General features: G+C 46.3%; 1 protein-coding gene and 1 non-coding gene across 2 annotated transcripts; one reads left to right on the forward strand and one right to left on the reverse strand.

Moving 5' to 3' along the window:
* Positions 1–32,371: 32,371 nt before the first annotated feature.
* Positions 32,372–334,987, reverse strand: C6QH4orf33 (chromosome 6q C4orf33 homolog). Its single transcript, XM_069631055.1, has 6 exons — positions 334,727–334,987; positions 260,094–260,274; positions 167,172–167,232; positions 99,075–99,126; positions 98,782–98,981; positions 32,372–33,319 (listed from the first exon to the last, which is right to left on the reverse strand). The coding sequence occupies exons 2-6, from the start codon at positions 260,272–260,274 to the stop codon at positions 33,214–33,216; spliced, it is 600 nt and encodes a 199-aa protein (XP_069487156.1). The 5' UTR covers positions 334,727–334,987; the 3' UTR covers positions 32,372–33,213.
* LOC138517226 (U1 spliceosomal RNA) lies at positions 101,615–101,778 on the forward strand. Its single transcript, XR_011282438.1, has one exon. It is a non-coding gene; the product is annotated as a U1 spliceosomal RNA (small nuclear RNA).
* Positions 334,988–450,736: the final 115,749 nt, after the last annotated feature.

The raw sequence follows: 450,736 nt of genomic DNA on the forward strand, positions 1-450,736 counted from the left end.
AAAAATAGAAAGCAGGTATTACCTGTACCCCTTGTTAAAGTCGGTAATCATGGTTTTCATAATGCACAAGGGTGGAACTGGTTACAAAGTATTATCCCTGGTATGTATTCTGATTAAATATTCTGTCATGGAATACGAGGGGGCAATCACATTTCACAGCAGCAGACAGGTCACTTTAATTTTTGATTAAATTTAACCTAATAATGCTGAAGGAAACCTGGATGTGGGAAGCTTTTTCAATGGATGTCTATGCAATTTATCAAGCAATGGCAACAAAGGGGCCTCTGGGTAGACCATCAGGGGGCCTATTGATTGGGGTTTCAACTGAGTTACCCTCTGCGATTATAACCCTGCTAGAGGAGGTCGTCGTGTTGTAGCAGTGGAGAGTAGTATGACCCATGAAGACAGGAGTATACGCTTGCTGTTGATATGCATACATGACCAGTCAGGAGCGAGAAAACCGAGATTATCTTTGAATATCTGGATAAGCTCCTGATAACCTGGGTGGTTGATCCTAATAATGACAAGCTATATTATTATATGTGGTGATATGAATGCTAAAAGCGAGGAATTTTCAACAAAAGTCTTGCGGGACAGGTTGCCAAAAGAAACAAGATGGTAGTGAAAACTAAAAATCCCAGAGGTGAGGAGTGGTCCAAATTCTGGATGGGTTGGGAAATGACCCCCTTGAACCGCCGCTTGTGAAATGATATCCCAGGGCAGCCTACCAGGAAGATGGGGAAAAAGGAAAGCTACATTGAATATGTGTGCGTTAACAGGCCCTTACATGAATACACAGATACTCTAGATATAAAACCCACTCCCTACAGTGACCATCATCGGCTGGAATTATGCATTCGGGATGTAAAAAGGGAGTACACGCAAGTAGGACCGCGGGGTCTGGAACTTGATCCAGGTGGAAACAGAATCTGTTGGTCAATAGGCAATGTAAAAAGGGCAGGAAAGCTATTGGCCACAGCCTTGGATGGAAAGAATGACACCTTCCATGATCTAAATGCAGAAGGGATTGAATCATGGATTACTGACTTAACCAAACAAGTAGGTGTAATCTGATGCAAATCTTTAGTACACCTGGGCGATAAAAATACCAAGCACTATGATAGGGAAATACAGCTAGCAAAACAGAAGCTTCGTAGAGAAGTTCGTTTCATACAATGACTGGCACTAGCTACCTCTGATAGCATGACAAGAATTCGGAAAATTAAAAACCTATACCGTAATTGGTTAAAGAGAAATAAAAACCATGGTTTAAATAAAAATAGCGTAGCACCCATTAAAGGTAATGACCACCCGTAATCCCAAAACCATTTGGCAGACTCTTTCCTTTGCTAGGGATCCCAAAGAGGTCAAATGCATGATTAACCCTGTACCTGGTACCATAAGGCAAATGTTCCTAGAAACGAAAATGCCGGTTAAGCAAAAAGGGCCAGACAAGGTGAAGGGTAGCGTGAAACCCTGGCCTTTGCATTTCAATCACGGTTGCATGGTGAGTATGATTGTAAAGGCTAAAAATTCAAGGGCACCCAGCCCAAATGGGCTGGCGTCAGTGGTTTTGAAAGCTGACCGTCCTAACTGGGCTACTCTGTTGTGTAATCTATTTGACAACGTATGTGCCCAGAGAATGATTCCTTGTTCTTGGACTCGTGCAATATTGATACGAGTGTATAAAGCAGGAGATAGGTTATGCCCAGGAAATTACCAGCTCCTATCACTCTTGGACACTACCGGGAAAGTGTTCGCAAGTTGTGTGTTGAAACACTCATTGGCATGGGTTAACGAAAATGATCTCTTACACCCCCTGCAAACTGGGTTCCGAGCGTGGGCAAGTACAAATTTAAATCTGAGGGTGATTGAACGATTAATCCAACATACAAAAGGAAAGGACGTCCCCCCTCTGTAGTTAGCGTTTGTGGATTTTAAGTCTGCGTTCGACTTGGTAAATCGCGATCGCCTGTGGGCAGAAATGCAGAGATGGGGATGCCCCGTTTGGCTGCTCGAAATTGTAAAAGCCTTCCACGATAATACCACGGCTAGGATTAGATTGGGTAATGGAAACCAACTATCTGACGAGATCGGCATTAACAGAGGGGTAAAGCAGGGGTGCATGTTAGCTCCCTTCCTGTTCAATCTATATCTTGCCGATCTCATCACACGTATGGAGGCTTTGGGCACTTGGCCCCCTAAGATAGCACCAGATAGCATTACAGCAATACTATACGCTGGTGATTTGGTACTCTTGAGCCACATGATATTGGGCATAAAGACATTGTTGGCAGACCTGGTGAACTATGCTAGTGAGAACGATCTGGATAAACCTTGACAAGACAAAAGTTATGTTTGCTATCCATAAAAAAATCATCAGGGTCCAAATTGATCTCAGCACTGGCCAGATAGATTAGGCCACCCATTATAAATATTTAGGCTTGAATTTGATGCATAATGCCAGTTGTGAGAACATAATAGGCACTAAGATCGCAAAAGCCAGGCAACTAACTTTCTTGATCAAGCGATTCTCTAAGGGAAATGGGGGCTATTCACTAAAGGGAACTTTACAGTTATATAAGCAATGGTTTTGCCCAATTATTCTATATGGGTTGGAGGGTTTAGATCTGTGTAATTTTGAATGGCTAAAACAGGTGGAAGGCAGATTCTGGTGCAGCATGCTAGGTGTACCTCAAAGTACCCCAATGGAGTGCCTTTGCTTAAAGCTTGGGATTTTATCCCTCAAAGCGATGCTGCTTAAACGGAAAGGTGAACTATTCATCCGTTCCCAATTGACAATTGGTACATCTTTAATGGCCCGGATGGCTAGCCACCAACAGGTGGGGCATAGACATAGGGATTACTATTTAAGAACGGTAAACAAGATTTGTGAAAACATCAATTGGAAAACAGACTTCACACGTGGAACACATAATACTAGACTAAAAAAAGTGTTCTAGCGGAAGTTAAATGAGTGGGACTGGTGGTGTGATTATGCTCATTTGGGAACATTACATGGTTATCAACAGGTTTGTCTAGTGTTGCATCACTTAATGCGCCCACAATTATATTTGGTTATCTGCCCCAATCCTAAAGTGAGAAGGCTGCATTTACTCATGAGGATCAATCAATTGTCGGTGCAGTCAGTCAAGGGGGGACGGTTGAAATTGTGCAAAGAGGACCACTTCTGTAGAGTTTACAAAAATCCATCATAGTTAGAAACGGCGAGGCACCTTCTTACCGAATGCTCGAAACTTGCCATCTTTACATACAATATGGGTCACAATAATGAAAGGATCTTGACTGAGGACTTCTGGGCCCAATGTTTAAACTCAAACTCAACTACAACACTTATTGCTTTATATAAAATTTGGGATGTTATTAGGATACAGTTTGAGTAACGAAGTATGGAATATATGGACTTGGTCTGCCCCAATAATGTAAGATAATGTTCTACTCATTCAGCTGATTCTGTGTGCAGAAATTTAGAACTTGGGCCATTGTCATATAGGTTAATGGAATGAGCCAAATTAGTAGAATGTGTGATGTGATGCTGTAGTGTGAGCAGAGTTGTAAACATACATTTCTTTTAGGGTATTGAATTTGTTTAGCTATTTTAGTTTTTTTTGTTATTTTGTCCAATGCATTGATTGTGATTGAGTATTGAGTATGCCGTAGCTGGCTACAGTATACACATACGTGGAATATGTTGTAATATGTCTTATAATGTTTATATGTTATGCATGTTTTAAAAGCTACAAAAGTTAGGAAAAGATCATGCAAGAAGTTCTGTGGTCGAAATGGAAGAACCTCACAGCCCAAGCTAAGGCTGTGGACAGGAAACACGGCAGATTCTCGATTATTCCATCTTTAAGATTCTTCAAGTCTAAGGTGGTCCCTGCCTTCATATACGGTATGGAAGCAATGCCACTGGCTCCAAATTCTATCTGGGCGAAATATGAAAGCTACTTCTGGCGTGGTGTTTTGGGCCTGGCAAATTCAACACCTTTAGCGCTGATAAGAAGAGAACTCTGCCTATCGTCCGTTTTAGCAACAAAAATTAGAGCAACCCTCAAGCTGTATCGCAAAGTCATCAATGCGCCTGAAGCCAAAGTCCTGGAGCTTATTCGTAAGGAAATCCAAGGTGGTGACAACTGGATGCTTTCTAGATGGGAAGAATTCAATATATCCATCTTGAAAGAACTAGATGTCTCTGTGGAAACACTGATCCAAAATTCAAACAAAGTGTCAAAGAAACTGTTCGAAGCAGATTGGATCCACACTCAAGAAGTTGCCAACAGCTACTCTCTGACGGCCAACCTGCCAAGCACCCCAATGAAGCTTGACGCGGTGCGTGGATATCTCCACAAATTTCCACATAAGGGGCTAAGCAGAACATTTCTAAGGTTTAGATTAAACTAACTGAAAATAAACGAAATACTGGCAATTCGTAACCAAGTCTAATCGAACAACTGTTGTTTTTGCAAACTCCTGGACAAAATCGAAACCACAAAGCACCTGGTGCTTGAATGCCCAGGCCTGGTGACGGAAAGACTTTGATTCTTCGCGGATCCATTGAAGAACTACTCTACCCTAGATTCTGAAAATCTATGGGCAATGTTGACCAGTGGTAACAACAAGCGATGCGTCACCGGAGTGACCTTGTTCTTGAAGGCGCTGAACCTGTAAAAGACGAAGGGAAGAAAAATGACTAAAGGCTTGCTAACTTTTCAATTTGCTGTAGCCCCTTTTTAGCCTAGACACAAGATAAGGAAATTGGAACTTAACTGGATATGTACTCAAGTTCACCTCGCCTTCTTTTTTGGAAAAATTGTTATACAATTAAACCAAAAATAAAAAAATGAAAAAAGCTACAAAAGTTCTATGAACTAAAAGTATATTAAATACATAAATAAAAACTGTTTTTGGACTCTCAGTCCCAGAATGCACTTGTGATCATTTTGCTCCCACTTCGCAGCTCCCCAAAACGGCATTCCATGTTTTGGGAGCTGTAGGAGCCACAAGGGGGATGTTTCAATGAGGTCAGGGTCTTTTATCCTGCCCCTCATGTACCTGGGTTTGCCTGTCTGGCCCCATGGGGAGGAGTACTGCTTTAGGTACTGCCAGGCAACCCCCAGCTGCCCCTGGTCTTGACTTCTGTAAGTACAGCTCCCTCCTCCACACTGCAGTCTCCTCTCAAAGGGCCAGTGTGTGTGCGGTTTGTGCAGTTTTCTCTTCTTCCAGGTCTGCCAGGGCTTTTGCAGCTCACTAGGGCTTTGTCCTTCTCTCCAGCACCTTCCAGCATCCCCAACTCTCTCAAAGTGTGCTTTCCTGCTCTGCCTTTTATGCTGCCTGGGAGAGACAAATGGAGTCAGGTGGGAGTAATTAAAAAGGGAGGCCTGACTTAGCCAGGCCTCATTAATGGGACAGTCTGCTGTAGAAAGGGGAGAGTCTGTTTACTGTGTCTGTGGTTCCCTGTTGGAAATCTTCATCCTCCCAATCTCTCTCTCCTCCTCGTCTCAGTGACTTTATAAAAAAACAGAGGGGAGGAATTATGAGGATTGTAGTTTTCACTAATAAGTTTAGGAAAATAGGGAAAAATACTGTAGAGAAAGGGGGGTAGTCCTGTTGTTGCTCATAGTGAGTTGTCCGTGAGAAAGTGTCTGTGTCGGGAAGCGGGGTGGGGGGAGGGTTCAGTTCCTAAATATCCTACCTGGTGGGATAGGGAAAAGGTGTTATAGGGACGGGGGTATCACGTCTCACCCTTCGGTGTCCCACTGCCACTCCAGAGGAATCCTCATCAAGGTGATCCTCCTGCACTGGTCCACCCCCTGGAACTGGATCCAATAGTGATGACCGTGTCCTGCTCACCTGGACAACAGATCCCCAGGACTAAACTTTCCCGGGTGAGACACCTTCAGGCCGGCAGGGGGCGGAAGAGGCCACGGTTTTGAAGGACTCAGACACTAATTGCCATGAGTGGCCATGCAGGGGAGTTGGAGGTGGGAGGGGAGATAGTGTGCTGGTGAGTTGGTGGGGGGGGGGAGGGAGGTTAGTTGGGGCACTTAATTACATAACAACCGTTGAACGTTATCAATGCGAGGACCTTCCTGATTGTGTCATTGTTGTGTTCATTGCTTGAGGGGGTGTCATACAGTTGTGCATGTCTTGTGCCATGTGAAAGTGTCAAAAGAAACTATCAGTCCCTGGCATGCCAATCTCCTATCCCTCACGTCATCTCAGGCAATGTGTGCATTTGCCACAGGCACTGCTTCCTCATCCTTTGGGGTGGCATGTCCACATCAGGGGGTAGTGGAACAATTCTCCTCATGCAGCTATTATGCAGCATGGCACACACAAGCACACTTTTACTGGCTTTCTCTGGAGAGTACATCAGGACTCCACCAGTACAGTCGAGGCCGCGGAAACGTGCCTTCAGGGTGCCAAAGGTACGCTCGATGCACACACAGTTCTTGCTGTGAACAAGTTAGAAGGCAATATCCTGCAGTGTTTTTGGATCACGCACAGGGGTCATTAGTCTGGGTAGCTGTGGGTATCTGGAGTCACTTGCATGGGGGAGGCACAGGCATTAGACACAGTGTAAGGTTTGGAGGTGGACTTACACAATACCAGGTCAATGGACTACTTGTGCATGCACATGGACCTTCATTTCACAGCATGTGACTATTCTATCTCTGTGCATGCAGTGTCACTCGTGTCATACATTGTTGGTGCATCACATGCACCCTGTTCCCTTGCAGCATGTGTTCTGTAAGGTGCCTGTCGGTGACATGTGCAGCGGACATGGTGGCTGTCATGTGGCAGTGAATTTCCATCATGCATGTGGCATGCTGGATTCCCCATGGGCACTTCCTGGTTATCTGGTGGCAACAGGTGGCCTTCGTAGGCTCACCGCACATGGGTGCATGGCTGTGGTACTGGCAGGGCTGTTGCGTGAGGCAATGTGGCCATTTGTCAGCATTGAATTGGTAAGTGCATGTTGCTGTGTGGTACCTGCAGTCCTGTTGGTGTAAATGGTTGCTACTGTATGTGTACTATTGCTTGTACTACTGCTTCTCCATTCAGGTAAGACTGACATGTGCATGCTTCCTGGCCTGTAATGTGCCGATGGTCCCTGACGAGGTGAAGTACAGATTTTGCACTCACTTGTCACGCCATCCTTTGTGTAGTCATTTGCACCTCCCCCCATTTGGACCCAGGCACCATGGTAGCGTTATAGCAGTGGGTGAAGAACAGGTTGCGGTCCCAGGTAGTGATAGTGGTTGTGGTTTTGGACACTACTATAGTGGTTGTGGTTTTGGACACTGCTTCATGGGCCTGTGGGGCCACCAGTGCAACATGGGTACAGTCCAGGGCAGCGAGAACTATGCCTTCACGGCACTGACCTGGGCTGGGGTGGTAGGCAGTGAGATGTGGCGTTGCACTTGCTGCAGGAGGGCTTCAAGCACCTGGGCCAACACTGCACATAATGTGGGCTGTGCCATGCCGTGCATCATGGCCACAGAGGGCTGGAAGGTGCCAGTTCTGAGAAATTGTAGGGCAGACACTAGCTTCAGCAGTAGGAACGCAGCTGTCTGGATGTTCATCCTGCTCCCTATGTCGTCCTGTATTGTGGTGAGCAGCTCCGTTATGGTCTTCCCTGTTGAGGCAGTACAGGGTGACAAACTGGCTGTTGGTGAGGGTCCAGGGAGAGGGCCTAACCCTGGGGATCGGTGCATGCCTTGCTCTCATCCTCCCCCTACCCCCCGCATCACCCTGTACCCTGGCCATCCTGACTCTATACTTCCAGGCGGAGCATGAGCAGCTGCCTGTTCCCAGCTCACAGTGGCTAGTGACAGCATGGTGTTGGAAACAGTGTTGGGGGTAGGGGTGTACCTTATGTGGCCCTCTGGGTGGATTGGGTTCACCTGTGACTTCATTTCAGGCACGTGTGTTCATTTACCTCCAGCTGGAACCCAAAGGCCCAGGCTAGTTGGCATGAAAGATATGTACAGTGGGCATGGCCAAAGGCCGTGCTCATTAGTGGGCCTGAAAGATATGTATAGTGGTCACGGCCAGAAGCCATGGCAACCTATTGGATTGGATCCAAAGGAAATATATTGGGGGAAGATGTATGGTGGACATATCCAAAGGTCATGGCTAGTGGCCTGTAAAATAACAATGGTATACAAAAACCTTGAAATTCACTGAAGAACGTTAGTTGCAGGGACATTAAGGTGAGCAATACAGTGATGTAATCAGTGATATCATGTATGATGTAATTAGTGATGTCATCAGTGGAGTAATCTCTGATGTCATCATTGTGGTCATACGCTGCGCAACAGAGTGTGTGAAGTTAAGGTGGCTTTGCCTAAATTCTGTCAAATTTCAGGGGTTTGTTGCATTACATTTCCACCTTGACGTCCCTGCAACTAAAGTATTTCCCCATAATATTTATTTGTATGTATGTGGGTACATGTGTGTATATGTATGCACATATATATGTGTGTATTGTGTATGGGGGTATGTGTATGGGTATATGTAAAAGCATAAAGAAAGCCATGTTACACTAAGAACAGACGCCCAGTCAGCAGCTTAGCAGCAACAGTTTAGCACCTCTAGCAAGAGAAAGAGAACTTGACATAGCAATTTTATCTCACAGCCCTGGTGAGAGACTCATTTACTCCTATCCCTACCTTTGGTTGTTAGTATTTTTTGTGAACAAGTCTTTAAACCCTAGACCCCAACAATGAAGCCTTTCACAATGACAAGGTGGAACATTGAGGGTATAGCTCATCTCTATTTGGGCAGAAACACAACAATGCTGACTTTCTGCAAATTGTGATGGGCCGTGATACAATTCTGCAGGATACCTGGATTGATAAAGAAACTTCCCATGACTGCCCACAGGGGTACAGCGAGTTAATTGTCCTAGCTATATAAAAATAAAAGACACTAGGGGATAGACATGCAGGGTTTGGTATGGCACAAGGAGGAAATAGCAGAAAATCTTGCCCCTCAAAAGAAGGGCTCATAAACATTTCAATGAAAATATCTGATATTTCCCTCAGTGCAATTTACATGCACCTGTGGACTCTTGTCTTCTTGTACTCAGACTATATCATTAGGAACCAATCTGAAAGTGTTATGTTTCAAAGAGAGGGGAAAATAATCTTGTATGGGGCATATGAATGCACGTACAAGTTCAGACCTGGGCTTGATCTCAAACCAAGGGGACAAAGTTCATTCTCGGGGTATACGTTCTACCAGAAATAGCTACACCAACACCTCAAACTCAAATAGCTAAACGTTATTAAACCTTTGCAAAAGCATAGCTCTGCAAATTGTGAATTTCAGGACAAAAGATGATTTACTTTCAATTCAACTGACGACAGCAGCGCAATTGATTATACTATCACTGATTTAGACCCCTCAAAAGTCAGTGGCTTCACTGTCAAAAAGCAATCACCACTCTCAGACCACTGGATTTCATACATTAAAACAGTCCTCAACAATTAAATGAGAGCAGTCCCTCCAAAGAAACTTTACAACCTCCCCCACCATATTTCACTGGAAAAAGAGTAAAAGACAAATACATCTCTTCACTCCATTCCATCAAATGAAGAAACATGACCAGCACCTTTTTCAATAAAACTACAACCATGCACCAGCCCACACAAACCATGTTGCCAGAGAAATAAATAAAATGCACATGAGGAGCGCAACATACTCACTGTACCTTCCCCAAAATAGCTGTCACTATCTCCTCCGAGGCATATGCCAAAGATGCGACCGTGTTGAGGTGAGCGCCCAGAAACAGAGCGTTATGCGATGGCTCCAGGCAGGACTTTGGATAGTTCATGGAGAATCCGAGCTCCGTCTGCAGGCGTATGGTCTCTTCGGTGTGTTGCACCACCACAGCCTGAGAGCGGGACCGGATGAGCCAGTCATCCAGGTACGGGTAGATGTGTATGCCCTTGAGGCATAGGTGCACTGCCACCGGGGCTAAGCATTTCATGAGCACCCTTAGCACCGATTTCAGGCTAAAGGGAAGAGCCTTGAACTGATAGTGATGACCCAGAACCACAAAGCGCAGGAACCTCTGATGTTTTATGTATATAGGGATGTGAAATTAGGCATCCTCTAGGTCCAATGTAGCCAGGAAATACCCTTCCTCCAGTTGGCCGAACATATGTGCTGCAACATGATCATCCTGAATTTCTGGGACCTCAAGTATTTGTTGAGCGTCGTAAGTCAAGGATTGGACACCATCCACCTGACTTCTTTCAGACCAGAAAGTATTCCCGTAGGCACAGTGGACGGGTTCTATCACCCCTTTTTCCAACACGGCCTGGACCTCCTGTAGCAGCTAAACCATGTCTAGTTCCTTCTTTGCCATGGGAGGAATGCAAGGGCTCCTGTGTTCGAATTCCAGGCTATGCCCTTGATGATGTATGTCCAGCACATACTTGTCGGTGGTGGTGTTTCCACTTGTCGACAAAGTGCGCCAATCGACCCCCCACTGAGGTGCGAAAGTGAGGACCTGGGTCCTGGGCCAGGTCAAGCCTGCTTGGGCATCTGCGTACTGGCCTGCGGGCGATGATGATGCTGTGCCCCTCTGCCGAAGGTCTGCGACCGGCCCCTGTAAGCCTCGAGTGGTGAAACGGGAGGGCTGGCAGTACAGCATGGATTTATAACTCAGGATCTGACGAACTTCCCTCTAGAGCATCGAAAGGACGAAGACCTCCACTGCTGTAAGGTCCCCAGCGATTGGGCTTCCTCTGTGTCTGTTTTAATGGCTTGTAGTGTTTCTTCTACAACTTTTCCAAACAGGTTATCCCCATGAAAGGGCATATCCACCACCTTGAATTGGACATCTGGTCTGAAATTCGTAGCCTTTTAACAAACTTGACGTCTGAGTGCCACATCATTTCCCATTTGGCGAAAGACGGAATCTGCCACATCCAATGCCACAGTGATGGCGTGGTCTGAGGCCACCTCACCCTCCTAAAACAAAGCTACGGCCTCGGCTTTCTTGTCCTCGGGCAAGAAGTCCAGTATTGGGCCCAGCTTAATCCATATTTCCATACCATAAAAGGCCAGGATAACCAAGGCATTAGTGGCATTCACCGTTGAAGAAACGGCAGAGATGATATTCTTGCCAATCGCATCTAGCTTCTTTCCCTACTGGTCCGGATTTACCATGGATGAGGAAGATGGGTTTGCTAACCACTTCCTGGCAGCGGCCGACATCACAGAGTCCAGGGACGGCTGTGATTCGAGGCATCTAGGAACCAAGTCAAGCACCCTATACTTTTTCTCAAGCCTGTCCCTTTTTGCTGGTGCAGTGCTTGGGGTCTTCATGAGAGCTAAGCCTTCTTCCCAAAAGTCGTCCAGCAAAGGTATGGAGGTCACAGTCTTCTTGGAAGACTCACGTCTTTGAAAAGGAACCACTCCTTTTCTCCGGGCACCAGGCTGAAGAAGGCTGACACCCTGGAGATCATGGAGTGGAAAGAACGCACCTCATCCAGTGGTGACGCCCTGGAGGGATCGTCGGCACGGTTCTCTATCCGGTGGCACAAAGTCATCAAATTCATCAGTCTGGGTAGTGGCCGTATTTGTGTCCATACCAGTATCAGTGTGAAGTGGGTCCACCACCGGTACAGCTGGGATCGACGCATTGGCCGTGTCGGTGTATAGAGACACTTTGGTCCCGTGGGGCTAGGCCTATGCTGCAGCTTCGGTGGGATGGGGCTGAGGTGGCAGCTGTTGCTGTATTTTTGACACCAACATGTGACGTGTCATCAGAATGTCCATTGACATGTCTCTAGGGCCCTACAGAGGAGCAACCATGGTTGGTAATGGTGGAGGACTAACAAGCCTTGGGGGAGCCGATGGCGAGTCCTGTTCCACAGGAGGAATCTCCCCACGCACCGGCCTGAAGCCCCCATGATCCAAGCAGCAGCCTTCTTGCAAAGGCTCCTTTTCGCACTTGTGTAGATTGCCATAGCAAGCTCCCTTGCAACCTCCCTCAGACCGGCCGTAGACCTGGGAGGCCTCGGTTTGTCAGAAGTTGCCAGTGTATTCGTAGACAAAGCATTGGATGCAGGCATCAATGAGGCCTTTGAAGCACCCTCTTTGTGCATGTCTTTCTTTGGCTTATCATTGGACGAAGAGCCATGTTTCGATGAAAGGGACGGCCTTGCCGATGTCGCACCAACAACCGGCAGGCTCACAACTGGGACACGCAGCAGCCTGACACTTAGCTTTTCTATGGACACCCTCTGAAGAGATGTCAGAATCTGCCTTCTACTTGCACACGTAGTGGAGCCGACAGATTATTTCCAACAATATAACCTACTGACTGATTACAAAACGAGACAGTGGGATTTATTCCTTGAAAGAATGGACCCAACACGATCACCAGGCTGCCTAGGATACAAGAGAAGAACCAGATTAGAGAGACCTATTTAAGATCAGGACCTTACCAAAACAAAGTCCAACACAAGACTAACCTTCTTATCAAGAGCAGTATGCTGCTGAGAGTGTCACCAGGCTGCCTGAAGATGCGGGCAGTATGATACTGCAGGTGTGGCCCTTCTTAATGGTAGAATCAGAATGCTGTGGGTATCTGTAATACATACACCCTGATATTACTATGATAAGAAGTGTTTGCACACAACAAGACTCGTATTGATATGTAACAATGTGGAGGCTGTGTTTTACCGAACATGTAACATGAAGTTCATAAAATGGGAAATCCTGAAGACGATGCAGAGTAGCTGAAGCACCAAGAAAGGAGGATGCAATTCCCAAGGTGTATCTATGCCTGACGGCACGAGGACACCTACATGCGGTAAGGAAGTCTCTAGTCCAAGACAACTAGCCCGACGAAATGCGGACGCCTGACAGTACCGCGCACAGGAAGTCTCTAGTAGGTTCAGAAGCACCGAAGCAATGGAGAGGAGGTGCTTAAGTGCTATGAGTCACGTGTCTGATGCGTGCAACGTGAAGCGGAAGCTGGTCGTGAATCAAGACAATGACACCATAATCTCCATGGCAACTTCCAGTTTCTACCGTAATGTGTGTTACTGCAGAAACAAACCGCTCTCCGGGATCTGGAGTGAGAGGTTTGTTGAGGAGCACAGAATCTGATGTTTTTATGAATGGACTGCAAACGTGGGAGGGAACGTGGTTTGAATGTGTGTGTGCTCACGTTATGCAAGGATCCTGTTCTACTAACATGAGAGAGGTGTGGCATCTGGAGTCCTGACAAGGGACATCCTCGGCAGAGCTCGACCTCTTCCCTGAGGGAGAACGCTCCAGAGGCCAGCAACCTGGAGGAGGCTTCGGTGCGCCTAGAGGATTCACCTGGCACCCTTTCTTCTTTCAGCCACGCCACCAACCTGCAATAACAGTTCTGCTTAGTTTTGTCTGGAAAACCGTGGCAAATATCACATCCATCCTCATCGTGGTCTAGATGCAGACAATATAGGCACCAATAGACAATTCAAAAAATGTGATGCTGACAAACAGCGCTATGACATTAGTCATTCATATCCTTGACTGTATTCTGAATAAAAGTATCTCCAAAATGCTGTTTATGTGCAACCAATTTTTAATTATGGTATCGATCACAGCCGAATACAGTCAAGGATATGAATGACTAATGTCATAGTGCTGTTCATCAGCATCACATTTCTTGAATTGTCTGTAATGATTAGGAAGGTTAGGGGTGCTTCCAGATGCTGATACTGCTGCAAATTACACACTTTGTATTGTATTGTACTTGCATGCTGCCTCCACCCTGTAGCATGGGGTAGGCACCATGTATTTCCCATTGCTGGACTTTCACATCTGTGTGCTGCTGCTGCCCTGCAACATATATGTGCCTACTGATTTGACGTTTGCATCTGTGTGCTGCTCTTGCACTGCAACATGGGGTAGGCACCTTGTATTTGCCTATTGCTGGACTTTCACATTTGTGTGCTGTTGCTGCCCTGTAACATGGGGTAGGCACCATGTCTTTGCCCATTGCTGGACTTTTAAATCTGTGTGCTGCTGCCGCCCTGCAACATGTATGTGCCTACTGATTTGACTTTCGCCTCTGTGTGCTGCTGCCGCCCTGCAACATGGGGAAGGCACCTTGTATTTGCCTATTGCTAGACTTTCACATCTGTGTGCTGCAGCCGCCCTGCAACATGGGGTAGGCACCATGTATTTGCCTTCTGATCTGACTTTACATGTGTGTCGCTGCTGCCCTGTAACATGGGGTCAGGCTCAATGGATGTGATTACTTTGTACTTCTCTTTTGCACTTTGCATATGATGTATTACCTTGCACGTTCCACGATGATGTAATTCACCTCCTACACTTTCTTTTCTGTAACCCGAAGCACTGAAACTAATCTCTCAAGTTTAAGCGCCTAGACACCTCAGGGTTTTGCGCGCTATATAAATAAACAAAACAAACAAACGTATAGATTAGGAGCACAGCACACTCTATTCAGGTTACACGCCAATCTCTGGCTCTATTGTAAATACGATCTTCAACGTAGATGTTCCTCAAACCACACTTGGCGCAGAGCTTTAACAGACTCCTCTTGCCTTCTTCGGACAGGGCGAGGTCCGAAGTAGGCCTCAACCAGGCCTTCCAAACTGGAAACGAAGATCTGATGATGTAGCAGCAGATCTTCACCAACAACGGGTCCCCGCTGCTGGCAACTGACCAAAGGTCAATGAAAGTGAGAAGTCTGGACAAACACAGAAAAAGTTATCAGTAAAAGCTCACAAAAAAATTAAACAGCTTGAAGAGCAACTCGAGAGGACTCCCAAAACTGAAGTGTGCAGTAAAAATCTGAAGACGCCCACCGGGGGTGTGTTTAGGGAGACAACTGTCATTGGATGGGTGCAGTATGACCCAGAAAAGAATGATTAGTTAATGGGAGAAAGGCAGTTTTTCACGCTTAAAGCGAGACTGCTTTCTTTTTACTGAGGATTCCAGCCTGACAAAGGGGAATATTCATGAGCATGTGAATCCATGCCAGACCCCATGCTGGAGAAGGGCAAAAACATGAACTTGTGACACACAATAAATGCTCAAAGTTTGAGAGCATCACTGAGACGAAAGAGAGCGAGCATGACTGGGGCATTTACTCAAATGTAGGGCATGAATGAACCCGCAAGTAGTGTAGTGCTAACACAGTTCTCGTTGTAAGAAAAGGGAGGAAGCCTCAATGCGTACAATGGCCACACATGGACAAGGATAACTTGAGATGTAAGTTACCATCGTTGACAGCAGGGGATGGAAAATGGATTTATGAGCCAGAAAGACTAACAGCGTGATGACGTTAGCAGTGGGTGACATAAAAAGCTTGACTGCTGTAATAATTGGGGAGAGAGCTGATAACATTTGGACACAGGTGGGTTACCCTGGGGTGACGGCACAGAGCACAGCTCATGACGGGGCACCATTTAGTCATTCAGGAGGGAACTTTGCAGGAAGCGGAGAGTACAATTACTGGCCCCGGGGAAGAGGAGTTGTGCCCAGAGGGAGAGGGTGTGGATTTCAGACCCCACAAGGAGGAGGATTTAATAGGGGACAGCCCAGATTTATGGGACCACTTCAGCAATGTTGGGCGTGTGGAAACATTGGCCACATAGCCCAGATGTGTAGAGGCGGGGGGAATGCAACAGAATTGGCAGCACCCAAGAGCGGGAGGACCTACCCCTAGCATATAGTGCAGAACAACCCAACTATTATGCCCAAGATCACACACAGTATCAGACATATGCACAGTTAATACTATCAGCACAGCAGGCACTGAAGCATGCACAACAGCCACTGATGAACCCAGAGCAGGCACCCACACAGACACAACAACCACAAGCACAACCACAAGTACAACAGAACACTGACCACGTGGAACACAAGTACCGAAGTGCTGACACCCACAACCAGGATAGAGGGTGTGACTGTGGTGGGAGGGAATCCTTTCACAGGGATGAACCTATACCCATAATAGGACAGCCCACAGACTGACTTGACATGTTCAATCCTATCCGTTACACCAGACCCGCAAGAGGAGCCACTAGTCAGCGTGACCATAGGTGACAAAATGTTCTCTTTTCTTGTAAATAAGGGAGCAACCAGATCCTGTGTTAGGGAGGGGAGATACCCAAAGTCAGGTGTTGCTATGAATGTACAAGGCTTTTATGGGGCCACGCATTTGGTTCCATTCACTGACGAATTGCCCATCACTATTAGGGAACACAACCTCGCCATGCCACTATTGTATTCCCACCAGTCAACATAATGGGAAGGGACATGCGTAAGCTCAACATGACCATCTCATTCACTGACAAGGGAATAGTGTGTTCCACCCCGGGGATTTATTACATGAATACGTGGGAATTCATACTAGCATTTTGTGGCCAGACAGCACAGAGGGGGGTGCCCCTGGATCCCAAGGTGTTCCAGTATGGGGTGAATCTCATGTTAGCATGGCTCACTGGAATATAGGGCAAAATACTGTGACTACCCGCAGAGATCCTGTTTAAACCAGAGATTCCCATGGACAAAGAGGAAGGACATATATTCCCACTAGAATTGGAAGCAGTCGTAGTAAGAGAGAAGATGGTGGTCCTCGATGAGACTGATGACAAGGGGAAAGCATGGCAGGCAGTGATTGCTTTAGATGAAGGAAACAGATTCACTTACTGACTTGACAGATGAAAAGCTATTTCGATACGATGTGGAATAAGTTCAAGTGGTGTTTGTGAAGAATTTGGTGGGCTTCTCCCCAGAACCCTAGTCTGGGACCCTCCTCATGTGGCCAGGGAAAGGCAGACGCTTTCTGATCCCGACCCAGGGGGTGGTGTACTGCAGGCGGATCAGAGGGAGGGGAAGGGAGGAATTAGACAATGAAGACTGCGAGGAACCTGTTTTTAACTTTCCCTGTAATCCCTCCCTTTTGATGGCTTTTTTTGAAAAGGAACCACTCCTTTTCTTCGGGCACCAGGCTGAAGAAGACTGACACCCTGGAGATCATGGAGTGGAAAGAACCCACCTCATCCAGTGGTGACGCCCTGGAGGGATCGTCGGCACGGTTTTCTATCCGGTGGCACAAAGTCATCAAATAGATCAGTCTGGGTAGTGGCCGTATTTGTGTCCATACCAGTACCAGTGTGAAGTGGGTCCACCACCGGTACAGCTGGGATCGACGTATTGGCCGCGTCGGTGTATAGAGACACTTTGGTCCCGTGGGGCTAGGCCTATGCTGCAGCTTCGGTGGGATGGGGCTGGGGTGGCAGCTGTTGCTGTATTTTTGACACCAACATGTGACGTGTCATCAGAATGTCCATTGACATGTCTCTAGGGCCCTACTGCTGCCACCCTGCAACATGTATGTGCCTACTGATTTGACTTTTGCATCTGTGTGCTGCTGCCGCCCTGCAACATGGGGAAGGCACCTTGTATTTGGCCACTGATTTGACTTTCGCCTCTGTGTGCTGCTGCTGCCCTGCAACATGGGGAAGGCACCTTCTATTTGCCTATTGCTAGACTTTCACATCTGTGTGCTGCAGCCGCCCTGCAACATGGGGTAGGCACCATGTATTTGCCTTCTGATCTGACTTTACATGTGTGTCGCTGCTGCCCTGTAACATGGGGTCAGGCTCAATGGATGTGATTACTTTGTACTTCTCTTTTGCACTTTGCATATGATGTATTACCTTGCACGTTCCACGATGATGTAATTCACCTCCTACACTTTCTTTTCTGTAACCTGAAGCACTGAAACTAATCTCTCAAGTTTAAGCGCCTAGACACCTCAGGGTTTTGCGCACTATATAAATAAACAAAACAAACAAACGTATAGATTAGGAGCACAGCACACTCTATTCAGGTTACACGCCAATCTCTGGCTCTATTGTAAATACGATCTTCAACGTAGATGTTCCTCAAACCACATTTGGCGCAGAGCTTTAACAGACTCCTCTTGCCTTCTTCGGACAGGGCGAGGTCCGAAGTAGGCCTCAACCAGGCCTTCCAAACTGGAAAGGAAGATCTGATGATGTAGCAGCAGATCTTCACCAACAACGGGTCCCCGCTGCTGGCAACTGACCAAAGGTCAATGAAAGAGAGAAGTCTGGACAAACACAGAAAAAGTTATCAGTAAAAGCTCACAAAAAAATTAAACAGCTTGAAGAGCAACTCGAGAGGACTCCCAAAACTGAAGTGTGCAGTAAAAATCTGAAGACGCCCACCGGGGGTGTGTTTAGGGAGACAACTGTCATTGGATGGGTGCAGTATGACCCAGAAAAGAATGATTAGTTAATGGGAGAAAGGCAGTTTTTCACGCTTAAAGCGAGACTGCTTTCTTTTTACCGAGGATTCCAGCCTGACAAAGGGGAATATTCATGAGCATGTGAATCCATGCCAGACCCCATGCTGGAGAAGGGCAAAAACATGAACTTGTGACACACAATAAATGCTCAAAAGGACGATTGCTCAGCTTAGAAGACATTACCCCATATGCTCAAAGTTTGAGAGCATCACTGAAACGAAAGAGAGCGAGCATGACTGGGGCATTTACTCAAATGAAGGGCATGAATGAACCCGCAAGTAGTGTAGTGCTAACACAGTTCTCCTTGTAAGAAAAGGGAGGAAGCCTCAATGCGTACAATGGCCACACATGGACAAGGATAACTTGAGATGTAAGTTACCATCGTTGACAGCAGGGGATGGAAAATGGATTTATGAGCCAGAAAGACTAACAGCGTGATGACGTTAGCAGTGGGTGACATAAAAAGCTTGAATGCTGCAATAATTGGGGAGAGAGCTGATAACATTTGGACACAGGTGGGCTACCCTAGGGTGACGGCACAGAGCACAGCTCATGACGGGGCACCATTTAGTCATTCAGGAGGGAACTTTGCAGGAAGCGGAGAGTACAATTACTGGCCCCGGGGAAGAGGAGTTGTGCCCAGAGGGAGAGGGGGTGGATTTCAGACCCCACAAGGATGAGGATTTAATGGGGGACAGCCCAGATTTATGGGACCCCTTCAGCAATGTTGGGCGTGTGGAAACATTGGCCACATAGCCCAGATGTGTAGAGGCGGGGGGAATGCAACAGAATTGGCAGCACCCAAGAGCGGGAGGACCTACCCCAAGCATATAGTGCAGAACAACCCAACTATTATGCCCAAGATCACAGAGAGTATTAGACCAGAGATTCCCATGGACTGAGAGGAAGGACGTGTATTCCCACTAGAATTGGAAGCAGTCGTAGTAAGAGAGAAGATGGTGGTCCTCGATGAGACTGATGACAAGGGGAAAGCATGGCAGGCAGTGATTGCTTTAGATGAGGGAAACAGACTGACTTACTGACTTGACAGATGAAGAGCTATTTCGATACGATGTGGAATAAGTTCAAGTGGTGTTTGTGAAGAATTTGGTGGGCTTCTCCCCAGAACCCTAGTCTGGGACCCTCCTCATGTGGCCAGGGAAAGGCAGACACTTTCTGATCCCGACCCAGGGGGTGGTGTACTGCAGGCGGATCAGAGGGAGGGGACGGGAGGAATTAGACAAGGAAGACTGCGAGGAACCTGTTTTTAATTTTCCCTGTAATCCCTCCCTTTTGATGGCTTTTTGCCAAATTAAAGAAGCAGAAAATCCTAACTTTAATAGAATGACCAACATGTCCCAGAATCCCATAGACACTGAGATGAATAAGAGCACTGAAGAGGCATTTAGAAGTGAAGGAGAGGCAATTAAGTCTAACAGCTCCTGCAAAGGTCACGCAATTAACAGTTATGGCTTGCGCCTGAAATCAATTCCCCCCCTAAGAGGCATAAAAGGCTGCAGCAGGAGGGTGAAGAAACAAGTAGCTGGGGAAGGAGCTGGAAGGCTGGCAGTAGTAGCAGAAGCAAAGATAACAAGGCTGGCAGTTAATGAAGAAGTGTGATCAGTTAAGGGAGACCGGGCCACGAGGAAAGCAGATTTCACCTGCAAGTTCTGAGAGGGTCCTGTGTTCACAAACTCTGCCTTGCCGTGGTTATGATTGCAGAGCCGTCATCGTGCTGCAACCTGAGGCCGGTGTAAAGAAGCAAGTCGAGGGACAGAGGAGTGAAGGAAACTCCCAATTGATAAGGCCGGATCGGAGACACCCATGCTGCAGAGGGGTATGGGTCCCAAGTGTGCCTAAAGTTGTAAAAGTAGAAGAAGTCAGGAAGTGGAAGCAGCCCGCAACCACAGTGTTCCTGGAGCCGGTGAGTGAGGCTTGGCATTCAGGTTCACTCAAAAACCCTTGCTGGTAACTGTTACCAGCTCTAAAGAGGCTAGTGTTGTAACAGAAGTGAGTATAAACTGTTTGTTGTTGTGAAAGGTTTACTTTTCAATAGAAATGTATCACACGCACTTCCAGTGAAAGGTATAGTGCTCGTGTATAAAGAAAAATATTTCATTTCCATTGTTGAAGTCCTAATGTTGCCGGAGTGGTCGTGTGTCTCTAATAAGAGAGAACGCTTTCAAAATTACACCAAAAACCCTAACGCAGACGTTCACAATTGTTACAAGATCTTAAAGCATCAAAGGAATTTGCGTGTGACCAATTGTGATTCCTGGTCGGAGTATGAAAGCATTTCAGTGTTAAGCTGTCGGAATACAAACCTTTACAAACATTTAAGTTTGAAGATCTACCTTAAGGAGTGGTGGTGTATGCCTAAGTCTGTTTCTCCTTTGAAGATAAAACATTAAGAACAAGTATTCTTTGAACTCAGAAGGTGTTGCATTAACAAGAAGAACACGCATTACCCAAGCCAAGAGGCAAACCCTTTCTACAGTGAAGGAAACCCTGTTTAAACCTATCCACTTAACTGATGAAGTTGTTAAAGGTCCAATGTCCTGTGATACAAGTGTGACATTGCTATATGAAGTTGGAAGTGTGGCAATACAGCTTCAGGGTAGCTACAGGAACCAAGAATCTGTGAACAGAGCCGGGGAAGGGAGCTGGGTGCTTGTAAAAAGATTGAACAAATAATCTGCAATGCTGAGACTGTTGAAGAGGAGAGAAAGGCAGTCTGGAAGCAGGTTATTCTTGTGGCAGCAAGGCAGCCCGAAGGGGCAAAGATGCTGCCCTTTTCTTGGAGCTTAGAAAAAGAAGAGTGCCTTTCCTACCTGTAGATGCGGAAGTGCCTTGTCTATTAAAATGCCTAACCATCCTGAAGTATGAAAGATGAAGCAGAAATACCAGAACTGTGGTTGTAAATAATACTGTCAGTGGATGTTACATTGAAGTTGGTTAAAGTAGAAACATACTGTAGTACCAAGGAGTCGGTTTCCACTGTAACAGTAGGTGAAGGGTGGTTGTCAAGAGGAAAGCAACAACCCAAGAAGAAGCATCCTGCCAATTATACCAAATGTACTGCAGAGGTTACAAACGCTTGTAGTGTTGTAGAAGGAGAAGTTGCTAATATATTCCTTTGAACTGTGGCAAAACAATCTTGGAAGGAAGACATTCAGGACTACCATTGGAGCTATTTTCTTGGCTGGAATTGGAAGTAGCTGAAAAACTGTTAATAGTAGATTTTTGTTTGGTGAACTTTTGTTTCATTTGGAACTTACAAGAACTGGTTCAAGACTTTACTTTTCTTTTTGAATATTTGTGAAAATTGTGAAAATTGACTTTAAACAATCCTGGGGAAGCGATTTAACCAGCAAATGTGAAGGTCAACCAAATTACCGGTTGTCTGGTATTTGCACATTTATGTTGCTAATGATGAATTGAGAAATGGGAAGTGCCACAGAGGAGGGCCCTGATAAAAAAAAGACACCATCTTTTCCTTAGAATGACTTGGCCCAGGTCCCAAGTGAACTGTGGACAAGCAGGCCATATGATGTGGGCCTCCTTAAGGGAGTAGGGGCAGTGAAGATAAAATTGAAACCAGGAGCAATCTTGCCATGAGTAAAACAATGGGCCTCATTATACGTTTACCGGTCCGGAAATCAAGGGTGCCGGTAAGCTCACTAGCACCCTTGTTACCGAACCGGCAAACTACAAGTCTGCTTGCCAGGGCCGCTGTGCCCGACAGGTCTGACCCTGCCAGGCGAGTGGTCACGGTAGGCAGACTTTTCACGGGAGTACTGGGAGCACTGGCACCGTTAGCAAAGGTGCCGTTGCGCCCGTGTCCCCACTCCCATAGGTCTCTACGGAAATGGAGATTAACAAATATACTGGTGTCTGACTTCCCGACCGCCAGACTCGGAATGAGCCAGTGGCACCGGGAGGTCAGGCGCCAGTAAGTTATACAGAGTACAGCGGCAACCCGTCGGTAGCACCGGCAGGGTTACCGCCGTTTTCGGAATGAGGCCCAATATCCCATATGCAAAGAAACAGATGAGGGTATTTTTGAGACAATTTCTGCGCTAGTGCAGCAGGTGATATTAATGCCATCAAAATCCCAATGTAACACGGCTATGTACCCAGTGAAAAAAGCCACGGCGGGGTCATGGATATCTATTCAGGATCTGTATTCCTTAAACAATATTGTTAAGGCAGAATTTCTGGTGGTCCCCAACCCAATGACGATATTATGTAACATCTTCAGTGATTGATCTGATGGAGCGTTCTTCTCGATCCCACTTCATGAGGAGTCACAAGATTGACTTTGTATTCATATGGAAATAAGAAGTGGAAACATACAACATTGCCCCAGGGGTACTGCGAGTGTTATGATCACTTCCAGGGTTTCTGGGTTAGGTTCTGGTGTCCGGGGCAGGAAGGAGTCTTGGTACAGATCTGTAGGGGCTAGATGGTTTTAGCATGGCAAACATGGCATTCTCACATTCCCCAGTACCAAGGTGAAAATGGGCTCCCATAGAGATCCAATGTGCTCCAATCCCCTTAAAATGGCCGCCCTGTGGGTCACTGTCTAAGAAGTCATTGAGAGCTAGACGTTGGGCATTGAGGACTATAAAAGCCCCACCTCCGCAGTAGCACACGCTTCGCGTTAGTTCCACTGACGCTACCGGCACTGAGCTCACAGACCTGCAGAATAATAGAGAAAAGTCATGTTATGAACTCGAATAGCTCACAGAAAATCCACAGACCTTAGTCTTCAACGTACCTGACCAAAGTTTTCCGCAGCAGCAGTCCTCCGACAGGTGACTTCATCCTCCGTAGCTCTGCAGTTCAGTCAGCAGTCTTCTTCCACGGCCGCAGCTTCATTCTGAGATCTTCCGACCTCCGAAAACAAACAAAGACAAAAGGTACCATGGTTAATGAAAGAACATTACAGTCTAGTGGTGAATGACAATTACCATAAGCGCATACGTACCTGAAGCTCCAACAAGCTTTTTCCAAGCATTCCAACACCTCGCCTCACAGAAAAAAGCCATAGCTTCATAACAAAGGCACGCCTTTACTGAACTACCACGCATACTTACCTCAAGACAAAACCCATAACTGTGTACCGAAGGCACGCCGTTTCACGCATCTTCACCAAAACTACAGGCGCATACTTAATTCAAAATAACACCCATAGTTTGATAACAAAAGCACGATGGGCAACACGCCTTTTTCGAACTACGCGCGCATCCTTACCTCAAGAGAAGACTTCATGTTTTTTCTTCGACGACGCCCAAGCTCCTCAATTGAAAATTCTTTCTTTAGAGAACCTGCAAAAGAAAGAGAGAGTAGTTAAAATCATCAAGAGAGATCTCCCAAACCTCAGAACATTTTTTCTCTCAGAGACTTCAGTGCTTTTCTGACTAAAGACAAAGACCTCTTCAAGAATTTAAACACTTACCTTCAGAGGCTCTTCCCGTTTAACAGCATGATTATCTTCTGAGTCTCAACACCAACGCACTCCTGCTTGAAAGCAGGACGGAGAGCTCCCTAACAACAAAACACAGGTGAGAGGAGAGTGTGGGCCTATAGAACTATAGGGGAGCCACTCAGGGTGGGATAACAGGGAGAGTCATAGTAGAATTACCACTTATATTGATCCCAGTTTCCCCCTCCTGTTTTCTCTCTCTCCTTTATGACAGGGGAAAATCCTAATTAACCAGTATTGCAGATCAATATTTCTGGACCATTTACACTCCTGTGGGGACAAGCTAAGCGTTACAGTGAGTCCCCTTCTATATTTAACAGGGTCTTCCAGATGGATTTAGGGAACGTACCCCTGGACAGCACAGTAATTCAGTATGTGGATGACATTTCGGTGTCCAGTGAGACAGAACAGTGTCGAAAACACTCAGTACAGTTGATGACAGTCTTGGCAGACAAGGGGTACAAGGTAGACAAGGATAAATTACAGTATTGTTAGAAGGAGGTTCTAAACGTCGGGCAGTTGATCTTACAAGAAGGCAGGAAAGTGACCCACGAGAGAGCAGAAGCAATAACGAAAACACCACAGCCAAAGACAGTGCGAGAGATGCATCCATTTTTGGGTCTTAGCAACTATTGCTGCGCATGGGTCTTTGAGCACATACGTAAGGCCCCTCCTAGTAGGACTTAAACAAGCATAGAGAGATGACAGCAAGATAGCCTGGACAAGTGAAATGACAGAAGCCTTTGACAAACTGAAAAGAGCAATATGCACAGCACCAGTTTTGGGTATCCCTTATTACAGTGCAGAATTCTACCTAGTTTCACACTCAAATGGGGTGGTGAGGACAGCAGTGCTCACACAGAAGACTACCCTAGGACACAAACCATTGGCATATTACAGAGGGCTTTTAGATTAAGTCACGAAGGGTCATTATCCATGCGACCAAGCATTGGCAGCAGATTTCACAATAGAGAAGTAACACTGCATGTGGAGTATGCCCAATTGGCAATTCATGAGAAACCCAAGTGCACACTGACAATGCAGAGAGCATCTAGGTACGAGGCGATCATTTCGAACCCAACAACGTTCATAGCAGAGCAAGTGAAGGGGGGAGATTACGTGCATGACTGCGCCAAATACACAGTATTATTACATTTCCCGTGCCAGAGAGAATGCCCTTGGAGGGGGAGGTGCTCTTTATTGATGGTTCCTCAACAATTGATCAGGGGAGAAACACACAGGGACGGCAGTGGTAAAAGTGAGACAGAATGGGATATTTGAGGTGGTGGTGAGCGCAAGGTTGACCTAACATTTTTCAGCGCGAGCAACAGGATTAATAATGCTTATTGTGGCACTTGAGGCGCACAAGGATGAGGAGATCACAGTGTACTCTGACTCCACCTACGTGGTGCCAACATTACATGCAGGGCTGTCACGTTGGAAAAGGCGGGCTAGTTAAGTGCTGATGGCACACCTGTGCCGCACATGCCCCTATTGGACTGGCTCATAGACACACTACAGTTCGTAGCGGCCATTGCTGTGATGATGTGCGTGGCCCACACGAGGGGGAAGGACATAATCTCCCTAGCTCTATTTGCATTACGTAACCTACCTAGCTCAGACCACCACTTAATACCTCATGAGCTGGTGACCTTGCTCCTCCCACTAGAGTGCTGATACCCAAAATGCCTCTGTTGTTTTGGGAGATAATAAGCATGATTACCCTACGGCGATGATGGCTAGTCTTTCTTTTATTTCCAAACAGCTTTGAGCACGGCAGACGCAAGGGTGGATCTTCGTTCAGCAAAGGAAAGCACTCTGAAGGTCAATCGATTTAAAAGAGCTTGGTGAAATGGTCGTTCCTTCCCTGGTCGGGTGGCACAGGCTTGGAATGAGCTTCCTGAATCACTTTGGAAGGAAGAAAATCACTCTATTTTTAGGATGCTGCTGAAGACTAGGCTGTTTGTTTGAAAGAACCCTTTGAAATTTCTCCTCTGTAGCTTTGTTTTCCTGTCTTAACGCCTGGATGCCTGAGGGCTTTGGCGCTTTATAAGCAAAATAGAAATAGAAGGAATTTTACCAGGTCGTGGCACAAGCCATGGTTTCAAGCACCATTTATAATAGAATATAACACCCCCATGTCTGTAAAGGAAGTAGGAATGAAAGCCTAGATACATATGGCCAACCTTAAACCCTATAAAGCTGAGACCCGCCACCGCCCTATATCCCAGAATGTACAGCCCAAGAAGAAGAGTCCAGACTTGAGCAATGACAAGGAGCAGACAAGCGTCAACAAAGAGCTAGCACAGGCACACTGTCTTTTCTTACACAGAGAACGAATCTGCTCGCATGAACTGTGTTCTTAAAGAGACTTTTACCTGCAATGTAAAAGAGGAGAAGCACTTTTGATAAGCAAGAAATAGTTACTAGATGTTGCCTTTCAGGCATTCCTTTATGCCATTCTCTCATTTGTAGTGAGCAGTTATAGTGAGCTCAAGAAAAGTAGAATATCAATCATTGCCTTACTAACGAACATCAAAACAGTTTATTTTTTAGCTAATATTTCTCACAGTTCGAGTTTTGGAAATCAACATGAAAGTATCATACAGTATATATAAGAGCATGAATTTAGTAGAGTTTGCTAAGCACAGGCTTTTCGCCCAAGGACAACGCAATGAACATGCATCGTTGCAACATATGGACACAACAGCGCAAACAATTGTTGCAATATTTTTTTGCATTCTGCTGTCTCTACCTCTTTACCCCCTAGCACTACAGAAAGCAGCTCTTTACCAAACACACTAATCAATTTATGCTAATGCTACCGCTGTTCCCCTAGTAACTGAAGTAGTGACCCAGCCCTTCACCAGTACCACTAAAGAAATAAAGCGGCTGAAAAGTAGCACCAGTAACAACTTTGAACACAATCTTATATGACTAATTCGCCCACATGACCAATAATATGTGGTACCAGCACATGATCCATGTCAGAAAAGAGGCATTGAGGGAGAGCTGCTAAGTGTGTTCTCTCATTCCCTATGCCATGGCAGCCTCCAGGACATTAATGTCCACTGAAATCCCAGCAACTAGAGCACAGCGGCTAATGCATTTGGCGCAGTGCACAACTATGGGCTACTTTGCGGTGGATGTCACAAAAAACTTTTCCTTTTGAGGATAGTTATATCAAAACAAAAGCAATGATAGAGGACTACTGGAGCAGGGATAAAATGATACAATGCATACTGGATGATCCAGAGGAGAATCTAGGATAGCGGCCCAAAGGGAGCTGCAATGTCCAAAAACAGGAAGAAAAGAGATAGGGGGAATGTCTGGCTGCTTGGAAAGGCCTCAACCACTGGTATACAGAAGGCTGTTTACAGGAGACTGATTGGCTGAAGGGCTGATGGGGTGCAATGCACAAGCACTCTTGATGGTGCCAGTAGAAGTAGGTCAGACGGAGAATGACAAGTGCCTTAATGAATGGGTGGAGTACTCCAAATTGCTGACTTAGGTAGAAAACGAAGCAGGACCTGTACCTATAATACCCCTCAAGAATGCATCACTATTTTTTGAAAATGATAGCCCATTAAAGGTTAGAGCAAATGAAGGATGCAAAGACATGTCGAAGATACCTGGTATGAAAGTAGTTACTGCATTGCTCTAGAACCACTATTGGGCCGGTGGTTCCAAGGCTTACATGCAGTTGTCTCTGAATTGGGGAGGAGTGTGTTCACTAGTACTACTGAACACACCAGCCCTGGTAGTACCTCAGAAGGACATATCATTTGATGGGTTTCCCAAAATGGATACACACCAGAGAAAGAAAACATCCCTGGAAATTAAATGGGTAAAAAGAGGAAATTATGTCTCTAGCAAAATGGAAACAGAACTCAATGAGATACCAGAGGAACACAGGCTGTTCAGTCGGACAGAAATGTTTTTCACTTCGATCGTTCCTAGGATACAAGCAAATGTGAACACCAAATGGTCACAGATTACCCGTTGGGAGCTCTTACAAACAATTAACTCAGCAGTGAAGTGAAAGAGTTTAATACAAAGGATGAGCTCAGAGCTGTGAGGCTCATGACATTTTGAAATGGGTATGACCTCAACCTTATCACAGCTACGGAGGGAGGCGTATGCACAAAGATCGGTTCATCCTGTTGTACCCACACACCTGCCCATGGTGAAGAAAATGGGACCCTCACAGAAGCCATAACCCTGCTATCAGACCTGCATACTAAAATGGAGGAGACAAATGTGATGGGGAAGGATGAAGATAGGCTCACGTATATCTTTTCCTGCATCCCCTCCTGGTGGGCCAGCGGCTTAAAAAGTACTCTTAGCCACGCTAGTATTAGTGTTATTTGGATTGTGTGTCATTCGGATAGACATAGCCCAATGCCAGAACACTGCCCAGAAGATGGTAGGAATGAAAATACTAGTAGACATGGACACTAAGAAGTATAAGCAAACACAAACTGTTGATGTGCTTCTATCACATTTAAAACAAAGTCCCATTGTTCACCCAGGATTAAGTGGGACGGTGGGTATGGTATAAGCCAGATTGGGCGTGCTGCTATATGACCTGGAGTGTAGATGAACATGTGAAGACATATAACGACCTGGGGGGTGGGGCGGTAGCTAGGATATGGATCCCTAAAACAACTTATAAGGGGGAGGGGCCTCTGAGGAATGTGGTCGAGGACTCAACCAGAGGGGGAAATGAAGGGACAAATGAATGTGTCATTCATTTCTTCTGCCCCTAACCCATCCAAATGCTACAGAAATGGCAGGTGTGCATCACTTGTGGTCTCTGACTCATTCCAACCACCGTACTACAGGTGGAAGAGGCATTACTCGCGGAGACAACCTAACTGACCCTACCCCACAGGGATTGAAGAATCAATGAACATGCAGGCTATCGAGGACATAAACGAGCTGTGATCAAATGTGATGAAAACAAATGACAGCACTGCTGAACACTGACACATGTAGGTGTATTAGATACATTGCACAGACGCATCCACTACAAAGATATACAACAATAGGTCAAAATGCATTTAGGCATGAAGAATATGCTTGCATCCATTAGGTTAGAAAACACACTATCTATGCTGAAACGCAAGATGTACAAGAATACTCATAATGCTGGCTTTATACAAAACGCAACTATAACGAGTGGTCATGCAAAACAAGATGGACGGCGCAATCAGACACAGTTCTTTTAGATTAGTAATGACATAAGTAATGCTGCAAGGTCAGATACCCACCAACTCAGACAATATTGAGAGGAAAGTAGCTTGAACAAGTCTCTAGAGTCCAAGGAAGGTAATGAAACCTGCAGGAAAAAGTGCTAAAATCCTCATAAATGCTGAGAAGAATATTGCAAAATGTGGTCCCCACACGTGACCTATAGTTGGAGGATAATGCCTATTCATTAGAGTCAGACACAGATAGACTGAGACCTTCGTTCCCATCCAGTTCTCAGGACAAAAGATACAAGGTAGTGCAACATTGAATGCTAAATGTCCTGGCCTGTGACCTAGAGAATCTGAAATGGTAACCTTTATTGGGACAAGTAGCACCTTGGTGCTGTTCTCACCACCTCCTTTTGTGCTCATGTGCTAGTTACCTTCCAAAGTGCCAAGGCTGAGAAAGCCACCACTGACCAATCCCTACCTCCCATCCGCCTTACTACACACATTGTTGCATCGGCCAATGGAATATTGTAGAGATGACATGTATTCACCTGTAGCAATTTAGAAGGTGGTACCAGGCGGAGTTAGTAAAGCCTGACCAATTAATGAACTAACCCCTATACAATGCATATCTAGTTAATTCCCCTAACCAAGCTCTTCCCACTTTAGGTATTCTGAAATTAAATGTCAATTGTGATGTCATAACCCTTTTAGGTACTGTCGAGCTTGAAGTTACTTGAGTCACTCAGATTTGCTTGATGTTCGTGCTGTCCCTGTTTTATTTGGGTTTTGTTAAATAAAACAGTTGTTTGTCACATTTCTGGTCTTTTCCATGTTTTGGGTGTGGGATTTGCACTGGCCTGTCCTCTTGCTTATCCACAGGAGTCTTCCTCCCCATTATTATACATGCATGTTCTGAGATGTGTGATGTTGCATTCTGTTACCTGTAGTGCAGTGTGTGTTTGGCTGGTCTTTGGGGAAGCATGCCTTGGCCATCTACTTTTGCATAGAGAGTCATGTCCTACTCCAGTGGGTTGCAGCCTGTCATGTGTGGGGTGTATGGGTGGGTCCTGGATGTACAGGGCCTTGTTGGGGCATGCAATCTCTACGTCTAGGGTCCCCCATTGCATGTCACTTGTACAACAAAGTCTGTGTGATGGAACATGTACTTACCCAAGATCCAGGTCTGTTGGCCTCTGTGCCCCTGCATGTATGCCAGTAGTGTACTGTTTCCGCAGGACCATGGCATCATTGGTTGATCCTGGAAAGCGCGGGCACAGCAGTGGGTGAGGTTGAGGTCTGCATCACAGGTGACCTGGACATTGAGCGAAGGGAACTGCTTCTGGTTCCAATAGACCTCCTCCGATGCCTGGGGTGCCACCAATTTTATAAGGGTAGAGTCCAGGGCCGCTACCACATTGGGCATGTGTGCCATAGTGTAAATTCTTGCCTTCATGGCATTCACTTGTGCTAGGGAGGTGGGAAGTGAAATGTGCCATCCCACATGGTGCAGGAGTGTATCCGTCACCTGACACAACACTTTAGTGAAAGCAGGCTGCGAGATGCCATGCAGTTGGCTCACCGTGTGCGGGAACGTGCCTGTGGCAGGGGAGTGCAGGACCAGCAGTGCGTATGACTCTCCTAATGCCGATCCTGCTTCCTAGGTCATCCTGGGTCTGGTTCAGCAGATCTGCAATAGTCTCCCTGTTGAGGCGGTATATGTTGAGTATCTGGCTGTCAGTGTGGGTCAATTATGAGGCCCTTTCGCGGGGTATAGGTGCCCGCCTTGCGTTGTGTCTCCTCCTCGCATTCCTCCTTCTCCCCTCTGCCTCATTTTCCCTGTGATGGTCCTCCAGCCCCTGCAGCTCTATGTTGGCCCGGGGCAGCTGCATGTCAATGCTGACAGAGACCAGTGGCAACATGGTGGTGTAGGGAAGCGTGTTTCGGGATGAGGTGGCACATTTGTTCTCTTCCTGGGTGCATTGGGTGCACCTGGATGCTTTGGGTGCACCTGTGGCCTCATTTCCATCACCTGTATGCATTTGCCGCCAACTCGTAATTTGCCGGAATGGTAAAAGGTGCTGTTAACCGGATTTACTGCCACTTTTACCATACACCGGCAAACTCATAATGAGCCCCAATGTAATTAAAGTTTCACACATGACGCATTATTTACTTCTTGAAGTGAGAGCCTGTATAGCAAAGGCCTGGAAGAGAGCTAAACCTCCTGGTAATAACTAATGTTCCGAAAGGCTAAAGAACTATATCAGATGGAAAATATAACAGAATGGTTGCAAGAATTGGATGATAATCTGGAAATAGAGTGGTCCCCTTTCGGATCGAAAATATGGGGAGCAGAATACTGGGAGGGGATACAATATGGATACATGTTGAGAAGAGATAATGTAATAGTCCCATATATGACTCAAAGGGAACAAAAAGAATTAAGACGACCTGCAAAAGACTATTGTGAGAAGTCTTTCTTAATAACCAACTTCAAAGGAGGAATCATATATTTGAAGGGTGAGGGTGGAGGAAGGGGGATAATGAGGAAGAAACACATGACTTGGAGATGATGGGACAACGATCCTGTTTACTTGTTGCTTAATTCTTTCCCTGTTATACGTATCAAGAAATAATAATACTCTACTGGAGAAAATAACAAATAAAAAAGCAATGCTTCACATGCTCTGGCCCATAGTGGAGCGGCCTGGATTTAGAATCAGTATGGTGGAAAGAGAAGGAATGTAGGAGTGTGTATTGGTAATTTACAAGGACCTTTATATTCACAAGCAATATTATGTCCAATGCCAGTGGATAGGCACAAATAAATACAGGGGTAATGTATGTTCACTTTTTACAAATTTAACGGACCCAATATGACCTGCAGAACCTTTGAAACCACAAACTTTGTTAAATCCATCAGCAATGTGGGTTTACATTGAAGTACATTGGTTATGTTTCTTACAAAAATATTAACTGAGATATGTTCTGGTTTTCAAGACTTCGATCCCAATTTAAATACTGTTATACAGATACCCTATCTTCATCGAACCAATGATGCGGGTCATTCTTTGTCTGGCAAGTATTTACTTATATTGAATAATTTAACGTACTACTTAAAATGTAATGTGGAAGCTGTATTCCAAATAAATGAAGGGCAGCATGATAACTGGAGGAATAAGATCATGCCTTACAGAAAGACACAGGGATTGGTTATCTTTCTCCCACTCAATAGGGAATACATCCTCAGCAGTACAATTTAAATTAAGCACAAAAAGTGCCAATTTTTATTTTACTGTACATTTGTCATCATGAAGACATACAAGCCTATGAGAATGAAAATGTGTATGTTTAATGCAGAAGTGGGTTGTACAAGAAGTGCAGGCATGATTAATGCAAAAATAACAATATCATCTTCACAATGTAAAACAAGAAAAGCAACAAATCATTAAAAAAAATGTACTTCCAAATGTAAAAACAATGTGGTAAATATACATGTAAGTAGAAATGACAACAAAAACGTCCCATCCGATTGCCAGTATTTCACTACCCACATTCATAGATTTCTCAAGGACAGATGCCACAGTATATTTGGTCCCTCTAAAAATGAGTGAGAAAATAAATGTATGTGTGGCACTTGGAGTTCTATCTAGTAGGTGAACTATCCGAGACTGACCATGTCCTAACACTTTGCCCACTGGTGAAGCTGCAGCAATTACCGTCAAAGCACTGGATTTACATGTTATTTGCCGTTTTCTGCAGACAGCAATAAATTGGCAAGCCACCATCTTTCAATTTGCCACATATTTGGAACCTTATGATGGTTCAACGTCTGTATTTCAGTTCAGTGAATAAAAGGACAGTGTGCAAGCATCATCCACCAGTGTTGTCTATCTAAGGCTGCGGCAGTTATTGCAGCTTATCTCATTATGAAGGCCAACCTTGGTGATGTCAGACAGACATTTTGATCAACATAAAACACCACTCCTAAATTGTGTTACACATCATATGTCATTTTTTTGGTTCTGAATTTCTTAACATTAGACCCAAAAGAAATAAAAGGCAGTTTTTACTATAAATTGAGCATTTAAACCAAGCAATTGTTAAGAAAGTATTAGCTGTGTGTTCTTATTTTGCCAATACATAATGGAAACACTAGGGAGGACGTATATCTATTTTCCAGGCATGGTTTTCATCCACAAATCCGATTCAGGTTGCATCCAATCTTCTCCCATTAAGCCTTCAAAGGAAAAAGGCTTGAAATATTCCAGACGGTGGCTAAAAAAAGATTGCCTAAATGTTAGATAGGGAACATTATCATCAACAATTAAGTGTCAGCAAATGAATACTAAGACGTTATTTTGCTTTAATAGTGTACAAACTTTTCACACCAAATCAATGCATTTTTGGTTTGAGCATCTGCTGCTAAACAAGTGCTTACAGACATTTCATGGACGGATATGCCAGGCTTCTGCTCTGGGCAGTCCCTTGTCAGCAATCTGTTGTTCTATTACCACCAGCTCTGCAGTAGCAATGGCAAGATGTTCTGTAACTCCTAATTAATGGCCCCCTAGGAATATCATAGCAGAAAGCTGTGCAATAAATACTCAAGCTTGTTAGTTAGATTTTAGTGGAAGGTGTGCCATGACAGAAACCAAAGAGGTAAACAGCTGAGCTTTGTGACCAACTCCTGACGTTTGCTAATCTTCCCTCTGCTTTGATTTATACAGTACATTAATTGCAAGATATCATCCGCACCTTGGTACACAGTGCAGGAAATATGTCGAATTGTGAAAATGTGCTTCTGCACGCAGACTCAAAAATATATTTGCTATGGAGATTTTTTCACAGCCCTCTGGGGACCATCTATCCTATGATTGAGCCATAGTTCAAACCAAAAGATAGACCTTACACTTTTTACGAATAGCAATGGCAGAGTAGTCAGGTTTCACTCAAGGGAGGGGAGAAGGCAAGTGGGCAGGTACATTGAGTCTCAATAGGCAACCCGAAAGAATATACTACATAGTTACACTGAAAATTATACACTTTATTACATAGTTACACAAACGGCACTAGAAGGTCAAATAACTACTATCGGTTCAGCACACAACACAGTAAAACACAGTTTATGTAAAAACAGTAAAATGGCCTGGTGTATATATTCCCACCTCTAAAGCTAAGCCTAAGGTCTACCCCTGGTACTAACTAGCACTATACAATATAATGCAATGCGATGGGGAGAAGAAGTGGTCCCTAGACAATAGTAACAGATCACCAGTCACGTTCAGGACTCACAATGCCAACACAAGAACAGTGACGTATTCCCCACAACTCCTAGTGTACTGTAATAGTGTACTGTAAATACTGGTTATACACAGGTAAACTGTATACTGAAGTATGGACTTAGAGGGGGGCTGCTAGAGGGCCCACCACAAGATTCCCTCATCTTCTTGACTGCAGCAGGCCATGTGCATCCTCCTGCCTACAGCGTCCAATTAAGGCAAGAGCTTGTCGCCTGGAGGCCTAGGTGATCCGGTCGGATGCAGGAGGGTCAGCCGGTGGAGTGCAGGGGACAGGCAGTCCTGCTGGGACTGCAATTTAGGGGGCGCCGGAGAGTGGCCGAAGACCGCCAGTGACTCTGGACAGTGGGGAGCTTGCTGCAAATCATTGAGTACACAGCAGTGGCTCCCAGTGCCCCCCTAGTGCAATTTGACCTAAGAGCACATGGAGTCACAGGGTGAAGAGATTACTTGGCCATTGAATGCAGCAGTAATGTACCAGCATTCTGGAAAGACCCTGCATGGTAGGGAGGGTTGAATGGCCCCGTATGAGAGGAGTGTTTGGGTGACCTGCGCCTCAGTGTGGCTAACACCCAAAGTACAAAACGACGTTTAGGGGCTCCACAATTCACAAAGTGCTGCACCAGAGGTGTGCTTTAACTACCCATCATTGACTGCTGGATCACACCTCTAATTCTTAAAGGATATTACGTTTTTCTAGCAGCATGGGGAAATCAGACTAAGTGCAGGCAAAACTGCCCTTTTCAGAGGCAGGCAAGAAGTTTGGGGAGTCAGGCGCCCAGATTCTGCACTGTGGGGACCAAATTCCGAAAGCGGATAATGCTCAATGCCAGACAGATGTGAAGTAAAGGCAGGGAATAAGGATGAAATAACTTAAATAACGGAATTAAATAATGCTAGAGAACATGAGTTACCGGTAAATCACTTAATCCTGCTCCAGTATTGGAGATTTCATAGAGTCACATGCATGCTATTGAATAGATTAATAAGTAGCAAACATACATATAGGAATATAGGGAGGAGGAACTGCAGCTCACCTTAGAAGGGCAGGCTTTGGAGGATTCCCAGTCCTATTCTGGGTTTCTCCTTTGAGTTATTGTCGCAATAATAGCATTTGGTGAAAATATATGGAGACTGCCATGTGGCCGCCTTGAAAATGTCCAACAGTGGCACTCTGGCCAAGATAGCTGTAGTAAAGGACATATGTCTTGTGGAATGTGATATTGGCTGACTAGGTAGCGGTCTCTTGGCTTGGTGATGTCAAAAAGCAATGCATGATGACTACCACCTGAAGATGGAGGCTTTAGAAATTCCATTTCCAGTACAAATGGGTCCAAAGGCTATGAACAGCTGTGAACATTTAAGAAAACACTTGGTGCGGCCCAAAATGTATTTATGTGCCCCATTATGTCCAAGGAATGGAGGGACCATTCAGCAGGTGTTGTAGGGACACTGAAGAAAACTGATGGCACCAATGGTTCTATCAAGTGAGGATGGGGCTTTAGGCATACATTTATGGTTGGTCTAGAGTAGGATTTTGGTATAGCAGGAGATGGTGGAGGGGACTCTCACCCTCAATAAAATGTTTTTGCAATCTTGAGGCATATTGATGTGACCAAGATCTAGGAATTTGGGAGAGAAATGTTGAGAGAAGCGGGACTGTGGTGAAGAACTTCTCCCCCTTCACAGGGCAGTAGGCTGTGGAGAGATTGAAGTGCAAATAGCTTGAGCCTTGTTGAGGGCCAGGAGATCAGAGAAAGTGTATCTCGGCTATGCTGGTACCACCAGGAACAATCTGCACAGCTGTTTGTCTTGTTGAAGGTCTGTCGGGATGAGAGGTATTGGTAGAAAGGCATATAGAAATTGTGCAGTTTCAGGGGAACATGAACATGAACGTCATTCCCTAAGCTGCTCGTGAACAATTTGCACTTGGAGTTGGTTTAGAGAGATGGAAACATTCCTTGGGCAGTATAGCAAGTCAGAAGAAGGACTCGAACCAGAGGACATGGTATCAAAGGATTTCATTTGACTTAAGAGGAAATGCCTTTCTTGCCCCATTGCTAAAAGGGAACCTCCCTTCCTAACAAACTATACTAAGGTGCTCGTAAATAGTAAAAATAACAAAAATGGTCCTCTATCCAAACCTATCTTCCAAAGTGGCCCTACCGCTTAGAAGAAATATGAAAGAAAACTAGGCAGAATTTCTTGCCTTCAGAGTTGTTCACCTCAGTCTCTCTCATGGCTTTCAGGAATCCCTCCAATGCTAATCTGTAGAAAATAAATCTTCCCGGTTTAGCAGTTCTTGTCCATCTTGTCAACATTCCAAAAGTTTCTCAAGTTTAAAAAGTAAAGTCTCAAGTTCCTGAAAAGATCAAATGTCCAAGTTGTGGTAGATGAAGTGATACTTCCTTAATCCCTTTGCACCACTTGGATGGGTTTCTCCCCACTAAGTTCACGTCTTGGTTGTCTCTGTGTTCCCCGTGAATTTGTTCTTCACTTGTCTTATTGGGCCCCTCTGGCTTCTTGGATTTCTCTGTCCCAATGTCTTAATTATCTTCCAGGGGTATTGGTAAACCCTCTTTACATATGCCTCTCTTGGTTCTCAGTAGTTTCTGTGAGCAGTTTGGCTGATTACAATATTCATGTTTCTTAGGCTCCTGTAACCCTGAATTGTTACTTGGTTATTTCTCTCTCTCTCTGGGCCTTTATGCCCCTGGTAGGGGGTTGGGGTAATCCTTCCTTCTTCCCCTTTCACTCTCTGGTCTCTCCGTCCACCTCCACTATGAGCAACCCGGGTACCTTCTATGTCACAGAATTTGCTCAAGTGAGATAGATAGCGTCTGCTCGGTAGTGGTGGTCTCCATGGCTTTCTGGCGTTCCCATCTGGACATGAGCAAGTTTTCTATTCTGCTCGTCTCCGTGTTTCTCTGCTCCTCAGCTCCTTAGTTGTGAGTGGAAGATTCGCTCCTCCCTAGCGTTCTTGGTTCTGCAGCGTTTCTTGGGCGCCAGGTCCACTAAATTCTCTGTGTGGTCACCCCGCTAAATAAGGCCGGTTCTGCTCAGCCTTGGCTTCGCTGACTCTGCACGGCTGTGTGACTGGTCAGCAGCATGTCTCACCTTCTCCTGCTTTTCTGTGCGCCACCCCACCCCCAATTGTAGGGCAGAGGTGACAGCCAGGCCTCTTCTTGAATGAGCTTTGAGACCCTTGGTCACCTTCTTCCCAGGCAGATCATAGCATTCAAAGAAGCAGAGGATGATCCACCGTGACAGGGTGTGTTCAGTCACTGCCCTCCCAGCATGGGCAAGAACATAACCCGCAAAGAACTGCCCATCTTTCTTCATATATCTCGCCTGTAGAGATGTAGTAGCTAAGGGGCTGCACCAGGTCAAGAAAAACGGAATCGCTCTTCCATCTTACAAGGGTGAGGCGAATAGAAAACCACAGCAAGATGACCTTTCGCAAAAGATGAAATTCAGACATGGCTTTGGGCAGGACAGACTGTCTCCCCATCAAAGTCACCTTCTCCATGGGAAAGAGTAAGTAGGGAATTTAACAGGCAATGCCTGGAGCTCATTCATCTGTCTCGCGGAAATGATTGCCACCAGGAAAATCACTGTAAGAATGAACAGTCTTAAAGAACAGGAATGGGGGGTGGGAGGAGCTCAAACAGAGCTCCAATAAGGAAAGTCAAAACTAAATTCAAATCCCATGCAGGGACAACCAAATGGCGTGGAGGAAACTTGCTGCACAGCCACTCTAAGATCTACACAACAGTGGGGATTGTGAAATAAGAAGCTTGCTCAGGGGTTCTTTTAAGGACTGAAATGATGGCCAGGTACTTGTTTACAGTGCAAAACTGTAGACCTGTTTGGGCCAAGGAAAGGAGGAAATCTGATAGAGAAAAAGTAGAGCAGGTAAGTGGGTCCAGACTTCTCTCCCAACACCAACCCGAGAATTGACGCCATCTACAGGCATAAATTAACTTGGCGGATGGTCTTCAAGCAGAGAGGAATATATCCAGGACATTGTCCGCCAAGTTCCACTCCTCCTACCTTAGCCTCTCAGTAGCCAATCAGGAAGATTCAGGCTACTCCGGCTCGGATGGAGAACCTGGTCCTTCAAGGTGAAGAGCAGATCCACCCATGACAGAAGGAACCAGACAGGGCAGATGTATATATCCAGAGGCTCCTGGTATCCCTCCTACAGGGCCAGTCCAGAACCCTTACAATCAACATGGACCCAAACATCCACAGTCTCCGGAGAACTAGCAAAGCGGGATGGGCGGGTACGCATAGAGGAGATTGATGTACCATTCAACAACCAATGTGTTCCTGGAGTTTCCCGCAGAGGAAATTTCCTGGAGCAGAGCTATTTGCACTGGAAGCGAAAAGGTCCATCTGAGAAGACCTCCACAGGGCAAAGATCTCTCCCAGAAACTCCTGGCAGAGCTCCCACTCATCAGAGGCCAAAGTTTGTCATCTCAGGGCATCCGCAATGCAGCTCTCCACCCCAGCAAGATGTGTCGTCGGCATAGACACTCCACTCTGGAGAGCCCAGAACCACAATCGCAGTAATTCCCGGCACAGAAGCAATTACTTGCACACCACCGAGTGTGTTGCGGTAGTGTAGGGCATGGTCACTGTGTGTTATGTCAGGACTAACACACACTTTCCCTGTATAGACGGAGGAAGTCAAACAGGGCTAGCCTGACTGACTGCAGCTCCAGCAAAATTATGTATTCCCAAGCTTCCATTGGGGACCAAACTTGCTCACCATCAGATCTAATAGGCAAGAGCCCCAACTGTTCAGCGAAGTCTCCATGACTACAGTCTGTTGGGGCCAAGGTTGCCAAAGCAATGCATCTCTTAACAGACTGCTTCATAGGGCCCACCACAATAAATTTCGAGAAAAGTTCTCCAAGACATGCAACAAGTCTGACATGTTACCCTGGAACTGAGACTACTGACACCCAAGTAGCCAATGGAGCGACCTCATGAGTAAGCAGGCTTACAGCACCATCAAGATAGAGGAGGCCATGATGCCTAGTAGATACAGAAAGACGGAGGCCAGAAAGAGCATCTGGGACTGAATGTCATGGGCCATTTAGTGGATGTTTGTCACTTGTTCCTCAAGAGAGAAGGCCCTTCGCAGACGAGTATCCAAGACCACCCCAATGGAACTGTGCGAATGAGACAGTGAAACATGTGACTTTTCTAATCTCAGGGAGAAGCCTAACCTGTGCAACAGGACTCACGTATAGTACAGCTGTACTGAAGGCTGGTCTGGAGAGCAGGCTCAGGCAAGCCAGACATCCAGGAAGGGGAAGATATGTATACACTCCCTCCTGAGGTGAGCTGCAACCAATGCCAGCAGCTTGTAAAGACCCTGAGAGGCGAAGAAAATCCGAAGATCAGGACTCTGAGCTGGTAGTATTCGGATCCCAGTACAAACCTCAAGTACTTCCTGTGTCTGCAATGCATCTGCCCGTGAAAGTAGGCATCTTGGAGATCCAGGGATACCAACCAGTCCTGTAGTTGATAGGTCTATAGGATCTGAGTTAAGGTCATGATCTTGAACCTGTATGTAAGCACCTACAGGTTTATGTAGTATGGCACCTGCGGGTTGTGCCACATCATCTGCCAGCCCGATCTTGAGGCCCGTGTGCTGGAGGTTCACAGAAGGAGCGAGGATGCAGACGGTTGGAGAAGAGGATGGAGCAAAGGGCGAAGGCTGGCGGGGCTCTTTGCATATATAGTTAATACTTAAATAAATCCCAAAGTTATTCCCCACATGATGCCTGCACGCTTTCTTGAAACCCCCAATACTACAATGGCAACAAGGATGGGATGTCCCTGAGCCCCGCAGCCGCCCCGTGAGTATGTTCACCTGATCACACTACAGCTGTGACAACGACACAACAACGGTAAGCTGGCATCCCCTGGGCAAACTTAAAGACAGAAATCACACCACATCCTATAACCTTCACCAAGGTGAATGATGCCATATCGGCTGTCAATGATAATATATATGTAAAAAGAAGAACAGTAGACAGGATGCAGAAACCCACACGGAGGGATGACAGGAGAGGCAGAATGTCCTTTCACACAAGGAAAAGAAGCAGCCCAAGGAGGTGCAGTCCGAGGAGATGCTTCAGATGCGAAAGCGCGAATCACTGAGCAGACAACCCAGAATGCCCAGCCTTGCAAATATTCTGCCGGATATGCAAATGCAAAGGTCATCTCTCAAGATGCTGCAGGATCAAGAAGCTGTCCACCAATTGGATCGGTAGTGACCACCGTGAGGAAGAGGGCGAAGAATGCATACCGAAGGTGGTGGAAGACAGCCCTAAAGCATCAGTGTCTGTTGATAACACAATAACATCCACAATGATTGATTTAGGTGCCAAGAATACGCTATTGACCCAAAGAAAATGGAAAAAACTGGGGCATGAATTTTTGAATGAGATTGATATTAATCCCAGTGCATATGAAGGGGTAAATATTGAGTTAATTGGGTGGTTTTGGGCCATGACAGGGAAGTCAAGGGAAACGTCTACGTGCCAAAGAATGGCAATACCCCCTTTTTGAACTGGGCACATCAAAGGAAGCTCAAGGTGAAATTAGATCCCAATGCTGAGGAAACAGTACTCACCATTGTAAAGGACAGCAGTGAAGAGAAAGTAGTGAATGAAGTATTTCGAGATGAAATAGGCAGTCTACGCGGATTTGTGCACGAAATAAAAAATGACTGCACACCGTTAACGCAGAAACTGCGCAGTATTCCTTTGTCGAAGAGGGAAGTGGACAAACTAGCATTGAAGAAACTAGAAAATCAAGGCATCACAGAGAGCATAAATGCGGCACACTGGGTTTCACCTCTAGTTGTTTTAAAGAAGAAGACTGGAAAGCTCAGAATGTGTGAAAACATGAGAGAACTCAATAAATGTGTAGTTGCAGAGAGACACCCACTGCCCAACATTCAAGAGATTATATCGACCATAGGTCCGGCAAAATATTTATAAACCCTGGACATTGCATCTGCATATCATCAGGTGAAGTTATATGATGAATCCAAGGGTCTGATACCGTTCATCATACCTGAGGGACTATTTCAATACAGACAGATGCCATTTGGCTTGGTGTCCGCTGCCTCATTATTCTAAAACGACATGCACAAATTATTCAATGGGGATGAAGGAATCCTATGCTTCCAAGATGACATCTTAGTCTATGCAGATAGTCTCAAACGTCACAACGAAAGATTGGATGGTTTCTTCAAGAAATTATATACTGCGGGCATGACTGAGTCGGGAGAAATGCAAAATGAATAGATGCTAAATTGAGTATCTGGGACACGTTATCTCAGCCGAGGGCATACGTCCCAAAAGACAACTTGCAGAAGCCATTGAAAATATGCCTAGACCAATATCCTGTGAAGAAGTTCGAACATTTCTAGGAATAGCGGAGTACTACTCCAAATGTATTCGTGATTTTACAAAACGCACTGCGTCCATGCATGAGCTGACCAAAGGGAAGACTATGTTCGCTTGGAGCAGAGCATGTGAAGAAGAATTAGAATTCATTAAAAAGAATCTGGTGAGAGCTCCTACACTACAGACAGTCAGAAATAACAGGAAGACAATTATAACAAGAGATGCCAGCACCGTTGGTCTAGGCGCTGTGGTAACACAGGAAGAGAATGGAAAGGAATTTCCCAAAGCCTTTGCCTCCAGACTACTGAAGGGGGCAGATAAATCATATGCTACCATTGAAAAAGAGAGCGATCAAGTTGGCTGTGGACAAATTTAGGAATTTCATCTGAGGCATGAATTTTGAGTTCCACACCGATCATAAACCCATGTTAGAAATAATTACCTCAAATGGCTTGGATAAAGTGTCAGCCCATATCAGGAGGTGGGTGTCTCAACTACAAGTATACAATTGTACAGTAAAGTATTTACCTGGAGTGCAGAATTTTGCAGCAGACTGTCAAGCTTGACAACCGTGGTGGAGTTAAGCAATGAGGTGAAAGATCAGGAAGTGGTTTTAGCAATAACCTCCGTGCCAGTGCAACGGGAAGAATGGGAAGATGCCATGAGACAGGATATTAGTTTAAGCAGACTCAAATAAGAATTGGAGGAGGACAATCCTCGCAGAAGAAAAGTTTCAAGAAATTAGGACTTTTGCATTTCTGGAATGTAATAGACGACCTGTGTGTCCATGGAGGAATGACAATGCGTGGTGACAAAATTATTACAACATATAAAGTTTGTGAACGACTCATAGGACTTGCTCATGAAGGTCACCAAAAGCTTTCTAAAACAAAGCAGAGGATTAGAAGTGACTACTTGTGGCCAGGCTGCCATCTTCAAATCGAAAGGACTGTCCGAGATTGTATCCTTTGCAATAAGAGCGACAAAGTGTGTGTGAGTTCTGGGTATCCCATGGTTATTACAGATATTCCAGAACACCCATGGGACAAATTGGGAATTGATGTTTTGGGCCCTGTGTGGAGTAATTGAGTACAATCTTTTGCCTGGTGGTGATTGACTTACTAAATAGGTGGGTTGAAGTTTTTATCAAACCTAACATAACGACAAAAACTGTTATAAAGTTTTTAGAAGAAATTTGTGAGCAGGAAAGATACACCAGAGTCATAGTGAGTGGCAATGGGTCACATTTTAGATCAAAGGAAATGGAGGAATACTGTCAGAGAAACTCCATTGAACATTGGAAAAGCGCCATATAACATCCTCAAACCAATGGGGGTAAGGGGTGGAACATTGTAATAAGGTGTTGAAAGAAGCCATCAGGGGGGCTTGGGATAATGGCAGAGACCGGGAGAAAGGGGTGAGAGAGGGGATTGTTGCTCACAGGTTTACCCCTTGTTGTACAACAGGAGTTTCTCCTTTTGAACTTAGTACAGGTAGGAAAGCAATACTAAACTTGTACCAGCCTGGATGGGCAAGGACACTGTTGAAGTGGGAGAATGGAAGACCAGGCTCCCGCCCTTCCCCCCTCGCGCTTGGCCTAGAGGATCACGGCCTAGACACCCGCCACGAGAGGAGTTTGCCTATCTACCAGACGACCAAATACCCTGGTACAGGAACATACGGATGTGCCCATCTACCTGCCCAGCAGCCCGCCCTGTCCATGCCGACACCTGCGGCACGGATCAACTCGACTAAACCTACACGTCGTTAGGGATGCCATGACGACCTAGCCAACGGTCAGCACACCTGTGCAAATATACACACTGGACACTCCCACACCAATCCACACGAAGAATATACTCAGTGCTATGACGTAGGCGACAGACATACTCACGGACGTGCATCTTTATTATTTTCCACATAGGCTCTCAAAATGCAGAAACACAAGACGCATCATGAACTTATCTAAAAAGGCTTGCTCACGCTTCTTCTAAGAGCCATGTACCATAATGAAGAATATAACGGGGACACGATACTGAGGATAAAGCAATATGATACCGTAACCTAAAGCGCTCTGCATCAAACGGTTCCACCTATGCACCAGGCCCAAGTAGGCCGCAAGCAAAAGCTTCCATGAACATTGAATGAGCAAGAACTGGGTTTCTGACCCTGCAAAATGAGCCCGGCGAAAGCACAACGCCAAGGGCACGATGTTGCAATCTCGCACGCTGCAAGCCAACGCCAAGGTCGCACCTGCAAGATAAACCAGGCACACAGTAGGAAAAACAATATTAATTATGTTGAATTTTGCCTCAAACACGGTCCCACCTCACGTGACAAAGCCAAACCTGACAAGATGCCAAGCCCAGGAGGAAGGAGACGCCTGAATCCCACGTTTCAAGACACAGGCAGATACAATTAAAAGACTCATTGGACATCTGCAGCAGTGGGAGTAGTCGACCTCCCAACATATGAATAAATCCTCACATTGTTTACACCTACCCATATTAAAACATTGTTGCAAATGACAGGTGCACCGCGAGCTGGGAACAGCGATAGTCCCAGACTGGGAGGCTCGCGAGCGGACCAATCAGAACATGGGGCTCTTATCACTGACGCCATTAACATTGACCAATCCTCAGAGGTCTTGTAACGCTCACCTGATTCTCGCAGAGGCGCCGGTCTTGACTGGGCGACTACCATATCTTCAAAGGTGATGTGTAGCACCCGGTTGGCTCTTTGGGCTGGACCTCTGTGCACTGTATGCCTGACGTGTAGAGTAAGATGTCTGCAGATAGAAAATATGGGGTTAATGAACTGGGGTTATTGGGGTGTCCCTATCTCTTTCCTCTTCTCCTCTCCTGTAGACCCCAAAGGTTAACGCTCTCACCTTAGGTAAGTGAATGCCGAGCTCTCTTTAAGTCTTTAGTAATGATGTCTCTTGTTTTGCAGGGTTCCGGCGATGGCGGATGACGGGCTGAAGTGAGTTGAAGATGGAGCCCGTGTGATGAATAGAAGCGCCTGGAAGCACGTGAGTAAGCGCTTGTTGCCTGCTTCACGATGCGCTCTAACTGTCTTTTTATTTTGCAGGTACGAGTTCGGAGCGGCTGCAGGGTGCTGGAATACCCACTGGATTAGATGTGGAAAGGAGTAATGGCACGTGAGTATTAAAGTTCCCCAATGTCTTTAAACGCACCTTGTTTTGTCTTTCAGATGCGGATGCAGCGCCGAAGGCCTCCGGAGCGTGCGAAGAGTTGGTAAGCTTTTGTCTTTCAGATGCCGGAATGCAGTATGAAGACCTCCGGAGCGCACGAAGAGTAGGTAAGCCTTTGCCTTTCCGATGCCGGAATGCTAACCTGTTCTTTCTTGTCTTTATAGGTGTTGCTGAAGACTGGATTCAGGATGGTAAGCCTTTGCCTTTCAGATGCCGGAATGCTAACCTGTTCTTTCTTGTCTTTATAGGTGTTGCTGAAGACTGGATTCAGGATGGTAAGCCTTTTTCCTTAGGCCCAGGACTGGATGCAGAAGACACGATGAGCGTCCTGCTGCAGAGGGTGCAGAATAACGCAAAGCAAGATTCATCCACCGGGTGTGGTTTAAATAGCCTCCTGTAGTGCTTAGGTGTCTCCTTCCACAGCCACGCCTAAGTAAGAAAAGAGTTCCTGGTAAGAAAAGAGTTCCTGCCTTCCAGAAGAGTTCCAGTGTTCTAAATCTAGGGAGTGGCTCCAGCCCCACCCAACAGGAAAAGTAGTTCCAAACAGAAGAGGATCAGAGGCTCAACTGGCAGGCAAGTAAGCAGCATGGTCTGCTGCAGGTAAGTCCATCCAAGCATTATGAGCCCGGCGCTTCCAGCGCTGGGACTGGGCATATTTATGAGCCTGGTGCCACTGGCGCCAGGACTGGGTCCAAAAGGTCCCAATTGGGACTGGTTGGCACTCGGAACCTGGGTTATGGATCTGCTTCCTAGGGAGTTGGGAAAACCCTGACCTTTTGCAAGCAGAGATCATGACAGTACCCCCCCTCAAGGCCCCTCCCAAACCGGGCTTCTCCGGGGGTTTTGGCTTGTCAGGAAATGTTCGGTGAAATCTTTTGATTAGGTGAGGAGCGTGGACATATTCAGCAGGTTCCCAGGATCTCTCTTGGGGGCCGTAGCCTTTCCAGTCAATTAGGTAGAATAGTTTAGATTTGGAGATCTTGGAGTCCAGAATGCTTTTGACTTCAAACTCGAGTTCTCCATCCACTAGGATAGGTTTTGGAGATTTGGTTAGTCGGGTTTGAGGTTGCACGGGTTTTAATAGAGAGACGTGGAAGACCGGATGTATCTTCATGTGCGGGGGCAAGTCCAACTTGACCGCTACTGGGTTTACTATGGTAGTGATGGAATAGGGACCAAGGTATCTTGGGTTGAATGTGCGTGGCCCTTTTAGAGATAGATATTTGGTGGATAACCAGACTTGATCCCCTACTTGATAGTGAGGGGCTTCCTTCCGATGTTGATCTGCTCCTTTCTTGTATTGTTCTTTAGCCCTTTGAAGGTGAGAAACAGCTTCCTTAAAGGCTTGGGTGATTGTAGAATGCAGGTAGTCTACTGCTGGTGTTTCAAGATCTTGGAGGGGATCCAACTCCGAGGTTCGAGGGTGACTGCCGTACAAAAGAAAAAACGGGGTTTTCCCAGTTCCCGAGTGGACAGAGTTATTGTAGGCATACTCGGCTATCCAAAGGATATCTTTGCAAGTTTTTTCAGTTTGTTGCAGCATGCAGCGTAAATACTGTTCCAGAGTTTGATTGGTCCTCTCGGTTTGTCCGTCGGTCTGAGGGTGGTGACTGGTCGATAGTCTCACATCAATTTGAGCCGACCGACAGCAACTTCGCCAAAAATGAGAAATAAATTGACTACCTCGATCCGAAATTAGAACCGAAGGAAAACCGTGCAGTCGGACGATGTTTTCGAGAAATTCTCGGGCCAGAGTTGCTGCTGTTGGCAAGCCTTTGAGCGGAATGAAATGCGCCATCTTGGAGAATAAGTCCACGATTACTAGAATCGTATTGTATCCGGAGCATGGAGGTAGATCGGTGATGAAGTCCATAGAAAGCGTATGCCAAGGGCGAGGTGGGATGTCAATAGGGCGTAAGAGGCCTGCTGGTCTTTCCTTTTGACTCTTGTTTTGGGCGCATACTCCACAGGACATTATAAAGTCTCTGATATCTTTTTTCCAAGACGGCCACCAGAAGTAGCGCTTGATCTTTTCAGAGGTCTTGGCTATACTGAGATGACCTTCCATTAAAGAGTCGTGATAACAAGAGATTACTTTTTTCTGTAAATCTGTGCTGGGTAGGTATAATCGTTCTTGGAAATACAATAAGTTGTCCTTTACTGCAAAGTCCTTTCCCTGCAGATGCCAATTCTGTATATCTGCTGGAGTTACAAGTTGCCTGGCTTTATCCTTAACTTCCTCTATGGATTCTGTGGCGATTACACCCAGAATTCTTTGTTCGGGAATGATTGGTACAGGTTTAGGGTTGATCAAGTGTTCTTCCACTCCCATCCGAGAAAGGGCATCGGCTTCACCGTTCTTTGTACCTGGTCGATAGGTAATTATGAAGTCAAACTCGGCAAAGAATAATGCCCAACGGAGTTGTCTAGAGGATTGGGCTTTTGCGGTTTTCAAATATTGCAGGTTTCGGTGATCCGTAATCACAGTAACGGTGTGTCGGGCCCCCAGCAGATAATGCCGCCAAGCCTTAAAGGCAGACTTGATAGCCAGAAGTTCCTTGTCAGTAATCGTGTAATTGACTTCAGGAGGCGAGAATTTGCGGGACCAAAATGCCACGGGATGCAACTGATTGGTTACCGGGTCCTTTTGTGATAGAACTGCCCCCATGGCAAGGCTTGAAGCATCAGTTTCCACGATGTAGGGGAGTTCGGGGCGAGGGTGTTTTAAGATTGGTGCAGAGATAAATTTAGTCTTCAAATCCTGGAAAGCTTGTTCCGCCTCGGTAGACCATTCAAAACGTTTGTTTTTCTTTAACAAGGCAGTGATGGGCTGGACTATTCGAGAGAACTCGGGGATAAACCTGCGGTAAAAGTTAGCGAAGCCTAACATGCTTTGCACACCTTTTACGGAGGATGGTGATGGCCATTTGAGAACTGCATCGACCTTCTTTGAATCCATACGCACCCCGCCAGGTGATAATATGAATCCCAAGAATTCAACTTCAGTCACGTTGAAAACACATTTTTCCAACTTAGCGAAAAGTTTGTGTTGACGCAATCTTTCGAGGACCATTTTCACGTGTTTCCGATGTTCAGATTCCGATGAAGAATAAACGAGGATGTCGTCAATGTAAACAACAACACATACATCTATGAGCTCTCTGAGGACATCGTTCATAAAATATTGAAAGGCGGCCGGGGCATTGCAAAGTCCGAAGGGCATGACCTGATATTCAAATAGCCCATACTTGGTGCGGAAGGCCGTCTTCCATTCATCGCCCTCTTTTACTCGTACCAAGTGGTAAGCTCCTCTAAGATCCAGCTTTGTATATATGCATGCTTTTCTGACTTGGTCCAGGAGTTCAGGGATCAAAGGTAACGGATATCTATTCTTAACGGTGATCTGGTTCAGGGAGCGATAATCGATACAAGTTCTAAGGTCTCCTTCCTTTTTTGGAACGAAGAACAAAGCTGAAGAAGCAGGGGACTTGGAAGGACGAATAAACCCATTTGCCAGGTATTGATCCAGGTATTGTCGAAGGTGAAGGTTCTCAGGCTCGGTGAGGGCATACATTCTACTACAAGGAGGAGTAGATCCAGGTATCAGGTCTATCTGGCAGTCATAAGACCTATGAGGAGGTAGAGAGTTAGCCTGATCCTTCCGGAAAACATCTTGGTATTCTAGGTATTCGGGAGGTAACTGGGGAGTCTCTGAAGAAATTGCGGCCAGTGCAACACCAGGTGGAGGGTGACAAGTAGAGACACATTCTGGAAACTGGACCGTTCTTGCTCACCAATCGATCAGAGGATTGTGTTTCTCTAACCAAGGTATTCTTAGAATAATCTGAAACTGAGGGGCCTTGATCACATCGAACACGATCTTCTCATGGTGTCCATCTTGACTTACTAGCGTCACTTCTTGAGTGGTATGCGTTACTGGCCCGGAGGCTATCTCCGTACCATCCACCGTAGTAATGACGTCCTTTACAGCCTTGGGGCAAAGAGTTAGATTCATCCTCAAAACCATTTCATGATCCACATAATTGCCGATGGCACCGCTGTCGACGTAAGCTTCAATTGCATGTAATCGATCCGGATTATCAGGGCTAATGAGGACCATAGGTATCACGAAATGCGAGGTCACGGAACTGGTTTTTACGCTCGGCAAGAGGACCTCTATTCTTGTCGGGCGAGGTCGTTTCCCTGCTCAGAGTTTGTAACTTTGGTAACTGCAGCTCCTACTGCCTTCTTGGCAGGTTTCACCGGACAGTCTCGAAGAAAGTGCCCTGAGTTTCCGCAATAGAGGCATAATTGCAACTGTTTCCTCCTTTCCCGCTCCCGTTGTGTTAGAGGACCTTTGAGACCCCCTATTTGCATGGATTCCCCGGAGTCTACTCCTTTGGAAGGAGTTGGCGGTTTGGAAAATACTCGAGCATCAAACTTGGAACGATCGGCCTTCCTGTTCTGCAGCCTGTGATCTATTTGAACGACCAAGTCTATGTAATCCGAACAGTCTTGTGGGGGATTCACTACTTGGGCTAAAACGTCTTTGAGCTCTCCACGTAGACCTCTATAAAACAGCGTAATCCTTTTGTCCTCAGGCCATTGAGTTTCCACTATTAGTCTATTGAAAGATGCAATATAAGCCAAAAGGTCTTGATTACCCTGTCGCAACGAAAGAAGCTCATTGTCCAAGGCCTGTCCCTGTGAATGTCTTGCGAACAGTTTTTCCATACTAAGCTGAAAGGCTTGAAAATCATGGAGAACCGGATCATCTTGATGAACTAGAGGGATCGACCAGTCTGCCGCATTGCCACTAAGGTACGAAAGTACAAAAGCTACTTTAGCTTGATCAGTTGGAAAGGCTGCTGGCCGGCATAAGAAGTGCAACCGGCACTGATTGATAAATACTGCAAACCTCTTTGGGTCACCAGAAAATCGCTCGGGCGGAGCCAGAGGTACATTCCCAGGTAGGTTGATCTGCACTGGATTCATAGAGGATGTTGAAGGAAGATTTGCCCCTGATGCGGGTAACGGGGTCTGTCCGGCTTGTGACTGTAGCACTTGTCTAGCAAGATTATCTGTTCTCTCCTTGGAAATAATTAGTTCCCTTCTTAGAGCATTCGTTTCCTGACGAGTTGCATGCACTTCTGCCCTTAGTTCCCCAAGTAACCGGGCTAGGGGGGCAGTATCCGAGGTTTCCATAGCGCCTGGGCGAGAGTTTTGCGGGAGGCTTTGCGTTCTGTAACGCTCACCTGATTCTCGCAGAGGCGCCGGTCTTGACTGGGCGACTACCGTATCTTCAAAGGTGATGTGTAGCACCCGGTTGGCTCTTTGGGCTGGACCTCTGTGCACTGTATGCCTGACGTGTAGAGTAAGATGTCTGCAGATAGAAAATATGGGGTTAATGAACTGCGGTTATTGGGGTGTCCCTATCTCTTTCCTCTTCTCCTCTCCTGTAGACCCCAAAGGTTAACGCTCTCACCTTAGGTAAGTGAATGCCGAGCTCTCCATCTGCCTCGGGGCAGGGTGCTGTAGCCAGTTTCTTCACTGGATAGGTAGCGCAGGCCTCTTGACTTCAGAGGACTGCTGTCCGTCGTTTACTGCACGAACGGTAAGTTTCGAGTCATTCAAATGTCTTTTTAAAGTCTTTAGTAATGATGTCTCTTGTTTTGCAGGGTTCCGGCGATGGCGGATGACGGGCTGAAGTGAGTTGAAGATGGAGCCCGTGTGATGAATAGAAGCGCCTGGAAGCACGTGAGTAAGCGCTTGTTGCCTGCTTCACGATGCGCTCTAACTGTCTTTTTATTTTGCAGGTACGAGTTCGGAGCGGCTGCAGGGTGCCGGAATACCCACTGGATTAGATGTGGAAAGGAGTAATGGCACGTGAGTATTAAAGTTCCCCAATGTCTTTAAACGCACCTTGTTTTGTCTTTCAGATGCGGATGCAGCGCCGAAGGCCTCCGGAGCGTGCGAAGAGTTGGTAAGCTTTTGTCTTTCAGATGCCGGAATGCAGTATGAAGACCTCCGGAGCGCACGAAGAGTAGGTAAGCCTTTGCCTTTCCGATGCCGGAATGCTAACCTGTTCTTTCTTGTCTTTATAGGTGTTGCTGAAGACTGGATTCAGGATGGTAAGCCTTTGCCTTTCAGATGCCGGAATGCTAACCTGTTCTTTCTTGTCTTTATAGGTGTTGCTGAAGACTGGATTCAGGATGGTAAGCCTTTTTCCTTAGGCCCAGGACTGGATGCAGAAGACACGATGAGCGTCCTGCTGCAGAGGGTGCAGAATAACGCAAAGCAAGATTCATCCACCGGGTGTGGTTTAAATAGCCTCCTGTAGTGCTTAGGTGTCTCCTTCCACAGCCACGCCTAAGTAAGAAAAGAGTTCCTGGTAAGAAAAGAGTTCCTGCCTTCCAGAAGAGTTCCAGTGTTCTAAATCTAGGGAGTGGCTCCAGCCCCACCCAACAGGAAAAGTAGTTCCAAACAGAAGAGGATCAGAGGCTCAACTGGCAGGCAAGTAAGCAGCATGGTCTGCTGCAGGTAAGTCCACCCAAGCATTATGAGCCCGGTGCTTCCAGCGCTGGGACTGGGCATATTTATGAGCCTGGTGCCACTGGCGCCAGGACTGGGTCCAAAAGGTCCCAATTGGGACTGGTTGGCACTCGGAACCTGGGTTATGGATCTGCTTCCTAGGGGGTTGGGAAAACCCTGACCTTTTGGAAGCAGAGATCATGACAGGTCTTCATGTAACAATTTTCATGTATCAAATTGAAGGGACAGCCCAGGTATACCACCTGACTAACCCTCAGCCACTGACACCGTTCTCTATATGTGCGCTATACTAACCCTACCACTCGAGTAACCAATCCAGAGTGGAAATAGGTTTTTTACTAAACGTTCTAAGATGATGCAAGTAGCGCGTCATACTAAGGTAAAAAGGGCCTGCGAGCCCCACGATTGTGTGTGTGTCAGGACGGACGCGTACGCTCCTTGACCCATCCCTGCCGTTTTGTCTAATAAACAGCAGAGTCACCTTGCTTCTTGCGTGTGTCTCATACTCTATCTCTTTTGGGATATACGGGAGGAGTTGGGGCCTCCCTGCCCGGAGGTCTGCGGACGGTCCGGCCGACCCCGGCAGAATTTCCCCCCGACAAGTTGGAGGCACTGCTGAGATCTGTTTAAGATCTGCTTTTATTTTTACTTTTTCCAGTTACTACTGTTGCGAGGAGGCCCGGCGGCGCGGCCCCCTCTGCCGTTGCCCCCTTCTGAGGACTACAGGACCATCGCGGAACTGCGAGAAGACCGGACAGCGCAATCCGGATATTGGCCTTTGGGAGCCGGTTGAGAAGTATCCCGCCCGCGGTTGGCGAGTGTCCAGACGTGGTCCAGACGAGGGGAGGTGGCGAGGCGCTTGGAGGGGTGCACGCAGTCGAGCGGCCCCGCATCAAGAGAACTTGGTGAGCATGCCACGCACAACAAGCAATGTGAAATTGTGAGGGAGGGGGGAGGAATTAAATACGGGAGGTGGGAGGTGTTGCATAGGTGCGCGGCGAAGGTTTTGACAATTTAGCGTTGGCAATGAAATGAATGGTAGCCGAACGAGTGCGAGAGCAGTCGGCTACGTTACGCGAGAGAGGGGGGCGGAGCACGAAAACATCACGTGCGGCCGCTCGTAGACACTGATTGGCCTAGGTCCCGACTACGTGTAAGGGTGTGTGTGTGTGTGGTTTCCTACGATTTGGCATTTATTGATCAATGAGTAGATGAGGATCCCTATTGTTCGAGCAAGAAACTCGATAGGTAGATGACGTTTCCCTGTAGGCGGTAGCTAGTCAGTTGCCCAATACGGAAGATAATTGGCTGGTTAAGCCCTCCTGTCGAGGGGCGTATCACACGCGAGGCGACGCAGCGTGCGCAGTCCGATTATATTATTGATTACCTTGTTCCAGGAGTGACAGGAAGACAGCTGTGAGGTTAACGGGGGTAGATTGCAAGTGTATTTTGAACTTAAAGAATATATGAAAAACTTACCAGTAGCTCGAAGAGATCGGTGACGTCACCAATAGGGCTTTCATAGGATATCCCGAGCACAAGGCATCTTTCCTTCTGAGAGTGGTGGGGAAGAGAACTGTGGTAAGGGAGTGGGAACGGAGATAAACGGTCATGAATTGATCAAGGAAAGGCGAAACGGGGGACGTGGCGGCGCACGGAGAACGCCGGCCACGGCAAGTGTAGAAGAAGGAGGAGGAGCAAGTGAAAATAGGGCGACTGTATAAGAACGTCACAAGGGGTGCGCAGCCGCAGGGGGCTACGTGCGCCTCGGCCGCAGGGGGCCGTAAGGGTGTTGTGTAAAGGAAGAAAGAAAGAAGAAAATATACAAATGTAAATACTATGTTTTAATAATTTTCCTTAAGCGGACTATCGCAAGTCCCCAAACTTACGGGGCCAGGTAACGATATAAGGCTGTATATTGTAAACTGCTAGTGAGATAACCGCTACCAAATAGGGGAAGGGTAACAAGTGGAGCGCTACTATGTCATACGGGACAGGATCGGGAGGGTGGGGGAACACCCTCACTACCTCACTACAACACATATGTACCACACTGTCACCCCATAGGGAGAAACTGATTAAGTATAGCATAGAATGGACCCAGGGGACGGACAACAAAATGATAACACCGTGGCCGCCTAATGGTAGCTTCGATCCATATGCCCAACATTCACTACTAAACCATCTGCATAATACATACAAAGGGAAGAAGTTGGCAAACCACGTGGAGGTGTTTAACTTATGGACGATGTTCCAAGGGTACCGACCAGGACCAAATGGAATGTTCACTGTGGGGGAAATACCGGAAGAAAAAGAGATTAAGGAGGAAGGAGAGGATGGGAAAAAGGGGAGTGAAGACCCAAAGAACACGGGGAACGGACAAGAGGGAGGAGAAAAGAATAATAAATCAAATGAAATAAAAAAGGAACCGAGCAACGATATACCCCTAGCAAAGGGAGTGAAAACAGAGGGAGGGGGGTTGTACCCTTTAAGAGAGTTAGGAGAAATAGAAAGAGGTCAGTTAAGGGCGGCTGAGGGGTACTCGAACCCGGCATACAGCCCTCCACCATATGTGGCTCATAGGAAGATGCCAGCAGGGGAGGGGAGGACTGGAGAAGAACAAACTGTGGAAATAGGAAATGATGAGTGGGTAGCTGCACAGATACTATTAAAATTACGAGGTTCATTAACAGGAGAAGAGAAGGAGGTAGTAAGGAAAACAGACGAGGATAATACCAGGGAGAGTGGAATGAGAGGGGAAGAGCTGTTACGACAAAAGGAAGAGATTTTGGAGGAACGACTAGCAGAGTTAAGGGATGAGCAGAACGAACTGATCAAACAGCTCGAGAGGGAGGAAAGAGAGAGAGCGAGGAAAAGGAAAGAAGGTAAGAACGAATTGGAAAAAATAAGGGAACGAACTGAGGAGCAAAGGAGAGAAGCTGAACAGGTAAAAGCAGCAGCAGAAAGGGTATCAAGAGCAGTGCTGCGAGAAAAGAAAAGGGAAGAAGAAGAGAAAGAAAAAGAAATGGCAATGTGGAAGAGGAGATTACTATCAGAAACGACTAAGAAATACGAAGAAGGGAGGGTGATAGAGAGCATATTAGAAAGGGAAAGGGTGAAATGGGAAAGGAAGAAAGAGGATGAAAGAATATTGGAACAGGTGAGTAGTGAAGTAATGGAGGAATTAAAAAGGAAAAGGGAGGAAAATGGTAGGGAGATGGAGGAGAGAAATGAAGGAGAAAGAGAAGATAGGAGAAGGGAGAGTGAAGTGTGGGGGGATGTATATAGGAACACAGAGGTAGCAACAATATCAGCGCAAAGGGGAGCAGTTGATAAAGGAGAAAAAGGAGGACTGGACCTAATAGACTTAAAAACAGTAACAATCAAGGGGAAAAAGACCGAGTGGGGGTTACCGTTTATGACTGACTTTTGTAGTGAAGAAGAGGAAGGAGTGGGGAAGGAAGGAAGAAACAGTGAAAGGGAAAGCCTAGATAAACTATACATCACCCGGACCAACACAGACTCACCATGGATCCGTAGGAGAAAGGATGAACTGGAGAGAAGTGAGGAGGAAGAGCAAGGAATAGTGGAAAGACAGACACATGAGGCCACACCGTCCCCATCATGTCCTCTCCCGTCCCACCCTACATGCTCAACCACCTCACGCTCGTTACGTACAATAAAACTTGCGCCCTTTACAGACGAACTGACACCCTATGCATGTCGGCTTAGAGACCTCCCTAGACGCAGGCAGGAAGGACGAATATACATGCCCATATTAAATACAGGAAGTGATGGAAGAAAGGGAAAAGATGGAGAAGAAAGAGTTACGAGCAGGGGAAATACAGACGAAATTGACGAAGTAGAAGAGAGGGAAAAAGAGGAAGGGTGTGAGGACTCGATTTTATGGAACACAAAGGGTAAAACGAGACATAACTTAATGCCACTTCTGGAGAGGGGAGGGGTTAGACCACAGTACGTCCCTTGGAAGCATACAGACAAAGAAAATATAAAGTGCAGGCTCCCATCATTAAGTGGAGGTGAGGGTAAATGGATATATGAATTGGAAAAACACACCGCAGGACAGAAACTGGTAGTGGGAGATGTAAAGGGCCTTCTAATATCGATATTAGGGGACGCAGCGGATGACATTTGGAAGCGAGCGGGATTTCCTGGGGTAACAATAACAAACACATCGCATGATGGGGCACCATTCGCAAACTGCAGACATGCACTATGGCAGGCACTGAGGGTACAGTACCCAGACACATCAGACATAGGAGCAATTACCTCACGCAAGATGCGTGAGAACGAAGATCCTGTTGATTATATCCAGGAAATCCAAGAGAAGTGGCGCATGGAAACTAGAGAACAATGGGATAAAACACCAGCAATATTTTATCATATACTAGTACAAGGGCTCCCGGAAGGAGTTCAGAAACAACTGAAGAAAGTAGTGGGAATGGAAGCAAAAGCATGGCCAGAAATACAACTGACTATAGTGCATCATTGCAGGACATGGCAAGGAAAAATGAAACAAAAGGAAGAGGACAGGAAAACGGAAGAGGCTAAACTAGTACAGAAAAAGCTTACTAAATACACAATGGAAGGGGCACTAATAACTACGCCTACAACAATGACCCAAAGCCCCACACAAGTAGTGGCTGCACAAGATCCCTCCCAAATACCACCTTCACAGACTATAACACAACAGGTGCCGCCACTCCAACCATACACGACCAACATGGGAGGAGGATACCCAATGCCAGGAGCTGGGTATTATAATTACAACAGGGGGAGAGGAGGAATTATGAGAGGGAGAGGATACGGATATAATACCCAACAGCAGGTGGGAGGACTTAGAAATTCCTACCCCACAGGGCAACCAGTATACCAGGACAACACAGGGAGCCTTCCATGGCAGAGTAGGGAACCACCGGTGTGTTGGAGTTGTGGATTATTAGGGCACATGTCACGCACGTGTAGAGTAAGACCAGGAACACCATCATGGAGTGAACAGGGACAACCAAGGCCCACACAGGAACAGCAGGGCATACAGCAACAGCAGACGTTGCAACAGGGAAATGAACAGCAACAACTAATAACACAACAACAGCCACAGACACATTCACTGCCACAACAACAGGTAGCGATAACACAACAACCCCAAGTACAACAAACACAACTGGGTAGGGTGACGGTCCTGGGACACAACCCTTACACAGGAAATGGTCAATCGTTGTACCCTCAATAGGACAGCCCACAGACAGCCTTGGTGTGTCCCATCCTGTCAGTAACACCTAATAGTGCGGAGGAACCACGCATAGAGGTAACGATAGGTGACAAAAAGTTATCATTCCTTGTTGACACCGGGGCGACCCGGTCTTGCATAAGGGAAGGTAAATTTAAGATGTCAGGCGAAGCCATGAACACCCAAGGATTCTCTGGGACTAAAGGGTTGGTTCTTTTTACTGATAACATTCCCTTATCTATAGGAGATTATGACCTGTCAGTCCCACTTCTATATTATAGTGCCTCACCAGTAAATATACTGGGGAGAGACATAATGAACAGGTTGAATATGACGATCTCATTTACTGAGGACGGCATAATTTGCTCCACTCCAGGGATTAACATGCTCACAGCACGACAGATTATGCAAGCATACTGCTAACAGACAGCGATTAGGGCGGAGCCAGTAGATGGCGAACTCTTCCAGTACGGGACAGACATGGCATTTGCATGGATGCCAGGGATAGAGGGAAAAATCTGGAGGAGGCCAGCAGCCTATCTGTTCAGAACAGAAACACCAGTCAATGAACCAGAAGGAAAGGTGGTTCCAGTGGACATTGAGAGAATTATAGCAACAGCTGATTACATTGCTGTACATGCCCAAGATAGAGAAGGAAGGGCATGGAGGGCAGTGATAGCACTAGCAGAAGGATGTAGACTCACCCAGGTGTCAGATGAGGCGCTGTTCTCAGAAGAAAAGGAGGAAGGTGAAATGGCGTTTATGATGAGTGTGGAAATATGGCTAAGAGTGGCGTACAAACAAGTAGCACAGAAAATTGCAATGGCACTTGAGGCACCCGCATGCACCCCAGTCCCCTTCTTTAAGGAGGATAAGACAAAGGTACCCACATCACTGTGGACTACTAGCCCCGATGACGTGGGGTGCATAAAAAGTATAGGGGGAGTAAGGATAAAATTGAAAAAAGGTGCAATACTCCCCAGAGTGAAACAGTACCCACTATCAAAAGAGGCAGATGAGGGCATATATGAAACCATAACGGCCCTTATAAATAATGGCATATTGGTCCCCTCAGAATCACCATGTAACACGGCTGTATACCCAGTGCGCAAGGCTAAAGGGGGTTCTTGGCGCTTCATACAGGATCTCAGGCCCTTGAACAACATAGTAGAAGCAGAACACCCCATAGCAGCAAACCCGGCCACAATATTGTGTGGCATTCCAGCAGAAGCATCACGATTTACAGTGATCGACCTTAAAAATGCATTCTTCTCAATACCATTGCACCCAGACTCACAAGATCTGCCAAGCTTCACTTACAGAAACACAAAGTGGAAACACACCAGATTGCCACAAGGGTATTGTGAATCACCCTCAATTTTCAACAGAGTAATACAGATGGATTTGGGTAACATTGAAGTGGAAAGCACAGTGTTGCAGTATGTCGATGACATAATAATTTGCAGAACAAACGAAAGAGCATGCAGAGAGGACTCATTAAAGATGTTGACAATATTGGCTGAGAAAGGTTACAAGGTAGACATGGAAAAGTTACAGTACTGTCAAGAACAGGTACTTTACATTGGTCAGCTCATATCCCAACATGGAAGAAAGATTGCACCACAAAGAGCACAGGCCATTTCAAACACACCAGTGCCACAAACAGTGAGGGAACTGCAGCAGTTCCTGGGTCTGTGCAACTACTGTAGAGCATGGGTATTTGATTACAGTTCATACATAGGGCCCCTGCTTGAGGCGTTAAAGGAAGCTAATAAAGGGGAGAAAAAGCTGGGGTGGACAATGGAAATGAAAGAGGCTTTTGATGAGTTGAAAGATGCGATATCAACTGCTCCGGTACTGGCATCCCCAGACTATGAGCGACAATTTTTTATATTTTCACATTGCGACTCAGCAGTAATGAAAGCAGTGTTGGCCCAAAAAACAAGCATGGGCTACAAACCAGCAGCATTTTACAGCGGCCACTTAGATCCTGTGATGCCAGGTCATTTCCCTTGCGAACAAGGTCTCGCCGCAGCTGCTTTTGCGGTAGAGAAAGCATCAGCAATCACCATGGGGTGCCCAACTACACTGTTTGTGGAACATGCACTATTTGCCATATTGAATAAACCTAAGTCCACCCTATCCACGCAAAGGGCATCAGGTTATGAGATCATCTTATCCAGAGCTGAACTATCAATTGTTAGATTTAGCACGGTCAACCCTGCAAGGTTCCTAGCAGAAGTAATTGAGGAGGGAGATTATGCCCACGACTGTACGCAAATAACTGAAATGTACTCATGTACTAGAAAGGTTGAAGAAAACGCACTAGAGGGAGGTGAGCTCTTGTTCATTGATGGGTCATCAACTATCGACCAAAGGGATGGTGTAAGGAGGACTGGGGCAGCAGTGGTAAAAATGATGGAGGTACCGGTGTGTGTGGCAATGAAATGTGTACAATTACCACAGCATTACTCCGCTCAAGCAGAGGAATTAGTTGCCTAATCTTGGCGTTGAAGGAAAGCTTTGACAAACGAGTGACCATATATTCCGACAGCGCATATGTTACATCCACTGTCCACTCAGGGCTGTCGAAATGGAGAAGAAGAGGGTTTAGGAGAGCTGATGGCACTCCAGTGCAACATGCCCTCCTATTGGCTGAACTAATTGAAGCAATAAATGACCCCCAAGAATTAGCTTTGGTCAAATGCACCGCACACACCAATGGTGAAGACCACATCTCAAAAGGGAATGCAGCAGCAGACGCACATGCGAAGTATGCTGCATACTTTGGTGAGATATGGAACCCCCCAGAGTCACAGAGAGGGAGAGGGAGGGGAATGGCTAAGGAGATGTTGATAAGAGAAGGGTACACCCATCTCCCAGCCATACAGATTATGGAGCTACAAGCGGCTGCACCAATGGCCGAAAAAGAAATATGGTTAAAAAGAGGATGCGCAATGTCACCAACCGACGCACTATGGCGCCAGGGTGACACTGGAAAGATTGTAATACCACTGGCACTATTGAACACCGCCCTGAGCCAACTACACTACCCAGCCCACACAGGCAAGGAAGTAATTGCAGCACGAATTAGGGAAGACTGGTTCTGCCCCGAGTTAAATTCTCATGTGTCAAATTTTATCAGCAATTGTCTCACATGTCAACAGTTTACGGCCGGTCATACTCTGAAGGTGATAAGAGGTACTATACCCCGGCCAGAGGGACCTTTCCGGCATCTCCATATTGACTATGTTGATATGATCAACGTATGTCAAGGAAATAGGTATATGATTGTAGTAGTATGCCCATTCTCGAGGTGGATTGAAGCAGGGCCCTGTTCACACCCAGATGCATTTAGAGCAGCTAAATTCCTAGTGAGGGAGGTCTTCCCCAGGTGGGGAGTGTGCGAGGTACTGAGGTCAGACAATGGCCCACATTTCGCAAACGAAATGTTCCAGCACATCACATCCTTGGTGAACATCAAGCATAAATTTGCATGTGCATACCACCCACAGGCCAACGGTATATGTGAACGCCTGAATGGCCTATTAAAGGAGGCAATTGCAAAGATACAGCAAACAACAAAGAAGAGTTGGTTATATTGCCTTCCATTAGCCCTATTTGAGCTAAGGAATAGACCAGGGTCCGACCACCACCTCACCCCTCACGAGGTGGTTACCGGACGTCAAATGCGCCTTCCCCTAACGCCAACATCAAGAGCATTTACTGACCACGAGAGTACTGCGAGTGTTCTTGGTGATGAAATGTACCAATATGTGTCTTCTTTGATTACTAGTGTAGTGTTTGTGTCTCAACAGCTCGAGCGCACGCAGGGCGGGTCCAACAGCGATCAGCAAGAAGACGTGGATAAAGAATTGGAAAAGGAAAGACTGTGCAAAGTTGCTAAAGGTGACCACGTACTACTTCGCAATTTCAACAGAAAGTGGAACAGTCCACGATTCACTGGCCCCCATCTGGTAGAGGAGGTATCAACGAGAGCAGTAAAGTTACAGGACAAACGTGCTTGGAACCACCTACACGACGTAAAGATCTACAAACTCCAGACCCGCCCCAGCGCCACCGACAGGGCCACTGGAAGAACAACAACAGCGTCACCAACGGAGGAAGAGACTTCTACCACAACTAACAGCCTAAGTGTCCCCATACCCTGCCACCCCCCAGATTCCCCAGAGACAACTATTAGAAAAGAAAGGGGTGATCCCCATACCGCCCACCCCATGGTTACACGATCAAAGGGTAAAGAGACTTCCGCCAGTTGAGCCCAAACCCTCTGCCCATTGACCCCCTGCCCACTGTAGTAACAATTGAACTGAAGGACATTGTTTTGCACATATACACATGTAAACACCTGAATGTTCTCTTTCTTTTCTCTCGCACATGCAGGTACAGCGTATTATTGTACTGTTAAGAAAGTAGATAACTAACCAATTCACTGCCCAGGAGTAGATGGTACCCTCAGACGATAATTACCTGGAAGAATTGTCACACCAATTTGTATATGAAGTAAAAAGGCCAACGTACCTGAAAAGAAGGAGGGTACGTGTCTACTACACAGCATTCCTCTTGGCCATAGAACATTCAATGCCCCACCTCCAACCATACTTGCCTGCCCTGAGAGATAGATCGCTTAGATTGGCGTGGGAACAGCTCTTCGCCTGGGCACTGAATGACTACTTGATAGGGAGAGCTTAATAACAATAACTAACCTTAATAACGAGCATATTAAGAATTTTCAGGCGGGCAACTGTAACGTCGCAAGAATAAGCTGCCGGACTGCAGCAAGATAAGAGCAAAATGCCGGTGAAATTAGCATTTGTAATAAAATTGATAGGGATTTTAATGATCACCGGGTTCTTGGCTGCCTCTGTATGGCAGTACAGCTATGCTATCAATATTATTGCTGTACCCAAACCTAATACACCCCCACCCCCAGCTGCAACAGGTGTTATGTCAGGTGGTACTAGTAAAATCCCACACAAGGAAAATAGAGTTAAACGCAGCACATACTCAGATAATAAAGGCATTGACAACTACGTACAAGATTCAGCGCACATCTCCAACAACATATGGTATCAACATATGACCCACATAGGTAAGCAGACAACAGAAGACAGCTGCTACGTTTGCTCATTGATCCCATACGCCATGATCGCTTCTCGGACATTTGTTGCCACGGAGATAGATGGAAAAATAGCACGATGTATAATATACCTGGCACTGTTCCAGACGAAAGGAAGATTTCAAGGGACAGTGGTGCATCTGGTGTGGAAAACACGAGATACATATCCATATGAAAAAAACTTCCTCAAGACTTATTTGAGTTACCACAAGAGCAGTTTACATGCTGAAGTATTCAAATACATAACAAGTGGTCCTGAAAAAGGAGAAACAAAGAAGGTAACACTGCAGTACCTACCATGTGATTGGTACGCCACTGAAGTCCCTGGTAAAAACGGATGTTGGGAAAGACCACTGATGATAATAACAGGGAAGGTGTACATGGACAACAAATGGGACATAGGAGTGGTTGGCAGTAACATGGTAACAAGAGAAAACATTTCAACTATTGATGGACATAACCATAGATGTTGGATGACTTGGATCAAGTACGTACCCATGCTCACATGGATGGAGAAGGATGAAGACCCAATAACAATATTGCCGCTAACTGCGCCTAAGGTATGCTACCAACATAAAGGAGAGGTGGATGTAGGATACAATACCAACTGTGAAAGCGTGATGGAGTTACCTGAGGGGGGAGCAGGAACAGCAGTAGTAATGGACCATTACTGGGCCTGTGGAGACAAGGCATATCACACACTGCCCCCTTTGTGGAATGGTGTATGCACTATAGTACACGTTAATGTACCATCACTGGTGGTACCCCAGAAGCATGTAAATATGGCGAATTTCCCCAAGATGGATGAAGGGAACAAAAGGAAGAAGAGATCTGCACAGCCTCAGAAAGGGCCAGAAAACAGACGCAACGGCAACAACACTGTCCTCAACAGAAGGAAAAGACAAGGAGAACCTCTGACAGGAAATTACCTGAGGGGAAGGTCGGAAACAGCACTGACCTCAATTCCGCCGGAACATAGACTATTCAGCAGAGCAGCTATGTTCTTCTCCTCAATAATACCACCTGGACTGCAGGCCTACGCAAACGCGAAATGGCTCCAGATAACTAGGTGGGAACTAATGATGACAATTAACTCTACAGTAAATGGATTCAACGCAATAAAAGAGGAATTGCGAGCAGTAAGAATGGTTGCACTACAGAACAGATATGTACTGGACCTCCTCACAGCAATGGAAGGAGGAGTTTGCCCAAAGATAGGACAATCATGCTGCACATTCATTCCTGCTAACGATGCTGACAATGGTACACTCACGGAAGCTGTATCACAATTGGCCCAGATGCACTCAAAAACGATGGATGAAAGTAAAGGTGTGAAAAAGGATGAGAGTTGGTTTTCAATATTATGGTCATGGATGCCATCTTGGCTGTCAGATGGACTGAAGATTATAGTTGGATGTACTATTTTGGCTGGAGCTACACTGGATCATAATAAGATTTTGAAAAGCCCGGAAGGCACGCACCACAGACGAGATGATCGAAATGGCTGGTATACACCTCTTGATGCCAACAGATGACGGCCAACACACAGGCACAATCATAAAAGAGAGAGAGAAGTTGCGCAACCAGATCATCACCAACCACCTGGACTCACCATCTGTCAAGCTCGAAAACCCAAGAAACCCAAGGAGCTCCATAGGGAAATGGGTATACTGCACTCCTGGAGGAACCTGTGAATATATGTATTGGTCATTTGAAGACCATGTTAACCACTATGGACATTTCGGAGGAATAACTAAAATATGGAGAGTAAGAGGAGATAAAGAAAAGGATATGTTTGTGGTCGACAAGTCGACCAGAGGGGGGACTGAAGTGGGAGAATGGAAGACCAGGCTCCCGCCCTTCCCCCCTCGCGCTTGGCCTAGAGGATCACGGCCTAGACACCTGCCACGAGAGGAGTTTTCCTATCTACCAGACGACCAAATACCCTGGTACAGGAACATACGGATGTGCCCATCTACCTGCCCAGCAGCCCGCCCTGTCCATGCCAACACCTGCGGCACGGATCAACTCGACTAAACCTACACGTCGTTAGAGATGCCATGACGACCTAGCCAACGGTCAGCACACCTGTGCAAATATACACACTGGACACTCCCACACCAATCCACACGAAGAATATACTCAGTGCTATGACGTAGGCGACAGACATACTCACGGACGTGCATCTTTATTATTTTCCACATAGGCTCTCAAAATGCAGAAACGCAAGACGCATCATGAACTTATCTAAAAAGGCTTGCTCACGCTTCTTCTAAGAGCCATGTACCATAATGAAGAATATAACGGGGACACGATACTGAGGATAAAGCAATATGATACCGTAACCTAAAGCGCTCTGCATCAAACGGTTCCACCTATGCACCAGGCCCAAGTAGGCCGCAAGCAAAAGCTTCCATGAACATTGAATGAGCAAGAACTGGGTTGCTGACCCTGCAAAATGAGCCCGGCGAAAGCACAACGCCAAGGGCACGATGTTGCAATCTCGCATGCTGCAAGCCAAGGTCGCACCTGCAAGATAAACCAGGCACACAGTAGGAAAAACAATATTAATTATGTTGAATTTTGCCTCAAACACGGTCCCACCTCACGTGACAAAGCCAAACCTGACAAGATGCCAAGCCCAGGAGGAAGGAGACGCCTGAATCCCACGTTTCAAGACACAGGCAGATACAATTAAAAGACTCATTGGACATCTGCAGCAGTGGGAGTAGTCGACCTCCCAACATATGAATAAATCCTCACATTGTTTACACCTACCCATATTAAAACATTGTTGCAAATGACAGGTGCACCGCGAGCTGGGAACAGCGATAGTCCCAGACTGGGAGGCTCGCGAGCGGACCAATCAGAACATGGGGCTCTTATCACTGACGCCATTAACATTGACCAATCCTCAGAGGTCTTCATGTAACAATTTTCATGTATCAAATTGAAGGGACAGCCCAGGTATACCACCTGACTAACCCTCAGCCACTGACACCGTTCTCTATATGTGCGCTATACTAACCCTACCACTCGAGTAACCAATCCAGAGTGGAAATAGGTTTTTTATTAAACTTTGTAAGATGACGCAAGTAGCGCGTCATACTAAGGTAAAAAGGGCCTGCGAGCCCCACGATTGTGTGTGTGTCAGGATGGACGCGTACCCTCCTTGACCCATCCCTGCCGTTTTGTCTAATAAACAGCAGAGTCACCTTGCTTCTTGCGTGTGTCTCATACTCTATCTCTTTTGGGATATACCGGAGGAGTTGGGGCCTCCCTGCCCGGAGGTCTGCGGACGGTCCGGCCGACCCCAGCAGAATTTCCCCCCAACACTGTGATGGGGAACAAGTTGGAGAGTGTTGTTAGTAACATTAGGTGCAGTCAGTTCAGAAACAAAGGAGCACATGATGGTGCTGGGATAAGGAGGGACAATGCTCTTCCTACTATAGGAGATAAGGTAAGAATCAAACTACCTCCTGCTCTCAGAGATGTGTGTTGTAAGTGGTCCAAGCCCAAAGTGGTGAAAGAAGTGTTTAAACATGCAGTCAGATTGGATGATGGGAGGGTATGGAACATGAAGAGAGTGTCTTTGGTGAGAGGAACAGAGAGAAGAGAGAGTGGTGATGAGGGAGAGAGTGTCGCTGGAAAGTTTCAGAGAGATAAGGAGTTTACTGGAAAAATGAAGGCGCGGAAGTCAGAATCCCGTGGAGGTGAATTTTCCTTGCCTGGCCATGCAGCTGGGAATTCTTGTCAGTCAAGGTCAGGGAGATCCTACCGGAGACCTAAACAACTGACCGAATATGTGTAGGAGATTAACTTAGTATGGTCTTTTGAAGAAACTTGTGAAGAGAAAGGGATGTGTAGTATGGCACCTGTGTGTTGTGCCACGTCATCTGCGAGCCCGATCTTGTGGCCCGCTTGCTAGAGGTTCCCGGAAGGAACGAGGACGCCAACAGTTGGAGAAGAGGACGGAGCGAAGGGCGAAGGCTGGCGGGGCTCTTTGCATATATAGTTAATACTTAAATAAGTCCCCAAGTTAAACCCCACACGGTGCTTCCACGCATTCTTTAAACCCCCAATACTACAGTTTACCAGCCTCAGATCCAGGATAGGGCATAAGTCTGCATCCGTCATTTGAAACAGAAAGTAAAGAGCACCAATCCCTGACTCGCTCCTAATGTGTATACCAGTTCTATGGCACCTTTCACTAGAAACTGACGGGCCTCCTCCAGTAGAAGATGGAATGAAGGAAAAGAGGGCCTGGAAGGCGGGTGATCGGGATGGCATTGAGCAAAAGGGAAGCAGTAACCCTGTACTACAACCTACAAGGCCCAACCGTTGAAAGTGAACCCCTCCTTGAACCTCTTCATAAAGGCGTTGCCCCGTGGGCCACTCTGGGGACTACAAAGGCGGCTACACCACCTCACTGTAATTCATTACCTCTGCCTTAGCAGAAGGAGCAGCTAAACTGATGGTTGCTAGAGGGTGCCTGACCACTGTAAGCATAGGAGGCGAGGGGTTGAAAACCTCAACCCCTCACAGCTGAGCTGGATGGCTGTTGAAACACTAGATCTATTCTGGGGATGCCGACACTGCCGGGACGAGGGGGGGGGGGAGGTGCCAAGGGCTTGATACCCAAAGGCGGAGCAGCACGTTACCCAGCCAGAGCTCAGGCTTCTGGAACAGAACTAAGCCCATAGGCATATGGTTGCAATCCAGAGAGTGATACCGGACAGCTCTTCCAAGCACAGTAGGCCCTGCGGATGCCACCAAAGCCACCAGTGCTGGAAATCTGGCAAAAATGTCAAGTATTTTCAGCCCAAACTCCTCCCATCACTCCAGAGTAGAGGACTGGGTGAGAAAAGGTACCTGTGCTGCAGGAGTTGAATCCTCCAGAGAGTACCTTTACCTGAATTGGGGATTCCTTTTCATTGACGAAGAAGAAGAATGGTACTTCAAAGAAACGCTAGTGGAGCGGGACCACTCCCGATGCTTCTCTTTCTTCTTGTCCTTGCAGTCAGCAGAGTATTCTTCCTCTTCCACCATTTTCCTCTGCTCTGAGCCTGTGGAAGGAGTCTTTTGCTGCTCTTGTAGCAAAAGGAGAACAATTTAGTGGTATGATTCTGAAAGGCCTTAGGGTGCATGGATTAGCATGAACCGCAATCAGCTGGATCGTTCTCCTCCCCCAAACAGCACAGGCATATCCTGTAGGGGTCAGAGATAGACATTTCTCTTATGCAATCCACATGGGTCTTACAGCCCGAGGCCTTCCCAACGTTGGGCTTCATGCAGTTGTGAAAAGATTTAGCTAAGCTAAGTGGTGTTCCCCGAAGCATAAAAAAATGCAGAGAAAAAAAAGAAACCGAGGTCATGGGGGCACAGCGGCTCCATATACACTGGCCTCAATGTTATATCCGGTGCGGAACCCCCTGGTGGTGAACATTTTTCTGGAGACATCTGGAGCTGGAATAACAAAGATGAGGAATCAGTGGGAGAAAAGAAGCCACTAGAAATATGATGTTTCAAAACAGGGAGGATGTGGGAAGAGGGAAAGAGGACCAAATTGTGAGTAGAACACTTTGGGTAGTGTTAGAAAAGTAGGAGAGGAGTACATGTAGAGTTGGAAGGGGTCAGGGGAAGAAAGTTTAATTGTATGGCTTTTTTTTCCTTAAAGCGGTAAATCCATAGACGGTGCATATCCATGGGAACCATTCTTGCAGGACCCGAAGTCCATGCAATGGTTTTCGCACTTATGTTCCAGTTGGAAATTCGGTGAAAATCCTGCAGGAATATTTGTATGTATTCAATTTTATATAGTGCTTCATGCCAAAGCGTAGAATAAAACGAGGGGGAATAAAAGTCCATGGTCAGAAGGAAATATACTTTTGAAAAGATTGGTGCAAAGTGGCCAACCTTAGGCCATGGCCAACCTGTCACATTCTTTCATGAATATTTACTACTATTTACTACTAAAGGGAATATGGCACATGGCCATTGCACACCAATTACAGTAAAAGCCTGTGGCCAAATGACTTTCGGATGTCCACATCACATGCCAGTTATTCCTCTCAAATGCCAGGTTCTGGGATCATATGGCAGGTATCAAAGGCTCCATATCAGACAATCTGGCAGGTATCTATCAAGCACAAGGTATTTACATCATGTGTTACATATTCCCACCAAATGCCCTGGTACTTGCACAATGCTGGATATTCCCCACAAATGACAGGTACTTGCCCTTAAATGCCTGTATGGGAAATGTCCATCTTACTAAAATCTAGGCTGACCCCTGAACCTTGTGTTCGGACCCTGCGTTCCAGTAATACTAACACCTCAACAACCTAGTAGAACGCAGCTATACCCCACAAAAAAAATCAGCCTAGCAGCACACATAGGGCCTCATCACGAGTTGGGCGGTATTCCCGCTGGGATACCGCCCGTGCTAATAGCGTTACCGCCAACCGGTCCGGCGCTATTAGTGCCGGATCAAGGGTTGGGCGGTAATTGTAATTCCCTATTCCCCATTGGGTCCATTGGACCCAATGGTGGATTTTCGGCGCAACTAGCGCACGCTAATAGCGCTGCGCTAATTGTGCCAGAAAATGGGAATTTTCCTGGCGTGTTTACCCCCAGCCCTGAGCTGGGGGTAAATGCTACCAGACTCGTGATTGGGCGGACCCTTAAATGCGGCGGTAATAGCGCTACTGCCGCATTTAAGGGTTACTGCCCAACTCGTGACGAGGCCGATAATCTCTTACACATGCCCAATGGCAGCCAGAATGCAGACTCAGAGACCACCTTCCTTGCTGAGCACATTACACTCATCTCTCTCATCCATTGCACCACACCTAGCATTAGAATGCAACCAACCTGCGCAAACCACTCTGGCTGCTCACATACCAAGTGCATGCAAACACTATATGGTACACTACTGTCTCAACTGATATGGACCACGGTTCCCGAGGGCGTTCCGCCCACAGCGCTTTGAAATCATAACAATGGTACTTAAGACGCTATACAAATGCACTATAACATAACATCCGAAAATTGATGGTAATATTGGTCACATGATGTAAGTTACAATAATTTGATGACAATACCAGATGCATGATGTGAATTTATGCCATTTGACCCAAATACATACGGTAATGTGAGGCAGCAGGCATGGGAGCGTACTGCAGCCCAGCACATGATGCGACTATCTGCCATCTGAAGAGAAAAACTAGCATATGAAGGAAATAACTGGCAACATAGAAACAACTCCATTATGAAAAGGCCAAAAGTGCTTGCCCATGACATTAAAAGACATACCTTTTCAGCACTAATAAAAACATTTAGCACATTTTCAATGTTTGTGGCAGGCGTGTTGCATTACAGAAAGACTGTGCTTGGTAATGTGGTCGAGTGGAGTTCAAACAACTGAAATAGAAATTAAGTAAATCTATATTTATTTTTTTAGCTTGATATTTCAGTTTGCATCAGTACTAGTATTCTTATAAAAGTTATAATTTCTATTTCTCAGGTTGCTGCCTTTATGAACCAGTTTTGGCTTGCTTGGATTTCCGTTCAATTGGCCTTTCAGTCCCAGAACTCCTCCACTCCTCTTGTGTTTGGGTTAACGGGGTCACTTTCCCCTCGGATATAATTTGACTTCGTTTCACCTTATCCCAAATAATCCAGCAAAGGGGCTGAATGTTTTCCTTATTCCTACTACTATCTTGAGTGAGCCTTGGAACTTCTTCCTCTGGTTGAGATTGTAGTCTGGATTGCTCAGATTTAGTGGCCCATCCCAGTCTTTCACACATTCATAGGATCCCACAACTATACATAAGCTCTGTTTTTCTGATCTTCCAAATAGCGCTTTAGCATTTTCTCTAGTTCGCAGAACGCAGTGTTAACTTATTGTGCTCAAGGTCTTCACAGAATGCTTTGGGTCCTTCAGTCTTACTCTCAGTATGTCTTGTTAGATGTTTATATTCAATGCCTTTCTCATTCACAGAATACTGTGGGACTCAAATCCTCAGATTGCAATGTTGATTTCTTGTATTTAATCTCCTCTTTATTCACAAAAGGCTCTGGGACTCCAGGTCACAAAATACAGCATTGACTTCTTCGGGATGTTGTCTTCCCACTACCAGATAGTGTCCGCCTATTGGTCAACCGGTTTTATATTTCTGGTGTTCCCAGTATTCTAGCGGTTTAACCTGTCCACAATTCCTGTCGTGGTTTGTGGTACCTGGTTTCCTGTTACATGTCTGACACGTTCTAAATCATGATGCCTTTTAGCTCATCAGTTGTGTGCTGGGCGTATGGGCCTCAAAGCAGCCCTCCCAGCTTTCCACTGGAACCTCAGACAGTTGTACCTCATAGCATCACCCTTTGCAGCACCCACACCTTGTCCGAGCCAAACCTTTGAGAGGCAAAGTCTTTCACTGCCTCTCAGAGAGGGGTCAGATACTTGTGCTGTGTAGCGTTGTATGTATAAATTCCTGTCACTTGCAGTGGGCAAAGTGGGCGGGGACGGCTCAGAGTGGTGCTCCTCTAATTTGTTTAATTAAGTTGTACAGTTCCTATACTTTTCTTTTAAAAAGAAATGTTCCAGAATAGTGTAGGAAGAAGTTGAAACTTGCACTTTAGTGCAATGCACTGAACCTTCCCTTAAACAGCAGGCACATTTCTTTAAGGGTTTGTATTGCATGTAGGAGGAGGTGTGGCAATGGGGTTTGTGGTGAGCAGGGACAGACCAGCAGGGAACAATGTCGGGTCGGCGATCCCTGCTTCAACCGGGGCCCTCTGTTATCAGGTCGCCTCAACGCGGACCGTGCAGGGAAATAATGAGGCCGAGACGGAGCTCCGCCATCAACATCTTTATTTAACTGTCCTCGTACATGCACTCGCCGCTTCCGGTATTCCACGTCACTTCCCTCCCCACCCCTTGTCCTGCCCTTCCGAACATGATTACAACTCCCGACAGTACAACCGTCCCCTCTTTTAACACGGACAACATAACTTCACCCCATTTCAATGAGTCTGCAGGGTCTGGTCTGGCCCTTTGTGGATGAGTGTCCCTGCGCTCTGGAATCTCGCGCTGACCACCCTGCTCCATTTCCTCCTGACCGGACGCTTCAGACTCTTCTCTGTCTCCATATGACTCATCCGACCAGTAGTCCCTTTCCTCTTCCTGTGCTCCTTGTCGCCCTTGATATATTCCTGATAGTCTTTTAAAGTGCGACAAGTTCCTAGTCACCTGACGCCGGTCTCCTTCTGCTGTGACAAGGGAACCTTTCTTCCTACCGATAATGAGGGGATCTTCATGAAAGAACGCATCATCCTTATTGGTTTCAGTTTGTTTCACAACCACCACATCCCCTAGTGTTAATGTGGATGGCCTTGCTTGCCTCCTGCGATCTGCATAGGCCTTCATCCTTTCCTTCGAGTCAGCATCCTTGATCCGCATGTCCTGGTCTCCGTCGGGGTGCTCAGGGGCCCCCTTATGGTGGGGCATTCGGGTGCGAACATTCTGGCCAAACATGGCTTCCTTTCCTCTCCTTCCCCCAGAAGCTCACTGTCTCTAGAGCCCTGGTTCTCTCTAAGCTGGACTACTGTAACAGCCTCTATCTAAATCTGCCTGCCTCTACTCTCCGCCCTTTGCAACTCATCCAGAACAGGACTGCAAGACTTGTCCTTGGCCTCAAGCCCAGGGACCGTATCTCTCTAGGACTGAAATCACTACACTGGCTCCCAGTGACTGCGAGGATCAAGTTCAAAACCCTCTGCATTGTCCACAAGGCCGTCTGGGGCCTTGGGCCAAAATACCTTCAACTCTCTCTTCCTAAATATCTTCCTTCTCGAGCTCTTCGCTCATCCGCCTCCAACTCCCTCAGGGTCAGCCGCTTCTCCAAACAACGAGTTGGGGGCAGATCTCTTTCCACTGCAGGGGCCTCCCTCTGGAACAGCCTTCCTGCCTCCCTGAAACTTGAGGAGAACCACCTCCGGTTCCGGAAGCACCTCAAAACCTTCCTCTTTGCCTCCACTTTCTCTCCCCCTCTCCCCTGCTAATACTACTGAAACTGCACTGAATCTGCAACTGGGCCATTCACTGTTCTCGGCCCAGCCACTCTCCCCTGCACTGCCTCCACGGCAACCCCTGCACTACGGGACTGTGTCTGTATCCATACAGCCCCCCTTCCCAGCACTTGTCTGCACTTACCTCGCACTTGCCACCAGCTGGCCCTTGTTATTTATCCTGTATGCTGTATGCTAATAACCCTGCACTGCACTTTCCCCTCTCCCTTTCCCCCATGCACTTTTCCCTTCCCCTCTACCCTTGCACTTGCGCGATCTGAATGACACCTGGCCTAGTAAGATCGTTGTCTGTCTCCCCTTGTTCCCCCCCCTGCCTCGTCGCACCTTGAAACACTTGTGTATAGGCGCGTTACAAATGCCTTATCATATCATATCATAGCTGGGAACTTCCATGTCGAGCTGTGAGGGGTGCTCCTGTAGTCCCTCAAGAGCTAATGTAGCACCTGTTTGTATGGTTGTCCTGATGGGAGATGTGCAATGTTTGCTTCAGGTTGGCCATGAAACGCTCAATAATGCCATTTGCCTGGGGCCACAATGGAGTCACCTTCCTATGTTTGAAGCCCATGTACTCTGCAAAAGCCCTGAAGTCTTGACTCGTGAAAGGTGGCCCATTGTCTGATTTCACCTGTTGAGGAATGCTATTGACAGTGAAGATTCTGTCTAACACGCAGATTGCATGGTGAGCCACTGTGGATGAGTCCACTTGTGCCTTGGGATATCTGGAGTATTCATCCATTACTGCCAATACGCATTTCCTCCCTTCCATCGGCCCAAAGAAATCTACGGCAACCTCCTCCCATACTCTTCCTGGTAGTGGCGACATGTTCAGTGGTTCAGGATGCCTGGTAGCAGTGATTAGGCAGCACTTAGGACTGTCTTGTAGTAAGCCTTCCACCATTCCATCCAATTTCGGAAACCATACCTTCTGGCGCAGAATTCTTTTAGACGAGACGATCCCTCGATGTCCCTCATGTGCTAGGTCTAGAACTTGTCCCCTGAGCTGACTTGGTATGATGATCTTGTTTCCTTTTAGGAGTAGATTATCCTCCAACATGGCTAGCTCTTCCTTGACCAGCAGTAGACTGTCCACGTCCATTCTTGTCGACTCCCTTAGCTGTTCGCCATTTGCCCATCTTCAGTCCATCCATGATTATCTGGAATGCAATGTCAGCCTCCGCCTCCTTTGCCAGCTCCAGAGGATCTATGCCTTGTGGGACGGTCTGCTGCATGAGGTATATAATGTACCGATCTGCCACCAATGGTTCTGGGGTGTGCTCCTGCCTGGGGTGACGTGATAAGTCAGCCGGGTTGGCTTCCTTCCCCGGTCTGTGAATGATATTGAATGTATAGTCTTGCAGCCGCAGATCCCACTGTGCAATGCGAGGTGGCATCATTGCTTGTGGGTTACCATACAGGAACAGTAACGCCTGGTGGTCTGTTATGATTGTGAAAGGCTTGCCATAGAGGAACAAGTGGAAATGTTTGCAGGCCCACACGACTGCCAGCTATTATTTTTTCCGCCTGGGAGTAGGCTTGTTCAGTCTTTGGCAAGCTTCTGCTTGCATATAAGACGATGTGTCTCTGTCCTGAGCCATCAGGGCTTTTCTGTGCAAGTATGGCTCCCAGGCATACCGGGCTAGCATCAACTGTCGACTCGGTCTCCCTGTCCGTGTCAAAATAGGCCATGTTCTCCGGCTTCGCTATTCTCTCGCAAATGGATATAAAGCTTAATTGACAGTCTGTCGACCAGTGAAAAGGCGTGTGCTGTTTGGTCAATGCCCTCAGGGGCTCACTTATCGCTGCAAAGTCCTTGATGTAACGGGCACAATAGCTCTCCAGACCCAGGAAAGAAAGAAGCTTCGAAACATTGGTCGGTGGTGATGCTTCATTCAATGCATGCACCTTCTCTGGGTCTGGTGTCATTCCGTTTGCCGAGAAAATGTGACCAAAAAACCAGAGGGTACCTTTCCTGAATTCACACTTGTCACGGTTCAACGTGTGGTTGGCTGCTTTCAGTGCCATGCACACTCGAGCTAGCGTGTTGTCATGTTTCACTGTTGTGCCCAAGACTAAAATGTCGTAGCTGCAATTAATGCAGTTCAGAATATGCTTAATGACATTGGGCCTCATTACGGATTTGGCAGTAGCCCTGCCGGTGCTACTGGCAGGTTGCCGCCGGACCTGTACTAATTTACCGGCACTTGACTTCCCGGTGCCTCCTGGCAACTACAAGTCCGGCGGCCAGAAAGTCAGGCACCAGTACATTTGTTAATCCCCATTCCCATAGAGTACTCTATGGGAGTGGGGACACAGGGGCACCGACACCGTTAGCAACAGTGCCGGTGCCCCCATGACAAGTCTGCCTATCGTGGCCGCTGTGCCCGGCTGGGTCAGACCTGTCGGGAACAGCGGCTCTGGCAGGCAGCCATGTAGTTTGCTGGTCCAGAAACAAGGGTGACAGTGAGTTTACCAGCACTCTTGTTTCTGGACCGGCAACATTGTAATGAGGCCCATTGTGTATTTCAGCTTGAAAGATTTCTGCTGCTGAAGAAAAATAGAAACTTTGTCTTTTGTACCAGTATAACCCTAGATGGGTGACAAATGTGGTAACGTAGCTGCTCTCAGGGTTTAGGACCAGCTGATGGTACCCTTTATTGAGGTGCAGCTTCGAAAATACTTTGCCTCCATTGAGAAGATGAATCATGTCTGTGATGCAAGGAAACAAGTGCCTCTCCCATTTGATGGCCTTGTTTGGCCTCATGTCCACGCATAGCCAGATGGCATCTGACCCTTTCTTTGGGACGGGCACGATGGGCGACACCCAGGGCGTGGGTCCCGATGCCGGTTCTATGATGTCCTGGCTAAACAGCTTATGCAATTGCTCCTCCACCTGACGTTGGATATTCACTGGGGTTCCCCTATAGTGGTTAGCCACTGCCCGTACTTCGGGGTCAATGTGAAGTGTGATTTGACGATTCCGAGCTTTCCAATTCCTTTGAACAAGGCTGGGTAGACCTGTTGTATTCTCTCCACGGTATCAATGTATTTGTGGACCATGAGTTTATAAAGGACATGAATGAGTTCCATTTCAATTCCTGTCTTCAAACTCATGATGCACCCAGATTCTGTGGGAGTGGAGATCACAGTTACTGGTATATTCGCTGTTTGCATTTTGTATCGACAGCGTGCCTCACATTGTCCCAAGCATTTCAGGGGAGTTTGAGCCATGCAGGTAGATATCCACTTCCGCTGGGCGTATGCGGGGTGCTTGAGGTAATGCCTGGTATATCTATTCACTAATGACATTGACGGTGGCGCCCGTGTCTATGAAAAATTCAGTTTGTGTTTAATTTAGTTGCATTAGGAGAGTGGGGCTGTGCTTGGTCGCATTTTGATTTCCTAGCGTATATACGTAGCCTTTCCTTCTTTGCTCCCCTTCTGAGGAACTCTGTTCTGTGTCTGTTGGGGATTGTTCAACTGGGTAACGGATGTGGCGCTGTGAACGGCATTCTGGTGGTGTCGTGGAAGTCCGGTAACGTCTGCTTTCTTTCCCTGACCTTTCTTACTTCCGTTCTATTCTTTGTCTCTCCTCTCCCGATCTGTGATCTCTCCTTTCTCTCCTTTCCCCACTGAAAGGATTGTGCAGCCATGTGAGAGGTTTCTGTTGCCGTGGTGGTGGGCATCCTGCACATCCTGCTGGTTGTGCCCCCATCGTTTTCCCATCCATGCCCTCTTGCTAGGCGGGCTACTGACTTAAAATGATTTTCTTCTCCACATTCTGAGCAACGTTGCCCAATTGCTGGGCATGTGCCCTCATGCGAGTACTCATATTCGCATCGATAGCACAAAGGTTCACCTGCCGCTCTGCAGGCTCCTGCTAGCTTTTGCACACTTTCAGGTTGTGACGCGTGTCCTTTTTGGCTTCCAAATGATTCCACTTGCAAGTCAATCACCATTTCCGCCCTTGCCAGCATGAGAATCTCCTCCAATAATCGTGCCTTTTGCAACAGTTTTCTCCTTAATGATTGGGACTCCCACCCGCAATGATCTGCGAGCGTAGTGCCTCAGTGTTGTAATAGTTTGCGAAGTCGCATTGTTTCATTTTACTGCATAGTCTCATTATGAAGACATCCATCGTCTCCCCTCTTGCCTGCTTCATGGTGTGGGATAGAAACCTCTCACAATCAGCGTTGGTGTGGGGTGTAAAATATGTTGCTCGAGCCGTCTTGAGGCCTTGGATCGTATCGATGGAGTCAGCAGGGAACTCATCAATTATGTTTCTTGTGGCTGGGTCCGTGGCCTGCTTCAACAAGCATTGTTGGCAAACATCTTCCACTGGGCTAATTGCCCCTACGTACAAATCAAAGTCCCGGACCCACCTCGCCCATCTGGGTCACATGTTGCTGGTATCTGTGGCTTCAAATAGGCCTGGCAACTGCACTGCCGAGAATTCTGACACCCTCTGATGGCCCTGTGGCTGTGGAGTCACTGGGACAGTATCTGGGATGTCCTGGTCTAACATGTTGTGGGATGTTCCTTGGGCTTCCACCCTTCTGTGCTGGATGGATGTCCCTTCCAGTGTGGAGTGACACAGGCAGGACGTGGTCACCTGGGATAGGCACGAGCACTGCTCCTGGATATGCCTAGGTTCTTCCCTGGGTCAATGCTGCACCCCCCATTCTGATGAGACCCATTGTGGACCCACTGTATGAGTGTTTTTTTTTTACACCCCCCTACGTGATGCACTAGCACCACTGCCACTGGGTCCCTCCCTTGGGCCCCGCCAAACTCTCAGCACTCACCGTCACAGCCCTGGGCTCTGAATCACTGCCCCCGGGCCTAGCGCCGGCCTCTGTGGCATTCCTCCAATGACTGAGAGCCACCCGCTCATTCTACCGTGTGTAGGCTGGCCGCCGCGGCCACACACAAAGGCTGTCCCTCGTCACCAGTGTCGGGTCGGCGATCCCTACTTCAACCAGGAACTCCGGTATCAGGTCGCCTCAAGGCGCGCCGGGCTGCATGATGTAATAACGAGGCTGAGACAGAGCTCCGCTCACAACATCTTTATTCAACTGCCCTCATACATGAACTCCCCGGTTCCCGCAACACTTCCCTCCCCACCCGTCCGGCGCTCTCGAACATGACTACAATTCCCGACAGTACACACAGTTCCACTACTTCTTTTCGTAAACTTTGACCACTGGTCTCTGGCATTTATAAAGTCCAACGCTGGTCAATGGGCTGGCTCTTGCCAGGTCCAAGATCTGGCATCAGATGCCTGGCCGGATCTCGGACCCAGCCTGCTTCAGCCCTGACAAGGCTTCACCGAGCCCCCAGTCCCAAGGGTGATCTAATCTGCTCTGTCCTCCTTTCACCAGCCGTCACTCATGTATTTGCCCAGACTGTTTTCTTTCTTCTGGCCTGAAAGGGACACCACAGGAATTAATGAGCCATGACTATCAATGGGGTGAGGGCCATCACTGTTAAAAGCAGGGTTTCAACATGCTGGGCACACCATTGTTTTCCAAATGTGCATATTACACTTTCATAGAAAAACAAAAGTCATTTCCAAACTCAAAAATCCTACTTAAACTGGCATTCACTAGGTTTCTCAGAAAGGTGTTTTTTGTTCTCTGACTACCACACAAATACCCTGCAATGTTTTTTACCCTTGCTTTATGTTTTATCAGAGATTAGATTTATAAAGATGTTATATGCTTATCAAACTGCTTAATCACAAATAAATGCTTCTGTTGTGCTGACACCAGTTATCAGAAAATTAAACTGTGGGTTCATGGGTGTCCATTTTTGATTTTCACAACAGGGTAGAAATCCCCCCACCTCTGCCCTGAATATAAGCAAGCGACCAGTGCAATCCCGGCTCTAGCCAAACACATTTTATAGCACTTGTTTTATTATAAGGAATTGCAAAAAGTCATATGATTAACAACCAGGTTTTAATATATAACATCTCAGCAACGGTCTCTCAACCTGCTGAGCAACCCTTGTAATCTTCTACTGTAGAGCGTGTCTATGGATCCCTTAATGTACAAAAAATAACTGCATTACCAACAGTATTTTGGGTGCACCACTGCCATGGAAGTGATTTCAACTGGAATTGATGTATAGTGTGGAGTTTGGAAAAAAGCAGCCTGAAAGAAATTTACCAATTTTTAAACTAATATTTTGAACATTTCCTTTGAGCAGAGCTCAAATGCCAACTCTGCCCCCTGTGAACTCCACCCTCTTCTCCAAATTCTGCCTCTACATTGGCCCTCGTGGGATCCCCCTTTAAAATTGGTCCATTTCCACCACTGCTAAAGTCTGAGCCTCGCTTATTTCCACTTTGCTAATCAGTGGGCAGTCTGAGGCTGATTTTCCACCGCGTTTCACTCTGCCTCTAATCGGTGTGTCTGGCTTTTTGGACCACGTGTTTTCCTCTGCCTCTCACTGGTGCATCAGAAGCAAAGATGTCGGACCTCTCTTTCCAATGGACTCCAGCGGCCGTTCTTGAAGCATGCCTCCTGGTCCTGTGCAAAGCCTGCTGACCTTCCACATCCTCAATGCTCTCCTTCCAACAGTCTTTCCAGCACGCACTACGCACCTTGTAGAGAAGTAAGTTCTTCCATTATCAGGTTTTGCTCGGCCACTGGCCAGATTTTTATAGACCAATACTGAGAAGTCAAATCTCAATGATTGTAGTCTTTTTTGTGACCAAGGGATTATAAATTATTAGTTTTTCAAGGCAGCCTTTTCACGGTAGAAGTAAATATGGAAGTACGGAAAGACTGAGGGCCTCATTACGAGGTTGCCAGTAAAACCCGTCGGTAGCCAGCGGGTTGCTGGCAACCTGTATCACTGTTACCACCGCCTGACATCCCGCTGCTCATCCTTGACTCTAGGGAGACCCCTACACCTGGGGCTGGGGGCCTCAATAAGCTTGCACATTAGGCCTCGGCAGTGGCAGGTGAGTAATGATACTACCAAGCTAAGCCACAGTGATTCCACTAGGAGGGTGACCATCTATACTACTTCCCTCCGGTCTGCGTCAGGTTTTGTACTCTTTCTCCCAGTCCAACGGTTCTGGCTCTAATTCAACACTCAGTTCTCATCTACCTCATTCATGAGTCTGTATGGTTTTGTACATAAGGGATTTTCGTCCTACTTCTCTTTTCTGCATTCCTTTTTCCACTTCTCTGGCACCTCATGCTCCCCATCTACACCAGCCTCTTCCTGGCTGTCCCTCCTTCTCCATCTATGCAACTCATCTGCACTATCCTTCTCCTCCAACCAATTGCTCCTTGTTCCTCAACTCCCAATCTCCTCCAAATAACTTGTCACCTCTCTTGCTATTCTCTCAAAGCTCTATCTCTTTTCTCCCTAGTCTCCCTGTCTCCAACCACCTTGCTCCTTCTGATGCTTGTCCTGAATTCCTTCTCAGTCCTGTCACGAGGTAGGCTGGGATCAATCAAACCAGACACAGATTAGTGAGTTGACAAAGGCAGTTATTTAGGACCACAAAAGAAAATAATTGGGGAACAGGTTCTTCGATGAAGATGTCTTTCTATATTTAGGATAGTACAAAAGTCAATTTGAGCCAAGTCACACATTCCACAACACCACATAGATATGGTAATTTCCCCACCCTGGCTTGATGTTCCTCCCCTTTCTTATCTTAACCAAATACGGGGGAAACAAACTGGAAACAAGATTAACGCAAAAGTCATAGGTTTTCAGGGTACAAGGGGAAGTCACGAACATAATGAAGATAAAAGTTCAGATGATAGTCTCTCAAGCCCACTAAAAAAAGAAAATCATTTTTCAAGAAAAGTCTCTTGCGGTTAATAAACCCAAACCTGACAGCTAACTTCCTACAGTGTCTTTTGTAGCTTGAGAACAATGTGGGGAAGGAGCATTGGGTTCAGAGACAGAAGAAGACACAAGTATTCTCGCCAACAGAGGAGCACCTCAATTAGCCTACGTAGCTCCTCCCAAGGCTCGTCAGCTCCCTGTCAAGCGGTCCTGGACCTGGATCCTTCTACTCCGCTCTCATGCTTTTGCTCAATGCTAAACCACATGCACTTTCCTAGGGGAGTCTCTCATAATCCCGATGTATCTCCCATTTCATACTGTGCCTACTCAACGTACTGTGTCAAGCTCCATCCTCCACCCCAACTGGGGTCACCCTCTAAAGATTTAGGGTTCTGCCTCTGCCTTCTCCTCCCCTGCTTCTTGAGGGCTAGACACACCCTGCTCTCCAGCACAGCTTCACCTTCCACTTTTCACTTGCATATGCTCCTTGCTCAGTCTCCTAAACTCCTCCAGCCTTCTCTAATCTTCTTCTTCTCCCCCTAGGACCTTCCTTCCAATGATTTATTCCTGTCCTCCAATGTTCCTTTTACCATCCTACTCATGCTTGCCCTTTCCTTTGAGTCAGATGTTCTTTTTACACTTCCTCAGGCTAATCACCAGCTCCTTTCTCCTCCGCTCCCCTTTATCTCTTTCCTCTTGCTAATTTCCTTTTCCACCTCTCTCCTCCAATTACTTGTCTCCAGCCTCCCTCTTATGTTCCCCTTTTTCTTGGCCCAATCTGAACTTCACCTCCAACCTCCCCTCGCCCCACTCCTCCATCTCTAGCCTCATGTCTCCTGTTCTAATTCCTTCCTCCAAACATGCAGGTCCATCTTCTAATGCCCACACCATCCAATGAAATCTTGGGACTTTAAAAGAAGCTTAGCCTCTCATCTTGGGCTGTCCATTGTGTTTGCGTAAACTGCAGTATTTGGTTATCGGCCCTTGGTTGGCAAATATGCGACTTGGTTTTTCTTGAATTGACTTCACAGTTCCATGGGGTAGCGAGCAGAGTCTATAATTGGCGTATCTGCTATTTTGGAAGGTGCAACTATGTGGCTGTGTGCACAGAGTAGATCGCTCACACGTAGGATTTCTCTTGTTCTCTGTATTGTTGCTGAAGTGGTGTCTCCAGCGTACCACGAGTGCTGGTCATATCGAACTATGTGTTAATGAGCATGAAATAAAGTGGTGCTCGGGGATCCCTTTAATAACTAGGTCAATCTTGACAGTATTGAAGGGAAACATTGTTGGCTTCACAATATCCTTAATTCTCTTGACCACGCACCAGGATTGATCCAGATTTCTTAAAGGGACCTCACTGCCTGTGCTGACATTATGTGGCAAGCCCTTGCCCATTTAATGTACAGCCCATGGACCCAGCATCTTGCGGTGGGTGGCTGTCCAACCCCCTATGGTTACTAAATCATCCACACTAAGAGTTAGACAGGGGACTTGTTCACGCTCCTCACTCTTCACCACATTCTCTGCCAACATCTCACCCCCATCTTCACTGCCTCTTTTAATCTCCTCGCCAGCCTTTCTCCATCCTCCTTCCTTCTACTCCAGCTACATGTCCTTCTCCAACACTCTCCAATGCCACCTCTTTTCTCCCTCCAAACCCCCACAGCCTCAGAAAAAATACTTGTGGTTCATATAATGTTACCAGCCCAGAAGCTTGGCCTGTTTTATCAGCACATCCCTCAGGGGTGGGGGTCTTTCCAAATCGGCCAGGGCCAATTTTCCAGTGAAATTTCACCACAAGAGTGCAGGTGTTTCAGGGGCTCAGTCCATACTGTGGGTTACCCTTAAAATGGAGAGTGGCATGATATTATTCCCTGTGACAAACCCCTGCCAAATGGCTGGTGCATGGTTGAGTAAGCCAGGGGATCCTTTCCTCAATGCCCCAGAGGCATCCATCACATTGCAGGAGATAGCCCCAGACCAAAGGATACTGCACCCTTTTTTATATATCCTCCCTCTTACCCCTGAGCTATCATCAGGGGAGAGGTTAAACGCTTCACTAGAGTTGTTAGTTTTAGTGGGGGTTAGATGTGGTGATGACAACCCCCAAAATCACGTGGCCACACCCAGGCCCTCATGGATTTGTCCTTCTAGCTGTCTACATTTCTCTTTAAGTTCCTTGTAAGTCTGTCTCTTCGTTTAGGCTCCTGCCAACGTCCTGTACTGTATGAACAATTCATCAAAATGGGGTCAGTCAGCATGTAAAATTACTTCTGGTAGCTCTGCCATGACAGCGACCTATACCTTGAACTGTCAAATGCTTATATGGAAGCAGAGCCAAGCTTTGGGATAGAACTGTTGATCCTGTGGACAGATGTCACTGGCACCAGCTTTTCGGCCAGTATCTGTTCCAAATAGACACAGCACTTCCGAGGAGGACACTCTGGTGCAGGATATGTTGGTTTCATGGATTTGGGTGGGGTAGGTAATTGGGCTAAGGTGCTCCAATTAAGGTTGAGCATGATGGTTCTGAGTAAATCTGGGAGGTAAGGTTGTCCTTAGAGGACAACGTCAGGAGGTGGTCTTCTGGCTACTGTCTCCGATCCTGGTGGCTCCCACTGTTGGGAATGTTGATGGAAGGTTGCATTTTTGATTGCTGTCTCCAGTGATGGCTGGATCGGAGGCTGCACTGGTCTATTGAATCTTCCTTTCTGCCTGGAGGCTGCGGTAATCAGAGTCAGCATTTTCTTTACATCCTCCACTCGCAAGAGTGCTGCGGGCATCACTCTTTGAACTGGTATTGCTGGATATTGAACTCCTTGACACTGAACATTAAATTACAGGTTACTGTTGAGAGTAAAGGAAGTAGGAATTTAAGTAAATATTTAATGAGGGTATATGGAATAGTGGAATTAAACCTTGCGGTTGCCAACGGGATGGCTGCCAAGCAGCAGTTATCAAGGACTGAGCCAAAGCCCTTGCGCCATTCATCTCCTCTCCCATATACGCCTTGTTCGCCACTGGTTCGGTGCCAATGAACTTAAAGGATGTGTGGATCCTCCCATTGCTAAAAAACCTAACCTTGCCCCGGCCATCCCAACAAACTACCGCCCTATAACTACAGTACCTTTGATCCTTAAAATCCTGGATCGGGCTGCATTCCTTCAGATCCAGGTCTTCCTTGAAACCAACAATCTCTTTGGTCTGTGCCAATCTGGCTTTCGTCCAGGCCATGGTACAGAATCTGCACCGTTGGGCCTAAAAAAACAATTGAATGACTTCAAAGATACAGGCAACGAAGCCCTACCCCTTCTGCTGGACTTATTGGTGTCCTTCGACCTCGTGGACGAACAAAATTCGGCAGCTCATTTCTCTACTGAAGTCACTGCATGGCTCACCTCCTTTCTGACCAACAGATCTATGAGAGTTTTCTCAGGCACTACCTCGGCCTATTTCTTGCGGTGTCCCTCAAGGCTCTTGTGTCTCCCCTGCCCTTTACAATATCATCACCAAACCCCATATTGTACTCCTTGATAACCTGTGCATATCCTACACAAACTATGCTGATGAGATGCAGATCATCCTGCCCCTCTCAGGAAACTATTGCACGGACACGACGATAAGTGGTCTGTAAATCCAATATGTGCTGGCAGCTACATATTATTATCCACTTTATAGGGTGCCGTAGTGAACACCCAACGCATTCAACCCTGGGTGCAGCCTGTTGCCCCACAACAGAAGTGGGAACCAGAACAAGAAACTTTATTGGCTACAATCAGACCAACAGAGAAGCAGTATACCAGCCACTTTTACTCCATAAAAACAGGCAAATACTCACAGAATTAAAGAATCGGCAGTGACATACACCCAACATGCTGCCCCGTGCTTCCACTGACATCTCTCCGGATATTTTCGGATCAGTGGTACCATCAGGGCGTTCTCGCAGGAAGGATATTCAATATTATTTATCACTGTCTCAGTGAAGAGGAACATTCCTTTTAAAAGGTATCTTTTAATTTGCATTTACTTCTAGGTGTAAAAAAGTATGGATTAAAAAAGCACATAATTTTTCTACATAAAATATATTTTTACTGTATTGTGGCCAACTGCCCCATATCTTGTGGAACTTTCCCAATTGAATGGGCTGGGTCCCACATTCTGCACACAGCCTTGTCCAGGACTGGGACAATTCCTGACTTAGCTTCTGTGCAGCAGGATCAGCTGTTCCAAGCCTTTCCAGCCACTGAGCTCATACTGTTTTATGTAATATGTCAAGTGCAGATAAGGCCCGCATCTCCAATAGAATAAATAAAATAAGAAAGGCCTTCATGGCAGAGCAAGAGTAGAGATTTGTACAGACTCTGTAAATTATTGGAGATTTCTGCCTCTTGATTGATGTCACGATTAAAAGGGATGCTTGTCAAACTGCAGAGTGCTCCCGAATGTTAGAAAATAGCTTTTGAACTGCCTTTATTTTCAAAGCCAGATTTTACAATACTTAACCAGTGTGAATGGTGGGTGTTAAGAAACACAAGGAGTGCATAATGCTGCATGCTCCATGAAAGAAGTACAAAAGATGACCATAAAATAAGTTGCATTTGCTTTCACTGTTTGTCTTTAAGGTTTGATAACACTGCTTTAAAATCTAAAGGACATTAGGCACACAATACTTTGCATGATGCTATTGTAATCTTCCTTTGAGGGTGAGAAAAATAAATATATTATTGTAGACATTTTGTTTGATGTGTTTCTTTGACAATTAATTTACTGTCATATTAGTTTATTATGTGATTTGTGTTTTAAAGACATTGGCCCTCATTACGATACTGGCGATAAACCATGGCGCTATTAGCACCATGGTTGGTGCCGGTATCATAACGAGTCCGCCAATGTTCAATGGGGAATTACCACCCCATTCCAAGGTTGGCGGGGCAGTAATTCCCCATTGAACATTGGCCCTTCCCCATTCCCATTTTTGCCCCATAGGGCTCAATGGGACTGGGGAAGGCACTAAGTACAGTACCGCAAATTGCGGTACTGTACTTAGCACCAAGGTCCCTTTGCGGTTCCCTACTTTAACGGCTGGTCTAGACCAGCCGTTCAGGTCGGGTCCCGCAAAGGGACCTCGTAGTAAGGCGCTAATGGGTTAACGGCGCCACAGCCTTTTACGGCGCCGTTAACACATTAGCGCCAGGGTCGTAATGAGGCCCATTGCTACAAAGTAGTTGTTACTTAAGGTATTGAAACCGAAACCATAAACATGTACATGAACTAAAGCTGAGACGATGTGCATCAATTGAAGACATGGCCTAAATCCTGGTTTCACCACCATTCAAAGTGTGTGATTCCGAGCAAATCATTTAAGCTCACAGTGTCTCATCTGACAAAATTAGGAATCCCTGCAAGTGATCTATTTAGCAGCTTTTGCGGTTAACAAAACTCACTCATGGTTTACTAGACTATAGAGTTGCTCTGTATATAACAATAGTGACCATTCAAATATTGCACAACACAAAGTTATTTGTCTCTTGGTTTACTCATGGCAACTTCTTTTAATGTTACTAGCCATTATGCCCTCAAGTATCAAACAGAGATGACACTCATTGTAATGTCATTTTCTGTGGTGTTGACTCTGGTCCTATCAATGCATAGTAGGGTATCTGCTTGTCTTTGCCAGCAGGGCATCAGAAATCTTGGAACCGGGGGGGACGCTGTTGCGCACGAGAGAAGATGGCTGCTCCCGTGTGAGCTCCGGCGAGAACCAGGGCCGCGATGCCAATATAAGCATTCATAGTGACCGGTTCAGCAAATACAGAACATGGAATGAGCTGCAACCCCTATAGATCAGGATTGCGAATTTTGGTGACCGCCGGTGGAAGATTCTACGAGAAGCGGAGCCTGAAACTAAGCCGGGACTTGGGGGGAGGAGCCTGGCGAAAGACAACGCGAGTGGCGGCAAGGGGACTGACGGCCCACTAGCACCGGGACTAACTGCAGGCGCTCCGCTCCACGTAGAGTGCCTGTGGACCCCCTCATCCGCCGTCCCCCCTCCTTCGGACACCTTGGAATTACAGAGTGCATCGCCGAAAAGAGACGCGCTGGGTGCATGTCCGCGACCCTGAGGAGGAGGTGAGGACCACGCGGCCTGCAGAGCCGCGGGCACAACATTGCCGGGCCCTTGGCGGGCACATAAAGCTAAGTGGGGCGATGCAGGTCTGGGGGGAGAACACTGCTGGACACGGACCCTGGGCCCCCATTAACAATCTGGGTCTCCTATCCCCATATTGGGTACAGGGAGGAGCCTCACCACACCCCCCCCCCGAGGGACATAATCCAGTGTGGGGCGCGGATGGGGCTCCCCGGGCCTTCATTCTTGTCCCGTGCATCTATAGTGAAGCCCCCCACACAGGTCTGCGGGGGCAGCGTCGGTGCGACATACGCCACACACCGGACAGTGGGGTGCCAGCAACAGGGCCCGCATCAATTCCCACCATATCAGAGATACAGCATACGGCCACACGAAGGGGACAACATAAGATAACTGAACCCCCACAGCGGATACAGCAGGGTATAAACTCTCCTAGTTGAATAACCGGTGAGCGAGGTCGTTCACGCGATGTTCATGGTGGTGGCCAAGCGGTAAGGGCGTTCCCCCCTGCATGTGCTGGAGATAACTAATAGAGAAAAGTGTATAGGGAACAGGCTGTAAGCTGGTACAACACTCCATCGGAACGTTGGGGGGGAACTGGTCAAAGGTAGAGACATTCGTGACATACCTCTAAAACACTCCCGTGATAAGCCCGGCTACGCTTAAGATCAAACTAGGCTCACACATTGACAACAGCGATACGGACTTGGAGCTGCAACAACAGCAACAGTATATAAGCGCAGACCGCCCCCCCCCAGAGGGGTCCGACAAGGACAGCTAGGAATAGAGCAGAGAAGTTGGACTCATTAACATCTGTAAGAGTGCGGACTTGAGCTGTCCGGCTGTAAGCCCTACGCAGGGTTAATCCTTAGCCATACCTCGCACCTACCTACCATAGGAAGAGCTAAAAGACACATAGCTAACCCAGCTAGTTGGATAATTGATCAGAACGAAACAATGCCCTAGGGCTTTGGCCCCAAGAAGGGTAAAGGATCCATTGATAAGTACAAAACACCAATCCAGAAAGAGAGGGAACTCGAGATGGAGGAAGGAACACTCCCACAGGATCAAAGGATCCCCAGGCGGTCTTCCTCACCATGCAGCAGGGCTTCTCGGCCCTCAACGACAAACTGGACGGGATAACTGCTAATGTAGCGTCCATCAAAACACAACTAGATAAAACAACATCGCGAATAACGGAAGCAGAAACGAGAATATCAGGCACTGAAGATGCCCTCGAAGCCTTGAAAAGCACGGTCTCCACGATGGCAATAGAATTAGGGACGGTGAAGTCCAAATGTGAAGACTTGGAAGTGAGGTCACGACGCAATAATATCCGAATAGTAGGAGTTCCGGAGGAAGCAATGAAAGGTTCCATGGAAAAAGCAGTAGAGGCTCTCCTGCGTACCCTCCTGGGGGACCCGGGATGGTCGCCGATGTTCATCATTGATCGTTGGCCCCAAAAACCAAAACCAGGAGCATACACTAGGCCAATTATAGCCCGTGTAATGAACTACAGAGACAGGGACTTAATTTTGAAAACAGCAAGGGAGAAGCAAGAGCTGAGATGGGAAGCCAATGTCATAAGGATCTTTCCAGACTTCACTTTGGCGGTGCAACAGGAAAGGAAACTCTTCACTGGGGTCAAAAAACTATTACGGGAACGTCAGATCCAGTATGCTATGCTTTATCCGGCGAGACTCAAAATCCAATATCAGAACAAAATCAATTTCTTTACTTTTCCTGAGGAAGCAGCAAACTTTGTTGAAACGCACATCCCTGCCCCCTCTGGTTAGCATGGTGCGGAAGGGACTGAGTAATCTTTACTGTCATGTCAAAACAAACATGTTCATGTTTCAAGATGTATTTTCAGTAGTGACGCCTCCCCCTCGGGGCGGCCCTCTGTGGGGGTAATATGTCTCATCCTGCGAGGTACGTTACAATGTGATGCCCCCCACAGGTGTCAATATGAGTGAGAGCAACAAATTGAACCGGCACACTCTACATAAGGTCCAAAAGGCATAGGCACTGGGAATCGCCGCAGGCCCCCCTGCAGCAGGTGCACATTCATTTGAAGGGTGGGAGGGTTGGGATCCTATGAGCACAGTTAAAGTTGGGGGAACTGTGAGGGATGGGGTGAGTTGGGACTGTTGGGGGGGAGTTACGAGATGGATGGCGTGAAAACAAAAAGCACACAGGTAATGAACACCAGAAACATCAAGGGTATATTAACTATATATTTGCATGCACATGTTTATAATCGCTTCATAGGTAATGGCTGAAACAAGCATAGATAATATTAAGATACTGAGTTGGAATGTCCGTGGCCTAGGTTCAAGAGTCAAGAAAAGGAAAATATTAGCATTTATCAATAGACAGACCCCCAGGATTATTTTCTTACAGGAAACTCATATAGGGCCTCAACAGGGAGGACAACTGGTGCCGAATTGGGGAGCACATCAATACTTCACAACGTATTCTAAGAGAGCAAGAGGAGCAGAAATGTTAATACATAAAACCTTGCAGTTCGTATGTAAAGCAGTGGAGTGTGACCCTGAAGGGAGGTATGTGTTACTATATGGCATCCTCTACGACATAGAGATAGTTCTCCGCAACATATACGGGCCGAACATAGATGACCTGGAATTCTACTCCACAATCTTTGGGAAATTGGCAAGATTTCCAAAAGCCAATTTGATAGGCGGTGGAGACTTTAATACTATTCTAGATGTACACATCGATCGCATGTCAACAGAAACCAGGGCACTAACCAAGGCAGCACAGACAATAATCACACATATGGCTGACATAAACCTGAAGGACGCTTGGAGAGCTTTAAATCCCTATAAGAGAGAATATGCGTACTACTCCACGGTGCATGACATGCATTCCAGAATATATTTATGGTTGGGTGGGTCATGAGCGCTCAGATCCACCCCAGAACATACTCAGACCACTCCCCCATACAGCTAACATTACGAATCCCTGGTTCCACTGTGAATAGACCACAATGGAGATTTAAACCTGCAGCACTGCGAGATCTGGTCTACAAAAACACAATGGACCAACAAATACAAGAATATTTTGATCATAATGAAAACTATGTTACTAGTCTGGCGATACTGTGGCAAGCGTTTGAGGTATATATAAAATGCAGCTCCATATCTACAGAATGTGGTATCCTTAAAGATATCAGGAATAGATTAAACCGCTTAGAGACACAAATAGCATCATTACAATGACAATATGCACTTTGTCCAACGCCACAGCTTAGCTCAGAAATAAAGAATAAATTGGACCAATTTACCGAGGCATGGGGAGAGCGAACGCCCAGGGAGGTTGCTGGCCAGAGCAGTAAGGGGACAAAGGGGACCAACAACCATTCCATGCATACAAACGCCGGATGGCTCGGTTACCACTGACCGGGCCAAGGTAGAAGAAACATTCCATGAATGCTACAAAGAACTCTACTCACCTCAATCCAATGCCACGGATGTGGAGATTGAACAATATCTCTCCCAAATACCAATGACACTCCTAGCTGGTGATACTAGGGAGTCACTCGAGATGCCGATAGCTGAAGCAGAAATAGAGGAGGCGATAAATGCACTACCCAACAGGAAAGCCCCCGGCACAGATGGTTTGGGTGCTGAATTTTATAAAGAGTTCAGACATTTATTGGCGCCCAGACTAATGGCGGTGTGGGCAGAGGCTCTAAATAAGGGAGGGCTCCCTGAGACCACTAGGGAGGCAGTAATTACGCTACTACTCAAACCAGGGAAGCCACCCCGAGGATTGCGGGTCGTATAGACCGCTATCATTAATTAACACCGACGCAAAAATCCTAGCTAAAATACTTGCGACTTGGCTAACACCATTGATGCCCTATATGGTCCATGAAGACCAGGCAGGGTTTGTCACGGGTAGGTCCACAGCAACTAATATTAGAAGGTGCCACAAAATCCTGACCTCAACACCCTCCTGAACTCCAGGCCATAGCCGTTTCGCTTGACATGCGTAAAGCATTCAACACTGTTTCCTGGCCCTTTCTCTTTGGGGTACTACGAAATTATGGGTTTGGCCCAAACTTCATGAAATGGATACAAATATTATACACATGTCCCCATGCCAAAATTAAAATCAATGGCGCCCTAACAGATAAACTTGAATTACGAGGGGGCACTCCACAGGGATGCCCACTGTCACCGCTACTGTTCGCCCTTGTAATAGAACCCTTGGCGGATATTCTGAGGTCACGGTACAGCGCATATGGACTGAAGCTGGAAGGCAAATTACATATTATAACTCTGTATGCAGATGACATCTTGCTATATCTAAAAAATCCAGATCAATCTTTGGGCAGGGTCCTGGCTGAGGTTGAACGATTCAGTGAATATTCAGGCCTACGCCTAAATCCCAACAAATCAGAGATATTCCCCATCACAGAGAATACAACAAAACCCCAAGATTTGCATGGCCTGGCCTGGAACCCGACTCACATTCTATATCTAGGGGCGCACATCGCTAGAACAGCCCAACTCTCCCGAGCTTTAAACTACAGTTTATTGGCCGACACGCTATGCATAAAAATGAAACGCTAGGGTGCCCTCCCCATTTCATTGGTGGGAAGGATAGCACTAATTAAAATGATAATTCTTCCAAAATCCTTTTATCTATTTAGCACTATACCGGTCTGGCCAGGTCGCGCTCGGTTCACCAAAATGTCCGGTGCATGCGCCTCGTTCGTATGGGGGGGACACCCAAGGGTGAGCTGGAAGATGCTAACCTATGCTTACCCAAGGGGCGGTCTGATGGCACCAGACCTAGAATTATACTACCTGGCCGTGCAAGCACATTATACAGCCCAGTGTGCCACACAATTTCTGAACCCAGAGAGCCCACTACCTAGCCAGAAAGAGCGAACGGCCATCTTGGCGCTCCATAAAATGACTAAACCAGCCCCCAAGCGCTACAACACCATAGATCCCACATAGGTAGTGAGAACGGCATGGGCTAAAATAACCAATTTTTTTGGCACTGACAGGTTATACCACCCGAGCATGCCACTCTGGGGTGACCCCCAAACACCCTTCAATTTAGATGGAGAGGTGGCGCAGCACTGGACTTCAAGGGGCATTACTCAGTGGGGCCAGCTATTCCCTGATAAAAGCTTCATTCAGTGGGAAGACATCAAGGATGTAGTGGGGAATAAAAGTGGACACAAGCAACAATATACCCGTGTAAAATCAGTAGTACAAACTACATACCCTACCTTCCCCAACGAGCCAGCGTTAAATATGGGACTAGGATACATGTTCACAGGGGGATCACAAAAGGTCTCGGCCTCAGCACTGTATAAGATCATACTCCAGACACGCCCGGCGGAGAACCGCACGGTCAAGGCTAAGTGGGAACAGGACTTGGGACAACAAATTGATGATGAGGAATGGTCCCGGATCTGTGCGCTTACCGAACAAATATAATGCAATTCCAGATACAGTCTGATCCATTACAAGATAGTGCAAAGGACACACTACACCCCGGTAAAGCTCAAACGTATATATCCAACCATGGCGGGGAACTGTCCGAGATGCAATACAGAAGATGCAAACATTTATCACATGTTATGGGCGTGTGCAAAGCGAAGAGGTTACTGGGCGGAGGTATGTGAGGCCCTAGATGGGATGGCTGATCAACCAGTGGAATGGTCCTCCCGGATATTCCTGTTGGGGGTGGTTGAGAAAATGAACCCGATATGGCGTAAACTTTTAAACTTGAGTCTGCTAATAGCCAAAAGGGTGATTCTGATGAAATGGAAAAGTGCAAACCCCCCTACTAAGGCTGATTGGGATAAAGACATGGTATGGACGAACGATATAGAAGAACTGTATATTGACTCGGTGTTTCCCTCAGATAGACCGAAGAATATATGGGAAAGGTACAAACTATACCTGATGGATAAGGCTGAACATGAACACTGAGACTCAGAAGGACATTGATTATGTACAATGTATGAAGTAATAAGTAATAACTGCATGTATTTGTATTACCTGTGTGCAAGATAAATAAGGTTAAAAAAAATGAAATCTTGGCACCGGCATGGAGAGAAATCTAACAGGTTAGTGCCCTGTACGCATAGAAATCTTCGAGTTACGCTATTTTTTATAGCTATGTATTTTTTAAATAGCAATTTTCCACTAACTTTTTCAAAAATACGTGGTTAACAGTAAAAAGAGGTGTTCAAATAATGTGCACAGAACAGCATGCACTGCAGATTATGTCCAATAGACTTCTGCGTCTAAAGTGTCCTGCAAAAACATTTTTTTTAAATTTGGTCACCCTGTGTTACTGGCCTGAAAAATACCCCAATGGAAATGTGAATTACTTTTTGACTGACTAAAATAACTTTAAAAAAAATGAGAAGTAAAATAATCCCTCCTTTTCCAGATGTAATTGGGAGCACTGGCTACAACCATAATAAGTCTACATTCACTCGCAAGACAATTCAGCAATAACATACGACAGCCAACCAAATCACGAAGGTTACTGTGCGATGAGTGCAGGTAGTGACAACTATACAATTGGAAGCAATGCTTCTAACTTGTGATAAGCAGCAGTAAGCTTGGAGGGTGCAGGACATTTTTTTAATTTTAATTTTGGCTCTTGGGTGGCTCTTTGGCACCACCTATAAGCATAAACTACTGGCAGAGGAGTACAGACAAAGGGACAGATAGCCTGTTACAGTTTGACTTGTTACCCACACATCAACATGAGGGATCCTATGGCCATTCCCAAAAACTACCCGCCCTCCTGCAATCTCCTGTCCTGTTTTGTTAAGGGGTGCTATTGCTATTTCTAAGCAGTCTTCTGAAAGGTAATGCCTTCATTGCAGCTGTACATCTGCAACTGGTGTAATAAAACATCTTAACCAAGAGGGTTTTCAGCTGATTGATTTATTTAAAAAAATGAGAATTGCCCATTGTGGGGATCTATCACGCGAGATTTTGACTTAGCGAGATCTCGCGAGAAACGTGCGCGAAGCGAGCCGGAAAGCAAGCAGACCCAGAGCGAGGCACCAGGAAGACAGCTGGGCCTCAGCGCTCCTCCTGAATGAGGGAATCAGACCTCCAAGTTGAAGTCTGCTCCTTCAGCAGATCCTTGCACTACAGAGCGTAATTCTATGGCTGAAGGCAAGCCATGTGGGAACTCTAGCAGGCAGGAATGTAAATACCCTCCAACGACTTGAGAGTGTGCATAGATCTATGCAGCCTTAACTTGGAGGTGGTCACAGACAGTTTTCTCTTGCCCAGCATCAACAAAATCATATTTATGATGAAAGAAGCAGAAATCTTCTCCAAACTCAATATGTGTGATGTCTACCATCAGATTGATCTATTCAAGGCTTACACGCCCCCTCAAAGCATTCATCACGCCATTCAGCACGTTTCAATACACACGAATGCCATTTGGGTTATCATCCGCCGTGTCGGCATTCCAAAGAGTGATGAACTCATTACTGCACGGCATCAACAACATGTCATACTTCCAAGACGACATCCTTATGTATGCCAAGGGCGTAGAAACCCATGACAGAGTGCTGAGAGAGGTCCCTGGCAAGCTTCAGAGCGCAGGAGTCCACCTTCACCACGAGAAATGCCTAATTGGAGCAAGTGAAGTAGAATACCTGGGTTACCACATTTCAAAAGAAGGAGTGAGCCCAAAGAAAAACCTGCTTCAAGCCATAGTTGACACCCCAGCCTGACCTCAAAAGATGAGCTCTGATCGTTTTTGGGTCTCGCAGAGTATTACGTGAAATTCAGTCCCAGATTTTCACTGCTCCCTTGAGAGAGCTCCTAAGGAAAGGAGCGTTGTACATATGGGAATCACAGCAAATTGAGGCCTTCACTGAAACCAAGAAGAGAATCCTACATGCTCTGTGTCTCAAACTGTTCAATCCCGAATGGGAAACGTACATTACAACAGACGTCAGTGTGTACGGCTTGGGCGCCACCCTCACCCAAAAAAGGGAGACACCAAAATAAATGGTTGCCTTTGCGTCAAAAGCACTGTCCAGTTCAGAGAAAAACTACTTCACGGTCGAGAAGGAGATGCTGCGCAGTAGAGTACTTCAAGTCGTACGTCTGGGGAACCAAGTTTCACCTGGTCACCGACCAAAAAACGCTGGTGAATATGTTGAGCCCCGGGGGCACCAAAACTGTGACGCCATACCTTGCAAGATTTGCTGCCAAACTTCAAGAGTACACATACGAGATTACCCACATTGCCGGCTGGAAGAACGCCCAAACGGACTGCATGTGCAGGTTGCTGGATCAAAGTAACTCAGGCACAACATTCCTGGAAGATGAATGTGTTGTGGCATCCATAGGAGACATAAGAAACAATTACTTTATGGAGATGAGCGAGTCTCATTGGCAGGAGGAAATGAGACATGATGATGCCCTGGGCCGAGTAGCAGAATGGGCCGGCAAAGGTTGGCCAAACGAGAGAGCAATCCCAGGAGGACTGCGACCGTTTTGGAAAGTCAATGACGAGATTGCAGAGATGGATGGCCTAGTAATGAGAGGGGACTAAATAATTCCCCCAAGATCATCCGCAAAGTGATACTATGCAGAGCACATGCAGATCATCTAGGAAGCAATATGACACGACGCAGAGTATGTGACGCATACTGGTGGCCCTGAATGGACCAAGAAGTGAGGGCAATGATTGAGAGATGCCATGAATGCTCAAACAGTGACAAACGGCTAAAAATGAGGCAAGCATCCATGATACCCACGGAAATCCCACTAGGTGTCTGGCACAAAATAGGGCTGGATTTTATTGGTCCGATGGACGGCATGTCAAGCGATAACAAATACGGGGTAGTCATGGTGGACTATCTCTCCAAGTGGGTCGAAGTTGAATTCATGCCAGACATCACGCACATTCATTGAAGTGCTCAGTGCCGTCTTCCAAAAGCGAAGGACTCCCCAAAGAGATTGTGGCGGACAATGGAGTTCAGTTTGTTTCCAGAGATATGGAAAGCTTTCTCAAAAAGCACAATATACGGCAATCGAGAGCAAGCCTGCATCACCCACAGGCCAATGGGCTGGTTGCAAGGGCGAACCAATTAATTAAGGGAGCCTTAAAAATGGCATGCGCATCATGAATGAATCCCTGCAAAATAGTCAAAGAGGCTGTGGCAGCGCATAGCTTGACGCCAAATCCCATTTCAGGAGTTTCTCTGTTTCAAATGTTAAGAGGGAGAAGGGCTGCATCCACACTAGTACCGCCATGGCTACACAGAGTCAGAGAGGACGACGACAACGACATGAGCGACATTGTGTTCAGATTACAGAAATCTCAGGGTGACAAGCGCAAAGCAACATATTGCACGGAAATCAGCGAAGGGGACTTGGTGAAGATAGGCTTGCCCCATAAAGACACTTTAACGGGTTCCAAATACAGCCAAGCTATAGAAGTTACACTGAAAGGCACCAACCATGTCTAAACCAGGGACTGGAGAAGGACGAACTTGGAAAGGGTGGCCGTGTACAAGAAAGTGACAGCACGCACCTCCATAGTAGGAGATGGCAACTACCCATGGGAGTTAGCCAGCAGCCCTCAACAACAAGAGATGGTATTGTGCGATTTCGAAACACGAACAATTTATACAACCTTACCGTGGGGGTCTGTCACATTTTATGAGTTTGGAGGGAGAGAGAAGTTTGAAATGGCTCATCCATGTAAAAAAATGCCTATTTGAATTGAACCTGAGTACACTATGGGAAATTCCAACGACCACCTACCAGGCAATAGGAAAAAAGGCTGTTATCTCTTCAGCGAACAGCCGCTTAAGGACTGATTTAATTCATGATGCTTTGAAATTGTCTGCTGGTTTGGATCATGGTAGTTGCAGATTGTCCAAAGGTGTTATAGCTTATGTCAATTTAATCAGTCCTGCGTATTGTATGAAAGATCTGTATACCTTCTTTTTTTTAATAATGTTTTATTGGTTAAAAAAGTCAAACATGTATAAAAACAATCATTAACTTGATAAAAAAAACCTTTAACATTCTTTGTTCCCCAGGGAAAAAAATAAGAGGATAGGCCATCCATAACTTACAACAACAACAGCCATTCCACTAGGAATAAAATCTTTTCCCTGATCAACTCAATTCTAAATACCAACGGTAAATATTACAACATCCCCTCCACCAACTCATAAGATGATACTATGTCAAATTGACATTGGGACAATAGGGATGTACATCAATCCCAAAACTCTCTTAATCCCCCTCTTCCGTCCCTATTTCCCCCTAGTTGGTTAGCACAACCTCCAACATTTTCATCACAGCTATAACAATCCGAGGCTTGTCACCAATTAGCATCCATTTCCACCATTCTCCTTTCGAAAGAGTTGTTTCCATCAATGATGACTCCTCTAAATATAGCATTCGAATCTTAGTCAGTGCTTCACATTTCATTATTAGATGTTCCGGGGTTTCCACCAAGCAAGAGCTCATACAATATCGACAGTTGGCAATTTCAATCCCCACCATTTTCCTCTTAAACAAAATCTCTCTTGAGTGCAAAATATTTAGGCGACATCTAAGCAGAAGATCACGACATTTGGGGTCGGGGAATTTAATCATAAATTTCGGAAGTTCGCTAGCTCTGCATCCCTCCACAGACATGGGATCTTTAGACCTTAAACCACTGCATTGATCCATGGTGGAAATCCAATCATAGAGCAGCAGTTTCTTTCTCACACTCATTGAGTTAGACAACAGCAGGTCAACGGACACATTTTTATCCCGCAAAAAAAGTCCACTTTATTTCTCCATTCTTCAAATGGTCCATTGACCAGTCTGTTCGCCAAGGCCAGGATCTTAAACTATTTCTCAACATTCTTTAGGGCACATTTCCTATATAGTGAGACTGCCTTCCAAGCTACTAGTGACTCCAAAGTCTGGAGCCTAAGTTCAAATCGAATTTTGCACAACGGGAGATCATTTGGCAGGCGCAAAATCTTGCGCCAAAACTGACCCTCCTATTTCTCCCAACACTCATTTGAGGGGCGGAGAGCAGTTTCGGCTCCATAGGTTATGGTCTGTGCCACCTTTTGCTTATAGAAGGAGATGATGGGAATTAGTGTGAATTTACCAAATTTCCGGTGTACCAGCCTACCCTGGTTCACCATAGGGATCATTTTCTGCCATAGGTAAGCGTAGTGGGCAGCCTCATCAGAGTTTCTATTAATCTTGACCCCCAAATACACTATTGAATCCACCGTCTCTAGAGGAGTTCCACCCACCTGCCAGGTAAAGGTCTCTTTTTTTGTCCTTCTAGCCTTCTTCATCGGGAGGGCCTTAGATTTACTTGCATTGATTTTCATACCCTTGCTCTTAAGGTATGATTCAAAAGCTTGGAGGCGGTGCTGGAGGCCTATAGGAGTACAGTCAAGGAAGACCAGTTCATCTGCAAAAAGAATCCACGGAACCTGGGCTCCGTTTATTGAGGGTGGAAAGGCACGCACATTCTCCTGGAATAGTCCTAAGTCGTAGATATATAGACAGAAAAGTAGAGGGGCCAGGGCACATCCCTGTTTCAGGCCACGGAAGGTAAAGATTTTACTCGATAGCGTTCCCCTTGTAGAGAGCCTAATTTGCACCGAAGTGCTAGTATAAAGTGCTTCAATTGTCTCTACAGATCGCCAGGGCAACCCCACAACCGCAGTTTCGCCCACAGATGACTCCTGAGGATCCTGTGGAACGCCTGTCCGAGGTCCACAAAGGCCAAGAACAGCGTTGATTACTTCTCAAAGCTCCTTCCCTTAAGTAAGTTTAATAAGAAGAGGTTTAAGGAGGTGCCCACACCCCTCACAAAGCCTGTCTGCCTCAGGTCCAAAATACCACTCTTATCCGCCCAGTCTTTCAGATCATGAAGCAGAAGGGTTGCAAAGATTTTCCCAGCACATCCAAAAGGGCGATAGGGCGATAGTTTTTAGGATCAGCCCTGTCTCCCTTTTTAAAAATTGCCACGATTAAAGCTTCCTTCCAAGATTCGGGAATTATTCTGTATACCTTCTATTAGATTAGGAACACTGATGGTTGCAAGCCCCCAAGAGTCTGCCCTGTGTCCGATGTGCAAGGCAACCACAGAAAATGTAACACACTTCATGTTGATTTGCCAGGACACCTCGAGGTTGAGGTACAGTTACCTGAAACCAATTCTAATTTCAGAAGGGATTTGTCACACGATAGTGGCGCTATCATACCTGAGCAATCCTCAAAGTGTCTGTGTCGTACTTGCCACATCTGGCTACAAAGAGTAGTTGGTTAATACATGCATAGGGAGATAACCTTGAGGCTGCGAGTTTTGCTCTCCTCATGGTATCCCCTAACCCATGTGAAACAGCAACAAGAGTACAATCATGGCATAATGTTATGATGGTTTTATTGCTTTTAGTACTGAATAATGAGTAATGCATAATGAATTATCATGTATTTTATGTATTATATGATGCTTTTATGGACTTGCGACCAAAATAAAGTTTTACTTGACTTGAAATGGCCGCCATGCCCTCCACCCCAGCCCCCTCCCAGTACGCCACTGACCGTCGAACTGGTAATAAAGCCCATTGTGCGATTTAGCAACGCGAACAATGTATACACCGGTCCCGATATGCGATAAATGAAGCGTCAGGCGTTCGTCATTGGCTGTGAATTGTTCATAATTTCGGGTTTCCATTGAAGTTTATGAATACACATCGTCCCACGCAACATTTCTACTTACAAATCTGGCTGCTGTCCGACGTGAATTTCACTTTGGGGTACAGGGTACAGGGCTTCATAGGCTCTCCTTTCCCCAGACCCGTGGATTGCATAGGCATTGAACCGATCAACGCCAGCTGGGAAATAGCTCCATGGAATGTGCGCTGTTCCCGCCCATCTGCTTTCTCCTCTAGTGACATCGAATACCAGATCAAGTTCTTGCTGCAAAAGGCACAAATAACGTAGGAATGAAAAACCCACACACAGTAGGACCGAGAATAGTTTAGTGCTTAACTAAATTAATTCTAAACTTACTTTCCATGCATTTCTTCTGCCTGAAAGAAGCAACAACAAATGCTGCCCGTGGCTGTAAAATACAAAAATGAACACTGAATTAAATGTAATGCTTTCACAACGCCGTTTTTGTACCAGGAATCGCCTGGAACAGATTTTGCCATCACAATACATTTTTACCTTTAAATCGCGCTGCACATTTTTTTAACTTAATCATGAGGCCATTTTTTAAAAGAACTAATCTCATTTTAAAGACATGCATCCATGCTGCCACATATCAGCTCATGCCACATTGTCTTTTTCCCGTACATAAGTGGCTTGCTCTTATCTGAGATTTGAAATATCCATCTTTTAAATGATAACTCATGTTAAACTCTCTGCATATTAAAATGTTTGTTTTTAATGACCTATACTTGTATGGCAAAAGACGTGATCCTTCATAATTCTTTGAAAACGCGTAGTGTGAAGAGAATCACACCTAGGGACTTCTAATTTTGAAAGATAAGGCACAGTGGGAGAACAGGATTTGCCCAGTATCAAACAATTTAGTTGAGTGATACATCTGGGGTTTGAAACCAGTCTACAACATGGGCACTTTACTACATAGCTTCCCAACTCTAGTTGTTCCAGTGTCTTTTGTGGCTTTCAAGTATGGTCGAATTAAAATAGAGATAGCTTGAAGAAGACTACACAAACCATAAAAGAACCTGAAAAATATATAAAACTTTATAGAAAAATGTTAAGCAAAATTAGCAGGGTGTTCATTTTAGTTTCTTCGCCTTGAATGGAAGAATACAACTACCAGAATGCAAAGAAATGCAACGCTAAAACAAGTCATCTGGGATTTTAAATGTGCTTTCAAGATTTGAAGACACATAAGAAAAGATAATATGTGATAATGTCACCTGTATGTAGCCAATGAAACACACCATCATGCCTCTTGTTATATATAATATATGATGTGAAGAAAATGTTAAATTCGACAAATGTAAAAACTTATTTTTTTTCTTTTTTCTCTTTTCTTTCTTTTTCCCTCTTTGTTTTATCAACAGCATGTAAAGCATAAAACGTTTAAATGTAAACTAAAATAATGCTTTAAAAGAAATGTGTGTGTGTCAAATATGCAAACAACAAGAAAATAAGTGAGTCAGCTTTAAAGGGTCTTTTGTGTGGACATGTGTAATTGGCCTTAAAGAAGACACATATTTGGCTGCTAAATGTAGCTTTGTGTCACTTTCATAAGGAAAATGTATCAATTACAGTTCTTTATCATCCAGCCATTTACACTCATTGCAACATTTATAGAAGGTTCTGTCCAGCCTGGCCAATCAGGTTGGAGGATTGCAAGCATATTCCGGGCACTATCCTCCAGTAGTCGCTCACAATCTACCATTGTTTTTTGTTGTGTAAATAAAATGTTCCTTCCAGGAGGAACAGCGAAAAATGAGGTACGCTCTGCTTCCCTCTCCTCAATTGTAGTCCTCTGGCTCCCCGTTCGCCTCTTCCGGATGTCCACTGGGGCACACTTCCTTCTTCCCCTTGTGTGCCAGTAGCGCACAGAGATGATGTTCGTGGTGCTGATGTGGTGTGCCTGTGGCTTCGGAGACAGGACGCAGCCTAACATTAATGTACCCACACAATGAGTAGGGACACAACATAGCACAAAGGAGCCTTCAGTGTGATCGGATGGCTGCATGGATGTCATTTAGGGGTAGCCAGGGGTACCAAGTGCTACCCCTGGCTATTGGCTTGCTACCCCTGACCAATCAGCTGCTACCCCATCCAATCCTCCAATCAGGAGCAAGGGGGCGTGGCCAAGTAAAACGCATGGCACGTTCGAGCCTTTGGGCTGGCTCTGGGCTCCCTCCATTTTGTTTGCAGGCAGGAGGAGCATGAGTTGTGTCTGCGAGCTGACTGAGTGCAGGCCTGCACCTGACCACGCCCGCGGCGCTGAGTGGAGAGAGGAGCTGCTCAGGTGAATGATCGATGATATTAGGGAATATTAGCTACTGCCCGCAACTAGTCAAAGAATTTGTGGGCAGGCGAGGCGCGTGGGCAGGCGAGGCGCGTGGGCCGGCGCCAGATGGAATTATAATATCCACCTGGCCCACTGCGGTGCCCGACCCGCCTGCAAATTGAATTTGAGACAGTGCTTGGTGTGCACTCTTCGTGGGTGCCTGTGGTAGGCTGGTGGACGCTCTTGTTAAGCGCGGCGACCTGTCCGCTGAGCATGGTCATGGGCCCATCTGGGGCCGACAGGCCAGTGGGCAGACTGCAACAGGCCTGCTCCAGCCCTCCTGCTATCCGACTGGGCCTGCTGGCAGCCAGGCCCGAATGCATGCAAATCTCGGGCCGAGCAGGGCCTAATGGGAGAAAGGAACTGTGCTACAATGTGCTTCCTCTAATCGGCTCGGTCTGCTGAAGCTTCCCCCTACACGGTGGACAGGCAGCTCTGCAGACGCTCAGGGCTTCCTGGAGGGTTGGGTCAGGGCCTGCCTTCTCACCCTATCTTAGCGGGGCTTCCAGAACTAGCCCAACCCCTGCCCTTCCGCTTCCAACTCATACTTACCTGGCAGGGGAGAATCTGTGATCAGAAAGGCAGATCGCCCAGGGTGAGGATCATCCATTGCACATCGGGTTTGCTGACCCCTGCAATGTCCCCAAATGTGAGATGCTCTACTGCATTATTTCTGGTAGTGGAGGACTGTGTTCGCACTTTCCCCTGATTTATTGGTGAAAAAAAGAAAAAGTAAAGTGTGCGGGTAGGTTGGTTGCACATAGAGCGTGGTCTTGTAGCAGAATTTCTTTTGCTGCAGTCAAGAGGGAGAGCGCTGAGCAGCTCAGGTCCACAGCCCTGATTTATTGGTGAAAGAAAGGAAAAGTAAAGTGCGCGAGTAGGTTGATTGCACACAGAGCCCCTGGTCTGGTAGCAGAATTTATTTTGCTGCAGTCAAGAGGGCAAGCGCTGAGCAGCTCGGGCCCACAGCCCTGATTTATTGGTAAAAGTAGAGTGTGCGAGTAGGTTGGTTGCACATAGAGCCCCTGGTCTTGTAGCAGAATTTATTTTGTGGCAGTCAAGAGGGCTAGCGCTGAGCAGCTCAGGTTCACAGCCCAGATTTATTGGTGAAAGAAAGCAAAAGTAAAGCGTGTGAGTAGGTTAGTTGCACACAGAGCCCCTGGTCTTGCAGCAGAATTTCTTTTGCTGCAGTCAAGAGAGTCAGCGCTCAGCAGCTCAGGTCCACAGCATTCACTGAAGCGGTGAAGTGCACAGACGCCTAACCCCAGACAGGTGGTGCTGTGTCTGTTCCCAATGGGACCCCAGGCTATTGTGGGGTAGTGGATCCATGCCATCAGCACAGGGAGGGGCAGGGGGTCCTCATACAGATGTGGGATACCTGTTGTTCAGACAGTAAAGTCGACAATAGCTGAACGTGTATGCTTTTAATTGGAAAACCGGAGCGGGCACGCTGCGTGGTCCTCTAATAGGTAGGTATGTATGCACTAATGTTGTGATTGGCTGGCCCTAACACCCAGTACAGTCAGTCAGCGACAGCCGCTCTGAGGTTTTGGAAAACCGGAGTGCAAGTACTCCCGTTTTCAGATTTTGGGTAAAGATGCACCGCTAGAATGGTAATACATAAGCCCCCCATAAGTGGGATAACAGGTGTTCAATGTTGGAAATCAGGTTTTGTAATACACAAAAATTATGCAGACCTTGTATGGTTGGATGTGAAAATGAAACAACAAAATTATACATGTTTGAAAGTGTGTGAAGGTGCTACAAGTAATGTATAAGAACTTGAAGTATTTTGTTCCTAAGCACTTTGAATAGATACAGGAGGATGATCAGGTAGCATTATTTGCCAATGTACTAATGAAACCATTTTAAACTTAGCTGTAGATTCTGAAGGAGATGGATATCAGAGATGTCTGTCTATTTTGTGCAGGAATAATGAGTCCATGAAACAACTGCAACACGTCTTGCTGAGAGGTAATCCTGAAGGTAAATTTTCGAATCAGAAGAAAATGGGGTTAATATGGTTAGAAACTACATTTTAAGTTTTATGATCAGAACAGTGAAGGAAGAGCAACTGTATAAGAACACGTGTTCTCTGGTGAAATATTCTCCCTCTCGCCCGTTATATCCTGGCTTTCCCTTATCCCTACAGCCACCTATCCGCCCCTGCCCACCCAGAATGTAATTTCGCTCTGTAGTCATATTGAAATAATAGGGCAGATCCACATTTCTTTTGGGACCCCCATCATGGGCCAGCAAGAATGTGTATTATACCACCCAGGTGATATCCGGAAAATAGGATACATCACCAGGGGAATGTCACACACCATCTGTAGGAGGAAAGGCCTCACAACCTGAGTAACCTCGAACCTCTCAAGTTTTTCTCTGGTGGGCCAGGTGGGCTTACTTTGCAGTAACCCATTTTCCTCGTGAATCCTTTGCTTCACTGGAGGCGTATCCTCCCTTTGGAAGCAAGCCTTTCTCCCTAGGCCTAAATATAATGGTTTCCTTTTCTGTTGGCCCATACTTCTTTCTCTCCTGGGACTCTCCTCTACCTGTATACTAGGCAGCTGAGGAGGCCCATATGATTCAAAGTTGTATGGGGGTCCTTCTTCCAAACTAGGAATAGGGGCTCTTCTAACTACCTCAACATAAGTTGTAGGTAAGGCAGAGGGAATATTTTCTGTTTCCAACTCCTCTGGCCATGGGTTTCCCCTTAGGCCCAGGCTTACTCTTAGGCTTGGCTAAGACAGCCTGATTCTGAGACCCGGTGCTTGAAGGGTCTGGTGAGGGCCTATCAGGACTGAAGTCCTGAAGACTCAACTCACCCAGCCCTCTTCTAGGAAACGCTCCCCTCATGTTAACAGATGCCCTGACCTTTCTCTATTCACAGCTTGAATGACAGATGCTACTGGAACATTAAGAGAGGGCCTACCAGCCAACTGAGTATCCCCCACAGGAACCATGGCAAGACCCTGTGGGGTTACCATGTGGGGTTACCATGAAGGAGGCTACATCAGTAGGACTGGGCCCAGTGTTCCTAACAGTAGAAGTATTTACACCTCCTACGTGAACACTATCCTCATAAGAATTATCACTATGCAACAGGACTGGGATGGGAGCCAATGCTGGGTCAGGGCCCAAGGAATCTAGACTAACTTCAGACTCTTCCTCTGATGGAATGCAGTCTAAAGGGAAGGACACCGCTTGTTAGGAAGAATTCTCAGAAATGTGCTAATTCCCTCCACCTTAGAGACTCCCAGCAACTTGGATTTTGAGGACTTGATTTTTTTTAACCTGGAGAGACCGAGACCCTTTTTCCCACTCTCTCATGTATTTTTATGTGATTTTGAACACTGTGTTTCTTTTGGTTGTGGAGTCTGATAAACTCCATAGGCATCATCTTTTACATTGTGTCACACAGCACGTTCAGTGCAGTGGCACAAGGAAGTCTTTCAGATTTCCCAAAGGTTTAAATACCTTCTCTAAGATAAACTACTGTTTCCAAGAGCAGTAAAGTGAAATTGACTTTACTTACATTTGTAACCGTCTAGACCCAGCACACACTGGGGGTCATTACAAGCTGTGTGGTAAGGGGTTAATGGTGCCGGTAGTGGTGCCGGCGCCGTTAACCCCTTACTGCCCTATTACGAGTCTGCTCACGGGACCCGCAAACGGCACCTGGTAAAACCAGGTGCCCATAGCGGGCCCCGCTAACAGACCAGGGAGCTAACAACGGGCTCGTTTTTAACAGGCCCGTTGTTAGCTCCCTCCCAATTCCCATTGAGCCCTATGGGGGCTCAATGGGAATGGGGATGGGTTCCCTGAATGGGGAAATACCGGGTCCTCCAAGGTTGGAATGGGCCGTTATTTCCCCATTCAGGGAACCCGGACCCGGTATGCGGTATGGGGGTAGCCATGGCGCTAATAGCGCCATGGCTACCTCCAACCTCGTAATGATCCCCACTATCTTACAAAAGGGTGCTGGAGGGGTTACCTAGTATCCCCTTTGTCTAGCTTCTCATGTAAAATGTTTATGTTACCCTTTTCTCACTGAATGGCTGGCGGCAGTGGTTTTGTTTTAACTACCGTGGGGTGCATTTACCGCAGGCTGCGTTCGCAGCTGCAGTAAAGTACCCAAGGGTGCAATTTTTGTCAAAATGGCCCTGGTCTTCTTTTTTCGCCATCTCTTTGTGGAAAGGTCCTTCTTGAGATTTACTCTGAGTGCCAAACCTGGTTTGGTCCCCCATTGTTCATTTTGCCTTTAGCGGGATTCACAAGTGAAGGCCACCTCTGGCTCCAGGGTGTCTGGGGTAGGCAGGAAGTGAGGGAGGTGCTCAAAACTCCCTTTACTTAGTCTCCTAGGAGACCCAAATGCACTCTGTGGTGATTGGCCGGCTGACTGTCCGGCAAAGACAGCCACCCTGCTGGGTGACTGACAGCATGGCTGGAATGAATGGGAGAATACTGAATAAAAGGCGAGGCTTTTGGCTTGGAAGGCAGAGTCGACCACTGGACGAAGGATTGTTCACTTTGCCTTTAACAGGATTCATGAGTGAAGGCCACCTCTGGCTCCAGGGTGTCTGGGGTAGGCAGGAAGTGAGGGAGGTGCCCGAAACTCCCTTTACTTAGTCTCCTAGGAGACCCACATGCACTCTGTGGTGATTGGCCGGCTGACTGTCCGGCAAAGACAGCCACCCTGCTGGGTGACTGACAGCATGGCTGGAATGAATGGGAGAATACTGAATAAAAGGCGAGGCTTTTGGCTTGGAAGGCAGCGTCGACCACTGGACGAAGGAACCGAAGAAGAACTTGAAGGGGACGCCTGCTGCAACTCCTAGACAGTTGGTTTACCCAGTGAAGCCCTGCTGCTGTGCTTAAACTCTAAATTTGTGTCGACAGAGAAGCCCCTGCCAGGACGACTTCTTCCCTTGAGTTGGTGGGACCAATCAACTCCAAAGTAAGCCACCTGGACATCCATCTTGTAGCTGGTTGAATTTCCACAGAGCTGCTGCTGGAAACCGTATAGACATGGAGAGGAACACCAGATTGTTTGCATTGCTTTTAAGCTGGCCTATAGCTCCAGGAAGCTCCTGCGGACTCCCAGGAAGCAGGATTGACCGAGCCTGAGCCCCCTCAACAGAGTGCGGGACCCCAGAAGCAAGGAAAGCCCATCTCGATAGCCAGGAACCGCAGTGTTGCTATTTGCAGTCGACGCGAGAAGCTGAAACACTGAACAGCCACTGATTTGAAGATTGACGGTTACAAGCGGTGACCATCCCATTGCAGTGCAGGAGTCTCCAGAAGTCCTCCCTCTTGTCCCCACGCCTGAGGCCCAGGAACAGTGAGATCTGTAGAACTGCTCAGGAACAGAAGGCATCTGCTGCACTTTTTCTTCAATACAAAGGTGCTGTAAAAAGTCTGAGAGAACTTACCTCTTACTGTAGAGTTGCTTGCACCTTCTACTACTCACAAGTCTAATCAGCTTGTGGCCCTACATTTGATTCTTCTTTTCTTCAAAGACTTCTAAAACGTTGTGCAAATACTTTTCTACATACTTACCAGAAAGGCTTCATCCTATATAAGGCTTTTGCCCATTGGCTTTGGCTTAGCCTGTTGTATTGAATTACTTTTCTTGGGGGATCCAAAAGTATTTGCCTGCTTAAGAATATTTGTAGTCTCTTGTGGTTCTAATAATCTTTTCCTTTTACCAACTTCTAAGAGTATTCTAAATGCAAATAGTAGGATATTAATGTCCCCAGGACCCTAGCTATTGAAGTCAGCTAAGGGTGTAGGTTGTGTCTGTGGGCCATCCCAAAAGGGTCTTTACTGATTTAGAAACTAAGAGTGTACAGTACTGAAGTGTATATGAGTGTTACCTTTTATATTGCTCCCTTCTGAAGAAGGCTTATTCTAACTGACTGATAAATAGATTAATAATTGTTTATTCAAGAAACCTTGTGTGTAAGAGTTTATTTGAATACGTGTCACTGTGAATCTCTGTGTAACTCCCCTACAGCTCACATTGACCCCTCTTGAGATAAGCCTGGCCGCTCAACACGCTACCAAAACTGTGTAGAACAAGCTTATACCAAATACTGAGAGGAGGCCAGACTTTGGAGTAGATCCCCAAGGTCTGACCCTTACATTTGAGGTCCCCCTTCCTGTGGTCACTTGCTCCACAAGTGTAACAAATCCCACTAGAACTTAACACACAGGGAGGCTTAGAGAAAACACTCACATGCTTGGGAGGGTTAGTCCCACTACCCTGACCTGATTCTCATACATTCCCCCTATTAAACACTTTGTGGGCCTTCTTGGACATAGTTTTATCAGTAACTCCAGCCTCTTTATCTTTCTGCTTCTTTCCCTCCTCCTGCTTCCCCGAAGCAGGCTTGTCCTTACGGGACACTCTATGTGATACCCATAGGTCAGCAGCAATGGCCAGCCTCTTTGGATTTAACTCCTTTGAGTCAGCCAAATGCTGCTTAAGCTCTGGGTAACACGATACTAAAATATATACAAGCATGGCCAAGCTGATCATACCCTTAAAGGTGGTTACTTGATAACCCTCTATCCAGCCACACACGTGTTTAAGGAATCTGCAACAAAAGTTACATAGGTCTTAATTTCTTTCCTTTTGTATTCTCTAAACCTCCTCAAGTATTGGGCAGGAGTCTTCCCAAACTTGAGGATAAGAGATTGCTTTCGTTTCACAAAGTCTAATCTATCAGCTTTTGACATTTGCATAATGGCACTTCAGTCAGAATGGGACAGTCTGCTGATCAGCCATGCAATCCTGTCAGCATCACTCACATGCACTCACATGCGTATGTACCTCACATGCATAGTCAAAAGTTACAAGCCAGGCAATTATATAATTCTTCTCCAATCAGGACCACTGGCAGGAACATTCATGCATACCACTCAGACACACGGAAACCAGTTTGTGGATTGGGACCAGACATTCCCAGCACACATCCTACCAGCAAACACACACAGCCCTCCAGTAGCCCGCCACAAGCTTCTACTTTCCCGGGCACTGAAAGTCCTCATAAGGATTTTCCTGGCCTCTCAGGCCAGGAAGAAGGCTAAACAACAAGATAGAAAAAGGACAATCGAAAGATCTTGTGGCAAGGCCATGTTTGTTTGTTTGTTTGTTTGTTTGTTTATTTATTTGTATGGCGCACCTTACCCAGGGGCAACAGGGCGCAGGCAAAAGATAATTCGAAGCTTACAATGTTGCAGAAATATACACCTTGAAGTAGTAATAAAAATAATCAGAATTACAGGAATAAAAAATATACAAATCTTCATACATACAAAGTCAATATCTATGCAGGGGTAAATATACAGATATGTACAGGGCTGTTAGAGGCGGGTAAACCTAAAAGAATATTCAGGATTACAGGAATAAGAGGTATACAAGTCTTCAAACATAAAAAGTCAATATCCATACAGGAGGTAAGTGTACAGAAGTGTGCAGGGCTGTTAGAGGCGAAGGCAGGAACACGAGCAAGAGTATCACTATCTATACATAGGTGTAGAAAGTGCAGCTAAATACAAGGGTTATTGGAGTTAAGGTGACTAATGAGGTGTCTTCTAAAGTGCAAGTATGGTCTATCAGCTCTTAGGTTGTGAGGCAGAGAGTTCCAGAGCGTGGCAGCTTTCACCGGGAAACTGTTCCCACCAATGGTGGAGAGTTTGAATCTGGGAATTATCAGACGGTTGGAATTGATAGTTCTTGTTTGTCGGATGGAGGACTTTCTCTTTACCTTGTCCATCAGATAACTGGGGGCGGCATTGTTGAGGGCTTTATGGGTTAGGGAGGCCAACTTTAGTTTGATTTTGTTGTCTGTAGAGAGCCATTTCTGTTGGCGTCTAGTGGTTGAGATATGGTCTCTCTAATTAATGCCGAGGGCAGCTCTCAAGGCATTATTTTGTAAGATTTGGAGCCTGTGGATAATGGCTTTGTTGGCACCGCTATAGAGGGCATTACAATAATCAAGCCTAGATAGTATGAGTGCTCTTGCCAGGATCAGCTCTTGCCATGTTTGACCAGTAGCCACAGTTAGTAGTCAAACACGGTAAATGCGGTAAGGCTAAAACTAAAAAGTCACTGCTACCACCAGCTTATCCTTTAAGCACACCTAGAGTAATCAAACATCCTCTGAGTGTTAGTCTAGGGCAAAACAAAAATGTATCCCATTGTACTGCAGTGTAAGCTGCATTGTACAATAATAAAAAGTTACCACAAGTGATACAAAAGTAACCAAAAGTAGTAATACAGTAACACGATTAAGGGAAACAATGTTTCCCAGTACCGACAGCCTGAAGGACATGTCCGTTTCCCCATGACATATGAGCAAAAGCCAGTGCAGTGAAGCGTAAGGCTTCACTGTACTGCAAAAAGTACAGGTCAGATTCAAAAATAAAAGCAAAACGTTTGGGGGTTCCATAAAGATGGAAGGAAAGGTGCAGTAAAGTGAAATCTTTCTTAACAATTAGTAAAACCGATTGAGCAGTATTGCTCGTAGGTCAATGGGGAGCTTTTCCCTAAACTGTTACTGTTGTTTTTGGTTTGTGTTTTTTGTTTCCTGTTCTGTTGAAATTGTTACAAAAATGCAGCCACAGCTAAAGGGTCTAACATCAGATATGAGCATAGATGAGAGACGAGATCCAACACGTCGGGAGGTGCCAAGGAGAACAGATCCAGAAGTTCCAAGTACCACGTCCAGTGGGCCCAGCCTTAGGGTAATCAAGATCATGGTGGACCTGAACGTCTGTAGACTTCTGATAACCAATGGAACAAAGAATAAGGGAATGCATAGAAGAGATGAAAACTCCACTTGACAATCAATGAATACCCCACGGCTCTTCATAGGGGAAATTCCCTGGAGCTGTACATCTTACTTCCTGTTGACACTGGAGGTGAAGATTTCCACTTTTACCCCGAGTGAAGACCACAGCCTGCTCGAATCATAGGATACCACAATTTCAGCTCCAGCTACATTTGCAACTGGCAGAGAGATGTTCTTCTCCAGAACCATAACTGCATCAATTACCTACAGAGAAGCATCAATCCCACACTGCCTTGCATTTGGTGGTAATACATGGCTTCAGTGGTGTTAATAAGAATCAGGACTCACCCGCCCCTCTCGGTAAGAACCAAGAACCAATGTGATCAGGGCCACTCTGATGACCATTAGCTCCAGTAAATAGATGTGCCCCCATGTAGGGGGGGCCACAGTTCAGTCGCTTTCAGTTCATTTAGGTGAATGCCCCAACTCTTCAGGGGACATCTGTGAAAACCGACAAGCGAGGCCAAGCACACTCAAAATGCTCTCCAACTAGCATATTGTCTAATTGGACCCACTAGAAGAATACTTGTGAAGCTTACTTCCAGAACTGCAACAGGCCTGTCATGTTGCCCTGAAACTGAGACCACTGGCAGCAAATACGCCACAGGAGTGAACTCATGCACAAATGGGCTTCAGGAACAAAGAAGAGGGGGGATGCCATGAGGCCCAGAAGACAGAAAGGCACAGGAGGAGGCTCAATTCTTAAATTGGAAGACTCTTACCAGCTGAAAGTTGTTCACAACATAATTCTTAGGAGGGATGGCACTGCCCAAGAGTGCATCCAGAACCACCTCTATGAACTAAAGTGGCTTGAATGACATGACACGGGACTTCTTTAAGTGCAGGGAGAACCTCAAGCTGTGCAAGAAGAGGCAGGTGTGGTGCAGATGGGCTGACAACAGGTCTAGGGTGTGAGCTTGAAAGATCCCGTTGTCCATGCAGAAATAATGACGTGAACCTTGTCCCCCTCCCGCCCCTACGAGATGTGCGGCCACCAAAGCCAATTGCTTGGTAAAGACCATTGGGTCAGTGGAAAGGCTTAAGGGCAGTATCATTAACTGGTAATGGGTGTTACCAAGACCTCAGGGATTACCTGTTTTTTGGATGGATTCAGCACATGGATGCAGGTATACAAAGGTCCAATGACACCAGCCACTCTTGTAATTCAGGTGTCTCAAAAATGTGGGCTAAGAAAACCATCTTGAATTTGTCCATGCACAAAAACAAATTCAGCACCCTCACATCCAGCCCTTTCCCATCTCTTTGGAAGGCAGAAGCTCTATGCTGCTCTTCGCAAGAAGCAGCCAAATCATCTCCAGTAGGGGGGATATAGGGAAGCGAGATGGTCAGTAGTGCGTTGCTTGAAAGGTATACAGTATCCCTGTGAGAAAATCCTTAAGGGCCAGACATCACAGGGTGCGTGCTGGCACTCCCTGGCATCCAGGCATAACCCTCCTGACACCGGTGTGGAGTGTGTAAAGGCCAATTCAGAGGGCTTTCTGTATTTGTATTTTATTTTTGCATATATAGCGCTGTTATATATTCCCCACGTATCTTATTTAGGCCAGCTGGTAGTAAGGTTATCATTATATTGAATGAAAGTTATTTTACTGTACAAGGTCATTAGCATCTGTTATTTCAGATGCATCTTATGATTTGAAACTGCATTCAACAAACTTGTTATGATTCCATTACCATGTATGAGCATAAACATTCTAGTAACTGTGACAAATAAACATATTGTGGTTCTTGTATACAATCATCAGGGGTTCTGGGAGTTTCTCTACTACCGGCTTATATCCCAGGTTAGAGTCTCAACCAGAGTCTTTAGCTCACCATCTTTTCACAGAAGAGAAATTACCATCTACATATCAGTCTTTGGCCCTCATTCCAACCCAGGTGGTAAATTCCCTACTTTACCACCATGGTGTAAACTCTGTTTACACCATGGTGGATGGCGGATTTACCGCCCCATTCCAAGGTGAGTGGGGCGGTAAATCCCCAATCCCCATTTACCCTTCCCCATTCCCATTTTTGCCCCATAGGGCATAATGGGAGTGGGGAAGGCGCTAATTACGGCACCGTAAATTACGGTGCCGTAATTAGCGCCAAGGACGCTTACCGCCTTGGTACTTAACGCCTGACGGCCGACGGCGCCGTTAAACCCTTAACGCCTGGGTTGGAATGAGGGCCTTTGTCTTGCCCAGGGGCAGTGCAACACCGAAATTCATGGCAATTCTCTTCTGAACAGAGTACCAACAGCAACCCCAGACACGTGTTTTGGCCTGGTTGGGCCTCGTCAGTGAGGTGGAGCTGTGCCTCTCTAAGAACAGTGAGCAAGGGTTCCACGCCTGGGTTACCCTTGTAACTTAGGATGAAAACCCAAAGCTACTTAATTATATGCAGTACCCTTTGGGAGCACCACACACGATTAAGACTACAAGTGACAGTACAAATTCACCTTTGGTACAAGCCTGTACTACACAGTAAAAGTGGTAGCAATGGCTGAGCAGCCAGACTTATCTCAAGAGCAAGTGAGCAGTATCAAATAGTTACACAAAGGTCAGCAATTACTGTGATTCAAACAAACACTGACTCAAGGTTTCTGAGTAAAAGAATATACATTTATTTACACATCAGTTGTATAACATCTCACTAAAGTAAAGCAGTTTAAAAATCACACTCTTAATACACCACACCACTCCCAATAAATTCCAGACACGTGGGAAAATGAAGTGAGCAAAATGGCACTCCAGAAATTTAAAAAGGGAGGGAAAGACAAAGTTAGGCAGAAATTGAACCACACCAACAGGTAAGTACTCAGGGCAATTGAGCAAGAAGAACTACAGTGATAGAATTAGGTAGAAAAGGCTTAGGGCCAAAGTCAATAGGTCAAAAGTCTTTTGCTGAAGATCACACAGTTCAGGGTAGTTCGCGGTAAAGTTTGTGCCACGACTCCCGGATGAAGTTGGTCGGCAGAAAAGTTAGTGTTAAGAAAAGGACAAGCCCTCAGATTGGAGATAGATTTCACACACTTTCACCGCAGCTGAACGAAACTAACAACCGGATTTGCACAGTACCTTAAAACGGAGAGGGAGCTGTAGCTGAGGCGGACGTTCCTGGTAGTTCCAGCAGGCTCACGGTTCCTGAAGCGACTGTCGGACTGACAAGAAGTAGGAAGACTGGAGGGTCCTGCACTACCCAGGGAAGAAACCAGCAGCAGAGCAGAGCAACAAATAAAAGGTGCGCTCCTTAAAACCCAAGCAGGGTCCGACCTTCCTGGCTATCCGGCCCACTGTAGCTCTATACAGCGAATTTGACCAGAGGAGGGGTCCTGGCTCGAAGTTTGGGCGAACTGGTTGGTCCCACCAGCTCAAGGTAATAAGATTCCTGGAGGATCCTCTCTGTTGTTGGAGTTTGAAGATTCGGACCTGCAGCAGGGCTTCACAGGGCGGTTCAGTCGTTGTAGAGGTCCTCTCCTGTCAGCTCCTCGTCGGTTCTTTCGTTCCAGTGGCGACTCTGCCTTTCCAGACCCAGAGACCTGCTTTTTATGCAGTTTTCCCCCATTCACACAGCCTGGCTGTCAATCATATAGCAGGATGGCTGTCCTGGCAAGGACAGTCACCCAGCCAATCAAATAGGAGAGCTACTTGGGTTACCAAGGGAACCCATGGCAGGGGTCCTAATACCCCTCCCTCACATCATGCCTACCCAGACTTTCAGGCGCCTTAAGGAGGGCTTCTGTGCAGAAGCCCGCAAAAAGACAGCGAACAAAGGAACCAAACCTGGTTTGGCGCGCAGAGTAAAACACGAGAAAGATTTTTACAAAAAGAAACGGCAAATAAACCCAGCCAGAGCCGAAATTAAATATATTTGGTCAAGCGGGTTTATGTTTGAGGCTAATAAAATAGCCTAAAACAATACCATGGTTATTTAAGATAACCGCGGTATGAAAAATAGGGTAGTTACCACTGCCACTAGCCAGGTCTTGATGAAAAGGGAGCGAAACAGTGCTCCAAGAGAAACAGACAAAAAGGGATAAGAATTAACCCTTTCCAATACTCCATGTAAGATGGGGTGTACTGGGTCTGTGGTTTAAAGAGACTACATAAAGTTAATGGCAACTTTACATGTTTCTGGGAGACAGTAGTCAGTCCCAGAAAAATTGAGTCAGTGGGAAGTCAGAAGGTGCTGTGTAACACACAAAAAGATGATGCCCATGGAGAAGGTGAGGCTCCAGAGCTCAAGGTCACACAATTGGTAAAAACAAACACAGTAAAATACATGTAGAGTGGGAAAAAAGGCTCACACTCTTACCAGGTGAAAAAAATAAACCCTAGAAATCCAGTAAAGCTGCTGAGGGACTCAGTACGTAAGGGAAATTAGCCATTTTGGAGAATTCTCCCTAACAACCATCCTTTCACAAAAGAGAAATTTCCATCTACATATCAGTCTTTGTCCTACCTAGGGGCAGTCCAGCACCGAAATGCATGGCAAGTCTCTTCTGAACAAGAGTACCAACAGCAACCCCAGACACATGTTTCAGCCTGTTTGGGCCTCCTCAGTGAGCTGTGCCTCTCTAAGAACAGTGAGCAAAGGTTCCACGTCTGGATTACCCTCGTAACTTAGGGTGAAAACCCAAAGCTACTTAATATGCACAAACAAGAGGGGTTCTGGGAGTTTCTCTACTACCGCCCTATATCCCAGGTTAGGGTCTCAACCAGAGTCTTTAGCTCACCATCCTTTCACAGAAGAGAAATTCCCATCTACATATCAGTCTTTGTCCTGCCTAGGGTCAGTGCAGCACCGAAATGCATGGCAATTCTTTTCTGAACAAGAGTACCAACAGCAACCCCGGACACGTGTTTCGGCCTGGTTGGGCCTCGTCAGTGAGGTGTAGCTGTGCCTCTCTAAGACTCTGGTTGAGACTCTAACTCGGGATATAGGCCGGTAGTAGAGAAACTCCCAGAACCGCCCTTGTTTTTCTGGTTCTTGTATAAACTGTATGAATAAACATGTTGTTGTCTCATGCCCTATTTGAAAGTGCATCTTGCTGTTGTTGCCAAACATGTTTTGTATATATATATATATATATATATATATATATATATATATATATATATATATACACAACCGTTCTGAATGTCAGATGATTCATCTGCAGCAGGAGGGCCTCTATCTTTTATGAAAATAAAAACTTTTTAAGGAATCTCACCTTGACTCCGGAAGTCCCTCACTTCAGAATGGCGAAGAGCTAAAACCTTTGGAGGCCCTCTTGTGCTTCACATTTTGCTGTGTGGCTCCCTCCTCACTCCTTCTCGACCTGACTGTTGTATCCATTGCTTCCCTTCATCTCCAAACCTCTTGCTCCTGTGAGTGAGTGTACGCCGCAGCGCTTCCCATAATGCCACCAGAGCGGTGCCTCACCCCTCTCCACTTGGAGCCTCGGCAACATCCACATTTGTGGCCCCTCCACCTCATGACTCGAGCATGGTCACACTTTGCATGCCACAACGGCTCCCCAGGCTCCCGCTTCTTTGAATATGTGGGCAAGTTCTTTGGTTACTCTAGCGGTTGCCTGTGCATGTGCATAAAAAGGAAGAGCATTGATTCCATTTCAGCGCAGCTACCGTTGTTCCAATTAGAGGAAAGAATCTGCTTTCCTTCCCAATCACGTGACCCACGGAACCTCAATGTGCGTCAGAGCTGCCGACCAACCTACGTTTCTCCACCAACCAAAGCCTCCACACTTTTGTCTGCTTTCCTTCAAATCTCCTGAACTCACTACGCTCTTCACGTGGACTACGGTGCAGGCTGCCTTCGACTCATCTGGCGTTTCCTTCTGCCTGCGCTACTCTTCACATCCACGGCAGCTACAAACCCCTGGCTCCTCCACTCTTGTACCACCATTCCCCGTAAGACTGTTCTGATTTAGGACGCTCTGCTGACAACCAAAGGACCACTGGAATTGTCCTGCTACACAGCCATTTCCCCCCACTTACCCTGGGTCTTTCCCCAGCAAATGTATGTTCCACATGAGCACCTGTGCAGTATTCTATTCTATAACCATTCCTCTTACCGTTCTTGTGATTTAACGAAATATCTCGAGTCTTTTGGTTTCACCTCCAACCTCATGATACTGTAAATATGCTTTCACTTGTGAATATCATTGCTTAGATTCTTCATAAGGTTTCAGCACTTACCTGCTCAACCTCAACATTGCTTGACTCTTCAGCAAAACTCCTGCTATTTGGTCATAGGTCTTCACTGCATACTGCTGCACACTACATCTACTGTGCATGCATCAACGTGTTATTGGTTCTGCCATACAAGTAAGTGTTCTTTCAACCACACACAATCAAATATCCTTTAGGTATTCTCCGTGCAGACTATTGGTACCCCAAATTCCACCTAGCAGCAACTACCACTACCAGTTACCTGTCACTTTTTGTGTCACTTTCACCATGATATATTTACCTCCTCATGTTCTCCAAAACACAGGTGAACCCACAATCCCTTGGGCGACATGGAGAAATGATTTCCTAGACTATATTACTGCCATCCATAGCCCACATTTCAACATGGAAAGACGCAAAGCTCTTCTCATGCATTGTTTGGGCTATGAAGGTAAAAGAATCTTCAAAAGTCTTCCTGGCTTACCTTGTTTCACACAAGCAGCTGCGGAAGGGTCAGATGTACCAACGCCATATGAGATTATTCTAATAAAAACTTAATAAACATTATGAAAAACGAATTAGCATAGTTTTGCAACGTTATCAATTCAGCACAAGAGAACATGCAAAAGATGAATCCATTGAGTGTTTTATTACAGCACTTAGAGAATTGGCCAACACCTGCAGCTTTGGTCCATCTCATGATGAGCACTTGCGTGATCAATTCATGGTTAAGGTCAAAGAATTAAAATAGGGGAAGCAATATGGCCAAAAGGTGATCCCTCTTCAGAAGAAGCTTTAGACATTGCCAAGAGAATTGACCATATAATGGCATGTGTGAAACAGCTAGAAACTAAAGAGATTAAAGATTCCATTTGTACCATCTCTCCTCCTGACCCAAAAAAGTGTGTCAAAAAGAAGAAAAACTCTAATAAAGGTGATGACAAAAAACAAACTAGCGCCAAACCTTCTTCCATCAAAAGATGTTTCAGGTGTGGCAGCCCCTCACATTTAGCCAATAATACAACTTGCCCAGCACTCAATGCTCTGTGCGGGAAATGTGGAAGGAAAGGCCATTTCACCAAATGTTGCCTCAGTCCGGGTAAGAAGGATGTCAAAGAAATTAATGCTAATACCGAAAATGAAGCTTCAGAAGAATAATCCTCTGAAGAGGAGTCTTCTGGGGTCACATGGTCAGTATATAATGTCGGGCGTAGTATAGAAGAAAAGGCACACTCAATAGTCATATTAAATGAAACAACCCTTCAAAATCGCTTATCGACAACGGCTCTGACTATACCATCATCAATATGGAGACTTGGCAATCTAAGTTTGTCAATGATATGATATAGCATTTATAACACACCTGTACACAAGAGTTTCTAGGCGTGACAAGACAAGGAGGGGGAGACAAAAAGAGGACAAAACAACGATCTTAGAAGGCCTTGTGTCATTCAGATTGCGCAAGAGCAGGGAAGGGGCGAGCGGAGAAGTGCTGAGGGTAGGGGGAGGATGGAGAAGTACAGGACAGAGGAGAAAAACAAGAGTGCAGCCAGCGGGTGGCAAATAAGTGCAGGGGATGGGACTGTAGGGTTACAGATACAGACCACAAAAAGGGGACTGGAAGCCTCAATTAAATTCTGAGACAAACTGCTGCTCTCTGTGATGGGCAGAATCTCCCTCATGAAAATGATAGCCCCCCCCCCCGTCTACTGTACCATTTTATAAATGTCCCATACCTCATACCAAGTGCCTTCTTTAAAGAGCTAAACTGGACACTGAGTAGTTTCATATGGGGAAGCGGGAAGAGGAGGGTTGCAATGGAGGTACTATGTAGAGACTACACGGAAGGAGGCGTACGCCTCCTGCATTTTTAACTCTACTACCTAGCTGGGCAGCCACAATATGTAGCTGGATGGCTAGCGGACAGAGAAACAATAGATCATGCCCTGATGAGTTCCATCATAGCCCCCTATCTCATAAAAGAAGTACTATGGCTTAGAAAAAGCAGAATTGCAGACCCACCACCACTCCTACAACTAGGTAGACAGGTATGGTCAAGGACTAAAAAGATACCGAAAGTGAAAGAGCCTTTCACCCCCCCTCCCCCATTCCTCCACCTCCTAGATTCCACTAGTGGTCCTACATAGAACCAGCACAGTAGGAAGTACTGGAAAGAAAAAGGGATAATCACAGTGGGCGATCTCTGTCCCACAGGAAAACCCCAGGAGTTTCTGGAATTAGTCACAACACATGAGGTTCACGAAGGCCAATTCATAACATATACTAGATTAATATGAAGTCTGAAAAACATATGGCCAACCCCCCTAGACCTGGAAACGGAAAATCCGACATAAGGACTGTTATACGACGTGACAGAGGGAGGACACACCGTCTCTAGAATATATCAGGCACTCTTGGAGGCGATACCCAAAGACTTAAACAGACGGAAACACTCATAGGAAGTAGAGATAGGAAGAGGAATTACAGAAGGGGATAGGTCCAAGGCAATGTTATACCCCAAGAGAGTCTCAAGGAACGCTAGGCTCAAACTGACACAATTCTTTTTTTTTTTTTAAACAAATGTTATTATTTTCAATAATAACAACAACAATAACATACTGACTTTGTACATAGTTGTCCACAATGTCACGTGTTTTGGCTAGTTGCATGTCTGTGCAACCTCCCCCCTACCACCCACCTCCCTCCCCTCCCCCCAGCCTATTCCACTAACTATAACTGTTACAGTGTGTGGGACCGCTAGAACTGTTAAAACCTACTATTCTACCAATTGTGCTGACACCTCTGTCTGCATCAGGGTCTCTTCTTTCGCAGGGGATATTCATTCGTGTAGTATGACCGTTAGGTCTATGTTTTGTTCCTCTTGGCCTTGGCGTGACACTTCTTGCCACAAGGTCTCCCAACCATGCTTCCACTACTGGACCTTTCCGTGCTTTCCATCCCATTGCAATCCTACCTTCTCTAAAATATATGCTAGGTCTTCCAATTTGCTTACGTGTCTCGCATGCTTTAGTCTCGGGAAAATCTCCAGCAAGCACGCTTTGGGGGTGATCATCACTCCTCAAACTCCCACCTTGGCTAGGGCCTGAGCCACTCCGTCCAGTGGCGTAGCAGGGGCCCCCACAGCCCCCGCAGTGCGGGGAGGCCCCACGCCGTCGTCACATTACTGTGTTCTCAGTCAGAGCCGCCCTTACAGAGGCACCTTATAATCCAGAGAGACTGTAGTCTCAGCTGGGTCTCTCACGGTGCCTCTGTCAGGGTGCTGCACTGTCTGAAGTTGCACTGCAGAGTGGGCCATCGCCGCCTGGGCTGGCAGCGGCAGGGTCAGGCACAGGCTGCAGGCACACACACACAGTTGCATTGCACATTTGCCGAGCTGCACCTGCGCTGCATGCTGCAAGGCGAATGCGCAGCTGGCAAGCCCTGTCTCTGCACAAGTTCTTCGAGAGGAGAGGGAGCCTCAGCCTCACCCTGACACTACGCACCCTGACACTGCGCATGTGATAGACAGAGATAAGATTAAGATTATAGTGTGTTGGACAATCTACTGAACTGAGGCCTCAGTTCAGGAGGTCGGGACTCGGGACTTGAAGGACTTCACTTTCACTGAATGTCGTTGACTCGCCAACTAAGGTAATATTTGTATTTTAACTAACTGTCTGCAGGCAGCCTTACGATGATGGTGCGTGTGTGCCAGCATGTGCCATACTTTAGGCTCATGTAATAGCCCCCCCCCAGTCTGATCTCAAATATTTTGGGCCTGCCCTGATTCACAAAACGAAATGCCCACTGGAAAAAACGCTCTGCAAACAAGGGACAAGTCACGCACTTAAATAGTATTCATGATAGAACACTGAGCTGAGGGCGAGAACTATTGCAGAAAAGGTGCCCAAGAAGTTCAGGCAGGTAAAAAACAATAATGTTGGCTTTTTCCCCTGGGTTCGTCAGTCCTGGGATCGGACTGGTGCACAACTGCACACTGCATACAATTGGCTCGGGCACCAATGAAAAAAGTGGCCCGCCATCTCAAATATCAGTCCTTTTCCTTTTTTGACCGACTACTTGAACAGTACTCACGTGGGAGGGTTTTTGTTGTAAAAATGTTTTGCCATGTGATGTGTGCATTTTAAAAACCATTTGTTCAGTAACACTGGTCAAAACTACTAGCTGCACAGCAAAGTAACACAACAAATTGGCCCACTTTGGACAATAAAATGGCTGACCCACTTTCACCAAAGAAACTGGCCCACACTATCATGTTGGGGATGCAATTCAGGCATTGCCCTATTGCCCAGACCGAAGGAGGTCACGCCTCTATCACCACCCTGGATGAGCTTTCCCGCACACATTCCCTTTCTGCACTCAGCTTCTCCAGAACTCTCGACAAGAACCATGTTAAGGCCACCCACCACAAACCCTGATTATATTCTTTGCATTCTCAGAGTATATTTTTGCTTTCCCATTATATATGCAGCCTACAAGTCCCAGAATGCAAGATTGGAGTGCCTTCATCCCACGGTCATTGTTCTAGTTGAGAGCTTTGGCTTTGAAAGTGCCTCTCTGCAATGTGTTGCTTCTTCAACCTTCCCATTCACTCATCGTTCCTGCCATTCCTTCCAGCCTCTCAATCAAAGCACAGAGCCCCCCTCCTCCCCGGTTCAACCACTCTCTCTTCAGTAATTACACAAACATTAAGGGGGATGGTGTGGTGCTACAACCGCGCTGCGCTTTCTGCCCCCGCGGAGCCAAGCAGGCTAGTTGAGGGAAACGCTTTAACTGCCATTGTCCTTGTCTTGTCCTGAACAAAACCCATATTCTTTCAATGCATTTTTGCACTATGGCAAATTTCCCTTGATGCAAAAATACCTACCAGTGCAAAGTTTCTGGTGTGTATGTCATGAACAAAAACATATCTCAGCATTGAGTGGGTCCCTAATAGCTGGGCAGAATGCTTGATGACATGTAAACCATGAACACAAATTTGAAAGCTAAACCACATACTGATTTCACAATATAGATTAGCCTTAATGAGAATAATTGGTCTATTAAATGCTATTACAAATACGACTGGATAAATAAAGTGCAAGGGTATTTATCATTAGATATATAATGTATATCTAACAACAAAAGAGGTATCCTCATTCAGTGCTAAATATATGACATTGGAATCAAGCATTCTGCCCAGCTATTAGGAACCCGCTCAATGCTGAGATATATTTTTCTTGTTTATGTATGTAACGGATATGTTAAATGATATATGCACATACACTTTATTCCAAGTATTGCTGCAGAGATATGTATCAAATTGCCAATTTGCACAGTATCGACATCTAATGGTATATGCACTTGCACCTAACCATGTTAGACTACATGGTACCTGTATTCAGTAACGCATTATATTTGATGTGTATTAATTCCATTTTGTCTATTTGCACAGCACGTTCATGGATTGGCAGATGCATTTGTACGTTACCAACTTGGAGAACTAAGCATTTACATGTTGATATTAATTGTAGTTTTTATTTTAAGTATTGCAGAGAGCTAAATGCAGGGTGCAATACCCGTGAACCAATGCCACACTTTTTGCTATTAACATGCTTTGACAGGATTGATGCTGTACCACAAACTGCTTATTGAGTATTGAATCAGCTTCATGCAATCTTTATTGTGCTATTCAAGTTCGTGAGGCCTGATTTACAAACCGTTCTTCAATGGGATTGGGAAGACGCTTTTGTAAACCAGGCCCGGCGGTGATCTCCTCAATTATATACAAATGTGAATAGGTTTGTTTCGTTACTAGAAGACAAGATGTTCTTTCTTTTTACCTTATGACGTTCTCGTGTATGGGTATTTGGGTGGGGTGTGTGGTTCAGGTTGATGAAGCAGATCTACGTTTTGCAGAGGGTAAGTATACCGACAAAGCCAACCCTAAAGTTCAAAAGACAATCATGTAATCATAGGACAGCTAGTTTTGCGCACGTGACTTGTTTCTTCATTTATCTACCGGCCTGATTCCTCTAGTGGGGTTGACTACTAGAACATCTAGTCTGGGTCTATTTGGGGTAATGACTATATTGTGTGACTGACAAGCAGAAGCATACATTTTATAATATTTTACTTCGATCGCTATACTCTGAGTTGGGGCTTGTTTTCTTTATCACTTCTTTATGTATATTTGCTTAGTTTGTATGTGTCGTAAGATAACATAAGTATTGCATTATATTCTGACTGTGCCATGTATTAGATACAATACATTGTACATTAATTGGTAGCAATGTTTACAAAATAAAAGTGAGTACGTTGTACTTGAGTGCAGATGTTCGTCAAGGTATGAGTGGGACTAATGGCTATGAGTGGAGCATAAATATACGAGTGGAGCAAATGTGTATAGGCGGGGCATATGGTGGTGGGCGTGGTCTAAATTGGTGGGCGGGGCATACTTATGTTAGGGCGGAACTTAGGGGGGCCCCCTTAGGGAGGTCTTGCAGGGGGACCCCACATTTTGTGTTATGCCACTGACTCCGTCCCAGTACCTGCTTATATCCGCACATGCCCAGAACATAGGTATCAGGTCTGCGTTAGGTAGGCTACATTTCGGACAGGCTTGGTCTCCTGCAGCACCGAATTCTGCGATCTTTCCTGGGGTAAAGTATGCCCTCTGAGTGACATATAGTTGGATCAATTGTTGTTTCGCATTCCTGGACACCCTTTTGTGATACCCCATAGAACCATTCCAAGCAGCATCTGAGAGCTGTTCCTGCAGATCTGCCTCCCACATTTGTCTAATGAGCAATAGATTGTAATTGGGCCTCGCCATCAATAGCTCGTATAAGCGTGACACTGCGTGTCCGCCATCAGAAATATCAAAGAATGTTTCTATTGTGGCATCTTCCACCAATACTCTCTCTGGTCCTGGCCACGTTGCTTTTAGTCCGTGCAGAAGCGAGGCGTGAATCATATGTTGCCCTCCCCGTATTCCTAAATCTGAAACGAGCTTGCTAAAGGCCATCGGACGTCTCTCCTTTATTATATCTCCTACTGTAGCTACCCAGTTCGGCTCCCAGTATTTCCTTACATTCATCCTCAATTGCCTGTCTTCACTTTTTAGGGCTACCAGCGGGATCTGGGGGGAGTAGGGCTTTTCCTTGCCCAACATGCGGCAAGCCCTTTGCCACATCATCATGTCCAGTGTCAGCAACCAAGGAGATCTGGGGTCTCGTGACATCATGGTCCACACTATCTCTTTTAAAAAGAATGGGGCGCATACCGGTTGCAGTAACGCAGCTTCTTGTGTCTGTTCATCTGACAACCAGTGCATGGTGAACTGCAATTAGCTCACTACAAAATACCCCTCAAAATCCGGCACCTTTATCCCTCCCTGCTCACGTGGTCTCTGCAATTTCTCTAACGACAACCTACATCTCTTATTATGCCATAGAAAACTCTGACAAGTGGCGTTCAGCGTCTTAAAGAAGTTTCTAGGTATGTTATATGGGACGTTTGTGAAGTAATGCAACAGCCTTGGAAGCATCACCATTTTCAGCAACGCGGTCCGCCCGTTAAGTGAGAGCGGTAGCTTGCTCCAAAACTTCATGGAGTTCTCTATTTTATTTACCGCCTTCACTGTGTTTTGTACATGTTCTACTTTAGGGTCATGAAAGATGTATATTCCCAGATATCTAAACGTGTCCATTTCCCATTTGATCGGTAACACTGGTAGCGCTTCTAGGGGCCTACTCCTGCACCCTGACAGGCGGAATAAAGAACACTTTTGTCCATTTATTGTGACAGGTCTGCATAGCGATCAAACACTTCTAATAAGTAGTCTAGGTTAGTCTCCGGCTGTTGCAGATACAGCAGCATATCATCCGCGTACAGGGAGATCAGGTGTGTACTGCCCCGTATGTTAATGCCTGCCTCATGGTTTTCTTTATGTAACTATACTGCCAGCGGCTCCAAGGCTAATATAAATAACATAGGGGACCAGGGACACCCGTCTCATCCCCTTGCTCAGCGTCCATTGCTCTGATATTGTAGCGCCGGTTTTAACTCTCGCTACCGGGTCGCTGTACAACAGCTTAACCCATTTTATATACATAGGGCCCATGCCATAACTCTTTAATACCACCAGGAGCCATGGCCATCTGACCGAATCGAACGCCTTGACCGCATCCAGCGAGGCAATTGCCATAAGCCGGGTGCTGTCTCTGGTCTGATCGATAACATGGTGCAAACGTCTCAGGTTACAAGTGATATTTCTGTTTGGGACATAACCTGTTTAATCCTGGTGTACTAATTTGTGAATTACAGGTTTCAGCCTATTAGCCATCAATGCCGTCAGTATTTTCCCATCCTGATTGAGCAGCGAGAGGGGCCTATAAGAGCTGCATTCGGTATCCGGTTTATTAGGCTTAAGCAATGGGACTATGATAGATTCTCTTAGTGTCAGCGGCAAAATGCCTTTTTCCAATGATTCGTTCAGCATAGCCAGCATTGGGAGAGCCATCTCCGCTACAAACTCTTTGTAAAACTCACTCGGTAGACCGTCTGCTCCTGGGGCTTTACCTGATGGCAACCCTCTTATACTGTGTTCCAACTCCTCCTTAGTTAAGGGGGCTTCCAGCATGTCTACCGCCTCTGCATCTAGCTTGGGAAGATCTATTAGCTCTAAAGCATCCTCTATCTCTGACTCTTGGACATCTGAGGTCTCTACGTACAGTACTTTGGAAAAGTAATAAAAGCACTAATTGATTTCCTGCCGTGACTCAAGTATCTCCCCTTCCTTGGTTGCGATTGGTCAGATCATGCTCCGTTCGGCCTCGCTCTTGTACAACCAAGCCAGCAAGCTTCCTGGCTTGTCTCCTTCAGCATGCTGCCGTTCCACGTACTTCCTATAGCTTAGCTTACCCAATACTGACTCTCTGTCCGCACTAAGAAGGGAGCCCACATTCAAGACCATGTCTCTGCGGCATCTAATAACTTGGCCGAACTCTTTAAAATCTGCAAGGAGCTTGCCAACCCTGCAGCAGTCTCCACCCCTCCTCTTGCCTCCCAGGCTCTCTGCAATGCCCTTGCCTCCCACTTTATCTCAAAAACCCAGAACATCCTGTCCACCTTCTCCTCTCCTGCACCTCCTATTCCCTCTCAGTCTGTGCTTGCAGACCCCCCTCTAACCACCACCCACCGTCCTTCTCTTCCTTTCCTATTTTTTCCCCTGACGAGGTCGCTAGACAAGTCCGATCTATGAAAGCCTCCTCAAAACAGGTTCATCCCTGTTCCTCTAAAACCATCAAGGACCACATTGACATCCTCGCTCCGGCCCTTGCCAATTTTTGCAACCACTCCTTTGCCTGAGGATCCTTCCCCTCTGAAGCACTCCCTTGTGCATCTTCTTCTCAAGAAACCCAAAGCCGATCCTTCCTGTTGGGATAACTATCGACCAATTTCCATTACACCCTTTCTGGGCAAATTCCTGGAAAAGCTGCCCATCTTGCAGCTTAACCTTCATTTAGATTATATTGGCTGTCTCCATGACCACCAGTCTGGCTTCAAAGCGGCCAGAAGCACAGAAACTGCTCTCCTGAACATCCGTGAAGATCTGCTCTCCAACCTGGACTCTAACATTCCTTCTGTCCTCATCCTTCTTGATCTCTCTTCTGCCTTTGACATGGTCAACCATCCCTCCTGTTCAACCGTCTCCGGCATAACCTGGGTATCACTGATCAGGCTCTGGCCTGGCTGACCTCTTTCCTCTCCAATCGACCCTCCCAGGTCCAACTGGGTCCTTCCTATTGTCTATCTTCCTCTCTACCTGTGGGGTTCCCCAGGGGTCCAACCTCTCACCCTGGCTCTTCAACCAATACCTTGCAACTCTCGCCCACTGCATTGCCATTTTCTGCTCAAATTTCCAGTGCTACGCTGATGACACTCAACTCATTTTCCAGCTAACTGCCATTCAAGATTGGTGTGCCGCCAATGATCTTTGTCTGAATGCCAGCAAGACTGAGATCCTCCTCATCGGCACACCATCTCCATCCTTTTCCCTCACTCTTTGGCCGGCCTCCCTTGGCCTACCCCTACCTGCGAGGCTAAGAACCTCGGGTCATCTTTGACTCCGCCCTTTCCTTCTCCGCCCATATCTCTGAGGTCTCTAAAGTCAAACTTCCTACTACACCTCATCAGAGGTACTCTGCCTTTCCTCTCCTTCCCTCAGAAGTTCACTGTCTCCCAAGCGTTGGTTCTCTCGAGGTTGGACTATTGTAACAGCCTCTTTCTAAATCTACCTGCCTCTACTCTCTGCCCTCTGCAACTTATCCAGAACAGGACTGTGAGACTTGTCCTTGGCCTCAAGCCCTGGGATCATATCTCTCCAGCTCTGAAATCTCTCCATTGGCTCCCAGTGGATGCAAGGATTCTTTCTGGGGCCTGGGTCCAAAATACCTTCAGCTATCCCTCTGCAAATTCCTCCCCTCTCAAGCTCTTCGCTCCTCTAACTCCCTCAGGGTCAATCGTTTTTCAAAGAAACGAGCAGGGGGTAGATCTCTATCTTCAGCTGGGGCCTCCCTCTGGAACAGCCTCCCTGAACTGTAAAACTTGAGGAGAACCATCTCTGGTTCAAGAAGCACCTCAAGACCTTCCTCTTTGCTTCTGTCTTCGCTCCCCCTCTCCCTTGATGATCTGCTCTCTCTTGGCACTGTGCACCTGGCCACCCTCTGTCCCCTGGGCCCAGTTACCTGCTCACCCTGCCACCCTCCTGCACTGCCTCCTGGCCACCCCTTGCACTGGGGACTGTATCTGTACCCATATAGCCCCCCTCCATTTTCTTCTTTTTCTGCACTTATCAGACTTAATCAGTCTGCCTCCTTAAAAACAGCACTTGCCACTTGCTGGCTGCACTACCACTGTTTATTGCCTCCATTTTCTAGTTATTATTTATTATTATTTATCTGCTCTTCTCTGCTCCGCACTTTCCACTCTCCCCCTTCCATGCACTTTTTCCCTCTTCCCTTTCCCATGCATTTGCGCGTTCTCAATGTCACTGGGCCTAGTAAGATCGCTGTTGTGTTGTGTTTTTCCCCTGTTCCCCTCCCTTGCCTAGTCGCGCTCTGAAACACTTGTGTATGAGCGCAATACAAATAAAATATCATATCAGATCATATCTCTCCCAGTGTTCTAGACATTCATGACGCAGGGCGATAGCCTCTGGGGCAGTCCCACTAGGTGGGTCACTCAGGCCATTTTGGCTTCTAATTTTTCTTCCGCCTTGCTTAAATCCATCACTATTTCGGCCTGAACCCTGTTCGCTTTGGAGATTGCGGTCCCTCTGATCACCACTTTAAAGGCTTCCCATAGCATACCCGCTGACTCTACACTGTCTGTATTAAACTGGAAGTAATCCTGTACCCCTTCCCTCAGCTGTTCCCGAAACGCTTCATCCCGTAGAGACTCACTTCTCAGTCTCCATGTCAGGGTTTGTGCTCTTGGGGGGGGAGTCCCCATGTGATCACTAGTGGGGCATGGTCTGACAAAACACGTGCCTTGTACTCTGCCCTGTTAAATTCGCTCAGAGTGTCTTCTGCAGTATACACATAATCTAATCCTGTGTACAGGGCTTGGACAGCGGTATAATGCGAGTATCCTCGGGTCTGTGGATGTAGGGTCTGCCATATGTCAGAGAGTTTGAATGCTTGTAAGAATGTGCCCAAGGCTTTGGCAGGGGAGGGGCAGGGTGCATAAATGTATCATCAGATCTATCTAGCGCAAGGTTTAGCGTACAATTAAAGTCCCCTCCCCATATTAACGTGCCGTCCCTATATGGGCTCATCATCGGGTAAAGGATGCAATGGTAAGCCGTAGTATCTTGGTTCGGCGCATATATGTATTCACAAATCAAAATTCTCAGTGTTCGACCCGACCCCTGAGCACGAACATTCTACCTTCTTTATCCTAGAACATGTCAAGCACTCTCCAAGGTATTGGTGGTGCCACCCAAATCAGCACTCCCCTAGCATAAGCAGAGTATGGCAAGTCTATTGTCGTGCCTGTCTGTTTCTCTCTTGTGAGATGTGTTTCCTGCAAGAGTGCGATATCAATTTTCTAAGTATGTTATAATCCTGTTACATTTAATATAGTTATTGAGGCCCCTAACATTCCAGGTCACTATCTTAAGTTCCCCTATTGCATAGAAAAGTTCTGACATGTAATCCCAGTCCCACTGTCAAAGGCAATATATTCCATGTGGTTCCATAGGTTAACTCCCCTTCAACTCCCACAACTCCTTCCCTCCCTCCCCCCCAACAATAGCCTAGCTCAGTTCCTTGTGCTCAGGCCTCCCCACTTCTCGCCTCCGTCCCTGGATCCTCCCCTGGTGCATGAGGTGCGGTGGGCGGGTACCTAACTGCTAGTATCCGTGCAAAACAATGCAATCTTGGGCGTAGGTCATTACCGCATGGTCCGATCGATAGTAACCACTATCTTGTTGGCTCCTGAACTTGACAACCTCCATTTCCTGAGTCTTATGTTCCTGGTCTCTGCAGCCTGCAATCGTCTTGGTCTACTGTGCGTGATTACTCTTGACTGCTTTGGTCTCCTTCTTCCCCGGTTGGCAGGTTCTGTGCATCCATCCATGTATGTTCATTCTCAGGGCTGTCAAAGAAAACTGCTCAGCCTTTATGGATCACCTTCAATTTAGCTGGATAGAGCAGCATGTACATGTACTTCTGATTAGCCGCTCGCAGTCTCTTCTTGATCGCTATGTAGCTCATGTGTTGCTTTTGGACCTGTAAGGTGTAGTACGGGAAGGCCGCTATTGTGGCTGACGCTCGTTGGATCGTCCTCCCTTACCGAAAGTGCTCCAGAATCTTTTCCCTGTCGCGAAAGTTCAGAATCCGAGCTATTTTAGGTCTCAGTGGGGCTCCCGACAGCGGTGGCTTCCTCATTAAGGACTTAAGCGCACTCGCCACTGTGAAGCCTTGGCTAAGAGCACCGGGACCAATTGCTTGCTGCAGCATGGACTCCACGTACTCCGTTGGGTTTGATCCTTCTTCCCCTTCCGGGAGCACAATAATTCTTACATTATTGCATCTGGTCCTGCCTTCCGCATCCTGAGCTCTGTCTTCCAGATTACGTACTTGTTGACGCAGGACCTTGACATCTTCCGCAGTGTCCTTAAGGCCACTTGTTTTTGCAGCTACTGATTTTTCAAGCGTTCCTGTCTGTTGAGCGCGTGCCCTAGCATCTTGTCTCAGCAGGCTCACATCAATACTGATAGTGTCTATTTTAGCCTACAGTGTCTCTTTCAGAGATGCTATGGCCGCTAGAATGTGTTGATCTTCCACACGCTTCTGCTCCATTTGGGGTGTTGCGGTTGCTTGGGCTGGGCTCTCTGCTGGGCTCGTCGACTTGGTGCATGCCTCTAGGGTGGGCTGTTTTCCTTTGCTTTTTTGGTGCTTGGATGCCATATCTTATCTCCGCCTTATGTCGCCACCTGCGCAATGTTATCAGCTTGTTCTGGCGTGGCAATACCTTCACTTCGAGGGTCTTTGGATGCTGACAAGCTTCTCCACTTACGTCTTGCAGTGCGATGGCATTGCTGAGAATTATCTGCAGGACACCTCTTTGTGATGCCCGCCTTGGAGTGCCTCCCAGAAGCGCCACTCCCTCTTGGCGTTGTTTATAGCAGGGCCACAGGGCAGGATGGAATCCCCCAGTGAGTCTGGAAAAACCTCAGCCATCTCTTAGTTTTGGGCCAGCTCCAGTTCGGCGCTGTGCCTATTAGAGCACCTATGATCCCCAGGATAGTTCCCTGCAAGGGGTCTGAAATGTTAAGCTCAGTGGCTGCAGGTGGCTGTGCTTCATACTAGCCGCTCAGTAAGCAGGAGAGGTACTGCAGCATTGGCTGTCTGTGTGGGCCTATTCCATCCTTCTGTATGATAAGAGCCTATTGGGTGGTGGGCTTGCCTCCTAACGATACTGCTTCTTCGGCCAGATATTTAATTCTTGTTCTGCTGCTATATTAGCAGCTCGGCAGCCCCTGCGGTCCGCCCACAATCACACTGCTTGCTCCCGGGCCTGCCTCTCGAGCAGCCTACCGCTTACCGACGGCAGGGCCGGGCCCCCCTTATGGTCCGCCCGCTCTCGGTAGTGTAATACTTGTTAAACAGTCCCTTGGTAGTGTGTGGTTTATTGGCGTTGTGTACCTCCCACTGGGGGATCGTTCGGCCGCCAGGTGTTGCACCTCTAGACACGCTCCCTGTTATACTAGCCCAATGCCTTTACCGTGGACAATGTCAGATGCACAGGCCGGTGCTCCTCTCCTGTTTCACATCAGGTTGCTGCAGCGAGTAGTCCGGGCGCGCAGTTCGGTGCTATTTCTCCAATCTTCTTCCACATACGCCTCGGTAACGCTGATCTGTCGTGTCACGGCACTTCAGACACAATGCCTGTCTCTTGCCTCTCCGAGCTCGCTACTGCCTTTTATGTCACCTGTCCCAGCTGCAATGGGCCTCTGCTTGTTCATGCCCCTATAATGTTACTCCTTGTCACAGCCTCCAACGTTTCCTCCAGTCTCTGAGTTATGTGCACCAAACGCTGTAGTGTAGTACAGCCTTCATATCCGAGTCCTCGCTTGCAGCGTGGGACCTTCCAGGCTTTGTGCTCTACGTTTTACACTCGTTGCTTTGTTCGCCTTTGTTTTCAACTTTATATCAGGCCCGTCTATGCATGCCTGTTCCTTCCCTTGCTCTTTGTCATTCGGCACCCATTTCCATGTGTGTATGTGACCGTGGTGCGCTGCCTCGCAGGTTGTTGTTTTTGTAGCTTCCTTTGAAATGCTGTGCTACAACGTATCCAGGTGTCCTTTTTGCATTACCTCTCTCTGTCCAAATCGCCTCGCAGCTGCTCACAGTCTCGTACGCCGAGGCTTTGTAATATAAAAGTTCACATTGGCCAAATAGCAATTATTCGTGGGGCCCCTGGTGACCACTCACTCTGGAACTGCACACCGTGTCCCAGCACTCCGGCTGTGTCCCTTCGCTGTCCGCTGTTCCACCAATGCCTGCCCCAACGTGCAGAACCGCACTCACTAGTCCATTGTACTCGGCGTGTTAGATTCACACGCCAGTCCTGCCACATAGCTTGTTGTCCAGGATCTTCCAGCGATTCACTGCTCTGCTACTGCCCGGCTCTGTTTGCAGCTCAATGTTGATCCCCCTGGGGCTTTGTTCTGGCCACGTACTCTGGCCGTGTGCAAATCCCTTTCTTTTACAGCACCACCATCTTTTTGTTCCGTGTGCAGGTCTTATCCCGGACTTCGGACGACACCTACTCCTTTGATGGGGCATCTCCGATTGCCCTTTTTGATCCAACTGTGCCGTTTCTTCATGCATCCGGCACTCTAATTCCAAGCCTTCAGGGATGCATATGCCTCTGTTTCAGTACAGGATAGTTATCGGATCACAGGAGCAACGGGATGTCCGACCTACAACATGGCTGCCTAGCCACGCCACCACTGACTGGCTCAATTCTACATATTTCACATGGCGTACATGACACCCTGGGAAATTTCCCAATTCGCTGGGGCGGGAACAAAAAACTGCCCAAAATGTGGAGAAGTAAAAGCAGATATGGGACACATGTTCTGGTCCTGTCCAACAATCCAGGAATACTGGCAGGAAATTGATCAGCGCCTACGAAAACAGGGTATAAAGGGCCAGGAATGGACAGCGGAAGCATGCCTTTTGGGGATATACAAATACCCCGGGAGAGATAGAGCAACAAGGAGAATGAATGATCTAGCATAGGTGCTGGGCAAAAGGAGAATACCGATGACATGGAAGACCAAGCAAGGGCCGAGTATAGAGACATGGTGGAACGATTTGAAAAGATGGTCTATGGCAGAGGCAGCAGTTGAAACAGGCAGAAGAGAAAGCTTGGAGGATATCACATCATGGAACACACTAGTACATGATCTGTTCACCTCACCAGACAACAAACCCCCCTGAATTCAGCACCCTTCGATCAGACACTTGCAAGGGATGAGGGAAGATTTACATGATTAAAACCTAGTACCTCCCACCCTAACAATTGCTTGAATGACTCAGAAGGTTCATACTCCTGTGAAGACATATACAGTGTTTATTGTTACTGTTCGTATTGGGGCTAGGGAGGGAGTTGGGAAAAGGGAGGGAGGCATGTGATGATAGTATCCTAAAACTTCAGAGACGATCAATGGAAATAAGTCATTATATTTTGCAGGATTGGAGCTGGAAATGAAGGAACCCGGGCCCGAATTCAGAGGGTGACCAGGTGTTCACAAACCAAACCGTGTCGTGGCTGCACTGAGAGAGACGTGTCGAGGTTGAAAGTCTTCCCAGGTGAGCCTGATGACTGTGAATGCAGAGCAAAGACCGTGCTGAAATCTGAGGCCTGTGTATTGAAGCAAGCCGAGGGGCAGAGGAGTAAAGAGACTCCCCGTGTGCTGCCGAGGGGTGTGGGTCCCAAGAGTGCCAAACAGAGTAGCAGAGCACGAATAAGTCGGGAAGGGGAAGCAGCCTGCAAGCGTAATGCTCCTGGAGTCGGTGAGAAGCTCTGTATGTAGGTTCACTTTGAAAAGCTCGCCAGTAACTGTTACCAGCTTAATAATATCTTGCATAAGCGTGGAAGCGATGAACATTTGTTAATTATTTTGAAGAGATCAGCTAACAATGATCATGTATCATGTGTAACTCTAATGCAAGTCAGAGTGTTTGCATATAAAAGAAGTCTTTCATATGGCGCTAAGCCCGCTTAGCAAGGGCTGGAATGGGGGTCAATGGCCCGGTAGTCCAAGTTATCGGATAACGAGGGCTCCAGGCCATTAACGCCCATTCCATCCCTTGCAACATGGGCTTGGGGCTATCAGCACCCCGGGTTGCCAAAGCGGTAACCCGGGGTACTAAAAAAAAGGGATTTTCCCTCATTCAATGGAACGCTGCACATGTCCCGTTGAATGAAGGAAAATCCTTTACAAAGATGGTAACCATGGGATAGGGAAGGCAGGGCTCTGTACGAAGACCCTCTTCCCTTTTCATGGTGGCCAGATGGAGCCAGCAAGGAGTGGCTGCAGCAGCAAATGCTGCCTCTGCTGAAATAAAGTGAGCGGGGGTGGGAAGGGTTTTAAGGGAGCAGGGTGAGGGGAAGATGGCAGTGGGGGAGTCGGCCATCAGGCAGGCTGGAACGCATGCTTGCATCAGCAGTTCAAGCCTCGTTCCTAGCCACTTGATTGGTTGGCTTCCCCCACCCGGGTGCTAATTTCCATTACTGAACTGTTGAGAGTGGTTGCGTGTCTCCACTTAAGAAGGGGAACGCCTTTCCCAGATCACTTAGAAACCTAAAGCTGACTTTCACAATTGGTTACAAGGTATATTCCATCAAAACGAGGATGTGTGCAATTAAGTGTGAATCCTGATTGGAGTCAAAGTATAACTCTGTGATAATAAAGTGGAATACAATTTCGCTCAAGTCTTTAAAGTTGAACATTTTTCTTCAAAGTGGTCTTGTGTACCTAAATCTGTTTCTATATTGAAGAAATACCCTTGTAACATTCAGTTAAACTTACGCGAAGAGCAAGCATTGCTCAAGCCAGTAGGTGAATCCTTTCTATAGTGAAACCAGCCCTATTCACCCACAATCTGAGAATGTTGAAGTTGTTAATGGTCCAGTGTACCCTGATACAAGTGTGAATTTGCTCTCCCAAGCTGGAAGTGTGGCAATACAGCTTAAGGGTAACTACTGGAATCATGAAGATGTTAATGAATCTGGAGAAGGGAACTGGGTGCTTGTAAACATATCAAGGCAACAATCTGTAAGGCTGTGACTGTTGAAGTTAAAATAGAAGCATATTACATTGGTTGTTATAAGACAGGCAGAAGAGGCAAAGAGGCTGCCCTTTTCTCATAGCTCAGGAAAGAAGAGTGCCTTGCCTACCTGTGGAGGTCAAGAGTCATGTCTTCAAACAGCTCATATTTATAAAGTATCAAGTTGAAGTAGACCTAATTGAAATGTGGTTCTATACTGCTGTCAGTGCATTTTACCCTGAAGCTGATCCAAGTTAGTAGTAGAATGTGGAGCAAAGGAGCCTGCTCTCACAGTAACAGTAGTAGAAGTGGGTTGCCAAGAGGAAAGCAACATCCTAAGAAGAAGCAATACTCTAAAGGTGCAGTGTTAGTCAAACAGGACACTCTGCTCCCCTATCAAAGTAATAACTATTGCTTTGGAGATCCACTGCAGCAACATCGGTCTGGTGGTTGAAACACTACAAACAACCCCTGTAAACAATGATACCAAAAAAAGAACGTCCAGACACTAGCACGCTGTGGCCCACTCTTTATAATAAATCAACAGACATGACTGTTATATTCATGCCTCACCTATAAACATGGGCAGCACTTGCCAATGTTTCGCCCATCTGGGCTTTTTCAAGGTACTTAGTTCTTGTAAGTATGCATACACATTCATACATCTGCTGAAAGTACGATTGCCACAATAATGCTTGTATTGATGGTGCAGTTTCGCTATTTCACATCTACAATTCATCATACATCCACATGTACAATTGTTCATTCACCATCATAGTACACAGTTGTTCATTAACAACCCTGTTGCTACTTTATCACCCTTGTCATCAAACTCTAGTCTTTGTAGATAGTTCACCTAAAGGACACATAAAAAGCAGGGGAAGGGAAGAAAAAAGGCAAAATTGGATGAGTAAAATTATATTCTTATTCTGAAATCTCCAATTGAGATACCCATGTAAGTGCACCCTTTAGCATAATATATAAGATTAAATGAATAACCTAGATTGACAATCCGTACTGCCTCTTTCATGAAATCAGTGACAATGTTAAAAGTGTTTGTTGCCATCACATTGCAACATAACATTTTTCTATGTGATCAAGTCTTGTACATACAGGTAAAGGGGATGGCAATGGGTGCATGCTCCGCACCCTCCCTAGTTACCCTATTCTTGGGCAACTTTGAATATACACCTGTGATGAAATATCCAGACATAACTAACAAAGTAGGTACATGGATCAGGTATATTGATGACATTTTATTGATATGGGATGGTACTGATGATGAATTTATAGACTTCAGTGACTATCTTAATGATAATGAGTTTGGCATTTAATTGACTACGTGCCAAACGGAGCTGTAGTAAAGGAAGTGACTACTTGGAAGAAAATTCATTCATAGAAGAGAGATTCGTGCAAAAAGGGTATGCAATAGGTGTTATTGAGGATACCAAAAGAAAGATCGATAATACAAATAGGGATTTGCTGTTAACTCCCAAAATCAGAACTGCTAAAAAAGACACTAAGATGAGAATGATAACACAGTTCTCAAAAGATAATCATATCATTTATAGAATTTTTTAAAAACATTGGCCAATTCTGCAATTAGATGAAGTATTGACCAAATACATTGGTAGCAAAGCTGATTTTGTGTACACTAGGGCACCCACACTGAAAACTATTATGAGTCCTAGCTTTATGAGGAGTAATGTGGACTGCACACAGAGAGGGGCTGTAAGTGGGCAGACAGTAAGGTGCTTTTTTTAAGTGCATGAACTGCTTCATGTGTAAATATGCACTGAACAATGTACAAACTTACGTGACAGGTGACCAACACAGAATTCAAATAAATGACTTCATTAACTGTAGGAGCAAATTTGTTGTATATTTTATTTGCGTGTGCAACAAGTTATATGTTCGGTCTACAATCAGAGAGCTACGATTTCATATCAGAGAGCATTGGAACATTTTACATATGTTATGTTATTTTGCATTTATATAGTGCCTTATACACCATTGGTATGGTCTGAAGGTGCTGGTAGGTTGAACGCCCTTGGGAACCGAAGTTCAGATCAGTAGAGAGAGTATAGAGAGTCAACGGTGCGTGTGGGCACCAAGTATGTGTGCAGCTGGTGCGGTATTCGTGTAATCGCTACTTCTTAGCGGTAGGTGTGGTGGTTGAGAGATCAGGAGTATGTGTTCGTTCTGGCAGGATTTATCCACACCGAGTGTGGCTGCGTAAGGCCTGAGGAGAACGCCTGGCTGGGGGGTGTGTAACCAGCAGTGTTTGCTTAGAATGATGTGTAGTATGCGGCGGATGTTGGTATGAGAACAGTTATAACGAATGGTGTCATAGTATCTGTGTTCTAGTTGAGTGGTGGTGTAGAGGGGAGAGTAAGCGTGGTGGTGTGATATGATGGGTTATATGCTTTTTCAAAACGTTCTCTGCATTCCAAAGCATACAATATACGTCACGCAAGTCTATGCGCTCCAGTACGTTCCATGCACTCCTATCCACTCCATGCATCCTAATCTGCTCCAGACACTCTGGTTCGCTCGACGCAGTCATGCACTCCAGTCCGCCCGCGCACTCCAGTCCGCCCACACGCTCCAGTCCGCCCCGCATGCTCCAGTCCGCCCCATGCATGCACTCTTGTCTGTTCCACGCATGCATTCTTGTCTGCCACACGTGCTCCATTTCACTCTTTCCATCTATGGAGTCCTCCACTCTATACGTTCTTCCGCTCAGCTCATCCATCCCGCTCCGCTCATCCATCAGTTCCCCGCACTCATCTGTTCTACGCATTCATCTGCTATGCATGCATTCCACACTCATCCGTTCTACATGCTTATCCGTTCTGCGCACTCACCCGGTTTATGTAACTCCTCCGCTCTAGGCATTTGTCCACTTTATCCCCTCATATGCACCATACCTCCATCTGCTCTATGCATTCACCCATCCTACACAATCACGTTCTCCCCGCACTCGCTCGCTCCCCGCACTCGCTCGCTCCCCGCACGCGTCCGCTCCCCACGCATATGAGAAAAGACTGCCGTTACAAGAGCACTGGGACAAGATGCACCATATGGACAATAAGGAACATATGAAGTTGGGGGGCGTGGACAGCAGCCACAGAGTGAGGCTGCCGTAGCGTGAGCTCCTGCCTAATCCTTTAAGATTTGGTTGAAATAGCTGATCCGCCGTGTCGGAAAGCGCCTTAACGTTGTGAACACTGTCATAAATCCTGTACGGAGCGTTTTCTACTTTGTGGGGCGGCTTGTTGCTGTGGAAAACCGTGGGAAGCCCTGCAGAGAGCGGAGAGAGACTGCAGGGGCAAATACACGATGGGACAGTGCGAGCTGTGCGTGTAGATAGGCACAGTGCTGCAGCTGCTATAATAAGCTCAAAGCTCCCTCTCAGTGCATAGACACTGGCTACGTCTCGACAGACTGACCAATGCGCCCGCACTGTCCACCTCACATGTGAGACTCCAACTCAAGCTCACTCACGTGCACACAGCCACGCCAAAGTCCATGAACCCAGGGGGGGTGAAGCACATAGAACTTAAGCAGGTTTAACAGCGAATTACAATGGCCTTCATCCGAGGCCCGTTCTTGGACCTTTCCCAGGCCTCCGCTTACACGGAGAACAGCACAGAGAATGAGAGGTCCGAAGCCTAGCGGGACAAAAGAACAGCCTAAAACGCGCCACCCCATACAGTTGGACAAATCCACCAAACACTGTGAACCTCAGCACATCACTGCAGAGGGCCATCGAGAGCAAATGCCTGCCAAAGCAGCTTAAACCAAAGGGAGCCAGACTATGATGGATATGATATGATAGGTTATTTATAACACGCTTAATACCCAGAGGTTTCTAAGTGCAGACCCGGGGATCGAACCTGTGTTGCTCAGTGTCGTCTTGCTTCCAAGGCGAGCATGTTGCCCATGAGCTATCCTCCCAAGAAACATACATAAGACTCTTAACTCCATGGCAGTGACATCCAGCAAAGATAGCAGACCCGACAGTGGGGACAACCAAATCCTGTTAGCCATTGCAGAACTGAAGAACTCTTTAGGCTCATAGATAGACGCTGTCATTGTCGATGTGGGTGTATTGCGCCAAGGCGTTAGAAAATTATCCAAAAGGACCATGGAAATGGAAAAGGAACTGACAGAAAACAACGCAATAAACCACGAGAACCACACCCAAATCTCCATCCTGCAGTAAAAGGTAGACCTGTTGGAAAACAGAGCAGAGGATGCTGAGGGCAGGGCCTGAAAAAACAACATCTGCATTGTCGACCTACCTGAGGGGGAAGAAGGGATCAATCTCACAATGTACATTGAGAATATGTTCTTACAACAGATTGGGCCGGGGAACCTTTCACAAGGCTTCACAATCGAAAGAGCGCATAGAGCCTTCATGTAGAAACCACCGCCAGGTGCTCCCCATGTCCTATTATTGCAAAAGTCCTGAACTACAAAGATAGGGAGAAGATCCTATCTTACTCGAGGCAAGGAGGCATAATACAGAGGGTGTTGTCAAACCTGGCAATGTTCCCGGACTACACCTTTCAAGTCCAGAATAACAGAGCACACTTTTCAATGGTCAAAGCCAGACACTGCAAAGCAGGCTTGGAATATATGAATGTACCCGGCGCGTTTAAAGATCCTGCACAAGAGTCGCGCCTTGTTTTTTTGTTTGGCCAGAAGAAGCACAGAAATGGATGGACATGGAACAGATCGACCCCTGTACCGAAGAAAGTACCATTCCACCTTAACACTAAGTCTCCTCCGTTCCTGGAGGGAACATGTACTGGGAACAGACCTAACACAAGGCACTCTGTATAATGCATGATCTGTTGACATTCAGGTGAAGACCCAAAGTGAGCGGAGGCACAGGGCAGCGGCCCGCCTTCACTGCCCGAAGTAGCTATTCAATTTTGCACGAGTGCAGGATCCACCTAATGGTTATACCACATTCTGGAGGCGCAGCCCGGTTCTCGGGCTGCTGCTGACCCAACTGCAGAGTTTTTTCTTCACGGAACGCTTGTTTTTGCGTTCATCCACTGCGCACAAGACTTTAGATTAGGCCTCGTGGAAGTAAGCGAAAGCAGTTACACCCATGCATGGGCAACAATGCTGGGCAACTGTTATAGGTTAGGGAAGTTATGGGAGTTTTTGGGAAAGTTGTTTTGCCGGTACGGTTTGTAAAATTGCAAAATGCATCAATATTTGTTAACCAAACCCGTGAAAGTAAAATAAAGGAGACGCCAATCGTTACTATATACAAGGCCCAACTACTGGTGGCAGATAGTAATGGCTAACGACATAAAACTATTGACCTGGAATGTCCGGGGCTTGAATAATGATGTCAAAAGAAACAGAGTTTACGCATATCTATGCAGACATAAAATTGATATAGCGCTGCTACACCTCACTAAGGAGAAGCAAGCACTAATTACAACAAAATGGTAAGGGCAAACATGGGGTTCCATGTATTCAGCGAATGCAAGAGGAGAATTGACGTGGATCGCCCCCTCAGTATCTTTAAGGGTAACGAGGTGTAAAGCTGACGATGAGGGCAGAATGATACTCATACAGGGATTCTTGGAGAATGTGGAGACCTGTTTAATAAACACATATGCTCCGAATTAAGGCATGGCTGCCTTCTTCTAAACTTTGTACCCGAGATTAGGCCCGTATTGAAACAGGAATATCATATGAGGGGAAGACTTCAATTGTGTCATGAACCCCAAAGTAGACAGATCAGGTTTAAAATTTGAAAAACCTACCCCCCCAGCTAGAACCCTGCAGACGGTCCGGACAGACTTTGAACTAGTTGCCTTACACCCGCACTCTAGGCACTACTCTCATACTTCTGCTCTGCACAACGTCCAAACCACGTTGGATTATTTTTTTGGAGATAGGTAACTACTGAACAAGCCTTCACGGGTAGAACACAAAAGTATCGTTCTGTCGGACCATGCCCCCTTGTTGCTGACATGGCAATATTCATCACCTAGGCCCCAAATTCCAAGGTGGAAGCTGAGGAGTGAAGCCCTACAAGACATCCCTTTTTGCAAACACCTTAAGAACAGTATTACTGAATACTTCCAACACAATGAAGGTAGTGTCGCCAGAGAAAGCACACTGTAGGAAGCTTTAAAAGTGTTAATTAGAGGTATTGCTATGGCCCGTTCTGCGAGTGTCCAAGCCACACTCTGTAGGGAACTTGCATCTACGGAGGAGGCACTGCAACAACTCACTCAATCCCATATAGATCAGGAAAAAAAAATAGGGAAGAAATAACATTGCGCCAACAATGCCTAGACAATTGGGACAGACTGAACAAGTACAATTATAACAAATATATATTAGAGACAGCATGCCGAGGGAGATAAGCCAGGAAGATTACTAGCCTGGCTATACAAGAGCAAAGCACAACAAACACCTATCTATTAAATTCTTACACAGCAAGGCACCCCATGCAATACACAAGAGGGCATCAACAAGGTATTTCAAAACTTCTACTGCAACCTATATCGTGAAGATTCCAAACCCAACAGTGAGGAAATAGAGGAAGTGCTAGGTGATATACACCTTCCTAGACTAGACGAGGAGCTAAGCGAACTAGACTCCCCAATCAAAGGTAGAAGAATTGGTGAATACAATAAGATCATTGTGTATAGGCAAAACCCCGGGCACAGATGACTTGCCCCGCAAATTTTATAAAGCATTTGCTACTGAATTGGCCCCACGCCTTCTAAACATGCTGAAAGAAGCTTGCGAATCTGGTCTCCTCCCACCAAGCCTAAGAGAATCGGTGATTATACCCCTTCTGAAACCCAATAAACCTCCACAAGAGTGTAGCTCTGACAGGCCCCTGCCCATGCTTAATCAGGACATCAAAATCATCACAACGGCACCCAATAGGTTGAAAAGAGTCGTGCATACGCTGGTGCAACCGGATCAAATCGGTTACGTACCAGGCAGGAACATGTTGTGGAACCTAAGACGCCTACACCATATCATGCATAGCACCATCTCCTGGGACACACCATGCACCATTGCAACACTGGATGGAGTGAAAGCATTTGATTCTATTAGATGGGATTGGATATATGCCACGCTGCGCAGGTTTGACTTCGGCCCAAATTACCTGAGATGGGACAAATTAATATATACTAAACCCACAGCCAGAGTCAAGACAGGTAGACAGTTTTCAAGCCCCTGGCTACTGGAGATGGGCACCAGGTAAGGCTGCTCTTTATCCCTGCTACTATATATCCTTTGGAACCGGTGGCAACATATATGAGGACAGAATATAGGGAAGCAGGCATACTGGTTCATGGAACGCACCACCTGCTATCCATGTACGCTGATGATATGTTCATGTATGTGTAAAACCCGGAAGATAACCTCGAACTTACACTAGAAACCCTCACCCATTTCTCACAACTTTCAGGCATTATGATTAGCTTGGAAAAATCATCCCTACTTCCAATAGTGGGGCTGGCCACGATACAACAACATAAACCCCTGAAACTAGCCCTGAAATGGTCAGTTTCTACACTCCGCTACCTAGGGATCGATATATACCATTACCCGACTCAGGAACATAACAACAATACCCTAAAGGCCCTTGATGGCATACGGAGTTCAATGAAGTTCTGGAACAAACAACCCCTCTCACTAATGGGCAGAGCAGCGCTACTAAAAATGGTTGCCCTCCCGAGGCTTTTACATTATTTCACTCACATACCATATAATATACCCAAGTCCTTTTTATGTTTATGTTTATTGAATTCATATAGCACTTTTTCAAAACGACTGATTCCCTATGTAGGGAATTCTTGTGGAAACGTGGCAGATGCAGATTAGCATTGACTTCCTTGCAAAGACCAAAAGACGAGGGCGGCCTTAGGGTACCTTGCTTTGAACGTTATTACCTGGCGGGGCAACTACAACATATAGTGAACTAGCTGGTAGATTAACCTAACTCAGACACACAGCTACTTCAACCCACAGAACCGCACTTCTTCCTCAAGGAACTATTATGGTTATAAAAGGCCTTACCCGGGACAGCACACCTACCTCATTCTGGGGTTACAAGTATGGGACCGGGTGTGAACACTCATTAGGATAAAAGATCCCCTATCTATGAAAGCCCCTCTATTGTCACTGTTTCCATTGGCAATCCAAGTCCATTCGGGGATTCAACCACAATGGGAATCAAAGGGCATTGCCAAGATTGGGGATTTGTTTCAGGATACTAGCTTTATACCCTTTCAGGAAATAGTGGACAACACAGGCCTTCACCATGGCCAGTTTCTGCTGTATGGCACTATTAGGAACGCGATTGTGCGCAGATAGACAATGCACAGTGAGATAGTAGAGACACACTCCATAATCGATACCCTATACGACATAGCTGAAGGCACACAGAAGATCTCTAGGCTATATAATTTTCTCCTAATCAACCAACCAACCCCCTACAGACATGACTTTAAGGACCAAATGGGAAAAAGACCTAGGTGAACCGCTCCAAGACTAACGCTGGTCGAAGATATTGCGCTACCATAAGCAAGTGTCCCGGAACGTTAGGCTACAATTGATTCAATTGTTTGTGACACACAGAGCATACCTAATTACTCTTAGGATATCCAAATTCCCAGGGGAGACCCAACAACAATGCCCTAGATGCTCACATACACGGAAGCGGATAAGCTACATATGATTTGGTTATGCCCCAGCATACAGAAATATTGGAAGGAAGTAGCAAAGAAAATGAGCAGAGGAGGCCTTAACATGAATCCACTGACCCCCTCAGCCTGTATCCTTGGCCGTTTGACGCGCCCGCAACACACGGTACATGCTAATATAAATGCTATATGCTTGTTCGCTTCTATGCAATGTCTGTAAATATCTGTCCAGCACCCAGATGCCTACGGGTTAGGCGCGCTTAACAAATGTTAAATACAAAAATAAAATAAATATCCAGGATGAAAGATTTAGCATTTATACTAGCTAGGCGCAGGATAGCAATGACGTGGAAGTCCCCGAATGGCCCCAATGTCGTAGACCGGTGGCAAGACCTTAAAAAATGGGCTTTGGCGGAAACAACTGTCTGGAGCCACGCAGCACACATAAGCCTCTCTGAAGCGAGTGCAGGTATAACAGCATGGAACACTATGATACAGACTCTGTTTAGCTCCACCCAAATCAGTGCTGATGACGGTACAAGAACCCCTACAGACACTGTTACCTATCCACCACAGTAGACGGATAAGGGCAACTTAGTGATAACAGATACCACGGCAACTAAAGAGGGGAGGGATGATGAAGGAGGGGCGGGCGGGCATGTTGGGGAACAAGAACGGCTGGACGGCAACCTCATAACTACTAAATGTGATTGTACAATCAATAAGTATATGATGGTATATGTTGGTGTTTAACATGGAAAACTTCAATAAAACCTATTTTTTAAAAAAAGGAACAGCCTAGTAGTAGACTAGGTGATCGGGAAAGAACTTTAAGACGAGAAGAGGCCAAATTCATCTGTAGACTACGGAGCACTAGAGTTGGATTGAATCTGGACACAGAAATGGAGATATTGCTATAATTATTGGGCCTTTTGTACTAATTTAAATTGGCTCTGACTTGGGGTCCAAATTCACCAGCATCCCAATGCTCCCTTAGAGGAGAGATCGATTAGGAGTATTAAACCCCTTTGGGTGTTAATTTTACTTACATGTATTTTGAAATATAGACTAGAGTGCAGTACAAATGTACTTAGGAACACAACAGTCCTCTAACCAACTGCAGTTCTAACGGCATTTGTCAAATACAATGAGTAACAACACATTAAAATGATGCTTCTAGCAATGGATAATTGTGGTTTCCTAAGAATCTAATAACTGCAATGGGTAACAACAAACTCAAATTATTCTCCCAATAGTGAACAATTGCACAATGTAACTATGTCTGTTACTATAATAGTGTTTACATTTATTTTCTTTAATACTTGTACAAAAATGGTTTCACAAAAAGAGGTTGTGGTCTGTGATATTGGGATGTATGATTGAATTAGAAAAAAATTGCTGACTTACTGCACTGCGCGATGTAACGTGATGACATAATGCATCTCATGACGTCAGTAACCGTCATGCTACTAATACAACAACAAAGATGACGGCGGCGCTCCGGAATCGGGAGATGCCGCTGCCATGAGAGAGGGCTAAGAATTAAAACATACACTATGAACAAATAAGGTAAAGAATGATGATCTTTCGGATTAGTAGACCTACTAATACATACGCAAGAAGCATTTTACCCCACGATAAAGAGGAGTTCTATCCTGTAAATGGGGTTTCGTTGACTTTTTTCAATTACCCTAACCAGGTGCAACCTAAAGTGCAGATTATGGAATATCATGGTTCACACAAGCAGCCATAGAGGGCAGGTAATAAATACAATGTTAACTCACAACACAGGGGTATTGTTATATTATTTGTTGTCACAATTATCAATTAAGCTCATGGGTTCTAACTGATACCCACCTAAGGAAGGGTATGATTCTAATATTCAGGTATGAATCACTGCGGTAAACTGCCCTAAACTCTCATTTGAGAATTAATATAGGAACATTGGACAAGTAAAACTACTGAATCTTTGCTTTTAACAAGATTGCATGGTTTGATGCAATCTGGAGGGAGACATGGTGTGTGGGTGGCTTTGGACCTTAGGTTGGAATTAATATTACCTTAAGTGTATCCGATTGTCGAGGGGGTGTGGCTAACTGGCCATGTAAGAGGCTGTGTTGTCCCAGGGCTCCTGCTGATCCGGAATAATCCTAAAATGCTTCTTTGAAGGAGGCAGTGTGCATACTACCCAAACTGACCTAAAGTTGTAGGAATGTGTGCGCACCACACTGGAGCCGGAACCGAGCCATGTGAAAGCAGTTATATGTTAAAGAAGATTGTCGGGGTTCCGACGACGTCCTGGCAAAATGGCCGCCCCGTGAGAACAAAGGAATCAGAGATCGTGTCCAGGACTTCCAATGCGGCGGAACAGGGTGCCTGCAATACAACAAAAGACAGTGAGGCACTTTGTGCAGGGGTGGGTGGCGCTGCAGTGGATATAGTCACTGGGGTGCGGTGTGTTTTGGCCCCCGTAACGTGCTGCAGAGGAGAATAGCAGTGCACAAACTATTAAGAAGCAGATCGCGGAGGCCGCACGGTAGGGGAGCCACCCCAGACACAGCCTGAGATGAACGCGGAATAGCGTTCCCATACACGTACAAGCAGAGAAAATGACGCGATCCACACCGGCCATGCCAGTAGATACACGAAATCCAAACAGAGACCAGACCGCCCCTGACCTGCGGCGAGCAGAGCCGAAAAACAGCTCTGTGACATCCGTGAAGTTGATCATGAGGGGCTAGAGCTGCCGCGAGGCATAGTCACTCGGATGGTCACTTGGAGGTATGTGCCGGGAGGACGAGACAATAAGGAGATACATCGAGTCAGCCCAGAGAGACAAGCAACATAGGAGCCCGACCATCTGGTTGTGCTGCACATCCCGAGGAGCGCACCTCGGCGGGATACATTGTTGCCCTGGCACTGCCGCTGCAGCTTTACTGGAGCGGTGGAGTGAGACTCCCTGTGTGAATGAGGCTGAAGACTATTAAACGGAACCCATCAGGAGCCGTGCAGGTGCAATCTGGGTGCACGGGCTGACGGACTGTAGGGACCTTTGAATGTTGTGGCTGCCAGAGTCGCCGGAACATGGAGGAGACTGAAAAAGGGCTGCCACACGTGCATTCATAGCACAGAACATTAGCAAGATAAAGTAGGTGCCACAGAGAGTGAACCAAGAATTGGTTGTACAAGAATGAGACCCCCAGACAAATAATTAGAGCGATACAGGAGATGGACGGACAAATACTAGATACCCAGGAAGGAGTGAACAAAGGCTTTCTAGAGTTCTACCGGCGACTGTATACGTATGTTAATGAGGGACAGGAGATTGATGTGGTGGAAACATTAAAGGACATCGGCCTTCCCAAACTGGAGGTAGCGTAGAGGGAGAATTTAGAGGTCCCAATTACGCTAGAGGAATTAGAAGCAGTGATCAAGCTCTTACCTACTAGTAAAGCCCCAGGGGCGGATGGACTCCCCAGTGAGTTTTACAAAACGTATAAGGCGGAGTTGCTCCCCCCATTACTAGTAATGTTAAATGAGGTGCTAGATAAGGGTACGCTGCCAGAGTCTTTGAGGGGGGCAACCATCATCCTGCCCCTTAAACCCAATAAACCATGCATGGACTGCGGGTCATATAGACCACTATCCATGCTCAATCAAGACAGCAAGATACTCACGGCAGTGCTGGCGAATAGGCTGAGACCTGTTATCAACAAACTTATACAACCTGACCAGACCGGGTATGTTCCGTGCCGAAGCATATCCAACAATCTTAGAAGACTTCATCATGTTATAGAACAGACAGAAAGAGACCCCCAGGAGGTTGCAATCATTTTTTATTTTTTTATTTCACATCAATTGATTTAAAAGAACCCCTTAGATGCAAAGCAAATACAGCAGACCGTAATGTCAATCACAAGATCACGAAAACACAGTTTACATGGACAAAGTCACAAAATCTAGAATCACAAAGGCCCAGGCCTAGGAGGATTAAACCAAGGTTTGGCATTTTTTTTCCATTTTCTCCAGAATTCCGAAGATAACTTTCACCAAATTCAGAAGTGCCAACGTCATGGATAGCCTACCCCCGCCCCCCATCTTAAGAAAGACCACCACTCTTTGAGAGGTCTTGTAGAGGACTCCCCAAAGAACTTTCCCAAGTACCTATCTCTCGTATCTGCTGATGGTTCACAAAGCATAACTAGATGTTTCAGGGTTTCTACCCCGTTTCCACAGATACAACAATAATAATTCCTGTCCACCCGGGCCTTTTTTCTTCTTTCAGTAACCTTCCTAACAGGATAGAGGTTCAATCGAAATCTTAGAAAGTTCTGTCTTTCCACCTGGGATGGAAACCTCTCCACGTAAGGTGGAACCGTTCCTCTTTTAACATGTTCATCGGATCCTTGTGCAGTCATCTTATAGGTCCTCCATTTTTCCTTGGTCGAAATCCAGTCCAGGTCTAGCAGCTTTTTCTTGACCCCAATTGGGTTGGCAATTAATAGTTTTTTAGATTGAGCAATGTTTTTTAATATGGAGATACACGTTTCCTGCCAGGCATCTAAGGTAGGATCCACTTTCCCCTCAATAGCCAACTTAATGTCGTAAAACCACATGTTCCTGGCGGAACAAGACATTCCCTGTAAAGGCACAGTGATTTCCAAACTATAGAAGTGTAGAGATGTTAGGCCCAACTCTCTCCTAATAAACTCTATTAGCAGTGAGTTTAGACCCTCTAAGCTGTGCCACACCTTTGGACTAATGAAGAAGTTTGCTTCAGCTTCATATGTAAGGATGGGGGAAACTTTCAGTTTGTAAAAGTCTAGTAACGGCAGCCAAGAGAATTTACAATATTTTTGTTTGATCATCAATGCTTGTGAGGCCAGATTTTTAGCTTTACTTCTCAGCTGTTCACTCCCATGGCATCATTCAAACTATCGTTGAGAGTAATCCCCAGGTACACCATCAATGATATTACTGGAATTAATTCTCCATTCAGTGTTCAATGGAATTTTTTTAGGTTTCTAGCCCTTCCGCCATCACCCAGTATTAGGACTTTAGATTTCTTTGTATTGATCTTAAGTACATTGTTGTGGACGTAAGTATCTAGAGCCGCTAACTGTCTCTGGAGTCCTTTTTCAGTTTGGTCCAACAGCAGCAGGTCGTCTGCAAAAAGTAAACAGACAACTGCCATCCCTGCAATCTTCGGTGGGAAGCATCTCTGTTAGACGCTCCTCTGCACACCAGAACACTTCTAACATCTCCACAACACCTTCCCCGGGTTCTCACACTACTCCCTCTAGGGTTCGAGACTCACGTGATTTGGTTACCCGAAAGGACAGAAAGCTCCGTACCAGGTACAATGTACATGCCCGGTTGCAGCCCTTCCTGCATTGGCAGTTGCCATGGAGAACATACAGCAGAAGGGGCGGCGGAACACCTCCGCATCGATCATTCTATTGCTCACATGATTCAGAGCGGCGTTTCCCACGTGACCATGGTGGACGTCACATGACCCAGAAGCGCACAGTATATAAAGCTTGATGCACGGAGCACTCACCGCTTCTCAGCTGTCTTCGACTCTGTTTGGCGCTACGTTTGATATACTCTGTTGGTTTACCTTGATCTTGGATCTTTCACCTGGACTCCTTCGGATTACCCTTTTGTACCTTTGCTTGGAACTGTTTACCCATTGCTGAACCTCGACACGTCCCTCACCTGTCTTCGGATCATCCCTTGGTACTTTGTTGGACTTCTACGTCATTGCCCTTTGGGAACTCAAGCTACGTCTTCAGCTCTACAGGTGGCCTATCCTGTGTCCACGCTTGACTCCGTTCCCTGTTGTTCTGGGGACCGCCTCTCATTTGAGTCTCGAACCTCCTTCACTAGGTTTCCCGGGTTTTCCAACCACCGGATAGGTAAGATTATTCAGATCCTCTGATTCTTGTGTTATATTGTATTTGCCTGGTACTTAACCTCGTTCTTTCTGCAGCAGCAACGGTGTTCCAGAGGTTCCGTGGATCCGGGAAGTAACATCTCCCACCTGTGGCTCCAAAGGTCGCACAGCGGGGTTCTTTTGGTTCCCCTGTGCTTCACTTTGGGACGGAGGTCTCAGCGGTCTACACGACACTCTAGTCAGAACAGACTGAGAAGCCGTATAGTCGTGTTGGATAATGCAGGGGTCCACGGAAGAACCCATAGCTGCTTTAGTTCAGGCAATTACAGTATTAGGGGCAGATATGGCCGCCGCTAACACAGTGATTCACCAAAGGCTAGACTCCATACAGAGTGTCCAGCATTCCCTCCCTGCAGACTCTGAATTCGGGGATGCTGCCACTCCAGCCACACCTCCTCCATTGGCAAGTACCCCAGCTCCAACCCCGGTGGTCCTTCCAGCCCCTTCTCCCTTGGCCGCTCCTGAACATTATCAAGGCGACCCCAAGAAGTTCAGGACTTTCATCAATCAATGCAAGTTACACTTCCTGTGTAGACCTCTGGCCTTTCCTAATTCCACTGCTAAAGCGGCCTTTACCCTTTCCCACCTGGCCGGAACGGCTGCCGCTTGGGCTAATCCTTTACTGGAGAACAATAGCCCGGTTCTCTATGATTTTGATTTGTTAGTTACAGAGATGTCCCGAGTCTTCGACACCCGACACAAGGCACAATCTAGGGATCTGGAGTTGTTAGAATTAACCCAGGGTAGAGGTACCTTGATACACTACATCACCCGCTTCAACCAATTGGCCGCCGAGACATCATGGCCAGAAAGCAAGCGGGCGGTCATATTCTATAGAGGGTTGAATAATCCAATGAAAGATGCCTTAGCTGTGATCCCTTCCGTGCCCACTCAGTATCAAGAACTAGTGGATCTTGCCCTGCAGGTAGATGCACGTCGCTCAGAGCGCAGGGCTGAGTTGGGTTTTTCTCATCCTACAGCTGTCAGTACTCCCGCCTCCAGCACTGAGGAACCTATGCAAGTGGGAGGTTTACATAGTCCTATCACGACATCTGAGAGAGAACGTAGGAGGGTGGATAATGCATGCTTTTATTGTGGCACCACGGGACATTATGTTAAAGAATGCCCTCGACGTCCCAAGAAGTCCCAGGTTTTTCGGACAGCTCGACCTTAGATCCGGAGACCAGGTCGAGCTTCCAGTCCTCATCTCCGGGTGCCACTCCTGCTTTCGCTCGTGTCCAGCCCATCTTTGTACAGGCCACTCTTTGTCCCTCTGCGGGTATCTCTCACACAGTCACGATCATTATTGACTCTGGTGCCACGGGGAACTACATAGACATTGCTTTAGCCCATACTCTCAATCTACCTTTAGTGGTGAAAACCCGACCTGAACCGGTTCAGGCTGTAGATGGCACTGCCCTAGTCTCTGGTCCCGTTAGACACCAAACTGCTCCTCTATTATTGACTATACAAGACATTCACACAGAGACGCTAAGTTTTGACTTGATCACCACACCCCAGTTCGGTATCATATTAGGAATACCATGGTTGCGTGAACACAATCCTCTGATTAATTGGCAAACAGGCACGGTTCTCTTTGAGTCGGATATCTGGCAGAACTTTTGTCTCCCAACCCATCAAGAAACAGATACTCCTTCAAGGGCCTTGGGAGCTCTCGCTCAGCTCACATTGAATGATGGTGGATCAGCGGTTGTGAATTCCCATACCGTCGGAGGGGTAGTTACCGGGATTCCCTCTGAGTACAAAGCATTCGAGTCAGTTTTCGATCGCGGTTCTTTCCGAGGTGCTTCCTCCACACAGATCATATGACTGCCCGATTGAACTAATCCCGGATTCTATCGTTCCTTCGGGCAGGATCTATTCTCTGTCCCCCTCGGAAGAACAAGCTCTGAAACAGTATGTCCAGAACGCCCTACGACTAGGACACATCCGCCCCTCTACTTCACCAGCTGCAAGTCCTATTTTTTTTGTACCCAAGAAAGAGGGGGATTTACGTCCTTGTGTGGATTACCGACGCCTTAACGCCATCACGAAAAAGGGCAGGTATCCAATCCCTTTGATCACCCCCCTCCTGGACCGCTTATCCCATGCCTCCGTTTTTACCAAGCTGGACCTTCGTGGCGCATACAATCTAGTGCGCGTCCGCGAGGGTGATGAGTGGAAAACTGCCTTTTGCACCCGTTACGGGTTGTATGAATATCTAGCAATGCCCTTCGGCCTATGCAACGTCCCGGCAACATTCCAGCGTTTTATGAATGACATATTCAGGGACATTCTGGACGTATACATGGTTGTTTATCTAGACGACATCTTGATCTTTTCACAGAATCTTGATGACCATGTACAGCATGTTCGGGAGGTCTTATCCCGTCTGAGGGAACATTCGCTGTTTGCCAAACCTGAGAAATGTCAGTTCCATAAAACGTCTGTTGAGTTTCTGGGCTTCCACATTACCCCTGGGGCACTATCCATGAACGAATCTAAGGTTAAAGCGGTCTTAGATTGGCCAGTTCCTCAGACACTCAAGGCCTTGCAGGCCTTTTTGAGCTTCGCCAACTTTTACAGGCGCTTTATTTCATCCTTTTCCGCAATTGTGGCCCCACTTACGGCTCTGACTAGCCCTCAAGTACCCTATCAGTGGCGAAAGGAACATCAGGAATCCTTTGAGGCTCTGAAGACCGCTTTCACCACTGCACCGATTCTTCAGCACCCCAATCCCGAACTTCCACTCATAGTCGAGGCGGACGCCTCTTCTTTTGCCCTCGGTGCGGTGTTGTCTCAGACATGTCCTACGACGGGCAAGTTGCACCCGGTGGCATATCACTCCAGCAAGTTTTCCAGTACTGAGACCCATTACACTGTAACGGAGAAGGAACTTCTGGCTGTCATGGCGCCTTTCGTGTCTGGCGCCATCATCTCCTGGGGGCTAAGCATCCAATCACTGTCTACTCCGATCATCAGAACCTACAGGATCTGGCCTCCCTAAAGTGCATCAACAGCAGACAGGTCCGGTGGCATCTCTTCTTTTCCGCCTTTGATTTTCACATCACTCATCGTCCTGGGATCACTCATGGAAAAGCGGACGCCTTGTCAAGCTCTCCGGGTGGAGTCTCGTTGCCAACCTTCTCCGATATCGTTCTAGGTAAGAGTCACGTGATTTGTCTCTGCACTCCCTCTCTATCATTGTTGGATTCTGTGCGAGCATGGACGAGCAGTCATTCTGACCAACTGCGGGATTGGGATCCCGTATATTGTGATGGTTTGCCTTTCGTGCATGATCGCTTGTTTCTCCCCACGCCTGACACCCGTAACCTGGCCCTTGAATGGTCTCATGATGCCCCCTTTAATGCCCATCCCGGCCAGGAGCGTACCATGGATCTCCTAAAGCGCTGGTGCTGGTGGCCCTCTATGAAGCGCGACTTGGAATGCTATGTCAACTCTTGCTCTGTCTGCGCTCAGGCCAAACATCGAAGAGGTCGTCCAATCGGCCTGCTGCTTCCGCTATCTGTACCCCCAAGACCTTGGCACACACTGACTATGGATTTCGTGACCGATCTCCCCAAGGTGCGGGGTTTTGATACCATCTGGGTGGTGGTGGATACATTCACAAAAATGGCTCGCTTTGTTCCCTGTAAGGGGATCCCTTCGGCCCCGGTCCTGGCTGAGTTGTTTTTTGAATCTCTGTTCACGTTGTTTGGGGTTCCTTCTGTCATTATTTCCGATCGTGGGTCGCAGTTCACCTCTCGTTTTTGGAGAGCTTTGACTAAGCTGCTTGGCATCGATACCAGGTATTCCTCGGCCTATCACCCCGAGACTGATGGGCAGACTGAAAGGACAAATCAATCTATGGAGCAGTATCTCCGGTGCCTTATCTTGCAGCAGCAGTCCTCTTGGTTGAGTGTTTTACGGCTCGCCGAGTTCGCATACAATAACGCGGCTCACTCTGCTACAGGTTTTTCTCCTTTCTACGCCCTCTATGGCCAACACCCCAAGGTCTTGCCTGTCCCTGACGCCTTTGTCTCTTTGAATCCTGCGGCTACGGCTTGTCTTAGAGATCTGTCTGCTGTTCATGCTCGTACTCTGGTCCACCTTACTGAAGCAAAGGCCTCTATGAAGTCCCGTGCTTACGGCAAGCGCTTGGCTGCTCCTCCCCTTGCGGTGGGTTCCAGGGAGTGGTTGTCTTCCCGTCACCTTCGCCTGGTTGGTTGTCGGAAACTTCTGCCTCGCTTTGTTGGCCCGTATGTAATCTCTCAGGTTGTGAATCCAGTGGCTTTTCGTCTGGTTCTCCCGAACTCTTGGCGAATCCATCCTGTTTTTCATGTCTCTCTCCTCAAGCCCTGCCCTGATTCCTCCCGCCTTCAGGCCCCAGCAGCCCCGGTGTCCCTGACCTCCCCTGATGTCTTTGAAGTGTCAGCTATTTTGGGTTCCCGTTGGTTTAGTGGTGGGCTCCAGTATTTGGTGGATTGGAAGGGTTATGGCCCGGAGGACGGTCTTGGGTTTCCGCCCTGGATGTTAACGCTCCTCGGTTGGTGGCCCGGTTCCATAGGGATCACCCGTCCTGCCCACGGGGTCGTGGGCCATTGGGGGGGACTATGTTAGACGCTCCTCTGCACACCAGAACACTGCTAACATCTCCACAACTCCTTCCCCGGGTTCCCACACTACTCCCTCCAGGGTTCGAGACTCACGTGATTTGGTTACCCCAAAGGACCAAAAGCTCCGTACCAGGTACAATGTACGTGCCCGGTTGCAGCCCTTCCTGCATTGGCAGTTGCCATGGAGAACATACAGCAGAAGGGGCGGCGGAACACCTCCGCATCGATCATTCATTTGCTCACATGATTCAGAGCGGCGTTTCCCACGTGACCATGGTGGACGTCACATGACCAAGAAGCGCACAGTATATAAAGCTTGATGCACGGAGCACTCACCGCTTCTCAGCTGTCTTCGACTCTGTTTGGCACTACGTTTGATATACTCTGTTGGTTTACCTTGATCTTGGATCTTTCACCTGGACTCCTTCGGATTACCCTTTTGTACCTTTGCTTGGAACTGTTTACCCATTGCTGAACCTCGACACGTCCCTCACCTGTCTTCGGATCATCCATTGGTACTTTGTTGGACTTCTACGCCATTGCCCTTTGGGAACTCAAGCTACGTCCTCAGCTCTACAGGTGGCCTATCCTGTGTCCACGCTTGACTCCGTTCCCTGTTGTTCTAGGGACCGCCTCTCATTTGAGTCTCGAACCTCCTTCACTAGGTTTCCCGGGTTTTCCAACCACCGGATAGGTAAGATTATTCAGATCCTCTGATTCTTGTGTTATATTGTATTTGCCTGGTACTTAACCTCGTTCTTTCTGCAGCAGCATCGGTGTTCCAGAGGTTCCGTGGATCCGGGAAGTAACATCTCCCACCTGTGGCTCCAAAGGTCGCACAGCGGGGTTCTTTTGGTTCCCCTGTGCGTCACTTGGGGACGGAGGTCTCAACGGTCTACACGACACTCAAGTCAGAACAATCTCGTTGTTTCAAATGCCTCATCCATATCCGATATAAATGAGCTAAAGACTGCGGGTGCAAGCCAACATCCCTGCTTCAACCCATTCTCAGATTTTATGCCATTGGACAGCGTACCCCTTCTGTCCAATCTGATTTTCAAAGACGTTTCATTATGAAGGGCTTCCATTACTTCTCTCAGGTCTGAGGATAGCCCCACCTCTTCAATTTATTCCACAGGATCCTCCTGTTAACTGAATCAAAAGCCTGTTCTAGGTCAATTGATGCGATGTATATGGTTGTAATGGTTTTCCATTTTAGCATACACTTCAGTAAGTTGATTATAAAGATATTGAGGGCTGTGCCCATCCCCTTTCGGAAACCCGCCTGCCATGGGCCCTGATGGTGAGAAACCAAACTCCACGCATTCAAGTGCCTCAAGATTATTGCCGCAGAAATCTTTCCAACCACATCAAGAAGGGCGATAGGCCTATAGTTGTCAGGTCTGGACCTATCGCCCGAAGATCGGAACGACAATAGATTTGGTCCAAGACAAGGGGATCTTCTTGCAATAATTTCATTAGATACGGTGAAGGCCTTCGACTCAGTCAAATGGCCCTGGTTGATGGCGGCCTTGAAGGAATATGGGGTCGGGCCAACGTACTTGCGGTGGGTCCAGTTGCTGTACAGTAAACCACTGGCTCGAGTCAGAACGGGAACGACCATCTCGGATCAATGGCAACTCAGTTAGGGTACTAGGCGGGGATGCCCATGGTCCCCGATGCTGTTTATCTTAGCACTAGAACCCCATGCAATATACTTGAGGCAACAATATGGAGAGGTGGGGATCAGAACGAGAGGAGGGCAACACCTGATATCAATGTATGAGGATGATATGCTGCTATATTTGAGATATCCTGAAGAGAACCTACAATATATTCTGCAAGTGATGGAGCGATACGCGGTGCTGTCTGGTATAACAGTGAATCCCAATAAATCATGCATATTTCCCCTAGGTAAGTACAAAGGGATACCACGAGAGAAACTGCCGGTATTACAAATACAATGGGAGACCGGGACCTTTCGATGCCTGGGGATTGATATATATCACAGTGTTGAGGTTGAACACAAACAAAACACAGAGGAGGCGGTGGCTAATATTGAAAGGAGCATGAGGTTCTGGGCTAAGCTCCCGTTGACCATGATGGGGAGAGTGGCACTGTTGAAGATGGTGGTGCTGCCTAGGCTGCTGCACTACTTTGCGAATATACCATACATGATACCCAAGCGATTCTTTGTTAGAATCCAGAGTATGTGTAGGGGGGGTTCATATGGCACAATTCTAGATAGAATAGCATTATGGAAACTGCAAAACACGTATAAACAAGGGAGCATTAAATTGCCCAACTTTGAGATTTACTATCTGGCCAGCCAACTACAGTATGTGGCGAGGTGGTTATCGGAAGACTCCGCACTGTGTTGGGCCCCCTCGTGGGGCTGCTTCAAGTATGCCCAATAACCACACAGGAGCCATTGTGCCCTCCAACCTTCCCTTTATTCCTCCATAGCCTTACTGGCTTCCCTCTTCCCTTGCCCCTCCTTTTCCTCCCGCTTCCCGCTCCCTCCCATAGTCCTGGGCTCCCCTCTTAAAGGGGCTCTGTCCCTTTTCCCACTTACAACACCTCCCCCTTGCTTAACATGAGACTTCCGGGGTCACATTTGCTCGATAAGACGTTGGGGTCTCTTTGTGGCTCGGTGGGGCCTGCCTGGTTGCTCGTGGGTCTCTTCCACGCTCTCTCGTTGCGGTGCTTCATAAGTCGTATAAACAAGGGAGCATTAAATTGCCCAACTTTGAGATTTACTATCTGGCCAGCCAACTACAGTATGTGGCGAGGTGGTTATCGGAAGACTCCGCACTGGAGTCCAGATTATTGAAGGCAGAATGTGCCCCGTTCTTCTTGAATTAATGGATATGGTTACCAATATCGCAACAAGACGAAGGGACAAGAATGTTAGAATTGGGATGGAAGATGTGGCGGAGGGCTTGCCGGGTCATGGAGAACCTGTTCCTGTGCTCTTCACAGATACCGCTAGTGGCACTGAATGGAGTGGATGACCAACTGAGGAAGATAGTCAGGAAGCATTGGGAACCCATTAGTATAGCAACGCAGGGAAATGTGTAGCAGGAAGGGAAGGCAGTGGATTTTGACACACTGGTGGAAGACACCGGTTTACACCGGAGACAGTACATTACTTACACTAGGCTGGTGCGGAAGATAAAATACACTTGGTCAGAAATAGTGCTAGAGGGTCAGCCCGACATGGCCATAGAAAAATGTTATAATGTGTCAGACACCATGCAAGAAAAGTTGGATGAACTCATCCAACTTAGTCTAGCGCTCTCCGTAAGAGCTCTTGTGGAGCTTGTTTGTTAGTTTTGGTATATATTTGTGCACAACTAGATCCAAGTTTTGGTCAACTGGGAATCTGTGTGTAAACCTGAAAGGTAGATCCCAAAATGGAGTCAGAAAAATTTCAGAAACAATTCTTGAGTCTCCAACTTATAAACCGCTAGGTATTTTCAAGCAAGAAGCAGACTTGTTTGGTTTTGCGTATGGTTATTTTAATGCCAATGCATTTCGGAGCGGGTCTCCTTCTTCAGGGCGTTAACCACACTACTGAATTCAACTTATTCTTCAGTTGCAAACAGTCATTATGATGAATAAACAAATCAAAGGTTTCAACAAAGGATACATTAGTCCTATATGAGGGAAATCACAAGTCAAATAGGGTTCAAAAAAAGATTTAGGACATTACATAAAACCATGTATGTTAAATGTCACCGTCCACCATTATGAAGATAATGATTCAATACGTGGTAAGTAAGTGAAAATGTACATACCCATTAATGGTAATTCCCAATAGTCAGAAGAAGGGGTTATGAGGAGGAAAACAACAACATGGCATCCTTATTAGATAAATATTCCTTAATGGTTGTGTAAATGGACAAACAAATTCACAGTGCTGTGTATGTCTGAAATAAAATAAAATTACCTTCGTAATTTCCTATGGTGCCTAACACCATTCTAGAGTAGAAAACTCTGTACATTCAACGGTTCACCTGCAAGTGATCTAAACAAAAATAACAAATACTCAATAAAATGCTACTAGTCATTAGAGAAAACTTGTGCATACTATCGTGTACCTTCAAGCAAGGATTCGAGGCTCACCCGTTTAAATATACTCTCATGTGTTCTCTCAGACGTTATGAAAGAAATAATGTATGGACCTTATTACTGTACGAGCTTTATATCAACTCTCTGTACCTGTTATTCAATGAACGGGCAGGTTGTGCTTACCCTGATGTTCTGTGGTTCTGCAGCGCATAGACTGTTCAGCGAGCAAGCATCGCGTAGAAAAACATTGATTAAAATTGTGTACGGGTTACTATGGCAACCCCGTTCAGCGTGCGCTATCACGTGGCACGTAGCCTGCTGTGCCCATATATGTTAAGTTACGTGAGTTGATAGAAACATTCTTCCTCTATTTGTTGTCATTACTTATGTATTCTCATTGTTACAGCGTTTTGTCGGGGATATGCTCGAGAATGTCATAACATATGTTTACATTATTAAACTCGCGTTCTTGGTGAATTCATCCCACTAAATATCATCTTCATCATGATATGTATAAAAAAAGGTAATAATGAGATGAGGCTCTCGTCAGAAAGGAAACTCGGTTTCCCTCTCTCGACAGACGCCCGGTTTCTGATGTGCACTTGTGAATAGTTAAAAACCTTACCACAGCCCAAAGTAATGGCAGTGAATTGTTAATGCATATATACATAGAACAATAACCTTTTTTTGTAAATCCTACGTAATGGCAGATATATTCCTTGTTGCACTAATACTTCACTTAGATATTACATTGCATCAAAGAAAATTAATTCAGAGAAAATGATCCCATTTTAGTGTTTCCCTCATAACCATGCGATCACGAGCATGCTTATAAAAAGCATACCCAGTTGGTCTCTTCATTCATTCCTCGTGGGGTTAGGCATCCCAAATTCTCAATCCAATAGCATTCCCTCCTGTCTAATTTTGTTTGTATGTTCTCATGAGGATCATTACTTTGAACTACTTCCAATACCATAAATCGAATTTGTGTTAATCTTTGAGCCAATGTCTTGCGACTGCAGAGTTCGAGTTCTTATTCCGTATACACGAACAATGCTCGTTCCAGCGGAGCTTTGCTTTTCTCTGGGACTGACCCACATAGAATTGTCCACAGGGACACTTGATGCCATAAATGATGTTTTTTGTGTCACAGGTGGCAAATGATTTTAGCATAATCTTTTTCCCGGTGTGGGGGTGATTTATGGTCGATCCTTTCAGCACATAACTGCAGTTACTGCAGTGTAGACACGGGAAAGTTCCAACGCGTTTGGTGTCTGGTTGTTTCTTTCGTTGTCTCGTTTGCACTAGGCTGTCTCGAAAGTTTCTACTGCGTTGATAGGCAAATGTTGGTGGTTCTTTAAAGAGTTCCTCTGTTCTTTGGTCGCAGGATAACACTTGCCAGTGCTTCTTTATGATCGATTTAATACAACTACTTTGTGTTGAAAATCTGGTAACAAATACCAGTGGAAGTTCAGTTTTCACTTTTCTTGTAGCTGTTAGTAGTTCGTTTCTGTTCTTTTGGTCCACCTTATGTTTTGCTTCTGCTATCTCTTCCTGTCTGTATCCACGTTTCAAGAACTTCTCACCCATTTCGTGGAGTTCTTTGTCATAATCCCTCGGATCACTGATGATGCGTTTTACTCTAAGCATCTGGCTGTATGGCAGGTTTTTGATTAAGCTTGGTTCGTAAACTTCGTCTCTGAAGTAGATTGTTGCGATCTGTTGTTTTTGTATATATGTTGGTCTTGTATTCATGTTCCATAAATTGCACATTTACATCAAGAAAATGGATGTTGTTCCTGGAATGTTCATGAGTGAACTGGATTCTTTCGTCGATTGTGTTCAGATATGCAACAAATTCCATCAGGTTTATCTCTGTGCCTGTCCAAATACCAAATATGTCGTCTAGAAATCGAATTCAAATGGCCAAATGTGGCTTCCATCTCTGATGACTTAGTATATGATCTGACTCAAATTTGTGCATGAATGTGTTGGCATATGAGAGGACCATCGTGGCTCCCATTGCAGTTCCTGTTATCTGCATGTAAAACTGATTTGTGTTTTTGAAATAAGAATTTATCGATATGAAGCGTAATAAGATAATGATGAATTCCTTGTTCGCTTCTATGTCGCCTGTGTTAAAGAGTAGCCATTCAATTGCTTCAATTCCTGAGTCATGTGGAATTGATGTGTATAAGTTCCTTACGTCAACAGTGAACAAGATCTGTGACGGTGAGTGCGGTACTGTCGCTAGTAGCTGGAAGAAATGCGTCGTATCCTTAATATACGTCGAAGTTTTCTGGATAAGGGGTTGTAGGAAGTAGTCGATGTACTTTCCAATTTGCTGTAATATGCTGTTTACCCCGGCTACTATTGGTCTTCCAGGAGGGTTGGTAAGATCTTTGTGTATTTTAGGTAACATGTATAGATTTGGGATACGTGGATTCCTGTTCATCAGAAACTCATGTGTGTGGTGATTTATCCATGCGTTCTCTTCAGCTTCATCTAGTAGGGTCTCTAGGCTTTGTTTGATTCTCATTGTTGGATCACTGTCCAATTGTTTGTATGTGACAGTGTCTGCAAGCTGTCGTTTGCATTCTTTGTCATAATCCTCAGTATTTAGTATGACCAATGCTCCCCCCTTGTCTGCAGGTCTAATTCTTATTGAAGCATCGCTATACAGATCTTTCAGCAATTTGAACTCATGAGGTTTCAAATTCTTATGTTTAGTACTCTTAAAATGAATCTTCTCCAAATCTTTGAAGACTTGTTTTTCAAAAACTTCCACTGCTGGTATATTTATTTGTGGTATAAATTTACTTTTTGATTTGAATTCCTTATAAGGTGACTCTGCTTGTGTGGTCTGTGGTATCTCTGTTTCATTGAAAAAAGCTTTTAGTTTCATTTTCCTGATTAGCTTGTACAGTTCTATTTTGGTTTCAAATAATGAGGTATCAAACGTGGGGACAAAACTCAATCCTTTCTGAAGTGTCTCTGTCTCAGCAGCAGTAAGGACTCTGAACGATAAATGAATCACTAGGTTTTCTTCTGTTGTAGGCGTATCTGTGGTCCTCCTCGTCCTCTTTCTCTTGCCCCTGCGGGTTCTTTTCCTCTTCCTAAAAAACCGCTGGTTGATGGCCCCGGTCTTGTTTCTGATGGTTCAGGGTTTGCTGTTGGTGGATTTTCTTCTGTCGGTCGAGTCTCACTTGTTTCTGAATCTGAGCTAGTTGGAGTATTTGAGTTGTTCTGTCATGGTCTTCTTCCTATTGGAGCATATTTATCCATCCAGGAATACACTTCGTCATTCACATAGTCGTAAGTGTCTCTTTTGAATTTCCTGATTTTTTTTCGGTTCTGTAATCTGCCAATTTCAAGTTTTGTCTACCAATATTTCTTCTATTTCTTCCTTTTTCAATTTGCATGAATTGGAGAGTTATTTCTCAATCTCCTTGATCTCTACATCAATAGTGTGAAGATTTACAGTATGTTCTTGAATAGTTAACAAAATTAAATCCAGCGAGCATCTATTCAGGATTGCCCCCATCTTTTAACAAACTCTTGATTCTCTTTACATAGTGTTGGTCGGAGTTTTATTCGTAATCCTCTTGGTATCCGTTGATTCTTATAATATCTTCTTAAGGTGACCGTGTGTAGCTACCTGTTGATTTCCTTTCGTATCAGATATTCTAATTGTTTAATCCTTTTGGTAGGATCTAGATCTGTGGTGGTGGTATTTTTATTGAAAACATTCTCACCAATCAGTTCCAAAATCTTATTTGCTTCTTCTGTAGAGAAACCTAGCGTCTCTGCTCTTTTTGTTGTAAGTGATTCTATATCTTCATATGACATCTTACCATGTGTGATTCTAGATGATTGATTTTAATGTCCTCTTTTAACGTTAATGAAGGTGTGCCTTCGCCTAAGGGGTGTCAAAGAACAAGATTGTCGAAAGAAGGCAAAAAGAAAAGGCGGGCACCACCTGAATGTAATAGTTTACTTGTTCAATTATTGATTTGATCCTTTCATTTAGTGGAGCTGCCGGACTGATTAAGGGTCTTGTGACACCTGGTCCCTATGTCGATACACTATGCAAGAAAAGTTGGATGAACTCATCCAACTAAGTCTGGCGCTCTCCGTAAGAGCTCTTGTGGAGCTTGTTTGTTAGTTTTGGTATATATTTGTGCACAACTAGATCCAAGTTTTGGTCAACTGGGAATCTGTGTGTAAAACTGAAAGGTAGATGTCCAAAATGGAGTCAGAAAAATTTCAAAAACAATTCTTGAGTCTCCAACTTATAAACCGCTAGGTATTTTCAAGCAAGAAGCAGACTTGTTTGGTTTTGCGTATGGGTATTTTAATGCATCAGACGGACACCACGAGGTCTCCAGAATAAACGAACTGCTGATGTCAAAGGTGGGGAGGCAGATGGTCCGGTTGAGGCGGGATTGGGATGAGGAATCTGGAAAACCCATGGGTGATGAGTTGTGGATTAGGCTACAGGGATACCACAAAAAAAGTGTACAGGAACGTGAGGTTGTAACAAATCCAGTTATATGTTACCCATAGAGCGTATATGACTCCTCAGAAGATAGCCAAGTTTAGGAATGCGGGAACACAAAGGTGTCCTAAATGTGGGGAGGAGAATGCGGGACTGCTGCATATCTTCTGGGCATGCTAGAGATAAGTAGATTTTGAAGGGAGGTAGCCCACATCTTGGCGGAGAAAGAAATAAGTCTGGAGGCGGAGTCCATGTGGGCGTGTATGGTAGGGGGGTTCCATAGGCCGCGTAGACTGAAACACATAAGTAAACTCAAAGATCTGGCTTATATACTTGCTAAGCGCAGGATTGCTATGAGCTGGAACGCAAGTAATAGACTGAATGTAGGAGCCTGGTGGCATGATCTTCGGAAATGGGCGGATGCGGAAACAGTGGTGTGGGGCGAGGCAATAAATAGAGGTGGAGATGATGAAGTGAAGACGTTGATAGCCTGGAGGCAACTAGTAGCTACACTGTCTGGGTCTGACCAGGCATGCCGAGAGGATGGCGGTCCCTCGGGGGGAGAGTATGGAGGGGTATCTTCAGAGAGGGTGGTGGAAGGCGGTGATGTGGGGTAGATTCGGGATGGGAGTGGGGGGCAACAGGGGTGGACACATCACGAAATTGTATATGAAACTTGGAATGAATAATTGCTGTTCACTGCTTGGTTTTTGGTTGGAATTAATAAAAAAAGTTTTTTTTTTAAAGTGTATCCGTTTGTCAATCTAGGTTATTCATGACATGTTATATATTGTGCTAAGGTATGCACTTACATGGGTATCTCAATTGGAGATTTCAGAATAAGAATATCATTTTACTCAGCCAATTTTCCCTTTTTTTCTCCCCTTCCCCTGCTTTTTCCGTGTCCTTTAGATGAACTATCTACTTACAAAGACTATAGACTTTGATGTACAGGGTGACAAAGTAGCAACATGATTGTTAATGAACAACTGTGCACTATGATGGTGAATGAACAATTGTACATGTGAATATATGACAAATTGTAGATGTGAAATAGCAAAACTGCACCATCAATATGGGCATTATTGTGGCAATCGTACTTTCAGCAGATGCATTAATGTTTATTCATACTTACACAAACTAAGTACCTAGACAAAGCCCAGGTGGGCGAAACATTGGCACGTGCTGTCCAATGAGTTACTGTTGGTTCATTAACCATGTTTATGGATGAGGCATGAATATAACAGTCATGTCTGTTGATTTATTATAAAGAGTGGACCACAGCGCGCTAGTGTCTGGACTTTTTTTGTTTTGTTTTTGTTAGTATCCCTAAGAAGAAGCATCCTGACAAGTATACCAAAGACATTGCAGAGGTCAAGAATACCAAGGAAGTTATTGAAGAAGTTGTTTCTTTGTTTAATAAACTGTGGCAAACCTATCCTGGAAGAAGGATATCCAGGATTACCATTGGTGCTGTTTTTCTTAGATGCAACTGGAACGGGAACTTTTCAACAGAAGGCTGGAAAACTATTGCCAGCAGTATTTTGTTTGTTGAACTTTTATTTCCTTTTGGAACTTATAAGAACTGGTTCAAGCCTTTACTTTCCTTTTGAACATTTGGGAGAAAGTGACTGAGTAATCCTGGGAAAAGGATCTACCCAGGACAGGTGAAGGTCATTCAAGTCATTGGTTACCGTTTACTCTTTTATTTATGTCGTTTATGTTTTATCCTGAATGTTTTGTTGTTTAGTGTGAGGGCCAGTTTTGTTGATGCTAGGAGTAAATCCCTTAGACCGTAGAATCTCCCATATAAAGTAGGTTTATCAAGGTTTAATTTGCACTTTTTACTTTTAATAAAATGCTTTATTTAGATATAAACACGAGCAGTTGTCCACCTCGCATTACTGACCCCTCAAAACTACTCCCACTGCAGAGAAGGGACTGGTCCAGGAAGGGCAGCGAGGACCTAGGGCAGTCTGGGAGCAGAAGAAATACTGGATCCAGGACAGAGAGCAGTGTGAGGAGCCAGGAATAAAACACAGACACAAGAGTTTATATTTGTGGCTATAGACTTTTATTGAAACAAAAAGGGGGGGTTGGAAAATGCCTCACTATTCCTATTTTAGGAGGCATTGCCCGGCCTAAAGCAAAACAAAGGGTCTGTCCAGTGTAAAGATGTCCAAAGAAAAAATGTCCTGTGTCCGAAATATTATCCTGGCCCTCACACTCTAAAAATGTACTCTAAGGCGAAAAGGGAAATGTCTTTGGCCTTGAAAAGTGCACAAATGTTCAAAAAGGAAAGGTGTAACTCCAATACAAAAGTTCCAGATGGATAATGTTCACAGTTCCAGAGAATGACTCCCTTCCCCTGGAATTCACTTCACTGGACTTTAAACATTATAGGATATAAGTTTTCCTTGGGCTTCTTTTGGTCAGCAAATTACCTTGTATGCAAAACAACTTGACTGTTAGTCTTAATTTTGGCTGGATACCCGGTGTACTCCCCTGACAGGTTTCCTCTCCTTTTTAGTATATTTCAACACAGTCTTTGACTATACCGATGTACCTTTATCAGGATTCCCTTATGTGATTTACTTTACACGTTGTCAAACTGACCTTGCCTGGTATATTATCCTGCCAGGGCATTCTCTTGTGCTTTACTTTAACACACTTACAATCTTGAATCTGTCTGGTATACTTTCCTGCCAGGACGTTCTCATATGTTTCAATGTGCACACTTTTAAACTTGACAATATTTTGTATTCATTCTGTTATATCTCTTTAGGGCATAAATAGTCTCCCATTCTCTCTCATATGCTTTATTTACTCTTATTTGCCTTCAGTAGGTATGCCAACATGGCCCGGTGTACCAGCTTCTCTTGGGTGGGCTCACTGGTGCTCTATGGCGTGCGTTGGTTCTCCCGCTGTAAGTATGCAGCGGCTCTTCGGCATCCCGGTCCTTCTTCAAGGGTTTGCTGCCAGTGCTTTGTGGCTTCCGCGTCCCTCGCGACGTCCGCCTGCCTGCTCTGGGCTTCACCATGTTCGAGCGCTGTGTAGGCTGCTTTTCGGTGCCTGCCTATGCCAGGAAGTCTTCCCTTCTGCTCATGGCATCCTTGCAGCAGACCAGCTCCTTAAGTATGCTCTCCTCTGCCTCCACTTTGAGCCGGTTTGCTCCACAGACTTCTCAACAGCACAGCAGTCCCTTGGTCAGTCCCAGGTCACCACTGGGAAAGGAATGATGACACCATTGGATTCATCACATTAGTCAGGAAGCACTGGAGCGAACACATGGTCAGTAAACCAACCACATTGAGACGCGGCTCACATAAGCCTTGACCGTGGTTACATATGCCCTAGAAAACAAACCAAGGCTTGGCGCTCAAACCACGATCACTGTGGCAAACTGCAATGCCCCATGAACTGTGCATGCGTGGAATGCCGAAAATGGTTCACGGTGCATACGCAGAGGACCCATGATGGTGGCACCCACAGGCACCAGGAGGGACTCCGGCCACCAGGTAAGACCCTACGGAATCACGAGCGGCGTGACAACTTTAGATGTTGGTGACTCACCACATGTAGTTTCATCATCCCCAGAGAGAGAGGGATGGCTTTGTTTTGTGAAGGAGGAAGAATAATGTCAACAGTCTCCATCATGTAAGGATGTGACCCAGGTACTCCTGTAGAAACTTTCTGGATCCAAGCACTTCGATAGAATTAGGTTTCTACCTTCATGGAGAAAAGTGTAAAGTTTTGTGACACCCTGTCTGAGGGCTTTCAAGTACACAGATTGGCACAATATGCGCGCATCTGGAACATGCTCATACCCAAGTCAATAGAGGCAAACCTTGCAGGGTTCCAAAATGGACAGCTGGCAAGCACAATCCCTATAGTGTTCGAAGCCCAACTCTGTGGATTAGGCATGGCAAAGATGAAAACTAAAGCTAGTAGCATTTCTAAACAAATTACGGAGTCAGTGGAAAGAAGGAACAGGGATAATTGGGAGATTCTAGTTCCATATAGTCTGCCTCTGATGTCATTGGCACCCCCACAAAGTTGAGCGGATCAATCTGATGCTCACTAGGTTTTGAGGACAGCTGGCACTGAAAATAGATATGATAAGGAATATGTGAGAGAAAGCAATCTACTAGAAAATAGTGATTGCCCAGGCAACCTAAAGAGAGCAATGATAGGGACCCCCCAAATACACAAAAGGGTGAAGTTTCTCGCATTTCCACTACAATCTAGGCCTGTGCCAATTTATATTGCAATTAAAGGCAACCATCTCTTTATGGTCCTCACCTTTTGCTTGGGCTTGCTTTTGCATATGATTCGGGTCTCAGAAGACTACGCATAGAGACAGTGTAAGATATATTAGAAAATATGCAGGTCATCACTACAACAAGGATTAACACACCATATTTTGTTAAGGACGGAAGGGTGGAATGTCAAAAGGTTTTCTTTCTCCCAAGAGACCGAGCAGACGTTTCTGTGCTCAAAAATGTACAGGCTGAGCAGCATTCAGTAAAATTATTTCTTCCCTGTATGGTGATGCATTGGAGATCTACACACGCACAAGTTTAAAAATGCAAATGGGAGGCAACTCTGTGTATAGACATTGAAGATGACATATGGGTTTAGATATGCATACAAAACATGTTTCATTAAACAACAAACAAGGGCTTTAACATTGTAGGTTTCTGGGGAAAATATATTACACCCCTTTAGAAATGAAAAACTTTGGCCTTCCTGTTAGCAGGGACTGTCCTACATATTGGCACAAAGATATGGGATTTCTTCATTTAGCTTAGTCTTGACCAGAATTATCGCTGTATTAGTCCCAACACACGCATAAAGCATCCACAATCTAAGTTGATACCATTGAATTTGATCTGCAACTATGCTTGCAGGGTTTCAATCTTGATATTACCAGCATAATACCCAGCTTCATGCTTTAGGTTTGCTTGTATCTCGAAGGCAACTGTTACACTGGATGAAGACCCCAGCCTACGCTTAATGAATGATACAGACAGTGAATGAAGATGGGTAAATTAACTAGAGGACATGTGTATGGAACTTTCCCCAACAAAAAGTCAACCCAAGAACATTTGCCCATATTCGACCTATTACATGACTAATCATTCCATTGTGGGTGCACATAATGTATAGCATTATTTTGTCCTATATTTTATGGCTGCAACAGAGTGATGGATCGTATTGTCCTGTACAAATTATTAGTGAGTTTTAATTTGTCAAGAGTGTTCTATTGTGCATAGCTTGTACATTCTTCTGATGATTATCTGTTTGTACGATATACAAAATTCAATACACAGAACTTTAATCAAATTTAAAAAACCACTTACGGGCAAAGTTCAACTTCCAAATACTGTTCGCTTCCCTCGCATAGGAAGAAGGCTTCCACCACTTAAAACAAAGGAACAACAATTAGCTTGTGTGCAAACCATAACTTGAAAAACAGCTTTTTCTTAGTTGTGATAAAGATTCACTTTTGTCAGTCTCTTTAGAGACCTCCTTCTTGCTCGGCAAGTCTAAGGTTTTCCATATAAACTTGAAACTGTATGTCTTTCATTCTGCCAACATGATTTGTAGTAAAAATGCACTTCTTCACGCAACTTTACCAAGCATTTTCCAAGAGTAATTTTGACTTACTTGTGAAAAGGGTAGTAACTTGCAGGTAACTCCAAATTCACAAAAGGACTTGCAAGCGGCTCAAGAAAGGATTTATAGGCCCGATTCAGAAAAGCAGTAGTACATTTGATTTACTCCTTGAAAAAGTATCAACTGACTGAATAAGTTATTGGGAATTCGCATAGGGCTATACAATTGGGAATGTACAACTTTTTTATTAACATAAGCTTTGGTGTATGTTGCACACAGTTGTACAACGTTTGCATGTGTAACCTATTCTGAGACTAGAAAGTGGACATTACTTGGGTAATGGTGGGAGCTGTGGTTATGTCAAAGAAGAATTTGAATGGAGAACTAAAAAACAAGGTGGGTCCTGGGTGTCCCTCTACCGGCCATTAGTCCCAGTTTCGAGAGTCTTAGCCAGAACTAAACATCCACATGATAGAACTGTACGTTTAGTAGAAAAAAATTAAGAAAACATGCATGAACACATTTAAGTTACACCTTAATGCTTCAAGTGTAAGTGTTGGATGAGAAGAGTAATGTGAATGATTGTGTGGATACATTTATGAGATGTGTGAAGAAGGCATATGGCTGGAAAAATATTTTGAAGTGACAGTAAACATATTTATAAATCTTTTGATAAATTCTCATGTGATGAAATGGCAACAGCTCTACAGGAAAACCGGGATGAGCATTGGCTAAACCGCAGACTCAGCCCCACACTACACCAGCAGTGATCCCACTCAAAGGTGAAACAGGCACAGCCGGAAAGGTATACCTCCCTTTGGTAGTGCAGCCCAGGTGCAGTATATATCTTCAGAAGGGATGTGAGCAGATAACATCAGAAACCCAAACAATATAGGGACAATGGTTCCAAAATAAACAAATGTCCAATCAATGTTCGATACAAATATAGACGTTTAACCAAATTGCAATCAGATAATTCAAAATACTCAAAACACAGAATGCAGGCTTTTGTGAAAGGGCACTTTGGGTGGATGAGCAGGGGTGTTTGAGCAATACTTTAGCAACAATGTCACTGTTCAAGGATAGGTCTTTGAAGACAAAGGTAGAGATGGGGGACTTAAAAGTTACTATGCTCCCAAAATATGGACATGGTGTAAAGGGCTCATCTTTAGGGCTCAACAGTGTTGAACCAGGCTTTTCAGATTTAAACTATGTGTGGCAGCACCAGGTCCAACGATGCAGTACTGTTCAGCAGCGGCATTGGCTTGCAGTTCGAAGACGCAGAGGATGGCACGTAATGTTGGGTCGGTAGTGCTGGAAGACTCTGTGTTTTCAGGTGCAGTGAAGCAGAGGCAGCCCTTTGTTAGGGAGCGGCTTCAACTGGCTGGACACAGGGTTGGGCTACTGCAGTGGCATCGGCTAACAGTTTGACGAAGCTGGCGACAATGTGGCAGTGTTGAATTGGGGACTCTGGAAGTCTTGGCGGGTCTCAGATCAGGAAACCGAGATCTGAAGGTGGTTGAACGTCGAGGCCGAAGAGGACTCCAGAGGTTCAAATGCAGCAGCTTGGACAGTGTTAAAGATGTCCAAACGGGCATCTAGGTGGTTTCACAAAGCAGCGAGAGCCAGGGGTAGCTCTTTAGTTTTGTGGTTGCTAAAAAACACAGTCCAGGTCCTCAAGGACAAGGTAAGTGCTTCAGTTCTGCACTTCCACTCCACAAAGTTGCCTGTTGGGGGCTAATTCACCTCCAGTGCAGGATCATCCTGGTTACAGTGCCACAGCCAGCAGAGAGGCCTTGGTCTACAGCAGTTCACCCCCACTGTTCCCTGGGGATGGTTGGGGCCACAGCTCTTCTCCGCCTTGTAGGCCTTCCGTCTTCACCTCCTTGGCAGAAGACTTTGGGTAGACTGTATCCCCAAAAGTGGTCAAGATTAATTCTTCTTGTTCTTCTGGGAGTTCAGAGATGAATGAAGAAAGAGGGCTGCCTCTTCCTTATAAAGGCAATCTGTCACAGGTGGTTGGTCCAAAGCAAGGTGGCTGCAATTGGTCCAAATCCAGGCTATTGTAACAAGTCCCCCTCTGACATCACACCCAGTGCCTTGCCTGCAACAAATGGGGGTGGTGGTGGCTAGTAACTAGTAGCAGTGCCTAATAGAAACCAACAAGGCGGAACCCTTCCTTTAAACCACCTCTGCATCCTGGCTACCGTAATGCCACACCCTTCCCATGCCTGCTGACTTCAAAGGAACTCCAATGATCAGCACATTGGTGTGCAAGTATGCTCCTAGGTCCTGGAAGAATGTTTCCCCTTTCTGCACAGAGTTCAAAGAGGCAGCATCGTGGCCATTGTCCAGCACAGCAGCAGTGGAGACAGCCAGGCTGGACATCTATACAAGTCAGTCCTGTCATAGCTTATCAAGACCAGAGGAGTATTCACAGCCTCTCCCCAACCATGGAAGCCAAATGGCTGGCACAGGTCTCTGATTATGAGTAACAGGTCACCACGAGGCAGCCAATGTGGGGATGGGGTGGGGGGTAAGGGAGTGGTTGTGGTTACGTAAGGGGAAATTAGGAACACCGGAAAGAGGGTTAGGGTAGCATAATTCTATGCTTAGGGGGGGATTTAGAGAACATACTTGTCATGCGCCTTCTCAATTAGGCCACTCACTCCTAGGTTGCTGCAACTTTGTAATTGGTACCAAAATGCTGCACTAAACCTCCTGTCCTGATCCTGACTCAATCATTCACCTCCTAATCCCAACCTAAACATAGTGAATATGAGCGTGTTACATGAGCACAAACATGGAAAGCAACATTAAAGCATGAAATGGGACACACAAGCTGTAGGCACAAATTAACATAATTCTTTTTATTACAAACCTTTGTCATTGGGAACAGACAGAAACAACATTTCTTTTAAAAAATCAGAAATCAAAAACAGAAAGATAAGTACTTCAGCATCATGATCTGTTCTTTTCTTCCTTTTACTCAGATCAGCCATCCGGCAGCTGCGAGGTATGGTTTTTGGTCTTTGCATAGTTATCAGCTTATTTCCATCAAGTATCTCTTTGAGATATTGTATAAGGTAGACGGTTCTAGGGACATCAATGAACGTAATGATGAGCAATGACCTTCACAAACATTGACACATTAGCAGTGCTCTGTTTTCATCACATACAATGCTGTCAGGTGACCTGCTTCATTTCACACAGCCATCATAATGAGAAATGAAAGAAGGGTACATTTTCATGGCGCTCTGTTGTACTACAGGAGCATACTTGTCAAGGAAACGTCAAGGAGTGCAGAGTCAGTGCGTGTAAGCTTCCCTTTGTGAATTTCTCAGCGTGCTACGAGACCAACATTCATTACTGAGCTCCGTTACTCCACAGAGCTATGAGGCACACAACACAATTCACAAATGAATGGCTCTGCTTCATAACATGATCGAGTGAACAAATGCACCTTATCTCTTCTTACTTATCTCTGGCCGGGGAACCTCACAAGGCATTCCAGCGCAGGCTGCTGCAGGCAAAGATCCTCGGTGGCGGCAGCGATCGCTGAGTATGTTTCCAGACTCCTCCCATGCCAGCTGCCTCTCTGCGTGTTCCAGCACACCGTCCCCGCACGTGGCGCAATCAGGAAACAAAATAAACAGCACCTGGCACAGGTGGGAAAGTCTTCTTAAAGGCCCGGCAGCGAGTGCCTGATGCACGTTGCCACCGGGCATCATGGGAAATTTAGTTCCACCATGAGACCTTATTATGGGAAGTCGTGTAGGCTCATAAAGCCGCCAGGTGGACCTTTAGGGAGTTGAATACTAATCCTGCATCTAGCAAATGGAGCATATAAGTTAGAATGTGGGATGGAGTACATTCTATGGGGTTAATTTGTTTCGATTGGCACCAAATTATGAATCTTCTGCATTTGTCAAAATAACAGTGACAAGTGTTTGGTTTTCTTGATTCTTTCAATATATCCATGCATCTCTGTGGCAGGTTGAGATATCCGAACTCTATGACCTCAGGAGCCATGCTGCCAAGTTCATTGAGTGAGGCTGCGGGTGCACTGTTAGTCCATCGTGCTGAGTGAGTAGGTTGTACTGGCACGGGAGTTTGATGGGATCGCACATTGCCAGTTTGCGCTTATGTGGATACCATGGTTGTCTTGCCCAGATAGGAGCAACTAGGATAAGCGTCATTGGTTCCTTGTGGATCTTGTTCAACACCTTCCTCATGAGAGGTGTTGGGGGAAAAGCGTAAACAAATTTCCCTGACCAGTTCATCCATAGGGTGTTCCCCTTGGAGCCTGGCTGGGGAAACCTGGACACGAAGTCTGGGCATTGACTGTTTTCGCTTGTGGCGAATAAGTTTATTGTGGGGAAACCCCATTGAGAGAAGAGGTGTTCTACGACTCCTTCGTGTTGACGCCACTCGTGTTCCCTTGGTAGGGGATCTTTGCTCAATGAGTCTGCCAGAGTGTTGAGTTTCCCTGGAACATGCTGTGACGACATGAACATCTTCCATTTGAGTGCCCATTTCCAAATTTGCTGCGCAAGTCTGAACAGATTAAGAGAACATGTGCCCGCCTGTTTGTTGATATAAAACATTGCTGTAGTGCTGTCTGTCAGGATCTGCACAGATTGGTTTGTTAAATGGGATTCGAATGCCCGAAGGACTTTGAATACTGCCAGAAGCTCTAGCAGATTGATGTGGTCCTGAGCTACAGTGCAAGACCACAGACCCTGAGCTCTGTGGGGAAGGTAGTGAGCCCCTGACCCTGCTAAAGAGGCGTCCATTGTGACAATCGCCTGTATCTCTGGATCGTAGAAGGGCTTCCCCTTCATTAGATTTTCCCTTGTCCACCAGCGAAGATTTTGTACAAGTGTTGGCGAAATTACCACTAAACCGTCCCAATGACCACATGCCTGAGACCGCTGTTTCGCCAACCACTCCTGCATGGGTCGCATGCGCAGGCACGCGTGAGGAACCAGGTAAATGCAAGATGCCATCATGTCTATTAAATGCATAGCTTTGCGCACCCTTATCTGGTGGCCGGCCTGATAATGCAGTATTTGCAGTAACAAATCTTGTACTCTTTCCTCTGACGGAAAGTCCAACCCCTCTTGTGTGTTTAAGACAGCTCCTAGGAACTGTTTTGAAGTGCTTGGCACTAGGCCTGACTTTTTCTCATTGATGGAGAAGCCCAATTGAAAGAGAAGGTTGATTGCTGTTTAATGTTTTGGCTGCAAATTAGGGGGGACTCCCCTGTAATGAACCAGTCATCCAGGTAAGGGTACACTGGGATTGCCTCCCTGCGCAGGTGCGCTGCCACCACCGCCAGTACCTTTGTGAATACCTTTGGAGCAGAGGCTATTCCGAAGGGCAGCACTTTGAATTGGTAGTGCTGGTTCGCTATCTTGAAACGCAAGAATTTTCTGTGCGCTGGGAACATTGAAATATGAAAATAAGCATCTTTCATATCCAGTGTTGCCACGTAATTCCCCTTTTTTAGTAGAGGGATTACCTCTTGTCGCGTAGTCATGCAGAACTTTTGTGGCTTGACATACTTGTTTGCAGGGCGCAAATCTAATACTGGGCACACTGTTAGATCTTTATTTGTCACAAGGAAGTAAGTTGAATAAATACCCCTGTTTACCTGGTTGGCCGGGACGACTTCGATGGTGTCCTTGATTAGAAGTGTGGCTATCTCCTCGAGAAGGATACGCTTGTGTTCTTCTGAGTGGATCTTTTGTCGTGGCGGTGGTCGTGGGGTAGTTGGAGGAGTACTATAAAGTATCCGCCTGCTACTGTGGACAGCACCCATCTGTCAGAGGTGATTCCCTCCCATGCATGGTTGGAGCTGTAAATGCTCCCTCCTACTGGAGAGGCATGGGAGGGCACCTGAAGCGGAATGTCACTGCTTTTGAGGTGGTGTGCCACCTTGAGAGGGGTTGCCCCTCCCCTGAACACGACCTCTGTGCTGTCCTCTAGGATAGCCTTGGGAGGATTGACCTTGATTATTTCCCCAGGAGGAGCCCTAGTTTTGACTGTAGTTGGATCCCCGTTGAGAACTTTGGCAGCAAAAATGGCAAAAATGGCCATTACCCCTCTGGCCAGGAGGCTTGTTGGTGAGTTGACCCAATGATTTAAGCGTGTTATACTCATCCTTGGCTGTCTTAAGGGCGTCTTCGATGGCCTTACCGAAGAGCACATTGGGTTCAATAGGCATGTTTATTAGGGTGGCCTGCGTTTCTGGTCTGAAACCTGACTGGTGCAACCACGCATGCCATTTAATAACAGTACCTTGAGCAATGATTCTTCCGGCATTTTCTGCCGCGTCAAGGTTGGTCTTAGGTAAACAGCTCGACATTGCCCTCCCTTCTGCAGCCACCTGTGCTAGCTGGGACTTCAGTGGCTCTGGGGCAGACGAAAGTAAAACCGATACTTCCTCCCATTTGTGGCATTTGTAGCTGGCCATGAGTGTTGCATTGTTCACAATTCTGGTCTGATAACCCGCAGAGGAGGCAACCTTTCTACCCATTGTGTAAATCTTTTTGCTTTCCTTGTCAGGTGGGGCCTAACGAGTCTGACTTCAGCTGCCTTCTAATATATAATGGGTCTGAAGGTGCAGGTTTAAATAGCTTTTCTACATGTGGGTTTACAGCCCGTGTAAGGTTAGGGGCTTCTAATGATGGTAGTATCCTGCGCTGCACTGACTTCAGTAGAGGAATAAACTGTGCCACTGTTTTCTTGTCCCCACAGATCTGCTCCACAAAGTACTTCTTGGGTGTCAATTTGAAAGTGCTCAGCCGCCTTGGCTAGCACCTCATTAAGAAGGGGTTGGTTATCAATAGGAGAATCAACAATTGGAGGGTCTTCATCAATAGGAGAGTCTATAGTGTACATATTGGCCTCTTGGTCCCCATCATCCCCATAATAGGGGTCTGGTGTATCCTCATCATCGAATTGAGAGATCTTTGTGCTCCGATTCTGGGTCATAGAGTTCTATGACTGTACTTTGCAGTGGAACATCTGTACAAGACCTTTTAGAAGGGGGTTGAGTAGGTAGAGCAGAGCCCTGTGACCCAGAGGGAGCGGAGGCGGGGGGAGTGCAGTGGAAACTCTGGAAGTATGCAGGGTCTTTTTCATAGAAATTGGCCATAAAGGTCATTCTCCTCATCACCCTGTCTATGTCTTGTGCAGACCATTCTTTTGAACTTGGGGTTACCAAAGGTTGTGAAGAAAGTCCTAAATCCTCATCTGTGGGAGGTATTAAGTTACATTTTTGTTTATCTTTATGAGATATGGGCCTATATTCTCTAGGTTTTTCTTTCTGAGGGTTTTTTCCCCTAAGAGGGCTTTTATCCCTATGAGGTGTTTTTGAGGATTTCTTTCTGTGTTCTTTTCCCCCTCCCTGGAGCCCAGAGGCGTGTTTATCTGACTTGTTGGGGCCTACTACTTGATCTGACGGCGAGCGTCGAATTTCAGATGCGGGTAGGGCCGAGGCCTCGTCCGTGGATGATAGACCCTCGGAGGGAGATATATGGGCGACACCCTTGCCGTCTTTTCGAACGAGAGTGCCCAGAGGACATGGACTCAACGGACCTTTCCCTGGGTGTCGAATGTTGTCGATCGCTCGACCCATGTTGTTAAAACTGATATAATATTGTCTCGTCCTCATAGTATATGTTGGCCTATGCCCAGTCGCTTTGCTAGGAAATCCTTATTGCAAGGTCGTGACCTTAAGCGAATCAAGCCTCCATTTTAGGTTAAAGCCGCCATTTTAGTTTATCGTGCAAAGTCACCTGGTGGCCTAAAATGGCCGACCTGTGTTCTCTTGTTCTTAATTTAACCTCTTCAACCTCTGTAGGAGAGTTAATGTCCATCCTGCCTGCAGGCTACATGTTAGGGACATGTAGACCCTGTCCTTTGTTGACCTCGGGATCAGGGGATTACTTGAATCGGCGATGTTAACCTACAAATATACAAGAACAATAACGCTATTTAAACATGACATGCGAAACATCTGTTTGACCTGCATTAAAGCAAATGTGTAAAGAGTGTAAAGTTAAACCCAGAGAATAATAGTGTTCGTTAGTAAATGTATTAAGAAGTAAACCGCATGCGCGAGATATGTAAATTAGGAATAAACCTGGCGCGAACCCTAGCCCAGTACATGATTAACTTGTAGGAGGCTGGACATCGTTATGAAGAAACTGTATAAATACGCTGATGTCCAGCTAGAAATTCCTGTTCACTGCTCACATTGAACCTGCTGGGGGTCTCTGTGATGTATTGACGGCCAAATAGCTATTTGTGTACTTTGTTTTGTAAACTGTACATTATTGCAATAAAGATTCTGGTAATCTTTACAAGCCCGTGTTGGTGTATTTCTCTTTACATGGTGTAAAAGCCTTAATATTGTATTTTCTGATTCCACAATGTGTCGAGTCTCGACCCGGGGTTATGTGTTTAGTGGTGGATGTTTTTGTTGCGCTTCAGCCGCCGGGTGTAGTCCCCACAACATGGCCGCCGGCCTGTCCTCCGGGGTTGGGGGCCTGCCATTGGGTAGCCGGAGCTACCTCGTCGCCCTCGCCATCCGAAACGGTGGCGTTGCTGCCTTCGCCGAAAGCGCCTTTTACCTCCATGGCCTCGAGCTGCCTGGCGTAGTGGGCCCAGCATTTTGTGGAGCGGTCCTTTAAAGTCTTTGGCTTGAAGAGCCTACACGCTCAACAAGACTACAGACTAAATGCTTGTCTACCCACGGGAATTTACGATTGCACATGGGGGAGAATTTAAATGGGGTCTTGTCCATAACTACAGACTATGGCAGCTGGGCGAAAATAGTGTAGGAAAGGGGGCATATACATCCTAAAATGACCTCCCCCCTCTCTCCCTACTGTCTGGGCTGAGGCCCAGGGTGGCCTTCCAAGGCCGAACGGTCCATCGTGGTAGTCTTTCGATGGGCAGTTTCTCTGTCTTCAACGGCTTTGATGTTTCAGAGGTCAGTGAAGTAAAGGATAGAAAGAATTAACTATCGATAATTGAAATAAGTCAATGGCTTTACGCCAAAAAAGGAACTCCGCTATACGCGTCCGTCTAGAATGGCGGAAAAAAGCAATCTGAGGGACCTCGACGCGTGAGGGATCATGGGTACAGTGGACATCACACTAGGGATAGTATTACTGGCACGCCCTGTCGACGTCCCTTTTTGAGTTTTGAAAACAACAACTGTAATACTCTGCAGCTTCCGCTAGACGTTGGCCTATGCACAGCATGTGATCTAAGCAGATACATATGTATATATATATATATATATATATATATATATATATATATATATATATATATATATATATATATATATATAATGGCTTCATGTTAGATGTATAAGATGTAATTGCTAACTCATTCAGCCCAGTTTTGAGAAAGGCCAGGAGGGCAAAACACATATAATATTGTTTACTTTCAGTTCAGTGTCCCATGTGCACTTATGTTGCTTAATTGTAAGATCTCATTCAGTTCGGTATTTATTGGCTTCCAAGTTAAGTTTCCATTTAGCTCATGGACGATGTTGAGCTGCGAGCCAAGATGGCAGACCTCTCATAAGCTATGTGCGCAGTGGAACCCCATCAGCAAATCTCTCTGCCTATATCCGTCAAACCTGCATGTTAATGCCGTTTCAGCAACTATAAAAAAAAAACAATTACGCAACTAAAAAACAAACAATTCCTGTAACAGCGCCTCGATGCCCATGGGCTGTGTGAGCGCTTTAAAAATGCAAATAAATAAAATAAATAAATAAAGTCACCGACAGACTTGTTATATACTCGCCCTCTGGCCAATTGCTGTAGATACCGGCGTGCCCACTCTGATGACTATACACTTGGCAACCCCCAACCCCCCGCACCCCCACGAGACGAGGTGAGATGCGGGGGATAGTGATCCGAGCAGTGGGCTACCCTACGAGAGCCAATGATCCGGCAGCTGTGGCATGGGCCGGGAGGTTTGAGGAGCCGTGGAGTCTGCTGCCGTGTGCACACGTCATGGAAAACAGTGTGGGACTGCACCGGACCCTCCCTCCATCTCTGATGTTGTACCACAGTGGCTGCCAGCCGCAAAGGGCAGAGGTAGTACACTTGGGCACTGCTGGTTGGTGCCTCTCCTTGCGGCACGGGTAGTGCAGCATATGTCAGCTGTGCATGCTGCTTGGCCCAGGAGTGTGTGCCAGCGAGGGGATTCAAATTATGTTTGCGGCCCGGGAAGTGCAGCGTCTGTCAGCCATGTGTGCTGCTTGGCCTGGAAGTGTGTGGAGGCGAGGGGATTCAAACGCTGCTTTCGATACTCCTACTGACCCGCTGCTAACTGAAGCACCGTAGAAGACTGGGCACCTGTAAGTAGCGCTGAGATATCTGTGCCGGTGTGCATGAGAGGGGGAAATTGTTGCACATGGCAGCCACTGGTGAAGACTAAACTGGGCTCCATACACTTTAGATCAGCTGAGAACATTGGAAGACATAGTTTAATAAATAAATACTGCTGTCCACAGGTCCTGTCAGTGAGGGAGGTATAATATTGCTAGCTCCTTAGACAAATATATTTGGAACTCACTATAACATGCCCAAGGGTGTAGGTGCAAAGAAAGGGGGCACTATGGATTGTTTCACCACCCCAACCTCAAAACCTGACGGGGGCCCTGAAGATTTGTTTGGACATCTAGGCCTTCAGAGACCTCACGGCAAGCTGGATTGCCTGATTTGTATCGTATGCTAGAGACTATGCAACAGGGATTTGCGTCGGTTAGTACCAGGCTAGATGGCATTACTCCTAAGGTCTCATCCATAAGAGCCCAACTTGAAAAAGATATGCAACGCATCACTGAGGCTGAAGGTCGTATCAGTAACACAGAGGAAAATGTTACGGCACTACAAGCCACGGTCTCCACACTCACACATGATATGCAACATATTCATGCTAAGTGCGAGGACCTTGAATCCAGCGCCCTCCATGGAAGCATGGGGAAAGCTGTGGCTGGTCTGTTGCGAGAATTACTGGGGGATCCTGGATGGCCACCGCACTTCATTGTAAGCATAAAGCCTTGGCGACAAAACCTAAGTCCGGGGAGTATCCCTGTCTCATTATAGCACGTATATTAAACTACTGCAACAGGGACCTGATACTGCGTGCTGCGAGGGAAAAGAAGGAGCTTAAATCAGGTTTGAACATTATACATATCTACCCTGATTATAGGCTTGCAGTGCAGTGGGAGCGTTGCATGTTTCAGGGAGTGAAGAAGTTACTGCGAGAGAGGAACACGCCATACATCATGCTGTTTCCGGCACGTCTCAGGATCCAATTTAACAACAAGTCCGATTTTTTTACTGTGCCAGAGGAAGCAGTGTCATTTGTTAAATCCCAGATTCTGCTGCCGGCGAATCGGGCTGGAACCTCTACTTGACTGCCTGTATTTTGCTTGATGGCACTGTTCGATGTAATTATACCATTCCTGGATATATGAGTAGATGGCATTAATCATGATCGGAGAGCACGTTATGTATCCTTGACCCATGTTTTTCTAGTTTGGGCTACCACTCTGCACGGCAACGGCTGTCCCCATGCAGGTGCTTGTGGGTGGAAGATTGTTGAAGAGTGGGGCGGCGGGCGTTGTGTCATGGCTGGAGTTTGGAGGGCCTTCGGGGTGGGTTCGGGGAGGATTGTAGTTTTTGGTTGGGAGGGGTGTTATGAAAAAGCACTTTGTGGAAGCTTGTGAAGAGTTCTGGAAGTACACACACACTGTGGTGGATACTACAACATTGCAATTACACATATGGCACATATGCAACCGGACTGAACTCACAAATAACCTTACTCTCCTGGAATGTCGGGGGTTGGGCACCACTATTAAAGCATGCAAGGTGATAACGTATGCTAATGGCAAGGGGGCCAAGATATTATTTCTTCAGAAGACACATATGGTGGGGCAACAGGCAGAGTGATTTGCTAATGGGTGGAGGAAAAGCAAGTACAACACCTCGTACTCCATGAGAGCCAGGAGGGTGATGACGCTGGTGCACCGCTCGTTGCAATTTGTACATCTTGAAAACTTGGTTGATGTGGGTGGATGGTATATACTGGTGCACGGCGTGCTATGCGGCCAGGAGGTCCTCTTGGTAAACGTTTACAGCCCCAACATAGATGACCCTGTGTTTTATGAAAGGGTATTTGACCTCTGCTCCAAGTACCCAATGGCCTTGGTGATATATGGGGGTGACTTGAACACCATATTGTGTACAAAATTAGATTGCACCTCTGACACACCTAGAGATCTCACTAAAGTGGCGCAAACCATATGGGAGCACATGCCGGACTTAGACCTAATGGAAGCTTGGTGGGCGACACATACTACCGAGAGGGGTTACACGTATTATTCAACAGTGCACAATATGCGCTCTTGGATTTATGTGTGGTTAGTGTCTGGATAACTAATGACAGAGATGAAGGAATGTCAGATTCTCCCCCACACATTCTCCGATCATTCTCCCGTACTATTAGTATTGCATTTGAGGGCGGGAGGCTGGAGACCTGCACTGTAGTTCTTTAAGCCTGCCGCGCTAAGGGATCCAGTGTTTCATACAAATTGCATTGCATTTCGACACTAATGTGGGATCGGTTGAGTCCGGTGCTACGCTGTGGCAAGTATTTAAGGCATATATACGGGGGGAAATCCTTTTAACAGAATTTGGAGTCCTGAAGGTCATTAGGGACGAATTAAAACACTGGGAGTCTGGGCTTTTTTGGACATCAGCAGGCATATGCAGTGAATCCCACCACACAGATTAGACATGACATAAAGGTGAGCCTGGATGCATTTAGGGAGACTGCTGATAGGGAATTGAAATACTTAGATAGACCTATGATGGCGAGATGTTACAGAGAAGCGGATAGACCTGGCAAACTGCTAGCCCGGGCCACTAACAAGGAAAAGGGAAATATGTATATACTGTGTATAGCAGATGGAAACAGCATCACAGTAAACACAGACATCGACATAAATGTAGTGTTCCACTGGTTTTATACTGCACTGTCTTCACCTAAGGGCATGACATCTGAGACCGGGATAGACAGTTATCTGGGTAAGATTCCGACAACTTTGCTGTTGGAAGAGAGTAGGGAGTCACTTGAGACTCTGTTGACGCTAGGGAAAATTAAAGCTGCTATAGTGGATCTCCGTAATGGGAAAGCACCGGGGTCGGATGGCTTTAGTGCCGAACGTTACATGGAGTTCAAAGATGAGTTAGCCGGGGGCGTGGCTTGGAGCCGACGCGATGCAGTCGCTCCTCTAAAGCCGCCCGTGGACTGCCCGCTGCTATAGCTAAATTGGTGCGGTTCCTGTGGCTTACACAATCCACCGATGCCAGCTATGTGGATCGGAACCGATGGGGCATTAGCAGCTCAAAGATGAAAGCCGGGAGAAAGAGCATTGTGTCCGTACTCGCCGCCTGAGTCCCAGTCCCCCCCCTGCCGCTCAAGGAATTCAAGATGGCGGGCGCACGCATGAACGCTTACGCAGCCGGGAGTTGGAGGCGAGCCTCCCCGTAACACACAGGCCGGAGGGGATGGACGAGCATCCAGATATCCAGGCAAGAAGCGAGGACTGTTTCCGTCTGCCTGCGGGGGGCGGCCCGGGCTCTCCTGGGACCGGCGGGGGGCGCTGCATGCATCAAGGATTGGCGGGGGATTCCACTGCGGAGTGATCTCCTTGCCTGGCCCCCGTTTTGTGCTCCCGCTCCCTCTCCTCCCTCTGCCTCCTGGGGCGCCCCGGCCCACGTCGCTTTACAGCTACATGCCCGGCGGACGGAGACCTACGCGGGGTGTATTGGTGGCTCCTCTGAGTGCCCGGTGGGGCCTACCTTCCGGTCTACAGACTTTTGCAACGGCCCTTAAAGTGGATCAATTCCTTGGAGCGGGGACAGGAGACCCTCCCCCCATGCAACGGTTGGCGGCGGGAGCCTTCAGAAGGAGCGGAGCCCCTTGAGAGCACTCTATCGCACCTCACCGCCTCCCTGAGTCTACAACCAGCGCCGGTCCCGAATTCAAATCCAAATTAAAGGTAGTCTTAGCCCGCATGCTCTTCTCTCTGAGCCTTTCCTGGGGCGCCCCGGCCCACGACCCCGCTTCCCACGGATAAGGCCTATAACCCGCACGGGTAGCGCTCCCTAGCCTCTCGCGGGGCTCTGGGGGCCCCTGAGCGGCTCTCGTAGCAACTCTCCTCCACCGCTACAGTGCTCCCGGCGGCCACTGAACCGCCGCCGACTACCAGTGCAATGACTAAGCAACAAAAGAACACCAAGTCCTCGGACATAGCAACACTGCTGATCGCATCCGACAAAGCTAAGAAACAGGACCCTTGCTCCTCTATTTCACGGGAATCCCTAGACAACAAGGGACCTCTGGCGACCAAAGAAGACATTCGTGAATTGATGGCGGATATCAAATCAGAATTCCGCTCTTGTATGACAGAACTTACTAGTAAGCTGGAAAGTACGGATAAAAGGGTCCCGGAGGTTGAACAGAGAGTGGGAGTTGTTGAGGACCAAATCCAATATCATGCCTCCGCCCTAACTGAGGTCCAACGCTCAATTAGACTTCTGCAAGACAAGTACGACATCCTAGAATACAAGCAAGAAGACCTGGAAAATAGGGCCCGGCGCAACAACCTCCGTATTTGGGGGGTTCCTACTTCGATCCCAGACAAGGCGTTGGCTGAATACGTAGGCCTCTTCTTCCAGTCTCTCCTCCCTGACCTTGAAGATTCATAGCTTCTCCTAGATCGCACCCACAGGCTGAACCCCCGTCACGGAGTGGAGTCAGATGGCCCCCCCGACGTCATCACTAGGGTGCACTTCTTTACCACGAAGGAAGCCATCTCGGCAATAAGCCGCTCCAAAGACGAAATTACATTCCAAGGGACCTCCCTACAGATCTTTCAGGATCTTTCCCCTCTTACTCTCCAAAAGAGACGAGCCCTCCGCCCACTAACTACTCTTCTTCAAGCCCAAAAAATCCGCTACAGATGGCTCTTTCCCACAGCCTTGCAATTTTCCTATAAGGGCTCACTAAGGAAAATTAGCCACCTGGAAGATGCTGAAAACATCCTGCGCCCAGATGCTTCCAGGCCTCCGCCTCCCCTGCACTCCGAGGCAACGGCTGACTCAGACCTTGTGGCCTTCCCTAACCCCACACAAATTTCCTGGTCGAGGGTTCCCAGATTCCGGAGGAGGAAGTAGCCGGATGCGGTCCCATGATGGAGCCACTACTTTCTGTCCCGTCTCATCAGTCCGGCACCATGAAGCCGATCAGCACCCACATGAACACAGATGAGCTCCATCCCCAAAGCAGCGGGCATTATTCCACGGCCCATGCCCGGTTCCAAGGCACAGTCCACCTCTGAGTCCTTGGAACGATCCACTGAGACTACCTGTAAGATTAGCCATGTTGGCTACATACTGTTCTGTGGCCCCGTTGGCCAGGGGAGGCTCTAGACCTACAAAAGGTCCGCCACCCCCAGTTAAAACTCGGCCCTCCAGTTGGCGGCCCGAAGCAAAAAACCCATAGGCAGGTTAATGAATGGCCATACACTCCGCGACATGATGGCTGATCCCTCTACGTCTCCCCCTCTCCCCCAGGACTTGTCAGCAGCCCTGGAGCTGGCCCCGGAACATCGGACTTTGAGGTTCGTCTCCCTGAATGTCAAGGGACTGAATTCACCCGGCAAACGCAAGTCCATCCTACAGAAGCTTCAGAACGACGATGCAGCAGTAGCTATGCTACAGAAAACCCATCTGCTGCCGGCAGACCACAGCCGCCTACGCTCCCGAAACTTCCCGAAGCAACTCTTCGAATCTGGGAACTCCAAGAGGGGTGGCGCGGCTATCCGATTTGGGAGGGGACTGAACCCTCAGATTGTAGACTCCATAAGCTGCCCGGAGGGGCGGTACATGGCGGTGAAATGCCTGCTGCTGGGACAACTCTACTCTATAATCTCTGTATACGCATCCAACTCAGGCCAGGCGCTGTTCTATGAGTCCCTGAGTACGACTCTCTCTCCTTTTCTGGAGGGCCAGATAGTGATTGGTGGGGACTTCAATGGGGTCCCGGACCCCACGAAAGACAAATCGCACCCGCCCATTGCCGGAGACCTCACTATAGCCCTAGCTCTCATGCAACTATTCAGACCTTTGGGGGTGGTGGACTCATGGAGGGTACTCCACCCATCTGAAAGAGACTTTTCCTTTTATTCTTATGTCCACAGAACCTTCTCCAGGATTGATCTTCTCCTAGTATCCCCGCAAATCTTCACATTCACCAACAATGTGACAATCGGCTCCAGAATCTTGTCTGATCACGCCCCAGTGACTCTAGAAATCCGAGTGCAGGAACCGTCTAACCCCACAACAGCGCAGATGGACACTATATGATCCGATTCTTAACGAGATGCCACTCAGAGACGCGATCGCAACCACGATCAGCAACTTTTTTAAGGAGAACCCCAGCGAAGACACCTCCATCACCAACAATTGGGACGCAATGAAGGCAGTAGTGTGGGGAGAACTGATTGCGCAAGGAGCGGCCTATCACAGGCATAAACGACAAACTCGCCAGAGTCTTGAGGAAGAACTTAAAAAAGCAGAAAGGACCCATAAGGAGAAGGGCTGGACCCCTAAAAGTCAGCGGGCCACAAGGATAGCGCAAAAAAAGATCGAGGTCCACTACGCCGAACACACTGCCCACCGAATGGCAAAAGCTAAACAGTTTTATTATGCTAAGAACAACAAAGCAAATAAGTTACTGGTGGGCAAACTTGCTAAGGCGAAGAGAAACAACACGATTGTGGGCCTGCGGGACCAACAAGGCAAGGACCATTACGCTGACCAGGACAAACTACAGCTCGCAACGGCCCACCTGTCCCAGGTGATGACCGCTCCGGTACGGGACATGAAGGAACAGAGGGAATACCTACGGAGTGCAGCGCTTCCCCGGCTAAAAAGAACAGCCCGTGACTCTCTGGAGGTGCCGATTACTGACGAGGAAGTGGACGAGGCAATAAAAGCCCTTAAATCCCGAGCCCCCGGCCCTGATGGATATACAACCAGGTGTTACAAGATTTTCAAACCCCAATTATTAGCGCCTCTGGTACAGTTGTTTAACTCGTTCAGGACCATGGGCACTATAACCCCGTCCATGCAGGAGTCAATTACGGTCTTACTACCTAAACCTGGAAGCGATCCGAAGAACCCTGCGTCATATAGACCCATTGCCCTGCTCAACATAGATGCTAATAATATACTCTAAAATCTTAGCAACACGACTTTCTCAGTTCTTGCCGGAGATAATCAGTGCGGATCAGAGTGGCTTTCTCAGACACCGCTCCACGGCCGACAACATTCGAAGGGCCTTAGACCTGGTGGAACTTGTCTCCCGAGACTCCCGGGAGCTGGTGCTTCTGGCCCTGGACGCAACCAAGGCGTTCGACAAAGTGGATTGGACTTTTATGAGGCTCACCCTTGAGGCCTTTGGATTTGGCCCGGAATTCTGCACTATGACACTGGCAAACTACAAAGCTCCCAAACCCTTCTCAGAGTTAATGGCACCCTTTCCTCCCCTATCAACCTAACTTGCGGAACCAGACAGGGATGCCCACTGTCGCCGCTCCTCTTCGCACTAATCATGGAACCGTTTGCCCAACGGATCAGGTTGAACCCTGCAATCGAAGGCTTTCAATCACGCCTGGCACACCACAAGCTGGCCCTCTATGCAGACAATGTCCTCCTGACTATCACGAAGCCTCGTTCCTCCCTCCCTCAAGCCCTGGCTGAGATAGCGAGCTATGGAAGGGTCACAGGCTTTGCCATCAACTTCAAAAATCAGCTGCCATGGGAGTGGGTCTGACCCGGGAAGACCGAGAAGCCCTAATCCCTCTGTGCCCAATACAATGGACGACCAAGGGAATCAGTTACTTAGGAGTCCAGATCCCGGCCAACCCAAGCAAGGTCTATCGGGCTAATTTCCCCTCACTTTTTACAAACTTGGAAGCAGATTTAAAGCGCTGGCGGCACAAGAGATATCGGTGATGGGCCGTATTACAACCTGTAAAATGGACTTACTACCGAGATTTCTGTACGCTTCCTCCTCACTCCCGGTGCCGGTTCCGGCGCCAGCCCTTCAACACCTACAAATGAAAATGCTGCAGTTTATTTGGAGGGGGAAAAACCCAGAATCCCTAAATCCACGATGCTGGGCAGCGCGAAACTCGGTGGCCTCGGGGTCCCAGACCTACAGAAATACCAAATGGCAGCTCAGCTGTCCTGTATCCAATCGTGGCAAATCCTTACCAACTGCCCTAGATGGATGGACCTCGAACAGAAGCAACTACCCCTCCCGCTGCGCTTTCTCCCACATATCCCCCGTCCGGAACGGCAACGGTGGCGGAATCTTCTGGCGACCACCAAACACACCATTTCGGTATGGGACATGGCGTTGAAACAGAAGAGGATCCCGACGGGGCTCAGCCCCCTCTCCCCGGTGTTTATGAACCCAACCTTTTCACCTGGTCTGTCTGCCCAGAATTTTAAGTCCGGGATTGCAGGAGGCCTGGAGACCCTAGGACAACTTTTTGAAGGGGGCCAACCCTGCACCTTTGAGCGATGCAAAGAACTCTTTGGGATCCAGGAACAGATAGATTCACATATACCCAGCTGCGCCACTGGTGCACCCATCCACAGACTCGCCTGGCAGCTATTCGCCCCCCCACAGCCATCGAATTGACCCTTAATGAGCTCCCGCCCCGAGGGAGAATCTCCACTCTATATAAACGCATCCAAACGGATTTCTTAACCTCCAAGACTCAGTATATGGCCCTATTGGAGGCGGACCTCGGCCGTCCAATTGAAGACCAACAGTGGGTTGACATCTGGTCCCGGGCTCACACCTCCTCATTCTGCATCACAAACAGAGAATGCGCCTACAAGATCCTCCTCTGTTGGTACTACCCTCCCCTAAGACTTCATCACATGAACCCCACACTCGACCCACAATGCTGGAGACAATGCGGCCAAATAGGCTCCTTCTTCCACATGTGATGGTCCTGCCCCAAGGCTCAAGCCTTTTGGAAACAATGTTTAGCGACGATAGCAGACATCACTCAGGTGCGACTGCCCTTGGACCCCGAACCTATTCTCCTTGGAGCACCGATCCCCGGGATCTACCCAAGGTCTGGTCCTAAGGCCAAACTATTATCCCAATGCTTACTGACGGGCAGGAACGTGATAGCCCACACCTGGAAAACAACAGAGGGCCCGCTCATGCCTTTCTGGTGGATGAAAGTCTGGGACATCTTGATCGCTGAGAAGGTGACGGCTGCCGGGGCAGGCATTTTACATCGCTTTCACAACATCTGCGGTCCGGTTTTGGACTTTGACCAAAGGTTCCCGGCCCTGACATTCAAGCCCCAACTGGCCAGGAGAACTGTTCAAGATGGAGATCCCCAGCGGGGGCGTGAAGACGGAACTTAAGACCTGAGGGTGTGGTGGGAAGAGCGTCAAATGGTATTGCTTTATGCTTCATGTCGCAAGTGATTAAGCTTTGTATTGTCATAACCTGCCTGTTTAAAATAAACATGTTTAAAAAAAAAAAAAGATGAGTTAGCCCCTCATTTATTGAATGTGTGGACTGAGGCAGTCACGGTTAGAATTCTGCCCGAAACTATGCAGGAAGTGATAAGTATACTCCTCTTGAAGCCAGACAAGGAAGTGAATTCGATGTGAATCGTATAGACCCCTGTCTCTTATAAATACAGATATTAAAATCTGTGCCAAAATCATTGCCACATGACTCTCGTCATTGATGCCACATATGGTGCATGTGGACCAGTTTGGTTTTATACCTGGGCGTATGACGGCACTGAACATACAGAGGTTTTACAATGTTCAGGCGAAAGTGCCTAAGCAACAGCCAGGCAATTGCTTTGGCGTTGGACATGCAAAAGGCTTTTGATACTGTGTCCTGGCCTTTTCTGTTCCAGATCCTGTTAAACTATGGGTTTGGCCCCACATTTGTTATGTGGCACTTTTTGTACTCACAGCCGCTTGCCAGAGTCTGCACAAATGGTATGTATTCCTCGACGAATCTAGCACTGGAAGGCGGCACGAGGCATGGATGCCTCCTGTCACCATTGCAGTTTGCCTTGGTGATCGAACCTCTGGCCGATCTCATTCGAGACCAGTTTGGCAACGCAGGATTAGCTTTGGGGGGAAGACTGAGATAATTTCCTTGTACGCCAACAACATACTGATGCATATTAAAGACCCTGAGATTAATTTGTCTGGGTGTTGGTGGCGGTGATGGAGTTTGGGAGACATTCTGGCTTGCACATAAACTCCTCTAAATCTGAAATATTCGCTTTGACAGAGACCACACGACAACCAGCAGACATCTCTGGAGTATCCTGGGCTCCATCGGATTTTCGATATCTGGGGACCAAGGTAGCCCGCACAAGAACCTTGACGTACAAACTGAATTATAATAGCTATTTTGCTAATTTAAAGGTTACATTGCAGGGATGGGGAGATATTCCATTATCGCTGGTCGGGAAACTGGCAATGGTTAAAATGTTTGTATTGTCTAATCTTTTATATTATTTCCATAATATTCCTTTGTGGCCGCAGCGGACATTTTTCCTAGAACTTTTGCGGATGTGCTTGTCTTTCTTATGGCAGAGGGATCAGTGCGCATGAAGTGGATGCGACTAGCTCAGCCTAAAATAAAGGGAGGCCTTTCTGCCCAAGACTTTGAACTATACTACTTGGAGGCTCAGTCAAACTATGTTACATACTGGGTTGAGGAGCATTCAGAATTACTGCATGTCTGACTAGAACGACTCCAGGGAGGTTCCTCCTCACTACTATTATTACTGGCAGATAACACATACCATAGTACACATGCGCTGGACCCATTGGGGCGACTTGGAATGCTTGGGTTAGAATGTATAAGAGGACGAATTCTCTAGCCCCACGTCATAATAACTTACCCTTTTGGGGGGTGATAGTCGTGAGCCCTTCAACTGACAAGTTGATTGAGAGAGTATGTAAAGGGGCCAGGATCCTAATGCTGTGGGACCTGTTTGTTGAGGGTAGGTTCATTGAGTGGGATATAGTGAAACCTTATGTTGGAGATACGCCACTCCAGAAACTCCAGTATCTATGCATTAGAACAGCAATAGCGGCGCGCTGGTCAAGGTTTCCTTCTGAAACGGAATTGCACGCGTGTTTAAAGTATACATTGTCACAGAGTGGGGGCAGGAAAACCATTTCGACTTTGTATGAACTGGGGCAACGATGACACTCTGTAACGGCCCTGATATTAGAATGAAGTGGAAAACAGATTTTGGGGTGGCGATCCCAGCAGCACTGTGGGAACGTAAATGTCAATTGACAAAGGGAGTGCCTTTGAACTGAAAGCTTCGTCTTTTACATTTTAATATTATAAATAGGCTACACTACACACAGGGCAAGTTATCGAAAATGTAGCTCTCCAAGTACTGGAGAGTGCCCCCAGATGTAACAATGTAGGGGCTAATCTGCTGCACATGATATGGGATTGCCCTGGGCTGACGGAATACTGGGAGAAAATCAGGGACACCTTAGATGACAAGTTAGGTCAAGGATTACACCTGTCACACATGCAATGTATATTTGGATATACTGAGAAGATGGGCAAATCACAATATAGATTGTTACATTTGTGTTAATTACTTGCTAAGAGATCTATCTTGCAACGTCAGATGTGGAACAATCCCCCAAAGTGGTCGGACTGGTTCCATGATGTGATATGGGCTAACACCATGGAAGAACTATATATATCTCTAGTGCCTGGTGCACATTGTCCTAAATATATATGGCAAGACTTTCGGCAAGATTTGGCCAATTCTACTAACAATTGTCATTGACCTCTTATGTTCCGCTCAGACATCTGAATGTATGGTTGTGAGTAACAAGTATGCCTAACATTTATTGACCTTGAATATCCACACAATATGTAGTAGTGTTTAATTGTTATGTTGTGTGTTCTATGAGGTGTACACCAAGTGCATAATAAAGAAAGTGTTAAAAAAATAGTTTCCATTTAGATTGGTATTCAATAGTTCGGTATTATATGCACAGACCGTTGTTCACTTGCGGTCCCAAAGGGGCGCACTGGTGCTCACACGCCTCCGGACACTCACCAGCCGTTTGTACGTCTTCCCAGCTGTTCCCACAACTTCCTCTTAACTTCTGAAGTCAGGAAACCATTGGTGCGAGCCCCGCTCACCGGCCGTGTGCTTCTCTCGGCACGACGGCTCCAAGGCTTCTACCTGGATGCGGGTGGCATCCTCTCTGCACCGGGCTTCTCCTCAGCAGCTCCTGCTGCTCGCTCTTGGAGATGGAGGCTCTTACACCTGAGAAAAATACACAGCTCAAGCATTTCGGTCTGCAGGGATAATTGCTGGTCTCCTAGCTCTGTTTTCGGTCCGACCATGGCTGCCTCCTCATAAGGGTCTCCTGCTGCTCCTCCAAACACAGGTCTCCCTGTTGCTCTCTTCCCCCCTGGGCTGGTCTCCCTTTATACACATGCAGCCCCTTGACAGGCTGCAGGTGTGGATGTTTGATTAGCCCTGCCTGACCATAATTAAAGGGACATGACAGACCGTCACAACTCTTAGAAGGCATCTTCCTCTTCCCAGTACTATAGTGGTGAAACAGGGTAGTCTTCATTACTCTAAGTTTCCCTCCCTAAATACCTCCCTGCCAGAATCCTTCAGTCCTCTGGCTCCAACTCTCTGCAGGTGGTCAAACGTTTCTCCAAGCAGAGAGTGGGAGGTAGATCCCTTTCCTTGGCTGGCTCCTCCCTCTGGAACGGCCTCCCTCCAACCCACAGACGAGATGGATCTTCTAAAGTTCTGGAAACGTCTCAAGACTTTCCTTTTCTCCTCTTCCTTGCCAATCCTCCTACCCCTCCCGTGCTAACTCTCCCTTTGTGACTGGGGCCTGGTCCCATCAGAGTTATACAGGGGCCAGACCGACCCCTACCAGTCCCCCCAGCATCCTTTGCCAGCATTTGCGTTTGGGCTCTGTTTCCCATATTAGCCCAACTTGGTCCTCCCTTCACTGGTGCACCCCACTCCTGCACTTCTCCCTCTACCCTCTCCCCTTTGCACTTCCCACCTTTTCAAGCACTTGCATGGTAGAATTGTCACAAGGCCAATACAACCGTTTTTGTTATTCTGCTCTCGTTGATTCCCATGACCCCCCACCTTGTCTTGGGGCACCTGGAAACACTGGTCTATAGGTGCCATACAAATGTCCAATAAATAAATAAAATAAATGTGTTGCCACTTTTGAATCCCAGTACTGTCAAGTGTTACATGTGGGGAAATGAGGGAAGCTGGCTTATAATAGCCCATAAAGGTTGAGGGAGGGTTAGGTTGGTCATCAAAAGGAAAAGGGGGATACCATATTTTGCCCAAGGGCACCCCACTCCCAATCCTCAATGACCGTCCAACCAGGTGATCCTCCCTGGCTTATCCGCCCGAGGGTCTGGATCCAAAAATAATGGCCTTTCCCTGACCACCTGTGCAGAGGATCCAAGGGGAGTAGGAGTGAGAATACCCCCAGGTTTCTGACAGCATATAGACCAAATGTTGTCCTAAACGCTGTTTTCCATTCGTCTCCTGCCTTTACTCGAATTAGGTGATGTGCCCCTCTTAAATCTAACTTGGTAACAATCACAGCGAATTTCACCTGATCCAGAAGCACAGAAATCAAGGGTAACAGAAACATGTTCTTAATGGTAACCTTATTCAATGCCCTGTAGTCAAGACAAGTTCTCAAAGTGCCTTCCTTTTTTGTGCAAAAAAAGAAAGGCGAAGAAACAGGGGACTTGGAAGCTCAAATAAACCCACAGGCTAGCATGTCATCAATGTATTTACCTAAATGTTGGGTCTGTTTTTCCGTCAGAGCGTAGATCCTGCTGCATTGCAACTTAGCTTTAGGTTCTTAGTCAATACCATAATCATGTGGGCTATGCAGGGGTAGTGTTTCAGCCTATCCTTTGTCCAAAACCTCTGCATTACTGCATAAACCTTAGGTCATACGGTCTCCACCGCCCAAAATACTCTTTTGACCTATTGCCCCTTCCACTAGGAAAGTGGCCGGCCCGTCAGGTCCTGTACATTGTACACACATTATTTAGCGTTGAAAGATAGAGTGCGTTCTGCCCAGTCTATAGTGGGATTATTATTATTATTATTATTATTATTATTATTATTATTATTATTATTATTATTATTATGGGCCACCAAACAGGGCATTCCCATACCTAATCCTCCAAATTGAGGGGCTGCTATTAGATCAAACGTTACCACTTCCTCATGCCCCTGCAAACACCACATTCACAGCGATTGGGTCTGTGTAGTAATGGGACCCGACATCAACATGGAACCATCCACTGATTGGACTGGCTCTGTGGCTTCCTTACTTTGTGTAGGCAACTGCAATTTCTCTGCCAACAACACATCAACAAAGTTACCAGTAGCCCCATAATCAATAATGGCTAAAACCATAACTTCAGTTGAAACAAAAAAACAGTCATGAGTATGTACAAATGGGGTGTCTTATTCTGTACTATATTTGCAATGCTAGCTGGGAACATTATCTTTTTTGGCTCGACAAAGCAGTTCCCTCTATTGCCAAGCCTGTTCTTTTCCCGCCTCTGACCTATGTTTCAAGAGCCCCCTCCTCACTGAGGTGTGTTGGGAAAGTTACGTAAAAAAAGCCCTCCTTTCTCATAATACAAACAAAGATTGTCCTTTCGTCTCCTTTCCTTTTCCCCATATGTCAGAGGCCCTCGAACACTCCCTATCTCCATGGGTTCATTCTCCACATGCCTCGTAGGAGTCTCCCTACTCCTATCTAAATGCACAAATTGAACCTCTGGGCTTCTTTTGTCCTCCCTTCTGCTCACTTAAACTATGATTAAGTAGGCGCATGACAAGTGTTTACATTAAATCCCCCCCCCCCCGCTTACTATCTTTCTGGTGTTCCTAATTCCCCCTAGCTATACACAACCGCTCCCTAAACCTCTTCCCATATTGGCTGCCTCATGGCGACCTGTTACTCAAAATCATAATGTCTTTTTAAACAGATTGAATGGACATCCCTGCGCTGGGTACACTCTTGTCTACACACTGTTTCTTGGGACTTCAGACTTGCTCCCTTTTCATCAGCATCCCTCCGTCGGGTTCACTCTTCTCAACTTCACATTCGCTGGCATTTGCAGGATTCACTTCCCTTGCTTTCTCATATGACAGGATTCGTTTCCCTTGATTTCATACTGATGTAGATCAAAGTCTTTCGATTGTACAGGGATTTTACTAGACCTCCTCTATGACCACTTGGACCTCTTTCAGTGACTCTCCTATAGCCTTCTGGTACCCGTAGTTTCGCTCAGATGGGGACTGACCAGAGTCTCTTGAATTTGCACCCACGCGGTGGCGGTATTCCCCCTGCCCCACGCATGCACTCCTGTCTACCCCACGCTTGCACTCCTGTCAGCCTCATGCATGCACTCCTGTCCGCCACACACACTCCTGTCCGCCACATGCACGCCTGTCCATCACACGCACTTCTGTCCACCATTCGCACTCCTGTCCGCCCCAAATCCGCTCTATTTACTCAGATCCGTTTCGGGTATTCTAATTTGTTTTATGCACACCATCCAACATATTTCACCCGTACCATTCCGTGTATTCTAAGTTGTTTTATGCACTCCGTCCACATATTTCGCCCATAACATCTTCATACTTCATCCTTTCCATCACCCGTTCCATCCATATATGTGATCAATTCTATTCACAAATATCATTTGTTCTATCAATATAGAATCCATCTACATACTTCACTCGTTCCGTCCGCTCTACGCATTCAGCAGCTCTAAGTACTTATGCATTCTTCGCACTCATCAGTACTGCATGCAATCTGCGCCCATTCGTTCTACGTACTCATCCGCTCTATGCAACACGTCCGTTCCACTCTAGGCACTCATTCGCTCTACTCTAGGCACTCATTCGCTCTAGGCACTCATCCCCTCTACGCAACTCATCCCCTCTGCGCAACTCATCCCCTCTGCGCAACTCATCCCCTCTACGCGCTCATCCCCTCTACGCGCTCATCCCCTCCCCACGCTCATCCCTTCCTGCGCTCATCCCCTCCCCGCGCTCATCCGCTCCCCGTGCTCATCCGCTCCCATCCGCTTCCCGCGCTCATCTGTTCCACGCGCTCATCCGCTCCACGCACTCATCTGCTCCCCGCACTCATCCGCTCTATGCACTCATGCTTTCCACGCATTCAACAGCAATATGCACTCATCAGCCCTATAAAGTCATTCACTAATACGCAGTAATCCTGTCCTATATATTCATATGCTCTCTACACTCATCTGCTCTATACACTCATCTGCTCTATACCCTCGTCTGCTCTATACCTTCATCCGCTCTATACCCTCATCCGCTCTATGTCCTCATCCGCTCTATGTCCTCATCTGCTCTATACAGTCATCCGCTCTATACACTCATCCGCTCAATCACCTTATCTGCTCTATGCACTCATCCACTCTATGCACTCATCCGCTCTATGCACTCATCCGCTCTATGCAGTCATCCGCTCTATACGCTCGTCCGCTCTATACACTCGTCCGATCTATACACTCGTCCACTCTATACATTCGACAGGTCTGCACATTCATCTGCTCCAGCGATCTACACACTCTCCGCACTTCCGTACTCATTCGCTATCCACAATCATATACTCTACATACTCATCCGCTCTACATACTCATCTGTTCTACACACTCCTCCGGTTTACGCTCATCCGTTCTGCACATTCATCTGTTCTACGCACTCCTGCGTTCTACTCACTTCTCTGTATTTACGCACTCATCCGCTCTACACGCTCGTCCGCTCTACACACCCAACCGCTCTACACACTCATCCGCTCAAACATGTTCATCCATTCTATACACTCATCGGATCTACATACTCATTCGATTTACGCACTCATTCGATCTATATAGTCATTTGTTCTTCCACTCATGCATTCTTCCACTCAGCGCATTCATCTGTTCCACACGCTTCATCCATTCTAACTATTTCATCCACGCCATTCACTTCGTTCACTCCTCATGCATTATATCCATTTCAGGATTTTAAATCTCTATTGTTTCCGTATGATTTATTCTTATTATCCACTTCACGGCTTTCATCCACTTTATTCGTTTAATTCTGATTGTCCTTCTGTTGGATTGGTGTCATTGAGATGCTGTTAGTCTGTTTGGGTTAGTTTGGTACGGGGTGGTTTTAGGGGAAGAGCCAGGTTTTCAGCAGTTTGCGGAAAGACGTTAAATCATCAGTTAGGCCGGTGTGGGGTGGGAGTGAGTTCCACAGCGTGGGGGCCAAGGCTGAGAATGATGATCCGCCTAACCTGACTGAGTTTGTCTTAGGTATGACTAGGAGGCCGGCTGAGCTTGATCTTAGGGTGCGTGGGGGGTGGTAGGGTTTTAGCTTGTCTTGAAGATATTGAGGTCCGGTTTTATGCAATGCTCGATGGGAGATGCATAAGGTTTTGAAAGTCACCCTTCGGGCTACTGGAAGCCAGTGCAGCGTCTTAAGGGCTGGGGAGATGTGGTCTCTTGAGCGGAGCGCAAGTAGCATTTTGGCTGCCGCGTTTTGTGCCCTTTGGAGTTTATTCAGTTGGTACGCGTGGACTCCGAGGTATAGGGGGTTTGCGTAGTCCAGTCTTGATATAACGATTAATTGGACTGCGGAGAGTCTGTTGGGAAAGGAGAGATATGGAAATATGCGCCTAAGGGTTTTAAGGTGTTAGTGGCAGGACTTTGAGACGTTGTTGACTTAGCGAGAGAGTGTTGGGTCAGAGTCGAGGGTGCATCCGAGATTTTTCACTGAGTTGGAGGGGGTCGGTGAGGTGCCCATGGCGGATAGCCAGGGTAGTGGGTGCGGAAGAAGTTCGGAGTTGCCACATACCATGATTTCCGTTTTGGAGGGGTTTAACAAGAGGTGGCTTTGGGTCGTCCAGAGTTCTATGTCAAGGAGGCAGGAGGCCAGGTCAGGTCGGGAGTTGGGCGTTGGGTTTTGAGTTCAGGAGTTTTGGAATTAGTTGAGTGTCGTCAGCGTAGTTGTAACACAGGATGTTGTGTGAACGAATTATTGGTGGCAGGGGGATCAAGTAGAGATTGAACTGGAGGGCAGATAGGCATGCTCCTTGTGGGACTCCCGTGTTGACTGGTCGGGCTTGGGAGGAATAGGTGGAGAGTATTGTTATTTGGTCATATTTGACACATGTCAGGTAAACGGCTCTGGTGTTAGTCTGTTGTCCTTTGTGTTATGCAAAAGTGTTTGGGCCTCATCACGAGATGGGCTGTAGCCCTTAAATGCAGTGGTAACGTTATTACCGCCGCATTTAAAGGCTGGCCCTATCACGAGTTGGGCGCTAAATCGGCTGTTTTACCTCCAGCTTTTTTTCAATGGACCCAATCAGGAATGGGGATTTACCGTTAAGGCCCAACCCGTGATCAGGTGGTAATACCACTGGACCGGTCGGTGCTAGGGCTATTACAGTCGGCGGTATTACAGCCGGGAATACAGGCCAACTTATGATGAGGCCCTTTGTGTGCGAAAGGGGGGGGGGTCAGTGGTTTAGAATGTCCTATATGAGACAAGGGGGAAAAGGTGTCAAAGGAAGGGGGATACTGCGTCTCACCCATCGGTGTATCACTGCCCGTGGACCCACCATCCAGGTGATCCTCCCTCCCTGGTCCACCCTCAGGAACTGGATCCAAGAGCAATGGCTGTGTCCTGGCCACCTGGAGGACAGATCCCTGGGGACTAGACAGGGAGACACCTTCAGGTTTCTCACAGTAGCCACCATGCCATAACAGGGGATGGCTTATATTTACAGATGTATGTGCCACCAGACTGACAAAGGCATACAATCATTAGATTTGGAAACAGAGGTATAGAAGATTAAAAAGCCACCTCAGTCTGCAGAAACCTTGTGTTCCTGCAACAGTCAGGAATTCACAAGTGACCTGTGATCCTGTCCTGTGGAGGTGGGGGGCTGAGGGTTTCTGGAGAGTATCTGAGCAAAGGCAAATGTTTGCAATATAATTCTGGCATGAAGCGTTAATGAAAGAAGGGTCCGATTAGGAGGCCTCCCAATCAGAAACAAAAATTACCTTCATCATTTTATGCTAAAATCAAAAAAACACAGGCCATCCCGATCTCACAAAATGGCTCTGCATTGCATACAGCAGCATATTAAATAAATTCAACTTGTGTGCAAAGTGCCAAATGTGGTCATTTATATGATAGTTAATTTGATCTCCTCATCCTTCTAAGTAATGGAAAATAAATCAATGCTAAATGTTTCAGTCTGCATCCAGACTGTGTGTTTCCAAATAGTTGAAAAATCACTGAATGCTATGGAGTGCAGGGTCCTGGAGGGAAGAGAGGAGCAGAGTGTGCTCTTAATAGCATGAAGGACGGAGGTGCATTTCACCAGTGATGACACTTACTCACTTGCCACCCCGGATTTACAATACCTAGCCAATGATGTATGTGGGGTGCAACATTTGCACTCGCCAATAGCCACTGGCTAGTGCTATTGGACTCTTGGCGAGTAAGAAATGGTGTGCTGTGTGCTTTTAGAGAATTGAGATGCACAGTGACTTTTATGGCTGGCTAGTAGTTTGGAATGTGAATCTTTGCTCTCTGATTCGAGTATTTATTTATAAATGTGTAACGCCCACTAAGCCAGTGGGCATTAAGGCGCTGGTTGCAAGACAAACAAGAATTAGTCAATTGAAGCATTGGCATGTGATACTGCTTCTATAGTTCCACAGACCGAGGATCGAAATCCTCTACATAAAGAGCCAGGTTTTAAGGTGTTTGCAGAAGGTCCAGTACGACTGTTCAGATCTGAAGGCCAGTGGTAGACGTTCCAGAGTTTGGCGGCGATGACCAGGAAGCTGGCACCGCCTGCTCTGGCTCATCTAAATCTGGGTGTGATCAGACAGTCGGCATAGGCAGAACATGTCGGTCTTGATGATTGAGCTTTTTTAGAATTTTTGTTAGAGGTATGGTTGGGCCGAATCTTTTAATGAGGCATCTGTGGGTGATGAACAGAATTTTGATGGTGATGCGTTCATGTATAGGGAGCCAGTGAATGTTTCTTCTGGCAGCTGAGATGTGCTCTCTTCTAGGGAGGTCTGATGCAGCTCGAAGGGCGTTATTCAAGATGATTTGTAGTTTGTTAATGTTTCGCGTGGAGGTGTCTGCAAAGAACGCATCGCAGTAGTCCAGTCTGGATCCTATAACAGCTCAGGTGATGGTAAGGCAGCTGTTGGTGGATAGGAAAGGCCTGCTCACATTGATTAATTTAATTGTGTGGGCAGCTGAGGAGGCAATAGCATTGACCTGTTGTGTTAAGGACAGAGTGGCATCTAAGTGAACACCAAGAATTTTCACTGCTGGAGAAACTGGGATTGTGATGCTATGAATGGTGAAGGAGCGGTATAGTGGGTTTAGTTTATTGAGCAGAGTTTGTGATCCACACAAGAAGAATTTCTGTTTTGTCATCGTTGAGGCAGAATCGATGAGAGGCCATCCAAGATTGTATCGCTTAGTACAGTACATGCAGCGCGGTGGAATCTGCGGTGGAACCTCCTGAAAGGAGAAGGAGAACTTTGGTATCATCGGCGTAGTTAGTGTAGGAAATGCCAATGACATCGAGGAGGTTGAACAGATGTTTAGTGTACATGTTGTACAGAGTCGGGGAGACACAAGTTACAGCTGTCGGGGGGCTGATGCGTTTTTTGCAAAGACTCTCATGATTTAGCTTGCCAGGAACAATGTGATCAAGTTAGTGGCTTTGGGCAAGAAGTTGGCAGCCGAGGTGAGGTGTTGAAGAGGATTTTGTGGTCTACCAGGTCAAATGCTGCAGAGATCTAAGAGTAGTAGGAGTGCAGGTTTGCCTGCGTCCTTCAACTTTCAATCTGCTTTTTTTCTTTTTTTAGATCAAGCAGTGACGATTCTGTGCGATGGCCAGGCAGAAGGGCAGAACAATGATTGACGACTAGCGAGGATGTGGTTGGACTCGAGGTATTGTTGGATCTGGAGATAGGCTGCACGGTTTAGGATCTTTACGAGGAATAGGACAGTGGTGATGGGGCAGTAGTTAGCGGGAACGGATGGTGTCCAATGCGGGTTTCTTGAGATGAGGAAAGACCCAGGCTTCCTTAAGACTGGTTGGAACAGAAAGGCAGTAAAAGAGGCATTGATAATAGCTGTGATAAAGGGTGTGAGAGCATCAGAGTATAAGATGTATTACGACTCATCCCATGCACAAATACTTCATGTTGATTATAGGTCTTTTGATTTTTTTGAAACTAAAGTTTCAAAAACAAAAGACTGAAAATTAAATCTCCAAAATTAATGTAAAAAAATATCCCCTTGTATTGGGACAGGACCAGAGATCTGTCCCCGTCAGGTGGGGCAGGGTGCCCTCTCAGCCTGGGGTGAGAGGCCTACCATGGTTAACGCCAGAGCCTGTCCTCCCTCATAGACGAGGTGTGGGAGGGCCCCAGTTCCTGTCTCTACCCTCCAAGACAACTGCATGCCAGAAGTAGCACTGTATCATCTCATGCCTGCATAGCCCCATTCTGACCAGTGTCTTTCTTTCCTAAAAATTACGACGTCATCAGCCTTGACAGCAGCTCAACCACCAGACAGTCAGGGAGATAAAAAGCTGGACAAACAAGAGCCAGAGGCCACAGAAGATCAGCCAGAACATAACTAGCTGCTACACGAGGCAATCCAGCCGGAGGATCAACGCAGCAAGATGCAACTGAATCAAGCCAAGCAGAGAGAGCAGGTCGCACCAGAACCATGCAAGTCTGAGATGGGGGGAGTGGAGTACCTAGCGGGGTCTGCTTGCTGAAGAACATTTCACTTACCTATGCTGTGGCAGCAATGCTTCATCTTTGTCGAACCACAGCTTCACAGACGGGAAAGTCTTACACAAACCGACACCTAGGTCCACATACTCTCCACTCCCCACCTAACTTGAAGCTCGGTAATTCTACTTACCCCTGTTTTGCACTCTGGTTGCTAGTTGATCCCTTGATGGCAAATTGCCTGCCCTACCCATTCCACCTCATTGTTAGCTCCAGCTCCCTTGTATCTCTGCTTCCCTCACCATATTCTTCTCCCTATGACTTGTAATTGCGCGAGCCATGCTCAATAAATGCCCTAATAATAATACAAAATAAATGATAATGGCACGCCGCGATTGAGGGAAACCATAGGACCCCTCATAAAAAAAAGAGGGAGGCTCTTAAGCCCTCCTTTAAATTTCTTGATGCTTGTAACACCTTCCGAGGGAAAGGGGCGAGGAACCGGCAAAGAACAATACTGAAAGGGAGCGTTGGGAGGAAGGTGGAGAATAAAAGTGAGGATGGTAAACAAGAAGGTGTGGGTTTTCAGATGATGTTAAGAGAAAAGCAGGAGGACCAAGAGACCTGGTGGGGGGGGGGGGAGAACCAAGCAAAGGGGGTGAAAACATGTCAGAGAAATGTGCATCGTGAGGTACTGTATGGTGGGACAGAGTGTTACTGCAGTTTAAGTGGGCATGAATGTTGTGTGGGAGATTAGAGATTGACAGAAAGGTGGCTGGGCAAATGAAAGGAGTGTGATTAAGGGAGAAGGTGTTGGTGGAGTACTAGTGTGTAGAGGGTAATAGTAAAGTGGAGAGGGATGGTTAAGAGTGTGGAGAGGGGAGTAGTCAGTATTAATAGAGAGAAAGTATTAATGAGTAGGATCGGAGGATAAAGGCATTTATTAAAGAGGGGAACATTGGAGGGACAAAAGAGGAAGTGTCAAAAGAGAAAGGAAAGACGGTGGGTGGAGTAGGAGGGAAGAGAGTAGGAAGAGACAGGGGAGAGAGCGACAGCTGGATCTAGGGGGAGGAATAGTTTAGCATGTAAGGATAAGTGGGGCCCGAGTGTATTAAAGGCACCCACATCCACAGACTAAGTCATCTTGGGCACTTTAGAATAGGGTCCATCTAGATGGTTCCCTGAGCGAGAGTTAGATAGACAAGGCTTTCTACCTTGAGGCTATCATCTTTAGAGACAATATGGATCCCTAGAAACCATTCCAGTGCTGAGAGGCACCTGGGTTAGGGAGGGCATCCCCATCTCTAGATAAGAGAGAGAGAGTTGGACGGCCCTTGTAGGGTTTCTGAACTACACAACTAATAAAAACCCTTGAACTGTATTCAATGGTTTGTGTTTCTTGATACCATTGTGACACCTTGGATCATCGTTGAATACTTAAGCCCTGATATAGAGGCTGCCCACATAAGGTGGAAACCGAAAAGGAATCTGAGACAGGGGACTCCTGGACAAGTACTGAGAACTGAGGAAGAGAAGTCTGTGAGATATGAGTTGAATTGGAGTTCCCAAGTCTCGATCATCTACCGTAAGAATCAGAAGACTATTCAGACAGAAATCCCACCAAAATAAGTCCTCACCCCTGGCTGCTGAGCCACGGAAGAACCTTGTGGGCCAGATATGCAAGGCCTGGGAAAAGACTGGTCTAATAAAGTAAACTCAAGACAGTGGAAACAAAGCGTCAAGCCCTACAAGTAGCTCTGCGTTCACCAATGGAGAAAACCCTCAGACTTCGACAACGAAGAAGAGGATGAACTTAGTTCATCCAAAGATTCAGGTCGCAAGGGAAAAGATCCAACCCGTATGGCCTTAGAGGACTTGCTAAGGGCACTGGAGGAAGGTCAACTGGCTATCAGCCATCAACATCAGGAAACCTTTACAGGAAACCTTTAAAGCCCCACAGGGAGCCATCGCCAAACAAAGAGATGAGCAAGCTGTACCCCCTTGATCTTACCTAAACTTGATACCAAAGAAGATCCCACTGTGTTTTTGCACCACTTCAGAGGATAGCTGAGACAGCAGTTTGTTTCAGAGATCACTAGGCCAGATATATTGCACCACTACTCCTGGGAGATACTTAACAGGTCTTCCAATCCCTCAACTATGGCTGACCAGATATACCAAATAATAAGAGACTTACTAAAAAAGTAGTTAAACAACACAAATTTGGACAAAGTAAAAGAAATGTTGGTTTTGGAGCAGTTTGTCAACTCCTTACTGCCTTATCGTCCAAAAGTTGTTTAGCAATTACATGAGCCCAAGTTGGAGGGAGCGATTCAAAGAACCAAAGTCATCAAGGAATTAAGTGTTCACAGGAGCCAATGGGGTACCTCAGAAACCCTGCAATATCAAACCTGGCTCGTGGGCAAAAGAAGAAAGTCCAGCCCTACGAAGACATGACCCCCACACCAAAAGCAGCCACGTCAAGACCTGGGTACTGTGTCAAACAATTGGCGTAAGACCGGGGCCACACCAGAGTCAAAAATAGTAAGATTCTATGTTTGTAGGTCACATTTCTAAGTTCTATCCAGAGTGACCAAAGGAAGAAACTACGGAAATTGGGCCTATGAACCCAAGAGCGTACAGCATTCTCGAGGAGGTCCCGCTGGAATGGGGGGGGGTACAAGTCACCCAGAGTATCTTTGTTACAAAGGAGAACCAGACTTAACCTCCTCCCCACATGACCGTTTACGTATCCCAAATGTAACCTCCCAGTAAAAGTTCAAGGATTCAGGGCCCTAGTGCTACTATATTCTGGCAGTAATCAGTGCGAGTGGTCAGGAATGAGAAACAGACACACGGCTGTTGAATTCTTGGTTAAAGATGTGTTTACTAACTAAAAATGGGTTGGGAGAATGCCTCTCTAGCACTATTCTAAAGAGGAACTTCCCTACCTAGGAACGAAAACGAAGGATCCGTCAGTGTCAGGATGTCAGTAACTGAAAAGCCGTCCTTGTGTCCAAAACAACCTATCCTGAGCCTCACACTTATAAACAAACAATAAAAAGGTGCAAGAACATTTCTTTAACTTCATGGTAGAGAAAGTGTTCAAAAACCAAAAGTATAAGAATAACTCCAGTGAAAATGTTCTCCAAGGTAAAGACCCTTGGACGCAGAGGGTGCTTCCCTTCCTCTGGATTCTTAAACAGGATGGCAAAAATGTCCCTTTAGCTAACAGTGCCTTTGTGTCTTCACTGGACTCAAAGGTCTTGTTCAAGCAAAATGTTCTCTAACAGTCTTTCTGTAGAGGTTCTTGTAACTTTGCAGATTACCTGGTATACTACCCTGCCAGGAATCTTTATACAATTTTCAGCTGCATGGTGTACTCGCCGGTCAGGACTCTTCAGGGCCACCTCTGGCCAGTCAGGCCCTCCTTCCAAAGGGCCAGGTGCGTAGATGCAAATGGTCTGAGGGCTGAGCTTCTCCCCCTCTCATCTGTCATGAGACTGGTAAGCCACATCTAACACCAAAGGTTCCTTGGTCAGCTCTCCAGACGCAAGACCTCTTTGCTGTAGAAAATGATGCTGGCTATTCCTTTAGTGTGTTTTTTAATTTTTTTATTGATCGTACATTCCTTCCATGATCATCTTGGATCTGTTTTCAGGCCATCCTCAAAGACACCGTAGAGTATGAAAATGTTATTGATGTGGGCAGTGACCAAGCTTTGGTATCTCTAGTTCAAGAAAAGCTCCTGCATATAGGGTATTTGAATTGTCCCTCATGCTTGTAAACTATCATCCATCCTGTCCATCTCATAAAGGTGGTATGCTTGAGTCCACACTCCTCCAGAGAAAACAAGCATTGTAGAATCCACCTTAAATGTTGCTTCCAATTCCCACTATCATTTGTTGAGATGAGATTCCTCCAATGGATTTCTTTCATAACTTCTGAGCTGAGTCTGTATTGTTGGTCATTTCTCAGCTGTTTCAAAAGCACACAACAATAGGGCTTTCTCGCAACGTATCCGTCCTTCTTTACTTCTCGCCTCTGACACCAGCTGGTGAAGCACATCTCTGCGGGCTTCCCCAATATTGCAGCTGTGGTACACGTTCTTGATGTCAGACAGTTGTCTCTTCCCACTCTACTGGTTGGGAGTGTGTCTCACCCTGATTATGAACTGCCAGGATTTTTCTTTAGGGTTTTCAGATCACCTAGTGCGCTCTCCTGCCAGGAATCTTTGTACAACTTCGACTGCCTGGTATACTCACCTGCCAGGACTTCTTATGTGTTTCACAGTTCCTTGATACAACTTCAGCTGCCTGTGGTATCCACCTGCCAGGGCTCTTGTGCGTTTCACAGTTCTTTGATACACCACAATAGCATATGCAATGTAGTGCTTGGTATATCTATGGTAATATTTGCAAAAATGTATTTGCTCAAGACTTCTCACCCACATTGGAATCTCATGCATCTTTACTTGATTGGGGTTTGCATTTATACTTTGCCTTGTCTGCATTCAAACATTCTTCTTATGGAATCTTACCTTCGCACTTTGCCTTGACTACATTCAAACAAACTTTGCCTTGTCTGTATTTAAACATTCTTCTTACTGGGTTTTGAATTTGTACTTCACCTTGATTGCATTCAAACAGACGGTGCTTTTGTATATTTTCTGCATTAACACTCTTGTACCATTCAATCACTTTTTGGCCCGCTTGTCAGAATGCCCTGGGGTCCCCAGCTGCTTTGGGCAGACTCACCGGTTTCTTTCAGCATCTCTGATGCTGCTCACGTCTTGGCAGGGTGGCTATTTACCAGCTTTCCAGTGTGGAGTGTGCAGATGCTCCTCCAGCATTTGGTACGGCTCTGCAGTCTCCCGCCAGCTTTTCTTCGTGGCTCAGGGAGAAGACTGTGGTCTCGTGGTGCGCCCTGACCTCCAGGAGCTCATGCACTGTTCCTGTCATCTCCACGGTCCTCCTTGCTCGCACGCAACGTCTCTCTCCCTGTCCCAGCTGCCCTCTCTGCTTCGCCAGCCCCGTTGGTGTGCCTTGCGTTCAGGAGCCATCGTGTGGATGGCAATGTCTCCTCCTGTACTGCTTGTCTCCATTATGCGGTTGCCATCTTTAAATGTCCCGGTTTGTAAAAATAAAAACGAGTCTTAATGTTGTACTTTGAGCTCCTGTCACTTTTCACAAACTCCCTTGTCGTCCTCTTCCGCGTCTCACTACCTGAGTAATTATTAGAGTTGAAGTCCATAACTTTCTTTGGGCTTTTAACTCCTGGATAGTATTTCTTACAGATTTCACACAAAGGCACATCAGAAACAAAAGTTGTAATGTGTGAGTTGTGGGTGTTTGAGTGAAAGGTGGGGGCCTGACTAGAATGCTGCACAGAAAAGATTTCTTGACTTCCTTTACAGGGGGGAACTGTTAGCTGACAATAAGCCATTAAGGATTTGGGTGTCAGGGTGTCTTTCTCAAGGCAAAGCAGGTAATACTGTGACTCATCCAATGAAGTCATAACATCTCCCCGGTAGTTTATCTCCTCGCATATGATCTCCCTCATATAACCGCCCTCAAGGCCTGGATCAGGTAGCAGCTGCCGCCCCCTAGCCACATGCGAGGAAGTTCCCGCCAGGGAAACTGTGATGACTCAAATGGATTCATCACAGTGGACAGGAATCTGGCCCATCCGAATCAGCCTAAATAAACTCCACTCCGGTAATCTATCCCAAATCATCTGTGTGCATAGTTAGGCTGGAATCTAACACAAGCTATTGTGACCATCCTAGAGAAAGAGCTTCTGCTGCCCATGATAGTCATGCTTGAACTCCTAGAAGAAGTTCTCTGGTGTGGATTTTATTTGATTTTATTTTTAACTTATATTGCGCATATATATACATATATATATTACATATATATATATATATATTACATGGCCATGGTAGTGGCCATGTAGTTATGGTTAAGTTGCTGTTTCCATAGGAAGAGCACTTTTTGGGAGGCTTATAACTCCGCTCCCCCTGGACGAATCCTCACCAAAGTTTGCAATAAGTATATGGGCCACTCTGAATCTTTCCGTAAAGTTTGGTGAGAATTCGTCCAGGGGGAGCGGAGTTATTGGGGGGGGTCCCAAAACGTCTTTTTTTCCCGTAGACTGAATTGGGGAAAAACTTTGCGCACGGCTACAGGTGAAACCGCTGGACGGATTTTCACGAAATCTGCGGCAGGTACAGGGGCTTGGTCCAGAAAGCATGCTTTTGTAAATTTTTTCACCATACGTGCAGTACGTTTATTTATAATTATGAAAAAGTAGGTCTGAAATAATTAGTGATATCAATGTTTGCTCCGCGGTCACACTTCCCTGTTCGGACGACGAACAACAAACCGATTGGCTAAGGGGCTGCCGTCATGACCGCGTACACGCAACGTATCTGCCCATTGGCCAAAGGCCTTACTTCCAAGACTCTAGGCCCTGGCCACAACCACCGCCGCATGTGGCTCCCATGTATACACCCCTTGTGTTGCATTTTCATTGGCAAGTTGTGGGGAGTGCGTGCAGTGTTGGGTGCATGGCCAAAGGCCATGCACCCAAGAACAAAGAGGTGGTTGTGGGGAGATCCTGCACTCTTGGGCGCAGGGCCGAAGGCCATCTATCAATAATACACTTGTAACTACTTTATGAGGTATGTTCTGTGGCCTCCTTGTACGCACAGAAAATGAGGGGTGCAATAAGGCCAGTATTTCAGCCTGTGCAGTGCACGAGGGAGTTGTTCGATTTGTAAGGACACATACTTTACTGTTTCCAATGGCTATTATTATATTAATTTGTACGCTGCCATGGTTGGCACATGCTACGGTGGTTGTGGCCAGGGTCTACAGTCTTGGATGCATGGCTGTCGGCCGAAGGCCAAAGGCCTTACTTCCAAGACTGTAGGCCCTGGCCACAACCACCGCCGCATGTGGCACCCATGCATACACCCCTTGTGTTGCATTTTTATTGGCAAGTTGTGGGGAGTGCGTGCAGTGTTGGAGTCTTGGCGGTAATGGTATTCCCCATTCCCCATTGAGCCCATTCGGGAATGCCCCATTCCCCATTGGGCTCAATGGGGAAATTTCACGCTCATACCGCTGGCGGATTTCCCGCCGGCAGTATGAGCATGAATTTTTGGCAGATTTCCCCCCAGCTCAGAGCTGGGGCAAAATCCGCCAAAGCCCTGATTTGGCAGACCCTTAAATCCAGCGGTAATAGCGCTACCGCCAGATTTAAGGGTTACCGCCAAAGTCGCGATGAGGCCCATAGTGTTTTCTACTTCTGCCATAGCAACTTCAGCCTCATTTACTATTAGTGGTTGTACTAATGGTTCTTTTTTTTTTTTGAACTTCTGTTTATTAGGTTTACAATACATCAGTTCTACATAGGTTCAAACTAACATTGCAGTACTCATTTCTAAATGAAAGACATGATCAAACCGTTTAAGCCAAATTCTATAACAAAATCAACCATGCAAAACTTAACTAACTGAACCTCGCCAAATATTCTACCCAACACACATAAAACATCACAAAGACAAAACAAAACATCACAAAGAGAAGGAAAGTAAAAGAAAAACAATAGAAAAAAAATCCCTTATTCAATCCTCCAATCGTCACCAAACTCTTCCATAGAATACAGAATCAATCATAAAGGGCATCAAACGATCCCCATAGCAACAAATATTCATCTTCCTTACCTCTATTCTTCAACGAAACCTTATCATACCTAGATAAAACCCTCAAATCCATCAACCAATCCTCAACGCTGGGTTTCTTCCTAGTTTTCCAAATCCTGAGAATCAATCTAATCGCAATCATCAGAGCTCTATCAATCCAAAAGTTATGTTTTCTAATTTGAACACTCCTTTCAACATGTGAGAGCAAGATTATATTAGCTGCAGATTTGGGTAAACTTATCCCAAAAATTAAATCAATCCTATCTATAACCTCACTCCAAAATGACAGTACCCTAGGGCATCCCCACAGTAGATGTAACAGAGTACTTCTATCCGCTCCACAACTCCAACACAAGTCATCCAATCTCAATTGTAACTTAAACATTCTCACAGGAGTCTAATACAATCTTCCCACAATCTTTTGCCGAATCAGACGCAAGTTCATATCTTTCCCTAAATTCACACCTACTTTTACAATAGCACTCCAATCAGTATCAGAAATATCTCTACTGACATCGTTCGACCAAGTAACTCTCAACCCATCCCATGCCAACACATGTTTTGCATTCATGGGCATGAAATTCATGTAAGTTTGTGCACCATACTCCTGACCATCCAATAATTTACTAACCTCTGGCTTCTTCCCAAGTGAGCCACCCGCCATAGCGATCCTCTGGTCAATCACAGTAGGCAAACTCAAATACCTAGCCATCTCCCTTATACTCATATTAAATCTATTTACCGACTCCTCAAAACTCAACATCTGATTCCCATCCAAAACATCTCCTAGTTTCAAAATACATCTTGACACCCAGCTTTTCCAATTAAGACATCTATTATCAATCTTTATAGCCTCATTATGCCAAATAGAGACATCTGGACTGAAACCATAAGTTTGCCCATTCACCAAACCAAGAGCCCAAAGCCTGTTGAGTAGCCCCAATTGGTTTCAAAACCAGTTTCTTATTTGATAACTTTTCCATACAGTAAAGATTATCCAAATGAAACGGCGCAAACATCCCTCTCTCCATGCGTAACCAGAACGGCTCATTAACCGTCTCAGCTCTAAAGTAATAGGAACTCTTCTTAAGTAAAAAGGACCTATAATATTTTATCAGGTCTGGGTAGCCAAAACCACCTTCTTCCACTCTCTGCATCAATATGAACTTTGGAGCACAAGGTCTTTTCCCAACCCCCCACAAAAAGGTCTGAAAGAGTTTCTCAATCTTCAATAATTGTCTTTTATAAATCAACAAAGGAATGGATTGAATAATATACAAAATCTTGGGCAATAGAACCATCTTAATGGCATTTATTTTAACCCATAGGGTTAAGTTCAATCTTTCCCATTTCCTAATAATTAAAGTCATATTATCTAACACTTTATCCAAATTACATTGTATTATTTTGTTCAAATCACCAGCTACAATTCCAGATGTCCCTAATTCCTTTATCACACGTTCTAGACAACGGAAACATTTGTGGCCCGACAGTTTACCGACCTCCTCAAACATTGCTTTCACCACAGCACCACTTTCTCCCGGATTGGACAACAAAAGTAACATATCATCAGCATAAGACAGGAGCTTAACCTCAATTTTCCCGACACAAATCCCCTTTATCAGCTCACATTGTCTTATATATGCCGCAAGTGGTTCCAATGCTAGATTGAACAAAAATGGCGACAATGGGCAGCCCTGGCGCATACCTCTGGACAAGTGAAATAGTTTTGAGATAACACCATTAGTCAATAACCTAGCCGTAACACCATTATGAATACATCCTATCATCATCATAAACACATGTCTAAAACCCATCTGTAACAATGTATACTCCATGAATTTCCAGTTGACTCTGTCAAAGGCTTTTTCTGCATCGAAAAAACCAATAATTTTATCTGAGTCCTTTCCATAATGTGCCCCAATTACATCCAACACAGTCTTAATATTGTCATATCCAAAACACCCTGGCACAAAACCTACCTGAGACTCATCGATTAAATCACCAATACATGACTTCAACCTATTGGCCCATATTTTAGTGAACATTTTCAAGTCCACATTCAACAGTGAAATCGGCCTATAATTTTCACATCGCTTACTATCCTTATTTGGCTTCGGTATCACAATTAGCAATGCTTCTTTCATTGAATCACACATCCCACCCGATGTCATGAGTACATTATAGACCTCACACAAGATAGGAGCCAAGTCAGCATCCAATCTCTTATAAAATTCAGAGACTACACAATCCGGTCCAGTGGATTTACCATCCTTCATTTGCGAGATCGCCAAGCTAACTTCAGACACATCAATCATAGTTTCCAGCTGATTTCTCTTATCCAAAGACAACTTGGGAAGTGTGATTTTATTTTAAAAAAGCCGATAAACTGTCAGCATCAGGCTGCACCTCTTCTCTGTATAAATTCTCATAAAAACCTCTGAAGTGTTCACAAATGTCTTCTGACCTATTTAAAGTAACACCAGTATCCGTCAGAATGGATGAAACATTTGTGTCCATCATAAGTCCTTTAAGCTTATTAGCCAATAACCTCCCATTCCTGTCTCCAAATTCCCAAAAGCGTTGTTTAGAATAAAACATGCCTTTACCTGCCAAAATCTGAACATAGTCATTTACTTCAGACTCCAACTTTCTTAAACGTATCCTGTTTGGTTCTGAGTTATTATCATCACAAACCTTTTGCATAGATCTCACCCCCTCTTCCAACTTCTTAAGTTCCTCCTGACTCTTCTTCCTAGCATGAGCCGTTCTGCTTATCAGTTCACCGCCAAGGACTGCCTTAAAACAATCCCAAACAGATTTAACCCCAGCCGAACCCCTATTATCCTCAAAGAAACAACGATTGAAATCCCCTAAACCTGATGTAACAACATTGTCTCTAAGTAAAGCAGCATGCATTCTCCATCTCCTAGATCCCTTATCTACCCCTCCAAAATTCACTCGCATATCAATCAAAGCATGATCCAAAATACTCCTTTCCCTAATATTGGAGCTCTCCACCTGATTAGTTAACGTCTTATTCATGAAAAAATAGTCTATCCTTGAGTAAGAATTATGAACAGGAGAATAAAATGTATATAGCCTCTCATTGGGATGAAGTTCCCTCCACACATCTGTAAGTCCATACTTAAATATTAATTCCACAATTTAACACTTAATTTTTCCCCAAAATATCCACAATCTGATTTCCGATCCAGACTACTAGTCATAACTAAATTAAAGTCCCCACCTAAAATAATCTCCTCACCCTCCATCTCATCCAGCAACAAGTCCAACTTGGAGAGAAAATCAATAGTCGGTGAGCACGGAGCATAAACTGTCCCAAATGTTATCGTTTTCCCATTATAAATGACAACAAGCAGTAAAATCCATCCTTCATCATCTGTTAGCGTTTTTTTATCGTCACTTGAAGGCCTTTCCTAAACATACTCACTCCCCTTGATCTAGAATCATAATAATTAGAAATTACCTGCATGTATTTTGGACTGACCAAGTAACCTCCACTTTGCTCAGTCAAATGAGTTTCTTGAAGCATAACCACATCTGCTCCACTCCTCCAAGCCCTCGCCAAAACCTTGCGTCTCTTGATAGCACCTCCAATCCCCTTAACATTCCACGTAGCAAAAGTCAACAAAGCCATACTATAGTTCTCAAACTCAATATATCTACGCCGTGATCAATATACAGTGACAGGATAATAAAGCAATGAGAAAAAAAAATAATAAATAAAAAAAACACATATACAACTAAAGCATTTCACAGATTGAAAAGTCCAATATACATCGGACTTAAAATAAGTAAAGTTATATACAACTAGAACATTATTTCCGAACCATTTCCACCAGAGACACACCCTATGCCCTGCAATGAATAACAAGTTAAGTAAAAGCTTTCCTAATAAGCAAACTAGCGAAGAATACACCAATCTCCCCAACCCACGAACATTAAAATAAATAAAAAAATAAATGAAAGATGAAGTAATACATATTATGAAGCAAAAACATATATCAATATTAATCTAAAGAACAGCCAAACCCAACATGAGGTCTAAAGCATTATAAGTACATTTTACTATTTGTCTAAATAACACGAGAATTAGAAAACCAGTAAACAATTAATAAATGAAGCATCCAACCTTCACTCATAACCACCATATATCGGCAAACACATCCCCTACCATACATCTCATCCCTCATATCATTTCTATGCCATCTAAATCATGATCTTATTCCTCCTACAGCCTATATCCACACTATACATTTCAACCCAGGGTATAATAACTAAAGATGCACAGACTGACCAACACTCACATCTTCATCATTCTGAAACACAATATAAACATACCAATCCACAGAAGTCCACTCCATTCAATCTGGTAGACATCCATATCCCTTACCACCCAATCCAACTTCACACCTACCACCCTCTCCATTACCATATGATCGGTTATCAGGCCCATTCACCTTATATATTCAAACAATCTTTCCCAAACCTTTCAAGAGTAAATAATATATAAACAGGAAGACAGTAACCAACTCCAAACAAGCAATGAAGCAGATATTCTCAAATCTAATACGAGGCACACGATATGTGGGTATTTTCTTAAGTGAATACAAATTACACCTACTCCCCACAACCCCCACCCACCCAAACCACATATGAAGCACTAATATTCAGTCATAAACATTTCAAATAGCACATTAACAACATCTCGGTCTCGGAATCACGTTATGCCGTTCACTGTGCATCCACCAAAAGTTATCAACAGCATTTCCAGTTGCGCCAGTAGTACCCTCCACAAAGAGGGAGGTGATCGATGTCGTATCCCTGCAGTACTTAAATGTATCAACAAACATGAAGCTGCATATCAGGGGCTTTTACACTAGGGAATCTTTAAATGGTGTGTGCAAGGGGCAGTCAGAACTGTGCTCTCTAACACACAACCCAGTCAGTGGGTTGTTTCCATTCTCCATGGTCTGCCGAAGCAGTTTGCATGCGACCAAATGACCTGAACTGGCATTTCTCACCCCCATTCTCTTCTCGCTGCCCACAACATCCATATTTTGATATCTGCCCCCAGCAGCTCCCCTGCACCATCCTCCAATATAGATTGTATGTCACTTCCTCTATAGAGGGAATTCCGCTCTGTCCAGCACCACAGCAGACAGCGCAGTATTCCGAGGCTGCCAGATGGCACACGAGCATTCACATTCCCAGCATCAAGTCACGTTATGGCAGTCACAGCTGAGAACCCCCCGCACCCCGCAGTCTTACCGTGGCCGCTATCAACTTCCATTGACCATGTAGTTTTCAGCTCATTCAAGGGCCCGGCAAGGTTCAGAGCAGCACGAAGCAATAAAAACTCCCCAATCATGCCCCACAATCCGCTATCCGCGAACGACACCTCTGCCACATCCATCTGCCATTCCGTGGATTCCTGCATCGCCGTACACAGCTATCGGCCCCCAAGGCTGCTGATGGCACGAACATTCTAAAGCCGGAAGTAGGAATTCCTGTGCGTCCCATTACGTGACGCTTGCCACGCAACATGAAAAATAAACAGCGGGTGCTTTACTCAACTCAGTTGCAATGGAAAGTGGCACGTTTGTATTCAATAAAGCACAACATTCCAAGACAGTTATGCAAGCAACGAAGCATCACTGGGCGCCATTTTAAGTCTATATTATTAATGGAGTAAAGTGTCAGATCAAAGGAAAACAAAGATAAAATTATAAATAGAGTTTCAAGTCTTGTCCAAAATCATGAGCGCCTATTGAAATCCGGTCTCCCTTTTTTCTTTCTAATTACAGTGCCAAAGTCAGATGATCTCCCTTCCATAGGGTCCACTCCTAAGTCATTTAAAAAAGCCACTGCAGCCTTGTTTTCGGTGAAGGAGTGAAGTTGACCATCCACCACAACCCTAAAGATAGCAGGATAGATCATATAGTATTTTAGCTTTTTCTCCCGGGCTTTCACTTTAGCCTTATCAAAAGCCCTCCTTTTATCCAGAACATCCCTGCTCAAATCAGTGAACACCATAATCTTGTTACCTCCCCAAGCCAAATCCTTCAGTTCCCTTGCTCTCTTTAAGACCAATTCCTTTACGGGAAACCTGAGAAATCTAACTATAAGATAGCAAGGTCTCTCACCCAAAGATGGTTTAGGTCCAAGTGAATGGTGCGCCCTTTCCATTTCAAAAGTTACAGTTGAATCCAAATTCAACATTTTAGGTAAAGTCTTCTGCAGGAAGTCCATAGCATTCACTTTTTCTGCATTTTCCGGAAAACCAGCAAAGCGAAGGTTATTTCTTCTAGAAAAGTTTTCCTGCTCAGACAGCTTTAAATTAATCCTCTCATTGGCAATTCTCAAATCTCTAGTCTGGTCCATTAGCTTCAAGGTCCTTTCATCAACAAGATTCAGGTGGTCTTCAGCTGATGTGACCCTCTTTGTCACAGCTTCAAACTTCTCCTCAGATTTCAGTAAAGCTGTCTTGATCTCTACCATGTCCATTTTCATCTCGCTCAGCAGTGCCAAAAGCTTGTCATCTCTATTCTCCTCTTTACTGTCCTTCTCCTTCTCCATTCCTTTCAGCAGTCTCTTGGCATCTGGAGTATTTGGCACAGACATTTTCCATATATTGTATAGGAAAACAGCATAGGGCACAGGAGCACAGCAGTTATGCTGCCATCCTGGAGCTGACAGTTATGGAATCCATCCTAATGGTTCTTGACTTCCTGTTACAGAAGGTTGACTACTGTCGGAAGAGTCTTTATCTAGTTGGACCTGAATGTCTTCTTCCTGTTGCTGCTCATTGTGTAACATTGTTTTGTACTGCGTGAAATTAACATCAGTAATAGTGCTTTCATTTGCTTTGAAAGCATCTTCATAGCACTCATAATTATCTAGTAGGCCTTCTGGGGCCTGGGGCCTAAATATCTCCAACTCTCTCTTCCTAAATATCTTCCTTCTCGAGCTCTTCGCTCATCCGTCTCCAACTCCCTCAGGGTCAACCACTTCTCCAAGCAACGAGTTCTCCGCGGCAGGGGCCTCCCTCTGGAACAGCCTTCCTGCCTCCCTGAAACTTGAGGAGAACCATCTCCGGTTCCGGAAGCACCTCAAAACCTTCCTCTTTGCTTCTGCTTTCTCTCCCCCTCTCCCCTGCTAAATTCTTGACTGAAACTACACTGAATCAGCAACTGGGCCACTCTCACCGATCTCAGTACTTGCCCCAGCCACTCTCCACTTGCGCTGTCTCCTTGGCAACCCCTGCACTGCGGGACTGTCTCTGTAACCCTACAGCCCCCCTTCCCAGCACTTGTCTGCACTTACCTTGCACTTTCCACCAGCTGGCCCTAGTATTTATTTGTTGTTCTACTTACCCTGTACTGCACTTTCCCCCCTCCCTTTCCTCTTGCACTTTTCCCTTTCCCTCCACCTATGCACTTGCGCGATCTTAATGACACCTGGCCTAGTAGGATAGTTGTCTGTCTTCCCCTTGTTCCCCCCCTCCCTGCCTCGTTGCGCCTTGAAACACTTGTGTATAGGCGCGTTACAAATGCCATATCATAGATGTCTTCCTCTTTTCTCCATGGTTTGAAAAGTTGTAACAGAGACATGTAATATAGTTCTTTCTGTTGAGGAGTTTTAGTGACAATTTCACATGAGTAATTAAGCTTTGTTTGTTAAGTTTCACTAAGCACCCTTCACAATCGGTCACTCTATATCTACGTTTGCTTTCATCGGGTTTTACATTATTTTTGTATGCAAAGTTTTGAGCTATGTGGTATAGACACATGCTTTCCAGAGTGGTACTCCTGTTCGGATAGTATGTGTCCAGTAAATTGGTTTTTAGAATGTCTTGGCTGTTGGGATCATTTCTGGCAATTGTTTCTATGTCCTCATATGATTTTAGCACTCCTTTTCTAGATTTTGCCGGACCAAGACTAAGCCATATTATGTTGTCTGATTTTCCATACAAAGCAGTGCCGGTTAAACGATTTGCTGCTTCATAGGCCCCACATTCTCTATGAGAGAGCATTTTTATGCCTAGGGTGTACAATTTCTGTGATAAAGTTTTGTCTGATGCTAGGTCATCCCAGAGGTCTTGAAGCTCTGTTTTTTCTGCTTTTGTTAAGTAGGCTGTAACATATCGTGCAACAGCAGTTGAATTGTCTGCAATATACTGCACATCTATGTTTGCATTCCATAATAGGGCAATTATTGCATTGTAATCATTGATATATTTTGATTCTTCCCTTCTTTTTATGTAATACATGTTTTTAGGTGATTTACCTTTAACACTATGCCGAACTGAAGACATGAAGTTGTTTACTTCACCTGTTTCTGTAACTGGTCTAGGGAAACCAAAACGGCATTTGGTGTAGTATTTATCTTTGTTTTTGTATTTACGATGACAATATTTGCCAAATTTGTGTCTTTGAAATTGTACATGCAGCTCACTATGTGTCTGTTGTGAAGGGATTTCACATGTGACATATTTTTGGATAAACTGCAAAACAGTGCTATCACTGTCGTGCCCAAATTTCGGTGCACCTTTGATCCATAACAGCATGTGAATATGTAGTGCTCCTCTCGTTTGATATTCTTTTCTTCAAAAGAAGTGTTCCACTTCTCCAAGGGAAGGAACAGTTTTATTGCAAATAAAGTGTAGCATTGCAATGAAACGATGATGGAAATATCTTGAGACATTAACTGGATCTAGAGAGCAAAGTTTGCCACGTGTTAATATATCTATGTTGTTTTTGTTGCTGTTTGCTATGCGTAGGAACTCATGTAAATCTTCCCATGCATATTCTGCACAATTTAGCGTAACAAACCAAGTTGGTGGGCCAAGGTTTCTGATCATGCAACCCACATCTCTGTGCCGTCTAAACCAGTATTCCTTTGTACCACGCATGTTTGCAAACAAATTTGTTATACTTGATTGTAAAATCTCATCTTTTTCTTATACTTTTTGTATTAACTGCCTAGCTGACATATTTTGAAAGTGCGTTCAAGATTTAAGAATGTGTGCACCTCCATAACATAGTGTTGCTAATTCACTTTCATAGAGTAGGTGGAATATGTATTCCACATTTTGTCTAAATCTGGGATCTTGCGAATACATTCGTAATGAGCGGTATTCTGCTGCCCCAATCTGAGTGGGTCTATCATCGTATCTCCCACCTTTGCCAGTAGGAAATAGGAGTGGAAAAACACGTGCTTCTATACTTTTTTCCCCAAATACTCATTGGTGATCCTTTGGGTTGTCGCAATTGGTAGGTTTCTAGTTTAGCATCTATGCTTTCATTGGAATGCAAAGGATGAATTGTGTAATGGTCCAAAAGAGTGGATACTGTAGCTGGATCCAGAAGTTCGAATTGTCCAGTTTCTGATGGCTCTTGAATTATTTCAGTTGTTTGCCTTAAGCTTTCATCAATATTGATTTCCTTGTAGTACTCATTGTTGTCTTTTAGATATTGCAATGCTTGTGTAACTTTGTGTAAGTCTACTAATTGTTGCCAAATTTTTTTGTCCTTTGTTGGTACTCCATTTATCAAGACTATTAAAGAATGCTCTATTGAACGGTCCACTCCTAGAGTGTGCACATTTTCCGTTAGATCTAATGACAAGTAAACTACTTTGCCATGAATGCCTTTCACCAATTCAGAGGAAGGTAAATTTGCTGTTTTTGGATGAAGGCGTATAATTGCTTGAAATGGGTGAACTGTTTGAATTATTATGCTCTCATACAAATTGAGCTGTTGCAGGATTTTTGGTAATGGAAACAATTCCAAATTATTTGTAATTGCACGTGAAGGAGTGTGGTTGTTGTCTAATTTTGCAGTACAGTAACTGCAACATATTAGGCGTTCAGTTATTTCATATTTGCTTTCAGCTAAAAGGTACAAAGCTAATTCAAACCATTTAGAGTCTTCATTGTTTTCTATTTTGTATGCTACGTCCACATTGTTTGTGTTCCTTTTGTAAAATGTTCTGCGGCAACATACACACACATGGTTTGGTACTTCAGCCGATGACATTTTAAATTTTAGTATTTATTTTCTGTATGTGTGTAATAGAAGGTTGCTATGTGCAGAATTGTCGCTACTATGCTCTAAAACTGTTGCATTTTCTATGTGGCTCTCACTTCCAAAATACTTTTTCTGAATACGGTCCATTTCTTCTTCTAAGTATTTGGGTGAACCATGCAGAAGAGTGGTATTTAAATTGCCTAATTCTGAAGCTGGACTTTTTGCACAATATATTTTATACACTAAATTTCTTACTTTGGAATGATGTACTGATATTCTTTTGATATCATGGAAGGTACTTTGCAAATAGGCCCAGAAATGCAGGCTAATGAATGTCCTTTTAGTCCTGTGTGTTTCCGCACTGCACAAATATCCATATTTTGCAGCACTTTCATTTTACTTTTGTCTTTACCTTTTACATATTGATTGAGGAACTGACGTAAAGATTTGAAAGCTTTGTTTGGAATGGCACACATTGATGTGCACGGCCATTTGTATACTGGACAGTGTGGTTCTGCTGAATCGAGAGGTAATTCTGAGTTTTCAGAAGATAGTTTTGTAAGCAGTGTTTCTTGTTCCATGATGGTAGTATTGATTTTCTCATACCCTCGTCCACTGCTATGGATGGCAATTGTGTTTTGTTTGTATGCTTCTTCATTAAAATATGGCTATGTGGTTGTTGTGTGACTCCATTCACCACCACAAACATGCAAAAAAATATTTTTGTTCACATTCCGTTTATTGCTGAGTTTCATTTGTAGTTTGGTACTTAGTTTTGTTTGTGCTTTCATCCTTTGTAACACTAATATGAACAACTTCCTTTTGAGAAGGATTGAACTGGCCCTGAGTGCTTGTACAATTAACTTTCTACAGTACGTTTTAAGGGGAGAGGATGATTTTGGTCCTCTTCTTAGTAGATTCTGAAGGACTCTGTGGTGAAACATTTTTGCTAAAATACTTTTTTACTATGGGTTTTTCTTACACTATCAGGATTATTAGGAACATTGTTAGCTGTACTGGCAGCCGTTTTTTTTTACAACATTTCTGTGTTTTGTGACACTTTTTGATGGAGGAGGTACAGTTTTGGTAGTTGAGACTTATTTTATTATGTTACCCGACTGTATTAGGTGGTTTGTACCAAGATTCTCCACTAACTGTACAACAGGTGGATGCTTACATTGGGCACCTTTATTTTTATTTGCTCTAATTCTGTGTTCCTTTCTACGGAGCTGCTTTTTGATAGGCATTCTTTGGTGTCTGTTGAGAAAAAAAAGTATACTTTGGTCTGTTGGCCAATGTACGTGTGCTGTGTGCATGTGTACATAAATGTGACGGGGAAGCTCTTTGGCATGGTGTGTCAATGCACAGTGACCTCTAACTATCATTTGGGAAGGCTACTTTACTGTTTGCATACTAGTACAATGTGCTTTAGATGAGAGTACAAAGTGCCCTACTTGTGGCGAGAACCAATATTAATAACCTAAATTCCAAAAACAAAAACTTGCTACCACAACTCATTTTCACAATGTAACCTTCTAAGGATTTCCTATGTTATTTCAGTACCAAACACACAGGGATTTGTCAGCCATTGCACCTGCTATTCTTTGTTCAATAAATGGATATTTGTAGGTAGAATGGTGTACAAATGAATGCTTGCTTTGGTGCCCAAAATAAACAAATAACCCACGCAGCCTCTTTAAGAAGTAGTTACAATATGAAGGTTGTACTGTACTTACATTTTTGTGCAAGATGACCAGGTTTCTTTGGATATGTCGTCTCCAGTGTAGATGCTGTTGATTGTCAGGAGAGTAGTCTTCACTGTGAATTAAAAAAAACGATATCAATTACTTTGTGTGTTTGCAGTGGTCATGATACTGCAGACTTTACTTGTACTTCTTTCGTCAGAGGATTCCACTTTCATATTTCAACCCAGTCCACGTGCACATTTCACTTCTCTCTGTGTAGTCTTTGCATACTACTTTCAATATGGTACTTGAAAGTCCTTCAAAATAACTACATTTTTTAAGGGTTTGCAAATGCCTTGTTCTTTACGAAGTGTAGTATGCATAGGAGAGAGGTTTGTAAGCGATAGGGCAAAGTACTAGATGAGCAAACATTTTGTGCTTGTTAATGAAAAGAACGATGTCCACAAATCAGGAGACCCTCTGAAGGACATGTGAGCATCACAATCGGGAGAGGTTACTATTCTCATACAATCACATTGCAAGTAGCATTACTGTAGGCAGTACAGAGTACAGAACTCCGACATTTTCACATACAAAATTGAGGTTTGCCCTAAATCATACTTCTCAACTCACACGCTTTTGGCGGGTGTCAGCCGCCTTGTAAAGGGCAGACTCACCCGCCAAGCCTACTGCACGGCCATTCATTCCAATGGCATCTCACCCGCCAAAAACAAAATCGGCTGATTTCACCCACCTTTAAGACAAAAATGGTTGAGAGATATATCCAAATAGGCATGCTTGCAACGTATGTACAGGTTATGCAGAGGACAGTAAAAAGTTGTGCGATTTGTTAATGACAAATCGTCAATCTTGCACTTTAAAAGGGGGAGCCTTGTTATATGTTCTCTATGGAAATTTACCAGCATTATTTTGTCCATTTTAAATCATAACGCTTCCACATGTATTCTGATTAAAATGTACATACCTGTACTCTATACTGATGCATGCGGATATGCATGGAGCTGTACGTAGAAATTCGCAATCCTTGCACAGTAGCTTGTGAAGTAGGTGCTTTGCAATGGTATCCGATTTCCATAAAGAATCATCGACAGTAATTTTGAAGTGCACAATGTTGATGACAGAGTTAAAATTAGCAATGTTCTATGTGATTGGTGGATGATTGTGCGCCTGCGTAGTTGTGTCCAATGAGGGACTCGCTTTGGTACCACTGTAGAAAGGGTGGAAAGACTGGGTAAGAGTTATCTCAGAGGAGAACTCACAATTGGCTTACCACCACCGACAAAATCCTGCTCAAAGTAGCCTCCTTAACACACAAATGCCTCAATAATCCAGGCCCCCACCCCGCTACTTAGCCGACAGAATAAAAAGATACACCCCTAACAGGCCCACCAGATCCACCAATGCCAACTTACTTACAGTTCCCAGATTCAATCGAACCAAAATGGGTGGCAACAGCTTCCAGGTGAAAGCAGCCCAACACTGGAACTCTTTACCACCCTCCCTTAGTACACCTCAAACCTATCCCCACTTTAGACGTAGCTACATTCAGTAGTTAAAGAATAATGACCAATAACTGACCTCGCCTTTACTAATCATGTAATTATGTATACCTGTAAACTGTAAACTGTATATTACTGCATCCATTGCAACTGTATCAACCTATGTACACACTGTAAAAAACTGTACAGCACTGTAACCAAGCTGAGAATAACCGTGCTGCTCCTGCGCCCTCATACCTTGGGGTCTGGCGCGCAATATAAATGAATAAACATAAACATATGTGCCGCATGTAGGCAACGCTTGTCCGCTGGTAGGGCGTGTCACATACGGGTTTCTACAGCAAATGCTGTATGGAAAGACGACTGTAGGCATCAGCCAATCAGATGTTCACATTACTCTTTTGTGTCGAAAGATGGTGCGCACACTGAAAATGGCAGAGGTGGAGAGGGCCAGGGTTTTGTTGCTTGGAGACATTTTTGTGCAAGGCTTACAACACTATGCCGAGAGTTGGAATGTGGCACACCATTTCGATGTGCGAGGAGTGGAGGTTGTGTGGAGCGCCAATGCTGCGGCACTGATGCCAATGCTGCGGCAATTCTGCAAGTTTGCAGAGACATGCGTAGAATGACCACTCCTCATGTGGTAATTTTGCACTACGGTGCTTGCCACTTGGGATGCCTGACTTCACATACTTTGTTGGCAGATTTGGTACAGTTGGTTGAAGCACTCATGACCATCTTCCCAACATCGAAAGTTATTTTTTCTGCTTTACTCCTGAGAGTACAATGGAACAACACTTCTGTGCTCTGTCCAGATCAAAGCATCGGGAGGAGCATCATCAATCGCGGCATGCGTGCATTCATGCTACGAGTTGGTATGTTTTTTTGTATTGTAGCCACGATAACATAGCTCCAAGCAATGCGCATTACTTTGAAGAAGATGGTGTTGCGCTATCCTCTTTAGGAAATGCGATGTTCTTTTGGAACATAATGCTTACTTTAGAGAAGGTTCTGTAATGTTTGCAAGAGTAAACCAAGGACAAAAATACAAGAAAATACATAAAATACCACATGTCTGTACGATATGTGGCCAAAAATAAAATAAACAGCTCTTTTCAGAGCCTACCTTAAAGGGGAAAAAGGGGAATAGTACTTTAATGTACCGTCGTCACACTCTGATCCTGTACATGTCCGCAAACATGGCGGTAGTTAGCAGCCAGCACATATCACCACTGGGGATTGAAGGGTGTAGCCGCATGTAAATGAGAAGGAGCGGAGCTAGGGATCGGTCCATAAAGTTCAGTAGGTGTGTTCTGACCGACGTACTTTAGTAAGACCGTCTTCTCCCTCACAGGACACCACACAGCCATGGCTTTCCATGCTCGAAAACAGATTATCTGGATTGTGGGAGACTCATGGATACATTGGTTGAAGGTGCATGTAGAAAATTGCAGTTTATCTACAAATCTCAGATTTCCACATGCGGAAGTGCACTGGCATGGCGTGAGTGGCATGAGATGGCTGGACTTGATACCTCTTGTGTTACTTTACAGACAGAACGTCGTCTAGATATACTCATCATCCATTGTGGAGGAAACAGTTTAGGCCATGTATCTGGAATTTCTTTACAATTTACCATGAAGGAAGGACTTGCGACGCTCATGGACATGTTTCCAAATTGTCACATACATTTTTCCCGTATTGCCCAAAGACAAAAATGGTTGCGTTCTTCTGCATTTGGTCCACAAATGGAGAAAGCGAGACGCAATGTGAATAAGGCTGTGTGTGCTTTTTAAGAGATGTTGGCATGTCCTCTTTCCACAATGAAAACATTGTGTTTCGTAGCAGTTTCATTTTCCGCAGAGATAGAGTCCACCTCACATATGCTGGCAATCAGATGTTTCTTCACAATTTACAAAATGCATTTCGTCCTCTTTTGCAATCACACTTACCTATCTGACTATCTGTTTTCCCCAATCCACTGTTTTTGACCCACACAACACCCCACCAAAAGGCTCTTTTCAGAGCCGCCACTTACTCCCAACGTACACTTTATTGCGTTTGCTTCGCTTGCACCCTCCCTTTTCCCCTCAACCACTGTCCGCAAACTTTTGATGCACTCTGCAGGGGTCTACGCCCTTCACTTTATAGTTCTATTGTTACACTGCAAAAGGCAGCTCTGAAACAAGCCTTTTCTGTCATTTTTGTTGTTTTTACGTTCATTGATTAACAGCATCCGACACACTAGGAGAAGAGGCGAAAGGAGGGTAAGGAAGGGACACCAGCCACGGGGATAAGAAAGGGCAACTGAACAGATCAATATTAAGGGTGATCTTTATTTAGGTAAGGAGCAAATCTTCTGGTGCTCAGTGACTGCAGCCTCAAAAGCACTTCGGAAACTCTCCCCCCGCAGAGTACTGTGTCACAATACGTGCACACTACTGTCACCTTTGAAAGGTAAGGGTCCACACCATTGAGAATGGCTTGTGAAGCAGCTGGAGGGAGGCACTCCCCCACAGAAGTGTCTCTTGTGGTGGGAGGATCGGATTCCGAGGATGCTGTGGAGGAACTCAAACGACTACGCTCTTCACATGGCACCACCTTGCGAATGTCCGCAGTGTGGAACGCAGTGAGGTGTCGCTTCATGGTTGTCATACCAAAACTGTACGCTCCAAATCTCCCGTGACTCAACACCACATCGCACTGGTTGCACTTCACCAGGTTCGCACGTGCTTTTGGTACGTTCCCATAAATGGAAAACAACCGCCACACCCACGACTCCCGCCGAGTGCTCCTAGTGCGGAGTTCCTCCACTTAATTCTCTTCCTCCTCTTCTTTCTCAATCTCTACATCCTCACCCATATATCTCTCTGCAGGCCCTTGGTGAGGTGGTGGTGGTGGCGGTTTGGGAGTGGTGCAGAGGCTAATGACCCCACAGCAGCCATGGAAGCCATACTGATTACTTTCCTTTTCGTCACTACAGCAGTAAAGGCAACGCACCTCTATCTGCTATAGCTAGAAGGACAATGAAGATGCGCTCGGGGGTGTGGCCTTTTGTAGGGGTGCAGGGGTGTGCCTCGTGATCGTCTTCATCCCTACAAAGCGGTACACACATTTTACACAGCAACACCTGAGGTGGTCTACTGTTTGGGATGTGAGAAATTACATTTTTACACTCCACAATACTTTGCCTTGTGTCTAGAAATTCATTTTTATTGTTGCGGAAGCACACAAACCGTGGAAACTAGTCCCCACGCTCAGCGTAGGTGCGGTCACAAGATGACGTCCTCAACACATCCGCCCCCGTAATGAAAGTCCCCTGGACAGCAAATGCAAAGAATCAAACATGCGCATGCGCACAAGTGTCCTACGGACAGTGTTCGGGTTCTCAAACTACTTCAAAGTGCGACACAAGTGAGATGGACTGTTAGGAAATGGGGCGATGTTCGGAATACTCACGTTTGTACTGCGGATGTGCACACATGCTATGTTCACTGTACGGACAGTTCCAGTGTCCTTAGGACAACTCCATTTTGTTTGCCTACGAACTTGCCGGCCACCGTGCCTGTTCTATAGAAGGCCCCATTTTGACTGCGCCCAATAAGGACCACTATACTGTCCTTCACACACTCCCTTTTTACTCATTTACACCCATTCCGGACATCTTGTGTGTTCTACGACCATGTATTATCTCATTTTTCAAGCAGTACACCGACGTAGTACATCCTTTGGACACCCCTTTCTGTTTATGTACGCACATTTTCAAAAGATGGGGCAGTCACACATCACATCCGTCTTACTTCACATTAGACAGCACCCACATTCCATTGCTTGCGGATAGGTCGAACAGGCGCGCTGTTCGCGAACATTTTACGTCTTTTTAAAAAAAAATTCTACACACACTCTCTTTCTCTACAACTACTGCACAAAAACATTTCAAACACACACACACACATCACTTTAAAGAAATAGCAGGGGAAGCGGACACAGAAACAAATATGTGGGAATTAGGATTTAACACGGGTTGGTTATAAGGAGAAGATTTGTCAGGGGAATAAGGGATGGATATTTCGTCACAGCGTCTATTTTCCTGTTCAAGGTTTGGGGATGGTTCACTAGGGAATGGAGAAGCAGGGCAGGTGCAGGTGGGGCAATGATAACAAACTTTTCCTCTCACACAGTCCTCCACAAACTCCCGTAAACTTTGAAAATTGTGGTTCAGTGTGTCCATTTTCTGCTCTATCCTTTTTATCCTGTCTTCTTCTGCCTCGTTTGTTGCCCTTTCTTCTTTACTTTCATGGTCTGTTAAAAAAAGAATATATATAGGTTGAATCCTTCTAAAATACTGGTCACTATTTTGCATATGCCGATGACTCTATACCATTATCGTCGCTGTCTTCAGACATTTCCCCATGCGGGAAATGCTCCTCCAGCAACTCCAAAGTACTTGCCATTTCTGAGTGAAAACAACAGAAAGAAATGACTATTTATGCACTAAATCCCACACAAAAAAAATCACCCACACAAAAACATGACCTGTACTCACTCTTTTGCTGTACTGTCCCTTCGTCCTACTCTGTCCGTCCACTGTCGTTCCAGGCTGCTGAGTTTCTGTGAAGTGATTACGCTGGAGGCATCCTTTCTGTTTCCATATTTACTTGTTACTACTCATAATATCTTTATGTCCTTCTTCTACGTTGCACATTTTTTGTGTAAAACAATAGTACATTTTCAGCTATCCCCCGCCTCTTTGGGTAATGTTGATGCTGTCCAACCCCGTCCGCAAACAGGCGCTCAGTCCGTCCCTTTCCAAAATCAATAAGGAGGGGGTTCTGTATGTTCTATGTTAAATGTATGTCAAGTACGTACATTATACTACATTCCTTTCAAAATCATATCATTACAGTGTATATTCTGCTGAACGCCTTCATTGCCAATTTCATACTTAAGTTCCACCTTCCAAAAGCCTATGCAATTCCTTACAAAAAAAACTTTGTTTAGGGGACGTTATGGTTAAGTTGCCCTCCCAAAAACCAGTGAAATTCACTACAAAAAAAACGTTGTTGAGGGGATGTTATCGTTAAGTTTCCCTAACAAAAACCTGTATACTTCACTAAAAAAAAAGCTTTCCACCTCCCCTTTATGCTTCAAAGTGATGTCATCAATGATATTTGTGATGTCATCTTTGATGTCCTGGGTGTTAGTGTTAGCAATGCATGTAGATGGTGCGAGTTATGGTTGCTTAGCTTACTATAATAAGGGAATGTGCAGTGGTGTTTCGTTGTACGGTGAAGTATCACATTGCTTTAGTGAAATATTTTTACTGAATGTACATATATATGTATGGCAGGGAAGGAAAAGAAAGGGGCTAAACAAGTGATGTTGTCATTGATGTCATCATTGACATTTGAGATGACATTTTTCATGGTCTGGGTGTTAGTGTTAGTGTTAGCAGTGCACAGGGGTGGTGGCAGGGTTGGGGGCTTAGTTTACCATAACTGTTGAATTTCAGGGGTTTTTCGGTTTTAATTTGAAGCATAAAGGGGAGGTGGAAAGTTTTTTTTTGTGAAGTATACAGGTTTTTGTTAGGGCAACTTAACCATAACGTCCCCTCAACAAAGTTTTTTTTGTAGTGAAAATATATATATATAAATATATATATATATATATATATTCAGTGAAAAAACTTTGTCAAAGTGACGTTATGGTTCCAAGTAGAACCGAAAAACCCTTGAAATTCGCCAGTTATGGTAAGCTAAGCAACCATAACTCGCGCCACCACCGTGCACTGCTAAGACTAACACCCAGGACATCAAAGATGACATCACGATGTTAATATGTTGAATAATGATATGATAATTGTTTTCTTAATAGATTTTTGTGTACTGTGAAATATGTAATAAGTAGCTAATAAAACCCATGTATTACATAATTGCATTACTATAGACAAAACACAAAGACACAAGAACACATACCAATATGGGTATATACAGGGAAAGTGAAGTTAGCAAAAAAGCACAAGTAGTAGCAGAAGCAATTCATAATTTAACTGATTATTTTCATGCAAATAAATGATTGCTCTGTTTCAAAGCGGCTATTTACCCTAGGTATATGTATCACTTGATGTGATTGGACCCTAAAGAAAGTAGTGTGAGTACAATGTATACAAATATGACCATATACAGGGAAAGTACAGCCATAAAAAAAAAACTGAACTATCAGAAAGTGCTCATAAGTCTATTGATTATCTTTATGCACAAAAAGGATTGCTGTCTTTCAAGCTTGTGTCTTCCCGTATGTATATGTTTCATATGATGTGACTGGACTCTAAGGGAATTACTGTAAGAACCTACTTGAAGGATACGTCTACAAATAAAATAAAATGTTTAGTTTCTGACTGTTACTGAAGAAAACCATGTGGCCTAGATATGTCAGCAAAAGAAAAAAAGAGTGAGCCAGACATGTGATGTCATCAGTGATGTCATCAATGACATTTGCGATGCCATCTTTGATGTCCTGGGTGTTAGTCTTAGCAGTGCACGGTGGTGGCGCGAGTTATGGTTGCTTAGCTTACCATAACTGGCGAATTTCAAGGGTTTTTCGGTTTTACTTGGAACCATAACGTCCCTTTCACAAATGTTTTCACTGAATTTCATAGGTTTTTATCTCCGCAACTTAACCATAACGTCCCTTTAACAACATTTTTTCACTGAATTTGAAAGGTTTTTAGCAGCGCAACTTAACCATAACGTCCCTTTAACAAACTATTTTCACTGAATTTCATAGGTTTTTAACAGCGCAACTTAACCATAACGTCCCTTTAACAAAGTTTTTTCACTGAATTTCTTAGGTTTTTAGTAGTGCAACCTAACCATAACGTCCATTTAACAAAGTTTTTTCACTGAATTTCTTAGGTTTTTAGTAGTGCAACTTAACAATAATGACTTTGACTTTATATACATATCATATGGAACTGACTGAATCTCTTCTACTGTACTTGATGTCCGCGAACTCATTTAATGTTCGCGGACATGTTCGAAGAACAGTACCACTACCTAAAAACTCTGGGGGGGTATGTTTGATTGTTATATCATAACATAGGAACATTTAACAAATTCAAAAAGAAGCACACAAACACATTATATGTACTAATACATAAGAAATGTAACCCATATATACAACACACTAACCATTCATTTAAATGCACTATGTTCTAAAATGGAATATACCACAAGAAAATAAATTGGCTTCCAACATAATTACCTCACAAACACGACAGAACTGAGAACAAGAGCAGACCCACTGAGTACATAGGACATATCTTACCTGAAATAGTAAGTGTACCTAATTTTATTCATATACTTATAAACGTTCTGTATTAGATAAAAAAATATATTATCTTTTTTTTTCGCTCACAGAAATGTCTAGTACTCTGGAATGGCTAGAGGAGCATTTCCCACATGAAGAAAGGTCACAAGATAGTGAAACTAATGGTAAACACTTTATAATATAAACCATTTAATTATTATTATTTTGTATACATTTAACATATATATATTTTTTTTTGTACAGAGCATACCAAAATAGAAAATACTTCAGATAAACCTGTTATGGATAACAATAACCCTTTTCACAGTATAGAAGAAAAAATAGATTTATTGTTGACTAATTTTAATAATTTGAAAACTTTTGTGGAAGTTCATTTTAAACCAAAAACCTCGTACCATTGCCCCACATGTACTTGTCCCTCCTCACCATATCCCAGTCAATTATCCCCAAACGCTCTCCATAACCCAAAGCGTTTTGATGAGACTGCCATCCCTTCTTCACCTAATAACAATCATGTTGAAACCCCTAATTCTCCTGTTTTTGTTTCTGTTTCTGCCTCACCTTCTCGGTCATAAATTATTAATATATGTTAAATAAGTTTAATTTTTATATTGTGTTGTAAATAGTTTTTTTTTTTTTTTTAAACAATGTAGGTGTCCGCGGACAGTACACGTGTTCTGAAATGTTCGTAAATAAACGAAAATGGAGGTGTCCTGAAGAACACTATACCTGTTCGTACTGTTCGCTAGCAAGATGAAACTATTCTAAGAACACACGCGGTGTCCTGAATTGTTCGTAATTAAACGAAAATGGAGGTGTCTTAAAGAACACTATACCTGTCCGTACTGTTCGCTAGCAAGTTGAAAATGTTCTAAGAACACAATTGGTGTCCTGAAATGTTCGTACATAAATGAAATTGGACGTGTCCTGAAGAACACTATATCTGTCCTTACTGTTCGCTAGCAAGTTTAAACTGTTCTAAGAACACACGCAGTGTCCTGAAATGTTTGCTTCACGTGTGACACAATTTTAATTAGTTCAGGACCCGAACAGTGTCCGTAGAACATCAACGTGCATGCGCTAGCCAATCTCTGTGCATTTGGTGTCCTGCGGACTTGTTCGCGAACGGATCATATGACCGCGCCCACGCTGATCGCATGTTCTGAATGCGGACACTGTTCGTGTCCCCGAACAAATTAAAAGTACATTTTCAATTAATCCATAATATTTTTCAATAAAATCTCACCATGGCACAAGTCCCACATAGTAATCCTGAGTTTCTACATACCTTTTGAAACTTTTCAAACTTTTTTTTGTGTTCGATCTGTCCGTGGAAAGCATGCATGTCCACGGACCGCGCACAAGCACCCATATAAAAGACCACGCCATAGAGCTTATTCTCATTGTGTTTCTGGCTATTCTTCAGAACACAGCGATTTTTGCTGCCACCTGCAGATTACACCATCATCGAGATGGCATCCCTGGCTGCTGCACTGCCACCTGGTGCTGCACCTGCTTCAGCACCACCCCCACCCCCTACACCACCACCACCTCCCTAAGGGCCTGAAGAGGGGAACAGGAGTGAGGATGCAGAGGAGGAAGAAGAGGATGATGAGAATGAGGTAGAGGAAACCCTACTACCCGCACTAGGAGTGAGTCTTGGGTGTGGCAGTTATTTACCATTCATGGGAATATTCCTAAGGCTCGTGCGAACCGTGTTACCTGCAATGAGTGCAAAATGATACTCAGTCGCGGGAAGCACGATAAGTCCACCTTTGGGACCACTACTATGAAGCGACACCTGAGGTCATTTCACTCTGGGGCTATTCGCAGGGTTGTACCTTGCGAAGAACGTAGCAGGTTGATTTCCTCTACTTCATCCTCTGTTTCTGATCCTGTCACCACAAGGACCACCTCTGTGGGACAGCGTCTTCCTCAAGCTGCCTGACAGGCCATACAGAATGCTGATGACCCTTACCTTTCGAGGGTCACAGTACTCTGCAGGGGGGAACGACTTCGTAGTGCTTTTGAGACTATCGTCTCAGAGCACGAGAAGATCTGCTCACTACCCAAATAAAACCCACTCTACATCTTCCTCTCTCAGCTCGCCCTTTCTTATCCCTGTGGTTGGTGTCCCCCCCTTTACCTTCCTTTCCCCTCCTCTCCTAGTGTGTCGTGTATAAAAAACCACAAAAAAAAAAAATATCAAAAATCAAAAAAAAAATAAGGCTCTTTTCAGAGCCGCCTTTCACAAATAAATGAAGCAGGGCCCTTTGTATTTTTTAGAAGTCCGCGGACAGTTCGCGAACATTTAAAAAATTGGGTTGCTACCCTATCACAAACATTGCAATTTTCTCTGGGAGGAAGTGGTGGCTTTGAAAAGAGCCTTTGGGAGGTGTTTGTAAGTCAAAAATGATAAATGCTTAACACCTACTTCAAAATAGATGTTGTAATTCCCAAAAAGGTCGCAATGCATTTTGTAAATTTCTCAGAAAAATCTGATTGCCACATAAGTAAGACGGACTCCATCTGTGCGAAAAATGTTTGTACTACGAAACAGAATATTTTCATTGTGAAAAGAAGACATGCCAAAATCTTTAAGAAAGGCACAAACAGCTTTATTAACATTGCGCCTTGCTTTTTCCATTTGTGGACCAAATGAAGAAGAACGAAGCCACATTTGTCTCTGCGCAATCCATGAAAATATCACTTGAGAATTAGGAAACATGTCCATAACCTTCCCAAGTCCTTCTTTCATAGCAAATTGCAAAAAAATTCCATGTCCTAAACTGTTCCCTCCACAATGAATTACAATTATGTCTGGATGTTGCTCTGTCTCCAAAGTAGCAAAGAGAGGTAGCAAGTCCAACCACTTCATTCCACGTACTCCATGCCAGTGTACTTCCACATGTGGGAATCCAAGATCTACAGCTACTCCACAGCTTTCTGCATGCACCTTCAACCAATATATCCATGAATCTCCCAAAATCCATACAATCTTTTTCCTAAAATACACAGCCATAGCTATCTGTTGTTCTCTCAGCAAAAACAGTATATGAGAAACTCTCTTCCAGCACAACACACCCACTAAACTTTCCTGACCAATCCCTTTTAGTACTCATCTCATTTGCATGACTTCTGAACCCAAAAATCCCCGGATGTAACTCCCGATGTCCGCGAACTACCGCCATGTCAACGGACATATCGTAACATCAACAGCCCTTCTACCATTTCAACTTCACTCTCTCTGCCATTCCCTCATTGGATGTAGCTAAGAAATCACATGATCATGCACCAATCACATTCAAGACCTCTACATCTAACTGCATCATCATAGATCAGCACTGCAAATGTACTGTGAATCTCTCTGAGTACAAGTGTCATATCATTGGCAAGCTCCATCTACCAGAAATACTGTACAAGTCTCCAAGATTTCTACTTGCAGCTCCATGCATATCCATATGCATGAACACAAACTTCAGGTATGCACATTTTCTGTACAGTAGATGAACACATTTTCAAACAGACTTTTAGCTTGTGTAATCTGTAAAATGAATTTACTGTATTTTTTCAATTTCCTAAAATCAACTATCACTTATAAACCTTTATACTATTTACTTTTTTTATACACACACACTCAAATCATGTTAAACTAACATTTTTTAAATGAAATATATAGACTACTACTATTCAAACAAAATTGCATGCAAGCACAATCTATGTTTAAATCTTTAAAAAATATACTTATACAATTTCATATTTTTTTGTTTTTATTTATTTATTTACTTAATTACTTTAATTTAGACATGACATTGAGGCGCTATTACCTAGAATAGCTTAGTTACAGAAATAGTGGTATTCACTGGTATATTATAAATTTCAGAAGACATAATAAAGATATTTTTTTTGCTACAGTTAGTCATTCAATACAATTTGTTCATTAAGAACATATCATATGTACTGAACTGATGCAATGTATCTTATGTAAATCAATTAGTTTAATGGTTTTAAAGAAGGCACTGAGGATTTCAATTAAAAAAATCAATATCTAAATTAAAAACAGTGCTATATACAAACAAAGTTACTAATTTGAAGCTTTTACAATTGCAGTGAAGACCAGTCTCCTGAAAAGAAGCAGCCGAATTCGAAGAACAAAGAAGAACTAAGAAGTTACCTGTTAATTTAAGAAAAAAAGTAAGTAGAATATCACCATAATATTTGTATTATTACTCAAACATATTATAACGTTAATACAAGCTATTTCTGTGCCTAAAAATAGAGATTGTGTACCATTTTGTCCAAAAATCTCCATGTCTTAAACAGCGATTTACAGCCAGAATGGCCCACAAATTCCTATTTTTGGACAGACAAATTACCCAACTGAACCGCTACAATTTTCATATTGTAGAACAAACAACTGTTTTAATTGTATACATTAGATTTACTATTTGTACTTTTCCACACCACTAGCTTACTTTTTTTTTGTCATCTGAACCCCAGTTTAGTAACACATAAATTCAAGAATACCTATCCCTACTAGTTGTAGTTCCCAATGCACAATCACACACCATTACATACATCTTTATCATCTTACACAAACACTCATGCACACAGCACACATACATTCCAGAACACCCCAACCCATATCTTCTTTATTTTTTCAACAGACCCTAAAGAATGCCTACCAAAAGTCCAGTCCGTAGAAAGCAACGCAAAAGTAGAGCAAATGAAAATAAAAGTGTCCAACATAAGCATCCATCTCTAGCAGAATTTGTAAAAAAAAGTTGAAACAAAACAGCTAATACAATCATTTAGTGAAACACAAGAAGTTTCAAGTACAAAACCTTTGCCTCCTCTATCAAAATGTAAAACAAACCAAAAAACAATTAACAGAAAATCAGCTATCACTACAGATAAAACTACTTCTTCAAATTTTAATATAGTGCAAAGTAAGCATACCAAGAAAAGTATTTTAGCCAAAATGTACCGTCACAAAGTCCTTCAAAATCTTATAAAAACAGGAGAGAAATCAGGTTCAATGCTTAAAACCTAACGTAGGAAATTATTCTTAGAAGCGTTGATGGACAGTGCAATTCTTCTCAAAAGAAAGTTATTTATTTTACTGTTAAACAAAATGAAACCACTAACAAAACTAATAACTAAATTACAAAAAAGACTTCTCAATAAGCGAAATGTCAACAGAAAGAACTTCTTAAGTATCTGCGGAGGTGAATGGAATCACACTACGAGCACAGAACCATATTTTAATGAAGAAACGTACAAACAAAAGCAAACAAATACAATTGCCATACATAGCAGTGGTCGAGGTTATGAAAAAGTGAATGATACCATAATGGAACAAGAAGTACTCCTTACAAAAATATGCCCTGAAAACTTAGAATTACCCCTCCATTCAACTGAATCAGAACGTCTAGTGTACAAATGGCCATGCACGTCAATGTGTAACATTCCCAAACAAAGTTTCAAATCTTTACGCCAATTCCTCAATAAATATGTAAAAAGCAAAGACAAAATCAAAATGAAATTACTGCAAAATATGGATACCTGTCCAGTGCGCAAGTACACAGGACTACAAGGACATTCATTGGCCTGCATTACAGGACCTACTTGTAAAACCACTTTCCATGATATCAAAAGGATATCAACACATCATTCAACTATAAGAAATCTAGTCTATAAACTGTACTATGCTAAAAATCCTGCTTTAGCACTAGCAAAGTTAAATAACATCCTTCTACATGGTACAGCAAAAGACCTACTTGAAGAAATTCACTATATCCAGAAACAAATATTTTGGAAGTGAAAGCCATTTACAGAATGAAATAGCTTTAAACCAATTAAGCAACAATTCTACACATGGTAACCTTTTTGCTAAACACATACAAAAAAGAAATACTAAACTTTAAAAGTACATCAGCTGAAGTACCAAACCATGTATGTGTATGTTGCCGTAGAACTTTTTATAAAAGTAACACAAAAACTGTAGACCTATCATACAAAATAGAAGACAATGAAGATTCTAAATGGTTTGAATTAGCTCTCTACCTTGTAGCAGAAAACAAATACGAAATAACTGAGCCATTAATACTTTGCAGTTACTGCACTACAAAACTTGACAACAACCGAACTCCTTCACGTGCTATCACAAATAATTTGGAATTATACCTAGTACCAAAACCCCTACAACAACTTAATTTATATGAGAGCATCATAATTCAAACAGTACACCCATTTCAAGCAATAATACGCCTACAACCAAAAACAGCAAAATTACCTCCCTCTGAATTGGTAAAAGGTATTCGTGGAAAAGTAGTTTATTTACCATTAGATCTAAAAGAAAATGTGCATACTCTAGGAGTGCAACGTCCAATGCAGCAATCTTTAATTATCTTAGTAAATGGAGTACCTACAAAAGACAAAAAAATATGGCAACAGCTGGTAGATTTATATAGTTAGACAAGCTTCCAATATCTTAAAGAGAATAATGAATATTACAAAGAAATTAATATTGAAGAAAACTTGAAAGATACAACTGAAATAATTCAAGAAACACAAGAAGCTGGTCAATTTGAGCTACTAGATCCTGCTACAATATCAAATACTTTAGACCATTATACAATTCATCCTTTGCACTGTAATGACACCGTAGAAGATGTATTGGAAACGTACCAAATGCGTCAAACAAAAGGATCGCCAATCAGCATATGGGAAAGAAGTATAGAAGCAAGTGCTTTTCCTCTACTCTTTCCTACTGGCAAAGGAGGAAGGTATGATGATAGACCTATTCAAATATCAGCTTCAGAATACTGCTCATTACGGATGTATTCTGAAGATCCCAGATTTAGACAAAATGTGGAATACATATTCCACCTACTCTTTGAAAGTGAACTAGCAACTTTATGTTACGGAGTTGCACACATATTAAAATCAGGATCACACTTTAAATATGACAGCTACACTATTATTAGAAAAAGTGCAACAAAAGGATGAGGTTTTAGAATCAAATATTACAAATCTATTAGCAAATATGCGTGGTACTAAAGAGTACTGGTTTCAACGTCATGGAGATGTACGTTGTATGATCAGAAACCTTGGCCCACCCACTTGGTTTGTTACATTAAGTTGTGCAGAATATGCATGGGGAGATTTTCATGATTTCCTACGCATATCAAATAAAAACAAAAGAAACATAGATATACTAACACCTGGAGAACTTTGTTCTTTGGATCCTGTTAATGTTTCAAGATATTTTCACCATCGCTTCATTGCTATGCTACATTTTATTTGTAATAAAACTGTTCCTCCCCTTGGAGAAGTGCAACACTTCTTTTGGAGAAAAGAATACCAAGCCAGAGGAGCACCACATATCCACATGCTTTTATGGATTAAAGATGCTCCTAAATTTGGTCAAGACAATGATGCCACTGTTTTACAGTTTATTGAAAAATATGTCACTTGTGAAATTCCATCAGAAGCCACAAATAGTGATCTTCCTGCACAAATTTTACAATTTCAAAGACTCAAATGTGGAAAGTATTGTCGTCGCAAATACAAAAACAAAGGGAAATACTACACCAAATGCCGATTTGGTTTCCCTAGACCAGTTACAAATACAGGTCAAGTGAACAACCTCATGTCTTCAGTTAGACATAGTGTTAAAGGTAAGTCACCTAAAAATACATATTACATAAAAAGAAAAGAAGAAGAAAAATATATCAATGATTATAATGCAATCATTGCCCACTTATGGAATGCAAACATAGATGTGCAGTACATTGCAGACAATTCTACTGCAGTTGCACGATATGTCACAGCATACTTAACTAAAGCAGAAAGACAGAGCTCCAAGACCTCTGGAATGACCTGTGATCAGATAAAACAGTGTCTCAGAAATTCTACAGCTTGGGCATAAAAATGCTCACCCATAGAGAATGTGGATCATATGAAGCAGCTGATCGTTTAACTGGTACTGCATTGTATGGTAAATCTGAAAATATAGTATGGCTAAGTCTTGGTCCAGCTAAATCTAGAAAAAGAGTTCTAAAATCATATGAAGATATAGAAACAATAGCCAAACATGATCCCAACAGAAATTTTAAAAAACAATTTATTGGACACATACTACCCAAACAGAAGTAATACTTTGGAAAACATGTGTCTATACCACATAGCCCAAAACTACACAAACAAAAATAATATGAAACCTGATGAAAAAAAAGTTAAATATAGAGTGACAAACTGTGAAGGCAGCTTAGTTAAACTCACTAAACCAAATTTAATTAATCATATCAAATTGTCATTAAAGACTCCTCAACATAAAGAAGTATATTACATGTCCCTGCTACAACTCTTCAAACCATGGAGAAAAGAAGAACACTTACTAGATAGCTATGACTCATATGAGGATGCTTTCAAAGCAAATGAAAGCACTATAACTGATGTAAACTTTACACAGTACAAAACAATGTTGCACAATGAACAGCAACACGAAGAAGAACTCCAAGCCCAACTAGATAAGGACACTCCTGACAGTAGTCAACCTTCTGTAACAGGAAGCCAAGAACCACTGGGAGAACCACTAATAATAAATGAGGCAGAATTAGCTATGATAGAAGTAGAAAACACCATGTGTCAGTATGAAGATAAAGAAGACTTAACTATACTACAATCAAAACTAAACAATGAGCAAAGTAGCATTTTTCAAGAAGTAACAAAACAAATTGCACATGGTGTAAAACATGAAAATAAAGAATGTTCCTGCCATAATTATAAACCTATACTACTGTACGTCAGTGATGAAGCTGGTTCTGGCAAAACATTCCTAATCAAAATCATTAGTAAGTTCCTTCAACAATTGACAAACAACAAACTGTCAGCTGTTGTCACTGCCCCCACAGGTTTAGCTGCCTACAACATAGGTGGTGTTACATTACACCGATTACTACTATTACCAGTAGAACACCAGAACAAATGAGACTATTACAAACTTTCTGCAGAAGCTGCAATGGAATTACGCAGAGTATGGAAACAAATGAAAATGCTACTAATAGATGAAGTGAGCATGGTCTCCAACCTGATGTTAGCTTTGATTCACCTCAGATTACAAGAAGTACTCAAAACAGACTATGAAGAGCTCTTTGCAGGAAAACACATTATTGTTTTTGGAGATCTGCTTCAATTAACACCAGTAAAAGGTGAGCCTATTTTTAAAACATTAGGACACAAACTCTGCCGTAAAACTGTTGGCAGCATTGGAAATGTCAACCTTTGGCAACATTTCCAATACAGAGAATTAACAGAAAACATGCGGCAATCTGCAGATCTCACTTATGCCAACATTTTAAAAAGTATCAGAGTTGGTATACTTTCTAAAGAAGCAGAAGCAATATTGAAAACCCGGCACATTAATGCACTTTATGGCGATAATGCATGTGCTACAGATGTTATGGAACAATTAGCCCACAAAAATGTCAATTGTATGGCCTTAATGCCAACTCTTGCAAGCTGTTTCAAATTCAATGAAATCATGCTAAGTAAAGAAATGCAACCAATCATGGAAATTAGCGCCACAGGCAAACTAGATGTACATGGTATGACACTACCCATGTGTGACCAAGCCACAACAAGACTGAGGGGCCGATTCATGGAACAAACGTGCGCCGAAAATCTACGCGCAAGCAGGCGCAAGCGAAAAAAAACATGGAAGTCCCTGCGCGTGTCTTCCTCGGGATGTGCGCCAAACCCGTGCATGGCGCACACGTCACTGCAACATCCCGAAAGACGTGCGCGACGCGCACAGTGAAAGTGCACAACCTCGGCGCATACACTAGAAAGTGGGCGGAACACGGGGCGTAAGGCGCGGAATGGGGAACAACTCGCAAAAATAAGGGCGTAACTGGGGATGTACTGCAGGGAAGCAGACGGAACGCCCACACGCACCCGAACCACACGTATTCATGGAATCGAATAGGGCAAAGCCACGCACAGCGAAAGACACGCACAAGCCGAAACACGTCCGCCACACGAAGGCAGGCGGTAGCGTCCCTGCGCTTTACAAAAGTGGCAACATACAGCAAAAGTGCCTGTGCGAGCGGGGCACGTGTATTCCGGGGTTGCGCGGGAAGTTACACACGCGATTGAGCGGGGTACGTGTATTCCGGGGGTGCGCGTGAACTTACTCACGCGATCGGGCCTGGGGGAGCGGACTACGTGTATTTCAGGGGTTCGCGTGAACTTTCACACACGATCGGGCCTGGGGGAGCGGGCTACATGTATTTCAGGGGTTCGCGTGAACTTTTTCACGCGATCGGGCCTGGGGGAGCGGGCTACGTGTATCTCAGGGGTCGCGTGAACTTTTTCACGCGATCGGGCCTGGGGGAGCGGGCTACGTGTATTTCAGGGGTTCGCGTGAACTCTTTCACGCGATCGGGCCTGGGGGAGCGGGCTACGTGTATTTCAGGGGTTTGCGTGAACATTTACACGCGATCGGGCCTGGGGGAGCGGGCTACGTGTATCTCAGGGGTTCGCGTGAACTTTTTCAGCGATCGGGCCTGGTGGAGCGGGCTACGTGTAATTCGGGGGTGCGCGGGAAGTTACACACGCGATTGAGCGGGGTACGTGTATTCCGGGGGTGCGCGTGAACTTTCTCACGCAATCGGGCCTGGGGGAGCGGGCTACGTGTATTTCAGGGGTTCGCGTGAACTTTTTCATGCGATCGGGCCTGGGGGAGCGGGCTACGTGTATTTCAGGGGTTCGCGTGAACTCTTTCACGCGATCGGGCCTGGGGGAGCGGGCTACGTGTATTTCAGGGGTTCGCGTGAACATTTACACGCGATCGGGCCTGGGGGAGCGGGCTACGTGTATCTCAGGGGTTCGCGTGAACTTTTTCACGCGATCGGGCCTGGTGGAGCGGGCTACGTGTAATTCGAGGGCGCGCGGGAAGTTACACACGCGATTGAGCGAGGTACGTGTATTTCGGGGGTGCGCGGGAAGTTCCACACGCGATTCCATCAGGGTACGTGTGTTTCGGGGTGCGCAGGAAGTTCCACACGCGATTAGCCTGGGTACGTGTGTTCCGGGGTGCCGGGAACTTTCACACGCGATTGGTGGAAATCCACGTGTGTTCTGTAATCACGTGCAATGAGGGAAACACCTGCGCTCGTCACGTCACAGACGCGCTCACTCGCTAAGGGCCTTTGGTCCAATGAAAATGCGTATGCGTGCAGACGCGCTTACGTGCTAAGGGTCTTTCCTCGAATTACACGCTGACGTGCAGATTTTTCACGTGCCAAATCACTCCGTATCAAGCTGGCCACGCGTAAGCACACGGAAGACCACGCTCCTGCCCAGAAGGCCGAACTACTGCCCCCCAGAGCCCCGAGCACGCTCCCACCTGCCATCTGCTGCTGCCTGACTGCCTGCTGCCCACGTGCCCTGCCATTTGCTGCCTGCACATCAGCCAGGGGTGCTGTTGCTGTGACCACCCCTGCTGGAACCGAAGACTCCCGACTGGGATTCCATCGCTCCACAGCCCAGCCCCAGGACCCAGTTGCCCACCCACTCCTGCCTCTGGGGTTGTCATGTCGGGGCAAACACCATCTGTGACCACTGACAACCCCCGGCCAGAGAGGCAGAGGGGCACCAGCTTCAGTGCCACCGAAGTTGGTGTCCTGGTGGAGCAAGTCCTGGGGCAGTATGATGCCCTCTTCGGAAGTTCCCGCGCCGACAAGGAAGGACGGACTCGGATCTGGACTGACATCGTGACTGCCATCAACGCGGAGGGGGTGGCAGTCCGCGACTTACAACATGTCAGGAAGCGCTGGGAGGACTTCAGGTCCAGGACCCTGAACAAGGCCCGGCGCCTCTTGAAGGCAGCGGATGCCAAGGGGCGCCGGGGCCACTTGTCGGAAGAACAGATGAGGGTCCTGGAACGCATATCCCCAGCGCTCCACGTCCAGGTCCTAGAGAAACAGACCCGTCTGGAGTCGAGCGGTGAGTGTACATGCATCCTGATTGTGAGCAGTGCGTGTGGTGATTATTCAGTAGTGTGCAGGTTGCACATCTGTTTGTATGGGGTTGAGTATGGGTGGGGGTGTACAGGGCCGTGGGGCTGACACATGCGAGGGCTGTAATGTGTGAGACATGGATGGTGCTTGTGTGTGTAGGCTTGCATGCCAAATGCAGTTGTGTGGGCACACATGTTTGGATGAATGTGTATGTAAGTAGACATGTCCGTGATGTCATGCATGTATGTTGTTTTCGGCTGCATGTATCAGCACTGTGTACATGTGCATGTGTGTGTATTTGACAAGGGTGCAACAGTGATGCAACATGGATGCATGTGACAGCGGTATGTGGAAGCCTGATTGGCAGATGTGACATGGATGCCCGTCTGAACAGTGCGACACTTGGCAGAGGTGTGCACATGCATGCAAGTGTGGTGGTGTGTGTACATGTGTGGTGCACTTCCTGTGTTGCATGTGATGTCTGGCTCACCTTTGGCTGCTCATGCTGTTGTATGTGTATGGATGGTGGTGGCAGTTGCGATATGGCTGTGGTATGGCTCATGTGTGCGAGTTGTAATGACATGTGTGTTGGGGATTGTGATGACATGTCTGAGGTTTGCCAATGCCACTCATGTACAACTGTCATGTGTGTATGTGTCCATTGTACAGTGCCCTGATGCCTGTGTTTTGTTTCTCCCTGTCTGCAGCGTCAACTGATGAAGAGGGCGGAGAAGGTGCTGTGGAGCACAGCGGCGGGGATCCCACCGCCAGCCGGAAACGCAAGGCCCGGCTCCCCTCCCAGGTTGTCATCTCGTCGGGGGGTGAGGAGTCTGGTGCCGCGTCCCAGGCCGCAGCTGCCGGGGGGAGGTCCAAGAGGCGGAGGTTGGAGTTGGACTCCTCGGCAGCAGAAGGGGCAGCTGGGACCCCACAGGGCCCAACAGGGGAAGATGGCACGGAGTCATCCAGGTTGGTGGGGGGTTTGGTGGAGGAGGAGGCCGTGCAAGCACCAGAGACGGGGTCTGGAGGTGGGGATCCCACTGGTGCTAGTGGTGCAGTGCAGGACCAGGGACAGGAGGCAGCACAGGCCGCCGCGGAGGTGCCTGTGTGCAATCCTGTCACGATCCTGTCCCTGCATCATCTTGCACCAGCAGGGATGCCTACGTCCAGACCCGTTTTCAGGCAGGGGATGAGCTCATGTCAACTGGCCTTCCTCTGCCTGCGGACGTGGCTATCCAGGTCCGGGTTGAGCCTGTCCTGGCTGGTGTGGCGTTGCGTCAACGGGCCATGCGAGGTGACCTGCAGTCTTTTCATGGAGAGACTGCACGTCATCTCGAATGGCTCGTTGACCATGTCAGCCTGCTGGGACAGGTCACCCAGGCCGGATTCCTCCGTCTGATGGGGCTTGCTCCGACCCCCTCCTCAACTGGACCCCCCCCCCCTACGCGCCAGTCGTCCTCTGTGCCATCTTGCCACCCATCAGTCACCTGGGTGCCCTGTGGAGCTGCCTCTGACGGTGCGGCCAGGCTGGTGGAGGAGGCATCCCTGCCACAGTCAGGAGTCGGACGTCCAGCAGGGGTGGCCACATCAACAACTGCACCCCAGCCGGCGGAGGATGTGCAGGCAGCAGGAGGCAGTGCACGGGCAGAGGCACAGCAGCAGCAGCAACGTGGTGGGAGCCATGAAGGCTCGGGGCCTTCAACATCGGAGGGGCAGGCATCGGCCGGAGGGCAGGTTGACCCAGGATGGGGTGTGTCTTCTGTGTGGCAGCGGTTGGGCCAGCAGATCGGTGCGGAGCAGCGGCGGGCGGAAGAGGCGCGGCTCACAATGGTCAGGGCGGAGAACTCCATGCGGAGGGCCCTGAGGCGGGCCGAGTGCCTCGAGGCAATCCGCAGGGGGTTGGAGGAGGAGACGGCGTCGTCCCTGCGGACCCTCGGGGCCATGGAACAGGACCGCCTCCGGGACATCGAACATGAGTTCGATGATGCCCTGGCCCGGAACACCACGGAGTGAGCCGCTGGACTTGCCCGCCGCCTTTGTATATAGTTCTTTAGTTTTAGGTTTCCTTTGTTTCTTCTTATGATTTGGAGTCGACGGACACTGCTCCACTTTTTGTATATAGTTGCATTTTAGTTAGGGTTTTTTGTAGCTTTCCTTTGTTCAGTTGGGCTCATGGACCCTTGGATGTTTTGTACATAGTTCTTCATTGGATTCATTTTATTTTTAATGTGACTTTGGACAAAATTTTTTGGGATTTGGATTTGTAGTTTTGATTTTTTTAGACGGACATGCAGCTTCTCTTTTTTTCATTTCCATTGTAGTTTGTTTCATTTCATTTGCATTCATTTTTTTTTAATACAATTTTGTTTTCATACTTCACTGTGTGGTATCATCTCATTGGTTTCATGCATGTCATGTTGGATGTTTTCCCATTCAATTGCAACCATTGTGTGTGACGGACATGGGTTCATTTGCTTTATGAACATTGGGGGTGTAACATGTAATTTCCATTTCCATGTGGGTGAATGGGTTACTTGGTAGGGCTTTTTGGCTGTGGAGGCTGACCATAACGCACATGATTGGGGATTGTGAGGACCTGGTGGAGGCTGCCCATGGTGGCTGGGGGGTGGGGGTGGTGGGAGACATGAGTGGGGGCCTGGTGGTGGCTGCCCCTGCACTGCTGGGGGTGGGGGTGATAGGGGACATGAGTGGGGGCCTGCTGGCAGGTGCCCCACAGTGCTGGGGGGTGGGGGTGCAGGGGTACATGAGTTGCACATGGGTGGGGGCCTGCTGGCAGGTGCCCCACAGTGCTGGGGGGTGGGGGTGCAGGGGTACATGAGTTGCACATGGGTGGGGGCCTGCTGGCAGGTGCCCCACAGTGCTGGGGGGTGGGGGTGCTGGGAGACATGGGTGGGGGCCTGGTGGAGGCTGCCCCTGCACTGCTGGGGGGTGGGGGTGGTGGGAGACATGGGTGGGGGCCTGGTGGAGGCTGCCCCTGGGGAGTGGGGGGTGGGGGTGGTGGGAGACATGGGTGGGGGCCTGGTGGAGGCTGCCCCTGGGGAGTGGGGGGTGGGGGTGGTGGGAGACATGGGTGGGGGCCTGGTGGAGGCTGCCCCTGGTGGCTGGGGGGTGGGGGTGCTGGGAGACATGGGTGGGGGCCTGGTGGAGGCTGCCCCTGCACTGCTGGGGGGTGGGGGTGGTGGGAGACATGGGTGGGGGCCTGGTGGAGGCTGCCCCTGGGGAGTGGGGGGTGGGGGTGGTGGGAGACATGGGTGGGGGCCTGGTGGAGGCTGCCCCTGGTGGCTGGGGGGTGGGGGTGCTGGGAGACATGGGTGGGGGCCTGGTGGAGGCTGCCCCTGCACTGCTGGGGGGTGGGGGGGTGGGAGACATGGGTGGGGGCCTGGTGGAGGCTGCCCCTGGGGAGTGGGGGGTGGGGGTGGTGGGAGACATGGGTGGGGGCCTGGTGGAGGCTGCCCCTGCACTGCTGGGGGGTGGGGGGTTGGGAGACATGGGTGGGGGCCTGGTGGAGGCTGCCCCTGGGGAGTGGGGGGTGGGGGTGGTGGGAGACATGGGTGGGGGCCTGGTGGAGGCTGCCCCTGGGGAGTGGGGGGTGGGGGTGGTGTGAGACATGGGTGGGGGCCTGGTGGAGGCTGCCCCTGGTGGCTGGGGGTGCTGGGAGACATGGGTGGGGGCCTGGTGGAGGCTGCCCCTGCACTGCTGGGGGGTGGGGGGGTGGGAGACATGGGTGAGGGCCTGGTGGGGGCTGCCCCTGTGGAGTGGGGGGTGGGGGTGGTGGGAGACATGGGTGGGGGCCTGGTGGAGGCTGCCCCTGCACTGCTGGGGGGTGGGGGGTGGGAGACATGGGTGGGGGCCTGGTGGAGGCTGCCCCTGGGGAGTGGGGGGTGGGGATGGTGGGAGACATGGGTGGGGGCCTGGTGGAGGCTGTCCCTGGGGAGTGGGGGGTGGGAGACATGGGTGGGGGCCTGGTGGAGGCTGCCCCTGCACTGCTGGGGGGTGGGGGGGTTGGAGACATGGGTGGGGGCCTGGTGGAGGCTGCCCCTGGGGAGTGGGGGGTGGGGGTGGTGGGAGACATGGGTGGGGGCCTGGTGGAGGCTGCCCCTGGGGAGTGGGGGGTGGGGGTGGTGGGAGACATGGGTGGGGGCCTGGTGGAGGCTGCCCCTGGTGGCTGGGGGGTGGGGGTGCTGGGAGACATGGGTGGGGGCCTGGTAGAGGCTGCCCCTGGTGACTGGGGGGGTGGGGGTGGTGGGAGACATGGGTGGGGGCCTGGTGGAGGGTGCCCCTGGTGGCTGGGGGTGCAGGGGGACATGCTTTGGTGGGCAGTAGTGCAAGTTGACATGTGGGTTGGCTGGGGGGCATGGCCATGGTGGATGGGGTGCCTGCAGGACATGTGCAGGGTAGGCCCCTGTGGTGTGAGCCACCTGCAGGGGCCGTGGAGGGTGTATAGGGAACACCTGGGAGGGCCCACACGTGCAATTCACGTGTGGTGCTCCCCGCGCACCCCTGTAATACACGTACCCTGATGGAATCGCGTGTGGAACTTCCCGCGCACCCCTGGAATACACGTACCCTGCTGATTTCGCGTGTGAAACTTCCCCCGCACCCCGAAATACACGTACCCTGCTGATATCGCGTGTGGAACTTCACGCGCACCCCGAAATACACGTACCCTGATGGAATCGCGTGTGGAACTTCCCGCGCACCCCTGAGATACGCGTACCCTGCTCGCACGGGCCCAATCGCGTATGGAAATTCCCGCGCACCCTGAAATACACGTACCCTGATGGAATCGCGTGTGGAACTTCCCGCGCACCCCTGGAATACACGTACCCTGCTGATTTCGCGTGTGAAACTTCCCCCGCACCCCGAAATACACGTACCCTGCTGATATCGCATGTGGAACTTCACGCGCACCCCGAAATACACGTACCCTGATGGAATCGCGTGTGGAACTTCCCGCGCACCCCTGAGATACGCGTACCCTGCTCGCACGGGCCCAATCGCGTGTGGAAATTCCTGCGCACCCCTGAAATACACGTACCCTGCTGAAATCGCGTGTGGAACTTCCCCCGCACCCCGAAATACACGTACCCTGATGGAATCGCATGTGGAACTTCCCGCGCACCCCTGAGATACGCGTACCCTGCTGATATCGCGTGTGGAACTTCACGCGCACCCCAAAATACACGTACCCTGATGGAATCGCGTGTGGAACTTCCCGCGCACCCCTGAGATACGCGTACCCTGCTCGCACGGGCCCAATCGCGTGTGAAACTTCCCCCGCACCCCGAAATACACGTACCCTGCTGATATCGCGTGTGGAACTTCACGCGCACCCCGAAATACACGTACCCTGATGGAATCGCGTGTGGAACTTCCCGCGCACCCCTGAGATACGCGTACCCTGCTCGCACGGGCCCAATCGCGTATGGAAATTCCCGCGCACCCTGAAATACACGTACCCTGATGGAATCGCGTGTGGAACTTCCCGCGCACCCCTGGAATACACGTACCCTGCTGATTTCGCGTGTGAAACTTCCCCCGCTCCCGAAATACACGTACCCTGCTGATATCGCATGTGGAACTTCACGCGCACCCCGAAATACACGTACCCTGATGGAATCGCGTGTGGAACTTCCCGCGCACCCCTGAGATACGCGTACCCTGCTCGCACGGGCCCAATCGCGTGTGGAAATTCCTGCGCACCCCTGAAATACACGTACCCTGCTGAAATCGCGTGTGGAACTTCCCCCGCACCCCGAAATACACGTACCCTGATGGAATCGCATGTGGAACTTCCCGCGCACCCCTGAGATACGCGTACCCTGCTGATATCGCGTGTGGAACTTCACGCGCACCCCAAAATACACGTACCCTGATGGAATCGCGTGTGGAACTTCCCGCGCACCCCTGAGATACGCGTACCCTGCTCGCACGGGCCCAATCGCGTGTGGAAATTCCCGCGCACCCTGAAATACACGTACCCTGATGGAATCGCGTGTGGAACTTCCCGCGCACCCCTGAGATACGCGTACCCTGCTCGCACGGGCCCAATCGCGTGTGGAAATTCCCACGCACCCCTGAAATATACGTACCATGATGAAATTGCGTGTGGAACTTCCCGCGCACCCCTGAAATACGCGTACCCTGCTCGCACGGGGCCAATCGCGTGAGGTACTTCCCGCGCACCCCAGTGATACACGTAGCCCGCTTGCTGTGCTGGTACAGGGTTGGCGCAGCCCTTTGCACTGGATTGGGTATATTGATGGCTTTTCCCTGCGCGAGAGGCGTTCTTGGGGGCGTAACTGCCGCTGCTGCAGGGTCGCTGCGCCACTGTGCGCCACGGCTGGTTTTGGTGGCTGGAATCCATGAATACGCTGTGCGCGGAAATTGATTTTAGCGCACGCGGCTGGCGCAGGGATTCGCACGCGCACACTGTGCGCCAGCCGCGTGCGCCACTTGTGCGCTGGATTCTATGAATTACCCCCTAAATAGTTTAGAAAAATCAATCTCAAACACAGCAGGCTTAGAAAAGATATTAATATTACTGGAAAACAAAAACATACCTATAAATGAAATCTTTCAGATTTCATACATGTGGAAACATACATGCACTCTCTGCAACAATGTGACACAAGAAGAAATCCCCAATGAACGCTTTATATATATATCAATACCAAATTGTGAATGCATTCCATTTCAGCGACTTGTACAAAATGCAATCCATGGTAGATTATGCTCTACCTGCAATTCAGATAATCGCTCCACGTTAGTAATACAAACACATAGTAAATACATAATACTAATGCTTCTACGTTACAATGCAGATGGTACCAAAAACAACTGCAAGCTGACTGGATTCACACATGGTCAAATATCACTTGGTAAGAAAACCTTCACAACAATAGGTATAATCTACCACGCAGGAGCCACAACCAATTCAGGGCACTACACTGCATATATAAAAAAGAAATGTGGATGGTTTGAATGTAATGATAGTACCATTACTCTAAAGCAGAGATTACCAGGAAATCTTACAGACGCTTATTTGATGTTCTTAAAACCAAAATTTGATAACTAAACTGTATTTAAACCCTAAGTAAAGTTGTGTTAAAAAATATAAACTGTTAGAATACTCCAAAAGCTATCTAACTGCTCAAAGATACTACAACAACTAATCAGATAAATGAATACCACTAAATTAGACCAAGAAATACAGAGTTAGAATACGCCAATTGGTATCTAACTGTCCCAAAATTTAGCAATATCCAAATAGATAAATCAATACCACTAAAATATATCAAAAAAATAGACAGTTAGAATACGCCAATTGGTATCTAACTGCTCCAAAATTTTATAATATCCAAAAAAATAAATAATATGCTACTGCTCCAAAAAAATGCAACAAGCCAAACTTTAAAGCATTAGCCAGAAACAACAAGTGAACACTGAAAACAAACAAACAAATAAACTGTAGCATAACAGAAAAAAGTTTTTTTTTAATCCAACATGGATTTTTTTTCTCCCACAGACCCAATGATTTTAGCAACAAATACAGAAACTGAGCAAATTGCACAGTACTCTGATTTGTAATCTACTAAATATGAGGGTCCAAAACAAAAAAAAGTATGTTGATTATACAATGTAATAAGTCATTACAAAATACTAATACTAACATGCTATTTTCTTTTATCACAGAAATTAACAAGAAATACATGTACTCCGGTTACTAGACCAAACAGTAAGTATACAATAATAAGGAGAACCATAGCAGCTTATCACATCCATAGTATCTAATACCTTTGTTCCTTATACATTTGTTTTCCACCCAAAGTTATAAGAAAATATGAATGTGATATGCTGCGGTGGTTGTTGCCAGGGCATAGAGTCTTGGGTGCATGGCCAAATCGCCATTTGGCCATGCACCCAAGACTCTATGCCCTGGCAACAACCACCGCAGCATATCACATCCGTAGAGTCAAACATTTCAACTATGGTCTATGGAAACTTTTAATGTCCGCGGACATTATGAGTGTTCTTAGAACACTTTCAACTTGCCAGCGAACAATACGGACAGCGTTTTGAGGACACCCCCTACGAACATTTCAGAACAACGCGATAGTTCTTAGAACACTTTCAACTTGACAACGAACAATACGGACAGTGTCCTCAGAACACCCCCATTTCGTTTATTTGCGAACATTTCAGGACACCATGAGTGTTCTAAGAACACATTCAACTTGCCATCGAACAATACAAACAGCATCTTCAGGACACCCCCTACGAACATTTCAGAACAACGCGAGTGTTCTTAGAAACGTCTTCAGAACACCCCCATTTTGTTTATTTGGGAACATTTCAGGACACCGCGAGTGTTCTTAGAACACATTCAACTTGACAGAGAACAATACGGACAGCGTCCTCAGGACACCCCCATTTTGTTTATTTGCCAACATTTCAGGACACCGCAAGTGTTCTTAGAAGCGTCTTCAGAACACCACCATCTTGTTTATTTGCGAACATTTCAGGACACCGCGAGTGTTCTTAGAACACATTCAACTTGACAGAGAACAATACGGACAGCGTCCTCAGGACACCCCCATTTTGTTTATTTGCGAACATTTCAGGACACCGCGAGAGTTCTTAGAACACATTCAACTTGCCAGCCACAACCCCCATTCATATTTGTGAACATTTCAGGACACAGCGAGTGTTCGACAACGTCTTCAGAACACCCCCATTTTGTGTATTTGCGAACATTTCAGGACACCGCGAGTGTTCTTAGAACACATTGAACTTGACAGAGAACAATACGGACAGCGTCCTCAGGACACCCCCTACGAACATTCCCCGGACACCGCGAGTGTTCTTAGAAATGTCTTCAGAACACCCCCATTTTGTTTATTTGCCAACATTTCAGGACACCGCAAGTGTTCTTAGAAGCGTCTTCAGAACACCACCATCTTGTTTATTTGCGAACATTTCAGGACACCGCGAGTGTTCTTAGAACACATTCAACTTGACAGAGAACAATACGGACAGCGTCCTCAGGACACCCCCATTTTGTTTATTTGCGAACATTTCAGGACACCGCGAGAGTTCTTAGAACACAATCAACTTGCCAGCCAAAACCCCCATTTATATTTGCGAACATTTCAGGACACAGCGAGTGTTCGACAACGTCTTCAGAACACCCCCATTTTGTGTATTTGCGAACATTTCAGGACACCGCGAGTGTTCTTAGAACACATTGAACTTGACAGAGAACAATACGGACAGCGTCCTCAGGACACCCCCTACGAACATTCCCCGGACACCGCGAGTGTTCTTAGAAATGTCTTCAGAACACCCCCATTTTGTTTATTTGCGAACATTTCAGGACACCGCGAGTGTTCTTAGAACACATTCAACTTGCCAGCCACAACCCCCATTCATATTTGCGAACATTTCAGGACACAGCGAGTGTTCGACAACGTCTTCAGAACACCCCCATTTTGTGTATTTGGGAACATTTCAGGACACGGCGAGTGTTCTTAGAACACATTCAACTTGACAGAGAACAATATGGACAGCGTCCTCAGGACACCCCCTACGAACATTCCCCGGACACCACGAGTGTTCTTAGAAGCGTCTTCTGAACACCACCATCTTGTTTATTTGCGAACATTTCAGGACACTGCGAGTGTTCTTAGAACACATTCAACTTGCCAGCCACAACCCCCATTCATATTTGCGAACATTTCAGGACACAGCGAATGTTCGACAACGTCTTCAGAACACCCCCATTTTGTGTATTTGCGAACATTTCAGGACACGACGAGTGTTCTTTGAACACATTCAACTTGACATGGAACAATAGGGACAGCGTCCTCAGGACACCCTCTACGAACATTCCCCAGACAACGCGAGTGTTCTTAGAAGCGTCTTCAGAACACCACCATCTTGTTTATTTGCGAACATTTCAGGACACCGCGAGTGTTCTTAGAACACATTCAACTTGACAGAGAACAATACGGACAGCGTCCTCAGGACACCCCCTACGAACATTCCCCGGACACCGCGAGTGTTCTTAGAAGCGTCTTCTGAACACCACCATCTTGTTTATTTGCGAACATTTCAGGACACCGCGAGTGTTCTTAGAACACATTCAACTTGCCAGCCACAACCCCCCATTCATATTTGCGAACATTTCAGGACACAGCGAGTGTTCGACAACGTCTTCAGAACACCCCCATTTTGTGTATTTGCGAACATTTCAGGACACCGCGAGTGTTCTTAGAACGCATTCAACTTGACAACAAACAATACGGACAGCATCCTCAGGACACCCCCATTTTGTTTATTTGCGAACATTTCAGGACACCGTGAGTGTTCTTAGAACAGTTTCAGTTTGCTTGCGAACAAAACGGACACATATTGAGTCCTCAGAACACCACACATTCAGTTTATTTAGAACATTTCAGAACACCCGTGATGTCCGCAGACAAATCGAACACAAAAAGAACGTCTAACACATAAAAAAACACAACTTTCATCCTATCTCATACACTCCCACCCTCCCCAAACACTCCTACACACCAACACACTCTACTAAATACAAATTTTGAACAAAGTTTCACCGCGCTGTCCGCGGACGACCGCGAATCCAGGATGGCGGGCGCTACCGAAAATCTGACGCGCTTCACGCTCCACGCCGTCCAATCAGCGAACACGTTGCATGTCCGCGGACATCACGCAAGCCGATTGGCCAATCAGGACACTGTCCGCGGAGCGAACAGGGAAGTGTGGCCACGGACCGAACACAGATATCACTAATTTTTTTGTACCTACTTTTTGGTAATTTTTTAAAAAACTACTAGACGGATTTTCACCAAATTTGCAAAAGCACGCTTTCGGGACCAAGCCGCTGCTCCTGGTCCAAATTTGGTGAAAATCCGTCCAGCGGTTTGGGCTGTAGACGCGAGCAAAAAATGTTTCCCATTCAGTCTATGGGAAAAAAAAAAGTTTTAGGACCCCCCCTATAACTTTGCCCCCCCTGGACAAATCCTCACCAAACTTTGCAAAATAATTCAGAGTGTTTGGTGAGGATTCGTCCAGGGAGAGCGAAGTTATAAGGCGCCCAAAAAGTGCTCTTCCTATGGAAACACCAACTTAACCATAACTACATGGCCACTACCGTGGCCATGTAATATATATATATATTTTTTTTAATTTTATTTTCCACTCCGGTACAAGACAATGTTCACAGTCTGACCCCTCTGATGAAACCTTTGCTGATATATGTACTTGTTTGCCCTAGCATGTTGTAAATTGTGTCCTGTGCTGCCAAGTGTACCAATGAAGTAAAAAAAAAAAACTGCCGCACCAATCAGGATATGGATTACAGTATTTAAAAATCAAAACATATACACATCTTTCTCTGCCATTTAGCGCTAATTGATGGCCCAGGTCCCGTCCAGTGGTGTCTACGGTACTTAGCAAAGCATTTCATACCTGAACTGGGATGAAGTCTGAGGCTGCTCAGTCATCTATCCCATCATGCAGCCGTGATCGGCCTCGTAAAATGCCAGCCCACCCCCAGCCCTGCACACAGGACAGTCAGTCAGTGCCAGCCACGAGCCACTGCAATGCCACCCATTTACTTCCAAAATAATAAGCAGAAGAGAGTGCAGTATGTTCACACTGGCAGCATGCCAGTGAATGGTGTAGTGCAGGCAGCAACAGGCAACCGCGGCTTTCCTGCTTCTTCTTTGGTTAGCTTGGCTATCTTCTTTTATTAACTTCAAAAGGAAAGAAAGCAGAGTCAGTGCAGGGATTTCAACCTGCCACCTTCAGGTTCCATGCAGATCGCTTCAGTAGGCCTGACTTTTTCCTTTCTGGCTTTGCTTGCATACTTCCTGCCCGGTTTGCTAGGGGCGCCTAGCACTATGTTTGTGGTTCATTTAAAGTCAGAAAACGTTTTTTTAATGTTGTTGTTAACAATATACTGCTACAAACAATAATAGTCTGAATGACACATGGCCTAGTAATCTCATTATTTTGTCCTCTCTTTCTTTCCCCCTCCTTGTCTTGTCACACCTAGAAACACTTGTGTACAGGCGCATTATAAATGCCACATCTTTATTTTAAATTTAATTTAAACTGCAATTTGGTTAACTAAAACCTTATACACATAGTATTTATAGCATATCAGCAGTATAATGCTTACTGTCACAATTGGCTTTAATCTTCCAATCAGCTATTCCTGGAATGCGTTTTATTAATTGAAAGCCTGGCAGCAGTCGAACTTGGGGTAGAGGAGCCAGCGCTTTCATCAGTATATGCATGACAACATTATTGAAAACAAGTCAAATATAGCCTACAGATCATATGCAGTATCTGGAGAGTACATTTTGTACATCTTGGTTAGCAGTAATGCCACTTTGCTGTGTTGGCTTTTGTCAGTGGTTGGCATCAGGTTTTTTAGGACGTGGCTGCCAGACTTACAATCTGATTTGACAGCTGCAAATCAAATGTGAGCTGGGGTTGGAAACTGTTGAATGGAGTTGCAAGCACTCATTTCCAAAATGTTTTAAAAGAAAATGTATTTAGTCAAAGTAGATTTATTGTAATGTGTCTTGTAAGGGTCTAGAAGGAGGAGGTTGACACACAGGTGGCATAGTGATTGCTATAGGCTTTTATTAGTCAAGGAAATAGAAAACCTAACTTTCCCTACTTCTATGAGGTGTTTCCCTGCCTCAACTAAAGGTGCTAATGGGTCTGTCAGAATCTCCTAGTAAATAAAAGAGTCCACCGTTCTGTGTCAAAATCTCCAATTATATTCCTTACAATTAGAACTAAACAAGAAGTTGGTGTCAATGTTCTTGGTCCAGGAGAAGGACTCCCTGCTCCTGAACTGGGAAGCACAGTTCTGGTTGCATGTTCTTAACCAGGGGGAATGACTCCCTTCCCCTGGTCCCAGTACTTCACAAATAAAGGACAGCCAATCCTATAACACTCTGTATCAGAACGTTCTCTGTATCTTCCCTCCCGGGGAATGACTCCCTTCCCCTAGATCAAATGTTCCCAGCACAATACTTGTCCTGGCAGGGGGGGAGAGGGGCGACTCCCTTCCCCTGGCCTCTTGGCTTGGTATCAGACTGTCACTGTTACTGTTTCACACACAGCACCATGGGGAATGCCTCCTTTCCCTGGTGCAGGGTTCTGTGGTTAGGTTCCTCAATGGTCATGAGAATGATCCCCTCAACTGGACTGTGGCTTTTCTTTAACCTGGGAGAATGACTCCCTTCCCCAGGCTTCTCGATAGGCACACTGCCTATCTTTTAACACTATATGTCAGAAAGTATTTGTAGATTTGGTTACCAGGGCAATTACTCCCTTCTCCTGGTATCTTTCCAATTGGTTGCACAGTTCAACACAACTAAGGGGGGAAGGAATCCCTTCCCCTGGTCTTTCTTTCACTTTGAGGGTCACAGACCCAGGCTATCCCATCTCTCCACTTGGGCAGTCTTGGTTCACTCTCCTGCCAAGTACTGCCATTAATTAGATGGCTTTTATTTCCCTTTTCTTGTTGGTGCGGGTCCAAGACCCGTATTTCTCTATGGCTTGGTTTTGGCAGACCTGGTTCACTATCCTGCCGGGTACTGCCATGAAGAAGAGGAATTATATGGATTTTTTTATGGGTGCAGGTCCCAGACCTGAATTTCTTTAGTTCTATCTTTGGCTCTCTCAATTTTTGCTTCTTCCCCAGGGGCTCCCTCTTCACCCGTGATCTGTATTTCATCATCTTCCACCACTCTGTTATGCCCCCACCAACCGTCCCTGCAACCCGTGTACCTTTAGGGTGGTTGCCGGCGTGTACCAGTCAATCTTGGGCCCTTCTGACTTCTGTTTTAGGCTTTTCGCAGCTTATCGCATTCTCTGGTGTGCTGCAGCTGCGCTGCAGCATTTGGTTCCTCACAGTCTGCGTCTCTTCACTCGATTGTGTGGACTGGCTGCCTCGCACACCTGGTCCTCTGATTATCCACCTTTCCGGTTGGTCCGTCCATGGCAGACCGGATAGGGACACCTCTGCTTGGTCGCTAGCATCCAGAGCAGCAGCCTCCTCTGTTCTCCATGACAGATGACTCCCACGCTTGTGGTTTCTCCATGGAGGGCCTTGCACTGTCGTAAGTCCTTCTTTGTTCTCTATTGTGTTTTGCCATGGATGACTAGTACTCTCACCCACATCCCACTGAGTATTCTTCATGCTTCTGCACCAACTCTTTGTCTCAGTACTTGACCTATACATCTCCATACAGTAGTTTACAATCTTCTTCGTCTCAGTAGGTATTAGACTTACAGATTTACAAACATACATGGGAGTAGGTATGTTATTGGAGTCCCAAGACTATGGAGATGTGTAGAGTGTGGAGAGGTTGGTTGGGGGCGATTATACAGCGTTCTCCCTAGATGGTCATCCTTGTCCCCATAGGGGGAAGTCTATTTCCATGAGATCCGCCCGCCATGTACCACCCACAGAGGGACTATCGGGTAGCAGGCTCACCTCCCTGGCCTGCTGGGAAGGGGCTCCCCCTCAGGGAGAAGTGACGATATCTAGGGATTCGTCACATACCCTTCCCCTAATTTTGCTGGCTTCCTCATCTTTTATGGGAAAAAGGAACCGGAAATCAACGTTTCACTGTTTCTTTGCTTGACACTAAATGAGAAGGGTTAAAGATCTAGAAACCAGTGCATTATGCACAGGTTGATGTATTTTCTAAGACTGAGCCACGTAAGGGGAAAACGGTCCATAATCAGTTTAAACGTCCTACCCGTGAGATAATATTTGAGATATCCCATGGCCCATTTTATCACTAATGCCTCCAACTCAATCGTGACATAATTTCTCTCCCGTGGGAATAGTTTCCGGCTGATGTAAAGCACAGGATGTTCTACCCCATCATATTCTTGCGATAAAACTGCTCCTATCCCCAATTTAGAAGCATCTGTTTCGAGTAAAATAGTACTTTTACAGTCCCAGGGTCACATGAGCATTACTCTGAAAAACACGTGAAATACCTTGATAGACCCCCGACATGCTGGCCTGTATGCAAAAGAAACCCCGGACCGGATAGCTCAGTGGGCAAAACCAATAGCACATGGTTGGTAATCATTGAAATTAATGCCTTCTCCCTAGGGCCAGACCACTGCCAGACCACTGCTTAATGATGAACGCAGTTGTCCTTCGAGAGGTTAGCAATTAAAATGTGCATTTGCATCTGCTCATCCCAATTTCATAATGATGCAGCCGAGATGTTTACCGGGTGCACTATTGTTAAAGGGCAATACTGCATTTTCAGGCAATGACAGCCCGCAAGAGTCCTCATCGGCTGCGGTGTCATGGATAAACACAGGTATTTTACAACCAAGCTGATTGCATATACCAGGAATGATTAATTTGCCTCGCACAGCAGCTCAAGTAGGTACGGAGATATATAATAGGGTGAATAGTAGAAGAGATAGCAGTGCCGTTTTTTAATCCTTTAGATAAAACATGTTTTGTTCTTTGGAATGACGCAGAGTGATCAACCCTCTCCCACCATGGCATGGCTCACGGGCCGCTGTGGGGTAGTTCATGGTGGTAAAGTAGGGCTCTGGCTGTGTTCACATGCAAAATGGATCACATCCGAAACAATTCAATAATATCATAGGGATGTCATGGCTGAAGCAGCAGGGCCCAGCGGGTACTGGGGAAAGTCCAGGAGATCTCAGAGTAGAAGAGGCCACAGGACTCGGATGTAGCGTTAGGGGACAGGTGCAAATGTTTAATCCACCAATCAGGAGATTGTAGCAATTCTCCAAAACGTTTTGGGAAACTGACTGTGTCTGAAAGGGAGGACATTTGCTTCGCTTCTCAGCTGAGCCTATTCGCATCTCAGTTCGCGTGCCAACTGGTATCAATGGAGCGGGTATGCTAATGATTCCAGCAGGCCTACCCAAAATACCCTGCATGCAAACACGGAGAGCCATCATTCTAGGCATGATGGAAGGGTCTTTTGTTTTAGGGGTGTACCGGAGGACAGTTTAGAAATGTTGGGCAGCTCGAGACAAAAGAGCAATTTTATTTACTATCAACGGATGCAAACTGGTCTAAGGCAAAGCAGAAAGGGAGCGGGCGTAGAAGCAGTGGCTAGGTTTTGCCAATGTAATTGTTCACCGCAGAGGTCGACTCGGTAGCTTGTTGCATAACATTACAAAAGCTAAGAAAGCGTACTCTTTCTTTGTTGTTTTTTCTCAGTTTGGGTCACATTTTTTTTTGTTGCTTTGCTTCAGCCTCAGTGCCATGTTGTCTTCAAGATTTTACCATTTCCCATGTGAACCAAAGTTTACACATCTTCGAGATCTATCAGCCCCCCCCTTCATATGCACAGCCCGCCCCACCCCACTCCCTTGCACAGTCAGTCAGCAGGGCATTGTCAGTCAGTGGCAGCCACGAGCCACCCATTTATTTAAACTTTCCAAATAAATCCAAACCTATACCGCGCAGTGCAGATTAGTATTTAAATTACAAACAAAAATAACAAAAATTACTGATGAGGTCGCAGGTGCCCAAAGGTGACTGACGGTCGTGGGAATGTTTCCTGCAGCGAGAGTGCACAGAGGCCCTCGCTGCAGCTGCAAGCAGGCCCGAATGGGTGAGGGAGGCACTGCAGGTAGCAGCAGTAGGGCACTGTCAGTGGCAGGGCAGGATAGCGGAGGGCTGCCAGATTCCCTCTTGCTTCTTCTTCTTTGGGTTGGTTTGGGCGGCCTGGCCCAGCCTCAGCCTCACAGGTTGCTTGTGCTGCACTTGAATGCAGCTCGTCTTCGTAGAATCGCCCCCGCGCATCAATACCTTCAACGCTCTCTTCCTAAATATCTTCCTTCTCGAGCTCTTCGCTCATCCACCTCCAACTCCCTCAGGGTCAGTCGCTTCTCCAAGCAACGAGTTGGTTGTAGATCTCTTTCTTCGGCTGGTGCCTCCCTCTGGAACAGCCTCCCTTAAACTTGAGGAGAACCATCTCTGGTTCCGGAATCACCTCAAAACCTTTCTCTTTGCTTCTGCTTTTTCTCCTCCTCTCCTCTGCTGACCTCCTGGCTGTAACCGGAACTGCACTGGCTACCTGGACACCCTCTGATCTCGGGCCCATGTCCTTCCCCCGCCAGCGTCACACACCTGCACTGCCCACCTGGCAACCCCCACACTTGGGGACTGTTTCTGTATCGCTACAGTCCCCCTGCCAGTCCTTGACACCTGATGCCTACACTTACCCTTGCACTTGCCACATGCTGGCCGTTTACTTACTTATTATTATCATCTTCCCATGTACTGCACTGTCCCTGTCCCACGCACTTGCGCGATCTGAATGACACCTGGCCTAGTAGGATCGTTGTCCGTCCTCCCTTTGTTCCCCTCCCTTGCCTCGTTGCGCCTCGAAACACTTGTGTATAGGCACGTTATGAATGCCATATCATATCATCATATCATATCATTTGTGAGAGCACATTAGGGCACATGCGTTTCCTATGAACCCCCACAATCGCAGGCCAGAGCAGCAAATCAACGGGCAGAATGTCAACCACACCCAGGCTGGATATCATGTTCCCCCTTCCCCATCACCAGGCAGTGCAGCAACTCCTGGTGTCCCGCTGAGTCAGTCCAGCACTGGACCTCCACTTAGAAGCTTCAGATAAAAAAAATTGTGCGACTAAAATAAAAATGGCATGATATATACTGTGCCTGTGATTTAAAGGGCCTACAATATGTCAATGAACCAGCTGCATACACCTTTTTGAAAGACGCAAGATTTACCTTTCTCATCGGTAGCAAAGCGTGAAAATATGACGCTTGACAGTAATATGATGTGCAGTTTCATGTGGATCCTGCACAACTGTCCGAAGGGGGGATTATAAACCGAGAATTAGAAGGTTACAAAAACGAAACTATGAAGTTGCAGCAAAAAATGTTTTTTGTATTAACTATGGTGCATGGAAATCATTAAAAATAATAGTGGATATTATTTACAATAATATTATCAATGGATATTATTTACAATCATATTATCACTGAAGTATCTCAATTGATTCCCGCAAGTTACTTTGTGACGTCTAAATTAAGTCTTGGGACAAGGAACAGGAACGTGGTGGCACTAATTCGAATTAGTTGGAAGGCATAGAGAATAAATATAGGATTTCATTGTGGACATTTCTTTTTTATTATTACATTGTGGGTTGTTATGGTAGGAGATGTTATGTAATGGTCCAGAGCAGACTTCATGCACCAAACATTCCAAAATGGGCACAGGGTAAGCTCAGCATCAATGAAAGAGTACTAGTGAAAATCCCCTTGTAAAATGTGACCTTGGGCTCAGAAGTAAGACAGTTCTTGTTTGTACACCACTCACCTTCGCCTTTCTCATCAAAAGAATTCTCTACAAGATGCAACCATGAAAATAAAGGGGAGTGTGCCACTGCACTGCATAGAACGTTACCAGCTACCCATTTCGAATAAGGGGATCTTTGCTTTAAAGACTATATTCATCACAGCAGAAATTAAATGTAAGACCCATTAGAGGATAGATGACTGAACACAATGACCATGGAACAAGCTAGCATGGTGTGAGTACACAATTTGTTTCTAATGGCGAAAAAGAATATATTGGAGCCAATAGAAAACATAGTTAAAAATGTATTAGTATATATATAAAAAAGATAGTGATGTAACATTTATTTATAAGGGCAGAATATTAAAGTTTTCTATATCGACCAACAGGTACATCTGCTTAACCCGTCACTGCCATGGAACCTATATTCCTGTGGACAGAATATGCAGCCAACACGTCAACGCGGCACCCCCTAATGGACAGATCGTGACCATTATTTGGGAGGACGGGGAGGCCAGGATTGCCTGTTAGCTGTCCCCACAATCAAAAGCAAAGCGACAAGCCAAAGCATAATGTAGTATATTTTGCAAAATATCTACTCGCACAATTCGGTCAGGTGTTACCCACCACGTAATACGCTCAATGACTTAATTCTGCATACGATACAAGAATATTCAAAAAGTGTTCTTTTGTGAAAAGCAATAGAACAAAAAAAGTAGGTATGCAATGATTGAGTGCCTTCTGTGTTTTGCATGCAGAAATTTGATTTAGTAACTGTGTAGACAGGTCGTTTTGCTCCGTCGTATTCTAACACATTATGACCAGCAGTGATGTATCGCAGATACGGCAGCTGATGTCACATAGTTGTGCTACGATTTATTGCCACCAGGGTTACTGGCCATAGGTCGATCACGCAGCAGAATACATTATCACAAGATGGCGGATGGGGACTGGTGTGGTTCAGAGATATAAACATTTTTTCATGCAAGTGAAGCGCCGCGAGAACAAAAAATGATATACATTGATATATGGTGCAATGCAGATATGTCATTCCGACTGGTAAAACTTAACATGCAAATCAACCGTTCCTTTCAGTTATCCATTTAAAATTTCGGATAAAAGTACAGAAAAAGTATTTTTGCTGGAACGTTGGCCTCAAGCAAAATGTAACCAGTTAATGGGCCTCATTATAAGTTTGCCGGTCCGTAAAGAACTGTTTCCAGACTGGCAAACTATGAGTCTGCCTGCCGGAGCTGCTGTGCCCAACAGGTCTGACCCTACCGGGCGCAGCGTCTATGGTAGGCAGACCAGTCACAGAAGCACTGGCGCCATTAGCAACGGTGCCGGTACTTCGGTGTCGCCACTCCCATAGAGTCCTATCGGACTCTATGGGAATGGAGAATTAGATTTTATTGGCACCTGACTTCCTGGGCCGCTGGACTTGGAATCTCCCGGGGGCACGGGAAGTCAGGCGCCGGTAAAAGTTTACGAGTCCGGTGGCAACCCACCGGTAGGACTGGCATGGTTACCGCCGAATTCGTAATGAGGCCAATAACTTGAATTTTACTGGGGGAAATCCATAGTATGGACAATGATTTGCACATCTTCAGAATGTAATTAAAAACGTACACAGAATTTGCAGTGCTCAGTCATCTAGTGTTGCTCACTTTAATGCATTCAAAATGTGTATGTATTCAACTAATACTAACACTGCGTGTTTCTCCAGTGCATGTTCCATTGTACTGCACAGTGCAACATTAATACACCTGTATGGGGATTTGTGTAAACTGAAACAAGGGTATGAAACAGATAATAAATGTCGGGTTTTAAACGCCTCTATACGTAGAATTGAAGTAAATCACCACTCACCCTCATAGTCCCACAGCCCAGGAAAGGGCTTTCCAGGGTCACCTGCCGGTGCTGGGGGGTCATTGAAGAATGGGGCGCTAACTTGCATTAGCACTCCTTCCTTTGTTGGCTTAATACCGATAGTCACTGGCTCATGTATCACTGGAAATTCGTCCCACGTATGTTCAATTTTAAACTCCATCTAAACAGATCAGTGGTTAAATGGTTAAATGTCAGAGGATCAAAAGCAAATTATTTACTGGATAAGATTTATTGGAATACTTTTCCAAAAGCATTGCACAGCAATACTGCCTACGTTAGTGCACGGACATGGAATCAATACGTTTATACGGTTCCATGTGTTAAAATCGCGGCAAAAAAGGCCGTGTACACAATAAATCACGGCAAAAAGGCTGTGGTTTTGCTGCCACAATCCATATAAAGGATGCGGGGGACACCCCCGCAACCCTCGCTCCCCTTAAATGGTATAATGGGTTACACCTTTACCGGGTTAAATCACAGCAATTTTGCCGCGATTTTTTGCACAGGTGACATTTTTGCCGCGATTTTATGACTGTATACCATTTATACTAGTTAAGAGCATAGTCTAGAATCCAATCATGATCAAACAAGGGCGACAGCTGTTCCACCAATAGTAATTTCAACTGACATATCGTTGATAAAATATTTGTGTTTTTGAGGAGCAGGGGGCATTTTACAAAAAATTATAATTGTATGCAGGGGCCAGCCAACATTATCACTTGTGTGCAGCGGTTTTTGACTCGTGCAAAAGTAAAAATTCAAAACAAGCTAAATTACAATCCCTTTCGTAAAAGATGTAAATGCTGGCTGCAAATAACGCTTTTTGGACGTTCATGGAAATGGCTTCATATGGAATTCGCCATCTTCTTGCAAGTGCTAAATGCAGGTGGATTCCAGAGGAATTAATTACCAGCACAGCGAGATGGCCCATAAGGAACTAGCAACAACCCCACCCAAAGGGATACAGCTCAAACAGAACCAGAAGTACCCGACATCAAACCTGGCATCAGGATACAGACCCCACTAACCCAACCCTCGACTTTCTGCTTACTTAACCAACACAAAAGTCACACAACCATTTATCTCCCAGCAATCCGCACGCATTTTACCACACCAAAGCAAAAACACATAAACAGCACATGAGGTCTTGCCCGATCCGATACTTGCACCAAAGCCTAGCACTCTGTGTATACCTACCGAGCTGAAGCTGCCAACAGCACACCACTTCTCCCACTCTCCTACTCCCCTCCTCCCGACTAATCCTACCCGCCCGCCTTCCTGTTTACAGACCCGCCAGAGTGCCTGGGGATCATTTCTGTTGGTGACGGTGCGCTATATAAGTACCTTTAACATAACATAACATTGTAGGCCTGCATGAAAATCTCATGCAGGGGTACAACAAAGAAGTTTTGCAGGCGAAAGAGGAGGAGGAAATTGATTTTTCAGCTTGTCTCTCTGACTACAAAACATTTTTGAAATGACCTGAAGCAGCAAACTAAGAAGAAAGATCACTGTGCCCGATCATCTCGAATGCAGAGGCCTCGCTAGCCTGCATGCGTGCTATTTCAGCAGCATCACCACTTTGGAGTTCTTCACTGCAACCCTAGGCTCAGAACCTTACAATAACTGCCTTGATAAAGGCCCTTTCGTGGTCGAACCACGTGCCAGCACTTTGTATGATTATAAAACAGCACTCTAAGTCAACCGAAGTGAGAAGACTTCATTTTTTGCTACACATATGCAGCTCAATTGGTCACGATATTGAATGTCCAGAGTTTATGAGGTTCTTACCAACCCCCTTCCTTACTACAAGAAGTGAACCCCTTTATGCCCAGGATTGGCGTGTGGATACGAAACTGGATATCTGTGCGCTAGTGATCACTCAATGCATTGACAAATAAAAGCTAAATAAGGTAAGTGCTGGCTGCAATCACTCAAATCCCGCCAACCAATCCACCCTGGTTGGTATAGATAAGACAAGATTACGGGGTATGGGATGGCGATGCGCTCCGCAACATCACAATTAATGGCAAGTATTAATTAACTTGTCCAGTTAGTTAACCCGATCACAAATGTCCAGTGCTCGATTGATCGAGCTATATACTTTTGAATAGCCATTTCGGCTTCTACCTGTGCTATCTGACTGGCCATCTAATTTCTGTGCCGGGCGGTGCACGTTATTCAATCAAGCAATAGGATGCTTCAGAATTAGTAATCCAAATTGTCTTTGCCTTGAAAACGACCAGCGTGTCGAAACAACGTGTCGGCTGCACATGATTAAATAAGAAAATATACCAATGAAACGGTTCCACTTGTAATACTTGTCATTAATTGTGATGGTGCGGAGCGCATCACCATCCCATACCCCGTAATCTTGTCTTTATGCCCAGGTTTTACAATTTACTTTACCACTCAAAGCCATTGAAAATTACCCACGTGGTGTCAATGCATGAGGCCAAGAAAACACAACTGAACTTCACTGTATCATGGAATTCACAGCAAATTTTAAACCTCGTGTAGTAGAGTCCTACCCAGCAACACCCCTACTTGCACTGTGGTACATGTATAACCTCTTAACCATTGGAAGGTGTCTCACATTCAACCATTTCTTCCATAGCATAATGCCATTTTCTACTCTTCGCCCTTCAGCCAGAACAGAACGAAAATCTCTCACTTGGGGGATTAAAGTCGTTTCATCAATAATGACATAAATGCAAAACAATATAGGAAAGCATACATATTAGAAGGCCTGCGGTAGCATCCCCATAGTTATGGATCAGTTGCTCAACTCATAGAAAGAGCACATTTTATGCGGCTTATAACTGCCAAATCCTCACCAAACTTTGCACAAAAAGTATATGATCCCATCAGAATGAGTTTGGTGGGGTTTTGTCTAGAGGGGCAAGGTTATTGGGGGGTCCCAAAATGTGTGGAAATACTCATAGATGCAATGAAAACAAAATGTCCAAACAACTGGACAGATATGCACCAAACGTGCGCCACAAGCAGCGGCTTGGTCCAGGAAGCATGCTTTTGTAAATTTGATGTAAATCCGTCCAGTAGTTATTTTTTTTATGCCCAAAATATAAGTTAAAAAGAAATGTGTGATATCTAAATCCGGTCCACGGACTCTGATTTGGAGTCTGCAGACGTCTCTGGACCAGTCAGAGAGCAGTGTGATGTTCACGGACATCATACTTGCTCGCTGATTGCTCAATAAAAAATATGAGGTGCGTCAAAACATTTGAAACAGACGCAATGTTGGATTTGCGAACAACGCCCATTGTCCATGGACATTGTTAGGGAGAATTCTCTCTTTAGGCTGAATTTCCTAACCTAGTGAGTCCCCCAGCAGCTTTGCTGGATTTCTGGAGTTTGTTTTTTTCTCCTGCCAAGAGTGAGACTCTTTTTCTCCCACTCTTGGACATGATTTATGGTGTTCCTTTGACTGTTAATGTGTTTTATGGGCTATGGGGTCCTTTACTCCATAGGGTTGCATGTGTTTTTACTATGTGTGTTACACAGCACCCTCCGTGCAGTGACACAGGGTGTCATAGTGACATCCCACCATAGACTCCATACCCTGGGACTGACTACTGTCTCCCAGGGCATGTAAAGTCACCATTGGCTTTACTAGTCCCAAATTATTAACAGAAACCGGTACAAACCATCATATTGTGGACGTACTGGTCGGGGCAATTCGATTGCCCCGGGGTCTGTTAGTCGAGGGGGCACGTCTCCGTCCCCCCTGATCGAGTTTTGGCTGGTGGCAGTGGATACTACTTTTTATATTCGACCGCGAATATATCCCTATGGGATTTTCCCATTGTTCGAGGCTACCAACTTTAATTATTTAATTCTCATAGCCTCGAACATACCGCCGGTTTATTTAATTAATATTAATTCGCAGGTTGGTATTTTTTGCCAGGACTCGATTCTAAAATGGCGTTTGTGTTCTCTTCTGTGACTCCAACCCATAGTCGAGCCCTTTGTTCCACTTTTTGGCAGGCTTCTCCACAGAAGCCCTCCAAAAGTGGTGCCACTCTGTCTGGGTACCACAGGGGGTGTGGGAGGGGGTTTAGGCACCCTGGACTGAGTTACCTTGGTAACTCAAGTCGCACTCTTGTGTGATTGGCCCAAGTGGTGAGCCGGCCGGCTCACCACTTAGCATGTTTGATTGACAGCTAGGCTGAGTGAATGGGGGTGTGCTGCATAAAAGCAGGGCTTTGGGGACTGGAACTTCAGAAGTCGCCACAGGACCTGAGAATCCGACGAGGGAGAAGCTGAGCCGACCTACCACGACGACATCACCGGTGGAGCCCTGCGGAACCGACTCACCACTTCCCGACGACAGAGAAGATCTCCCGGCTGGAGAGGCTTCTTCCCCTGACTGGTGGGCACAAGCAGTTTACCTTCTTTTCTTCGCATCCCAGGATGTCTTGTGGTCGAATTGCCTGTGCCAAGCACCCCGGCAACCGGATAGCCACTTACCACTGGACCGCGAATGAAAGGACCGCTCCTTTTACTTGAGAACTCCGCGGCTGGTTTCTTCCCTGGCAGTGCAACGGACTCCTGTCTTCCTCCCCAACAAGATCCTCTCTTCCCCCGGACGAAGAACCGACTCGCATCCGCTGCCAGGAACAACTGCCCCCGCTGGAGTATTCTCACCACTTTAAGGTACCGTGTCCGCCAGGCCTCCCTTTCTAAAGATTGCTACAAGGTAATAATAATCCCTTAACCTTCTGGACTGGGCTGGCCGCCTTGACCATCTAACTGGTCCCTTTCTTTGGTCCAACTCTTTCTTGAACCCTTTCAAGACTTTTGTGCACTGCAACCGTGTGACCTTGGACACATTTCGTTCTGATCCTCTTAAAGTGGATCCGGCCTTCTGAACTCTAACTTCACGGTTTTACTTTGCCTTCCTCTCTTGTTGTGTTCTTGTGAAAGTGTTGGGATCTGTTTCAAATTATACTCTGCTTTTCTCTCCCTTTTTAAAATGAGTTATTAGAGTGGCATCTGCGTTAAGCGCTCACCCCTGCCTGAAAATAAGTGGGGGCTTTACTTAAGACTTGTCTAATATTCTTTTAAGGGAGTGTATATCTTTTAGTGACCGTGTTTCTTAACTGCTTAACCTTAGTGCCTGTGTGTTTTACTAGATGTGGTTTTAAATAAATAATTATATCTCTTTTACACCAAGCTCTGGTCAGTGTTTACTTGTTCTCCTGTGTTCTTTTGACCTATTGTGAATACTCTGTATACTGGCTAACTCTTCTTGAGAGCAGTCTGACTGCTCTGCCACAGCTACCAAGTGAATCTGTGTGGTACAGACTGCTACCAAGTGGGTTTACTGCCAAACACCTGTAGTCTTAAATCTTTTGCAGTGGTCCCAGAGGGAACTGCACAGGTTTCTGCCTAACAGACATCACAGTAAAAACATATTAAAAAGCACAAAAATGTACTTGTCAAACTAATGAAATCTTCTCTGGGGAGGTGAGGGGTGATAATGATGGGATAAAATATGGCCATAAAAAGCCAAAAATCGTGTGTTTCTTCTTCTACAAAGTACGCGAACATCTCTGATGTTCTCCGTCTAATCACTCTGTGTATTTTTTTTATAATACCCTTTACGACAACTGTCTAAATTCGGCTAAACGCACCTATTTCTCTGATCTTCTTCATACTCAATCTGCTCATTCTAGGCATCTGTTTCCAACTTCAATCCGCCTTCTCTCTTCTCCTTCTATTCATTCTACTCTTTCTGCTCTTGATTTTGCTTCCTTTTTTTCTTCCAAGATCTATTCTTTTTGTTAGGACATTGTTAATTCATCCTCTAATACTGTATCTTCTCCCCCACCTAAACCTCTAACCTTCTTTTCAGGCTTTGCTCCTGGGTCCAACTCTGATGTAACACTTCTGTTGCCCAAAGTCCATCCTACGACAGCCCCTGTGGATCCTATCCCATCTGCTCTTATTCCCAAAATCTATCCTTCCTTTGTACCATTCCTTGTCTCATTCTTTAATATGTGTCTCTCTACATCTATCTTTTCTACAGCTTTCAAACATGCTACCATCATTCCCATTCTAAAAAAAAACCTTCAGCAAATCCTCTCATTTTTTCTAATTTCCGCCCTATTTCTCTTTTACTCTATTTATCTAAGCTTCTGGAGCGCCTCGTCTATTCTCAGATTTCTTCCTTTGTTAATGATCTATCTCTTCTCCCACGTTTTCAGTCTGCGTTTCATCCTCGTCACTCCACCAAGACTGCTTTAATGTGTGTACTTAACTCTCTTCTGTCAGCTCGTCACTCTAAACACTCTTCTTTTCTTATTCTTCTTGATCTATAAGCAGCTTTGGACACAGTTGATCACTCTTTGCTTTTGGATTCTCTCTATTCATTTGGCTTTAGGGGTTCTCGCCTTTCCTGGTTCTCCTCATATCAAACATAATTTTTTTTCCTGTCTCTTGGGGTGGAAAGACTTCCTCACCTTTCCCTCTTGAGCACAGTGTTCCCTAAGGTTCAGTCTTAGGCCTGTATCGATTTTCACTCCATACTTCATTACTTGCTCCTCTAATTTCTTCCTTCGGACTCTCTCATCACTTTTACGCCGACGACGTACAACTTTTTCTATCCTTTTCATCTTTCATGATGGAAATTCACCACACTCTTACGACCCGTCTCTCTGCCATTAAATCCTGGATGGCATTGCACTTCCTCACCCTAAATGCTGGGAAAACATAGGTTCTTTTCTTCCCTGCCAACACAATTCCCCCCCTACCCTCCACGACTGTCTATCTCTTTCCCCCTTCTGCTCTCTCTATTTCAACTACTGCACGCAATTTTGGTCTTTATCTGGACTCTAATCTTTCTTTTACCCATCATAATTCCCTCACATCCCGTTCTTGCCGCTTTCATCTTCATAAGATTCGTAAAGTTTGCTCCTCTCACTTTCCATGCGACTAAACTTCTTATGTCTTCTCTTTTTTTCTCCCGACTCTTCTATTGTTCTGTCACGCTCTTTGGTCTCCCTTCCTCTCGCCTTGCTCCCTTGAAATCAATGTATCATTCCTCTGTTTGTGTACTTTGTCTTCTCTCCTACCGTAATTCTATCTCAGCATCGCTTGCATCTCTCGGATTGTTACCTTTTCATTCTCAACTTCAATTTCATTTTCTGTGCTTAGTCTTTACATCTCTTTATGGCCTAGCTCTGAACTATCTTGCTGCTCTCCTGTCCTCTTATACTCCTTCTCGTTCTCTTTGCTCCTCCTGTCTCTTTAAGCTGACTGTCCTCCGGCCCCCCTGTGCCCAGGCCCGTTTTTGTTCCTTCCAACTTGGAACATTCTTCCTCTATCTCTTCGGTCTATCACGGTCTGCTCTCTCTTTCGGGTCTCTTTGAAAAACCATCTTCTTCACTGTCCATGATAGTTCGCTTTCGGAATAGATATTTGATTCATTTTACAGTTTTTTTTTTAATTAGTTTTTTTACAACATCCAAACAACACATAAAAAGGAAAAGAAAAAAAAAGGAACAAACCAAACTTAGTGGTACATGTTATACATTTTGAGTATCTTATATCATGTTAAACCATAACCGCTGCCTACCCGTTACCCTCCCCCATAACTTGAGCCTACTCCGTTCCGCCTTCTGCCGTTATATCTCCTAGGGATGTTCCCTCTTCCGTGTTTTGGGTAGTATCATTTTTGCTTGGGTATACCTGGGTGGTCCCAGACAATGTGGCCACTAAGTGCCTCCAAGCCGTCAGTGTATCTGCCTCTTCCCCCCCCCTGTTGGCTGCTTCGGTCCACATCACTGTTTCCGTCTCAGCCCATCTCTTGAGATCATTCCACCAAACCTCTACCTTTGGTCTGTTACATGCTTTCCAACCCATGGCAATTCTACGCTTGGCAAGTATGTAAGCCAGGTATTTAAGTTTACTCTCATGCTTTAGCTTGCGTGCTCTAGGAAACCCCCCCACCATACATGCCCACACTGATTCCACATCTAACATGATCCCCTTCTCTGTCAGGCGACGAGCTACTTCTTTCCAAAATGTACCAACTTCCGGGCATGCCCAGAACATATGCGTCATCCCAGCATTTACTTCTCCACACTTGGGACATGTCTGCATTTCTGCACTCTTAAATCGGGCCATCCTCTGGGGGGTCATGTACGCTCTGTGAGTTACATATAGCTGGACATCAACAGTTCGTAGACTCAGGAAACCTCATGCCCTCCCTCTGCGATGTTATAGATTGTCTCTATGGCCGTATCGGGTTGGTCTTCCAGCACTATTTCAGACCATGTTTCTTTCACCCGTCGCACCAGTCTGGTGTATGTAATATATTTCCACAGATGTAGCCGGTTCCCTTTACCAGTCCGTTAAATTCCAATATCTTCCCCTCTTGCTATATGTCTCACATTGTTGCAATACCCACCGGTTCCCAATGCTTGCGTATCGTCTTCCTCAATTGCACATCCCCTTTGGTCAGTGCTACTAGCGGTACCTGCGGGGATCACATTGTCGGGTTCTCCATGGCCTGGCAAGCCTTTCGCCACATTTGCCATCCCAATTCCAGCATTCTCGGACACCCCTTTAGCTCTGATTTGGGCAGCCATATCCATTCTTTCAAGAAAAACGGAGTGCCTTCTAACCTCAACAGTCTGGACTCTGAGGTTGAGTCTTCCGTTAGCCACTTGGCCACATATTGTAGCTGGCTGGCCCAGTGATAGATCTCAAAATTGGGAAGTTTTATGCCTCCTTTGTCATACGTCTTCTGTAGTTTCCACAGGGCTATTCTGTTCCTGGTGTTGTGCTAGATGAAGCTTCTACATATGCTCTGGAGTTTGACAAAGAACCGCTTAGGTATCATGTATGGTATGTTTCCAAAAAATTGTATCAGCCTCAGTAATACAACCATTTTCAACAAAGGCGCTCTCTCTACCATGGCCAAAGGGAGTTTAGCCCATTATCTCATGCTATTCTCAATATTTGCTACTGCCTTCTCTTTGTTATGTTTATATTCATCTTCCACCTCATGATAGATATCTATCCCAAGGTATCTGAAGGTTTTTTATTATTGCACGTTTCAACTTAAGGACAGCCGTAGTTCATGAGTCGTGCTAACTATGTGCTAACTACGGCTGTCCTCGCCGATCCCGGCTTTAGATCAGGCTACCCAGCCCAACTGGCACCCGTACCTGGATGGACCAGACAACAGCTCTACCCTGAGCCCACCAACAATTTCACTTGGCCTTGAAGAAGACTTAGGTTAAAACGCGCGTCGGCTGTTTGCACTCACTTAAGTTGACCAACTGGCACCTATTGCCACTCTGTTGATCTTTTTGTTCTGTTAAACCGACAGAACCAATAATTAAAAAATCAAAAAATAATAAAATAACCACATGCACCAACTACGCTTGTGACTAGACCATTATTTAAACCAAAGGCATGACTGCCAATTTTTGGACTATTGAATCCATCCAGCGCCCGCAATCATCCATAGGTTTGTCATCCCTCCAAAACATTCAACCACTTGGGAGCCCTGGAGTTGGTCGCCAGACGAACCATGATCCAGGCTGCAGGCTGACCTTGAATATTACCAATAGAAGGTGCGCAGCGGGTAACGAGTCCCGACCCAGATAACTCCAACCAACTGAAATTTAAGTTTGCTTATGACTTGTCTCAATCTCCCCGCCAACACAGCCGTGAGTATCTTGCTGTCCTGGTTCAGCAAGGATAGCGGTCTATACGATCTGCGGTCCTCGCTCGGCTTATTAGGTTTTAGAATCGAATAATTATCGCCTCCCTTAGGGATTCTGGCAATCTTCCAGTTTCAAAAGCTTTGTTTAACATAGCCAGTAGAGAGGGAAGCACTTCCATCTTATATGTTTTATTGGACTCACTAGGGAGTCTGTCTGCCCCTGGGGCCTTGCAAGTGGGTAATTCCTCAATCACTGCTTCTAGTTCCTCCAATCTGATTGGGGCATCTAATTTCTCTCTCTCTTCAGCACTCAATTTGGGTAGACCAATGTCTCCTAGTGTTTCCACTATCTCCCCCATTCACCCCCTTCTGTATCTTCATACAATTGTTTGTAGAACTCAAGGAACCCTTTGTTCCCTCCATCTTGGGTGACAAGTATCTGCCCTCCTCCCCCCTGTATTGCTCTGATCGTTGGTCTTGGTGTCTCACTTTTATACAACCATGCTAGCAACCTCCCCGGCTTGTCCCCGCCAGCGTGTTGCCTCGCTATGTATTTTCTGTAATTTAAGTTACATAGCCTCTCCCAGTGCACTTCACATTCTTGCCGTAATTGGTTTATAGTATTGGCTTCTTCCAGGGAGTCATTCCCTCTGCGCGTTACTGCCTCTAGTTCCTCCTCTGCTTTCTGTAGCTCATGCGGTATACCTCCTTGCAGCCCTTTGGATTTTGCTATCGCTGACCCCCTTACCACCACTTTGAATGCCTCCCATAGGGTGCCGGACGGTTTTACGCTTCCAGTATTAATTTCAAAATATTCTACAGTTTCCCTCCTCAGGTCCCCTCTGAACACTGTGTCCTTCAATGCTTCGGCTCTCAGCCGCCACGTTGGAATTCTGGCTCTAGGGGCCTGATACTGCCATGTTAAGAGCAGTGGTGAGTGGCCCCAAAGGACCCTCACTTTATATTCAGTCTGCACTATCTCTCCTATCACCTCTGGGAAGGCGAACATATAGTCTAACCGTGTGTACAAATTATGTGGGGCCGAGTAATGCGAGTAATGTCTATCACATGTAGCCTCTACATGTTTTCTAGCTTAAAGTCTCTCAACCGGGTCTTTAAAGTTTTGGCTGCACGTGTGGGTTTGTCTAGTTTCCTGTTTGACCTGTCCACCCTGGGATCCAGCGTACAGTTAAAATCACCTCCCCATATGACTGCCTCCCCACCCCCAGGTACGGGCTTGTTTTGCTATATAAGGTCTTAAAGTAGGCCACAGTGGGCCTCATTACGACCCAGGCGGTAAGTTACCGCCTGGGTCGTACCCTTACCACCATGGTGTAAACTACGTTTACACCATGGTGGATGGCGGATTTACCGCCCGATTCCAAGGTGAGTGAGGCGGTAAATCCCCATTTCCCATTTTACCTTTCCCCATTCCCATTTTTGCCTCATAGGGCATAATGGGAGTGGGGAAGGCGCTAATTACGCCACCGTAAATTACGGTGGCGTAATTAGCACCATGGTCCCTTAGCGCCATGGATTTTAACGCCTGCAAAAAGCAGGCGGTAAAATCACCATGGCGCTAAGGGACCTTGTAATCAGGCGTTAAGGGTCGGCGCCGTTTACGGCGCCGTTAACGCCTTAACGCCTGACTCGTAATGAGGCCCAGTATCTTGGTTCGGGGCATATGTGTTAATAATGCACACTTCTTTGTTTTCTATCAGTCCCCGTATCGCTACCATCCTCCCATCCGATTCTCCTGCAGATTGTAATAACTGAAAGGGGACATGCGGTGCTACCCAGGTGATTACCCCTCTAGCATATGCTGAATATGTTGCCCACACGGGGGTTCCCTTCCATTTCTTCCTAATCACCTCTTGTTTTTCTTTCATTAGATGGGTTTCTTGTAGTAGGGCAATATCTATTTTCTGTCTCCTCAGGTACATCATGATCTTATTTCTCTTCAGGTAGCTGTTGAGCCTATTCCAGGTAACTATCTTAAGGTCTCCCATCTCTCATCCATACCCAGTCCCGCCACTGTCTCCCCTTGTCTCTCGTATCTTGCGCAGCGGCATGCGGGCATAAGCTTGTTCCCTAACTAAAATCACTGCACACCCTTCAACTCCCCTCCCAACACCCTCCCTTCCCATTCCCAACTGTTGCCCAGCTCCATCCCTGGATCTCAGGCTATCCTGCATTTAGTCCTTTCTCGGCAGTGCTGGTACTAGGAACACAGCAGGGGGTTACCGCACTTCCGGTAGCCCAACTAAACTATCTATAGGGGTATAAGAGTCCAATGCGTCTCCTACAGTTATGCATCATTGCGCTGTGCCCGTTCAAATCTACATGCTCATCACATAGCCTATTTTCCTTTCCCGATCAACATTGCTCTCTTATATTGAAGTCCCAATGTCACAGTTTATACAGCACCTCGGCTTCTGGAATCGTTGCCTCACTTATCCGTTCCGTCCTCCTTCTGGCTGTCTGTTCCCGCTGGACAATTATGGGCATCCAACCACTCTGTCGCATCTTCAGGGGTCTCGAAGAACAGGGCCCTGTTTTTGTGGAACACTTTCAGTTTCGGCGGGTACATCAGCATGTATTTATAGCCCGCCCCGCGCACTCTTCTTCACCGTCCTGTAGTTCAGTCACCGTCTCTGCACCATAAGTGTATAGTCTGGGTACTCCGTAATAGACGCGGATGCCCTTTGTATTGTGCCCCCTTTCCGGAAGTGCTCCAGGATTTTCTCTCTGTCCTGGTAGTTCAGTATTTTGGCTATTATTGATCTCGTGGGGGGGGCCTGGCGGTGGTTTCTTTGTCAGGGCTCTGTGCGCTCTCTCCACCGCAAACCCTTGGGTGAGCGACCTCCTCCTATTTCTTGCAGCAACATAGTCTCAACCTAGTCCGTTGGGTTAGGTCCTTCCTCTCCCTCCGGGAGTTGCACAATGCGTATGTTATTCCTCCGGGCACGTCCTTCAGCTTCCTCTGCTCTATTTTCTAGGTTGCTTACTTGTTGCTTCAGTATGTGAATTTCTGAGGCGTGAGATGCGCATACAGCCGTGTTTGAGGTTACTTCCTTCTCCAGCTCGCCTGTGCGTTCCGCTATTGCTCGCACGTCTTGTCTGAGTAGGTTAACATCCACCTGTACTGTGCCAACTTTAAGTTCTAGTTTTGCATTGAGTTTGGCCATGCCTGCCTCTAGTTTAGTTTCCCATGTTACTTTCAGGTCTGCAATCGCCTACAGGATCTGTTATCATTGCGCACTGAGGTTGTGACTGTTTGTAGATTCTTTTCTTTACTTCTAGCTCCCTCGGTTGGCTGTGGTGTCCTTGCAAATTTCTCCACTGTGGGTTGCTTCCCTTTTGTCTTGGGCAGCTTGGACACCATCACAGTGTCACTGTATACCTCCGTTCAAGATGGTTGGGGTCCGGCTTCCCAGTAATTGCATGCACTGGCGCAACCGGTGCTTAGATCTGTATGGGGGCTTCCAGTCACACCTGCTTTGTGTCTTGCCGGGGCTGCTCAGTTACCTAGCGTCAGATGGCTACAGATCCTCAATCATCCTGTCGTACTGTCTCTGTGATGCAGTTAGTTCTAAGATGCCCCAGCGACCCTTCTTCTATAATCAATGGTGTATATCGTTAGCACACCGTGGTTTGGCTCTGGCTAGTGTGTGATCTTATCCAGGTAAGGCTGACCTGCTCCGGGGGGGGCCAGTGTTTCACAGACTGCATTAGGGTCTCTAACCCCCTTCCGAAGCCCGCTGCTTTTCTTAGGGGTCTCCGTACCGCCAAGCTCCCTGGAAAGCATGCGACCCCCCTTGTCACTGCTCACCTGCCTCAATGGGCAGTACCTTCATGGGTGAGGCGCGCCCATCCCTTGTCCACAGGCTCACTGTACCATGCACAGTCACTGATTCCCTGGTGTGGGTCCTCAGGGGGTCATCCGCATCTGCGCAATCCACCTTTGGCACTAATCCAATCTTCTTCACCCGTGTTTAGTTGATATTCACTGTTGCGCCGTCTGTGTCATATCTAGGGTGCAGGGCTGTAGTGCACAGTCTCTATTGCGCTGCAATGTTCCTTACCGTATGCCACCCCGCTTCTTTCATATGCGCCTTGCTTTCACTATTGATTATCTTGCTGCAAACTGAACATGCCATTTGTTCATTCCCATGTGTATTGTCACACCGCTTTATGCATATGGCTCACAGCCACCTTGAGGCTTCTTCCCAGTTCGCCCAGCAGCCTGTTCGCTTTTTATTTAGAGCTTATTGTGCGCCTCCCTCCTCTCGCTCAGCACGAGCGTCTGCATCATGTCAGTTTCATTCATTGCAGCGCGATCGCTGCCCTCCAACGCTAGTTACAGTATCACCTTCTACTGTAAAGTTACAGTGTTCCATCCGTTGTCTGATGCATCCTTGGAGGGGGAGCTCACCGTCACGGGACCTCAGCAGTCGCAGTTAGATGCATTTATGCAGTGCCTTTCTAGCGGTCTGTGCCCAGCCAGCTCCGTTATTAGATTGGGAGCCGTGGCCGCAGTATCACGTTCCAGCCTTCCTCTTCAATTGATTCTACGCAGCTTCACATCTCTCCCGTGGCCCTCCGTCCTGGTCCCACTGCTGCCCTCACCGCATCTTCTCTCTAGTGCGGCAGCTACATATTCTCCGCTTTTTGAGCCAGCTCATGTCTGTATGGTGAGAATTAGTTGCTTATTTCACTTTTGTGCTGGGCTCTCAGAAACGATGTCGGTTCTGATCCTCCAGCACCCGCAATGCAGAGTCCGTTCCTGCCAGGCTATTATCCGGCCCTGTCCGTTTCAGAATCTCCGCCTCGCGGTCTGTCCCTTTGTTTAATTTCAGCCGCCATCTTGTTTGTCTCCACATCTCGGGCTGCACAATCTTCTTCAGCCCGCGTTCCAGCACCAGTGTCACCACGCACCTCGCATTGCAATCTGTGTTCACCTGTAAACCTTCATGTTTCCACAGTTTCAGCCATGTTTCCCAGCTGACTGGGACCGTCTTACTTCTGCAGGATCATGGACGGATCAGCAGGAGCGCATCTGGTCCACATCCTACTCCGTGGCCATGTAGCCATGCCCCCGATTTATTTTACAGTTCATTATTTTTGTACCGCTGGTTTTAACTTTGTGCAGCGCTATATAAGATTCAATAATATACAAATACAAAATGTTCAGGGGCATTCCTGTGATGTTCACAAACATCTCCAATGTTCGGGGGCATCCATGCATATTTCTGCATTACTGGGTCGGTGAAAAGCAGTTTTTGGATGGGTTATAACTTTGGCACCACTCAATGACACTGCATGAGATATGATTTTAGACCTGGCCGTGAATGGTTCTGCAAAGGTTGGTGCTGTTTCGCCAAGAGGGGGCAAAATTAGAGCTGGGATCCCAAAATATTTGAAAGCTTATACATTTGGTGCTGTTTGAAGAATGTGCACAAAGGTTTGCAACACGATTCTAGACCCATATTTGAATGTTTTTACAAAGTTTGGTGGGATTTTGTCTGGGGGGGGTAAAATTAAAAGGGGGGTCTCAACATTTTTAGATGGCTTATAACTTTGTTGCTGTTTGGCGAATCTGAATAAATGTTTTCAGAAAGAATATAGACCCAATCTTGAATGATGCGCAAAGTCTGAATGGATTTTGTCTAGTGGGGGCAAAGTTATGTGACAATCTTTTGTACGGACATTTTGACAATTTTAAAAAAATAAAACATGGACGGATTTGCAGCAAACTCATGTAAGGATCATTGACAAGGACAAGAAGGCGTGCTTTTGCAAATGTGTCCATGTTTTTTTTTAAAGTGTCATAATGCAGGTACAAAAAATGATGATATACCTTTGGTGACTGAGGTATAGCCTGTAGCCAGGGGCAATGGGCAAATTATATGGGCATGTGCAAAGACCATGACGCAGACAATCTGGCTACCGGCCATGACCACGAGGGGCCAGCAATGGGGTTAAAGTGAGCATGCCATCCAAACTGAATAGGTGGGCATCCTCTTCTTCATGGGCATCTGGGGATAAATCTCTTAGCCAAAACCAAAAATGATGCCTCACAGAACCACTATTGAATCTTAGTTATCTTTATTAAATACTTATTTTCTTTAAAATTAGACATACATATTTATCACAAATGTCAATACAATGCTACACAATTAAACAACACATTTAATTACAGTTTGCATAAAAATAGTACAAAATAATTAGTATCAAAAGACCACCAATTGTTTTAATGTGTACACTTTAGCCCTGTTCAGTGCAAGCGATTTTCTTGTGCAAATGTTAGGAACTGGTGAAACAATATCCTATTGGATATGTCAATAGGCCAGGTTAGATTTTACTAACATTAAGTCATTCTGCTAAAAGAAACACCATACAAGTAATGTCCAACTATAGGTGTTATGGGAGGATACTGTGAACTAGGAAATTCCACCTTAAAAGCATTAAAAAAAAACCTCTATTGTAGTTTTGAATCTGTGCTGTCTAGAGACCCTTTCGTGGGTACTAACGCCCGTCTTCTTCAGGACTTGTATAGAGATTGAAAATGTTCTTTTCTCATGTAATGGCTTCAGGTTTTTTACAAACAATAAAAACATATGTACCTATTAAAAAATATACTTACAGATGCGGAGGAGTGGAAAACAATATCACCATTCCTTTGGAGTCCAGGAGGGATTAGATACTTGGGGGTTGAAATCACGCCCTCCCTAACTGGATGAAACGCAGCAAACTTCCCACCACACTAAAAGCTATTAAGGATGATTACCTGAAATGGAGGAATTGGGGGGTGTCCTGGATGGGCAGGATGGCAGGTCAGCGTGTATTAGGTGCACCATGTATGGGGCGAGACGAAGGGCAAACACTTTCACGAATATCTTAACATTACAGTTGATCAGTGATAGGGGGTGATATGAGCCGCAGTGGGTGGAAGGTTTACCAGGCTTGAGAAGGACCGTTATCAGTGCCTCCCTTAGTGTTGGGGGCAGCACCATTTTAATGCAGTATTACTCCCATAGGGCTGATAATTGGGGAGCTAAAAGGGACTTATAACATTTGTAGAACTCAGTGGTGAGTCCATCGGGACCAGGGGCCTTATTGGAAGGTAAAGCGTCAATGGCACAGGATATCTCTTCGATTTCCATGGCGCGGTCAAGGGAATCCCTGGATTCATCCGAGAGCTCCGATTGTGGCAGCTCATCCACGAACGTGTCTATATCAGTGCATGAGGCCTCATCTCTATTAGTATAGAGTGATGCATAAAAGGAGCGGAATTACTCGTTCGCATCAGTTTGGACCAATGTCCCATCAGGATCTTCGATTACTGGAATTTGACGCCCAACCTCCTTCTGGGCCACCACCCTGGCCAGTAGGCTACCCAGCCTCTCGCCATATTGCCGCGCAGCTAATGGGTTATAGGAATTTCCGCTCCCTCTCTGCTGCCTCTCTGAAGCGGTCAAGGGATTCCTTAATTGCACTTAGGGCTGTGGAGGTCGGGTCCGTGGCATACGTTGTTTCAAGCTGCTTGAGAGACTTTGCACCTCTGGATGTTCCTGCGTATTGCCTTAAGGATACCCACCTCCTTGGCTAAGGCCATACCGCGGATATACACTTTGAAGGCATCCCAGAGGGTAGCAAGGGAGCACATAGAGCCTGTGCTAAGGGTAAAATAGTCGCTCACACATTTCTCCAGTTCGTTTTTGAATACAGCGTCCAGCAGAGCATTAGGTTTAAGCCTCCAGGGGGTGTCTGGGGGTCTGTTGTTCACTCCAGGTCAGGGTGAAGGTAACTGGGGAGTGGTCTGAATACGTCCTCAGGAGTATATCTGCTGCTGCTATATGGTTAATTAATTTCCCAGATATTAGCCACAGGTCAATTCTAGAATGGGAATCGTGAACAGTTGAATAAAATGTATATTCCCGGGACTAGGAGTGTAACAGTCTCCAGACATCAACCATCTCGAGTCCGGCCTGCTTATACAGGACGGTACGGGCAGCCCTAGACAGGAGTCGGGCCTGAGTCCCAGATATGTCCAATTGGAGGTTGAGGATGGTGTTAAAGTCTCTGCCCCCAGGACCGGGACCAGGGGATACCTAGCAAACTCGGGCTCGTCGGTGTTGGGTCCGTATATATTGAGTAGTGTAACCTCAAGCCCAGCCAGTATACCATGCATTCGCACGTATCGTCCTAGGGGGTCTACATGTGTGTGTTTTTGGTGTATATTGAAGCGATTTGTGAATCAGAGTCATCACGCCACGACTCTGGGTGGAATATTGTGTGTAGAAACGCTGTGATCCCCAACTCTTGGCAAACCTTTCACGCCCCATTGCTTGTGAGTGTGTCTCCTGCAAGAAGAGGATGCAGGCCTTGTGCTGTTCTACATACAGTTGCAGTCTACGCATCTTAGCGTAATTGCCCAGACCCCTAACATTCCAACTCAGGCATCCCAGTGTATCAGGCGTCATCAGACCCCTGCAAGTAGAAACGGAGAGACCCAGGGCGGGCTCATGTGTGACACCTCAAGAAGATTAGCACAAAAGTCTGTACCCATCTGATAGCCTAGTCACCCGTATCAAGCATTTTCTGTAAACCGTTGCCCTCGTTCCCACCCACCACCCTCTGCCCCAACCCCCTCCCAATCAAGGGGCTGAAAACCCCATAACTGCTATAACCAAAGCCATTGCAACTTAGCATGGGGGGCTGATCGCATCGAGTAGCCCATTTCACAACACGGCATTAACAGTATGACATTTGAGGAGGCACCTTAGCAGGTGAACTGCGCCAACACAGAAAAGGAGGAACAGTGGCCAGACGCGGCCCGATGAGGAAACACTATGGTGAGTTCTGCATTGGCAGAGTAACTGTGGCCATAATACAAACAAGAAATTAGCAGCAGAGCATGACAATGTCATCCCGGGAAGTGTTGGTCAAGGAACTGTATTGCCTCTTCAGGGATTGTAAAGAAGACCCTCTCAGAATGCTCGATGCAAAGCCTGGTGGGAACATCATGGCGTAGTTGAGACCGAGATCTCGAAGTCTCCTCTTCACTACGAGAATGGATTTACATTCCTGCTGTACCACAACAGAGTAATCGGGGTAAAGGTGGATTTTGTTCGAGCCAAGCAGTAGCTCCCTCTTGGCCCTTGTGGCCTAGAGCAGCGCATCCCTGTCCCGGTAGTTCAAGACTCTGGCGATGATCGGGCAGGGAGGGGCGTCAGGTCTGGGCTTCGTCATCCATGAGCGGTGGGCCTGCTCTACAGCAAAGTGGGACGGAAGCTTGGGACTCTCTTGCAAGGAGAGAAGGGTGTGTCCCACCAAGTCCTTCATGGAGCCGGGGATGTTGTCCCCAGGGACACTGATAATGCGTATATTATTACACCGCATTATAGACTCCAGTTCCTCGTTCTTCTTACTGACCGCATGCACTTGTTTGAAGAGCGCGGTCAGGTCAGACCTAGGCGACGTGATATCATCTTCAGCTCTTCCAACTCTGGTCTCGACCTCGGCGACTCAGGCATCAGTCTTCTCCATGCGGGCCATTATGGCGCTTATCATGCCGCTCATGTCGTCCAATTTGGTATTGAGAGTTGTAAACTCCTCTCGCATGTAGTCCATCATCTTCTGCAGCTCTGTGGGCTCACTACTAATGCCAAACCTAACTCGCAAAGTATAATACTAGGAGATTTCAACCTTGGCCTTAACGACTCAGCAGACACTAATGCCACTGACCTAGCCAGCACGCTCTCAGACATAGGCTACACTCACCACATTCATGAACCGACTCATATCAAAGGCAGAACCCTAGACTGGCTTCCAGACCTCAACTGTAGAACTAACTTGATAACCATCACACCATGTATATGGTCAGACCATTATAAAATAACCTTCTCCATTAACGCTACTCCACACACGCCTACGGTGAACATCGCACCGGTGACGCTCGCTTGCAATAAGAAAAACATCACAACAGATAAATTACTCCCTCTTATTCTCCCATTTCTCAACAATACATTACACTGTGCGGACCCTACAGTCTTAGTGGACTCATATAATCATGCCATCCTGAAAGCTTTAAATATCATTGCCCTGCTAAAAATGCGGAAATCTAAACCACATTCCCATCTCAATTCCTGGTACACACCCCACTTGAGAAAACTGCGCAAAACCAAAAGAAATGAAGAAGCACGTTGGAAAAACTGTCAAACACTCAACAACTAAACTGTGTTGACCACAGCTTCCTCCAACTACAAAGAAGCTATTATCCTAGCTAAAAAAATAACTATAATGAACGCATCACGCTAGCAGAATCTAATACAAAAGAATTGTTCAAGATTCTTAAAGAACTTGAATCACCCATCGCCCCTACCGACAATTGCATCACAGATGCCGCATGGTGTACTAACATCCAGAAGGCTCTCTTAGATAAAATATTGATGCTTCAAACAAAAATTTAGTTGAAAAAACAATACCTGCTGACTGACCCTGATCACAAGTTATCCACCCCTAATAATACCGGTCCTAAACCATCTATTGAACCATTCAGCTTCTCACCTTTAGACACTTGGGAAGTGGTAAACATCATTAGGAAGCTAAAACCTTCCAATTGCCAAGGCGATGCCTGCCCCGCTCCAGTCATTAAAGCGGCTGCGCATGACCTCGCTCCTTTCATTACCAACCTTATCACTGCCTCTTTTAAAACAGGTACGGTGCCTGACAACTTAAAAGATGCTTGGGTCATTCCACTCATCAAAAAACCCTCACTCGACCCCAGCAACCCCTCTAACTACAGACCTATCACGACGGTGCCCTTTCTACTAAAAGACTGGACCGCGGCGCCAACCTACAAATTCAAACATATCTAGAAACTAATAACCTCCTGGGCCATAGGCAATCTGGCTTCCGCCCCAGACATGGCACGGAAACTGCTTTCATTGACCTTGTAACCCAAATACAAGATATAAAAGACAAGGGTAAACTAGCACGCCTACTACTGCTTGACTTATCGGCAGCCTTTGATCTTGTCAACCATCAAATACTGTGCCAACACCTAAAAACAGCAGCGCACTTCTCAGACTCCGCTACTTCCTGGATTAGGTCTTTTCTTGCTAACAGAACCATGAGAGTCTTCTCGCCTTCAGCCGCTGCTGAACCTTCCCCTGTACTCTGTGGGGTCCGTCAAGGATCTTGCGTCTCCCCTACGCTCTATAATGTCTTTACTAAGCCTTTATTCGATATTCTTGATTACATGGGTGTCTCGTATACCAACAATGCCGATGACACACAGATACTTATCCCCATCACAGGAGATCACAATGCAGACTGAAAAGCTCTCAACAGAATCTACTCAGTAATCCAAGCCTGGATGGCGCACCATGGACTTTGTTTAAACGATGAGAAAACTGAGATACTAATACTTGGCTCCCACTCCAAACTGAACAAACTTGACCCTTCATTCAAATCCTTCATTATTGATGGCAACACCATCACGGCCTCCAATAACACCAAAACTCTCGGTATTTACCTTGATGATACATTATCCTTCACCAGACAAACTAACGCTGTGGTAGCAGCATCTGCATATACCTGTAAGTTAATTACGGCCTGTAGGCCATTCCTTACGACACCCAACTGCATCACCCTGGCCAGAATGCTAGTTATGTCAAAAATCGATTATTGCAACTCTCTCTTTCTAGGGACCAGCCTCAGAAACATCAACAAACTACAAGTGACACAGAATAATGCTATCAGGGCCGCCCTCAACATACCGAAGAAGTCACACATATCTGACACAAGACGTAACCTCAATTGGTTATCTGTTAAACATAGAATTGCCCTCAAAACACTTGCCTAACACACAAAGCCAAAGCCAATCTCGCCCCTGCATACCTATCCAATAGACCTCTGCCACACACCTCAACAAGGCCCCGAAGATCGGCCCAAGTCCACACTATGTCTATCCCTAGATTCAAGCTAGAGAACTCCGGTGGATCCAGCTTTCCTATCCAGGCGACAAAGCTGTGGAACACGCTTCCACCGTCCATTAGGTCTGAACCCTCCTTCCCTATATTCAAGAGAAAATCTATACTCTGGCTACACGAACTGGATCTTAACAGTCAACATTCTCATGGCTCTCACTAGTATGGCTGCGGCTATGCCCTTTTGTTCTTGTTTGCATTCAATACTGTATCCTGCCTTACTCTTGTTGTAACTATTCAATTTGCATTTGAACTGTATAATCTTGTGTAACTGTACTGCCTAAGAGCTTTAATAGCTGTAAGATATGCGCCCAGTTGCCCCAGGGCCGGGAGCGCTCTATAAATAAACAAATACAAAAAAAATACACGAGAGGGGCCCAAGGCTGCTACGCCGGCGTCCCCAGGATCTTTAGATGTAGTTTTGCCAAACATACTCGTAGAACTCTGTTTCTTGCCCCCACCTTTGGTCATGATGGTTGGTACCCCTGGTTAGTAGGGGAAAAGGATGTGGCAAAATAACAACCTGCAGGAAGTGAGGGTGAGAGATTACAAGCAAGAGAATGTGTCTGATAGACAGGTGCGTCCCAACAGCTACAATCCAGGGGGCAGTCTATATAGACAGCGTCCGGGGCGCTAGGCTCAACGTGTCTGCCACAGCCATAGCTTCAGGGGCAAAACAGGAGATACCCGTGGGGCTTGCAGCACACCTCCATCGAAGACAGAGGCAAGTTATTCCTTCCCTGGTGTATCTGCACCGCCTGTGAGTCTGCACTGCCAGAGTATGGGACAGGAAGTATGGGCAAGGGACACCCCTAGCGGGAAGGAGGGGGGTGACCAGGGTTTCCAAGGCGGCTCCAGAGGAGGGGGATCAATATATGGGTCTCTCAGACACTGATCTGGCAACTGTGAATTAGGTTAGCGATACAGCCTTACCGTTCTGCAGCATCCGTGCTCCCCAGACAGTAGTGAGCAGGCATTCGCAGTTGTGAGACCCAGCAGGTTAGTGCCTAGATGCCTCTGGGTTATGTGCGCGGTACAAATGCCAAATAAATAAAAGCAGGTGCTTACAGCAATAGACAGAGAAGCCAGACCGAACCAGTAGTCGCTTAGCAGGAGAATGACACAGGACCGCAGTACAGGAGGGCAGCGCAATCCACAGACCACTGAAGCGCCACAGCAGATGGAGGCTTGATGTCAGAGTTCAATGACCGAAAGCCAGTGGGCCGGTGAGGCACGCAATGTATCAAGGTGTTTGGCCACACCAGTCCCGACCGAGTCACACAGTGGGCGGTACAGTCCAGCATAACCAGTGAAGGAATGGGCCCAGTAGATAGGGTGAGCACGGCAGTTCGAGCATCCAACGCGACACGGTACAAGTGGAGAGGAGGATCAAGGAGCAGCACCTGACCAGCCGAGGTTCCAGAAGGAGCAGCAGACCCAGCTCGTCTGTGCCGCCGCAATCCGGCCCTGTCGGTTCGGGCCTCGCGTAGAGCAGGTGGGAGACCCCAAGCAGGTAGTCCTTATATGCCAGTGCGACACAGGCTACAGAGGGCAGGCACCATGCTGCAGTCACAAAGCCGGCCAGCACGTCGGTAAGAAGACGTCTCTTGCAGCCACGGAGACACCGGCCTTAGTAGAACAGCGGGCAGGTCGGCTGGCAAGGCGCGCAGTTGTGGCAGGAACCACAGTCCAGGCAGCAGACCGGCAGAGGCACATCAGCGCCAGCAGCAAGTCAAGGTCAACTATGCGGCGTGTCCCAAGCCCGCAATTCACAGGTGGGCTGGCTTCTGATAGATGGCAGAGGGCCACTGAAGGCAGAAAGGCAAGGATGCACTGTCACAAAAGGAAGTCAGGCGACTATGGCAGTGTTCCACAATGTTGCACGCTCAAGTCATACGCTGCCAGCAGCTGGGCCACAGCCACTGGACCCCGGCCGAGCCGGGCCGCGCGCAGCTCGCAGGAGGTAGCTACAGTAGGAGCTGAGCAGGCCGCACAAGGCGCAAGGGAATTCCACCGCACCGAAGCCCTCAATACGGTCCAAAGCTAGCTGTGCAGGTGCCAAGCCGATCAGGATACTTTTTATAGCCGTAGTAGAGCCAAAGCATGCCAGTGAGGATACGTTGAGCGCCGTGCTGGATTAACGGGCTGCGGAGCCACACAATCAGGAGGCCATCTTGTTCGCGCTCAACAGCGCCCCACTATGTTTTATTTTTTCTAAAGTGTCAAAATGTGAGCAAAAGAAATTGTGATATAACTTTGGTGGCGGGCAATGGGTCTGAACCTGAGCAAGGACAAATGTGTACTCTGATTTGCTTATTGAGGTGTGCAGCATGACAGAAACACTAAGTTTGAATGGGAAAAAAGATTCTGCTTGCGGCTACTGCCTGAAGTGTTGGACTGGATTACAACAAACCTGATCGAGAAACATCAGCAAGGCCCGGAAAGCATGCTTTTGAAAATCTGTCTTATGTTTTATATTTCCAAAATGTCAAAATGTAAGCAAAAAAAATAGTGATATAACTTTGGTGAATGTACAGTGGACCTGGCCCTCGGCAAGGACAACTGCCTACTCTGATTTACTTATTGGGGCATGTGGCATGGCCGAAGTCCTAGGTTTCAATGGAACAAATATTCTGCTTGCGGCTACTGATTGAAGTGTTGGACTGGATTACAACAAACCTGATCGAGGAACATCAGCAAGGACCTGAAAGCATGCTCTTGCAAATCTGTCTTGTGTTTTATTTTTTCAAAGTGTCAAAAAGTAAGTACAAAAAATAGTGATATAACTTTGCTGCCTGGGCAGTGGGCCTAGCCCTCGGCAAGGACAAATGTCTACTCTGATTTGCCTATTCAGGAATGCGGCATGGCCGAAGCCCATGCCCCATGGATTGTGGAGACTGGCCATGGCAGCAAGCCATGAGCACTGGCCATTGGTCACAATATGAGAGTATAGTGGACACTGAAATAGGGTGCAGGGAAAGTGCAGTGGATAACGGGGGTGGTTTGGTGGGGCTGGGAGCATTGGTCGAGCCTCATGCCCTAGACAAGTCAACCGTGACTTGCATCCTCAGCATGCACTGCTAATAACGACACACATGAGTATGCATTGCAAAAAATATGTTTGTTAAAGAAGTTTTACAGTTCTTTCATATATGTTAAAAGAGGAATTATTAATAACTTATATACAGTGATGTAACATCATGAAACCTTTTCAGTCATACAAACCTATGAAATTCACACAAAACTTTGTTAAAAGGGACGTTATGGTTAAGTTGCACTAATAAAAACCTATGAAATTCAGTGAAAAACCTTTGTTAAAGGAACGTTATGGTTACAAGTCAAGTAAACCCCAGAAATGTGCCAGTTATGGTAAGCTAAGCAAACATAACTCGCACCACCACTGTGCACTGCCAAGACTAATACCCAGGACATCAAAGATGACATCACATATGTAGGCCACTTGTTTTTGTTCAGTGGCATACCTAGGCCAGGTGGTTTTGTTCAATGACAGTCAGAATATGACAGTTATTTAAAATGTGCTATATATTTAGACGTTAACCTTGTCATATGTTCTTAAAGTACTTTCATTAGGTTTGGTCTCAGCTCATGGTGCACATACACGGGGCAATACGCAGGCCTCAAACACTCATGTATACATGAAGATGAACTTTAAGGTTATTGACATTTTCTGGTGCTGTTGTTTCTTTCTTCCTTACTTTAGTTTCCCTCTGTGTGCCTCTGAATTGTATTCCTTTTGTTTCTTCATCTGTATTTTATGTACCAACACAAGAGTGTAGTAGGTCAAAACTGTGATAAATTAGCATTCATTATTTTACTATCCGAAATTACCAGATTGAAAATATTGCACTTCTATGGTGCATGCTGCAACCATTGCCTATGTGCATGTATGATTAGGTTCCTGTATTAACAACACTCCAATATAATGTTTTGTTTAGATGAGTACATCCTTTAATACATTAAGTAGTTCATGATTAGTCTCCCGATCACTGCTGTCATCTTTTTTTAATTTTTATTGTCACCTGGTTTTCAGAAAAACCTTATACATATAGACAAAACAAAAACATAATAAAAATAAATTATCACAAAGTATACATCTGTAAAATGACAAGGAGAATGCATTTAACATGACCCAAATATTTCACATAAAAAACTCTTCCATCAAAATAAGAATCTCATTTAAAAATCTTCACAAAGCAATTAACAAAGACAGGCCCTCCCCCCTCATTAGACGAGACCAGAACAGAGCCTGTGAAAAGTCATAATTGAAGGATTCAGCCTCTCTAGGAAAGGCTTTTTTCCTCAAATTATCTAGTGCCCTGCAGCCAATAATCCAGTGTTTGAGTTTCAACATCTTCTGATTTATTACAAAAACAACACGAAGCAATTATCTGAAGTCTGTGTGACTGCCCAATTCCTAGTTTTTTCTCTAGATCGGTAGTGATTCAGTCTGAAACGTAAATAGATGATCCGTAATTCATTACATAGGACATTTTGAAGGTATTTGCTAACCTGTCTCTTTTGTGCGGGAACCTTGCATATTCCTAATAGGTTTTAAAGGATGCAAGTGCCTCCACATTTGCACATCAGTCCTGACGAAAAAGATTCCTCTGGACTAGCTGGGCATGATTGATGAGTTACTCCACAGAAGCATCCCCAGACTGCAGTAGGATAGACATCCTATGCCTAAATCGATTCAATGAACCCATCAAGGTGTCCTTAATTATTCTCACCAAGTCCAAATAGAGGGAATTGGGTAAATCCTACAAGCATTTGGCATAGTTAGATAAAAGTCGCCAATGGAACCTGGCCTTCAATGAAATTAGATCCAATTTGTGGCGAATTATATCATTAGGAATCGCCAGCACCAGGCCCAGCACTTTTTTCCATAATGTACCCTGCACTGTGTCCAGATAGGGCACCAGATCTAATAAACACATGTCGAGGCCATAAAGGAGAGTAGGTTCAATCTTCTGTAAATAATACTTCAAGATTGGTACAATGGAAAATTTACATAATTTGGCATCGATTATTTTCATGTGGGATAAGAAAAGGAGCCAATCACAACTTAATCGATGTCTTCCACATTGCTAATGATGCCAAGTTTGAAAGATTATAACCCAAATATTGCATGTTGGGTACCACTTCCAAACATTGATCCCCCAGAGATCAAAACAACTGCTATTGTTTAGTTGAGGAAGAACAAATCATCACCTTTGATTTTGCACCGTTGGCCTGCAGGTTATTGATATACATTCAATTTACATTGCAGGTCAGCCGGTGTTCTGTGAAAGAGGATAATATCATCCGCAGAAGCCAGCCAGTGGAGTCTCAGATGTCCAAGATGAGCCGAGAAAGTATCACCATCCTCCCAAAGTAAACCAATATCATGCAGATAGACATTGAAAAGGGTTGGAGCAAGGATGCAACCCTGTCCCAGCCCCACTTCCACAGGAATCCAACTCGTAACTATGCCCTCTTGGTTAACTTTGATCCTCACTTTAGAATTCCTATGCAAAAGGGCTATTAACTGGACCAAATACTTAGGGGTACCACAGTCCAATAATTTACACCACAATAAGGGACGGTCCACACAGTCAAACGCTGAAGAAAGTTTAAACCCTGTTCCTCTAAAACCATCAAGGACCAGATTGACACCCTTGCCTCGGCCCTTGCTGATTTTTGCAACCACTCCTTTGGGCCTCGGGATCCTTCCACTCCCCTCTGAAGCACTCCTTTGTGCATCCTCTTCTCAAGAAACCCACAGCTGATCCTTCTTCGCCAGCTAACTATCGCCCAATTTCCATTACTCCCTCTCTTGGCAAACTCCTGGAAAAGTTGGCCATCTCTCAGCTTAACCTTCATTCTAATTCTGTTGGCTGTCTCCATGACCACCAGTCTGGCTTCAGAGCTGCCAGAAGCACGGAAACTGCTCTCCTGAACATCCGTGAAGATCTGCTCTCCAACCTTGATTCTAACATTCCCTCTGTCCTCATCCTCCTCAATCTCTCTTCTGCCTTCGACACGGTCAGCCATACCATCCGACTCAACCGATTCCGTGAAAACCTGGGCATCACTGATCATGCTCTAGCCTGGCTGACCTCTTTCCTCTCAGATCGACCCTCCCAGGTCCAACTTGGGTCCTTCCTTTCATCTATCTTCCTCTCTACCTGTGGTGTTCCCCAGGGGTCTAACCTCTCGCTCTGGCTTTCAACCAATACCTGGCAACTCTCGCCCACTGCATTGCCACTTTCTGCTCAAATTTCCAGTGCTACGCTGATGACACTCAACTCATTTTCAGGCTGCCCTCTCCCTCTCTCATCTCTGATTGCCTAACTGCCATTCAAGATTGGTGTGCCGTCAATTATCTTTGTCTGAATGCCAGCAAGACGGAGATCCTCCTCATCGGCACACCTTCACCATCCTTTCCCCTCACTCTCTGGCCGGCCTCCCTTGGCCCTCCTCCTACCCCCACCTGCAAGGCTAAGAACCTCAGGGTCATCTTTGACTCCACCCTTTCCTTCTCCGCCCACATCTCTGAGGTCTCTAAAAAGTCAAATTTCCGACTGCACCTCCTCAGAGGTACTCTGCCTTTCCTCTCCTTCCCCCAGAAGCTCATGGTATCCCAAGCTCTGGTTCTCTCTAGCTTGGACTATTGTAACAGCCTCTTTCTAAATCTACCTGCCTCTACTCTCCACCTTCTGCAACTAATCCAGAACAGGAATGCAAGACTTGTCCTTGGCCTCAAGCCCTGGGATTGTATCTCTCCAGCTCTGAAATCTCTCCATTGGCACCCAGTGGATGCAAGGATTAAATTCAAAACCCTCTGCATTGTCCACAAGGCTTTCTGGGGCCTGGGTCCAAAATACCTTCAGATATCCCTCCGCAAATACCTCCACTCTTGAGCTCTTAGCTCCTCTACCTCCACTCCCTCAGGGTCAGTTGTTTTTCAAAGAACCGAGCTGGGGGTAGATCTCTGTCTTCGGCTGGGGCTCCCTCTGGAACAGCCTCCCTACCACTCTAAAACTTGAGGAGAACCATCTCCGGTTCCGGAAGCACCTCAAGACCTTCCTCTTTTCTTCTGCCTTTGCTACCCTTCTCCCCTGCTGATCTGTTCTCTCTTGGCACTGTGCACTTGGCCACCCTCTGTCCTCTGGGCCCAGGTACCTGCTCACCCTGCAACCCTCCTGCACTGCCTCCGGGCCACCCCTTGCACTGGGGTCTGTATCTGTACCCATACAGCACCCACTTTTTCTTCCTGCACTTATCAGGCCTACCCTGTCTGCTGCCTTAAACCTAGCACTTGCAAATTGCTGACTGCACTAAAACTGTTTGTTGCCTTTATTATGTATTTATTGTTATTTATCTGTTTCTCCTCTGCTTTGCGCTTTCCACTTCTCCCCCCTTCCATGCACTTTTCCCCTCCCCCCCTCCCATCCACTTGCGCATTCTCAATGTCACTGGGCCTAGTAAAATCGCTGTTTTGTTCTCCCCTGTTCCCCTCCCTTGCCTTGTCTCGCTCTGAAACACTTGTGCACGAGCGCGATAGAAATAAAATATCATATCATATCATATTGAGGCCATAAAGATGTTTCCTCCCTTCTCTCGTTCAACCGTGTGGAGTAAGTGTGCCAGATTGGTGGCATTAAGCAGGGGTGGGGGGCCATGTTGGATCTAAAACCCACTTGAGAGTGAGAGAGGATTGAGTTGTCACTCAGGTGTCTATTGAGGTCTCTTAATATTAAGAGTGAAAAGACCTTACTTCCCACATCGATCAATGCAATAGGTCTACAAGTGCTCAGATCTGAGGGATCAACCTTTTCATAAATGGGAATGATGGTAGACAGGGCCCAGGAGAGGGGCATTTCACCAGATCTAAATATGAACTCAAAATGGGCCTTGTAAACATGGGACCATATGACCAGATCTCTCTTTACTATGTTCGGAGAGAGACCATCCGGGCCTGGGGCTCTCCAGGGTTTAAGCTTACTAAAAGGCCACAACACATCCTCCTTATCCCAGGGACATGCAGAGACCACCCATAGAGTCTCTAAAGGATCTACCTGTAGCACAAGATGAGCCGGCCTTGTGAATTTGTTAGTATAGAATTGGACCCAGGAATTAGCAGATATGCAGTCCCCCCTAAGAGGGTTAGCGGTCCCTAAATTATTTCCCAAAAGGATCTCATGTCAGAGTTAGTCAAGGATCGCAGGGTATCCTGATTATCGTTCAAATGGATCTCATACATAAGGCGTTTAACCAGATTTTTATGGTGTTGGCAAATCGCCTTCTTTTTAATCTGGTGGGCCTCTGGTGTTAAGCCTTGTATTTTGAGAAGATTGAGACTCTTCCGCTTCTCCACTTTAGAGGCCTGGATACTCTGATCAAAGCAAAGCAATGGAGATAGCCAAACTTGGTGGACATATGACTCTCTACCACTACTTTCTTAAGGCATTGAGCAATAATGTCATCCACCAAGAATGGACTAGACTCTTCTACCTGGTCACAAACATGTCCGTAGACAGCATTCATTAGTTTACCGTAAGACTTGAGATCCCACCTACATGAAAGACCCTTCCTATCCTGGACAACCGGCACAAGGTTTGCACAGGTAGTTAATGGGGTAGCCATCAGCTCCAAATAGAAGAAGACACACAGGCGATTCCCTAATTTGGGATCATAAACCTGGAGCCCATCACCTTGGTGAAAGAGCGAGGGAGACACAAAGAAATGATCCAGCCATGATGAGGCTGTCCCTCTATGCCATGTAAAGGTATCACCCTGTACTGTTGACCTCAACTGATAGAGCCCCCAAGTCGTCATAAAGTGGTCCCATGCAGAACCTCTCACAATACTCTGCTGGGCATGCAAGGGAATGTCTGCCCTCTCATTAAATTTCATGCCCGCTGCACAGTCAGCGTTGAAGTCCCCGCCCACTATAATCGAATGTTCCTCATTATCCATGAACCAGGATTCAAAGATATCATACAAGCAGGACTGATACTGCTCCAAGTCTTCCAAGGCCATATTCCAGTATATGTTAGGACCCTGAACCAGACTGCTAAAACACTCTGTGAGGCATGCCAGATCTCTGATTAAAGATTCAGGGAAGTGTCAATGGCAATGACAGGTAAACCCCCACCCCCTGTAAAGGTCACACCATCCCCTGAAGTGCTGGTGATACATATACTTGGAATCCCCTCAGGTCCAGCAGCCCCTTTCCCATGGTTTCTTGAAAAAAGAGTGTCTATGAATCTCTCAGCATTGAGCAACAGTTCCATCCCCCTAACAAATTATTCCAGCCACATACATTCCAAGAGAGAATTCTAAGCTGCTGAAGGTTAGGAATGATTTAAACCTTCTTTCAGCGCAGCAAATGTTTTCATTGCCATATCCAGCCATGACCAGTCCTGCCCCTCCTTAGCTGGCAATGCTTCTACTGTAGAAGGAGCAAAACCCTTCACAGCACTATCTGCAACCCCAATGACCACCACTGGGACACGGGCGACAGCATGCCCAAGAAGGTACCAGACTCATCTTGAGAGCTAGTTACAGACAACTGATAGCGCAAATACTTAAGATTTGCCTGCTGCTCCCATACCATTGGGGCCACCATCTGAGAAGAGAAGTAGATCATCCTGTTATTATTAATTGTAGAGAAATACGATCAATGTCCTCAGTTAGCAGGGATCTTGAAGGAGGGATTTTACAGAAGATTTCCAGAATTCTGAGGCAATTCAGTCTTACCTGCCCATGAACGCCTCACATAGATTCCCATCCAATCATCTTCGATCCACACCTACTATGCAAATCTTCCCTAAAGATGTCGAGTTCACCCACCCCAACCTGGGCCGGTATAATGACCGGCAGAGCCCCCTAAGAGAGTGCAATCGTCAGATTAATTATAGGGCCTGAGGCCAGGACCATCCCACTCTCCTCAGTCGAGGCCTCCCCATCAGAAGTAATATTCTGAGCCGAAACAGACATGGAATTGGGGATTGGCCAAAAAGATGTAATTTTAGACTGTTTGCCCAGAAGCAACTTGGCAATAGGTCTACCCAAGCCATCAATCGAAGCGCCCTTCAAGTCCATCAGTTCTGCATCCATCATGACCGGATCAGTATCCCTATCTGAGGTCTCCACATGGTCATTAGGCCGATTAGCAGAGGGCTTAGGTTCGGATCTGAGTGCAACAATATTGTTTGGCTGGGACTGCACGTGCTGTGGATTGTCCACCCTTGTGTTGAATGTTAAGGTCCACAATGGAATCGTCCTTAGGAAGATGGCAAAGAAATTTCAAGGAAGAATTCCAGGAAGAATGTTTTGACAGGGCCTGGTTTTTAGACTTTATTTTCACTCCTACACACGATTTTTGGGAACTTTTATTTTTTAGGTTTTTGCAGGGAGAGCATGAATTGCTGTGTCATCCAAGTTATTGCCCTCAACAATAACTCCCTCGCCACCGTTTGACAAAATACAGGTCTCAAATAGCAAGGGCAAAATGCTTAAGTGTGTAACACGTGACCAAATAAGAGGCAGTATTAGAACTCAGGTCCTTGCCAGACAATACAAATGGCTCCTCCCCCTGTGTCTCTTGTCTTGGTCCTCCACCTCAAAAGACATCTCCCTACAGCAGAGGTCCACACGAGTACTCCTCCAAAGACCTGTGGGGTTTTAGGGGCCCCTTTCTCTATAGAGACCACATGTCTATCCAGTGAGCCCACATTTCCGCCAATAGCCTGCACCCCAGAAGATAACCTTTGTATCTGGGTCACCAAAGAACCTAATTTGTCGCCATTGGCTGACACAGATGCCTTCAGGCTATCATACAATCTGAACATTGATTGCAAGACAAGGTGCAAGGTTGTTATGGATGTCATCTCCAGCCAGTCACTTTCAGCATTTGAGGCTTTGGGTTTATAGACTATAGGTGTCCCAGGAGACCAAGAGTCTTTTTGCATTCTGTGATCAATTCCTGGCACTTGCACATTTATGCCCGGAGGAGTTGTTATACCAGTGAGAGCCAAAGGGTCATTCAAATTGGAAAGGGAAAAAGACAATAGGCTCCCGCGTCCATGTAGAGTCTATTGTCATTCCGTGATGTCAATCCATCAGCTGCACAACAGGTATCGCCTGACTTGCTTGATTCATGGTATCGTCACAGCCTGTTCATCCACCTATGGACCAAATTGGTGTAATATCTGTGTCCATTGTTCTATACAGCTGCTTTGCAATATTGCTGGGAACCTCAATTCTATCGCACACGATGCCACCTTTTAGCGCAGATTCCAGGTATCCCTCTTCCACACGGAACCTTCTTAACCTGATTTACCCACACTGTACTGCTAAAGCTATGTTTCTTCATCTAGGACTATGGAATGCTAGGTCATTATGCAATAAATCTTCAACTGTACTTGACTTTTTTTATGTTTAAATCTACAATTTCTCTGTATTACTGAAACTTGATTTTTGTCAGCAATACCTCTATACCTGTGTCCCTGTTTACTTCTGCTATGTCCTTTTGCCATACCCCCTGTGTCTCTTCCCATGGGGTGGCACTGGTATCATATATCATTCTTCTTTTACTCTTATTCCTCATGCTTTGACTTTACCTCATGTCTCATCATTTCAATTTTCATATTCCATTTTTTCTGCTGTCTCCCCTAGATCTTCAATCTCATTCTTACTGTTCTACCGTCCACCTGGTCCTGTAGCCTCATTCTGTGAGGACATTGACGCATTGTTGTCCTTTTTGCTCCCTACTGCTATCCACTTATAGTTCTCTGTGACTTTAACCTCCATCTCTTAACTACACACTCTGCTCTCCCGTTCCTTTCTATTCTTGATTCTCATTATCTAGCTCCTCTATCTACTCCTTCTCACATCTCAGGTTCTTGTTTAGATCTTATATTTACTTCCTCTCTTACTACATCCCCTGTGTCCTCTCTTCCGGTCTATCTGTCAGACCACCATCTTCTCCTGCTTTCTATTGCCCCAAATCATTCCTCTCGCACTTTACCTCTTTCAACCCATCCCTCATATTCATGCCGCGATCTGCGCAATTTCAATACTACACTTTTCATTTTTACTAGCACTTCTAAATTGGTGTCTCATGTATCGTTTTCCACTCTGACAATGGATGAGGCCGCTTCTGTCCTTTCTTCTTTGCTTTCTTTATCTCTTGACTTACTGTACCCTTCTTCAACTTTCTACCCTACGCAACGCATGTTCTCCAGCGTTTAGAACGATGCTGGTTAAAGCTGAAGACAGCAGGGAATTACAGTTCTTTTGCGTCTTACATGCTCTCAATGTTAATTGTCTTCGCTCTGCTAAACAATCTTACTTCTCTGACCTCTTACACTCACAGTCCTCTCATCCTAAGCAACTTTTTCAAACTCTTTACCGCCTTCTTTCTTCACCTATTCCTGATCCCTCAACTAATCCCACCCTTACCGCCACCGATCTTGCGCTCTATTTCACTTCTAAGCTTTTAGATCTTTTAGATCTGCCATTGAATCATCCAGTATGTTAGTTGTTCTTTTGACCCCTCCTATCTCTCTGGTATCTCCCAAGGAGATCTTTGCTGGGTTTGTTCCCATCACTAGTGAGGATATATTGCTTCTCCTTGCTCGTGCTCATCCTACCACCTCCCCACCGGATCCTTTACCATCTGTACTTATCCCTAAAGTCTACCCTCGACTTGTTCCCTATCTCACAATTCTGTTTAATTCTTGTCTATCCTCTTTGGTTTTTCCATCTTCATTTAAAATTCTTGAATATCTTGTTTATTCTCAGGTTTCTACTTTTGTTTCTCATTGTTAGGAAAGATTTCATAAATGTATGAAATGTTCCCTCCATGTGTACACCCCTAACCTTTTTGCTGCTGTTTAGACACCAGAGACTGACTTTGCCAGAGAAGCACAGCCTTCAGCTGCACTCCTCTAGGCTTTTGCTCACTTTTAATGGGGAAACTGACATGCCCTTAAGACAGTCAGTATTGGGAGACTTTGTTTCCCTTAGTCCTTTACCAATGTTGCAACTTTTCTGCAACATGTAACAATTGCACAATGTACCTTCCAGTACAGTGTACTTGGGTATGTAGCCATTTCAAAAGGCCCTAGATACGCCCGATGGACTTTTTGTGAGATTTGCAGATGTGTCATGGACAGGGCTGGTGGCAACTATTGATTCGTATTATTTTCAACCCTTCCCTGCCATGTTAACCGCGTTAGGCACGAATAGGTGGCCTGGCTCCAAAATGGCCATGCCACGAGGTTCTTTGTCCTGTCCTTTGGCCATCTTGCTCCTTCACCTTCCCGAGGTCAAGTCGACCCGGGCCAGTCCTTATTTGGTCATGCATTTTCCCATGAAACGCAATGCTTTCGCAGGCTTCTGCATGCCTTGTGTGTGTGCCTCCAGGATGTGGGCTGGAACGTCTGAGTCCAATACACATCCTGGGTGCCAGAGAGTCAGGAGTGCCATGAATGACTGGGACCACCGTGGTCCGTGATTGGTCCACGTTTGGAGTGTGTGTTTGTGAGCAGATCTCCCATTGGATCCTCTTCATTTTGGCGCGAAGGGAACTTTCGATAAGAGGAGGACAAAAACACCCATACCATGTCGATCTCTGGAGTTCTCACGAACGAAGGATAGGATCCAAGTATCCTAAAACTACCAAGCTGAGTTGAGGAACCGCTGGTGACCCGCTGGAAGGTTTGGCACCCTGAACCCTCTGTCGTCCTGTGGGACCCCTCTGCATCTGGTTGTCCTAGAAGGTCTGCGAAGACGCTTCGACCCATTGGAATAGTGGGATCAACTATTCTTGGCACCTTCATCAAAACTTGCAAGTAAGCTTTCTCGGAAGTGTCCCTGGGCCAGCCAGTCGACTGACCAGCCTGCCCAGGTCTTTTGCCCTGTCACCGCCGCCGTTTCGAGGAGGCCCTCGAAACTTGGTATACTGCTAGCTCTGTTTCTGCAGCACCCTCACACCGTATTTCGTACACTTTGCGTTCCCAGGTCTGAAGTGAGACGAGTGCGCCAGGACCGGAGCATACACGGTTACCGTGTTGCCCTGCCGCGGCAACAACCTTTGCAGGTGCGCTGCATTTGTGACCCTCTTGACCCTGAAGCCTGCTGCAGTGAAAGTGGGGCGATTCATCCACCCAAAGCGGAGACATCGCCACTTTCCCATTTGGAAATCATCACTGTATCTTTGGAACTGAAAGCCGCAGAGACGTCCTTTTTGTCGCATTCGAACCTGCAAGCGAAGTGGACTTGACTGGCGAAGTTTGGTCCGGAGTGCACCTGGGGCCAGTGAGTAACCCTAACCAGTGGCCCCTAGCACCTCCACCCATTTTTACGCATGAGTGGCCCCTGGGGGGCCCTCTCCTTTGCACTGCTCTTGCGAACTAGCGAACTATTCTCGAACTCTGGAACTGCCTCTGCCTTCAAGTGGGGGTCCTCCCAAGTGGGAATCTATTCTTCATCACCTCACCCACCTTCCTGAGCTGCTAGAGACCCTTGAAGAGACCCCGTTTTGCCCATTGGAACAACCGCGTGCGTTTGCATTGCATGTACTATTGAGCACAAGGCTCCCCTCTTCTTAGGGCTTGGACTACATCTTAGTTAGGGGTGCTGTTGATGTTGAAGGGGACTAAAGACTACCTGCACTGCCCGTTTCCTCCCCCTTTAGGTTGTGGACATATTTCATGCAATTAATCCTTTAGACCCCAAAAGTCTTGTATATACATTGTATTGATAGTACTGTGTTGGTTTACCTAGTGTTACTGTGATTCTTTTACTGTATCCTGAGTTACAAATGTCTTGTAATAAATGTGTCTATATTTTTAATATAACCACCTGTCTGTGTAATTTGTAAGTGTCCTTGCTCTGTGTGCTCATTGATGTCCTTCAGTCACCTTCACCCCTCCTGAAACCCAGTCTTGACCGCCTGCCATAGCTACCTTGATTGGTCTGGCTTGTCCAGAGGTTACCCTGTTCCAAAAAACTAGGCTGGCCTTCTGAACCTCTGCACACCAGGTCAGAGTTCATAAATCCATCTAAAACACATGTAATTCTAGTCTTCCTTGTTTTCAATCTGGGTTCCACCCTGGTTATTCTACTGAGACTGCTCTTCTCTTTGTTTTGGACTCTCTTCATTCTGCGTGTCATGCTAAGCACTCTTCTCTTCTTATTCTTTTGGATCTTTCTGAAGCTTTCGAAACTGTCGATCACACACTTCTACTGTCTGCTCTTTCCTTTTTTGGCTTTTCTGGCCCTACTTTATCCTGGTTTGAGTCTGACCTGTCCCAGAGGACTTTTTCATTCTCCTGGGCTGGGGTTTCTTCCAAAACGTGTCCACTCATCTATTGTGTTCCTCAAGGTTCGGTTCTTGGTCCTTTCATTTTTTCTCTTTATACTGCCTCACTTGCTAGGGTTATTTCTTCTTTTGGATTCTCTCATCACTTTTATGCTGATGACACTCAGCTCTTGCTTTCCTTTCCGCACTTCACTGGTGGCATCTTTACACTGGAATGCTCTCCCACTCTCCCTTCGCTCCATCACTGTTTACTTATCCATTCGGTTCTCTCTGCTATCCTACCTCTTTTCGACTGGTTAATGAAGGTTATCGTAACCACAGATGTATGATGTGTGTCACATTTTTATTTCATTTTATTGTATCGTTCTTGTTCTTATTTTCAGCACTTTGGTGTAAGGCACCAAATAAAACCAAATAAAATACAAAAATACAACAAAAAATAAGAATCTCGTCACCCGTGACGTTTCCATGTTTTTGCACAGATTCAGAAATTACTCGTCTAGAATAACCGAGTCCTCCAGACTCAGCGACTGCCCCCCCTGGGGTGGCCTTGCAGTTGAAGTGAGCAGGGAAGAACTTTAGGTCCCTTGCCAGTGGGCCCATTGGGGGAGGCTACCTGAGTCAAAAAGGCAACAGCTGTTTCTTCTGCATGTAAAACCTGTGCATAAGTGAGAATGGCCAATGGTACCACTGATGAGGATGGCAGCATGGCCCCGCCCCCCCCCCGTTACTATACTTGGCCCAATCGTTGGGTTGGGTACATCAGTAGAAGCGGAATATGAGAGTGTCTTCAAAATCTGTATCTGGAATAGGAGCCCCCATGACCACGGGCCCTGTGATTCTAGGCATGTTGGTGTCCAGGGTCCTCATCTTACTGCGAAGAGCCGCCGCCATCAGGAGTCTACCCGCAAACAAGCAGAAAGCAATGCACAGTAAAGTCTTGGTTCAAAGGAAATATAGCGCAGTCACTGAGATAATACTCTAACCACTTCAGAGGTGATTGCGCATAGAGAGTTACGGTTCAAAGGAAAAACTCCCACAGTCGCTGAAAAGAACTCCACACGTGTACCAAATGCTTGTGCGACAGAAAAAAAAAAGAACCTCAATGTAGCAGCTGCACCTTTACGTCCCACAGCGATTGTCAAAACGCAGTATATAACCACACTGTATTGGAAAACGCCCAACAACCTCCAGCATAGTAGTGTAATCCTGCAATGGGGTGTCTGGGGGGAGAGGCTTACCTTAATACTGCCAGGTGACCACCGAAGCTACAAGAGCACAGCAGACATCAGTCCCAGACGGTTAGCTCTTTTGCCTCTCTGCCCTGCCGAAGCCGTGTGGAACATTGTAGAACATTTGTAACACTTTCGCTTCGCTTTCGCCAAGTGGCGAGTTTTTGCAGTGTGCAGGTGCCTCTGGGTAGGCAGTTAAAGAGACAGTAACAGCATAGCAGACACAGCAAAGGAATCCCCAGGTCTTCAGAACACCGTAGAGCACTTGCAACACTTTTGCTTCACTTTTGCCAAGTGCCGAGTTATTGTAGTGTGCACGTGCCTCTGGGTAGGCAGTTAGACAGTAACAATATAGAGCACACAGCAAAGAATCCTTGGGTCTTCAGAACACCGTAGAACACTTGCAACACTTTCCCCTGACATTGTGTTACCAACATTATAAACACAACCCCTTGTAGGGACTGTTTATCAAAATTAATGTTATATGTAATGCCATCAGTGATGTCATCAATGACATTTGTGATTTCATCTTTGATGTCCTGGGTGTTTGTCTTAGCAGTGCACGGTGGTGGCGCGATTTACGGTTGCTTAGCTCAGCATAATTGGCGAATTTCTGTTTTTTTTTAGTTTTACTTGTAACTATAACGTCCCTTTAACAAAGTTTTTTCACTGAATTTCACAGGTTTTTACCAGGCTACCCTTAATCTGTATACATGTACCATACAACATACTGACATCCCTGGCCCAATGTGAAAGCCACAGAGTCCGCGGACTATGCGACTGTCCCCGGACCTCAGGCAGCATCCACGCTGGCCAAAAGCTATGGTGTTGTCTTACATTGTTGTAGTGTGCATCAAAGAAACTGAACAGGTGTAAAGAGCAACACCTAAGTGTATTATAAGGAAAAATGAAGTAGGTCTACAAACTCTTTACTCATAGAAGCAGCAGTGCATATGGAATGCACCAAGCAGGAAAATAACCTGAACATCCAACAGTATTACCTCAGTGCTGCTTTGCATATACACTGAAAGTCAACTGCAACAGCAGAACCATACTAGAAAGTGGTAAGTACACTATATTTCTTTCTGTAACTGTGCAGTATGTTCTGTGTACATGACTAGTGAACTGCATTTTTATTTTTTACACAGAAATGGCAAGCACCCTGGAGTGGCTTGAGGAGAATTTCCCTCTTGCTTAAATGAGTGAAGATAATAACTGTAATGGTACACACTGCAATTTAAAAAGTAGAAAAACGAATGCACATTGCTTAACATGTAACTGAAACATTTTATTTTTTTACACAGTAGAAACTACGCATGAAGAAAATGGCCCGGATTCACCAGCTGCTCGACAAGTGGATGGGCACATACAAACCCAAACTTCTACTGTGGGTAATGAACTGGTGAGCCTGGTGGCAAAAATGGACGAATTCAACAGTTTTGCCGTCTTGAAAGTGTTTGTAGAAAGACATATAATTGGAAATGTAAAGTACCACTACCCCACTTGCACCTATACCCCTTTCCCCTGCCCCAGCTAACCATCCCCACAAATAACCTGCACTCAGAGACGCTATGTTGAGATCTCCTTTCCTTCCTCCCCTGATAACCATCCCAGCCTGTGGAAAACCCCACTTCCCCTGTGTATGTTTCCTATTCCGCTACCCCTTCCCTTTCTTAATGGAATGTTTTTAATGTGGCTTAATAAACTGTAAGTGTTTACTGTTGCTGTGTGTTTAAAAAATAAAAAAGCCCTGTTAGGAGTCTGCGGAGCACGCACCTGTCCGGGCTGTCCGCAATCAAAATGGAGGCGTTCTATGGACAGCGTGCCTGTCCGGACATGGCCGCAAAATCATGATGCACCTTTATATGATTCGGGGGCCCACGCCTTGTCCTGCGGACATCTGGGCGCATGTGCAATCGATCCCCAGTGCCCTCCGAACACTGCGCCTGTCCGCAGAGTCCGTAAAGTTGTGTCGCAATTTTATTTAGTTCGGGGGTTCCACCCCTGTCCTACGGACACCTGGGCGCATGCGCATCTGATCCCCAATGCCCTATGAACAGCAGGCTTGTCCGCAAGGTCTGTAAAGTTGCGTTGCAATTTTAATTCGTTCAGGGGTCCTGCCCCTGTCCTGCTGACACCTGAGCGCATGCACATCTGATCCCCTGTGCCCTCTGAACACCGCGCCTGTACGCAAGGTCTGCAGCACGCGTCACACTTTTATTTAGTCCAGGGATCACTGCCCTGTCCTGCGGACACATAGGCTCATGCGCACATCGCATCAGGCGCAATAGGTGTCATATGGACAGTCCCATTCACGAACATTCTCACCGTCACCATGTGACCCCACCCATGCTGAGCATCGGTCCTTATTCGCGAACACTGTCCAGGCCCCTGAACAGTAAAAAAGTGTTTTTTGGCAAACCAAGGTGGTTTGAGCTGAGTTTTTACCCTTTTAGAGGTCTCAGACTATGCCCCAGATGACCTAGAGCCGTTTTGCAACTTTTTGAGCCCAGCTTGGGGTGCAAAGTGATCACGGAACGTGTGACTGTTCACGGAGCAGTCCCCAGCACCCATATAAAAGGCGGCTCCTCATTCTGTTTTTGTATTTCCAGGACAGAGCACTGTGCCAGATTGCTGCTTGCACCAGATTGCTGCTTCCTGGTTTCCTGTTTGCTGAACTCTAATTTCCTGAAGGATGGCATCCATTGCTGCCTCTGCTACTGTTGCCTCCTCATCATCACCCCAACCACCACCATCTTCTGGAGGGTCTGGGGAGGGGAACAGGTGTGGTGATGTAGAGGGGGGAACAAGAAGAGGAAGAGGATGAGGTAGTGGAAGTCCCCACTACTAGCTGCCGATGTGAATCTTGGGTGTGGAGGCTCTTTAACACAGTTGGGGGGGTAGCCAAGGCTCGTGTGGCCAAGGTTCGTTGCAATGAGTACTCAGTCGCGGCAAACCTGGGCTGTACAGCTACGGCACCACCTCCATGCAGGGACACCTGAGGTTGAGCCACAAGGCAGCACGGAGGGTTGTCCCCTTCGAACAGGGTAATCGGTTGCATTCCTCTGTAGCATCCTCAGCATCTGTTGCTGTCACCAAAAGGGACCTTCCTGTGGGGCAGCAGATCCCTGAGCCAGCCTTGCAGGCCATACGTACCGCAGCTGACCCTTACCTTTCAAAGGTCACTGTATTATGCATGTACTGCAACGCGATACTCTGCAGGGGTGAACAATTCCGGAGCGCTTTCGAGGATATGGTCTGGGAGCACGAAGAAAAGTGCCCCATACCTCCATGAGGCCCACACAACATCTTCCACTCTCCACCTGCCCCTTCGTCCCTGTGGTTGGTGGTCCTTCCCTCCCCTTCCTTGTGTCATGTCATGTTAAAAAATACCCCAAAAAATGAAAAACAAGAAAACACACACAAAAAAACCATCTCTTTCAGAGCCACCTTTCACAGTTTAAAAATAGAAGTGCCAATGAAATGGTGCAGGCCCCTGCGCAGTCCGCGAAGTCCGCAGACAGCAAGGTAGGCAGCGGACTTCCAAAGCATGCAGGTGGTGGCAGCATGTAAACCATTGCATTCTTTTCCGAGAGAAAGTGGTGGCTCTGAAAAGAGACTTTTTGTTTTTTTTGTTTTTGGAAGGTTTGAAGTGGCCAACACCTACTGCACAAATGTTTGCTATACTTGCAAGAAGGGCTGCAAAACATTTTGGATATTTCGCAAAAAAAGGTGATTGCCAGCATCAGTAAGATGGACGCCATCTCTGCGGAAAATGTTGGTGCTACGAAATGTAATGTTTTCATTGTGGACGGAAGACATACCAACCTCTCGCAAAAATGCGCAAACACCTTGTTCACATTACGCCTGGCTTTCTCCATTTGCGGACCAAATGAAGAAGAGCGCAGCCACATCTGTCTCTGGGCAATGCATGACATTTCTGCACTCATGTAGCAAGCATCTATGTGTAGGAAACTTAATAGAATTTCACACAAGTAACATTCTCCTTTCCAATCTGTACATCTTTCTGCCTTTTTTCTCACCATACTAGGACATCCACTAATCCATTTCCAAAGCAAGTAGTGCAACAGCATCTCACACACATGCAAAAGTGCAGCCCCATAGGGCACAGTTATCACTACAGCACTGGCCCCCATAGCAACGATGCTGATGCTCCCAAGTACCCACTCCTATGAAGTGCTGTCCAATTGGACACACACACTAACTCTCCCTGCCAACAATTTATCCTACAATCTAAAATAATGTGTTCTCCTTATGCTATTACTGTACCATTAACAGACATACCCACTAACTTCCTTCTTTCGCAATTGCAGCCTCCTAAAAGCCTGTGACGTCTCTACTGGAAGATAAAACCCAGAAGAAACCTACTCTTCATATCCAATAAAGTAAGTGCAGTGCTGTAGTAGTGTTCTGCCTGTTACTCAGACAGTGCAGTGTTATTGTATTGTAGCCTAGAACATTCTATGCAACCCAACAGCACTTGCTTCACGCTCACTCATTTCGCCTTAGCAGGTCAACTCTTTGTATTGTCATCTGAGCACTGGTATGGTAACACCCACTAGTTTTGTGAAAACATTGTAATGTCCTTACTTCTTCAGGCACAGTACACTGTCATACACACAGAAGCAAACCTTTCACACCATAACACACACACATACCAGTACAACCTTCCCAACCAAAAGTAACAGCCCTTTCCACAATCACGCACCCCTCTATGTATGCCTACCCTCATATTTAAACACTCATGCACAGTGCACACAAATACATTGCACAACTTCCAAACCCACACTTTCCTTTTTCATCCAACAGACATAAGAGAATGCCTACCAAAAAGCAACTCCATAGAAAACAACACGGAAATAGAGCAAATAAAACTCAGAGCATGCAAAATAGCCATCCGCCTCTAGCAGAGTTTGTACAAAAATTTAAAACAAAACAGCTGATACAGTCACTGAGCAAAATGGAACCAGGTAGCAGGAAAAAAAAGTGACCCCTCTTCCAAAATGTAAACTAAAACAAAATGGATTCAAAAGAATGCAACTACCAGTAGTGCTAACACTGCATCTACCACAGGCAAGCATTGCAAAACATTTATTTTACAAAAGATGTTCCACCATAGAGTCCTTCAGAACCTTATAAAAACGGGAGAAATCACGCTTAACCCTTAAAACCTACAGCAGAAAACTGATCCTAGAAGCTCTCAGACAGTGCAATGCTCCCCAAAAGGAAATTGTTTATATTAATTTTAAGCAGAATGAAACCACTAACAAAATGAATTAGTAAACTACAAATAGTACTTCGCAACATGCACAAAAATCAACAAAGATACCTTTGCCAACTTCTGTACAGGTGAGTGGATTCACACAACCAGCACAGAGCCATATTTCAATGAAGAGTCATACAAACAAGAGCAAACAAAACCAATTGCCATAGATAGCATTGGCCGAGGGTATGAAAAGGTACACAGCACCATTATGGCAGAAGAAACGCTGATTGAAAGAATATCCCCAACAAACTTACAATCAACTCTCCATTACACCGAACCAATCCTTCCCGTCTACAAATGGCTGCGCACCTCATGTGTAACATACGAAAACAATGCTTCAAATCTTTATAGCAATTCCTCAATCAGTATTTGTGAAAGCCAAAGACAAATTAAAAATGAAAATATTACAAACCATGGTGTCCTGTCCAGTGAGCAAATACACAGGACTGCAATGACATTCATTAGCCTGCATTTCCGGGCCTGCTTGCAGAAGCACCTTCCACCACATCAAAATGTTAGCAACACACCATTCTAATATACGAAATCTCGTTCAGAGACTGTAATATGCAAAAGGTCCTGCTTTAGCACTGGAACATTTAAATCACATTCTCCTACATGGCACAGCCAAAGAACTCCTGGAAGAAATAGACCACATCCAAAGCAAATATTTTGGAAGTCAACAGCACTTACAACATCCAGTAACTTTAGAACAGAGTAGAGACAACCTTGCAGATGCCAACCTTCTATTACACATGTACAAAAAAGAAATAGCAAAGTTTGAAAGCGCATCTGCTGACATACCAAACCAACTATGTCTCAGTTGTCGCAGAAACTTTTATACAAAGAGCACAAAAACTGTAGATATAGCATACAAAATAATTAGCTCTCAACCTTATAGCAGAAAACAAATACGAAACCCCTCAATACTTTGCACATACTGCAATGCAAAGCTTGATAATAACCAAATTCCTTCACGGGCTATCAGTAATAACTTGGAAATATTCCCAAGTACCACCGTAAGCCTAGAATTCACCATTGTTCCTATCACTCCTGTGCGTTCAGTTTTAGGTATAAATGGCAGAATGGGTTTCAAGAGTCTAAGTTGATAAAAGACCCCCTTCACCACCTCCGAAACCTGGGCTATACAGTCCAGTGAAGTTTGCCATATGCAACCAAGATTTTTCACTTTGCTAGAAAAAGGGGAATCTATATGAAATATTTTCAAACAAACATTGGAGTTGAGGTAGTTGTTAAGAAGGTGTTTTGGGTCAATCACCATTATCTCATTTTTATTTTGGATTGAGCTGGAGCTTGCTTTCGCCAAATGCAGAGACAGCAAAGCTATCCCACCGGGGCTTCTTCCCCCCCCCCCCAGGACACGGCAAGTGACACAAGAGAGGTTTAACCTCTCAACAAGCAGATACCTCCAGCCAGGCAAAATAGCATGCGGCAGGAGCAGGAGACCCGACACGCAGCACGCAGTCTACCCCAGTGCTCCGGAGACTCCCAGGTAGACAGAAACCCAAAGCACCGGCAGAAAGCAGGCAGGCACGGAGAAGAGGACAAGGAGCACCGACCAGTTCCCCCCGTACCCTCTCCCCGGCGGCCACGCAATAACAGATGGAGAAAGCCACCCCTCCAGCACTGGGACACCCGGCCGTAAGACGAGGTCGTCAACTGTACTCCCACACAGGAGCGGAAGATCAAAAACTCGGTGAATGACTGGTGGGGGAAAGACCGGACTGCTCAACAAACAACACCGGAGCGGCCCGGCAATGGGAGGCACGGGGGCGCGACCCACCTCCAACAATAGTGCAACCCATAGGGAAGCCTCCAGAGGGAGACATAACCTGAGGAGGGAGACACCACCCCCCGGCATCTAAAGCAGTATCTGTGCTTACCGATCTGACGCGAGGGACACACAGGGATCAGTAGCGCTCAGCAAGGGAGACACCCCAGTGGAGGACCGGAATACGATGCAGGGGTTACAAGCACCCCGGGACATAAACACAGTAAAACAAGCAAAAAGCACGCAGAGAGGCCTGTCTTCATAGAGGAAGCAGGGGAAAAAGGCTTGCCACTCAGAGTGGACAGCAAGGAACCCCACACGAGGAAACAGGTATAACACAGACCCCCATCCGCCACAGCAGACACCCCCCACCCACCTGGCAGTACAACATCAGACCCCCCGGAGGGAATAAAAAGCAGGGGGGAGCCCAGAGAAGAGCCAAACACTGGCTGGTAGGGGGGACCGCACCAAATCCGACCCACCAGGGGGGAGCCAGTGAATACAGCAGCGGCAGGGAGCACCCCCCCTTGTGTGAGACCAGAGAACATCAGGGGGAAAAAAACAACGTAACAGAAGGAGGAGACCCTATCAAATCCTGCTACCAAAGGGTCTGCATTACGATCACTAGAGCGCCACAGAAACACCCATAAACGCAACGCTACAGCAACAGCCTTTATGTCAAAATCCAGACTGAAAACCATGGCCCCAGCACCTCAATCCCCTCCAGGGAGGCAACCCAACAGCATTTGAAAACTTTGGAGCATGGACGACAAAATGACGACGGGACGGGGGGAAACCAACCGAGACCCCACCCCCCCCAGGAATGACAGGGGACAGGAGAGAAAGCAATGACCAAAGAAGATATGCAAAACTGCTTCAAAGAATTCCAGAGCCAATTCCTGCTCTCCTCCCAGGAACAATTTCGATCCCTGAAAGAGGACATGAAGCAAGCACTACAAGAATTAAAAACAGACGTTGCGAATCTGGAAGAAAGGACCGACACGCTGGAAAAAGTGGTCCAACAAATCGAAGACGACACCCAGAAATCAGACGAGGTGCTAGAACACCTATCTCGACTATCCACCAATCTGGAAATCCAATGGAAGACTTGGAAAACAGATCAAGAAGTTCAAACATAAGAATCAAAAATCTCCCGGAAACAGTCGAAGATAAAGATTTTACCAGTACGGTCCCCCAGCTATTCGCAGAAGTATTGTCAGATGACTCTGAACCCCCAATCCAAGTCAACAGACTGCACAGCGTAGGCCCACAAAGGCCAAACGAGCCAGGGTCGCGACCATGGGATGTGCTGGTGGCAGTGGCATCATATGGTCAAAAAGAACAAATATTGCGCAAGGCAAGAACAATGAGTCAATTGAAAGTGAACAGGAAAGAAGTTCAGCTATACCAGGACCTGGCACAAACAACACTCCAGAAGAGAAGGAGGATCGGACCAGTGGTACAACACCAAATGGCCAATCAAGTAAGATACAAATGGACATTTCCATTCGGCCTCCTGTTCACATGGGAAGGGCAGCAACACAGGATCACGACACGCGAGGAGGGGGAGCAGATCCTACACCTCCACCAGGAAGGCGAAGACGACCGAGAACAAGCAAGAGGACGACCAAAAGGCCTGGGAAAAGTAGATGGGTGGAAGGCAGTGGGAAGAAGGGGGTCGAGGAGGGAGAAAGAAATGAAACCCGAACAAGCCCAAGAACTAGCACAAGCAGGAAAATGGAGGTAACTCGCTCCAACGAGGGGAGGAGAGCCACCAGGGATCTGACATTCGGAGGTCCAGAGGGAGGAACCCGAAGGGCGATTCTGGCATCTCAAGTGGGGTTTAGGACCCCCCCACAAGTTAATACTGAAGGTAATGACGGGCCAGGCATGAGGGACACATCGTCTGAGTGCTCCTGGGAACCTGCCCCCCCGAATGGGGGGAGGGAAGTGAACAGGGAGAGAGTCACAAATGGGGAAGGTAGGGGGGAGGGAGGGAGGGAGGGAGGGGAAATAGGAGAAATTAACCGGTGGTGGGGACTTGGGCTCATAGAGGCTAGAAGTGACCCAGAATATGGATAGGGGAGACCCAAAACCAGTACAAATTTTAACATACAATGTGCGGGGGATGAACACCCCAACCAAGAGGAAAAAGTTAGAGCGGCAGGCCTAGAGAACAAAAGCAGACATCTTAATGTACCAAGAAAAGCACATCAAAAAAACTGACAGGGGATGCTAAAAGAAAAGAGGGCAGGAGTCATGATTGCTTTGCACGGAAGGTTAAATTTTCGTTTCCGAAACTCCCTATCAGATCCAGAGGGACGATACATCTTTCTGAATGTAGAACTAGCAGGCAAAAAACTCACGCTAGCATCCATATACACCCCCAACACGGGACAGGACGGTTTCCTCAAAGGGGTTCTGAAGGTGTTAGAGGGATTCGCTACAGGGGAGATTATACTGGGAGTCGATCTGAACATACCATGGAACCCCACCCTGGATAGAAGCACAAAATCCACAACAAGCGACAAATGCCCCCTCAAAAACCCTGAGGACAGCATTCAAAACATTAGCAGTCCACGATTTATGGAGAGCGGTAAGAGGAGAAACACAGGGATTCACCCACTTCTCACACATACACAATACCCATTCTAGAATAAACTATATTTGGGCTTCCACAGGTTTGGAAGGAAAAGTGGGTAGCATCCAACTAGGCTCAATCTCCCTCTCAGACCATGCCCCAATAACTGCAACATTCAACATACACACAACATGGGAAGGGATATGGACATGGAAATTCCTGGCAGATTTAATGCAGGATCAACTAATGGAGGAGGCAATAAAACACAAGATAGAAGAATACTTTTCCAATAACGATACAGGTGACACTACACAATATATATTATATGGGACGCCTTCAAAGCAGTACTGCGGGGTGACCTAATAGCCATAGAAGCAGGTAAAGACCGACAGAGACACAATTGGGAGGAAGAGCTAGAGGCGAAGCTGAAAGAGCTACAGATAGAAGTAGGAAACAACCCAACCAGGAAAGCGAAATTAGCCCTCAAGCACATACAAGGCCAACTCGGAATGCTACAGAGTAAAAAAGCAGAAATAGCACTCTTACACCTAAAACGTAACTATTATCTGAGAGCAAATAAAGCAGACAAACTACTGGCAAGGCAATTACGGGAGAAAGGGCAGAGGAAGTCGATCCTAAAGCTACAAGACACACAGGGTAAAACTGAAACATCGAACGAGGACATGGGGGAAATATTAAAAGATTACTACCAGTACCAGACCCTGTACAAGTCCGATAAACCACAGGAGTGTAGAGGAGGAGCTAAAAGCCTCTACTGGAAGCCCCGCCCCAACCCTGCCTATAGGTTGGGAATCGGAAATAGTGACAAAGGCGACACCTGTAATGATGCCAATATCACGAGCAGCCTTTGAAGCAAAGTATCCATTAAGAAAGCCTTTCTTTATGTATTCACAGAGAGCTAACATCATCTTGGGAAAGATCCTCGAAGAGAGCAATAAGACGGATGAGAGAGGAGACTGGTCACGTCATATGAAGCAAAATGACACACCGAGTATAGATGACAGAAAAAGGACTAAAGAGAACATAAAGAATCCAATAATGAAGTAAAGAATCCAGTGACTGTTTACATACGGAATGAAGATCGCACAAGTGAAGAACATGGAAGAAGATGTAAACTATTTCACAATTGTACAGTGCTGTAATGCAAGTAGACAAAGTAATGATAAAGGCTGACTATACGTAGTGAATAGATTGCAGGCAGTGCTGCCAAGGTATACATATGCATAAGAATCTGGATGTTCCACATCATATTTTAACAAGCTGGGATTATACGAGTAGGGGAGCTGAAAGTGTGTCACAGTTAACAAAAGTAGCTGACGAGCAAGGAAGAATCAAGAAGGCTTGTCTGGCCCAGTGTCAAGAAGGCCAAGGCATCCGAGAACTGGTTATTTTTCAAGAGTTACATTGAATGTAAGAGACGAGCCAAGCCCTGCCAAGGTAAAGGGCACAACTGATAAAATGTTCATGACGTGGCCACAAGGGGGATCACTGTCAAAAGCAGTCTTGCAACTTATGACCACATACTTGCATGCAGCGTTCACAGGAAAGAAGTTAGAGAAAAGGTTCGCTATTTTAGAGCACTGGAAAATGTACCAGGAGGAGCGAGAGGATCCACCCCCTGAGGAATGGATGCTTAACCAGAGCAAGGAGAAGGGTGTTGAGCCTTCTGCTCCCCCTACTCCACTGGAAATAAACCATGATAGTATGAAAGATACAGAACTATATCCATTAAGAGAATTGAAGGCAGCGACAGGATATAGTAATCGGATATATGAACCACCTGCGTATAGCAGTGGCGATAGTTCAGAAGAAACTAAGAGAAAGGAAGAGATTTTTAGACCCTTGCAAAACAAGGAGGCGAAAAGAGAACGATCAAAGGTAACTACAGATATAGAACGAGAGATTAAGAGATGGAAAGGGGAAAAGGATAAAGCTGATGAGATAACGCTCGTACAGAACGAATGGACGGGTGAACAGATATTGCTCAAGCTTGATGGGAAAAGCATCGAGGAGGTTAGACAAGGGGAAGATCAAGTTGAACGAGATAAGAAAGACAGGGAACAAGAAAGAAGGCTGAGAGAAGATGAGAATAAAAGGAAGAATAGACGACGGCGAGAATAGATATATCAGGAGGAACAGCAAAGAAAGGAAGAACGAGCATATGACAACAGGCAGAAAGAAACCAAAGAACAAGAAAGAATAGAAAAGAAGAAAGAGGAAGAAGAGGCTCAGAGATTGCGGGATAAAAGAATGGAAATACGTAAAGTAGAGGAAGTGCATAAGTCATTTGAACGAAGAGAAGAAAAGAGGCACGAAGAGTAAAGAGTTAGATGGGGAGCAAAGAAGCGAAGGCAATTAGACAAGGAAACAGAGCGAAAAAGGAAACAGAGAGCACGCAATATTGATCGCATTCAAAAGGAGCTAATGGAACCAAGTCCAGTAATATCATGGCAAGGGTCAACGGCAGGATCGTCTAGAGTAAACCTGGATGAGAATTTTTAGATAGGAAGCAAGCATCGGAGATAGAATTGATAAAGTCTATCAGGAGATGAGGGCAAAGGGTGAATCGGGAAGCAGGGGAAAAGAAGATCGATCTATAGTTGCCCAACCACGAGGCAAAGAAGGAAGCCTGTTTAGTCTCAAGCACAGGCCTTTGTCTTTGGACAGGCTAACGTTTAACAAAGATGACAGGAGATGTAGTCACACCAGCAGGGGGCTGGATATGTCAGGCAAAGAGAGAGAGGCCTTCCAAGGGGAGGAGGGAGAAAGCACATGTGGCCCGGAAGTATGCATGCTCTCAGACAAGGAAGTAAGATGGTTTGATCTGGAACAAGCTAAGGATAGGATGACAGATCCAATAGCATATCCCGAGCGCTCTAAAGAATGGGTACGTAGTGAGAGAGGAGGATCGCCACCATATGTGAATACACTAAGGTCGTTACCATGTAGAAGGCGATGCGGAACCATTGTCCCTGCGATAAATAGGCAGACAATGGGAACCGATGATGAATCTGGGTATACGCAGTTCCCCTTATTGGAGAAAGGAGGGGCTAGGCCATAGTATATCCCATGGCCACAGATGGATAAGGATAATTTAAGGTGCAAACTTCCCAGTTTAACGGCAGGTGCATGAAAATGGATTTATGAGCTAGAGAAAATAACAGGGAGAAATACGTTAGCGATAGGGGACATTAAGGGTCTCTTGGCAGCCATTCTTGGGGAAAGGGCTGATGACATTTCGGCACGAGCAGGCTATTCGAGTGTTACGGCACAAAATATAGCTCAAGACGGAATGCCATTTGATAATTGTAGGGTAGATGTCTGCAGAGCCCTTAGGGTGCAATATCCTGACACATCAGACATAGGCGCAAAAATAGCACATAAGATGCAAGAAGATGAAGGTCTGCTTGCTTATATTCAAAGCATTCAGGAACGGTGGACTTTGGAAACGCAAGAGCCATGGGGAAAAACAGTAGCAGTATTTTATCACATTTTATGTCAAGGACTGCCGGAGCAAGTGCAGAGGCAGCTCAAGAAATTAGTGGGTAGTGAGGCAAAGCCATGGCCAGAAATACAGTTGACTATAGTGTATCACTATCGACTGCTGCAAGAGAAAAATAGGAAGAAGGAAGAAATAAGAAAACTAGGAGAAGCCAAGTTAGTTCAGAAGAAATTGTCAAAATACTCTCTGGAAGGGGCGGCTTGGACAAGCACAGAAGAGCTAGGTATGCAGCAATCTACGGGTGCACCAGAGGTAAATAATCAACGTCAGACGGATCAAGGAGGAAGTGGGTTCGTGCAGAGAGGCAGAGGAATGGGTTTTGGAGGAAGGGGTGGTTTTCAAAATAAGCATGGTGGTTTTCAAAATACGCAAAATGACAATCAGAATATGCAAGGGGGATTCCACAATGGCGGCCATGGTGAGGGGATGTGCGTAGAGGTCACTACCGCCGGGCTGCGACAGTAAAGCACTCCAGAGAAGCATTGGGAGCGCAAGTCCGGTGCATTTCGACCCTACGGCCCCTGGAGGTGGTGAAGTGGTGCCGAGACCGTGAGAGGTGGCTCGTGAGGGGCGGCACACTCGGTTGCAGTAGTGCGCTTACCGAAGAGGGGCAGCGCCATCTCTTGCCTCGGCGCGGGTCCCCTGGCGAGGATTTGTTGTAGGACCAGGCGAGTCCTGCATGAGCAGCAGGAGATCGAGGGGAGGCAGTGGGCAGAAGCTGATCGCTTGGTGTGCCCCCCGGGGAGGAGCTTTGCCTTCACGCTTCCAGAAGCGGGACTGCCCGGGAGGGGCTGCCGCCGAACCCGGAGAGAGGAGTGTGGCGGTGAGCGCCTGTACAGAGGCTGCAGAGGGAAGCGCCAGTTAAGGAGAGACTGCAGCCGGAGGAGAAAGACGCCGGGTGATCCCGGCGGAGGCCAGGCAGCCTGACGGTGGTCGGGTGCCCTTCCCCCCAATCGGGAACGTGTGGACCAGCAGCCACGGAGAGCCGCCACACATAGGGGGACACAGAGGAGGCCCAGCAAAGCCGGAGGGAGGCGTCAGGAGGAGGCAGCAGGCGGGCACCTGAGAGGTGTCTGCAATGTCCCCAGCCACCCCATATCTAACAGCAGAGAGACGCCTGGAGGAGTCAAGGTGCAGGCGAGGGGACCCCACCAGTTAAGTCTCAACCAGGGGGAATTGTCAATTAACGCCTGACTCTCCCCCGGGGCGGACCCTGAATCTCTGGGGCCGGTACAGGGGAGGCACGACTAATCACTACCAGCCAGGGCAGAAGTCGCAAGCCAGAGTCGATTAATTGGAGGCCCCACTGGTTAAATGTGGGGCTACAGGTGTGGAAGAGGAGGCTGGCTAAGGGGCATACCCTGGGCGGGTGGTGGAGACACAGAGAAAGCGGGCCACGGTTAGTCTTGGTCCCCACCCTGGGAGGGGCACTTCAGCAGTGAGATATAGATAGGATTGGAGCGCGAACTATCCCGGCATACAGAGGCCCCGGGAGGGGGCAAGAGGTGTGGTTGACACACAATTCAGAGCTTCAATGCGAGGACCTAGAAAATCGGTCCCGCGGGTCGAATATCTGCATTAAGAATATGGTGGAGACGGTGGAAGAAAAAGACTTAAAGAAGGCAGTGGAAGAAGTTTTCAGAGATAGCTTGGCAGAAGAGGATGCCGAAATTATTAAAATTGACAGGGTCCACCGGGTGGGCCTCAAGAGGATGGGCGAGCCGGGGAAGCGCCCCAGAGATGTGTTGGTGGCGATGTCCTCATACCCACAGAAAGAGGAAATTCAGAGGAAAGCCAGGGGAATGGACCAAATAAAGATGAATGTAATGGGTGGAAATTCACTTGTATCAGGATCTGGCTAAGGTGACCCTTCAGGAGAGGAGGGCGATGGCTCCTGTGGTTAGGGAACTGGTGATGAGGAATATTCGGTACAAATGAACCTTCCCGTTTGGTTTGTTATTCTCCTGGGAGGGAAAGCCAAGAAGGGTGACGTCTTGTGAGGAGGGGCTACAGGTGATGGGCATCCAGGAGGACGATGGAGTCGAAAGGCGCCAGCGGCCCAGGGAGGAACCCCGCAGGAATCCATGGGAATGGAAAGAGGCACATTGCAAGAGGAAGCAGTCGGGGGGAGGAAAGCTTTGATGGCGGCGGGCGCAGGGCGATCAAGGGGTGTGAGAGTGAACACATAGCCCTGGAAAGGACAGAGGCCATCTGCGTTCCAATGGACTTAAGGAACGCGGCCCAGCGAAGGCTTCATCGCCGGAATCACACAAGGAAGAAGGTAATGCGGGGTTTAGGACTCCCCAGGGAGTTATTCCCGAGTTCACTGAGGGACAGGTGCGACGGACCGTGCGTCCTAGCAATCATAGGTCCCTGGGCCCTCCTCGGGACAGTTGTTGGGTTGTTGGGGGGAGTTCAAGTTCAGGGGGGATTTAGGAGGGTAGGGGGTAAAGAAAGGAGGGGCTCTGGAGGGCAGTATGTATGTGGAGCTCCGAGAGGGTTTGCCTACTTCAGGGGGGCTTTGCTAATGGGGAAGCTGAGAATTTTAACATATAACGTCCGAGGCCTAAATGCCCCAGTTAAGAGGAAGAAAGTAGAAGAGTTTCTGAGAAGGGAGAGAGGGGACATCCTGTTGTTACAAGAAATGCATATCAGACACCAGGATAAAGCAAAGTTGCGCCTAAGGAAGTACAGGCGGACAAAATAGTTAGGGTCCTGATCGCATTCCACGATGGGTTGAATATACAGCTTCACAATACTCAGGCAGACAAAATGGGGCATTTTGTATTTGCCAATGTCTCATTTGAAGGGTGGAATTTCACTTTAGCCTCTGTATACGCTCCAAATACGGGGCAAAGTGGCTTTTTGAGGGAGATAGTGGGGAAGCTAGAGGAATTTGCAGAGGGGGAGATAATCCTGGGGGGTGATTTGAATCTGGCGTGGAACCCCACAGTGGAAAGGAGCACAGGGAGCCACCAAGGACCGGGTGCTCCTTCAAAATATCTTTGCCAAAAAATGAACCATCTAGCGCTGTGCGATGTGTGGCGGAAAATTAATGGACAGCAGAGGGGATTCACATTCTACTCTCACATATACAATTCAATGTCCAGGATAGATTATTTTTGGGTAACAGTGGGGTTATTGGGGGAAGTTCAAGGGATGGAGGTAGGCTCCATTTCTTTATCCGATCACGCACCGCTTTGGTTGGAAATAAAAACTCCGGTGAGGAGGTCAGGGCTCTGGAGATGGAGGCTCCCTCAGGAAATACTCCAGGATCCTGAGTTAGGGAACTCAATTAGGAAAAGGATAGAGGAATACTGGGCCCTCAATGACACGGGTGAGGTTAACAAGGGCACAGTGTGGGAGGCCTTTAAGGCCGTAATGAGGGGGCACTTGATTGCCCTGAAGGCTTCTAAAGATAAGCAGTGGTATGCATGGGAGAACGAGCTGGAATTGAAGATGGCGGACGTTCGAGGGGAACTCACACGGAATCCCACCCTCCGCCTGAAAAGAGCGTTAAGGCATGTAGAGGGCCAACTAGATGTACTATGCACAAAAAAGGCAGAGAGGAGTCTTCTCCATCTCCGACACTATTACTATAAGAAGACGAATAAAGCCGATAGTTCCTGCTGCTTAGCTCTCAACTGCCTAGCCAGGTACCTATCGGTTACAAGGCTAAGGAACGCTAGGGGGCGACAGTAACCCACACGGGAGACATGGGGGAGGTCTTTAGAGACTATTACCAGAAGTTGTACGCCTCGGGCAACCCAGTTAGCTCGGACCAAGATTCCTACTTAAAAGCGATAAATTTACCTCGGCTGTCAGAGGAAGAGAGGGAATCCCTGGAAGGAGAAATAAGGGAGGACGAAGTTCGGAAGGCAATAAGAGAGCTCCATGTAAACAAAGCTCCGGGCCCTGACGGGTTTACGGCGGGCTTTTACAAGAAATATGCAGACAGTCTAATTCCTTTTTTAGCAAAACTATATAACACCTTCAAGGAAGAGGGGAATGTGACACAGTCGATGAATGAGGCCAAAGTACTGGTCTTTCATAAAGCAGGAAAGGACCTGATGCTTCCGCGTTCATACCGCCCTATAGCCCTAATTAATTTAGACTCCAAAATGTACACAAAAATATTAGTGGCAAGGTTGACCCCGTTTCTCCCCAAACTGATTAATAAAGACCAGTTAGGCCTCATCCCTGGCCGTCAAACCCATGATAATATTAGGCGAATAATTCACTTGGTAGAAAAGATAGGGATCAAGCGAACCCCGGCAGCCCTCCTGGCACTAGATGCCGAAAAAGCATTTGACCGGGTAGAATGGTCCATGCTGTTTCAGACCCTTAGGTGTATGGGATTCGGGGAGCAATTTTTGAAAATGATTAAAGACAACGATAACACCCCTGCCATTAGGATAGCTTTGAATGGGGAAGTCACGGGTAGGTTGGAACTGTCGAGGGGCACCAAACAGGGATGCCCGCTATCGCCTCTTCTATATGCTGTCTTCCTCGAGCCATTGCTGATAAGGATCAGAGAACTACCCTCGATCGCAGGGATAGAGATGGCTGGCTCGCAGCATAGGGTGGTGGCGTATGCAGACGATATGCTAGTTGTCTTGTCAGACCTGGCTCGAACCCTCCCAGTGGTCTGTCAGGAACTTGAAAAGTTTGGGGCGCTATCAGGACTGAAGATTAACAGAAACAAATTAGAAGTATTAACTCTGGCAGGGGATGGCGAGGAGATCAAACCAGTGGTGACCTCTTTAAACCTGAAAGTAGCGGGCAGCGGGATAAAATATTTGGGCGTAACCCTTACGGGCAGGATAGAGGGCCTCTATGGGGAGAACTACACGGAACTCTTGGCAAAAGTTAAGAGGGATCTGGAGCGCTGGAACCCTTTGGCGATTTCCTGGTGGGGACGCATAGCCTCGGTTAAGATGTCCGTCCTTCCAAAGCTGGTATACTACTTTCAGGCTATCCCAATTAGAGTACCTATGTTTGGGAACCTGGATTTTCCCCCAGGGATGGAGAAAGAGGTGTTCAAGAAATGGGAGCAGGCAGGGTGGACAAAAATAGGAGAAATGTTTCGGGACCAAGAGGGCATGTCGTTAGAGGACTGCACCAGGCATCTAAAGCTTAAAGAGTCAGACAGATACAAGTACGAGCAGCTCAGACATTGGCTGGCAGTGCCAGCAATCAAGTAGGTGGCCTTGAGGGACCTCACCCCCTTTGAAAAGTACACCTTAACCAATTCAGGGTCAAAGAAACTAGTGGCGGCACTGTATACATTTATAAATGTGCAGACGGAGGATATCAGATGGAGTTACATGTTAAAATGGGAAGGGACACTGGGTAAACCACAGTGGAGGGAGCTGTGGGGGGTATCCCTAAACTGACCCGATACATCCAAACAAGGGAAATGTGGGTTAAGATTGTAATGCAATGGCACTATACACCGGAGCGATTAAATGTGATGTATCCGCACTCATCCACATTATACTGGAGGGGCTGCGGGAGGGAGGGCAGCTGGAGGCACATTTGGTGGGACTGTAAATGGATTCAGGACTTTTGGACGGGAGTGAAGTCCCAAATGCAGGGGATAGTCCCTAATGTGGACCAATTGGGGGTGAAGGTCTGGATGTGTGGGATGAGAGACCATATAGCCAATGGATACACGATGGCGCAATGGAGTTTTATGGGCCTGGTAATTGCGGCATGGGCAGCGATAGTCCAGAATTGGAAGCAACGTGACCCTCTGGGAATATTTAGCTGGCTGCAGAAGGTGTGGACACTTGTCGCAATGGAAAAATTATCTCATGCTTTACAAGGTTCAAATGTGTCCTTTTCGAAAGAATGGGGGGTGGTGCTGGACTATCTTCAGTCAGACTATATGATGCAATGGTGCCCCGACAAAATCTGAATACTGGATCTATTCCAAGCTTGAGTAGCTCCACAAGAACTATGGTGATGTCCTCCGGAGGGTGAGGGAGGGGAGTTGAGAGAATTGTTGCTATGGTTCTGTTTTTTTTATTGGCTGTTCAACTTGTGAAAACAATTTTAAAAAAAGAATATGCAAGGGGGACGAATTAGAGGAGCGCCTCTTGTATGTTGGGCATGTGGCATGACAGGCCACATTGCACGTATGTGTGGAAGTCAAGAGTATGTACATAATGGCCAATTTTCAAGAGGGAGGGGACAGCTTACCCTCCAGCATATATAGCCCACAGGTCAGGAATGGGTTTGCACAAGATCAGACAGTGTATCAACAGCAGGCGTCGCAAATGCAACAAGAGCAGCAATTACAGCAGGTACCATTGGGTCCGCCACAAGGGCAGTCACAACACGCACCCATGCAAATACAGCACAGCGCAAACACAGGGCAGCTGATGACACCAAGAGTAGGAGGTGCCACTGTGATGGAAGGGAGTCCTTTCACAGGTACAGGGATGAATATATATCCACAATAGGACAGCTCACAGAGTGACTTAATGTGTTCAGTACTATTGGTAACACAAGACCCCCAAGAGGAACCAAGGGTTGATGTAACGATAGGAGGCAAATCTTTTTCTTTTTTAGTAGACACTGGGGCAACTCGTTGATGTATACGTGAGGTAAAAATATCCAATGTCGGGAAATGCCATGAATGCGCAAGGTTTCTCTGGAGCTACAAGTAGAGTTCCTTTTACTGATGAATTACCAATCTCTGTGGCAGAATGTGACATGTCTGCACCATTGTTGTATTCACGGCAGACTCCAGTTGTATTCACGGCAGGCTCCAGTTAATATTCTGGGACGAGATTTAATGACGAAGCTCAATATGACGATTTTGTTTACTGATGATGGCATAGTATGTTCCACTCCTGGGATACGTTATTTAAATGTGGGCGAATTTATTATGGCATTTACAGAGCGTATGGCTCTGCGAGGAGTGTCACTCAAATCTGATGTTTTTTCTTTATGGGATACGCATTCTGTTAACATGGTTGCCCGGCTTAGTGGGAAATACTATGAGAATACCTGATGAGTTTTTGTTTAGGCCACAGATACCTATGGACGAAGAGGGGCGATGAATAATTCCTCTAGAGTTAGTTGTAGCTGTAGTATGAGGGTTATTGGCAATGGTCGAAGGATGGGATGAGGGAAAGCCATGGAGAACAGTGATTGCCATTGGGGAAGGATGTAGATTGACTGATGTTACGGATGAGGATATGTTTAAAGACGATCTGGCAGAAGATGAGTTGATAATTGAAATGAAAATCACATATTGGATTAGAATAGAGAAAAGAGAGGTCCCACTGCGAATGCTGATAGTGCGGCAAAGTCCAGAATACCTAAACGAGGATTTAGAAAAGGTACCAACCTCATTATGGACTACAGGCCCCTATGACGTAGGCCTATTGAAGGGGGTAGGAGAAGTTAAGATTACACTGAAGCCTGGAGCAATTTTACCTTGAGCAAGACAGTACCCAGTGTCTCGAGAGGCAGATGAGGGTATTTTTAAGACCATTTCAGCATTTATGGAACAGGGCATCTGAGTCACATCAGAGTCACCGTGCAATGCCGCAGTGTACCCTGTGGAAAAACAGAAGGGTGGATCGTGGTGTTTAATTCAGGACATGAGGCCGGTTAATCAGATTGTAGAGGCAGAGTTTCATCTAGTTCCGCATCCTGCAACGATATTATGTAGTATTCCTTTTGAAGCGCAATATTTCACATTGGATGACTTGAAAAATGCATTTTTCTCAATCCCGCTGCATAAGGACTCCCAAGACTTGACGTCATTTACGTTTCGCCAAACTAAGTTGAAAAGTACTCGTTTACCTCAAGTCTATTGTGAATCTCCATCCATTTTTAATAGGGTCCTTCAGATGGACTTAGGCAATATTGAGTTGAGAAGGAAAAGTGTTGTACTACAGGACGTGGATGATCTATAATTGGTTTGCAGCAAAACAGAAGATGAGTGCAGGGAAGATTTGATTCAGTTAATGATTATCCTAGCAGACAGGATATAAAGTGGATAACAAGAAGTTACAGTATTGCCAAGAAGAGGTGTTGTACATAGGTCAGCTAATTTGGCATGAGGGGAAAAAGATTACGCCTGAAAGAGCAGAGGCGATTAAGAAGACAGCAAAACCGCATACGATAAAGCAGATGCAGCAATTTCTGGGATAGCGCAATTATGTTAGAGCATGGGTATTTGATTATAGTTCATATACAAGACCCTACAGGCGCTCAAAAAGGCACAAGTAAAAAAGGATAAAATAGAATGTACTGAAGAGATGAGGAAGGATTTGATGAGTTAAAGAAAGCAATTTGTACAGCTCCGGTATTAGGGATTCCTAATTATTCTGAAAAAAGTTTTTCTATTTTCACCACAAATTGGACAGTTATGACAGCAGTGCTTACACAGAGGACCACCCTGGTGTATAAACCTCTGGCATATTATAGTGGGACTTTAGATATGGTTATGAGAGGACACTTTCCTTGCGGACAATCGCTGGCAGCAGCCGCGTTTGCAATTGAGAAATCTGAAACCATAGTGATGGGATGTTGTATGACGTTATTCGTTGAGCATGCTTTCTTTTTGCTATTTTAGAGAAACCTAAGGGTACGTTAATGTCTCAGAGAGCACCTTTGTATGAAGTTATTATATCGAATCCTGCAATTAAGGTAGTCAGGTACAGGATAGTGAACCCTGCCACATGTGTAGCTGAGCCTGTGGCAGGAAAAGAACATGCGCATGATTGCATGAGCTAGGAGGAATCATATAACGATATACTGCATGTAAATGAGAACGCACTGTCAGAGGGGAGATTCTTTTCATTAATGGGTCATCAAAGATCGATAAAAACAATGGAGAAAGATGGACTGGTTCAGCTGTAGTGAGATACAGAGAAAATGGAGAGTTTGAAAAGGTGGTGAGCAAAAGGCTGCCATCTCATTTTTTTGCACAGGCAGCAGAATTGGTAGTGCTTATTATCACGCTTGAGAAATACGAAGGAGAGAAGTGACAGTGTACAGTGACTCCGCCTATGTAACATCAACCGTGCATGCAGGGCTAGCACGTTGTAAAAGGAGGGGCTACCTCCGAGCGGATGGCACTCTAGTGCAGCATGCAGTATTATTGCACAGGCTTATTAAGGCACTACAGCTCCCAGCAGCCATTGTAATAGTTAAATGCGCAGTGCAGACTAAAAGAACTAATTTTATTTCATGCGGAAACGAAGCCGCAGATGAAGAAGCCAAAAGGGTTAAATAATCTTCAGATATTTCAAGTTTTGATACTCCTAGTATAAAGAGGGGGTGACCATGGTTGTGGTAATGCATGAAGGGTTTAATCAATTTACCGAAAACACAGTTGATGGAAATTGAAGGTGGGGCTTGTAAAGACTGGAGGGGGGTATCTGTACTCCTGCCCTCTATATGGCAGAGTAGAAGTACAGAGCACCCAAGCCAAGATTCTCTATGCAGGACGAGCAATCAAGGGTTAAGCTCTCAGGAGGTGATGCAGGCTGGTTCTTAAGTACAGTGTAGTCCCCAAGCACCCACAAAGGAATGTCCACACACTATGTTCTTTATATAAATAAGGTTCGTTATATATACATACAATAACACACTTTGTGCTCAGGCAATTCTATAATGATAAATATATACAGTCTCTATGTGGTACCACAATTACTCTGATTCCATTAAAATGCATCAACTGCAGACAGTTTCAAATGGCATACAAATGGCATACAAATCAATTAAGAAATTGAACCAACAATAGACTTAGGAGGAAAACAAGTGGGTGAAACAATTGGCAGAATACTGAGCCCCTACCCCAGGCACAGTTCTGTGTGAGGATCCCCCCACCTGGGAAACCTGTCAATAAGATGTACTGACAAGCCCAGTCCATATATTGTTTAGCAGAGTCTTATTCCCTTCTATAAATGTTCTACCACCCCAATGTACCTGGTGTAGCATAGTTTGACGTCGGGTTGTCGACGGATCGTTCTTGAGTGACTCTCTTTAAGGCAGCAGCCAAGGATCATCGAGATTCATCAAAGAACGGGTGAACAATGGTGTTGAGGCGGCAGCTTTGGTCCTTGCGGTGCTCCTCGGCGGTTGATCGTGGACGTCCTGCGAAGATGAGGCATGCAGTGCACCTCGATGGCGATAGGACGTTGCTGCAAAGAGTCAATGAAGAACTTTGGCCCAGCAAGGGTTTCGGGTCGTCGCCGGTGTCGTCGGCCAACGGGACGGGGCCACAGCTGGCTTTCGGATCTTCGTCTGCATCTCTGCGGACTTTGGGTGGCGGGAAACCCACCTGCGGATTCTCCTTGGCACGTCAGCGGCCTCGACTTTCTCCGGCAGGACAAAGGGGTCAACGGTGCTGGCAAGGAAGTCCTTAGATTCGAAGTGTTCTTAGACAGCAGTCTGTTGCGGCTCCGATCGTCGAGCAGCGGAGTTAAGCGGTCCCCGCTTCTGGGCAACACTGCTTAGACGGGCTTCCAGCGGTTACGGTGGTCCTCCGAACCTTTGTCGACGGCATGGGACGGATTTCCGGGTGCTTCTCTTGAGTTTCCTCGGCGGTCCCCGTCTCCGGTTGACAGTCTTTCGAAGGCTGACTTCCAGGGAGACTTGGTGAAGGTTAGCTTGTGCAAAAATCGTAGCTCGGGAAGAGGTCTCCTAGCCAGGTCCTCTCTTGGATCAGTTCCCTGAAGGGATAGCAGCTTTCAGATTGCATCAACGGGAAACAGCAGTTAACCTTCTTCTTCCGGCTCGGCTTCGAGAATAAGCATCAAGTTTCGACTTCAGCTTCTGAACGATTTCTAGCAGTGAGAGGCCCCTAGATATACTGTTCTGTCTCTCATTCACACTGCTGAGCCACACTCTGTCATGAACCACCGTATGCGTCCCTTCTGGACTTCGTGGTCCCTGACCCATAGGGGACTGAACTCAGCAGTACTCCCAACATGGCCGCTGTATGCGGAACGCTGTTTGCCAGTCTCTGCGTCGTACGCTCTACAAAGCAGACACGCCCCCGTGGCCCTGCGCGTCTCAATGCTACCGTTTGCAGTAGTCAGACGTGTGCTGCCGGAGTTCGTTCAGCGATTACTTCCGATTCCTGGTTCCCGGTCCCCTGAATTCCTCTTCTTTCATCCTTCCCCTTTTCCTCACCTTGCATATCCTGGATTTCCATCGCATTCGTATCTCTGAGTGCGAACCTCACCATTTCCTGGACTTCTTTCCAGAAATCTGAACGCTTCCTGGAGCCGGGTCACGAACCGCACGCTGGAACCCGAGGACCCGCGCCCAGGGTTGTATAAATCCCGAACAGCGCGAAAGAAGACATCTTCGAAGATCACGAGCAAACAATACAGACAGGTGAGAAGAGGGGAAATCTGTGACACACTCAGGCAGCCAATCATTCAGCATGGCATTCAGACAGGCAGGCAGCCAATCAGGCTCACAGTGCATTCAGGCCATTCTTCTGCCACCCAGATACTCACAACAAGGAATATAGATTGAAACAAGCACCCAGCCTTTCAGCACTCCACACTGCATTCATACAAGTTTCAGGCAGGGCTGTCTCATTCATTGTATCACATACCAGAATCCAGACACCCATAACATGAAGTGCATATTGGTCACACACTCTCCACATCATAGAGAACATTACCCTTTCAGCAATAAAAGTCCAGGAAGGATTGCCTGTATTCACTTGGGAGATGTTAAACAGTATGCTGGTGAGACCGATCCACCCCCAACCCGTTGATTCAGAAGCAAGTGAACACGAAGTAGTTCAGCATGTACAGACTTGATCGATGACATGGAAGAAGGATGCAGAAAGCGCTGAGTGAATAAATGCAGGTGTGCATTTGGACTGTGGCTTTCCGTGAACACTCCTTATAAATATTATATCAGTTGTGTGAACTTGTTGCTTGAGCCACAGGACTTTTTGTGAACTTGGACTTTAGAAAGTATTGAAGTCCTAAAAAAGTATGCCATATCTCAATTTAATATACGATGATTGGAAGAGGGACCAGTTCCCCGATTCTTTCCTCAATGAGTTCTTGTTTGGTTTCCCTAATGGTGCTGTCTGATGTCCACATTCATAGGCTCTTACTTGCTGTTTTTCTTTTTATTTTGTGAGCATACCCTGCACTGTTAGGGAGAAATACTGACATATATATTTTCTTGCACAATCCCAAAAATGGTCCAGTTATAAGAAGATTGCTTATAGCAATAATGGAGCAAATTTGGCAGCTACCTGAGCATCTGACAAGACTGCCTGAATAAAAAGGTTTTTTCCTTCCTTAAAAAATAATTCACAGGCATAATTTGGAGTCCTAATAATGATACAATAGTGGACCACAAACGTGTTCAGCGGCATATGAGAAACCACTGCTGGTGGGGACTGATGTACTGGTGTATAAGATATACATGCACAACATTTATCATTGTGTTTCTGATTCGTCTGGTACACACTGTTTATTTTGTTGGTCCGAAAAAGGGCAGAAATTACTCTGAGTCTTCCTACATCAATGACCCTTATAGACATATCTGTTACACAAAGATCAAGGCACTATGTGATTATCCCTACACCAGTGACACATGTAAGGTCACCTACCTTGATGACAGGTGGCCCTATGATTCAGATTGAAGGAATATCTATTTTTGATTTGCTCCATGATCACTGGGTGCATACTCACTATACAAGAAAGAGACCTAAGAGCAGAATAAGAAAAGATGATTATGAGTTAAATAATTATCTAGACATTACAGCACATTTGGGGAATAACGTGGTATCAGCACATGAAAGAAGTGTAGGCAAAAGACCGTCAGCGAAGAGTTGCTATGGTTGTGCTCTCCTACCTTACACCTTGGAAAATTCTAAGATATTCATGGCTATAGAAATAGACGTCCAAACAGCTCATTGCCTGACTCACCTTGCAATCTGTCATACGAGAGGTCAATTCCAGGGTCGACCAGCATCCTTAGTATGGGTGACAAAATGGTCAGCACCAGAAGAAGATGATTATGTACAAGATTTGAAAACAAGAGCAAGACCACACATAAAGGATCATGTGATAAGATACGAACAGCCTGGAATGAAAGGAGCTGGAATCAGATGGGAGATAAACAGAAAGCTTAATTGCCAAGGGAACATTGATGAAGAAATACGAAGTTGCAAGGAATGGGGCCAGATACAAGTTTGGGGAACAGTACTTTCACCAGATGGCTGGGAAGTAGGCATTGTTATATGCAGAGCAGTGGCAGTAACGGGATGTAACAAATATACTATAGATCGTGTGGAGGAGAGATGCAAACCTCTCTGACCAAAACTTGCCAAGCTACTGACCTGGGTTGAATATAAAGGAGGCCCGGTGCAGATAGTGCCCTTAGCAAGTGCAGAACTATGCTTCAGAAATAAAGGCACAAAAAAGTCGGAGAAAATCAAAAATGCAGACGACTTTTTGATGTGCCAGGAATGAAGGATGGAAAAATAGTGATAATGGATCACTACTGGGTTTGTGGATCCAGAGCTTATATGAAGCTACCCAGAAACTGGGTTGACTGTGTTCCATGGTAATTATTCATGTTCCAGCGCTAGTGATCCCGAAGAATGATTTGAACATTGGAGAATTTCCAAGGGTTGATGCTCCCCTAAGGAAGAGGAGATCACTTGAAGTTCTCAATCGAACAAAGAGGGAGAATTATTTCTCAGCAAAATCAATAAAAGCTTTCAATGACATTCCATATGAACACAGATTGTTCCGTCAGACTTCAGCAGTATTCACAACTATCTTTATGCCAGGAATCCAGATGATGGTGAATACCAAATGGTTACAAATAACCAGATGGGAGCTCCTGCAGACGATCAACACTACCATAAAGGGATTCAATGTGATCAAAGAAGAGTTGAGAACTATAAGACTGATGACACTCCAGAATAGAGATGTCCTAGACATGATCAGAGAATCATGTTGCACATTCATACCTTCTCACGATGACGAGAATGTGACCTTAACAGACGCCATAACCCTGCTGACAAACTTACACACCAAGATGGAAGATGAAGTAGAAGACACTGCAGACGACAGTTGCTTTGCATCAATTTCTCATGGGTTCCACAATGGATGGCGAACATTTTCTTGGGGCATTACTAGTGATGATAATGCTTGGATTCTGTGTGAATAGGATGATAATCGTACAGTGTAAGAAGACAACGAAGAAAGCGGTAGGAATGAAAATCATGATCGATGTTGAATCTGGACTAGAACCCAAGGATCTGACACATGAAGAAATCAGAGACTACGTAAAAGCCAGTATTTTTGCACCTGAGGGAACTAAGTTCCTGTATCCAAAGAACCATAAGAAGTATGTGGGAAAATGGATCTACTGCAGTCCAAGTGGACAATGCAGTCTTATGACCTGAAGCACTGATGAACACGTGAAATCAGCTGGATTTCTGAAGGGAGTGATGAAGATATGGACCCCGAAGAAACATTTCTTCAAAAGAGGATTTCTAAATGTGGAAACTGGAGAGAAAGTGGTCGATGAATCAGCCAGAGGGGGGAGTGTAGAGGAGGAGCTAAAAGCCTCTATTGGAAGCCCGGCCCAACCCTGTCTATATGTTGGGAATCGAAAATAGAGACAAAGGCGACACCTGTAATGATGCAATATCACAAGCAGCATTTGATGCAAAGTATCCATTAATAATGCCATTATGTATCCACAGAGAGCTAACAGCCTCTTGGGAAAGATCCCCGAAGAGTGCGAGAAGATGGATGAGAGAGGAGACTGGTGACGTCATATGAAGCAAAATGACACACCGAGTAGAGACGACAGAAGAAGTAAAGAAAACATAAAGAATCCAATAACGAAGTAAAGAATCGAATGACCTTTTACATGCAGAATGAAGATCGCACGAGTGAAGAACACAGAAGTGAATAGATTGCAGGCAGTGCTGCCAAGGCATACATATGCATTAGAATCTGGATGTTCCATGTCTTATTTTAACAAGCTGGGATAATATGAGCAGGGTAGCTGAAAGTTTGTTGCAGTTAACAAAAGTAGTTGATGAGCAAAGAAGAATAAAGAAGGCTTGTCATGGCCCAGTCTCAAGAAGTCAAGGCAGCCGAGAACTGGTTATTTTTCAAGAGTTACATTGAATGTAAGAGACGAGCCAAGCGCCTGCCAAGGTGTAGCAAAGAGACCAATCAATGCCAAGTTTTATTCATTTTAATACCATTAAATACAAGGAAGGAGCTCAAAACATGGTCTCCAGTCACATGGCCTAGATGGAAATAGACTTGGGCGGACTACGCAGAGACCAGAAGATAAGAGCATGCGCACACTCCCTATTATTCCCAGGAGCTGTGAGGCTTGCAACGCCACGTTCAAAGGCTAATTGAATGACAGTGAAAAAGAGTGATGATAGATGATGGGCTAATTGGGTGGGGAGGTATGGTCAAGTCCAACCCACCAACACCTGGAGTATCAGCTTGTGCGCTGCTGGTGAGTGAAATATTCCAGTAGGGTACACGCCTGCCAATCAATCATAGAGGGGCATGTATCAAAGAGCCCTATAGTTTGAGATCCAATGAATCGTTGTGTATTTTGTGACGATGAAGATGACTTGCACTAAAGGAAGGTTTAGTTGTCCACCTGATAGAGATTCAATCACAACCCCATACCCCATAGAAAGTATATGCGGACGTTTCTCACAGACCTACCACAATCCAGTATAAGGTTTTACAGTATGCCACGTAATGTGACGTCAGTGATGACGAGTTTGTACCATAATAACATGTTTTTTATGAAAATCGTAGAGACCTTGCTATGAGACATCCGTTGATGTCCGCTGTGCTCCCTGTTTTAGATAATTGTTACTAAAACAGCATGGCTCTCATTCCGAGGTTGGTGCTAGTCATGGGGCTATTAGCGCCATGACTTGCACCCCCTGTACCGCCACCAACGTGGTGGCATAGGGAGTTACCGGTACATTCCGCCCTCCGCGGGACCGGTAAATCCCCTTTTTAAAAGCCATTCCCCATTCCCATTTGAGCCCCAATAGGGCTCGTTGGGAAGGGGGAAGGCAGCAATAACGGTACCGCAAATTGCGGTACCGTTATTGACTCCGGTATCCCTTTGCGGGTCCCATCCTTAGCGTCTGCTAAAACCAGGCGTTAAGGGAAGGACCTGCAAAGGGACCTCGGAATAGGGCACAAAGGGATTACCGGCACCGGTGTCATTACCGGTGCCCGGTATCCCTTTGCGCCATTAGGGCCCATATCTTTTGCCAACTTCCCTAGTTGATCTTATTATTGATGTTTGAGTAATTTCTGCATCCCCATCCTTCCTATACGAGCGCCACCCCTGTTTTAGAGGGCCTACGGGTTCAGGAGGATAAATAGAAAGAATATCTTGAGAAGCTTAATCTCTCACAAATTTCAGAGCCAGACAAGATGGCATTAGAAAACAACATTCAGGTTGACGAAGTTCTAAATGTGATTAAAAGACTCCCGAGAAACAAGGCACCAGGCGGAGACAGGTACTCAGACATCTTTTATAGGTAATATCAGGACATGCTAGCACCAAAATTAACCACCCTGTTTAACAGCTTAAGTCAAAGGGGAACATAACCAAACCAACGAACGAGCCAAACTGGTGGTATTTCCTAAACAGGCAAAAGACTGCACTCTCCCGGGATCATACAGACCGATAGCCCTAATAAACCTGGATGCAAAATTATACACGAAAGTACAGGCAGAGAGATTATCCCACCTGCTCCTGACATTCATAGGGCCAGACTAATCGGGATTCATTCCCACGAGACAAACGTCGGATAATACCCGAAGGGAACATCACTTAATCGAGAAGACAGAACTGAACCATACCCCTACGAACCTAGTGTCCCTAGACGCAGACAAAGCTTTTGAGAGGGTGGAGTGGACCCAACTTTTTAACACAATGGAACATGTGGGATTCAGGCGAACTATCTGCAAATGATTAAGGCTAACTACAACTCCCCAATGATGCGGATAGAGCTGAATGGAACTCTATCGAGACCAGTAGCCCTGAGCAAAGGCACCAAACAAGGGTGCCCGCCCTCTCCTTTACTATACGCCACTTATTTGGAGCCGCTACTGGGTCGCATACGGGAAGCCCAGCAAGTAAAGGCGATAGTCATGGGGGAGTGACGAACATAGAACAATGGCTTTCGCGGATGACATGCTGATAGCACTGACCACCCCAGAACAATCCCTACCACTCCTGATAGATGAATTAGATTTATTCGGCTCTATTTCCGGCTTAAAAATCAACAAACAAAAATCAGAGATACTAAATCTAACAGAAAACCCTGAGACAATAGACAGACTAGCCTGAATCACACAATTGAACAACACAGCAGAGAATATTACATACCTGGGGATCAAATTAACGCCCTCAATAGGGCAGATGTATATAGCAAACTATCCGAAACTCCTGGAGAACCTAAAATTAGAACTGGCAAGGTGAAACCCCCTTAACATCTCTTGGTGGGGCAGACTAGTCGCCATAAAAATGACAGTACTACTAAAATGACTTTACTATTTCCAAGCGATGCCAGTGAGAATCCCCAAAACGTTTTTTAGATCTCTAAACAAAATAGTAGCGCCTACATTTGGAAGCAAAAACACCCTAGGATCGCAATGCCGACACTACAGCACAGAAGAGCCAAGGGGGAATGGCACTTCCCCATTTTCGTAGGTACTATGAGGCAGCACATCTGAGGGTAATACGGGAATGGGTGGCACTTCATCCACAACACATCTGGGCCAAACAAGACAGGGCGGTAGAAGGCTCTCTCCTCTCACACCTACTATGGCTCAACAAACGATATAGGCATCCAAACACCAAGAAAAGCGAGATCATGGGAGTAGGGGTGGAGACTTGCGACAAGGCAGTCAAAAGGGGGACCCTAACGGCATTCCCGTCTCCGTTCTACCCGATGTTCGGCAACCTAGACTTTCAGCCGGGGTTGGAACAAAATGGGTACACACAATGGGTCCAGGCGTGCTGCTGTAAGATTAGAGACATGTATCAGGGACAAACAATGATGTCATTCCAAGATTGTAAGCAGAACATGGGAATAACGGACAGAGAAGCAAATACACCCAATTAAAACATTGGATTGCCTCCCCCCACGAGAGAAGCAGCCACGAGACAGCTGACACAGTTTGAGACCTATCTAACATAAGACACAGGCTAAAAAAAAATGATTTCGAACCTATGTAAATTCCTGAACGATCAAGGGGAAGAAATCCGATGGAACTATATGAAGCGCTGGGACAACACCCAAGAGGTCCCTGTCACTAGGAAACGATGGGATTATATACTATAAACTCTCCTCCTGTCTTACTGCTATAAAAAACTGGATGTCTTCTCGCTTCCTTTCCCTTTACACTGATAAAACTGAAGTTATTTCCTTTCCCTCCAACTCTCATCCCCCTCCCTCTCATCCTCCTTTCATTCATTTTCCCCCTTCTAATCTCCCCATCTCTGACCACGCTCGCAACCTAGGCATCCACTTTGACTCCTCTCTCACCTTTTCCCATCACATCTCTCACGTTTCGTGCCTGTCGCTTCCACCTCTTTAATATTTGTAAAGTCCGCCCCTCTTTCACTTTCCATGCTACTAAACTCTTAATCTCCTCCCTTATCTTCTCTCGCCTCTTCTACTGCTCCTCCTTACTCTTTCGACTTCCTACTTCTCATCTTGCCCCCGTTAAATCTATCTACCACTCTGCCGTCCGCACCCTCTGTCTCCTCTCACCCCGTGACTCCATCTCTGCTTCCCTTTCCTCCCTTAGCTGGCTTCCCTTTCACTCCCATCTCAAATTTCAATTTCTCTGCCTAGTCTTTAAATCTCTCCATAGTCTTGCTCTTCCTTATCTCGCCTCCCTCCTCTCGTTCTACACTCATCTCCTGCTCCCTTCGCTTTGCCGACCACTTCCTTCTCACTGTTCCTCCTTCCCCTTGTGCCTCATCCCGTTTCCGCTCCTTCCATCTCCTAGCCCCCCTACACTGGAACTCCTTACCTCTCTCACTCCGCTCTATTTCCACCTTTTCCTCATTCCGAACTTCCCTCAAATCTCTTCTCCTCCATTCCACGCCTTGAAACCCCTCCCCTTCCTACTCCCCTCTCTCCTTGCCTTATCTTCGTGATCTTCTCCCTCCCCCAATCTCTACCCTCTCCCCTTCCTTTCCCTTCACCCTCTTCCCCACCCTCCCTCTCAATTCTACTGCACTTCTCTCCTTCTCTACTCCAGTTAATTGCTCTACTTATTGTTTTGTTGGCCTGATTCTCAATTTGTTAATTGCTTCTACTGTTACTGTTATAATGTTATTATCTTATGTATCCTGTTGTTATAATGTGCAGAGCTTTGGCGTAAAGCGCTATATAAACAAAAATAAATACAAATATAAAGAGAATTATCCCAAAACTGACAAGATCGATCCAAGTGCAAGAAATGTGGCATAAAATCATACTACAATTGGCACTACACCCCAGAGAGACTGCACGCAAGGTACCCAGTCTGGTGGAGCTGCCCAAACCTTCCGCCATTCTGGGGCGAAGTGAAGGCCCAAATGGGCAAAATGGTGCAAGGAATAGAACTCCAGGAAAGGGTATGGATGGCAGGAATATGGGACCCCACTCAGGGGACATACACGAAAGCACAAAAGAGGGGAGTGATGGTCATGATAACAGCGGCGTGGCTGACGATAGCCCAACACTGGAAGCAAAAAGACCCACAAACAACATATGACTGGCTGCAGAAAGGATTTGTTTCACTAAGTGGATGATGTACAAAATCCAGGGAGCGCCGGAAGCCTTTCAGAAAGACTGGGGTCAAATGCTGGCCTTCTTGCAAAGTGACTATATGCCGCAATGGTGCCCGCACTACATCAGAATACTGGACATCTTGTAAGAATCTTCCACAATCTGGACAATGGAACGCGCCGCACCACCAAGGGAAGTAGGAGGGATATAACTGGGAGTTGGGGGGTAGTTATGAAACAGTTGACCAATAATTGTCATATTGTAAAATCAATAAAATATGTTTAAAAATAAAAAAGGGCCTCTAGGGCCAGGTGGTCGGTAGCATAAAAGTAGTAATCGCGTAGATGTATTTGCAGAGGTTGATACGGTACAGACAGCAACCTGGAATTGAAACTCCCATTTGAGTCCCTGAAAATTAGTGATCTCAATTGTTGATCTAAAAATACTGGCCACCCCACCTCCTCAGTTACCCTCTCTGTTCTCAACTTTTATCTGAAAACCAAATGGTACAAGTAGATGAAAGTGAGAAATTGAATTGGGTCTAAACCATGTTTCAGTGATAAAGAGGCAATCCAATTTCAGAGACGACAGTAAATCACACAAGGCTGTAGTGTTTTTCACTACCGATCTTACACTGATTAGGGCACTTTGGAGTGAGGTGTTATTACACCCTCCAGTAATAGTCATTGGTCTTTATCACTCAATTTCTTTTGTTGTGTTTTGAAAGTACAGTAGTATATCCCAGGAAACGTTATTCGGCATGCATCACTTTTGTGTTATAGGGACAATACAAGTGGACTTTTGGTTGAATAATTGGTTAAAAGTATATGATAGCTTATCATATTCCAAACTTTGGTCTGGTCTTCAGAAGCATACCCGGATAAAATAAATACATCTCCTTTTGTTACAAGGGCCCCTGTTTTAGGCCCACTTCCATAATGAGCAGGCCCGCGCCGCAGTGGCATCTCTAGGGGTTTAGAAGGGGGGGATAAGAGGCTCTCCCCCCCCTATAATAATGCCTGTACTACCCCCCTCTGGCCCACCTTACAGTGAGTAGCAGGAAGCCTGGCATTGATCCAATGCAGCACATTGCAACAAGTTCTCTTCTTACACACTTGTCAGTTCAAATGTGAGCTGCGCTGTGACATTTTCACCACAACATCCACTACCAGAGGCCTTTCGCATTTCACATGTGTTTTGGCTTCTTCTAATGTGCTATATTTACAAAGTTACAGCTGGAGATTATGCTTGCTCTAAACAGGGCAGAGAGGATGTGCACAACCTCGGTTTTCCATGTATCTTGACTGTTTTGTTTCTAGGCTTATTTTGTGAATGCCAAAAACTCCACGTTTTGATGTTACCCTGGCCAACATTTTTCTGTATCCAGACAGAATAGTTGATACTGTATCATATTTTACATACAGTGCTTTAGTCCGAAACCTTCTGTTTGTAAGCAGAGTAAAAACAAAATAGGTGTTATTACTAAATGTAATGGCAATCAATGTATCATACTCATAAGAATGAAGGGCTGACTCTGCCCTGCCAAGATTTGAATTTGGAAAGTGCAGTCTGGCACATGTCAGAGTTGAGAATATAACTAGCTAAGCTACCCACTTCCACTAAGGGACATAGGCCCTCATTACGACCCTGGCGGATTTATTCCGCCATCGGCGGACTTTTCCGCCATGGCGCAAAGTCCCTTTACGCCATGGCGGATGGCGGACTTACCGCCCCATTCCGAGGTCGGCGGGGCGGTAAGTCCCCATTGACCCATTTACCCTTCCCCATTCCCATTTCGGCCCCATAGGGCTCAATGGGAGTGGGGAAGGTGTTAATTACGCCACCGTACACTACGGTGGCGTAATTAACACCGAGTTCCCATAGCGCCATGGATTTTTACGCCCGCAAAAAGCGGGCGGAAAAATGACCATGGCGCTCTGGGAACTCGGAATTGGCGGTAAGGGGTCGGCGCAGCTAACGCTAGCGTAAACCCCTTACCGCCAGGGTCCTAATGAGGGCCATAGTCTGATAATGATATGATATGGCATTTATAACGCACCTATACACAAGTGTTTCAAGGCGTGACAAGGCAAGGGTGGGGAACAGAGGGAGGACAGAGACAACGATATTACTAGGCCATGTGAACATTAAGACCGCGCAAATACACGGAAGGAAGGGAAGGGGAAAAGTGCCAGGGGAAAGGGGGAGGGGGCAGTGCTGTACATAGGATCAAACAATAACAAGAAGTGCGGCCAGCAAGTGGCAGGTGCAAGGGTACGTGCAGACAGCAGGTGTCCAAAGTGCAGGTAAGGGGACTGTAGGGTTATAGATACAGACCCAACTGCAAGGGTTGCCGGGAAAACAGTGCAGGTGTGCAAGTGGGCGGACAGGGAGGGCCCAAAATCAGAGGGTACCCAGGTGACCAGTGCAGAATCAGACAGGGATCAGCAGGGGAGAGGAAGAGAGAAGGCAGAAGCAAAGAGGAAGGTCTTGAGGTGCTACCAGAGATGGTTCTCAAGTTTAAGGGAGGCACGGAAGCTGTTCCAGAGGGAGGCCCCAGCCGAATTAAGAGATCTACCACCAACTCGTTGCTTGGAGAAGCAACTGACCCTGAGGGAGGTGGACTTGCAGGAGCGAAGAGCTCGAGTAGGAAAGTATTTACGAAGAGAGAGTTGGAGGTATTGAGGACCCAGGCCCCAGAAGGCCATGTGGACAATGCAGAGCGTCTTGAACTTAATCCTAGCAGCCACTGGGAGCCAAAGCAGAGATTTCAGTGCTGGAGAGATACGATCCCTGGGCTTGAGGCCAAGGACAAGTCTTGCAGTCCTGTTCTGGATGAGTTGCAGAGGGCTGAGAGTAGTCTAATCCAATCAGTTACAAAGAAACGGGTTCTTTTTGATCTTATCACCATTCTCTCCTGCCCCCCCTCTTATTTTTATACAATAACGTGTATTATACTAAGAGCAAGTGTAGCGTCACAAAAAGCTAAATATACATTTTACGAAAAATAGATGTAAGAAAGATACATTAGCAGTTCGAAGGTTCGATTTCTGGCAACGTGAACTCAGCCTTCTATTCTAGGACGAATATTGATTAGAGAATATGTGTGTATAAAAGTGGGCTATGTAAAGTGTTTTGGAGAAAGCAATAAACGTAAATTAGTAACAGATAAGTGGCCCCGACAACGTTTGCATATGTGCCCCATGCTCAATGTTCCTGGCAACAATTAAGAAACAAAACGTGCAGAACTGAAAACCCGCGAAGTTTTCCACTAACACAACGGCACTCCAATGAAAGCTTCAATCTGACTCACGCGGCTCAATAACACAGTCGCAACCTAACGATACCTACCACGTGATGGTGACAAGCAGAGAGGAGACCCTTGGTATTGACTTGAGTCCTCTTCCTGTTGCTGCAAACACGTGATCACCCACGCTTTAAAAGAAGGCAGCAACACACGAAGTCAAAGTCACCACTAGGAAAGCCCCGTGACTCGGGTTGGTTTTCTTGCACATTATCCACGAAGAAGGAAGAAGCTGCATCGCCGGACTTCTTTCAGCGGAGAAACACAAACTAGCCAAGACATTTGCATATAGTATTCAACCTGTAAAACCGCGCATGCGCAGATGAGTTATCTCTCGCGGAGGAGGGGCTGATTTCTGTCTGGCCAGAAAGCCCTGAGCTGTACATATAAGACATAACGTGACGACGCATCCTGTAGGTTTGATTCCGTTGTAGTGACTCTGCCTGCCACTTTCCCACAAGCTGGCCACAAACTGTTGGGACCTTAGTACTGAAGTTACTTTTCAGAGGAGGTAGATAACTGTTGCACTGACATAAGAGACATGGATAGCCTGCGCTTTTGTCATATGCATACCTGCCTACATTTGAAAATAAAAAATCCTGAGAATTATGCCCTACCCATAGCCACACAAGACTCCTCCCAATTGTAAAAGGCTCCACCCACATGCCCCGCCCACATGTCAAAAAGGTAAACTCAGTAGTTTACAGTGCAATGCAATTGTGATTTTCATTAGAAAACCTATTTCTATATTATGATTTATGATCTGTGCACCACACAGCTGCCTCTGGGCTGACCGCAACCCAAACGGGAGCGCGCAGAACTGAAAATGCAGAGACCCCACAGCAAAACTGAAGAACTTCATCTAGCAGGGGTGGAGAGACACGTGGCAATATGCATCTTGGAGATCCAGGGACGCCAGCCAGTCGCCCCTGCGTTGCATCGGGAGAATGTTCTGCAAACTCGCCATCTTGAACCATTCCTTCTGGATGAAGCAGTTCCGAGCCTTGAGGAACAAAATGAGGCAAAACTTTCCCTAAGGTTTGGGGACCAGAAACACCCTCGAGTAAAATCCCAGACCGAGCTGTGGAAGAAGCACCAACATGATAGCTGCCTTCAGAAATAACTCGGACAGAGCCGCTGACATAGCCAATCTCCTGGGCAGAGAGCGGGGAACAGCAGTCCGAACCATGCAACCTTGGACAGGGGTAGACAGGAAATTCACATGATAACCCCTCCGGACAGTGTCCAGACCCCAAAAATCCAAGCACCACCGGTCCCATATTGAAAAGAAAATGCTGGAGACGTCTGCCCACCGGCCTGCCCAAACCGTCAGAACTTCTGAGCTGGGCCTGGACAAGAAGAGCGCAGAGAACCCCCCCTGGGCTTCCGAAAGGAGCGGGAGGAGGAACCAGGTAACGACTGTCTGGTCGTCACACCCACACCAGAAGAGGACTTCTTGAATGTTGAGGAAGACTTCCATCGTAACTTATCAGCGTGTTTGTCAGCACAAAACACTTTATGCACCTTATCTTCAAGCAAATCACCAAACAGTTTGGAACCGTCAAAAGTAAGCTTAAAGGCATACTCTAGTAAAAAATGTTATTGTCCCTATGGGTCGGCCATGTTTTTTTAAGGCTAAGTGGCTCGATTTTAGAAAACTTTCCTATGGACCTTACCCGAGTTTTCGTCCATTAAACGCACGCGAAAACAAGCACCTGGGAGCCGCCATTTTCTGATAATCCTATCTTTTCCCCGATCGCCCTGGCTCACCTGCTTTTGCGGCACTAAATCAATTCCCCCGCCCCTGAGCCTGACATTATCAAAACATTCATATTCCCCGCCTCTCCCCGTGACGTTACTGTGCTGCGTAGGCAAACGCGCCCAGTCGTCTTCTGCGCGACTCCACACAGAACCCGGAAACCAACACAGATCAACTTAACACAGCGCGCCACAATTCGGAATATGAAACTGTACTTTACAATGAAACAGCAACACGGTACATTTGGTAAAGTACATTTATTTGGCATCAAATGTTTAGAGAATATTCATATGAACTCCGGAAGCCATTTATTTTCTTTTATCTGTATCCGCAATAACTGTTCCGTTTCATCTTGAGTCACGCGCTGTTCCATTATGGCACACAGGGTGTTCATTTTCGTAAAAAGAATCACTTTGGAAGCACGGTGAACCGCAAGGCTGTTCCATCAACTAGGCACTAGTCCAGCCTAAAGTGTGTTATGTTACTTCTAGCCACTAGCACAGCGTAAGGGCATGTGGGCCCTTGGCGATCGTCCCATAATATGGTGATCGTGCTCCAGTTGTTGACACGAAGCTGCAGGTGTCTGCTGAAGAATCCGTCCGCCGGTGTCTCAAACAGGTGGCAGTTGCAGAAAGGGATCAAATACCTGTTAAGAAAACAAATAAAAGATAATTAGTCTCGCTAGCCGAACTTCATTAATATTACTCATTTCATTTATTACGGCCGATCAGAAACTATTTGCTTGCAAGGGTAGTTCAATGGAGTATGTTCTTCTCTAACATAAATGCGAAAAGTAACGAGATAAATCGAGGGCAACACACAATGATAAACGACACTCTACATGCATGAGGAATGATATGATATATGATATGGCATTTGTAACGCGCGTATACTCAAGTGTTTCTAGGCGTGACGAGGCAGGTGGGGAACAAGGGCAGACAGACAACGATCCTACTAGGCCAGGTGTCTTTCTGATCGCGCATGGGGATGGGCTGTACAAGGATAGTTGAATACAAATTAAATAATTGGGCCAGCTGGTGGCAAGTGCAAGGTAAATGCCGGGACAAGGGGCTGAAGGATACAGAGACAGTCCCGTAGTGCAGGGAAAAGTGGCTGGGCCAAGGAGCGTGATCGGTGACACCAGTGAACCTGCATGCCCATGTGCCCACTACGAACAGTTTTAACATCTTTTACAGTCTTCATTCATTCATTTATTCATGCATCCATTCATTAAATCTTTATTCCGGTATAAAAGCGTGTAAAGATTTACTTACGTTATATTTGAAATTTCCATTGTGTCTCTTCGTAATGCAGTCTGTAAAACGGACCGTGCTCTTGACAATGATTTTTCGTATACTGACCTAAAACTGAAACTCTGTCTAGTTTCTGAATTTTCTGCCTTATCGTCTCTTACGTTATTGCGCACTCCCTTCAAATGTAGTTCTTTCTGCATGGTCCCTGTCTCAAGGTCAAAAAACAATAGACCCTTATACTTCCAGTGCGACTTGTGGGCCTCATCTGTGCACTGTCCTTCGCATTCTTTATTTGCAACATCACGTAGTATAGGCATCTATGAGAACTTGAAGTTTAGAACCCGTCTACGTAGTGCGCCTCAATGTGCAAATGCGAACTGGCTTCTCTCCCAAATGCCACGGCCTGCTTGGCTGGCGCGTTCTAAGTGCCCCAATTTTGTCCCCCTTGTCTGCGAGCTTTGCAGCCCAAATTGAGACATTTAATTTTTTGCGGAAGGTCAGGGAAAGTATAAAGTACCACAGGAGTTGAGTTAAAAGTGAGATTTATTGTTTGTTTGTTTGTTTGTTTTATTTTTTGCAATACGCAAGCCTCCCCTCCGTTAACAGTGCGCAGCATTTACATTTACATGAGATGAGACATGAGAAAAATATATACATACACATATGTGAGGTGAATATAGAGAATTCAAAGATGACACCCAGCTTCTTCGCCACCCATGATGGTGAAGTTGGGGGTTAGGTTTACTGGTACACTGTACAATAACATTTATTTACAAAAATACAATCCTATTGCAATTATTTAAACCGCGATTTGTACTTTACAATCAGCTGTGCATCGGGTGGGCATGGCACAGTCGCAATGTTTGGTGGCAATGGATCACTGCTCTGTACAGAAACGTCCATAATTCCATATCTGTGCTTCTCTAACACAGCAACAATAAGGCCTTTCACAAAGTCGAACTGCATTTCATCATAGACTGGTTTGATCACCCATTGCTTACTTCATTTTAAAAACACCTTGGTGTAGCGAGGCATCCTTACTTTACCCCTAGTCCTAGATTGTTCACGTCCGACATTGCTGTTATGGGCCAAGACCGCTAGTAGAGTGCGATGTTTCCTGCCCCGAAAGCTAAAATGCAAGCGCTTTGGCCTGTACTTTAGGCACATATTGTGGAACACCTCCAAATCTCCTGTGTGACAGAATTCTGTCAGTCCTCTCAAATCTCTTGATAGAGTTTTGTCGAAAACAATCTTCTCAATGGCTTTGTGTGTCGGTGATGATGGAATCAACCACTTCTTCTTCCGTGCCTCCTCTGGGGACAAAGGGCCATGTTCACATTGGTGGAAATGTTCATTTGCTGTCCAGCGGTGAACGTTGGTACAGTGGTGCATCAGTGACCGCCATTTTTCAAGTAGTATTTCCACTGACCCCTCGCAAGTTTTTGAGCTCCACCAAAGATGGTTGGGGATAGAATGTGACCACTGCAAAATACTTTCAAAACCTTTTTTTTTTCCTGCAGCCGAGATTTTCTTATTGATTGATTTAGCAAGATGCCATACGTCAAATTGATGTTTAATATGTGGGAACTGCTCTCTCATTGTCTTGGCAATTGAAACGTGTCTATCCGTGGCTATGAGGTCGATGTGCATCCCCCTCGATTGTAGATCTTCCACTGATTTTATAAATCCTAGTTTCTCCATGGCCACTGAGGATGTACATTGTGTTACCTGCACGACCTCCGAACTCACAATTTTCTTACTATCCATGTACTGAAAGTGGTAGGTGCAGTACTTGGCAGAAAATCCAGGGCTATCGCACTGTCCATCGCCGGCTAGCCTGAATCGTTTGCCTTCGAATGTACTTGCTAGAGACAATTGTTCAATTCTCCAAGCATCACTAATGGCCGGAAACAGATAATCACGTTGGTATGTGTAGTACAGCGCACTAGAAATGAAATGGAGTCCCACAAACTGAAAGAAAGCCTCTAACTTTCTAAAACTGGAGCCACTAAAAAGTGATGCAGCTGCACACAGTAGATTGCCTGCTGGCAGTTTCCCCAGCATCGGTTGTGCAGACCATGAGAACCTATGATTTAATCTACAGGCGGCATTTATTTTGACGTTACTGCCTTTCATTTTACGAGTCACATTAATCAATGGCTTCCCACATACTTTCCCTCTAACGGAATGCACACATTTCAGCATACTTATAATTTCCATCAAGCAACTGTCGAATACAATGTATTTGCTCTCTTTCATTAGACTGTCATCCTGCGTCAACGTTGTTTCGGCCTTTGACGTTGTGGAGATGTCAACACATTGGAAAGTAATATCGCTGCTATCAAGTATTGTTGCGTCTATGGATGCTGCGGCTGGTTCATTCTCTCTCATTTCAACATCTGCTAATTCAACATTGATGGGAGAACACAAGAATGTCGACATGTTTTTTGGTGGCAATTTTTTGGCTGGTGTAGATTGTGTAAATTGATCTGCAACTACTTCAGAGCTATCTCCAATACATTCAATTACATCTTCTTGTGGTGGTCCGGTCGCACAGTAGCTATGGTCCAATGCAACTTTGCTGTAGTCTCCAAACAGAGCTAATTCATGTTCTGGCCATTGGACATGAGCATCTCGAGCCTGAACACGCCTCGCCTCAATTAATAGTTCCTCCATAGAGTACATGGTCTGGCAAGCCACATCTCTCATTCGCTTCACTGTCTGTGTGTGTATAGTTCTGACGCCCACGGGTAACTGGAGGAGAGATTGGAAAAGGGATGTTCAGTTTAAACACAAGATGGAGTGTAGTAGAATTGACTAGAAAAAAACATAAAATAGTCCCCACCACAAAAATTGTTTTAAAGTTATTAACTGTTTGTAACTAACCTTTTTTTGTTTTTTTTTCTTTGCAACTTTTTTGACTCGACCTTCAACATCTGCACGCTGTAGCTCCGATTCGTTTCCGCTTGTCCTCCCTTCCTCTTGCGCTGCAAGGACTATATTTTCTGTATCCGCATAGACAGCAAGGAATAAGGCTCCATCGTCTCCCTGAAACATAGTACTTTCATTACTATGTATCAAAATATTGTTAGCATAAAACACGTGAGGACGAACACACAGGTACATCTCAATAGCCAAATACGATTTAAACATTGTGTGCAACAATCAAACAACAAGTATTCGACCAGTGATGATCTATTTCGATGGAACTGTCAGTATCCATACCTCTGGCTCTGCATGGACTGCCATGAATGGTTGTATTGGAGAGGAGGCATCCGCATCTCCCTGAAACACAGTACTTGCATTAGTATGCTTTTCAATATTGGAAACATAACACACACTTGGGGTCGAACGCACAGGTACATATAAAGAGATAACCGTGAAAGATGCATTGTCCAAAAGAATCAAGGAAAATCCAAATATGATCACATTTCATCGACTTATTTCAATGATTCCTTTACATCTGCATCATCTAAATGAGATGTTCTGATTGTGGTGGAAGCTCCGTCGTCTCCCTGAAACACAGTACTTGGATTAGTATGGTTTTCAATATTGGAAACATAACACACACTTGGGGTCGAACGCACAGGTACATATAAAGAGATAACCGCGAAAGATGCATTGTCCAAAAGAATCAAGGAAAATCCAAATATGATCACATTTCATCGACTTATTTCAACGATTCCTTTACATCTGCATCATCTTAATGAGATGTTGTGATTGGGGTGGAAGCTTCGTTGTCTCCCTGAAACACAGCACTTGCGTTAATAGGGAAGAAAGTATAGCAAATGGAATCACGTTATATGATCACGCATGATGGAGCTGTCAGTATCCATACCTCGTGCTGCTGAAGAATATCTATGGATGTTGCAAATGTAGTGCGCACTTCCGAAAGCTGTTGCGCCGATTCGTATACTTGAATGTCAGGCTCTGCATCAAGTGTAGGGGTTGACGCTCCATCGACTGCCTGAAACATAGTACTTGCATTAGTGAGGATTACAATTGTGAAAACATAACATACACCTGGGGTCGACAGCACAGGTACATATCAACGGCTAACCACGAATGAAACATTATGTAGAACAATCAAACGACAGGAATTCCGGCTCTGATGATGACGCTCGATGGAGCTGTCAGTATCCATACCTCGTGCTGCTGAAGAATATCTATGGATGTTGCAAATGTAGTGCGCACTTCCGAAAGCTGTTGCGCCGATTCGTATACTTGAATGTCAGGCTCTGCATCAAGTGTAGGGGTTGACGCTCCATCGACTGCCTGAAACATAGTACTTGCATTAGTGAGGATTACAATTGTGAAAACATAACATACACCTGGGGTCGACAGCACAGGTACATATCAACGGCTAACCACGAATGAAACATTGTGTAGAACAATCAAACGACAGGAATTCCGGCTCTGATGATGACGCTCGATGGAGCTGTCAGTATCCATACCTCCTGCTGGTGAGGAACATCTAGAAACGTTGTATATGTGGCGGAAGCTTCAGCATCTCCCTGAAAGACAGTACTTGCATTAGTATGGATAACACTAATTATAACGGAAAACAAACACCAGTGGACGATAACTAAGGTGTATATTAATTGGAAAGCAGTAACCAAACATTCGGTAAAATAATTACACTATAGAATAAAACTATTACTTGACATGCATAAAATAAGTATGTAGCGGATTAGCCTAGTAAGATTACCTGATACGCGCTAGAAGTGGTTGATAACTGCGACCACGTCAAGGATGTAGAATGTTCTTGCTTCAGATTCAAGGGATAGTCAAGAAGTTGTAAAGGTCAATTAATGATTGATAGTGAAATGCCAATATAAAAAATAGCTGACAGAATACTTGAAAAATGCTCAATAAAGTACAGTTCCCTGTTCCCATATATATACATTGCGTTTGTGGGTTATGAAATCGAAAAAGAATATATTGATAAATGTCATTATTCAAAAAACTATACACTCATATCAATATCAAAATTATTACAAGGGATAGAACACCTACAATATCTATTAGTCCATTCGACTACACACTACCGCAAGGCCTAAAGCTAAATCCGGACACTTGACTCACCGGTGGCGGAATGTGGACGAATAGAGTGGGAATAGCGTTTTCGAGCAATTTCCGTGTAGTTCGCCGTTTATTCTTCTTTGTTACCCAAGAAGTTGTGTACATGTCCAAGGAAAAGTGCCGGCTGCAGATGCGGTATCGATCGCCCCTCTTGTCCTCTAAGACTTGTTGGACTCTACTTTCCAGCTCATCCAGTGGATATCCGCAATGTCTGACCCATTCTCTTATTCGATCAACAGTTTTCGGGAATACATGCATTGTAGTTCCTTCAGATTTCGCATGGGTCTTCGAAGGGCAACCGCTAATCGAACAGGCAGGCATTGTTGATAAATCTGAAAAGTAAATATCGACATTATTATACAATCTTCAAGAATAAAGATTTGATACAAAAGTAAATGAATCATACAATGATCAATGCAAGGTTTGTTTTGGTCGCAGGAACTGTACCAGTTCATTATGTGCAGCTTAGTATTTGCATAAATTGCAGAAATGTATAAATGATGTGACTAAAATCTGAACATGTGACTCATCCCTTGGATGTTCTGTATTGCACGAGAAGGAAACATGCTTACATTATAGACTGGACCCCCGAAGGATGCAATTCGATGACAATAGACACAGATGAAAATAAATAGATCTATTGATAGCATAGCAATGGAAACTCTAGTCAATAGCAATGAGACCAATGAACATAGCACTATTGTGTACTCTACTCGCAAATAGATAGAAATTTAAAAATCTGCGAAATATGACTAGGATACATGGCCTTACCTTGACCAACAAACAGTCGGATTCAGCAAGCAGAGCAGTATGTTGCAGGAGAATAGGTGGGTGGCCACAGGTAGCACACTGATGGGTTTGCTCTAAGCGGTCACAGAAGTTCACGGATAGCACGACGACGACCAGATTAGCGTAGATCTCGGTGGTTGCCAGGTAACACGTTCAGGAGTTGACTTGCAAAGCACAAAGATGTTCTCATGAGACATATCAAGTGGTTTATAAAGTATTTGGAACAGGGGTGTGTTTGTGAATGAATGACGTATGTATGTCGTGGTCTTAGGGGGGCGGCCTGCTTCAAGGGGAGGCTTGGCTGGAGACACGGGGTCTGAGGAGGCCATGTGACCGATGGCCCCTTGGCGTGGGATACCTTTTGAAGTGGACATGTACTTTGGCACCTTGGCCTTTCGCGCCCCGGACAGCCCCCCATGCCAGCGAGCATCCACCGGCGCGAACCGCCTTTGATACAGGGGGGTGGGATGGATGGGCCTGGGGCGTGCAGATAAGGCACAGGAAGACTGCTGAATGGAGACACACTTATGTGGATTGCAGGGGGGCGGCCTGCTTCAAGGGGAGGCCTGGCTGGAGACACGGGGTCTGAGGAGACCATGTGAACAATGGTCCCTTGGCGTGGGGCATCTTTTGAAGTGTACATGTAGTTTGGCACCTTGGCCGTTTGCGCCCGTCACAGCCCCCCATGCCAGCGCGCATCCACCGGCGCGACCCACCTTTGATACAGGGGGGTGGGATGGATGGGCCTGGGGCGTGCAGATAAGGCACAGGAAGACTGCTGAATGGAGACACACTTATGTGGATTGCAGGGGGGCGGCCTGCTTCAAGGGGAGGCCTGGCTGGAGACACCGGGTCTGAGGAGGCCATGTGACCGATGGCCCCTTGGCGTGGGACACCTTTTGAAGTGGACATGTACTTTGGCACCTTGGCCTTTCGCGCCCCGGACAGCCCCCCCCATGCCAGCGAGCATACAACGGCGTGAACCGCCTTTATATCAATATATAGTATATCGCCTTTATATCAATGATAGTATATCGTTGCTTATCAATAACAAATGCCACATACCGGAGATTCTTGTGAGCACAGACCCACACTTCAACCAGTGTATTATAGTGGCCAAGACCCGAAGGCCTGTATAATCCAATGGTAATTGATAGTATAGATATATGTGATTCATTTAAAAAATCGAGACAAACGTTGTTAAAATAAATGTGGTGTTTTATTTTGTATCTTATTTTCATGAAAAAAAAAAATTAGAAGACTTTAAAGGTTATACAGGTCAGGTTGCAGCACAGCGAGAGAAAATCCCCTGTACTGACCGCTGTCACTCGGGAACGTGTCTCTAATGGCACGAACGGCACAGGCGGGTATCACTCTTCGAACGCGGTGTCCAAGCCTCCCGTGAAGCCACCATGTATAGGAACGATAGGCCACCAGCCTGTACCACCTGTGAAAAGGAATGAAACAAACTGTTTTTAAATGTGTCAGATAAGTTTAATAAACGTTTGTTGTCAATGACAATTCTTGTAACTAATGGCATTTTACACGGACAAATGCTATCTAGACAATGCACACTATTGAATGACTTACATGCGTTACAATGATATGTAGATGTAATTTTGGATATAGTAGAAGAACATGAAATAGGAGTGGCATGACAAGCAGAGTATACTTACTCGTTACTCGGATTACGAGGACGAACAGTTGCTCGAAGTTCGTGCATAAACACCATCAAGATTCTCAACACGGCCCGTTTGAGGCAGGCTGCCCTGAAGTCTGGCAGCTCGGTGATGCATTGCGGTCGTGGCTCGCCTTCCAAAATGTAGGCCAGGCATCCCGAGTTTTCTTGGCAGCAGCAGTTCTCGTCCTCGGTTGGCATTAGCTCGTACCGATTGCATGTGCACCAGGTGGAGACGCCGTCCATGCGACTAGGCCCAGGCTCTTCATCTGTTGAATCGTCCTCCCAACTGCCGTCCGAATCCCCATCGTTTTCGCGTGCTTCCCTTTCCAGTAGTTCCTCCTCGGTATACTCAGGCTCGTACATGTAGGGCATTATTGTAGCCATTGTGTGGTAAACAGAGTAAAATAATTTACCGAGATGGTACAGGTGTTCACACGGCGAAGGTAGCTGACCAGAGCACAGAAACGAGTCACAGAATACTCAAAGTAACACAGAGAGAGGAATGGAATCGAAAATCTGCTGCTGTGTGTTGTGAAACGGTCTGTTTATACTTATTGAGGAAAGAGGCGTCCTGCCATTTCCATGGCGACACGTCATTAGCTGAAGCGCAGCGAATGTTGACACGAGACGTGCTTTGGCGTTGGGAAATGGGCGGTACGAGTCTGCTGATGACAGGCTCAGGGGCGGGGGAATTGATTTAGTGCCGCAAAAGCAGGTGAGCCAGGGCGATCGGGGAAAAGATAGGATTATCAGAAAATGGCGGCTCCCAGGTGCTTGTTTTTGCGTGCGTTTAATGGACGAAAACTCGGGTAAGGTCCATAGGAAAGTTTTCTAAAATCGAGCCACTTAGCCTTAAAAAAACATGGCCGACCCATAGGGACAATAACATTTTTTACTAGAGTATGCCTTTAAGGGCAGCCACTTTCTGCGAACCCTCCGTTTCCCAATCTTGCAGGTGAACATGCCTTCGGGCCAACACACCAGTACCCATAGCCATGGCCGAGCCCTGCACCCCATCAAACGCCAGATCGCTCACCCTGACGTTGTATGTCTGTCAGTAGCAGGGCACAAAAGAAAAGGACGAAGTGCACACCTATTTCGACAAAATGTTAGTATAACTTCACGACATGTAAAGGAGTAATAGGTGCAGGCGAGGAACTATGACCCTGACGCAAGGTCACAAGAAATACTAAGAACAAGTGAGGTCCAAAGATAGGACCCTCCCGTCCCCTGCACACTTTACAATGCTGAAAGATCAGCCAATTCATTGAAATAGAAATTCACAATAACGTAGAGAAAGATAACACAAATAGATACACAGCATAATCATAAAACAGGATATAGTTGTTTAATAGCTTGAATGTCTTCTAAAGATCAGGCAGTCTGAAATGAGCTGACGAGTTTCGGGGTAAAGACCCCTTCTTCAAGAGCAATTCACCAGAAACAACCTTACAGAGTCTGTATATCTCATAATGATCAAGTAAATACACTCACTCAAGTATGGCCTAAGAGCCCGTGACAATTTATGTGTTATTACACATACGGTGCATGTTCCATGTATAAATACTATCAGTGGCAATCCCCATAGAGTACCTGGAGCCAGCTGGATGTGACTGGGTGATCAAGCATAAAGAAAATAATAATAAAATAATAACCATGGTACTTAAAGATAGACACCCTTGTGTAGCATGCTAAAACCATGCATGTGGAAAGTATTCAAGAATATTAAACCGAGCAAAAACATTAAAACGCCTGCCTGGACAATAATAAATCCAATTGAATGGATTAAATTAAAAAGAATATTGCTAGGAACAAAAACCTATGAACAATCCAAAAAGGTATTAGAAGAGTGGTCAGGGAATCTAATGTCTAAACTTTCTCCAAACCAAGAATATCCAAGGGAGGAGAGCTACTGAGCTGGTCTTATCCAAAATGGTCCATACAGAGGTAAGTACAAAAGGCACAGTGAAATTCCCAAACTAATTCAAATGCTGAAGAAGTGGCCAGGACTCTTCAAATGTATTTATTACGCTCTGCAAGAGGCACAACCACAACCCATTAGTCACTATGTACCTCAATGATACAGTATAACAGTATACGCTCTCACTCTCAAACTAGGTGAGACCTAAATATAGCCTATAGGCTTACCCAATGGATGGAAAATCACTCAGTTCCTCAGACGACGCGGAAACGCAGCGTTTACTTCACTCTAGACAGGAACGTGGGAAGTTTCCATAAACATGAAAAAACACGGACATCCGTGTGTAAAGAAGTTGGACGCTGTAGAAAGACACAAGATAATGACGAATTATAGAAGGGCGACCCAATGGATGGAATAAATTGTCACCACATTCAGCTCAAAGCTGAAGCTCAAATCAATAATAAGTAAACTCACCTTACAAATAGTGCGGGCGAAAACACATTCAAGATAAATAGGAACCGCATGCACTCTAGACATTCCCTATGGAGCCCAAGTAGAACAGCAGCCTATTGCTACCAACAAATGTAAATCTCAAGCTAGTACAGAGATAGAGGGCGTACTAACCGCAACTAAGCTATACGTTCGGCCATCTTGGATTGGGAGCAACAAAAAATAAAAGTAAAAATAGAAAGTGAACTCATCCACTGGGGAAGCCATGTGAAAGTTCCTTCACCAGTTAAATGACATCAAGGGACACCGATTAAACTAAAACAGGTCAAAATTGCGACCAAAAGAAATGCCTCATAGAAAATACCAAGATCGCTAAAAAAAGTATAATATGAGAGACATCCTAGCAATGATCAGAAAGTCAACATCCAATTGGCTCATCAATGTACTTGTACATATCTAATGTACAGCAATAGTTAAATTCACACCATTAAATTCGTACTAATTGTAACGTCTTAAGTTGAAAGTATGCATGCGCGAGCCTCGTTTCAGGCCGCGCTTGTGCATTTGGAATAAAGACGGTCCGTGCGGCAGTTGCCGCCGGGACCCTGGAAAACACAGACGTATATGTCCTGCCTCAGTGATTGTGTGTGTGTGTGTGCGAGTACAGGGCGGCCCGAGGCACGGGCTCGCCCATCTCATTGGCGACGAGGCGGGATCCAATGTAGGGAGCGGTTTGACACACGCGAGTGTGTCAATCACCGGCATTTTCTTCATTGCGCATGCTGACCCCGACGTGAGCGATGGCGGCCATGTTATTTTCAGCGCGTAAGGCAGTAGCGGCCCGCGAGGGCACTCGTGTGCTGCCCACGTGCTAAGGGATAACCAATTACCCAATTTTTGGAACTTCTGCAGTTCTCCAGCCCAGGAGGACTGCAGTGAAACCTGTGACCAGAGGTTCTTGGTGACAGGATGGTCATCTAAGTGCTGAGTGCCAGCCAGGTGCCTGGGAGGATCATCACCACAGCACTGCATCACCACAGCTCATGCAGCCAGATTTGTCAACATCTGTCGAAGTCAGGTTTGCGGCCTCCAACCCCGTTCTGAGGTGCCTGTGCGACCTGTGAAGATGACGGACAGTGATGGAGAAGCACCTGCAGCGCAGATGGTGGTGCGCAGACAACATGGTTTGTTACTGCCAATGCAGGAATTTGACACTTCGGGCCCACCTTCAAAATTGGGCCCAAAATGGTTACTGTGGATACAGAAATTAGACATGCATTTCACAGCGACCGGAGAGACCAATGATGACGCAAAAAGAATGACACTGCTCTACTCAGCAGGGATGGACGTTCTCCACATTTATGAGTCTCTAAACCTGCAAGTGGTGACGTATGAAGCTGTTAAAACAGCCCTTAAGAACTATTTTATTCCGTTATCTAATTTGGACTTCGACAGATTTCTCTTTTGTGGCGAGAAACAGCGTGAGGATGAATCCCTTGACCAGTTCTGCGCACGTCTGCGGCAGATGGCTGCACCTGCAGGTGGGACAATGAAGAGGTTATGGTCCGCAACCAGGTGATCCAAGGTTGCAGTTCGGGCAAGCAACGCAGACAGATACTGCGGGAGCCAGGGATGACTCTAACTCAAATATTAGACAGCGGCAGAGTATATGAGTTGGCTGAGACGAGAGGTGCGAAGATGGACGCAGCCGTACGCCCTGGCAAGTCTGAAGAGGTGTTTGCAGTGGGGAGGCAAGCTTCGTCAAAAGCTCGCTGGGGCCAGAAGCGCCACGAGGCGGCTCCAGAGCATGGTTCTGCGACTATTTGCCAGTACTGTGGGTATGATCTGCCTCACTCCGATGACTGTCCCGCCAAATCAAGGGTCTGCGGTAGATGCAACGGTCCTGGTCACTATGCCAGGATGTGTCGCGCTGCTGCACCGGTAACCACACACTGGGGGCCGGCGAGGTCAAGTGGCGGCGGGTTTAGGAGGCAACGCAGTATTGCGACATTGGAACAAGACGCTCAAAGACTCAACATCGCAGAAGAAGAGGAGGAGGAAGAAGAAATCTTCTTTATTTCGAATCTCGCGACAGGAGTACGGAAAAGGAGGCAGCATACGTGTGTTGTAGACATTCAAGGTGCTCCCACACAGGCACTGATAGACACAGGAGCCTCTGTTTGTGTGCTTGCCACCGACCACTACAAGGCAATCCCGGGGCTGCCACCATTGGACGTGTCAAAGGCAAAGATTTTCACTTTTGGGGGCGACACCCCGCTACCCATTCAAGGGGTGTTTGTGGCGCTCATTACCAGGGGGACCAAGACCATCAAGGCCCAATTTTTCGTCACTGATTTCAGCCCACACTCACTGCTCAGCTGCGCTGCGTCGGAGGCGTTGGACATGGTGCACTTTGCTCTCGAGGTTTACCAGGTGGACATAGATCAACTACTGGTCAAGTTTTCCGGCATCTTTCAGGGAGTGGGCAAGTTGAAGGCTCCCCCAGTGCGTCTACACATTGATGATACCATTCGGCCCACCGCCCTCAAACATCGAGGAATTCCGTTCTATCTCAGGGAGCAAGTGGAGAAGGAACTTCAACTACTAGTCGAAATGGACATCATAGAGAGGGTGGAGGGGCTGACACCCTGGGTATCGCCCATTGTTGTGGCGCCAAAGCCGAAGCAGCCAGGTGCTGTCCGCATCTGTGTGGACATGCGTCTCCCGAACGCTGCCATTAAACGAGAAAGGCACATAACACCGAGCTCGATGACATTGTGGGGGAACTACAAGGGGCCAGAGTATTCACGAAGTTGGATCTGAGGTCGGGCTACACCAGCTAGAGCTCCTCCCAGATTCGAGATATATTACGACATTTACCACACACGAGGGTCTCTATCAGTTTAAACACCTGAGTTTTGGCATTTCATCTGCAGCGGAAGTTTTTCAAAATGCCATTAGGGGAGCGCTGGCTGGCCTGAAAGGGGTACTCGATATGAGTGATGACATTCTGGTTTTTGCTGAGTCCAAGGCCGAGCATATGAAGAGACTGGAGTCCACTTTGCGTAGGTTGAGCGAGCTGGGCCTTACCTTGCACCGTGAAAAGTGCAAGTTTTTCAAAGACAGGATTGTTTTTTTTGGTTTCATCTTCCATGCCAGCGGTGTTTCGCCAGACCCCGAAAAAGTCAAAGACATCCGCGAGTCGGCGGCACCCCAGTCCCCCACGGAGGTACGTAGTTTCCTGGGGATGGTTAACTACTGCGGGCAGTTCATCAGGGGACTGGCCTCCCTGTCCGAGCCTCTCAGAGCACTGACCAAGAATGAGGCCACCTGGGTGTGGGACAAGAGAGAGCAGGAGGCCTTCCAAGAGATCAAAAGAGCCCTGTCGGATCGTGACACAATGGCATATTTTGACGCCACCATAGAATCAGAAATTGTTGTGGATGCCAGCCCGGTGGGACTGGGCACTGTTCTTATGCAAGCTGACACTAGAGGTGACATGCGCCCCATCGCGTATGCGAGTAAAGCTCTCACGGACATGGAAAAACGCTACTCGCAGATCGAGAGTGAGGCGTTGGCCATCCTTTGGGGCTGCCGGCACTTTCGTCTGTATATTCTGGGCAAACCTGTAACGGTCATGACGGACCACAAACCGCTCCTGCCCATCCTAGCGGGTGTGTCGTCAAAGCCCCCCCCCAAGGATAGAGTGCTGGATGCTTGCGCTCATCGAGTACGGGGTCAAGCTGGTATACCGACCAGGAACTAATAATCCTGCGGATTATCTCTCCCACCACCCAAACTACGAGCGGGCAGAAGGTCCCAGCGAGATGGTGGATTGCCAGGAGTTGGTTCACCACATCGTGGAGAGCGTGATGCCTGTGGCTCTGTCCAGGGTAGCAGTGGCCGAGGAATCGTCTACGGACGAAGTGTTTCAAATCATCCAGGCTGCGGTGAGAAGTGGCAATTGGAAAGAGGTGCTCCAGAACAACTCCAGGCGGGAAGTGAGGGCTCAGAAGGACCTTCAGGCATTCTGGAGGGTGAGGGACGAACTATCGAAATCGGACGACGGTCTACTGCTGCGGGGAAGGCAGATTGTCATTCCACAAGCCCTGAGGAATCGCGTCCTGGAACTGGCACATACGGGACATCAAGGGATCGCCAAGACGAAGGCGCGTTTGAGACCCAAAGTATGGTTCCCCGATCTGGAAAGCCTAGTGGAATTGTATGTGAAGAGGTGCCTACCGTGCCAAGCGGCAAGCCCCGTAGAGAGGGCTCTGCCCATCAGCTCCATGGAAAGGAGTGAGAGGCCGTGGGGCACCGTCCACGCTGATTTTGGATCAATGGGGAGGGGCATGTACTTTTTGGCAGTGGTTGACCAATGGTTGAGGTATCCGGAAGTGGAGGTGGTGGAGTCAACAGCGACCGACCACACCATCAGGACATTGGACACAATGTTTGCGACTCATGGCTTCCCCGAAATTCTATGCTCAGACAATGGGCCCCCATTCACGGGGAGCCAGTTTGCGAAGTACTTGAAGGAAAAAGGCATCCAACACCGGAAAGTCTCGCCCCTCTGGCCTCGGGCGAATGGCAAAGCTGAAAGACTTATGCGGACCCTTAACAAAGTGTTCAGAATATCGGCAAATGGAGGGGGTGACCTGCAGCAGAAATTGGTTGAGTTCTTGAGGGACTACAGAACCACGCCTCACCAGTCCACGGGGTCGCCCCAGCTGAAGCTTTGTTTGGACGCTGTCCGAGAGGCTTGATCCCAGAGATTGAGGGCCAGGAGCCTGGGGTTATCGACAACGAGAAAGTCTGTGAGGAGCGAGCTGCACGCAATGTGAAAGAGAGTGCGAGGAGGGGCTTGCAAGATATGGAGGTGGCCGTTGGAGATTCTGTGTTAGTGCGGAATCGTAGACCTGAAGGGAAGCTGTCACTAACGTACGAACCCCAGCCGCGGACTGTTACTCATGTCAAGGGGACCATGGTCACCGCGGCCAACGAACGAGGGACAGTCACCCGCAACCGATCCTTTTTCAAAATAGTGGACGTCCCATGTGCGGAAGCCGACCCAGACGAAGGAGCCTCATCGGAAGCTGTGGCTGAGAACCCAGTAGCTGACTCGCCACTGGACGTGCCGCCGCGGGCTGATAGCCCCGTTGGGCCCCCCAGAGCAGCAGCCGATATCCTGTGTGACATGATCGCAGACTGCCTGCTCGTCTCAAGGACTACGTCCTGGACTCAGGAGACTGAGCTGAGGTCAGAGTCAGGTCAGCGACCCACGTTGGGTCCAGTTATAGTTACCATGTTTAATGTGTTGATGTAAGTTTGTTTTGATTAAAGAAAAAAAGGGATGTGACGTCTTAAATTGAAAGTACGCATGCGCGAGCCTCGTTTCGGGCCGCGCATGCGCATTTGGAATAAAGACGGTCTGTGTGGCAGTTGCCGCCGGGACCCTGGAAAGCACAGACGTATGTGTCCTGCCTCAGTGATTGTGTGCGTGTGTGTGTGTGAGTACAGGGCGGCCCGAGGCACGGGCTCACCCATCTCACTAACGACATATGACAACCTAGCATGAAGACAAGTTATACAGATTGGCCGTCCAGGGGACTTCTCTCAATGTCCAAAATTGCAGTTATTAACAGGTTTTCAATCCGAAAAAAAGGCCATAGTTAAAACCAACATAACTGAATATGCATAATGAGAAAATGCATATTGGGTTCTACATTAAGATAACAACATAAATGATGAGCAGAAGAAATATACACATAACTAATTATATGTTAATTCACCCGGTTAAATAGATCAAATGTCAATGTATGCAACAATAGTTGACCTCAATGGTCCCATGTAATTATGTATTTCAGAGATGGTGTAATCAAGTAACTCATCCTAATTAATCAACATTTCCAAATAGCATCTAAATCCTATATAACATTCTCCTAGAGCACATAATTACAGTATTCACAGATTGGTAATGTATACTGCTAGCCAGTATGTATACAGCCAGGCATATTCAGCAACTCTATTATGGGTAATTACACAAAGCAATTCAAACAAAACTCTTCATTGAGCCCTCTCGGTTGAACAGTGTCAAGGAGGAAGGAGGTGTATCTAAAACATCGCTCTCTGGATGAGGTGGGAGTATTAGTTACCCCACTCCCCGGGCGTTTAACAACCTTCAGTATCAAGAACTTCACTTGAGCCACAGAGTGTTGGTACTCTTGAAAGTGGCTTGCCACAGAGGATTTTAAGTTGTTACATCTTGGGTTAGACTTGTGCTCTGTCCAACGTGCTTTCACAGGTCTCAATGTTTGGCCGACATAGAGATGTCCACACTACACCTGGGGTGAGGCAAGTAGCATAGTCCCTGAGTTTAATTTATTTACCCATGCGTGGATGAGAAAGTGTCAACTTTTAGAATGTTATTGCAGTGGCTGCAGCCCAGGCAGGGTCGAGTACTCTTCCTAGTTGCGCTCAACAATGTCTATCCTTTTGAGGTCTTTCTGCTCTCACTAATTTGTCCCTGAGATTCTTGCCCCTTTTGAAAGCCATCATTGGTGGCTTTGGGAAGAGGTTTTTTTTTTACAGTTATTATTGTTTCACTTAAACATAGTAACTTACAGACTTGCATAAACACATACATCATATTTCACATCAAGTCATGACCGCCTGCTCCCCACACTCCCCCCAATTGCCCCCTACCCATTCCCCGGCCTACGTCGCACCTGATAGTTTCGCCACTTCACCACGTTGTTCCTCAGCACCCACTCTGGCATTAATCTCATCTTGTTCAGGTATATCCTCCACATCTATAGCGCCCTGCTCCAAAGTGGCCAAATCCGTTATCAACTGCCTCCATGCATCCACCTCCCTTACCCCTTGTTCCGTGTCCCACCCCGCTGTCTCTTGCCACACCACGGTCTCTGAGTTTGCCCATTTCAACAGGTCCCTCCACCACACCTGCACTACCGGCCCTGTATGTGCTTTCCATCGGTGTCCAGTTAAAGTTTCGAATACAAAAGGATCCAATGCTAAAGGTGAGAGTGCATTCGACCGAAAACAAAAGGATCGATTTTTTTAAAATCCAATTTTTTTTTGTTGCTCTAGTTTAGCTTAAAAAAGGTGTTTTTACACCAAAAAAAAAAATTGATCCTTTTTTTCGGTCGAATTGACTCGACTCTTTTGTCATTCAACCCTTTTGAGTCGATACTACAACCTATAACCCTTTCCATCCCATCGCTATCCTGCATTTTGCCAGTATACATGCTTAATCCTTAAGCTTACTCACATGTCTAGCCCTCTTGGGCCTGGTAAAGCCCCCTAGCAGACAAGCTAGGGGAAATCCTATATCCAGGGCGATATCCACCCGTGCTAGCGCCTGGGCCACCTCCCCCCAGAATCGTCTAATCTCTGCACAGGGCCAAAACATATGAACCAGATCTGCGTTAATCTCTCTGCACTTCGGGCATGATTGTACTGCTGCCTGGCTGAACTTAGCTATTCAGCTCGGGGTCAGATATGCTCTGTGGGTCACCTATGATTGAATCTGCTGTAAACGTACATTTCTAGAAATTTTTTTATGGTACGCCATAGCTCTGATCCACGTTGCATCTGACAATGGTCCCTGCAAGTCTGCCTCCCAACTTTGCCTAGTCTGCGCTAAAGCATCTCCCATCTTGGACATCAATAGCTCATATATCCTAGAGACTTCATGTCCACCTTCTGATACATCATAAAATGACTCTATCGCCTCATCTAACTGTACAGGCGCTTCGGTTTCCGGCCATCTGCGTCCAAATCTCCTCAGGAGGCAGGAATACATGAGGTGTTGCCCTCAGTGAACCCCAGTGTCTGCCGTCAGTTCCCCAAAATCCTTGGGTAACCCTTCTTTTAGCACATTTCCCACCATCGCCACCCCCTTTGGTGTCCAGTATTTCCTCACATTTAACCTCAGTTGTTCATCTGTCCCTTCCAGCGCAACCAGCGGGATCTGCAGCGAATACAGTGCTGTAGTCCTCAGCAATTGGCAGGCCCTACGCCACATTATGTCACCCAGCCACAGCAGCAAGTACGAACGAGTTGCGCGCTGGTCAGTTATCCATATCACTTAATTCAGAAAGAATATGTAATGCTTGTAATAACTGTGATTCGGTTGTTTGCTCATCAGATAGCCATTTGGCCACAAATTGCAACTGGCTAGCAACAAAATATACTTCCAGATTTCCCCTTGTTCATACGAGTTCTGGGGCTTCCCTAATGCCACCCTGCACCTTGAATTATGCCACAGGAAGCTCCTGCATATGCTGTGCAGCTTCTTAAAAAACCTTTTCGGTATTGCAAACGGGATATTTGCGAAATAATGAAGGAGTCTCGGCAGCACCACCATCATGGACAATGCTGCGCACCACATCATGGACAATGGCAATCTGGCCCAGAAACACATGGAGTTTTCAATCTTGTTTACTGCCCTCATCATGTTCAGCGTGTGTTCTATTTTAGGATCATGATAAATATCCACACCCAGGTTCTTAAATGTGTCTATTTCCCATTTAATTGGTACTACCGGCAACATGCGTACGGGCCTCCCAGCGTATCTCCCCAAAGGGAACAGACTCGACTTCTTTGGATTGATTGTCATGCCTGACAAGACCGCATATCGCTCCATCACCTCAAGGATGTATTGCACATTCATCTCGGGTACAGGAGCATATCATCCACGTACAATTAAATCAGATGCCTCCCTCCCGAAGTGACTATGCCCGCCTCCTCATATTCCTCCCGTAAATAGACCGCTAATGGCTCCAACGCTAAGATGAAAAGCATCAGGGACCACGGGCATCCCTGCCTCATGCCCTTGCTTAACTGCCACTGCTCTGAGATGATAGTGCCCGTTTTGACCCTTGCCATCGGTTCAGTATACAGCAATCACACCCATTTAATGTACGTGGGTCCAATACCGAACCTGTCCAACACCGTTAACAGCCAAGGCCATCTGACCGAGTCAAACGCCTTGAGTGCATCAAGTGATGCCACAGCCAACTGCTGTGTATCTCCTTGGGTACAATCTATTATGTGGTACAATCTCCTCAGGTTACATGTAATATTTCTGTGTGGGACATATCCTGTCTGGTCTGAATGTATAAGCTTGGCAATGACCGGTTTAAGCCTATTTGCCATTAAAGCTGTGAGAATCTTCCCATCCTGATTCAGTAATGAAAGGGGCCTATATGAGCTACAGTTTGTGTCTAGCTTATTTGGTTTAAGAAGGGGGACAATTATCGACTCTCTCAGGGATCCGGGCAGCCTTCCCGTGTCCAACGCTTTGTTCAGCATTGCCAGTAATGGAGGCAGGATTTCTGTCCTGTATTTTTTTTTTACTGTTTATTTATTTATTTGATTTAGCTGCAGATCAGCCTTTAACATTTTCAACATTCAAAATAGTACAATATAATACATCTATTTCAATTCATTCACTTCAGTTCCTATTTACAACAACTCATGTTATCACAATATAACCGTATAACATATTTAGATCACATCATTCTTCCACATTTATGTTGTAGATCCCCTATATTGGGACACAAATCAATAAAAACACATAAAACATACAACCTAAAACATACCTAATTTATATTTATAACCTAAATGCTACCAAAACATAATAAAGATTATAAAACAGAGAAAAATGTCCCTCCCCGCTCAAGCTATGCCCTCTGCAAATTATTTTAGGAAAACTACTTCCAGATTTTTAGATTTGGATGTTACTCTCGAAGATAAGTAAGCTGAGGGAACAAAGTCATTGCCAAACAACCATATCCGTAAAATAGATCATTTAGGCCGCTCCAAAAGATCAAGGGATTGCATGAAATTTACCATACCTACATTCAATCTGGAGTTAGAACTATTATACAGCAATTCCCAAAACGTATCCGAGTCCAACATTCGATATTCCAGGAGTATATGCTTGAAAAATGTCAGCCTTGCTGGCAACAGCAACATTCAGCAATCAAATGTTTCAAGGTTTCTTTTTTTGTGGGGGTGCTGTTGTGCGCGAGGCGAGATGGCTGCTCTTGTGTGAGCTCCACAGCCACTCCAGGCCAACTACAAATATCTCGGTCAATTTGTCCCGGTTTTGCCTGCAATTCCTCTGAAGTAGACACGAGGCAGTAAGAACGTGTCGTCCGAGTCTCGTCTGTGGACGTACCCCACCTCCGAAGTTACATCGTGGCAACTGCTGAGAAGGACCAGCGAGCACATCCCGCCATTGCACCCGCGGAGCGGGAGGAGGAGCCCGGCCACGGAAGAGACGTCTCTGTGCCACTGCCATCTGCGCCTGGGGACGCACTACATTGAACGGTCGCGGGTGCTCCGTCTCACGTAGAGCGCCCGCAGATCCACCATGCTCTTCCGCTACAACGAGGAGGGAAGTGCGACCCCCCCACTGGCGAGGCGGGTGAACACAACGCAACGGCGGTAAGGAGAAGGGGGGGCGCGCACCAGAGGACACTCGGCAGTCAAACTGCATACCGCAGCGGGAGGGGCGCCGTGATCTGCTCACCCCCGCCCTGTAGAGCCTGAGCAGTGCATTGGGCACACAGCCCAGAGACACGGGCGGCTAGGAGCTGGGGAGGTGCGAACAGCCAGAAATGTAACTGTAAACTGACACACGTACCCACAATGATAATGTCATCGGCCTACACGAAACTAGGCCACGTCTGGGGACCACTGCAACGGCCTTAATACACCAACACAAGCACACAATCAATAAACCTATGGCCACACTACGCCCTGAGCAGTCAAATGCATTGTCCCCAACTGGGTAAAGTCAATTGAGGAGACTTGGCGCTGGTGACGTTGCAGCAGATTGGGCATCTCCTGCAAGTTCTGCACAGGAAAACGTAGGCCCGCAAAGCAAAGACACACCGGAACCCATCAGGTATATCATCTCCGGTGCAGGCAGCAGAGACACCTACGCAGCCACGGTGATCCCCTCCTCAGAGACCTGGTGCAATTTGCCGAGATCCGGCCATTTAGATACACTACAATGGGGCAGGAAAGCCTGCAATAACCTCCCCACATCAATACCCCATTGGTTACGTTTTCAAGACAGGTCCCAGGCAGGCAGGCTCCGGTGTTCAACTGGCCGACCTGAATCAGAGCCAAGCCGCGCGGAGCTCCACACATACAAGCCTAAATCGAAATCCTGCAACTATCATCCACCGATAACCTGGGCAGGAAACCAGCAAGGCACAACCATAACTTCTATGGCAACGCTCATAGCGCAAGCCTTACCACTAAACTAAAGTGCAACAGAGAGTGTCTATAGCCCCAAGAAGGTGTAGACTACCGCAATGCAGAAGTGACACCTCTGGTCCTGGTACCGCCTGGAAGGGTGCGAGTAAAAGCGGCTCACGGGCCTTCTTCCCCATTGTGCCCACCGAATCAAACCAGACTGGCCACGCAATCCTGGCATAATGTACCAATTCACCACGTAGTGGTCAGGCATAACACTGAACCCCGGAACTACTACAAGACGATGCCCAAGGGCATAGGTCCAAAAAAGTGGAAAGGCGCCATAGAAAAGTTCACAACGGCAACGAAGAAAGTAGTCGAGACCACTATGTCAACTGAACCTACGCTGCAACCACTCTCACCAACAGTGAATGTCGCACTGGATCCGCAAGCAGTTTTTGCAGCTATGCGGCAGGGATTCTCCTCGCTCAACGAGAAATTGGATGGCATAACGCCCAACGTATCATCCATCAAGACACAACTAGATAAGACCACTAGTCGTATCACTGAGGCCGAGACCCGAATTGGTGACACTGAGGATGCGCTGGAAGCGCTAAAGAGCACTGTCACAACGATGGCAAAGGAACTGGGGATAGTCAAAATAAAGTGCGAGGATCTGGAAGCGAGATCTCGATGCAACAATATACACATATTAGGTTTGCCGGAAGAAGCATTGAAGGGACCCATGGAGCAGGCAATAGAGAAGCTACTGCGCAACCTTCTAGGGGACCCAGGTGGGTCTCCCATGTTCATAGTGGAGCGAGCGCACAGATCTTTGGCCCCCAAACCCAAGCCTGGAGCCTTCCCAAGACCCATCATAGCGCGCATGATGAACTACAGGGATAGAGATCTGGTACTGAAAGCGGCTAGAGAAAAGCAAGAACTAAGATGGGAGGCCAATACTATACGTATATTCCCTGATTTCACGCTGGCAGTATAGCAAGAACAACGCTCTTTCATCGGGGGCAAGAAACTGCTACGCAAGTGTAACATCCCTTATGCAATGCTATACCCAGCCAGGCTGAGGCTACAACATAAAAATAAAACGTACTTCTTCACCTTCCCGGAAGAAGCCGCAAGCTTCGTCGAAGCCAACATCCCACTACCAACCTAACAATCAACGAATGGGGATGAAGCCTGATATCCGGAAATGTTCAGGGGAGCAGGACACGATGGGAAAACAATGACGAGGGGACTAAGATACCCCCTCGTGGGAGCACATCAAACATCAACGAGATCCGCAGTCAGGGAGAACAAATATGTTCCAACCATTTAATATGTGTTCGAGTAACGACAAGCAAGACCGGCCATAATGCCGAAAACAATAAAAGGTTTGGCCTGGAAGTCGCAGCGGAACCCCCCCTGTTGCGGATGCACATGTAAAATATGGGAGGGAAAAGGGTTGGGCATATAGACATAGTTAAAGTTTGGGTAAATATGAGGGTGGGGGTAGGATCCGGGGAAAGCTTGTTGGGGATCCAGTTTGGTTGGGAGGGTGTTATAGTTAAAAACACACAGATACTTCAAAAAAACACAGATGCACACATGGAGGTGAGGGAGCAAGTCACACATCATCTGATGAGGTCTCGAGATGATGGCTAAGACAAACAATGAAAATATCACTATGTTGAGCTGGAATGTTCGTGGGCTGGGATCTCCGATAAAAAGAAGGAAAATTATGGTATACGTTACAAAACTGGGCCCCAAGATAGTGTTTCTACAGGAAACTCACTTGCTACAGCAACAAGCTGAAAAGCTGGCACCTAACTGGGGCACACACCAGTATTACACATCTTATTCAACTCGGGCAAGGGGAGTAATAACCCTAATACATAAAACTATTCCCTTCACCTGCCTCAATTCGGAATGTGATCCTCAGGGTAGATACGTCATGGTCCATGGCACGCTTTAAGATAGAGAGGTGCTACTCTTAAACATATATGGCCCAAATATCGACGATCCTGATTTTTACTCCACACTGTTCAGGAAATTAGCTAAGTTTCCCACAGCCCAATTGATCTGTGGGGGTGATATAAACACTATTCTTGACATCCAACTAGATCATACATCGGACCAGCCGAGAACACTTACTAAAGCGGCCCAAAAAATATGAACACATATGGCTGCCCTGGGACTCAGGGACGTGTGGCGCTCGTTAAAGGTTACCAGACGTGCTTACACATTTTACTCCTCGGTGCATGACATGCACTCAAGGATAGATGTATGACTACTATCCTATGAGGCACTGAGCTGGATCTCTGACACACATATCTGCCCGAGAACATATTCGGACCACTCTCCCATCCTGATAACATTGACAATCCCTGAGATTAAGATAAGCAGGCCACCGTGGAGGTTCAAACCAGCATCCCTACAGGACCTGGTTTACAAGTTATCTCTAACCCGACATATTCAAGAATACTTTGAAATTAACGAAGGGTCTGTGTCTAGTCAGGCGGTATTGTGGCAAGCGTTCAAGGTATGCATATGGGGCACTGCAATGTCAACCGAGTTTGGTGTACTAAGGGACATCCGTGGGGACCTTGCCCGACGGGAAAAAGACATAGCCCAAGCACAAAATCACTACACACAAACGCCTTCCACACAACTGGGGCTTGACATTAAAACCAAGATAGATGAATTTAGAGAAGCCGCTGACCGCGAAATTCGCTACTTTGACAGGCCAGCAGCAGCGTGGCGATATGGAGAACAGGAATGCCCGGGTAGGCTATTGGACTAGGATGGTGAGGGGTGAACGTGGCCCAACGAGTATACCGTGTATAACAAGAGGCGATGGGACGGAGACCACAGACCAAGAGGAGATCAAGAAATCATTCTTTGACTTCTACAAACGTCTCTACTCACCACAAAGTACTGCCAATGAACAAGAAATAGATCAATACTTGGCCCAGATACCGACGACACTTCTATCAGACGCAACCAGAGAGGCCCTAGAGAACCCGATTACCGAAACAGAGATAGATGAAGCTATAATGGCATTGCCTAACGGGAAAGCCCCGGGCACCGACGGCCTTGGGGCAGAGTTCTACAAGGAGTTCGCACAACTCCTGGCCCCCAAACTACTAGGCTTTTGGTCCGAAGCCCTAGAAAATGGGGAACTACCGGAAACTACCACAGAAGCGGTCATTACTTTACTGCTCAAACCAGGGAAGCCCCCCGAAGACTGTGGCTCTTACAGGCCACTGTCATTAATAAACACGGATGCTAAGATCTTCGCGAAGATCCTGGCCGCGCGATTAACACCCCTAATGCCATACATGGTCCATGAGGACCAAGCAGGGTTCATAACGGGAAGATCCACAGCAACGAATATTAGACGCTGCCACAAAATCCTAGCAGCAATACCAGCAGATTTACAAGCAGTGGCTGTCTCATTAGACATGCAAAAGTGTAACGCTCACCTGATTCCCACGGAGGCGCTGATCCCGGCTGGGCTGCTATCGTTTCTTCAATTGAGAAGCGTAGAGCTCGGACGACTCTCAGGACTGGGCTTCCTCTTATCGAATGTCTGACTTGCAGGGTAAGTTTTCTGCAGGTGGAAGAAAAAGGGTTAATCACCGTTTGATGGGATTCCTTCTCCCACCAATCGCCAGTTTCTCCCACAGCCTAGCTTTCTACTTGTCTCGGCGAGCTCTCACCTTAGGCGTATAAATGCTGGGCTCTCCATCCTGCGTCTGGTGCAGGGGTGCGTGGATTCCAGTTACATCACTGGATGAGTTCAGTGTTGAGGCTCAAGTCTTTTGCGGCCTTAGTTGTGGCACTGGTGCTGGGATGCCGAAGAGCGATGCCGCCGTTACTGCACGAGCGGATGCCTGTAAGTATACTGTAGTCTTTAGGCTTTAAAAGGTGGGCACCTCAATAATGTCCCTTTTCCTTTGTTTCAGGCCTCGGGATGCTGTGGGCGTAGTTTTCCGTTGCCGCTGCACGTGCCGATGCACGTAAGTATAATGTTCATTGGCCGCTTTTAATGGCACCTCTAATAATGTCCTTTTTCTAGTTTTCAGGTGCCGGGATGCTGCGGTTGATGCGGCCGCTTCTGCGTGTGCAAAAACTGGTAAGTTAAGATGAATGCGACTGCCTTCACCCGAACCCCTTTTTAATTATGTCCTTTGCCTTTCAGGTGCAGAGAAGCTGCCGAAGAGAAGGCCGCGGTTAGCTCCGTTGCAATCACGGATGGATCAGGTAAGCGGGCGCGGCTGCAAGCGAGTTGCACTTTTCTAACCTTATGTTTATTCTTTGCAGGTTTTGCCGGTGACTGGATTCCGGGATCTGGTAAGTATTTTTCTGTGTCTTTCTTCATCCACAGGTTGCTGCGCGGAAGCTGAAGATGACTCTGGACCTGGAATGCAGGAGCCGACTCGGTGAGCGTCCTGCTGCTGCTGCAGAATAACGCGAAGCACGTGTTTTCCATCGGGCGTGGTTTAAATAGCAGAGAAGTGCTTCCAGTGTGTGTTCTTCCACCGGTTCCACCCAGGTAAGAAAATAGTTCCTGAATGGAGGGAATAGTTCCTCCCAGCCCTGATGGCTGGGGACTTCAACCAGACTGGATTGTTCTGGGTAAATATGCAGCATGGTCTGCCTCAGGTAAGTCCACCCAAGCATTATTACACTGTTTATCAATATGAGCCCGGCGCCTATGGCGCCGGGACTGAAACCCTTCATGAGCCTGGCGCCAAAGGCGCCAGGACACGGTCCAAAGGGCCCCTGTAGGGGTCTGCTGGGTCCGGAGTAGTGGAAGACGGGTCTGCTTCCGAGGGCGCTGGGCCAGTCCTGGCCCCTCGGGAGTAGCGCCCATGACAAAAAGGCCTTTGACACTGTATATGGCCCTTCCTGTTTAGGGTCCTACATAATTACGGGTTTGGTCCCAATTTTATGAAATGGGTCAAGGTTCTCTATACGCACCCCTATGCTAGGATCAGTATAAACGGCACACTATCAGAACAACTGTAACTATTAGGGGGCACACGTCAAGGCTGTCCACTGTATCCCCTCCTATTTGCTCTAGTGATAGAAACCTAGCAGATCTGATCAGGGCCAGATATAGTAAATGCGGAATACCTTGCAAGGGTAAATTCGATATCATTGCGATGTATGCCGATGACATATTGTTGTACTTAAAGAACCCAGGACATACCCTCGGTAGGGTCCTAGCAGTGGTCCAAACATTTGGCAAGTACTCGGGCTTGAAGTTAAACTCGGCCAAATCAGAAGTCTTCCCCCTTACAGAGGCAACGACAAAACCACCAGTTCTGCATGGCCTTGTATGGAGCCCGGTACACATCACATACTTGGGGGTGCAAGTAACCAGGATGGCACAACTATCTCGTGCACTGAACTATAATGCCCTTGCTGAGGCCCTATGTGTCAAAATGTCACGCTGGAAATCTCTTCCGATATCATTGATCGGGAGAATCGCTCTGATAAATATGATAATTCTTCCCAAACTCTTCTACTTATGTACCACCTTAGTGGTGTGGCCGGGGAGAGCACTATTTGTAAAAATAGAGAGCGCTTGCAAAGAGCTGGTGTGGGGCGGTCAAGCTAGATTGAAGTGGAGGGTCCTCACGGACCAATTCCCGCAGGGTGGCCTAGCGGCGCCAGATTTTGTAATATACTACTTGGCAGCCCAGGCGCACTATGCGGCACAATGGGAGACTGATTTCCTTGACCCTAAAGATCCCACAAACGACGGCCCTACACCAAAATCAGCTACACTACTACATGCCCTAACATCGTCATGCCCCAAACACTATAATACTATCAACCCCACACGGGTTACATCTACAGCATGGGGAAAGATTGTTGATATACACGGCACAGAAACACTGTATCATCCGTGTATGCCAAGCTGGGGTAACCAGGCCATACCACCCACTATGGACAAAGTAGTGGCAACACTTTGGAGCGCAAGAGGAATAATGCAGTGGGGGCAATTATTTTGTGATAAGCAGTTTGTGACATGAGAAATTCTAAAACATACTGTGGGTGATACGCCGAACCATAAGCTACATTACATGCGAATGAGGTCTGCCATAGCAAAAGCATGGTCAGAATTTCCAACTGAACCTACGATAAACCTGGGCCTGGGATATATGTTCACGACTGTGAAGGGTAAGATATTAGCATCAACACTGTATAAGACCATTATTCGAACCCGCCCGCCAGAGACACATAAGGCCAAAGAAAAGTGGGAGTATGACCTGGAACAAGCCATCACTGACAATCCAAATCTTTATCCTGCAACGCCAGATACAAACTGATCCATTACAAAATTGTACATAGACTGCATTATACCCCAGTCAAACTGAAACGTATATATCCAACCACCGAAGGTCAATGTCCAAGATGTGGCTCCGAGACGGCTGACACTTATCACATGTCCTGGTCATGCACACATCTGAGGAAGTACTGGGAGGAGATATGCAAAGCATTGGATGACATGGCCGAGGAACCTGTTGAATGGTCACCAATGTTATGCCTACTGGGGGCTACAGGGAAGATGAACCCAATTTGGCTTACTATTAGCCAAGAGAGCGATATTATTAAAATGGAAAAGCAAAATCCCCCCCACTAAGAGTGACTGGGATAGTGACATGATATGGGCGAACGATAACGAAGAAGTATATATTGACTCATTGCAAGTGGCTACGAGACCTAAAAACATATGGTCCATATATAAACAATGCCTGGCTGATAAAGCAGAAAGGGAGGAAATGTCATGAAGCGTGTGGTTCTCCACCCACCTTTTCTTTTGTATAGCTTTACGTGTTCAATAATGTATAAATGGCAGGTTCAACAAGCCCATACGGTTGATGTATCTGTGTGATATAATAAATAAAGTTTTTTTAAAAAAAAGAGCAGAAATGACAATAGTTGGCATCACTAATGTTTATAGAAAACATGATCTCTCTAGTGTACCACAAATTGAATCTTAGTCTCATATACAACGATCTTAGTTTAGGATCCGGGAATTTGATCACATATTGCTCAGCTACATTTAGGCCCTGATTCATGGATTATTTGCGCCGAAAAAAACGGGATTTGTGCGCCATTCTGCCCGCAAATCCATGTTTAACAAATGGAGATTTGCAGGCAGAATGGTGCACAAATCCCGTTTTTTTCGGCGCAAATAATCCATGAATCAGGGCCTTAATTTCTTCAAAGCAAAAGGCTGCACTTGAATAATTTAAGCAGCTGGCACCTTTCCCTTGTCCAGATCCAATCATATAACCAAAGCTTCCCTTTGTCCTTATTTGGGATTAGCAATCAAGATATTTTCTGACATCCCTATTTATATTCTTAGCACTTGCTTTCCATGCCACCATTTTAACATGCTGAGTAGTTAGCACATATTTAGCCAAAACAGTCAATATTGATGGTAGGTTCATGATCATTAAGTACTTCTTATAAAGGGAGACCAGCTTCCACCAATATACCGTGTACAAGGAGATCATACCCATTTCATGCCGAATTAAACACATAGAAACCCTCTGAGGCAGACCCAGAATAGCACTCCAAAAGCGAGCTTCCAACTTCTGCCAAAAGAACTTGGTTAGGCAGTCTCTTGTCTCCGAGCCGTAGGTTAGGATTGGTGTAACCTTTTGCTTAAAAAAGGTAACAGCAGGCGAGAGTGAGAATTTGTCGTACTGCCCTAAATAATACACGCCTGAGCAATACCTGTCTTCAATTTTTGATCAAGATCCAAAAAATAAGGGAGATCACCGGATTGGCTGCTCAAAATTACACCCAAGTATTTATGATCCCGGACTACTTTTTACTCTGCAAGATTCAAGATAATGCCTTCCGTGTTCCTCTGCGGGTTACATCCCACACCATTACCGTACACTTGGACTGATTGATTGCCAGAAGGTTCCTTTCGACGTAGATTCCCAATTGTGAAAGAAGGGAGCTCAGCCCCCTGGGGGTCTTCGCCAGGAACACCAAATCGTCGGCGTAGAACAACCAGGGGACCAAAACCCCTCAGCCCCGCAGCCTCAGGGAATCGGAAACAAGACCAACAAAGTCGTGAGGCATATCAGAAACAAGTACAGGCTAAGCAGCAACCCAGTTTTAATCCTCTATAGGTTAACACTGGTTCCGATAAATTGCCGTCTAGTGAAAGCCTAATTTGGATTGAGGTCTGAGAGTGTAGCTCCCTGATCCAATAAAGAAGGTAATCCAGGCAGGCAGACTTAGTCAATTTATTAAATGAAAGACCTCTACAGACCGAATCAAATGCGGCCTGAAAGTCAATAAAGGCCAAATAAACCGGCTGCCTTTTATCGCCTGTAAGGTATGCAGATTTACCCTTGTACCCATACCAGGCAAGAAGCCGGTCTGATTGGGATCTCGCGGGTAGACAGTTTGGGGGTAGCCAGATAAGGGTCACTATTACATTTCTATCCGGCATGTCGGACACCAAAGTGTAATGCATGAACCTAGTACGGGAATCACCAAAAGGCACAATTCACTTACAGGCAGGTTCTAGTATGTATTTACTGATACGAACTGGTTCGGAATTAGGTAACATAACAAACACAAATCAAGTTAAAAATTAAAACAATCCAAGGATAAACGCTTCCCTTTACCCTTTAAATATCAGCAATGAGAGAGGAGAAAACTCAATTGATAAAATACTTATTACTAAAGCCTGTTCCGTTGCTGTGCTCTATCAGGCTCTTACAGTTAGTGGCATATTGCTATAGTTCAATATACTGGGTGGCAAAAGCAAATAGCAAAAAGCTAACAGCCAACAGTATACTTGTAGTCACTTGCAGAGGCGCACACGGGTGCGCGTGCACCTGAGGTTTTCAAGGATTGCTGGGACAGGGGGCGGGCTCACGCACGTCACATGCAGTTTTCTCTTTTTCAGTATTCCATAATGCTCGGCGGGTTTCGCCGACAGCTGCACAGTCAATAAGCACTTCTTCTTGCCAACTAAGAGCTGCAAAAGCCGCAATGAAGGTAGAGCAACTCAACAGTGGGTCCCTCGCCGTTCTCCACAGCCAATAGTACACTTGTAGTCACTTTCAGGTGTGCACGCGGGTGCGCGTGCACCTCAGGTTTTCAAGGATTGCTGGGACAGGGGGCAAGCTCACGCATGTCACACGCAGTATTTTTTTCAGTATTCCAATATGCTCGGCGGGTTTCGCTGCCGGCCGCACAGTCAATAAGCACTTCTTCTTGCCGACTAAGAGATGCAAAAGCCGCAATGAAGGTAGTGCAACTCAACAGTAGGTCCCTTGCAGTCCTCCACAGCCAACAGTACACTTGTAGTCACTTGCTGTCATGTATTCTTTATTGAATTCACTGGGAAGTCCATCCGCTCCTGGGGCTTTGCCCGTCGGTAGTTCTTTTATCACATACTCTAGTTCTTCTATCGTGATGGGGATTTCCAGCCTAGCTCTTTCCTCTATGTTTAGTTTGGGGAGACTAATCTCTGACAATGCTTCTTCTACCTCTAACATTTGGCACTCTGAGGTTTCCTCAATATAGTTGCTTGTAGTAATCATAAAAACATTTGTTAACCCTGTCCTGCCTCTCGCACAGTTTCCTGTTGTTTCTGACAATTGCTCTAATCGTTTCTCGTTTGTTCTCACTCGTATAAAGCCAAGCTAGCAAGCACCAAGGTTTGTCCCCCTCTGCATGTTGTCTCGACATATTTCCTGTAGCACAATTTGCTCAACCTGTTCCAATGTTCCAGGCATTCTTGTTGTAGGCGGGACACCTCCTTAGCCTCCACTAGGGACCCCTCCCCTGCTTGTGCTATGGCTCCAAGTCTATCTTCTACTTTTTGTAGATCTCGTAAAATTACATCTTGCATCCCTTTCGACTTCGCTAAAGCCGCCCCTCGCATTAGTACATTAAAAGCCTCCCACAGTGTACATGCAGATTCCACACTATCAGTATTGTACTCGAAATATTCCTTCACCTCTTTTCTCAGATGTTCTTGAAACCCTGTGTCTTTAAGTGGCTATACGCTACCACATAACTAACAGAGAGGCTTTATATTCAGCCTTTACAAACTCTCCCAGAACTTATTCCCCCACAAACACATATTCTAACCTTGTCTAGAGGTTCTTGGGAGCCGTATAGTGAGAGTATACTCTGCTCTACGTGCACATTGTTCTCCATACATCAGTCAACTTTAATGAATGTAACATTGTGTTTAGAGCTTTAGCTGAAGGTGCTGAGTGAGTAAATTTGCCATTCGATCTATCCATTGCCGGGTCAAGCATAGTTAAAATAACCTCTCCATATCAATGCACAATCTCTATATAGGCCTATTTTAGGATATAGGGATCGAAAATAGGCTGCTCTGCCGTGATTTGGAGCATACGTGTTATTAACACATATTTCTCTGTTTTCCACCATTCCTCGCAGTACTATCATCCTACCATCCGTGTCCAGGAAGGTCTGGAGGACCTTGAATGGGACTGTCTGTGCCACCCATATTAAGACCCCTCTGGCGTACACGCCAGAGTATGTAGAACCCAAGGTCACCCTTCTCCATTTCCTTGCCAAGGTATCTTGCATCTCTTTGGTGAGATGAGTTTCTTGCAAGAGCGCTATATCTATTTTCTGGTGTCTCAAATATGCCATTATTCGGTTCCTTTTAATGTAGCTGTTCAGGCCCCTGACGTTCCAGGTTGCTATTTTAAGTTCTTCCATCTCTTCTAGTGGTTCTCACTCTCATTCCTCCCATGCTGCATTCGTTATCCCATCCCTGTGCGTATCTGTGGGCCAACTCCCCTCTAACTACCCCAACTCCCTACCCACCCCCTCCCCAACAATTCCCAACAGTTGCTCAGCTCTGAATATATAGCTCAGGCATCCCCGCATCTCATTCCTATCCCAGGCTCTCACGCTGGTATTCGGAGTGCAGCAGGAGGATACGTCAAAACTAGTATCCTAACCTAACTAAGCTAATTAGGTGATGGGGGGTGCCAAAGGAATCACACTATGGGGGCGGCGCCAGTGGTTCCCGCATTTTGCTGATTATAAAATCGGCCAACATGGCCTTTTAACACATATAATATCCGATCATTCCTTAATAGCTACTATACGGCCTAAGCATGTGTCCACTGAAAAAAGCAGGTTCATTCGTCGCTCCCACCTCCCACCTGGTCTTCCATCCCAGTCGGCATGTTCACTGTATCCATCCATTTATTCGCTCTCCTCCGAAATCATTAAGAAGACAGCGCAGCCTTTATAGGCCCTTTAGTTTCGCCGGATACAACAGCATGTATTTGAGAATAACTGTGTGTAGTCTCTTCACTGCTATGTAGCTCATCCTTTGTTTTTGTACCAGAAAAGTGTAGTCAGGGTATGCCGTGATGGTCGCTGATGCTCAGCGGATCGTTCCTCCTTTATGAAAGTTTTCTAGGATTTTCTCCCTGACTTTGTAATTTAGCATACAGGCTATTATCGGCCGGGGTGAGGCCTCAGGTAGTGGTTTCCTGGTCAGGGCTCGGTGCGCTCTCTCAACTGTGAACCCTTGGGTGAGTGTCCCAGCGACTATTTCCTACAACAGCATGTTTTCAATGTAGTCCGTCGGATCTGGTCCCTCTTCACCTTCAGGGAGCCCAACAATTCGTACATTGTTCCTTCGTGCTCGTCCTTCCTCTTCCTCCGCTCTGCTTTCTAGATTCCGCACCTGCTGCTGTAGCATGGAGACTTCCTGGGAGTTTTCATTACAGCTGCTCGTGTCAGCTTGCACCTCCTTCTCCAGCACCCCTGTGCATTCTGCTAATGCCCTGACATCCTGTCTCAAGAGGTTCATCTCAATGCTGATCGCATCGATTTTAAACTCCAGTGTCGATTTCAGCGCGGCTATGGCCTCTAGTATCTGGTGGTCTCCCCTTCCAGAAGCCTCTTCACCAAGCGTCCCCTGTACTTTTGCTGTTACTCTGTCTGCTGTTTGTGAAAGTTTAGTAAATGAGTCAATCGAGCACTGTTTCCCTTTGCCCTTATTCGAACTAGATGCCATTGTTGCGCCACTCTACACTGTGGCCCTTCTTCTATCAGGTCTGACGTGGTACCGTTCCTTATCTGTTGTGGTACAACAGACTGGTTGGTTCTTTGCCCGTTGCCCTTCTCTGTAGTTGAGTCGAATATGTCCTCCCGAGGCAGCTATTTGTTACTACACCTACTGTTCCTACTGGAGTCTCCACCAAGTTCACACAGTGTCTGGGAACCACTCTTCCGCTTTATATCACATACGCTCTCAGGGCCGCCTCCATTCCTGCCATGGGCTTCAATGGGTGCACCCTGGTGTCTGGTGGCGTTGTTCTTGTATGTTGGGTCTACTGATGCACGCTCTTCGCTCACTCCCTGGAAAATGCCGCCACTCTGTATCCAGTGCTTCCTCCAGTTATCTCACCTTAACTGAGCTCTCACGGATTTGACCATATACTCCTTATGGCATGGGGCAATACTGCTCCCGGGTGAGCTTGTCTTCCACAGGGTGCGCTTGCTCTCTGCACCCTCCTCCAGGACCTGCGCCTCTACCCAGGGGCCCTTGTATTGTCCAGCACAACCCCCACCACTCATCCACTAATATCGTGCTCACCGTATTGTCTGGGTGCTGCAGGCCTCTTTCATGTGCTGGAAGGTCTTTGTAAATCCCATGCTACTGTACAGCCACGGGGCCCCTGTGCTTCCATAGCGTGTTGCGCTATGTTCGTAGCAGCTAATTGTTCCGCTGCAGCCTTGTGGCTATTCTAATTGTTGAGTCACCTTACAGTGCCAGCCCGATCCTCCCGCAATTGTCTGCTCCTCCTCTCTGTCGGCCCACACGTACCGCCATACCGCCTGTTCGTCCTTTTATCTTCTTGCATGCAAGGCCGTGCTGGACCGGCCCTAAGGAAGATTGCGGCCTGTTAAAGCTGTGGTTCTTTAGGCACTCTCCATCTTCATAGGCCAGGCTGCCAAGGGTTTCCTGAAGGTTGCATCCGAAGTTTTAGTGTGTCGTCGTGGTTCTTTGTGGGAGTCGGTTTGTGCTGCTAACCGCCCTACAGCTTGGGTTTCCTCTCCGTCTGCAAGCGGGTTTCCGCCACCCGGCTGATGTTGCAAATGCCCAGTGGACAATGCTTACATAACCCGCAGGATCTTCTTCCGTTTGCAGCAATCCCTCTTAGTGCTGTGCACTGTTAATGTCTCTGGTGAGTATGAAAGACATTGCACACTTTTCGTTCGTTCAGTTACCCTTTTTGAAAAATGCTGACCGTGACCCGGCTTTGCCTACTCCAGCTTTATGGATCAAAGTAACAAGTACAGCTATTTTGCCGCCATGTGTAAGCTCTTGTCACGCGGCTGTATGCGGCCTCCTTCTCTGTGCTACCTTTGTTCCTGGATCCTTTCTTCCGCTTGATGCTACAATCTAGCTGGCATCCACGCGGTTTGCTGGTGCACCGGCGGCTCTCTGCGTACCTCCGAAAGTATCTTTATAACTGTAATGACACAATGGTGCCTCAGGGTTTTCACTCCACCATTGTTGCGCTGCTTGGTGTTTCGTTTAGGGCACGTCCTTTGTTGTTAGGTTCTCCGGCACTTGGTCACGCTATTTACAACCAATGATGTCTGTCCCTTTCTCTTCGCTCCCATAGTGCTGTCCGCACGCAACCCGGGCACTGCAGGGGTACACACGTCTGTCGTCTCTGTACAAATGTGCATGTCCTTCCTTTGTGATCGTCTGATCTCATGTTCTAAGCCAGCCAAGGACTATTCCAATCCATACTGCATCTCCATGCTCCTGCTCTTCTCGTTTCACTTTGCTGCAGCTTGTCAGCTTTGTCCTTTGTCACAATCTAGCCGCCATCTTGCCTCCATGTTGTTCGAATGCTTCAACACTTCTCCGGCTCGTATTCACAGACTGTACCATGTGTCGCTTCCCATTTATGCACACACTGTCCCTGGCTTCGTCACACGCATGCATATCTAATATTGCACATCGCCGCCTTCTGTGATCACGGATTTCCTTCATGATCATGCAGGATCGGCGGGAGCTCACAGCATCACAGCCTATCTGATGGCTCTGTAGACACGCCCCCCTTCGGCTTTGGGAAGAGTTGGTGTAATACGGGGTAATACTTTAACACATTCCAATGTTTCATGATAATACTACTCATTTGGAAGCATAGAGAATTTAAATATGATTAGAAGTGGGACCTCTTTGGTCTGTATTTTGGGCACAAACAACTGCTCTTGTGTAATCTCTCTAGACCTAGCCTTAGCCTCATCAAGGACAACAGAAGGGTAACCCCTCTTTTTAAATGTATCCACTAACATGAAACACTCAGTGTCAAGTCCTACAGGGTCAGAGACAATTCTCTTAAGCCTGAGGATTTGACTGAAGGGAAGGCATTGTAACATTGCCTTTGGGTGGAAACTTGCCTAATGAAGCAAGTTATTGGCATCCATCGGTTTATGGTAGATTGTAGTGACAATATTGCCTTCCTTGATTCACAAACTTACATCCAAAAAGTGTAATGAAGGTGAACCATGCATGTATGTACAGTATTCAGTTATTCAAAGAAAGACATTAAATCTTGTTTTGACCTACATCAAATCCCAAACATGTCATCTATGTATCTTTTTCCATAAAAGGATGTTGTTAGCCCATTTCGGTTGATCTAGAATGAATGAAGCTCTTCTAAAATGTATACATAAATATGTTGCCACACACAGGGGCCATGGCCGACCCCATAGATGTGCTTGAAGCTTGAATGTAGTAAGTACCCTGAAATCTGAAGTAATTATTGAACAGGATAAGGTTCAATAGTTCTAACACGAACTGCACATTACCTCTCGCTGTGTTTGAGTTAAGCAGGAGCCATTCCACAGCCCCCAAACCTTCATTATGTGGAATAGATGTATAGAGGCTGCATACATCCAAAGAGAATAATATGCAGTCTGAGGATAGTGCAGTAATGTCTCTAAGGCCGTTGAGGAAGTCTGTAGTATTCCTCAAGTATGTAGGGATAGCCTGCACTAGGGGTTGCAGTAGTTTGTCAACATAGACAGTCTGTTCGACAGTGTGTTCGACCCCCTGGCTGAAGCCCTCCCACTTTGATACAGCAGTCATAAATATGCTGTGAAGTCCAGAGCAGGCTCAGACGGCAAAAAGCCATTTGTCACCTTGGAGAGTTGTATTTACTTACTTTTAAACAAACCTTTACACTTTAAAAGTAAGTAAATACATTGCTCTCCAAGGTGAATAAATAGTCTTTTACCGTGACTGCAGCCTCAGTAAACCTGCTGAGGACAAAAGCCTGTGCAGGGGATAATATCAATAGACCCCCTATGTGAAAGCTAAAGGCTTAACTGCTGGGCTCAACTTTTAGTTGGCCCATGCCCCCAATGATTAGCGTTCCTTTGTTTAACTAAATAGCCTGTGAGATGCAGAGGTGCAGGCAGGGAAGGGCCTGAGAGGGTCAAGAGGGAAACAGGTAAGGACAAAAAAGCCTATTTGTTTGTGTGTATGTGTGGATTGTATGCATGGATATATGTATGCATGCATGCATGTGAAGGTCTGTTTAGGTGCATGTATGTTATTTATTTATTTATGTATGTATTTATTGTGTCATGGTTTATCAACAAAACTTTCAAAAGATGAACAAACAAACAACATACACTTAAATGCATGTATGCATGTTTGTATGTGAGGGGGTGTCTAAGTGCATGCATATTAATAAATGCAGTGTAAATGGTGTACATGGGTGCGAATGTGTGTGTGTGTGTGTGAGTGTGTTAACCAGCACTTGCCCTTGGACACCCTCCCTGACTAGCCTAAATCTGTTTCCCCATCCACGCACTAGTTGACCCCTACTCCCGGTTCCCCTGGCACTTCCCTTTGGGCTCTCCTCAGCGCTTGCCCTGCCCCTAGGCCTCATCCCTCCTGCACATCTCCCTTCTCTCTTTCCCTTTTCCCAGCCCTTCCACCCTGTCCCACCCCCTCCCCCTGCACTGACTGTCACTGCACTTGCATGGTCAGAATGTCACATGGCCTAGTAGGACGATTTTTCTTGAAACACTTGTGTATAGGCGCCATACAAATGTCCAATAAATGAAAAAGTGGCCCACAGTTGCAAATGGCAATTCATTCTTTTTGTGACAGACTGTTTGAATAGTACCCAAGGGAGGAAAATGTGATGCGGTCCACACTAGCATTTTGTGTTTTTGGTTCGGGCATTGCCCTATAGGCCAGTCCGAGCCTGGCGCATTGGAGCATGACATTTTTTTGCCAGGAGCATGGCATGTTTTACTGGCATTTTTGGCCAAAGGAAAGCCAACTTGAGTGTTATTAGGTGAAAGATGGGTTGCAGTAAGGGAAGGGTAGAGCAATGGGGCTGGCTTGGTCCTATTGTGGCATTGAATTGTGTACTCTCATTAAGGATAAAGCCAGCTTTGTGAGTGTTCTTACATAGGGGAGGACATGTTTAAAAAAAAAAATGTATTTATTTATATAGCGCTGGCAGCCCACAGGCATCAGGGCGCTGATAACACAAACACAAGGACAGGTACAAAAATTTAAATCCATAGGACAAAACACGAGCAGCGGGAGAGGCGCTTAGGGCCTAATCATGCAAATAACGAGGTTTATAGATGTTTCTTGAACAGCGCGTGGCTTTGCTCGGTGCGAAGATTCAGAGGGAGTGTGTTGCAAACGTGGGGCAAAAGTACATCAAAGGAATGTCCCCGCCCCCTTGCTTTTTTTTGCCCTGGGAACGACCAGTTGCTGCTGCATACCTGATCTCATGTCTCTGGTAGGTGCATAAGGAGTTACCCGTTTCCTAAGGTAGCGGGGGCCTTCCCCTGAAGGCACTGATGTGCCACAGACAAAGCTCTAAAGCTTGGTCTGACTGTGACTGGAAGCCAGTGCAATCTTTTTCTATAGCCACTAGTGTGTTCCCTCTTTGATATGTCAAATATGATCCTGACTGCCTCATTCTGGATCCTCTGTAGCTTATTTATGCAATTGTTATTTGCTCCTAATAACAGGACATTACAATAGTCTAGCCGGGGCATAATGATGGCCCGGACTAGCACCTCCCTGTTTTTTTGAGATATAAATGGCTTTGCTTGTCTAAGTACCCTTAGATGGTAGTGGGAGTTGTTTGCGATTTCATCCACATGCACCTTGGAGCTAAGGGAAGCCTCTATGTGTACACCGAAGGTCTGAACATTCTCCAGAATATTTATAGAGTTGCCATCTACAAGCATGGATTTATACTTTGGACTAAGCTTGGCTCTTGCCTTTGCTGAGCCAACGATCATAACTCCGTCTTGGAGGAGTTAAGGCACATCCAGTCCTTTATAGTGTCATATAGGTGATTTAGCCGAGCTGAGTCTATCGCATAGTCTCATTGTCCAGGCTCTTTTAAATCTCTATATGAAATCTTTCTGCGATCTATTGACTAGTCTGAGTGCGTACTCTGCGAATTACATGGATGACACCCAGCTAGTGGTTGAGCTCAATGAGTCCTTCTACAAGATAATGGTCAGACAGACGCATGGCTTTGTGTTGGTAATGCTCATATTGATGTTCCTGGAGGCTATCCAGTCCAGAATATTGCCCCCTATGTGTGTGGCTTCTTTATTAAGGATATTGAAGTTTTGTTTTTTGAATGGTCTTGACAGTTCCCCTTCCTCTTTGTCTTCAGGATTAGCTAGCCATCTATTTATGTCCCCAAGCAGTATAGTGGCACTGTTTGGTTTATTTAGCAGAGCGAAAATGTGGACGAAGTCCTCATTAAATTCAGGATTTTGGTTGGGAGACGGTACACCACAATAAAGTTGATACAAAAATCATTGTTGGGACGAGAGGTGTCTAATTTCACATCCTAGACAAAGTATTGGGACCTCGAAAAATGTTAAGTCTGGCATGGCATTGTTTTACTGGTGTTACAGTCAAAGTCAACATGATAAGTGTTCTTACATAGGTGGTGGGATGCCTTCGTGCAGCCTGTAAAGCAATGTTTTCTTACTGTTGCATGACATTTAGAGGACAAATACAACATGATGAGTGTTCTTATATGGGGGATATGTGTAATGATAATGATTTGTTCTTTTTATAGCGCTTTCGCTAAAGCACTGTACAGAGAATATATTGATATAAAATGATCACCCAACCGAAGTTCGTACTTATTTATTGATCTCAGAAGGATGAAAGGCTGAGTGGGCCTTGCTGGGATCTGAACCTGTGACCTGCAGATCACACACAGATTGCAGCAGCAAGGGCTCAACCCACTGAGCTATTGCACCAGCAAACCAGCAACGTCATGTTTTCTTACCGTGGCATGGCTTAACAGCATATATTGGCAGAGCCAGCGTGGACATGTTTTGTTATAGTATCATTACTGGCATCATGGGCAACAAAAACATGAGTATTTTCTGATGTGGGAATACTGGAACATATAGGAGCACCAGAATGGACGTGTTTGGGCACAATCAGTATGAAAATGTTTTTTACACTTGCGGGGTACTGCCATACAGTTGGCAAAGGCATTATGAAAATGTATTTGAAAATGCTCCTGTGCATTGTTGGCGACTTGGCATCTAATGGACTATTTTCATGTCTTACCCTACAAAACCGATTGTAAACTGTGTGACTTTTTACCTATGTATCACAGAAAGTGTACTCTAAAAATCACCCTCTGAAACCACTGGGGTTTGTTCGCTCTCCCTCACTACGCTTGGTAGTTCCTACAGATTTGGTCGGGGGCAGAACCAGCCCAGTTCCCTCTTCGGACACCTCTTAGGGTGAGCCCTACTATGTTACCTCAAGGCCCCACTTGTTACACAATCCTTGATACGCCTATGGTAAGGTGGGAGTGAAAGATGCATCTAATGGGCCAAAATGAAGGCACAATATCTACTCAGCCTCCTGGGCTCCAGGTGGGGATCAAAAGCAAAATAGGTTTAATGACCCCACTCACAACCAGCTTTCAAAACTGCCATGCAGCCCACCCAAAACTGTGTGGTTGACGCTGCCCCTGCTGGTGCCAAGAGCATAGAAATAGAAAGTTGGGAGGTAATGTGTTATTGCACTATGCAGTGTGAATATACGACGTGGGCACGTTGCATGGGAATGATAATCAGAAGCTGGCGCAGAGTGAAATCCAGGTTTTTTAAAGCTTTCTCCAAAACCCGTGTTAGCAGTGTTGAATCAAAACATGGAAAGCACTGGTCGCACAGAGAGTGTATTGAGCGCCGGGAACTCAAGGGGAGTAATATGAGGGTTGGGTATCATTGTCAGTAAGGGAGGCACCTTCACAACCGCGCCGCCAGAATTTGGATCCCCACCACGGCAGTGGAAGGAGAAATAGTTTGTGTAAAGTTCAGCAGGTATCATAGTGGCGCATTGCGGGTCTCGCATCTAGCATTTCCTCAAGAACGCCGTCTTCTGATCAATCTCAGATGCGTTTGTTGATCCATGGTAAGAAGGGCTCAGTGGGTGCCCCCTGCCTACTGGCTGCCTAAGAACACAGTCTGTTTCTTTTATCAAACCTTTCATGTGTAAGAGAGGCATGGTATCACAAGTATGGCACTGACCCAATAGCTACAGGTTTCAAAACCTTTATTAAATTCTTGGGGTTTGGAAAAACTCCTACTTTGCCCTATAACTATGATGGGAATAGTCTCTACCATCAAATAATAAAGAAAGCATGGTCCTAGTCAGTCTATGCCAAATCAAAATGGCCTATTAAATGGTGTAAAGGGGAATGTGTATGTAAAGGAAAGTCAGTGTTATAACATAAAGGATCAAGGTGGTGAGTCAGCTCTCCTCCCCACGTTGGACAGCACGGAGTAAGGCGGCTCCCGTAGACAGGATGGCACACTCTGGCTCAGGTTATCAAAAAAAGGCAGTTAAAAATGTGGGTCGAGGCCCGCTTGGCCTTCCATGTTAAATTCACTTATTTCCAGTTCACCAAAAGTTCTTTCACAGTTCAACAAAGGTTCACGTAGGTCTCCATCTGTCAAGGCATCAACAGTTCACATAAGTCTCCCCAGTTCAGACTTGCAGCCCAACATCAGCTGGGGTGCCCATTGGGTGTGTGACGTCTGTAGAGCTGTCGTAGATCTACTACAGTAAACCCCAAACCACACGAGTCAAAACAGAAAGACATGAACACATGGAAAGGGAGTGAGGGATAGTGAATCAAAAAGTGCCTTTTCTCTTACAACCCACTAAATGAGGCTAGGAGCACCAAGGGACTAATCACGCTCAGGAAAGTGTAACTGCCATTTAGCAGGGAGAGATTTGAGGAAGGGCTGGGCCCCCATGGGGCGTGTGCCCTCCTTCCGGACAGCACCCAGAGAACTCCGGACACATGCACAGTACCAAGCCGGAACTAGCGAAGAGAGTACATGATCTGTCAAAGTTTCTCTGCAACAGAGTGGACCCCATGATGGAGTCCACTCCTGTGTGATCCTGTGAGTGCAGGCCTTATATCCTGCTAATACAGACCCGACTCAGATGACCATCTCACCCTCTTAGTTGACCACTGGTGAAGCACGCCCCCACCACAAGACCTGAAATGCCGACACAGATAGCCAAAGAGCTGAGGAGAGGTAATCCACTCGGAGGTGCAGTGGCTGCAACCGTAGCCTAGGTCGAGAGGAACCCCGTCCACCCCCACGCCCTTACTGGGCAGCCCCCCTGTGGTGCGGACCTTCGAAGCAGGGGAAAGTACCCACCGGTTTGACAGTGGGACGAACCTTGAAAAAGTGAAAAACACAGTCCACTGGATGTTCCACTGCACATTACTTACAAAAACCAAAGGACCCTCACCCCCAAGTGCGGACCCCTTGCAGTGTATGAGACGGAGTGAAAGGCTGGATTACTCGGAAAATAGGATAAGCCTGCACAGTCTGTCGGTTGGGCACCCAGTTTTGAAACGTGCACCTTCCTTCTGTACTTGAGCCAGACAAAAATAGACTTTCACAGACTTATGCTCAAGACCGAGAGAACTGACCGATCCGTGCTTCATAGCACACCTGAACGGAAAAAACCATCCCAAAAAGAGGAAGCTCATAAGAATGTGTGAAGTGTACGAAGGGTGCACAGGAGGTGACTCACAGGCACTGACATTGTAGTACATGGAAATAAAGCATAAACACAACATGGCATCCTTTGCGACCGAGGCCACAGCAACCTAGGGAGATGTAGCAGCCCTATTGGAACACATTAAGAATATGAGGGCTGATATTGGTGGGAAGGTCTACAGAATCAACCAGAGGATCAACAAGATGGAGGAGAGACTTGAAGGGGTCGAAAACAACCAGACCTCGCTGAGTACTCTCAAGACACAGATGGACCAGAGAATAACCGATATAGAGACCAGACAGGAGGAATTCCACCTAATGATGGATGATTTAGAGAATCATGAACGACGGAACAACCTGAGACTTTCTGGCATCCCAGAAAGAGAAGGAGAGCCCACCAGGACCTAAAAAGGTCACTTCATTATATTACAAAGCTCTTATTCAAATTTGACTCCATCGACGAGCCTAAAATTGAAAGACTGCACAGAGCGGGGGAGCTACGGGAGGCCCGAAGACCGTCCTGGTCAGGTTTCATAGCTACAACAACAAAGCAAGGATCCTGGAAAAAGCCAAACGTAATGGTCCTATCTCCCTTGGCACAGCCACTGTCATAATCTTCCAAGACCTGTCTTCTTTAACCCTGGCTCTGAGATGGATGTGTATGCCCCTCACAAGATGGCTGAAGGAGCGAGGAGTCCGCTATAGGTGAGGCTATCCATTCTCGCTAACATTTGAGTCGGAAGGAGGGAAGGAAATATTGAGGACAGAGAGAGACATAAAAAACTACATAACCGAGCTTTTGGGCAACCAAGACGATGAGCAGAACCAGGATGGCAAGAGAGGCGACGACAGACATTGGCGTCTCCAGGGACCACGATGGAGATGTATACCTGGCTCCAGAAAATACAGAAGGATGCCTCCCCAGGAGCTGACGCCTGAAAGACCATTGCAGCATAGGTGCACCGTCACAGCGAAAGAGACTGCCTCTCATGAGGCTGGAAGTGGATGACGCAGAGCGTCATGGCAGTACTGAGCGGCTCATTACAAGATGGGTCCATCCCAAAAACGCTCCAGGTCGGTCTGGAGCCGATTGAACCATAGGACGCCTGAACATTACTCCTGAGGACACGTGACTGATCAAATGGCATTCTGAAGATGGGCACCCGGTTCTCACGGGGCTACGATTATGATGATGCTCCGCAGTACCGTTTCTCGAGAACCCAAACACCCTGAAGTGCAGCCCAGCTGACTTTCTGTGCCACGCCGACCCGGGTAACGTATAGACCAATGAGGCATGTTCATTACTAGAACTGTTGTAGAATTTGGGATCTGTGTGATGTTTGTGGGGGGATAAAAGGGGCTCAACGTTAATGTGGTTATTTAAGACATAGGACCAGGGGATATCCGGTCTCCAATGGTGGTCCAAGTTCAGCTTGGTGATGTTAACCAGGCAGGATCAGATGCCGTTTGGGGGGGTAGGGCGGAGGGTGTGGGTAAGAAGAATGGGTAGGAACTGGATCCTCTTCAAGTGCAATACTAGTGGTGATCTGTGGGCGGAATCACAAACCCGGTCCCCGGGGCTTATTATAGGGTTGACAGATGTACAGAGGAAGAAATGGTGATAGATCTAGGCCGTCAAAGGGGTAATCTCCTCAGGGTTGGAACATTAAATGTTAAAGGTCTGAACTCGCTGACAAAAAGGTCCCTAGTGTCTAGGGAGTTTAAGAGAATGGGAATTACTGTGATGTTTCTACAGGAAACCAAATAGGGGTGGAATTCTGGGGCTCTGGCCCTATGAGGAAGGCTGGGGTGGGCATTCTCCTCAAAAGAGGAATTAATCTCGAGGTAACCAAGGTGTGGGCGGATGGGGAGGGTAAAGCCCTCATGATTGCGGGCACCACTTAGAAAATATCCTTCTCACTGGCAACAGTCTACTCCCCTAATACAGGCCAATCTCGATTCCTGCAGAAAACGCTCCCGAAAATAATGTTGGAGGCGAGGCCACGCCACTGGATATGTGATCTTGGGAGGAGATTTTAACCTCTGGACAGACACTAAACTAGACAGGCAAGCAGGTAACGCGGATGCACGCGATCCATTAGATGGGGGCGGGCCAGGGTTATGGAAATGATAGACATCTATGGGCTCCACGATGCATGGCAGGGTTTCCACCCCAATGATGCGGGGTTTCCACCCCAATGACACTGGGTACACTTTTTACTCTGCACCTCAAGGTACGTTTACCAGGATAGACTACTTGTACGTCACGGGTGGGCTGTGGGAAGTTGCAACAAGTTCAGAGATCTCCCCGATTACATGGTCTGGTCATGATATTTTCACGGTTGCTATTGATTGGGCGGGACTCCCGCATAAGGGTTCGAAATGGAAATGTAATGAGTCGCTGTGGAAGGACCCAGCCTTTAAAATCAAGATGGAAACTTAAATAATACCGGAGAGATACCGAGAACAATGGTGTGGGAGGCAGCAAAAGCAACATGGCGTGGGATTCAGATCAGGGAGGGAGCCAGCAAGAAGAGAGAGAGGACCCTGATAGAAAACAAACTGAGGAGGGACATGATAGAGTGGCGTGGAACGCCACAGTAGGGAGGAAAAGGTCCTTGAAGCCAGACAAAAGAGACAGGAGCTTCGAGTGCTAGAGGAGGGTCAGATAGTTCGTAGATTACAACTTCTCAAACAGAGATGTTATGAAAAAGGAGATAAGGCTGATGCACTGCTGGCCGCCAGATTGCGAGGACAACGCGCCGAAAGAACGGTTGCAACCATAGATGCAGAGGGTAGGGCTCAAGATTCAGTGACAGGAGACATTCCTGATGCATTTGCAACATTTTATAGACCCTATTAAATCTGAGACCACCCATGGGAAACCAAGAATGGAGGAATATATAGAAGACGTAGGGATGCCTAAACTCTCCCGAAATGAGGCTGAGGTATTACATGCCCCAATTACCTCAGAAGAAATTGAGAGAGCTGTCAAGAGGGTGTCGTTGGGGAAGGCACCAGGGGGATGACGGTTACACGGCAGGGTTTTATAAGTCCTTTCTCTCCTCACTCCTCCCCTTTATGGTCGAGCTGTTCAATGATATACTTGAGACCGGCATAGCCCCTGACTCGTTCTCGAGAACCCTCATTTCGGTGATCCCTAAAGTAGGCAGAAATCTCAAAAAGTGTGGATCCTACCGGCCTATATCCCTATTAAACATTGACGCCAAGATCTACACAAGGGTACTTTCAGCAAGATTGGAAGTATTCATGCCTCGCCCGATACATTCGGATCAGGTCGGCTTTATACTGGGGAGACTGGGCGCAGACACAATGCGGTAAACTCTACACCTAATCCACGAGTCACGACATAAGGTGGGCGACCCGGCCCTCCTCTCTGTGGACAATGAGAAAGCCTTTGACTGGGTCGAATGAAGCTTTCTGGAGGCGGTACTGGGCAAAGTGCGGTTGGGCACTAGATTTATGAAGAGGGTGAAGGCGGTGTACACGTCCCCCAAAGCCGCAGTTATGGTTAACAGCGAATATTCCCGATGGTTCGACCTAGGTAGGGGAACATGTCAGGGTTGCCCCCTATCGGCGATACTGTTTGCTGTCTCCCTTGAACCCCTAGCCCAGAAACTTAGAGACGATCGACAGATAGAGGGACTTAAGGTCAGCGGGAGGGAATACAAAGTGTCCCTTTATGCGGACGATTTACTATTATATGTACAGAACCCCTTGACATCCATACCTAGAGCAATTCATTTGATCGAACAATATGGGGAGCTATCTAGTTTCAAGATCAATAGGGCCAAGTCAATTCTATTCCCACTCCAGAATACTGGACAAGACGAAATTGGAAGGTATGCCCCATTGGCCTAACGATTGGACATGACACCCTTCGATATCTGGGAATAAATATTACGAGGAACTTAAACACCTTATGTGACGCCAACTTCCCCCCTCTTCTTTCGAGCTTCCGGGCTGATCTAGAAAAACGGCAAAAACTCACGATATCCTGGCTGAGAAGACTAAGTGCCGTAAAGATGGTATGTCTGCCCAGATTCCTGTACCCATTCCAAATGCTCCCGATCAGAAAAAGGATGATCTGGTAGTTTCTATGGCAAGAAAAGAAGGCTAGAGTAGCATATGATGTTTTAACGTTACCCAAAGACAAAGGCGCTGTTGGGCTCCCGGATTTACAGAAATACTATGAGGCTGTGTAGCTGAGAGTTCTCGTCCCCCATCTGAGAGGACAAAAAGGCCTCCAATGAATAGACCTAGAAAATGTCAATGTGGCCCCGGCCACGATCGCAGAATGGCTATGGGTCCCAAGAAAAAGGTTGATACGTAGAATAAGGGACCACCAGATACTGGGTACCATATGGGAGATCTGGCAGGATGGGGCCGACATGCGGGGAATCACCTCATGGCCATCTCCCCTAAGCCATATCTCGGCACCGGGGTCCGGGAAGATATCTCCAATCATGGAAGGTTCCAGTCCTGGTTTGAAGCGGGTCATGAGAGGGTGGGTCAACTCTAGCGGGAGGACAACTTTGTCACGATCTTGGAGCTAGAGGAGGCTTTGGGGATAGACCCCCTGCCGGTATTCCCCTTCCTTCAGCTTAATCGAATCTTCATGAGGTACAAATGGAAGGAAAACATTCAGAGAGTTATTACCCCCTTAGAAGAGCTCCTAGACAAAAGGAGAGAATCCAAGGGCCTAATCTCAGTCATGTATAGAGCGCTGATTGAAGCGGGGTAGGGGTCAACCACAAGCCTGAAGTGCAGATGGGAAAGAGATCTTGGGTCGGAATTAGACCCTGAACTGTGGGGGAAAATATGTGAAAGGGGCTCGCAAATATCGATATCAAGCCAGTACAAACTGCATGCTATTAAGTTATTACACAGATGGCAATACAATCCACATAGATTATTAAAAAAATTCCAGTCAACAAGTCCTCTGTGTTGGCGCCAATGTGGTGAGAGGGTGGATTATTGGCACATGTGGTGGGAATGCCCCCGTATTAAGAAATGTTGGGATGGAGTCCTGGGATGGATCAAGGGACTGGACGGGATCCAGTGCACTGCTGGAGCCCTCCTCATACTATTTGGTTTGGAGGAGTGTGAGGGGGAACTAAGGAGATTAACAGGGGTAGCAGCACCACTCCTATTAGCTGCATGAGCCTGCCTGGTGATGCGATGGAAGGGGACCAAGGTGCCGGGTAAGAAGGAATGGGTAAATGTGGCCTCCAACATTTGTACAATGGAAAAAATTACTGCAGCCCTCCATGGAAAATATGCTCCCATTGAGGTAGTGGAGAATTCCTGAATGAATATATGTCTAACCCCTGAGAGACAGTACTGATCAAACATTGACGACACTAACCTGAGTGGCTTATTGATCATGTGCGAAAACTCTAACCTGCATTATAGAGACATTTTACCCGAGGAGACCCACAATGTACTCCAAAATGTATCACAAATAGGCGATCAATGATCTTGACTGAGCACAAACGGAGAACCTGTCCAAATATCATAATCAGAAGAACCACAACATACCGTTATATGCTGGAGGAAACACAGTTCCATGGAGGGAGGGCAGGGAGGGGAGGCAGGGAAGAGGCGTTGTGAATAGAACAACAAGGGGTTTGTTCAGGGGAGGGACAGAAATGGGAAGTTGATATTCATAACATATTGTAAACAGTGTTTCTGTAATGTATAAGATGTTCTTGAAAACCTTAATAAAATCAAATTTTAAAAAAACACCTAAATGAGGTTTGCTTCAGTTCACATATTTTTACAAGCTGCTACTATAACCTTCCATTCAAGGGAAAATAAAGCTATTATACTATTATTTTTGCTCAACATGTTTCTGTAACAATTATTCTATATTATTGTCAAAGTGAAGGGAGGATCCCAAGTCAAAAAGGAAGATCTTCCTGGAATCATTCTGGAGTCATCCAGTGACTCCATCCTAGAAAGGTCCATCGCCAGTTCAGGGAGATCATCAGAAACCATTCTGAAGTATGTCTATAGGCTGAAATATTTAAACGAGATGACTCTAGAGTTATCACAGAAACTACTCCAGGATGAGTTCTGATTACTTCCAGTGATCTTGTATTACTCCAGGATGACCCCATGACAAGTCCAGGATGGCTGGGGAATACCAGAAAATACAAGAGAACTCAAACTAGTAGACAGAGGTAAGGATGACGGAATGCACAGGTGATTTTTGACTTGGTTTCAATTCCCAAGATTTCATTATTTTATTCAAACAAAAAATGCTATGTCTAAAAACATATTAAACATTTCATACAACATTATGGCCCATTCACTTTACATTCGTTCACATGCATACTGTTCTCATCAATCTCTCATTCCACAATTCATTCTTTTGAAAAAATGGTCTGTATATAAAAAACAGTTAAACATCTGTTATATCTCCATGTGATTACAATTCATTATAAAGCATCCCCACGAATTTGGGGTATTAAAACAGTCTGTGTTCTCTTATTCCCACAGATTCACGTCGACACGTGTTTCAGTTGCTCTCTGCGAGCATCACCATTAATACTCTCTCTGTACGGCAACCTTCTTCAGGACAAAACAACCCATTTTTCAGGCACATATATTGGCATGGGCCACACCATCTCCTACCCGATGGAATCAGGAGGGACAGGATGTAGTATTAGATTTCAGCACATCTCAATTGGAATCTCGAGGATGATTGTCCTCTGATTCAAAAGTGGAAACAGCCACGATCTGCAATGTTAATTCGTTTTGGGCGCTTTATTGGATGGAAAAGGTGGCTTCTAATTTCGAGGCTTCCCTTCTTTCCACACCTTGTGTATGGTTCATCTAGTGGTTAGATTTTCTCAGGTACGTGAGTCTGTCTAGTTTCCGAGTTTATCTCGAGAACTGCGGGTTTTTGCGCTCTTCAAAATCAATCGCAAAAACCTGCAGTTCTCGAGATAAACTCGGAAACTAGACAGACTCACGAACCTGAGAAAATCTAACCAGTACATTAACCATTCGTTCACATGCATACTGTTCTCATCAATCTCTCATTCCACAATTCATTGTTTTGAAAAAATGGTCTGTATATAAAAAACAGTTAAACATCTGTTATATCTCCATGTGATTACAATTCATTATAAAGCATCCCCAAGAATTTGGGGTTTTAAAACAGTCTGTGTTCTCTTATTCCCACAGATTCACGTCGACACGTGTTTCAGTTGCTCTCTGCGAGCATCACCATTAATACTCTCTCTGTAAAAGACTTTTCCCCGGAGAAGAGCGCAAAAACCCGCAGTTCTCGAGATAAACTCGGAAACTAGACAGACTCACGTACCTGAGAAAATCTAACCACTAGATGAACCATACACAAGGTGTGGAAAGAAGAGAAGCCTCGAAATTAGAAGCCACCTTTTCCATCCAATAAAGCGCCCAAAACGAATTAACATCGTAGATCGTGGCTGTTTCCACTTTTGAATCAGAGGACAATCATCCTCGAGATTCCAATTGAGATGTTCTGAAATCTAATACTACATCCTGTCCCTCCTGATTCCATCGGGTAGGGGATGGTGTGGCCCATGCCAATATATGTGCCTGAAAAATGGGTTGTTTTGTCCTGAAGAAGGTTGCCGTACAGAGAGAGTATTAATGGTGATGCTCGCAGAGAGCAACTGAAACACGTGTCGACGTGAATCTGTGGGAATAAGAGAACACAGACTGTTTTAATACCCCAAATTCGTGGGGATGCTTTATAATGAATTGTAATCACATGGAGATATAACAGATGTTTAACTGTTTTTTATATACAGACCATTTTTTCAAAAGAATGAATTGTGGAATGAGAGATTGATCAGAACAGTATGCATGTGAACGAATGTAAAGTGAATGGGCCATAATGTTGTATGAAATGTTTAATATGTTTTTAGACATAGCATTTTTTGTTTGAATAAAATAATAAAATCTTGGGAATTGAAACCAAGTCAAAAATCACCTGTGCATTCCGTCATTGTCTACTAGTTCGAGTTCTCTTGTATTTTCTGATTGATTGACCTGTAGAACTAGGGACGTTAAAACAGGTACCCCTTCTATTTTTGCATGGCTGGGGAATACACCAGGATGACCCCATGACAACTTCAGAGGGGGGGATTACTCCAGGACAACCCCATGACAACTTCAGAGGGGGATTACTCCAGTATGACCCCATGACAACTTCAGGATGGGTGGGGGGATTACTCCAGGATGACCCAATGACAACTTCAGGATGGGTGGGGGATGACCCCATGAGAACTTCAGGATGGGTGGGGGATTACTCCAGGATGACCCCATGACAACTTCAGGATGGGTTGGGGATTAGTCCAGGATGACCCCATGACAACTTCAGGATGGGTTTGAAATTGTGAATAATTATTGTAGACAACTTCAGGAGGAGGTATTTCATGTTGCTTCCAAACGATTTAGGAAAACGGTTTTGATTGTGTGTAAGACGGGTGGTATTATTATAGGGTGAGTCTAGTTAGACTTATGAATAGTGTACTGGAAAACCTCAAGGGAATTTGCAGCCGTTACTTTCCATCTTTGCTAGAGCACTCAAATGTCATTAACTAAGGTTCGCTGATTTAGTTTACAAAACTACAAATCCAGCCCAGTGTCACGAACCAACCTGTTACCTCCCTCATTTCAGTTCTCACCTCTAGCTAACATGGCATCACACCCAATAAACTCCCACAATTACAAATCACTGCACTAAAATACACATTTTCAGTGACAGAATCCATTAAATGTCTACGTGCATGACAGACTGCCGATCACTTCACCAAATATCACTATGAGCAGCGAGCAATTAGTTCGACCATTCACCACACCCAAGTAAACACTAGCAGACGCCCCCGCAGAAATCAATAGCACATAAACATGTACAATTTACAAGTAGGCACCAACCTACAAATTCACGAGATCAACTATATAGTTCTACACACAAGAGCACTTGCATCTATAGTTTCACAGAGCAGCGTGTAAGCTACACCTACGTTGCCGATTAGTAGCAGGGGCTGACATAACAACCAAACTCGGTTGTGGGGATGTTCCAATTCCATTGTTTTTAAGATCGCAATCTGAATGTTTGCGCGTGTGCATGAGAACGTGTAGGTGTCACTTCACTGTCCAAACAGGCATGACCATCATACTTTAACAAGGATACACTGTTGAGAAGACGTGGTGATAGATTTAAGCTTGTCAAATTAGATCTGTCTGACAAAACATTTGTAGCAGACAATTGACTGTTACTTTATAGTCCAATAGTTTGTAGTTGTTGTGCAGCTACATCTTTGGTAACTGCAACATTACATTGAGACATCTGCCAATTAAATGCTCTGTCTTTCAATTGTCCAAGTAAAGTACGAGCCAGGTTCTGAGGAAGGAATGTAGGAGGAATGAAAAGAACACTAGCCATCCCTGCCAAAAGACTTAGGTTTCCCAGCCTTTGTGAACAGCCATTAATATGTTTTGGAATAGTCAGTTTCCACCAATCAACTTTTGATATAATTATCTTGTTTTTTTCACTGCATCTTCTTCTTGTAGTTCACTCTAGATTCCACCAGTAGCTGCTTTTTCTCCTCTACCTTTCTTTTTAAAGCCTCAAATAGTCCCTCTACATGACAATAGATTTTCATCAAATGTTTTCTGTCTCGTGATACGTTTTCTTGGCTGCGGGTATAAAAAAGGCAAGTTGAAACTTCATAATGTGACTGCCAATACAACAAACATTTTGCTTGAGCTGTACACTGGGGTAGGTGACTCCCCTTAAGTACGATACTATCCGTCCCCTTGGAGTTTTGCTTATTCTTGCTCTCTTTGGCACTTTCCCTCCCTCCACATGCAGCTACCCACAACTCAGTCTAGCTGCACACATATTTTGACCTGGACTAAGGTCCGAGGGCGTTCAACCCATAGCGCTTTGGCAATAACATAATAGAAATCTGTAGACCATCATACTTTAGAGAGTTACTCTAGAGGAAAGAGATGCTGTAAAAGAGTTGTGGGCATTGTGCAGCATTCATCTGTATGAGTGTAAAAAGGGAATACCTCTGCATAGGGACGTCAGATGTACCCTCCTCCCCCAAACATCAAATAGATGAACAAAAAACTATACATTGCTTACCTGACTAGAAAAGCATGACTGCCTTGAAATCCTTTTCTTCACATATTTCTCTTCTACTTTCATCAAGACCCTCTATCAGCCATTTACAATTAACTTCACCGGGAAAGGCTCAAATTCCCCATCCTTTCAAATACACAGAGAATTGTCAGAATCAAAGAAAAGCACAAAGAGTGCCATGATTTGAGTTATTGCCTAAAAGAAGAAATAAAAAAAAGTAAATTTAGTATGTTCCAATTATTTGTGAACCAGGTCTGTACCCAAAACCATTCATTTATAGTGGGCTTGCTATGCATGTTCCTGCCTGATGTGTCCTGATTTGTGAGTGAAGCGTCTCTTGGTGCTTGGTAACTTCCTCCAAGACTTTCACCCATTGGGCCTCATTACGACCCTGGCGTTAACCATGGCGCTATTAGCGCCATGGTTGACGTCGGTATTTTACCAACTCCGCCATGGTGAATGGCGGAATTACCACCCCATTCCAAGGTTGGCGGGCGGTAATTCCCCATTCACCATTGGCCCGTCCCCATTCCCATTTTTGCCCCCATAGGGCTCAATGGGAATGGGGAAGGTGGTAATTACGGTACTGCAAATTGCGGTACCGTAATTACCTCGAAAGTCCCTTTGCGGGTTCCTTCCTTAACGGCTGGTAAAACCAGCCGTTAAGGTTGGGACCCGCAAAGGGACCTCGTAATTAGGCGGTAAGGGTTTAACGGCGCCGACATCTTTTACGGCGCCGTTAATCCCTTACCGCCAGGGTCATAATGAGGCCCACTGTGTCGTTAACTGGTTGCATCTGCTCGCTACTAAAATTAGAGGTGGGCGTTCTGGATAGGCAATACGTTCTTAACTGCAGATTTCTTGTACCTAAAATGCTGCAGCCATTTTGTGTGTGTTCTTTCAAAGACAATCACCTGTTTCAGTTTCTAAATGTAAATATCAACCATAGAGAGTCCCAGCCTGCAGACAGCAACATGTACAGGAAATGATAGGGACCAGAAATAGGAGGGTATGCAGGGACAGAACCCATGACCAAAGTGATCTTTCCTGGGGGGGAACAAAAAGTAAGTATTACACCTTAGCAGGAAGGCCTTTGCTAAATATGAACAAGGAACTAACCTCCAGAAGGGTCAGAAGTCTTCCCCCCGCCCCCATAAGCATTGCTAATGTGCCATAAATTATGCATTACAGCTGTACTAGTGCAGCGCTCATAGCAGTGGAAATATCCTGCAAAAAACAAAACCAAGCCATGTGTACATTTTGCAGCGCCACGGCCCGATACATGTAGATAAAGTAATTACTTAGAGGGTCTGGTGCACCTATCTGAGGAAGGCATGGACCTATTTGTGTGGAACATTGTGGGGTCATTGGAGCAGCAACAGCGTTAAAGCCAAAGAGGGGCAGCCAGTAGGAGCATTTATCCCCTACTTGGCGATGGTTTGAAAGCGATTAGCCTGATCAGTAGAACAGTCATTGTGTGGAACTGGGAAGGAGTCACCGCACCCACGAAAAGGGGTACTCTGTATGCTGAACAGCTATGGTGCCTTAAGGCAGTGGCCTTCAAACCGGGGGACCCCCTAGGATGCACCGTGGTGGGGTGCTTGAAGGATTATGGTGACTGTTTTTAATTGAAAATATAAGCATTTGGCAGGGGGGGGCGCAGAAACTATATTTTACTCAAGGGGGGCTCAGCATACAAAGGCTTGAAGACCACTACCTTAAGGGAATAAAGTGACCTCCTACTTTCAAATAGCAAAGCAATTAACAGCACTCCAGTCCTCTGATACACAAGGGTGCTGAAAAATCCAGAAAAGCAGGAAAATAGCTCCAAGCTCCACAACATCTAACAAGAATGAACTGGTCCCATCATTAGAGACAAAACAAAAAGAACAACCATCACCATAAAAAGCATTCACCCCAGATCATCATAAACAATTATCAAAAAAGATAAAGTTTACAGGCAAGCTATCTTCAATTAACTGCTGAGGTCAAGTGGTTGGAAAAAACAAACCGCATTGAAGGGGCAATAAAATCCCCTGGGAACCTCATCAACCTATATAGAGAATGTGATAAGAATAACTAGAACATGCAGTAATCCTGAGTCCCTGAAACTTGAGCACCTGCGCAATATAAATACCTTTAACATTTGTATATATTAAATCATGTAGCGATTTCCCTCAAAGTGTTGAACAAACTAAGCGTAGATGGAGTAGAGCACAAGTCATGGGGGGAATTAGAACACTGTCCCATGCGCATAAAGGCTGGCATAACTAACCCTACTGTGAACCGAAAGTAAACAAGCCCTCTATGTGTTCTTTAAAATAAATGGCGTAAAAAGCTTGCTTGGACGGCCAATATCTGCAACCATTCTCTGTGCGCAGAATCACAACAGCAAATCTAATTGGAGCTTTTGTGAAGTACAGCCCAAAGCACCCTGTGCCACCAGAAGCAGGAATGCAGAAATCAAAGAACGCATTCATCAGGGCATTTCAACCATCCCCAGCCTGAAACTACACCTGGCAGTGTGTGTAGCACACCCCATACCACACAGCGGCTCAAACAGTCTGCCATACACTTAAAAACATAGCCAGCTTGCATGCCAACCAAACAAAACTGTTACTTGGCACCCTGCTTCAGAAGTAAGCAATACTAGAGATGCTGCGAAAGTCGCACACGCTTCCAACAAGCAGCAAATCAATAATCCCCACACAAGGGAAATCTATGCTAGCAGGCGTCTGTGCACCAGCATGCAGCTATGGGGCTATGCGACACTGCAATGTTTTTAAGCAGACAACAGAGTCAAATCTTGAGTATCGCTGGGCCCCTGCAACTCTTTCCTTCACAGTAAAGCACTGGAATGATTTTGTTCTTACCCACTAAAGGTGCAGTCATGTGTACGAGTTGTATATGCACCGTACCGTACAGATAGCAACGTTGCACACAAGGGCACAGCAAGCACGTGCATAGTGGACCACTTTAAAAAGCAACCAGCGATTTTGCAAAGGTTTGTTCAGTACATTAAGCTTCCACCGTTCAAGCCCACACATGCACTGTCCCATAGGGACCGGGGAGGGTCTAAGTGCTCTTCCAAACTAGCAATCAAAATACATGTCAACATATAGCGATGCCAGCAAGATAGCAATTAGGTTTTTTGCTTTTTTTTTATTATAAAAAAGCACATTTTCTTTATAAGATGCTCACTTTACAGTAATGGTCTTCAAACTTTTTTTTGGCCCTGAGCTCCCCTAAGAAAAAGGTAGCTGGCCTGCCACCCCCCCCATACACACAGACTCCAACATGTTTATTGGTTGCGAACGGTTATCGCCCGCTGGTGTAGAATGGTGCCCCAAATGGAGGTGTGGGTGCCAAAAACCAAATCCTTTCAAAATCATTGCTTGCAATAACTGAAATTGGATTAGAGGGCAAATATTTGTAAACACAGCATTCAGAATTTTTTGATACAGAGGAGTTGACTAAAAGTAGTGTTGGATATTTATTTCCTACAGTAACGTTTGACATGTAACAATCTGTTTAAGTACAACAACTTGATTACTATCAATGCAGTCACTTGCAAGTTGGACAGTGGCATACTGGAGAACTAGTATGAATGGTGGGCCTATCTTTCAGCAGCCAGCCTGTAACAAATGCGTTCAATGTTTACAATAGCCAAACACAGGTTTTCTTCCAGCTTTGGCCGATATTTAGTCTTTAGGGCTGCGTGTGCTGAGAATTCAGTCTTGCAAAGGTACGAGTTGCTGAAAGGTAACAGTACATTTGGATAAAGTTGGAAAATCTGCATTTTGCCAAAGACAATTTTTTGAATTGGCTCTCCAGTAGACGGTCACTTTGAAGCTCCATTAGTTCCTCCTGCAGGTGTATTGGGAGGTGGGCCCCTACGTCTGTTAGGAAAGGCTGAACCAGCCAGTCATTGATCCTACAATTGTCCTCTGGAAAGTACTTTGAGACTGGTTCTTAATTGGTTTCCTATTAGTTCAGCAACACATGAAAGATCATACTCCGTCTCCTCAAGAGCACCTGCTAATAATGGAAACGCATCGGAATGCAGACATCAACCCTCCTCCTCCAAAGCTCCAGTTTCTTCTTGAATGCTGATATTTTTACGTTCATAGCCAATGATGTGGTTTCTTTTCTGTACCTTGCAGGGAGAGGTTTAGAAAATGTGGCTTTTCTAAGAGGTCGCCATAGAAAGCTAACAGTACAAGCCAGTGTGAATCACACAGAGGCTCTTCTTTCATCTGGTCTAAACCCAGTAAACCCAGGAGAAAGAGTCTCACTTTGTTCCAGATTTCCTAAACGCGATTTAAACCTTTTCCCCTGGAGAGCCACCTGACCTCAGTGTGAAACAAAAAAGCATGTTCAGCTCCCATTTCTGAACATAATGTGGCAAACAGACGGGCTCCTGAGCGGTGCATCTTAATAAAATGTACAGTTTTACAACAGAAGTCAACACCCCGAGAGCCCATTCCCCATATTGCGCATAGACAAAGCTTCCTGGGGGATCACGCAGTGTGTCTACAATATATGTGGAGCTACTGCCAACACTTTTGCTTTTAACCTAGCTCTAGCACCACACATTGAAGGAGCACCATCCATGCAAATACCAACACACGCCTCCCACTTTAGGCAGTGTGAACATAGGAACTAGTTAACAATGTCAAAGACTACAGATGCAGTTGCTCTGCCCTGAAGTGGTCTACAAGATATTCCTCCAATATTTCTTTTCCACTGCAGTACCTCACAAAAGCAATCAAATGTGCTTCTTTTGAAATGTCAGTGGCCTCATCCAACTGTAGGGCAAACTGACTTTGAAGCGCAATATCACCGTACTGATATCAGAGGACAGGTCAGTGATTCGGCGGAAAATTGTGGTGTCAGGCATAGGGATACTTTTGCATTTCTCTGCTGTACCGCCAGTAAACATTACCCGGTTAACAGCAAGAATTGTTGCCAGAATTACTTTCTCAGCATCTGTAAAGGGCTTTTTGTTTTATGGCAGAATTACTTTCTCAGCATCTGTAAAGGGTTTTTTGTTTTTGCCCACATTATGTGGTAAGAAGCTTCCAAAGCATGTGCAGGTACTGAGGCCACATTTTCAATAGTGTCTTTTGCTTTTGTATGCCTTGCAGCTCCCGTACAAAGAAATCCTGGGTCTTTTTTACTAAATCAGCATGTTTTGTTTATGGCTTCAGGCTTGCTAATGTAGCACCACTGCGATCCGTGTGAACCTAAAGTCCAAATAAGAGACATCATATTTCCATGTTTTTGCATTTATTTTGTCCGTTTCCACCTCTCCTTCTGATTTTCGTTTGAGATTCCGACCATCTTTTGGCACTAGGAAACGATCCAGTTCTATGTGATATTTCTGCATTTTAAAGCCTGAACACAAAAAAGACCAATTTTTTTCGACCGTTTTTGTACTGGTTTTAAAATGTGTAAATATCACATGCTTCCCCCTCCTTCTCCACCTGCTCATCAACTCGTTAATCGGGGGGCCGGGATCCCCCTGAGCCCCCAATTTCCCCACCCCCACACGCATCCTACCCACATACACTCATACACAGTCCAAAATTCACCTCTGCCTCCTGTGACGAGACTGCTGCGGCTCAAGGCATCCGTCAGACCCTGCACGCACTTGTGTGCGGCAGGGGTTTGAAAAGTATAGTTTGATTTAGAAAGATCGCTCTGTGCAGGCATGGAGTGGTCTTTTTAAATCGCTCCCCCCCAAATCGGTACAGTGAAAATCTTTTCACTCAGTACCAACAGTACACCCAAAAAAAGGAGCCTGAAGCTGTGAAAACATTGCAAACCCCCACTTTAAGTCAGGTTCGTTTTTCAAAACCATTTCAAGTTTACAAAAATAAAAAATGCTTCAAAAGATTTGAACCACATGCACCACATGCAAAGATTTATTTAATTTTTTTTTACATTTATATAGTGTACAAAACCCACTTAAGAATATGGTTACAGATGGTTATAGGTCATAGTACCGAATCAAAAGGATCGAATGACAAAAGGGTCGAGTCAATTCGACTGAAAAAAAGGATCAACATTTTTTTTTGGGGGGGTCCCCCCCAAACTCCCGTTTTTGGTGTAAAAACACCATTTTAAAGCTAAACTAGAGCAACAAAAAAAAACATTTAAAAAAAATTCGATCCTTTGGTTTTCGGTCGAATGCACTCTCACCTTTTGCATTCGATCCTTTTGTTTTCGAAACTTTAACTGGACACCGTTACAGATAAGTGCATGAGATAAGCTCCAATTTCGATATATATAAGTCTACATCCAATTTCGGACGAGCTCACCTCATGTTGCGGGGCACTTTGGCTGACTTAGATACAGCGGACAAAATAGGTAATGTAGTATGCAAACTAGGAAAGGTTTGCCTCTTGTTGCAGGGAACCACGTCTAGATTACATGCAGAAGACACAATGGCTAATGTAATATGCAAGCTAGGAAAGGTTTGCCTGTAGTTGCGGAGAACCACGTCTAGATTACATGCAAACGACAAAAGAGGTAATGTAATATGCAAACTAGGAAAGTTTTGCCTCTTGTTGCGGGGGAACCACGTCTAGATTGCATGCACAAGACAAAATAGGTAATGTAATATGCAGGCTAGGAAAGGTTAGCCTCTTGTTGCAGGAGCTACATCTAGAATGCGAAAATAAAACAAGCTCTTGGGTGTTAAGCATCAGCTAGTAAGCAGGACGTAATGCTGGGAATCCAGGAGAGAGTACACAGTGCACTGTAAATGCAACTCCCACATGAGACGTGAACTTTCAGTACCGCCCCAAACTGGACATGAGAAATGAACAGCCTCAAAAATAGTTTTGAAATCCCCGACTGTGACTCCTAACTATACCTTTAAAATTGCCCCACTATCACCCACAGCAAAATGCAGTTGTCTTTAAAAAAGGCATTCTTACCGTCAGCAAGTCCTACTACAGACGTCAGGATTTTTTAATGGTGCCATTGCTGCTGGGGACTTTGCTGTCCAAGATGGGATGATAGAGCCAATTTGTGTTCCTGCAATTGAAAAAGTACAATAAAAAAATATCATAGACGTACCAGATTGACCGTACCAATATTTGCGCACTACACTCTGCCCGTCGGCACACATCCTCCCCCACACACAAAAGGGACCTAGGGTGCAGGGTCATACCCGGAAATCTCCAAAGTTCCCTGTAGGCCAGTCCACCCCAGCTGTCGGAGAGAACAGAGAGCAGTCAGAGCACATACCTGAAAACGTGACTCATACTCTGTCACAGGGACACAAAATAATAGAGCGAGAGAAAGAGCATCAGCTTGTTATATTTTACCAGTTCTATTCCCTGCCTAGAATAGTTGAGAAGTCCAGCCTGCTGGCATTCCAATCATTCATCTACATATCTTACATAGAATCCGACACGGTAGTTCTTAACTCACTGAGCTAACTTTCGGAAACATCGAGTAATAGCAATGTAGCTTTTACTGCAGTTCGGTGACAGTGCTGACGTAGCAGCAGACTGCCGCGGCTGCCATGCCAGACACGAGGTCCCCTGGCTTGGCTTCTCTGCAACATATGATATGATGGTTCATTATATAGCGCCTATACACAATGGGCCTCATTACGACCCCGGCGCTAAACCATGGTGCTATTAGCACCATGGTCCATGCCGGGGTCCGCAATGGTGAATGGCGGAATTACCGCCCCATTCCAAGGTTGGCGGGGCGGTAATTCCCCATTCACCATGGGCCCTTCCCCATTCCCATTTTTGCCCCGTAGGGCTCAATGGGAATGGGGAAGGCGCTAAGTACGGTGCCGCAAATTGCGGCACCGTACTTAGCACCAAGGTCCCTTTGCGGCACCCTACTTTAACGGCTGGTAAAACTAGCCGTTAAGGTTGGGTCCCGCAAAGGGACCTCGTAATTAGGCGCTAAGTGTTTAACGGCGCCGCAGCCTTTTACGGCGCCGTTAAACACTTAGCGCCTGGGTCGTAATGAGGCCCAATGTGTTTCAAAGCACTTCAATGCAAGGGAGGGAGAACAAGGGAAAATACAATGACAATCTTACAGACCATGAACAGTAAGGATGTGAAAGTAACTATTGTACTCGGCCTGATGACATTTCAGAGCTAAGACATAGATAAGAAAGGGAGGGGGAGAGTGGGAAGGACATAGAAACAGACAGGCGACTACCGTAGTAGGCCTGATGACATTTCTGGTAGAGCCAGAGAAAAACAAAAGGTGAGGGAGAGGGGTGGAGAAAGGGAGGGGGAGGAACAAAACAAGCGACTATCATACTATGCCTGATGACATTTCAGAAAGTGCTGGAGGGGTGAGGGGACAACTAAGGGCAGGTGGGATGAGACAGACGAGGTTGCTATCATACTAGGTCCATGGACAATTCTGATAGAGTAGAAGAAAGTAAAGGGAGGCGATAGGAAAAGGAAAAGGGAGAAAGGGAGAGGAGGTGAGTAAGCAGTCAAAAAGTGTGGAGAAGCAAGAGGGGAGTGTGAATACAATTGCAGATGTCAGTAGTAACACATAATGTTGCCAGCCAGGATACAAGATAAAGATGGGAACAGCATGATTCAGGGTCACCATGAGTACAAGATGCAAAGGAAGTCCAGCATTGAGAAAGGGTGACTCACTGTGAATCAATGAAGTCCATAAAAGTCAAATCCAGCATTGGCCACAAGACGGTGATGGTGAAACCAGAATGTATCAGGAGAGACTCCTGCAGAAGTAGCCTGGAGGGGGGGAGGGGAGCAGGGTAGAAGAATCAAGCAAAACAGGCAACACCTGTGTGCGAGAAGGGGGGGCACAAGGGAACATCACGGGGGGAGCAGAAGGGACAGAGGGAGTAAACACATGTTGGTGCATGCTTTCCTGCTGTCTGAGCAGGGGGTCGGGCCCTGGGTCCTCCTGGTCTAAACAGGAATTGCCCTTTTCTTTGTCTGCCCTTTGCTTCAGACGCCCTTGATCTAAGAGTTAAGAGGAGGAAGGATGAGGCAGGGCTAACAACATGGGTGGTACTTAGGCTAGGTGACCTAGATCCACTTGCACCTGCTCCCCATCTGCAAAGGAAAAGAGAGAGGCTGGAGGGCTCCTTAAGTATAGAAAAAGAGCGGCAACCAGGAAGGCACCAGGTGGGCGGGGCTTGCTAGGTGCCCCATGCAGGCGAAGGCCTGGCACCCACAGCAGGAAGATACACATGAATTCCACTTTAAATCACTTCTATGGCAGCGGTGCACCCAAAGTACTGTTGGTAATGCAGTGATTTTAGTACATCAAGGGATGCATAGGGCCTCATTACGACCCTGCCGGTCCGGAAAGAACGGTGGGGGTAAAACCGCCACCACTGTTCTTTCCGGACCGGCTGATTAAGAGTCCTGCAGGTGGGAGGTGTCACTCCCGCCAGGTCTGACCTGGCGGGTTTAACACCACCCGCCTGCAGGTGGACATGGAAACACCAGCTCTGTCATAGACGGAACCAGTGTTTCCATGAACCCCATCCCCATAGAGTACTATGGGGCTCCATGGGAATGGGGACTTACACAATTCCGCCTCCAGAATTCCCGCGTCACTGGGGTCGTAATGCCCTGGTAATTCCAGGAATCACGGAGGCGGAATGGTAATACGAGTCCCGCGGTAACCTGCCGGTTTTTCCGGCTCGGTTACCGCCGGACTCGTAATGAGGCCCATAGACTCGCTCTATAGATGGCTACTGGGGTAGCCCAGCAGGTTGACAGACCTTTGCTGAGACGTTATATATGGAAAATTGCAAAACGTGTTAATCGAATGACTTTTTGCAATTGCTTATAAAAAAAGGAAGTGCTATAAAATGTGTTTGGCCAAGGGATGGGTTGGGCAATGGGTTGGGGTATTTCTGCCTCTGTGGCGAAACACAAAAGTTGGCACCCATGAACCCAGTTTAATTTCCTAATAACTACTGTCAGCAAAACAGAAGCATTTATTTGTAATTAACCATTTTGATAAACATAACATCTTTATAAATATAATCTGTGATAAAACACAAATCAGGAGGCACACACATTACAGAGTATTAGTGTGGTGCTCCAACAAAAAAAAAAAAAAAACACACCTCAAAGAAAACTAGTGAACACAGGTTTCAGTAGCGTTTTTGAGTTTAGAAATGACTGTTTTCCTATAAACGTGTACAATGCACATTTGTACAACAATAATGTGTACAGCATGTAGAATTTCTGCTTTCAACAGTGATCCCCCCCTGTCCCTGCCACAGTGATGTTCCTGGCCATTGATTTCTGTGGTGTCCCTTTCAGGACAGAAGAAAAAACAATAGGATGAGCAAACGGAGACAGGAAATGCGTGAGTGAGGGCTGGGGAAAGTAGCACCGCGAAGATTAGGTCACCAAGCCCCCAGTTTCCCTCTGCAAAGCTGGGGGTTTGGTAAAGCCTGGTCATGGCTGAGGCAGGCTGGGTCCCGAGATCTGGCCAGACATCTGATGCCAGATCTTGGACCCGGCCAGAGCCGTCCCACGGACCAGAGGGGTGACAATGTAGAGGGGCAGCCAATGCAGGTGTTGTATGATATCCGGTTCCTCCATGGCAGATTGCTGGAGCCCAATCTGTCTTGGGTTTGCCGGATATCATACAAAAACAGCAATGCATGCTTCCATTCCTGCTCGCCTCCTCTCCCCTGTGGCCCCCAAGGTGGGGCTCAGAGGGAGAGGGGCGCAGGGAGACCAGCATTGCAGTGATCTGGGCCCCCCTGCTTGCCTCCTCTTCCCGCCTTTGTGGGTCCAAAGGGGGAAGAGGGAAGCAGAGGGACCGGCAAAGGCCTGAAACGCTTGCTCCCCGGCACCCCCTCCAAATGTGGTGTGGGGGGCTGAGCCGAGAAGCAACATCCCTTACCAGGCAAGAAGACACTGGCGGCACCAGCAGAAAGCAACAACGCAGCATGGACACGCCATCCAAATTCAGTAAAGCGCACGTCCAGGCTGCGTTTATTTCCTGTTTCGTGGCCACATCGCACTGTTTGGCCATGTGCATGGGGGGACAGTGGCTCGCCATGCACAGTTAAGTGAGGCCAAAAAAAATTATTTTCTTATTTCTCGCTGTCCTGTGATCACACGCCCCAGAGATTTGTAAAGGCGAAATACTTCATTGTTATCTTGCTGGTAAGAATACATAAGAGTCTGCATTTTCACTGTATAGTAGCAAAGTATACATGAACATGCAGACACCTTAATAAGTAAGACAACGCAGGGAAATGAAGGAACTCTGTCCTATACAGACAAACGGCGGAAGAAATGCGGGGGGGAGCATCAAGAAAGACATCGTGTGATACAAACAGACTCTGGCCGGGACAGCTCAAAGCACTGCCTGGCAGCACTGAGCGGTAAAGTTAGGCACATACCCTGCAATGTTCAAATCAGAACCCCTCAACTCATAAAGGCAGTAAAGTTACAGAAATCGTGCCAAGAGAACTCAGCCCCACCATCTGCTCTTCAACCAGAGCCCTGGGCTGTGCCGCCGAACTCGTCCTCCGCGCAAATATATCATCCCCAGCGTAGGAAGGCTTGGCAGCTGTTATGTATTGAAAGCACAGGGACGAGTTCTCATTTTTCATGTATCTTTATTTCAGAGAGCCCTCAGGTGGGTGCACTCCCATTCAGTCCCTGCTCTCACTGTTGCCATGATTCTGCAACCTGTGGGGTTCCAGAACCATGCCGACACGAGACACAACGTGATGGTCGCATTGCAAGTAGCACTGGATTACATAACATCCCCCCCCTTCATAACAAAACAACAAAGAACAAACCAAAGAAAAAAAAACAGTGGTAGGGGAGGAAGAGGTTGGGGAAAAGTAACAGGAGGGAAACAAGCAGGAGTGATTTATAAATATATGAAGACAACGTAATAAAGTATACATGTGCGGATCACAGTATGTGTCACTGGAGCAACATGTCCAAAAGCGGCACTCGCTAGACAGGAAGATTGGGAATCTAATAATAAATAAAGTCTTTCTTGAAATTCTGTATGATTTTCCTGTTTCTGGAAGACAAACGTCCAGGTGATCTGTCATTTCCCACACCGGAATCATCCCAACTCTTGCTGGCAGTTTGTTCTCTATTGCAGTCATTATTCAATAATATATCTTCTCTCAACAGTATCACATCATTACATGGCCATCTTCTGCCATCATCAAGTATTACAGATTTTTCCGATGATTTCACCACTCTCTGGGGAGCTCTGAATTTGGACAGACCTTTCACAACCTTCTTCGGTACTCTCACTCGAACCCAATCTCCTACTTTAATCTCACTCTCCGATACATGTCTGTTGGAGTCATAATATTCCTTGTACCTAGCCTGTCTTTCTTTTACTCTTCTGACCACATCTTCCATATCAATCCGCTTGTGGCACTTTGATACCAACCAAGCAGGCCTCAATTTGTTGGATGCTGTCCTCCCCCTCATCATGGGGAAAGGCTCCTCTTCCGTTACCGAGTGTGGGCTCACCCTATAAGCATTCAAAGCTTCCTTAAGAGTGTCCTTCCACAGAAGGGCATTGCCAATGGCCAACTGAATAATGCTCTTCACAAAGCATTCATTCTCTCAACGAGGCCATTACCCATGGGATGATACAATGAGGTTGTTCTGTGTTCAATAGCCCTTTCTCTAATAAAGGTTTCAACTTCAGTTGATACAAATTGAACACCATTATCAGATATAACTTCTAACGATCCCCTTCCCTGTTAAAAACATCTTCTATAAACCTTACAATCTTTTTGCCTGTAACAGCTTCGACAATGCCCCATTCTACCCATTTGGATGTGTAATCTAACAATACTATAATATAGATCTTCTGAGCATCCAAAGTCTCATAGGGTCCTGTAATATCAATAGCTAATTTCGTCCACACTGTACTAGGAATCTCCACGGGCTGGAGTGGCGTGATTCTCACTCTCTTGCCTTTGTCGCTAACAGCGCATGCCACACAGTCACTAAACAGTTCTTCCATCTCTCTCGCCACATACCTGGCCCCAGTAGTTCTCTCTTACTCTCCTTTTTGTGAAATTCCTCCCTAAATGGCCTTCGTGCGCTAGATCTATCTTTATCCTTAGTGCTGTAGGAGGAATGATGCGATCGCCTCTGTAAATACAAGTGGTATCCCTTGAAATGTCATCCTTTATCTGGACATACTTCTCTAAACTTTGATCAAACTTCCCCCATCCAGCTGCAATGGCTTGACTCAAATGACTTTGTTCACAGTCCTCAGCCACTGCTTTAGCCCATTCCTCTTTCGAAATGTCTGAATTTATATAAGCAATGATACATTCCGCATTCTGCTTATCACTGAAGTCATCTTTGGACTCACTGAAGTCATCTTTGGACTCCTCACAATCCCAGGGCAATCTCGAAAGGCAGTCTGCCACCACATTTCATCTTCCTAGCATATAAATCACATTTACGTTGTACTGTATGATGTCTAATACCCCCCTACGAATCCTGGGCGATAAAAAATGTGGGCTTTTCGAATTCAGCACATGGATCAAAGGTTTATGATCAGTCCTCACCTCAATAGGTAAACCCGAAATGAGGCTCCTAAAATGTCCTAATATCCATCTTACTCCAATGCCTCTCTTTCATATTGCTGATGTAAATGCGATGGGTACAGTTTTTCCACCTTGAATCTGTTCCAGAACACCTCCCAAACCAATGCCACTGGCATCCACTGACACTATGTTGCAAGTATCCCAGTCAAACATCTTCAGTGTCAGTGCTTTGTTTATGCAACCTTTAATTTGTTGGAATTCAGATTTGCACTCATCTGACCACGTGTATCACCAATTTGTTTAATAGTTCTCTCATGTACTTTGTCCTGTCTGTGAATGATATATAAACTTTGAATAATACTCTGTTACCCTTCCTTTTGATCTTACATTTCTCTATTTTCAGAGTGAGTCCTCTTTGTTGTATCACCTGGAGCACTCCCAATAACTTAGCATCATGTTCTTCCTCGGTCAGCGCTGAAACAAGAATGTCATCTTGGAAGTAATAAACACCTATAAGTCCGCCAAACAACTGATGCATTAGTCTCTGGAATACTGCCACCGCTGATGCTAAGCCAAACGGCATCCTATTGTACCTGAACGCTCCCAGAGGTGTAACAAATGAAGTGAGGTGTCTTGATTCTTCATCTAACAGGACTTGGTGATAAGCTGAGGACAAATCAAGAGTTGTAAAAAACTTTACCGGGCTCATGGTCGTTAGCATCTCTGATATTGGGTAATGGATGTCTGTCCACCCATATGTTGGCATTTAAATCCCTTAAGTCTACACACATCCTGATGGAATTGTCCGGTTTGCGCACTATCACAATCGGGGAGAGCCACTCTGAACTTCGATTGATTCAATGATGTCTTGTTCACATAGCTTCACCAACTCTTTTTGTAGAGCTTCTCTCGTACCAATGGGAATGTTCCTTACCTTGTGTGTAACTGGTTTGGCACCTCTCTTCAAGGTTATTCTGTGCTTGAAACCCTTTAATGCCCCAATACTGTTGTTGAACACCAGAGGAAAACTCCTTGCTAAATCTTCACTTGCAGCACAATTATTAATGGATATACTCATTATGGGAACACTCTCACGTGGATGCATTTGGATCTGTAATGCAGCTTGCTCCCACCAGCCTACCACAGGTGAGCCATTCACAGCAATGTATAGTTTGCAAAAAGTCTCTCTTCCTTCAAAGGATAGGTGCACCCACTGGTATCCCATAATATTAATCAGAGTCTTGCCGTACCCTGTGGCTCTTACCCTGGTGTTCTGTAAGACTCTGCAATTTCCTTTCAATTCACTAATGTACGTTTTCACATCTATAATGGTGTATGGTGAACCAGTGTCCACCATGACTTGCAGTGGTACTTCATTTATGGACATGTACCCATGGTCCTTTGCTTCTTTCACCCGATGCAATAGTTAAAATCTGTATCTCCTCGTCTTCTCCATTTGCAATCGACAATAGGATACTTGGCCCTCCAATTTCCTCCAAAGCCTTGATACTTGAGTTGCCTGCACTTCTAAGGCGACTGCCACCACTCTGAAATCTGTTAGTAGAATATGAACTAAAACTTCCCCTACCTCTAACATTCCTGCACACTTTGCCAAAATGACCTATGCCACCCATTTGAAACACTCAGCCGTATGTGCTGGACATTCCTTCTCAATATTCAGGTGTCTGGCCCGACCACACTAAAAACACTGACCTTGAAATTCGTTGAAGGGCTCCCTCTCTCTTCTGGAGTTTGGTCTGACATTATTTGCAGCCATCTTTTTAACCAGTGCAATACGTGTCTCTTCATTGTTCTCTTCTTTCTCTTCTTCAATGGCCTTGATCTAATTTTCACCCAGTTCCATTGTTCTGGGAATCTCCATCGCCTGTTCTAAGGTCGGGTCTTTCGCCTGCAAAGTCTCTGTTGTATGTGGGGGTCTGCAACGTGTAGAACCAATTGATCCCTTAGGTATTCCTCAGCCACACCTGTGAATTTGAAAGTCGAAATTAAACCTCTTAGTGCAGCTATATATGCATCCACTGATTCACCTTTATTCTGACACCTGGAGAAAAAAATGGTATCTCTCTAGAACAATACTGGTTTTGTTTCCAACGTGTTTGACCAATTTGTTAAGAGCACTTTCATATCTCCCGCCTCCACTTGCACCTGCTGAATCTCCCGACCCGCCCTCAGTGTCACTATGGTCAGGTAATGGGTGGAATATTCTGAGGGTCTCTGCATCGATGCAGTTCAATGAAGCAGTTTCATTCAGATCATCACTGAATTTGGTGCCGCCTTTCGTCCTCAAATAAACTTGGAATCCATCAATCCATTGCTCCCATGGGCTAGCAGGGTTCCCTGGATTTGGTAAAAAGTGAATTGACGCTGGAGTGTGCTGCATGATGCAAGGTGAGGGTTCACTCTCCAAATGTTGGCCTGCAGTCACAAATTTGGTGCTGGATTGCAGTCCAAATGTGGGTCCCAATATCGTATTCCTACAGTTCCCTATGGCTTATTGACACATGCACCCCCTTTTTATTGGTGTAACAGTCTAGAATGACATTTACTTATTTATCGTTTTTAAACTCACGTTGCACTTGTGAGTGGATCTTTGCTTTCCCTTTCGGTAGTGTTTTAAACTAATGTTTTGCTAGCGTATAGTGCCGCAACCTCATGTCGATTCGCATCCTCCGTATGCTTCTTTGTAGTTGCCGGCACTCGGTTGCTATGACACCACATCAACAATAATGGTGGTCACGTAGAGGACGTTTCTTAGGGTCCTTTCCTCCATATGTCAGGAAAAGTCGTTACCAGCATGCATCTCTCTAATTCATAAGACGCAGGATGAGCACTGGTTTTAATTCTTCATATCCATGCAGTAATTGTCTTTAAGTTTCATGTGCTGCCAACCAAACACTGTTGCCGTCTCTCCTGGGCTTTTCTTTTCTGCCTTTAGAAACCGCAGAGGAACACGCGTAGGCTTCCACAATCATGTACTTTTCACTGAGGGCTCTCTCAAAGTGAACGTCCTCGTCGCCACTTTGTTATGTATTGAAAGCACAGGGACGAGTTCTCATTTTTCATGTATCTTTATTTCAGAGAGCCCCTGCTCTCACTGTCACCATGATTCTGGAACCTTTGGGGTTCCAGAACCATGCCGACACGAGACACAACGTGATGGCTGCATTGCAAGTAGCACTGGATTACATAGTATTACATAACAGCAGCTCCAGAAGCATCCAAGACCGGGTGAGCTGTTAAGTTCGAGGTCCAGACAGAAAGCAAGTTCATAAGTACTTTATTAAGATTACACATAGACAGCAGGCACCCCCTTTAGAGTCAGGCTCCAACTGACTACAATAGAACATACAGTGAAGCCAAAACATTCTCATTAGAACTTCGTTACATCACAATCACTCTGTTTTGTCAACACTACATAGGATGTGTAAATGACCATTTTAAGTGAGAATAAGAAAAGTATACACCAGAACACAGAATAAGAAAAGTATACACCAGAACACATCTCTTCCCTTTAATTTGTGGCAATTTAACCTAGGTAATAATCATTCAACCTGACAGGTTTTTTTTTTACTCTGTTTGCATTCAAACTGCTGTTGTGACTGAACGCTGTTCTCACATTCGGTTCAATTGGTTCAAACCTATGTTCATCCTTTCCATGCTCACCCGAAACCTGCCCTTCTCTCTCTCCCTCACCGACATCATCGTCAACCTTATTGCACTTACTTAGTTTGGCCATTGACCAACATTCTCCGCCCTCCATGATAACAACATTCCCTCTGATCACAGCAATCTTCTTAGGTCCAATGAATTTACTCTCAATACACTTGGGAGAAACCCTGGGATTTTTTACATAAACCCAGTCCCCCACTGACCATGGTATCACCTTGACACCCCTTTTTGTATCAAACCTCCCTTTGTACTCATCTTGGGCCTCTCTGATGAGATCCATGATCTTTTCTCTGTTTACATGTACACTCTTTGCTAAGTCCAACCAGCCCGGACATAACTTTGTACCGGGTTGTCTTCCCTTGAGAGATATGAAGGGTGAAATGCCGGTGACAGAGTGTGGAGTCACGCAGTAGTTCCATACCATCTCTCTGAGAACTGTCTGCCACCTTAGACCAGAAGCCATGGCTAATTGTAATCCTCCCTTTAAGAATCTGTTAGCTCTCTCAACAAGACCATTCGCTCTAGGCTGGTAAAGTGCTGTCCTGTAGTGTTTAATACCAAATCTGTTGAAAAAATCCACCATTCTGTCCGAACAGAATTGTATTCCATTATCTGAAACAAGAACTGAGGGGAATCCATCCCTGTAGAACACCTCCTCAAAAAATCTAATCAATTGTGAAGTAGTTGCTTCTCTAATGGCTTTCCACTCAACCCATTTAGAGTGATAATCCACCAGGACAATAAAATATTTAAAATCCTCTCCCAGTTCCTGTATAGGCCCTATTAAATCCACTGCTAATTTTCTCCATGGCTCTCCCGGAACACTGACAGGTCTTAAGGGGGGTTCTTTAACCATCTTGCTTTTGTCACTTCTCTCACATTATTTACAACTCCTCACACACCTTTCTACCTGACCATCAATCCCTGGCCACCAAAAGGATTGCCTGATATGCCTTTTGGTACCCCCCCATACCTAAATGGCCTTGGTGAGCTATGTCCACTAATCTGGGCCTGATATCACAGGGAGGTACAATCTTCATACCTTTTCTGAGTTGAGATCCATCCCCTGATATGCTCAACTCCTCTTTAATGCAATAAAAAGAATCACATTTCTTTTCAATAAGGTCTTTCCTGGGCCAACCTGTTTTGGTCCACAACTTCACTTGCCCCAGGACCTCATCAATAGCATCGGCGGATTCCCATTCCTCTTTGCTTATGGCATTGTGTACAAGTTCGCAAATGCCCACAGTACACTCCGCACTCACATCCTTAAGACTCTCATTCTGTGCAGGCAGTCTAGAAAGACAATCAGCTACCACATTTTCCCCCCCAGGTATGTACACCATTCTAAAATCATATGCCAGCAAGTCAATCATCCAGCGAGATATTCTGGGTGAACCTTTAGCCCACTCTGCACTGCCCAATAACTGGACCAGCGGTTTATGATCTGTTTTTACAACAAACGACTGGCCCCATAGAAAAAATTTGAAATGAGACACGGCCCATGACACAGCTAGGGCCTCTCTCTCCACCACGGAATAATTGCTTTCTGCTCCCCTCAGTGGTCGGGAGGCAAAAGCTATAATGTGTTCAATGTTACCATCATACTGAAAGAGAGCGGCACCAAGCCCTAATGTGCTTGCGTCTACAGCCAGTACAGTTCGCCTACCAGAAACAAACCCTCCTAATGAAGGTGCTTTCACAATGCTATCTTTAATCTTACTAAATGCAGTTTGACATTCTTCCGACCACACATATTTGGTGCCCTTTTTTAATAGATCTCTCAAAGGAGACGACATGGTAGAAAACCCATCAACAAACTTGTGATAGTACTCCGCCAACCCCATGAACGAGCGTAACTGTTCCTTATCCAGGGGTGGGGAGCACCCACAATGCTGTCAACTAGCAATTTTCTGGGAGAAATACCATTGCAAGAAATCTTATGCCCCAAGTAGTCCACCTCCGTGACTGCAATCTTGCATTTCTCCCTTTGTACCGTCAGACCCGCATCCCTGAGCCTGACCAACACTGATCTAAGTATCCTATCATGTTCAGGACCATCCTTGGCAAAAATGAGAATGTCATCTTGGAACACTGTTACTTTTTCAAGACCCTTGAGTACTGTCTCCATTATTCTCTGAAATACCGATGCCGCAGAGGCCAAACCAAAGGGCATTCGGTTATACTTGAAAACACCTTCAGGAGTGATGAATGCAGTCAGATGTTGGCACTCTTTAGACAGCGGAACCTGATGATAGGCAGCAGAGAGATCAATGATGGAAAATAACTTAGGTTCTCCTAGTGCGTACAAAACTTCTGAAATATTTGGTAACGGGTGCCTCTCCACCACTATGTTCTTATTGAGACTGCGTAGGTCGACACACAACCTCATCTTACCATTAGCCTTGGTAACCAGAACAATCGGAGACAACCATTCAGTAGCTACAACTGGTTCAATCACCCCTTTGTCAACCAAACTATTAAGTTCCTCCTTGAGTTGTGCCCTCATTTTCAGTGGTACTTGACATACCTTGTGTACCACCGGTTGGGCATTGATCTTAAGCTTAATGTGATGCTCAAACTCTTTCAACCTTCCTAGACTCTCAGAAAACACTTGTGGAAATTCCCTGGTCCAGGAATCCCCCACCTCGGCAATGGTGACAGGATCTGGTGCACTAGCCTGTACCCTTAAACCCAACTTCCTCTGCTCCTCCCAGCCTAAGAGAGAGGTCCCTTTTTCCGCAACAAGGAGCATGGCCTGGCAGTCCCTTTCCTTATAAGTTATTTTGGCAAGAAATTCACTCAGGATCTTTATATCGGAATCTGCATATCCACACACCCTGACATTGGTAGGGCGAACAAGAGAAAGCAATCCGTGAGGGATAGCCGCGTCCCCTGCACACTGTCTAACAGGCCGAACGGCCTAATGGAGTTGATAATCCGAAGATTATTTTGAAAGTTTATGAATTTCTTTATATTCAAAATACAGAAGATTTAGGAAAAACACATTCAATAGACAATTAGTGATCATCAACAGTAAATTCTGTTATTTATTTGTGTTTTCAAGTGCCCAACGCGTTTCGAGTCGAAAAAACTCTTCATCAGGGGCGACATATTCATCAAACAATTTCTATAAAAGGAAAATTATATACAATATATTAGTGCTTTAGATAGACTTAATGGTGAACAAATTATCCAATAGACAAGTAAAAATCCACAAGATTCTGGCACTGGAGTTAATTAACATCATACTCTACAATAACTATTTTCGACACAATGGGCAGTTCTACCTACAAATTTCTGGTACCTCAACGGGGTCCTCCGTGGCCCCATCTTACGCCAATATCTTCATGTATCATTTTGAAAAACATTATGTATTGGACAATCCAACCTGGACGAATAAGATCAAATGCTGGCAGAGGTATATAGATGACGTCTTCGGGATATGGAAAGGCACAGAAACAGAACTACAAGAGTTTTGGAAATTTCTAAATACCTGTAATACAAGAATAGGTTTCACTATGGATATCGGCAAACCACATGTGAACTTTCTTGACGTCACTGTTGAAATAACAGGGACTTCACTTAAAACTAAATTATACAGAAAACCGACGGATGTGAATAGTTGTCTTCACCACACAAGCCACCATCCAAAGCATTTGAAAGACAATTTACCCTACAGCCAATTATTACGGCTCAAAAGAATCACCTCAGAAACAGATACACTCCAGGGAGAATATAACACTATGAAACAAAGATTTTTGGATAGAGGATTCCCATCGGAAGTGGTAGAAAGAGCCATAATACGCACAGAAACCCAGGAAAGAAATGCACTATTGGAAGGCCATCCAAAGAAGAACGAGAAGGGATTAATCCATACACTTAAATACTCAAGCCAAAGCTATCAGATCAAAAGAATTATACACAAAAACTGGGACATTATTAAATCAGACAATACGCTTGCTCAGCTTTTCCCGGATCCACCTATGATGGCTTACAAAAGAGGGCGAAATTTGAAAGATCAACTGATTAAGGCAGAGAAACCAAAACAACCATCACAGACAACTCTCAGTAAACAAAAACTTGGTACGTTTGCATGTCTACATTGCCAACATTGCAATAATGTAATAAAAGGAGACCATATCAGACACCCCTACAACGGCAAGAAAATCTCGTTAAAACAATTTGCAACATGTGATACCAAGAATGTAATTTATGCTATACGTTGCCCATGCGGTATATACTACGTGGGGGGAACAAACAGGAAAGTTAAAGACCGATGGACGGAGCATAAATCCTGCATCAGGACCAAAAATTGCAAATCCCCAGTCTATAGACATTTTGAAGAGAAAAAACACAATATCTCACAGTTGAGATTTGTGGTTTTGGAGGTCCTACGACCATCAAGTAGAGGTGGAAATCTTCCTAAAAAGCTTGCACAAAGAGAACTCTTCTGGATCAACAAATTGGACGCTATGACACCCCTGGGAATTAATGAGGACTATTTTCTAGGGCCATTCCTATGAACTCCCACTACAAGGAGGTAGCCATCTTAGTCTCACTCACATAGGTCAACCTTACACTAGATATAACTTTCCGAACCAATGACATGTCTTTTAGAAGCTATTTTCGGTTTAATTCTTTACATTCAAAACCTTATCCTTTTTTGGATTCTGCTATGTCATTGTGATTGAAATGTGTGTTTTCCTTATGCTCCACTGATTAACTAAGAAACGTTTATAAGGGTCTGAAAAATGCTAAATGTGTTAAACAAAGTCTCCACAACAGTATTGTTGATGATATATACACAAATTATAATTACATAACATCACAATTCAGAGAGCAACCTACTCTCTTCAGTTGCCCTAGTACAAAAGCCTAATCATTAGCCCGTTTGACCCACTTTTGCCCATATCGAGGTTCACGGATTACCGCTATTTCAAATTTTAGATTAGAAATACACATCTACGGCCATCACTTTTTACTAAGTAACGCCATATAATTAAAAATCGATATCGTTGCTTCCGCATATGGATCGCCTATGGTAGAATGCTGCATTTTAATTCATACACAACATGGGGGATTGTTTACATCACTCCGCGCATGCGCGGGTGACGTCATGCGTAAGCGTGACGCCGCCAACGCATGCGCGAGTGACGTCATAACACTTAACAATATAAAAACACGCAAAATGTGAGAGAGGCTCATTCAACTGCCGTTTTCTACGGCTCCTGAACTCCTCCTAGATTGCTGGTGTGAATCGAAGTGAGTATTTAGACCGGACTTTAAAACTACTTAGTAAACGCACTTAACTTTGGGCTCTAAGCCTATTTTTTTCTTTTAGAAAGCTTTTCACATACATTGTTATAAAATATCTTTCCTTCTCTCTAGGCTTGAGAGATTCGCTTCTGCCATCGGTCCCCATTGGTCACAGATTTAAAAGAACTAGTTACCGTGAGCCTAGTGGACAATACACAATCGTCTACCCTCTGAGTCCTTGCTGGTTATTAGCATAACTCAAGGTAAGAGGTCATTTTGCATCAATGCAGCACAATAATTTGCACTCCTTAGTAATAAATTATCCCCCCAAAATTCACTGCGCCAAAGGCAAAATATAGGGGCAGCTACCTATTTTCTATATAGACACATATGTGGCATAATCACACTAACTTGGTGAATGTGGAAAGACTAGGGTAATGTTGGGCTTTTTTTCAATAGAATGTGTTACCCACCAATACAGCTAAAATGTTTAAGCTAATTACTGTCTTCATAACAAATGTGATTTTGTTGTTAGATTTTGTTCACCATTAAGTCTATCTAAAGCACTAATATATTGTATATAATTTTCCTTTTATAGAAATTGTTTGATGAATATGTCGCCCCTGATGAAGAGTTTTTTCGACTCGAAACGCGTTGGGCACTTGAAAACACAAATAAATAACAGAATTTACTGTTGATGATCACTAATTGTCTATTGAATGTGTTTTTCCTAAATCTTCTGTATTTTGAATATAAAGAAATTCATAAACTTTCAAAATAATCTTCGGATTATCAACTCCATTAGGCCGTTCGGCCTGTTAGACAGTGTGCAGGGGACGCGGCTATCCCTCACGGATTGCTTTCTCTTTTTTGCATATGTTTCCAGCCTAGATACCAAGGCTGTGTATTTTCTCCCCTGCACCTTGAACTCTGTAATCATTATTTGGAACAGTCCTCATTTTACAAATTTGAATTGTTATTAATTTGGTGTGCAAGTGTATTTACCAGTTTGTGTTCATTCATTGGTAGGGCGAACAACAGCATTGCTCTTCCCCAAAATGTTTATCAACGTGTCTTGAGAAATGATAGTCCAAGGGGAACAAGTATCTACTTTCATTACAAGCTCAATACCATCAACTTGAAACTTATCCACAGGATCCTTGGTCATCCCAGACATCTTTGAAATTTCAAAAATGTGCCTTGGTGTGAATTCTTGTGTACAGGATACTTCATGAATGTTGTACCCCTTTCCAATGTCATCTTCACCATTATCCAATGGCTTGAACTCTATACTATTGATAGCATTACCCTTGCAGACGTTAGCAAAATGCCCTTTATTCTTGCACTTGAAAGATTCTGCATATTTGGCAGGGCATGAAGGATAATTCACACCATGTCTTGAACTGCCGCAACGAGAACACATATTCTTTGTATAACCGCTTCCTCTCTTCACTGTGGAATAACCAATTTTTTTCTTTTGATTAACAACACATACAGAGGTTGATGGAAGATTTGCTTTGTCAATCCTAAGTTCTTTAACGTACTCAGATGTTTGCTCGATGCTTCTGGCTAATTCTACAGCCTCATCCAATTTCATATCTTTTGCAAGAAGTTTCTCCTGGACTCTCACATTGTTAGTGCATCTAACAAGCTGATCTCTGATTAGCGAATCCGTTAAATGTTCAAACTCGCAAGTATAACTCAGGGATCTGAGGCAAGCAATGTATGATTCCACAGACTCCGACTTCTCTTGGACCCTCTGAAAGAATTTGTGTCTCTCAAAACTAACATTCTTCTTTGGTTCAAAGTGATCACGAAGTTGGTTGAGAGCAAACATGTATTCATCCATGTCCTCAGCATCTGGAGCACGATTCCTAGAGAGTCCATCATAAATCCTGCGTCCTTCTATGCCAAGGTTGTGAAGGAGTAAGGCTCTCTTACGTGCAGAGGGAAATCTCTCCCCTCCCATGGCCACAAGGTAGTTTTCAAACATGTCTCTCCACCTATCCCAAGCAATTGGAGGTCGTCCCGGTTCACCCAGGAAGGGGACAGGCGGTGGAATGGAAGTGGCCATATTTTACAGCTGCAGCAGGCACACCAAAAACAGAATTGTTGATAATCTTCCCAGTATGTCAATGAGCAACAGAGAGCAGAGAGAAAAAGAAAATATATAATTTTTATTTTTTTTATTTTTTTTATTTGTTGTAAGCTCCCATTAACATAATGTGCCACCTTGTCTTGTCACAATGGGCTCCTGTCGTACCACATGAATGTAAATTGCTCCCAGGGTGGGAAGATACTGTTGCTAGGTAGTATCTGTGTCACAATGGAAGATCCGGGGCTTGGTCAGACTTGTAGATCGAGTTCTGCGTTGTTTCCTCTCTTCAAGGTGTGGAAGACCTGTTCCTGAGCAACCAACGTCACAATGGGAGGGCCGGAGTTCGTGGAGATCCACTCGCCCTCTGCAGCACGTGTCTGGAGGTGCGCGCTGAAAGGGGGGGGCTCGCTCGGGTGCTCGCGCTGTGTCTGGTGTTAGTCTTCTCAATGCCGCGCTCCGGGCCGGAGCTCAAATGAAGCCCAACGTTGCAAGGACGTGCGCGCTGGAAAAAGGAAGCTCGCTGTGAGCTCGTGCTGTCCTCGCGCTGTCTTCCTCAATGCTACGCTCCACGCCGGAGCTCAAATTCAGCACAGCGCTGGAAGGAACCTCACGCCGGCGGCTCTGGACCCCTTTCTCAAAGATTAGCACTCACAGCGGCGCCAAAGCCAATCGAACAGCTGCTAGCGGCGGTGCCAGACCAAGTACAGCAAAATGCGCTCAAGTACAGCAATATGCGCTCACCTCCCTACGCCTGCCTCCTGCCTGCCATCTTCCAGGGAGGGAGAGCCGGGTCCGGGCGGCGCCACCACACAGGAGACACAGAATTCCACGGTGAGTTATCAGCAATCCTCGTCGCCAATGTTAAGTTCGAGGTCCAGACAGAAAGCAAGTTCATAAGTACTTTATTAAGATTACACGTAGACAGCAGGCACCCCCTTTAGAGGCAGGCTCCAACTGACTACAATAGAACATACAGTGAAGCCAAAACATTCTCATTAGAACTTCGTTACATCACAATCACTCTGTTTTGTCAAAACTACATAGGATGTATAAATGACCATTTTAAGTGAGAATAAGAAAAGTATACACCAGAACACAGAATAAGAAAAGTATACACCAGAACATGAGCCTGTGCAGAAAAAGCAAGCATGCGGCTTTGGTAAAAATGGGATCGACATGGTGCTTAATTTCCAACTAGGTGAGCGCTTTGCTGTTTTAACAGTGAAAGCTGTGTTGCGCAGATAACTGTGAAGAAACATGGCGTATAATCCGACTTGCTGCTGGCAGCCGGATTTGGCAAAAATATCTGCCCTGAAATAACTTGGCGTGTATGGCACGCCCACAAATCACTTCTGTTTGGGGGTGTGGGGAGCCGGGATGGGGACAATACCAGCCAAGAAGACACACAAAGATTCGCTGTTGCTGCAACCAAAATCAAAATAGGAAAAACAAACCCAGCGGCAGCTAAATATACCTGGTGCTTCGAAACACTTCTGAGATGTGTAAGCGCCTTATAAATACACAATAAAAAATAAAAACCTGCCTGTACACGGCACAGAGTGGCCCTTCCTGCATGATTCTCTTCCTAAGCACGTATAGAAGTCCTACGTGAAAACTTCACGATGCCGTAAAGGCATTTTAGAAAGTATCAGTAAACATGTTTTTTTAAAAACATTTATTTATCATGGAGAGTTATATTGAAGCAGAGCCATACCGTAGACATTACACAAGCACACCAGATACGATCATAATATACATTTGCATATATGACAACAGACATGATGGATTATGGTGTAGTTGGGGGCGTAGTGTCTACTTCAGGTAGCAAGTGTTAGGGAGAATTCTCATTCTATGGCTAATTTCCCTTACCTATAGAGTCCCCCAGCAACTTTGCTGGATTTGAAGGGTTTGTTTTTCTCTCCTGCTAAGAGTGAGACTCTTTTTCCCACTCTTAGGCATTTTTGCTATGTGTGTTTTAGGCTATTTTTTGTGTTTAATGTCTATGGGGTTTTTCTCACCCTCATAGGAACCATCTTTATCCACATGTGTTACACAGCACCCTCCGTGCAGTAACACAGGGGTGTCATAGTGACCCCCAAACATACACTCCATACCCTGGGACTGACTACTGTCTCCCAGGGCATGTAAAGTCCCCATTGACTTTATTAGTCAATCTTTATGAGCAAAACCAGTACAACCCATCTTACTATGGAAGTACTGGAAAGGGTTAATAGTTTTTCCCTTATGTTCATTTTCGAGAGAGTACTGTACAGTCCCTCTCTCAAAAGCTTCTGGCTGGTGGCAGTGGTTTCTACCAAAAATATTCGACCGCGAATATTTCCCTATGGGATTTTCCCACTGTTCGAGGCTACCAATTTTACTGACAGCCTCTAACATACCGCCGGTTTATTTTTATATTAACTTTCGGTAGATTTTATTTGCCAGAACTTTAATATAAATTCTTTTTTCATGTCTTTCTCTAAGATCCTAACACAGGTCGGGTATCCTTTGTTCGTCCTTTTGGCGGGCTTCTGCCAAAAAGCCCTCCTTTCAGCGCCACTGAGTCTGGGGTGGAACCACTGTGTGGGAGGGGGAGTAGGACCCCTGGACAGCAACCCATGTTGCACTCTGCCCTGATAGGCTGGAGGATCTCCCGCCACGATGACCACTCCACTGTGTGATAAATGGGGATCTTTTTGCATGAAAGCAGGATCCTGAGGACTGGAAGAGCAAGATGTCGCCACTGTAACTAAGAAGCTGAAGAGGAGAGAAGCCAAAGACCTCTGCAACAACAGAACCACCGGTAAAGCCCTGCTGCAGCGTCTCACCACTTTTTCTCCACACGACCAGAGAAGATCATCATCTGCAAGAGCCTTCTTCCCTTGAGCTGGTGGGGCCAAGCAGTTTGCCAATCGCCTTCCCGGACCTGCCTTGGTCGAATCGCCTGTGCCCTACACTAGGAGACCGGATAGTAAGGCACCCGTCCACCCGGACCGCGATTTAAAGGAGCGTACCTTTTATTTTCGTTTGGCAGCACCGTGGCTGGTTTCATCCCTGGGCAGTGCAATAACTCGAATCTTCCTCCACGACGAGAACCTCTCTTCCTCTGCTGGATCTCCCAAACTGCAGGAACTGCCAGGAACAACCGCCACCACAGGAGCCTCTTCTACATATTAAGGTACTTTGTTCCGGCAGGCCTCCCTTTTCGTCTGGTAGTGCTAAAGGTGTTTTAAATCCTTTACCTACCTGTTGGGTTGGCCGCCCCTATACTCTAACATTGTCTTTCATCTTCTGCAACCGCTGTTTCAAATCGTTTAACAAAGACTTGACTGCAGCTACAAGAACATTTTGCTCCTGGGCCCTTTGCCCTGTACCACTGACTCTGGCACAGGCCTATTGACTCTGGCTAAATCTGTTACAACTGCCTTCTCTAGATTGCTTCTCACCTAGAAGTGTGTTGGTGCACCTAAATCTTATAACCACCTTTTCCTTCCCACTTTTTAAACTTGTGAAGTGCCATTTTGCAAGTATTATTCATGCTAAAGTACTGCCTTGCCTAAACGTGTTCACAATCTCATTGAGAAGTGTTACTAGGGTGACTATGAGAATATTTCTGTAAAACTTGCTCTTTCCCTCCCTTGTGAGAAACTGATAGAGTGCCATTTGTGTTTGGTTTTCACTGTGCCGTTTTGGTCAGTTTTCATTCTTGCTCAAACTTGTCTACAATTTACTAGGGAGTTGTGTATACTTTTTCTTGACTGATTTTAACTTGCTTTAAGAACTGTGATAAATGTGATTAACTAGAAGTGTGTACAATAAATATATATTCTTTTTAATACAAAGCTTTGGTAAGTGTTTCCTTGTACCATAGTACTGTAGTCCTATTGTGTAAACCCTGAATACTGCTCATCTCCCTCTTGAGATAAGTCTGACTGCTCAGCCACAGCTACCAATTAAATCTTTGTGGTGCAGACTGATACCAAAGGGGATTTATTGCTCACACCTGTAGTCTTAATCTTCTGTAGTGCTCCCTAAGGGAACTGCACAGGATTCTGCCTAACAGCCAGTTACATAGAAATAGCCGAAACGGGATTCATATGTCCTTGGGTCGACAGGTTGAGGGGACAGTCAGCACAAATTGTTCCTCATTTTAATTCACCATTGGCAAATCTTTAAGAAAATCAGTTCGACCAGGTCTCCCTGCGGACTTCCAGCATTTCAAGATACACACGTTTTGCAACAACACATGAGATATTAAACAGTCGTCTTGTGGTTTCTGCCACCTTACCAATATCCCCAAACTGATATTTTAGTGGAGACAGGGATGCTGGGATTGGCGTGATTTCCTCTAGGAGTTCTGCAACTTCCCCCCAGAATTCCATTATCAAAGGGCATGCCCAGTACATTTGGTAGGGATCTGCATTTGATGCATTACACTTCAGGCATTTCCCGGTACAGCCATCCACAAATTTGGTTAGTTTAGCCGGAGTATAGTGCAGTTGATTTAATATTTGCAATTGTATCAGTCGTAAACCCGAATTCATGGACACAGTTCTAGTGAGTTGGCAGCATCGGAGCTATAAAGTTTTGTTTATTTCAATGCCCAAATCCCGTTCCCAAACCTCCTTGATGGTGTTGCGTGAGGTGGAATGTGATTGAACTAAGGAGTCTAGTATTGAGACCCCTCTCCTCTGCCCACTAGTATTCACCATGGCTCTTACACATTTGTGACTTGAAATGAAATTAAATGAATTGGGTTCCAAGGGATCGGGTTCCAACGGAAATGATGGCCATTTAGCGGCGAATGCAGCCTTCACTGAGTTGCCCATCTCCCACCGCCTCAATGAAATCTCCAAGTTCACAGTATGTACCTCCTGGGAATATGTCACGCATTTTAAAAGTTTGTTCGGGTCCCATGATTCCTGAAGTGCCCTGTCAAATGTGGGTGCGATATTGGGGAAATTTCATAGGGGGATTTCTGGGTCATATGGGGTATCTAGTCCAATCCTCTTATATATCTTAAACCATGCCTGTGTGGTGGTGCTCACTGGGTCAAATGCACAAGTGTCTTTATATTTAGATCCAAAGATGACTGATCGTATATCAATGGGGGAAGCTGCATGTTTCTCTAAGGGGATAATTGTGGCTGTATCCTCTGGGTCGAACCAGTGTCTTGCAAATTGCGCTTGGGCTGTTAAATAATATAGCTCAAAATCGTGAGCTGAGATACTGCCTCAAGAGAACGGTTCCACCATTGTGGTCCACCCTAACCTAGCCGTCTTCCCGCCCCACACAAAGGATGTGGCAACTGACTGGAGTTTTGCAAAGAAGGACTTTCTGGACCAGATTGGGATATTATTAAAGTAATCTAGTAGCTTGGGGAGTACTACCATCTTAAGAAGGGCCACTCGGCCGTATAAGGACAAGGGGAGGTTAGCACATAGTTGGAATTTGACGGTTAGATTCTGAAGCAGCTCCCCATGGTATTGCATATAGAGTGTGTGTTTTTCCCTGGATGCCATTATTCCCAGGTAACGGACCTGTGTGGGGGCCAATTTAAACCTGCTTATTCCAGATAAATCACCGGTACCAGGGGTCAATGGGAACAGTTTGGATTTTGACACATTGATCTCGTATCCAGAGTAGTCTGAGAATTTATGTATGTCAACCATGATAGGTTCCAGGTTCTCCGGTGGATTACGGATGTACAACAGGGTATCATCGGCGTATAGGGATATTATCTGTGGGGGGCCTGTCATCCTGAGCCCTCTGTGGGAATGGTTCTTCCGCACATATTCTGCCATAGGTTCTATGGTGAGTGCAAACAGGATGGGAGCGAAAGGGCAACCTTGTCGGGTGGCTCTGTTTAGCATGAATGTGGGCGACATGGTGTTGTTGGTAAGGATTCTAGCTGTCAGTTTCGTGTACAGCAGACAGACACACTTAACAAAGTATTGGCCCAGCCGGAATCACTCTAGAACCAGGAATAGGTATGACCAGGAGACCGAATCGAAGGCCTTTTCGGCATCCAGTGCTGCAATGGCCGCATTTGCCCCAGGGTCGATCTGTGCCATCACACCAAATAGGCGTTTTAGGTTCAAAGCCGTAGATCGAGTGGGGGTAAAACCGGCCTGGTCAGGGTGTACCAGGATGGGCATATACGGTAAAAGCCTAGTGGCGAGTACTTTGGCAAAGATCTTTGCATCTTTTTTTATTGGGGTAAGGGGCCTGTAGGAGACCATGTCCTGTGCAGGGCGACAAGGCTTAAGAAGGACTGTGATAACTGCCTCGCGCATAGATTCAGGGAGAGTGCCACCGTCCATTGCCTCCTCCCAAACCCTCAGCAGCACGGGGGCCAATTTGTCGTGGAATTCTTTGTATAGTTCAGCTCCCAGGCCATCCGTACCAGGAGCTCTACCTGAGTTGAATGCTTTTATTGCATTGGTAATTTCCTCAAGTGTGATGGGCACATCCAGCATAATGCGTGTTTCGGGTTTTAGGGTTGGCAGATCTTATTCGTCCAGGTACCTAGCTGTTTCTTCTCTGTATTTCATACCATGGTTGGAATATAGGGAGTAGTAGAAGTCTACAAATGTGGTGTTGATATCCTGCTCTCGGTTCACTATTGTCCCTTGAGTCGTCCGGATGCTAGGGATGGAGGAATGGTATCTATCGGCTCTTAGCATGGGACGTGGCCTGGAGCTCATGGTGAGAAGAGGCTGAGTTGCGGAGCTCCGGCCGAGGCGCCGTATCCTGATCCTTTTTCGTTGGCTACAAAGCCACCCCCGACTGAGAAAAGCAGCTACGAGGGTGGCGGAAGCGGGGCTCATCACGGCCCAATAAGTTTATAGACGAATCGGACCTGCAGAGCACGCGAGATCCCACTCGACTTGATCCCTCCTCCTACCTCTAGCCACACCCAAGATGGCGGCCGAACCGCAAAACCAGCGCCGGCTGGGACAGTGACGCTGGCCTCCTCCGCTGCGGGTGCCACCCGCGACAGCAAAATCGGGAGAAACCGAAATCGGAGGGAGTATTATACTCCCGCGTGACCACAAGCAGAAGCAGACCCACGCCGAATCCTGGAGTGCCAAATTGGAGGGCGAGTTGCCGCGGGACGTACATAGCAGCGAAGGAGGGAAGCCCCGCTCATCGAACTTGGAAGGAGGTGAAAGAAAACAGCCGAGAGCCATCGGGATCACCCGCCAGTGACTCTACTTAGGCACCGCTGGGGAACTCAAGCTCGAGCTCTGCCCGCGATGTGGAGGGCCGACGGACAGAAGGAAGCGCACACGGGAGCGGAAGGGAAGCAGAAGCTACGCGGACCAGGAGGATACACGGGGGCCGTGTCTCCCACAAAGCCTGTAGATTGATCAGCCTCAGAGAGGTGGCAGCAGACAAGCTAAAGGTGAGGGGGGCTGCGGGGCGGACACGTAATTAGAGGAGGCACTGGGACTGCCACATCAGACGAAGCACTAGCACACAACAATTGTGCTGCAAAAGCCCCCAACCCTCCTGAATGCCACAGAAGGGCATTGTCATGATGCCTGCCCCCGGAAGACCAGACCAGGCCCAGCAGCCCCGGAAGCAGGCATCATGCCACTTGGAGCATGCCCAAAAGCACCAGTTAGGGGCTGTTTGGGTACAGTCCTGGCGCCTATGGCGCCAGGCTCATAAAGATAAAGTCAGTCCTGGCGCCATGGGCGCCAGGCTCATTATTGATAACTTACCTGAAGCAGACCATGCTGCATACTCACCTGAGGCAGACCATGCTGCATGAAGACTCAAGCCAAATGAGGCTTAGGAGGGACTATTTTACTGAAGGGACTATTTTGTTACTTGCGTGGGGCTGTGGAAGAATACTTACCTGGATCTTCTTCCAAGGCTATTTAAACCACGCCCGGACAGCCACACGTGCTTCGCGTTATTCTGCTTGCTGCAGCGTAACGCTCACCGTGTTTTCAGCAGCTCCAGTCTTCAGCCACGCCCGCTTCAGTCCTGGGACTCCTTAAACAAGAAGACAAAAAGGATAAAGGTTAGAACAGGAGTTTTAACTTTAATCCTTACCTGAATCCTGATCCATTTCACCATGGAACTGAAAGACAGAAGTCTTTGAAGCATCGCTTCGCATTCCTACGGCGCCGCGCTGAACTCACCTGTTTGGCGGTACTTCAGCATTCCATCACGCTCTCTCCATCTCGCGGCCGCCCTCCGACACCTAAGGAGACAAAGACAGCAAGGTGAGCAAGGGGACTCTCTAAGGCCATACAAGCTACCCCCAAGGACTTACCTGATTTACCACGGGAGGTACTCACCTCATTTCGGGTCGGCACAGTCAACTCTGCTTCATCGCCGTACCCCGGCCCCTAAGGGGAAAAACAAAATAGACTTACCTGAATCTTACCGAGTGCCATTTGGAAATCTTCGAGTGGATTAATCGGCAACTTGCAAGGAATCGGACAGAGTGAAGAGCAGACATTTGAACTCTTATGAACAATTGGACTTTAGAGTCAATACTGGAACTCACCAATTCCTCTACGCCAGTGAAGTAACTGGTCATCAACGCGCCCCTGCGGTCGACGCAGGATGGAGAGCTCATCCTTCCAAACCATCAGGTGAGACTAAGGAGGGGACATCAAGAGTGATCAGTGGGAAGACAACGGGAGTGGGGAAGGTGGGTTGACACTCAATTCCACGGGTGGTTAATTCCTCTTCTCCTTTGCAGAAGAATATTCTTGCGAGCCAGACAAACTAGGCTGAGCGGGCCAGTCCAGTCAGTCATCTCGGCGCTACACGTCACGCTGGTGGAAATAACAGCGGCCCAGTTCCGGTCGACGCCCCCGTGGGAACCAGGTGAGCGTAACAGAACGCGAAGCCTACCCACAAATACCCACCTGGGCGTCATGGAGACCTCGGAAACTGATCAGTTGGCCCAATTATTAGGGGAATTAAGGGCCGAAGTGCATTCCGCCCGCCAAGAAACCAATGCCCTCAGGAGGGAACTGATAGTGTCAAAAGAACAAACTGATGAGTTGGCCAGACAACTATTACAGAGCTAGGCTGGACAAACACCTCTACCAGGACTTGGGGCAAGTCCAGCTCCTGTACCATCGAGTGACCCGGTGCAGATAAATTTACCTAGAGCCGTTCCTTTGGCTCCGCCTGAATGCTTTGCCGGAGACCCAAAAGGGTTTGCAACATTCATGAATCAATGCCGCTTGCACTTTTTATGTAGACCTCGAGCTTTCCCAAACGATCAGGCCAAGGTAGCCTTTGTACTGTCATATCTCAGCAGCAGTGCAGCGGATTGGTCCATTCTACTAGTTAACCAGGATGACCCAATTCTTCAAGATTTCCAGGGTTTTCGAACAAGCATGGAAAGACTATTCGCCCGACACTCCCGAGGACAGGCTTTGGACAACAAACTTTTATCCCTACGTCAAGGTAACCAGGATCTTTTATCTTACATTGCAACTTTCAATAGATTAGTAGTGGAAACCGAATGGCCTGAAGCCAAGCGAATCACATTATTCCATCGAGGACTTCGAGGAGAACTTAAAGATGTTTTGGCCCAAATCGTGAACCCGCCTCAAGACTGTGCTGAATATATAGATCTAGTGGTCCAGCTCGATCACAGACTTCAAACCAGGAAGGCTGACCGAACCAAGTTTGAGAACAGGGTGTTGGTTAAAACCCACGTAAGCTCCAAGGGAGTAGATGTCTCAGAACCAATGCAAATCGGGGGGGTTAAAGGACCCCTAACCCAAAAGGAGAGAGATAGAAGACGGCAACTGCAATTATGTTTATATTGCGGAACTGCTGGTAATTTTCTTCGGAACTGCCCTGTAAAACAACCCAAGAAAGTTATAGGAGCAGCAGATGAAAACCATGTGAAATCTGACTCGGGAAACGACCACGCCCGGCAAGCGTAGAGATCCGCTTGCCGAGCTTAAAGAAGGACACTCTGACCTCGCATTTCACCATACGCATGGTCCTTGTAGATCCAGAGCAGCCATCACGCATGCACGCGGTAAAGGCGTACGTAGACAGTGGAGCCATAGGAAATTACTTGGACTGGGAATTGGCTACCAGGATGAATCTATCTCTCACCCGCAAGACCACGGCCGATGTTGTCACCACTGTAGATGGAACGGAAATCGCCTCTGGACCCGTAACTCATTCCACTGCAGAGATGACATTGCTGAGTCAAGATGGGCATCGAGAGGCTATGATGTTTGACTTAATCAAGGCCCCACAGTTTCAGCTGATACTGGGGATACCTTGGTTGGAAAAACATAATCCCTGTATTGATTGGCGAGAGAAGAGACTAACCTTCCCAGAATGTGCTCACACCTGCTACCCAAGGAAAACTCAAAACTCAGTCCTGGCCCCAGTAATTCCAGTAGCCATGCAATTACCTGTTGAATACCAAGACTTTCAGGATGTCTTCCAAAAGGAACAGGCAAACACCTTACCACCTCACAGATCGTATGATTGTCAAATAGATCTTGTACCTGGAGCACAACCACCTTGCAGCAGAATCTATGCCCTTACGGAACCCGAAAATCTTCATTTGCGCCAGTACCTAGACCAGTACCTTGCTAATGGCTTCATTCGCCCGTCCAAATCCCCTGCATCTTCAGCTTTGTTCTTCGTACCGAAAAAAGGAAGGCGACCTTAGAACATGTATAGACTACAGCGCACTGAATCAGATAACCATCAAGAATCGATACCCTCTGCCTTTGATCCCAGAACTACTAGACCAGGTGAAGGACGCTTGTATATACACGAAACTAGACCTTCGGGGGGCATAGCATCTGGTACGTGTCAAAGAGGGTGACGAATGGAAGACTGCTTTTCGCACCAAGTACGGACTATTTGAGTACCAGGTGATGCCCTTCGGACTATGCCATGCACCAGCAGCCTTCCAGTTCTTCATGAACGATGTCCTCCGAGAGCTTATCGACGTTTGTGTGGTCGTTTACATCGACGACATCTTAGTATACTCTTTATCAGAATCTGAGCATGTAAAACACGTCCGAGCAGTCCTAGAGAAGTTACGCCAGCATAAATTATATGCTAAACTGGAAAAATGCATCTTCCACACTACGGAAGTGGAATTCCTTGGATTTATTCTGACCCCGAGAGGAATCCGGATGGATACACGAAAAGTGGATGCCATTCTTAATTGGCTTTCGCCAAGTTCAATCAAAGGAGTTCAAAGCATGCTTGGCTTTGCCAATTTCTACTGCAGGTTTATCCCGGACTTCTCGCACATTGTACATCCCATCACAACACTATTGCGAAAAAACAAACGCTTTGTGTGGACAGAGGAAGCCGAGAACGCCTTCCAAGAGTTAAAAGCTAAATTCACATCTGCTCCCATATTAAGACACCCGTGCCCCGAGCTTCTCTACATAGTGGAAACAGATGCATCCAGTTCAGCCATGGGAGCAGTCCTTTCCCAAAAGGATCCCGAAACTAACCAGCTTCACCCAGTGGCGTTTTGGTCAAGAAAATGTTCAGCCCCCGAATTAAACTATGCCATAACCGACAAGGAGCTGCTGGCCATCAAGTCCGCCTTCAAGGCTTGGCGGCACTATCTACTGGGTGCCAGACATACCATCACGGTCATCACCGATCACCGCAACTTACAATACCTAAAGACAGCCAAAGCCCAATCTTCGCGCCAACTCCGTTGGGCATTGTTCTTAGCCGAGTTTGATTTTGTAATAACCTATCGACCAGGTTGTAAGAATGGTAAAGCAGACGCCTTGTCCCGGATTGGAATGGGAGAAGCAGAAATAACTTTAGAACCCGTACCTATAATTCCGGAACAGAGAATCCTTGGCCTGACTTCCATACAGACACTGGAGAACATTCAAAACAAGATCCACCAACTCTTTGATTCCGTTGCCCTACAGGACTGGGCAAAGAAAGGTCCAGAGTACTCTGTCATCGATGATTTACCTTATTACCAAGGCCGGCTATTTTTACTGCAAAAGGAACTACAGGAACTTGTCATTTCCCATTACCATGACACCTTAATAGAAGGGCATCCGGGTATTGCAAAAAACGAAGCTAAAATTAGGAAGCCATTTTGGTGGCCTACCTGGCGAAAGGATGTCAAGTCATTTGTCATGTCTTGTGGCATTTGCGCACAAAATAAAGGGCAAAAGAAAAAACCTGCTGGATTATTGCAACCATAAGACATACCACCTACCCCTTGGCATACCTTGTCATTAGACTTCATCACGGATTTACCCCCGTACCAAGGTTACAATACCATTCTAGTTATTGTAGATCTTTTTTCTAAAATGGCCCACTTCATTCCTTTAAAAGGGATACCTTCAGCTTCAATCCTGGCCAAGGAATTCCTTGAAAATGTCTGCCTGCATGGCTTTCCTTCAGTGTTAATTTCAGATCGGGGCAGTCAATTCATTTCACATTTTTGGAGGAAATGCTGGCAACTGGCACAAATAGATGTTAGGCTTTCGACCAGTCACCACTCTCAGACCGACGGTCAAACGGAGAGGACCAACCAGACTCTTGAACAGTACCTCCGTTGTATGCTACATCAGTCTGAGGGGAATTGGAAAGACATTCTGTAGATCGCAGAGTATGCGTACAATAATTCCGTACACTCAGGAACTGGACAAAGTCCTTTTTTTACCAATTATGGGCACCATCCTCGAACCTCGGATTTGGACTCACCCCAGCATTTAGAGATGCCTGCAGTGGACGATCTCCACGCTGTTATTACACAAGCCTTTAAAGAAGCAACCATCCATTTGCAAAAGGCTAAGGAAAAATACAAAAAGGATGTGGCTCAGCACAGAAGTGAAGCTCCTCAATACCAAATAGGGGACCAAGTATGGTTAGCCACTAAGCACTTACCACTCAAGGGGACTCGGACCTTTAACCCCAGGTATTTGGGACCTTTTTCTGTCAAGGCAATTATTAACCCAGTGGCCGTCAAGTTGGACCTACAAGCTCATATGCGAATCCATCCCGTTTTCCATGTGTCTCTTTTGAAGCCAGTGCAACCAGGAACAAGGCTAACCACTCCACCTGAACCTATCCTGATAGACGGGGAGCCCGAGTTCAAAGTCAAGAATATTTTGGACTCAAAAAGAGTGAGATCAAAACTCTTTTACCTAATTGACTGGAAAGGTTATGGTCCACAGGAAAGGTCTTGGGAACCTAGTGACCACGTGCATGCCCTCGTTTAGTGAAGAGGTTCCATCGGGAATTTCCAGACAAACCACGGCCAAAGGGGAGAACGACTTTAGGAGGGGCCTTGAGGGGGAGTGCTGTCATGATGCCTGCCCCCGGAAGACCAGACCAGGCCCAGCAGCCCCGGAAGCAGGCATCATGCCACTTGGAGCATGCCCAAAAGCCCCAGTTAGGGGCTGTTTGGGTACAGTCCTGGCGCCTATGGCGCCAGGCTCATAAAGATAAAGTCAGTCCTGGAGCCATGGGCGCCAGGCTCATTATTGATAACTTACCTGAAGCAGACCATGCTGCATACTCACCTGAGGCAGACCATGCTGCATGAAGACTCAAGCCAAATGAGGCTTAGGAGGGATTATTTTAATGAAGGGACTATTTTGTTACTTGGGTGGGGCTGTGGAAGAATACTTACCTGGATCTTCTTCCAAGGCTATTTAAACCACGCCTGGACAGCCACACGTGCTTCGCGTTATTCTGCTTGCTGCAGCGTAACGCTCACCGTGTTTTCAGCAGCTCCAGTCTTCAGCCACGCCCGCTTCAGTCCTGGGACTCCTGAAACAAGAAGACAAAAAGGATAAAGGTTAGAACAGGAGTTTTAACTTTAATCCTTACCTGAATCCTGATCCATTTCGCCACGGAACTGAAAGACAAAAGTCTTTGAAGCATCGCTTCGTATACCTACGGCGCCGCGCTGAACTCACCTTCTTGGCGGTACTTCAGCATTCCATCACGCTCTCTCCATCTCGCGGCCGCCCTCCGACACCTAAGGAGACAAAGACAGCAAGGTGAGCAAGGGGACTCTCTAAGGCCATACAAGCTACCCCCAAGGACTTACCTGATTTACCACGGGAGGTACTCACCTCGTTTCGGGTCGGCACAGTCAACTCTGCTTCATCGCCGTACCCCGGCCCCTAAGGGGAAAAACACAATAGACTTACCTGAATCTTACCGAGTGCCATTTGGAAATCTTCGAGTGGATTAATCGGCAACTTGCAAGGAATCGGACAGAGTGAAGAGCAGACATTTGAACTCTTATGAACAATTGGACTTTAGAGTCAATACTGGAACTCACCAATTCCTCTACGCCAGTGAAGTAACTGGTCATCAACGCGCCCCCGCGGTCGACGCAGGATGGAGACCTCATCCTTCATAACCATCAGGTGAGACTAAGGAGGGGACATCAAGAGTGATCAGTGGGAAGACAGCGGGAGTGGGGAAGGTGGGTTGACACTCAATTCCACGGGTGGTTAATTCCTCTTCTCCTTTGCAGAAGAATATTCTTGTGAGCCAGACAAACTAGGCTGAGCGGGCCAGTCCAGTCAGTCCTCTCGGCGCTACACGTCACGCTGGTGGAAATAACAGCGGCCCAGTTCCGGTCGACGCCCCCGTGGGAACCAGGTGAGCGTAACAGGCATGGACAATTAGCTGTCATGATGCCTACCTCTAAGGAGCCAGGCCGGGCCCAGCAACCCCAGAGGCAGACATCATTTTCCCCAGGGAAGTCTCAGCGGGCCCAAGTCGGGGCCCTTTGGACTCAGTCCTGGCGCCTTAGGCGCCAGGCTCATAGCCGACCCCAGTCCTGGCGCCTTAGGCGCCAGGCTCATAGAAGAGGATATGTTTTTAAGTGCTTGGGTGCACACTTACCTGATGCAGACCTTGCTGCTTCATCCAGGCCCTCTTGAGGCCTGAATGGGACTACTTAACCTGTAGGACTACTTGACCACCCGGGTGTGGTCGGGGAAGGATACATACCTGATTGGTGGAAGGATACATACCAGGAACTTCTTCCAAGGCTATTTAAACCCCACCCGAACAGCCACACATGCTTCGCGTTGTTCTGCACCTAGCAGCTGGACGCTCACCGTGTCAGCTCCTGCATCCTGACTTCAGCCACACCTGCCAGCACCCTGGAACACCTGCAAGGGGAGAAAGGAAGAGAATAGGAGAAGAAAAGCCCTTACCTGCTAAATCTGCATCCCGGAGTCATTTCTCCAACGACCCTGAATAGGAAGACATCATTTTAAAGGCATTTCGTTTCGATCGCTGCAGCGCTGCATTTTACTCACCTTTGCAAGGCGCTTCCATCTTCAGCAGCGATCTTCCGGATTCAGCTACGCCCCGGCGCCTAGAGGAAAAAAGACAAGAACAAAGGTGAGAGGGAGAAAAGGAATAAGGAAAGCTCAGTTTCCTTTTAAGTCTTACCTGTTGGATTATTCCCACTGCATTTCGGGTCCTGCCGCTTCCTGGCATCTCCGGACCCCGGCCCCTATGGGGAAAAAAGACAAAGACATTGAATGAGCGAATGCAAAGACATTACCTGAGCGCTCATCCTGAACTGTTTCACTTGGGGTCGGCGCCATATCTCCGGCACTCCGAACCCCGGCCCCTAAGGGAAAAAAGACATAAGCATTAGCGCTTGCTGCAATTAGACAACGAACATTATTATTAAGCGTGAACTTTTGAACAGAACTTTTACAGCGCCTTACCTGAACAGTCAAGCTTACCTGAACTCCCATCAATCCTCAATCCAGTGAAGTAACTGGGTTTCAACGCGCCCCTGCATCAGAAGCAGGATGGAGAGCTCATCCTTCCAAACCCTAAGGTGAGGCTTCACGGGGAATCGTGGAGGAGGTATCGTGGAGGGTTGGAAGGGAGTGGGAGGCTTGAGCATTGTTCCACAGTTGGTAATACTCCCTTTTCACGCACAGGAGGGTATCCAACGAGCTAGGGAAGCCAGAATAGAGGGGCCCTTCCTGTCCATCTTCAGAGTTCTGCGCCTTCGACGCCGCGCCTCCGTGGGAACCAGGTGAGCGTTACAGAACGCGAAGCATGTCCACAATTTCCCACCTGGGCGCTATGGAGACTTCCGAGACAGATCAGCTGGCCCATCTTTTAGGGGAATTACGGGCAGAAGTGCACTCAGCCCGCCAGGAGACTAATGCTCTCAGAAGGGAACTAATCCTATCCAAGGAAAGAACTGATGATCTGGCCAAAAGGTTATTGCAGGGCCAGGCAGAGCACACTCCTTTACCTGTTTCCGGAGATATTTCTACAACAATGGGTTTGAATAACCCGGTACAAATCAATCTACCTGGACACATGCCTTTGGCCCCGCCGGAACGTTTTGCGGGGGATCCCAAGAAATATGCCGTTTTTATGAACCAATGCCGTTTACACTTTTTATGCAGGCCCGGGCCTTCCCCAACGACCAGACCAAAGTAGCCTTTGTACTATCTTACCTCAGTGGCTGTGCTGCCGATTGGTCTATTCCATTGGTAAATCAGGATGATCCCATTCTCCGGGATTTCCAGGGCTTCCAGGCCAGCATGGAAAGATTGTTCGCTCGACACTCGCAGGGACAGGCCCTTGACAACGAACTGCTATCCTTACGACAAGGTAATCAGGATCTTTTGTCCTATATCGCCACCTTTAATAGACTAGTTGTGGAAACCGGATGGCCTGAAAATAAAAGGATCACATTGTTTCATCGAGGCCTGCGCGGAGAGCCTAAAGATGTTATAGCTCAGATAGTAGATCCACCCCAGGCCTGCGCAGACTACATAGACTTAGTGGTTCAACTTGATCACAGACTTCAAAATAGAAAAGCAGATCGGCTCAAGTATGAAACCAGAGTACCTATCAAGACCCACGTTAACTCCAAGAGTACTGACGTTTCCAAACCTATGCAAATTGGCAGTGTTAAAGGACCATTAACGCAGAAGGAACGAGAGAGAAGGCGACAAATGCAACTTTGTCTGTATTGCGGAACTTCCGGTCACTTTCTTCAAAGTTGTCCAGTTAAACCACCCAAGGAGGTGGTTGGAGCCACTGATAACGAGTTATTGACACCTGGTTCGGGAAACAACCTAGCCCGACAAGCGTAGGGGTCCGCTTGTCGAGCTTGAAAACAAACTCTTTGACCTCGCATTTTGTCATGCCAATGGTGCTTGTGAACCCAAAACAGCCTCAGCAGTTGCATGCTATAAAAGCATACATAGACAGTGGAGCTATTGGAAATTACATAGACCGTGAATTGGCTTCCAGGATTAAGCTTCCTCTCCGCCCGAAAGTAACCCAAGATTTAATTACTACAGTTGATGGAACCGAAATAGCCTCAGGGCCTGTAACGCATTCCACAGTTGAAATCACTCTGGTGGGTCAGGACGGACATCGGGAAGCAATCGTCTTTGATATGATCAAGGCCCCACAATTTCAAGTACTTCTTGGAATCCCTTGGTTAGAAACACATAATCCGAGAATAGACTGGCGAGCAAAGAAGATAACTTTTCCTGATTGTGAACCAACCTGTTACCCAAGGAATCCAGCTATGGGTCTAGCCTCTGTAACTTCCACCCCTGTACAGCTACCATCTGAATACCAAGAATTCCAAGACGTTTTTCAGAAAGAGCAGGCTAACACCTTACCTCCCCATCGATCTTACGATTGCCAAATCGACTTGGTACCCAATGCACAACTACCTTGTAATAGGATTTATGCTCTTACTGAACCTGAGAACCTGCATTTGCGCCAGTATTTGGATCAATACCTGGCCAATGGTTTCATTCGCCCATCAAAGTCACCAGTCTCTTCCGCTTTGTTCTTCGTACCTAAAAAGGAAGGAGACCTTAGGGCCTGTATTGACTACCGCGCCCTAAATCAGATAACGATTAAGAATCGTTACCCTTTGCCCCTGATACCTGAGCTTATCGACCAAGTAAAAGATGCTCGTGTGTACACCAAGCTAGATCTCCGAGGAGCTTACCACCTGGTACGTATAAAAGAGAGCGACGAGTGGAAGACTGCATTCCGCACCAAATTTGGGCTCTTCGAATATCAAGTAATGCCCTTCGGTTTGTGCAACGCACCTGCCGCCTTTCAGTACTTCATGAATGATGTTCTTCGGGAACTTATCGATGTTTGTGTCATCGTTTATATTGACGACATCCTGGTGTATTCCTCCTCAGAATCTGATCACAGAAACCATGTTAGGGCAGTTCTTGAGAAATTGCGCCAGCACAAATTATTTGCCAAGCTCGAAAAATGCATTTTTCATACCACAGAAGTGGAGTTTCTCGGATTCATCCTGACACCTCAAGGAATCCGAATGGACTCGCGGAAAGTGGACGCCATTCTCAAATGGCCATCTCCTAGCTCTGTGAAGGGAGTGCAAAGCATGCTTGGCTTTGCCAATTTCTATCGAAGGTTCATCCCGGAATTTTCTCGAACTGTTCAACCCATCACAGCTCTCCTAAAGAAAAATAAACGCTTTGAATGGACTCTTGAGGCTGAACAAGCCTTTCAGGACCTGAAAACCAAATTCACCTCTGCACCTGTATTGAAGCACCCGCGCCCAGATCTCCCTTACATCGTGGAAACCGATGCATCCAGTTCGGCCATGGGAGCTGTCCTGTCGCAAAGAGACCCAGAAACTAACCAACTACACCCTGTAGCCTTTTGGTCCAGAAAATTCTCTCCACCTGAACTCAATTACGCAATTACCGACAAAGAACTACTGGCTATTAAATCAGCTTTCAAGGCTTGGGGTCACTATCTTCTCGGTGCAAGACACACCATCACCGTAATTACGGACCACAGAAATTTGCAGTATTTAAAGACGGCCAAAGCTCAATCTTCGCGACAACTCCGATGGGCTTTATTCTTTGCGGAATTTGATTTTGTAATTACCTATCGCCCTGGCTGCAAGTATGGTAAGGCAGATGCCTTATCCCGGATAGGCATGGAAGAACCCAATTCGAGTTTAGAACCTGTGCCAATCATACCGGAACAAAGAATTCTGGGCTTGACTTCATTGCAAACCATTGAGGACATCCAAGCTCAAGTAAAACAGCTTTTTGACTCTTCTGCCTTACTGGAATGGAGTCAAAAGGGTCCTCACTACACCGTTAAGGATGATTTACCCTACTTCCAAGAGCGGTTATTTCTGCCAAGTAAAGAATTGCAGGAACTTGTCATTACCCGTCATCATGAATCATTAATGGAAGGACACCCCGGTATCGCGAAAACAGAAGAAAAGATCAAACGCCACTTCTGGTGGCCTTCTTGGAGAAAAGACATAAAGTCATTTGTGTTGTCTTGCGGAATCTGTGCCCAAAATAAGAGTCAAAAGAAAAGGCCAGCCGGCCTACTTCAACCTTTGGACATTCCACCAGCACCTTGGCACACCTTGTCAATGGACTTTATAACTGACCTGCCTCCTTGTGGTGGTTACAACACGATTCTCGTAATAGTGGATCTATTCTCCAAAATGGCCCATTTTATCCCTTTAAAAGGATTGCCGTCAGCTTCCACCTTGGCCAAGGAATTTATGGAAAATATAGTGCGGTTACATGGTTTCCCTTCCATATTAGTCTCAGACCGTGGAAGTCAATTTATCTCCCACTTTTGGAAGAAATGTTGCCAACTAGCACAAATAGACGTGCGGTTATCCACCAGCCACCACCCCCAGACCGACAGACAAACCGAGAGAACCAATCAGACTCTCGAGCAATATCTGCGGTGCATGTTACACCAATCCGAGTTGAATTGGAAGGACATCCTTTGGATTGCAGAATATGCATACAACAATTCAGTGCATTCTGGAACCGGACAGTCTCCTTTTTATACCCTGTATGGTCACCATCCTCGGACCTCTGACCTAGATCCACCTCTGACCCAGGAGATGCCTGCAGTAAATCACCTACATTCCACAATAACCCAAGCCTTCAAAGAAGCTACAACCCAGTTACAGCAAGCCAAGAAAAAGTATAAAGAAAACGCTGATTTGCACCGAAGTAAAACTCCTCCTTACCAAGTAGGAGATCAGGTATGGCTAGCAACTAAACATCTACCCCTCAAGGGTCAGCAAACTTTTAATCCCAGATTCATTGGGCCTTACCCCATCAAAGCTATTATCAATCCAGTGGCCTTTAAACTCGATTTACCATCCAGCATGCGCATTCATCCCGTTTTTCACGCATCTCTTCTAAAACCAGTACAACCTGGAACCAGACTTTCTGAGCCCCCAGGCCCTGTCCAAATTGATGGAGAATTAGAATTCGTAGTGAAAGACATTTTAGATTCCAAGATAGTTAAGTCGAAACTCTTCTATCTTGTTGATTGGAAAGGATATGGACCTCAGGAAAGATCTTGGGAACCCAGTAACTATGTTCACGCACCACGATTAATTCAAAGATTCCATCGAAGATTCCCGCACAAACCAAAACCCCCGGAGGAAAAGACCTTGGGAGGGGCCTTGAGGGGGGGTACTGTCATGATGCCTACCTATAAGGAGCCAGGCCGGGCCCAGCAACCCCAGAGGCAGACATCATTTTCCCCAGGGAAGTCTCAGCGGGCCCAAGTCGGGGCCCTTTGGACTCAGTCCTGGCGCCTTAGGCGCCAGGCTCATAGCGGACCCCAGTCCTGGCGCCTTAGGCGCCAGGCTCATAGAAGAGGATATGTGTTTAAGTGCTTGGGTGCACACTTACCTGATGCAGACCTTGCTGCTTCATCCAGGCCCTCTTGAGGCCTGAATGGGACTACTTAACCTGTAGGACTACTTCACCACCCGGGTGTGGTCGGGGAAGGATACATACCTGATTGGTGGAAGGATACATACCAGGAACTTCTTCCAAGGCTATTTAAACCCTACCCGAACAGCCACACATGCTTCGCGTTGTTCTGCACCTAGCAGCTGGACGCTCACCGTGTCAGCTCCTGCATCCTGACTTCAGCCACGCCTGCCAGCACCCTGGAACACCTGCAAGGGGAGAAAGGAAGAGAATAGGAGAAAAAAAGCCCTTACCTGCTAAATCTGCATCCCGGAGTCATTTCTCCAACGGCCCTGAATAGGAAGACATCATTTTAAAGGCATTTCGTTTCGATCGCTGCAGCGCTGCATTTTACTCACCTTTGCAAGGCGCTTCCATCTTCAGCAGCGATCTTCCGGATTCAGCTACGCCCCGGCGCCTAGAGGAAAAAAGACAAGAACAAAGGTGAGAGGGAGAAAAGGAATAAGGAAAGCTCAGTTTCCTTTTAAGTCTTACCTGTTGGATTATTCCCACTGCATTTCGGGTCCTGCCGCTTCCTGGCATCTCCGGACCCCTGCCCCTATGGGGAAAAAAGACAAAGACATTGAATGAGCGAATGCAAAGACATTACCTGAGCGCTCATCCTGAACTGTTTCACTTCGGGTCGGCGCCATATCTCCGGCACTCCGAACCGCGGCCCCTAAGGGGAAAAAGACATAAGCATTAGCGCTTGCTGCAATTAGACAACAAACATTATTATTAAGCTTGAACTTTTGAACAGAACTTTTACAGCGCCTTACCTGAACAGTCAAGCTTACCTGAACTCCCATCAATCTTCAATCCAGTGAAGTAACTGGGTTTCAACGCGCCCCTGCATCAGAAGCAGGATGGAGAGCTCATCCTTCCAAACCCTAAGGTGAGGCTTCACGGGGAATCGTGGAGGAGGTATCGTGGAGGGTTGGAAGGGAGTGGGAGGCTTGAGCATTGTTCCACAGTTGGTAATACTCCCTTTTCACGCACAGGAGGGTATCCGACGAGCTAGGGAAGCCAGAATAGAGGGGCCCTTCCTGTCCATCTTCAGAGTTCTGCGCCTTCGACGCCGCGCCTCCGTGGGAACCAGGTGAGCGTTGCATTAGCTCAAGTACCCACGGGGGAGTGGCAGTCCCCCATAGTGGGAGATCGGCACATCACACTGAGGCACCAGATAAGCACCTGAGGCACCCACAACACCGAACCACAGGAGCAGGGGAGTCATGGGATTGGCTCCCATATAAGCAAACTGCTACAGAGGATTAACTTGAACACACTAGCCAAGACACAAAATCCTCCACCCAGAACAGCATTGTGAACCAAAACACATTGCCCCTGAGTTAAACTGGGCACCACACCACCAGAGCCTCACCATGTCCTCCAGAAACAAAGGGAAACCAGTCACCATGGACACACATGTCACCACCAAGGCTCACATCCCAACTCACCCTCTCCCCTCCACTCCTGATATCACGCAGACAAAAGAAGTAGAATCCAATGTCCAAGTGCTGGAGGCCATAGCTTCACTGCGAACATTTATAGACTCAAAGATTGACGAATTCAAATCCGACATGCAACTCATGCGCCAAGATGCCCGGAACTTAACCGAAAGAGTGACAAATGCTGAGTCAGCTATAAGGGAAACATCGGATGATACAAAAGACCTGAAGGCCAGAGTGGTGGACCTAGAGAGGAAAGTGGCCACGCTTGAAGCAAGATCCAAAGATGCTGAAGGACGGGCTAGACGGGGCAACGTCAGAATACTAGGAGTACCAGAGGGAACTGAGGGCTTGTACCCAATGGCTTACATAGAGACCCTGTTACAACAAGAGATTGGTGCAGAGAAACTAACGCAAGGCTTCGTGGTGGAAAGGGCACACCGGTCCCTCCAAAAGAAACCCCCACCTGGCTCACATCCTCGCCCCATAATCGCCAAAATACTTAATTTTCAAGACAGGGAAACCATTTTGAAATACTCCAGGGAGGGAGGAATTATAGAACGAGGTAACTCCAAAATAACCATCTATACAGACTACACTCCGAAAGTCCAAAGGGAGCGAAACTCATTCGTGCCAGTTAAGGCAAGACTCCGGCAATTAAACTGAACTACATGCTGCTCTACCCATCCAGATTAAAGGTCATTTTCAAAGGTTGTGCGATATTCCTAGAGACTCCAGCAGCCGCCAATATGTGGATGGAGCATAACAACCTGGCAGAAGGCAAAGACGCCCATCCTGTGGACCATTGAAGCACAACACAAAATAGCACACGTGATGAGTGACCATCCCCTAACCCACACCCCTAATGCAAACAAATGGTGGCTAGAAACCAAGAAGGTAATTTTCACACCAGTTCGCTAAACGGACGCGGCCCTCGCTCGGCCTTCCACCGGGCACAACCCCCACGAACAGACCAGGACAAGCCGGTTGCCTGTGCAACCCTGCTCGTGCCGATACCCGGATGGGCCCAAACGGCACGAGAGCGCCTGAGCACTGCAAGAAAAATGCAGTCGCTGGGCGCACTAGTTACAGTTACGTTATCAGTTTTGTTAGTTAGTCTTCAAAAAACTACAACCAAAGCGGCACGGAGTAAGACAACCTCATGACTTGAGATCTGGCAGATTTAGGAATCTAAACGGGAAACCTCCCAGCTGGAAACAGGAATCACCCCAGAACACCAAAAGGGACCTAAAAGACGAACCCACTACAACAACTAAATGGCAACACAACTCAAAGTGATGACATGGAATGTGAGGGTGATGGGCTCTTATCTTAGAAGGAATCGGATCCAATCCTATCTCCGTAGAAAGAAAGTATCGATTGCGATGCTTCAAGAAACCCATCTCACAGAAGAGTCCTCATCCAAGTTATCTGAACGATGAGGTGGAACTGGAAGAGGGGCACCTTATTCCAAATATGCACGGTGTACCATTCCAGCTACTGGGACTGGAGGCTGATAAAGAGGGCAGGTACCTAATAATGTGGGGAACCATTGAACACATTGCAGTGTGCCTTGTGAACTCCTACTTTCCTGCAAATGGAATACCCTCTCATCTTGCCGCACTGTGTGCTAGAATGGTGCCCCATAGAGAAGGAACCTTTATATGGGGAGGCGATTTCAATTGTGTCAGCAATGGAACTCTCAACAGGTCTGAGCCTCCCCAACAGCCAAATAACGCTGCTACCCAGGCACTGAACAACACTCTAGAGCACCTCAACTTGGTAGACATCTGGAGAGAACAACACCCCACTGAGAGGAACTACTCTTATTACTCATCCCCGCAGAAGATCCACACAGGAATAGACTATCTATTTATTGATAGGGAACAAATTCCGATGGCAGAAACTACAGCATACCTGGGCAGGTCAATCTCAGACCATTCACCCCTGATCATGCAGTGGAAGCTCAGGGGGCCTAGGCCACCGATCCCGATGTGGAGGATGCCCACCACAGTTCTCACTGATCATGAATTCAGAGAAAATCTTGGCACCAAGCTGGAAGACTATGTAGTCAACAACAAAGGCTCTGTAGCAAGCTGGGGCACACTATGGGAAGCCATGAAAGTGGTGACACGAGGCGAAGCAATCTCAGGAGCAGGGGGAATCCGGAAACAACTAAAAAGAGAATTAGAGGAACAAGAAGTGGAAATAACACACCTGGAAACCAGCACCGATGCCACACCAGAGGTGGAAGCGAAGTTGAGGGAAATCCAGGAAGATTGCCGAATAGCCTGGGACAGATTGGCCAAATTTGATTTTGCAACCCACACTTCCAGATCACACAAAGAAGCTGATAAGCCAGACAGACTCCTGGCATGGCTGTGTAAGCGCGAACATCCAAGACATCTCCCGACGGAGATTACGGACGAAGGTGGGAAAACGCATAAAACACAACAAGACATCAACAATGCATTCGCTGAATTCTACTCCAAACTGTACTCCCACGATAATCAAGTACCCAGAGAGGAAATCAGGGCCACCCTAGAAGAGATAGAGCTTCCGAAATTGACCACTGAACAGAAAGAGCCACTAGAACTAGAGATTACTCCAGAAGATGTGTCAGAAGCAATCAGATCACTATCTACGTGCAAGGCCCCCGGCAGCAATGGCTCCTACCTGAATTTTATAAAGCTTACGAAGCAACCCTTACCCCAATACTACACAGGGTTTTCCTGGAAGCATACGAGAACGGGATCCTGCTCAACACCATGAAGGAAACAATCATAATTCCCATGCTTAAACCAAATAAATCACCTAACGACTGCGACTCCTACCGCCCATTAGCGATGCTGAATTATGATAGTAAGATCCTGACCACTATAGCAGCCAAGAGACTTGCAAGGGTGGTGGGAACCCTCATCCACGACGACCCGAATGGCTTTGTCCCAGGACGAAGATCTGGCGGTACTCTCGCTGGATGCCATCAAGGCCTTTGATTCCATATTCTGGGAGTGGCTGGTGGAGGTACTGAGAGGATTTGGCTTCGGAGAGGGCTTCGTGAGATGTGTCAAGGTGCTTTACAACTCTCCTGTGGCTAGAGTGAAAACTGGAGGAACAATGTCAAAACCCTGGGCGATACAGCGAGGTACCAGGCAGGGATGCCCGCTATCACCGATGTTGTACATTTTAGGCCTCGAGCCGATTGCTATTTACTTTAGAAAACAGTACTTTAATGCGGGCATAAAACTGGGCAATGAACACTCCATAATATCATTATATGCAGACGATGTACTTCTATATCTAAAAGATCCTCAATGCACCAGTTGCATTGGACATCCTCGACAACTATGCAACCTACTCAGGGATTAGATTCAGCAGGCTGAAATCCTGTGCTTTTCCGCTGGCCAGACTCAGGGACTTAGAGGAAGAAGACCTGCCGGATGTCGGTATAAAATGGCATCCTGATATGTTTCGATACTTGGGTGTCAACATAAAAAACACCCCAGAGCTCATACATGAACACAACACAGAAGCTGTAATGAGAGGGCTGCGCAAATCCATGAAATTCTGGTCAAAACTTCCACTCTCGATGATGGGCAGAGCAGCTATTACCAAAATGATAATCCTCCCTCGGTTTCTGTACTACTTCGTAAACATTTGCCACTACATCAAACCACCTTTTTTTAGGAAGCTGGAAACACTAATCAGGGAATTCCTTTGGGGACCAACTAGGCACAAGCTGTCTTTATCGATTTTCACGCTACCTTATAAAGAAGGTGGGATACAACTCCCTGATCTCCAAATGTACTACCTAGCGGCACAGCTCACCCACATGACAAGGTGGCTGCAGGACGAACCTACTGCTGAGTCAGACCTATTGAGGCAAATACCCTCCATACTATTCCCTAAAGAGACACTTTGGAATCCACTGAATCAGACGCAAAACGTCCCCATGATTGCAAAATTAGGCAGGCAGATATGGTCCAAAACCTGCTCTACGCTGCAACTAAAACACCCAAACTCTCCCAATACCCCCATACTGACGGATGCATGCAGAACTCGAGCAGATCTCACAGTGGCGAGAAGCTGGGAAAGCGCTAGGATCTATGCATGGGGGATATGTTTGACGAGGGCAAATTCAGGGACTTTGAATCACTGCAAACAAGGGAAGGACTTTTGACAGTTTCTGTGGTACCTTCGTCTCAAACAGATCGGCAAGACGAAATGGAGCGACTGGCCTGAGGAACCCACTCCAGACCCCCTTCTGCAGGAGATGCACGACCTCACAGATGGCTAGAAACCAGTGACCCGGCTCTACAGTCGACTGATGGATAAACCCAATCCCAGAAGTGCAGCACTGAAAGAAAGATGGGAAACAGATTTGGAGGTTACGTTGACTGAGGAAGAATGGGAGAGAATACTACTTTACCCCAAAGAGGTGTCCAGGAACACCAGATTCAGGCAAATACAACTACAAGTCCTATACAGGACCTACATGACCCCTCAGAGAGTGGCCGGTTTCAGCAAACAGGCATCGCCGACATGTCCCTGGTGTGGAAAAGACAAAGCAGATCTGATCCACATGTTCTGGACTTGTAACAGGACGATGAAACGTTGGTCTAGGGTGAAGCGGACCTGCACAGAAGCGGGGATAACCAGGTATGAATGGGTCCCGAAAGAATGCTTACTAGGCACCCATCCCAGAGTGAGCAAGTACAAACACATTGTTAAGCTGATGGACATCTCCTGCATCCTGGCAAAGAGAACCATAGCGATGGCATGGAAGTCTCCGGGGGGCCCGAGATACGAACGCTGGATCAAAGAATTGGAAAGATGGACAGATGCAGAAACCAAGGCCTGGCAGGATGAGGCCAACACAGGGGAGAGGAGCATGAACGACACTCTCGAATCATGGAAGGCCCTCCTGCGGGACATTCACTTCACCGCCGACCACAAGCCACCATGACTTGCTCACCCTCACCAGTAAGGTCCAGAAAAGAGAAGCTCACCTAAACATTCGGAGACACCTGATGTAAGTCCCCCCCAATACCTGAACTGCTAGTCCTTTATATCCTCAGCACAGACTGAATTTCGAGGATACTTCGGCGCAACCTGAAGACTGTTTCAGTTAACTGTTTATCATGTTGTTACTTGTTAACTATTATTTGTTACATGAAAGAGAAAGACATTTTTACCTCACAAACAAACTGTCACATGTTTATTAACACTTGTATGCAAATAAGTAAATGTCAATAAAATATGTTTCAAAAAAATCAGCTCTTAGCATATTGGCCAAGAACTTGCCTGCTTTATTGCTTTCCCCATATCTGCGGGCTGGGGTGGTCATGTATAGGACTTCCCTGTCTGCTAGTTTATTAAATTCATTCAGCGTTACATGTATGATGTCTAACGTTTCCTTGTTGTGCATGGTACTGTATTCAATTTGAAGCATATCTAGTTTTGTTTTGGCTATGCTTAGTTCCCTCCTAACAGATTTCAATAGTCCGGTGGATTTAGCTAAAATGGCCCCTCGGACCCAGAACTTGAACGCCTCCCAGAGAGTAGCGCAGCTGCCTACTGGCCCTTCATTCAATTCAAAGAATTCTTCAATTTCGATGTGGAGTGCCTCACAAACGTGGGAGTCTCTTAAGTATTACAGGGGGAATTCAACATCGTCTAGCTGGTGGTGCAGTGTCATGCAAAGTAAGGGTGAGTGGTCTGAGAGGGTGCGGGATATATCTCACAGCAGGATGCCACAATCGAAAAGCTAGAGCTGATAAACCAATAATCTATACATGAGTGTGAATCATGTACGGATGAATAAAAAGTGAACCTCTTCTCCTGTGGATGTGCGCCATATATCTATTGTGCCCGTTTTTTCCATTATCTGTTTCAAGACCATTGCAGCCCTAGTAGGAGCCCAGGGAGCCGCCGAAGAATGGTCCAGAGACAGATCAAGTATTGTATTGAACCCCTCCCCCGCAGATTACTTGTGCATCCCTGGATGTCAACATATCTAATATTGTGCAATAGAAGTCCAGGTCATCTACGTTGGATCCATAGGTATTCATTGGGCCTCATTACAAGAATGGAGGTAATGAAAATAGGAGGGCGGAATGGTATTACCGGCATTGTTACCGGGTCCGGGCCATTCCGACCCGACAACCCGCCAATACCACCCGTACCGTGCCCCTTCATACCACCTTGCGCGCATACATGCGCCCCTTCGCAGAGGAAATACCGGGATGCTGGTAATAGGAGGACAGTACAAGTTACGTGGGCATGCACTTACCGGCATCCCGAAGGCTGTAAATAGGGCCTGCACAACGGCGTCCATATAGGCATCGCGGACAACCCGTAAATAGCAACCTGCAGTGAAGGCAACTGCCACAGGTGCACACAATCACCACATGTGGAGTAAATGGAGCCTATCCAAGTATAAAAGGAGTACACCCACACTCCACACCCCTTCCCACACCAAAATGATACCACTAGCTGTTGCAATCATGGTGCTGGAGGACATGTCTGTACTGCTACAACTTCAGCAACAACAGCAACTACAACAACAACTACAGACACAACAACAGGCAGCACAGAGGAGACGCAGGAGGAGGAGGGTGAGACAGGCCCAGCAATTACCACCAGTGCAGCCAGTAGTACCTCACAGGCAGCCACCAATCCCTCGCATCAGAACCAGTCCATTCAATCTAACCCCTGAGCAGATTCACACCCTGTACCAGTTGGACCGGGACACCATCACCACCATTGTGGACATGATACATGACAACATCATCAGCCTCATTGAAATACGCACTGCCATCCCCCCGCTACTAAAGGTGGTGTCCGTGCTCCACTTCCTGGCCACAGGCACCTACCAGCACACAGGGGGCCAGCTGCATGGTATATCACAACCACTCTTTTCACGCATGCTGACCCAAGTGCTGGATGCCCTCCTGAAGCATGCTAGCACCCACATATCCCTACCACGGACTGCCCAGGAGATTGCCAACACCAAAGTAGGCTTCCATGCATTGGCAGGCATGCCCAATTGCGTTGGTGCCCTCGACTGCACCCATGTCGAATTGGTAGTCCCTCATGCCATGGAGGTGGTGTACCGCAATCGCAAGCAATACCACTCCATCAATGTGCAGATGGTATGTGACTCCAGCAAGATCACACACATTGTTGTGCCCGATATCCCGGATCGACACATGATGCCATGGTGCTGCGTAACTCCACGCTACCCCGTCACATGGAGCGACATGCTGGACGACGTGCCTGGCTGCTTGGTGAGTTGCCTGACTGGTGGGGGGATGCATACTCCACCTGGGTGGGAATGGGCAGTGAGTGGACAATGCACTCAGAGCCAATCACTTCTGACCTGAACCTCCAAACCTGAACATGACACATTACTGCCACACATTGGAGCAATGCCGCACATCAATGAGAACATGTAAAACGCACAACCAGCCCACCATGGGTATGTCAAGCGATGCATGACTAAACATGATAACAACTGTGCCAATGTCACTAGTGTGATTAGGCACAGAGTAGAATACACTGCAATTATGGGAGGCAAGACATTGTTCCGCATCCACAGTACATCCGCATCAGCATGCAAGTCAACACCCTGCATCATCTGTACAACGCCATCCAGACTAGCAGACCATAGTGCAGTACACAATGCATCCAATTAATCATTGTGCATACGTACAGGGACATGTGCATGTCAACAGCAAATATCTGCGCCCATGGCTGTGAATCCTGAAGGTGGCAGCTCAGAATGACTCACACAGACCTCTTTGTACTCCCACGCAGGTGATGGAGGATATCCCTTGAAGCCGTGGCTACGTACCCCTGTGCGGAACCCGCGTAACAGCCATGAAGAGGAGTACAATCGGGTTCATACCCGTACCCGTGTCGTGATGGAGCAGACCTTTGGCCTGTTGAAGGCGTGGTTCCGCTGCCTAAGCAAGTCTGGTGGAGCACTCCTTTATAGGCCTGAGAAGGTGGCAAAGATCACCATGGCCTGTGTACTGCTGCACAACATGTGCATCCGGAGAAATGTACCACTGCCACCTGACATTGATATGCATGCACCGGGTGAGGGTGATGAGGATGAAGATGGAGGCGAAGCAGCACCCCTGCCGGCACGTGATGCACAAGATGGCCATGCTGTACGCCAATCACTGATTGACGAATACTTCTGAACCACAGGGACGTAGATGGATATGTGTCCGTGCTACACTGAGGACTGGGTCCATGTGGGCATGCACACAGGGTATGTGGGGAGTTGGGCAATGTGCACTGTCATGAATAAAATAATTACACACGAAATGAACAATGTCCAGGCATTACATTATTTTTTACAAAACGGGTGTATTAATGTAAACTACAGAAAAGTGCCTCACCCCTTCCCCCTCTCCCCAACAAACCAAAACTCCCCATACCCCCCAATGAGCACCCCAGACCCCCAATGAACTCCCCATACCCCAATGAACTCCCCATACCCCCCAATGAACACCCCCTTATTCCCCCATACACCACTGACACCACCTCCCCCACTCCCATTGTTGTCCCACACTATTGGCGTGCTTTCTTTGTGTCCGGGGGCAGCATTTTGGACTGCCTCGCACTCCGCCTTGTCAGTCGCACAGTGCTGGAGGCTGCAGAGGATACGGGTGTGGAGGATGGGCTGGATACCGTAGGGATTGGCACAGCTGGTGCAGGTCGTTGTTGCTGCATGTGTTGCAGTATGCCAGTCAGGACCTGCGTGACAGCCCCCAGACTGTCATACATCATGATCGCAGAGGCATTTATGGCGGCAGTGTTCCCTGCAATGGCCTGAGCGATCTCTCGCCTTGTGTCCTCTCCGTCGGCCACATATTGGCGGACAAGTTCAAGCAAGGAGTCCTGCCTTGCCTCCACCCTTGACAGCCGTGCCTCCAAGTCAGTGGGAGCAGCAGAGGTTGAGGGTGCTGCGGCTGGGCGTGCAATTGCAGGGCTGTCTTCGGGGGTGGTACTGAGGTCAGAACTGTGCAGTGCAGGATCCGCCATGGGGCTGGAGAGTGTGGCCTGAGTGTGGGGTTGGGGGTGGATGGGGGGCTTGGGGTGTGTGGACATGCCACATGGATTGCGCCTTCTTCGTCCACATATACCTCCGCTCCTATCTCAATGTCAGCTCTGTGCTTGCACTGTCATCCGCAGCTGTGGGGGCCTCATGTGTCGGCATGGCCTGTGCATTCGCCCTGGCTTGTACAGTGGGCCGCGATGCAGCCCCGGAGGTGGTTTTGCCAGTGCCAGGTGGTTTGGCCCGGGACATGGATGGCCTTGTGGCTGGGTCTTGACTGCCATCTTCTCCATCGGTGCCTGGGGGGGAAAGAAGAGATGCAGGGCATCAGTGATGGTGTTACCTGCAAGATGCATGAGATGGTGCTGAGTTTTTCATTTCTCATGCATTCATATCTTTCAGGTGTGCCACACAGGGCAGTTTGAAGGGGGGCATTTTGGCATTAGCCGTGACGTCTCAATTTGGTAAATGCATGCCAGTTGCCATGCCGTTGTATTGGGGTTTGAGTGATGTATGACATGGAAATGGTCCCTGTGTGTTGGCTGTCTGTTGGTAATGGGATTGGCGCTCAGCATGCATTTCAGTGTGGCAGGGTTTGGGCCTACATCTGGACATGGATATGTTAATGTGTGTGTGATGGGCCATGCATTGCCTAGGCTCTATTCCCCATCACTTGTGCTACGTCATGGTTTGCCCAACTGGGGTTTGCAGGGTCACTCACCTCCATCTTCAGATGTTGCAACACCCGTCTCCATCTCCTCGAAGCCCTCTATCGACTCCATCTGTATTATTCTACTGCATGTCTCCTCCCAGTGCATGAGTTTGACCGGGGAGTGGGCACCCCCGCCTGTGGCCATGGCCTCCCTCCGATTGCTGGCCAAGATGTTGTGGACCCTGAGGTGGAGGTCATCCCACCTGCGTGGGGTGGTGCCGACTGCAGTCACCTTGCGGGCTACCTCCTCCCATATCTCCTTCTTCCTCTGCTGCGCCCCCCTTTTGAGGTTATGGGTGAAGACCTCATCGCCATGGGCAGCAAGGGTATCTGCCAACATATTAAGTTCTTCATCTGAGAAGCGCTTCTTGCGCAGGCGGGGATTGAATTTTCTGGTAGCCTTGGACATGTTCTATTCAATGGCCCTGGTCTCTCCTCTGTAGCAGTGGTGGTTTTCGGAGGATGGTGATGGATTGTGTTTTTAATGATGGCCGCCGCCACATTTCCAGTTCCGACGCGATGACGTTACTTCCGGGTCTGGTATTACCATGATGTTATTACCGGGTCGGTATTAAGGGGTTGGTCCTTGGCGGAGACGGTATCGGAGGGACCTGTGTTGGCGCTATCGGGGGGTTGGAGGGCCTTTAGTGGCACGGCGGTATGGCCGATACCGGTATGGGGGTTCGTGCACTCGTAATCAGCCGCTATTAGCAGCGTCATACGAGCACAGACCCGCTACTTCCTCCATGCCGGTAATGGTCCCGTTTTTAGCAGGATTCTTGTAATGAGGCCCATTATCACTATTTGTTGTGCCGCCACCTCCCCCCAAACCAAAATGTATATGCCCTGGGTTTCTACCTTGCTGGAGAGGTATCGGAAACCCAGCTTTGGATGGATCAATGTGAGTACGCCCCTAGACTGAGCTGAGTATTCTGTATAATATCTATGGGGCCCCCATTGTGGGAGAAATGTGGTGTTAGCATTGTTGAGCGCGTGTGTTTCTTGTATAAAGAGGATCTGGGGGTTGTGTCTTGTCACGTAAGCTGTGACTTTGCTGGCTTTGACTGGGTTGTTAAGACCTCAGATAGTCCAGGATAGCAGTTTTATCTTTAGTTCCCCGTTAGCCAGTGTCATAGCCATAGCTTGACTTGTCTCTGTGTCATATGCATCGATGTGCCCCCATACAGTGCATTGCTCCCGCTACAATCCCTGATTTTGAACTTTTAACATCCCGAAAAAGGCCTGGCCTAGTTCCCCACCCCCACCCCCACCATCAACCCCAACACGATGATGTATCCAATTTCTCATAACTTGTGGAATTCTCCTGTGGGTCGCACGTTGCAGTCACATGGCTGCCATCTACAGAGGCGCACATACCCAACTTTAACAACTATTGGAGCCGCTCTCACTTCCCTCAGACATTTAACTTTGTAAAGGATATGAGTTTTTGAGGCCCCTTCAGTCGGCTGGGCCATTTCTCCACTCACCTGATTGTAGTCACTTGTTCTGATCCATTGCCCGTTCTCGGGGGTGGGGAGCATAGGGATGGAAGCCTCAACATATGCCATTGCTTCCGTAGGATTTTAAAAGAAGTGCGCCCTGCCCCCATGGTGGATTCTCATCTTAGCCGGGAAGATGAGGGCATAGGGAACGTGGCGCAACCTGAGCTGCCTCTTGACCGGTTCATAGGATCTCCTCAATGTTTGAACATTGGTCGAAAAGTCTGGGTAAATATGTACTGTTTTCCTAGTAGTGTGGGGTACCTTTTTCCCTGGACATCCTCAGGATCGTGTCTCTGTCTCTGTAGTTAAGGAGAAGGGCTATTATCGTAGAGGGCGGTGCCCCGGCTCTGGGCGGCGGTGCCAGGGTGTGATGGGCCCTTTCAACCAGAAACTGGTCTGAAAAGGATTCCGAGCCCAGGAGGTTTTTCAGGAGGTTTTCTACATGACGTTCCATAGGGCCTTTACTGAAGGACTCCAAAATCCCAACAAGCGGGATGTTATTTCTTCTGGATCTTGATTCGAGATCCTCACATTTGTTTAGATTTTTTTGGAGTTCCCCTTTCAGTTGTGCAATGTCACGGCTGTGTTGTGTTATTGTGTCTTCGTTCGTACTAAACCTGTTTTCTGCATCAGTAATACGGGCGCTCTCCTTGTCCGTCCTTGCCTTCAGGGAGCTGATTGTTGCCACAATGTCATCTAGCTTGACATTTACCGCTAGAAAGCTGTTTTGTACCATTGTCATTAGTTGATCCTCCCTGGAGTCGGCAGAGGTCTCGGCCTGGCTGTCTGTCGTCGACAGTGGTGCTGTGGTTGACCCCTGAGGCTGGCTGCTGGTAAAGGAGTCCATCGGGCCCGTTTTCTTGGCTCCAGTACCCCTCTTCTCATGGCGGCCCATATGGTGTAGCCTCGTCACAGAGTGGATTCTGTTCTCCCACGTCTTGTGGTTGTAAGGGATATCTTTGCACTGGTGGTCTCAGGACGGATTGGGATCTTCTGGTTCGTGTGGCAGGTGCCCCTTACTGCTGAATTCACACGACTTGCCCAGATAGGTACTGACGTTATATCATATGGGCTTCCACAGGGTTGTTCCTGCAGTGGCTGAAACGGACACGCCAGAGCCGTATATCTGGGGCCACTCCCCGTTATTGTTTAGGCTCTGCTGCATTGCGGATTGCCACTTCGGGCAGATTTCAATATGCGGCTTTAATCAGCTGTGGCGTATGGGGCGTGGTAAAAGGATTCTTCTGGCAATTGAATGTCGGTGTGCAGCCTTGGGTTCAGTTCCCATTGGCCAACCGGGGTGACCATGCAGTATGTCCTTATCTTATATGTCCGACTGCAGTGGGGGAGCCACGTCAGCGCCTATGTATGCAGGGATTCAGAAGTCAGTTTATCACGGAGAGGTGGGTGCGTTGGTAGCGGACCTCGCGTCTCGTGCGTTTTGTTTCAGATTTTTTGATGTACCTTCTGAGGTATGTCAGCTCCTCCAGGGCGGGTGTAAGGTCTGTTCACCTCGGCATAGCGAGCTTAAATGCCTGCTGTACATCCAGGGTGTCCCCTGGGTCGTGTTATCAGGATATAGGACCAGCCTCCACCAACGCAAAAGTCTGCCAAGGTTCTCCGGCAGAGGGCTCGGAGAACTGGAGAGTGCTGCCTGATTTCCAAGGGCTGGGTGTAGGGACTGACCTTGAATGCGTGGTCTTGGGACAGCGTTAAGACCAGGGCGGATCCTCACAGTGTATGCATTTGTCCCAGCCTCAGTTTTCCTTGCGGTTGTAGTGCGGGCACCGGCCCTCCCCCTTCACCGGTGTATTCGATGGTTAGAGCGCAGGAGGCCCCCGGGGTGTCCTCATGGTTCCGCCCAGTAATTTGTGACGGAGGAATTAGCCAGCTGGGTCAATGTGGTCGCGGGGCTCTGCACGGCCACCCGGGAGCTCTCTGCCTCGGCTCACCGCGTCTGTAGAGCGCGCGCGGTGGTGGGGAGTGAGGCAGCAACGATGGTCTCAGCTCTGAGCAGCCCACACCGCCCCGGCGCAGCAAACGCACTTGCCTGCTGTGTTCCGCTTGTGTCATCCGGATTTCAGAACACACCGGGTTGCGGCCCGCCTTGGGCCGCGGGGGGGACCGGCACCTGTGTACTGCTGAGGAAGTTCACCCGGTCCGCCACCCAGTCCGTGGGGCGGTCGGGTGTCAGTGTGAGGCCACGCTCTCTGTCGGGGGGTTCCGGCGGTGGCATGAAGGGCCTCCCAGGCTCGCCAGCAGTGATCCGCGTTCACCGTTCCCACAAGCAGTATTTGCCGATATGTCGGTGGGAGATGCAGCCACAACACGCCGGGCTGCTGATGCTACGCCGCTGTCTCAGCCCTTCTCACACTTGGCCTTTCTCTGGGCTCCGCCTGCTCCACCGTGGTTTTCTCGTGGAGCTCAAGCCCGGCTACTTGCCACGCCGCGTTTCCGCTGGGGGTGTCAGGCTGGTGTTCTCCAC

This window comes from Ambystoma mexicanum, chromosome 6q, assembly GCF_040938575.1.
Source record: "Ambystoma mexicanum isolate Mex_15411 chromosome 6q, UKY_AmexF1_1, whole genome shotgun sequence".
NCBI classification, from domain to species: Eukaryota; Metazoa; Chordata; class Amphibia; order Caudata; family Ambystomatidae; genus Ambystoma; species Ambystoma mexicanum.

Coding starts and splice junctions, on each gene's coding strand:
- C6QH4orf33 (XM_069631055.1), bottom strand. CDS start 260,274: ATGGAGTTTAAAATTGAACATACGTGGGACGAATTTCCAGTGATACAT. Junction 167,233..260,093: donor TGGGCTGTGGGACTATGAGG/GTGAGTGGTGAT, acceptor CTTTGTTTTAAG/TGGTGGAAGCCTTCTTCCTA. Junction 33,320..98,781: donor GTCGGACAGCAGCCAGATTT/GTAAGTAGAAAT, acceptor ATCTTTTTTTAG/CCACCGTCTGGAATATTTCA.